The 576,716-nt window shown below is 40.5% G+C and overlaps 27 protein-coding genes across 50 annotated transcripts; 11 read left to right on the top strand and 16 right to left on the bottom strand.

Moving 5' to 3' along the window:
* Positions 1-217: 217 nt before the first annotated feature.
* On the bottom strand, positions 218-42,087 carry naa25 (N-alpha-acetyltransferase 25, NatB auxiliary subunit). 2 transcript variants are annotated; one of them, XM_057819539.1, is made up of 24 exons: positions 41,968-42,087; positions 41,802-41,877; positions 37,461-37,546; positions 33,409-33,547; positions 33,221-33,339; positions 30,892-30,966; positions 30,708-30,815; positions 28,831-28,909; positions 28,634-28,745; positions 25,426-25,515; positions 22,674-22,846; positions 22,492-22,604; positions 22,225-22,423; positions 20,125-20,214; positions 19,761-20,041; positions 13,076-13,227; positions 12,877-13,002; positions 10,883-11,126; positions 10,691-10,814; positions 7,296-7,361; positions 7,120-7,217; positions 6,433-6,543; positions 3,060-3,221; positions 218-1,808 (listed from the first exon to the last, which is right to left on the bottom strand). In XM_057819539.1, the coding sequence occupies exons 1-24, from the start codon at positions 42,043-42,045 to the stop codon at positions 1,686-1,688; spliced, it is 3,024 nt and encodes a 1,007-aa protein (XP_057675522.1). In that variant the 5' UTR covers positions 42,046-42,087; the 3' UTR covers positions 218-1,685. The 2 variants fall into 2 exon arrangements, with proteins under 2 accessions (XP_057675522.1, XP_057675523.1); XM_057819540.1 differs by having other exon boundaries at positions 219-1,808; positions 3,060-3,200; positions 41,968-42,084.
* Positions 42,088-44,663: 2,576 nt separating this feature from the next.
* On the bottom strand, positions 44,664-48,939 carry LOC130905856 (uncharacterized protein K02A2.6-like). The gene is made up of 2 exons (XM_057819594.1): positions 45,295-48,939; positions 44,664-45,198 (listed from the first exon to the last, which is right to left on the bottom strand). Exons 1-2 carry the CDS (start codon positions 48,937-48,939, stop codon positions 44,917-44,919), a joined length of 3,927 nt encoding a protein of 1,308 aa, XP_057675577.1. The 3' UTR covers positions 44,664-44,916.
* Positions 48,940-51,838: 2,899 nt separating this feature from the next.
* pitpnb (phosphatidylinositol transfer protein, beta) lies at positions 51,839-89,568 on the bottom strand. The gene is made up of 11 exons (XM_057819362.1): positions 89,456-89,568; positions 85,452-85,482; positions 82,799-82,944; positions 82,590-82,681; positions 78,204-78,211; positions 75,403-75,477; positions 75,236-75,319; positions 67,952-68,029; positions 67,773-67,877; positions 63,352-63,474; positions 51,839-57,492 (listed from the first exon to the last, which is right to left on the bottom strand). The coding sequence occupies exons 1-11, from the start codon at positions 89,473-89,475 to the stop codon at positions 57,442-57,444; spliced, it is 813 nt and encodes a 270-aa protein (XP_057675345.1). The 5' UTR covers positions 89,476-89,568; the 3' UTR covers positions 51,839-57,441.
* A 534-nt stretch (positions 89,569-90,102) lies between these two features.
* Positions 90,103-146,952, bottom strand: ttc28 (tetratricopeptide repeat domain 28). Of its 3 annotated transcripts, XM_057819680.1 has the most exons (33): positions 146,776-146,952; positions 143,092-143,400; positions 135,853-136,000; positions 135,507-135,779; positions 135,195-135,325; positions 132,844-133,065; positions 131,406-131,594; positions 131,189-131,285; positions 129,424-129,620; positions 129,210-129,363; positions 128,964-129,135; positions 128,691-128,859; positions 128,453-128,613; positions 127,821-128,309; positions 127,537-127,723; positions 125,706-126,039; positions 121,607-121,716; positions 121,418-121,547; positions 119,595-119,822; positions 119,364-119,514; positions 116,943-117,080; positions 116,696-116,816; positions 115,418-116,034; positions 112,157-112,404; positions 110,099-110,223; positions 109,959-110,036; positions 106,531-106,684; positions 101,917-101,993; positions 99,248-99,371; positions 99,067-99,174; positions 95,755-96,241; positions 94,012-94,642; positions 90,103-93,936 (listed from the first exon to the last, which is right to left on the bottom strand). In XM_057819680.1, exons 1-33 carry the CDS (start codon positions 146,776-146,778, stop codon positions 93,478-93,480), a joined length of 7,221 nt encoding a protein of 2,406 aa, XP_057675663.1. In that variant the 5' UTR covers positions 146,779-146,952; the 3' UTR covers positions 90,103-93,477. The 3 variants fall into 3 exon arrangements, with proteins under 3 accessions (XP_057675663.1, XP_057675662.1, XP_057675661.1); XM_057819679.1 differs by having other exon boundaries at positions 90,103-94,642; positions 116,696-116,813; XM_057819678.1 differs by having other exon boundaries at positions 90,103-94,642.
* Positions 146,953-151,568: 4,616 nt separating this feature from the next.
* ptpn11a (protein tyrosine phosphatase non-receptor type 11a) lies at positions 151,569-175,581 on the bottom strand. The gene is made up of 15 exons (XM_057819500.1): positions 175,266-175,581; positions 173,459-173,581; positions 169,118-169,312; positions 168,861-169,053; positions 168,023-168,142; positions 165,737-165,850; positions 165,553-165,649; positions 164,146-164,243; positions 163,938-164,081; positions 161,069-161,200; positions 160,779-161,001; positions 160,557-160,708; positions 159,918-160,036; positions 159,754-159,841; positions 151,569-157,996 (listed from the first exon to the last, which is right to left on the bottom strand). Exons 1-14 carry the CDS (start codon positions 175,277-175,279, stop codon positions 159,772-159,774), a joined length of 1,794 nt encoding a protein of 597 aa, XP_057675483.1. The 5' UTR covers positions 175,280-175,581; the 3' UTR covers positions 151,569-157,996; positions 159,754-159,771.
* Positions 175,582-179,802: 4,221 nt separating this feature from the next.
* On the top strand, positions 179,803-193,402 carry tmed2 (transmembrane p24 trafficking protein 2). The gene is made up of 4 exons (XM_057819799.1): positions 179,803-180,142; positions 183,984-184,176; positions 187,945-188,052; positions 192,342-193,402. Exons 1-4 carry the CDS (start codon positions 179,963-179,965, stop codon positions 192,464-192,466), a joined length of 606 nt encoding a protein of 201 aa, XP_057675782.1. The 5' UTR covers positions 179,803-179,962; the 3' UTR covers positions 192,467-193,402.
* A 4,901-nt stretch (positions 193,403-198,303) lies between these two features.
* On the bottom strand, positions 198,304-207,546 carry LOC130905092 (receptor activity-modifying protein 1-like). Its single transcript, XM_057818120.1, has 4 exons — positions 207,401-207,546; positions 207,133-207,294; positions 202,760-202,922; positions 198,304-200,983 (listed from the first exon to the last, which is right to left on the bottom strand). The coding sequence occupies exons 1-4, from the start codon at positions 207,435-207,437 to the stop codon at positions 200,707-200,709; spliced, it is 639 nt and encodes a 212-aa protein (XP_057674103.1). The 5' UTR covers positions 207,438-207,546; the 3' UTR covers positions 198,304-200,706.
* A 966-nt stretch (positions 207,547-208,512) lies between these two features.
* Positions 208,513-214,739, top strand: LOC130905736 (C-C chemokine receptor type 10-like). Its single transcript, XM_057819371.1, has 2 exons — positions 208,513-209,933; positions 212,977-214,739. Exons 1-2 carry the CDS (start codon positions 209,917-209,919, stop codon positions 213,983-213,985), a joined length of 1,026 nt encoding a protein of 341 aa, XP_057675354.1. The 5' UTR covers positions 208,513-209,916; the 3' UTR covers positions 213,986-214,739.
* Positions 214,740-216,266: 1,527 nt separating this feature from the next.
* On the top strand, positions 216,267-222,242 carry LOC130905719 (oocyte zinc finger protein XlCOF6.1-like). Its single transcript, XM_057819349.1, has 2 exons — positions 216,267-216,554; positions 219,227-222,242. The coding sequence occupies exons 1-2, from the start codon at positions 216,533-216,535 to the stop codon at positions 220,486-220,488; spliced, it is 1,284 nt and encodes a 427-aa protein (XP_057675332.1). The 5' UTR covers positions 216,267-216,532; the 3' UTR covers positions 220,489-222,242.
* Positions 222,243-228,071: 5,829 nt separating this feature from the next.
* Positions 228,072-232,354, bottom strand: LOC130905383 (gastrula zinc finger protein XlCGF57.1-like). Its single transcript, XM_057818726.1, has 2 exons — positions 232,053-232,354; positions 228,072-229,526 (listed from the first exon to the last, which is right to left on the bottom strand). Exons 1-2 carry the CDS (start codon positions 232,111-232,113, stop codon positions 228,163-228,165), a joined length of 1,425 nt encoding a protein of 474 aa, XP_057674709.1. The 5' UTR covers positions 232,114-232,354; the 3' UTR covers positions 228,072-228,162.
* Positions 232,355-240,088: 7,734 nt separating this feature from the next.
* On the top strand, positions 240,089-250,858 carry LOC130905391 (alpha-2,8-sialyltransferase 8E-like). 2 transcript variants are annotated; one of them, XM_057818741.1, is made up of 7 exons: positions 240,089-240,230; positions 240,424-240,562; positions 244,291-244,332; positions 244,402-244,467; positions 245,798-245,939; positions 246,766-246,971; positions 250,170-250,858. In XM_057818741.1, exons 2-7 carry the CDS (start codon positions 240,498-240,500, stop codon positions 250,645-250,647), a joined length of 999 nt encoding a protein of 332 aa, XP_057674724.1. In that variant the 5' UTR covers positions 240,089-240,230; positions 240,424-240,497; the 3' UTR covers positions 250,648-250,858. The 2 variants fall into 2 exon arrangements, with proteins under 2 accessions (XP_057674724.1, XP_057674725.1); XM_057818742.1 differs by having other exon boundaries at positions 240,096-240,230; positions 240,434-240,562.
* A 2,973-nt stretch (positions 250,859-253,831) lies between these two features.
* On the top strand, positions 253,832-261,577 carry LOC130905390 (gastrula zinc finger protein XlCGF8.2DB-like). The gene is made up of 2 exons (XM_057818740.1): positions 253,832-254,270; positions 260,589-261,577. The coding sequence occupies exons 1-2, from the start codon at positions 254,138-254,140 to the stop codon at positions 261,512-261,514; spliced, it is 1,059 nt and encodes a 352-aa protein (XP_057674723.1). The 5' UTR covers positions 253,832-254,137; the 3' UTR covers positions 261,515-261,577.
* Positions 261,578-266,869: 5,292 nt separating this feature from the next.
* On the top strand, positions 266,870-277,411 carry acads (acyl-CoA dehydrogenase short chain). 2 transcript variants are annotated; one of them, XM_057818729.1, is made up of 10 exons: positions 266,875-266,983; positions 269,666-269,820; positions 269,878-270,027; positions 273,852-273,963; positions 274,031-274,182; positions 274,254-274,424; positions 274,487-274,624; positions 274,703-274,798; positions 276,711-276,767; positions 276,861-277,409. In XM_057818729.1, exons 1-10 carry the CDS (start codon positions 266,953-266,955, stop codon positions 277,011-277,013), a joined length of 1,215 nt encoding a protein of 404 aa, XP_057674712.1. In that variant the 5' UTR covers positions 266,875-266,952; the 3' UTR covers positions 277,014-277,409. The 2 variants fall into 2 exon arrangements, with proteins under 2 accessions (XP_057674713.1, XP_057674712.1); XM_057818730.1 differs by lacking the exon at positions 269,666-269,820 and having other exon boundaries at positions 266,870-266,983; positions 276,861-277,411.
* A 7,900-nt stretch (positions 277,412-285,311) lies between these two features.
* Positions 285,312-302,200, top strand: LOC130905384 (arrestin domain-containing protein 3-like). 2 transcript variants are annotated; one of them, XM_057818728.1, is made up of 8 exons: positions 285,315-285,875; positions 291,673-291,763; positions 291,844-291,991; positions 292,174-292,276; positions 292,352-292,608; positions 294,872-295,031; positions 296,973-297,118; positions 301,024-301,222. In XM_057818728.1, exons 1-8 carry the CDS (start codon positions 285,590-285,592, stop codon positions 301,063-301,065), a joined length of 1,233 nt encoding a protein of 410 aa, XP_057674711.1. In that variant the 5' UTR covers positions 285,315-285,589; the 3' UTR covers positions 301,066-301,222. The 2 variants fall into 2 exon arrangements, with proteins under 2 accessions (XP_057674710.1, XP_057674711.1); XM_057818727.1 differs by lacking the exon at positions 296,973-297,118 and having other exon boundaries at positions 285,312-285,875; positions 301,024-302,200.
* Positions 302,201-310,513: 8,313 nt separating this feature from the next.
* Positions 310,514-341,567, bottom strand: LOC130905386 (myocyte-specific enhancer factor 2C-like). 4 transcript variants are annotated; one of them, XM_057818734.1, is made up of 10 exons: positions 340,446-341,567; positions 338,001-338,065; positions 334,477-334,587; positions 333,058-333,261; positions 325,849-325,983; positions 325,260-325,380; positions 320,542-320,699; positions 320,246-320,297; positions 320,073-320,184; positions 310,514-312,658 (listed from the first exon to the last, which is right to left on the bottom strand). In XM_057818734.1, exons 3-10 carry the CDS (start codon positions 334,528-334,530, stop codon positions 312,457-312,459), a joined length of 1,038 nt encoding a protein of 345 aa, XP_057674717.1. In that variant the 5' UTR covers positions 334,531-334,587; positions 338,001-338,065; positions 340,446-341,567; the 3' UTR covers positions 310,514-312,456. The 4 variants fall into 4 exon arrangements, with proteins under 4 accessions (XP_057674717.1, XP_057674716.1, XP_057674715.1 ...); XM_057818733.1 differs by having other exon boundaries at positions 320,246-320,306; XM_057818732.1 differs by having other exon boundaries at positions 320,246-320,330.
* A 4,087-nt stretch (positions 341,568-345,654) lies between these two features.
* cetn3 (centrin 3) lies at positions 345,655-356,378 on the bottom strand. Of its 5 annotated transcripts, none has more exons than XM_057818749.1 (5): positions 355,898-356,182; positions 352,026-352,176; positions 348,121-348,238; positions 346,088-346,279; positions 345,655-346,023 (listed from the first exon to the last, which is right to left on the bottom strand). In XM_057818749.1, the coding sequence occupies exons 1-5, from the start codon at positions 355,945-355,947 to the stop codon at positions 345,980-345,982; spliced, it is 555 nt and encodes a 184-aa protein (XP_057674732.1). In that variant the 5' UTR covers positions 355,948-356,182; the 3' UTR covers positions 345,655-345,979. The 5 variants fall into 5 exon arrangements, with proteins under 5 accessions (XP_057674732.1, XP_057674729.1, XP_057674734.1 ...); XM_057818746.1 differs by having other exon boundaries at positions 352,026-352,179; XM_057818751.1 differs by lacking the exon at positions 355,898-356,182 and adding an exon at positions 356,217-356,378 and having other exon boundaries at positions 345,659-346,023.
* Positions 356,379-366,913: 10,535 nt separating this feature from the next.
* LOC130905389 (hyaluronan and proteoglycan link protein 1-like) lies at positions 366,914-385,417 on the top strand. Of its 2 annotated transcripts, none has more exons than XM_057818736.1 (6): positions 366,914-367,013; positions 378,576-378,715; positions 380,157-380,341; positions 380,421-380,619; positions 382,521-382,823; positions 384,321-385,417. In XM_057818736.1, the coding sequence occupies exons 2-6, from the start codon at positions 378,601-378,603 to the stop codon at positions 384,608-384,610; spliced, it is 1,092 nt and encodes a 363-aa protein (XP_057674719.1). In that variant the 5' UTR covers positions 366,914-367,013; positions 378,576-378,600; the 3' UTR covers positions 384,611-385,417. The 2 variants fall into 2 exon arrangements, with proteins under 2 accessions (XP_057674719.1, XP_057674722.1); XM_057818739.1 differs by having other exon boundaries at positions 380,178-380,341.
* Positions 385,418-389,570: 4,153 nt separating this feature from the next.
* Positions 389,571-422,709, bottom strand: LOC130905378 (versican core protein-like). Of its 5 annotated transcripts, XM_057818713.1 has the most exons (17): positions 422,625-422,664; positions 422,456-422,533; positions 416,635-416,783; positions 416,120-416,473; positions 410,653-410,827; positions 410,463-410,590; positions 407,466-407,765; positions 402,413-402,709; positions 402,185-402,345; positions 400,463-400,928; positions 398,343-398,456; positions 398,169-398,282; positions 395,275-395,433; positions 395,122-395,204; positions 392,373-392,517; positions 392,116-392,298; positions 389,571-389,865 (listed from the first exon to the last, which is right to left on the bottom strand). In XM_057818713.1, exons 2-17 carry the CDS (start codon positions 422,458-422,460, stop codon positions 389,768-389,770), a joined length of 2,931 nt encoding a protein of 976 aa, XP_057674696.1. In that variant the 5' UTR covers positions 422,461-422,533; positions 422,625-422,664; the 3' UTR covers positions 389,571-389,767. The 5 variants fall into 5 exon arrangements, with proteins under 5 accessions (XP_057674696.1, XP_057674697.1, XP_057674695.1 ...); XM_057818714.1 differs by lacking the exon at positions 422,456-422,533 and having other exon boundaries at positions 422,625-422,709; XM_057818712.1 differs by lacking the exon at positions 422,625-422,664 and having other exon boundaries at positions 422,456-422,614.
* Positions 422,710-422,951: 242 nt separating this feature from the next.
* Positions 422,952-436,886, bottom strand: LOC130905392 (DNA repair protein XRCC4-like). Its single transcript, XM_057818743.1, has 8 exons — positions 436,730-436,886; positions 436,056-436,199; positions 435,795-435,985; positions 431,618-431,784; positions 431,418-431,549; positions 431,261-431,358; positions 426,519-426,639; positions 422,952-424,346 (listed from the first exon to the last, which is right to left on the bottom strand). The coding sequence occupies exons 2-8, from the start codon at positions 436,195-436,197 to the stop codon at positions 424,268-424,270; spliced, it is 930 nt and encodes a 309-aa protein (XP_057674726.1). The 5' UTR covers positions 436,198-436,199; positions 436,730-436,886; the 3' UTR covers positions 422,952-424,267.
* A 6,959-nt stretch (positions 436,887-443,845) lies between these two features.
* On the bottom strand, positions 443,846-452,135 carry zcchc9 (zinc finger, CCHC domain containing 9). 2 transcript variants are annotated; one of them, XM_057818745.1, is made up of 6 exons: positions 451,883-452,135; positions 449,501-449,845; positions 448,555-448,701; positions 448,384-448,476; positions 448,247-448,315; positions 443,846-444,043 (listed from the first exon to the last, which is right to left on the bottom strand). In XM_057818745.1, exons 2-6 carry the CDS (start codon positions 449,828-449,830, stop codon positions 444,032-444,034), a joined length of 651 nt encoding a protein of 216 aa, XP_057674728.1. In that variant the 5' UTR covers positions 449,831-449,845; positions 451,883-452,135; the 3' UTR covers positions 443,846-444,031. The 2 variants fall into 2 exon arrangements, with proteins under 2 accessions (XP_057674728.1, XP_057674727.1); XM_057818744.1 differs by having other exon boundaries at positions 448,551-448,701.
* On the top strand, positions 452,135-462,778 carry ddx56 (DEAD (Asp-Glu-Ala-Asp) box helicase 56). Its single transcript, XM_057818722.1, has 14 exons — positions 452,135-452,268; positions 453,874-454,035; positions 454,110-454,264; positions 454,337-454,507; positions 454,600-454,690; positions 454,765-455,006; positions 458,199-458,333; positions 458,417-458,530; positions 459,832-459,926; positions 459,988-460,061; positions 462,070-462,159; positions 462,229-462,334; positions 462,399-462,505; positions 462,605-462,778. Exons 1-14 carry the CDS (start codon positions 452,212-452,214, stop codon positions 462,671-462,673), a joined length of 1,668 nt encoding a protein of 555 aa, XP_057674705.1. The 5' UTR covers positions 452,135-452,211; the 3' UTR covers positions 462,674-462,778.
* An 862-nt stretch (positions 462,779-463,640) lies between these two features.
* aebp1a (AE binding protein 1a) lies at positions 463,641-479,464 on the bottom strand. 2 transcript variants are annotated; one of them, XM_057818711.1, is made up of 21 exons: positions 479,276-479,464; positions 478,773-479,193; positions 474,738-474,974; positions 474,582-474,656; positions 472,855-472,905; positions 472,718-472,777; positions 472,575-472,643; positions 472,345-472,422; positions 472,162-472,271; positions 471,553-471,692; positions 471,355-471,439; positions 468,864-469,008; positions 468,674-468,753; positions 468,417-468,540; positions 468,145-468,341; positions 467,894-468,067; positions 467,671-467,796; positions 467,236-467,482; positions 466,999-467,138; positions 466,821-466,920; positions 463,641-464,824 (listed from the first exon to the last, which is right to left on the bottom strand). In XM_057818711.1, the coding sequence occupies exons 2-21, from the start codon at positions 478,978-478,980 to the stop codon at positions 464,265-464,267; spliced, it is 3,006 nt and encodes a 1,001-aa protein (XP_057674694.1). In that variant the 5' UTR covers positions 478,981-479,193; positions 479,276-479,464; the 3' UTR covers positions 463,641-464,264. The 2 variants fall into 2 exon arrangements, with proteins under 2 accessions (XP_057674694.1, XP_057674693.1); XM_057818710.1 differs by having other exon boundaries at positions 478,773-479,464.
* A 5,945-nt stretch (positions 479,465-485,409) lies between these two features.
* Positions 485,410-501,377, top strand: ash2l (ash2 like, histone lysine methyltransferase complex subunit). 2 transcript variants are annotated; one of them, XM_057818718.1, is made up of 17 exons: positions 485,410-485,489; positions 488,808-488,874; positions 488,938-489,083; positions 489,194-489,282; positions 489,350-489,444; positions 490,885-490,977; positions 491,058-491,153; positions 491,418-491,493; positions 491,595-491,612; positions 493,359-493,464; positions 498,272-498,489; positions 498,866-499,033; positions 499,895-500,088; positions 500,152-500,244; positions 500,317-500,415; positions 500,935-500,994; positions 501,066-501,377. In XM_057818718.1, the coding sequence occupies exons 1-17, from the start codon at positions 485,431-485,433 to the stop codon at positions 501,171-501,173; spliced, it is 1,785 nt and encodes a 594-aa protein (XP_057674701.1). In that variant the 5' UTR covers positions 485,410-485,430; the 3' UTR covers positions 501,174-501,377. The 2 variants fall into 2 exon arrangements, with proteins under 2 accessions (XP_057674701.1, XP_057674702.1); XM_057818719.1 differs by lacking the exon at positions 491,595-491,612.
* Positions 501,378-504,942: 3,565 nt separating this feature from the next.
* On the bottom strand, positions 504,943-548,149 carry grk5 (G protein-coupled receptor kinase 5). 2 transcript variants are annotated; one of them, XM_057818721.1, is made up of 17 exons: positions 548,036-548,149; positions 539,527-539,616; positions 539,346-539,458; positions 533,799-533,876; positions 529,170-529,267; positions 529,012-529,104; positions 528,889-528,952; positions 527,306-527,446; positions 525,139-525,329; positions 520,832-520,869; positions 520,570-520,659; positions 515,751-515,959; positions 511,101-511,238; positions 510,902-511,039; positions 510,709-510,839; positions 510,251-510,254; positions 505,119-505,205 (listed from the first exon to the last, which is right to left on the bottom strand). In XM_057818721.1, exons 1-17 carry the CDS (start codon positions 548,085-548,087, stop codon positions 505,119-505,121), a joined length of 1,755 nt encoding a protein of 584 aa, XP_057674704.1. In that variant the 5' UTR covers positions 548,088-548,149. The 2 variants fall into 2 exon arrangements, with proteins under 2 accessions (XP_057674703.1, XP_057674704.1); XM_057818720.1 differs by lacking the exon at positions 510,251-510,254 and having other exon boundaries at positions 504,943-505,205; positions 510,713-510,839.
* A 7,630-nt stretch (positions 548,150-555,779) lies between these two features.
* On the bottom strand, positions 555,780-561,039 carry LOC130905382 (gastrula zinc finger protein XlCGF57.1-like). 2 transcript variants are annotated; one of them, XM_057818725.1, is made up of 2 exons: positions 560,703-561,039; positions 555,780-557,617 (listed from the first exon to the last, which is right to left on the bottom strand). In XM_057818725.1, the coding sequence occupies exons 1-2, from the start codon at positions 560,797-560,799 to the stop codon at positions 556,242-556,244; spliced, it is 1,473 nt and encodes a 490-aa protein (XP_057674708.1). In that variant the 5' UTR covers positions 560,800-561,039; the 3' UTR covers positions 555,780-556,241. The 2 variants fall into 2 exon arrangements, with proteins under 2 accessions (XP_057674708.1, XP_057674706.1); XM_057818723.1 differs by having other exon boundaries at positions 555,780-557,620.
* On the top strand, positions 561,003-568,213 carry LOC130905388 (gastrula zinc finger protein XlCGF17.1-like). Its single transcript, XM_057818735.1, has 2 exons — positions 561,003-561,269; positions 564,262-568,213. Exons 1-2 carry the CDS (start codon positions 561,179-561,181, stop codon positions 565,281-565,283), a joined length of 1,113 nt encoding a protein of 370 aa, XP_057674718.1. The 5' UTR covers positions 561,003-561,178; the 3' UTR covers positions 565,284-568,213.
* On the bottom strand, positions 566,378-574,066 carry dnlz (DNL-type zinc finger). Its single transcript, XM_057818752.1, has 3 exons — positions 573,810-574,066; positions 570,257-570,396; positions 566,378-568,571 (listed from the first exon to the last, which is right to left on the bottom strand). The coding sequence occupies exons 1-3, from the start codon at positions 574,041-574,043 to the stop codon at positions 568,412-568,414; spliced, it is 534 nt and encodes a 177-aa protein (XP_057674735.1). The 5' UTR covers positions 574,044-574,066; the 3' UTR covers positions 566,378-568,411.
* Between the last annotated feature and the right edge of the window lie 2,650 nt (positions 574,067-576,716).

Below are 576,716 nucleotides of genomic sequence, written 5' to 3' on the forward strand. Positions count from 1 at the left end.
ATGTTTCCAAAAACTGGCTAACTTGCATAGCAAAAGTCCACAAGCTTAAATGTTAGTCAATTGTTGTAAACATTAGCATTATATTGCATTTAAACTAGCGGACTTTTGCTATGTAAGTTAGCCAATTATATAGCATAAGCTATATATGACATTTAAGATGGAGGACTGTTGCTATTCAAGTTAGTCAATTGTTGTAAACATTAGCATTATATAGCATTTAACTAAGTGGACTTTTACAATGAAAGTTAGCCAATTGTTTCATTGCTGCAATTGGCCAACTTGCATAGCAAAAGTTGCAAACATTAGTATTACATTTGCATTTAACCAAGCGGACTTCTGCTATGCAAGTTAGCCAATTGCAACAGTCCGCTTGCTTAAATGCTATATAATGCTAATTACAACAATTGGCTAACTTGCATAGCCAAAGTCCGCAAGCTTAATTCTTATATAGCATTTTATTCTAGCGGACTTTGGCTGTGCAAGTTAGCCAATTGTTGTAAACATTAGCATTATATAGCATTTAAGCTAGCCGTCTTTGGCTCTGCAAGTTAGCCATTTAGATAGCATTAGCTATATAATATATAGCATTTAAACTGGGAGACTCGCATAGCCAAAGTTTGCTAGCTTAAATGCTATATAGTGTGAATGTTTACAACAATTGCTAACTTGCATAGCAAAAGTCCGCAAGCTTAAATGTTGGCCAATTGTTGTAAACATTAGCATTATATTGCATTTAAGTTAGCGGACTTTGGCAAGTTAGCCAATTGTTGCTATGTTGCCATTGGCTAACTTGCATAGCAAAAGTCCTCTAAAATAAAAGCTATATAATATTTAAACTAGCGGACTTTGGCTATCAAAGTTAGCCAATTATTGTAATTAGCGTTATATAGCATTTAAGCAAGCGGATTGTTGCAATTGGCTAACTAGCATGGCCAAATGCTAATGTTTACAACAACTGGCTAACTTGCAAATCCAAAGTCCGCTAACTTAAATGCTAATGTTTACCAGATTGTTTGTAATGCACACCAAATTGCTTAATTTCTGTCGATGTCCCTTTAGGGGCTCCGTATTTTTCCACATTTTTTTCCCAGAATTTTTGTGTCTTTTGTTATGTCTTTTTTTCCTGCTATTCCTTAATTTTTCCACTTTTTGGGGGGGTTGTTCTGTTGTTTCTTTTTGGGTTATTTTTTTCCCCTCTATTCGTTCTCTTTTTGAATTCAGAAAATATATATTCTACTTTTTTGGTATTAATTATCTTGGTTTTGCATTTCTTGTAAGTCAAAATGGCAGCAAACAAGTTAGACAGCTGCTGGTGGTGTAAACATCCAGAAGAAGAATCCAGCGCACGCTCAGTGCCTTTGGGTGCAAGTAAAATAAAAAAAAATAAAAAAGGTTGCGTTTTGCTGGTTTTAATACTGCGACGATGGAGGTGCTCGACGTCCTTAAGACACGCACGACAAACAAAGGTGTCATCTGGAGCGCCCGCCAACGAGTGAGCGAGCAAAGACGGAAATAGTGGTTTGTTGAACTCTGTGATATTATGTACAATAATTTACTAGTTGGGCTAAAAAAAAAATAATAATAACGGCACGTGAATGACAGTGCGCCGTGCCAGGTCGCGGTAGGCCGCGGCGGGCGTGCCCGCTCGTACGTGAGAAGTGTTGAACGCGTTCCGGGATCCGTCTTTAGATCTTGAGGTTCTTGAGAGTATCTGCTCGTTTCCTCAGCAGTTCCGACACCTCCTGCAGTGAACGCAGGTGACTGCTCTGCAGCTTGTCTGTGGCCGCACGAGTGAACGACGACTCCTCCTGAAATCAACGCAAATAGCTCATTTTTCATTCTGAACTTTTTTTTTCCCTCTATGCATTTAACCCTTTCATACACAAATATATATGGCGGAAAACACAAACAAGGCTGAAAAAGCAGTTTCTTTAAAATAAACTGCTGCATTTTAAGCCAAAAGAATTGTTGCATTTGATAGAACAATATGTCTATATGCTGCCATAGCAGATTCATGGCGCATTAAGTTCCCGAACTATTTTTAATTTGACCATTTTACCCTGGAAACCCCCACTTAAAGACGTCGCGCAACCACTTTTCTTTCAACCCAGCCATAAAAAGGTAAGTAATTATATTTATTATTCAAAATGTCATTTTTAGCTTAGAATCATTGATATCTAATATTTTGTTTAAAAAAAAAAAAAAAAAAAAAAACGACTTAAATTATTCACCCGCATACATATTTTAAATAAACAAATTACGTCACAATGAAAAAAATTGGTGTCTGTAAAAGTCAAGGATATCTACCTCATAACTATCACTTATTGTATTTTTTTTGTTACTGTCGCATTTTCTGACATGTTAGAAGATAAATAATTGATCCAAACAATAAAAAAAGGAAGAAAAAAAACATTTAACAGGGCAAATATATGAAAAAGAAAATCTTGACCACTCCTTGATGTCTGCGATTTCTGCATCGTGACCTATGTTATATTACCATGTTTCACCCATAAAATCCCCCCAAAAATCCAGCTGTGGCCATTCACAGCTGTGTCTTGACACGCGGTGATACATGGTACATGGAATTTTTGGATCGAAACAAGGTAAGTATTCTGCTCTCGGGTGCTCTCACCTCCAGGTAGGGTTTTGCTGTTTTTAAAAAAAAAAAAAAAAAAAATTTAAATGCCCTCCAGTTCAAAATTTGTCTTCCCCCAGGAAATTGAGATTTTAAGCTTTCCAATGATGTATCACACATGCATATACTAGGACCATTTTGAAATTTGGCCAATTTGGGGGTCTCAGAGCGGAACTTCAAGTCACCTGAGTATTTTCCGCCATATATATATATATATGTAGTTTAACTCTTATAGGGCACTAATTGGCTGCCATTGATGACGCCAGATGTCCAATCCCTTATTTGGAGGCCCAAATAATCGAAACTGGATTTTTCCTTCCAGGTCCAAACGGATTGGACGCCTAGCGCTGTCAACGTTGCTTAAAGATGAGCATCGGCTGCCGGCCGAGAGGGCAGGTCTTTACGATTTGAGGGAGCGACCAACCTCTGTGGATCCGTCCAGGGACAAGTCGGCCATCTTGAGCGCCGCGATTCCAACTTCCTGCGCCTTAATGTGTTCCAGGGCTCGGGCCAGCACGTCCTGCAAGCTCGCCGTCAGTTCCTGGAAGCCGCACACCACCGCCGGCTGCGGGGAAGTTGGGTAAATCTACATGTGACAAACTCATTTCAATTCACAGCAGGCTCAATGGCGTTTATTCAGCACACCACCCGGCCGTTCGACATCGTTCCAACACCAAAACGACGAATTCTCATGCAACGCCGGCTCTCTTGTTTGATACGCAAAAAATACCGTTAAGCCAAAAATGTTTATTTGTTGTAGATTTACAGTGGGGCAAATAATTATTTAGTCAACCACCAATTGTGCAAGTTCTCCTACTTGAAAAGATTAGAGGCCTGTAATTGTCAACATGGGTAAACCTCAACCATGAGAGACAGAATGTGGGAAAAAAAACAGAAAATCACATTGTTTGATTTTTAAAGAATTTATTTCCAAATTAGAGTGGAAAATAAGTATTTGGTCACCTATAAACAAGCAAAATTTCTGGCTGCCAAAAAAGGTCTAACTTCTTCTAACAAGGTCTAACGATGCTCCACTCGTTACCTGTATTAATGGCACCTGTTTTAACTCTATCGGTATAAAACACACCTCTCCACAATCTCAGTCAGACACACTCCGAACTCCACTATGGGCAAGACCAAAGAGCTGTCGAAGGACACCAGAGACAAAATTGTAGACCTGCACCAGGCTGGGAAGACTGAATCTGCAATAGGTAAAACGCTTGGTGCAAAGAAATCAACTGTGGGATCAATTATTAGAAAATGGAAGACATACAAGACCACTGAAAATCTCCCTCGATCTGGGGCCCCATGAAAGATCTCACCCCGTGGCATCAAAATGATAACAAGAACGGTGAGCAAAAATCCCAGAACCACACAGGCGGACCTAGTGAATGACCTACAGAGAGCTGGGAACACAGTACCAAAGGCTACTATCAGTAACACAATGCGCCGCCAGGGACTCAAATCCTGCACTGCCAGACGTGTCCACCTGCTGAAGCCAGTACACGTCCAGGCCCGTCTGCGGTTCGCTAGAGAGCATTTGGATGATACAGAAAAGGACTGGGAGAATGTGTTATGGTCAGATGAAACCAAAATAGAACTTTTTGGTAGAAACACAGGTTCTCATGTTTGGAAGAGAGAGAATACTGAATTGCATCCGAAGAACACCATACCCACTGTGAAGCATGGGGGTGGAAATATATTTTGGGGGTGATTTTCTGCAAAGGGGTCAGGACGACTGATCTGTGTAAATGAAAGAATAAATGGGGCCATGTATCAAGAGATTTTGAGTGAAAATCTCCTTCCATTAGAAAAGGGCATTGAAGATGAGACGTGGCTGGGTCTTTCAGCATGACAATGATCCCAAACACACAGCCAGGGCAACAAAGGAGTGGCTTCGTAAGAAGCATTTCAAGGTCCCGGAGTGGCCTAGCCAGTCTCCAGATCTCAACCCCATAGAAAATCTGTGGAGGGAGTTGAAAGTCTGTGTTGCCCAATAACAGCCCCAAACTCACTGCTCTAGAGGAGATCTGCATGAAGGAAAGGGCTAAAATACCAGCAACAGTGTGTGAAAAGCTTGTGAAGAGTTACAGAAAATGTTTGGCCTCCGTTATTGCCAACAAAGGGTAGATAACAAAGTATTGAGATGAACTTTTGGTATTGACCAAATACTTATTTTCCACCATGATTTGCAAATAAGTTCTTTAAAAATAAAACTGATTTTCTGTTTTTTTTTTTTCTACATTCTGTCTGTCAAGGTTGAGGTTTACCCATGTTGACAATTACAGGCCTCTCTAATATTTTCAAGTGGGAGAACTTGCACAATTAGTGGTGACCAAATACTTATTTGCACCACTGTATCTTAGGTGATAATTGCTTTCTTTTTGTTCCCGAATTGTTTGTCGACATCTCCTGTTTGTTAAGAGAATAAAAGAACCTGTAAAAAGAAAAAGAAAAAAAGACCCCCCCCCCCCCTTTCATTGTTTAAAACTTTTAATAAAAATCATATCTGAAATCTGAATTTATACATCAAAAAATTCAGGACGTTAAGGGGAACAAAAGTACACAAGTATTGTTGCATTTTTGCATAGCAAAAGTACGCTAGCTTGAATGCTATATAATGCTTGTGTTTACCAGATTGTTTCGAGTGCGCACCAGGCTGTTTCTAATGTTTACCAGATAGTTTCTGGTGCGCACCAGATTCTGTCGATGTCCACTAGCTTAAATGCTATATCATGCTAATGTTTACCAGACTCTTTCTGGTGCGCACCAGGCTGTTTGTAATGTTTACCAGATTGTTTCTAGTGCGCACCAGAAACTATCTGGTGTGCACCAGATTATTTGAATTAATTTCTGTCCATGTACGCTAGCTTAAATGCTATATGATGCTAGTGTTAACCAGACTGGTGCGCACCAGGCTGTTTCTAATGTTTACCAGATAGTTTCTGGTGCCCACGAGAAACAATCTGGTGCACACCAGATAAAAACTGGTGTGCACCAGATTGCTCAAATTTATTTCCGTCGATGTCCACTAGCTTAAATGCTATATAATGCTAATGTTTACCAGATTGTTTCTCATGCGCACCTGAAACTATCTGGTGCGCACCAGATAAAAGCTAGTGCGCACCACCAGATTATTTGAATTAATTTCTGTCCATGTCAGCTAGCTTAAATGCTATATAGAATAGAACACCTTTATTGTCATTACACAAAGTGTCATGAGATTCAAAGCTGCCCCATAGAGTGCACACACACACAATGGATTCAAAAGTATGTACACAGTAAAACACAATATTAAAAAAGACTTGTAATAGTGATACTCTTGCAGTATAGGTAAAGTGACTTGTGATAGCAGCATTCAGTCATAAATATTGGTTATTAACAGTGCAAAAAGAAAAACAGATTTCAGTTAATAGTATGCGTCCATTTGACCGCCGCAGTGTTATAGGTAAAGTGACGTGATAGCATTCAGTTATAAACATTGGTTATTAACAGTGCAAAATACAGGTTACAGTTGCATGCTAATGTTGACCAGACTCTTCCTGGTGCGCACCAGATTGCTTAAATGTATTTTATTTCTGTCGATGTCCATTTAGGTGATCCGTAGGATCTCCTAGTCTATGGAATAATTTCCCGCCTGATCAATGATTTTGATAGCAACTGTCAGCTTATACATTTAAGTAATTGTTTAATAGATCTGCATTCTAACACTGCACAGGAATGACTTAATTAACACCCATTAAACGCGATGGAAGTCTGATCCATTTGAAATCTTATGAAGCGGAAGAGGTATTTACCTGAGCCACGCCAGTGTCCTTTTTCTTCTTCTTTTTCTTCTGTAGGCTGGACTTAAGCGGCCGAAGGACTTTGGTGCAGTAGCCGGCGACCCACAAGACCACACACACCGTCTGTGTGGGAGCGCACAAGCTGACCAGTGACTGGAATATCTCATTTGGATTTATCACCATAGTACGTCCAATCCATATGGATGTATTGGACGTGTATTAGTGACAAACTAGTACACGGTGAAATTCATAGCAGATGATTGGACGTCTATCATCCTCAATGACACTGAAAGAGTTCACATAATATTTCCCCCCTTTTTTTTTTTTTTTTTTTTTTAAATTAGAACATTTTTTTAAAAAGATTTTTAAAGAAAATATGTATTTTTTACCATGTTGTTTTTTAAAACAATAAAAGTTCAATGTTAATGTTTTTTTGATGTAACAAGAAAATGAAAAATTATGCAAACCCTTTGCAAAAAAAAAATTAGTATCATGGAATGTTTATTTTATTCATTATCATTTTCATAATATAAAAGGTTTTCATCATATTCCATTTTTTAATCGGGAAGGAGGGTGTCCATAAATTATAAAATATTTACCATTCAGCAGCTGTATATGCACTATTAGTCTGAGAAAAGAACATTTGGAGCATTTTTCATCGAAAATGGACTATCAACATTGATGAGGGATTCTACTCACTTCCATGAAGAAGATGAGGTTTTCTAATAAAGAGGGGTTGATTTTAAACTGTCCATCTTTGATGTCCAGTACGTCTCCTTTGCATTTATTCAGCATTTCTGCAGCAGATAAAACAAGAGGGAGGTGAAGACCGAGACGTGGCGACAGAGGAATTGCGGCTAAGTGACGGCGAGCACCTTGAAGCTGAACAGTGAGCGACTTGAAGGCATTACACATCTGAGTTTGGAGTTCCGATGAGTCGTCTGCGCAGGTAGAGAAAAACATTTAGGTTTTTTTTGTTGTTGTTGTCTTTTTGGGTCCAAAATGTTGATTATAATTGGTCAGTGAATAAAACAACAGTTAGGACATGAAGGTTATGGCATCCTGAAAAAAGGGGCCCAACCATGCCATTGTGAACAATGTTTTCTTTAAATATAAAGGCAACATCAAAGGCATGCAAATTCAGATGTTAAAGGGATAATCTCATTTTACGATCAATACGTGCATTCTAACACTGTATAGAAATGAAGAGGACACTACTCAGTTTGTTGACGATGCTCATTAGTCTACTAGTGATAAACTAGTTGGTGCATCTTGGCCAGCCGAGGTACAAGTTTTAATATTTAACTCATTAGCTGCCATTGACAGCGATCAACGTCCAATCCATTTGAAGTGGCTCGTTCATTCGCAGCCACCCTCCCACTTCAAATGGATTGGACGTCTTCTAGTGATAAACTCATTTGAAGTTTTTAAAAAGCAAATTAAAAATAGAGGTGGGAATCTTTGGGCACCTAACGATTCGATTATGATTACGATTCAGAGGCTCCGATTCCATTAGAAATCGATTACGCCCCCCCCAAGCCCGCTTCTAATGTTTTGTACATTTGTTCCAAAATTGTTCTAAAATTGTCTCAGGCTAAACCAAACTAATATTTTATTAGCAAGTTAACAGTTAAAAACAGTATATAAAATACTCAAGTCCCCATTCTGTATCAGCAGCTTTATACTACATTCAATTAATTTAATGATGTGAATCAAGTTACTAAGGTGGTTCCGATCATGTTTTTTTTGCTCCCGATCCGATCCCGATCGTTTTAGTTTGAGTATCTGCCGATCCCGATATTTCCTAATCCATTTGCTTTTTTTTTTTGCCCCCGATTCAATTCCAATCATTCCCGATAATTTTTGCCGATCATATACATTTTGCAATGCATTAAGAAAAAAATGAATAAAACTCGGACAAATATATACATTCAACATACAGTACATAAGTACTGTATTTGTTTATTATGACAATAAATCCTCAAGATGGCATTTACATTAACATTCTTTCTGTGAGAGGGATCCACGGATAGAGACACTTGTAATTCTTAAAGGATAAATGTGACTTTGTATATTGTGACTAAATACCGTTGCCGTTAACGCAATAAATTTGATAGCACTACTTTAAGCCAAAACTAGTCTGAATGAGTGTAAGACATTTTGTCTGTAACGTTAAATACAATTAGAAAACGGTTTAAATAAAAAATATACATATATTAAAAAAAGGGCATGTCCAATATGGTTTTGCCGATTCCGATACTTTGAAAATGACGTGATCGGACCTGATCGATCGACATCCCGATGCATCCCGATCGATCGGGACATCTTTAGAATCAACCGTTAAAGTTGTTAAAATTGCTCCCGTTATTCCATAATTTCCCTCGTGTCTACTTTCGACATGTCACAGTTTGAAAAATGTTTCTTCATTTAAACATAGATTCAAGTCAAGAATATGCCGATTTAGGAGTGTTTTAGATAAAAAGTTAATTAGGTTCGCTACAACAAAGCCTTCTAGAGAAGTCTACTGCTTTAAGATGGCGGCTGTTTACAACGCGGCAACTACTAAACAGCAAGTCTGTCATTTCGCATCTAGTTCTCTTTAAATGTTTTAACACCGCCGCCGCCGTCTGTCATTTCGTACAGTGGGGCAAATAAGTATTTAGTCAACAACCAATTGTGCAAGTTCTCCTACTTGAAAAGATTAGAGAGGCCTGTAATTGTCAACATGGGTGAACCTCAACTGTGAGAGACAGAAGTTGAAAAACCCCCCAGAAAATCACATTGTTTGATTTTTAAAGAATTTCTTTGCAAATCATAGTGGAAAATAAGTATTTGGTCAATAACAAAAGTTCATCTCAATACTTCGTTTTGTACCCTTTGATGGCAATAACAGGCCAAACATTTTCTGTAACTCTTCACTCGGTGTAAAGAAATCAACTGTGGGAGCAATTATTAGAAAATGGAAGGCATGCAAGACCTCTGATAATCTCCCTCGATCTGGGGCTCCATGCAAGATCTCACCCCGTGGTGTCAAAATGATAACAAGAACGGTAAGCAAAAATCCCAGAACCACACGGGGGGACCTAGTGAATGACCTACAGAGAGCTGGGACTACATTAACAAAAGCTACAATCAGTAATACAATGCGCCGTCAGGGACTCAAATCCTGAACTGCCAGACGTGTCCCCCTGCTGAAGCCAGTACACGTCCAGGTCCGTCTGCGGTTCGCTAGAGAGCATTTGAATGATCCAGAAGAGGACTGGGAGAATGTGTTATGGTCAGATGAAACCAAAATAGAACTTTTTGGTAGAAATACAGGTTCTCGTGTTTGGAGGAGAAAGAAAACTGAATTGTATCCGAAGAACAACAGACCCACTGTGAAGCATGGGGGTGGAAACATCATGCTTTGGGGCTGTTTTTCTGCAAAGGGACCAGGACGACTGATCTGTATAAAGGAAAGAATGAATGTGGCCATGTATCGAGAGATTTTGAGTGAAAATCTCCTTCCATCAGCAAGGGCATTGAAGATGAGACGTGGCTGGGTCTTTCAGCATGACAATGATCCCAAACACACACCCAGGGCAACAAAGGAGTGGCTTCGTAAGAAGCATTTCGAGGTCCCGGAGTGGCCTAGCCAGTCTGCAGATCTCAACCCCATAGAAAATCTGTGGAAGGAGTTGAAAGTCCGTGTTGCCCAACGACAGCCCCAAAACATCACTGCTCTAGAGGAGATCTGCAAGGACGAATGGGCCAAAATACCAGCAACAGTGTGTAAACAGCTTGTGAAGAGTTACAGAAAAAGTTGGCCCTCCGTCATTGCCAACAAAGGGTACATAACAAAGTATTGAGATGAACTTTTGGTATTGACCAAATACTTATTTTCCACCATGATTTGCAAATAAATTCTTTAAAAATCTAAATTAGTGGTTGACTAAATACTTATTTACCCTACTGTATCTAGTTGTACATACACGTGATATCTATTAGAGCCATATGTTTGAAACTAGCAAACTAGCAATTGGGCGTTGTTTGAAGCCGCTATCGACCGCAGTCAGGTATTATTTATTTTTTTAATCTAACGGCATGAGTTGAACATGATTTTACTCTCGGTCCGTTCCTCATCGTGTCCCAGAAACCACGACGATTGTGTTTTAGTTCTGCTCGTTCTCGAATCTTCCACGGCCGAATCGCGAATGATATAAGAATCGGAAGTTTCGCACGCCTCTAATTAACAACAGTTGAACGAACAACATTTGGGGCGGGCGCTCACCGAGTCCGACGGCGTCCAGCTCGTGCACGTGGAGCGAAAGCTGCAGAGCCGCCGCTTGACACTGGCAGCTGCCGCTGGACAGGGCACCGGCCAGACGGGAGGCCGGCGGTCCCAGGAACGGGTACTGCAATCACAAAGAAGCGTGGGCAACACGCACGGGACAGAGCGCAAGCGGAAAACTATTTTTTTTACCTGTACGCGTTTCTCGGCCAGCCGAGCTAACGTCTGCAAGGTCTGGCTCAGCTGCGCCAGGAGGCCGCGTAGCGTCGACGTCTTGTCGGCCACGCCGTTCTCGGCGGCCGGCGGAGAGTTCTGCGGAGAGGCTCTCCGCCCCAGCCCCGCCACCAGGGCCAGGAGGCGCAGCGTGAGAGAGCGCCACCGCAGCCACGCACGCTCCTCCTCCAAGGAGCGCCGCCGATGCTCCTCGCTCAACCTCCTGGATTGAATGAAGAATGTATTCAGTAATTACGAATTTACTCTGACTTTTGCGACGGACCTCATTTTATCATCAATCTGTGCATTCTAACATCACAAAGGAAAAATGAGGACATGACTCGGCTTGTTGATGTTCATTTTAGGGCTGTCAAACGATTAGAATTTTGAATCGAGTTAATTACAGCTTAAAAATTAATCGTAATTAATCGCAATTCAAACCATGTAGAAAATAGGCCATATTTTTCTGTAAATTATTGTTGGAATGGAAAGATAAGACACAAGGCGGATACATACATTCAACATACGGTACATAAGTACTAAGCCTGAACGATATATCGTTTAAACATTGCCATCGCGATGTGCAAGTGCGCGATAGCCCCATCGCATGCACGTGCGATAGTTTTTTTTTTTTTTCTTTTATCCATATATGCCTTGCTTTATACTCTGCGCACAGCCTCACACCCTCCTTTTCCCAGCCCTTTGTTCCTCTCACTGCGGCACTTGCTTATTAAAGTTAACGATGGCTTTCATCTGGCCAAAGAAGCAGACGTCACACAGGCATCTGTCAATCATCGTTTAACTTGTTAAACAGTTTCTGCAAGGAAGCCGCGCTGGAATGAATGTGTGTGTGTGTGGAGACGTTGGAGACATAAATGCCAGAAGTGATCATGAGGAGTTAGAAATTTCTACATGTCACTCCAACACTCACAGCTAAGGTAGATAAACAGAAGCATTTAATAAAGCCAAACATTTATCTACTACAGTACTTTATTCTTGTTCAAAAATGATTTGGTTGGACACTTATGTTTAAAAGTGATAATAATTTTGACATATGAAATGCTTAAAAAAAAAATTATATACATTTTTTAAATCACTTTGGGGGAAAAAGTGAGAAAAAAAACATGTCTTAAATGTATCTCTTTCCAATGCAAAATCTGAATAAATACACTGAGAACAAAAAACACACACAAAAAAAAATAATAATAATATTGGGGGGGAGATGCGCTACTTCGCGGTTTTTCACTTATCGCGGCGGGTTCTGGTCGCCATTAACCGCGAAAAACGAGGGATCACTGTACACTGTGGTGATGGTGAGTCATCCAAAGTCTTTCCAAACAGCTATTCAAGTCATCAAGTGAGAATTTCTTTAGAAAAAAATTTTTTTTTTTTTTTTTCCCGCAATATCGCAATATATCGCAAACCCCCCAAAAATCGCAACAATAGTTTTTTTTCCAATATCGTTCAGGCCTAATAAGTACTGTATTTGTTTATTATAACAAATCAACAAGATGGCATTAACATTATTAACATTCTCAACGCGATCCATGGATAGAAAAACTTGTAGTTCCTAAAGATAAATGTTAGTACAAGTTATAGAAATTTCATATTAAAACCCCTCTTAATGTTTTCGTTTTATTAAAATTTGCAAAATTTGCAATCAAAATATAAACTAGTAGCTTGCCATTGTTGATGTCAATAATTACAACTTGCTCACTCCACAAACCCATAAAATCACTTGGACCCAAGCGCCAGCAGAGGGCGCCAAACAACAAAAAACAAGTAACAAGTGGACATTACACTGCTGTCATTTTAATCTGTTTGAGCGGGGCATTTGCGTTAATTGCGTCAAATATTTTAACGTGATTAATTTTAAAAAATTAATTACCGCCCGTTAGCGCGATAATTTTGACAGCCCTTGTTCATTTGCATAATTCGTTTCTGGCACGAAGGGTCCCGCGAGTGTTGCGTACCGCTCTTTTGGGTCCCAGCAGGTGAAGACTGTGAGGTCTCTGTTGTCTCTCATGCTGTCCCAGGGAATGTCGTCCTCCTCCGCGGACAAACACATGGCCTTCACGCTCTCTTCCAGACTGGACACACTGAAAAACGGCATTAGCGGTCAACGCGTTGAAGAGAGACGACAAGATTCTTCCATGGGTCGCGGCTGCTCACATGTCGGCCTCCAACAACAAGTCCAGCAGCATCCTCTCGGTGCGGACTTGGGCAAAGTGCAGCGACTGGTTGAGTCGGTTCCTGAGGGCGATGAACTCTGGGATCTTCTCGAAGGCGCCGTACTTGTACGCCTGGATGATGTACTCGGAGGTCTGGGGGACCAACATAATTTTTACCAGTCTATATTTTCTACATATGGATTTCATTATGGTTTTTGGACCCCCTTTTAGCCATTACTTATGTCTCTCGCATCAATACCAAGAGGCAAAAGGAAGGATATACACACATTAAAGGGTATAACAGATTGAAAGACATGTAGTTCTTAAAAGATAAATGTTGGTACGAGTCATAATAATTTGATATTAAAACCCCTCTTAATGTTTTCGTTTAATAAAAATTTGTAAAATTTTAAATAAAAAAACAACTAGTTGCTCGCCATTGTTGTTGAGTTGACGTCGCAGGGCGGTGACATCACATGGGTCTCCTGCCGTACTTCCACAGTGTCACTCTTTAACTATGTAATGCAGTGATTTAAATACACCACAGGGTGTCAACGGTGAGTTTTAAATCAACTCATTTGCTCCCAAAAACGTATAAATTAGGTCTGTCAAACGATTAAAATTTTTAATCGAGTTAATCACAGCTTAAAAATTAATTCATCGTGATTAATCGCAATTCAAACCATCTATAAAATATGCCATATTTTTCTGTAAATTAATGTTGGATTGGAAAGACAAGACATAATATATACATTCATCCATCTATAAAATATGCCATATTTTTCTGTAAATTAATGTTGGATTGGAAAGTTAAGACACAATACAGTGATACCTCAGCTCACGAACATAATTGGTTCCCAGAAAGTGTGTGTAAGGCAAAAAGTTCGTCTCCGGAAACATTTATTTCCCATAAGAAACCATTAAAATGAGAATAATCCGTTCCCAGGTCCCCATAAAACATAATTTTCTACTAAATAAGCCTTATAACTACACAAAAATATACCTTATTTTATGTATAATAAATGTGCTATTGTATTATAATTAAAGAAATAAACTGTACTGTAGAATAAAGTCGTTTTATTTACCTTTGTGATGGTAGTTGATGGCTTGATGGAATGGAGTGGGAGGAGGAGGGAGGGAGGGAGTTACTGTTTGGAAGGAGAGTGTTACCGGCAAAGTGCGCAGTTAGCATAGACTCCAGCGCTGTGTCCCACACATGCTTTTGGTTGTTAATAAAAGTGCCCACAAAAAGCCATCCGACGCCTCTGGGTGTTTGTATGCACGCCGCCACCTTTCTGGAGAGGAAATCGGGCAAACCGAAGACAAGCGACGACAACGAGCCAACGTGACTCGCCGGTCCACTTCTCACTACGGTGGGAAGCTGAAAGCACCGCCAATTACCAGTCGAGGGCGAATTTGTAACACGAGTCACCTATATAATGACTGTAGGTAACTCTTTTTCGGTCCCATAATAGCAAAAGTACACTCAATATGGTCCATAATGTCTATCAAACACAAACCACGTCCGCACTCTACGAAAGGGAGGGGACGAACTGCGTCAGCTTCTCGTGGCGCTGTTCGACCGCGTGGTTTGGTTCGTCCGTCGAAAACTAGTTCGTCAGCAGAGACTATATGCTCGCGAATTTAATGCTCTTGAGACGAAAAGTTCGTGATCTTAAGCGTTCGTGAGCTGAGGTATCACTGTATATACATTCATCATACGGTACATAAGTACTGTATTTATTATAACAATAAATCAACAAGATGGCATTAACATTAACATTCTGTTAAAGCGATCCATGGATAGAAAGACTTGCAGTTCTTAAAAGATAAATGTTAGTACAAGTTATAGAAATGTTATATTAAAACCCCTCTTAATGTTTTCGTTTTAATAAAATTTGTAAAATTTTCAATCAAAAAATAAACTAGTAGCTCACCATTGTTGATGTCAATAATTACACAATTCTCATGGTGCTGAACCCATAAAATCAGTCGCACCCAATTGCCAGCAGAGGGCGACAAAACTCCCAAAAACACAAGTAGCAAGTGCATATGACCCTGTGCTGTCATTTTAATCTGTTTGAGCGGGGCATGTGCGTTAATTGCGACAAATATTTTAACGTGATTAATTTAAAAAATTAATTACCGCCCGTTAACGCGATAATTTTGACAGCCCTAGTATCGATACGTTCCAGTTTTAATTGTTTTCAAAATAGCTCCAAAGCAAAAAGCTGAAAATCCATTTTAAAGCAATAAAACTGGCCACTGGAGGGCAGTAGCGCATTTGGTAAGACCCGCAACCTGATTCAACGGCAACGAACGGCCAAGCCGTACAGCCGGGCGCCGGCGGAAGACAACCAAATGGATGCCAGGCAGGAGCGGATGACCGAGCAGAGCAACCGGTAGGACACCCAGGATACCAGGCGCTGAACAACCGAGCAGAACGACCCGACTCGATGCCGTTGAGTCTGTGCTGCTCACGAGCAGAGCCCACAGAGACTCTAAAAAATTCATCTTTTTGAGACGGGCAACAATTAGGGAAAAGTTTAACCGGCTGTCGCGGCCGCAATAGTGTCAGCTTTCAGTTAGTTATATGTAAATGAATTTTTACTTTGCTATCAAAAGCTCTATTTGTCTTGTTGTTTCTGTTATTTTGTAAAAGGAAATCATTCAGATGTTTGGGATGTAACTAAAGCAAAAAATAGCTGTGTATAAGTTATGTTTGAAATGTATGCTTTCACAAAAAGCTCAATTTCTCAGTTTTTTTCATCAGAAATTAGAAAATTAATCAATCTAAGCTATTTTCTAATGCTGATTTCTAAAGAATGGAAAAAAATATGAACGTACTTTTTTCTGCTGAAAGAAGAGAGTCTAATATTTCTTTTGGTGGGTTTCATGTTTATATAGCAGTAGAACATAATTTTCTGTAGCCTTGCAAAATCAGTCAAAATCCAGTTAAACGGCCGGGAGCGAAGGGCCTTTCTCCGGTGAAAATGGCGGGGAGTGAATGAGTTAGAGATCAAGCCAATGAGTGCCTTTTGCCCCTCAACTGACGCCGTAGTTTCCTGTTTACTAGGGGTCCATTGAACCTTTCATTCATTTGAGTGTTGTCTTCACAACGTGCATCATAGTTTGTATATTGTGACTAAATATTGCATCCGGTGTGTTTATTGAGCTAAACGAGTTGCTAAAATGTTTAAATAGAGTTTGACCAAAGTCTGAGTAAGTTTTGTGTAGTTTGCATATCTATTTTGATTGGGAATTTGTGAATGCCAGTTCTCTTTGCATTGTTGTTTAACTGTGTGAAAATAGGGCCTCTTTAATACAGATTGAAGCGCTTTTCTTTTTGTCAACATTTTTTTGAAAAATATGAAAATTATTTTTGTATTTTCACTATATGATAGTTGCGAAGGAATTGCCAAAGCTTATGCCAATCAATGGCGCGGTCCGAGCTACGAATCTGAACGCCTTTGTCCACTCGTCTTTCTCTGACTCTTAGATCTCAATGTGCAAAATAAGGCGTCGTTATAATCTGTAGAGCATTAATACATTTATTCGTATTCCGCGTCGCTTATTCACCGGGAAGCAACCGGCAGGATGATCAATAATCTGGACATCTTCTCTTGCGTGACCAAAATAAGGTAAGATGTCATTAGACGTCATTAGACGTCTCGGTAGAGGCAAATGTTTTTGTGTATTGTGATGCACGGCCCTGGGTTAGCCGCAAAAATAATCAAACTGCTGTGTTTCACTGTATGCCCTAATCATATGTAAAGCACAAGGCAGCTCTGGATGCTAACTATCTATATAATAATATTGGAATAGGCTGGATCACACAACAGTTTACTGTGAAGATCTGCAAACAGTTTTTGACAACAAACACTCTCCTGCCCTCGTCACTAGAGCAGGGGAGTGCTGTCACTAGCGAAGTTGACACATGAACGCTACTCGACTCCCGTCTTTCCTGGTCGTTTTGCTTTTGTTGTCCTTCACATTAATGTTCCACTTGGGTTCAAATTGGAAAGACAGAACCGATGGCATGTTAATGTAGTTAAAGAGTGACACGGTGGAAGTCCGGCAATGTGGCCAATGGCCATGTGACGTCACTGCCCTGCGACGTCAACAACAATGGCGACCTACTCGTTAAACTAATTTCACAAATTGTATAAAAACGAAAACATCAAGAGGGGATTTTATATTAAATTATTTTAACCCATAATAACATTTATCTTTTGAGAACTACAAGTGTATCCGTGGATCCCTTAAAATATACCGTATATAAATTGATACTGTATTTTACACACATATATACGCCTTCATTACCGTATATTATCATATGGTATAGCATATAAAGAAAAGTCGTAATTTACGAGATGAAATTCTAAATAAGGAAAAAGTCATATGTAAATTTTTCATACTTCATGTAATATAAATGGATGCAGCGCAGCTAAATTGTAATATTACAACTACATAACTATGTATTGCGAGATAAAATTCATAATATGGAGAAAAAAAAATATTATGAGGCAACTTTTAAAAACTTTACGTAATACGTATGATGCATGATGATAAGTATGCAACACTGCTAAATTGTAAATTATGACTTTTTAGTATTTTTTTTATATTTGAATTAATATATTTAGTAAAGGAATTGTAAATTATGACTACTTAGTATTTCTTTATATTTAAATTATATATTTAGTAAAGGAATTATTTAAATTCTATAGCTATTCAATAGTGATTGCCATAATTTCCCGAATATAACGCGCACTTTTCCCCCCCAAAATCAACTTGTAAAATCATGGTGCGCATTATAAACTGGTACATGGATGGAGATGGATACATACTGTATATATATATATTAAGGGTGTAATGGTACATGTATTTGTATTGAACCGTTTCGGTACGTGGTCCTTGGTTCGGTACGGTGGCGTACCGAACGAGTTTCTGACGTAATGTAAAGTGCTGTCGAATTTAGCGCGTTAATGGGCGGGAATTAATTTTTTAAATAAATCACGTTAAAATATTTGACGCATTTAACGCAAGCGCGGAATGCCCCCTCATGCTTCCCATAATCCCACTGTTACGTCCCACGGACGGCTGCTAAGGGCATAACATAAAACAAGCCATGCATACAAGTTGCAAGTGGACACAAATTTATTCACGCAAGTGGAACTCGCACTGAACAAAATATACAAAATGCGGAAGAAGCTGGCTTCAGCTTAAGCCCAGGCCAAAACAACACACAAAATGAAACTACACTTGAACCCCACCCGCTAAGTAAACCCTGATCGTAAAAAAGAAAAAACAATACAGCCACTACCCTGGCTTCTACACTAAACAAAACGGGTTGAACGAAAACGGCAGTTTACCTCTACTGCTACGGTGCTCTTATTTACAGTGGAGAACAAAAACGATCCAATAACCAATGAACACAAAATACCTCACCGAAAAAGCGGGAGTATAACAAAATAGCGATCAAATGCACAAGTGAATGAATGGCGAGCAAACAGCTGGTGAGGAGGTACACGGCACGTATGCTGTCAAATGCCAAGTTGTGAACTCAGTGTTGACTGTAAAATGACGAGAGGTCAGATGACCTTTGTTAACGCTGCCTTTATTTGGTTAACAAGACTCAGGCACAATACAACACAAACGCGGGTATGCAAGCTCAAACAACGGCCTAATTGTATTACCCAGAGCCGTATTACCGTGTATCGGATTAGCTGCCGTAAAGCAAGTGTCGTTATTGCCGAAAATGTAAACAAAGCGCTGCATAATGGATACATGTCAGACAGCGGCTAGTTCGGGTGGCCCGTCCGCGGCGGTGACATTGTCTGCCCGTCCGGCGTCAATCAGAGTACGCCGCATTGGGAGGGGAGGCAGCCAGCTGGCGGACGTGGCGAACAGATGACTGACAGTCTCAAAAAAGATAACAATTAAACGGCCAGGGCCGTCGCACCACTCAGAAGTGCAGTGAGCAGCGTGGGTAACGGTTAAATGTTAACATGGAAGATGGCTGGCCCTCTGGGTGGAGAATTCAAATTAAAAAAGAATATTGATGGAACAATTCTTCACTTCAGTGTTACAACTGTTCAATTTTGCACATCAGATATTTGTTTTAAAGAAAAAGTCTTAGCCAAAGTTATTTTTATTTTCAAAATATCTACATTTCAGAATATTGTATTTTCTATTTTTGAGCAGAATTCTAGCTTTGTGTAGGCTAATGTTCGTATTTTTGAAAGCACAAAAGTGTGTCATAAACAACTAGCACATTTATATTTTGCGTTTTCTTACTGTACCGAAAATGAACCGAACCGTGACCTCAAAACCGAGGTACGTACCGTACCGAGATTTTTGTGTACCGTCACACCCCTTTTATATGTATATTATATATAAAAAACGATTTTTTTGTAATTGACACGGCCATGTTGTGTTGAAGAAACGTATGCGGCGATCCGTTGCCGACCATTACGGTACGTGACGTCACTATTTTGTTTCGGTAATACTTCACTCTGATTGGTCGAATGATTTCGTCTGTGTTTTTACAATGATAGAGAAATAGCCACTTCAAACGTGGGCATCCATGGCTCATAGTTGTGTCTGGTTAATAAGTGTGGTACCCTCTTTAGTGTGCAATATTTTTCAGGAGAGTGACGTGGAGGCAGGCAGGCAGGCAGACTCACATCTTTCTGGTTGGAGTGGAAAAACCTGAGCGAGGAGTTGCAGGCTTGGGACGCTGCGGCAAAGTGTCCCAAGGACTGAGCGTAGCGCGTCAGGAGGAAGCCGATGGTGTCGTGCTGCACGTGCTTGGCATCCAGGCTGGCGTAAAGCTCTGCCACCGGCTCGAAGGCGCCCAGCCGGCAGTACAGGAGCAGCAGCAGCAGCTTGAACTGAGCGTTGCTCGGGCTGTTGGCCAAGCCTTCCTGAAGGAGCCCCAGACTCTGACACGCCATTTTTTCGTCTCCTGATCGACCCAACGAGCGAGAATGCGTCATGCCAAGAGAGCGAGCGAGACATGGCGAAGACGGAAGCAAAAGGGACTCTCACCGCTTTCCGTCCACAAGTCGATGTAGACGTGAGCCGCCATCAGGCAGTACATGTCGGAAAACTGAAGCTCCGTTTTCAGCGCGTTCTTCCCTGGGGAAAATGGCAAAAAGACACTTTGAGAAATACAGTGATCCGTCGCTACTTTGCGATTCAAACTTCGCACCCTCAGTCCGTCAGTTTTTTTTTTTCGATTAAAAAATACATATTAGATGTCCCGATCCGATCACGTAGTATCACTTTCCCTCCTGCTGCTTTTCTTGTTCCTAAATTGCACTGGAGTTGCTTGTTAAAGTTAACGATGACTGGCAGGCTTTAAGGTTTTATCTAGCCAGATACGCTTGGAAGCCAAAATTTCAGTTTCAAGGTTGAAGTCAGTACATGTGAAGTTTGCCAGGGACTATCTGAATGGTGCAGAGGGGTCATGGGAGAAATTCATGTGGTCAGATGAGACCAAAGCAGAACTTTTTGGTGCAAACTTTCCTCGTTGTGTGTGGAGGAAAAAGAAGGGTGAGTACAATCCCAAGAACACCATCCCCACTGTGAAGTAGAGAGGTGGAAACCTCGTGCTTTGGAGCTGCTTTTCGGGAAAGGGGACAGGACGACTGTACTGTACAGCAGAGGATGAATGGGGAAACGTATTGTCAGATTTTGAGCCACAACTTCCTTCCCTCAGTCAGATACTTGAAGATGAGTCGTGCCTAGATCTTCCAACATGACAATGATCTGAAGCACACAGCCAAGCTAACTTAGGAGTGGCTCCTCAAAAAGCACATCATTTTCTGGAGTCGCCTAGCCAGTCTCCAGACCTCAATTGGGTAGAAAATCTTTGGATGGAGCTAACTGAAACTTCGTATTTCTCAACGATAGCCCCGAAACCTTGACAGGTCTAGAGAAAATTATTGTGGAGGAATGGACCAAAATACCTGTTTCCAAATGTGAAAACCTGGTGAAGAACTACAGAAAGAATCTGACGTCTGTAATTGCAAACAAAGGCTTCTGCACTAAATATTAGCACCGATTTTCTCAGAGGTACAAATACTTATGAACCCCAGTAAATTACAAATAAATTGTTGAAAAATCATACAATGTGAGTTCCGGAGATCATGTCTCTATAAGTGAAAATGCATCTATAAGTGAAATTTCAGACCTGTACCGATTTTCTAAGTGGGTGAACTTGCAAAATCACAAGGGGTGCAAATATTTCTGCTCATCACTGTATATACATAAAAGTTTTTTTTTTTTTAGTATACTTTGGTGAAAAAAAGTGAAAAAACATGTCTTATATGTATCTCTCTCCAATGCTAAATCCAAATAAATACAATGAGTTAGAGGTTAGATTTTGTGCCCGAACCCGACCCGACATTCAGGTCTGGTCGGGCCCACATTTTAAGCATTCACGTTCGGGTCAGGTCGGGTCGGGCCGCCATGCCGGACTAATAAATTATTTTTTTTTAATTAATAAATAAATTTTAAAAATGGAGAGCAGGCTCTCTGTATTGCGCTTTTGCTTGTGCGTGTGCACGAACGCCGTGGCGCCGGCCGCTTTTTCTTCTTGTCCTCCCGCTGTACCGTTTGCGCACTGCCGAGGCACCGCCCTCATTTTCATTTCCTTGTCAGAGAGGCGCGTCCATGTGAGAACAATATCCCACACACTCAGAAATATGTTTAACAAACTTTCCCAGCGTTATTTCGTTGTGTGAATGCTTCGATAATTCTCAAAAAAATATGTAGATTATTTAAACATTAAGAAACCTTGCGTTTTTTTCTGCCAACTCGAAGAAATGAAAATAAATTGCTGCTGCTGCGTTTTTTCCGCGTCACTCAAAAAAAAAAATAAATAAATAAATAAATAAATCCGGTTTTTCGGGCTCGGGCCTGCAAATCTAGTTAAGTGATCGAGCTCGGGCCGGGTCGGGCCTTAATACCAGCGGGCCGTGTCGGGTCGGGCTGGATTTTTTAGGCCCGAACTAGGCTCTACAATGAGCACACACACACAACAAAAATAATAAATTGAACATCTATCGTCATCAGTGGCAGCCGACGAGTTAACGGACAATTGCTTAGCAATGTTTCGCTCGTTGGAAATCCACGCATCCTCACCAAACTTGAGGCCGTGTCGATAGTGCGCCTTGAGCTCATCGGCGAGCCTCAGCTTGGCGGCGGAGTCCATGGCGTGATGCAGGCCCAGCGCCCGACTCAGCTGACACGCGCACAAGTGCCTCTGTAACGATTTGGCGTCATCTGGAAAGGCCGAGCCGTCGGGTCCCCTGGGTGCAGCCTCGCTCAGCCGCTCCGCCAACTAAAAGCGCCCACAGTCACGTTCTGCGGAGGGGCATCTGAACACGGCACGAGGCGGCGCTCGCTCACCTGCTCGTGTTGCTCGGCGTCTAGCAGGTGCAGGTAAACGTTGAGGTCGGTGACGCAGCAAGGCTTGTCGCCAAACTTGACGAAAAATTGCACCATCAGCTCCAAAGGCTCTCCTGGGCGCAACAAAAAATGTGCGCTTGAAAAACAAAAGGAAACGAGCAAACCGCAGCTTTCGTTCTTACCCAGCTGGCGTTCCCCGGCATGGTGGCGCTCTCGTAGTCGCTGCATGAGCTCCAGACGCGCCAGGTAAGGACCTCGCAGCGCGCGGCCATCTTTGCAGTCTTCGCCCGCGATCCTCTCCTCCACGAACAGAGTCGCCTCCGCCACCGTGTGGTGCACCTCTCCCTCTGAACAGCTGCGTGCAAGGACAGCTTTACCTTCCGCTCGGCTGAACGGCGACATACGTCCAGGCAGTTTAAACTAAGCTTGAGAATGATAAACCGATACGACCAGATATCTGGTTTTACAGGCTAGCGATTCGGCTGTATCGATAGCAAACTAACATTTCGACAGTAAACAGCCAGTAATTCATAGATGTATCGATAGTACGACAAGGACTCGGCTATCGCGAGCACATATACCAGTTATCAGTGTTGGTATCATTGCTTTGCTAGTTTTATGTACCAAGCGATGTATAAATGAATGACACATACCCTAATTTTCGGACTATAAGCCCAGGGGTCGCGTCAACCGAATATTTTCCGTCGTTGACCGGTTTTTTAAAACGGTGACGGAAAAAACTGAAGTCCGTCCGTCATTTTGACAGGTTGCAATTCACACCCCAGACCACAGGGTGGCGAGTGAGCATCTTAATTAGCCATTGTCTCTCTTAATGCATGACGTCGTTGGCTATTTTGTCAGAATATTGTAGCGTCACCAGGGTCTGGCGGCGGCACCGTGATTGACACATCAACGCGAGGTTCTTATTGGTGCACCCGGTGTGCCAGCGCGTCATCAAATTGGTGGACTAGATTGCCGCCTGTGTAAAGACCCCAATCACATGACGTCACAACTCCGCCCCCCTTGACTGGAGCCGCCATATTGTGTGTCAGCTCGTCGTGTTTACACATTACCGCTACGTACATGGCTCCTATTACGGCGTGTTTTTCTGCTCGTTAACATGAATAATCAAAATGGTGAAAGCGTGTGTGGCGGTTGGTTGCAGTAACAGAGAAGATAGACTGAGAGACTTGAAGTTCTACCGTATTCTGAGAGACCCGAAGAGGAGAGCGAGATGGACTGCTGTAATTCGACAAGAAATCTGGGCACCAAACGATCACCACAGACTATGTAGGTATGTATGTGACCCCAAGAATCGTCGCACTTCAAGTTAGACAGCACACATCATATAACATGAACAGCCACTACTCACAGTCATGGTTGCCTCAACTTCCCATCATGCATTTCGATCGTGACGGGCGTGTCATAACTACGCCAGAGCAAACGAAACCACAGTCGCGCATGCTAAAACAATGGACAAACAACACGAGCGCTGATGCCAGCTTGCCAGGCGGAAGTTACGAATGACAGCGATTGATTTTCAACGCACTTCATGTGCTCTCAAATTTTCCAACCGATCAGAAATTGCAACATTGTGTTAAAAATAGCCGCGAATACAGCGATTACAAAGTAAACACTACAAACTTTCTTTAAATAAAGGATTACTTATGTTTGATCATGGATGGGCATGTAAAAAGCTCTCCTCGTACACATATGGTCATGTTAGCTGCATAAGAACTGCAGCCGCCCTCCTCCACCAAGTCTCTCGCTGTTTACGACTCCGCCGTGTAGTATAGCATTATTTTGCCATATTCGTGTTAATCATTTGGCAGCTACGCGCTCCTCCGACGTCGGCCGGTCTGTCCGGCGGTCATTGTCCAGCCGCTTCCCACCAAACGAGCCCTCTGTCCTCAGCAGGGGAACGACGAGCTATACCTTGTTTGCAGCCGGGCGGGTTGTCGATCGGCGAAGACAATCGACAACCCGGTCGTCATGTGAAATGATCCCGGCCAGTTATGTGTGAATTTCCGCTTCGAAGACTTTGAAACATCACTCGGGTTAGCATGTCGGCTAGCTGTCACGCCCCTTGGTTTGTTTACATTCTCCGAAACCGGGGAAGGGAAATGACATAAGCCGGACTTAGGTGGCATAAAATATCATTCGAGAGGTGCAACAGTGAAGGTGAAGTTGACAGTTTTGACCATTATGGAGTAATTTTGCCATGTCGTCCTGAATTAATGCATTTTTATTATTTTATATTCCATTTAGCACAAGACTTATTTGTCATATCATGCCATTTATTTAGCTATTGGTGAAAATACTTGGATAAAAAGAATACCCTGTAAAAATATTGAAGTAGAGAGACTGAAACAATGACATTTTGCGGCTCTCTTCGTCACGTTTTCCTCGTTCTGAATAATTCCCCCTCAAAATTGAGCCCATTCCCCCGCTGACGTCATCCACCTGTTGGGGATGCTCCAGCCCTATAATGGTAGGCGTGGCTAACCGGAAGATTAAAAGACTAATTTCTCGTCATATGCGCTTTGCTAAATTGTTGTATGTAGTCGAATCGTCTCAAAATATGATTCAAATTCATATAATAATGCTATTTAAGACTTTTTTTCTCATGTCATGCGCACTTTAATTGCAGGTAAAAAATAACATTGTTTTACTCATTAAACCAAATATATCAACAAAAATGCATATTCTCACTGGGGAAAAAGTTAGGACACCCAACCACCTAATAGCTAGTGAACTGAATATTTCATGGGTTCTCATAATTTTTTTCACATGACTCAATAAAAGAGGTCATTCAACTCGTTGTGAGTCGACATATGATCACAAACGTTACGAAACTATTTTTTTCAATGTTGAAAAGTTACCTAGTGTTTCTCTAATTGCCATCTGGAAAATTCATGAATGACTGGTACTTACTGTTCTCCTTCCTCCGGCGGAGCCCACGATTGATCCATAAGGTGGAAGAGCGAGTCAAAGTAGGCCAGAAAGAATTGCCAATCGTCAGGACTGTGAGCGGAGTGACAACACGGCGGAACAGTTAGGTCAAAGCCAGTCGAAGACATTTCAAAATGAATAAACTCTTCAAATAGTTAACTCATTTAACTCACTTTAAATCTTATTGTACTCTGTACAATAACAATAAAGGCTTTCTATTCTATTCATTGACTGCATTGACGCTGCTGGTAGTCCTTGGATGTCTACCAGGCACAATCTCATTTCAATTCATAGCCGACTCACAAATGGACTGCACATGATTGGATGTCTGTCATTGTCAAAGACACTGAAAGAGCTAATCTATGAAATAATAATTGAGGGATTTCAGAGATTATCAATTTATTTCCTGATGAATCTTATTTTGAGATTTATTTATGCAACCTAACATCGTCAACGGCAACAAATTAAAAGATTCATCTATCAAATCAATCATAAAAATGAAATATTAATGTTAAAGCAACACTTGGTAACTTCAAAATTGAATTTTTGGTAACTTTAAAATTACCAAAAATCGAAAATCACCCAAAATCAAAACATTTTGGTCGTTTTTAGCGACGCCGGTGGACAAAAGCGGTAGTGTTTTGCCTTAAAGTGCCTGTGACACGAAAAAGCATTTTTATTTCATAATACGTCAGTGCTCCGGATTGACTGCTGACCATCTACGGCGTGCCGGTGTTGTGCCGAGCACGCCGAATGGTTTGGCCAATTTTCTATTTTTGCTGGGGACGCTTCCGTCAAAATGGGCGGATCCAGGCCTGGAGTCAACAGCCCAGTGTCTTATCAACAGATTAAACATCAGCGAACATGGACAAAGAACATTTCATTATGGAGGTGGAAGGTTGTACATGCACTTCTGGATTTTTACAACGAAATTTGCCAAAACATTGCTACCGACTTGGCTGCTACGAACAACCTCGCTTTGACAACGAACAGCTGCTTCAAACTCGTCCTGTTTACGAAAGTCGATTGTCATATGCTGGTGTTGTGCAGTAATGAGCAGACGTGACTTCTATGGCGTTTGCTAACTTTTTTAATGCGCGCACACACTAAATATCATGAAATAGCAAACTAGATATTCCATGTCCCATGCCATTGGCTACGTGAGCCCAGGATGATTATGGGACACGTAGTCCATATACTACATCGATGAATTATAAACCGCCATAACTGAATAGAAGTTAAGCAGGCCAAATCAATCCATACCAGTGACTATAGATAATGCTGCAAATATTGTTAATTCAGTACGTGACCCATATGGATTCAGACCACAAATAGGATGTTTTGCTCATGTTGTAAACCTAGCTGCTAAGCGCTGTAGCAATCAACAATGTGCCCCGCCTCACTTTACAAACAGTAAAAAATGTTCTCAGCACTTTTATACAAAATTTCTTCAGATCAGTAAGAAGTAAGCACATAAAAATTATGCACTAAAATGCATGTTTATATGATGGCAATTTAATTTTTGCTCGTTAGCAAAAAAAAAAAAAAAAAAAAAAAAAAAAAAAAAAAAAAAAAGGAACAAAAAATACATTTGTTTTTGTTTTGTTTTTCAGAGCATTAAACGCATTTAATCGAATCAAAAATTGTGTCCCCCGTATCGAAAATCGTACCGAACCGTGACTTAACTGTATCGTGGCATCCCTATGGGACACCATAGCTGAAGCTGAGGGGAAGTTTTCATTTGCCTAAATCAGACATGTCCAAAGTCCGGCCCGGGGGCCAAATGCGGCCCGTGGACAAATTTCATCCGGCCCCCAGGCTCTGTCATAAAATCAATAACGTCTGGCCCGCACACAGACTTAATAAATTGGTCAGCAGTACTGCTACCAGCATATGAAGTAGCTTACACACTAAATGCTGCTCCTCATTTACCCACTAAAAAGCGGCATTACTCCAAGCAACATTACCCCGTGTGACCTTTTACTCCCAATTTTCTAAAATGGTGACAATCACCAAAAAAAGAAGTTGTCCGACGCTTCAAGGCTAGGTGGAAATTCGACTATTTCTTCACTAAAATACGCAACAACTGCATCTGCGTCATTTGCAAAGAGACAGCTGCTGTTTTTAAAGAGTTCAATGTATTACCAGACAAGACACGCTGACATGTACGACAAGATTACAGGGAAGATACGTCGCGAGAAATTGAAGCAACTTGAAGCTAGTTTAATGTTACAGCAGCAGTGTTTCACAAGAGGCCGAGAGTCGAAAGAGAACGCCACAAAGGCTATTTGCGAGTTGAAATTATTAATTAAAAAAACAATAATAATGCAAATGTGACACACATAATGGCTTGCTAAAATTTGCTTAAATATACTGTTCTACGTAAAGGATGTCAGCCAAGGTCGGCCCCCCACATTTTTACCACACCAAATCTGGCCCCCTTTGCAAAAAGTTTGGACACCCCTGGCCTAAATGCTTAAGTTTTTAAGTGCAATTTTATTTTTTTTCTTGAAAAACACATTTAATTTATTCTGTGTTCCTGAGCGGTTTTAATATTGTTGTCTTTTACTTAAGAGGCATGGTCTATTGTTTTAGTTGTGATTTCTTAAACAATATTTTTTAATTTAAGAGTAAACATCGCGTTTAAATGGGTGTACTTGATCTATTAATATATATTCTCACTGTGTTATTGTAAATCGTTTTTTTAAAAAATTGGAGCGGCACAATAATATCGCATATTGCAATAATTTATGGGATAAATTATCGCACACAAAAATTTTTTTAATCGCAACAGGCCTACAGTCAGCAAATTTGTAGTTTTTTTTTTGTGTGTGTGTGGCGGGGTTCCTGCCACCCTCCTAAAACTTAATTAGTGCTGGTAAAAGCCATACAGACCCCTTCAAGATGCTGTATGAAGAGGTGTCATTCAACTAGTTGTCAGTCGACATCTCAAATGTTTTGAAAATATTTTATAACGGTTGCAAAGTTACCTAGTGAAAAGTTACCTAGTGTTGCTTTCAATGAAATACATTTTTAAAAATTATATATAGAATTAGTGAAAAAAAGCAATAAATGTATTTTTCTTCAATTATATAATACCATATGAAAACAGGTACACCTGCAGTTTAGTCAGGGTGCTTATGTGTATGAGAGTTGGCGGGTTCTGCGGTCAACAAGAGGAAATTCTTACTTGTTGAGAAGGAGCTTGCGAGCCAGAGCGTTGCACTCGGGCCAACGGCGAAGTCGCCGGTACAACATCATGCACTTGCTCTCTCGACTCTGAAGCTCGCTGGTCAGCTTCTCTGCGGCCGGCGATATGACACAGTGAGGAGGCGTAGAAGCCGGAAAGAAGAATGTCTGTGTCTCTCTCTCTCTCTCCATGCTTACCTCCTAGTGGACCTTTGATGACTTCCAAAGCCTCTTGACATTTTCCCAAGCGCTCGAGGATCATAAAGTAGAGCTGCACCTGCCGTCACACACCACACACAACTTTCAATAATGCAAAGAAAACGAAGGTCCAGGGACAGAAAGTCAGTCATACAATTTTCCAGTATCATTAAAGGGAACCACGGAGAAAAGACTTGCAGTTCTTAAAAGAAAAATGTTAGTATTGTCAGGGAAGTTCAATTTTCCACCCCAAAGACAAGCAACAATCAATAACTCAAATAAGAGAAAGAATCAAACTCAGCCAAGGATTGCCTGCTTCGAAGACTTTATAAACATATATAAATATATCAAGGGTAAGAATGGTGCGATCCAGTCAAGTGCTGTGATCACGCAGTTGTACAGTGAGACAAAGTGAGCCAAGTTCCTTTATACTATTGAAAGGGCTTTACCTAAGGATGCTTACTGTGAAACAGAAGTGAAAATTATTACAGCCCAACCAGGGGATTTTCCACAGAAAAACATCCTGAGTTATGACCTTGGAAACTAGCTCTGGCTGGTACAAGAGGGAGTCCTATCTTGATAAGGCAGTCAACAGGTGCCATTGTTGAAGTTCAAAGGAATATATGAAGCACACGTATTTGGAACGCACGAAGCTGAATACAGTCTCACATGCAGGCATATACGTGTATATACAGTGGGGAGAACAAGTATTTGATACACAGTCAATGGGAAAACCCATTGGCAGTGTATCAAATACTTGTTCTCCCCACTGTATATATACACGTGTATATATATATATATATATATATTTTTTTTTTTATTATTAAATTTATTAGGATCATGGGAGCTTCCACTTGGGGAAAATATATACATACAGTATATCCTGTACTTACATAATAAAAAATATACACATATATATACATATATATATATTATATATACACCAGGGGTCGCGTTAACCGAATATTTTCCGTCGTTGACCGGTTTTTTAAAACGGTGACGGAAAAAACTGAAGTCCATCCGTCATTTTGACAGGTTGCAATTCACACCCCAGACCACAGGGTGGCGAGTGAGCATATTAATTAGCTATTGTCTCTCTTGATGCATGACGTCGTTTGCCTTACTCGGAAAAATGTCAAGGCAACTGAGTGTTTGCCTGGCACGGCCAGACTGTTCTCCCTGTATATTTCAAACACTGAGAGAAAAGTCTGGGACACAGCCTCTCGAGTAGGCACAAAATCAATCGACAAATCAGATTTGTTTATTTGCGCGACGCGTTCTTCACGAGCAACGTCACTCTTGCGCGCCGAAAGCCGTCTCAACAACAACACGGTTGGCGAACGGGAAAGCCGAGAATGTTCCAATCCGCAGTAAATTCAGTTTTAAATTAGCTAAAACACATCGACACCAGTCATTGACAACAGTCTGTCTCGCGCTAGCCATGTTGAATAAACTCCGTTCTCCTCGTAAGTTTACTTTCGCGCGCAAGTCCCTCGTCCTGCCCTCGTCGCTTTGCTAACGGCACGTCTGCCCGTCGCTGATTGATGCACTCCGCTGTCTGTTTGCCTCTTGTTAAGCTTGTTCGGACATAATAATAATTAAAAATGAATGAAAACTAAATACTATTGAATATGTCATTATTATCATTTTTAAAATGTGACGGGTAAAAATAGATTATGACCGGATTTTTATGACACTTGTCTGTCAAAATGACAGACAACGAAAAAGTCTAGCGCAACCTCTGATACACACACACACACACACATATATAAATGGAGTTGTATCGGTTTCGGCCGATACTGCACAGCCAAGTATCGGTATCCGGGCAAAAAAAAGGTATCGGTGCAACAGTGATTTCAACCTTTGACAAATCTCACCTCTGCTTCTGCTTCAATTTTGTCTTCTTTGACCATCTTCTCCACCATGCGTTCGGCCAGGGGGAGGAACATGGTTTGAGAAAGTTTTTCATCCTGTGCCGAGATGGCCTGAAGTACAACCCCGAGGTGGCGTTCAAAGAAAAATTGTCGCGATGGATAGTGAGAATGACAGATCTATATGTACCTGCATGACCAGACTCATGACGGACCAGAAGTAGTAGGGATTCTTGGGGACAATTTTGTACAAGGCCATACCTGCCTGTAGGGATGAAAGAAAAAATCATGGTATTCAAATCTAATGTTTTGTTTTCTAGCTACAGTGCCTTGCAAAAGTATTCGGCCCCCTTGAACCTTGCAACTTTTCGCCACATTTCAGGCTTCAAACATAATGATATAAAATTTTATTTTTTGTCAAGAATCAACAACAAGTGGGACACAATCGTGAAGTGGAACCACATTTATTGGATAATTTAAACTTTTTTAACAAATAAAAAACTGAAAAGTGGGGCGTGCAATATTATTCGGCCCCCTTGCGTTAATACTTTGTAGCGCCACCTTTTGCTCCAATTACAGCTGCAAGTCGCTTGGGGTATGTTTCTATCAGTTTTGCACATCGAGAGATGGACATTCTTGCCCATTCTTCCTTGCAAAACAGCTCGAGCTCAGTGAGGTTGGATGGAGAGTGTTTTTGAACAGCAGTCTTCAGCTCTTTCTACAGATTCTCAATTGGATTCAGGTCTGGACTTTGACTTGGCCATTCTAACACCTGGATACGTTTATTTTTCAACCATTCCATTGTAGATTTGGCTTTATGTTTTGGATCATTGTCCTGTTGGAAGATCTCCGTCCCAGTCTCAGGTCTTGTGCAGATACCAACAGGTTTTCTTCCAGAATGTTCCTGTATTTGGCTGCATCCATCTTCCCGTCGATTTTAACCATCTTCCCTGTCCCTGCTGAAGAAAAGCAGGCCCAAACCACGATGCTGCCACCACCATGTTTGACAGTGGGGATGGTGTGTTCAGGGTGATGAGCTGTGTTGCTTTTACGCCAAACATATCGTTTTGCATTGTGGCCAAAAAGTTCCATTTTGGTTTCATCTGACCAGAGCACCTTCTTCCACATGTTTGGTGCGTCTCCCAGGTGGCTTGTGGCAAACTTTAAACCAGACTTTTTATGGATATCTTTGAGAAATGGCTTTCTTCTTGCCACTCTTCCATAAAGGCCAGATTTGTGCAGTGTACGACTGATTGTTGTCCTATGAACAGACTCTCCCACCTCAGCTGTAGATCTCTGCAGTTCATCCAGAGTGATCATGGGCCTCTTGGCTGCATCTCTGATCAGTTTTCTCCTTGTTTGAGAAGAAAGTTTGGAAGGACGGCCGGGTCTTGGTAGATTTCCAGCGGTCTGATGCTCCTTCCATTTCAATATGATGGCTTGCACAGTGCTCCTTGAGATGTTTAAAGCTTGGGAAATCTTTTTGTATCCAAATCCGGCTTTAAACTTCTCCACAACATTATCTCGGAACCTGCCTGGTGTGTTCCTTGGTTTTCATAATGCTCTCTGCACTTTAAACAGAACCCTGAGACTATCACAGAGCAGGTGCATTTATACGGAGACTTGATTACACACAGGTGGATTCTATTTATCATCATTGGTCATTTAGGACAACATTGGATCATTCAGAGATCCTTACTGAACTTCTGGAGTGAGTTTGCTGCACTGAAAGTAAAGGGGCCGAATAATATTGCATGCCCCACTTTTCAGTTTTTTATTTGTTAAAAAAGTTTAAATTATCCAATTAATGTTGTTCCACTTCACGATTGTGTCCCACTTGTTGTTGATTCTTGACAAAAAAATTAAATTTCATATCTTTATGTTTGAAGCCTGAAATGTGGCGAAAGGTTGCAAGATTCAAGGGGGCCGAATACTTTTGCAAGGCACTGTATAAAGACGATATAATGAGACATTTTTTTAACCCTATATTGCCAAATGTATCACATTTGATACACCTAAAATTTCTTGATTTTGAGACTAAATCAGAATTTTGACATTTCTTTTTGAAAACAAAATGGATGCAAGTCAACACATGCATCTGCAGGTTCCATGAAAAAAACAGGATTTAGCAAGGGTTCTAGATATCTGAGCGCTTATTACACATATTCATTTTGACTTTCCTTTTTACAAATTTGAAAAAAATGTTTCATTAGGACCTCATTTTTCAAATTTTGGGATTCTCTGATAACTGCTTCATATTGCTGGCATTGAAGGGTTTAATTTAAAAGGTTTTTTTGAGGCATTTAAAGTGTGATTTGCACGAAAATCCGGGTAACATCGGCTGGAGATTTTTTTTAAAAAACATTTTTTAAAATTGAAGAGCAACGTCCCATTTAATAAAAATGATCAATGAGACATTTGGGGCAACAACGGTTCCTAAGACGTACAGTTGGTCAATGGCCATTTTGGGAGCGTAGTTTGCGAAAAGTCAATTTGATGACGGTAGGTGGGGGTCATACCTGCTGCATCTTTTTGTACTCGCCGACACGGGCGTACGCCATGAAGAGGTGCGAGTGGTACTCCTCGCTGAGCGGCACCTTCTTCACCGCCACCTCATACAGTTTGGTCACCAACTCGGCTGGAAGCCACACACACGCACATGAGTTGAAGCACGCTGCCGCGGAGCGATGCGTTCTTTTGCACTCACGCCGATGCATCTCCCTGTAGAGTATCGTGAGCGCTTGAAGGGAGTTGTCATCCGTAGGCTCCAGCGAGGTCACCTCCTGCGCTAGGGAGAAGGCTTCGTCCTGTTTGCCTGTCCGCTGGAGTCCGATGGCCTTCAGCACCTGTCAAAAAAGGAGACGCCATGAAAAAAAACAAACTATTTGGCCGATCGAAACGAGGGTTTTTAAAAAGGTGACCGGAGTGAAGATTTGCGAAATCAGCCTTTGATGCATCGTCATGTACGGCAGACCAGGAGTGCAAAAAATAAATTTAAATAAATTATTAAATGTGTCATTAACACTAGAAGTTTTTTTGGGAAAGAAATACCAGACCAGAGAATATTAGAGAGACGGGTGGAGTTGTTGGTGCGTCTTGCAAAGGAATTGGCTTGCTCTCATGTAGACGCAAAGAAGGCGCTGAAGGAAAAATTGCTTCGGCAACCACCTCCAACACCCAGCCCCGGGAAAAGGGCAAGGTGTCATATGTAACCACATAAAATCAGTTTTTTTTTTTGTTTCTTTAATACACCTTCCCTTGTACTGTAGGCAAACTGCAGCTTTTGGAAAATGTAAAAAGGTTGTCCACCCGATTGCCTGCCTGAGCGGTCCACTGTCCAACAAAGCCAAGACAGCCCTCCCTCACAAACACTCAAGATGCCAATTAGAGCAATCCAACACTGGTTTTGCAAGTGTGAATGGGAATGACTTATGAGGACCATAGTGCTCACAAAAGATATGCTGAATTGGGTCAGATGAGCCTTCTCAGGTTACAAAAATGATTTGTATCAACTGATCCACCCTTGGTAGTTATAGTGTTAAAGTGCCTATGATACCAAAAAGGCAGGTAGATGGGCGCACGGGTGGCCCGGGGGACCACCCTGGATTCCCGGGGGGCCCTTTGCTGGGCAGTGGGAGGAGGGATGGGCTGCGCTGTCCATGAAAAGAAATAAAGCCTGGTGTCAGGACAATATAATAAGATTTGGTACGTTAAATGTAAGAAATGATTTATCGCGCATCACTACATGAAGCAGGATGATTGTATGTTTAGTCCCATTGACTGGATGAATACGTATGTCCTTTTTTTTTTTTTTTTTTTTTTTATTGTTTGGGCCTAAAAAATCCAGCCTGACCCGGCCGGCCCGAGGCCGATCAATTAACTTGATTTGCAGGCCCGAGCACAAGGATAAAACACCAAGTAGCACTGGTCCCTAATGTGCTCCAATACAGCCTGTATCATACATTTATTTTGAACACTGCAAAAACTCAAAATCCTGTCAGGACTTACAGTTTAGACTAACTTAAAACTTAACTAGGACGTAAAAATGGCTTGACACAAATAGAAATTCAATTGAAACACGTGGAAAAAAATCAGAACTTTTAAGTGATGTGTGTTATCAAGCGTAACGGCAGTTTTAGGTAATATATATATTCGGGCTGTCAAAATTATCGCGTTAACGGGCGTTAATTAATTTTTTAAATTAATCACGTTAAAATATTTGACGCAATTAACGCAGATGTCCCGCTTTGACAGATTTAAATGACAGTACAGTGAAATGCTGACTTGTGTTTTATGGAGTTTTGCTGCCCTCTGCTGGCGCTTCGGTGCGACTGATTTTATAGGCTTCAGCACCCATTACATTGTGTAAGTAATTATTGACATCAACAATGGCGGGCTACTAGTTTATTTTTTGATTGAAAATTTTACAAATTTTATTAAAACGAAAACATTAAGAGGGGTTTTAATATAAAATTTCTATAACTTGTACTAACATTTTTCTTTTAAGAACTACAAGTCCCTCTATCCATGGTTCGCTTTAACAGAATGTTAATAATGTTAATGCCATCTTGTTGATTTATTGTTATAATAAACAAATACAGTCCTTATGTACCGTATGTTGAATGTATATATCCATCTTGTGTCTTATCTTTCCATTCCAACAATAATTCACAGAAAAATAAGGCATATTTTATAGATGGTTTGAATTGCGATTAATTGCGATTAATTAATTTTTAAGCTGTAATTAACTCGATTAAAAATTTTAACCGTTTGAATGCCCTAATTTATATATATATATATACACACATATAGCCGCAGCCCTAGAATTTTCAAAGTTAAACAAGACTTTAAGATGCATATTCAATAAACATTTATATCTTTTATATTTGTGCGTCCGTCCTATCAGTGGATTTTACATTTATTTTGATCTCTTCGAACTGGCAGAAAAAAACGCAAGTTTTCTCAATGTTTAAATAGTCTACATAGTTCTATGATTATTATAAATGCATTTCAACGAAATAACGCTGGAAAAGTTTGTTAAATATATTTCTTGTATGAGAGCAAAGCTCCGCATTCATTTACATTCAGCGATTTTAACAATCAATTTGAAACGTTTCCATACCCCACTCCGAATCGCACGGCATACAGTGTTCTTACACAGATATTCAGCATCACGGATGGAATGCAAATATTGTTCCTGGCCAGAGAGCGCACAGACAGGCACACAATCTCCGCGGTTGTGAGGGCCTGACATCCGCCTCGATCAGCTGGCACAGATAACGATTCCCTCAGCTGAAAATCTATATCTTTCATGGAGAACATCTTCAGGGTACGCCAGCGGATTCTGGCTGTCTCCAAAAACCCGTGCCCTCCGAAGAGAGCCCCTCACAATCCGCTCGCCAATGTCGTACGGGTTGCCCAGGTACGCTGTCATCGTCAGGAGAACACGTCCGCGGAGGAGTGCTGTTTAGAGCGTGGTTAATTGGAATCCTGGGGTTAAGCAAGATCTAACTCTGAGACATTTGGCATTGCAACACTTCTCAGTTCCAACATATCCACCTTTCGTAGCCTCACTTAGCTGCGAACTTAGGTCACACGTGATGAAGTTACTCTCGAAGTTACCCTGCTAAGCCAGAAAACCGGCTTCGTAGTATAGGCCACAGCTGATTCCCCGCAAAGGAGCCTTCTGCTCACAGCAGGGGAAGGACGAGCTCTAACTTGCTCGCCGCCGGGCGGGTTGCCAATCGACGAAGACAATAGACTACCCCGGCGCCGTGTGACATGATCCAGGCTAGTTTTGTGTGAGTTTTCGCTTTGAAAAGCAAAAATAAGACTTTGAGACGTCACTCGGTTCAAGTTACCATGTCGGCTAGCTGTCACGCCTCTTGGTTTGTTTATATTCTCCGAAGCCGGGCAGGAAAATGACAAAAGCCGGACTAATTACGGTGGCATAAAATATCCTTCGGGAGGTGCGACAAAAAAGGTGAAGTCGACAGTTTTGACCATTATGGAGTAATTTTGCCATGTCGTCCTGAATAAATACATTTTTATTATTTCATATTCCATTTAGCACAAGACTGTTATTTGCCATACCATGCCATTTATTTAGCTATAGGGGAAAAATACTTGTATAAAAAGAATATCCTGTAAAAATATTGGCGTAGAGAGACTGAAACAAGGACATTTTGCGGCTCTCTTCGTTGCGTTTTCCTCGTTCTGAATAATTTCCCCTCAATGGGCTAAATAGTAAGATCGATGAGCCCATTCTCCCGCTGACGTCATCCACCTGTTGGGGACGCTAGAGCCCTATAATGGTAGGCGTGGCTAACCGGCAGATTAAAAGACTAATTTCTCGTCATCCACGCTTTGCCAAATTGTTTTATATAGTCGAATCATCTCAAAATATGATTCTAATTCACATAATAATTCTATTTAAGACTTTTTTTATCCTGTCGTGGGCACTTTAAAATGCTTCTATTTAAATATTTGTTTCAATTTAGATTTGTTTCACTTTTAATTCATTTTTTTCATTTTTTATTTATATTAATTTATTTCAACATTTATTTCATCATTTATTTATTTCAATTTGTATTTATTTATTTCAACATTTATTTCACTTTTTATTTCATTCTTGCACTCGTAACCCTTCAACCGCATGAAATAATTTTATCCGTAATTGGCTCATCAAACACGTGGCTTACAAAACACAGCGGTTTATCGCAAATTAATTTTTTTTTTTTTTAAAAACAGTTTTCTTACCTTGGCGCAGTGCAAGTCTTTGTGCTTTTTCAGCAGCTTGTCGGCCTGCTGGATGGCCATCTTGTTGTTGCCATTGTCAAGGTAGTCTGAGGGGAAACAAACAGTCTTAACTCAATGGCTGCCATTGACGGCATTAGACGTCCGATTGATTTGAAGTGGGCGGCTGGGTTGACAGCGAATGTATGCAGAGACAAATCCAGTTTCCCCTCTCGAGGACAGCTGCCGGCCAGAATTAACTGCAGCAGACAACCACTGTGTCACGTTTCTTCTCTCCCAACCAAGGAAGCAAAACTTGTCTGATAAAGTTAACTCATTGGCTGCCAATGACGCTGCTGGACGTCCAAACCATTTTGACTGGGAGCGGCGAATAAACGAATGTTAGTCAATGACACGGAAACACGGAAAATTGCAGCCCCTTGCGTACTAATTCATCCCCCTTTGCTTTGTATCTATTTTATCAGATTCCTCATTATGTATCAGTATTACAGTGATATTCATGAAATGCATGCAAACATGCATTATGGTGATAAAGGTCACCCTGGGCAATAAAACAATAGCAATAATTATCGTCATGTAATTTTTGTCAACAGAAATAATCATAAAACCCCTAGCTAAAAGTCCCATCTCGGACGAGCACTCACTCAGCAATTTTATTATGTACAACAAATTCAGATAGAAAGCTTGAAAAATAATGAATTAAATCAGAAGTGCAACTCCTTGGCATTCAGAAACACTAAAAGAAATGAATAAAAAACATTGTGGTGGTCACACCCAGTCAATTTCCTTTCCTTAATTGGGCCCCTGCCTCAGATTAGATCTGCTCGCTAGTCAGCAGTTAAAAACAGCGCAGTTATCCCACCTTGGAGGGCTGCTGAACCAAGTGGATTCACAAGGATCATTGCTCCAACAAGAGAGATGTCTCTTGAGACCAAGGAGAGGATTATCAAACTTCATGAAGAAGGTAATGCTACACATATGGTTGCCAAAGATGTGGGCTGTTTACAGTCAGCTGTATTAAAAATCTGGACCAAGTACGAACAGCATGGCAAGGTTGTTAAAGTTAAGCGTACTGGTAGACCGAGGAAGACATCCAAACGTCATGACAAACAACTAAAGGTCTTATGTCTTGGAAACAAAAGATGTACAACAAGACAAATGAAGAAATGGGAGGAAGCTTGAATCAAGATATGTGACAGAACTGTGCAAAATCGCCAAAAGGAAATGGGATTTTCATACAGAAAAGCTAAAAGGAAACTATCATTGACACTTAAACAGAAAGAACAAGACTGCAATGGGCTAAGGTAGGGGTGGACAAACCAGTCCTCAAGGGCCGCAGTGGGTCCTGGTCTTTGTTCCAACTGTTTCAGCACAAACAGTTTAACCGAAAAGGTTTCAGTGGAAACAAGATGCACCTGACTGCAATCAATTTATCGCACTTGTAAGACACCAGATTGGTGAAAGGCTGTTCTCATGATGGGTTGGAACTAAATCCCGCACCCACTGCGGCCCTTTGTAGAATAGTTTGCCCACCCCTGGGCTAAGGAGAGGCAATCATGGACTGTGAAAGACTGGATGAAAGTTATTTTCAGTGACGAGTCAAGAATCTGCCTTGGACATGGTGATGATGCTGGAACTCTTGTTTGGTGCCGTTCCGGTGAGATTTACAAAGATGACTAAATGAAGAAAACATCAAAATTCCCTCAGTCCTTGATGATATGGGGCTGCATGTCAGGCAAAGGCACTGGGGAGATGGCTGTGGTTAAATCTTCAATAAATGCACATGTTTACGTTGAAATTTTAGACAGCTTTCTTGAAAATATGTTTGCGGATAATGAAATCATTTTCCGAGATGACAATGCATCATGCCACAGAGCTAAAACTGTCACAGCATTCCTTGGAGAAAGACTCATCCAGTCAATGTCATGGACTGAAAATAGCCCAGATCTCAACCCTATAGACCCTACCCACGTGACGTCACAACTCCTTCCTCCTGACTGGTGCCGCCCAATTGTCCGTCAACACATCATGTTTACCTGTTACGGCTACGTACATTCCTCCTATTTACGACGTGTTTTTCTGCTCGTTAACATTAATAATCAAAATGGTGAAGGCGTGTGTGGCGGTCGGTTGCAATAACAGAGAAGATAGACGGAGAAGACGGAGAGACTTGAAGTTCAACCGGATTCCGAGAGACCCGGAGAGAAGAGAGCGAGATGGGCTGCTGCAATTCGACGAGAAAACTGGGCTCCAAACGATTACCACAGATTATGTAGTAGTCATTTTATATCTGGTAAGATGCATTTAATATATATTTAGAGGGTTTTGGGCTGACAACCACAATCAAGATCATTGCTAGGCTAATCGCCGACAAACTACACGTATGTATGTAGTGAGAGTGCTATCGCTAAACCATATAAACATTAAAAGCCCTAACTCCATTGACAAACGACATGAAATAAATTAGACTTGACAGTGGATGTTAGCGAGAATAAAAGATTTTGAATTGAAAATTTCGTAACTCACCTTTCCAAGCACAAGATAGATTCATGCCGAATTTTCGTGGACGAGGACCTGTTTCACCCAACCAGCAACGAAGTATTTATAAGCCTCCAAGCTCTTAAAGTTTTTCAAACTTTCGTGAGAATAGGCTGATTTTGTGTGGACAAGATAGTTGTTCAGTTCAGGGTAGCTAGCAGATGTCAGGCAAATACGGCGGAGACAGCGGGTCGAAAAACATCGATTTAGACATCAAATATGGATCTAGCGAATGGATAAACTGAAGCTTTTCCACATAACGCCTTTTATGCAACGCATCAAGTGAGTTTACGGCATCCGAAAGCACCGGGTCTTCCATGAAATGCATTATAAATTGCTCGATCAACTGAGACCATTGATAATACAGACACAAAATGACAGACAAGTGGGCGGAACCATACAGCGAGCACGTGATTTTGTGACGTCGGTGGGTAGGGTCTATTGAAAACCTGCGGTGGAGATTGGAAAAAATAGTCCACAGCAAGGCTCCGACCTGCAAGGATGATCTGGCAACTGCAATCAAAGAGAGTTGGCACCAAATTGATGAAGAATACTCATCAAGTCCTGCTTCAAAGACTGCAAGCTGTCATAATAGCCAGAGGTGGTGCTACTAAATACTAGAGATGTTTTGATTGGTATTTCTTTGTTTGTTTCTCATGATTCCATATTTTTTTTCCTCAGAATGGAGCGATTCCATATATATTTCCCTGCACTTGCTCTATAAAAGTAACATATACTGACCACCACAATGTTTTCTATTCATTTCCTTTTGCGTTTCTGAATGCTAAAGAGTTGCAGTTTTGAACCAATTCATTATTTTTTCAAGCTTTTTATCCGAGTTTGTTTTACATTGATAAAATGTCTGAGTGAGTGCTCGTCCGAGACTGGTGATTCCATACTTTATGCTAGGGGTTTTATTTTATCAGATTCCCCATTATGTATATGTATAAAGGTGATGCTCATGAAAGGCATGCATACATGCATTATGGTAATGAAGGTCAGGCTGGGCAATAAAACAATAATAATTATCGTCATATAATTGTCAACTGAAAAAAATAATACCAACTCGTTTAGATTGTCATTGTCCTTTCCTTTTCTAAAACGCAAGGATCCAGTGTCATCTTTTTGTGGTGTGAAATTATACATTTTGACCACGTCTACCACTAGTCCAACATGATACTGGTATTTAATAGGTGTAAATATAATCGATATGTCCGAAGTTGAAGTTAAAAGATGAGTGACAGCTCCACCACGCTAGTTAGGCGGCTGAGCATGAAGCATTGTTCCGTGGAATGCTAAGTGGAAGCTAACCATATAGCCATCAACGAGCGACAAAACGCGCCGCAAAAGCTAAATTGCGAACGCAACCATCAGGTCTTGACTTTAGTTAGTCAAAACCGGATAACCGGCGCTAAATTCGATGCTTTTTTAGTCAAAAGGACGTCAAGTCCATGTAAAAGGTGCTAGCCGACACGTTAGCCTGCGCGGCTAGCTGTCAAATAGCGCCCGTTAGCTACGGAGAAGGAAACGAGACATCCTCCAAACTGGACACTTGGTTGTTTGTATGAGTTTATGTTAGCATCGGGAAGCTAACGGTAGAGAAACCGGGGTGGTGGGGGCGAGCCCGACCGGGGAAGGTGCACTGTCATAGGGCGAAGCGGGCAGAAGAGCCCGTGGTCGCCCGTGGAGGGGCCGCGAAATGACTGCCCCTCCGGCTCGGGGACAGTCCACTTCAAAGAGGGCGTAGGCCAAAGTTCAAGCAGAGCATACGTGCGCGCTCGTCCGAACGAGCCGGCCGGTGCTCACCGTATATGGGTCTGAGTCTCCGGTCGTTGGGGTCTTGCACATGGCCTCTCGCCGCCATGGTGGTTAAGTTTACCTGCTGCTGGGGAAGTGTACACGCATGCGCACTAATCAACGCATCTCATTTTTACACTAACTCGCCGACATTTACAAACAAAATTGGAATTACCGTATCATAACTACGTATTCGTTTACTCCTCGCAGCATTTTTTCTGTATTTACTAACATTTCTCTCAACAGGCTGCATCGCTTACTAGGACGTCCATGTTTGTAGTTTTCGTTCCAATCAGATTTCAGTTCGCATGTGTTACTATTTTTGCCCAGAGAGCAACAGTTGTTTCCTTTCATTTCTGTGATACTACAGAGCCCCCTGGTGGCCAAGCCGGCCTGTTCAATCATGTGGAGTCTTTAAAGCGACGTAAAAATTAAACTGTTTGACATACAGTGCTGGCCAAAAGTATTGGCACCCCTGCAATTTTGTCAGATAATGCTCAATTTCTCCCAGAAAATGATTGCAATAATAATACAAATAATAATAATAAATAAATAATAAGTAATAATACAAATGTATTGGTACTAATACATTTATTTATTTTGCTTGCAATGAAAAAACACAAAAGAGAATGAGGAAAAAATTGAATCATTATCATTTTACTAGGGCTGTCAAAATTATCGCGTTAACGGATGGTAATTCATTTTTTAAAATTAATCACGTTAAAATATTTGACGCAATTAACGAACATGCCCCGCTCAAACAGATTAAAATGACAGCACAGTGACATGTCCACTTGTTACGTGTTTTTTGTCTCCCTCTGCTGGCGCTTGGGTGCGACTGAATTTATGGGTTTAAGCACAATGAGCATTGTGTAATTATTGACATCAACAATGGCGAGCTACTAGTTTATTTTTTGATTGAAAATTTTACATATTTGATCAAAACAAAAACATTAAGAGGGGTTTTGATATAAAATTTCTATAACTTGTACTAACAGTTATCCTTTAAGAACTACAAGTCTTTCTATCCATGGATCACTTTAACAGAATATTAATGTTAATGCCATCTTGTTGATTTATTGTTATAATCAACAAATACAGTACTTATGTACCGTATGTTGAATGAATATATCCGTCTTATCTTTCTATTCCAACAATAATTTACAGAAAAATATGGCCTATTTTATAGATGGTTTGAATTGCAATTAATTACGATTAATTCATTTTGAAGCTGTAATTAACTCAATTAAAAATTTTAATCATTTGACAGCCCTACATTTTACACAAAACTCAAAAAATGGCCTGGACAAAAGTATTGGCACCGTCAGCCTAATACTTGGTAGCACAACTTTTAGACGAAATAACTGCAAAAAACTGCTTCCGGTATCCATCAATGAGTTTCTTATAATGCTCTGCTAGATTTTTAGACCATTCTTCTTTGACCAACTGCTCCAGGTCTCTGAGATCTTAACGGTGCCTTCTCCAAACTGCCATTTTCAGATCTCTTTACAGGTGTTCTATGGGATTCAGGTCTGGACTCATTGATGGCCACTTTAGAAGTCTCCAGTGCTTTCTCTCAAACCATTTTCTCATGCTTTTTGAAGTGTGTTTCGGCTGATTGTCCTGCTGGAAGACCCATGACCTCTGAGGGAGACCCAGCTTTCTCACACTGAGCCCTACATTATGCTGCAGAATTTGTTGTTAGTCTTCAGACTTCAAAATGCCATGTCAAGCAGTCCAGTGCCAGAGGTAGCAAAACAACCCCAAAACATCAGGGTACCTTCGCCATGTTTGACGGTGGAGACCTTGTTGTTTTCTGTGAACGCCTCGTTTTTTCCCTGTAAACTCTTATGTTGATGCCTTTTCCCAAAAAGCTCTACTTTTGTCTCATCTGACCAGAGAACATTCTTCCAAAACGTTTTTGGCTTTCTCAGGTACGTTTTGGCAAACTCCAGTCTGGCTTTTTTGTCTCTGGGTCTGAAGTGGGGTCTTCTTGGGTATCCTACCATAGAGTCCCTTTTCATTCAGACACCGACGGATAGTACGGTTTGACCGGGGGTGAAAGTGGCAAGAATTTCTTGCCGGAACTCCCCGATGTGAAGGTCACCACGGAGCCAGAAATTTTGTTTATTTATTGTTTGGGGGGGTCCAACCTCCTAAAACTAACGAAATGCAAAGAAAACTTTTTTGGCACAGTTATTTCTACACATACAAAAACTGATTTTCATTCAAAATTTTATTTGTCAACGATTTGCAAAGTAAAAGTTAACAAAAACAGCAATAACCCAACCTCCATCTCCAAATTTTTATTTTCACTCATTTCCTCACATACTAAATGCCAAATCTCAATTTTCACTACTTAAGAACGTAGCATGTATATTAAAATTGAAGTTAATGTAAACATTTACCTTTGCTTTCTTTTTTTTTTTAATCATAAAAGATATAAGTAACATACAGTCAGAAATATAAGTAAAAAAGACTTATATTTTGCAGAGTGAAATGGAATATATTTTGAAGATCGCGCAAACATTGACTTTTTTAAATCATAAGGGAATGAATAAGTAGCCCAACATAAATGAACAAATATAAGTCCAAAGTGCACATTGACAGCTAAGATGTTCTGAATCTCTCCATCAGAGCAAATAAAACTAAATATGATGAATAAGCTTCCTCAACTCTTTCGTTGCTCTTGAAAATTTGATCCATTTTCTGTTGCATTGCCCTTTTTATGTCGCATCAACAAACAAAATTCAACAACCTGAACCAATCAGAGCTAACTATTTCTGCTGATCACATGTCAGTATTGTTATGTTCAATAAAACGCTCGGAAACTGACTGTGTGCTCACTGCTGTTTATTGTAAGTCGCCGTCTTCCTAACGCAGCACTCTTCCCCCAAAAACACACTTTACGGCCGTGACGTCACGCCGTCGTAACATTACCCTGTGGCTGTGGTTACATGCCACATTCACCCCCCCCTTTTTTCAAAGTGCAAAAACATTCAAACATATTAACAGAACACGACATTAAGGCCGGAACGTGGCCAACCTATCTGGGTAAACAGGGTAGACTACCTGTTTACCCGCATAGCCAAGTGGTTTATTCTGCCACATAACAGGCTATGCGCTAACCTAAACGTGAGTGAAGGACATAGTCTCTGAGATACGGGGGCTTACGCCGAGCCCGAATAGGGCGGGGCCTCGGTCCGAGGGCGTCACCCGGCGCCTCGGGTTCGGGTGGAATTCCCGGCGCTACTGGAGGGAAATCCCAGTCCCCCGCAGTGTGGCGAGGATCAGCCGCGGCGGCCAGTTCTTGTGCTGATGGCGGGTTGACGCGCCTAAGGCGGCTGGCATGCCAACGGGAGCCGTCAGCCAGGCGGAACGTAGCTGGGCCCAACTGTGCTAATATCTGTTGGGGTGAGGACCAGAAAGACAGTAGCTTGTGGGACCGATGGGGCCGGCGGATACGGACCCAGTCCGACACCTTCAGTGTGTGTCCTCTCACCCGACGTGCCATGTCGTAGCGGTGCTTCATACGGCGTTGATTCTCTGCCACCTTGTCGCCGACAGAGGTTCCTGCTGCTGGAGGGCCTGGAGAATCTCTCTTGGGAGGACGCAGTCGATCCATGGGAAGTTGGAGTTCCCGTCCTAGCATCAGGAAGGCTGGGGAGCTACCTGTGGTGGCATGTGGCGTAGCTCTGTAGTGCAGTACTGTGTTCTGCAGTGCCGTGCTGAATGGGAGACCTTCGGCCAGATGCGCTCGCAGGCCGTTCTTGAGGGTCTGGTTAAACCTCTCTACCCCACCATTGGCCTGCGGGTGGTACAGGGCCGTCCTGATGTGTTTAATTCCTTTCTCCCCCGTGAAGGCAGCGAAGTCAGCTGAGATGAACTGGGGCCCGTTGTCGGTGGTAACGGCGTCAGGAACACCCCAGCGTGCAAACAGGGAGGAAAGAAAGTCAGTGATTTGCTGTGTGGTTACAGAACTCACCGGGAGGACCTCCGGCCACTTGGAGTGGAGGTCGTAGGCCACCAACAGGAACCGCTGGTGATGAGGAGTGCCATGGAACTCCCCACAGATGTCCACCTGGATGTGGGACCACGGCGTCGCAGGCCATTGGAGGGGCTGCAAAGGCGGCGTAGGGGGCGGGCCCGTCTTACCGCTGATAAGGCAGGCGGTGCAGTCCTTCACCATCGTTTCAATATCTCTATCTATGCCTGGCCACCAAACCAGGCTCCTGCAGCGCTGCTTCACCCTCACGATGCCCAGGTGACCGTCGTGTGCCATGTTCAGGATGCGTTGTCGTAGGGAGCTGGGGATCACCGTGCACAGCCCCCGGGCGACGCAGTCATCGTTCCAGCAGGAAAGGTCGTCTCTGACCCGGTGGAAGGGCGCCAGCTCCTCTGGCACCTTTGCAGGCCAGCCCTCTCGGATAAATGTGCGGAGCTGTACGAGCACAGGGTCCTGTGCGGAGGCCGCCTGGAGCTCCTGCAGGGAGACAGTTGTTTGGAGGGGCTCGTGCAGCATGAGGATTAGCTCTGACTCCGAGCCGTCCGGGGCGATGTCAGGCAGTGAGCTGGGCGTGGCCCTGGAGAGCAGATCAGCCACAACATTATCTCTACCGGGCGTGAACACCGTCGTGAAGTTGTAGGCTTGTAGTCTCTCCGACCACCGGTACAGGCGCAGCGGTTTGTGTCCCGACCCTGTCGTGGCCAGGAGGGCTGTGAGTGCTTGATGGTCGGTCCGGAGTGTGAAGTGCCGCCCGTAAAGGTACATGTGCCACCGCTCGCACGCCCAGACGCAGGCTAGCGCTTCCCTCTCCCCTACAGAATACCTCTGCTCCGTGGGAGTCAGGGATCGTGAGGCAAACGCCACGGGACGTTCGGTCCCCCCGTGCAGCTGGGACAGGACTGCCCCTATCGCCGTGTTGGACGCGTCACAGGTCACCAGCGTAGGGCTTCGGAGGTCGAAGTGCGCGAGTACTGGAGGGGAGGTGAGCTGCGTCTTCAGCAGGCGGACTGCTGCGGAGCACGTGGGTGTCCAGGACCAGGGAGCATCCTGCTTGAGGAGGGCGCGTAGCGGTGCCGTGGTCTCAGAGTAGTGTGGAAGGAAACGCAGGTAGAACGCAGTCATGCCCAGGAATGAGGACAACTGTGCAGGGCAGGAGGGCTCAGGCAGACTCAGGATGGCTTCCACGTTTGAGTGGAGTGGGCTGAGGCCGTCGGCGTTCAGGCGAAACCCCACAAACTCGATGACAGGCGCGGAGAAGATGCATTTCTCTCCGTTCAACGTGAGGTTGTGGCGGGTGAGCACCTCAAGCACCCTGGAGAGGCGGTCGTCGTGTGAAGCTGCTGTCGCACCGTGCACCACTATGTCATCCAGGTACACGACAACGCCAGGTATGCCGGCAAAGATGGTGGTCATGATTTTTTGGAAGCAGCTGGGGGCGGAGCTAAGACCAAAAGGCATGCGGGTGTACCTGAAAACGCCCATGTGCGACACAAAAGCGGTGAGGTTGCGGCTTTCTGGATGCAGCGGAACCTGCAGGTAACCCTGGCGGAGGTCAAGCTTGGAGAAGACTGAGGAGCCGTGAAACTTGGCGGAGAGCTCTTCTGAAGTGGGCAGAGGATATTTATCAGGGATTACGGCTTTGTTCACCTGCCTGAGGTCGATGCAGGGGCGCAAGCCACCCGTCTTCTTCCGTGCCACCACCAGGTTGGAGATCCATGGTGAAGCGTCCACCCGTTCAATGACGCCAGCGTCCAGAAGTTTCTGCAGCTCGGCTGAAACATCATCACGTAGAGCGAGGGGCAGACGGCGGAGAGGCTGGATGACTGGGGTCACCTCTGGGTTCAGGAGTGGCTGGTGGTTGAAGGCAGTGAGGCAGCCCAGCCCAGTGAACAGCGATGGCCAGCGGTGCAACCAGGGTGTGGCGACAGTTAGAATGGTGGCACCCAGGTTGTCTGTAATGGAGAAGCCTAGAGCACAGAACAGGTCGAAACCGAGGAGGTTGGCGCCCTTGCGGGACACCTGGAAGGTGAAAGCCGGGAGGGTCCTAGCGCCATAGCGCACCGAAAAAGTTGCAGTGCCAACCATGTCGATCTTGGTGTGTCCATAACCAAATAGGTCCTCTGTACCTGGTTTAACAGTCATTCGAGGGAAGAGTCGCCGGACTGTGGACTCATTTAGGAGCGACTTGGAGGCTGCGGTGTCCAGCAGCAGCGACAGGCACACGCCGTCCAGCTCGACTGTGCACCACTTGAACGGCCTGGTGATGGCGCCCACCGAGTGGATTGTGGTGGAGCCAGATGCGTTGGGTGGACGGGGCCCGGGGTTCGCAGGTGCAGGAGCAGAGCGGCAGACTCTAGAAAAGTGGTTCATCTTACCACAACGTTGGCATCTTTGACCAAGTGCCGGGCACGTGGGCGCACGTGTGCGGTGTGACGAGGAGCCGCAGTTTCCACAATGTTGTCCTGTCGTGGCGCCCCGACGTCCCGCGACATTAACCTCCAGCTCGTCGAGAGGGGCGGCGGTGTCGGGGAGTGGGGCCGCGAGAGCAACCGTATGAGAAGGAGAAAGATGTGGGGCGAGGTGGGGAAGGGCTGGAGCCGGGCCCGAGGCGGCTAGCTGGGACGCTAGCAGGGCCGCTGACTCAAGTTGGAAGGCCATTTCCACGGCTCTAGACAGCGACGTGTCGTCAGGCGATAAAAACAGCTTCTCCCGCAGTTTAAGGTCCGTCGTGTGTTCGGCTAGCTGGTCTCTAATCATCTCGTCCTCCAAATCTCCGAACCTGCAGACGCTGGCCAGGCCCCGGAGGTCGGCGACGTAATGGTGGACCGACTCACCGGGCCGCTGGCGACGCTGTCGGAAAATAATCCGCCGCACCATGACGCTCTGTGGAGCAGCGAAGTGGCCGGAGAGCAGCGCAATACAGTCCGTAAATGTCGTGGCCGGTCCGAGGGTCCGAAAGATGCGTTGGCCCTCGCCGCCCAGGCTATGGATAAGCATTGCCCGCCTCCGCGCATCGCTAGCGCCGGCTAGCCCGATGGCTTCAATAAAAATCTCGAAGGACTCCAACCAGCGGGGCCACGGGATTGGCGGCTCGCCAGGCAGGGCGAGGAACGGAGGAAGAGGAGAGAGTGGAAGCTCCATCTTCGTCGCCAATGTTATGTTCAATAAAACGCTCGGAAACTGACTGTGTGCTCACTGCTGTTTATTGTAAGTCGCCGTCTTCCTAACGCAGCACTCTTCCCCCAAAAACACACTTTACGGCCGTGACGTCACGCCGTCGTAACATTACCCTGTGGCTGTGGTTACATGCCACAAGTATGTCAGCCAATTGAACAGATAAAAGAGTCCAGGCGTTTTGCTTTGCTGCGTGCATTCGCACATTGACGTGACTCATCATTGTCAGACTCGCATAACTGCAGCAGCTGGGGAAACCTCCATGCCGTCCGTGGAATAAAATAAATAATAAATACTGGTGGAAACGGATTACGCTACACAAGCACTTTATTATGATTATTGTTAACACTTGTGTATGTAAATCTGATGCTCTTCTTGGAGATGAAATGCATGTGTGGCAGTTTAGCATTTTTTTATTTTATTTTTTTACATAGCGTTTTGACAGTTGCCGTCATATTTTTGGAATCAAAGCACCGTGTACCGGAACAGCATTCCGGCCCTGAATCTTATACTGGAACTGCGTTCCTGACCGTGCCCGCCCACTTTCACCCCTGGGTTTGACGCTGTTGTACCCTCGGACTGCGGGACAGCTTGACCTTGTTTGGATGTTAGTCGAGGTTCTTTATCCACCATCCGCACAATATTTTGTTGAAATCTCTCGTCAATTTTTCTTTTCCGTCCACATCTAGGGAGGTTAGCCACAGTGCCGTGGGCTTTACACTTATTGGTTACACTGCGCACGGTAGATAATTCAGGTCTTTGGAGATGGACTTGTAGCCTTGAGATTGCCAATGCTTCCTCAACAAAAAGTCCTCAGACAGTTCTTTGGTCTTCTTTCTTTTCTCCATGCTCAATGTGGTACATACAAGGACACAGGACAGAGGTTGAGTCAACTTTAATCCATTTTACCTGGCTGCAAGTGTGATTTAGTTATTGCCACCACCTTTTATGCGCCACAGGTAAGTAACAAGTGCTGTTAATTACACAAATTAGAGAAGCAGCACATGATTTTCAAAGAGTACCAATACTTTTGTCTAGAGTTTTGTGTAAAATTATGTTTTTTTTCCCCCATTCTCTTATGTGTTTTTTCATTGCACGCAAAATAAATGAAGATATTACTACCAAAGCATTTGTAATTGCAATAATTTTCTGGGAAAAATTGAGCATTATCTGAAAGAATTGCAGGGGTGCCAATATTTTTAGCCAGCACTGTTGAGCGCTGATCCCGGATATTATTTGGCACTGGTTAACCATAGAAAACCGGAGATATGATTGTTTTCATATCATGGTAGGAAATGTTTTTTCTCCGCTAAATGGCACTAATGCTCTTTAGACATGCAATTTTTCATTTCTGTATTGTTCTAGTCGGAATTTTAAAACATTGTAAGCGGTTGTTCATGACTTTGAGTACCCTTTCACTGAATACATTTTAACTTGTAATTGAATATAGTGCTGCAACGATTAATCGATTAACTCCATTCTATGAGAAAAAAAGCTTCAAATTTTGATGCTTCGAGAACTTGTATAACTAGTGCCATTGTAATGGTTTTGAAATTGTTTGCATTTACTTTTATTGATTTGGGTGGACACACTGCCCTCTAGTGCTGATAATTAATATGACATAACTGATTAAAATGGCTGAATCCAGCTGCTCCCTGCTAAGACCAGCATATGGAAAGTTTTTGCTTGAGCTAATATAAAAGAGTTTAGATTATAGGTATGTTTAGCCATTTTGGGGGGGAATATGTGAACAATTTGTTAAGAGCATTGTTTTAAATTTTTTTTCGTATTTTATAGCATTTAAGCTAGCTTACTATTGCTATGCAAGTTAGCCAGTTTTTCTTTTGTTGTACTTAATCTTTTTTTGTATACTGTTTGAGGCTAAGCTCAAGTATTTTAATCTATTATTTAGGGCTGTCAAAATTATCGCGTTAACGGGCAGTAATTAATTTTTTAAATTAATCACGTTAAAATATTTGACGCAATTAACGCACATGCCCCCCTCAAACAGATTAAAATGACAGCACAGTGCAATGCCTACATTTTACTTGTGTTTTTTGGAGTTTTGCTGCCCTCTGCTGGCGCTTGGGTGCGACTGATTTTATGGTCTTAAGCACCCATGAGCATTGTGTAATTATTGACATCAACAATGGCGGGCTACTAGTTTATTTTTTGATTGAAAATTTTACAAATTTTATTAAAACGAAAACATTAAGAGGGGTTTTAATGTAAAATTTCTATAACTTGTACTAACATTTATCTTTTAAGAACTGCAAGTCTTTCTATCCATGGATCGCTTTAACAGAATGTTAATGCCATCTTGTTGATTTATTGTCATAATAAACAAATACAGTACTTATGTACCGTATGTTGAATGTATATATCCATTATGTCATCTTTCCATTCCAACAATTTACAGAAAAATATGGCATATTTTATAGATGGTTTGAATTGCAATTACAATTAATTTTTAAGCTGTAATTAACTCGATTAAAAATTTTAATCGTTTGACAGCCCTATTATTTTTAAATAAAAGTGCAAATCTGCATAGTTTGAAGAAACACTTGAGAATTTTGTATTCGCATTTAATGCTCTTTTAAAAGTGGAATCATGGCAAGCCTTTGTTTTACAGCTCCAAAAATAAATAAATGTTCCTTATCCGAATACTCAATTATTCCACTACTAAAATAATCGATAGCCGCAGCCTTACAGAGTAAATTTTTTGGATGACTTTTACTTTTGAAGTAATATCAATTTGAAGTAATGCTACTCTACCTACCTCTGCACCTGGGCTGGCAGTTAACTGCAAGTCCAAAACTGAGCACGAGATTAATTGGAGGGGGGGAAAAAATGAAGCAGCAGACAGTCATTTATTGAAATTTATTAGATATTCTGTTGTGTTCCGTTGTCTAGACCTTCGGTCACAGTTTACAAACTGTGAAAAATAAACGAGAAAAAAAAAAAAGAACTAATAATTATACATTCACTACTGATACCCCTGAATGTTGCCTTTCCGACCAGTCATTCCATCAATGGGGAAAACAAAAAAACTGCCAGTCACAGCGCTAGACGTCCAATCCATTTGAAGTGGAAGAGCTAGCAGCACCTGCCACCCTGCCAGTTCAAATGAATTGGACATCTATTAGTGATAAGCTCATTTAGAGTTTAAATTTTGGTTGTTATTTCTTTAATTACTGATTGGATGTCTATCATCATCAATGGCAGTGAAGGAGTTCAATGGCAATGCTTGGGAGAAAAAAAAAAAAAAAAAAAAAAAATGGTTGACCACCCTTGTCAAATCTCAGCTAGCGTGAGACTATTACCTTTAAAAGGGTTTCACTTTAGTGAACACCAAAACCAAAAAAAACAAGGAGGTAAACATTAGCATTAATATAGCATTGAAGCTAATGGACTTTTGCTATTGAAGCTAGTATATAGCGGACCGTTAAGCTAGTGGACTTTTGCTGTTGAAGTTAGCCAATTGCAACAATTGTCTTACTTGCATAGCAAAAGTCCGCTAGCTTAAATGCTATATAATGCTAATGTTCACCAGATAGTTTCTAGTGAGCATCTGCTAAAGCACGCAAACAGATAATAAAAATTATAGCAAATACAAGAATAAAATGCTAATGTTTACCAAATTGTTTCTAGTGCGCACCAGAAACAATCTGGTAAACCTTAGCATTATATAGCATTGAAGCTAGCGGACTTTAGCTATGCAAGTTAGCCAATTGTTGCAATTGTCTAACATGCTTAGCAAAAGTCTGCTAGTGTAATGGTCTGCTACACTAGCTTCAATGCTATATAATGCCAATTTAGGGGGGGGGGCAGTTGGGAAAAAATGCTAGCATCGTGTGAGGTTTGAACAAGTGGAACTGTATATATATTAAAAAAAAAAAAAAAAAAAGTCAATTCGTCACGCCACACGTACGTAGTCAAACTATGTTAGCGATATAGTTTGCAGTAGTAGCTTGGTGAACTGACCTGCCTATTTGGCGGCCATGTTGGGGAGGTCAATGTTGACGCTGAATAAATGGTAACTTGTCCATTTCTTTAGGGATTAGTGATTCAAATGTAGTATGTAACATACGAATGGAATAGATTTGTCCTTGCATGGAAAAGTCATTTTATTTTGAGAATGTTAGTTTTCCCTTGTGAAAATATTTGGCTAATACAAAAACATGTAATATGTCGTCAAAACCCTTTCTCCATCTTTTTGTGAAAACAGTTTTTGCAAAAAATATTCGTGTCAAAGTCATCGTTCTTCTGGATGTTTTGGGGTTTTTTTTTTTTGCAAAAAGCTTGTACTAATTTTGAAGAAACCCATGAAAAATGGGGAGAAAACATTTTGAGAGCCTACACCTCTTGGTAAATTGGGTGCCCATACTGTCATACAACACAGTATTTAGCGGTCTTTCAAAAGGTGCTCTAATATGGCTGCAAGTCAATCAATTATGATATGTCCATCGCATGCGCGTACCAGTATCTTGTGTATTCATTTGTTACGCAAGGTGTGAGCTATCGTGGTTTACAGAAATTCATGAAGCTAGCTCATGAACTGCCACTGACAGCAATAGATGTTAGAATTCATAAACTAATTTATTTGACAGAATTATAACTCATTCACTGTCAGCGAACATATTGATGACATTACAATTCATAGATTAATCGAAACCGTTTTTTGTCAGATTTATAAAAATGCTATTGATGAAAATTGTTAGCTTTCATAATCGCAAAATTAGTCACCATAAATCTTATTCAACAGAATACCCAACGCATTCACTGTCAGTGAACATATTGATGACATTACAATTCATAGATTAATCGAAACCGTTTTTTGTCAGATTTATAAAAATGCTATTGATGAAAATTGTTAACTTTCATAATCGCAAAATTAGTCACCATAAATCTTATTCAACAGAATACCCAACGCATTCACTGTCAGTGAACTTATTTCAGTGCCACTGACGGCATTACGATTAATCGCAAAACTTAGGTTACTCGATAAAGTTTTGACAGATTATTTTGTAAAGAAGCTATTGACAGTAATAGATGTTAGAAATCACAGATTTATCGCATAATTAGCCAAGAAATTATTCACTAGATAAAGCAACAGATTAATCAATCAACTGCATCGGTTAATTTGATATTATTTGACAGAATAATCTATATATTCACTGCCAATACAGTAATCATGCTTCAGTGCCACTGGTGTCCATAGACTGGGATGGGCTGGCAGCCTTAGAGTACCATAATATTCGGATTATAAACCGCTTTTTTCATTCATTTTGAATCCTGCGGTTTATAGTCGAGTGCGGCCTATTTGTTGATTTATTTGGGTTAACAGGCAACACATGCCTCCTAGCATGCATTACAACACTATAGATGTAAATGACAATCAAAAGATGTTCTGTGCTGATAATTTATTCAGTTACTGTTGCATTTGTTTCATTAATTGCTTGTTATGGTATGGTAACACTTTGACAGCGAAGTCATAAGACAAGTCATGTTTGAGACATGACACTATCATGGGCATTACCTTATGCTTATGACATGTCATCAAGTGTCATCTGGCAAATTATGTTACTAATGCCATTTATATCCAGTTTGGATCTTTTACATCCATTCAAAAGTGAGCTAATTTACCGGATATCACTAAATTATATCGTTAAAAGCATTCATTAATAGGGGTGTGACAAAATATCGAAATGTGATATATCTTGATACTTTGTATCCCGAAAGGTTATCTATATGCTTCTGCCAAGAATCGAGATATAGTTTTAAAAAGGTGTGAATGTTTTAAAAAAAAATTAAAAAAAAAAAAAAGGAACCAACAAGTTGTTAAAATCAAAAAAACATAATACAACCCCTAGCAAAAAGTATGTAATCACCAGTATCGGATGAGCACTCAAATATTTTATCATGTAAAACAAATTCCGATAAAAAGCTTGAAAAAATGAATTAGTTCAAAGTGCTACTCGTTTTTTGACGTCTTCTTCAGGGAATCATCTTTGTAAATCTCACTGGAACGGCATCAAACAAAAGTTCCAGCATCATCATCTTGTCAAGAATCTGCATTGGACAAGGTGATGATGCTGGAACTTTTGTTTGGTGCTGTTTCAGTGAGATCTTAAATGGCCCAAAATGACTTAATTTCCTGGCATTGACTGCCACTGACAGCCATAGACGTTCAATCCGTTTGAAGTTGGAGGGATGGCAGCGAATGAACGAGTGTTCACCCTCCCACTTCAAATGGATTGGACGTCTACTAGTGATAAGCTAATGTACATCTGTCACGCTGCAATGCATGCTAGGTGGCATGTTGTACATCAACAGTGTTGACAGCAGGTGGCAGAAGAGGTTGACCGTCTCCCCCAAGGAAGCAGTGATGGCTTGTTTAAGCAATGAATTGTGGTGGTTCATTTGGTCTTATGATGCTGCTGTCAAATAAAACATTATCTTTTGGTGTAAATATTCTATAATACAGTGAGGACAGCTGTGGCTTATAGTCCAACACGGCTTATCTATGAACAAATACGTTGAACAAATGAACAAATACGCTTATAGTCAGGTGCGCGTTATAGTGCGAAAATTATGGTACATTGATAAATCGCTAAGTAGATTAATCGCAAAAATTAGTCCTCAGATTGATCTATCAACCTTTATATTTAGAAAATTATGTAACAGATGAAACTATCATTACCTGCCAATAACCATTTCAGTGCCGTTGGCAGCAACAGACGTCCATCCCATTTGAACTGGGAGTGGCTAGCAAGCGTAAGTAAAAATTCGTCAGAATGAAAGTATCATAATTGCATATGATCAAATTTTAATGCCATTGCCAGCGATGGACATCCAATCCATCCGAATTGGCCAAGGTAGTCTGCAGATTTGTCAACTTCGACAACTAATTGCAAAATTATCAAACAGATTACCGTAATTTTCGGACAATAAGACGCAACTTTTTTCCTTCATTTTGAATCCAGCATCTTATGGTCAAGTACAGCTTATTTGTTGATTTATTTCGGTTAATAGTTCACACTTTGACAGCGGCGTCCTAAGACGGTCATAAGATCGTATAATTATGACAAGGCACAATCATGGACATTACTGAATGCTTATGACAGATGTCATCAAGTGTCATCCGGCAAATTATGTCACTAACTCCATTCATGTCCAGCTTGGATCTTTTACATCCATTCAAAAGTGAGAACATTGCCGAATGACACAAAATGACATGTGCCATAAGCATTCATGAGTGCTCATGGCAGTGTCATGTCATAATTATGATGGTCTAACAGCATCACTGTCAAATAAACTGTTACCAAATACCATAACTAGCAACTAATGAAACAACTGGAACAGTAACTGAAGACATAATTAGTACAGAACACGAATTTTGATTGTTATTTACATCTGTAGTGCTGCAATGCATGCTAGGAGGCATGCTAGACAACAACAGTGTTGACAGCAGGTGGCATCAGACGTTGACTGTCTCCCTCAAGGGAGCAGTGATGGCCAAATTAAGCTTCTTGAAGCAATGTCATGGTGGTTCATTTGGTTTTATGACAGCCGTATGATGACAACCGTATGATGCCGCTGTCAAATAAAGTGTTACTGGTTAATATCTTTTGGTGTAAATATCCCATAATACAGTGAGGAAAGCTGCGGCTAGTAGTCCAGTCCGGCTTGTGTACGTACAAATGTTTTTGTGCCAAATTTGGTGGGGGCGGCTTATAGTCAGGTGCGCCTTATAGTGCGAAAATTACTGTAAGCTACCATTAACTCATTCACTGCCAATGATGGTATTTCAGTCCCACTGACGGCGACAGGACATCCAAACTACTTTGACTGTCGATCGTGTGCTGATCGGTGTGAGTACGCGCTTCAAAGTGACATAAACAGAAAAACTTCAAAACTGCAAAACGCTCCCTGGTAGAAATAAAAACCAAACGCGACGTCATTCACACAGGAGGGGGCGGGGTAAAGCTAAAACGGGAGAGTGCGGACCCCGCCTCGACGACGACTCATTCCCGGCGCGCTTCAGACACGAAAAGCGACACGTAAAACAACAATAGGGGATATCATCGTAAAAATGGTCCAACGGCGGTGCGATTTTGGTGTGGACCTCGAGGTCTAAAAAGCACATTCGTTTCCTAATGGTCAATTGAAAGAATTAAAAACAAAACCCCTTTGTCGGAATCCCCAACTAACATTTCAGGCAAATTACGTCTGTGCAAAGAGTTTTTTTTTTGTCTTTGTGTACGTATATAATAAATATATATATGTGTTTATATATATATTTATATATGCAAAACCAGGTTGTTGCTATTTGAGCAGAGTGTGGGGAGGGGTCTGTACAGTAGCAAGGAACCAGGGCCACTTCCTCCTGGAGACGGCAGCGGCGGTAGTGGAGGTGGTGGGCGTGTCTCCGATGACATCATCAAGACAGGGTCAGGGTGGTTTGGCTCATTGCTCGTGAGCAGCACTGGTGCCTCGAATCGGACCGGTCTTACGCAGCTGAAGGAAAAACGAAAAAAGATTGAAGTATACATGCAAAGAGTGTTTTCTGTATGCGAGAATATTATAGGGCTGCCACAAAATTGCATCTTATAAATATGTTATTGAGAAATTATTTCAATATTTATACATTTTACATGGATCGATTTAGATGAGTATTTATTATTACACCCAGGGTAAAACAACAGTAAATTTTTGAGCCGATGACTCAACTCAAGGAATACATAGTGGGGCAAACAAGTATTTAGTCAACCACCAAATGTGCAAGTTCTCCTACTTGAAAAGATTAGAGAGGCCTGTAATTGTCAACATGGGTAAACCTCAAGCATGAGAGACAGAATGTGGAAAAAAACCCAGAAAATCACATTGTTTGATTTTTAAAGAATTTATTTCCAAATTACAGTAGAAAAATAAGTATTTGGTCACCTACAAACAAGCAAGATTTCTGTCTGTCAAAGAGGGCTAACTTTTTCTAACGAGGCTCCACTCGTGACCTGTATTAATGTCACCTGTTTTAACTCATTATCGGTATAAAAGACACCTGTCCACAATCTCAGTCAGTCACACTCCAAACTCCACTATGGCCAAGACCAAAGAGCTGTCGAAGGACAAAATTGTAGACCTGCACCAGGCTGGGAAGACTGAATCTGCAATAGGTAAAACGCTTGGTGTAAAGAAATCAACTGTGGGAGCAATTATTAGAAAATGGAAGACGTACAAGACCACCATGAATCGAGAGATTTTGAGTGAAAATCCAATACAAGACCAATTATAATCTTCCTCGATCTGGGGCTCCACGCAAGATCTCACCCCGTGGCGTAGAAAAGGATAACAAGAACGGTGAGCAAAAATCCCAGAACCAAACGGAGGGACCTAGTGAATGGCCTACAGAGAGCTACACAGTAACAAAGGCTACTATCAGTAACACAATGCGCCGCCGGGGACTCAAATCCTGCACTGCCGGACGTGTCCCCCTGCTGAAGCCAGTACATGTCCATTTTGGCCAATACCAAAAGTTCATCTCAATACTTTGTTATGTACCCTTTGTTGGCAATAACGGAGGCCAAATGTTTTCTGTAACTCTTCACAAGCTTTTCACACACCGTTGCTGGTATTTTGGCCCATTCCTCCATGCAGATCTCATCTAGAGCAGTGATGTTTTGGGGCTGTCGTTGAGCAACACGGACTTTGAACTCCCTCCACAGATTTTCTATGGGGTTGAGATCTGGAGACTGGCTAGGCCACTCCAGGACCTTGAAATGCTTCTTATGAAACCACTCTTTTGGTGCCCAGGCTGTGTGTTTGGGATCATTGTCATGCTGAAGACCCGGCCACGTCTCATCTTTAATGCCCTTGCTGACGGAAGAAGATTTTCACTCAAAATCTCTCGATACATGGTGGTCTTGTACGTCTTCCATTTTCTAATAATTGCTCCCACAGTTGATTTCTTTACAACAAGCGTTTTACCTATTGCAGATTCAGTCTTCTCAGCCTGGCGCAGGTTTACAATTTTGTCTCTGGTGTCCTTCAACAGCTCTTTGGTCTTGGCCATAGTGGAGTTTGGAGTGTGACTGACTGAAGTTGTGGACAGGTGTCTTTTATACCGATAATGAGTTAAAACAAGTGCCATTAATACAGGTAACGAGTGGAGCCTCGTTAGACCTCGTTAGAAGAAGTTAGACCTCTTTGACAGCCAGAAATCTTGCTTGTTTGTCGGTGACCAAATACTTATTTTCCACTCTAATTTGGAAATAAATTCTTCAAAAATTAATGTGATTTCTGGGTTTTTTTCCACATTCTGTCTCTCATGGTTGAGGTTTACCCATGTTGACCATTACAGGCCTCTGTAATATTTTCAAGTAGGAGAACTTGCACAATTGGTGGTTGACTAAATACTTATTTGCCCCACTGTATGTTGAACGTTTCCATTTTTGTGCTTTTTGAACAAAAGAAAAATGCCATCGCTTCCGGGCTGAGGAACTTTGTGAGGTCAAAGTGCATCATTCGCTGTCGCCTTGTAAATCTGCACTGCCCCCTAGGGCCTGGCATGAACACTACATCATTTTCATGCGGAATTGCAACATTGTTCGAATGGAGACTGGCCCATATAAATGCAAACATAAAATTTTTTGTGTTCTCGGAGAGTCACCATGTAAACGGCCCCTAAAATATATAGAGTCTAATGTTTATCAGTACATTACAGAAAATAATGAACTTTATCACAATATGCTGATTTTTTGAGAAAGACTAGTAGTGGCTAGTTGCCTAATCTAATAATGGTTTGTAGCAGCCCTAGACAAAAAAGGTGATAGAATGTGAAAAGTGTCAGGAAAAAGCTGGAAGAAAAATCATTGAATGGAAGGGAATGGTGAGAAATGACAAGAATGGATCATTGAACATTTTTTCCTGACATTTTCATTAGGTTTTTCTCCATGCAGTCATGTGTCGTTGTCTCACATTCATGAAAGGTTAATGAAATCAAAAGTTCAGAGTAGGCTGCGAGTGGCGGGATGTGAACAATAGGGCTGCCGCAGCAAAAAATTAACTTGATCGTCGATGAAACACAGGTCAACTTTGCAAGTGTCATGACAAAGCTTAAAGTTCGCTTTCATCGTAGACTACAGAAATCAGAATATTTCATGGATTTTTTTTCCTTTTCTTGTCAGTAAGGGATACCGCAGACTTAAAAGATTTGTAGGCTCTAATAAGCCACAATTGTTCTCTTTTACTAAAATATGTTATTAGAAATACATAAAATATTGCCATTGATTTAAAAACCTATAATATCTAGTACATATCTTGACCTAGGGAGGGCGCCATGCTTGATGTGTGCAATGCACGCTGAGGGTGATGACACGGTTGGGCTGAACTGGGAGAATAGCAGTGCTAGCTAGCAAGCGAAGCTAGTATGACGACTGGCATGATTTTGTCACATTCTGCTCCTTGTCAGATTGTTTTGTTACAGAGATGTGGAATGAGTTACCTGCATCCCATTCCAGATCATCAGCAGTGTCTTTAAAACGATCCTCGGCGGCTTGCCGAGATATTGACTTGCTGCCATTTGACAGAGGTAGAGGTACTACTGTATGGAATTGTGGACATTTAGGCTCATATCAATTTATATTAATTATATTGGACATGTATTATCTATAACTTTAGTCGAAGTTGTTCTATTTTTCACAGAATGCCATAGACTTCATAATGTATTGACGAGACAGGGGGCGTGGGGTTGATTCATAGGGGGCCTATCTCCGTCAAAGCTGACAGAGAGGAATCACAGACAAAGAGCTTTTTACGTTGAAAATTCTTGTGAATAAATACTTAAATCCCTGAATTCTTTATAGATATGGACGTAAAACAATCTCAATTCTTGAAGAAAAAAAAAAAAAAAAAACGACAAGTTAGCATTTATTTTATGTACATATTTCAAATGTGCTGCTAGATTTTAAGTCACTGTGGCGCCACCTTGTCACCACAAAGAGATTTTTACGTTGAAATTCTTGTGAAAAAAAATGCTTAAATCCGTGAATCCTTTATAGATATGGAAGTCAAATAGTCTCGATTCTTGGATAAAACCAAAAAACACGTGCAGTTAGCATTTATTTTATGTAAATATTCCCAACAACGATGCTAGGTAGTAAGCAAATGTAGCGGCCGCCATATGAAAACAGCTTTTTCCGTTGAAAGTTATTTTTAATAAATGCTTCAATCCCTAAATTCTTTGTAGATATGGGCGTAAACCACTCTCGATTCTTGGTTAAAACAAACAAAAAAAACGTGCAGTTAGCATTTATTTTACGTAAATATTGCGAACTATGACACCAGTGCCATAGCGGCTAATTTCTCCCATTGATTTTTTTTTTTTTTTACGTTTCAAAATGCACACATTGTATGAAAAAATATTACCTTGAATCCAGGGGTCGCGTTAACCGGAAATTTTCCGTCGTTGACCGGTTTTTTAAAACAGTGACGGAAAAAACTGAAGTCCGTCAGTCATTTTGACAGGTTGCAATTCACACCCCAGACCACAGGGTGGCGAGTTAGCATATAAATTAGCTATTGTCTCTCTTAATGCATGACGTCGTTGGCTATTCTGTCAAAATATTGTAGCGTAACCGGGGTCTGGCGGCGGCACCGTGATTGACACATCAACGCGAGGTTCTTATTGGTGCACCCGGTGTGCCAGCGCGTCATCCAATTGATGGACAAGATTGCCGCCTGTGTATAGACCCCAATCACATGACGTCACAACTCCGCCTCCCTGACCGGAGCCGCCATATTGTGTGTCAGCCCGTCATGTTTATACATTACCGCTACGTACATGCCTCCTATTACGGCGTGTTTTTCTGCTCGTTAATATTAATAATCAAAATGGTGAAGGCGTGTGTGGCGGTTGGTTGCTGTAACAGAGAAGATAGACGGAGAGACTTGAAGTTCTACCGTATTCTGAGAGACGCGAAGATGAGAGCGAGATGGACTGCTGTAATTCGACAAGAAATCTGGGCACCAAACAATCACCACAGACTATGTAGTAGTCTTTTTATATCTGGTAAGATGCATTTAATATATATTTAGAAGATTTTGGGCTGACAACCACAATTAAGATCATTGTGTGACGTTGGTGATTGGGGTCTATATCGTTGCCTCCTTTTCTTTGGGGGCGGAGTTGTTGGCGGTAAGCAGAGTAAAAAGGGAGAAAAATACCACGACTTCCGTGTCTAATTTTTCGCCGCCAAGCAAGCGTTACAATATTAATTAAAAATGAATGAAAACTAAATACTATTGAATATGTCATCATTATCATTTTAAAAATTTACGTGACGGGTAAAAATAGACTATGACCGGATTTTTATGACCCTGTCAGTCAAAATGACAGACAACGAAAATGTCTAGCGCAACCTCTGCTTGAATCCTCGAACAAATCCCTTCACAGACAATCATTCCTGTTTGTATGCGGTACAGCTTTTAAACTTTTTCAACCTAAATCCGGCGTTGGATTGCTGTGCGCGTGCGTGTTTGAGAATAACTTCTCTTGAAGTGAGCACTCCCCCTACTTGAAGGCGTGGCGTAATGTGTCGCAGATGTGACCCGTCAATATAATTATGAAGTCTATGAGAATGCTTATTTGCAAAACTTTAAAGTTGTTTCATTGATCATTATTAAAGCATTCAGTATGGCATAACACAACACAACAATATCGGGGTAATGGTTAAAAAGTCATTATCCGTAGATTGATCGGAAAATCATTTGATAGATTAATCTATTGCCTCATTCATAGCCAATGATCATGTTTGGCTTCCATCCATGCATAGATAAATGGCAAAATTGGATTATTTTGACAATGGACTCACAGAGTACATCGATTAAGCGCAAAATAATGATAGATTACCTCTTTCGGTGGCATTGACGATGATAAATGTCCAATCACGTGGCACTTAAAAACTCTTTAAATTAAAACCGTTTCAGTGTCACTAGTAGCCAGCGAGTTCAAGAAGAGGTTTGGGACAATTTGGAGGTCAACAATGTCTCTAAACGTCTTTCAAAATAGTTGTGGATTAACATTGGCAGCCCTAGTAAAGAATGACCAAGAGGATAGCGTGGATGGGGTGAAAAGGACAGACAAAAAGCCAGGCGCTCTCCATGCAGGCGGCGGCCAGACGGTCGGCCTCCATGCGTGACTTACTCAGCCTGCCTCTAGAGTTTGACTACAGCGAGGGAGCCTACTCGTCTGTCGCCGAGGTGCCTCGCACATCACCTTTCTGACGCATCTAACGTGACATTGCAGGGTTAAACAAAACAAAACAAAACAAAACAAAAACTCCGTTTGGCCTTTGCTCGGAGGAGAGAGATGTTCTTTACCTCCTCCAGTTCCCTTTGGGTCTCCTCCTCCATGCGCCTAATGTCTTCCATGGTAAGACCCACCCACTTGTCCACCCAGCAAAAGAGCTGACGGTGGAAGTTGGTGAAGATGCGCTTTTCTTGCTGTGGACACAAAAGCAGGGAAAAACTGCCACAAAACCATTTTGATAGTCTACTAATCACCAGTGTTGTTTTTGGTAGTCCTTTTTATTTTCGTCTTGGTCTTTAGTAAACTGCTACCAAATGTATGTCCGAACCACAAAAGGCAGCAGTTCTTCCTATGATAATTCACACTCAGCAGAAAAAACTGTACATCAGGTTCAAATAATTATACCGACCTGGACGCCACAGACTATAAACTGAAGCTAATGCTAACACAAACCCTACGCTAAGGCTACTAGTTACGTTTAGTATGTAATGATCACTCAGCAGACTTTTAAAAGCTAAAGAAACATTGTACAGTGGTATGAAAAAATATCTAAACCTTTTGGAATTTCTCATATTTCTGCATAAAATCACCATCAAATGTGAGCTGATCTTTATCAAAATCACACAGATGAAAATACAGTGTCTGCTTGAACTAAAACCACTAAAACATTTATAGGTTTTCATATTTCAATGAGGATAGCATGCAAACAATGACAGAAGGGGGAAAAATAAGGAAGTGAACCCTCTGCCTAAGGAGACTTAAAGAGCAATTTAAACCAATTTTTAACAAACAATTTAAGTCAGGCGTGTGCCTAATCACTGATGAGTGGTTTAAAGCGGCCCTGCCCACTATAAAACACACACCTAGTAAGAATTGTCTTGATAAGAAGCATTGTGTGATGTGCATCATGGGTTGGTCAAACGACAAAAGAACGGTCTGAAGACCTGCGATCAAGGATTGTTGATTTCTTTGAAGTTGGGAAAGGATTTTTAAAAAATCATCTCTAAAAGTCTGGATGTTCAACAATCGACAGTCAGAGAAGTTTTCTACAAATGGAGAGAGTTTGGCACTATCGCTTCTCTACCAAGTAGTGGCCATCCACCAAAGATGACGGCAAAAGTTCAGCGCAGAATACTCAGAGAGGTAAAAAAGAACCCTAGAGTGTCTACTAAAGTCTTACAGAAATCACTGGCACAGTTCAATATCTTTGCACACATCAACCATATGTAAAACTATGACCAAGAATGGTGTTCATGGAGGATTCCACAGAGAAAGCCACTGCTGTCTAAAAAAACATTGTTGCGCAAAAAGGCACTTGGACGTTTTGGCAAAATATTTAGTGGACTGATAAAACCAAAGTTGAATTATTTGGGAGTAACACACAACGTCATGTGTGGAGGAAAAATGGGACAGGTCACCAACATCAACACCTCATCCCAAACATGAAGCATAATGCATCATGATTTGGGGCTGTTTTCTGCCTCAGGACCTGGACAACTTGCAATTATCAATGGAAGAATTAATTCAACAGATTATCAGGATGTTTTGCAGGAAATCCTGAGGCCGTCTGTCAGACAGTTGAAGCTAAAACGAGGATGGATGCTGCAACGAGACAATGATCCAAAACACAGAGGTAAATCAACTTCAGAATGGTTGCAAAAGAACAAAATACACGTTCTGGAGTAGCCAAGTCAAAGTCCAGACTTGAACCCCACTGAGATTCTGTGGCATGACCTATAGACAAGGAGTCATGCCAGACATCCCAGGAATCTGACTGAACTACAGCAGTTTTGTAGAGAGGAATGGCCAAGATTAGTCCTGATCAATGTGCCAGACTGATCTGCAGCGACAGGAAGTATCTGGTTGAAGACATTGCTGGGGGTTAAATATTAAATGTGATGGTTGACTTCCTTATTTCTCCTAAGCTTGAGAACGATAAACCGATACGACCGGATATCCGGTTTTACAGGTGAGAGATACAGCTGTATCGATAGTAAAGTTACCACTTGACAGTAATTAGCCATTAAATATTCAATGAACCGATAGTAGAAATAGAATTCGGCTATCGCGAGCACAAGAATCGGCTTCTAATGCCTAGTTCAATGCATTGCTTAATGGGATAATAATTTAGCTTTTACTTCACATGCTGCACTTGTGTCATTCACCACACAACGCACTTAGATTGAGACCACACGCATGATATAATATGGACAAGCACAACTCACGGTCGTGATTGCCTCAGAAGAACCGCTACTAGTCGCTGTCATTACACGATCGTACGAATGCGAGAGGTAACAAAACCACTGTAATGCACGATCCGTAGCGTTTTCTTCAAAGCCCAAAACGAAACTCGTAGTGGCAACGAAGCAACATGCTAAAACAATGGACAGTTTGACCACCGACGCCAGCGATTGATTTTCAACGCACCCAGGAAAAACAAAGTTGGACTTTGAAGTGAGGATGCAGCCAGATCTGTTCGCATGGGACAGAGCTAGTGTCAAGTGTGGATCAGTACAGAGATCGTGAGTTTTTAACCCTGAAAAATAACCCACTACAATGGTGGAAAGGGCAGCGCGACCCTCTGGAGACTTTGTTTCCACGAAACGCAGTCTACTTAAACATGAACATGTGGATTATTTGATCTTCCTCAAGAAAAAATCTGCCCTTCCAAAAAGATAAGGACAGTGATGAGTAAAAAATGTGGAAACACAGGCATAAGTGAAAGACTTTGCTGTGTGTAAGGTTAAAGTAATGATTATTGACCTGTCTAAAATGCCATCTTTTTATTCCAATTATACCAGTGGTAAAGCATAATTTACTATTTATTTATGATAACATTGAGGGTTTAATTATTTTTTCTAGAGCTGCTGCATATGATTAATATTTTTTGTTTGTAAGATGTCTACGTTCAAAGTTTGCACTTAAATTACTTACCTCTTGTGTTCAAAACACCAGGAAATACAGTAATTGAATTACTGCACTTTATTGTTGTCTGTCACTGGAGTTTTATCATAAATCCCATCCAACAAAACGACGGTCATATAGTGAGCTTTAATTTTTTTTTCATAAAAAAATAAAACATAACATTGGTATGAAATTTTGTTGTTTAAATTTACTATTAGAAATGTGGTCTTTTTTATATGTTTAAAATACTGTACGAACACACATAACAAATGTTTACTATCGTATCGTTTTCACTCTGTATCGAACCGTATCGAATCGCTCTGACATAAAAATATCGTTTTTTTTAATCGAATCGTAACCTGTGTATCTAGGTACATATCGAATCGGCTTAATGCCAGAGATTCCCAACACTAATTTCTCCCCCATTCTGTCATTGTTTGCATACTATCCTCATTAAAATATGAAAACCTACAAACGTTTGGGTGGTTTTAGTGAAAGCAGACACTGTTTTTTCATCTGTGTGATTTTGCCAAAGATCATATCACATTTGATGGTGATTTTATGCAGAAATGTGAGAAATTCCAAAAGGTTCAGATACTTTTTCATACCACTGTATATTCTCTCTTGCCAAGATAAGGAAGCAAATCTTCCTATGTGTTTCAAAACAAGCAAGCCTGGATGGAGCGAAGCCTCGCTTGAAGGACACAGTTGAGTGTGCGGGGAGACTGCAGCACGTTACATGAGTGACAACCAAACACGGCGAGGATGTACGCCGACTAACAGCACGTACAAAAAGGAGATGTCACGCATTGTGCACATGACAGAAATAGTCACATTTTCGTCTCGTTCTCGTCAGACAAGCCACAATCTCGTCATCACGTCTGTAAGATATGCTTGATTGTATGACCATTATACTCTGCGGGTTATACAAGTTTGCTCTCCCACAGCTATTATACGCGCTCTCCCAAGCTATTATGAAGAATACAGTTTTAGCCCATAATCATGTGCTTACATTATTATTACCGGCAATTGCTCACATTCTGCTGATAAATAGATACACACACATATGTTGATTCATCACACAACAGCTCAGTACTTTTCCACCAAGCTACTTCGAGTGCAAATGTGTGTTCAAAACAAAGTTATCTTGCTCGCTCAAGAGTGTGACTGTTAATTTAATCAATGAGTGTGACTGTTAATTTAATCAATGACTAGAATAAAGAACTTGCCCGATTGAAACTGCCACGTTGGACAACAGTGTTGTAACTATATCCTGCCCAGCAACAAGCCCTCAATAAAAGTCAGCAGCGCGGGGAGCTCTGAGAGAGACTTCGATGAGACGCTCTTAGTCACGTTGCCCGATCTCAGACCTCTCCCCAAACTGCAGCTTGGTAAAAGTCTACTCTCTGCGTCCTGCCTCCTTGTGTCCTGCCTTTATCACCTCGCTCTGGGTCAACAGCTAAATTGAAGAAAGTTTTTTAGACCCAACAACGTCATTGTCATGAAAAATATGTTCGTCAACTAAATGTTTTTGCTATCGTCAACGAAAAAAACAATGCTAATTCCCAAAAATTGCAGCGGGACCTACCCGGTGGATGAAGTTCTCCACTCTGGTTTGAAAACCCCACCACCGAAACTTGACCGAGACCAGCTTGTATGCGCACATGTACGGACAATCTGTCTTCAGCTCGTTCTGCGTCGGAGGAAGAGAAAGAATTGGGGAAAACAGATCGACGCGGAGGCTCGAGTGCTGCCCGACTGACTCACCTTCCACTCAGGACCGAGAGGGCCTCTTCCTGTTTTGGCCGAGTGGAAGAGGGAGGGATCCTCTTCTGCTTTGTAGTCCTGTAATAAAAGAGCTTGTGACATTCAATTTTCTTTTACAGAAAAATAGGAATCTACACCATCGAAGTAATTCCAGTAGTGTTGAAAACTCAATTTACACTAGCGATCTACCGATCTGAGTTTTTCGGGACCGGTACAGATTACTAGTAGTTAGAGGAGCCGATAACCAATTTTTGGAGCTGATATCAGTTTGCAGTAAAAGTAATTAAAAAAAAAAAAAAAAAACAGGAATAATGCCATCACTGAACTAAAGCATGTTTATTGAATCACACAAAAAATATTAACTCCAGGAGTGCCTGATTTTCCTGAATTCAGAAAGGTCTTATTAAGTTTAATAAAAGGTTAAATAGCGCTACAGATTTTGTTTTTTTTTAAACAAACGAGAAATGTTTTAAACATGTTTTTAACCCTTAAATACCTGCAACATGAAGCAATTATCAGAGAATCCCAAATTTCTTTTACATAATGTCCTAATGCAGTACTTCTCAAATAGTGGGGCGCAGAGCGATGCCGGGGGGGCACATGTGTCCTCGGGGAACATGCTTTTTTTTTTTTTTTTTTTTTGCACCGTACTGGAATAAAGTGTACTTGCACATCCACTCAGTGGGTGGCAGTGGCGCTCTCATTTTCAGAGTGCGTGCAGTATTTTTGAACTAAGGAAGAGCACTCAGCACACAGAAAACAGATATGAAGAGCAGTGCGCCGCCGCCGTTTTCGAAAGCCGTTTTCCGACCGGACTCACTCACGCAGCGACCCACTGTCCTGTCCGGTTCTCACGTAGCCGCCCGAGAAGTGCCATTTTCGGCTTTGGATCGTCACGACGACCGCCCTCACCTACGGATTCTACCTCGGCCTCCGAGAATGCGCTTTTTTCGTGCCGTTTGCCTTTTAGCTTGGACTTTTAATACAGTGGGTGATGAGGAAAGACCACTATTTACTGTCTCTAAAAATAATTATAGCGGACAGCCAGAAGCCAAATCAATTAAGATGCCACTTAAAGACATTAGACCCCAATCTCATTGATAAGCTGCTTCATTGTTTTTCAGCGAAAACGTGCCGAATATTGCCAACAATCGTCCTGCTTTGTCAGTGTTATATCAGTAAACCAGTGAGCATTGTTAGCATGCTCATTGTAAAATAACTCCACACCATTGCAAAGGAGGTAATACTGAGTGTGAGCAGCAAAAATAAAAACTGTCCTTCTGTCCAAGGACACTCTTTTTTTCTTTTCAGTTTTGTTTTTTCGGTCAAATTTTTTTGGCATATTGTCCTCATGAGTGAATGTTTCTAATCAATTTGAATTTGTTATAATTTACTGATTTTATTACATTTTATTTTTCTGTATCAAATGGTCAAAAATGTATCTTGAGTGTATTTTTAGAGTTTGGATGTGTCTTTTTTTTTTTAATTCAGGCAAATTGATGCGCGTCAATTCTTCTGTTACAAACAAAACAATATTAATAAAGTTATACTTTATTATAAGTTGATCTATGTTACTTTTTTTCTTTATTAGAAAAAAAGGACAATGTTATATTAGAAAAAAAGGACACAATGTTAGGCAGATCCAAATTTATAATAGTAATTTTATAGACAAATGATACTATTTACAGTGGCGGTAGAGAGTTGTGGGGGGCGCGAAACAGTTACGTCTTCCTTGGGGGGGCGTAACAGAAAATAATTGAGAAGCACTGTCCTAATGAAACCTTTTTTTCAAATTTGCAAAAAGAAAAGTCAAAATGAATATGTGTAATAAGCGCTGTAATATCTATAACCCTTGCTAAATCCTGTTTTTTTTTTCTGATGGAACCTGCAGATACATGTGTTGACTTGCATCCATCAATTTTTTCCCCCCAAAAAGAAATGTAAAAATTCTGAATTTGGCTCAAAATCATGAAATTTTAGGTGTATCAAATGTGATACATTTGGCAATAATGGGTTAAACATCAGTGTTTAAAGTGATCTTCTGATTTAAATACATGTAGGCTCTAATAAACCACAATTGTTCTCTTGTACTAAAATATGCTGTTAGAAACACATTAAATGTTAAATCAATGGCAATATTTTATAATATTTAGTCCATATTTTGACCGTCAGTTGGCGCCATGGTTTGCGGGCTCGCAGTGATGACGTCATTGGGATCTTTCCAAATGTGTAGCGTGTTCAACAATTGCTTATTGCTGCCTAAACTCGCGAAGTCAAATGCCACGATGTGCTACTTTTGGACGCAATTTCCAGTCAAATGGAAAAAAGGGGAGTGAAGTGAGAGGTCAAGGTGGAATTATTATTTTTAGTGAATAAATGTGCATAAGTGGAAGCTAACCCTATCCTACCCACCACGCGTTACAACTTGGCGCCCGAACATTTTTCCTGGATCCTCAGTCAAGTAAGGGTCCCATCGCGTCTGCAATAATGGTTTAGGATCTGTCCATTTATTTTTATTCGTCGGTCCCACAGCGGCTTTTTGGATCAGTCTATTTTATGGAATCGACGGCCTAATCGCGGCTACGATATTGCCATGGGATCGGTCTAATTCCTGGATCTTCGAGTGAGTAAAAATCGCGGATTTGGATTAGTATTGCTATCTTTTTTGTTGACTATTCTTCGTGGGAGTTTTCCCCAAATCATACTAAATAATTAAAGCACTATGGCATGCTACAGTGACGACAGTGACTCTGACGTGGACCTTACAACAATGTTAGATTTCGTCAGGGAATGCGTGTTTGCGTACTGCTGAGCTCCCGAGTGAAGAGTGGTCAAGGTGGAAATATTATTTTTTGTGAATAAATGTGCATAAGTGGAAGCTTCTCCCCTTTCTGGTACTTTTATACACGTATCCTAGCTACCACGCGTTACAATGTACAAGACCTGGATTACACAAGGTGTGCTCTTTGGCCTGTGCTGTATGTAAAGCACACGATAGCTCTGGATGCTAACAATCTACATAATTATTTTGGGAAAACGTTTGAAAATGCAATATGGTTACCTTGAATATCTGCTAATAAAACCGGGGTTCCCGAATCCCAACAGCATGCACTCTCGCTCCCAACTGGAGTTCCCAACAGGACTCTCTCGCATCACCAGTTTTGCCCAACTTTTGTCTTATCAGGTATTTGCTGCACGCATTTTTCCCTGAAACTCGTCTTGTGAACGACCGACAGTGCTGTCCTGCTCTTCACTTTTCAGATCTGGTTCAAATAGGAAGGGTTGAAATGACGACATGTTGGGAAAGCTAACGAGTGACAAGCTGGAATTTCGGCATTCGGGGCCAGTGACGTCACGCACTGCGACGTAACAAGAATGGCGACCTATCACTTAAAATAATTTTACAAACTTTATTAAAACAAAAACATTAAGAGGGGTTTTAATATCAAATTATTATAACTCATACTAACATTTATGTTTTAAGAATTACTTGTCTTAAAAATAGAGGATCCCTTTAACAAGCTAAACTATGATTGACACATTCGGCATCTTTAAAGGTAGCGCTGCCAAGCTTCTCTGGCAAGATCAAAGCTTCAACGCCAGTCAAACATCGTTAACTTCAACAAGCAAAACTTCCAGTGCACTTCTGACCAAGAAAAGCTTCCTAATAAGGTGCAATAGAAGAAGAAGCAGCTGTTGAGGGATGGCAGCTGCCACTCTCCCACTTCAAATGGATTGGACGTCTACTAGTGATATACTCATTCCAATTCACAGCAGAAGCTTGTTTTTCTGTTTAGTAGTTGTTTGTAGAATATCCTAGAATGATTTCCTGACCAATGTATCGATAATCGTTGTATCGTCATATCATCGTTATCGTGAGCTTTATATCGCAAATCGTATCATATCATGAGGTACCACGAGGTTCCCAAGTAATCTAATATGTTCAATCTGTGCATTCTAACACTGTCAGTGGCACCAAAACATGATTATTCACTCCCAGCCCTTCCAGGTTTAAATGGCTTGGACGTCTGTCACCGTCAATGGCAGCCATTGAGTGGCACGGTGCCATTTTAATCCTGAGGGTCAGCATTGGGCAAAGCGTGAGTAGCGATGTGCGGCAGATGGACGCCACGCTTAAGCCGCTGATCCACTTAAGCCATTATTACTCTCAAGCTCGGTTTTTAAAATGTAGCTCCAACACAGAGCGGCATGCCCATCATGCCAATCTTTGGAACGAATTATCCATTCTTACTTATCTCATGCTTACGGCCATACTACCCTGAGAACGCCCGATCTCATCGTCTTAACATGAAACCGGCTGAAAATGATTCTTGTAATATTATTTGTCTTTTCCCACAAAAAAACAAACTTTGTCCACAAATATTGCTATTATTTCCTCGAAAATGACAAGTTCATACATGGTACCTGTACACTTGGTTGTTCTCAATGAACATTCTCAAATGAGTTTTTCTAGAAAGACATTTTTCTCCAAATACAACTTAATTCTTGCAATGTTACACCATTTCCTGTTAAATTTGAATCTTTTCATAAAATCCAACTTAATTCCAATCACACAACTACCAAACATTTATTTATTCATAAACTATTTCAGTTCACCACCATCAAGTTTGACCGGTAAATGACATTTTATGTGATGTTAAACAGCAAGAGTACCGAAATAAATAAATAAACAGCGGATAATGTTGTACAGAAGTGGATTAGGGCCACTGAAGGAAAAAAGTGGCCAAGATTCTGATTGTATTTCTTAGAATAAAGTCAGAATCCTGGCCGCACTGTTTCTTCTTCAGTGGCCTTAATCAGGGTTGTAAATATAAAAATATTGAAATGGTGATATATCGGGAAACTTATCCCAAAAGGTTATCGATATGTTCCTGCCAAGAATCGAGATATCGTTTTAAATACAGTGAGGCAAATTGTTGGAATGGAAAGATAAGACACAATATATTCAACATACGGTACATAATTACTGTATTTGCTTATTATCACAAAAAATCAACCAGATGGCATTACCATTATTATCATTCTGTTGAAGCGATCCATGGATAGAAAGACTTGTAGTTCTTAAAAGATAAATGTTAGTACAAGTTATAGAAATGTTATATTAAAACCCCTCAAAATGTTTTCGTTTTAATAAAATTTGTCAAATTTTTAATCAAAAAATAAACCAGTATCCCGCCATTGTTGATGTCAATAATTACTTACACAATGCTCATGGGTGCTGAAGCCTATAAAATCAGTCGCACCCAAGCGCCAGCAGAGGGCGACAAAACTCCGAAAAACACAACAAGTACACATTTCACTGTGCTGTCATTTTAATCTGTTTGATCGGGGCATTTGTGCGTTAATTGCGTCAAATATTTTAACGTGATTAATTTTTAAAATTATTGCCCGTTAACGCGATCATTTTGACAGCCCTAGTTTAAAACTGATCATAATTATTACATCTGAAGTGCTTAAAAAGTATTTATCTATATATATATATATATATATACACACACACACACACACACACACACACACACACACACACAGTATATAAGCATTTTTAAAAATCATACTTTGGGGGGAGAAAAGTGAGAAAAAACATGTTTTATATGTATCTCTTTCCAGTGCTAGATCTGAATAAATACCTTGAGCACACACACACACACACACACACACATAAAATGGGGAGGCGGGAGGGTTGGGGGGGCTTGGGGTATGCATTACTTCGCCGTTTTTCACTTATCGCGGCGGGTTCTGGTCCCTATTAACCGTGAAAAACAATGGAATACTGTACACTGTGGTCATGATCATGGTCATCCAAAGTCTTTCCAAACACCTATTCAAGTCATCTAGTAAAAATTTCTTTAAAAAAAGTACATATATACAGTATATATTAGGGGTGTCAAAATTATCGTGTTAACGGGCTTTAATTAATTTTTTAAATTAATCACGTTAAAATATTTGACGCGATTAACGCACATGCCCCCTCAGACAGATTTAAATGACAGTACGGTGAAATGCCCACATGTTAATTGTGTTTTATGGAGTTTTGCCGCCCTCTGCTGGCGCTCGGGTGCGACTGATTTTAAAGGCTTCAGCACCCATGAGCATTGTGTAAGTAATTATTGACATCAACAATGGCGGGCTACTAGTTTATTTTTTAATTGAAAATTTTACAAATTTTATTAAAACAAAAACATTAAGAGGGGTTTTAATATAAAATTTCTATATCTTGTACTAATATTTTTCTTTTAAGAACTACAGGTCTTTCTATCCATGGATCGCTTTAACAGAATGTTAATAATGTTAATGCCATCTTGTTGATTTATTGTTATAATAAAAAAAAAAAAAAAAAGTTCTTATGTACCGTATGTTGAATGTATATATCCATCTTGTCTTATCTTTCCATTCCAACAATAATTTACAGAAAAATATGGCATATTTTGTAGATGATTTGAATTGCAATTAATTACGATTAATTACTTTTTAAGCTGTAATTAACTCGATTAAAAATTTCAATCGTTTGACAGCCCTAATATATATATATATATAGATAGTCAAATATCGCAATATTGCAATATATCGCAAACCCCCCAAAAAAATCGCAGCAATCGCAGTTTTTTCCAATATCGTTCAGGCCTATACGACACTGTCATGAGAATTAGTGAATGTTTATAAGAGATGTCATTGAGTGTTATCCTGCAAATTATCTCACTTTTGAATGGATGTAAAAGATCTGAGCTGGACATAAATGGGAGTTTGTGATATAATTTGCCAGATGACACAAAATGATATCTGTCAAATGCATTCATTAATGCCCAAGATAGTGTCATGTCATAATCACGAAGGTCTTATGACACCACTGTCAAAAATAAATCAACATATAAGCCACACTGGACTTTCAACCGCAGGATTCAAAATGAAGGGAAAAAGTAGTGGCTTATAGTCCCGAAATTATGCACTACCTCAGTCGAATTTTTCTTTTATCCCAGACAAAATATTGTCAAATACACACAATAAAAATGTTCTGGGATGAAAGAAAAATTTGACTAATCAAACAAATACATGTTGAAATAAATACTGAAATTCCAAAATCTTTAATTAAAAAAATTCTGTTGAAATAAAAACAAAAGCAAAGATCGAAACCAGAATGTGGGAAGGTAGCAGCGATTTGAAAATTTGTTTGCATCAAATGGATTTGACGTCTACTGCTGTCAGTGGCTTCAAATGTGTAATTTTGCCACTAACGGTCCTCCGTAAATGACGAGAAAAACTCACCCCTGGCGCCACTTCATCTTTGTTGGCAATGTCTATGGGAACAACCTCCACGCTTCTCCACGTCTGCTCATCCAAGTCGTGCACCTGATACATACGTAACAAATTCTCACAAAGAGCGGGATTTTGGGTTTGTTTTTTGTTTTTTTGTATCGGAGAACATTACTCACGTTTTCTACCGTCCCCATGTCAGGCTTGTGCCACGTCTCGATCTTGATCTCAAAGTCGTCTTTCATGTATTCGTTCTGCGAGGCAGCAATCATTCCATCATCAGTTGGAGAGATTCATCTATTGACTTGTTTTGAGATTCATGTGATCTTTTACGACTAATCTAGGGCTGCAGCTATCGATTATTTTCGTGGTCGATTAATCGATGAACTAGTGTAGTTCGAATAATCGAGTAATCGGATAAAAATGAAAAAGACCTGAGCCGAGACAAACTGTATTAAAAAATTTTTTTTTTTTTTTAAATCCATGTACAACAAAAAGAATTGGCTAACTTACATAGCAAAAGACCGCTAGCTTAAATGCTATAAAATGCCAACTTTTTTTCTTTTTTACAATGCTCTTAACAAATGGTTTGGAAACAATGCCACCAAAAAAACTGCTAAATATACCCATCAACTAAATGAAGGACATATAAAAAAACATTACCTCAAACAAAAACTTGGCTTATGTTGGTCTTAACATGGAGCAGCTGGATTCAGCCATGTGAAATGAGGCAGACTAGAGGGCAGTGTATCCACCCAAATCAATAAAACTAAATGCGAACACTTTCATAAATAAACCATTAAAACGCCACTTTGATTAGACAAATACTTGAAGCAGCAACATTTAATTCAAATCTTTTCTTCTAATCAAATACTCTAGTTAATCGATTAATCATTGCAGCACTAGACTAATTATCAATTTACTGTCTAATCAATGGCTTTGATAGAGCCATCAACTTATTTCTCCCCTGATCAATTTTAATTCGTAATTAATCTATGCAATCTAATATCTCTGACTGTCGACTGATGAACATCCAGACTTTTAGAGATGGTTTTGTATCCTTTCCCAGCTTTATACAAATCAACAATCCTTGATCAGACAGCTCTTTTGTCCGAGCCATGATGCGCATCAGACATTGCTTCTCATTAGGGGTGTAACGGTACACAAAAATCTCGGTTCGGTACGTACCTCGGTTTTGAGGTCACGGTTCGGTTCATTTTCGGTACAGTAAGAAAACAAAATGCAAAATATAAATGTGCAAGTTGTTTATTACACATTTTTATGCTTTCAACAACAGTAACATTAGCCAATAAAAAGCTAGAATTCTGCTCAAAAAGTAGCGGGTATTTAAAGATAATAATCCAACAACTTTGTTTGCAGCTTTGTTTCTTAAAGAAAGAAGAAAAAAAGTCCTGTGCTAAAGAGAAAAGCAATCCCAATGACAAAGATTTTAACATGTATTTTACTAATTAAACGCCTCAATGAATCATTTTTTTTCTTATGAACGGTTTTCAAAAGCTTTATTGGTGGATTTTCTCAAAGCGCCACACATAAATTAATAAATTTAATCATGTAAGCAGGATCTTATTTAATTACAGGTGTTTTAGCTCATTTCAATTTATTTTATTTAAATAGGCTATTACTTATTTTATTATGTGTTTATATTTTACAAATGTGATGTAGTATTCATTATTATATTTTATGTTGTATAACTTTAGTTCCTATGTGAATATTAGCTCTTACTTGTTTTGTTGTCGTCGGAGGGTTTTGTATTGAACACATGGCCTTGTTGGTTATTATTATAGTAGAGAAGACAGCAGTAAATCAACAAAGACAAGTCAACTGTGCCCCGATCTACCACTCAAGAGATCTGATGGACTCAAAAAGTGAGTTACGATTGCATATTAGTTTGAAAATCGACCGGATCCACCGTGTTTTTACACAAATGACTTCCGGTCTGCCCGATGATAGCTAGTAGTATGTATTGATGCAGGAGGGCCGCGTCTCGTGTCAAATAATAAACTCTGCCGTTATTATCTTGTGCGTCGCATTGAGCCGCTTCTGACACGCGGCCGCACTGAGACTGGTGTGGATTGGCTAACTGACTTAAACGGGCGCGTTTCATTGCGTTCTCGCGGCGGCCACGTTGTCGCGCCGGTGACGTTTCTTATACTGTCCTACCGTGTTGATCCTCATTATAGTAGAGAAGTCGGAGTAAATATAATCTACACAAAGAAACTGTAACCCAATCGACTCACAGCCTCGAAAAGTAAGGGTTACATTACGTTAGAAACTCGTTCGGTATGCCACCGTTCCAAACCGAGGACCCCTAACCGAAACGGTTCAATTCAAAGACATGTACCGTTACACCCTTACTTCTCATCAAGTCAATTCTTACCAGGTGTTTGTTTTATAGTGGGCAGGGCAGCTTTAAACCACTCATCCGTGATTGGGCACACACCTGACTTAAAATGGTTGGTAAAAATTGGTGGCAGTGGGTTCACTTACTCATTTTCCCTCCCTTCTGTCATTGTTTGCATGCTATCATCATTAAAATATGAAAACCTATAAATGTTTAGGTGGTTTTAGCTAAAACATCTTTGTGATTTTGACAAAGATCAGATCACATTTGATGCTGATTTTATGCAGAAATGTTAGAAATTCCAAAACGTTCAGATATTTTTTCATACCACTGTATGAGGCACGGTCTAATTAGAATTACGTGTCGTTTTTCCATCAATTAAGATGTGATTTCTTTTGGATAAGGTTAATGTCATCCGCAGAAATCAACGTTGACGGGTGTATCTGATCTCAGTCAAGTGACTTAACCAGCGCGCCACAAACGGAGGCCGGGATTTATCGCTAAATCCAATAAACCAATAAGGCCTTGAGATAGCAATCGTGTGGCGGTGCCTGGATGCTCACTACAAGACAGACGGCGCAATCGCCAACTCAAAAAGAGAAGGAGAACGACACTTACCGTCACGACTGCAGCAGGCGGTGGGAGGAAAGAAAAACAAAAAGTTAGTGTCAACAAGCAACACCTTCAAATGCACAAACATCCTTTTGCTAGCATGCTTTAGGCTACTTTAAATACAATTGATAGATAATTCCTAGAGAACAATTTTTCTCTCCTTTTGAACCAGGTGGGTAACTCATGAGATTTGATGGGCTAATGAGCATCCTTGTTTCATTCATTTCAGTTAGTGTCAAGGCTGTTTCACGCTAGCGGCAGCCCAATGTAAAACTGTGCCGCCGCAAATCCTTAGTTGCGTACAGTCCCTGACAAAAGTCTTATCGCTTATCCATTTTGCAGAAACAATTGCTAATAACCCGACTTTTAATTTTTCAATTGGTTTCAGAAATGGCTCATATGAAAGCTAAGACCCTCCCGAATGGTATTGAGGTGTTGAGTCCGAGGTTAGATCGGGCCTAAAAAATCCAGCCCGACCCGTCACGGCCCGCTGGTAATGAAGCCCGACCCGGCCCAAGCCCGATCAATTAACTAGATTTGCAGGCCCGAGACCAAAAAACCCAATTTTTATTTATTGTATTTTTTTTTTTGAGTTACACGGAAAAAAAAAACGCAACAGCAGCAATTTATTTTCATTTTGTTCGAGTTGCCAGAAAAAAACGCAAGTTTTCTTAATGTTTAAATAGTCTACATATTTTTATGATTATTATGAAAGCATTTACACAACGAAATAACGCAAGGAAGGTTTAATATATAAAAAAAACATGCAGTTTTGTAGACACACAGAGGAGAAGATTCAAAAGGATCACATTTGTGTTGCCTTTGTGTGCATAAATGTGTCTTTCGTAACGAATTGCAAGCGCCACAGCAGGAGGAGAAGAAAAAAAAAGCGGGCGGTGCCACAGCGTTCATGTGCGTGCACAAGCAAATGCACAATACAGAGAGCCTGCTCGCGGTTTTATCCCATTTATTTAAATTAGTCCGGCGCGGCGGCCCGACCAGACCTAACCCAAACATGAATGCTTAACATTTTGGGCCTAACCCGACCCTCCTTCCATTCAAAACAGATGATTTGCCAGATAACACTAAACGACATCTGTTATAAGCATTCATTAATGCTCATGACAGTGTCATGTCATAATTATGATTGTCTAATGACAGTCTTATGGCGCCACTATCAAATAAAGTGTTCCCAAATACCATTACTAAAAATTAATGAAACAACTGGAACACTAACTGAAGAACTAATCAGCAGAGAACATGAATTTTCATGTTATTTACATCTGTAGCATTGCAGTGCATGCTCGGAGGCATGTTTGACACCTACAATGTTGACAGAAGGTAGCAGCAGAGGTTGACTGTCTCCCCCAAGGGAGCACTGATGACTAAATGAAGCAATGAAACTTGACTGTCATAAAACCACATGAACCACCATGAAGCTTTGAACCAATTGGCTGCAAAGCTTCATGGTGGTTCATGTGGTCTTATAACAGTCATACGATGCCACTGTCAAATGAATTGTTACCGGTTAATATCTTTTGATGTAAATATCCCATAATACAGTGAGGACAGCTGTGGCTTATAGTCCAGTACATCTTATCTATGAACAAATGCCGTTTGTGTACCAAATTTGGTGGGTAGCGGCCGATCGTCAGGTGCACCTTACAGTGCGAAAACTATGGTATATGGAAAGGTGGATCCCTTACGTGCATTCTGATTAACTCATTTGCTCCCAAAAACGTATAAATGCGGTCTATTTTCAATTGTTTCAGTGCCCCAAAAAGGTATTTATACTTTTTTTTTACATTTTTTTTTTCCACAAGAGACATCTATAGGTTCTGATGCAACTTTGCTCCAAAGCACAACGCTCAAAATCCATTTTAAAGCAATAAAACTGGCCACTGGAGGGCAGTAGCGCGTTTGGTAAGAACTCATATCGGACCATGAAAGGAAATGAATAAAGAGAAATCGTCAGGAAACGGAAATTGGAAGAAGTAAGAAGTGTGAGAAAAATGGAAAACGATGTAACACACAAGGCACATGCCCCACAAAAATTCCCTAGGTGATTTCTGTTTTGAGGCAGTGGTCACGACTAGAGGTGCGCAAAATTTCCGATTCTTAGATTATTCGCGATTCGGCCGTGGAAGATACAAGAACGATTCACAAACATCCAAATTCCGATTATTGAAATGTGTCAAGTAAAGCGGAAGTAAAACACATTGAGCGCGCTGCGCGGTCTTCAGGACGCAATGAGGAACGGAGCGAGAGTAGCTAAACATCATGCTTGTCATGACCAGGCCCCTCGAGTAATGCCAATGCTCAACTCACGGCTCTAGCTCAACTCATGCCACGAGATAAAAAAACAACAACATACCTGACTGCTGCAAACAGCTGCTACAAAGTACGTCCACTTAATGGTATGGTAGATATCATATTTATATAGGACTAGATGCGAAATAGACTCGGTGGCGTTAGCAGTATATGTACAAAAAGCTAGATGGGGGCATTAGTAAACGGCCGCCATCTTAAAGCAGTAGACTTCCCTGCAAGGCTGTTGTAGCGAACCTAATTAATTTTTTATCAAAAATACTCCTAAATCAGTAAAATATTGACTTGAATCTATCTTTAAAATAGTTTTAAAACTTTCACATGTCGAAAGTAGACAAAAGGGAAATTATGGTATAACGGGAGCAATTTTAACAACTTTAACGGTTAATTCACATTAAATTAATTGAATGTTTATTTATTTATTTAAGCCTGCGAGGTATATATATATATATATTTTTTTTTTTTTTTACAGTTTTTGTAACTAATGTACAAAACATTAAAAGCAGCTAATAGCAGGGGGGGGGGGGGTCATCAATAATCAATTTATAATCGAATCGTAGCCTCTGAATCGTAATCGAATCGTTAGGTGCCCAAAGATTCCCACCTCTAGTCACTATAAATGAAAGATTCAAAAAAATCTATCTTGATGAAACAGGCGGTGATGAGGGAAAAATTTACCCCGTCTTCCGATGCAGCTGCGGCCACAACAGCGTCATCTCTCAGCTCAATAGTTTAGTTATATGTAAATTAGGGCTGTCAAACGATTAAAATTTTTAATCGAGTTAATTACAGCTTAAAAATTAATTAATCGTAATTAATCGCAATTCAAACCGTCTATAAAATATGCCATATTTTTCTGTAAATTATATATATATTCTGTAAAATAAATTGTTGGAATGGAAAGCTAAGACACAAGATGGATATATACATTCAACATACGGTACATAAGGACTGTAGTGGGCATTTCACTCTACTGTCATTTAAATCTGTCTATGCTGTCCTCACTCCGAAGCGTCTACTTTTTCCAAAGCTAGACAGCTAGTGAACGACGCCTTAATAATCAGGCTTCTTCCTTTTTAATCTGATTTATTAATAAAATGGCCTCAAACCACTGTCCTCTTTCGACCGTAGGGAAACTAAAAAAAAAAAAGTACACAAGCATTGCATTAGCAACAACGTTAGCTTAGCACGCTATACAGGTTCACTAAACATAAACAAAAAGCGTCTCATACAAAAAATATAACATTTCGCTTACTAACATAATATGTACATTCTTTACAACAACCATACTTACGGACAAATCTTGTCCAAGGATCATATAAGCACAACATTACAACGTAGGCGTCAGCCCGAGACGTCGTGCAGCCATATTGAACTGGCAAGAAAGCAATAAACCATGTCGCAAAGCGACCACAAGAGTTCGCTGTTAGACAGCACAAAAAACCTTGCTGTAAAACTTACCAAAAGGCAGAATACTGTCAAATATATTAACGTGATTAATTAAAAAAAATAATTACCGAGCGTTAACGCGATAATTTCGACAGCCCTAGTGTAAATAAATTGTTACTTTGCTATCAAAAGCTCTATTTGTCTTGTTGTTTATGTTATTTTGTAGAAGGAAAACATTCAGGTGTTTGGGATGTCACAAAAGCAAAAAATAGCTGTGTTAAAGTCAAAGTTATGTTTGAAATGTATGCTTTTACAAAAAGCTCAATTTCTCTGTTTTTTTTTTCATCAGAAATGGGAAAATTGCTCAAACTAAGCTATTTTCTAATAATGATTTCTAAAGAATGGAAAAAGATATGAACTTTTTTTTCCCTGCTGAAAGAAGAGAGTATAATCTTTCTTTTGGTGGGTTCCTTGTTTATATAGCAATAGAACAATTTTCTGTGGGCCTTGCAAAATCAGTCAAATCCAGTAAAACTGCCGGGAGCGAAGGGGGTTGCTCTGGTGAAAATGGCTGGGGGTGAATGAGTTAAATTTGGTAGCACGGTCAATAGTCAGTTACGCTCTGTATGGCGGGGAAATGATGGTATTCTACGTCCGGTGTGTGCGTAGACTTACCGGTGCGACAGTAGGGGTAAGCATTCCAGGCCTTTTCGTGAAAAACAAATGCCGATTCTGGCGCGAGCATCCTCACGTATCCGGGCACTTTACTACAAGGGGACAAAGAGGTCATAAGATAGCAACGTTGTCGGCGGTATATGTCCCAAATTAAGTTCAAATGGATGAGATGTCCGCCAATGAGTCCAAAGTGAGCGTGTCTGACGGACCTCTTGAGGTGGTAGATTTTGTGCGTGAACTGTCCCTTTTCGCCGTCGTCCTCGTAAGGCTCGTTCTTGAGCACCTCGATGCCTTCGCCGCCGCCCGTCTCATTCTTGCTGGCCTCGGCTACCGAGTACAGTTGGCCCACTTGATACTGGCGGACCAAAAGCACAACCTCAGGTCAGTGGTCTTTACAATCCCATCAAAAGGCTAGCTTTTAGCTGATCCTAAGTGCAAAACCTATGAAATATATTCAAGCCTTTTGCTGGCCTTAGTTACATTTATTTCACAGTTTTATGTCAATCTGTCCCAGTATTTTTTATATGCAGTGGTATGAAAAAGTATCTGAACCTTTTGAAATTTCTCACATTTCTGCATAAAATCATCATCAAATGTGATCTGATCTTCGTCAAAATCACACAGATGAAAAACTGCTTTAACTAAAACCACCCAAACATTTACAGGTTTTCATATTTTAATGAGGACAGTATGAAAACAATGATGGAAGGGGGAAAAAATAAGTGGACAATCACATTTAATATTTTGTGCACCCCCCCCCCCTTTGGCAGCAATAACTTCAATTAGATGCTTCCTGTAGCTGCAGATCAGTCTGGCACATCGATCAGGACTAATCTTGGCCCATTCTTCTCTACAAAACTGCTGTAGTTTAGTCAGATCCCTGGCATGTCTGGCATGAATCGACTGTCTTTAGGTCATGCCACAGCATGTCAATAGGGTTCAAGTCTGGACTTTGACTTAGCCACTCCAGAATGTGTATTTTGTTCTTCTGAAACCATTCTGAAGTTGATTTACTTCTGTGTTTTGGATCAGTGTCTTGTTGCAGCATCCATCCTCTTTTTAGCTTCAACTGTCTGACAGACGGCTTCAGGTTTTCCTGCAAAACTTTTAAATTCATTCTTCCATTAATGATTGCAAGTTGTCCAGGCCCTGAGGAAGCAAAACGGCCCCAAATCATGATGCTTCCTCCACCATGCTTCACAGTGGGGATGCGGTGTTGATGTCAGCGAGCTGTTCCATTTTTCCTCCACACATGCCGTTGTGTGTTACTCCCAAACAATTCAACTTTGGTTTCATCAGTCGACAAAATATTTTGCCAAAACTTCTGTGGAGTGTCCCAGTGCCTTTTTGCGAAAATTAAACAAGCAACAATGTTTTTTTTTGTTTTTTTTTTTTGACAGCAGTGGCTTCCTCCGTGGAGTCCTCTCATGAACACCATTCTTGGCCATAGTTTTACATATACTGTAGTTAATGTGTGCACAGAGATATTGGACTGTGCCAGTGATTTCTGTAAGTCTTTAGCTGACAATCTAGGGTTCTTTTTTTACATCTCTGAGTATTCTACGCTGAACTCTTGGCGTCATCTTTGGTGGACGGCCACTCCTTGGGAGAGAAGCAAGAGTGCCAAACTCTCCATTTGTAGCCAACTTCTCCGACTGTCGATTGATGAACATCCAGACTTTTAGAGATGGTTTAGTATCCTTTCCCAGCTTTATACAAATCAACAATCCTTGATCACAGGTCTTCAGACAGCTCTTTTGACCGAGTCATGATGCACATCAGACAATGCTTCTCATCAAGACATTTCTTACCAGGTGTGTGTTTTATAGTGGGCACGGCAGCTTTAAACTACTCATCAGTGATTTGGCACACACCTGACTTAAAATGTTTGGTAAAAATTGGTTTCAGTTGCTCTTTAAGTCTCCTTAGGCAGAGGGTTCACTTCCTTATTTTTCCCCCTTCTGTCATTGTTTGCATGCTACCCTCATTAAGATATGAAAACCTATAAATGTTTGGGTGGTTTTAGTTAAAGCAGACACTGTATTTTCATCTGTGTGATTTTGACAAAGATCAGATCACACTTGATGATTTTATGCAGGAATGTGAGAAATTCCAAAAGGTTCAGATACTTTTTCATGCCCCTGTATTAACATATTTACATACTGCAGTTACTTCTACATTTTCCTAATTATTACATGTTTAACTACATAAGTTCGTATGGATTCCAGTTGTTCAACTATTTAAATTTGTATTTAGACAATTCAACATGTATTTGTTTTAGTTTTAATTATTCATCTCAACATAAAATGATTATTTTTTTGTTTTTAACTTTTTTTTCAAGCCTATCGACGTTGATTTAATTTTTTTTTTTTACTATGACATTTATACGTTAGTTTACATGATTACCTATTTATGAGAAGTTGATTAGGTCATCTGTGTTCCAGTGTTTTAGGATTTAAATTAGAAGCCAATTTCAGTTTCTATTTTGCACATTATCAAAAAAAATAAAAAATTATAACTAGGCTTGAACGATATATCATTTGAACATCCCCATTGCGATGTACGGCTGCGCAATACTTGTATCGCAAGTACGTGGAAAATTATTCTAGTTTTAATATCGCAATAAAATATCGAACTATATCACAGTGATAGTTTTTTCCAATATTCAGGCCCAATTATATCTCAAATAATGGATTTGTGCTGTCTGATTTTTTTTTCAATTTCACTGTCAAGCTGCTCGCTGATGCTGAAAACTACGATAAAGCCATGTAAAGGCTGTGGGGGAAAATGATCAAAACATATTTTATCTATATATTCCTATATATCCCGAATGCTTCATAACAGCCAAAAATTGACACTCACCTCTTCAACAGAAATGGGCAACACCACACGGCTGTAGGCACACACACAAAAAAAAAAAGATCACAAAATGCATTTCAACTTATTTTCTGGCATTGACGGCAATAGACGTCCAATCCATTTGAAGCTGGAGGGCAAAAAAAAACAAAACCTTCCCACTTCAAATGGAATCTACTAGTGGTAAACTCAGCTAAATTCACAGTTAGGCATGTGCAAGTATGAGATTCTGATGATATGATAACCTTAAGCCAAAATATCACGGTATGACGGTATTGCAATTACAGCTCTAAAATGTGTTACTTTGAGATATCAGGGTTAAAATTTTTTTTTTTTTTTTTAAACTTGTTTCCATTGAACAGTATTTTTATTTTTCAAAACATATTGGCAAATTGGAACATATGTATAATGTTAAACTAAATTTTAAAAAATAGCTGGAATATTCTAAATAAATTGAAAATAAATGCAGTCCTTTAGGCAAGCGTGAACCTACAGCCAAAGCTCAACAGTATTACCGTATTAAGACTATAAACGTATATAATATATATATATATACACGTATATAAGACTGCCCTGATTGTAAGACGACCCCCTCTTTTTCAAGACACAAGTTTGAACACCAAATTAATTTTTATACAGAAAATAATTACAGTACATCTGAAACATGATTATAACAATATATTTGAGAGAAAAAGCTTGTTATTTTGCCTCATTCAAATCTTAATATCTGAACATTTAAATACGTAAACTAAAGTGCAATCACATTTGTAAATGAATGGCTTCTGGTTTTTGAAATGTAAAAAAATTGATTGTGATAAAACAACAAAATTGCAATAACTGCATTAAAGGGTATGTAACGGCAAAGGGGGTGTGAGACATCAATAGAACTGTTATGTGCCAAGATAACAAATATTGATAAAGTTAACAAAAAAATCAATCACATTAATGAGCAATTATCGAAAATAGATCGAAAATGACGAACATTTCCGAAAGTTTTCCGGAAACAGCCGAATGGGGCGGGGACGTCACAACAAGATATTGACAGTCAAGGCGGAGCCAGGTGCCATTGTTTTTTATCGACGAGAGAGTAGCGTTCGGGTTTGTTTGACCAAAACATCACTAAAATGGTTCAAAACCGCTGTGCTATGTGGTGTACAAATAGCTATTTATCGGAATATAGTATCCATGAGTTCCCGAACGCGAAAAAAAAAAAGCTGGACTACGCAGACAATGGGTAAAGTTCGTCCGTGCAAAGAGGGCTAATTTTCTAGACCCAGCCTCCGGCACGGTTTTCTGTTATTTTCCACCTGAAAGCTTCTCAAACTATGGACAAGTGAAATCGGGTTTTGCTGCAAGATTGCTGCTCAAAGCAGATGCGGTGCCCACCATACACCAGCCACCTAAATGTCCCGAGATATCAAGAAAGAGGACGATGACTGGCAAAGGAGGCTAAGGCTAAGCAAAGGAGGGGAGCAGCCAAGCTCGAAATGGCCAGAGTGAGTACTCTTTTATAATAAAAAAAATATCACGTATTGGATACAGGACTGGACACATGTATAAATTATCGCTCGTAAAATATATAGAACAAATCCTCTGATCCCATTCATATTTGTGTCTGTTGGCAGAGCGAAAAGCTATGATAGCGCAATAAATGATAAGTATTCTATTCATTACTTTATTTTGCGGTCACGGTGTATCAGCTTCACAAAAAGAAATGCAAAAAATATCATTCGTTGTTTCCCATAGGATCTGCTGCCGATGTTTCATCAGTGTCATTGCTCCCCTCAATGACCGTTTCATTACGCTGCATTGGCGTTCGTTTGGGCTCAAATTGGTAACCTGAAACACCGATTAAAGCTTCGTAACTCTCCTCGTCACCATTAGATGAACATTTGTTACGTCCTTCTACGTCGGATTCGTCGCTGAAACTAGAAACGAAATTGACTGCCATCATCGCCGCCATTCAGTATTAAAGCACTGAGCCTTTTTTCTTGTTGAAGAAAAAATGAGGGAACCTGGAATATGTACAGGACGAACACAATGAAACAGCATAAACAGCTCAAAACACCGCAAATTCTCCCCTCACGAGAAGGAATTATATTGATGCAGACAGGCGCTGCCCCCTTAGTGGCCGGTGGCACTCTCTTCACTTGAAATGACATCACACATACAATCTGTCAGATCTCGGGCGCCGGTCGTTTTAGCTTGACAATCGAGCCAAATTTCTCTCATTTTCTTGTGTGTAATTACACGAAGTGGCATGATATGAATTAGGAGTGGGAACCTCTTGTTACCTCACGATACGATACGATTTGCGATGCAAAGCTCACAATAACAATGATCTGACGATATGGCGATACAACGATTATCGATGCATTGGTCAGGAAATCATTCTAGGATATTCTACAAACAACTAATAAACAGAAAAACAAGCTTCTGCTGTGAATCGGAATGAGTTTATCACTAGTAGACGTCCAATCCATTTGAACTGGGAGGGTGGCAGCGAATGAACATTCGTTCATTCGCTGCCACCCCTCCCACTTCAAACAGACTGAACATCTATGGCCGTCAGTGGCAGCCGATGCCAGGCAATGAGGTCATTTTGGGCCATTTAAGGTCATTTGCCAGTTGATTTTCAGTTACTTCCTCTTGATTTGGGTATATTTTATGGGTCAATTCCTGTTTATTTTGAGTGACAGAACGGAAAGTGACCTGGGAATCACCAAAATGAATTATGAATACAAAAGGCATGCGTTTATGGATAAATGATGGAATATTAACATTTTCCCAGGGCATGACATACTCTTTAACCATCAAAGTGTGACCTTAATTATATTAGTAATAATTAAATATTTTTTAAATCAAGCACAATGATGTTTATTTTATTCTCGTATTTTTTCTATTTAAAATACATTGCTGATAATTATTGTTTTTCCATGTGCTTCTATCACTCAAATGTGTACCCAAATAATTCAGGTTGGAGTAACATATTATAACATTAATTAATGAAAACTTACTTTTAACATGCACAAAAAAATAAAGGGTTTAATTAAACGTCATCAGGCCAGCTGGTTGGTTCCTTGTTTTTTTTTTCCAGGGAGTTGGCAACCCTAGAAACATTTGTGCATTCTTACAACATAGGAATGATTAGGAGAAAACTTGGTTTATTGATGATCATTTACTTAATAAAGGAGTTGACCTTACCAGAGGGGACAATTTTGATTGGTTTCCTGCGCCATTGAAAATGCTGCTTTTTATTGTTTGAAACGTAGTTTGTATCTGCGGTTGTTCTTTGGTGAACTCAGTTGACCATCTTCAAACAGCTTTAACTTTAAATTAGCAAGTTAATCATCTAGTTAGCCGCATGTCGTGTTAGTTTCATGTATTCTAAAGCTCTCCGGTGCATTACAGATTAGCCGTGTAACAGTTACCACAATTGGCCCCACATGAAAGGGGCCAAGTGCCAGGCGAGTGCCGCCGGAGCAGCCGCCTTCTTCTCGGACAAAGCGTCAACGGACCCTCGTTTACTAGTTGGTGCTATTGTCAAATGTCTCCGTTCGTTGAGGGGGGCTAGGGAAGCTGCTACTGACCTAGCCTTCCAGCCTATACGGCTAAATCCGAGGGAGCCTTAATCTGTTCCTCAAAAGCTTAACATTACGGCACTTTGGGCTATAACAGGATGCTAACCGGTTAGCCCATGTTAGCGGGGTTAGCGCGCCCGAGCGCCCACGCTAAAGGGGTTGAAGGCGGCGGCGTCTTGTTGGCCGCCCAGCCAGCTAGCGGTAGCTTTTCACTAGCAACGCCTTAAAAAGACCGGTGTCCCGTTAAGCACGTCCGTTGCCCAGCACGCTAGCAAACTGCCTATTTAAGGCTCACGGACCGCGGAAGCCGGCGATGCACACCGGTCGCTATATGCCGCGTCTTCAGCGCACGCAATTAAGCCCTTAAACTGATGAAAATGGGCCAAAGCGATGATTAGAAGAGGAAAAAAATCAACACGTCAGACTCACTATTCCTTGATGAGCACCATCTTCGTTCGCCGGTCTGCGCCTGCGCAGTGGCAGGCGAAAACAGAAAGCGCAGTCAACAAGTTGGACCCGCCCTCTGGGGGACGTCCAATTGGCTGAGCGCATCATTCAATCATTACCTTTAAACGGAATAATTCATCACTCAAGTGAGCATTTTGTGTGCCCGAAAATTCAAAATGATCAAAAAAAGTGAACAAAAACGAAATAATTTCAAGCAGTTGTCTCATCAGCTGCCATTGACGGCACTTGACGTCCAATAATTTGTGACTAACAGGAATGACAGCCATCATTCACTGCCTACCTCTCCCAGTCAAAATACAGTCTTGAAAAGTCTTGTCGCTTATCCATTTTGTAGAAACAATTGCTAATAACCTGACTTTTAATTATTCAATTGGTTTCAGAAATGGCTCATGTGAAAGCTAAGACCTTCACAAATGATGTTGAATGTACAAAAATACATTTGTTTCACTGAAAAAAGATTTGCCATTTAATGAAGACATAAAGGTCAAATTTTGGCAAGACAAAAATTGTCGCCTACAGAAAGTAGTGTGAAATTTGAACCAAAAATGTACTTCAAATACAAAAATATGTTACATAACATAAGCAAATGAAGTAGTGGTGCTGTGAGATCCAAATTTAATATTTTGTATGACTTCCATGGGCTTGAAGGACTGCATCCATGCGGTTCGGCCAGGATTCATATTATTTATTAATGAAGTCATCAGGAAGATCAAAGAAAGTAGTCTTGCATGCCTCCCAGAGTTCATGAACATTCTTGGGTTTCGTCTTCCATGCTTCCTCTTTCATCCTGTTCATGTCTGGTGACTGGGCTGGCCAGTCCTGGAGGATCTTGATCTTCTTTGCCTTGAGGAACTTTGAGGTAGAGATTGAATTATGTGATGGAGCACCATCCTGCTGCAGAATTTGTCCCTTTTTATGGTTAGGAATGTAAGAGGCAGCTTAGATTTGTTGATATTTCAGACTATTTATGTTGCCTTCCACCCTGCAGATCTCTCGCACACCCTCATACTGGATGTAACCCCAGACCATGATTTTGCCACCAACAAACTTCACTGTTTTGTAGCAAAAGGTGGATTTTTCAGATGAATCTTCCATTGAATTACACCACAGTCGTCGCAAATATTGCAGGAGACCTACTGGAGCCCGCATGGATCCGAGATTCACTCAGAAAACAGTGATAATAATTGCAGATTGAACGTCTAACGCCATCAATAACCCTGAAACATGAGCTTTAGTTTCAATGCGAGTTCTTTCTGTTTAAATGAATTGAAAGTCTATCATTGTCAGTGGCAGACAATGAGTTAAGTACACCAATTTTTAAAACGTCAACGTTAATTACTCGAAAGCGCAGATTTCAACTTCTCTCCCAGTTTTTATTTGGCACCGATAGATGTAAAAACTGAGATATGATCGTTTTAATTTCATGGTAGGAAATCTTTTCTCCACTAGAGGGCACTCATGCTCTTTGGACAGTTGATGTTTCGTTTCTATACATTTTTGTTGTCAGAATTTGAGGATTTTTGTGTATTTTTTTGGCTTAATATGGTCATGTCTAGGTTACAGTTCAGAATAGTACAGTATCAGTGTAATTATAACAGTTCATACAGATGACATTGTGCTGAAAAAAAAATACAATTGTTTAAATTTAAAATATCGGACATTTTAAGCACAATTAACAATCTAGATTAAGGAACAGTTTCGCAGTCCCTTCAAATCTGCATAAAATATTGTTCGCTATGGTTCCGTTAGCATCTACAGGTGTTTTATAATACCTGAATGAAACCTCTGTTCTAAAGAAACAACTTAAGGCAGGGTTGGGCAAACTATTCCACAGGGGGCCGCTGTGAGTTCGGGTTTTTGCTGCAACCCATCAAGAGGACACCTTTTCACTAGGGCTGTCTAAAATATCGCGTTAACAGGCGGTAATTAATTTTTTAAATTAATCACGTTAAAATATCTGACGCAATTAACGCACATGCACCACTCAAACAGATTAAAATGACAGTACAGTGTAATGTCCGCTTCTTACTTGCTTTTTGGTATTTATCGCCCTCTGCTGGCGCTTGGGTCCAACTGATTTTATGGGTTAGTACCATGAGTGAGCATGGTGTAATTACTGACATCAACAATGGCGAGCTACTAGTTTATTTTTTGATTGAAAATTTTACAAATTTTAATAAAACAAAAACATTAAGAGGGGTTTTAATATAAAATTTCAATAACTTTTACTAGCATTATCTTTTAAGAACTCTTTCTATCCATGAATCACTTTAAGAGAATGTTAATAATGTTAATGCCATATATTTATTGTTATAATAAACAAATACAGTACTTATGTACCGTAAGTTGAATGTATATATCCGTCTTGTGTCTTATCTTTCCATTCTAACAATAATTTACAGAAAAATATGGCATATTTTATAGATGGTTTGAATTGCGATTGATTACGATTAATTAATTTTAAAGCTGTAATTAACTCGATTAAAAATTTTAATCGTTTGACAGCCCTACTTTTCACCAATCTGGTGTGTTATAAGTGCAATCAGTTGATTGCAGTCAAGTGCTTCTTGTTTCCATTTAAACCTCGTTGGTTAAAAGCTCTGTGCTGGATCAGTTGAAACAAAGACCAGGACCCACTGCGAGTACAAGTACATTTAAAGCAACACTAGGTAACTTTTCAAGTTTTACATAATATTATCATAACATTTGTGATGATATGTCAACTGACAACTAGTTGAATGACACCTCTTTTACAGTGGGGCAAATAGTATTTAGTCAACCACCAATTGTGCAAGTTCTCCCACTTGAAAATATTAGAGAGGCCTGTAATTGTCAACATGGGTAAACCTCAACTTTGTATACTGTGACTAAATATTGCCATCTAGTGTATTTGTTGAGCTTTCAGTAAATGATACTGTAGTCATGCCCAAATGCATGATGGGAAGTGGAACCATGACTGTGCGTAGTGCTACCAATTGATATATCTTCTCTGCGTTGGCAATTAACTTAAGGTTTTAAGATAAAGATCAATTGCTACCTTGCTTCCCCACATTCCTCCCCATGATATTTCTGATCATAGCGAGAGGGATTAAAAGGTTTTAGCCAATTAAAAAAAGGCTCCAAAGGCTGCCAAAATTCCTTTTATCTCTCTATATAGGTAAAACGGCAGCATTACAGATTGAGCGTGACAATGCGTGAGTGGGTCGTGCAGCGCATGCATTAAATGTGTTAAATATATTAACGTGATACATTTTTTTAAAAAATTAATTACCGCCGTTATTAGGATAAATTTGATAACACTACATTAAGCCTAAACTGAAGACTCTGGAAAGTGAAACATATTATGTCTGTAACGTTAAATACAAATAGAAAACGATTTAATTAAAAAATATATATATATACAGTATATATATTAAAAAAAGGCATGGCCGATATTTTTTTGCCGATTCCGATACTTTGAAAATGACGTGATCGGACCCGATCGATCGGGACATCTCTAGTTATAATCATTTGCTTCAGATGTACTGTAATTATTTTCTGTATACGAATGAATTTGGTGTTCAAAAGTCTTTTCTTCAAACTTGAGTCTTGAAAAAGAGGGGGTCGTCTTATAATCAGGGCCGTCTTATATTCGGGCCAATACGGTAATTTTATCAGCATGAAAAAAGGTTGTTTACAAAACCATTGCTATAATCTAAATTGCATTTGTCAATTTTGCAAATCTTAATTTAATCTGACAATAATAGCATCAATAATAAATGTCAAATTTGCTACTCCAGTGGGGGTTGAATTATTTTGAATACTACTGGTGCCTCTAAAATGTACTCATCAGACATAAGATATCTTCATCAACTTTCTTTTCTCTTTTTCACTTCAGTCATGCCAACATTTATTACCGAACAACCAAAGCTTTCACATCACTGACTTTAACCATAGCCTTCTCAGAACATCACGTTCTAACAGTCACCACGGCCACCAAAGTGTCAACATTTTGACGAAGGGATAAAATGACCTGCAAGAAATTTGTAGCCAAATTTGCTAGGTTTGGGAAGTTTGGATGCAAAGGGCGCTTTGGTACCGGCACGGTTGTTGAGATGCTCCGGACCCTCGCCGGGCTCATGTCGCGGCGAGAGGTCCAGCAAACCCAGAAGGTCTTTTTGCACTCTGCTCATTTTCTTTCCCGGAAGAAAGCTAGCGGGAGATGCGCCTTCGTATTTGCGGGCCGCCTCGAAGCATTTGGAATCAGAAGCGGGTTCTCGATGCGACTCACTTCCATGTAGTTGGAGGTGGGACTTGCTCCCGTGTGGAGAATTGTGCTGGGACTCTCTGCCGGGGATTGGCTTGAGGTAAAAGTCTCTGCTGGGTGGGTTTAGGTGGTCTTTGCTCCCAGATGAAAGTCTGAAGTGAGACTCTGTGCCAGGTACTTTTAGGTGGGACTCACTCTGAGGTGAAGGTTTGAGATGGGACTTAATAACCATTGGCGATTTAAGGAGAGACTCTCTACCAGGTGGTCTTACCTGGGTTTTGCCCCCTGATACAGGTTTGAGGTTGGACTCTCTGCCAGGTGCTTTCAGCTGGGATTCACCATGAGGTGAAGGTTTGACGTGGCACTCCTCACCGGATGGTTTTAGCTGGGACTCACTTTGAGGTGAAGGTTTGAGCTGGGACTTCTGACCAGGTGATGACTTGAGGCGTGGCTCTCTGCTTGATGTTTTTTGGTGGGACTCGCTGCCAGATGAATGTTTAAGGTAGACCTCCTCGCCAGGTGGAGAGACACAATGAGGAAATGATGATGGCACGAGCTTCTGCAGGGAGGAGGATCGGCGCGGAGGTCTTGGCAAGAGAGGACTAAGGGCCAGACCGGTTCTGCTCGGCAGCCTGCTGAAGGCACTGGTTTCAGAAGGCTGAAAGGCCTGCGCCCTCCTGTTCAGAATCGGGGTGGCGGGCGTTGAGAGAGAACGCCGCTCGGGGCTCCCTTGCGGGCTCTCTGCAACTCGCGTGCAGTCTCGGGTTTCCTCCATGATCTTGCGGGCCAGGTCTCGAGGGTCAAGTTGTCCCTCTGCGACACGCCACTTGTCCTGGTACTCGACAACGCTGTCGGCGCTGGTCTCGCCTTTGCCCGCCATCGCGCGGCGCTGAGAGGATGGACTGGAAAGAGAAATATTTGATCAAGGCAGTGTTGTTTTCGTCGACAATGACAGCTAGCATTAAATTCTCCAGTAGGTGGTTTTGTCTCTGCTATTCTTGCCGTTTTGCGATGTTGCAAAGTACAAAACAGACATTTTTGGTTCTTTTGACAATATCAATCCATCCATCCATCCATCATCTTCTGCTAGCTCTGGGTTTCGGGTCGCGGGGGCAGCAGCTTGAACAGGGAAGCCCAGACTTCCCTCTCCCCAGCCACTTCAACCAGCTCCTCCGGCGGGATCCCAAGGTGTTCCCAGGCCAGCCGAGAGACATAGTCTCACCAGCGTGTCCTGGGTCATCCCCGGGCCCTCCAGCCGGAAGGACATGCCCAGAACACCTCTCCAGGAGGGCGTCCAGGACGCATCCGAACCAGATGCCCGAACCACCTCAGCTGGCTCCTCTCAACGCGGAGGAGTAGCAGCTCGACGCCGAGTCCCTCCCGGATAACCGAGCTTCTCACCCTGTTTCTAAGGGAGAGCCCGGACACCCTGCGGAGGAAACTCATTTCGGCCACTTGTATCCGGGAGCTTGTTCTTTTGGTCAAGACCCACAGCCCGTGACCATAGGTGAGGGTAGGAACGTAGATGGACTGGTAAATCGAGAGCTACGCCTTTCGGCTCAGCTCCTTCTTCACCACTACGGACCAGTGCAGAGTCCGCATTACTGCAGACGCTGCACCGATCCGCCTGTCGATCTCCCGCTCCCTCCTACCCTCACTCGTGAACAAGACCCCAAGATACTTGAACTCCTCCGCTTGGGGCAGGATACCATCCCCAACCTGGAGCGGGTACGCCACCCTTTTTCAACTGAGGACTGTGGTCTCGGATTTGGAGGTGCTGAACTTCATCCCAACAGCTTCACACTCAGCTACGATCCGCTCTTTTGACAATATTTTAAATTAAAAAAATAACGAAATACTGTTCATCTTAAAAACCTGATCTTTTATACCCGAGTCCAATCACCTGAAAAGGACGACATCGGGGCTCATGTTCTGATCCAATGATCGGATTGGGGATATTCCCAGTCTTTTCCCAGGTTCGAGGCAGATTTTGGCTAAAGGTTCTTATACTTACATTCCCGGCTTGTGTCGTGGCTTGGCAGGAACTTTTGGCGGGGGCTCTTTTTTCTGAGACGCCGGTACCGAAGTATTAGAAGACCTCCGTCCATCATCCTCTCCCCCGTCACATTCCACAGTTGGTACGTCGCAGTCCCCCGGCCTCAGAGGTTCGCTGCTGATAATAGCGTAGCCCTGGTAGTCTTCATCACCCGTCTCTCGGGTCATTCGCCCGGCACGGCAAGGAGTCTCCGCCACTTCCTGAGAGCTGACGACGTCGCTTCCTGCGGGTTCGGGCCGGGGCGGGAAGCTGAGGGCGGAGGTGAGGGAGCTGAGGCTGTAGACGGAGACGGCGTCGCCGCACGGTGCTTCCGGGCAGACTGCGGAATTGAAGGACGGTCGAGGCGGCAAAGGAGTACGAGTTGGACACGGCTTTGGGGATGGTGAGAGAGATTCCAGAGATGAGGAGTCGCACGTGTTCGGGCGCATACAAAGGTCAGTGTGGTCTGAAAGAGAACACAGCCATTTTGTCAGCCGAACTATATAAATATCTATCACAAAAAATCAGTCAGGATAGTGCAGCTAATCCAGAATGCTGCTGCCAGAGAAATACATTTTCCTAGCCTAATGCTCATTGTCTCTGTAGCTTAACCCTTCCAATGGCACTCACTTTTGCCATAAAAGTACCATGAAATTTGTTCATTCACCCCTCCCAGACCTCCAATAAATTGGACATCTAGCCTGTCAATAGCAGGCAATGAATTAAGGCAGTACCCTAGAAATGGCTAAGCAACACAGCATTGTTTTTTCGTCAACAATGACGAAAAAAATTTTCATGACGATGACATGACGATGAGGAACTAAAAACATGTCTTAGATGACTAACATGACAAGACAATTGCCAGTTTCCGTATGTATGCAGAATGTGTGACATTTTCTTTTATATATATATATATATATATATATATATATATATATACAGTGTATATTTTTTTAAACCTGTCCTGTTCAGCTGTTTGACACAGAGAATGGAAGTGTAAGCGTCCGGTTGGTCTGAACAGTTTTAATGTTTCACATTGAGAGTATGACATACTCCCATTGTGATCATTCAACATACCTCGTTTATTATGACAAAGCAGTGAGCAGGAAGGGGTTATGAGGGAACAGAAGAAAAGAAACACAAACAACAACAAGAAATACATTGAACGCCTACACTAACTATTAATATGTTGGTGCTATTGTCAGCTAGAAGTATTTCCGGTTGACACCATGTGGGGTGGACCTGTTGACCAGGGAAAGAAAGGGACGGGGGAGTCTATAAGCTAAGTGATTGAAAGGGGTAGAGTGTACACAAATCAGCTCTGTGATCTAAAACCCAGTAATTGTGTGAATTCCTTGTGAGTGTAAGCCCGTTGGCGACCGACCCTAAGCCGCCCCATCTCCAGTCCCGGCAACGTGTGACATTTTCTTATTGAATGTCTAGTTAGTCAGCCTGCATCTTCGCCAGCCAGCGCAGCCCATCCCTCCTCTTGCAGCATCAGCAAGGGGGCAAACGTCATCCCCTGGGATTCTGGGTGATCCAACTGACCACCCGCGACCCCATCAATTGGCTTTCAGGGACGGGATGAGGGGACGGGCCACCGCTCCCCACGCCCACCACCATCCGCCTACCCAGCCCACCGCAACCAACTGACACGGCACACCGAGGGACCGCCAGGGCCCACTAAGCCCGGGGCAGGACAAGATCCCCACCCGGAGCAGGCGATACCCGGCCGAGCCATTGGCACCCAGCCAGCGACCCGCGCCGGGAAGATACCCAGACAGGGATAGGAGCCCAAACCCCCTGCCCCCGTGTCCGGTAGGCCAGGCAGAGAGGAGGCCACACCCCAGGAGCCACGCCATAGAGAAAAAGTGTGGGACCCACCTAGTAATGTGGCTGCCAGGTCCCTGACTGGCAGCCATTACCCAGCACCATGACGGGATTGTGTGGGCAGGGTAGTGCAGTGTATGCATTAAAATAGGAGAGCCTGGCTTAGGGCAGTAGGACCACAGCATGGAAGTTCTTCCCAGCCGCATGTCCCACCGGCCCTCACCGAAGCCCCCCCGTGGATTATGATGTATATCAGGGGTCCCCAAACTTTTTCCTGTGAGGGCCACATAACTTTTCACTTCTCTGATGAGGGGCTGGGGTCAATTTGTCACAGAAAAGGTGTGACGATTGCAGGAGTGCCTAAATGTAAAAAATTATTGTTTTTCAGAAAGCCACAATCAAATAACCCTTTCTGGATTCTTCACGGAACAAAAGTAAATAATAACTAGGGCTGTCAAAATTATCGCGTTAAGGGGTGGTAATTAATTTTATAAATTAATTACATTAAAATATTTGACGCAATTAACGCACATGCCCCTCTCAAACAGATTAAAATGAGAGTACAGTGTAATCCCCTCTTGTTACTTGTGGTTTTTGGAGTTTTGTCGCCCTCTGCTGGTGCTTGGGAGCGACCCATGAGCATTGTGTAATTATTGACATCAACAATGGCGGGCTACTACTTTATTTTTTGATTGAAAATTTTACAAATGTTATTAAAACGAATACATTAAGAGGGATTTTAATATAAAATGTCTATAACTTGAACTAACATTTATCTTTTAAGAGCTACAAGTCTTTCTATCCATGGATCGCTTTAACAGAATGTTAATACTGTTAATGCCACCTTGCTGATTTGTTATAATAAACAAATACAGTACTTATGGACCATATATTGAACGTCTTGTGTCTTATCTTTCCATTCCAACAATAATTTACAGAAAAATATGGCATATTTTATAGATTTCAATTGCGATTAGTTATGATTAATTAATTTTTAAGCTGTAATTAACTCGATTAAAAATTTGAATCGTTTGACAGCCCTAATAATAACAATAACATAATATAACATAATAATAATAGATAATAACCAAATAACCCTCTCTGGGTTCTTCACAGAAAAAAGCCAGGAATTAAATAACACTATTTGGGGGGGGGGGGGTGCTCAGGGGGCCGGACCAAATGTGGAGGCGGGCCGTAGTTTGGGGACCCCTGATGTTTGTGGTTTGTCGCATGTGCCACCGCCCCTCACCGAAGCCCCCCCGTGGATTATGATGTATGTGGTGCGTTAAATGGGAAAGATATTGTAAGAACATTTGGCCGTATTTTGATCACGCAGCACATGCTTCAACCCGTATCCGATTAAATAACCGGATTGGTCGACAACACAAATTAGTTGTCAGTCAACCTGTTTATGCATATTCCACTTTGGTACCTTATCTCAGAGAATAAATGTGTTCTCACCAAAGAGACCCAGGAGCGACCTGAGGGCCAAATTGATGACGTGCTCGTTGGCCTGCTTGCCAGTCTTCAACAGAACTTCCTCCCGGCCCACCTCGCACAGGTCAAACCCTGCCACATGTTTAACCATCTGTCGTGATAACGTCGGTGGCGGCGGAGAACGCTTCCGTCAGGTTTGCATTACCGAGCGCGGCGAGAAACTCATGGCAGCCCGCTAGCCTCCACAAGCGAACGCCGAGAGACATCGGGACGGGGGCCGAAGATCGCTCGCCGTCGGCTGACCGCAGTTGCCCCAGCACCTGCCGGAACTACGGAGGAAAACATGTTGAGATGCAGACACTTTATTCAGAAAACACTGCTACTGCCACAAGTAATATGTTCTCAGAAATTTGTCTCAATCTAGGTAGAGCATTTGCAATATTTGCAGTTGAATTATAGCATTTTTACACACTTACATCAATATCTATGCGCAAACTGTCATATTAAGTAAGCCATCCAACACACACTGTAGGTGAAATAGAATGCTGTCTTTGAAGTAGCCTAGTAGTAGTGCGTAAACTATCCAGACGGCGTGTGTAATGTCACTGTGCACGGCTTGTATGGAGAAAACACGCGAGCATAACAAATATGGACCGAAACGGCTGTTTTTGGATGGGAAACACTACAAAAAAACCTCAGCACCCCCTCCTGTAAGTGACTTCCAGTGCCCCAGGGTAGGAACGTAGATCGACCGGTAAATCGAGAGGTTCCACTTTTAGCTCAGCTCCTTCTTCACCACTACAGACTGGTGCAGAGTCCGCATCACTGCAGACACCGCACCAATCCGCCTGTCGACCTCGCGCCCTCACACTCCACTCGGGGCAGGATCTCATCCCCGACCGGGAGCTGGTATGCCACCCTTTTCTGACTTCACACTTTGCTGCAAACCGCGAACGGGACACCCTCAACGCTTTGGCTGCGTCTAGAAATTCTGTCCATAAAAGAACAGAATTGGTGAAAAAGGGCAACCTTGGCGGAGTCCAACCCTTGCTGGGAACGGATTCGACTTAATGCCGGCAATGCGCACCAAATTCTGACACCGGTCGTACAGGAACAGCCCTCATGAAGGGGCCTGGTACCCAGTGGCGGACTTGGCAATTCTGGGGCCTAAGGCGAACATACCCAGGGGCCCTCTTCTTGGGTCAGGGGTTAAAACGGTGAGAAGGGTGTGGAGGAAATATGTTCCGGTACACTAGGGCTGTCCTAAACGACAAATTTTCTCCTGATTACTCAGCCGACTAGTTTTACGATTAGTCGACTAATATTTATTATTTTATTAATTTAGCAATGAAATTGTTGACGCTTATTAATTCACAAAACCATTTTGGAACACTTAAATTCTTTAATAAAGTACAAATAATCATGTGAATAACAATAATCACAAATAAACAATGAGGTTAAATGCTGATAGCATTTACTAGTGCAAAGAATGGAAAGTAAACAGATTCAGAACACTGACTTTGCCTTTCCAACATGATTCAAAACAATTCTTAAAAAAAAAAATTCTAGCATTATTATTATAGTACACTACTATATATACTAGTAGTATAATAATTATAATAATTAATTGCCAATCATATTTCTCATAAAGAGTGTCATTTGAAATCTATTTTTAGTGTAGAATCTGTATTCTCTAGTATTTACTCTACATATTATAATATTAATTCTGAAGTATGTGGGATTTACTCAAGAAATCGTTATTTATATAACGAACATGACGTGCTTTTATTTTGAAATGTTCACCGGAGGTACGTTCACTAAACCGCCAACCGAAAGCTTTATACTCCGTAAAAAAACATTCTTCGTCATTGCTTGTGGTGTCACTAACAGATTTTTTTTTTTCGTTAGCAAATACTGTTAACCAGCTGTTGAGCGTTATTGTATGACTGATTGGAACTGTCCTGCATTGTTTTGCCACAGGGTGTGCTGTCGTGTATGTTCGGTGTGAAGAAGAAGAAAGTTAAAAGAGGCATTTGCGGCCTGTTCTCAACTCCTCCCTCACTGCACTTTGGCTCTCATGGAGAGCACGTTCACTCATGCGTTTTGATATAAACGATAGCCGACGTGCAAAGTACTAAGTGAGCTGTAAAAATAGCGAGCTTAGTGGCGTGAAAAACGCGGGAGAGCGAACTGAAGCTAACGAACAGCTAAGCGATGCTAAACGGAGCCGAGCTAAGCTATACGGCGCTAAATGAAGCAAAGCGACTGATACTCAGTCCGTCGTCGTGGAACAGTCCATTATAGTCCGTGTGTGGGTGGGGGGGGGGGGGGTAATATAAATGCAGCATTCAAATGGCTTTTTTTTTTTTGTTTTGTTTTGTTATTTGTTTGTTTCCCTGAGGGAACTCTCCCAAAGGGATAAATAAAATTTATTGGTCGGTATGCTGACATAATTATATGACGAATAGTTGGGGGTGCTGCTGGCTCCGGTGGCCCAAGCCCTTGCTCCTTGGGGCAAGGGCAGCTGATTGGGGGCCCCCTACTGGTTGGTGGCCTAAGGCGATCGCCTACTTCGCCTGAATAGTAGATCCGCCTATGCTGGCCCCCCCGTACTCCCGAAGCACCACCCACAGGACTACCCGAGGCACACGGTCGAACGCCAAATCCACAACACAGATGTAGACCAGTTTCTTAATTTTTCAATTTATTGAAATTAGTTTAATTCTTGATTGAGACCCCTGTCCTAAATGAATGTAATAAAATTGTTTTAGAAAAAAAATGCATTTGTGCATGAAAGGCTTCATGAATACAACTGAAGTAAGAAGGACACATCATGAAAGTCACGGCAAAGCAAGTCATTATGATGTCGGTTACCTTGTGTATGAGCTGCTCTCCTACTTCTGGTGCGGACACAAGTTTGCAAAGAGCTTCAAGTGCTGCTGCACTCAACCCTTAACACACAATCAACATAGAATGACCTGAAAACCTTCACACTTTATAGGGCAAGTGACGATTTACATAAAACTTAACCCCACAAAGACCAAGCATCCACATACATGGACATTGCATTTTGGGTCATGTAGGCCAAAACCATAGTTAACACGTGTATGGAGAATGACAGTGCCCTCCATAATTATTGGCACCCCTGAAAAAAATGTGTTTTTTATAGGGCTGTCAAAATTATCGCGTGAACTCGCGGCAATTAATTTTTTTAATTAATCACGTTAAAATATTTGACGCAATTAATGCACATGTCCCGCTCAGACAGTATTCTGCCTTTTGGTAAGTTTTACAGCAAGGCTTTTTGTGCTGTCTAACAGCGAACTCTTGTGGTCGCTTTGCGACATGGTTTATTGTTTTCTTGCCAGTTCAATATGGCTGCACGACGTCTCGGGCTGACGCCTACGTTGTAATGTTGTGCTTATATGATCCTTGGACAAGATTTGTCCGTAAGTACGGTTGTTGTAAGAATGTACATATTATGTTAGTAAGCGAAATGTTCTATTTTTTGTATGAGATGCTTTTTGTTTATGTTTAGTGAACCTGTATAGCGTGCTAAGCTAACGTTGTTGCTAATGCAATGCTTGTGTACTTTTTTTTGTAGTTTTACGACGGTCTAAAGAGGACAATGGTTTGAGGGCATTTTATTAATAAATCAGATGAAAAAGGAAGAAGTCTGATAATTAAGGCGGCGTTCACTAGCTGTCTAGCTTTGGAAAATGTAGACGCTTCGGAGTGAGGACAGCATAGACAGATTTAAATGACAGTAGAGTGAAATGCCCACTACAGTCCTTTTGTACCGTATGTTGAATGTATATATCTTATCTTTCCATTCCAACAATTTATTTTACAGAATATAGATATAATTTACAGAAAAATATGGCATATTTTATAGATGGTTTGAATTGCGATTAATTACGATTAATTAATTTTTAAGCTGTAATTAACTCGATTAAAAATTTTAATCGTTTGACAGCCCTAGTTTTTTAGCTTCTTAATATTTTTTTTTTTAATTCAAATAATATGGGACCTTAATGGAAAGAGAGAAAAATCCAACCTTCAATACAAGTGCATTCATTCAGTGGGGAAAAAATCCCACATAAAGAAAAAAATATTTGGGTAACACTTTATAATAACTATCCGTTTCACTAGTTAATAGATCATTAGTAAACTGTTGATAAATGATTTATTGTTGATTTGTGTAGTATTTGTTAATAGTTTGTTAAGCATTTACAGGGTGTTCCAATATGGTCGACCCCATTCTAAATGCCCAATCTAGTTGATGGTTCTTAATAAAACGATATATACTTTATGTTGAAGGTCATAAGTTTTATTGGTTAAATATACAAAGAAAAGTACAAATATTTGTTGGTTCTATGACAGATTTTCATAAATGTAAAACATGAGCGCTGCCTGCAAAATGCCTTATCAAAATGCCTTTTCTTTTGAAGTGAACGGCATTTCTTAACCCGAAAAGATAGAAATGCCAAACATTACACACAAAAACCTGGAACGTTTCTACACAAACTGTGTTTCAGGTTAAGAACACCCTGTAAATGCTTAACAAACTGTTAACAAATACTTCACAAATCAACAATAAATCATTTATCAACAGTTTACTTGTGATCTATTAACTAGTAAAACGAATAGTTATTATAAAGTGTTACCAATATTTGACATCAAATAATGTGTGTCACAATTATTATCACCCCTGGGGTTAATACTTTTTACAACCCCCTTTTGCCATCAAAACAAGGTCTGGGGACTGAGATGGCCATGGGAGGAGCTTGATTTTGTGTCTGGTCAGGGCCGGCCCAGCCTATACGCAGACTATGCTGCTGCTTAGGGCCCCTGACCACCAGGGGGCCCCCAATCTGGCAATTTTTAAAATTTATATTCTATTTTGTTTACTACAGTTTGCTTTATTTGACTTTTGTGAGTTTTGATACTTGATTACAAGCTTAAAAAAATAAAATGTCTTCCTTGACTTCTTTCCTCTTTTAGAAAAAGGTTTGGCGCTAGCTACTGTAAGTACTGACAATCATTCTGGGTGAGAAGTTTGAAGTATGCAGTGCAACAAAATCTGATTAATATACAAAATATGGACGTATGGGTTGGATTGCATGTATGGGTTTCACAGTACACTGTGACAAAATGGTGGGCCAAAAATATGGGCCCCTTTGCATTATTTTGCTTAGGGCCCCCAAATGGCCTGGGCCGGCCCTGGTCTGGTGAACCATTTCTGTGTAGATTTGGCCATATGTTTAGGGTCATTGTCTTGCTGAAAGACCCAGTGACGACCCATCTTCAGCTTTCGGGCAGAGGGCAACAGATTTTGATTTCAAATGTTCTGGTATTTCAAAGCATTCATGCTGCCATGCACCCTAACAAGGTTCCCGGGGTCTTTGGAAGCGAAACAGCCCCACAGCATCACTGACCCACCCCCATCCTTCACAGTGGGTATGAGGTGCTTTTCAGCATGCGCATCTTTCGTAGCACGCCAGACCCACTTAGAGTGTTTGTTGCCAAAAAGCTCATCCTGGTCTCAACTGACCAAGGCACACGGTACCAGTTGAAGCCTGGGACCGTGTGTATTTTTGTGTGAGACCAAGATTGAGCTTTTTGGCAACAAACACTCTAAGTGGGTCTGGCGTGCCACGAAAGATGCGCACACCTCCCATGAAGGTTAAACTTGTGAAGTCTCTTCCTGATTGTGGAGGCATGCACTTTCATCGTAGCAAGAGCCCGCTGAAGGTCCCGTGATGACATTTAAGGGTTTTTAGAGACTTCTTTTAGCGTCTTGCAGTCTCCTCTCCAGGTGAACTTACTTGGACGGACAGACTTTGGCATGTTGGCAGTTGTTTTGAATGTCCTCCACTTGTAGACTATTTTCCGGACAGTGGAATGGCTGATTTTATATGCTGTTGAGAGCTTTTGAAATCCCTTACCAGACTCATAAACGCCTACAATCTTCTTTCTGAAGCTCCTTTGATCTCACCATGGTGTTTTCTCTCACTTCAACAGTCAGGAGCACACCAAACTAAATGTGAAGTTTAAATAAGGCAAGCCTCCTTCAAAACACTGGGTAATGATGTTCTAATCATGTTTAAAGCACACATTAAACAAAACTGTAGAACGGCTTTCTTTCACCTGCGCAACATCGCCAAAATTAGAAATATTTTATCTAAAAGCGATGCAGAAAAATTAATTCACGCGTTCGTTACATCGAGATTGGATTACTGTAACTCCCTACTTGCAGCTTGTCCTAAAAGTTCTCTAAAAGGTCTTCAGCTAGTCCAAAACGCAGCAGCAAGACTTTTAACAGGAACCAATAGAAGATCACATCACCCCTGTGCTTCAGGCACTTCACTGGCTTCCAGTCGAGTTTAGAATTAAATTTAAAATACTCCTCCTTACATTTAAGACCATTAATGGGTTGGGGCCATGTTATCCCACCGATGCTCTGGTTCCATACCGCCCCAACAGAACAGTCCGATCTCAGAATGCAGGTCTACTGGTAGTTCCCAGGGTTTCTAAAAGTACTGTCGGAGCTAGAGCCTTTAGCCACCAAGCCACTGTTTTATGGAATCAGCTTCCAGCTAGTATTAAAGAAGCTGAGACAGTCTGCACATTTAAGATTAGATTAAAAACGTTCCTATTCGACAAAGCTTATGGTTAGGCTAGTTGAAGTCGGAGTAGACTCACAGTTTAGTCTAAGCTGCACTAGAAGCCATAATGCTGGGGGAAGTACAGCCGCTGAGTTCTATCTCCTTTTCTTACTCTACCTACCACTTGTCTTACTTTATTTCTATTTTCCAATGTTAATATCTAGTTGTCTAGTGTCTTCATCACTAGTTGCCCGGTGTCCCCTTTCCCCCCTCCCCTCTGGGGAGGGGCTATTTTTCAGCTGCAGCCTCCTGACTGTCCGGACCCCTGGCTGGATAGACGTCCTCGCTGCTACCCCCCGTCTCATCTGACTAGATGGACCTCTTCTTGCTCCTTTACTCCACTGTATTTTTACGGACTGTAACTTCGCTTGCTAATTCCCATTAGCAGTTCTGGGGTTCCTGTCTATCCGTCCTGGGAGTGGATCTCTCCTGACTGTGGTACTCCCCGAGGTTTCTCATTTTTCTCCCAATTGACTCTGGAGTTTTTGGAGTTTTTCCTTGACGGCATGGAGGGTCTTAAGGATAGGGGATACCCAGGACTTGAACTGTATCTATTCATCTTTGTTGCTTCATTTCTAATTATGTATCATATTGCCTCTGTAAAGCCCTTTGAGACATCTGTTGTGATTGAGGGCTATACAAATAAAATTGAATTCATGTGCACCTGATGTGATACACCTGTGTGTGATTTTAGCCACTTTACGAGGGATTGATTGTGGGGGTGTCCTAATAAAGTCCACAACAGAAATTGCATTTATTTAATATTGCAATAGTGAATTCAATGATTAATCCTTTCTTGAGAGGCCACTTTTCGTCTTACCGAGCAAGGCCTGCATGGTCAAGCTGCACTTTTGCAGGCGCTCTCCAGGGTCCGACCTTGGAAAAAAGACGGCGGCGGGGAGGCTGGAATTGCCCGGCTCCAGGCGGAAACCCAACGCAGACAACAGGGATCGCCACCCAGGAACACCGCCCACCTTTTAACACGAACACAGCGGCATAGGTGGAGTTTGACATTTGTGGGGGCGGGGCAAAACATGTTGATGACCCGGAAACACAGTGTCAGCAATACAATTAACTTACAAGATATATGTATCCAGTGGTATGAAAAAGTATCTGAACCTTTTGGAATTTCTCACACTTCTGTATCATCAGCTTCAAATGTGATCTGATGTTTGTCAACATCACACAGATGTAAAAACAGTGTCTGCTTGAACTAAAACCATCAAAACATTTATAGGTTTTCATATTTTAATGAGGATAGCATGCAAACAATGACAAAAGGGAGAAAAATAAGTAAGTGAATCCTCTGCCTAAGGCGACTTAACGAGCAAATGGAACACATTTATGGATACAAAACCATCTCTAAAAGTCTGGATTTCATCAATCGACAGTCAGAGAAGTTGTCTACAAATGAAGAGTTTGGCACTGTTCTTCTCTTCCAACGAGTGGCCGTCCACCAAAAATGACGCCAATCGTTCAGCGCAAAATACTCAGATAGGTATAAAAGAACCATAGGTTGTCTGCTAAAGACTTACAGAACTCACTAGCACAATCAAATATTTCTCTGCACACTGTCAACTATATGTAAAACTATGGCTAAGAATGGTGTTCATGGGAGGACTCCACGGAGGAAGCCACTGCTGTCTAAAAAAAACATTGTTGCTCGTTTAATGTTCGCAAAAAGGCACTTGGAGACTCCACAGAAGTTTTGGCAAAATATTTTGTGGTCTGATGAAACCATACTTGAATTGTTTGGGAGTAACACACAACGTCATGTGTGGAGGAAAAATGGAACAGCTCACCAAGATCAACACCTCATCCCCACCGTGAAGCATGGTGGAGGAAGCATCATAATTTGGGGCTGTTTACTGCCTTGTGGCCTGGACAACTCGCTATCATTTATGGAAGAATGAATTCAAAAGTTTATCAGGATGTTTTGCAGGAAAACCTGAGGCAGTTGAAGCTAAAAAGAGGATGGATGCTACAACATGACAATGATCCAAAACACAGAAGTAAATCAACTTCAGAATAGTTTCAGAAGAACAAAATACATGTTCTGGAGTGGCCAAGTCAAAGTCCAGACTTGACCCCCACTGAGATGCTGTGGCATGATCTAAAGACACCGATTCATGCCAGACACCCCAGGAATCTGACTGAACTACAGCGGTCTTGTAGAGAAGAATGGGCCAAGATTAGTGCTGATCGATGTGCCAGACTGATCTGCAGCTACAGGAAGCGTCTGGTTGAACTTATTGCTGCAAAAGAGAGAGGCCACAAAATATTAAATGTGATGGTTCACTTACTTATTTTCCCCCCTTCTGTCATTGTTTGCGTACTATCCTCATTAAAATATGAAAACATATAAATGTTTGGGCGGTTTTAGTTGAATCAGACACTGCTTTTTCATCTGTGTGATTTTGACAAATATCAGATCACATTTGATGGTGATTTTATGCAGAAATGTGAGAAATTCCAAAAGGTTCACATACTTTTTCATACCACTGTATCTATCTTGACACTGTTTGTGTTCAATCCTCGGTTTGAACTCAGTTGTAGCGTTTGTGAAATCTTAAGTTTAAAGAAATTCTAAATATCCATCTTACCTCTTCAGGGGTAGTTTTGGCTAACTAAAGGACCACCTCTAAGGTGCTAGTAACATGATCTGTTCGGAAAAATATTTTTTGACACATTATGAAATACTTTGTCGGATTCTTGTTGATTCCATTGTTTTATTGCTTTACAACAGGGGTCCCCAAACTTTTTCCTGTGAGGGCCACATAACTTTTCCCTTCTCTGATGAGGGGCCGGGGTCAGTTTGTAACAGAAAAGGTGTGACGATTGCAGCAGGGTCTAAATGTAAAAACGTATTGTTTTTCAGCAAGCCACAATCAAATAACCCTTTTTGGATTCTTCACAGAACAAAAGTAAATAATAATAATAATAATATAATACAATATAATACAGTGATACCTCAGCTCACGAACGCTTAAGCTCACGAACTTTTTGCCTCAAGAACATTAAATCCGCGAGCATATAGTCTCTGCTGACGAACTAGTTTTCGGCGGACGAACCAAACCACGCGGTCGAACAGCGCCACGAGAAGCTGACGCACGCTCACGGCGTCCCAGTTTGTCCCCTCCCTTTCGTTGAGTGCGGACATGGTTTGTGTTTGATAGACATTTTGGACCATATTGAGTGTACTTTTGCTATTATGGGACCGAAAAAGACCCCACCACAGGCTAGTGTTAAGCCTAAGAAGACATTAAAGAAAATAAGGTATATTTTTGTGTAGTTTTAAGGCTTATTTAGTAGAAAATTATGTTTTATGGGGACCTGGGAACGGATTATTCTCATTTTAATGGTTTCTTATGGGATATAAATGTTCGGAAGACGAACTTTTCGCCTTACACACACTTTCTGGGAACCAATTATGTTCGTGAGCTGAGGTATCACTGTATAATATAATATAATATAATATAATATAATATAATATAATATAATATAATATAATATAATATAATATAATATAATAATGACACTATCAATTAAATAGATAATAACCAAATAACCCTATCTGGGTTCTTCACATAAAAAAGCCAGGAAATAAATAACCCTATTGAAAAAAAAATAAATAATAATAATAATGATAATTTTTGCTCAGGGGGCTGGAACAAATGTGGAGGCGGGCTGTATCCGGCCCGTGGGCCGTAGTTTGGGGACCCCTGGCCTAAATATAAAAACTTATTGTTTTTCGGAAGGCCACAATCAAATAACCCTTTCTGGATTCTTCGCAAAAGTAAATAATATCATATCATATCATATCATATCATATAGACACTATTAATTAAATAGATAATAACCAAATAACCCTCTCTGGGTTCTTCACATAAAAAAGCCAGGAGATAAATAACCCTATTGAAAATAAATAAATTTGTTCAGGAACAAATGTGGAGGCGGGCCGTATCCAGCCCGCGGGCCCTAGTTTGGGGACCCCTGCTTTACAACTTTAATAGACACGATTTTACCGGCTAAGTCTTTATTTTAAATTCATATATAGCAAAATCAATTACATGCAATGACATTTATTGGCCATGGGACGGGGGGGCAGTGCCCTGCCTGCCTGCCTGCCTTCCCTCAAACTCTGCGTATGCACAGTGGCCAAGCTAATGTCCATGTCAGAACAAAATAACCCATGTCAACATAAAATTCTGTTTAATGATGATTTGATTTAGGAAGGAAAAACCAAACCTTGTTGTCCACGCTCTGCTGCGATGTATACATGGGGTTACTGTGCCCACTGTGGATACGCTGCAAAGACTTCTCCACCTGAACAAGTGATATGATATTTATGTGAGGAAATTACTCCGAAGAATGTTGTGTATTCTGACCAGGTGCAAAAGAACTCTCAGGGCACCCCTGGCGCGGTCAACGTGGCCAAGGACCTCCACCAAGGCCTGCCGCACCGCAAATTTAAGTCCAGTCACCTTCACGTCGCTGCCGATCAGGAGGTAACCTGAGCGACAACACATTCCATTGTTTACCTCCGTAAGTAGGTGAAACCTGTGTAAGTGGATTATTATCAAACTCATTGGATACCTTTGCGTATGAATGAGGAGATTCAATTTTGCCGTCATAAGATCAAAGGGCCAATGTGACTGTTTGTGTTTCAAGAATGAAAAACAGATCATCTCACTTGCAAAATATGTTTGTCACACAGCAAATTTATAATGTCGTAATGAGATTATTTTTCTTAAATCTAGTCAACACACTCGGACGGTGCGTGGAATTCATCGTCGTCTCACAAGTGTCGGGAGACGACAAACCAAAGATAGGGGAGGTTAAAGTCGATCAGACGACGACGACGACTTTGGTGGCGAACGAGACGGCGGAACAGCCTCTTGGCCTAGACTGCGAGGAGCCCACTCACTCACGCATTGTCGCGTTCAATCTGTAATGGCGCCATTTTACCTACTATATATATAGAGCTAAAAGGCAGCGTAAAATGAGTAGAGTGAATTTTGGCAGCCTTTGGAGCCTTTTTTTAATTGGCTAAAGCCTTACAATCCCTCTCCCTATGATTAGAAATGTCGTGGGAAGCAATGTGGGTAAGAAAGGTAGTAATTGATCTTTTTCTTAACACCCTATATTATTTCCCAAAGCAGAGAAGATATCAATTGGTACCAGTACACACAGTCATGGTTGCACTTCCCATCATGCATTTGGCCAGAACAGTTAAATGGCTACAGTATCATTTACTGAAAGCTCAACAAATACACTAGATGGCAATATTTAGTCACAATATACAAAGTCACATTTATCCTTTAAGAATTACAAGTCTTTCAATCCGTGGATCCCTCTCACAGAAAGAAAGTTAATAATGTAAATGCCATCTTGAGGATTTATTGTCATAATAAACAAATACAGTACTTATACTGTTAGGTTTTGTGTTTGTTTTCTCCTAGTGTGACTTGTCCCTGTGATTGCCCATTGATTTCACCTGATGTGCCTTCTCCTAGACTATCCTCCTGTGCTCACCTGTTCCTTGTTGTCTCGTTACCCCTTGTCTGCTTGTGTGTATATAAGCTCCCATTTTCTGTTCACTCCTTGTTGCGTCATTGTCTATGTCTCTGTCCGTCTTCACCAAAGTCAAGTCCGTTCCACGCCCTCGTGTACCAGTCCCTCTGCTTAAGTAAGTTTTGTTTGAACATTGCCTTTTGAGCCATAGCCCTTTTGTTTGTACTTTGTGATTTTGTTAGTTATCATTAAAAGTTTTTTTTTTTAGTTCACTGCCACCTGCCTCGCTGCATTTTTTGTTTCCCTGCATTTGGGTCCATACAACCTGCCTGCCTGCTCATTCCTGACATATACTACTTGTATGTTGAATGTATATATTCGTCCGAGTTTTATTCATTTTTTTCTTAATGCATTGCCAAAATGTATATGTTCGGGAAAAATTATCGGGAATGATTGGAATTGAATCGGGAGCAAAAAAAAAAAAAGCAATCCGATCGGGAAATATAGGGATCGGCAGATACTCAAACTAAAACGATCGGGATCGGATCGGGAGCAAAAAAATATGATCAGAACAACCCTAAAAAAAAACACTTGGATAACACACGTCAACCAAAGCACACTTGGATAAAACGGTTCAAAATATTGACTAGTGCCTCTTTAAAAAAAATTATAAACCTGATCTTTTATACCAATCATCTGTTTAACAAATGAAAGTGGAATGATTTCAAGTTGGCTCTTGCATTCTTTGATTTTTCTGGGAGCGGGCCTAAAAGAAAAAAGTTTGGACACCCCTTGTTCAAATCAATATTTGGGTTTCAAATGACATCATGGATCCAGAGTTTAAGGTTTTGGCTAGATTTTCATATTTGAGTAGCCTCTCAAATTTCAATCAGGGTTAGGCTTACAAGTGCGGTATTGATGATCCAATTCACCTGCCCAATTGGAAGGGTGAGCAAAGTCTTGGTTTTGCTGTAGCGTCCTCATGGCGTCGTTCAGCGCCGTGCTGGCATGGGCGCCGTTGAGCAGCACCGAGTAGAACGTCTGCATGAAGAGTTTGGAGGCGGGCGGCGACGTGGGCCACAGTGACACGCACACGCAGCGGACCCCCGCCGACAGGAAGGCGCCCGTCAGGCCCAACAAGCCGTCGCTGGTCAAACGCACACCACTCTCGGGATACAACCTGGGAAACGAGGACCAATCCTGATTTGAAACCCCAAAATTTAGCTGTTTCTAATTTTAAAAGCCAACTTCAAATCGCAACCGTAGTTTGAAAGTCTAATCCAGTCTTGAAACCCGAAACTTTTGGTGCAAAGTAGGAATGACATGAAGCGCTGGCTTAAGTCATCAATGTTGTTTGATGCTTAATGAGTCAGCCCATAAACGTTTTTATTAGGGCTGTCAAAATTATCGCGTTAACGCGCGGTAATTAATTTTTTTAATTAATCACGTTGAAATATTTGATGCAATTAACGCACATGTCCCGCTCGGACAGTATTCAGCCTTTTGGTAAGTTTTACAGCAAGGCTTTTTGTGCTGTCCAACAGCGAACTCTTGTGGTCGCTTTGCGACATGATTTATTGTTTTCTTGCCAGTTCAATATGGCTGCACGACGTCTCGGGCTGATCCTTGGACAAGATTTGTCCGTAAGTATGGTTGTTGTAAAGAATGTACATATTATGTTAGTAAGCGGAATGTTATATTTTTTGTATGAGACGCTTTTTGTTTATGTTTAGTGAACCTGTATAGCGTGCTAAGCTAACGTTGTTGCTAATGCAATGCTTGTGTACTTTTTTTTTGTAGTTTTACGACGGTCTAAAGAGGACAATGGTTTGAGGCCATTTTATTAATAAATCAGACGAAAAAGTCTAATTATTAAGGCGTCGTTCACTAGCTGTCTAGCTTTGGAAAAAGTAGACGCTTCGGAGTGAGGACAGCATAGACAGATTTAAATGACAGTACAATGAAATGCCCACTACAGTCCTTATGTACTGTATGTTGAATGTATATATCCATCTTGTGTCTTATCTTTCCATTCCAACAATTTATTTTACAGAACATATATATAATTTACAGAAAAATATGTCATCTTTTATAGATGGTTTGAATTGCGATTAATTACCATTAATTAATTTTTAAGCTGTAATTAACTATTAAAAATGTTAATCGTTTGACAGCCATAGTTTTTATTGTTTTGATTCCATGTTTACGACGGATGCCCCACCCTCCACCAATCGGCAATTACAGGATCAGTTCTGTGTCTGCATCCAAGTTGCCACAGTTCTGTAATCTGCAGGCTACATAAACTAAGGTTTTTACAAAGAGTCAGAAGTCCAGGATATGCATTTAAGATTTGCCAACAAAACAAGGTCTGGGGACTGAGATGGCCATGGGAGGAGCTTGATTTTGTGTCTGGTGAACCATTTCTGTGTAGATTTGGCCATATGTTTAGGGTCATTGTCTTGCTGAAAGACCCAGTGACGAGCCATCTTCAGCTTTCGGGCAGAGGGCAACAGATTTGGATTTAAAATGTCCTGGTATTTCAAAGCATTCATGATGCCATGCACCCTAACAAGGTTCCCAGGGCCTTTGGAAGCGAAACAGCCCCACAGCATCACTGACCCACCCTCATACTTCACAGTGGGTACGAGGTGCTTTTCAGCATGTGCATCTTTCGTGGCACGCCAGACCCACTTAGAGTGTTTGTTGCCAAAAAGCTCAATCTTGGTCTGATCTGACCAAAGCACACGGTCCCAGTTGAAGCCTGGGTCAGATAAAAAAGCCAGGAAATAAATAACCCTATTGAAAAAAAAAAATTGTTAAGGGGGGCCGGAACAAATGTGGAGATGTGCTGTATTCGGCCCGCGGGCCGTAGTTTGGGGACCCCTGGCCTAAATGTAAAAACGTATTGTTTTTCAGAAAGCCACAATCAAATAACCCTTTCTGGATTTTGCACGGAGCAAAAGTAAATAATATAATAATAACACTATTAATTAAATAGATAATAACTAGGGCTGTCAAACGATTACAATTTTTAATCGAGTTAATTACAGCTTAAAAATTAATTAATCGCAATTCAAACCATCTCTAAAATATGCCATATTTTTCTATAAATTATTGTTGGAATGGAAAGATAAGACACAAGATGGATATATATACATTCAACATACGGTACATAAGTACTGTATTTGTTTATTATAACAACAAATCAAAAAGATGGCATTAACATTAACATTCTGTTAAAGCGATTCATGGGTAGAAAGACTTGTAGTTCTTAAAAGATAAATGTTAGTACAAGTTATCGAAATTTTTATTAAAACCCCTCTTAATGTTTTCGTTTTAATAAAATTTTTAAAATTTTCAATCAAAAAATAAACTAGTAGCTCGCCATTGTTGATGTCAATAATTACACAATGCTCATGGGTGCTTAAACCCATAAAATCATTCGCACCCAAGCGCCAGCGGAGGGCAACAAAACTCCAAAAAACACAACAAGTTGGCATTGCACTGTGCTGTCAATTTTAATCTGTTTGAGCGGCTCATGTGAGTTAATTGCGTCAAATATTTTAACGTAATTAATTTAAAAAATTAATTAACGCCCGTTAACGTGATAATTTTGACAGCCCTAATAATAACCAAATAACCCTCTCTGGGTTGTTCACATAAAAAAAGCCAGGAAATAAATAACCCTATTGAAAAAAAAAAAAAATAAATTTTTGTTCAGGGGGCCGGAACAAATGTGGAAGCGGGCCGTAGTTTGGGGACCCCAGGTTCAATGGCTTGATTTGTGAGTTTGTAGCTTGTAATTATGTAATGGTTGGCATGTAATAGACATGGGTTGTATACTACACATGCTGTATGTTTACATGATCATTGCTAACGTTAATGTGTTAATTGTTAGCCTGTTTTTTCAGATTAAAATGCAACACTGGTATACCGCAGCTCCACTTTTCTGGCAGTCCAAAGGAGAAGGGTCTGGGTGCGGCCAGCAGTACTCGCCAATCGCGCCCCCTGCTTTCACCGAGTAACCAGATCAAGTAAGAACATCCGCCAACTACACCCTGCGTCCCATGACGCGGAAGGCACCGGAAAGGGGCTTGGAAGGCGAGTACTGTGGGCCGCAATTGGCCCTTTTTTTTTTATCCTAGTTGCAGTACCATTTTTGGCCACCAATCGTACATATAGCTCCCACCCACCTGAGAACCACCAGCTTGGAGCTGAGGTTGAGTTCCAAGATGTCCGCCGCAGTGAGGAGGACGTCTTGAAGCGGCGGAGTGCCACACGCGCTCTCACACAAGCTCTCCTCGTCTTGACGACTCCTCTCGTCTCCGTCTCGAGGCGGCTCCCGGCTCGGGGCGAGCACCAGAGAGGCGAGCTTCCATGAGACGTGAGTTGCGAAGTGAACACACTGCGCCTGGGTCAGGGCGGCGAGGGCACGCTCCTTTGTGGCGTCCGCGCCGGTGAGCGGGCGACAGCCTAGCCGCTCCCCCAGCCACAGAGCCTCATCCTGGGCCGAAGGCAGGGGCCCCCACAACCAACGGCGCATAAAGCCGGGCGACAAGTTGGGTACCCCCACCACGGCGGCCCACGATCCGCCTTCGGGGCGGGGTAAGGGATCGCCGAGGTGGGAAATTTTCCTTGAAGCTCGCATGCTCGCTAATGAGGGCACGCAAAGTATACTGAACATCTCGTAAAGGAACCGGTCGGACGAGCTGCCTTTGAGCAAGGCGAAGGGCACTAGGTACAAGTCTCCTTCCAGGACCAGAACCAGTTGACGGCGTCGGCCTACTGGACCCCCTCCATGCAGCAGGGCCTGATACAAAAACAGAAATTACACACAAACTAAATGTAAAACGTGAAAACCATAAAGTACACCTAAAAACGGGATAGTGATTCTCCAACTGTAATTTAAAAAAAAAGATGATGGCAATGTTTAGTCACAATATACAAAGTCACATTTATCCTTTAAGAATTACAAGTCTTTCTATCCGTGGAGCCCTCTCACAGAAAGAATATTAATAATGTAAATGCCATCTTGAGGATTTATTGTCATAATAAACAAATACAGTACTTATGTACTGTATGTTGAATGTATATATTCGTCCGAGTTTTATTCATTTTTTTTCTTGATGCATTGCCAAAATATATATGATCGGGAAAATTATCGGGAATGATTGGAATTGAATCGGGAGCAAAAAAAAAAAAAAAAAAAAGCAATCGGATCGGGAAATATCAGGATCGGCAGATACTCAAACTAAAACGATCGGGATCGGATCGGGAGCAAAAAAACATGATCGGAACAACCCTAACTTGAACCCATTATGGGGCAAGAGACTATTTTTTTTGTCATTTAAATAACTTTTATAGACGATGACGTACCTCCAGACGTCGTCATCATCACAACGATCAGGCTGATTACACAAAGATGATTTACAGTCATTCTTTTTATGCTAGTTTGCTGCAGTTTGACATACCGTCTCCATTGGCGCAATGAGCAAATCGTAGAGGGCTTGGAGAGGAGACGTTTTGGTACCAGACCAGAGGGAAAGAGTGGTCGACGAGCCCTCCTTTGAAGAAGAAATGCTGCGACAGCTTCTGTTTCCCAACGCAAACCAGGCAAGTTAAATATTAACGTGCGAGCTAGGCATCCATAAGGAATCAAGGTGGACCCCTAAATATCAGCAGGCATGCGAAATAAGCATGCTAAGAGGAAGGAGGCACCTGTTGAAGATATTGTTCCTTGATACCGTGCGAAGGTAGCCACTGGGGTCATCGTCGGAACTCATTTTGTGAAGCTCTTCAAAGTGTTGGTCAGCAACATCTCCAGCTTCGCTTTCTGTCTCACTGCCCACATGAAAACTGGAAGGAAAGATTCCTTCTAAAATTAGACTTTGACTACAGTGGTACCTCAAGATATGAAATGAATTTGTTCCGGAGTGGCTTTTGTCTCATAATTTTTTTATTATAATGAATCGTTTTTTACAATGAAGGAGTACCTTTTCTCGTAGGCACCGTCTAACTATTTGCATTATTCTAACACACTTAATATAATCAATCAGGGAATAGTATATTTTCTCGTATTTACCGATCGACTGTTTGTTTTACTCTAACACACCCAATATAAAATAAATAGCACTTATACCATAGTTTAAGGGAAAAAAAGAAGAATATAGGGCATAAGGTGTTATAGAAATAACTGTGCTAAAACAGTTTTCTTTGCATTTCAGTAGTTTAAGGAGGTTTGACCCAGGAGATCCAGGCATGACCCATCTTCAATGCGCTGACTGAAGGAAGGAGGTTATTCCCCAAAATCTCACAATAATGGGCGCTAGTCATCCGCTCTTTAATACAGTGCACTCGTCCTGTCCCATTTGCAGAAAAACACCCCCAAAGCTTGATGATACAAACACGTGCTTCATAGTAGGCATGGTGTTCTTGAGATAGTACTCATCATTCTTCTTCCTCCAAACACAGTTAGTGGAATTATGACCAAAAAGTTCTATTTTACTCTCACCTCACCACAAAATTTACTCCCATAACTCCTCTGCATCATCCAAAAGGTCATAGGCCAACTTAAGACGGGCCTTGACATGTGCTGGTTTAACCAGGAGAACCTTCCGTGCCAAGCATGATTTCAAACCATGACGTCTTAGCGTAATACCAACAGTAACCTTGGAAAAGTTGGTCCCAGCTGGTCATTGACCAACTCCTTTCGTGTAGTTCCGGGCTGATTCTAGTGCTGCAACGATTAATCGATTAACTCGACTATTCGATTGGAAAAAAATATTCGAATTAAATTTTGCTGCTTCGAGTATTGGTTTAATTAAAGTGACTTTATAGTGGTTTATTTTGAAAGTGTTTGCATTTAGTTTTATTGATTTCGGTGGAAACGCTGCCTTCTAGTCTGCTTCAATTCACATGGCTGAATCAAGGTGCTCCCTGTTAAGACCAACATAAGCTAAATTTTGTTTGAGCTAATGTTTTTTTTAATGCATTCGTAATTAGTTTATAGGTATATTTAGCCTATTTTTGGGAGTATGTGTCTTTGTAGTGGTTTATTTTGAAAGTGTTTGCATTTAGTTTTATAGATTTTGGTGGAAACACTGCCTTCTAGTCTGCTTCAAGTCACATGGCTGAATCAAGATGCTCCCTGTTAAGACCAACATAAGCTAAATCTTGTTTGAGCTAATGTTTTTTTTAATTGCATTTGTAATTTAGTTTATAGGTATATTTAGCCTATTTTTTGGGGAGTATGTGTCTTAACAATTTGTTAAGAGCATTGTAAAAAAGTTAGCATTTTAAAGCATTTAAACTAGTGGACATTTGCAATGTAAGTTAGCTAATTGTTCTTTTGTTGTACATAGATCCTCATTTATCTATTTTTTATACCGTTTGAGGCTCAGCTCAGGTAATTTAATTTTTCATGTTCCTTATCAGATTACTCGTTTATTCGAACTAATCGTTTATCAATTAATCGACTACTAAAATAATCAATAGCTGCAGCCCTAGATGATTCCTCAACTTTCTTAGGATCAGTGGGACCCCATGAGGTGATATCTTGCATGGGGCTCCACACCGATTGAGATTGATCGTCATGTTTAGCTTCTTCAATTTTCCAATGATCGCTCCAACAGACCTTATTTTCACCAAGCTGCTCCGTAGCCCTTTCCAGCCTTGTGGAGGTGAACAATTTTGTCTCTGGTGTCTTTGGACAACTTTAAGTCTTACTGATTGCATGGGGTGGACAGGTGTCAAACAAGTGCATCTGATTCTGGATAATACATGGAGTGGAGGTGGACTTTTAATAGGCGGACTTATAGGTCTTTCAGGTTCATAATTCTAGCTTATATATAGGTTTTGAAATACTTATTTACAGCTGTATCACACAAATAAATGGTTAAAAATCATGCATTGTGATTTCTGGAAAAAGAACATCTCACAGTGGACAACTTCATCCCCTAAGATCCTGCTTTGAGGATGGAACAAAAACCCAATTGAACCCCCTGAATATAAGGTCCAATTTCTCGACAGGCCCTCATCTCCAGAATCGCTGAATGGACCTTTTCGGTTTTGATATTGAACGCTGGAACTACATTTAAGCAATTGGCCCCAAAGACAAAGTTTGAAAATCCCGATGTTCACCTGTTGAGCAATCCGTCAATTCCCAGAAACTCTCTGGCATTACAAACATAATGCTCAAGAGATAGCAGACCGCCACCCAGTGAGCTACAGCTGCCATCTTTCAACTCCGGCACTTCGGTTCCAAGAAAAGCCTGGTTGAACTTGACGATGCCTGTAGCGACAGCGTGATAGTGAAGCCGAGATACTCGAAAAAAGGGGTCAGGAACACATTGGTCTGAGATGTTCTGCGACCTGAGCCTGGACATAACAGCCAGCTATACAAGAAGCCTCCAGCTATGGAGAAGTATAGCACCAGACCCTTCTGGGAGTTGACGGTCTCCAAGATGTGCTCCGCCGTAACGGGAGCGTGCCGGTCTGAACACGCCGGCACCCGGCATCCGTTCTGACGTTCCACCAGTAGGTCGGCGAAGGCCCGCGTTCGCCCTCGCTCCGCTACAGTTAGCGCCTCCTCGTGGCAGCCTGCAGACAAGCGGTAAACTAAGGGTGAACGAAGGCTCCAGACTAATTTATTTATGAGAAAATGTCATTTCTGGACAACCACTGTTGGGATATTTAGCGCTCTATGGCCAATAAACGCTCGTTCATTAATACATAGATGATGAATAGCAATAGATGTTAGAATTTATTCATCGCCAAATTAGGTGACAGAAGAATTCAATTGATTCGTCAGATAATCATCATTAACTCTCATTCACGCTCAGTGAACATGTTTCAGTGCCACTGATGGCATCACGAATCACAGATGAATTAAATTTTGTTTTGAGAGATTTATCTGTAAAGATGCCGTTTGGGATAATAGAAAGGGCATAGGTTCGGTCTCAACATTGGTAGGGACGATATAACAGCTTAACCTGCATGTACACGTTTTGCTGGGGACGAGACATTAATAAGACCAAACAGATTGGGTAAATGGGGGTCAAGCTACATTTCTCACGAATATGTTGCCTGGCACGGCCAGACTGTTCTTCTTGTGTTTTTCAAACACTGAGAGTATAGTCTGGGACCCATCCCATTAACGACCTCTCGAGCAAGAACAAAATCAATCGACAAATCAGATTCGTTTATTTGCGTGACGTGTTCTTAACCAGCAACGTCACTCTTCCGCATTGGAAGTCGTCTCCACAACAACACAGATGGCGAACAGGAGAGCCGAGAATATGTTCCAATCCACGGTAAAATCAGTTTTAAATGACCAAAAACACATCGACACAAGTCATTGACAGCAGTGTGTTTCGCGCTAGCCGTGTTGAATAAACTCCGCTCTCCTCGTATGTTTACTTCCGCGCGCAAGTCAGCTAGCGCGAGACAGACTGTTGTCAATGACTCATGTCGATGTGTTTTTGGTAATTTGAAACTGATTTTACCGTGGATTGGAACATATTCTCGGCTCTCCCGTTCACCATCTGTGTTGTTGTGGAGACGACTTTCGACGCGCAAGAGTGACGTTGCTCGTTAAGAACACGTCACGCAAATAAACTAATCTGATTTGTCGATTGATTTTGTACCTGCTCGAGAGGCCGTTAATGGGCTGGTTCCCAGACTATACTCTCAGTGTTTGAAAAATACAGGGAGAACAGTCTGGCAGAGCCAGGCAAGCTTGCTCCGCCCTGGAAATTTTATCCGCTTAATGGTGGCCAGACTCAATAGCTGGAACAGCGGTGAGTCTGGAGAACCAGGTTAACGAATATGAACCTTATTCATTGATAGGCTAAATGATCAATGCGAAATAAAGCTGTATTGATTTATACTAACGTTCACGTGTATCGGTTCAGGTGATACACCCAGGGGTGAAAGTGGGCGGGAACGGTCAGGATTCAGGTATAAGATTCAGGGTCGGAACGCAGTTCCGGTATAAGATTCAGGGTCGGAACGCAGTTCCGGTATAAGATTCTGGGCCGGAACGCTGTTCCGGTATATGGTGCTTTGATTCCGAAAAAAAACAAATATTACATGTAGGCAGCTTTGCTTTGCCAAAGCATCCCCATAATTGGGAGCACAGTAACTCCAAAGATAAAATTTGATGATTGGCCTGACACTGTGAGATGGTTGCCTACCCAGGCTGACAAGGACTCGCTGGAGAGCGTGGTATGAACTGGTCTGCAGGTCAAAGAGAGAAAGTTTGTAGTCCGGACTGTGCCGTATCTCGCAGCGGATGGTCTCAAAAAGAAGCGAGGCTCTGTACAGCTGAAACAAATAAAATAGTCAATCCTCACTATTCCAGAAGTTAGAATGCCACTTCAGACCTGGTGCCGGGCTTCCTCCAGGTTTCCTGCAGCCAACAGAGACAAGCCGAGGCGGTGGCGTATCTTTGCTTCGTCTTCTCTGCGAGCCGACTGCTCGGCTTGGCGAAGACCTGAAAGCCAAAGGCTACATCTAGCATTGGTCGCGAGATCATTCGAAGCCATAAAGGGAAATAGTATTTTTGCTAATCAATAATAATCCCACCTAGACATGCCTGCTTCTATTGCCTTAGTACATAATAAAATAAAGAGATTCAAAACACTGTGTAACAATAAGACATCTCAAATATGAGTGCATAACAAGAATGATTGTGTGGACATACAAAACGGCCCCCGTATACATGAAAATGAGTAAGTGATAAGAACAGGACAGCATGCTGACATCTGAACGAACCACGTCGCGGACATGCGATAACTGATGGACATAACATTCTATTTCTTACCTTACGTCACACCCAGTCAGCCAGTCGCGCCAAATCCCGCAGCTGGGCCACGAACGAAAAGTGGTACAGTGGTACCTCTACATACGAAGTTAATCCGTTCCAGGACCTTGTTTGTAAGTCGAAATGGTCGTATGTCGAGCAGGATTTTCCCATAGGAATACATTATAATTCCATTAATTCGTTCCACAGCCCAAAAACCTGCACTAAATCCTTAAAAAATACTGCTGGTGCTATTACAAATGGCAATTACACGTAGCAAAACAAATAAATTATAAATCAAAATTGGAATAATGTAATAAAAAGAATAATAATAATTCCTGTAATAGTGTAACGAATCGGGTTCTAATAAGGCGGACGTTTTTTTGTGTACCTGAACGCACCGCGGGGCTCACGTGCCAGAAACAGACCGGTGAGCTTGAGTTTCACTTTCACTTTGAATGTTCTCTTGAGAACACCATCATTTGAGGCAGACAGCAGGCGTTTTGTGTTGAATAAGTTGTAAAAGAAATGATGAAAACGTGGCGAAGCTGGCGATTTCTTTGGAGACAATAAGAATTGTCAGCTTAATTTATAAAGACTGGCGAACGATGGTCGGAGGAGGACCGTGGAGATGTATTATTGAGCCATTTCACGGATGCCCACCCCACGCTCATATTTTTCTGTCATTTGCATCTTCATTTCGAAGGTAAGCATCAACTTTTTCCTTGTTTCACCACCTGTACCAATCTTTTCTGAAACCTGTGTTGATTTGTCACACAAGAAAATCCGCCGTGCATTCGTCTGCGGTGCTGCCATTGTCGTCGTATTTCGAGCATGTCGTCGGATGTAGAAACAAATGGCGAGTCAAATTTTACGTCGGATGTCGAAAAGTTCGTGTGTCGAAGCGATCGTATGTAGAGGTACCACTGTATTTGGCATATGGCAAAATGGCATTTGGCATGTGGCTTTTTTTATTGGTATGTAGCAAAATGACTTTTGGTATATGCCTTTTTATTTTTGTATATTGCATTTTTTTGCCATTCCATTGACGGCTATGCACATCCAAATTTTCCATTCATTTTAAAGGGCAGAAAAACGTGTGCTTGTGATTTTTGACCATACACTTACCATAACATCGCACTAACATTCAACTGGCACCCAAGTACAGCCATAGCATTAACTGCTAAGCACGTCCAAATTTTGTAAATGGCCAGCAAAAATGCCATATAGCATAAAAATAATGCTATATACAAAAAAAGCCATATACCCAAAGTCATTTTGCCACATGCCAAATAAAAATGCCACATACCAAAATCCATTTTGTCTCATAAAAAAAAAATGCCACATACCACAATCCATTTTGCCACACCAGAACAATGCCACATAATAAGTAAAAATGCCACATGCCAAAATCCATTTTGTCACATACCACATAAAAATGTCATATACCAAAATCCATTTTGCCACATACCAAAAAAATGTCACATGCCAAAAGCCATTTTGCCACATAACAAATAAAAATGCCATATACCAAGATCCATTTTGCCACATACCAAAAAAATGCCACATACTAAGACCCATTTTGCCACATACCAAAAAAATGCCACATACTAAAACCCATTTTGCCACATACCAAAATCCATTTTGCAACATACCAGAACAATGCTACATACCATATAAAAATGCCACATAACAAAATCCATTTTGCCACATACCAAAAAATAGCAAATACTAAAATCCATTTTGCCACATACTCCAAAAAAAAATGCCACATACCATACGCCATTTTGCCTGATACCAAATAAAAATGCCATATACCAATATTCATTTTGCCACATACCAAAAAAATGCCACATACTAAAATCAATTTTGCTACATGCAAAAAAATGCCACATCCCAAAAGCAATTTTACAAAAAAATGCTATATACAAAAAACCATATACCAAAAGCCAGTTAGCCACATACTAAATAGAAATGCCATATACCAAAATCCATTTTGCCACATACCAAAAAAAATACCAAATACTAAAATCCATTTTGCCACATACCAAAAAAAATGCCGCATGCCATATGCCATTTTGCCTGATACCAAATAAAAATGCCATATACCAAAATTCATTTTACCACATACCAAAAAAAATGCCACATACTAAAATCAATTTTGCTTCATGCAAAAAAAATGCCACATCCCAAAAGCCATTTTCCCCAAAAAAATACTATATACAAAAAAGCCATATACCAAAAGTCATTTTGACACATACCAAATAGAAAAGCCATGTATGTATTGAGTTCATTTTTATCTGCACTTATACATTAGTCAAAATGCCATATACCAAAATCCATTTTGTCACATACCAAAAAAAATGCCACATACTAAAATCCATTTTGCCACATATCAAAAAAATGCCACATACCAAAATCCATTTTGTCACATACCAAAAAATGCCACATACTAAAACCCATTTTGCCACATACCAAAAAAATGCCACATACCAAAATATCCATTTTGCCACATTCCAGAAAAATGCTAAATACCAAATAAAAATACCACCTACCGAAATCCATTTTGCCACATACCAAAAAAAAAAAAAAAAAAAAAGCCCTATACTAAAATCCATTTTGCCGTATATGCCAAAAAAATGCCACATGCCAAGATTCATTTTGCCACATACCAAATAAAAATGCCATTTATACCAAAAAACACCACATACTGAAACCCATTTTGCCACATACAAAAAAAATGCCAAAAGCCATTTTACAGAAAAAAAAAATGCTATAAAAAAAAAAAAAAAGCCATATACCAAAAGTCATTTTGCAACATACCAAATAAAAATGACAAATTTGTATTGAGTTCATTTTGTCTATACTTTTATATGGGTCGAATTTATCTTTTATCCCAGTCAAATTCGACTGAAAAAAAATGCCACACACTAAAATCAATTTTGCTTCATGCAAAAAAAATGCCACATCCCAAAAGCCATTTTACAAAAAAAATGCTATATACAAAAAAGCCATATACCAAAAGTCATTTTGACACATACCAAATAGAAAAGCCATATATGTATTGAGTTCATTTTTTTCTGCACTTGTACATTAGTCAAAATGCCATATACCAAAATCCATTTTGTCACATACCAAAAAAAATGCCACATACCAAAATCCATTTTGCCACATACAAAAAAAAAAAAAGCCACATGCCAAAATCCATTTTGCCACATACCAAATACAAATTTTTGTTCTCGCTGTCTCTTCAATCCTGGCTGATTTTGACAGAAGTTAATCAGTGTTGCCCTGACACACCACAAGACTGATGCCACCCCAGACGACACACTGCCAGCCAATCAGATCCGCCCCCTACAAAAAGACTGAACAATTTCGTCGAACGTCGTCGCTTCGCTAGATGCTTAGTGTGTGCTGTTAAAATCGGACCCCCGGGCCTAGTTTTTCCCTCGGTCTGCCTGCTGATTTGAGTGTTCGCGACTTGGATTAAATTGTTCGGAAAGTTATCGTTAGAGCTTTGCTTCATGTCATCAAGGTTATTGTTCGTGGAGTCATATCGTGGTTAGAACAAAACAAACGTGCCGTATTTGGCTAAGAGATCAACCGCCGACAGCGACTGCAAGAGGGACGGACAACTCGATATTGCTGCTAAGTTCCTCACTTGCCACTAAGTCCCTCACCTTCCTGCAGGTACATGACAGCCTGCGCGTAATTTCCCAGTGCGTGGTGTATCCTCCCCAGGCTCTCGTAGGCCTGCGTTTTGGCTACTAAGTCGTTAGTCTGCGCCGCCATGCTAAGATGCTGCTCTTGGAAAACCAGGGCCCTCTCGTAGTTTCCCAGAGCCTCATACGTCACTCCCAGGTTTCCGTAGGCTCTGGTTTGGTTCCTCACGCAGCCTGCCTGCTCCGCCATGTCCAAAGCTCTTTGGTGCCACTGCCTGGCAGTCTCGTAGTCGGCCATCAGCTGATAAACGCTACCGAGCGCGTCGCTGGCCTCCGCTTCCATAGATTTATCCTGATGGAAAAAATGGGCATTCTGGAGTCAATGCAATATACACCTGTCTGAAAAACATGTAGAAAGATACAGGAGCTCTCGCTAAGGCGCAACTATAAGGACACATCTGTTTTTATTACTATTGCACCTGTACCAATACGGCCCTAAAATGACGTCATCGGTATCGGTGAGTACTAAGAAATAAGGTGTCAATGCTGTGTAGTTGGTCCTTTTCGAGCTCTAGTATCCAACCGCAGGTCTCACCACCTAAGATGGCCACCAGCTACACATATCACCATTGAAATGCTCCAGGCACTTCACTGGCTTCCAGTCGAGTTTAGAATTAAATTTAAAATACTACTTCTTACATTTAAGACCATTAATGGGTTGGGGCCATCTTATCTCACCGATGCTCTCGTCCCATACCGCCCCAACAGAACACTCCGATCTCAGAATGCAGGTCTACTGGTAGTTCCCACGGTTTATAAAAGTACTGTCGGAGCTAGAGCCTTTAGCCACCAAGCCCCTGTTTTATGGAATCAGCTTCCAGCTAGTATTAAAGAAGCCGAGACAGTCTGCACATTTAAGATTAGATTAAAAACGTTCCTATTCGACAAAGCTTATGGTTAGGCTAGTTGAAGTCGGAGTAGACTCACAGTTTAGTTTAAGCTGCACTAGAAGCTATAATGCTGGGGGCAGTACAGCCGCTGAGTTCTATCTCCTTTTCTTACTCTACCTACCACTTGTCTTACTTTATTTCTATTTTCCATTGTTAATATCTAGTTGTCTAGTCTCTTCATCACTAGTCACCCGGTGTCCCCTTTCCCCCCTCCCCTCTGGGGAGGGGCTATTTTTCAGCTGCAGCCTCCTGACTATCCGGACCCCTGGCTGGATTGACGTCCTCGCTGCTACCCCCGTCTCATCTGACCAGAGGGACCTCTTCTTGCTCCTTTACTCCACTGTATTTTTACGGACTACAATTTCGCTTGCTAATTCCCATTAGCCGTTCTGGGGTTCCTGTCTATCCGTCCTGGGAGTGGATCTCTCCTGACTGTGGTACTCCCCAAGGTTTCTCATTTTTCTCCCAATTGACTCTGGAGTTTTGGGAGTTTTTCCTTGCCGGCATGGAGGGTCTTAGGATAGGGGATACCCAGGACTTGAACTGTATCTATTCATCTTTGTTGCTTCATTTCTAATTGTGTATCATATTGCCTCTGTAAAGCCCTTTGAGACCTCTGTTGTGATTGTGGGCTATACAAATAAAATTGAATTGAATTGAATTGAATTGAAATAAAGGAACACTTGTCGCCAAGATGTCCCACAATGATAGATGTTCAATCATGTGGCGTCCAATCATCCTTCTGCAGTGAATTTCAATAGGTCAAGCCATGATAGCAATTACTTTACAGTCAAGTAAGTATGCACTAGGATTAGGTGGACTAGGTGGTATCAGTACCGTATCGGAATCAGTTGATACCACACCGGAGAAAACGATATCGGTGCAGCATTAGTTCTCACCTCGGCAGAGCGAGCGATGCTGAGTTGTTGCTCCAAGCAGGACAAGGCCTGCTCGTAGTTTCCCAGTTGGCTGTGCAGGGCACCCAGTTCACCGTACGCCTGCGCCTTCCCTGCACCGCCCAGCTCGTGGGCTACTACAAGCCTCTTTTCAAAGCACACCAAAGCTTGCTGGAGGTTGCCCAGTGACCTGCGCAGAAGGCCAGAAAACAAATTCAGTCATTCACAAAGGTTCCTCGCATTCAGGCCCTTCCCAAACACGTCACTTAGACCAAATTGCAAGGTACCTGTGAGCATTTCCGAGTCCTCTGTAGGCTTTCTCCTGGTCCTGGATTTGCTTGAGACTTTGAGCCACTGCCAGGGCCTTGTCATAGAAGCGAACGGCCTCCTCAAAGTCTCCCAGGGCGTCGTAGCAGTCTGCTAGGTTTCCGTAAGCCTTTCCCCGATCCGGCATGCTCTCCCTGGTGCTCAACGGCTCCAGCGTGGCCAGCTGCTCCTCCAAGAACCCTATGGCCTCCTCAAAGTGGCCCATGTTCATTTTGGTGATGCCCATGTTCCCGTGAACCTGGGACTCCAAGTGGGAATCGTGAAGTCGTTGCGCCAGGTTCAGTTGAGCCTCGTAGCACTGCAGGGTTGTCACGTAGTCCCCCAGGGCCATGTGTACACCCGCCAGGTGACCCAGGGCATGGCACTCACCCCGATGGTCACCCAGATCTTTGCGCAGAGTCAGCTCCTGGCTGTGGAAGGACAAGGATGTGTCCAGCTGGCCAAGCGACCTGATGGAGGTCCAGAGCGTGAGACGAGGCCTGTTTTTGCAATCATTCACTGACAAACTATTCACACATGACCTCTATGGCTAACAACTTAACCCGCACTGAACTAGGGAGTGATAGCTGGAGGAGCTCATTCAATTTCTCACCTGTGAACTGATCCTAAAGCTGAGTAGGCATCTGCTTCCATCTTGTGATCCACAGAATTCTGGGCTAAAGATAATTGCTGCCGGTAGAAGCTGTCAGCTCCTTGAAGATCTCCACGACAAACACTAACATCTCCCAGGTGGCCCAAAGCCCTGAAGGTAGCCTGCAAGCAATAAGAGTTCTTTTTTTGTCTTTTCTTTTTCCTCTTTTTTTGGTCAAGACTCCAATATGAATATCTACTTGTTTGTTGTCCAAAGCTTGAGCAATCTGAAGCAGATTTCTCTGACATTCTTCTGCTCTGCTAAACTCCCCCAAGGCTTTGTGGGCCAAGCCCAGGTTACAGTAGGCTTTAGCCTGGGCCAATTTGTTCTGCAGGTCTTTTGCCAAGGCCAGGTCCTGTTCGTAGTATCTAGGCAGTTGCAGAAAGACGACAGGTGTGGTCAGATCGACTGTAGTCACTTGCATTCTGCCACTCTGAAATTCCGAATTGGACTATTGAGGTGAACTTCTGACCTGACTGCATCTTGGTACTGTCTCAGGCAGTAGTAGGCGTAGCCGAGGTTATGGCAAACTCTTCCCTCGCCCTCCGGATCTTGAAGGCTTGGAGTCAGAAGCAAGTACTGCTGGTAATACGGCAACGCCTGCGAATAGTCACCTCTGCGGCAGTGGAAGTTGCCTAAATTTGCTGGAAGAATATGGGCAAATTAAAAAGACAAATAGATTTGAATTTCATTGACGCTTATACTGTATTCGGCTTGCCTAAAGCCCTCGCTTCACTTTGAATATCACGGAGCTCCCGTGAGATGGTCAGGTGCTGCATGTAGTGCTGGAGGGCCCGGTCCAGAGCACCCAGAGCCTGGTAGGCCACCGCCAGGTTGCCGTGCGTAGAGGCCTGAGACGGCCGGTCGTTCACCTGGAGCACACTTTGTCAGTCACGTAGGCAGTAGTTTCCGTAGTTTCCTATGTGCTTTACCTCCAGGGAGATGTTCAGTTCCTGGCGGTGAAAACCCACGGCTTGCTCGTAGAGGCCAAGGGCATGGTAGGCGTTGCCCATGTTGCCGTAGGCCCTTCCCTGAGCGCCATAGTCACCCAGTTCCTGGGCGCAAGTCAGGTGGGCCTTGTGAAGCTTTAGGGCTAGCTTGTAGTCACCCCGCATTTGGTGGATAATTCCTGCGGGGGTGGAGGGAACACTGAGCCCTTACAGAAACCCACACAATCATTTGCTTTTCCTCGGTTTCACTGGAATTTCTTCCGTTGGCTTTAGTGTCTCTTGGAGATGAGCAAACATGGGAGTAAGTCACAAGTATTGTTGCACCTTTCCCATTTTTGGGCTCCTGATACTAATTCCGACACCTGGTTGTGTGTCAATGCCGAAACTGTTTTTAGTGTTTTAAATATTAAACTACTCACTTGAATGTAAAGTCATTACTATCATGGCTTGGCCGGACACTGCTTGGACTCATTGACTGCCATACAAATTCATAGTTATGGTACATTAATAATAATTAGGGCTGTCAAAATTATGCGTTAACGGGCGGCAATTAATTTTTTTAATTAATCACCTTAAAATATTTGACGCAATTAACGCACATGCCCCTCTCAAACAGATTAAATTAAAATAACAGTACAGTGTCATGTGCACTTGTTACTTGTCTTCTTGGAGTTTTGTCGCCCTCTGCTGGCGCTTGGGTGCGACTGATTTTATGGTTTTCAGCACCATGAGAATTGGTGGTGCTGAACAATGGCGAGCGATTAGTTTTTTTTTTTTTTTTGAAAATTTTACAAATTTTATTAAAACGAAAACATTGAGGGGTTTTAATATAAAATTTCTATAACTTGTACTAACATTTATCTTTTAAGAACTACAAGTCTTTCTATTCATGGATCGCTTTAACAGAATGTTAATAATGTTAATGCCACCTTGTTGATTTATTGTTATAATAAACAAATGCAGTACTTATGTACAGTATGTTGAATGTATATATCCGTCTAATGTCTTATCTTTCCATTCCAACAATAATTTACAGAAAAATATGGCATATTTTATAGATGGTTTGAACTGCGATTAATTACGATTAATTAATTTTTAAGCTGTGATTAACTCGATTAAAAATTTCAATTGTTTGACAGCCCTAATAATAATACATCTAGGATGCTAGTGACTGGAGAAACTGAAACCTTCATCAATAAAAAATGAGTGCTGACAGGCTGGAGAAGCAATCATGTGACACACAACTAACATAGTGTACAGTGATCTCTGCTAACCATTTCAAGCAGGGCCGGCCCAGGCCATTTGGGGACCCTAAGCAAAATAATGCAAAGGGGCCCATATTTTTGGCCCACCATTTCGTCACAGTGTACTGTGAAACCTATACATGCAATCCAACCCATACGTCTATATTTTCTATATTAATCAGATTTTGTTGCACTGCATACTTCAAACTTCTCACCCCAAATGATTGTCAGTACTTACAGTAGATAGCGCCAAACCTTTTTCTAAAAGAGGAAAGTAACAGATTAAGGAAGAATTTTTATTTTTTTAAGCTTGTAATCAAGTATCAAAACTCACAAAATTCAAATAAAGAAAACTGTAGTAAACAAAATAGAATATAAATTAAACAATTGCCAGATTGGGGGGCCCCCTAGTGGTCAGGGGCCCTAAACAGGGGCCCTAAGCAGCTGCATAGTATGCGTATAGGCTGATTTCAAGTCTTCTGATCAGTAAAAAAAGCACCTACCCAGGTTGGAAGAGGCTCGACCTCGAGCCGCTGTGTCCTGGAGCTCCTCCGAAATTTCCAGTTGGCGTTGGTGATAGCGCAGCGCCCCCTCCAGGTCCTGGGCACCACGTAGATGTACGAGAACAACTGAGAACAGTGTCGTTGTCTCAATTCAAATGAGCATAGCCTGACCTGGACGTCCTGACGAAAATCTAAACAATAAAATTGTTCAAAGAACCTGGTTGCATCGCGCAGCGTGTCCCAGGCCAGCGAAGGCCCTCATCTCCACAGTGCGGTCTCCCAGTTCCTGAGCGAGCTTCAGAACTCGGCTGTGGCAGGACTCAGCTTTGCTGTAGTCTCGCTGAGAGTGATGAGCACTTCCCAGGTTGCTGTAGGCACGAGCCTCTTCACGGCGGTCCCCCAGAGTCTGGTAAAAGAGCCACGTGGACGTCTCATAAAGTTCTGTCAGCCATACTGAATGATGGAGTTCTGACAAGACATTCTAGCCACTCTCACAGCTGTAAGCTACAGACTAGAAACTTTCTCAGGCCTGTTAAATCAAGATTACAGAATCAAAGTCAAGGCAAGTTATTGTCATGTAGGTCCTTCACTGTATTCATCCATCTGTACTATATGGAGTAAACATTTTGAATACCGTAATTTTCGAACTATAAGCCGCTACTTTTGTCCCTCATTTTCAATCCTGCGGCTTAAAGTTCAGTGTGGCTTATTTGTTGATTTTTTGTTTTAATAGGTAACAATATATTTGACAGCGGAATCAGAAGACTGCAATAAGACTACTACTTATTTACTTATTCATTTATTTATTTCTACCACGGGCATATCATGGGCATTAATGAATGTTTTTGGCAGATGTCATCAAGTGTCATTCGGCAAATTAGGTCACTAAGTCCATCTATGTCCAGCTTGGACCTTTTGCATCCATTGAAAAGTGAGATAATTTGCCAGATGACAAAAAATGACACCTGTCATAAGCATTCATTAATGCTCATGGCAGTGTCATGTCATAATTATGATGGTCTTATGACAATTTTATAGGGCCACAGTCTAATGTGTTCCCAAAATACCATAACTAGAAGTAAATGAAACAACTGGAACAGTGACTGAAAAAATAATGAGCACAAAACATGAATTTAGATTGGTATTTACATCTGTAGTGCTGTATTGCATGCGAGGAGGCATGTTGGATGATAACAGTTTTGACAGCAGGTGGCAGCAGAGATTGACGGTCTTTGGATGACAATAGTGTTGACAGCCGGTGGCAGCAGAGATTGACTGTCTCTCACAAGGGAGCAGTGATGGCCAAATGAAGCTTGTTGAAGCAATAAAGCTTAGCAGCCAATTAGTTTAAAGCTTTTAGTTGGTTCAATTGGTCTTATGACATTCTTATGATGCCGCTGTCAAATAAAGTGTTCCTGGCTAACATCTTTTGGTGTAAATATCCAATAAAACAGTGAGAACAGCTGCGGCTAATAGTCCAGTGCGGCTTATCTGTGTACAAATGCCGTTTTCCTGTCAAATTTGATTGGATGCGGCTTATAATCAGGTGCGCCCAATAGCCCAGAAATTACGGTAATCCCATCTATGTGTATGCATGCATTGGCATGTGTATGTTTACAGGGCAGATGAAACACGATAGTTGTGACGGGCGGCACCTTGGCGATGTCCAAGTGTTGTTGGTGACACCGTAGCGCTCTGGCAGCATCTCCCATGGCGGCGTACACGGCGCCCAGGTCGCCAAGCTGGCGGGCCTCCGAGAGCCTGTGGCCATTTTGTCTGGCCAACGCCACGCACTGCTTGTGGCTGGCTAGCGCGTTAGGATAGTCACCGATGGCTGCGTAGATGTGGCCCAAGCCGCCGAGGGCCGCCGACGCCGCCTGAGGTCACCATTGACAATTAGTATGCTAGTTTTGCAAACTTAAAGCGGAAGTTCCAAATTTTTGACATTAGGCTTAAAGTGCCTACGACAGGATAAAAACGTGTTATATAGCATTATTATGTGAATTAGAATCATATTTTAAGACGATTAGACTGTATACAACAATTTGGCAAAGCGCAGTATTTTTCATGTATTTTTCCCCAATTGCTAAATAAATGGTACGGTCATGACAAATAACAGTCTTGTGCTAAATGGAATATGAAATATTAAAAATCCATTTATTCAGTACGACATGGCAAAATTACTTCATAATGGTCAAAACTGTCCACTTCTTGCACCTCCCAAACGATATTTTATGGCACTGTAGTTAGTCCGGCTTTTGTCATGTCCCTGCCCTGGCTTTGGAGAGCGTAAACAAACCAGGAGGCATGACAGCTAGCCGACTTGCTAACCCGAGCCGAGTGATGTTTCAAAGTTTTATTCTCGACTTTCAAAGCGAAAAATCACACAAAACTACCCACGATCATATCACACAGCAGCGGGGTTGTCAATTGTTTTCGCTGATTGGCAACCCGCCCGGCGTCGAGTAAGTTACAGCTTGTCGGACTCATTCCCCTGCAGCGAGCAGGAGAGGTCGTTTGCCGGGGAATCAGCTGCAGAATGACGGCCGGACAAACCGACCGATGTCGGAGGAGCGCATAACTGCCACATGGTCAACACGAATGTGGCGTAAATTAATGCTTTACTACATGGCGAAGACATAAACAGTGAGAGAGTGGCGTGCAGTTGTGTCTGAGAAGAACTTTTCTACATGTCCGTCCATCACCAAATGTAAATAAATAGTCCTTTATTTAAAGAAAGTTTATGTGTTTACTTTGTAATCGCTGTATTCGCGGCCATTTTTAACACAAGTTGTGATTTCTGATGGGGTTGAAAATTTGACAGAACACCGGGCACACGAAGAGGGCAATAAGCCGAGTATAGCGCTCTCCTGGCGGGCAAAGGACCGAGGGGGGTGTGCGCCAAGCAGCCGGTCGTTGGCCGAATGGCATTCTCGGTGGACAATCGGCCACAAAATGTAAGCCACCTTTGTATTAAAACGTGTGCCATGATCCCAGTATTCGACATAATACAGTGTTCACTCACTAAGTCCAATGGTCCCACAGGAGTAGGGCTTGTTTTGGCCAATATCCGCGGTGAATGGAAACCTTTTGAAACCCAAAAAGGCTCACACGCCTCTCCCTGGTGAAGCAACAATTTTCTGCAGCACATTTGGCTGGCGTGATGCTAAAAGTAAACGAACTCATCTGCAAAACCAATTGACTCCCCAGTCCATCTGCATGCTATAAAGGAATGCTGTATTGTGAGATGCTGACCATGGGGGACGTCACATTCGCATTCCTCCACAAAACAGGAAGTTATTCATTTTTATGGCTCAGGATTTTAAAAAATTGAAGAAACAAAACTATCGCTTCCACACATATCTAAGCGGTCCATTTCTTTCAGGAGCATATAATACTGCGTGAAATCTGAAATAAACATGCTTTTTGGTGTCATAGGCACGTTAATCTTCAATTTAGCAGGGGTTTAATTAGTCGGTGGGGTTGATTTCAACAAATTCCGTGCAGTTAGATATTTATTAGTTTCAGGGCTCTGGAGTGGCAAAGCTAGCGCGAGTCAATGGTTCCTTCCTAGCATGCCAATAAAAATATGATATAAACAGATCTGGAACCTCTCTTCGTGAATGACAGTGTGTGGATCGAAGGACCGGATTGTTGGGACAGAAAAGCTACTCAGTAAAATCAGTCCAAGATCTTTCATTGTTGAGACAGAGGATGGACACAAATTGCGAATCTTTATTGCCAAACCATTTTTGGATTTTGCAAAGAAGCAAATTGAGTTCTGCCTTAAACAAAATTTGGAGCGCTTTCAATTGGATCAAATCTTCTCATTTCAGAGTACAAGATTATTATGTTGTGCTTCGTGTAGCATGTAGAGATATTGGCATTGGAATTGTCCGTTTACGAATGTTCCCTGAAGCAGAAACATTGTAATCAAATGCATTAGCGGCTAACATTTAAAAGAGGAAAAGGTTCCGGTACCGTTGCCTTCGGTGTGAGCGCTCACCTCTTTGTGCTTGAGCTTCATGGCCAGAATCAATTGTTGCCTATAATTTGCTAGCGCCTCCCGGTATCTCCCTTTGGAGAAGTGGGCGGAGCCGAGGTTGCCGTGGCCGCGGCATTCGCCTGTTTGATCGCCTGAGGACAAGATGAGGAAGGGTCAGTCAAAGCAGATGAGCAGAATGTGACCCGACCCTGACTACGATCTGACTCTTTAGTGTTTTCGGCAGAATATGACCGGACGGTGTCATCACAATGACCTTAACCTAACGCTGACTGCTACGGACTAGGTTTGACTGTGTTGTGCTTCGACCCCCACCTAAAGTACGCGCCACATCCAGGTCCCGTTGCATGTAGGCCAGACTCTTTTCCGCGTCTCCCAGCGACCAGTAGGCTGCGCTCAGCGCCGAGAAGACGGAACCCCGCATTTTCAGCGAGCACGTCCCGATCTGTAGCGCCGACTCCAACACCTCCGCCGCCGCGCCGTGGAAGCCGTGCGTCAGTAGCTCCTGGCCGATCAACGACACTACTGTAAAGGGGCTACGCTCTAGTTTCATGGCGCGCAGCTGACGGTAGGTAGGTTCTAGAGAACCTGGAGATGAGGGAGCACCGACAATACAGAGTTGAGTTCAGGGAACAGGTTGTGGGGTTTGAGATGCGTTTACCTTTAAGTGGTGACTTCATGGCGGCCTCCACCATACCCGTCAGAAGCTGCAGACTTTTTGGGTCCTGAGCCACGCCCGACGCGAACGCTGCAAGGGCTTCTCCGTGGCGCCCGAGGTGCTGCAGTGCCACCGCTTGACGGAAGTAGGCCTGCAGGGAATGGAGATGTTCACACGCAGCACGTCAGATAGCAATGAAGACAATATGAAATGTGTCACAACGATTCCGATTTGTCATGTCATGTCATTTCCTGTTTTAATTTGAAGGTTTCACCCTCCTCGTGTCTGCGTACTGGCCCTTCCTCTGGTTACCTAATCACCTATTGTTTCCACCTGTTCCCCATTACCTCCAGTGTATATATTGCCTTAGTTTCTCTTGTCCAGTGCAGAAGTGTCTTTCTACTCAAGTAAGTCACAGCGGCCTTTTGTCATAGCTTTCATAGTAATCCTGTATATTTATCCTCCATTTGGAGCGCTTTGTGTTTGTAAATTTTGATCATACCTGACTTTGTCCTCTTTTTGGAGCATTTCATGTTGTTACCTTTCCTTCCTTTTGGAGTGCTTTGTGTTTGAACTTTTTTTGTTTCTAGTCATCCATCCTTCGTTGGAGCGCTTTCTATTTGTACTTTTCTCATCCCTGCAAGTCAGCGGAAGAACATCTGTTTTCAAAATAAAAGTTTTTTTGCCCAAAACTCCGCAACTGAGTCCACCTCGTCGTCTCGGTCCGACACCATTCCATTATCGATATTGCTTAACGATTCGATTCTTTATCGATTCTAATTTGGGGAAAAAGAAGAACAAACATTTTGATTGGCATCTAGTTTGTTTAATCAGAAGTCGTCCATGGCCATGACGTTGACTTGATGAGTCTTTCTCCAAGGAATGCTTTAACAGTTTTAGCTCTGTGGCATGATGCATTGTCATCTTGGAAAATGACAAACATATTTTCAATTGAAGGGATAAGAAAGCTGTCTAAAATTTCAACGTAAACTTATGAATTTATTGAAGATTTAACCACAGCCTTCTCCCCAGTGCCTTTGCCTGACATGCAGCCCCATATCATCAAGGACCGAGGGAATTTTGAGGTTTTCTTCAGGCAGTCATCTTTGTAAACCTCACTGGAACAGCACCAAAACAAAGTTCCAGCATCATCACCTTGTCCAATGCAGATTTTTGACTCTTGACACCTTGTCCAATGCAGATTCTTGACTCTTGACAAGGTGATGATGCTGGAACTTTGGTTTGGTGCTGTTCCAATGAGATTTACAAAGATTACAGTTAGTCGTAGCAACACAAAAATACCACCATCAGATGCGGAGGTATATACTTTTGTGTGAAAGCAGTAGTCAAATTGGCCCCATGACCAACCAAATTTAAATTATTCCGAAAAAAAACACTGATTGGTCTACCCACCGAAATAAGTATTTAAATTGTTAATAAAATTGTTCAGGATGATTTTTTCTTATAGAGTATTCGAAGAGGAATACGATAGACTCATTAATAGACTTTTTTGGAAAAATTACCATTTCTTTAAGTAGTCTCATGAATAATGACATGGCCTGTGAAACTCATTGCTAAAGCACTCGGCGACGACTCTCCAGATTACACTCAGTGAATGGTCCCTCTATGAATACTCACGTAGACTTACTTGCTGAATCGAACGTGCATAACATGCATAAATTAAGTGACGCAATTCGTGCTGGTTGGAATCTATAAGAGAATCATGAGATAAACTGCCAAACGATTCCATTGAATTGAAACGCACGGAACAGATTCTCTATAGGAACCGGTTCTCGATTCTCATCCCTAGTCGCAACAGAGCAGCTTGTGACTGTGGGAATTCCGCAAAACCACATGAAGCCATTCAAAATGAACAGAATAACCCAATATAGGCAGGAAGTGACCTAGAATGCCCCAAAATTAACTTGAAGTGACCCATGAATGCTTTCAAATGAACTCATTGATAATAAACTCATTGAAATTGACAGCAGAAGGATAATCGGACGCCACGCAATTGGACGTCTATAATGGTCGATGGTACTGAAAGAGTTAATGACCAGCACACGTGGACTCACCTTCCTGCGGGGCTGCCATTTCATCATGTTCGCCTAAGGTACGGGCGGTGATAACCCCGTATCTGAGCTTCCCGCGTCGGTCTCGAACGTTCGCTCGAGGAAAACGCTGAAACCTGATAGGCTGCAATGAATACCCAGACCCCTCCCCTCAGTGTCTCTCAAACACACTCGCAAGGGGTGAGTGGTCAAGTTACACAATTGTCAAACTGGAGCGGCTTCCATCCAGGACTACACCAACCAGAATATTTACAGTGGTATGAAAAAGTCAAATGTGATCTGATCTTTGTCAAAATCACACAGATGAAAAAACAGTGTCTGCTTTAACTAAAACCACCCAAACATTTATAGGTTTTCATATTTTAATGAGGATAGCATGCAAACAATGAACGGAGGGGGAAAAATAAGTGAGTGAACACTCTGCCTAAGGAGACTTAAAGAGCTATTGAAACCAATTTTTAATACACAACTTAATTTAGGTGTGTTTAAAGCTGCCCAGCCCACTATAAAAGACACACCTGGTAAGAATTGTCTTGGCGAGAAGAATTGTCTGATGTGCATCATGGCTCAGTCAAAAGAGCTGTCTGAGGAGCTGCGATCAAGGATTGTTGATTTGTATAAAGCTGGGAAAGGATACAAAACCATCTCTAAAAGTCTGAATGTTCATCCATCGACAGTTAGAGAAGTTGTCTACAAACGGAGAGAGTTTGGCACTGTTGCTTCTCTCCCAAGGAGCGGCCGTCCACCAAAGATGACACCAAGAGTTCAGCGCAGAATCCTCAGAGAGGTAAAAAAGAACCCTAGAGCGTCTACAAAAGACTTACACAAATCACTGGCACAGTCCAATATCTCTGTGCACACATCAACTATATGTAAAACTATGGTCAAGAATGGCAAGAGGACAAGAGGACTCTACTGAAGAAGCCACTGCTGTCTAAAAAAACATGTATGCTCGTTTAATGTTCGCAAAAAGGCACTTGGACACTCCACAGAAGTTTTGGCAAAATATTTTGTGGACTGATGAAACCAAAGTTGAATTGTTTGGGAGTAACACACAATGTCATATGTGGAGGAAAAATGGAACAGCTCACCAACATCAACACCTCATCCCACCGTGATTTGGGGCTGTTTTGCTGCCTCAGAGCCTGGACAACTTGCAATCATGAATGGAAGAAGGCATTCAGAAGCTTATCAGGAAGTTTTGCAGGAAAATTTCAGGCCATCTGCCAAACAGTTGAAGCTACAAAGAGGATGGATGCTGCAACAAGACAATGATCCAACTTCAGAATGGTTTCAGAAGAACAAAATACAGGAGTGGCGAAGTCAAAATCCAGACTTGCACCCCATTGAGATGCTGTGGCATGGCCTAAAGACAGCGATTCATGCCATACATCCCAGGAATCTGACTAAACTACAGCAGTTTTGTAGTGATGAATCGGCCAAGATTAGTCCTGATCGATGTGCCAGACTGATCTGCAGCTACAGGAAGTGTCTGGTCGAAGTTATTACTGCCAAAGGGGGGGGGGCACAAAACATTAAATGTGATGGTTCACTTACTTACTTATTTTCCCCCTTTCTGTCATTGTTTGCATGCTACTCTCATTCAAATATGAAAACGTATAAATGTTTGGGTGGTTTTAGTTAAAGCAGACACTGTTTTTTCATCTGTGTGATTTTGATAAAGATCGGATAAAATTTGATGGTGATTTTATGCAGAAATGTGAGAAATTCCAAAAGGTTCAGATACTTTTTCATACCACTGTACTTTGAGAAAAAGAGTGGGAAAAAAAGTAATATGTATCTATTTCCAATGCTAAATCTGAATAAATACATTGAACACACACACATTTTTTTTTCTTTTTTGGCGCCGGACGACCCACAACGCCATTCCACTAGCGTCCCTGCTCGGATGACACAATGTGGCGCTTTCAAAACAAACGCACGCGTTTCAAGACGAGCTGTATGTGAGCATACGTGAAGGGAAATAGAAATATAAACTGGGAAAATAAGCCAATTCTCACAAACTTGTTTGTATTTATACATCTTTCCCATCCCCACTGCCCCAACTCAAAAGGCCGACACAATGAGGAACGCGTCGGCTTCTGTTATTGTCTTTAAGAGTCAAGGCCAAAGCGGCCGGCAGTGGAGGAAAAATACACACTTCCGTCCATTCTCTTTCACAAAGGAAGGAAATCAAATCACACACACACAAGCTCTGACGCCATTTCGCCCGCTGAGTAATGCGACTTATGAATTTTACCAGGGGTGGAGATAGCACCCAAAAAATCTACTCAAGTATTGTTACGTTGATGACATTTTATGCAGGTAAAAGTACTGTACCCACTCAAAGTAAAATGACAAAAAAGGGACGTCTAGCATCATTAATGGCAGTGAATGAGTTGATAGTTTTTAACCAAATTTTATTAAAAAATTGAAAAGAGAAAATCAAATTGGGAAAATAAAAAAAAGAAATTCCAGTCAAAATGGATTGGATGGATGGATTTTTAAGTTGTATATGACGGAAAACACAGACAAGGCTGAAAAAGCAGTTTCTGCTCTTGCACTCCTCTTTAAAAGAAACTGCTGTATTTTAAGCCAAAACAACTGTTGTGTTTGATAGAACAATATGTCTATAGGTTGCCATAGCAGATTTATGGTGCATGAAGCCCCCGAACTATTTTTAATTTGTCCGTTTTACCCTGGAAGCCCCTGTTTACAGACGTCGCACAACCGCTTTTGTTTCAACCCGGCCAAAAAAACGAAGGTAATTAATTCTATTGATTATTAAAAATGTCTGTCAGTTTTAGCAAAGAATCATTAATTGGTGTCTAATACTTCGTTTTAAAAAAAAAAACAACTTTCAAAAATTCTTCACTTCCAAATTTAAACTTTTAAACAAATTACGTCACAATGAAAAAAAATGGTGTCTGTAAAAAAGTCACGGATATATGCCTCATAACTATCGCTTAATTGTATTTTTTTGTTACTGTCGCATTTTGTCCGATATGTTAGACGATAAATAATTGAGCCAAACAAAGAAAAATTGAAAAAAAAAACATTTGAAAGGGTAAATATATGAAAAAGAAAATCTCGACCACTTCTGCATTGCGACCCTTGTTATATTACCATGTTTCACCCATAAAATCCCCCAAAAATCCAGCTGTGGCCATAAATATATATATATATATATATATATATATATATATATATATATATATATATATATATGTGTGTGTGTATACACACATGTATGGCGGAAAACACTAAGGTGACTTGAAGTTCTGCTCTGAGACCCCCAAATCTGCCAACTTTCAAAATTGTCTGATATGCATGTGTGATACATCATTGGAAAGCTTAAAATCTCAATTTTCTGAGGGAAAAACATTTTTTAACAGTAAGGCATTTAAAAAAAGAAAAATCAAACAGCAAAACCCTATCTGGAGGTGAGAGCCTAAAAGAGCAGAATTAAGGACGCCATGACTTTAAGGAGACATTATCGCGTACTTACCTTGTTTCGATCCAAAGCATGTATCACTGAGTGTCAAGACACAGCTGTGAATGGCCACAGCTGGATTTTTGGGTGATTTTATGGGTGAAACATGGTAATATAACAAGGGTCACGGTGCAGAAATCACAGACATCAAGGAGTGGTCGAGATGTTCTTTTTCATATATTTACCCTTTTAACCTTTTTTTTTTTTTTTTTTAATTTTTCTTTGTTTGGATCGATTATTTATCATCTAACATTACGGAGAAAATGCAACAGTAACAAAAAAAGTACAATTAAGCGATAGTTATGAGGTAGATATCCGTAAATGTTTTACAGACATTTTTTTTATTGTGACGTAATTTGTTTAAAAATTTAAAATATGGGAGTGAATAATTTTTTTAAGTAGTTTTTTTTTTTTTTTTTTTTTACGAAATATTAGACATCAATTTATGATTCTAAGCTAAAAATGACAGACATTTTGAATAAGAAATATAATTAATTACCTTCGTTTTATGGCTGGGTTGTAACAAAAGCGGTTGCGCGACGTCTGTAAACGGGGTTTCCAGGGTAAAACGGACAAATTAAAAGTAGCGTCATAAAAATGCACCATTAAACTGCTATAGCAGCATATCAACATATTGTTCTATCAAACACAACAGTTCTTTTGGCTTAAATACAGCAGTTTATTTCAAAGAGGGGTGCAAGAGCAGAAACTGCTATTTCAGCCTTGTCTGTCAATTTGCATCTAGTTCTACTGTATATACATGTGATATCGAGCGTAGAATCATGTGGGCGCAGCTTGTAGGCTGTCAGCTACAGTCAGGTATTATCGGAGCCACCTCACGTCGCGTTTGCAACGGTGTCACAACTTCCTTCCCTCCTCCCCACTCTGCTCTTCTCTCTCTCCATGTTACTATAACGCCGTTATCAACAACACTGGCCATAGCACACTACAGCCAAGGCTTAACAAGTTAAACGAGTCGGCGCCTTTGAAAGGCAGTTGTCTGGCATGTTCAAAGTAGCTCCCTTGTCACTCATCGTTAACTTAGCTGAAGGTGCCTGGTGAGAAAGAAAAGCTTTAGGAGGGAGAGTGAGAGGTGATCTTGAGCCCATGAGGTCACACCACATTCCAGTACTTGTAACACACACCCATGCCTACAATGCACAAAAGTCTGTGGTTCCAGAATTGAAGTTTTCATCCACCAGAGGACCCACAAATCCCCCCCCCTCCCCAGGAGGACTATTATACTCTGTTTCGAGTGATCGCCGATAACGACTTCTATCGCTTTTAGTCCTCTGCTGTTAATGGCAGCCAAAGAGCTAAACACCTCAACTCATTTTAACATAGTTCTTTAGGACCAAGACACGACAACAAAGCGGTGAAGCACGACCTCAGACCAAATGAAACCCCTCAATTTACTTCAACACTGGGGGCGTGGCTTGCTAAACAGGGGTCTCTTCATAGTTAACCATCATTGCTAGCAATGATGGTTGAGGTTCAGGCGGGGCGTGACTTGTAAAATGAGGCCGTGGTTGAAGTCAGGGTTAGCTATTGTATGGGCAACGCCCCAATTGTGACATCACTCACGTGGGTTCTCACCGTGCCCCTGCAGACAGACCCTTCTCTGTAGAAGGGCACAATCCTTGACGACAAGGATTGCGGGTAAATGTGCCGTCGTACCTGGTTCCACTTGGGGTTGAGGTCTCGAGCCTTGTTGGCGTCACGCAGAGCCCGGCGGTAGCGACGCAGGCCGAGGTGGGCCGCCGAGCGAGTGCTGTACGCCACGCAGTTGAGCGGGTCCGCCCCCAGGGCCTCCGTGCACAGGCGCAACGCCAGGACATAGTCTCCCTGCCGGCACGCCCGCTCGCTCAGGCGGACGCCGTCCGACACGCCCCGATCCCACGGCCCCGCCCCTTCGGCCACGACTGAGGAGGAGGACAACGATGAGGAAGAGGGCGCTCTGGGCAGGTCCGAGGAAGAATAAGACAACTGGGAAATAGAGAAAAAAATGATTTCACAATAAAAGATTTTGTTGTTTACAGTCCCTGACAAAAGTCTTGTCGCTTATCCATTTTTTAGAAACAATTGCTAATAAGTATGGCTGTCAAACGATTAAAATTTTTAATCGAGTTAATTACAGCTTAAAAATTAATTAATCGTAATTAGTCCCAATTCAAACCATCTATAAAATATGCCATATTTTTCTGTAAATTATTGTTGGAATGGAAAGATAAGACACAAGATGGATATACTGTATACATTCAACATACGGCACAGAAGTACTGTATTTGTTTTTTTATAACAATAAATCAACAAGATGGCATTAACATTATTAACATTCTGTTAAAGCGATCCATTGATAGAAAGACTTGTAGTTCTTAAAAGATAAATGTTAGTACAAGTTATAGAAATTTTATATTAAAACCCCTCAATGTTTTCGCTTTAATAAAAGTTGTAAAATTTTCAATCAAAAAAAATAAACTAGTAGCCCGCCATTGTTGATGTCAATAATTACACAATGCTCATGGGAGCTTAAGCCCATAAAATCAGTCGCACCCAAGCGCCAGCAGAGGGCGACAAAACTCCAAAGAACACAAGTAACAAGTTGGCATTGCACTGTGCTATCATTTTAATCTGTTTGAGCGGGGCATGTGCGTTAATTGCGTCAAATATTTTAACGTGGATAATTTAAAAAAAATAATTACCGCCCGTTAACGCAATAATTTTGACAGCCCTACTAATAACCTGACTTTTAATGATTCAATTGGTTTCAGAAATGTCTCATATGAAAGCTAAGACCCTCCCAAATTATGTTGAATATACAAAAATATACTTGTTTCACCGAAAAAAGTTTTATCATTTAATGAAGACATAAAGGTCAAATTTTGCAAGACAGTTTTGTCGCCTACAGAAAGTAATGTGAAAATTGAACAAAAAATGTTCTTCAAATACAAACACATTTTACATAACATAGGCAAATTAAGTAGTGGTGTTGTCAGATCCAAATGTAATATTTTGTATGACTTCCATGGGGTTGAAGGGCTGCATCCATGCGGTTCGGTAAGGATTCATACAAGTCATCAGGAACATCAAATAAAGCAGTCTTGCATGCCTCCCAGAGTTCATCAACATTCTTGGGTTTCGTCTTCCATGCTTCCTCTTTCATCCTGTTCATGTCTGGTGACTGGGCTGGCCAGTCCTGGAGGATCTTGATCTTCTTTGCCTTGAGGAACTTTGAGGTAGTGATTGAAGTATGTGATGGAGCACCATCCTGCTGCAGAATGTGTCCCTTTTTATGGTTAGGAATGTAAGAGGCAGCTAAGATTTGTTGATATTTCAGACTATTTATCTTTCAGTGTGCAGACAACTAAAAAAAACGTGTGGCATTTGCCAAGGCCCACAGCCATTCAAAAGGATGGATGCTGGAAAAGTGGCAAAAGTTGGATTTTTCAGATGAATCTTCCATTGAATTACACCACAGTTGCCGCAAATATTGCAGGACACCTACGAGATCTGCAGGGTTGAAGGCAACATAAATTGTCTGAAATATCAACAAATCTTAGCTGCCTCTTACATTCCTAACCATAAAAAGGGACAAATTCCGCAGCAGGATGGTGCTCCATCGCGTACTTCAATCTCTACCTCAAAGTTCCTCAAGGCAAAGAAGATCAAGATCCTCCAGGACTGGCCAGCTCAGTCACCAGACATGAACAGGATGAAAGAGGAAACATGGAAGACGAAACCCAAGAATGTTGATGAACTCTGGGAGGCATGCAAGACTGCTTTCTTTGATGTTCCTGATGACTTGTATGAATCCTTACTGAACCGCATGGAAGTCATACAAAATATTACATTTGGATCTCACAGCAGCACTTCATTCGCTTATCTATGTAACATATTTTTGGATTTGAAGTCCATTTTTTGTTCAATTTTCACACTACTTTCTGTAGGCGACAAAACTTTTGTCTTGCCAAAATTTGACCTTTAGGTCTTCATTAAATGATAATCTTTTTTCAGTCTAACAAATATATTTTTGTACATCCCACATCATTTGTGAGGGTCTTAGCTTTCATAAGAGCCATTTCTGAAACCAATTGAATAATTAGCAGGTTATTAGTAGGGCTGTCAAAATTATCGCGTTAACGGGCGGTAATTAATTTTTTAAAATTAATCACGTTAAAATATTTGACGCAATTAACGCACATGCCCCGCTCAAACAGATTAAAATGACAATGTCATGTCCATTTGTTACTTGTGTTCTTTGGTGTTTTTTCGCCCTCTGCTGGCACTTGGGTGCGGCTGATTTTATGGGGTTGAGCACCATCCATGAGCATTGTGTAATTATTGACATCAACAATGGCGAGCTACTAGTTTACTTTTTGTTTGAAAATTTTACAAATTTTATTAAAACGAAAACATTAAGAGGGGTTTTAATATAAAATTTCTATAACTTGTACTAACATTTATCTTTTAAGAAGTCTTTCTATCCATGGATCGCTTTAACAGAATGTTAATAATGTTGATTTATTGTTATAATAAACAAATACAGTACTTATGTACAGTATGTTGAATGTATATATATCCATCTTGTGTCTTATCTTTCCATTCCAACAATAATTTACAGAAAAATATGGCATATTTTATAGGTGGTTTGAATTGCGATTAATTACGATTAATTAATTTTTAAGCTGTGATTAACTCGATTAAAAATTTTAATCGTTTGACAGCCCTAGTTGTTAGCAATTGTTTCTACAAAATGGTTAAGCGAAAATACTTTTGTACATGACTTCATAAAAATCCCCCCATGCCAGTTTTTTTTTTTTTTTTTTTTAATTGGAGAGCGTCATTAACTCATTGGCTGCCATTGACGGTGCTAGATGTCCAATCCATTTGAAGTGAGATACCTAACCTTGAGTGATGATGTCTCATTGCCATTGACGGCAATAGACATCCAATCCAATTTGAATCCCCGCCAAAATGGATTGGACGTCTAGTGTCGTCAATGGCAGCCAATGAGTTAAAAGAGTTAGCTATGGGCCACCCCACGCTCCTGTTCATTAATTCGCTGCCAACCCTTCCACTTCAAAAGGATTGGACGTCTAACGCCGTCGATGGCAGCCAATGAGACGTCCAAAACTGCATTTGAATGCAGTTATGGGGAGACACGTGCATTTACGGAACTTTCAAAAGCTGCAGCAAGAATTTTACTGGATTGTGACGTCACAAATCCGTCTTGAGTACACATAGTAGGAGACACAAACACTAATGAACGTGAAACAAAAGAGCAAAAATAAATAAAGGATAGTAATAAAACAGTTTTGACACACATTTAAATCATTTTAAAAATAGAGAGTAAAGTGTCACCATGACTTTTTTGGATCATCAGAACTTGGAACTTGAAAACGACGTCCTCTCCTCACATTGTTTTTCAGGAAAGTTTCCATGACCATGCCAACGAACCCCAAAAACAGTGGCCGCCATACGGGACCGACGTTTTGAGCCAATCCAAACGGAATCAGCGCGCCCACTTTACCGGAGCTCACTTACTGCGTGCGCGCGTGCGTGTTCCGCTCCCGTCCGCAATCTGGTTTTGCGATGACGTTATATACTGTATGTCGAACAATGGTTGGGGGGGGGGAAGTGAGTGTCACCTCTGCATTCCACGTCATGTCCAGCAGGTTGTGTTGTAGTGTCTCTCTGAAGAGGTTTTTATATATACAGTGGGGAGAACAAGTATTTGATACACTGCCAATATCAAATACTTGTTCTCCCCACTGTATATATAACCTCATAAACTGATTTTAAGGGGGGGGGGCTGCCCCCCGGTGGCCGAAAAGTGCCATTGAATGAAATTGACTTTCCTATATTTTAGGGCTGTCAAAATTATCGCGTTAACGGGCGTTAATTTTTTAAATTAATCCCGTTAAAAAATTTGACGCAATTAACGCACTTGGCCCAGCTCAGACAGATTTAAATGACAGAGGAGTGAAAGGCCCACTTGTTAATTGTGTTTTGCGGAGTTTCGCTGCTCTCTGCTGGCGCTTGGGTGCGACTGATTTTATAGTGTAAGTAATTATTGCCATCAACAATGGCGGGCTACAAGTTTATTTTTTGATTGAAAATTTTACAAATTTTATTAAAACGAAAACATTAAGAGGGGTTTTAATATAAAATTTCTATAACTTGGACTAACATTTTTCATAAAGAACTACAAGTCTTTCTATCCATGGATCACTTTAACAGAATGTTAATAATGTTAATGCAATCTTGTTGATTTATTGTTATAATAAACAAATACAGTCCTTAAGCTGAATATATATATATATCCATCTTGCGTCTTATCTTTCCATTCCAACAATAATTTACAGAAAAATATGGCATATTATATAAATGGTTTGAATTGCGATTAATTTCGATTAATTTTTAAGCTGTAATTAACTTGATTAAAAATTTTAATCGTTTGACAGCCCTACTATATTTATAAAAGTTGTAAAGCAATAAAACTGCAACAAAAATGAATGAAATGAACAAAACAATATATTTTTATAATGGGTCAAAATTATTTTTTGAACAGATCATGTGACTAGCACCTTAGACGGTCATTTCTCTGCATATAATTTTCACACACAAAAAAAAAAAATAGGGGAGGGCAATTTTATTTTTCAAATGATTTTTTTCTTTGATTGAAAATATTTTTTTGATTGAAGCAACTTTTTTGGGAATTGAATGATTTAGACACAAATGTCCTACCCATAATATGGCCCAAACACAAAGAGGATTGCTTCAATCAAATGAAACTTTTTCAATGAAAAATTAAGTGTTCAAATGCAAATTTTTCAATCTCAAATATTTTTTCGCATTCAAAAACGTTTTCAGTGATTGAAATCTTTCTTTTTTGATTGAAGTAATTTTTTTGGGGGGAAATATATATTTTTTGAAGCAACTTATTTTTTGATTGAATAATAAAGACCAAAACGTCCTAGCCAAAATGTGGCCCAAACAAAAATCAACATTACTTCGATCAAAAGGTTGGTTGAATCCCCCCCAAAATTAAAAGAAAAATAGCTTTCACATGCATTTTTTTTTACTTTCAAATTTATTTTTGCATTCTTTTTTTTTTTTTTTTTGATTGAATAGACTTTTTTATATTGAAAATATATATTTTGATTGAAGCAACTTTTTATGATTGAATAATAATAAAGACACAAATCTACCTCCATATGGCTCCGCCCAGGGGATACAATTGTTGACTGGGGTAACTACATTGGCACGACACCGGCGGGCGTACCATATTCAATGGTTGATGATCTTGGCGAAAAATATTGCCTAGGCAGCCTGATTTAGAATTCCCCTGAAGAATGATGGGAAACAAAAAACACTCATTGTCAACTTATTATAAATGTTCTTGTAAATTCATTTTATTGCTGACACTGCGTTTCGGGGTCATCAACATGTTGTGCCCCCCCCCCGCCCCAAAAGTCAAACTCCGCCTATGTATAACCTTAGCAAAAAGTATGGAATCACCAGTCTCGGACGACCACTCACTCAGACATTTTATTATGTAGAACAAACTCTGATAAAAAGCTTGAAAAAATAATGAATTAGTTCAAAAGTGCAACTCCTTAGCATTCAGAAACACTAAAAGAAATGAATAAAATACATTGTGGTGGCCAGTTAATGTTAATTTTATAGCGCAAGTGCAGTGAAATATATATGAAATCACTCCATTCTGAGGAAAAAAATGGAATCATGAGAAACAAACAAAGGAATAACAATCAAAACACATCTCGTGTTTAGTTGCACCACCTTTATGACAGCTTGCAGTCTCTGAGACAGTGTTTGCCACTCGTCAAGTCCATATTTTTCATCAATTTGGTGCCAACTTTCTTTGGTTGCAGTTGCCAGATCATCCTTGCAGGTCAGAACCTTGCTATGGACCATTTTTTTCCATTTCCACCACAGGTTTTCAAAAGGCTATTTGCAGCCCATGACATTGACTGGATGAGTCTTTCTCCAAGGAATGCTTTGACAGTTTTAGCTCTGTGGCATGATGCATTGTCATCTTGGAAAATGACAAACATTTTCAATTTAAGGAATAAGAAAGCCGTCTAAAATTTCAATGTAAACTTGTGCATTTATTGAAGATTTAACCCCAGTGCCTATGCCTGACATGCAGCCCCAGGTCATCAAGGACTGAAGGAATGTTGATGTTTTCTTCAGGCAGTCATCTTTGTAAATCTCACTGGAACGGCAGCAAACAAAAGTTCCACCATCGTCACCTTGTCCAATGCAGATTCTTGCCTCATCATTGAAAATAACCTTCATCCAGTCTTTCACAATCCATGATTGCCTCTCCTTAGCCCATTGCAGTCTTGTTCTTTTCTGTTTAAGTGCCAATGATGGTTTCCTTTTAGCTTTCCTGTATGAAAATCCCATTTCCTTTCGGCAATTTTGCACACTTCTGTCACGTACCTTGACTCCAGCTTCCTCCCATTTCTTCATTTGTCTTGTTGTACATCTTCTGTTTTCAAGACACATAGCCTTTAGTTGTTTGTCATGACGTTTGGATGTCTTCCTCGGTCTACCAGTACGCTTAACTTTAGCAACCTCGCCATGCTGTTTGTACTTGGTCCAGATTTTTGATACCGCTGACTGTGAACAGCCCACATCTTTGGCAACCATACGTCTAGCGTTACCTTCTTCAAGAAGTTTGATCATCCTCTCCTTGGCCTCAAGAGACAGCTCTCTTGTTGGAGCCATAATTCTTGTGAATCCATTTGGTCCAGCAGCCCTCCAAGGTGTGATAATTGCACTGTTTTTAACTGCTGACTAACGAGCAGATCTAATCTGAGGCAGGGGCCCAATTAAGGAAAGAAAATTGACTGGGTGTGTCTGTATTTTCTACTCAAAATGGCGGGATTCCATTTTTTTCCCCTTCAGAATGGAGTGATTCTATATTTCCCTGCACTTGCTCCCTGAAAATAATATTTACTGACCACCACAACGTTTTTGATTCATTTCTTTTAGTGTTTATGAATTCCAAGGAGTTGCACTTTTGAACTAATTCATTATTTTTTTCAAACATTTTATCTGAGTTTGCTCTACATAATAAAATGTCTGAGTGAGTGCTCGTCCGAGACTGGTGATTCCATACATTTTGCTTCGGGTTGTATATAACAATGGCAGGGTATATGGTGGTAAAGGATAGCTTGTTGAGGACAGGACAATGCCATTGTTAGTGGCGTAAGGCAATGCACACAAGAATAGGTGTCGATAAAAAGCTACCTCTGGATCAGGTCGGCTATAATAAATAATAATGGGAGATTTGCGTTATTTATTGTAATCTATGATTTGTTTTTTTAATGTTTTACAAGTTAGTATTGTTGAGAAACTAATTGCTGACTGTGTACTGTAAGTCCCACCTCTGGTTATGTGGGCAATTGCCCGTGCTGTGCAGAGTATAGCCTAAATAATTGTAAATTGTTGTCATAACATTGATACCATGGATATTAGCTGAAATTGAGGCTTGTAAGTCCCACAGCATGGCAAGTGGGCATTTGCGTGGTGTTTTCAGCACCATTTTCTGCGTATGTTCCGAAACCTGTGCCCGTCTCATCATCCCTGCGCTGTCATATGTACTTTGCGTTCCGACACCTTATGATATACAAATTAAGCACTGCCCTTCCCCCATTCATTATAAAGATGGAAGTCGATGCTAAAGCTTTCGCGCAAATTCTGCAAAGATGACAGAGCAACAGAGACAAAACGGGTTAAAAAAAACTTCAGACGAACGTTAGCAATGACTATGTGAACATACATAAATTACAGGCTACATATGCTGTAGTCTGTAACTTAAAAAATATTTTATAAATGTGTATACTACGTTATTATGCTGGTGAAAAAAAAAGGTGTAAAGTGACGATAAATCTTTCTTTAAAAAAATAAAAACAGCTTAGGTTTCTGACAAAATTTACGACACCACATGAAGGTAGCACCAATTTACGCATGTCAAAGTAAGTCCAACAGAAGGTCTGATCCATGAAAAGTCCTAACTGGATCAATATTTCTAGTGTCCATGAAAACAGTGCATCCGCTCATAATTTCAATCCGAAAATTGATCGAGAAGTTTAGTTCATTGTGAAAAATAATCAATGCAAAACACAGTGGTGAAATTAGGCAAGAGCTCGCCATTTATTCATAGTAAGGACGTTAACGTGGTTAACTGCATTTTTTTTTTCAACTTTTAATATTTATAATAAACTCTTGTATTGGTCGTGTCTCGTGTGTGTCAAGAGAGAACAATATGCATATACATACACTTGACCTTCATGGCAAGTAGATATGTTATCTTTCACTAAGTACAGTCTGCTCATGTACAATATACACCTTGAAAAATAGACTTGAGTTCTTTTTTTCGCCGACAAGAGTCCCGTATGAGTGTTAAAGAGCTGTGCAGTTGCGCAAAAGGCACGTCCGTGAGTTGACGCGTGGTTTCGCGGTGAAGGCGGAGCGAGGAAATTTTCAGGCCACGTTTGAAATGATCGGACGACGAGAAGCCCGATAATGTGCGTTAGCTTAGCCTCCATTTGGCTCGGTGGTCTGCTTATTATGTGGTAAAATTATTGCTTTTGGCGCATACTGTAGCGCGTTAGGGCCAAGGAATTATGTTGAGCTAAGTCGGGAAGCTTTGTCGAGACAAAAAGTAGAGCTTTGAAGTGATTTTTGTACTAAAGAACTATGTTGGAATGAGTTGAGGAACCTCATTGGCATACGAGTTGCGCTTCACCACCATCTCAATGAATCTGGAAGCTAAGGAACTTAGCTGAGGGAGCTCCAATTAGACAATAGTCGTAGTTTAGTTCAATTTTAGCCCCAAGGATCTATGTTGAAATAAATTGAGGAACTTGTGATTCAAGTCACGTTTTGCTATTATTTTTAATTCTGAAGCTGAAGTGAAAGTTCCAATTAGACAACAGTAGTGCATTACTAGCATTTAATTACCATAAATTTTGCACTATAGAGGCGCATCTGACTAAAAGCTACCACCTGCCAAACTTGACACGAAAACAACATTTGTTCATAGATAATCCGCACTGGACAATAAGCAGCAGCTGTCCTCACTGTATTAGATATGTCCTCACCAAAAGATATTAACCGGTCACACTTATTTTAACAGCGGCATCATATGACTGTCATAAGGCCCAATGAACGACCTTGAAGCTTTGAACCAATTGGCTGCAAAGCTTCATTGCTTCAAGAAGCTTGATTTGGCCATCAGTGCTCCCTTGGGGGCGGGGGGCAGTCAACCTCTGCTGCCTCCTGGTGTCAACACTGTTGTTGTCCAACATGCCTCCTAGCATGCATTGCAGCGCTACAGACGTAAATAACAATCAAAATTCATGTTCTGTACTAATTATTTCTTCAGTTACTCTTCCAGTTGTTTCATTAATTGCTAGTTATGGTATTTGGTAACACTATTTGACAGTGGCGCCATTAGACTGTCGTTAGACTATCATAATTATGACATGAGACTAGTGCTGCAACTATTAATCGATTAACTCGAGTATTTAATTAGGATAAAATTTTCACATTAAATTTTGTTGCTTCGAGTATTCGGTTAATTAAAGTGGCGATATAATGGTTTATTTTGAAAGTGTTTGCATTTAGTTTTATTCATTAGGGTGGATCCACTGCCCTCTGGTCTGCCTCATTTCACATGGCTGAATCCGACTGCACCCTGTTGAGACAAACATAAGCTAAGTTTTTGTTTGAGCTAATGTTTTTGAATTCATTCGTAATTCAGTTTATAAATATATTTAGCAGTTTTTTGTAGGAATATGTGTCTGAACTACTTGTTAAGAGCATTGTAAAAAAAAATAACATTTTATAGCATTGAAGCTAGAGGACTTTTTCTAAATAAGTTAGCCAATTGTTTTTTGTTGTACAGAGATCCTTATTTATTTTTACCGTTTGAGGCTCAGCTCAGGTATTTCAATTTTTCATCTTCCTTATCCGATTCTTCGATTATTCAAACTAACTAGTTCATCGATTAATCAACTACTAAAATAATTGATAGCTGCAGCCTTACATGAGACTGTCATGAGCATTAATGAATGCTTATAACAGATGTCATTTGGTGTTATCCGGCAAATTATCTCACTTTTAAATGGATTTCAAAGATCCGAGCTGGACATAAATGGAGTTAATGACATAATTTGCCGGATGACACTTATTGACATCTGTCATAAGCATTCAGTAATGCACATGATAGTGTCATGTCATAATTATGACGGTCTCATGAAGTCACTGTCAGATGAAGTGTTACCTATTACGCCAAATAAATCAACAAATAAGCCGCACTGGACGATCAGCCACAGGATTCAAAATTAAAAGTAGCGTCTTATAGTCCGAAAATTACGGTACAAGCAACTAAGCTGAAATAAACAGAGGAATTTTGAGATTAAAGCACCTTAATGGATTCTGAGTGCTGAGAAGCTAGGCTGAAGTGAGATGAAGTGCACCGATTACAAACAAGTGCCACTTCATCACCATTTTAGTGCGTTAAACGATAATTACACATCCTGTTGTCGAGGATGTCAAAACTGCACTCACTACATGTATTAGTTTTCTTCCGATAAGAATGTGATCTACTAGTGTAGACAAAAAGCATATTAGTTGACAGTCCCGGAACAGAATCTCATAAATGAGCTGGCAAATTAGCTTTGCATAACTTCTACGGCATTTTTGTTGGCAAGTGCTTTTCGCTGTTTTAGTGCGGTAGTCTTAAACTTGCGGGCCAAAGGATGATATTCTGCGCCTTTTCAGACCTTTTTTTTTTTTTTTTTTTTAAATGACTACAGAACAACCCTGCATAACTCAGATTAATTTCAGTTTTCAACGATCTTTGTCAATCTTACTGGTGCACGATAATTATTGGTCCGATAATAGGAATTATGACGTCATCCCGATAAATTCATTAACATAATAATAGGACCAATAATATGTACAATAATATGCATTGTGCTGGCACACTAGCATGGGAAAGCAGTTGACCATTTGTGGGGAATTGCTCCCACCTGCTGGTCAGAATAATTGGCTGCATCTATTTTTTGCTACAGTAGTTTGGTTCACATTACAAGCTCATTCACATACACATTGCGGTGTCTAGCAGTAGCATTGACAATTGTGAATGCTTTCTGTTACGTTTCCACCTCGGAAATATATGTAAGTATTTTATGTTTACTATAACATATTGATGTGCAACATATGTTTACTTCTGTGGTGAAGGGTCATATGTACAGAACTTCATAAGTTGTGTTATAGAAGCCAGCCAATGCTTTAGTAACTCAAGCTAGTGTGCTATGCTATACATATAATAGTTGTGTATATAAGTGTATTGTGCAGTTTGTTGTATATTGAGTATGTGTATTTTTCTGTTGTACTTTCACAATATTAAGACAAGGGTCTTCCCATAAAAGCAAGAAAGCCTTGTGGTTTATGGAAGTGCATTCATTTTTAGATGGCTGTCGGGCAGTGCAGAAGTGAAACGCACTGTTTTGTTCATGTCATTATGAAAAATCTGGTGAGATCAAAGGCAAATCTATGTTGAATCCACCACTAGTTTTTTGTTTTTTTTTTAAACCTCCAGGTGCTCAAAAACACAGGTTATACATTTAAAAAATTATATATTTATTAATCTGTTATTGATATCGGTATCGGCTTTGAGGAGCAGGAAGTTATCGATATCGGTATCGGTTCCAAAAAATGGATATTGTGCACCCCTAGTCAATCTGTTACAAATTAGGCCACAAATTTTTTTGTGATCCTCTGATTATCAAATATTTCATTTTACAATTTTTATTTTCTATTCAAGGAAAGGAAAACTGTCATATTTTTAATTTAAAGGGAATTTTTACATTCTAATTATTTTCACTTTACAGATTTTATTGAAATGTTACTGTAGTGAGAAACATGGTCAATGCACCTGATGTACTTTTGTACGACAGTGGGCCAGATCTGAACCCCGGGCTGCCAGTTTTACAGCCATGATTTGGAAGATTACTAGTCCATTTTTTATTTAAATATTTAATATAAGTTTTTTTTTATGTGGCCCATACTATTAAGCAGCCCCGCATTCTAGTGTTTTGACTCGTTTTAGCGCATTTTCCTTGCTGGGGTCTTAGTGTTGGCTTGCGGATAGAGGCTCGCTAAGCACTAAGCTAAGCAAAGAGCATATCGTGCTTCTCGTCACCTTTGGCGAACACATGGAGGCGGCGGCGGCAACGGTACGCGCAAGGCATTTAGTTGTCAAGTATGAGTATTGAAACCAGATGTTTACAGTCACTAAGGCTTGGACGTTCATACCGTCAATGGCAGCCAATGCTTCCAATCGGACTAAAGTTTTTTTTTTTTTTGGTCAATTAAGATGATCAAAATATATATTTTCTTGCTACCAGTGATGACTCCATGGTGTTAAATGCGGCACTCGGAAATTGCACCCAAGGATGAACCATAATGACATCCTGAACTAAGTAAATTCTAGTCACTCATTGTTCCAGCTTTGAACAGCTAGAATTATTTTAGTAATCCTAATTGTGCTAGAGGTCAAACATTTCGAGACCATTCCCCATTTAGTGGTATGAGAATGTGTCTTTGTACATTGCATGTAAACTTCTGGTTTCCATCGTATATTGGGAAAAAAAAAAAAAAAAAAAACATGAGTCATACACATAAAGTTTGTGATACTGCGTTTTGGGGTGAAATTTCAGGATGAGTCATGTGCAGGCAAATTAACTCATTCACGACCAGTTCGGACGACCTGGATGTTTACTGACCTCAACGCCGTCGCTTTAACAACTTCACTGAGTCAGTAGCATTGAAGGCATTAGAATTCATGGATTAATCGCAAAAAATTGACAGGTAATTCTATCCTTAACTGGTAACACTTTATATTAACTATCCGTTTACTAGTTATAGATCATTAGTAAACTGTTGATAAATGATTTATTTATGATTTGTGAAGTATTTGTTAACAGTTTGTTAAGCATTTACAGGGTGTTCTTAACCTGAAACACAGTTTGTGTAGAAACGTTTCAGGTTTTTTGGCATCTTTTCAGGTTAAGAAATGCCGTTCCGCCAAAAGAAAAGGCATTTTGATAAGGCATTTTGCAGGCAGCGCTCATGTTGCACATTTATGAATATCTGCAATAGAACCTTCTTTGTATATTTAACCAATAAAACTTATGACCTTCAACATAAACTGTATATAGTTTTATTAAGATCCATCAACTAGCATGGGCATTTAGAATGGGGTCAACCATATTGGAACACCCTGTAAACTGTTAACAAATACTTCACAAATCAACAATAAATCATTTATCAACAGTTTACTAATGATCTATTAACTAGTAAAACGGATAGTTATTATAAAGTGTTACCCATTAACTCTTTCAGCGTCATGGACGATGGACTCCAAGTCATTATGGTCTTTAAATGAGTGTCACCAGTAGACGTCCAATCCATTTGAAGTAGGAGGGTTGGCAGCGAATGAACATTTGTCCATTGGCTGCAGCCCCCCCTCCCCATTTCAAATGGATTGGAGGTTTACCGCCATTAATGGCAGCCAGTGAGTTAATTAAATTAAGAGTTTAACCAATTTAAACTGTGCACGTCTGGCTAATTATTGACTGATTGATCCTTCGAATAATTCTGAGATTAATCAGTGAATTTTACAGTTTACCCACCGCACAAAAAAATCTAAATATTGTGATTAATCTGAATCGTATAGCCATCAATAACACTTCAACATGCTAATTGACAGTGAAATCTGTTGAATAATTTTGCGGTTGATCGGCAAAGATGAAAGGTTATCATGAACTCTTTCAGTGCCATTGACGATAGATATCCAATCATGTGCTGTGAATTGAAATGAGCTTTTCACCATTACACGTCCACTCCATTTGAACTGGGGGGCTGGCACTGCAGCCCACCCAGTTCAAATGGCTGGACCTCTATGGCCACCCTTGTACTTTCATTTACTGCCAATGATCACGTTTCAGTTAAACAGACATCAGCTCCATTTGGATTGCCGTCTCTCAAACAATCAATGGCAGCTGATGAGTTAGTCGATACGTGACCTGCGATTGCCTGGCAAACACCGCCTGCCGGCGCTGTGAACACTCGCTGAAATTTCATTCCAAAAGTCAAGGTCCCAAAACCTTTGCGCGTAATGTACAATTTGCACTTGAGAACGAACGTTTGCGCTCGAACGGACGTTCGGCGGAGGCGATGTGAATGTAAAAGGACGCGGGTTTGTCTTCAAGGCAGTTGCGGCGAGGTCAGGAGTCCAATTGTCAAAGTTCAAGCAGAACTTTTTCTGGCACAATCAACAAGTTTTGCTTAAGGTCAAAAAGATGGTCAAAAAAAATATAGAAAATGGCTGTTGGCGTTGATGAAACACAAACTGGTTGGGTTTGCTCGGCGGGAATCGGGCGCCGCCGTGTGGTTCGGCGTTGAACTAGTTCTCGCCTTCTTCCTTTCTTGTTGTCTGCGGCACTGCGAGGCTGGCGAAGAAACGGTCAGGGGCCTGCAGGGGAAGCGTAAAAGCGTTAGGCATTTATCTCACTACTCATACTTCTGCACCTCTGATTGGGGTGAAAGTCTTGCTTTGACACCATTTTGTGGCATGTCAGTGCCTAAAAACAATGTTGAGCAAACGACTAATTTTTTCCCGATTAGTCAGCAAATTATTTTTTGCGAGTAGTCGACTAATCGAATAATCTATTTTTTATTTTTTTTATTTTTTACTAATTTAGCAATGAAATTTTTGTTGATGCTTATTAATTCACAAAAACATTTTGGAACACTTAAATTCTTTATTAAAGTACAAATAAACATAAATAACAATAATAAATCACAAATAAACAATAAAGTCAAATGCTGATAGCATTAACTAGTGCAAAAGAATGGAATGTAAACAGATTAAGAACATGATTCAAAGCAATTCTCAAAAAAAAAAAAAAAACTAGCATTAATATTATAGTATACAACTATATATAATAGTATTATAATAATTATTCATTGCCAATCAGATTTTTCATAAAGGGTGTCATTTTAAAGCTATTTTTAGTGTGGAATCTGAATTCTGAAGTATGTGGGATTAACTCCAGAAATCATTTCATTCAATCATTTATATGACAAACATGACGTGCATTTATTTTGAAATGTTCACTGCAAGTACTTTCGCTAAACCGCTAACCGTAAGCTTTACACTCCGCAAAAAACTAAACTAAACAAAACAATACATTTTGTCATTTAATGTGGTGTCAGTAAGAGATTGTTTTTTTTCTTAATTTTTTCGTTTACACATGCTGTTAACCAGCGATTTCTCATTTTTGAAGCATCACCTTTTAACCGCAAGTACACGTTTAGGAGAAGACTCAATGTTTTATAGCAGGCTAAAGTAGGTTGTCTTTTTTCCACATTAGCCTCAATGTAGCAATGCTAATGTTTACAGTGTTTAATATAGATGTGTTTTCTTATTTTCTATGGCTGAACTTTAATTCTACGGCGTGTTGATGATCAATAAACATTTGTGAAAGGAACTGGAGTCTCATATGCCATCACCATGCACGCAAGCATTAGGCGATAAAACGCAGCCGTGAAAATTACCACCCTCAGTTTTATTTACCGTGCAATAAATGGACTCACTGAGTATCGCGGCAGGCATAGCAACAATAGTTAGTTAGATGGACTTATAGTTAGTTAGATGGACTTATGATCTGCCAGCTTGTTGTCTCCTGTCGTCTTCCAAAATAACAACTGGGTGACGGCGCTTTAGGGTGTTCATTCACAGCCCACCTGCAGCCTGGTATGCAAGCATTGAAGAGACAGGACACAACAGTGTACCCTCGTTTCATTGAAATAAGTCAATGTTTTGGCCATTCTGGTGCGCTTTTTCTGGCTTTGTGCCACTTACCCTGCTTGCATACCGAGCATCTGACATGATCAACTTTCCACGCATATGTTTTTTTCAACCCTTCATTAACCGTCGACGGGATGTGGTCATCGACGCATATCTTCGACTAGTCGGGACAGCTCTACTTGCTAGCTAGCATAGCTATTCTCCTAGTCCAGTCCGACTGCGTCATCACCTCCAGCGTGCATTGCGTGCGTAAAACATGGTGCCCTCCGTAGGTTAAAACATGTACTACTTATTACAGATATTTAAATCAATGGCAATAATATATTTCTAATAACAATCTTCGTAAAATAGAACATTTGTGGCTTAGTAGAGCCCAATAGTCTTTTAAGTCAGAGGTTCCCTTTACCAAAAAGACTCACATGGTGTGGAGGCGGATCTCATCTGAAGCTCTTCTGCTGCTGCATCAGGCCGACGTTCTCGTAGACTCGGGAGTTGTCCTCACGCATGCTGGGCAGCAAGACGCACGCGCCAGGTGAGCCGACGGCTTAGGGGAGTGGGTTGAATGGAGCCAGGTCTTACTTACTCTGCGCAGGTGGGCGTGGGCAGCGGCGTGCATGGGGGAAGTGGACTCTGCTCGCCGCCCGTCAGGTCCGACAGAGAATACTTGATGTTGGTGTACTCGCGACCTTTGATCTTACTTTTCTGGGACACATAAAAAAACAAAAGAAACCGTAAACAATTGATTTAACCATTTCTCCCCGAAAAAAATAAAACAAAATCAAATTGCTATGATACTTACTGCAATTTTTTGAAAAGCTGTGGGACGTATTGTCCCAACAGGAGTGAAAGGGTTAAAAAGCAACTCCCAAAAATATTTCTCATCAATTTTTTAGAACAACTGTTTGCCAGAAAAATTCCCTAAATCATTTGTTGAGCCTCTTAAATGTTCCTTACCGTGTTAGAAGTATTTCAAAACCTGTTAGTCTTTGTTTAGTTTTCATCGACGTCCCAATCTGAATTGAAATTAGTTTATCACTATTGGACGTTCAATCCATTTAAAGAGGAATAGACTTCTATGGTCGTCAATGGCGGTAAATGAGTAAAAACTAAAATTGGCACGCCATTTCCAAAATGTTTTTCTAGCGTGTCAATATTTTCTCAGCAGCTTTAAAGATATTTGAATTTTTTTTCAAACAAGTACATATTTTAAAAATTTGAAGACCTGCTCCTCCACGATGCGCCTCTGAAGCGTCTCGATGTAGTGTTGCACGGCCATGTAAATAAAGCGGTATTGAGCCTCTGTCTGCACCATTCCGGAGCGCTGGGAACGGACCATCTGGATGCTCTTGGGAACGTCGATGTCGCAATCCACGCCTGAAACGAGCACGCAGACGTCACGCGCGCCCAACACGTGCGTGCTCCACACGCCAGCCGTCCTTCAGACCTTTTTCTCGGATGACGTCGATGAGAATGTCGATGACTATGAATGTTCCCGTGCGCCCGATCCCAGCGCTGCAGTGCACGGCGATGGGCCCGGCGTCCTGGATACTCTCCTGCTTGAGGTTGACCTCCTCTAAGAAGTCCAGGACGCCGCCGGGGTCAGCTGGGACGCCGTGGTCGGGCCACGCCCGAAAGTGGTACTGCCACACCGTGCGCTCCGTATTGCCCTGCGGTGAAGGCAGAGACTAGAAGACTCTGCGCCAACCGGCCAACATCCGTTCGTCTCCCGCGTACCTGACCCACTTTGGAGAGTTTGAGTTCTCTAAGGATGTAGTCGTGCGCCGAAGTTTCTCGGACGTTGCGGACGCGCATGGCGCCGTATTCCTTCAGAGCAGACATCTCAGGCCAGTACTTGACGCATTTACTCTGGTGATGAAAAAAAATATATATATGATCACATCATTTAAAATAGACATTCCTATCAAACGTAACAAATAAATTGAACACATTTCGCTGCCATTGAGGCTACTAGGGGTCCAATCAATTTTGACAAGGAGGGGCGAATGAATGTATGCTCTCAAAAATTTTTTAAAATATTTACTGTCCCCCCCTTTTTTTAAAAAACGAATTTAAAATATTTACTATTTATTCCCATGAAAAAATATGGAGCCCCTAAAGAGACATTGGCAGAAATAAATTTAAAGAATCTGGTGCGCACAGATTGTTTCTGGTGCGCACCAGAAACTAACTGGTAAACATTAGCATTATATAGCATTTAAGCTAGCGGACTTTTGCTATGCGAGTTAGCCAATCGTTGTAAACATTAGCATTATATAGCATTTAAGCTAGCTGACATTTGCTTTGCGAGTTAGCCAATCGTTGTAAACGTTAGCATTATATAGCATTTAAGCTAGTTGACATTTGATTTGCAAGTTAGCCAATTGTTGTAAACGGTAGCGATATATACTGTAGCATTTGAGCTAACAGACTTTTGCTATGCAAGTTAGCCAATTGCTGTAAACAATAGCATTCTATAGCAATTAAGCTAGGGGACTTTTGCTATGCAAGTTAGCCAATTGCTGTAAACAATAGCATTCTATAGCAATTAAGCTAGGGGACTTTTGCTATGCAAGTTAGCCAATTGCTGTAAACAATAGCATTCTATAGCATTTAAGCTAGGGGACTTTTGCTATGCAAGTTAGCCAATTGTAAACATTAGCAATATTTGGCATTTAAGCTAGCAGAGTTTTGCAATGCAAGTTAGCCAATTGCTGTAAACATTAGCATTATATAGCATTTAAGCTAGCGGACTTTTCCTATGCGAGTTAGCCAATCGTTGTAAACATTAGCATTATATAGCATTTAAGCTAGCTGACATTTGCTTTGCGAGTTAGCCAATCGTTGTAAACATTAGCATTATATAGCATTTAAGCTAGCTGACATTTGCTTTGCGAGTTAGCCAATCGTTGTAAACATTAGCATTATATAGCATTTGAGCTAACAGACTCTTGCTATGCAAGTTAGCCAATGGCTGTAAACAATAGCATTCTATAGCAATTAAGCTAGGGGACTTTTGCTATGCAAGTTAGCCAATTGCTGTAAACAATAGCATTCTATAGCATTTAAGCTAGGGGACTTTTGCTATGCAAGTTAGCCAATTGTTGTAAACATTAGCATTATTTGGCATTTAAGCTAGCAGAGTTTTGCCATGCAAGTTAGCCAATTGCTGTAAACATTAGCATTATATAGCATTTCAGCTAGGGGACTTTTGCTAGCAAGTTTGCCAATTGCTGAAAACATTAGCATTATATAGCATTTAAGCTAGGGGACTTTTGCTAGCAAGTAAGCCAATTGCTGAAAACATTAGCATTATATAGCATTTAAGCTAGGAGACTTTTGCTATGCAAGTTAGCCAATTGCTGTAATCATTACCATTATATAGCATTTAAGCTAGCCGACTTTTGCTAGCAAGTTAGTCAACTGCTGAAAACATTAGCATTATGTAGCATTTTAGCTTGGGGACCTTTGGTATGCAATTTAGCCAATTGTTGTAAACATTAGCATTATATAGTATTTAGGCTAGCGAACTTTTATTATGCAAGTTACCCAATTGCAACAATTCAACAATTGGCTAACTTGCATAGCAAAAGTCTGCTAGCTTAAATACTATATAATGCTAATATTTAACAGATAGTTTCTGGTGCATACATGAAACAATCTGGTGCGCACATGAAACAATCTGGTACGCACCTGATTGCTTAAAATTATATTTCTATTATTGTCCCTTTAGGGGCTCCGTAAAAAAAAGAGTAAAACAATATATTTTTTAAATGTTAATAACTTTTTAAAATTCAAAATAGGAAAAAAGAAACAGTAAGTACCTGTTCTGTTCATGTAATTAAACAAAAAAATACAATTAAAATGATCAGAAAGGGCATTTGGACAATTTTCATCGACAGATGAATTTATCAACATTGCTTGGTCGGAAAATTATTCTGCATACTAAAGCCACAGCAGAGTGTAGAGTGAAGGGAGCGTGTCGGGGAAGGGGAGGAGGTTCTGAAATACCCCTTTTTCCCTAAAAAAGGAGCTGGTGGCTGTTCCAGGCTAGTGCTTGGGTTAGCACCGCTTCTTTATATTTTAATCAAACAAGCACTGGCCAAAGGAGCTCAACAAGCACCAACTCATTGCTGGGCCAGACTAGGGCCAGCGAAGCAACATCTGAACTCGACAAACTATGACTGCGGCTGGTTAAGTCATAACTCAACGTCAAATGGTGGTTGCAAGTACGGTGGGGAACCAGTAGCTATTTCCGTGCTACTGCTAGACTTGACCTCTACCAGCTGACTACCGTTCGTTCACAGCTCCTTGTTGTCACGATAACCCCGCTCCCCGTCTGACGTAGTTGGTGCTTCGCTGTTCCTTGTCTGGCCCTGCAACAAGTTGGTGCCTGCCCTACGCACCAGTTTTCAATCGATTCAATCAATGAGTTTTTCAACAGTCGACGTCCAATTTGTTTGAATTGGAAGAGTGGCATCGAATGAATGTTCGCCGTGCCACTTCAAATGGATAGGACAACTAGCGCTGTCAAGGGCAAAGTAGCAATGAAAACATCCGAATTGTAGTAAAACAATCAAGAATGGAAGAAAGTTGAGTGTCTGACCTTGCCTCTCTCCACCTCCTTAGTGGTCATGACGATGACCCGCGAGTTCTCCTGGAACACCATCCTCCAGAAGTCGCTGATGGTGTTCTGCAGGCAGCCCTGTGTGGCGATGTACGACTTCCTGGGCTTGTTGTCCTGCTCGGGCTAAGCACGATAACACAAGTTAGCAAGCGGGAGCGACCGCGTGCGGATTTACCCTGACATTTACCGCGCTGGGCGACACCACCGCGATGATGTTGGCGTTGATGTAGTCAGAGCCAGGCTCATTGGGGTCGCCGTCCGTCAGGACCACCCGCGTGTGGTCGACTGGAAGCCAAAAACAGGGTAAACAATTGGTCAGCGCTCGCCACCACGCGCTGATCATGTCAGTGTAAATATCTTATAAAAAGGGAAACCTGGGCCATCAATTTTATCAACTTACAAGCATCTGGACCTTTTGGAATTTCTCACATTTCCGCATAAAATCACCATCAAATGTATCTGATCTTTGTCAAAATCACACAGATGAAAAAAACAGTCTGCTTTAACTAAGCCCACCCAAACATTTATAGGTTTTCATATTTTGATGAGGAGAGTATGCAAACAATGACAGAAGGTGGAAAAATAAGGTAACCATCTCATTTAATATTTTGTGCCACCACCTCCATCCTGATAAACTTTTAAATTTAGTCTTCCATTAATGATTGCAAGTTGTCCAGGCACTGAGGCAGCAAAACAGCCCCAAATCATGATGCTCCCGCCACCATGCTTCACGGTTGGGATGAGGTGGTGATGACGGTGAGCTGTTCCATTTTTCCTCCACATGTTGTGTGTTACACCCAAACCAACTTTGGTTTCATCAGTCCACGAAATATTTTGCCTAAACTTCTGTGGTGTGTCCAAGTGCCTTTTTGCGAACATAAAACTAGCAACAATGTTTTTTTTTTTTTTTTAGACAGCAGTGGCTTCCTCCGTGGAGTCCTCCCATGAACACCATTCTTGGCCATAATTTTTCATATAGTTGATGTGTGCACAGAGATATTGGACTGTGCCAGTGATTTCTGTAAGTCTTTAGCAGACACTCTAGGGGTTTTTTTTACCTCTCTGAGTATTTTGCGCTGAACGCTTGGCATCATCATTGGTGGACGGCCACTCGTTGGGAGAGAAGCAACAGTGCCAAACACTCTCCATTTGTAGACAACTTCTCTGACTGTCGATTGATGAACATCCAGACTTTTTGAGATGTTTTGTATCCTTTCCCAGGTTTGTACAAATCAACAATCCTTGACCGCAGGTCTTCAGGCAGCTCTTTTGACCGAGCCATGATGCACATCAGACAATGCTTCTCACCAAGACAATACTTACCAGGTGTGTTCTTTATAGTGGGCAGGGCAGCTTTAAACCACTCATCAGTGATTGGGCATACACCTGACTTAAATTGCTTGGTTAAAACAAGTTTCAATTGCTCTTTAAGTCTAAGGGTTCACTTATCCCCCCCGCCTTCTGTCATTGATTGCATGCTATCCTCATTATAATATGAAAACCTATAAATGTTTGGGTGGTTTTAGTTCAAGCACTGTTTTTTCATCTGGTGCTCTGAGAGAATATCTACACTATGCTTATGTCGACCACTCACAAGGCAGAATATTCTTGTATCGGTTCTTGTTCTTGTTCTCGGCCCTCTGACCCTCTTTGCGGCTGTAGAGCAGCTTGCACTCCTGCTGCTGTAAAGTCTGTGGAGAGGTGGTGAGGGGTCATTCAAAAAGCACACAAAATACAAAATAATTAATAAATAAATGAGCAGTGCATGAAGGCCACACCTCGAACTCCTCCCAAAAACCTTGCTTGACTTTATCTGTGGCCTCCGCCAGCTTGCTGAGTTCCCGCACTCGACTTTCGATCTCGGCCGCATTGATCCGAGTGGTGTTGAGGGGCTGTTTGGCAAGAGAAAGCGAACAAAGAGACCAAAAAAAAAAAAAAAAAAAAAAAAAGTTAAAAATTCCGAGTTTTTAGTTTGGATTTTTTTTGCCAGAAAAGTACCGACATTTCCGGACTATAAGCCGCTATTTTTTTTCCTTCATTTTGAATCTTGCGGCTTATAGTCCAGTGCGGCTTATTTGTTGATTTATTTGGGGTCATAGATAACACTTTATTTAATAATGGCAACATACGGCCACCATAAGACAGTCATAATTATAACGTGACACTATCGTGGGCATTAATAAGTGCTTATGACAGAAATCATGTCATGAACTCCAGCTCTGATATCTTAAATTCATTCAAAAGTGAGATAATTTGCCGGAACAACAACGAAACAACTAGAACAGTAACTGAAGAAATTAGCACAGAACATGAATTTTGATTGTTGGACGACAACAGTGTTGACAGCAGAGGTTGACTGTCTCCTCCGAGGGAGCAGCAATGACCAAATGAAGCTTCTTGAAGCAATGAAGCTTTGCAGCCAAAGCTTCATGGTGGTTCATTTGGTCTTATGATGCCACTGTCAAAGTGTTACCGGTTAAAATCTTTTGTTGTAAATCTCTCATAATACAGTGAGGACAGCTGTGGCTTATAGTCTAGTGCGGCTTATTTATGAACAAATACCGTTTTCGTGTCAAATTTGGTGGGTGGCAGCTTATAGTCAGGTGCGCCTTCTAGTGCGAAAATTACGGTAAATCTAGCGACCACTTATTCAATAAGTTATTACACGTTTGCTTCTTTGACAAGTTATGACTTTGTATTTGGTGGCTGACAGCACAAATGTGGGTGAGAAAATGATATTTAAAACACTGATTATCATATTATTTACTTTATTTTCACGTAACGTCACTTTTTTTTTTTTTTTTAGCTTTTATAGGGCAAGTGACTATTTTTAGTAATTTGGGAAAAAAATTAACCCTAAAAAGATCTGGCACCCACATCACATTTCATGTAAGCCAGAATATTAACATTTGTGATGCAAGTGAAGTGTTAGACAAGTTATACGATCAATTACTATTATTATTAATGAATAATAGCAATTATAAATAAATAAAATGTTGTTACAAACATTTAAAAGGAATAAAAACTGAAATACACTAGTTAAGGCCCCCTAATAACACTCTGAAGTTTTTTCATAGTATTTAACTTATTGCCTACCATTGAACAAGGATAGACAATATATCCAATTCATTTAAACTGGGAGGATTGACTCACTTTTGCGCCATTGACAGCATTAGATGTCCAATAAACTTTGAATGTCAGAATGGACTGGATGTCATTTGAAAAGATACCTCTTTTTCTGAAAATCTTGCTGTATCATTTTCTTCGATACAATAAAATCAGCGCAGCCATCAAAAGTAAATTCCCAACATTTAGACCCACCAGCTTTTCTAAACAAAATAGCAACAATCCTCCTACAACAAAAATACTTTCAAAAGTATAAAAATCTCATGAAATAAACTATGTGTTTATGAATCGAAAAATGGAGAAATTGCTTTTCATTACTTTATACAGTTTAGTGCTGCAACGATTAATCGATTAACCCGAGTAATTCGATAAGAAAAAAAGGGGAATTAAATTTTGATGCTTCGAGTATTCGTTTAATTAAAGTGACGTTGTAATGGTTTGTTTTCAAAGTGTTTGAATTTAGTTTTATTGATTTTGGGTGGATACACTGCCCTCTAGTGGCACCAGTGCATATGACATAACTCATTTCACATGGCTGAATCCAGCCGATCCCAGTTTTTGTTTGAGCTAATGTTTTTTGAATGCATTTGTAATTTAGTTTATAGGTATATTTAGCCATTTTTAGTAGGAATATGTATTTGAACCATTTGTTAAGAACATTGCAAAAAAATAATAAAAATAAATAATTTTGCATTTTAGCTAGCAAACTTTTGCTAATGTAAGTTAGTCACTTGTTCTTTTGTTGACTCCTCATTTATTAATTTTTAAAAAAGAAATTGTTTGAGGCTACGCTCAGGTATTTTAATTCATTTTTTAAATGCATTTATTGCCTTTTTTTAAATGAAAGTGCATTTTATAGCATTTTAGCAAGTGGACTTAAGCTATGTAAGTCGCAAAAGGTTTGGATGTATGATATTTGATGTGACAAAGACAGCTACCTGCTTGAGCTGCAGCACGGTGCCGAGGGTCTCCACCATGGGGTTCTTTTTGTAGTGCTCCACCAGGTCTGTGAGGGAGTCAAACTTCTCGCCGCCGCCAACGTCATACTTCAGGTCGTGCTGGATGGAGGAAGAGAAGCCGTTACGCTCGCATAAAATACAAGCACAATCATCACAAAACTGGGAAAAATATACAAGGCAAAAATTCCAAATATTAGTTATAAATTTACACAATTTAATGGCATAAACTTTTTGGCAGATTGACCTGTTAACTTTGACGGTAAATGCAAAATTATCCAAAATATCTATCATTAACTGCCAATTATAATTTGTCAATGGAGGATACAATGACCTTCCAATAAAGTGTTAATACTCTCAAAAATGTATTATTTTTTAGATTTTTTTTAAATGAAAGGGACAAAATATTAAATATTTTCTTAAATTTCAGTTGTGTTTTTTAAAGTAAAACAAAAAGGAAATATTGTCTTAATACATTTTATTTACATTTTGCTGTTATTCAGACAACAAAAAACAGATTCTTTTTATTTTCAAAAAAAAGGAAAAAAAAAAGAACATTCTATTGATTTTTAATGTACTTGTTTACGAGTTAAATTTTTTTAAAGGGGAAAAAGACAGGAAATGTTGTATTTATTGATCTTAAAACTGTTTTAGAATTTTAATTGATTATATGAAAAATAGTACATATTTTCTTTTTAAATAAAATTGTTTATTTATTTTTATCTTTTTCTAAAAAAAAATGGTAAAAAAAAAAAATCATCAGCAATTGGCAATGGCAGCCAATGAGCCATTTGAAAAGACGGCACTGAAAAAGGCGGACCTGGCATCGGATCATGACGTGCGTGACTTTGGGCTTGCTGTCGCTGCTGTCAGTCTTGTCGTCGCCCGTGCGCACTGACAGCACAAAGTCTCCAGGATGACTCTGACTCTCTCGCACCAGGAAGCTGCCGTTTTTGCCTTTCTCTGTGAGGAGCTTCTCAGCCTCGCGGCCCGACAGGTGCCCGTGGAACCACCTGGAACGCAAACGTGACCGTTACAATCAGAACGCGGGGGACGACTGACCCGCGTCAAACTCACCTCTCAGACGTCGGGTCGGCGCAGTTGAGGGGATACTTGAGCTCGATGACATCGCCGTTCTTCTCCTTCAGCTGCCCGTGGTGCTCCATGTAGTACTGCACCAGCTCGGCCAGAGTGGCGAACTTCTCGCCGCCGTACAGGTCATAGTAGTCGCCGGTGTTCTGGATCTTGATGTGGGTGACGGCGCCATTCCGCCTGCATTTTGTCAACAACGCAGACATCAAACTTGAGGGCTACTACAAACCCTTATTTTTATCATTGATTAATTGAGAAAAAAAATAATAATAATTTTTATTATTGTCTCGGCACATCACTTGTTTCATAATGCGAACCAAAAACGATGCGCTGAGAAAAGTAGAACTAGTTCATTAAGATTAGGGATGTCCCGATCCAGGTTTTTGCACTTCCGATCCGATACCGATATTGGTTTGCACTTCCGATCCGATACCGATACTGGCCGATACCGACCTATCTGAGCATGTGTTAAAGTTTAAAGTTATTTAGCCTCCTTACCTAGTTGTCAGACTCATGTTGAAAAAGGTTTTCGTACCCTTGATAACAACTAGCTAATAAGATAACAGGTGACATTTGTATCGATAAAGTCTCTCGGTAAATTGGGAGACGGTAATGTAAATGTAGTGTGTTGAAGGTGTGCCGTAAAATGCGGACTGGATTTTAGGGAAACCGAAGCAAAAACTGGAATGGATTATGTAAATCAGTGCGCTGGAAAACCCGGACCGGAGTTTTAAAAAACTGGATCGGAAGTCTGGATCGGAACTTTTCCCGTGTTCCGATCCGATACCGATGCGCATTTTTTTGCCCATATCGGCATCCGATCCGATCCAAATATCGGATCGGGACATCTCTAATTAAGGCGAATCATCAACTTTCATCCACGACTACAAAAATCACAATGCAATTCATACTCAAAAAATTAGCTCCTTTAAACAGGATTAAAAACGCTATTGTTTACTAGGGGTGTGCCATCTTAGGCACCCCACGATTTGATTCGATTACGATTCGATTATTGATCAATGATCACGGTATTGACGACGATCACGATTATCGGTGCATCATACATTACTAATAAAGCAGCCAAACAAATTTATGTCCTTTATTTAAAATATCCTAATGATTCAACAGGAACGATGGAAACATGCCCATACAACAAAAAGCTGCCGTTGCTGCTTTTTTTTTCTCCCTCTTTCAAACAAGAAAGTGCAAAAACATTAACCATCCTAAAGGCAGTACTTATTTCTAGAGCTGTTAAAATTATCACGTTAACGGGCGGTAATTAATTTTTTAAAATTAATCACGTTAAAATATTTGACGCAATTAACGCACAAGCCCCGCTCAAACAGATTAAAATGACAGCAGTGTAATGTCCGTTTGTCACTTGTTTTTTGGTGTTTGGCGCCCTCTGCTGGCGCTTGGGTTCAAATGATTTTATGGGTTTGGGGAGTGAGCATGGTGTAATTATTGACATCAACAATGGCGAGTTGCTAGTTTATTTTTTGATTGAAAATTTTACAAATTTTAATAAAACGAAAACATTAAGAGGGGTTTTAAAATAAAATTTCTATAACTTGTACTAATATTTATCTTTTAAGAACTACAAGTCTTTCTATCCATGGATCGCTTTCAGAGAATGTAATAATGTTCATGCCATCTTGTTGATTTATTGTTATAATAAACAAATACAGTACTTATATACCGTATGTTGAATGTATAGATCCGTCTTGTGTCTTATCTTTCCATTCCAACAATAATTTACAGAAAAATACGGCATATTTTATAGATGGTTTGAATTGCGATTAATTACGATCAATTAATTTTTAAGCAGTAATTAACTCGATTAAAAATTTTAATCGTTTGACAGCCATACTTATTTCTCAACATGCCTATATAAAACACAGCTGAACTTGAGATGCTCTTGTCACAATAAGGTGCGAAAACATTAGCTGTTTCAAAGGCAGTACTTATTTCTCTCAACAATACAAAAAATTGTACACTGGTGGAATGAATTCCACATTTTCTGGAAACAAAAACTCTTTAGAAATAAGAGTTCTTTTAACTAATATACTTTGATTTCACAGATTCCTGTACTATTTTGCATGTTTGTACTGTACCGCTGTACTTCATCCTGGTTTTAAACAATCTGCATCTGGAGTAACTTTTGTACACCACCAAACAACGCCCAAATTGACATGGAAATACATGTTAGCAAAGTTACTAATTAGCATAGCGCTCAGCGCTTACTAGTAACATCTCAAAAACAACAACAATAAAAGCGAAACAGTACAAGAGGGTTCGTGTACTCACCTCTGATAGACGGACACGGGACTTAGCAAAACACTAGGGACTTTTTCAATTAACACGACTTGAACTTACTGCTGGACAACTGAAAGACAAGGAGCAATGAAATATCTCTCTTCCCCTCTCGTTCTAAAAAATACCTTGCGCACAGAGGAGGACCCAAAGCGCGACCGCCGGGTCCTGCCTGTCTCATACACAAATTTCTTTCGATTCTTTTGAACAAGAATGCCGTATTTTTCGGACTATAAGTCGCATTTTTTTTTTTCATATTTTGGCTGGGGGTGCGACTTATACTCAGGAGCGACTTATGTATGAAATTATTAACACATTATGATATCATTTCACATGTTATTTAGGTGTTTTGGAGTGACACTGACGGTTTGGTAAACTTGTTAGCATGTTCTTTATCCAATACTTATCTAAATAACTCTTAATAGCTATGGCCACGTTCGCGTTCTGCCTTTGGCAATTTGTGTTCAATTGTACTATTTACTTTTTTATATTAAAATCCATGCTTTTAGTTTGTGGCGCTTTCACGCCCACGTGGGGGCCCACTCGCACTTGTTTACCCGAAGAAGAGCGCTCACACGGCAGAAGAAGACGGACAGCTACGTAGCTGTGAGTGAGTGGTCGAGTTAGCGAGAGAGAAACACTGCTGCGAACCGACGTTGATTGTTTATGCTTTTAAAATATCTCTACAGAGGCAACGCCTGTGTGTATCATCCTTTCTGTTGTTGTGCGTTTTCCACCCGCGATCGGACACTTAGAGCCAGTTGTGTGGTTGTTTTAACGATGTGCTAATGCTCGAGAACGCATGCTAACCGTTTATGTCCTTGCTGTAAAAGCACCTAATTATCATTTATTTACGTTGATGCGAACCTGTTTGGTATCGAGGACCAAATTGATTTAAAAATTATACGGACGACCAGCATCGTCATTTGGGAGTTCGCTGTTTAGCCAGGACCGAGCCGTAGCGTCCTGGTGAGGACAGTATATTCGCATTTCGTTGTTCATGCACTGTACATTTATTCAGCATGTTGTTCTCTATTGTATTTTTATATTAAATTGCCTTTCAAGATGACATATCTGTTCCATGTGTTGAAATTTAACAAGTAAATTTCCCCCCAAAATGCGACTTATACTCCGGTGCGACTTATATATGTTTTTTTTCTCTTTGTTGGGCATTTTATGGCTGGTGCGACTTATACACAGGTGCGACTTGTAGTCCGAAAAATACGGTAAATCTCTCGCTCAGTAACTTCAGCTGCATCCATCATAACGTTGTGCGTCCGTTAAAGGTGTTCGGGCGGCAGAAGTGTCCGTCTTGAAATTTGTGCCGCTACTAATGGCTGTCATAAAGTTATTAGGGAAAATCATCGTTTTTGAATATTTATGAATCGTAATCGAATCGTCTCGTGTCGAATCTCGATGCATTTAATAAACGATTTTTTGCACACCACTATTGTTTACTACAGCATATTCAGAACTGTCTCTATTGTTCAAACACCATATTGTATGACTTTTCGCTTTCTATCCGTTGATTGTTTTTATTTGTATTTATTGTTTTAATTGTTTTTATCACTTTTGTGTATCACTTCAGTTGATATTTCTTCATTTTGTCTTGCTTATTTCCATGTGATGTAAAGCACTTTCAATGACCTTGTGTTCAATATAGACTAGAGCTTTAAGAGAATTGACATTGAGGATTTGGACCACTTCGAGGTCAACTTTGTCTCTAAACAATTCATTGACTACCAAAATTGTTATTGAATCATTTAATTATTAATTAGTCGATTCATTATAGTGGCCCCACACCATAGAACATTTTTCAGAATAAAAAAAAATTGCGGTTTTATTTTCCTGACTGTGATAAACGGACTACCAATGCTGTCGACATTTCAGTTCTGTTCAGTAAACAAGTTAAATTGTGAGTTAAATGGAGGTTTTGGCAGCGAATTATGTTTTAACACCACTTTTGAAGCAACATTTGCAAACACTTTGTAGGTGTTCTAGCACCTCCCTCACCTCACTGACAAGGTGAAGTCTCCGGGGTTACTCTTGCTTGGTCTTGCTAAAAAGCTGCCGTCCACGCCGCGAGTCAGCAGGAGGTTCTCCGCCTCCACCCCAGTGATGTTGGGGTGAAACCACCTGGAGAAAAAAATAGACGGAAACAGAAGTGGAAAAGAAAATTACATTGGTCTATTTTACTGCTGCTAAAAGGACAATCTTTGTTGGCAGATTTTCTAACGTTGCACCAATAACAGTAGTATTGATACCGAAATGACAGTAAAATAATGTCATCGGTATCAGCGACTACTAAGAAATAACGTGCTTGTGTGCAATGCGTACTTTTCAAAATCTAGTTTCCAAATAGACGCCACCATGAAAAAAGGAATGCTTGTCGCCCTTCTCGTATGATGACATGGAACAGCACCAAACAAAAGTTCCAGCATCATCACCTTGTCCAATGCAGATTCTTGGCTCTTGACAAGGTGATGACGCTGGAACTTTGGTTTGGTGCTGTTCCAGTGAGAATTACAAGGACGACTGCCTGAAGAAGACATCAAAATCCCCTCAGTCCTTGATGATATGGGGCTGCATGTCAGGCAAAGGCACTGGGGAGATGGCTGTGGTTAAATCTTCAATAAATGCACAAGTTTATGCACAAGTTTACATTGAAATTTTAAACAGCTTTCTTATCCATTCAATTGAAAATATGTTTGTCATTTTCCAAGATGACAATGCATCATGCCACAGAGCTAAAACTGTAAAAGCATTCCTTGGAGAAAGACTTATCCAGTCAATGCCATGGCCTGCAAATAGCCCAGATCTCAACCCTAATGATAACCTGCTGTGGAAACTGAAAAAAATGGTCCACAGCAAGGCTCCGACCTGCAAGGATGATCTGGCAACTGCAATCAAAGAGAGTTGGCACCAAATTGACGAAGAATACTCATCAAGTCTATGCCTCAGAGACTGCAAGCTGTCATAAAAGCCAGAGGTGGTGCTACTAAATACTAGAGATCTGTTTTGATCGTTATTTCTTTGTTTGTTTCTCATGATTCCACATTTTTTTCCTCAGAATGGAGTGATTCCATACATACTGCACTTGCTCTACAAAATTAACATTTATGGACCACCACAATGTTTTTTATTCATTTCTTTTAGTGTTTCTGAATGCTAAACAGTTGCACTTTTGAACTCATTCATTACTTTTTCAAGCTTTTTATCTCAGTTTGTTCTACATGATAAAATGTCTGAGTGCTCGTCCGAGACTGGTGATTCCATACTTTTTGCTAGGGGTTATATTTGACGTCTATCAATGGCAGCCAATGAGTTAAGACTCAAAAACAACACCACAAAATAAAAGTATTTTGACATTTTTTCGTTAAACACCGTCTTTAAATAATTCCGCAGCAATCAAAATATCTGTAAAATAGATCAGCTGACTAACTATGACAGCCTCAGTTGGATAATATGTAATTAGTACTAATTGGGAGGCAAGAATTCCAATATTTGACGCTGTCATCCACACAGCTGTGCTCTTGTGACAAGCTAGCACTGTTGCAGTTTGCCTCGTTAAATGGCGCTTTTCTTCTCTAACATAAAGGCGCTCATGCTTGCCCCTTTTGCCACACAACACTGGCATCTTCATGAACCGACCATGAACGTTCCATAAGACAAAAGCTAGCAAGCTTTTTTAGAGCATTCCTACACACAAACAGAAAAACGTAGGAGACACTTGGAGGTTATTTAGCGAAACGTTGGCTTGTTAACTCCCTCCTAAGGCAGTCGGCCTTCGGCGGGCGTTGCTTGATAGACAAGCACTTACCTCCGAGATGTCATTTTTGTTCACTCCTCACTTCCTTTCTTACTTGGCAGCTAGCGGTAGCTTCCCAGCTAGGTAGCTAGCAGTAGCTTCCAAGCTTGGCGGCGAACCTCGGCGGCCGTTTTTCCCTCCTCCAGTAGCCGAGCAACGGCGTTCATCGGCTCATATCCGACCAATACGCGTGCCCGAATCACGGCATCGACAAAAAAAAAACCGGGGGCAAGACCTACGTGTAAAGTTTTTAGTAGGCCCGTCCCGGAGACTTGAGACCCGAGTTGATTGTTGGACGTCACCAAACCTGCGACAAACCAGAGGGGTGCTTCGTATTTGTCGCCCGGTGCGGCCGTCTAACAGTGTTGCTGGGAAACAAAATGGCTACGGAGGTTCCGGGCGACGGGGTGAGATAAATGAAAGACTACTCGAGTTTTCCCTCTCCGCATGTACCAAAGAAGTTATGTTTTCTATTTTGCAGGGCGGAAAAAACGTAATTTTATAAGTAGGGTGTTATTTTCAGGAATCTGACTTTTTTCTGAGAATCCTGATTTTCTAGAATTTTCAGAATAAAGTTTGAATTCTGACTTGAAACTGAGTAAATTCTGACTTTCTGTGACAAAAGTCAGAAAGTGAGAGTAAAATCAGAAATCTCACTTTTGAAAGTGACAATCCTGACAACTGTTTTTTTTTCCCCCGGAACCAAATCCCAGGGCCCCAGACTAACATTTTTTACTAGGCGCAAAGTGGCCCCTACCGTAATTTCCGGACTATAAGATGCTTCTTTTTTTCCTTCATTTTGAATCCAGCGGTTTATAGCCCAGTGCGGCTTATATATTAATTTATTTGGGTTTGTAGGAAAGGCTATATTTGACAGCCGCGTCATAAGAACGTCATAATTTTGACGTGGGACTATCATGGGCATTACTGAATGCTTATGACAGCCGTTATTAGCATAAGCGAATTTTAAGGGGGGGGGGCAGGCCCCCTCCTGGTGGACAAAAAGTGTCATTGCATGTAATTGACTTTCCTATATATATATATATACAGTGATACCTCAGCTGATGAACGTTTAAGCTCACGAACTTTTCGCCTCAAGAACATTAAATTCGCGAGCATATAGTCTTTGCTGACGAACTAGTTTTCAGCGGACGAACCAAACCACGCGGTTGAACAGCACCACGAGAAGCTGACGCACGCTCACGGCGTCCCAGTTCGTCCCCTCCCTTTCGTTGAGTGCGGACGTGGTTTGTGTTTGATAGACATTTTGGACCATATTGAGTGTACTTTTGCTATTATGGGACCGAAAAAGACCCCACCACAGGCTAGTGTTAAGCCTAAGAAGACATTAAAGAAAATAAGGTATATTTTTGTGTAGTTTTAAGGCTTATTTAGTAGAAAATTATGTTTTATAGGGACCTGGGAGTGGATTATTCTCATTTTAATGGTTTCTTATGGGAAATAAATGTTCGGAAGACAAACTTTTCGCCTTACACACACTTTCTGGGAACCAATTATGTTCGTGAGCTGAGGTATCCCTGTATATATATATATATAAGTTGTAAAGCAATAAACCCGCAATAAAAATGAATAAAATGACCAAAAAAATATACTGTATTTTTATAATGGGTGAAAGTTATTTTTCAAACAGATCATGTGACTAGCAACTTAGACGATCATTTGCTTTGCATATAATTAAAAAAAAAAAAAATAAATAAAAAATAGGGGAGGGCAATTTTATTTTTCCAATGATTTTTTTCTTTTATTGAAAATATTTTTTGATTGAAGCAACTTTTTTTTGGGATTGAATGATTTAGACACAAATGTCCTTATTGTATGTATTATATGTACCACATTCAATGGATGACGATCTTGGCGAAAAGTATTGCCTAAGCAGCCTGATTTAGAATTCCCCCCAAGAATGATGGGAAACAAAACACACTCATTGTCAATTTATTATTATAAATATTCTTGCAAATTAATTTTATTGCTGTCAATGCGTTTTGGGGTCATCAACATGTTTTGCCCCCCCTGCCCTGAAAGTCAAACTCCGCCTACGGTTATTAGGTGTCATCCAGCAAATTATGTAACAAACTCTGTTTATGTTCAGCTTGGATCTTTTACATCCATTCAAAAGTGAATTAGTTGCCAGATTAGACAAGATGACATCTGTTACAGTATAAGCATTCATTATTGCTCATGACAGTGTCATGTCATAATTATGATTGTGTAATGACAGTCTTATGGCGCCACTGTCAAATAAAGTGTTACCAAATGCCATAACTAGCAATTAATGAAACAACTGGAACAGTAACTGAAGAAATAATTAGCACTGAACATGAATCTTGATTGTTGTTTACATCTGTAACGATGCAATGTGTGCTAGGAGGCATGTTTGACAACAACAGTGTTGACAGCAGTGAGCAGCAGAGGTTGACTGTCTCCCCCAAGGGAGAAGTGTTGGCTAATTGAAGCTTCTTGAAGCAATGAAGTTTTGCAGCCAATTGGTTCAAAGCTTCATGGTGGTTCATTTGGTCTTATGACAGTCGCATGATATCGCTATTAAATAAAGTGTTACCGGTTAATATAATTTAGTGTAAATACCCCAAAATACAGTGAGGACAGTTGCGGCTTATTGTCCAGTGCGGCTTATCTCTGAACAAATGTTGTTTTCGTGTCAAATTTGGTGGTTGGCGGCTGATAGTCAAGTGTGCCTTATAGTGCAAAAATTACGGTAATTTAAAATTTCAGGGGCGCAAGCAGATGATTCATTGGCGCACACTGTAAAGTTTTGCTATAATTTTCATTGTTTATCCGATCAATACTTTCATGATAAATGCATAAAATTACAGACTTATGAATATATATTTTATTCTCTATCAGTTTTGACACCAACCTGTACAGGTAGTCCCCGGGTTAATAACGAGTTCTGTTTCTACGGTGGCGACTTAACCCGAATTTCCACGGAAATTGGAATTAACCCTTTAAAATTTCACACTAACTATCCAAAAAGTCCAAAAGTAATGTATTTTGTTTAATGATGGAGGATACACTGCCCTCTGGTGGCAGCGTTGGGTCATGCAGGACCACTCAGACGTCTCACATGGATAAAGGATAGCTGCGCTCTGGTTTGGCCCCCATAAGGCTGTAAATTGCTTCAGCTAATATATGCTCGTGTATGCATTTGTAGTTAAGTTTAGAGCTACAATTTGTGGAGTTAGGTGCGAGCGATTTGCAATGATAATTGTAAATACGTTAGCATTCGTAGCATTTAAACTAGCGGACTTTTGTGCGGCAAAGCAAGTCTATGGGCAAATTAGGCTAATTTAATCTACTAAATTTACAAATTGATCAGACTAGATAGATGTTTGTACACCAGTCATTTTGTGTCGACTGTTTTACATATTTTTTGTAAGATTTGTCTTTAATACAGTGGGGTTTTTTTTTTACATGTTTTTTTGTAATATTTGTCTTTAATAGATTTTTTTCTTTGATTTTATGGCTTGATGTGTAATATGAAAATTCGCTACTTCAAATATTGATGCCATTCTTGAAACTTTTTGTCTTATTGTCTTGTTTTTCTTATGTAGCTATGTAAGTACATCATTTTTTTCCAAAGCAGAAGCAGATTTTTTTTGCCAATATTCTATTTTAAATAATTAGATAACCACATACTGTCATAGCGGATAACAGAAATCAGAACATTTACTTACCTGTCGGTTTTCCCGTTTTTGATGTCCTTTTTATGTTCATTTGGCACTTTGAATGGAATTAAATTTATTTTATTTCTTATTAAAATATTTCCCCTTTTTTTAAATTTAAAACATCTTTTCAATAGTGTTTGAAATAAAAATAATAATAAAAAAGACAGTTTGTTTGACTTCTTTTTATAAGAAAAAGGGGGGGGCGTTTTTAGGTCCACAATATCTGTAAAGGATTGATCGACTGATGTTTTATGATAAAAAGGTCTTAGAGTACTTCATTTTCTCTCGTTTCATAAGAATTTCCTAACCTGTTATTTGAACGGGAGACATGTACGTATCGCGTTTTGTCCTATTTGAGCCTCGCCATTTGCCGTTTAAGCCACACAGGCATCTAGAACTCGATGCGATAAATCGGAATCTGTGGTGTTCGTAACTGGCGGTCATCTTAAAGCAGTACACTTCTCAGGCGTGCTCTGTTGCAGCCACTTTAAGGTGAGTGATTTTCTCCACCAAAATTCTCTTAACTCAATGAAATCTTAAAGGATTTTAAAGATTTTTACTTTATAACAAACCAGTTTAACGCGGCTATAATTCAGACTTGATCTTGAAAAATACATATGTAATTATTTTATTGTATCCCGTTAATTTACGGAATCTCTGACATTCCTGAAAAACTAAGCTGTTTGAAATTAGGTTGAAATTTTTGAAATGTATAGTATTTTCAAAGTACACCTTCCGTTTACTATAATGTCATATTTAGCGAATGGCACTGCTACAAAATGGCAACGAGTGATAACGCCTGTCCCTGTTGCCTTACAGCGCGCATTTGCATCTAGTTCGACATACAAGTGATATCTATGGTTTAAGCCGTACGTGGCAATCCCACGGCCGACGCCACAGTTTGCTTTTACGCTCTCTGCAGTGCAGCAGAGAATTTAACGCAAAGAGGATACTTTTAAATTTGCTCCAAGTCGTCTTTCCGACCCGCTTTGGAGTCCACCAACAATGTTGACCACGTCGGAGCTTCTTGTTCTGCTATCCGTCCTGTCTGCCACTGCGTCCGGCTATTTCGTTAGCATCGACGCCCAGGCCGATGAGTGCTTCTACGAGCGCGTCAACTCCGGTACCAAAATGGGCCTTATGTTCGAGGTGGCCGAGGGAGGCTTTTTGGATATCGACGTGGAGGTAAGGCGTCCAAACCATGGGCCAAACCGACCGCAAAAGAGGCTAAAGGCCAGGCGGCGCTCTCGCTGTCAGCCGCCATCTCAAAGACTTTAGCATTAGCGTCTCATTTTTACTCGTAGCATTTAGCATTACCGGCGCCGCTAACGTCGAACTCACGTTTCGTCTTGCCGTCCGTAGTTTCCTACTCCTAAAGATTTTTTCCAATTAATTACGAATTGTCCAAACAATCTGAAAAATTGTCTATAAAGTGAACATCATGGTTATATGTACAAGGCATAACGAATCAACAGCACATTCGAAGAAAAATGGCAGCCAATGACCACTGACAGGTGCCATCATTTCTAGGTGTACACTGTATTTTTCAGCACTTGACACGGATTAAAACCAAAACCACACAGACACTAAATCGAGCCCCCGGCCCAAAATTGTTTCTCGGTTGCTTTAAAAAAAATTCAAAACTTTTCGAAACTGCAATCAAAAGTAGGGAACAGTCTAACTTGGTACACAAATATAGTTAAGATATGCTTCTTGCAGACAGCAATTGTCAAGGTTAATATTTGAAACATCAGACCCAAAATACAATCATTCGAAGTAAATAGTAGAATGAATACAGAAAATGAAATCCCCTCAATCTAAAAATAACTGGCTAACAAATAAGTATTATTATTATTTTTTTTTTAGGTATACAAGACTTTAAAAAAAAAACACACACACAAAAAACGGATCTTCTTAGTTGCAGATTTTCTTGATTTTTAATTAAAAAAGAATATTTCATTGCCATATTCTGATTTTTTTTTTTTATTAAGACTTTTAAATAAGCTATTGCAATAATACAATCAATGAATTTGAAGTTTGAATATTTTACCCAGTGTTATGGAAAAATAATCGATAATGACTTCCATATGAAGGAGACTGTACTATTTCTCTTAGGCACCGTCTAACTGTTTGCATTACTCTAGCACACTTAATATAATTAAGGAATTGTATCGTTTCTCGCATTTACTGTTTGACTGTTTGTATTACTCCTAACCAGTGTTGGGAACGGCGTTATTTTTTCAGTAACGGGGTAATCTAACTAATTATTTATTCCGCCATTACAACGCCGTTACCGACGGTCAAAAGTGGTGCGTTACTTACTTTGAATAAATCCAAGACTTGTGGTGTGTTCAGGTTCATGGCAATGTAAATAGTAAACACACATAGTCTACCTTTGCAAGAACGATGGAGATGCCGTTTCATACGGTCGTAATGTGCAGGTCCTGCACCCATCCGCAGCAAAACTGTTGGTAGCTTTGTAGCGATTTGTAATTTCGGAATCGCTGATGAGTTTAGTAACATACACCAAACAATAAATACAGCATAATGTCCATTTCGCGTAATTGTGGAAGCCCGACGACATCTTTACTCCATTTGTCTTCGGCTTGCTCGCAAGGGTCAACATTGTTCACATCCTTAAGTTTGATCACATATCTGTTCTTCGCCTTAGTAACGAGTTTGTCTCTTTATCGAGCTGGCAAGTTAAAGTTTAATGTCCCGCGAGCCAGACCTGCTTCCAATATGGCTGCGTTGTTGTCAAATCTCACCTGATCCCCCATTCTGTGATGTAAACGCTCGAGCCTAATAGCGCACGTACTTCAGAGCTGGTGTTTTCATACATAAACTGGAACAGTGCGTACGGCAAACACACACATGCAAAACAGATGCAGAGGGATATGATGGCAGAGCAATCAGAGCAAAATTTGTCCTTCACGAGGTGGAGATATAAACACTATTTCAAGATGGTTGAAATTAAAGGAAAGAACGCGCATGTAAAGTATAATTTATGTCCTGGGGCAAAGCTTTTGTCGACATCTGTGGTAAGCAATTTAAATCTGTTTATTTTTGTTGCACTTCAAGTGTAGGATAAATCTGTTGCTGGTGAGGTGCAATAAATATTACAAGGTTCTATAACACAACTACCTGTCTGTTCTTCTCTATTCAACTGACTCGAATACTGCTCAGAACATTTCAAATTCTTTGACATAAAACAACTTCTTTTTAAAATAACGGAAATGGTTACTTTCCCTGGTAACTAATTGCTTTTACTATAGAGTAATTCAGTTACTAACTCAGTTACTTTTTGGAAGAAGTAGTGATTAACTATAACTAATTTTTAAAGTAACGTGCCCATCACTGCTCCTAACACCCCCAATATAAAATAAATGGCACTTATACCATAGTTTAAGGAAAACAAGCAGAATATAGGGCATAAAAGATACACAACGCCTTCTTATCACAGAAGCCTAACGTTTGCGTCATGAGCAAAATTGACGCACCAACTCTCGCACTCACTTCTCCCGGACAGTCCAGAACAAATGGCGGGACGCTCTGTCCCAACACAAGAAGCACCAGAGAACACCCGATATCCAACTGATAACATGACTGACAAGACTTCAAGAGCCCCTTTAACACTGAGGTGGCAAAATCCACAACCCTTGTTACCCGGACAACAATAACTCCCGAATCCTCCTGTCCAATCCCCAAACAGACAATAATCTCAAACACACCTTTCTTCCTGCTCACAGCCCGCCCCACGAGAGCCTTCAAAAGACTGAATGTTTAAGCGTTGTCATTTTTTCTTGGGAAACCTTTTGTTGACTTCTGATATGTTGACCTTGGAACGAGCTTGCCTCCCCAAATTAGTGTTTCTATTTCGCCTTGCCGTTTTGGTTACTGTCGACCTGAATAAATTGTCAACTTGTTTTCGGTGAGCCTTTAAACCTTTCAAAATGGAGTCAGTACAAAGTAGGAGTGGGAACCTCTTGGTACCTCACGACACGATATGACTTGCGATACAAAGCTCACGATAGCGATGATCCGACGACACAACGATTATCGATACATTGGTCAGGAAATCATTCTAGGATATTCTACAAACAACTAATACACAGAAAAACAAGCTTCTGCTGTGAATTGGAATGAGTTTATCATTAGTAGACGTCCAGTCCATTTGAACTGGGAGGGTGGCAGCGAATGAACGTTCATTCATTCGCTGCCATCCCTCCCAGTTCAAACGGATTAAACTTCTATGGCCGTCAATGGCAGCCAACGAGTTAATTTTTGGCCGTTTAAGGTAATTTACCTGTTCATTTCCAGTTGATTCCTGTTGATTTTGGGGTATTTTATGGGTCTCTTCCTGTTTATTTTGAGTTACAGAACAGGAAATGACCTGGGAATCACCCAAATGAATAGGCAGTGACTCAAACTCAACAGAAAATGACCTGTAAATGCCCTAAAATGAACAGCAAGTGACCTGTAAATGCCCTGAAAATTGGACAGAATGAACGAACGTTCCCAGTCTAAATGGATTAGGCGTCGAGCATCGTCAATGCAGCCTTAGAGTTAACTGAGACACTATTATGGTGGAAGATTTTGGTAGCAACTTGTTGGTTCATTTTTATTTATTTTTAAACATTGACACCGCTTCAAAACGATATCTCGATTTTTGGCAGGAGCATATCGAAAACCTTTTGGGATACAATGTATCACAATATATCACCATTTCGATATTTTGTCACACCCCTAGTACAAAGGGTTAACACTAAGGTGAGCGTGCGGGGTTTGGCCTTCTGGTCGGATTTCTGGGGTCCCGCCGGCCCAGACCATTGGAGCTGCGCGAGTGCGGGTTCGGCGGTTCGGCTGGCGCCATTCTGCCGGTCTGGGTAGAAGGTCAGATTCCTTCACATATGAGCCTACGAGGCGACTAACTGCAAAATGTTGATGATCAAAATAATCTTTTGTGGCCGTCCTCCCTGAAACAACGCAGATGTTGCCGTGTTTTTAACGCCACACCTCATTTCAGATAACGGGCCCCGACGGCAAGCTGATATACAAGGGCGACCGCGAGTCGAGCGGCAAGTACTCTGTGGCGGCGCACATGGACGGCACGTACAAATTCTGCTTCAGCAACAAAATGTCCACCATGACGCCCAAGATCGTCATGTTCACCATCGACATTGGCGAGGCGCCCAAAGGCCAGGACATGGAGACGGAAGGTGACATGCCAAATTTTATCCTGCCGGCCCTCGTGCTTTCTCAAACTTTTCCTTATTGACTGTTTTTATCTATTTGTTGTTGTTGTTGTTTTTATGACGGTGTTCTGGACGCTCCCGTCCTGCCTGCAGGCGGTGGCACTTGGGATGGTAGGAGTTGAGAATGTGAACTTTTTTTGCACTCGCTAATCTGGGGATTCCCAACCGGTGTGCCGCAACGCCATGTCCAAATGCGCCAAAATCGTTGACTACTAATTAGTGCTGGGCGATATGACGATATACGGGCCATTCTACAGAATTTGTGCAAATGTCACAACAGCAACATAGATTAAGAACTATTAACAGACATTCAATATTAATAAAGATACTAATTAAGCCAAATATATACAGTAGAGCTGAAACGAATACTCGAGTAACTCGAGTTTAAAAACTGATCCGAGTAATTTTATTCACTTCGAGTAGTCGTTGATTTTGACAGCGCTAAGCATCACGTTTTGCTCAGACTACTTTTAATGCGGGACAACGCGCTGATGTCACCTGCGTAGAGAAAGAAGCAAAAAAAATATACTTACTTCAGCCGACGGCCGCCACAAACGACGCCGATGTTGCTAAATACTAGCCCGCACGATGCTACGTTGGTAGCAGGTAGCGTCTGATGCGTCTCATAGAGATCACATGCATGTTGAACTACATGCGAAATGACAGAGTCAGCGGCGTTAGTAAACAACCGCCAGCTTAAAGCAGTAGAGCGCTAAGCGCTAATAAAGAGCGCTAATAAATAAGATTAACGTTACTGTCGCTACTAGCTCACGTAACGTTAGCCCTGCGGAGGGCTAAGTTTCTATTAATTATGACCACTGTCGATGCGTGGCTAACGTGTCTTACATACAGGCTTTAACATAATATAGCATTGTGGAGTGATGAGGGTGTAAAATAAAAACTTAATAATGCTGATTATCAATTTTAGCTTAGTAGTCATTGCTGGATAAAACACCAAGTAGTACTGGTCCCTAATGTACTCCAATACAGCCTGTGTCATACATTTATTTTGAACACTGCAAAAACTCAAAAGTCCCATCAGGACTTACAGTTTAGACTAACTTAAAACTTAACTAGAACTTAAAAATGGCTTGACACAAAGAGAAATTCAATTGAAACACGTGGGGAAAAAATCCTAACTTTTAAGTGATGTGTGTTATCAAGCGTAACGGCATTTTTAGGTAAGAATATATATTTTTAATAAGATCTAAAAGTTTTTTGAGTGAAACTTTGAATTAGTCTTTTTTTTTTTTTTAATTCTAGTTACATCTGAGATGCAATTGTTGGCTGTTTTTAACAATATACATCGAAAATAAAGACATTGATTGACTGAAAATGGTTCAAGATTAGATGAAATGTCTTTTCTCATGTATATTTATAATTGCTCTTCACCTAAAAATATGTTTTATCCGATTAATCGATAGAATTTTCAGTCGATTACTCGATTACTAAAATATTCGATAGCTGCAGCCCTAATATACAGAATTTATGATTATATACAATTTTTTAAAAAAAGTAATGCTTCATTTTTTTCAAATTATTTACTTTTAATTGTTTGTTTATATAGACCCCTTGACTGTTGGTAAAGGTAAGATCAGGCTCAGACAGCATGACAGTCCACTTGTAAGTGTACAGATTCGCTGCGGCCAAGTATAAAAGATTGAGAATTACAACCCAAAAAAACAAATCAGAAGGAAATGGTCTTAGCAATCCATATAACTCGCAGTTCCATGGTCCATCGTTGTTCCTGAATAGGGGTGTGACAAAATATCGAAATAGTGATATATCGTGAGAGGTTATCGATATGCACCTGCCAGGAATCGAGATATAGTTTTAAAAATGTGTCAATGTCTAAAAGAAAAAAAGAAAAAGGAACGAACAAGTTGCCACCAAAATCTTCCACCATAATAGTGTCTCAGTTAACTCTAAGGCTGCATTGACGGTGCACGACGCCGAATCCATTTAGACTGGGAAAGTTTGTTCATCACTTCCTTTGAGTTTGAGTCACTGCCTATTCATTTGGGTGTTTCCCAGGTCTCTTCCTGTTCTGTAACTCAAAATAAACAGGAAGTGACCCATAAAATACCCCAAAATCAACAGGAAGTAACTGAAAATAAACAGGAAAATGACCTTAAATAGCACAAAATTACCTCATTGCCTGGCATGGGCTGCCACTGACAGCCATAGACGTTGCCATCCCTCCCACTTCAATTGGATTGGACGTCTACTATTGATAAACTCATTCCAATTCATAGCAGAAGATTGTTTTTTGTAGAATATCCTAGAATGATTTCCTGACCAATGTATCGATAATCATTGTATCGCCATATCGTCAGATCATCGTTATCGTGGGCTTTGTATCGCAAATCATATCGTATCGTGAGGTACCAAGAGGTTACCACTCCTATTCCTGAAAAGGCCTGTTTCCTCTTGGGATTGAGAAATTTTTTGAAAACCTTTCAGTAGGGCTGCAGCTATTGATTGTTTTAATGGTCGATTAATCTGTCAAATAGTTCGTTCGAGTAATCGGATTAGGAACATTTAGTACGTTGCAAAATGAATTTTAGGAAATGTAAAACAAAGGCTTGCTAAGATTGCACGTTCAAAAGAGCATTAATGCCATTACAAAATAAAATTCCCGAATGTTTCTTCAAGCTATGCAGAATTGGTTTTATTTCAAAATAAATTAAAATACTGGCGTTTAGCCACAAACAGTATAAAAAATAAATGAGAATCTAAATACGACAATTGGCTAACTTGCACAGCAAAAGTCCGCTAGCTTAAATGCTATAATATGCCAATTTTTTTACAATGCTTTTAACAAATGGTTCAAACACATATTCCCACAAAAAAAAACGGCTAAATATACCTATAGCTGAATTACGAATGCATAAAAAATCATATTAGCTTAAATTTTAAAAATGCCTTATGTTGGACCTAACAGGGAGCAGCTGGATTCAGCCATATCAAATGAGTTATGTCATATTGTTGCCATTTGAGGGCAGTGTATCCAACCAACCATTGCAACGCTACTCTCAACGAATACCCGAAGCAGCGAAATTTTATTTGGAGCTTTTTTTCTAATCGAATTACTTTTGTTAATCAATTAATCGTTGCTGCACTAGCATGGACAATAAAATTAAGTTTATTCCAGTTTATAAATGTATATTTTTTTATCTTTTAGTTTTTGAAGTATAATTCGTATTTTGAATATAAATTATTATTATCAACTAAAACGAAAGCTGGCTGATAATGTGCCTCAGTGGCGGCCATGTTGGTAGTGGCAGTGTTCCCATCAATGCAATGTGTGGACAATAAAGTCTTATTTCTCAGATTTTTTCCAAATTTTGTTTTTTGTCAAGGTATGCCAAATATCTGCAATTAGGTTTTTGGCTGCCATTGACGGCGATAGACGTCCAGTCCATTTTGACTGGTAGCCAAAGAGGTAAATTGATGCTAGTTCCTCATTTTTGTGACTCATTTCTTTAGTGCCTCATCATCCCCGCTATTCTCTGTTAAATCAGTGCTTTAGTGCCGCAAAGGTTGGGAAACGCAGTTTAACCAAAGTTGTTGTGCGTAGTTGGACGCCACTAATAGCGCACGCTGGCCTGTGTGAGGAACTGGAGTGGTCACATTGTGAAGAAGAAAAAAAACACCGCTAGAATTTCTCCCGACCCATTCGGGAAGCTTTAAGTCATTCTTTGATATATTTCTTTTGTTTGTTTATGACAGCTCATCAAAACAAGCTGGAGGAGATGATCAACGAGCTGGCCGTGGCCATGACGGCCGTCAAGCACGAGCAGGAGTACATGGAGGTCCGGGAGAGGATACACAGAGCCAGTGAGTGCAGATAAATCCAGCGCCATTGACTATGTTAGGTGTCCAATTGTGTGGCTTTTTAAAAAGTAAATTAAAACTATTTAAATGAGTTTGTCACGATTAGACGTTGAAGTGGGAGTTTGGTCCGACTTACACGATTCCGACTTTACAACGGCGAGTTTCGTCCGCCATTTTGTTTCTTTTTTTTTTTTTTTTTTTTTTTTTAAGTCGCGTAAACGGTACCTTGTTCCCGCTGGTGTTCTTCATGTCATGAACCCCTCGTCCCCCACCACAGTCCTCCAGTTCCCCCCGGGCAGGAGATCTGCCGTCAGGCCCCGTTTACTTGTTCACATGCTGATGCTGACATTTCTACCCCGGCACCTCCTACCCTTGTCCAATGCAGATTCTTGACCCTTGACAAGGTGATAACTGGAACTTTGGTTTGGTGCTGTTCCAGTGTGATTTACAAAGATGACCGCTTGAAGAAACCAAACATTTCCCCAGTCCTTGATGTTATAGGGCTGCATGTCAGGCAAAGGCACTGGGGAGATGGCTGTGGTTAAATCTTCAATAAATGAAATTTTAGACAGCTTTCTTATCCCTTCAGTTGAAAATATGTTTGTCATTTTCCAAGATGACAATGCATCATGCCACAGAGCTAAAACTGTTAAAGCATTCCTTGGAGAAAGACTAATCCAGCCAATGTCATGGCCTGCAAATAGCCCAGATCTCAACCCTATTGAGAACCTGTGGTGGAAATGGGGAAAAAAAAAATTGTCCCCAGCAAGGCTCCGACCTGCAAGGATGATCTGGCAACTGCAGTCAAAGAGCTGTGTGAAGGATGAATAGTAATAAGGTAATGAATCCAGTTGTGGCTAAACATTAGCATATGACAGTTAGCAACAGTGTGGCTAAGTGTAGCTAAACCCCCACCCAACCTGAACTTGAGTTTGGTTGGGGGTCAGAGTCACGCCAGTGAGTGAAAGCCAGGACAATGTTTATTCTTGAATATCATTTTATTCCTGGTTGCCCCCCTTCCCCCCTTTCAAATTTTTTGGTTTGTCGCTCTGCCACCTTAGCAGAATTTGCGCGAAAGCGTTCGCATCGACTTCCGTCATTATAATGAAAATGGGAAGTGACGTATGCCATAAAGCAGTTAGCACATTTGTAGTTTTTTTGTGGGGCACGGTTCCTGCCACCCTTCTCAAAATTAGTGCCGGTGAAAGCGAAAGACCCCCCTCAAGATATAAAAGAGGTGTCATTCAACTAGTTGTCAGATTTTCCTCAGAATGGAATGATTCCATATATAAATCCCTGCACTTGCTCTATAAAAGTAACATTTACTGACCACCACAATGTTTTTTATTCATTTTTTTGTGTGTTTCTCGATGCTAAAGAGTTGCACTTTTGAACTACGGTAATTCATTATTTTTTCAAGCTTTTTATCTGAGTTTGTTCTACATGATACAATGCCTGAGTGAATGCTCATCCGAGACTGGAGATTCCAAACTTTTTGCTAGGGGGTTGTAGATTTCAATTGGCGCTCCCAAAGTTATGTGGAATATATTTGTAGCGGATACGTAGAACAATCAATCCGGCGTGCCTGGTTGCGCAAGGTCTAGGTCAACACAAAACTAAAAGTTTAAAATGATGAGATTATAGTCATTATTATTTTTGTTATGTGAAATGGAAAAATGTTCAGGCTATGTGGGCAAAACTGCATTTGGTGACGGACGTAGCGCAGCAAAACGCGGCCGGTCTGAACGCAGCATAACAATTGATTATCAGAATGGTCGATTCATGGTGGCAGGCCAATGTTAGAAAAGAGTAAGTCTTTTAGTTAGGATTAGGGGTGCACGATATCCATTTTTTAAAAACCGATATCGATAATTTCCTGCTCCTCAAAGCCGATACCAATAACCGATAATAAATATATAATTTTTGAATGCATATTCACTAGAGCTGGGAATCTTTGGGCACCTAACGATTCGATTACGATTACGATTCAGAGGCTCCGATTCGATTATAAAACGATTATTGATGCACCCCCCCTCCTTTTTTATTTTTTATTTTTTTTTAAAATCTTTTGTACATTAGTTCCAAAATTGTTCAAAAATACTCTCAGGCTAAACCAAACTACTATTTCAGTATCAAGTTAACATATAGCAGTGAACAAATATACAAAAACAACAGTAAATAAAAAAACTCCAGTCCCCATTCTGTATCAGCAGCTTTAAACTACATGCGCTTAATTTAATGTTGTGAATCAACCGTTAAAGTTGTTAAAATTGCTCCCGTTATTCCATAATTTCCCTTTTGTCTACTTTCGACATGTGAAAGTTTTAAAACTATTTTAAAGATAGATTCAAGTCAATATTTTACCGATTTAGGAGTATTTTAGATAAAAAGTTAATTAGGTTTGCTTGGAAGGTTCGCTACAACAGCCTTGCAGGGAAGTGTACTGCTTTAAGATGGCGGCCGTTTACTAACGCCCGCATCTAGCTTTTTGTAGATGTGCTGCCAACGCTACCAAATCTCTAATGCATCTAGTCCTATATAAATGATATCTACCGTAACATTATGTGGATGACGTACTTTGTAGCAGCTTTTCGGCAGCAGTCAGGTATGTTGTTGTGTGTTTTTTATCTCGTGGCATGAGTTGAGCTAGAGCTGTGAGTTGAGCATTGGCATTACCCGAGGGGCTGGGTAATGAGAAGCATGATGTTTAGCTACTCTCGCTCCGTTCCCTATTGACCGCGCGGCGCGCTGAGTGTGTTGTACTTCCGCTTTACTTGGCATATTTCAATCATCGGAATTTGGATGTTTGTGAATTTTTCTCGAATCTTCCACGGCCGAATCGCGAATAATCTACGAATCGGAAATTTTGCACACCTCTAATATTCACCCAAGTTTTAGAACACCTGGAGGTTAAAAAAATAAAAAACTAGTGGTGGATTCAACATAGATTTTTAAATGCCTTTGACCTCACCAGATTTTTCATAATGACATGAACATTATTATGAACAAAACAAAGACAAGAATAGTCTTGCCTTCAAATAAAGTGCCAATATTTATTTTTTTCAAATAAATATAAGGTGATTCAATCACAATCAATTAGTCAATATAATTGAAGATGTGTTTCCTGAATAATGAGCACTAAACTAAAACATAAACCCAACAGGTATTGTGATTTGTCATCAAATAAAAATATTTGGTGGTACAGGAGTGGAGACTGTTGTGGTTTTGGTCCATGGAACAACTTTGTTAACCTGGGAGACAGGTTAGGACAGCAAGCCTATCAAGTACTTACTAATTTATAACACTGTAAAATGCAAACATCATATAGTAAGGTTCATCACTCATAACAAAAATATGGTAGAGCAAAAAGGATTAATGGCTTTCCTTATAATAATCAATATCAATCTTTAAAACACCATTGACACGATTGTCATCTTTTCAGTGGCTTATTAAGATGTGTTTCTCGCTAGCCGTGCGGCACACTTGAGCGTGACGTCACAGAAAGGGAGCGCTTGATTTACAAACGCACACATCCCAATCCACCGACACCGTGCCAAAAATATTACAGTACATGTACTGCCCAAAACGGTGCGTTTCACTTCTGCACTGCCCGACAGCCTTCTAAAAATGAATGCACTTCCATACACCAAAAGGCTTGGTCTTTTCTTGCTTTTTTGGGAAGACACTTTGTCTTAATATTGTGAAAGTACAACAGAAAAATGGACATATTCAATACGCAATATACAACAAACTGCACAATACATTTATATACACAACTATTATATGTAAAGCATAGCACACTAGCTTGAGCTACTAGCCTTAAGAATTGGCTGGCTTCTATAACACAACGTATGAAGTTCTGTACATATGACCCTTCACCACAGAAGTAAACATATATTGCACATCCATATGTTATAGTAAACATAAAATACTCACAGACATATATTTCTGAGGTGGAAAGCATTCACAATTGTCAATACTACCGCTAGACACCGCACTGTGTAAGTGAATGAGCTTGTGAGCAAAACAAAAAATAGATGCAGCGAATTATTCTGACCGGCAGGTGGCAGCATTGCCCCGCAAATGGTCAACTGATTTCCCATACTGGTGTGTAGCGCAGCACAGTACATACAGTGTTATCGGTCCTATTAATAATGTTATTGGATTTATTGGGATGACGTCATAATTCCTATTATCGGACCGATAATTATCGTGCACCAGTAGTTAGGATTGGACTGCTCTTGCCGTCAAAGACTTAATGACTTTTTTTTTTTTTTTTTTTTTGTGTCCAGTTAACGACAACACAAACAGCCGGGTGGTGCTGTGGTCCTTTTTTGAGGCTCTCGTCTTGGTGGCCATGACGCTGGGACAGATTTACTACCTGAAGCGGTTTTTCGAAGTGCGGCGGGTGGTGTAACGACGACGGCGACCGTTCTTTACACTCGGCAAAATGGACTGGCAGTTTTCACCACTTTCTCATTTCTTGAAGTTGTTCGCCACGGCTGCAAAATGATGGAAGACAAATATTTGTTTTGTTTGGGTTTTTTGACTTTAACCCCTTGATACCTGGATTTACATTTGAACAAATATATACCAATATATATCAAAAAGCATTGGGGGAATACATGAAAATAATTAGTGAAAAAAATTATATTTAAAAAAAGTCAATTGAAAAATTGATAATCCCAAAATAATCCAAGATTTAAAAAATTACTTTCCAATTTATTTTTAGCTGTATTTTTTGTTGTTGTTGTTGTTCTATACATTTTTAAAATATTTTTTTGCACTTGATTTATATTGGTTAAATGTAAATTCAGGTAGCAGGTTGTTAAAAAAATCAGGTTGTATTAATTTGCCAGTTCTGTTTTGATACAAGTGAGCATTTTAAATCCGAATGAAGGTGTTGGTCATTTTTTTGGGTCACTTTTAAGGGGATTGTAAAAGGTCAAAGGGTTCCATATGAGTTTTTTTTTCTTGCAATTTAAATTGTTGAATCTGAGGGGGGTGTACTGATCTACTGCTGTGTGCTTTTTGTGGCTGCTTATTTTTTTTTGTGGGGGGTGGTCAAAGGATGCCATTGTAGTTATTTTGGAAGACTTTCAATGAGACGCCACGTTTGGATTGCTCCTTTTTGTTTCTCTTGATTCTGCAAGTTTTCAGTCTCAGTTTAAACTGCTGCGTCTGTCGTACCGCGTCTCAACTGAAAGCTCCCCAGGTTTTTGTACCCCTCCTTCAATAAAAACCTTTTGGTGTTTGTTTTTCAGACTCCCACACTGATGCGTCCAACTGTAAAAAAAGAATGGTTGTTTAAAATAAGCTCCAGGTTTCATAATAAAGAAGTTCTATACAATGACTATGTTTAACTCAGTCTACCCCTGATAGTTTTAGTTTGTAAGAGACTCTATCATTGGCAATGACACTGACACGCATAAGCGGAGTTTAAGGGGGGGCCACGGGAGCCAGGCCCCCTCGGTGGCAGAAAAGTGTCATTGCATGTAATTGACTTTCCTATATATATATAAGTTGTAAAACAAGAAAAAAAAATGAATTAAATGAACAAAATATATACGATATATATGTATGTATATATATATATATATATATACATTATATATATATATATATATAATGTATATATTAGGGCTGTCAAACAATTAAATTTTTTTAATCGAATTAATTACAGCTTAAAAATTAATCGTAATTAATCGCAATTCAAACCATCTATAAAATATGCCATCTTTTTCTGTAAATTATTGTTGGAATGGAAAGATAAGACACAAGATGGATATATATATTCAACATGCTGTACATAAGGACTGTATTTGTTTATTATAACAATAAATCAAGATTAACATTCTGTTAAAGCGATCCACTTGTAGTTTTTAAAAGATAAATGTTAGTACAAGTTATAGAAATTTTATATTAAAACCCCTCTTAATGTTTTCGTTTTAATAAAATTTGTAAAATTTTCAATCAAAAAATAAACTAGTAGCCCGCCATTGTTGATGTCAATAATTACTTACACAATGCTCATGGGTGCTGAAGCCTATAAAATCAGTCGCACCCAAGCGCCACTAGAGGGCAGCAAAACTCCATAAAACACAACAAGTGGGCAGTTCACTGTACTGTCATTTAAATCTGAGCGGGGCATGTGCGTTAATTGCGTCAAATATTTTAACGTGATTAATCAAAAAAATTAATTACCGCCCGTTAACGCGATGATTTTGACAGCCCTAACATATATATATATACATACATATATATATATATATATATATATATATATATATATACATACATATATAAAATATATTTTTATAATGGGTCAAAATTATTTTTCGAACAGATCACGTGACTAGCACCTCAGAAGGTCATTTGCTTTGCAAATTATTTATAAAAAAACATTTTTTTAAAAATAGTATATGTTTTTCAAAGGATTTTTTCTTTGATTGAAAATTTTTTTTTTTTGATTGAAGCAACCTTTTGGGGGATTGAATAGACACAAATGTCCTACCCACAGGGGCGGACTGGTAATCTGTGGCTTCTGGAGGATCACAGAACGGCCGGTGCCCTGGACGGCCGGCGGCCGCCATTCATTATACATCACTGTTTTTATCCCCCCTATCCTCTGATCTACAGTTCGCATCCAATCCGACAGGTGGCAGGCTGGCAGCAATGCGCCTGGCTGTTAGAAGAACGAAGAAAGCACAGAGTTGCCTTCATTGTTTCCTTCAACTTCCTTGTGGAAGCAAAATAGCGACGAGCTTGAATGCACAATATGGATGGTGGTGGCAAAAAAAAGAAGAGAGATGGGTGGCGCGGAGAAGGTTAGGGAGATAAAAAGAATTAAAGAAACTGGAGAGCGAAGCATTTAAATGTCAAAAGTTGACAAATATTTTCACAAGCAGCAGTCTGGCTGCATCGGCCACGTCGGGTAACAACTGCCCAGCCCCTGGCGATGGTGAGAGTGGGAGCGGCAGCCGCTCTGACGTGCAGCCGGTGCAGGGAGAGAGAAAAGAAGAGGGAGGGGGTAATGATAAACTGGTGGAAGTTCCCCAGACAAGCGCAGAGCAAGTAAGTAGGGATGAAGAGGGTTACTTGCTCGGTATACTGGCAATTGTTATCCACCAGGTAGCTACATTTTAAGAAATATGACAATTAAAGGGTTAGTGCCAGCAAGTCCATGTGCCTGTTTGAAATCGTGTCAAGTTACAGTATATTAGTCCTACTATCCGTCTTCTAAGAAAAAATATTTTAGCTGGAAAACAACGTATGCACACACACTAGCAATATTAATTCAGAAGAAATATAAAATATTAATGAAATGAATGGTTTTACTTTAAAGTTTAGGTAGCTAAATTGATATTATATTTTTAATCATTTATATATCGTTTTGTTTTCAGCTTTGCAGTACTTTGAGCGCTCCAAGTCAGACAGTCACAGTCTAGACATTTTTTTACTTACCACCCTCAGAAAACACCTGACTGTACAAAGAGTATTCATACGCAAAGATGGCACAGATAGAAAATGGCTAACATACTACGAAGAAAATCATAAACTATATTGTATATGTATAATAATGCAATGTGTAGTTCTTCATAGCCACTTCATTTTTTTTCTCTCAAAGTGTTTACAATTTTACAATAAAATGTAAAAAAAAAAAAAAAAATTCTCCCAGGGGGGCATGCCCCCGGACCCCGCAAAATGCGCAAATGCAGCGATTCGAAAGTAAACACTACAAACTTTCTTGAAAGAAAGGAATATTAACTTACGTTTGATTATGGAATGACTTGTAGAAAAGTTCTCCTCAGATTCATCCTGCCATGTAAGCTGCACACAACAGCTGCACACCGCGCTCACCATTAACGACTTCGCCTTGTCGTTAAACATTAATTAAGAAGCCCGCTTCACAAAGATACGATGTTGGAAATTGTAGCAAGGTTTTCAATGCTCTTGTCGCGATGTCAGGATATTCCAGAACGACTTTAATCCAGAACCTCGGTAGCGTTTTTGTCTCAAATGTACGTTTAATAAGGTCGCCGTCATTTGCGATCTCTCATTTTATTCACAAACGGGTCCCGAATCCACTCCTTCGCAGTTCGTGGGTCTTCGAGGTTGTAGGCTTGTCAGGTACCCTTTTCGCCGTAAAAATATCTCCAAAGACGTCTGTTTTCCAGTTATCTTCGCTCATGTGGGGGCTAATTATTTCCGGGAACAAATGTGCTGCGCCCGCGGCCTAGTAATACGTTATTATCGAGGACAAGCTCACATAGCTATATTATATACACAAACAAGATGTACTGCTAGCAGTCCAATCAATGGACTTCTATGACAAAATTGTAATCTATCCCGTAGCATTATATCTAGAGTAGACAGAGATATTGGTGTGTTAAGCAGGGGCACAGGATTAATTCGGCCAGAATTCGGTCGTTATTAAATTATTATTTCTGTGTGGCCCGGTAGCAACTGCGCCACGGACCGGGGTCCGCGGCCCGGCAGATGGGGACCCCTACCCTAGAGGGTCTGTGTTTCCCATCGTACAGCGATTCTTGTGGGCTGGGCTGAGTCAAAGTCCAGGGCTGCTTTTTGGTCCCAGTCCGCCCCTGCCTACCCATGAAATGGCCCAAACACAAAAAAGATTGCTAAAATGAAAACTTTTTTAATGAAAAATTAAGTGTTCAAATGCAAATTTTTGAGTCTCATATTTTTTTCGCATTCACATTTTTTTTTCTATGATTGAAATTTTTTTTTGATTGAAGCGATTTTTCTTTTGTATGTATATATATATATATGTGTGTGTATATATATATTTTTTTTTTGATTGAAGCGATTTTTCTTTTGTATATATATATATGTGTATATATATATTTTTTTCTTGTATGAAGCAACTTAATTTTTAATTGAATAATAAAGACACAAATGTCCGAGCCAAAATGTAGCCCAAACACAAAACATTACTTCAATCAAAAAAATTGCTTCAATTAAAATAAATAAATAAAATAAAAAATAGCTTTCAAATGCATTTTTTTTTATTGAGGGGACTTTTTTTTAATTGAAAATATATATTTTGATTGAGGCAACTTTTTGTTTTGATTGAAGCATTTTTTTTTTTTGATCGAATAATGAAGACACAAATCTACCTCCGTATGGCTCCACCCAGGAGATACAATTTTTGACTGAGGTAACTACATTGGCACGACACCGGCAGGCGTACCATATTCAGTGGATGATGATCTTGGTGAAGAGTATAGCTGTCCTGCCAGCAGCATGATTTTGAATTCCCCTCAAGAATAATGGGAAACAAAAAAATGCTCATTTTCAACTTATTATAAATATTCTTGTAAGTTAATTTTATTGCTGACACTGCGTTTCGGGGTCATCAACATGTTGTGACCCCTTGCCCCAAAAGTCAAAGTACACCTATGCTGACACCCCTTCAAAACATTTTCTTTGAAGACGTTTCGACGCAACCTGTCACAGTGGGGTCTGCTTTGGCGTTGTACATTAACTTTCAAGACAAATTTTTGCTTAGTTTTCCAAACACCTTAAAAATATTTGATAGGATTACAAAAAAAAGTGCGCATCAAATATCAGTGCAAACCAGAAGCCGCTACTTCTAGCGAGGGGCTTAGCGCTAGCCTTGTTGTATGTGAACATAAAAAATGGCAAGACTGATATTACTGCCCACAAAGATGAACAAAATGGTCATCAAAACGTGCAAGGGATTTTAAAAAAGGGAGTAGTGGATAAAAACCTGGTGCTCAAAACTAAGAAAAGTTGGTGCCTACTTAGAGTAGTTTAGCCTAACCTAGCTTAGCTGCCAACAAAGTAAACTAGCAAAGTGTTTGCTATCCAAAGCCCAAAAAGCGCACGAGGTCACCAGCAGCCAAGTTCAAGGATGACCTTTGCTAAGTAAAGATGAGCCAGCACGTCCACTTGGATTCAACTTAGTTGTAGGCATGTGACAGAAAAAAAAATCTAAATGTTGAAAAATGTTTTGTATTACTGGATAGAGCTCAGAAAGAGTAAAATTTAATTTAAGGGTGGGCAGAAGGTGAGTATAGTAGCTAAAAATGTTCTCAAGTAAGAGTAGCGTTACTTCAAAACATCATTACTCATAAAGTAGTGTTGGAGGCAGTCTTTCAGGTTCTCCGCGTGTTTGTTTTCAATTCAGGTAAGACGGCTAGACTGGATTGTCAAATGAAGACTGGAGGCAAGAGATCAGTGCTGTGCAGTTTTAATTTCAGAAATTTCTGAGTGCATTTAGTTCCAGAACAAGCCGTGTAGAGAAATGCACACTAATCAGAGGGCTCAGCCTTCCATATATACAGATAAGGAAGTGTGTCTGGAACATTTGGTGATTACCTCTCCTTGCAGAGCTTGCAAAATAGGTCATGAGCCTTTAACCTTGCTGCTTTGGCAGTTAAAAGTCCATGATTTTCTGAGGCAAAACTAACTATCAGCAGTTTCTGTGAAAGAAAACTCTATTTACGTCAGTACTTCTCAAATAGTGGGGCGCACTGTTTTTTTTTTTTTTTTTGACCTGTACTAGAACAGTGTAGCAAGTGTACTTGCACATCCACTCAGTGGGTGGCAGTGGCGCTCTCTTTTTCAGAGTGCGCGCAGTATTTTTGAACTAAGCAAGAGCACACAGAAAAGAGATAAAAAGAGCTGTGCGCAGTTTTCAAAAGCCATTTTCTGGTCGGACTCACGCAGCGGCCCACTGTCTTCTCCGGTTCTCACGCGTCCGCCCGAGAAGGGCCATTTTCGGCTTGTGATCGTCACGACGACCGCTCTCACCTACGGTTCTCCCTCGGCCGCTGAGAATGCGCTTTTTTCGGGCCGTTTGCCTTTGACTTTTAATACAGTGGGAGATGAGGAAAGACCACTGTTTCCTGCGTCTAAAAATGATTATAGTAAAAGGCCGGAAGCCAAATCAATAAAGACGCCACTTAAAGACATTAGACCCCAATCTCATTGATAAGCTGCTTGATTGTTTTTCAGCGAGAAAGTGCCGAAAATTGCCAACAATCGTCCCGCTTTGTCAGTGTTATATTGGTAAACCAGTGAGCACTGTTAGCATACTCTGTGAAAAATAACCCCACACCATTGCAAAAGAGTTGATACTGTGAGCAGCGAAAATAAAAACTCCTTCTGTCCAAAGACGCTCTTTTTTTCCTTCTATTCAGTTTTGTTTTTTCGGTCAAATTTTTTGGCATATTGTCCTCATGAGTAAATGTTTCTAATCAATTTGAATTTGTAATTATTTACTGATTTTATTAAATTTTATTTTTCAGTATCAAATAGTCAAAAATGTACCTTGAGTGTATTTTTACAGTTTGGAAATTGGATGTGACTTTTTTTAAAAATTCAGGCAAATTGATGCGCATTAAGTCTTTTCTGTTACAAACTAAACAATAATAATAATTAATAATATTTAAATAATAGTAATAACAATCATAATTAAAGTTATACTCTATTATAGGTTGATCTGTTACTTTTTTTCTTTAATAGAAAAAAAGTACACAATGTTAGGCAAAGGCGTACTTCTTATAGTAATATCATAGACAAATGCAAAGCATATCAGAAGATTGCCTTAGGCAAGATGCATACTGACTTCAGTAGTCATCCCAAAAAAAAATTGGTAAAAAATATCTTATGAAATGGAATACTCAAGTAGCTACCGAGTAACTGTTCATAGTAGAAGTACAAAAGTAAAAATAAAAAACGACAAAAAATCTTAATTTTTATGACCTATGAACTTTATTAAATATTTTTAATTATGAACTGTTTTAACTGTTTTACATTTTAAAATTTTGTGAACTGCAATTTCAACATGTTCATGTAGAAAATGAACTTTCACAACACTGATAGAGATCAACTCGTTGAAATTCACAGCAGAAGGATAGATTGGGCACCACACGAGTCTATCATCACTGTTTAGGAAGTAAATTGCCGAATAAAAAAAACATGGCTCAAAACCTGCGGCGAAATCAGAATGTTTTGTCCAAATAAAAAGGCAAGCCAACCCCGTGTGATCTTTTTATCTGTTGACATCTGTAAGATAAGCTCATTTTTGTATGCCAAATATATTATGCCAGTTTGCTCTCCCACAGCTATTATACGCGCACTCCCAAGCTATTATGAAGAATACAGTTTTAGCCCATAATCATGTGCTTACATTTTTATTACTGGCAATTGCTCACATTCTGCTGATAAATAGATACACACACATATGTTGATTCATCACACAACATCTCAGTACTTTTCCACAAAGCTACAGTACTTTGAGTGCAAATGTGTGTTCCAAACAAAGATATCTTGCCCGCTCAAGAGTGTGACTGTTAATTTAATCAAGAGTGCGACTGTTATTTCAATGAAGACTGTGACTGTTAAATCAATGACTAGAATAAGGGACTTGCCCGATCGAAACTGCCACGTTGGACAACAGTGTTGTAACTATATTCTGCCCAGCAACAAGCCCTCAATAAAAGTTAGCAGCGCGGGGGAGCTCGAAGAGAGACGTCTCCTGGCTCTCCCAACCTGCAAATTGAAAAACGTCAACTCTCTGACTCTGCCTCACTTCGTGCCCTGCCTTTTGTCAGCTTGCCTTGGGTAAATAACTAAGTTAAAGAATGAGTTTTAGACCCAACAACATCACTGTCTCGAGCCGGGCTCCCCGGCGCCGCTCCTCCAGCCGACCAGGTAGACGAGGAACGGCACAAGGGCGACCGGCGCCAAGGTCAGGCCCACCGCCACCTCCCGCGGCGCGTCCCGCAGGTGGCGCTCCTCCTCCCCACCGTCGGCGCGGGGGCAGCGGGCGAAAAACGCAGAGTGGACGCGCAGGAAGGCGGCTTGCGTGGAGGGGTTGGGGTAGAAGCAGCCGCACCAGTGGGACAAGCTCTCCAGGCACACGGTCAGCTTGTCATACGCCCTGCAAACACGACGACATCATTAAGGACACGTCCTATGAGCGAAAAATCAACACGAGCAATTGTTTCTGGACATTTTTTAGGACTATTGAGCGTCGATTTGAAATGTGAGCACAGACAACAAGCGACGCTTCGGTCAGATTTGGGAGAGAGCGATTGTGGCTGATCCCAGCTGAGGTTGACCACCGCTCAAAAATCATGACATAATCCTGACTCAAAAACCATCACTTCAAAAACAGGAGTCAAAAATCACAGATGGAAAAATTGGGACTCAATAACAATCATGACAAAATCAGGAATAAAAAAAAAACACTTAAAGATCAGGAATAAAAATGCATGTATGAAAAATGTATCAAAATTGATGCCACTGATCCATTAAACGAATAATTATGATTAAAAAAAAAAAATCATAGACTTCATAATGATATTGACGGGTCAGATTCCACCTTCACGGCGCCACACCTTCAAGTAGGGGGCCATCTCACAATCCGCTTTAGTTATTGCAGCGATCCACCAGCCGGATTTAGGTTGAAAAAGTACGAAAGCTGTAGCGCATATAAACAGGAAGGATTGTCTAAGGAGTGATTTGTTCGAGGATTCAAGCTAATTATTATATTTTTCGTTTTTCCACAAGAATTTTGAACATAAAAAGCTCTTTGTTGTAAGGCTGCCGCAACATTGTCTAACAGACTAGCATCAAACTTTGACATATTTACGTAAAATAAATGCTAACTGCACTTTTTTTGTTGTTGCTTTTAACCAAGAATCGAGATGTCCGTATCTATAAAGAATTCAGGGATTTATTCACAAGAATTTTCACCAGAAAAGCTCTGTTTACATAAGGCGGCCGCCACATTGACTAACAGACTAGTATCGTACTTCGACATATTTACGTAAAATAAATGGTAACTGCACAGTTTTTTTGCTTATAACCAAGAATTGAGACTGTTTTGCGTCCATATCTGTAAAGAATTTTCACTTGAAAAAAACTCTTTGTCTGTGATTCCACTCGGTCAGCTTTGACGGCCACGCCAACAATGCCGGCCCCCTGTCCCGTCAATATAATAATGAAGTTTATGAAAAAATGTAAAAACTCAGAGACTCGCAATACAAAATAATGACTAATTAACTATCACTGCTTAAAAAACATTCAAAAATCAAAAATGGAAAAAAAAAACCTTGACTCAATAATTATATAAGCAGGAATTAAAAACCGGAATCAAAAATCACAAATGAAAAATGGGGGGACTAATCATTACAAAATCAGGAATCAATTACCATCACTTAAAAATCAGGAATCAAATACGAAAAATTGAGAAACAAAAACGGCAACCACTGAATCACTAATTTAAAAATTACAATTAAAAAACAAGCAAAAAAAAAAGGTTAGACTCTCAACTCAAAGATTACTGATCAATAATCCTGAATATAAAAACTATCACTACTTTAAAAAAAACATTATTACAAAAAAATCACACACACAAAAAAAAATCAATACACAATTGGGAATCAAAAAGCACCACTTAAAAACACAAATAAAAAAATCAAAAAGTGAAAAATTGGGATTCTATAATCTCGTCAAAATCAGGCATCAAAAATCAAATATGAAAAAAAAAAATCAAGAATGGAAAATACAAACCACAGATTAAAAATATTTTGAGATCAAAAATCACTCGTGAGTCTCAATCAAAAACTACGACTCAAAAATCATGACTCAATAACCTGCATAAAAAAATGGGAAAAAAAGAAATCTCATTATGGGGTCCGGCAACTGTTACCCAATAACGTTGCGGAGCAGGCAGCGCTCCTCCGCCGGCACCAGATCAACTTGCCGCTCGAATTCGGCGGCGCAAAGCACCACGCTGAACTCTGCCAACTCGGCCTCCCGACAACCCCCGCCTCCGGCCCCCACCACCGAGTCTTCCGCTTCCTGAAAACTCTCTACCGGAAACATAAAATAAACAAAAAAGACACTACAAATCACACAAATAAAGCAAACCAGATAGACAAAAACACACACGCTATGTATACACACACTACTATGAATGTTTTAAAGCAACACTTGGTAACTTTTCAACCTTTATGAAATATTTTCACAACATTTGTGATGATATGTCGACTGACAACTAGATGAATGACCTCTTTTATATCTTGAGGTGGTCAATATTGCTTTCACCGGCACAAATTTTGAGGAGGGTAGCAGGTCACACAAAAAAACTACAAATGTGCTCACTGCTTTATGGCATATGTCACTTCGCATTCTGCAAATGTGGCAGAGCGGCAAAAGAGACAAAAAAAATTTGTCCAAGGAGGAAAAAAAAGGGAGGCTACCACATAGGCGGAGTTTGACTTTTGGGGCAGGGGGGGCACAACATGTTGATGACCCCGAAATGCAGCGTAAGCAATAAAATTAACTTACAAGAATATTTATAATAATAAGTTGACAATGAGTGTTTTTTTGTTTCCCATAATTTGCGAGGGGAATTCTAAATCAGGCTGCTTAGGCAATACTTTTCACCAAGATCGTCATCCATTGAATATGGTACGCCCGCCGGTGTCGTGCCAATGTAGTTACCCCAGTTAAAAATTGTATCCCCTGGGCGGAGCCATATGGAGGTAGATTTGTGTCTTTATTATTCAATCCAAAAAAAAGTTGCTTCAAAAAAAAAAACAAAAAAAAAATTGGTTCAATCAATATATATTTTCAACCCAAAAAAATGTAGCTTCAATAAAAAAAAAAGTGCTTGAATGCAAAAATAAATTTGAAACTCAAAAAACTGTGAGAAACTCAAAATGCATGTGAAAGCTATTTTTCTTGAATTATTTTTTTTTTTTTTGGGGGGATCAATTGAAGTAATGATTTATTTTTGGCCCCCATTTTGGCTGGGACATTTTTGTCTTTATTATTCAATCAAAAAATATGTTTATTCAAAAAATTAGATTAGAAAAAAAATTTTTTAAAAAGAAAATCACTTCAATCAAAAAAAGAAAAATTTCAATCATAGAAAAAGTTTTTGAATGCGAAAAAAAATCTGAGATTGAAAAATTTGCATTTGAACACTTCATTTTTCATTAAAAATGTTTTATTTGATTGAAGCAATCCTTTTTTTGTATGGGCCATATTATGATTAGGACATTTGTGTCTAAATCATTCAATCCCCCAAAAAGTTGCTTCAATCACAAAAAATATTTTCGATCAAAGAAAACATTTTCTTAAATATTGTTTTTCTCATTTTTTTTAATTAAATGCAAAGCGAATGACCGTCTAAGGTTCTCGAAAAAAAAACTTTTTTTTGTTCATTTCATTCATTTTTGTTGCAGTTTTATTGCTTTACAACTTTTATATACGAATATAAGATATGTCAATTACATGCAATGACACTTTTCGGCCACTGGGGGGGTGCCTGGCCCCCTTGGCCCCCCTTTAAAATCCGCTTATGGGCTACCAGGGATAAAAAATTGGCCCGGCTGTCACTCGCGGGCGCTGACGAGTCCGGGTGGGGTGGGGGGTTTAGCCACACGGTTGTTAACCGTGATATGCTATTGTTGAGCCACAACTGGAGTCATTACCTGATTACTATTCATCCTTCACGCAACCGCTGGTCACAAAAATGTCGTTTAATCCATCTGCAGGCGACCGGGAGATCATTTTACAACACTGTGCGGTTGTGCACTGGTCCTCATGGGAAACACAGTCTTCCTTAAAGTGCGTACGACAGGATAAAAAAAGTCTTAAATAGCATTATTATGTGAATTACAATTATTTTTTGAGACGATTCGACTATATACAACAACTTGGCAAAGCGCAGATGACGAGAAATTAGTTTTTTAATCTGCTGTTTAGCCACACCTACCATTACACTGCTCTAGCGTCCCCAACAGGTGGATGACGTCAGCAGAGTCACGATATCATCTGATTTATTATGCAGCCCATTGAGGGGGAATTAACAGGACGAGGAAAATGCGACGAAGAGAGCCACAAAATGTCATTGTTTCAGTCTCTCTACTCAAATATTTTTACAGGATATTCTTTTTATTCAAGTACTTTTCCTTAATAGCTAAATAAATAGTATTGGCCATGACAAATAACAGTCTTGTGCTAAATGGAATATGAAATAATAAAAATCCATTTATTCAAGACGACATGTCAAAATTATTTCATAATAGTCAAAACTGTTGACTTCACCTTTACTATCGCACCTCCCGAACGATATTTTATGACACCTAAATCGGGCTTTTGTCATTTCCCTGCCGGCCTCGGACAATGTAAACAAACCAAAAGGCGTGATCGCTAGCTGACATGCTAACCCGAACTGAGTGATGTTTCAAAGTCTTTGAAGCGGAAAATCACACATAAATAGCCCGGATCATTTCACACTGCGGCGGGGTTGTCGATTGTCTTTGTCCATCGGCAACCCGCCCGGCGGCGAGCAAGTTAGAGCTCGTCGATCCCCTTCTGAGGGCAGAGGGCTCGTTTGCGGGGAAGCAGCTGGACAATGACCGCTGGACAAATCGGCCGACGTCGGAGGAGAGCGTAGCTGCCAAATGGTCAACACGAATATGGCAAAATAATGCTTTACTACACGGCGAAGGCCTAAACAGCGAGAGAGTCATAGGAGAGCGGCTGCAGTTGTTGTTGTGCAGCTAACATGACAAAATGTGGAGGTCAGGAGAGCTTTCTACATGCCCATCTATGATCAAACGTAAGTAAATAGTCCTTTATTTAAAGAAAGTTTGCATTGTTTACTTTGTAATCGCTGTATCCGCGGCCATTTTTAACACAAAGTTGCAATTTCTGAAGCGTGGAAAACTTGACAGAACACTGGGCACATGAAGGAGGCAATAAGCCGAGTATAGTGCTCTCCTGGCGGGGGGATGTGCGACAAGCTGTCGGCCGTCGGCCGAGTGGACAAGGAGCATGTCAGCCACAACATTCAAGCCACCTATGTATTAAAATGATCCCAGTAATTGACGAAATGCAAAACTAGGGCTGTCAAACGATTAAAATTTTTAATCGAGTTAATTACAGCTTAAAAATTAATTAATCGTAATTAATCGCAATTCAAACCATCTATTAAATATGCCATATTTTTCTGTAAATTATTGTTAGAATGGAAAGATAAGACACAAGACGGATATATACAGTACATTCAACATACGGTACATAAGTACTGTATTTTTTCATTATAACAATAAATCAACAAGATGGCATGAAGATTAATAACATTCTCTGAAAGCGATCCATGGATAGAAAGACTTGTAGTTCTTGAAAGATAAATGTTAGTACAAGTTATAGAAATTTGATATTAAAACCCCTCTTAATGTTTTCGTTTTATTAAAATTTGTAAAATCTTCAATCAAAAAATAAACTAGTAGCTTGCCATTGTTGATGTCAATAATTACACCATGCTCACTCATGGTACTAACCCATAAAATCAGTTGGACCCAAGCGCCGGCAGAGGGCGCCAAACACCACAAAACAAGTAACAAGCTGACATTACACTGTACTGTCATTTTATTCTGTTTGAGCGGGGCATGTGCGTTAATTGCGTCAAATATTTTAACGTGATTAATTTAAAAAATTACCGCCCGTCAACGCGATATTTTTGACAGCCCTATACAAAACACGATCTTTACTCACTTCCTCGTAAATCCAATGGTCCCACAGTAGTCGGGCTTGTTTTGGCCAATATCCACCGGTGAATGAGAACCTTTTGAAACCCCAAAAAGGCTCACACGCCTCTCCCAGGTACAGCGACATTTTTCTGCAGCCGTTTGGCTGGCGTGATGCGAAAAATAAACAAATTAATCTGCAAAACCAGTTGAATCCGCAGTCTGCATACTGTAGTATTGGCTGTATACTGAAGATGAATATCCCGCTGACGTCACATGAGCAATCCTTGTCAAAACAGGAAGTCGCTCATTTTCATGCCGCGGGATTAAAAAAACTAGATAAATAAATCGATGGCTTCCACACACATCCAAGCGGTCCATTTCATTCAGGAGCATAAAATACCGCGTGAAATATGAAATAACCAAGGCAAACACTACTGCTTTTGTCCACCGGCGTCGCCAAAATTGACCAAAACTGAAAAGTTACCTAGTGTTACGGCATCTGTTCTTTATTGAAATGAGCAAACGCGTGACAAACCGTCGTCTTCTGTGACAAAGTTTTCCTCGTCCAGTTGGTGGCGGAGTCCAAGCAGCTCATCTGCAGTGGTGTTCTGTCGCTCTGGAAGAAGCCTATCACTAGTGGTGTTCCCAAGCCACTCTCCGGACAATCTCTCACTTTCATTTATCGCGCCATGGGTACCTGCGGGCCAAAAAGTAGACAAGGGTCATTTCAAATGGATTGGTCGTCAGTTGCAGCCGACGAGTTCATTTCATTTTGTCTGCGCCGGTGTCCGCTCTCTACTCACCCAGGACGAGAAGCACGATGAGAAACATCGACACCATCGTGATGTGGCCGGACGGATGAAGTCGTCCTTAAAACTGAGTGGGTCTTCAAGCGTCCAAAAAACAGAGCGACAAGCTCTGCCCTCTTCGCTGCTGGGCAATGTGGATTGGTCCGTGTGGGAGGTATTATGTCTATGAATGTGTCTTTGACTGCTAAATTGATTTGTACAGCACATTTCGACACAATGTGCTTTACGTCACATTAAAATCAGCAAGGAGTAATTCAGACAAAAACAATCCAAATAGAAAACAGCACAAATCATGCAAATTGAACAGTAAAAGCAGTTAATTCTATGCTTGACTAAACAATAGTATTTTTTTTAGTGCTGCAACAATCAATCGATTAACCCAAATAATTCGATTAGAAAAAAGCTTCGAATAAAATTTGAATGCTTCGAGTATTCGTTTAACACTAGAAATAGCCAGTTGTTATTTTGTTGTATTTAGCCCCTTTAATTATTTTTTTTAATGCATATGTAATTTAATTTATGGGTAAATTTAGAAATATGTGTTTGAACGATTTATTAAGAGCACTGTAAAAAATAGTTAGCATTTTATAGCATTTAAGCTAGTGGACTTTTACTATGCAAGTAAGCTAATTGTTCTTTTGTTGTCTTTAGCTCCACATTAATTATTATTTTGAATGCATTCGTATTTAATTTATGGGTATATTTAGCTGTTTCTTTGTGGAAATATGTGTTTGAACGATTTATTAAGAGCATTGTAAAAAAAAAAGTTAGCATTTTATAGCATTTAAGCTAGTGGACTTTTACTATGCAAGTTAGCCAGCTTTTCTTTTGTTGTCTTTAGCGCCACATTAATTATAATTTTTAATGCATTCGTATTTAATTTATAGGTATATTTAGCTGTTTCTTTGTGAAAATTTGTGTTTGAAAAATTTGTTAAGAGCATTGTAAAAAAAAAAAAAGAATTTTATAGCATTTAAGCTAGTGGACTTGTACTATGCAAGTTAGCCAGTTGTTCTTTTGTTGTCTTTAGCTCCACATTTATTAGCATTTTTAATGCATACGTAATTTAATTTATAGGTATATTTAGCCGTTTTTGTGGACATTGTGTTTGAACAATTTGTTAAGAGCATCGTAAAAAAAAAAAGTTAGCATTTTATAGCATTTAAGCTAGTGGACTTTTACTATGCAAGTTAGCCAATTGTTCTTTTGTTGTCTTTAGCTCCACATTAATTATTATTTTTAATGCATTCGTATTTAATTTATAGGTATATTTAGCTGTTTCTTTGTGGAAATATGTGTTTGAACGATTTGTTAAGAGCATTGTAAAAAAAAAAGTTAGCATTTTATAACATTTAAGCTAGTGGACTTTTACTATGCAAGTTAGCCAATTGTTCTTTTGTTGTCTTTAGCTCCACATTAATATTTTTTTATACCACTTGAGGCTAAACTCAGGTATTTTAATTTATGTTCCTAATCCGATTACTTGATTATTCAAACTAAATGGTTCATATATTAATCAACTACTAAAATAATCGAGACCTGCAGCCGTAGTATTTTTAGCCCTGAATTAAAAGCACTAACTGATTGAGCACACCTTAAATGTTAAGGTCATTTGTTACAGAGGTGAGGAGCATAACAGAAAAAAGCCAGGAAATAAATAACACTATTGGGAAAAAAAAAAAATGCTGTCTGGTATAGTTCAGGGGGCCGTATCCGGCCCGCAGGCCGTAACTTGGGGACCCCTGGCCTAAAGTATCCGGATGCTTCATAGGTATCAAGCAAATCCAGTATTTGTGAGGACTCTGGCAGTGAATTCTGTATTAGCTTTAGCATCCCGATTGATTTTTTGTTAAAACACACCATTAAATACACCATTGCAATAGTCTAATCTGCTAAAAATGAATGCATGGATAATCTGAAGTTGAGATCCGAGTCCGGCAGTCCGCTCTTAAACTCAACACTTGTGTATGCGTTCATGTATGTTCTCACACATTGTGTCTCCACTTAATGAGGGAGGAAATCCTCCTCCCAGGTTGCCTCCAAGGGCCCACAGGAAGCGGAGGTGCCGCCCTGCACCCACCGAGGCCACCCTGCCTGACACGCACGCAGAAATCTACAGAAACACTCAGAAACACACACAAAAAAAAAACATACGAAAAATAAACAAACATTAGCGCTAACGGCAACAGGAAATGTCAAGATGGCATCGCACTGAAAGACAAATGACAGTTCGAAAGAAAGAAAAGAGGGCAAACTTCCTGCGTCAACTTTCAGAGTGGCAAAGTACACAAGAATTTGTTTTTGTGGTCAAACGTCGGTCGGGCGTGACGACCGCAACGCTTAGTCTTCGGGTCGAACGCGGGCTCAACTTTCACAAGCACCGCGGGTCAGAGGTCGGTCAAACTCGTCACCTGTCAGCTCACGAGATCATCGCGTGCTGATTGGCTGACGGATTCCAACAAGAGCAAAGATGATAGCGGTGTCCGCGGCACAACGCCACTGCCGCAAAGATGACAACAACCGAAAGGTTTGTAACAAAACTCACTTGATATTTGCTCAACAACTTTTTTGTTTTTACCATTTTGCCATCATTTTACTGATGAAATTGGGAAAAGAAAATTGGGGAATGATTTTTTTTTTTTTTTTTACAACAACTAGCTGAAAGTACATTTTGTGTTCAAAACCAAATAAAAATTTCGATCAGTTTGTCTGTGAAATTCAGATTCGTGCACAAACGTAATGACAAACAAACGCCAGCAGAGGGAGCTACGTCAACCAGGTTTGCAACAAATCTCTTGACTTTTGCTCAGCTACTTTGTGTTACCTCTAAAAAAAATAATAATAAAATAAAACCATTTTTAAACTGACTTAACCTACGTTTTACGTTTGCAAAACCAACTAAAAATTTTAATCACTTTGTGAACTTCAGATCCGTATATAAGTGTAATAACTAGCAAACGCTAGAAGATGGTGACACATAAAACAGGTGCGCAACAAAACTCTCGTAACTTTTGCTTAACTCTTCTTTTGGTTTTACGTCATTTTTTTACAAAAACTAGCTGAAAGTACATTTTGTGTTCAAAACCAAATAAAAATTTCGATCAGTTTATCTGTGAAATTCAGATTCGTACACAAACGTAATGACAAACAAACGCCAGCAGATGGAGCTACGTCAACCAGGTTTGCAACAAATCTCTTGACTTTTGCTCAGCTACTTTGTGTTACCTCTAAAAAATAATAATAATAAAATAAAAAATTTTTTTAAATGACTTAACCTACGTTTTATGTTTGCAAAACCAACTAAAAATTTTAATCACTTTGTGAACTTCAGATCCGTATATAAGTGTAATAACTAGCAAACGCCAGAAGATGGTGACACATAAAACAGGTGTGCAACAAAATTCTCGTAACATTTGCTTAACTCTTCTTTTGTTTTTACGTCATTTTTTAACAACAACTAGCTGAAAGTACATTTTGTGTTCAAAACAAAATAAAAATTTCGATCAGTTTATCTGTAAAATTCAGATTCGTACACAAACGTAATGACAAACAAACGCCAGCAGATGGCGCTACGTCAACCAGGTTTGCAACAAATCTCTTGACTTTTGCTCAGCTACTTTGTGTTACCTCTAAAAAAAAATAATAATAAAATAAAAAAAATTTTAAACTGACTTAACCTACGTTTGATGTTTGCAAAACCAACTAAAAATTTTATTCACTTTGTGAACTTCAGATCCGTATATAAGTGTAATAACTAACAAACGCCAGAAGATGGTGACACATAAAACAGGTGTGCAACAAAATTCTCGTAACATTTGCTTAACTCTTCTTTTGTTTTTACGTCATTTTTTTACAACAACTAGCTGAAAGTACATTTTGTGTTCAAAACCAAATAAAAATTTCGATCAGTTTATCTGTGAAATTCAGATTCGTACGCAAACGTAATGACAAACAAACGCCAGCAGATAGAGCTACGTCAACCAGGTTTGCAACAAATCTCTTGACTTTTGCTCAGCTACTTTGTTTTTAGATCGTTTTACCTCAAAAAATAAATAAAATAAAATATATATTTTTAAAAACTGACTAAACCTACGTTTTATGTTTGCAAAACCAACTAAAAATTTTAATCACTTTGTGAACTTCAGATCCGTATAAAAGTGTAATAAACGCCAGAAGATGGTGACACATAAAACAGGTGTGCAACAAAATTCTCGTAACATTTGCTTAACTCTTCTTTTGTTTTTACGTCATTTTTTTAAAGAAAATGTAAAACCATGGCAACTGTAAAATATAGTGGCCATGTAGGAGCAGGGTTGAGCAGGCATGAGTGAGGTTTGACTCAGTGGCGCCACCAGGGGGTGGCCACGGCCACCCCTATAAATTGGTTGGCCACCCCACTGGCCACCCCGCTTGCCGGTATATTGTTAGATTGTTGTAGCATCAGTTATGCATTTCATCCTAAATGAATGCATTTATTTTGTTTTGTTAAATGTAGCGCTGTCAAATTTATCGCGTTTACAGGTGGTAATTAATTTTTTTAAATTAATCACGTGAAAATATTTATCGCAATTAACGCATTTGCAGTACGACTCATTCACGCATTGCTGCAAACAGCCTACAATGGCGCCGTTTTACTTTTATACAGAGATAAGCGGCAGTGTCAAGTGAGTGGAGTAGATACAAGCATTCATTTGGGCCGTGCTTTTAATTGGCCAAAGCTTTGTCATCCCTCCCACAGCAACTATAAATATTGTGGGAAGCGACATGGGGAAGAATGGCAGGAGTTGCGCCGGGAAGATATAGCATTTGCAGCCACCACACACAGTCATGGTTGCACCACTTCTCATCATGCATTTGGCCAGTACAGTTAAGTTGCTACAGTATCATTTACTGAAAGCTCAACAAATACACTAGATGGCAATATTTAGTCACAATATACAAACTCACATTTATCTTTTAAGAATTACAAGTCTTTCTATCTGTGGATCCCTTTCACAGAAAGAATGTTAATAATGTTAATGCCATCTTGTGGATTTATTGTTATAATAAACAAATACAGTACTTATGTACAGTATGTTGAATGTGTATATCCGACTTGTCTTACCTTTCCATTCCAACAATAGAGAAAAATGAGGTATATTTCAGAGATGGTTTGAATTGCGATTAATTACGATTAATTCATTTGTAAGCTGTGATTAACTCCATTAAAAATTGTAGTCGTTTGACAGCCCTAGTTAAATGTACACCTTACGCCTAATATATACATAACACAATAAAACAAAATTGTTATGGAACTCAAAATGTTGACTGGACAGTTATGGACTATGCACATTAAATCATTAGTAACTTAAAATATTACACAAAGTATATCAGTAGCCGTGTCGTTAAGTATTTCTGATAGTTTTCCCCTGACCTTTTTACTGCAATAATATAATGAAAACCTGAACTTATGGCTTTTAGTTTTGGCCACCCCAAGAATTTAAGTGGCCCCATCTGGCCACCCCTATGAGCAATTTCTGGAGGCGCCACTGGTTTGACTTCGTCATTGACGTTTGCTTTTACGTCGTCAGGATGCCATCCGACCTCCAAGACGATCTGTCCGCCGAGTACGACTTCGCCGACTATGCCAACTGGTCACTGGAGAATTGGCGGGAGTCGTCAGGCTACGATGACCAAGGCAGTTCCGAGTGGTGCGAAGCGGGCGAGCAGGAAGCTGCCATCAAGGTTTTCCAGTCGTGTCTCTTCGCCGCTATCTTCCTGTTCGGCGTGGCGGGAAACGGTTTGGTGATGGCGACCTTTGCGGCGAACCGTTGCCGCGGCCCGCGCTCGGTGACGGACGTGTTCCTGTTCCAGTTGGCGCTGGCGGACTTCCTGCTGCTTCTCACCTTGCCCCTGCAGGCGGCTGACACTAACACCGGTTGGATTTTTTCCGCGCCTGTTTGTAAAGTCACGCGCGCCGTCTATGCTGTCAACACGTATGGCGGCCTTCTGCTGCTAGCATGCATCAGCGTGGACCGCTACCTGGCCGTGGTGTCGAGCAGGGCACGCCGCAAGTTTGCGCGGCTGGCGACGGCGGCGGTATGGTTGACGGCGCTTCTCCTCAGCCTGCCCGAGCTCCTCTTCTCTGGCGTTTCGGGTTCCGGGCGCGATGCCTACTGTGGCACGCTAGCCGGGGCCGCAGTCAAAACGGCCACGAACGCCGCCGCCGTCGCAGTCTTCGCTTTGTCCTTCCTGCTGATGGCTGCGTGCTACTTGGCGATCGCTCGCATCTTGCGGGCGGGGAGCGAGACGTGGCTCCGCCGCCGGCACACCTTAAAACTGATGATGGCGCTGGTTCTGCTCTTCTTGCTCTTTCAGCTGCCTCACAGCGTGGTCGTGTCCCTGAAGATGGCCAGGCCGCTTTGCGCCCCGGTGCCAGAGTACGTCACTTGCACCTTGGCGTTCGCCCGCTGCTGCCTCAATCCCGTCATGTACGCCCTGGTGGGCGGACGCTTCCGCAGTGAGGCACTGAAGCTCCTACGGGGGCACCGAACAGGCCTTCGGGCCTCGGTCTCTACACCCACAAAAGAAGCTGTCTGATTGAGAGTGGCCTGGGGGCGCGTCTGGTAATGGGGGCATCACTGATAATGCGTTACTAAAAGGTAGTCTACAGCCAATCTTTTGGTAAACCTAACATCAACCACACCCCAGTCATGGACGCATATAGTGGAAGCTAGCTAGTTGGCCAACGATTTCTAAGCACAAGAACTTTGCCGAAATTGGGAAACTCCAAATCTGGGTGAGGTTAAGGTATACGATTAGGTAACAACTAACAACCTATGTGCTTTATCGTTAGCACTTTATTGTGACGTATGGTCAGACACGCTGCCATTTCCAGACGCCTTTGAAATGTATTCCATATATGTCTTTCACAATCTTGGGGAGAAATTTTGAACAAACGTTCATTCGCGTCCCTGGGTGAACGATTCATCGTCGACTCAGCCATGGGCGGAGTTTGACTTTTGGGGCAGGGGGGCACAATATGTTGACGATCCCAAAACGCAGTGTCAGCAATAAAATTAACTTACAAGAATATTCAAAATAATAAGTTGACAATGAGTGTTTTTTTCCCCCCGTCATTCTTGAGAGGAATTCTAAATCAGGCTGCTTCTGCAATACTTTTGGCCAAGATCGTCATCCGTTGAATTTGGTACGCCCGTCGGTATCATGCCAATGTAGTTACTCCAGTCAAAAATTGTATCTGCTGGGCGGAGCCATATGACGGTAGATTTGGGTCTTTATTATTCAGTCAAAAAAAAGTTGTGTTTGCAAAAATAAATTTGAAACTCAAAAAACTAAAAAAAATGCCTGTGAAAGCTATTTTTCTTTGATTCATTTTTATTATTATTTTTTTTATTTTATTTTTTTTTTGGATCGAAGTCAAGGTTTTTTTTTTATTGAAGCAACATTTTGATTGAAGTAATGTTGATTTGTGTTTGGGCCACATTTTGGCTAGGACATTTGTGTCTTTTTTTATTCAATCAAAAATCAAGTTGCTTCATACAAAAAATATATATTTTCAAAAGAAAAATCCCTTCAATCAAAAAAAGAACAATTTCAATCATAGAAAAAAAATTTGTTGAATGCGAAAAAATATTTGAAATTGAAAAATTTGAACACTTAATTTTTCATTGAAAAAATTTTCTTTGATTTTAGCAATCCTTTTCGTGTTTGGGCCAACAGGTTATTTGTGTCTAAATCATTCAATCTCCAAAAATTTTGCTTCAATCCCCCAAAAATATTTTCAATCAAAGAAAAAGATCATTTGAAAAATAAAATTGCCCTTCCCTATCTTTTTAAAAATAATATGCAAAGCAAATGACCGTGTAAGGTGCAAGTCACATGATCTGTTTGATAAATAATATTGATCCAATATAAAAATCTCTTTTTGTTCATTTCATTCATTTTTTGTTGTTTGTTTTCTTGCTTTACAACTTTTATATATAGGAAAGTCAATTACATGCAATGACACTTTTCGGCCACCAAGGGGGGCTGCCCCCCCACCCTTAAACTCCGCTTATGCCTTAAACTGTGGGGACATACTAACCTGCAAATATACTGCGGTCAGGCCAGCCTCCACAAAAAAAAAAAAAAAGTCAAGCTAGCCGTCCCTCATTTGGATCTTTATTTGCATTATGTGCATTACAATAATGCAACGCAGTGGCTTCAGAGTGCAAGTCCCTTTATTAAAAGAATCAAACAAAAAACCGAGAGCTATCTAAGATTGGGTCCACTTCAAGGGGACACTGACATGAACATGAACTGACATGGGGAAAAAATCTGTGAAAGAAATCACATGTCAGAATTTCATGAGAGTACTTTGGTTCGGGGTAGTCTCGTATGCCTCAGATGTAGATCGGTCCTTGGATATTGTATCTCAGATTATCACCTGAATCAATACACATGAAAGTTACTATAAATCAATACAGATTTATTTTGCATTAATCATTTAGCGTATCCATTAATTAGGTTCATATTGGTGAGAAATGTAGCCCGGACCACTGTTCAGTAATCTATTTGGTCATACTAATGTCCCGTTTCAAGCAAAAAGTGTATGTGCAGGTTATGCTGTTATATACCCACCCTACCAATGTTGAGACCAAACCTACGCCCTTGGGTGCGGTGGTTAGGTGAAAAAATCACATCCTAAATTTATCGAATGAGTCTGACACAAGATGGCCGACAAGTGACGACGCTCATCCTTTTAAGTTTATAGCGCCCCTTTGCATCTACTTAACTTGACTGTACATGGAATAGCTGTCATTAATGACAATAGCTATGGGAAATTCAAAGTCTGGACGCAACGATACAGTGACGTCATCTACACTCGCCGTCGCCTCTGTTTACTTTGGAACTGCGGCGTCTTTATTTTTCTTTTCGTCACGCCCGTGACGTCAAACAACATAAAGTGGCAGAAATATTAGGACGTCTTAAAAATGTGCTTCAATCTCGACTCCGCTCCCCGCTGAGTCGTTTTGGTGGTCGTTGGAGCCACGCCGCCTACTTAGCTTAGCCTAGCCTAGCCTAGCCTAGGTTAGCCATTAATAAGGTGGACGAGCGAGGCGTTTGGGCTTGACGCATCCCCGAATGAGCAGCGTCGAAATGGCAGGTAAGTTGACTTTTGAGTTTTGACTCATTTGTCGAGGAAATGCACTGCTTGCATTTTTATGTACACGGGTGGGACTTAAAATATTTTTCTCATTCATTTCAGAATGTAAAAGCCCTGTTGTAGAAGACGATACTGAATCTCGCATTGTCGTAGATTTGTGAAACTGACATGAAACCGATCCGATCGATGTACATTGGTTGCGATTTGTTACAAAAACGATATCTTTTGATTCACTTTGGAAACTATACGAGTCATGACAATCAGCAAACAAAGCCTTGTATGTATATATTCGGGGTGTGAACCCCTTGATACCTCACAATACAAAGCTCACGATGATTTCACGATATGGCGATGCAACGTTTATCGATACACTGGTCAGGCTATCTTTGTAGGATATTATGCAAAACAATTTGTAAATTTAAAAAAAAGCAAGCTATCTTCATCCTTCTGTAAGTTTATATCTAGTAGACGTCCAATCCATTTGAACTAGGAGGGTGGCAGCGAATGAACCCCTCCCACTTCAAACGGGCCCCTCCAAATTCTATAGCCGTCGGTGGCATCCAATGCCGGGCGACGAGGTCATGTAATAGCAAAATAGCCACTCCACGCGAAAATGTCCCCCCTGACGGGAGCGCCCACACGTCCCTCGTACAAACAGCCTTTTCTTACCAATCGATGGACACGGAAACAACGTTCTTGTACCGTGAATATGTATCATTTTACTTAGCTTGAACTAATAAATATTTTACTGTGACCAACGCTCTGAAAATAGAGCAAGGCTTTATTTTCGGCCCCGCCTCTCCGCGCAAGTTCAATTAAAGTTTGCTTTCCGTCCAAGACGGCCGTCCACCGCTCACTTTCGCCGAAAAGTCCGATTCAAACTATTGTAATGCCCCGCATATGGGGAAGAAGGAGAGACGTCTGTATTTGCTTACCCACTTGATTGTGGTAACAATAATAAAGAAAAACAATAACAAAATAACAGCGGGCTGCTAAGACATGCGACCGCTATCTCTCGCTATCTCGCTCGTTCTCCCACTCTTCCTACTCGTTCCCCTTGCGTCTCTTAAATAAATAAATAAATAAAATACTACTCTAAAATGCTACTCTACTACCTGGTAGTAGAGTGGAGTGGGCTACAGCTGTGTAATAGGCTGACTGACGCATCTGATTATTATCTTTTTTTTCCTCTTTTTTTTTCTCGGCGGGAGGGGGGGGCAAACAAGACTGTGGCGGGCCGCCACAGTCTCGTTCATTTGTGGGAAACACTGCAGTCCCTTTGCAGAAAAACAGTCCCAAAGCATGATATTTTTCACCCCCATTCTTCACAGTGGGTATGGTGTTCTTTGGATGCAATTCAATCTTCTTTCCCCTCCAAATACGAGAACCTGTGTTTCTACCAAAAAGTTCTATTTTGGTTTCATCTGACCATACCACATTCTCCCGGTCCTCCTCTGGATCATCCAAATGCTCTCTAGCGAACCGCAGACGGGCCTGGACGTGTACTGGCTTCAGCAGGGGGACATGTCTGGCAGTGCAGGATTTGAGTCCCTGGCGGCGCATTGCGTTACTGATAGTATCCTTTGTTACTGTGGTCCCAGGTCTCGGTAGGTCATTCGCTAGGTCCCCCCGTTGGGTTCTGGGATTTTTGCTCACCGTTCTTGTTATCATTTTGACGCCATGGGGTGGGATCTTGCATTAAGCCCCAGATCGAGGGAGATTATCAGTGGTCTTGTATGTCTTCCATTTTCTAATAATTGCTCCCACAGTTGATTTCTTTACACCAAGCGTTGTACCTATTGCAGATTTAGTCTCCCCAGCCTGGTGCAGTTCTACAATTTTGTCTCTGGTGTCCTTCGACAGCTCTTTGGTCTTGGCCATATTGGAGTTTGGAGTGTGACTGACTGAGGTTGTGGACAAGTGTCTTTTATACCGATAATGAGTTAAAACAGGTGCCATTAATACAGGTAATGAGTGGAGCCTCATTAGACCTCGTTAGAAGAAGTTAGACCTGTTTGACAGCCAGAAATCTTGCTTGTTTGTAGGTGACCAAATACTTATTTTCCACTCTAATTTGGAAATAAATTCTTTAAAAATCAAACAATGTGAGTTTTTTTTTTTCCACATTCTGTCTCTCATGGTTGATGTTTACCCATGTTGACAATTACAGGCCTCTCTAATCTTTTCAAGTAGGAGAACTTGCACAATTGGTGGTTGACTAAACACTTATTTGCCCCACTGCATATTAATATATAAAATATCTAGTTTACTATTCTTATAAGCAGACAAAGGAGGAAAACATCCACAAATGTTAAATCGTTTTCAATTTACTAGTCGCGCAGCGTAGAGTACGCATCCTTCTATATAACGTACTGTGGCCCCATGGCATGTTGGGTAATGGAGTTCTGACTCTTAACACCACAACTATGTTTGACTATAAATGTAACCAAACAAAGTACAGTAATCCCTTGTTTTTCGCGGTTAATGGGGACCACATTACCTACAAAAGGTGAAAAACCGCAAATTAAGATTTGCTCTCCCCAACCCCCCCCAAAAATATTAAAAGATTGAATAAACAGTATTATTTTACATGTACAGTGGTACCTCTACATACGAAGTTAATTCATTCCAACTCCCCTGCCCACGTGTCTTTGTGATCTTCTGTCTTGCAGACATCAGCCAAGCAAATCGTCCCGAGTGGCACGAGTCCCCTCGCGTGAAAGAGGAGGAGGATGACGTGAGCGACTTGACGGGCGTCCCCTCGAAGCGTGAAGCTAAACATCCCAGCTCGACAGAAGACTCCCAATCAGGCGGCCTGATCTCACCGCTCTCAGATGCGGACGCCGCCATGCCACAGTTGCCTCACACCAATGATGAAGAGACTGAAGGTCGTAAGACAGACCACAGCGACAACAAACGCTGGAAATGTTTGGAAGATTGTGGGAAAACCTATGGAAGCAAGTCCGCTTTGAAAAGGCATCTGTGGAGCCACACCGGCGAGAGACCTTTCGCCTGCACGACCTGCGATAAAAGATTTTCTACCAAGTCGCATTTAACGTACCACGCAAAAACGCACAGCAACGACAAGCCTTACGCGTGCGCGTATTGTGGCAAAAAGTTCTCGGTGCGTGGAAGATTAGAACGACATGCGAGAGTGCACACCGGAGAGAAACCTTTCTCCTGTTCGGTTTGCGGTCAAACGTTCATTCACAAGACCTCCTTAAAAGTGCACGCAAGAAGCCACACCGGAGAGAAACCTTTCTGCTGTACGTATTGCGGTCAACGCTTCTCCGAGAAAGGGAACTTAAAGAGTCACACCCGGACGCACACCGGAGAGAAACCTTTCGTCTGCTCGGATTGCGGCCAAGCGTTTTCGATGAAGGCGCACTTGAAAAGTCACGCGAGCACCCACACCGGCGTGAAACCTTTTGCCTGCTCCGTTTGCGGCCAAACGTTCAGCCTGCGGGGAACTTTAAAAATGCACGCAAGGACCCACACGGGGGAGAAACCCTTCCCCTGCGCAGTATGTGGACAAAGGTTCTCTCATAAGGAAGCTGTGAAACGACACCTAAGGACGCATACTGGCGAGAAGCCCTTTCCCTGCGTCGTTTGTGGACAACGATTCGCTCGGAACAGTCATTTGATAAGACACACGAGAACGCACACCGGCGAGAAGCCTTTCTCCTGCTCGGATTGCGGCCAAAGGTTCTCTGAAAAGGGAAGTTTAACGAAACATGCGAGAACTCACACCGGGGAGAAACCTTTTACTTGCTCAGTTTGCGAGCAAAGATTCTCTCATAAGGAGCACTTGACGAGACACACGAGAACCCACACGGGAGAGAAACCTTTCCCCTGCTTCGTTTGCGGTCAAAGGTTCACTCGGAAGGATAAACTTAAGGAGCACAAGTGCATTTGTGCGAAAAGTGACAAATGACAGTTTTGACTCTCTGAAAGATGTTCAGAATTTTTGACTTTAGACTTAAACTTTGACTTAGCATGGGGTTTAATTAGTAGGTGGAGTTGATTTCAACAAATTCCGTGCAGTTACCGTAATTTTTGTACTATAAAGTCCACCTGACTATGAGTCGCCACCCACCAAAGTGACACGAAAACAGCATTTGTTTGTAGATAAGCCGCACTGGACTATAAGCTGCAGCTGTCCACACTGTATTATGGGATATTTACACCCAAAAAATTTAACTGGTAACGCTTTATTTGACAGCGGCCTCATAAGACTGTCATAAGACCAAATCAATCACTATGAACCAATTACACAGATCAGTCGTCCTGGTCCCTTTGGAGAGAAAAACAGCCCCAAAGCATGATGTTTCCACCCCCATGCTTCACAGTGGGTATGGTGTTCTTCGGATACAATTCAGTATTCTTTCTCCTCCAAACACGAGAACCTGTGTTTCTACCAAAAAGTTCTATTTTGGTTTCATCTGACCATAACACATTCTCCCAGTCCTCTTCTGGATCATCCAAATGCTCTCTAGAGAACCGTGGACGGGCGTAGACGTGTACTTTCTTCAGCAGGGGGACACGTCTGGCAGTGCAGGATTTGAGTCACTGGCGCCGCATTGTGTTACTGATAGTAGCCTTTGTTACTGTGGTCCCAGCTCTCTGTAGGTCATTCACTAGGTCCCCCCCGTGTGGTTCTGGGATTTTTGCTCACCGTTGTTATCATTTTGACGCCACGGAGTGAGATCTTGCATGGAGCTCCAGATCAAGGGAGATTATCAGTGGTCTTGTATGTCTTCCATTTTCTGATAATTGCTCCCACAGTGGATTTCTTTACACCAAGCGTTTTACCTATTGCAGATTCAGTCTTCCCGGCCTGGTGCAGGTCTAAAATTTTGTCTTTGGTGTCCTTCGACAGCTCTTTGGTCTTGGCCATATTGGAGTTTGGAGTGTGACTGACTGAGGTTGTGGACAAGTGTCTTTTATACCGATAATGAGTTAAAACAGGTGCCATTAATACAGGTAACGAGTGGAGCTTCATTAGACTTCGTTAGAAGAAGTTAAACCACTTTGACAGCCAGAAATCTTGCTTGTTTGTAGAGGACCAAATACTTATTTTCCACTCTAATTTGGAAATAAATTATTTAAAAATCAAACAATGTGATTTTCAGTTTTTTTTCCCACATTCTGGCCTTTATAATTGAGGTTTACCCATGTTGACAATTACAGTCCTCTCTAATCTTTTCAAGTAGGAGAACTTGCACAATTGGTGGTTGACTAAATACTTATTTGCCCCACTGTAAATGAATTACGGCAGTTTTTTGTGACATTGTTTTGCCTGCATGGGTATTTTGAACAATGATCTGCATTTTGAATTTATTTGATTATGTTAGATGTGTTAATATGTTTTTTATTGGCATGCTAGGACGGGACCATTGACTCGCGCTAGCTTAGCCACTCCGTAGCTCTGAGATGAATAACTAACTAACTAACAGCACAGAATTTGTTGAAATCAACTCCACAGACTAATCAAACCTCAGCTAACTCAAATATTAAGCCTAATGTCAAAAATTCGGAACATCCACTTTAAATTTGCGGCACCGGCGTGTTCTCCCAGGACCGTTTTTTTTTTTCTGTGGACTACAACTCGTCATTCAAGTCATGTACTATTGTCATGTTTTTGTGATGTGCTCATTCAATAAACCAGAGATAATTTGTGTTTTTGCAGTTTGTTGGCCAACGCGTTCATTCATTCCACACACCACCTCCTTTCCCCCCAGTCAAATTGGATGATATTGAGGCTTATCAAGGCCTTGACTTTAAGAAACTGCTCACTGGTGTGTCTGGTTACTGTTGGGATTCAATAAAATTAGCTCTATGCGCTTACTTTATATGGACTGTACATACAGTCCCTGGCAAAAGGCTTGTCGCTTATCCATTTTGTAGAAACAATTGCTAATAACCTGACTTTTAATGATTCAATTGGTTTCAGAAATAGCTCATATGAAAGCTAAACCCTTCCAAATGATGAGTGTACTAAATATATTTGTTTCACTGAAAAAGGATTCCTCATTTAATGAAGACATAAAGGTCAAATTTTGGCAAGACAAAAGTTTTGTCGCCAACAGAAAGCAGTGTGAAAACTGAACAAAAAATGTACTTCAAATACAAAAATATGTTACATAACATAAGCAAATTAAGTCGTGGTGCAGTGAGATCCAAATTTAATATTTTGTATGACTTCCATGCGGTTCGGCAAGGATTCATACAATTTATTGATGAAGTCATCAGGAACATCAAAGAAAGCAGTCTTGCATGCCTCCCCGAGTTCATCAACATTCTTGGGTTTCGTCTTCCATGCTTCCTCTTTCATCCTGTTCATGTCCGGTGACTGGGCTGGCCAGTCCTGGAGGATCTTGATCTTCTTTTCCTTGAGGAATTTTGCGGTAGAGATTGAAGTGTGCGATGGAGCACCGTCCTGTTGCAGAATCCGCCCCTTTTTATGGTTAGGAATGTAAGAGGCATATAAGATTTGTTGATATTTCAGATTAATTATGTTGCCTTCCACCCTGCAGATCTCTCGCACACCCCCATACTGGATGTAACCCCAGACCATGATTTTGCCACCACCAACCTTTACTGTTTTCTGAGTGAATCTCGGATCTATGCGGGCTCCAGTAGGTCTCCTGCAATGTTTGAGGCGACTGTGGTGTAATTCAATGGAAGATTCATCTGAAAAAGCCACCTTTTGCCACAAAACAGTGAAGTTCGGCGGTGGCACAACCATTCGCAGAAAACACAGGGTCACCGTCATTGGACAAACATTTGTAGCTGAGATGAGCGACAGCACCCTCGTGAGGAAGATGAATGAATCACATCACGTAACCCCTTGATGCCTGAATTTTACATTTCACAAATATTCATCAAAAAGCATCGGAGGAATACATAAGTACTACAAGTGTAAAGATGAACCATTTAGAATGGGTTATGGTTCTGTGTTGTGTCAGCTCCACATGCATCGGTCTGTGAAGACCCAGACAGCTCAATAACCACTGAATGGCGTACGGCACGCAACACGTCACTTTTGCTCATTAATATTCATGACGTCAGCAATTGTTGTTAGGCGGGTCAAGCTCGCGTTTGTCCCACATAGGAAATGAATGGAAATCGTGTATGAATGAGATGTTTACTGAGCTAAACCTACCAATTCTGTCCGAAAATGATGTTCCTGGTGCCAAATTCATTGGTAAAGATGTGGAAGAACATACAAATGTTCAGTTAAAGAAATGGCTTGAGTGTGGAGGGCTAATAAAGACGGAAAAAAGAACCAAGCCGACCAGAGATTAGCCTTAGCTTTTTCACCGAGACCTTTTTTTAACGCCACTGACAATGACATTCTCCTGTTTCAACAATCTATCCTTTACCACCATATGCCCTGTCTATGTTATGTATTGTATCCTCTGGTTGTCTTACGTCTCTGACCGTTCTTGGGGGTACATTACATTGCTATTTTTGTGTAGCGATCGCAAATGCTACTCAGTGACAGCCAACGAACACTTTTAATTTTTTCATTAAAAACAAATCTTTATTCTGTAATTTATTTTCACTTCGCCCTTACTAAAGTAAGTAACAACAGTGGCAGTCAGATACCATTTTAAATTTTTTCCAGGTCATTCATTGTAAGACAGAAGCAGCATGGCCAAATGCCACACTAAAAAATAAAAATATCAAAATGGCTTGCCTCTTCGTCCTCTGTAGGACCGTGGCCCCCAACAAAATGTTTACTGCATATGAAATTTGAATGTCTTCACCTTGCTGGTTTTAAACTGGAATTTTGGACATCCGTGCAAGTTGATCCATTCTTCAGATTTTTTCCTCCGAGTTTTGGGTCGGGAAACGTATGAAGAAAACATGCTTCATATACCGTGATGTCTGGAGTCGTTTCTACAAGTTCCATAGCAGCAGTGTTTACTCGGTGTGTTCTTTTTTGAAAGATTACCGTCAGAAAACAAGCCGTAATAACATGGATTATATGCAAGGGCGTGTCCATGTTGACCCACTTCCGGGTTACGATGGCGACGTCACGGTTTAAAAATAGCATTCGTGCGGTCCGCGACTGTCCGATGAGCCGATAATAGGTCGTTAACTCAAATGTCTTTCAGACTCATATGGAAACTAAAATTATCACCTAACAACAAACTAAATAGCATAACAAACAAGCAATTAAACAAATAGAACTGTAACCAAATAAATAATTAGCACAGAACATGAACTTTTATTGCAAGCACATGAGGCACTACTGGCAACGCTACAACATGGATGCATGGAAAGCTAGATAAAAACTTTTGTTTTGCCAAATCAAGATTCTTGAAGCAAAGAAGCTTTGGAGCCAATTGGTTCAAAGCTCTATGGTGGTTCGTTTGCTCTATAGCGCCATCAAGTGGTCTAGAAGCCCCAAAAAAGGTAGCTGCTTACATGGAGAGTTTTATTCGGATTAAAAATCTGAACAAAATAAAAATGCTTTGTATACACACCTCACCTCATCCTAACCCGGTCCAACCCATTGTGATCAAGATTTTATTCCGAATGAGAGGGGTGGTTTATGTTAAGTGATAATCCGATCAGTGCATGTGAAAACATTTTATACCAAAATTTGAGAACAAACCATCTTTCCGGAAGCCAGTAGAAGCAGAGCGAGCGAAACATAGCATAGGTGCAACTTGTGCAAGACTAAATTGGTCTGTTTTCGAAAATCTGTATTTTTTTTTTAAATATAAACTTGAAGAAAAATATAACTTACTAATAAATTGTTATTCTTGAAATTTATTATTAAATTTAAAATATGTTTAATGGTTATGGCATTAATTTTCTATTAGCTTTTAATCTTTATGATTTTTTGTGTAGGATTTTCACATTTTTAGCAATATTTTTCTCATTTGGTATTTTTTTGTATAAAGACTTTTTTATATACAGTAGGGCTGCAGCTATCGATTATTTTAGTAGTCGATGAATCAATGAACTGGTTAGTTCGAATAATCGAGTAATCGGATAAGAAACATGAACATTTTTTAAAATACCTGAGCTGAGCCTCAAACGCTATAAAAATTTTTAAAAACTTTTTAAAAAAACTTACATAGCAAAAATCCGCTAGCTTAGATGCTATAAAACGCTAACGCTTTTTTTTTTTTTTTTTTTTTTTACAAAGCTCTTAACAAATGGTTCAGACACATATCCCCCCCCCCCCCCCCCCCCAAAAAAAACCCTGCTAAATATACCAATAAACTAAATTACGAATGCATTAAAAAAACTAGCTCAAACAAAAACTTGGCTTATGTTGGTCTTAACATGGAGCAGCTGGATTTAGCCATGTGAAATGAGGCAGACTAGAGGGCAGTGTATCCACCCAAATCAATAAAACTAAATGCAAACACTTTAAAAATAAACCATTACAACGCCACTTTAATTAAACGAATACTCAAAGCAGCAAAATTTAATTCAAATCTTTTTTTCTAATCGAATACTCGAGTTAATCAATTAATCGTTGCAGCACTAATATACAGTGTATCACAAAAGTGAGTACACCCCTCGCATTTCTGCAGATATTCAAGTACATTTTTTCATGGGACAAAACTGACAAAATGACACTTTGACACAATGAAAGGTAGTCGGTGTGCAGCTTATATAGAGTCAATTTATTTTCCCCTTAAAATGAATCAAAATATAACCATTAATATCTAAACCCTGGGCAACAAAAGTGAGTACACCCTTTAGAAACTACGTACATTCCTAAATGTCCAAATGGCGTACCGCACGCAGGCTATTTTTAGACCGTGACGTCGCATCGTAAAGCGGAAGTATAGCCGAAGTGGGACATTATAGACCTGCCCTCGCATAGACCCAACGTAAAAAGTGCTACTTTTCTCCGGTAATCTTTCAAAAACAAACATGCCGATCATGCATTGCTTTTTTGGAACTTGTAGAAACGACTCTAGACATTACGACACATGAAGGATGTTTCTTCATACGTTTCCGGAAACCAAAACTCGGGAGGAAAAAATGTGAAGACCGAATCAACTTGCGCGGACTTTAACACCAGCTCGGCGAATCCATTCACGTTTCATATGCAGTAAACATTATGTTGGGTTGGCATGGTCTTTCAGAGGACAAGGAGGTAAGCCATTTTTATATTTTGAACTTATTTTTTTAGCGTAACGTTGTGCCGTACTGCTTCTGTCTGACAATGAATGACCTGAAAAGAATTACAATGGTATCTGACTGCCACTGTTACCGTTTCTGTTATATATATAAAGAAAACAACTTTAGTAAGGGGGAAGTGTAAATAAATGATAGAACTAAGATTTGTTATCAATGAAAAAGTTAAAAGTGTTCGTTGGCTGTCACTGAGTGGCATTTGCGATCGCTACACAAAGCAAACTAAATTACCCCCAAGAACGGTAAGAGACGTAGGACAACCAGAGGATATATAAGAAAGACAGGGCTGATGGTAAAGGATAGCTTGTTGAAACAGGAGAATGTCATTGTCAGTCGCGTCGATAAAAAAGCTAAAGCTATGCTAAGGTCAGTTCATTTTTTTCGTCTTTTTCAGCCTTCGACACTAAAGCCATCTCTTTAACTGAACATTTTTATGTTCTTCCACATCTTTGCCAGTCAATTTGGCACCAGGCACATCATTTTCGGAGAGAATTGGTAGGTTTAGCGCTGTAAACATCTCCTTCGTACATGATTTCCATTCATTTCCTATTACGGACAAACGCTGGCTTGTCCTTACTTCGCAACAGTAGCTAATGTCATGAATATTAATGAGCGGAAGTGACGTGTTGCTTGCGGTACGCCATTGAGTACTGCTTGTCATTTTCCCTTCAAAGTGTCATGTGACTCATTACAGGAGTGCTGTCAGCATTGCTGCAGAGATTGAAGAGGGAGGGGGCAAACAGTATGCTGAAGACATGTCAACAAAGCACATGGATTACTGGAACCATGTCTTATTGTCTGATGGGACAGGCGGGCTTTCTTGTGTACCGTCTTCAGAAGAGGCTTACTCCTGGGGTGACAGCCACGCACATCAATTTGATGTATGGTCTGAGCACTAACAGGCTGACCCCCCCCCCCCCCCCCCCCACCTCTTCAATCTCTGCAGCAATGCTGACAGCACTCCTATAACGAGTCACATGACATTTTGGAGGGAAAATGACAATCAGTACTTAATTTGGACATTTACAGATGCACGTAGTTTCTAAGGGGTGTACTCAGGTGTTTACTGTAGATATTAATGGCTATATTTTGAGTTATTTTGAGGGGAAAATAAATGAACTCTTATATAAGCTGCCCACAGACTACTTTTCATTGTGTCAAAGTGCCATTTTTTCAGTGTTGTCCCATGAAAAAAATATACTTAAATATCTGCAGAAATTCGAGGGGTGTACTCTTTTGTGATACACTGTATGCTTGTGTACTCCTCCTATACTTTATGTATACAGTATTTGTTGAATTTAAATTCAGGCATCGAGGGGTTAAACGCTAGACAATCCTGATTCATAGATGAGAGAATTCTGCCACAAGCCTTTATTTTCAACAACTGGAACCATGTAAGAAAACGCACGTTTTCAAAATTCAGCATCTTTATTTATTACACGTCAATTTTCTCAGCCTGAGCGTGTGTTCGGGCGTGACTTCGTAAGTGTCCCTTCTGAGAGAATCTTTTGTCACACACTGAGCAAACAAAAGGTTTCTCTCCAGTGTGGGTTCTTTCGTGTATTTTCAAGCTTCCCTTCTGAGTGAAGCTTTGACCGCAATCCGAGCAGGAAAAAGGTTTCTCGCCTGTGTGGGTCCTCGTGTGCTTTTTCAGGTTTCCCTTTTCAGAGAACTTTTGAGCGCAAATCAGGCAGGCGAAAGGTTTCTCGCCAGAGTGTGTTCTCATGTGTTTCCTTAAGCTTCCCTTATCCAAAAATTTTTGCCCGCAAACCGAGCAGACAAACGGTTTCTCGCCAGTGTGGACTCTTGTGTGTTTTCTCAGGTTTCCCTTCTCGGAGAATCTTTGTCCGCACACCGGGCAGGCAAAAGGTTTCTCACCCGTGTGCGTTCTCGTGTGGTTCCTCAAGCTTCCCTTTTCGGAGAAGCTTTGACCGCAATCTGAACAGGTGAAAGGTTTCTCTCCGGTGTGTGTTCTCGTGTGTGTGGTCAAATGACTTCTCTGAGAGAATCTTTGATCGCATTCTGAACAGGCAAACGGTTTCTCGCCGGTGTGTGTTCTTGTGTGCGTTGACAAATTGCTTCTGTTGGAGAATCTTTGACCGCAAGCCGGGCAAGCAAAAGGTTTCTCGCCGGTGTGGGTTCTCGTGTGTATTTGTAAGCTTAATTTGTGAGAGAATTTTTGATCGCAAACCGAGCAGGAAAATGGTTTCTCACCAGTGTGCGTTCGCGTGTGTTGTCTCAAGTTCCCCTTTTCGGTGAACCTTTGACCGCAAATTGAGCAGGCGAATGGTTTCTCGCCAGTGTGCGTTCTCGTGTGACTCTTTAAGCTGACTTTTTCAGAGAATTTCTGATCGCAAAATGAGCAGGCGAAAAGTTTAGCGCCTGCGTGGCTCCTCGCGTGCCTTTTGAAATGAGACTTGAGTCCAAAACTTTTCCCACACTGAGAGCATTTCCAGCGTCTCTTGCGACCTTCAAAGTCTTCATCGTCATCGGCGCGAGGCGAGAGCCACGTTGCGTCGTCGCTATCTGACATCGGAGCGATGAGGCCGCCCCCTCGGGACTCGTCCGCGGAGCTTCCGCTGCCGTCGGGAGACTCCGTTCCTCCGCCGGTCTCGCTCGGACCTTCGTCCTCGCCGCCGGATACGAACAACTTGTCGATGTCCTCATCCTCCTGTTCCTCTTTGATGCACCCGGGGCGCTTGTCGTCCTCTTTTTTAACGGAAGTCGAGAGCGGCTTCTTGAATCGTTGGTCCTCTGCTTCCTCTTTGATGACGGAGGGCTCCTGCCGCTCGCTCATTTCTGCAAGACACAAGAAGACGATAAACCTTTTAGACCGGAAATTAATATTGCTGTTAGATACATACAGCATGTGTTGCGTTCATTAAAAGGCTTTTAATTTTTTGCGGCTCCAGACATTTTAGGGGTTTTTTTTGTTTTTTTTTCGTCTATTATAGCCAGGGGTGAAAGTGGCTAGAAATTCTTGCCGGAACTCTCCGACATGAAGGTCGCCACGGAGCCAGAAATTTCATTTATTATTTTTTTTCTTTCATTTTTTTTTTTTTTTTTTTTGGGTTTGTTTTGTTTTTTTTGGGGGGGGGGGGGGGTCAAACTTCTTACACTGAAATGCAAAGAAAACTGTTTTAGCACAGTTATTTTTATAACACATACAAAAATCTGATTTTCATTCAAAATGTTTTCAATGATTTGCAAAATAAAATGTAACAAAAACAGCAATAACCCCAACCTCCATCTCCTACATTGCCTCATTTCCTCACATACTAAATGTCAAATCTCAATTTTAACTACTTAAGAACATGTATATTAAAATTGAAGTTAATATAAACATTTACTTTTTAAAATTAGATATAAGTAAGATACATTCAGAAAAATAAGTACAAATTACTTATATTATGCAGAGTGAAATGAAATATACTAGTACCGTATTGGCCCGAATATAAGACGGTGTTTTTTGCATTAAAGTAAGAATGAAAACCTGGGGGACGTCTTATAACTGCGGCCTAAAAAAAAAAACAAAAACAAAAAAAAACTGCGGCCTAGACATATACCCATTCACGACGCTGGATGGCGCCAGTCATCAATGAATCGAATGCTGAACTTCAGTTAGTTAGACTTCACTTTGATAATTAATGCAGTTATTGCAATTTTGTTTTATCACAATATTTTTTTCTTATTTATATTTCAAAAACCAGAAGCCATTCATTTATGAATTTGATTGCACTTTAGTTTACATATTTAAATGTTCAGATATTAAGTTTTGAATGCGAAATTAAATGCCTTTTCTCTCAAATATATTGTTATAATCATTTGTTTCAGATGTATTGTAATTATTTTCTGTATAAAAATTAATTTGGTGTTCAAAAAGTCTTTTTTTCAAACTTGAGTCTTGAAAAAGAGGGGGTCGTCTTATAATCGGGGTCGTCTTATATTCGGGCCAATACGGTATTTTGAATATCGGGCAAACATTGACTTTTTCTTTTTTTTTTAATCATAAGGAAATGGATAAGTAGCCTAACATAAATGAACAAATATAGGTCCAAAGTTCACATTGACAGCGAAGATGTTCTGAACCTCCCCATTAGAGCAAATAAAACTAAATACGATAAATAAGCCCACACAACTCTTTCATTGCTCTTAAAGATTTGATCCATTTTCTGTTACATTGCCCTTTTTTGTCGCATCAATTCAACAAACTTTTTTTTTTTCTGTTCCAGAAAACATGCACATTTGAACCAATCAGAACTACCTCTGCTGAGCACATGTCAGTATGTCAGCCAATTCAACGGATAAATGAGTTTTGCTTTGTTGCGTGCAGTCGCACATTGACGTGACTCATCACTGTCAAACTCAGATAACTGCAGCAGCCATGCCGTCCGTGGAATAAAATAAATAATAAATATTGGTGGAAACGGATTACGCTACACAAGCACTTTTCGTATGCTTGTTGTTAACACTTGTGTATGTAAATCTGATGTTGGTAGATTGTTTTCTTCTTGGAGATGAAATGCATGTGTGGCAGCTTGGCATTTTTTTTTTTTTTTTTACATAGCGTTTTGACAGTTGCCGTCAGATTTTCGGAATGAAAGCACCGTGTACCACAACAGCATTCCGGTGTTCGGCCATTCCTTACTACGCGGCGAAACGTCCTACACAATGCTCAGGGCGCTTGCGCATGCATTCACACGCATGCGCACATCGGTTAGAGGCGGCGATTACTCACTATTTTTGTTTTTATTTAGTTATTTAGAACCTTTTCACAGCCTCAAAGATACTGTTTGCATGTATTACCCTCTCATACTTGTAACCATTGTGTTTTTTTTGTGTTAGCTTTGAAGCAGTTGACCACATTAGTCACGTAGCGTGTTTAAACCGTCCTTATTTGATATAACTACATTAAAGTATTTTCTGCAGGCATTTTTTTAGTACCTTATTCCTGTATGCATCTAAACAAAACAAGTTTAGAGCGCACGGTAGTACTTTAGGTGTCAAATTCGACTAATGTAGACGTTTCGCCGATGTAGGATATTTTGGCAGAACACAGGCCCTCAATATAATACTACAACAGCATTCCGGCCCTCAATCTTATAACGGAACTGCGTTCTGGCCCTGAATCTTACACCGGAACTGCGTTCCTGACCGTTCTGGCCCACTTTCACCCCTGATTATAGCTCTTTCAACACTTTGGGGGTGGGGCTGGCGGAGAGTTTGATGTCAACTGTCATATGTAGGCCCGCTTAAACACTATTTGAGCACCCCCCGGCCAAAGCTCCGCCCCTGGGTAAGGGTGAGAGGGAGACGCGAGCAAACCTGCAAGTGGAGGCTGCAGATGTTGGAAGTTTGCCGCCGCATGTGTCCTTCGGGTGCACATTTTCCGTACTTGTTGGTTCTCTTTGTTAGCGAACGGAGCTAAAGTAGGCTATGCTAGGTAGGCCGGGAGCTTCAACGTGCAAGCAGACCCTCTTGGGATCGGCCTTTTGTCCCGGGAACGTCCTTTGCTCAAACCAGATGAGTCCCGAGGACGTTGGAATGGTCAAAACGCTTGACAAAGGAGCTGGACCGCAACCACGGAGCCGCACCCGACAAGCTGGACAAAAGAAAACGACCCACAATCCTTCACTGCACACGCTATTTCGTCATCACTACTCGCCGTCTCGTACGATTCCATCTCAGCGGCGCTGTCCTTTTACCAACTGTGTAGATAAATCCACTTTTCACCTTTGCCTGGCTCCGTGACGTCAGGTGTTCTGTCAAAATTTGCTCCCTTATAAAATTTTGCTCCCAAAGCTTTTATAAAATTTTGCTCCCAAAGCTTTTGTGGCGCTGAAAACCCCCTCTTTTACATTCAATTGGACTCTCAATGTTATCCAAAGTGCTAACTAAACTAGATACATCATAAACATACATGTGCAACACGAAAATGGCGTAAATTAAGACTTAACGACGCGGCAAAGTTATTAACAGTGAGAGCGCGGAGTGCAGTTACTGTGTGCAGCTAACATGGTAGGATGTGTCTGAGAACTTTTGTACATGTCTTTACATGATGAAAATTAATAAATATTCCTTTCTTTATGAAAGTTTGTAGTGTTTACTTTGGAATCGCCGCATTCGCGGCCATTTTTAATGTTACGCGCATGCGCAAAACCCGCAAGGTAGCAATTTTTGATGGGTTGCAAATTTTGTCAGAACACCAGTAGGTTATCAATATTCTCCCGCCAAGATGACCACTGTTTAATCAAGAATCCTACTACTAATAACATTTTCCACTGGACCAAAATTAAATAATAGCACTGAGTGAGCATTCACAGTCAGTACTCACCAGGGGCGGACTGGGACTAAAAAGCAGCCCTGGACTTTGACTCAGCCCAGCCCACAAGAATCGCTGTATGAAGGGGGATCCGGGGACATGCCCCCCTTAGAGAATTTATTTCTTTATTTTTTTTATTATTTTTTTTTTACATTTTATTGTAAAATGCATTAATTTCGTGCACTTTGAAGCGGCTATGAAGAACTACACATTGCATTATTTTTTTTATTTTTATTTATTCATTTGCATTATTTTAACTTGAATACTCTCTGAGAAATTAACAGCACAGTCCAGGTCTTAATGTAGAACCAGAAAAGGCAGGAGACTGCCTGAAGCACAAAGAAATGGTATGATTTATGATAAATCACAATGAAAAGAGGCTGTAATTATACATTTTAAGTTGAATACTCACTGAGAAATGAACAGAACACTCTCAGGATCTCCACGTAGAATCAGAAAAAGCAGGAGACTATATTTCTTATGAATTAATATTGCTGCTGCTTGTGCATTCGTTGTTTTACAGCCAAAATATTTTTTCTTAGGAGAGGGATAGTAAGACTAGCATACTGTAACTTGACACGGTTGCAAACGGGGACATGGATTAGCTGGCACTAACCCTTTAATTGCCATTTATTTCATTGAATATATAGATACCTGGTGGATAACAATTGCCAATATACCGAGCAAGTAACCCTCTTCATCCCTACTTACTTGCCCTGCGCTTGTCTGGAGAATTTCCAGTTAAAAGCCAGGCGCATTGCTGCCACCTGTCGGATTGAATGCGAACTCTAGATAATCATAGAGGATAGCGGGGATAAAAACAGTGAAGTATGTATGGCGGCCGCCGGCCGTCCAGAGCACCGGCCGTTCTGTGATCCTCCAGAAGCTACAGATTACCAGTCCGCCCCTGGTACTCACAGTTGAAATACAAAATTATAATAAAATTATAATTGAGATCTGGTGTTCACATATGTTGACATCACTTGTATAGACCCTACTCACCGACGTCACAGAATGACGTGACGCTGTATCCGGCCGCCATATTGTCAGTCTCTGTTTAGCCCTATTCTCAATGGTTTCAATTAGTCGTTCAGTTTATAGAGCAATTCATGGAAGCCCCAGTGCTTTCAGATGCGGTAAACTCATTGGATGCGTTGCATAAAAGGCGTTACGTGGAAAAGCTTCAGTCTATCCATTCGCCAGATCCATATTTGATGCCTAAATCGATATTTTTCAACCCGCTGTCTTCGCCCACTCTGCCTGACATCTGCTACCCTGATATCTACAACTATCTTTTCCACAGAAACTCGGCCTATTCTCACGAAACTTTGAAAAACATTAAGAACAGCACTCTAAGCAACATTACCCTGTGCGATTTCTAAAATGGCGACAATAAAAAAAAAAAAAAAAGTTGACTGCGATGGCCGACGCTTCAAGGATAGGTGGATTTTGGACTATTTCTTCAATAAAACATGCAACAACTGTGTCTGCCTCATTTGCAAAGAGACAGTCGCTGTTTTCAAAGAGTTCGATGTGACGCGATAATAACAAGACACGCTGACATGTACAAAATGAGGGGCGGCTAGCTTGACTTCGTTTTAACGAGTGGAGGGTGGCTTGACCGCAGTTTCGCAAGAGCCCGAGTGTCGAAAGAGAACGCCACAAAGACGAGACTTGAAATTATGAATTAAAAAAAATAATAAAGCAAATGTGACACACAGAAGGGCTTGCTAACATTTGTTTAAATATATTGTTCTATGTAAATCAGCCAAGGTAGCCCCCCGCATTTTTACCACACCAAATCTGGCCCCCTTTGCAAAAGGTTTGGACACACCTGTTTAACTGATGATCCGTAGACGAGGCCAGCTTCTTTCACTTGGTACCAGCTAAATATTATTCAAAATGTATTGATGGTGGAAGAAATAAGCATCTTGAATTTGAAACTATGTTGTCGGCAATTAGCCTCGCAATGATCTTAATTGTGGTTGTCAGCCCAAAACCCTCTAAATATATATTAAATGCATCTTACCAGATATAAAATGACTACTACATAATCCGTGGTAATCGTTTGGAGCCCAGTTTTCTCGTCGAATTGCAGCAGTCCATCTCGCTCTCCTCTCCGGGTCTCTCGGAATACGGTAGAAGTTCAAGTCTCTCCATCTATCTTCTCTGTTATTGCAACCAACCGCCACACACGCCTTCACCATTATGATTATTAATGTTAACGAGCAGAAAAACACGCCATAATAGGAGGAATTTACGTAGCGGTAATGCATATACACGACAAGTAGACGGACAACATGGCGCGGAGGCGTGGTTGTGACGTCATGTGAGTAGGGTCTATACCAAATGGTAATATTGTGGACTACATGAGCCAAAAAGAGATGTCCACATGTGTGGACGGCCGATTTTTTTATGTAGTTCTGGGCCGACCCAGGCCATTTTGGGGGGCCCTAAGCAAAATAATGCAAAGAGGCCCATATTTTTGGCCCAGCATTTCGTCACAGTGTATTGTGAAACCCATACATGCAATCCAACCCATACGTCCATATTTTGTACATTAATCAGATTTTGTTGCAGTGCATACTTCAAACTTCTCACCCCAAATGATTGTCAGTACTTACAGTAGATAGCGCCAAACCTTTTTCTAAAAGAGGTTAAGGAAGAATTTTTATTTTTTAAAGCTTGTAATCAAGTATCAAAACTCACAAAATTCAAATAAAGCAAACTGTAGTAAACAAAATAAATTATAAATTAAACAATTGCCAGATTGTGGCCCCCCCTAGTGGTCAGAGGCCCTAAGCAGTTGAATAGTCTGCATATAGGCTGGGCCGGCCCTGATGTAGTTACATCATTTCCTGTTAATTTTGGACATTTCTGGGTCACTTTCTGATGATTTGGGGGTATTTCATTTTAGCGTCACTTCTTGTTGATTTTGGAGTACAGGGATTCCTTGGGTTACAATGTCTCCGACCTACGAAGTTGAGGGTCTGGGGATTATGGCGGGAATGCTCAACTTCATTAGAATGTTCCACATATCATTCTTTAACACTTACTGTATGTTCAATGATTATGATGCCAAAATGTTAGGTGTTTCCCATTATTTTGTCCACCCTCTGTCCTCTGTAAGTTTCCTGGCCCATGTAAGGTCGTGGCCACGGCCCCCGCTATAAATTTGTTGGCCACCCCACGTGCAGTATATTAGATTGTTGTAGCATCAGTTATGCATTTCATCCCAAATGCACAGCCAGGCAAGCCGCTGCTCCTCACCTTCACAGTAGCCCCCCCGCCCCCGCTGCTGTTGCGCGCTCCGACAGCAACGGTTTAGTGCGCGCGACAAGGTAGCACAATTCGATGGGCAGCTTATTTCGGTGAACGCCACAAAAGTTAAGAGAGAAGACGGACAAGACTTCAAGTAAGTATATAGAATACCTTTGTAAAAGCAGAGGGGGAAGTATGCGCCATCGTAACTTCATCGTGCTTTTTAAGCGCTAAATTGTGTTGTTACACACCTGTCAATGACCCCGAAACGCAGTGTCAGCAATAAAATTGCTCGTTTTAACTAAAACCATCCAAACATTTATAGGTTTTCATATTTGAATGAGGATAGTATGGAAACAATGACAGAAGGGGGAAAATAAGTAAGTGAACCCACTGCCCAAAGAGACTTAAAGAGCAGTTGAAACCAATTTTTACCAAGCAATTTAATTCGGGTGTGTGCCCAATCACTGATTTAAAACTGCCCTGCCCACTATAAAACACACACCTGGTAAGAATTGTCATGATGAGAAGCAGTGTCTGATCTGCATCATGGCTCAGACAAAAGAGCTGTCTGAAGACCTGCGATCAAGGATTGTTGATTTGTATAAAGCTGGGAAAGGATACAAAACCATCTGTAAAAGTCTGGATGTTCATCCATCGACAGTCAGAGAAGTTGTCTACAAATTCAGGGAGTTTGGCTCTGTTGCTTCTCTCCCAAGGAGTGGCTGTCCACCAAAGATGATGCCAAGAATACTCAGAGAGGTAAAAAAATGAACCCTAAATTGTCTCCTAAAGACTTACAGAAATCACTGGCACAGTCCAATATCTCTGTGCAAACATCAACTCGATGGCCAAGAATGGTGGTCATGGGAGGACTCCACGGAGGAAGCCACTGCTGTCTAAAAAACATGGATGCTCATTTACTTTTCGCAAAAAGGCACTTGGACAAAATATTTTGTGGACTGATGAAACCAAAGTTGAATTGTTCGGGAGTAACACACAACGTAATGTGTGGAGGAAAAAATGGAACAGCTCACCAACATCAACACCTCATCCCCGCCGTGAAGCATGGAGAAGGGAGCATGATGATTTGGGGCTGTTTCGCTACCTCAGGGCCTGGACAACTTGCAATCTTTAATGAAGAATGAATTCAAAGTTTATCAGGAAAACCTGAGGCCGTCTGTCAGACAGTTGAAGCTAAAAAGAGGATGGATGCTGTAGCAAGACAATGATCCAAAACACAAAAGTAAATCAACTTCAGAATGGTTTCAGAACAACAAAATACACGTTCTGGATTGGCCAATCAAAGTCCAGACTTGAACCCCATTTAGATGCCGTAGCATGACCTAAAGAAAGTGATTCATGCCAGACATACCAGGAATCTGACTGAACTACAGCAGTTTTGTAGGCCAAGATTAGTCCTGATCGATGTGCCAGACTGATCTGCGGCTACAGAAAGCGTCTGGTTGAAGTTATTGCTGCCACAAAATGTTTATTGTGATGGTTCACTTACTTATTTCCCCCCCTTCTGTCATTGTTTGCCTACTATCCTCATTAAGATATGAAAATCTAACAATGTTTGGGTGATTTTAGTGAAAGCAGACACTGTTCTTTCACCTGTGTGATTTTGACAATGATCAGATCACATTTGATGGTGATTTTATGCGGAAATGTGAGAAATTCCAAAAGGATCAAAATACCTTTTCAAACCACTGTATTACTAAATCGCTATGTTTTCATATGCCTAGACGTCCCGTGCCAACTGAAGATGAAGGTCCGAGTGAAGCAAGCACAGGGGCGGAACCTCCCGAAAGCTCAACAGAAGAATCACACGCAGACTGCCCAATCGCTTCGCCGTCAGATGGCGACGACGCAAAGTCACACTCTCCATACACTGATGATGAAAAGACCAAAGTTGACAAGAAGCACTGGAAATGCGCTCAGTGTGGGAAGTTTAATTTGAAAAGGTACCTGAGGAGCCACACTGCTGAAAAACCTTTCTCGTCACGATTAACGGCTCACGCGAGAACCCATGCTGCTGAGAAACCTTTCCCCTGCTCAGATTACGGCCAAAGATTCACTCATAAGAGAAGAAATGTGCTATATACATAAATTTGCCTTGCCTTGCCTTTGAAGAACATTTTTTGTTCATTTTCACATTACTTTCTGTAGGCGACAAAACTTTTGTCTTGCCAATTTTTGACCTTTATGTTTTCATTAAATGATCAATCTTTTTTCAGTGAAACAAATATAGTTTTGTATATTCAACATCATTTGGGAGGGTCTTAGCTTTCATATGAGCCATTTCTGAAACCAATTGAAAAATTTAAAGTCAGGTTATTAGGGCCCGAGCACTAAGCGTGCGAAGGCCCTATTGTTTTGCAAAGGATTTTTTTTTTTCTTTTTCAGGGCAAATGAAAACGGCCAATTTGGAGGCCTGAACATGCACGAAAAGTCACCAAAATTTGCACATACGTGCGGAAAATTGTAAATTTTGATAATTTTACAACGTTGCAAAAAATGAAACAAAATGGCTCAGTGGCGCCCCCTTGAAATTTTAAAATTGGCCTATAACATTAGAGTCTGTCAGCGTAGAGCGATGAAATTTGGGGAGTCTATACCTTGTCCAAAACCACTCCAAAATAGCATTTACACCCATATTCCAAACCCAACAGGAAATCGGTTATTTTGGATCGAATATGAAATTTTTATCGATTTACAGGGTGCACATTTGAGACCTTTTCGCCGAGGGAGTTAGTTGGATCATCTTCAAAATTGGTGAGACTGTTCAGGAGACATATGAGATCTAAAATGTTCAAAATGGTGCGTTTTCATTCACGGGTCTGACCTGGGCGTGGTGCCAAAGTCGGCCATTTTTTCGGCAAAATGACAAATTCATTAACACAACGTTCAATCTTTTTCATATCTGGCATGTATGTGCGGGATCCCACCCTTAACACGAGTGCATTGAAACATTACCAATTAGGCCTAGCGCCCCCTAGTGGGAACAGGAAATGCCTTTTTTTACTATACAGGCTCCTCCTCCAAGGAAAAAAAATATATTCACCTGAAACCTGTATCAGGGGAGCCATAAGACATGTGTTCAGGTGTCTGATGAAAAATACTGAGGTTTGGTTGAAGCAGAAGAGTCCAACAGGAGAAGTGAAAATGACTGAAGCCATTTCGTCTCACCACAAGTTTTGAACAGGCATAACTTCTACAACATATCTGCGCCAAACATCTCGTGCTTGTTGAGTCATACTCTGAAGGGTCCTGTTGGGGTCATTTGCATCAACCCTACAGCGCCAACTAGTGGCAATAGAAAGTCACTCATTTTTCTCATATATGTCCAGTTCATTTCAGGTTGGTCATTGTTGTTTCAAGACCTTTTGAAATACTTATTTTACGGCCCATGTCCACATGTCTCTGTCTGTTGCAGTGACGACCCTTTATTCGCTCCTTTTTTGTAGTACTCTCTCTAATAGGGGTTTTATCTCTTAGGTGTGTGAATGTAAAGAGGCGACTTTCGAGCATGTTAGGTTCTAATGAGATGATTAGAGAGGACGATCTGCCACCACCCTGACCTGCACACTGTCCAAGTTGCATGACGTCCGAGTTGTGCTAGATTGCGAGGGCCCGTTCAGTCCTGCTTGCAGGCCTAGTTAGCAATTGTTTCTACAAAATGGATAAGCGACAAGACTTGTGTCAGGGACTGTATGTCGGTAGTGACTTGATATCGTGTAAACACTTTGTGATGGCACTGCCACATCATAAAAAAAAAAGCCCTTAAAGTGCCTTAATCAAAGCATGAAGAACTGCTTCTCCCACCCCATTCCTCAACCCATTTAAAGTGCCTGTTCACCCCAAGATTGGCCAAAACAAGTGTGCAACAACTGTGGGACCATTTGACTTACGAGGAAGTGAGTAAATATCGTGTTTTGTACAATGTCAAATTCTGGGATCATGGCACACGTTTCAAAGGGCAGCTGAAGAGCTTTTCGGATTTTGTTCTTGAGTGTTTTACTCGGTTGAATTGTATTAAATGCCTCATTTGCTGTCTGAAAAAGTTTTGAGTTTCAAATCTGAAACGCGTGGACATTGAAGATGCGTTAGTGTTTTTCAGCTGAATCAGAGTTTGTGAGCGACGCTGAAGCTAAAGCGAAGAAGCCTGCGGTCATCCGAGCATCATGAGGAAGAAGTACCTGTTCATCAAGCCAACATGCGTGAGCGTCTTGGTTATAATCATCTTGTGGTACGTCTAATCGTGGATTTTCCTTACCGTTCAAGGTAGTCCAATCAAAAGGCCTTGGATCTTAACATTTGCTAAGCTATTTACAGTGGGGCAAATAAGTATTTAGTCAACCACTAATTGTGCAAATTCTCCCACTTGAAAATATTTGAGAGAAACCTCAACCACGAGAGACAGAATGTGTAAAAACAAAAAACAAAATCGCATTTTTTGATTTTTAAAGAATTTATTTGCAAATGATGGTGGAAAATAAGTCTTTGGTCAATACCACAAGTTCATCTCAATACTTTTTTAGGTACCCTTTGTTGACAATAACGGATGCCAAACGTTTTCTGTAACTCTTCACAAGCTTCTCACACACTGTTGCTGGTATTTTGGCCCATTCCTCCATGCAGATCTCCTCTAGAATAGTAATCTTTTGGGGCTGTCGTTGGGCAACACGGACTGTCAACTCCCTCCACAGATTTTCTATGGGGTTGAGATCTGGAGACTGGCTACGCCACTCCAGGACCTTGAAATGCTTCTTACGAAGCCACTCCTTTGTTGCCCTGGCTGTTTGTTTGGGATCATTGTCAAGCTGAAAGACCCAGCCACGTCTCATCTTTAATGCCCTTGCTGATGAAAGGAGATTTTCACTCACAACCTCTCAATACATGGCCCCATTCATTCTTTCCTTTACACAAATCAGTCGTCCTGGTCCCTTTGCAGAAAAACAGTCCCAAAGCATGATGTTTCCACCCCCATGCTTAACAGTAGGTATGGTGCAATTCAGTATTCTTTTTCCTCCAAACACAAGAACCTGTCTTTCAACCAAAAAGTTGTTTTTTGGTTTCATCTGACCATAACACATTCTTCCCGTCCTCTTCTGGATCCAAATGCTCTATAGCGAACCGCAGATGGGCCTGGATGTGTACTTTCTTCAGCTGAGGGACACGTCTGGCAGTGCAGGATTTGAGTCCCTGGCGGCGCATTGTGTTACTGATAGTAGCCTTTGTTACTGTGGTCCCAGCTCTCTGTAGGTCATTCACTAGGTCCCCCCGTGTGGTTGTGGGATTTTTGCTCACCGTTCTTGTTATCGTTTTGACGCCACGGGGTGAGATCTTGCATGGAGCCCCAGATCGAGGGAGATTATCAGTAGTCTTGCATGTCTTCCATTTTCTAATAATTGCTCCCACAGTTGATTTCTTTACACCAAGCGTTTTACCTATTGCAGATTCAGTCTTCCCAGCCTGGTGCAGGTCTAAAATTTTGTCTCTGGTGTCCTTCGACAGCTCTTTGGTCTTGGCCATAGTGGAGTTTGGAGTGTGACTGACTGAGGTTGTGGACAGGTGTCTTTTACACAGATAATGAGTTAAAACAGGTGCCATTAATACAGGTATTGTAATTGTAATACAGGTTTGTATATCATGACTCACACCTTATTTGCATTAACCCTTTAACACCAAACGTGTCGGATGCGACACGTTTACGCATATCATCTTTGAAGCCTCGTAACGCTGTAATTACGTCACCCACGTGCCCCTGGTTGCTCTCGTTTGAAAGTACGGAAGTTGATGTCCACACCAGTTTTTATTTGAAGTCAATCGACCAAGAAAAACGGGAGATAATGTCATTTGAGTTTTATAGTTTTATTGCACTCACAAATATGCATTAAAACGCTGCATGGACCATGTATCTATCTCCATATTTCCATCATTTCGTGTCCTTTTTCAAAACCGAAAGACTGACTGTCTCAGGAAATTAGAATATTGTGTATTCTAATTTCCTGAGACAGTCCTGTATATATACACAGGACTGTCTCAAAAAATTAGAATATTGTGTATTCTAATTTCCTGAGACAGTCCAGTATATACCTTTGATAAGGTGATGGGTACAATACCTAACTTCACAAAGAGATATCCTCCAAACCATTTTTGTGTTGGATAATAGATATTTTTTTTAAATTCTCACTATTTTGCACTGTATATAACATGTTTTGACCATAGTATGTGTGAAGGCCAAAAACGCCCATGACCATAGCTGCTGTTTGTGTTGAATTGTCAAACATAAAAGTATTTTGAATTGTCAAACATAAAACTATTCAATCTAATTTTTTTCAACTCAATGTTTATCCTAGCAAGTTAAATAAATATGATCAAGCTTCAAAACGGTTGGTCGAGCATGTTTGGTTGTCAGTGGGACTTTAACATTACAAATTTTGAATAAAGATTTTGGGATTTTTTTGTCTTTTTGGGTCCAAAATGTGGATTAAAGTTGGTCAGTGAAAAAAACAACAGTTTGGACATGAAGTTCAAGGTATCCTGAAAAAAGGGACCCAACTTGGCCATTGTGAACAGTTTTTTCTTTGAAATATAAAGGCAACATCAAAGGCATGCAAATTCGGCCAAAATAGGCTTAGGTGTTAAAGGGGTAATCCACAACATTGCTTTCAATTGTTGGTGGTAAGTAAAACAAGTTACGATGGGGGAGTAGTTGAACCCTGGACGACCTAAAAAAGAATGTTTAATAACGGCAAAACGATGACGGCGTAAACAAAACTTTTACGGCACAAACAAGCACAAATGTAGCACAAACGATTGACAATATTTTGATATAAATTTGCGTCTGATGGGAGGCCAGTTTCACGGAGGTTTAATTTTAATGGATGAATATTGCAATTAGGGCTGTCAAACGATTCAAATTTTTAATCGAGTTAATCACAGCTTAAGAATTGATTAATCGTAATTAATCGCAATTCAAACCATCTCTAAAGTATGCCATATTTTCCTGTAAATTATTGTTGGAATGGAAAGATAAGACACAAGACGGATATATACATTCAACATACGTTACATAAGTACTGTATTTGTTTATTATAACAATAAATCAACAAGATTTTATATTAAAACCCCTCTTAATGTTTTCGTTTTAATAAAATTTGTAAATTTTTCAAACAAAAAAATAAACTAGTAGCTCGCCATTGTTCATGTCAATAATTACACAATGCTCATGGTGCTGAAACCCATAAAATCAGTCACACCCAAGCGCCAGCAGAGGGCAACAAAACACCAAAAAAACACAAGTAACAAATGGACATGACACTGTGCTGTCATTTTAATCTGTTTGAGCGGGGCACGTGCGTTAAATGTGTCAAATATTTTAACGTTATTAATTTTAAAAAATTAATTACCGCCCGTTAACGCGATAATTTTGACAGCCCTAATACATAACACTGTACATAAGCTGTATTGTATTATAACAATAAATTAACAAGATGGCATTAACATGATTAACATTCTCCTAAAGCGATCCATGGATAGCAAGACTTGTAGTTCTTAAAAGATAAATGTTACTACAAGTTATAGAAATTTTATATTAAAACCCCTCTCAATGTTTTCGTTTTAATAAAATTTGTAAAATTTTCAAACAAAAAATAAACTAGTAGCTCGCCGTTGTTCATGTCAATAATTACACAATGCTCATGGTGCTGAAACCCATAAAATCCGTCGCACCCAAGCGCCAGCAGAGGGCAACAAAACACAAGTAACAAATGGACATGACACTGTGCTGTCATTTTAATCTGTTTGAGCGGGGCATATGCGTTAAATGCGTCAAATATTTTGACGTGATTAATTTAAAAAATTAATTACCGCCCGTTAACGCGATAATTTTGACAGCCCTAATTACAATGAATGAATGATGTTCACGAAATGGCAGTACCTTAGAAGACGAGCTGTTTTGTGTTTTGACAGGTGGCGGCCCTTTGACAGACTCAAACTGTGTGAAGATAGCAGGTGAATGCAAACGAGCGGCCTCGTTTCCATTTTCCGGCTGCCGTTCATAAACCTTTGCGTTTATTACAGGGACAACCTGTTGAAGCGTTACAACAAAAACTGGACGAAGAATGACGACAACCACCAAAACTTTACGTAAGGCAAATTGTGCAGCGAACTAGGGGTGTAACGTTACACAAAAAAATCTCGGTTCGGTACGTACCTCGGTTTTAAGGTCATGGTTCGGTTCATTTTCGGTACAGTAAGAAAACAAAATGCAAAATATAAATTTGCTAGTTGTTTATTACACACTTTTGTGCTTTCAACAATAGGAACATTAGCCTATACAAAGCTGGAATTCTGCTCAAGAAGTAGCGGGTATTTAAAGATAATAATCCAACAACAATTTGCCTTTCAGACCCCGCGTATTGGTCAGCTCTCTTTCTGAAAAAAAGAAGAAAAAGAAGTCCTGTGCTAAAGGGAAAAGCAATCCCAATGACAAAGATTTTAACGTGTATTTTACAAATGAAATGCCTCAATGAATCTTTTTTTTTTTCTTATGAACGGTTTTCAAAAGCTTTATTGGTGGATTTTCTCAAGTTGAAGCGCCACAGAAATTAATACATTTAATTGTGTAAGCAGGATCTGTGTATTATTCTTATTATTTAATTACAGGTATTTTAGCTCATTTCAATTTATTTTATTTAAATGGGCTATTATTTATTTATTATTATTATTATTTATTTTATGCTGTATTACTTTAGTTTCTATGTGAATAGTAGTTCCTACTTGTTTTGTTGTGGTAGGAGGGTTTTGCATTGAACACGGGGCCGTGTTGGTGATTATTATAGCAGAGAAGACAGCAGTAAATCAAAAAAGACAAGTCAACTGTGCCCGGATCTACCACTCAAGAGATCTGATGGACTCAAAAAGTGGGTTACGATTTCATGTTAGTTTGAAAATCGACCGGATCCACCGTATTTTTACATGAGTGACTTCCGGTCTGCCCGATCCTAGCTAGTAGTATTGACACAGGAGGGCCGCGTCTCAGGTCAAATAATAAACTCTGCCGTTGTTTTTGCGTGCATCGCGTTGAGCCGCTTCTGGGACGCGTCTAACACGCGGCCGCACTGCGACTGGTGTGCATTGGCTGATTGACTTTAACGCCCGCGTTTCACTGCGTTCTCGCGGCGGCAACGTTGTCGCGCCGTTGACGTTTCTGGGTTATATACCGTCCTACCGTGTTGGTCCTCATTATACTAGAGAAGACGGAGTAAATATAATCTACACAAAGAAACTAACCCGATCGACTCACAGCCTCGGGTTACATTACGTCAGAAACTCGTTTGGTACGCCTCCGTTCCGAACCGAGCACCCCGTACCGAAACGGTTCAATACAAATACATGTACCGTTACACCCTTACAGCGAACGCAAACGAGCCCAGTGGCCCGACGTTTATAAAACTTTGTCCGTCCTGTCCGGCAGTTCCGAGCTGAGCGCCGCGTGTCATGGATTCGAGAAAGCCATCGTCACGCAGGCCAACACGCCCGTCGGAAGCAGATTTGAATACGATGGCGATAACAGCTCTCTGCGGGTGACTCCGAAGATGTTTAAAACCTTCATCAAAGTAAGTATTATAAAGTCATCCATGACGCTAGGTGGGGAAATGCTAAAATTCCATCATTTATCCATAAACGCATGCCTTTTGGATTCATTTCATGACACTTTGTGTAATTGCACACATCGCAACACCAAGAAAATGATAGAAATTTGGATCGATTGTCAAGCTAAAACGACCGGTGCCCGAGATCCCGGAAATCTAGCATATTGCGTGATATACTTTTGCAAGGCACTGTATTTCTGTCGGGCTGTGAATGGGTGTGTGTGTGGGGTGGTGGGGTCAAGTCATCAGCCAATCAAACGTGCATTTCAGGGGAAAAATGGACTGGCACATTCAACAAGTGAAAAGGGGTCAGTGTAAGTGAACATGATGAAAGTACTGTAATTCATTTAATAATGGTAGGATCCTTACAACATATAGGAAGACAATCTAAATGACCTATATAACTGAAGTCATTATATAATGCAAATAAGATTGCTTAAAAGGTCGTGGGGATAATTTGAGCATCCTGAAAAGTTGATAGTGTTATGTCCCAAAGGTCCCTATGCAAACCTACGCCCTTGATTGAAGGACACTTAAAATGTTGCGTTGCGGCTACTTCAAATTTAAAATTTGAAGAAGTTATCAGAATTTTGTTTTACAGTCTAGCTTTAAGTAGCGTTGCAAGCATATTCCCACGTGAGGAGGAGATACACCTTATAACCGACCGATAAGACAAGAAAAGGGATGAAAGGTCAGATTAGGGTACGGCGGCGCAGGGGCCGAGTGCGCTAGCAGCGCAATCCACGTGGTAGCGGAAAACACTGACCCCGATGCGTGTGTATTTTTTCAGGAGCATCCTTTCTCCAAAGAGAAGTTCGCTACATGCGCCGTGGTTGGCAGCGGCGGTATCCTGATACACAGCAAGTGCGGGAAAACCATCGACTCGGCGGACTTTGTGTTCAGGTGCAATCTGCCACCTCTGAACGACGAGTACGGCCCGGATGTGGGCGTCAGGACCGACCTTGTCACGGCCAATCCCAGTATCTTCGAGAAAAAGTAAGAACCTTTGAAACATTCCTACATTTATTTTAATCCGTATTAAATTCATTTAGTCAATGTAGTTGTGAACTCACCTAGAATTGCTGAGACTGCAATTTAAAAGTATTTCATCTCATCTGGTGACAATAATGTGACAGATGATAAAGAGAACAAAATCATGTACAAGCTAATTATACCATTTGCTTTGAGTCTAGTCAGTGATTGCCAATAAAATTCCACTTCAGGGTGTGAGTGAGTTGTTTTCCACCCTGGCAAAAATGTACATTTACACAATTAAAAAAAAAACACTAAATATGACTAAATAGTACATCCCAATTAAAGTGCTAAATTGACACCTCTAATCTATTCACTGTATCAATGTTTCACTTTGCATCAAGTTAGAGTGGCTTGTAATAAGATAATCCTTTATTGATACCCCCCCTTCCCCCCCCAAAATAAGGGATATTCAGGTATTGTTGCAGCAGTATGAAGACAGCATACAGTCAAAAAAATATTTTAAAAAAATTATGACTAAAATAATGTTATTAATGAACAGTGTTGTTAATCTTACTTTAAAAAAGTAATTAATTACAGTTACAAATTACTTCTCCCTAAAAGTAATTGCGTTAGTAACTCAGTTACCTGAATGTAAGAGTAATTAGTTACTTGGCAATGTAACTGGTGATAATTTTCATGTTTTTTTTGTTTGTTTTTTTTTTCAAAAAAAACAAAAACAAACAAACAAACAAAAAAAAACGGGTCACACAACGTGAAGTTTAAAGGGTTTTTTGGGACACCCTAAACTTAACTAGACACAGGGGTATTGCGATAACTAGATACTGTAACCTTTGCTATGTGTGTAGGTAATTTAATGTTGTGAATCAACCGTTAAAGTTGTTAAAATTGCTCCCGTTAATGCATTAGTTCCCGTCTACTTTTGATATGTGTAAGTTTTAAAGCTATTTAATCATTTAAAGATAGATTTAAGTCAAGATTTTGCCGATTTAGGGGCATTTTAGATAAAAAAGTGACTTAGGTTCGCTAGGAAGGTTCTCTACAACAGAGCCTTTCTGAGGAGTCTACTGCTTTAAGATGGTGGCTGTTTACTAACGCATCTAGTTCTTTATTATACATGTTGCTAATGCAGCCATGTCTGTCATTTGCATCTAGTTCTGGATATATGTGATGTCTCCCGAAGCATCATGTGGGCGTAGTTTGTAGGCTATCGGCTACAGTCAGGTATTGTTGGAGCCACCTAGCATACAGTTGTGGTCAAAAGTTTACATACACTTGTGAAGAACATAATGTCATGGCTCTCTTGAGTTTCCAGTTATTTCTACAACTCTGATTTTTCTCCGATAGAGTGATTGGAACAGATACTTCTTTGTCACAAAAAACATTCATGAAGTTTGGTTCTTTTATGACTTTATTATGGGTTAACAGAAAAAGTGATCAAATCTGCTGGGTCAAAAAAATACATACAGCAACACTAATTAGCAATTTCTTTTGAGTGATTGTTGACTTGAACAATCATTGACTTGAACAAGTCAGGAAAGTCACTTGGAGCCATTTCAAAGCAGCTGCAGGTCCCAAGAGCAACAGTGCAAACAATTGTTTGTAAGTATAAAGTGCATGGCACTGTTTTGTCACTGCCACGATCAGGAAGAAAACGCAAGCTATCGCCTGCTGCTGAGAGAAAATTGGTCAGGAGGGTGAAGATTCACCCAAGAATCACCAAAAAGCAGATCTGCCAAAAATTAGAAGCTGCTGGAACACAGGTGTCAGTGTCCACAGTCAAGCGTGTTTTGCATCTCCATGGACTGAGAGGCTGCCGTACAAGAAGGAAGCCCTTGCTCCAAAAGCGGCACCTTAAGGCTCGACTGAAGTTTGCTGCTGATCACATTGCCAAAGATAAGACCTTCTGGAGGAAAGTTCTGTGGTAAAAATCGAGCTGTTTTGCCGCAATGCCCAGCAATATGTTTGGAGGAGAAAAGGTGAGGCCTTCAACCCCAAGTACACCATGCCTACCGTCAAGCACGGTGGTGATAGTATTATGCTGTGGGGCTGTTTTGCTGCCAATGGAACTGGTGCTTTACAGAGAGTAAATGGGATAATGAAGAAGGAGGATTACCTTCAAATTCTTCAAGATAACCTAACGTCATCAGCCCGAAAATTGGGTCTTGGGCGCAGTTGGGTGTTCCAACAGGACAATGACACATCAAAAGTGGTAATGGGATGGCTAAATCAGGCTAGAATTAAAATTTTCGAATGGCCTTCCCAAAGTCCCATTGAGAACTTGTGGACAATGCTGAAGAAACAAGTCCATGTCAGAAAGCCATTAAATTTAACTGAACTGCACCAATTCTGTCAAGAGGAGTGGTCAAAGATTCAACCAGAAGCTTGCCAGAAGCTTGTGGATGGCTACCAAAAGCGCCTAACTGAAGTGAAAATGGCCAAGGGACATGTTACTAAATATTAGCGCTGCTGTATGTATATTTTTGACCCACCAGATTTGATCACTTTTTTGTTACTGAGGCGGGAAGGGCGTGCGTTACTATGTTGGTTGACTGACGCGACAAAAGTCTGAGAAAGACGGACTCACGGAGACGAGAGAGCAGAGCAGGCGTGGGGAGGAGGCAAGGGAGGGTGACGCCGTTGCAAACGCGATGCTACTACTGTATGTACAGTTGTGGTCAAAAGTTTACATACACTTGTGAAGAACATAATGTCATGGCTCTCTTGAGTTTCCAGTTATTTCTACAACTCTGATTTTTCTCTGATAGAGTGATTGGAACAGATACTTCTTTGTCACAAAAAAGTCATGAAGTTTGGTTCTTTTATGACTTTATTATGGGTGAACAGTAACGGCGTTGCCAAGATGAGAAAAGTAATTAATTAGATTACTCACTACTGAAAGTAAACGCCGTTCCTACGCTGGCAATGAACACAAATTTCTGCGTAAGTCAGAAAAGCGTACGGCACGCAACACGTCACCTTTGCTCATTAATATTCATGACGTTAGCAACCGTTGCTATTGGGTCAAACTCACGTTTGTGGAAGATTTTGGTAGCAACTTGTTGGTTCCTTTTTTATTTTTAATAACATTGACGCCTTTTTCAAACGATGTCTTGATTCTTGGCATGAGCGTATCGATAACTTTTTGGGGTCAGTTGAGCCAATTTTGCAAATTAGACGCTGATCTCGACCCCCCCACAGGTACGAGTTTTTGACGGCACAACGGGAGAACTTTGTGGAGGCACTCCAGAGTTATGGGAAGGCCTTGGTCTTCATGCCTGCCTTCTCCTACAGCCAGTACACGGCACTTTCCATGTGGGCCGTCAACACGATGGAGGAATTCGACAGCCCCACTCGCGCTGTCTTCTTCAATCCGGAGTACCTGCGCAACCTGATCCAGTTCTGGAGAGACAAGGGACTCAGGTCCATTCGTCCCTCCACGGGCTTCCTGGTGGTCAGCCTGGCTCTGGAGGTGTGCTCCGAAGTGCATCTTTACGGCTTTTGGCCGTACAGCACTCCCCCGTACGGACGCCACACGCTCACCAATCACTACTATGATGACGTGAAGGTCAACGCCACGGCTCACGCCATGCCTGTAGAGTTTGACCTACTGCTTGATAAGCACAGCCAGGGCGTGCTCAAGCTTCAACTCGAGGATTGTCCGGCTGACAGAAAATAACTCTTTAGCACTGCTATTGCTTCATGAAATGTATTAGCACACATGAATATAATTACACCTACATGCACACACATAGCCAGACAAGTTCAAGGGGTGTCGCCAGCTTGCTTCCCCTTTCCCTTTTAGGGCAAGACACCGTCTGTTGCTAGGGCCAACCCCCAAATAAAAAGAAAGGCCGCGGGAGGGGTAGGTTAGAGCAATTTTGGTGACTGCATTGTAAGCCTGAACGATATATCGTTTAAACATCGCCATTGCAATGCGCATGCGCAATAGTCCCATCGCGAGGACGTGCAATAGGGTTTTTTTTCTCTTCTTCATACCAGGCATGCAAACTGGTTAGGGGTGAAAAAGGTGACAAAGTAACATGGACACACCCCATGCGCAGAAAAGTGCATTTCATAGTGCAACCAGAGACATCTCGAGTTAAACACATACATACACATAAACATACACAGTACCAGAGGTTGCGCTAGACTTTTTCGTTGTTTGTCATTTTGACTGACAGTGTCATAAAAATCCGGTCATAATCTATTTTTACCCGTCACTTACATTTTTAAAATGATAATAATGACATATTCAATAGTATTTAGTTTTCATTCATTTTTAATTAATATTCTGTCCGAACAAGCTTAACAAGAGGCAAACAGACAGCGGAGTGCACCAATCAGCGACGGGCAGACGTGCCGTTAGCAAAGCGACGACGGCAGGACGAGGGACTGGCGCGCGGAAGTAAACATACGAGGAGAACGGAGTTTATTCAACATGGCTAGCGCGAGACAGACTGTTGTCGATGTCTCGTGTCGATGTGTTTTAGCTCATTTAAAACTGAATTTACCGCGGATTGGAACATATTCTGGGCTCTCCCGCCATCCGTGTTGTTGTAGAGACGACTTTTGGCGCGCAAGAGTGACGTTGCTCGTGAAGAACACGTCACGCAAATAAACAAGTCTGATTTGTCGATTGATTTTGTAGCTACTCGAGAGGCTGTGTCCTAGACTTTTCTCTCAGTGTTTGAAAAATACAGGGAGAACAGTCTGGCCGTGCCAGACAAACACTCAGTTGCCTTGACATTTTTCAGAGTAAGGCCAACGACGTCATGCATCAAGAGAGACAATAGCTAATTAATATGCTCACTCGCCACCCTGTGGTCTGGGATGTGAATTGCAACCTGTCAAAATGACGGATGGACTTCAGTTTTTTCCGTCACCGTTGTAAAAAACCGGTCAACGACAGAAAATATTCGGTTAACGCGACCCCTGCACAGTACATAATAATTTAACATATACAAGTCTAAATCTCTCATCCTGAAATCAGAACATATAAAACGCAGTAAGTAGCAAATTATACAAAATCTACAGGGTGACCCAAAAAAAAGTTTACACTCAGTTGACTGCTTGTTTAAAAGCCATTGAAACATATCTAAATAGGTTGTCATGCTTAAGTGATTCATTAAGGTCACTCAATGAAGCTGGTAATCTCTCGTCTCTACAATTCCTGTGCTTCTGCTGAAAATGAAGAAAACTTTAGCTGTACCTGAATTGCTGCGTGCCGGTCTGACACCTACTGAGATTGCAGCAAATCTGAGAATATCCAGATGTGCAGTCTACAAAGTTAAAAAGAAGCTGAAAGATACTGGAACAGCCTCACGAAAACCTGGGTCTGGATCTGTGCGGACCAAAAAGTTGATTGACAAGGTGATATGTGGCCACCCCAGAGTCCAGATCTCAATCCCCTGGATTATACCATATGGGCAACTGTGGAAGACAGTGCCTGTAAGAAGCCACAAACCTCTGTGGCAGCCTTGGAGAGGTCCATTGTTAGATCTTGGGAAAAGATGACAGCATCCTACATAAAGAAGACCTGTCAAGCGTTCCGCAGGCGCCTGGAGGCTGTTGTGACACTTAAGGGAGGACACATTGAAAAATAGAGTGTACTGTACATGTTCTTTACAATAATGTATAATTTGTGATTAAATTCTAATTCTAAGATGAATAAACATGGCATTTAAATTGTATTATGGCAGTGTAAACTTTTTTTTGGGTCACCCTGTAAATTATAAAATATACAGTATGTTAGGGTGACCAAACGTCCTCTTTTGCCCGGACATGTCCACCTTTCACGTCGTGTCCTCGTCATCCGGCCGGGTTTTATAAATTCATGAAAATGTCCGGTTTTTATGATTTTTCACGGGACCAATTTGAAGAGAATCCCTCCGGCCGCTGGGGGGCAGCGCTTGCCTGCGTCATCGTGGCTCCTACTAGTAGGGGCGGGAGAAGGAGTACAGTTTACACTTTACACACGGGACACTTTTGAAAAAAAATAATAATTGTCTGCCGCAAGACTGTGCAGCGCATCATGAGAGCAGCTGAGAAGGTCATCGGTGCCCCACTCACGCCCCTCCTGGATATCTACAACTCCCGCCTCATCCACAAAGCCACCAGGATTGACCCCACCCACCCATCCCACAGCCTCTTCAGCTTGCTGCTGCCAGGGAGAAGACTGTGGAGTCTCCGGGCCAGAACCAGCAGGCTCAAGGACAGCTTCTTCCACCAGGCTGTCAGGGCTCTGAACTTTCTCCCGTCACTACCCCTTCGTACCACTCTACCTTCTGCCAAATAAGGTAACCCCCCTTCCATCAACCCCTGCCGTCCAATGCACTAGCATACTTTAATATTCACTCAGGACTGTTATATTCAGCTGCTATTTCTTTCTCTCTTGAAAATGCACTACCTAACTTCAAGTCACTTTTGTACACATCTTTTGCACCATATTACATTTTTTAATTATTTTCATTTTGTTGTACATAGTCCAGTTGCTATCTTATTCATAATTATTTTTATCTGTTATTATTATTTCTTTATTTTTGTTATGCTCTGTTTTTATACGCATGTTTGCACGTGGGGAGAGAGGAAAGCAATTTCATCTGTGCTGTATGTTCTACGTGTATGCATATTTGACAATAAAGCTGAACTTGAACTTGTTCAGGGGGCCGGAAAAAATGTGGAGAAGAGCCGTATCCGGCCCGGGGGCCGTAGTTTGGGGACCACTGCAATAAAGACTTTCACACAGTTACAATATTACGATTTTAATGTCGTAAAATTACGACGTCAATCTCATAAATTTACGGCTTCGTTCTCCTAGTCCCCTTTTTTTGTGTATGTACAAATTTTGCTATATTTAGGCTTGAGGCAAGCATATTTGTGACAGGAACTTTGTACATTTGGACTTGCCGTACATCATCCGCCGCAGAAAGTGGCAAAACTGCTAGACAGTGGGCTTCACTGACTTTTTTTTTTTTTTTTTTTTTTAAATGCTCAGTTACCACCGAACAGGACGCATGACGACAGCGTCACCAAAACGCCTTTTTTCCCTCAACTTTACTGCCTGCTTCAAGTCCTTTCGGTGCACGTTGAAGCCTCGCGGCCTATCTTAGCTTAGCTAGCTAACAAAGACAAGCGTTGGGAATAATCGTCTCCATTTTGTGTGCAAAATGTGCGAAAGTGGGACAGCGGCGGCGGCAGTCAAACTGGACGAAGAACTTTGTGGATCAAAAGAGGAGCTGGCACGTCATCAACATACCACTTTTGACGAGAAGCGGCCTACAGTTGCAGTCTTCACAGCAGGTTTTGCTTACTTTTCCCACAATGTTTGAACTGAGTTTAATTGCTATTGTTTTTAAACAGTTGTCCAGTCAGTCAAGATAACTCGTTGGTTGGCGTTAAAGGTGATAGACGTCCAAATTAGTGCTGCAACGATTAATCGATTTATTCGAGTATTCGATTAGGGAAAAAATATTAAAATTAAATGTTGCTGCTTCGAGTATTTATAATATAATATTTATAATAGTTTGATTAAAGTGGCGTTGTAATCGTTTGTTTTTGAAAGTGTTTGCTTTTAGTTTCATTGATTTGGGTGGATACACTGCTCTCTAGTCTGCCTCATTTTACATGAAAGACCAACATAAACTGGGCTTTTGTTTAAGCTAATGTTTTTTAATGCAGTCGTAATTTAGTTTAAAGGTACATTTAGCCAATTTTTGTGGGAATATATGTCTGAACCATTTGTTAAGAACATTGTAAAAAAAAAAAACTAAAAAAACTGAGTATTTTATAGCATTTAAGCTAGTAGACTTTTGCTATGTAAGTTAGCCAATTGTTCTTTTGTTGTACATATGTAGATCCATATATATATTAGGGCTGTCAAAATTAACGCGTGAACGCGCGGTAATTAATTTTTTAAATTAATCACGTTAAAATATTTGACACAATTAACGCAGATGTCCCGCTCAGACATTATTCTGCCTTTTGGTAAGTTTCACAGCAAGGCTTTTTGTGCTGTCTAACAGCGAACTCTTGTGGTCGCTTTGCAACATGGTTTATTCTTTTCTTGCCAGTTCAATATGGCTGCACAACGTCTCTGTTGTGCTTATATGATCCTTGGACAAGATTTGTCCGTAAGTATGGTTGTTGTAAAGAATGTACATATTATGTTAATAAGCGAAATGTTATATTTTTTGTATGAGACACTTTTTGTTTATGTTTAGTGAACCTGTATAGCGTGCTAAGCTAACGTTGCTAATGCAATGCTTGTGTACTTTTTTTTGTTGTAGTTTTAGGACGGTCTAAAGAGGACAATGGTTTGAGGCCATTTTATTAATAAATCAGATGAAAAAGGAAGAAGTCTGATTATTAAGGCGTCGTTCACTAGCTGTCTAGCTTTGGAAAAAGTAGACGCGTCGGAGTGAGGACAGCATAGACAGATTTAAATGACAGTAGAGTGAAATGCCCACTACAGTCCTTATGTACCGTATGGTGAATGTATATATCCATCTTGTGTCTTATCTTTCCATTCCAACAATTTATTTTACAGAATATATATATATAATTCACAGAAAAATATGGCATATTTTATAGATGGTTTGAATTGCGATTAATTGCAATTAATTACGATTAATTACTTTTTAAGCTGTAATTAACTCGATTAAAAATTTTAATCGTTTGACAGCCCTAATATATATATATATATTTTTTTTTTTAAATACCGTTTGAGGCCCATCTCGGGTATTTTAATTTTTTCATGTTTATCTGATTACTCGATTATTCGAACTAGTTCATCGAATAACTATGTTAGTTAAGAATAAATTATTCTAGTTATTCGAATACTAGTTATTCGAACTAGTTCATCGAATAATCGACTACTAAAATAATCGATAGCTGCAGCCCTAGTATGTTATCAAGCGTATTGAAATTTTTAGGTAAGAATTTTTTTTTTTTTTTTTAAAGATCTAGAAGTTTTTGAGTGAAAGCAGTAAATTAGTTTTTTTTTCTAGTCACTTCTGAGATGCAATTGTTGGCTGTTTTCAGCAATGTACATTGAAAATAAAGACATTGATTGACTGAAAATGGTTCAATATTAGATGAAATGTCTTGTTTTCTCGTGTACATTTATAATTGCTCCTTACCCAAAAAAATGTTTTATCCGATTACTCGAGCAATCGATAGAATTTTAAGTCGAATACTCGATTGCTAAAATATTCGATAGCTGCAGCGCGAGTCCAAATACCTGTCAACCTGAGGCCGTTGGCAATCTTACAAATAGTGACGTATGCCCTTACAAATTGGTGACTAATCTTACAACGTCGTGTTTAGCGTGCAATATGAAACAAAAATAAAACTCAATTTTTTAAATAATATGAATATACTGGTAATATTTTAACATATAACATAGTGCAATCAAAGAACAATCAATATCTTCAGCTACACTATGATTACTAAAATTTAACTGACTTTTGTTATAATTGTATGGAGCACTTTTGGCAATTTCTAACATGTCATTTGATGGCTGCACTTCAGCTAGCAGTTCAGTTGACTTGAAGGTAGTTTGTTAGTGTGTCCAATTAAAAGGGTCAATTGATAAAATGAACTTACCGATGCAATCTCTGAGTCAGGGAACATTTCTTTGCTAATTCTGAGAAGTGATCAGCAATAGTTGCGGGCAAATTGTGTTCAGCAACAAATTGGCAGAATAAATTATCCGCTTTCGTCACTTTTCATTCCGCAGACTTCATCTTAATGACCAGTGTGGTTAATCTTACTTTTAAAAAGTAATTCATTACAGTTACAAATTACTTCTCCCAAAAAGTTATTGAGTTAGTAACTCAGTTACCTGAATGTAAGAGTAATTCGTTACTTGGCAAAATAACTGGTGTTAGCTTTCATGTTGTTTTTTTTTTTCTTCATTTAAAAAAGAAAACAAAAAACATAGTAACCTTTGCTACGTTTGGAAATCGTTTAATGTTGTGAATCAACTGTTAAATTTGTTAAAATTGCTACCGTTTTTGCATTAGTTCCCTTCTGTCTACTTTCGACATGTGAAAGTTTTAAAACTGTTTCATCATTTAAAGATGGATTCAAGTCAAGATTTTGCCGATTTAGGAGTATTTTAGATAAAAAGTTACTTAGGTTAGCTAGGAAGGTTCACGACAACAGAGCCTTTCTGAGAAGTCTACTGCTTTAACATGGCGGCTGTTTACTAACGCCGCTGATTCTGTCATTTCGCATGTAGTTCTATAGACCCTACTCACATGACGTCACAACCACGCCCCCGCGCCATATTGTCCGTCAACTCGTCACTGTTGATGCATTACCGCTACGTAAATTCCTCCTAATATGGCGTGTTTTTCTGCTCGTTAACATTAATAATCAAAATGGTGAAGGCGTGTGTGGCGGTCGGTTGCAATAACAGAGAAGATAGACGGAGAGACTTGAAGTTCTACCGGATTCCGAGAGACCCGGAGAGGAGAGAGCGAGATGGGCTGCTGCAATTCGACGAGAAAACTGGGCTCCAAACGATTACCACAGATTATGTAGTAGTCATTTTATATCTGGTAAGATGCATTTAATATATATTTAGATGGTTTTGGGCTGACAACCACAATTAAGATCATTGCTAGGCTAATCGCCGACAACATACACTCAGACGTTGTGAATGAAGTACCTGAAAATATATAATTATAAGGGGATAATAAGTCATACAATTAATTTACAATTTCAGTATTGAAGTCAAAAGCCAAAAAATAAATTCAACTAGGGACAATCTGGAGTAGTGCTATGCTATCGCACTTCATATTTATTACATATTATATATGTATATAGTGAGAGTGCTATCGCTAAACCATATAAACATTAAAAGCCCTAACTCCATTGACAAATGACATGAAATACATTAGACTTGACAGTGGATGTTAGCAAGAACAAAAGATTTTGAATTGAAAATTTCGTAACTCACCTTGCCGAGCACAAGATAGATTCCTGCCGAATTTTCGTGGACGAGGACCTGTTTCCCCCAACCAGCAACGAAGTATTTATAAGCCTCCAAGCTCTTAGTTTTTCAAACTTTCATGAGAATAGGCTGATTTTGTGTGGACAAGATAGTTGTAAATATCAGGGTAGCAGATGTCAGGCAAAGACGGCGAAGACAGCGGGTCGAAAAACATCGATTTAGGCATCAAATATGGATCTGGCGAATGGATAAACTGAAGCTTTTCCACATAACGCCTTTTATGCAACGCATCCAATGAGTTTACAGCGTCAGATAACACCGGGGCTTCCATGAATTGCTCTATAAATTGCATGACAAATTGAAACCATTGAGAATAGGGCTAAAAAATGATGGACAATATGGCGGCCCGATGCAGTGACACGTCATTTTGTGACGTAGGTGAGTAGGGTCTATATGCATGCGATATCTAGGAGTAGATTGTAGGCTGTCGGCTACAGTCAGGAAATATTGGAGCCACCTAGCCTAGCATCGGGTTTGCTACAGCGTCACAACAAACACTGTTCTCTCTCCGTGTCTCTGACTTTTCTTGCGTCATTCAACCAACGTAGTAAGGCATAGTAACGCACATTGTCTCGTTGCCAAAACGGTGACAAAATCCGAACGTAGTAAGGCATAGTAACGCACATTGTCTCGTTGCCAAAACGGTGACAAAATCCGAACGGAGAAAAAAAACCGCAATGCACGAAAAACATACAGATTTTGAATGTACGGCGTACACATTTATAAATCACTGCTCACTTGTACAAACCGTACAACTTGACAGGTATGTGATTGTAAACTTTTATAGCAAAGTTTGATTTTGCCTCAGCTCCCGGTACTCGCTAATATGGTTGCGAATAGCTATCAGTGAGCCAAGCCGCGCTAGGCATTATGGGAAATGTAGTTTTTAACTGCTGCGTTTGGAAACATGCTAGTTGAATAGTTTGTCCGTTTATTTCAGTTATTGTTTGCATGCAGTCTAGAATATTGAATGACAATAAAAATTGAGTGGGAATAACAATTTGTCAACGACAATTGTCATTAGAGTAATTTATAAAAATGTTTAGCTGGCACATAGCCCATTGTGCGTGTGTATTGACTGGACTACATTTCCATGGGTCTGCATTATATTAATTTTTTTTTTTTCAGAAGTTTACCTCCTCCAGCCATTGTGTACCACTGACTCAATGATACTGAGCAACAACCGGTGGGGGAGGGTTGAGCCTTGCAGCTGCGAGCGAGGGATTTCTCCCTGCATTTTTGGGACATAAAAACTAGCTACTGCCATACAGACAGTATGACGGAAAACTTGAGCGGTTTTGAAACCGTGACGTTTTCATACCACGGTATACCTTGAAACCGGTAATCGGCACATATGTAATTAAGACCTGCGGTCTGAACTAGGGGTGTGCCATCTTAGGCACCCCACGATTCGATTCGATTTAGATTCAGGGTGCTACGATCCGATTATTAAACGATGATTGCGGTATTGATGATGATCGCGGTTATCGCGATTAACGATGCATCCTACATTACTACTTAATACAGTAGCCAAACAAATTTATGTCCATTATTTATTTAAAATATCCTAATGATTCAACAAGAACGATGGAAAAATGCCCATACAACAAAAGCTGCCCTTACGCTGCTTTTTTATTTATTTATTTTTTACAAGAAAGTGCAAGTGTAGTCCATTTTAAAGGGAGTACTTATTTCTCTCGACAATACAATAAAATTTAAACAGGTGGAATGAATTCCACATTTTCTGGAAACAAAGTGTCTTTAAAAATAAGACTTCTTTTAACCAATATACTTTGTTTTCACAGAATTCTGAACTATTTCGCATGTTTGTAGTGTTACCGCTGTACTTAATCGTGGTTTTACACGTTCTGCATATGAAATACACGTTACCGAATTAGCTAATTAGCTTAGCCCTCGGCGCTAACTATTAACATCTCAAAAACGACAACAATAAAGGATAAACGGTACAAGAGGGTTCGTGTACTCACATCTTTTAGATGCAAACGGGTCTTAGCAACACACTCAGGACATGCATCAATTGAAATGCCTTAAAAGTACTGCTGGACATCTAAATGACAAGGAGCAACAAACTCTCTCTCTTCCCCTCTTGCTCTAAAAAAATAACTTGCGCACAAAAGCGCGACCACCAGGTTGCACGTCTGTACCTGCCTCACTCATACACACATTTATTTTCCAGTCTTTTAAAAAGGAGTAAATCTCTCTCTCGGTAACCAGCAGCATCCATCATAACGTGCGCGTGCCTGTTTATCGGTGCCCGGCGGCAGACGTGTCTTGAATTTTGTTCTGCTACGAGCGGCTGCCATAAAGTTATGAGGGAAAAACATCGTTTTTGAACCTTTATGAATCGTAATCGAATCGTCAGGTGTCGAATCGCGATGCATGTGATAATCGATTTTTTGGAATTATGCCAGTCTGAACCTAGCCTAATTGCCATGAATGTGGCCCGTGAAACAAAATGTTTGACACCCCTGAGATAAGGTATTTAAGGGCCCGCCCAAAATAGAGCCCATCGAATGCGCCTTACAAGTCATGAAAGGAATAGACTTCATGAAAACACGTGTTTTTCTTGTGTCTTGAAGGCATCGGTGAAGAAGAGGAGGAAGGGGCCTCACCAGACATCAAAGAGGAAGAAGAGCCGCAGCATGTCAAAGAGGAAGAGGAGGAGGAACAGATCACCAACACGCCTTCAATTGAAGTCTTTTTGAAGAGTGAAGATGAAGGTGAAGGTCCCAGCGGAGGGACGGCGCCCCCGAGCGGCAGCTCAAGAGAAGGTGATGGAGTATCGCAAGAGGAAGAGTCGTCGTCGAAAGACCCTAAAACACGTCCGGCTAGTAAACGGGCCAAATGTTCCGAGTGTGGGAAATCGTTTGCCGATAAGTGGGCTTTGAGGGTGCACATGAGAATTCACACCGGGGAGCAACCGTTTGCTTGCTCCCTTTGCGATCAGAAATTCTCGTACAAAAAACACTTGACGGCGCACACGAGGACGCACACCGGCGAGAAACCTTTCGCTTGCTCCGCCTGTAGTCAAACCTTTTCGGACAAAGGGCAGCTACGAGCGCACAAAAAGACGCACGAAGCGGAGAAACCTTTCGCCTGCTCGTTTTGCGGCCAAAGCTTCGCGCTGAAGGTCAATTTCATCACGCACACGAGAGTACACACGGGAGAGAAACCCTTCGCCTGCTCGGATTGCGGTCACCGGTTCTCTCATCGCAGCAAGTTGACGGTGCACATCCGGACGCACACTGGTGAGAAACCTTTCGCCTGCAAAGTTTGCGGCGAGAATTTCACCGACAGCAACGTGTTGAGAGAACACCTGAAGACGCACGTCGGGGAAAAACCTTACGTGTGCGCCATTTGCGGGAACAGTTTCTGCAATAAGGGAAATTTGACAACACACATGAGAATACACACCGGGGAGAAACCTTTTGCCTGCTCAATCTGCGGGCAAAACTTCACCAGAAGGGACGATTTGACAGCACATACCAAATTACACACTTGGTAGAGGTAGGCTAGGTGGTATGGCCTAAAAATAAAATTTTAAATAAAAATGTATGATGTTTTTTCCTTCTCGTTTTTCTTAAAAGCATTCGAAATACAATGCAAACAAGTTAAACCCTTTTTAGGGCACTCAATAACTTCATTGCATGCCATTGAGTCATTGACGGCGTTAGATGTCCAATCCATTTTGACCGGCAAGTGCAAATAAGTGTTCATTCATTTGGCACACCCAGTGAAGATGGATTGGACGTTTACGACGTCAATGGCATTGAAGCATGGGCCTGTCCTCCCAAACCGAATTGGACATCTAGCCTTGTCATAGGCGTAAATTGAGTTAGATATAATGAAAAATGAATTACGAGTGTTATTGGGGGCAAAATTATTTTTTTTTAATTAATTGTAATTAATTAATTAATTATTTTAATTATACTCGTGAAAATATTTAACGCATGCGCGGAACGACCCAAGTGAAACAACACTCAGCGACAAGCGAGTGTGGTGGACGTAGGCATACATTGGGGCCGAGCTACTTATTGTCATAAGCATTGGCATCTTTTCCACAACAATAACTATTGTGGCGAGCGACGTGGGGAAGACTGACAGGAGATGATCTTTTTCTTAACACCCTGTATTGAACGCAACGCAGAGAAGATATACCATTTGCAGCCACCACTAACAGTCATGGTTGCCCAACTTCCCATCATGCATTTGGGCGGAACAGTTAAAGTGCCCTCCATAATTATTGGATTTATAACAATTATATGATTTTTAGCTTCTAATATATTTTTTTTCTAAATAATATGGGACCTTAATGGAAAAAAAGACAAATCCAACCTTCAATACAAGTGCATTTATTCAGTGGGGGAAAAATCCCACTTAAATAATTATTTGACATCAAATAATGTGTGTCACAATTATTAGCACCCCTGGTGTTAATACTTTGTACAACCCCATTTTGCCAACAAAACAGCACCTAATCTTCTCCTATAATGTTTCACAAGATGGGAAAAGACAGAAAGAGGGATCTTCAGCCATTCCTCTTTGCAGAATCTCTTTAAATCATCCAGAGACCTGGGTCCTCTCCTCTGTACTCTCCTCTTCAGCTCACCCCACAGGTTTTCAATGGGGTTGAGGTATGGGGACTGAGATGGCCATGGGAGGAGCTTGATTTTGTGTCTGGTGAACCATTTCTGTGTAGATTTGGCCATATGTTCAATGTCATTGTCTTGCTGAAAGACCCAGTGACGACCCATCATCAGCTTTCGGGCAGAGGGCAACAGATTTTGATTTAAAATGTCCTGGTAATTCAAAGCATTCATGATGCCATGCACCCTAACAAGGTTCCCAGGGCCTTTGGAAGCAAAACAGCCCCACAGCATCACTGACCCACCCCCATACTTCACAGTGCGTATGAGATGCTTTTCAGCATGCGCATCTTTCGTGGCATGCCAGACCCACTTAGAGAGTGTTTGTTGCCAAAAAGCTCAATCTTGGTCTCATCTGACCAAAGCACACGGTCCCAGTTGAAGCCCCAATACCGCTTGGCGAACTCCAGACGTTTGTGTTTATGATTGTGAGTGAGGAAAGGTTTTCTCCGTGCATGCCTCCCAAACAGCTTGTTGGCGTGTAGACAGCACCTCATACCCACTGTGAAGTGTGGGGGTGGGTCAGTGATGCTGTGGGGCTGTTTCGCTTAGGCTATAGGCCCTACCCACTGACGTCACAAAACCACATGCTCGCTGTATGGTTCCGCCCACTTGTCCGTCATTTTGTCTCTGTATTAGCATTGTTTTCAATTGATCGAGGAATTTAAAATGCATTTCATGGAAGACCCGGTGCTTTCTGATGCCGTAAACTCACTGGATGTGTTGCATAAAAGGCGTTATGTGGAAAAGCTTCGTTCTATACAGTCGCCAGATCCATATTTGATGCCCAAATCGATGTTTTTCGACCCACTGTCTTCGCCCTGTCTGCCTGACATCTGCTACGCTGATATTTACAATTATCTTGTCCACACAAAATCAGCCTATTCTCACGAAAATTTGAAAAACTTCAAGAGCTTGGAGGCTTATAAATACTTCGTTGCTGGTTGGGTGAAACAGGTCCTCGTTCGGCAGGAATCTATCTTGTGCTTGGAAAGGTGAGTTACGAAATTTTCAATTCAAAATCTTTTGTTATTGCTAACATCCACTGTCAAGTCTAATGTATTTCATGTCGTTTGTCAATGGAGTTAAGGCTTTTAATGTTTATATGGTTTAGCGATAGCACTCTCACTACATACATACGTGTATGTTGTCGGTGATTAGCCTAGCAATGATCTTAATTGTGGTTATTTGTCAGCCCAAAACCCTCTAAGTATATCTTAAATGCATCTTACCGGATATAAAATGACTACTACATAGTCTGTGGTGATTTTTTTGGTGCCCAGTTTTCACGTCGAATTGCAGCCGTCCATTTCGCTCTCCTCTTTGGATCCCTCGGAATACGGTAAAACTTCAAGTCTCTCCTTCCATCTTCTCTGTTAGTGCAACCAACAGCCACACACGCCTTCACCATTTTGATTATTAATGTTAAGGAGCAGAAAAACACGCCGTAAATAGGAGGAATGTACGTAGCCGTAACAGGTTAACACTATGTTTTGACGGACAATTGGGCGGTACCATTCAGGAGAGCGGAGTTGTGACGTCACTTGGGTAGGGTCTATATACATATGGCGGAAAACACAGACAAGACTGAAAAAGCAGTTTCTGCTCTTGCACTCATCTTTAAAAGAAACTGCTGTATTTTAAACCAAAAGAACTGTTGTGTTTGACAGAACAATATCTCTATATGCTGACATAGCAGATTCATGGCACATTAACCCCCCGAACTATTTTTAATTTGTCCGTTTTACCCTGAAAACACCCGTTTACAGACATCGCGTAACCGATTTTGTTTCAACCCAGCTATAAAACGAAGGTAATTATTATTCAAAATGTCTGTCGTTTTTAGCTTAGAATCATTAATTGGTGTCTCATTTCATTAAAAAGAAAAAAAAACGACTTAAAAAAAAAATTCACATTTTTTAAACTTTTAAACAAATTATGAAACAATGAAAAAAATGGTGTCTGTAAAAAAGTCACGGATATCTACCTCATAACTATCGCTTAATTGTATTTTTTTGTTACTGTCGCATTTTCTCCGATATGTTAGATGACAAATAATCGATCCAAACAAAGAAAAATTGAGAGAAAAAAACGTTTAAAAGGGAATATATATTAAAAAGAAAATCGCGACCACTCCTTAATGTCTGCGATTTCTGCATCGTGACTTTGCATTGTTATATTACCATGTTTCACCCATAAAATCCCCAAAAACTCCGGCTGTGGTCATTCACATCTGTGTCTTGACACTCCATGATACATGGAGTTTTTGGATCGAAACAAGGTAAGTACGCGATAATAAGTCGTTAAAGCCACGGCGTCTGTATTTTGCTCTCGCGTGATCTCTCACCTCCAGATAGTTTTTTAAACAGCAAACCCCCTTTTTTTTTTTAAATGCCCTCCTGTTCAAATTTTTTCCTCCCCCAGAAAATTGAGATTTTAAGCTTTCCAATGATGTATCAAACATGCATATCGGACAATTTTGAAAGTTGGCTAAATTGGGGGTCTCAGAGCAGAACTTCAAGTCACCTGAGTGTTTTCCGCCATATATATATATGTGTGTGTGTATGTATGTACAGTGCTGGCCAAAAGTATTGGCACCCCTGCAGTTCTGTGAGACAATGCTCAATTTCTCCCAGAAAATGATTGCAATTACAAATGCTTTGGTAGTAATATCTTCATTTATTGTACTTGCAATGAACAAAAGACAATGAGTTTTTTAAAAAAAATCATTATAATTTCACACAAAACTCCAAAAATGGGCCCGACAAAAGTATTGGCACCCTCAGCCTAATACTTGGTAGCACAACCTTTAGACACTGCGCACGGTAGACAGAGGAACATTCAGGTCTTTGGAGATGGACTTGGAGCCTTGAGATTGCCCATGCTTCCTCACAATTTTGCTTCTCAAGTTCTCAGAAAGTTCATCTTTCTTTTCTCCATGCTCAATGTGGTACACACAAGGACACAGGACAGAGGTTGAGTCAACTTGAATCCATTTTAACTGGCTGCAAAGGTGATGTAATTTTTCCACCACCTGTTATCATAGGCGGAGTTTGGCTTGTGGGGCAGGGGGGCACAACATGTTGATGACCCTGAAACGCAGTGTCAGCAATAAAATTGACTTACAAGAATATTTACAATAATAAATTGACAATAAGCGTTTTTTGTTTCCCATCATTCTTGAGGGGAATTCTAAATCAGGCTGCTTAGGCATTACTTTTCGCCAAGATCGTCATCCATTGAATATGGTACGCCCGCAGGTGTCGTGCCAATGGAGTTACCCCAGTTAAAAATTGTATCCCCTGGGCGGAGCCATATGGAGGTAGATTTGTGTCTTTATTATTCAATCAAAAAAAGTTGCTTTAATTAAAAAAAAAAGTTGCTTCAATCAAAATATTTATTTTCGATCCAAAAAAAGTCGCTTCAATTAAAAAAAATATGTTGGAATGAAAAAAATAAATTTGAAACTCAAAAAATGCATGTGAAAGCTATTTTTCTGTGGGTTGTCTTTGATTTTTTTTTTTTTTTTTTGATTGAAGCAACTTTTTTGATTGAAGTAATGTTGATATGTGTGTGGGCCACATTTTGGCAAGGACGTTTTTTTCTTTATTTTTCAATCAAAAAAATTTAAAAAGTTGCTGCAAAAAATATATTTTCAAAAAGAAAAATCCCTTCAATCAAAAATGGAAAAAATTCAATCATAGAAAATGTTTTCGAATGCGAAAAAATATTTGAGATTGAAAAATTTGCACTTGAACACTTTGAAGCAATCCTTTTTGTGTTTGGGCCATAATATGGGTAGGAAATTTGTTTTTAAATCATTCAATCCCAAAAGATTTGCTTCGATCAAAAAAATATTTTCAATCAAAAAAAAAAAACTTTGAAAAATAAAATTTCCCTCCCCTTTTTTTTTTAATTTTATTATATGCAAAGCAAATGGCCATCTAAGGTGCTAGTCACATGATCTGTTCGAAAAAAATAATTTTGACCCATTATAAAACTATTATGTTTTTGTTCATTTCATTCATTTTTGCTGCTGCACGGGTACCAATACTATTGGCCTGCACTGAATAATTTATTTTAAAAAATTAAAAAAAAAAAACACACACACACACACACACACCTGACGATCTCTTACGGCACATTAGTGTACCGCAAAACTCCGGTTGAAAAATACTAGGCAACATGATTTATTTAGTACCACTGCAGCTGCCGTTGTTTTGACTTTTAGTTAAAGAGATGCGCATGCGCAGGATAGTTAGTGCGAGCGAGACATATAACTGACTTCCACTCCAACATGGCAGCCCTGCTCTGCAAAGTGGCCAAAGGTGAGCCTTTTACCGTGAAAATATTCTCGCCGTGAGCCACCAGGGTCCGTTGGGCTGCTTTTACCTCCGTCAGCCGAAATGCTACCTGCGCAGAGTGTTTTTGCTAATTACGCATCCTAGTTTGTTTGTCATGATGCATAGTAGTGCCATGATTTCGGCCATCAAAAAGTTTTCGAGTGAGATTTGCACGTCCCGGTAACGTCATCTACATAAAATATGACAAAACCAAATATCGGTGAGCCAGCGTCATCTTCAGGTGACCACGAATGGCCTTTCACCTAGTTAGCATCGTGCTGCTAGCTGGCTAGTTGGGGGAAATTTGCTGTAGCAGACTGCACATGCGATGGCTCAAGTCACCGTTTCAACTCTACTGGACAATCTATTGGAAGTTATTTTTAATTATATACTTACATATACAACATGGCATTGTACGTTGTTTTACAGAAAATATAACAGAAAAGCCTCAACAACAGGTGCATTCCTCATACCTGTCAAACCGAGGCCGTTGGCATTCTTACTAGGGCTGCAGCTATCGAATATTTTAGTAGTCGATTAATCGATGGACTAGTTAGTTCGAATAATCGAGTAATCGGATAAGGAACATGAAAAATTAAAATACCTGAGCTGAGCCTCAAACGGTATAATTATTTTTTTTTTTATGAGGGTCTATGTACAACAAAAGAACAATTGGCTAACTTACATAGAAAAAGTCTGCTAGCTTAAATGCTATAAAATGCTAAAGTTTTTTCACAATGCTCTTAACAAATGTTTCAGACACATATTCCTACAAAAAACGGCTAAATATACCAATAAACTGAATTATGAATGCATTAAAAAACATTAGCTCAAACAAAAACTTAGCTTACGTTGGTCTTAACAGGGAGCAGTTGGATTCAGCCATGTGAAAAGAGGCAGACCAGAGGGCAGTGTATCCACCCTAATCAATTAATCTAAATGCAAACACTTTCAAAATAAACCATTACAACGCCCCTTTAATTAAACGAATACTCGAAGCAACAAAATTTAATTCGAATATTTTTTTCTAATCGAATACTCGAGTTAATCGATTAATCGTTGCAGCACTAATTCTTACAAATAGGGACGTATGCCCTCTCAAATTGGTGAGTGATCTTACAACGTTGTATATAGCGTGCAATATGAAACAAAAATAAAACTCCGTTTTTAAAATAATAATGAATTTATTGGTAATATTCTAACATATAACCTGGCGCAATCAAAAAGCAATATCTACAGCTACATCATGATTACTAAAATTAAAAGCGACTTTTGTTATAATTGTATGTAGCACTTTTGGCAGTTTCTATCATGTCTTGCTGGCTGCACTTCAGATAGCAATTCAGTTCGACTTGAAGGTAGTTCGTTAGTGTGTCCAATTATAAATTAAAAAGGTCAATTGATCAAATTAACTGACAGATGCAATCTCTGAGTCAGGGAACATTTCTTTTGCTAATTCTGAGAAGTGATCAGCAATAGTTGTGGGCAAATTGTGTTCGGCAACAAATTGGCAGAATGAAATCTCCGCTTTCGTCACTTTTCATTCTGCAGACTTCATCTTAATGACCAGTGTTGTTAATCTTACTTTTAAAAAGTAATTAATTAAGGTTTAAAATTAGTTCTCCCAAAAGTAATTGAGTGAGTAACTCGGTTACCTGAATGTAAGAGTAATTAGTTACTTGGCAAAGTAACCGGTGTTACCTTTCATGTTTTTTTTGGTTTGTTTTTCGTAGGAACCTTTGCTATGTTTGGATGTCATTTAATAATGTGAATCAACCGTTGTTGAAATTGCTCCCGTTTTGCATTAGTTCCCTTCTGTCTACTTTCGACATGTGAACGTTTTAAAACAGTTTCATCATTTAAAGATAGATTCAAGTTAAGATTTTGCCGATTTTAGGAGTATTTTAGATATAAAGTAAATTGGGTTTGCTCGGAAGGTTCGTTACAACAACGTAGCATTCATTATGTGGGCGTAGTTTGTAGGGGCTGTCGGCCGCAGTCAGGTATTTTTTTTTTTTTATCTAGTGGCATGAGTTGAGCATGATGTTTACTCCCGATCCATCCTCATTGCGTTCCGAACACCGACTGTTTTCAGTTCCGCTTTACTTGGCATATTTCAATAATCGGAATTTGGATGTTTGTGAATTGTTCTGGAATTTTTCACGGCCGAATCCCTAATAATCTAAGAATCAGAAATTTCGCACACCCACTTACCTACAAAAAAAACTGCTAAATATACGTCTAAACTAAGTAACATATTAGCTCAAACAAAAACATACCTTATGTTGGTCTTAACAGGGAGCAGTTGGATTCGACCATGTTAGCCAAATTATGGCATATTCACTGTTGCCGCTAGAGGACGGTGTATCCACCCAAATTACAATGTCACTCTCAATAAATGCTCGAAACAGCACCATTTGAATCAAAGCTTTTTTCCTAATCGAATTACTTGAGTTATAATCGTTGCAGCACTAATATTTTCGTTATCGTCATTGTTGATGCTTACATCAACTGTGCTGTTTCGTATTGTTGTTTTCAACAATATTGTCGATTAGTCGCGGCAGCCTGCGTTTCGACGTCCAATCTGTTGACTGCTGCCAAAACGCCACCGCCTTAGTCCAAATGGTTTGGACCTCTAGCGTTCGATTTATATGGAGTTTCCTGCAGCCGTCGGCGTGCGGGGCTGTCGGCGCTTGTCCCAGTTGGCCGAGCTTCCGGAAACTCACCACATGCTGCGGCAGACGTGTCGGGACTTTGCCGAGCGCGAACTGATGCCCTTGGCTGCCCGGCTGGACAAAGAGCATACATACCCGGCGCAGCAGGTATGAGATGAAGCGGGCGCTAACGCCAGCCAGCTGATGCGTTCTTGTGCTCTTTAGATTTCGGAGCTGGGCGCACTGGGCGTGATGGCCATGGAGATTCCTGAAGAGCTGGGCGGCGCCGGCATGGACTACTTGGCGTACAGCGTGGCCGTGGAGGAAATCAGTCGCGGCTGCGCCAGCACCGGCGTGGTGGTATCCGTCAACAACGTGAGGGCGATTCATGACCTAAACACTTTGTCAAATTGCTACTTATACAGTGGGGCAAATAAGTATTTAGTCAACCACCAATTGTGCAAGTTGTCCTACTTGAAAAGGCCTGTAATGGTCAACATGGGTAAACCTCAACCATGAGAGACAGAATGTGGGGGGGAAAAAAATCACATTGTTTGATTTTTAAAGAATTTATTTCCAAATTAGAGTGGAAAATAAGTATTTGTTCACCTACAAACAGGCAAGATTTCTGGCTGCCAAAGGTCTAACTTCTTCTAACGAGGCTCCACTCGTTACCTTTATTAATGGCACCTGTTTGAACTCATTATCGGTATAAAAGACACCTGTCCACAATCTCAGTCAGTCACACTCCAAACTCCACTATGGCCAAGACCAAAGAGCTATCGAAGGACACCAGAGACAAAATTGTAGACCTGCACCAGGCTGGGAAGACTGAATCTTTCATTCATTCATTCATTTTCCATGCCGCTTATTCCTGCAATAGGTAAAACACTTGGTTGAAAGAAATCCACTGTGGGAGCAATTATTAGAAAATGGAAGACATACAAGACCACAGATAATTTCCCTCGATCTGGGGCTCCATGCAAGATCTCACCCCGTGGTATCAAAATGATAACAAGAACGGTGAGCAAAAATCCCAGAACCACACAGGGGGACCTAGTGAATGACCTACAGAGAGTTGGGACCACAGTAACAAAGGCTACAATCAGTAACACAATGCGTCGCCAGGGACTCAAATCCTGCACTGCCAGACGTGTCCCCCTGCTGAAGAAAGTACAAGTCCAGGCCCGTCTGCGGTTGGCTAGAGAGCATTTGGATGATCCAGAAGAGGACTGGGAGAATGTGTTATGGTCGGATGAAACCAAAATAGAACTTTTTGGTAGAAATGCAGGTTCTCATGTCTGTAGGAGAAAGAATACTGAATTGCACCATACCCACTGTGAAGCACGGGGGTGGAAACATCATGCTTTGGGGCTGTTTTTCTGCTAAGGGACCAGGATGACTGATCTGTGTAAAGGAAAGGATGAATGGGGCCATGTATCGAGAGATTTTGAGTGAAAATCTCCTTCCATCAACGAGGGCATTGAAGATGAGACGTGGCTGGGTCTTTCAGCATGAGAATGATCCCAAACACACAGCCAAGGCAACAATGGAGTGGCTTCATGAGAAGCATTTCAAGGTCCTGGAGTGGCCTAGCCAGTCTCCAGATCTCAACCCCATAGAAAATCTGTGGAGGGAGTTGAAAGTCTGTGTTGCTTCACGACAGCCCCAAAACATCACTGCTCTAGAGAAGATCTGCATGGAGGAATGGGCCAAAATATCAGCAACAGTGTGTGAAAAGCTTGTGAAGAGTTACAGAAAACGTTCGACCTCCGTTATTGCCAACAAAGGGTACATAACAAGATATTGAGCTGAACTTTTGGTATTGACCAAATACTTATTTTCCACCATGATTTGCAAATCTTTAAAAATCAAACAATGTGATTTTCTGTTGTTTTTTCTTTCTTTCCCACATTCTGTCTCTCATGGTTGAGGTTTACCCATGTTGACAATTACAAGCCTCTCTAATATTTTTAAGTGGGAGAACTTGCACAATTAGTGGTTGACTAAATACTTATTTGCTCCACTGTAACTAGGGATCACATGATCAGAAATCTGGCCTGGTCACATCATTTTTAGAAGGTTAGACTCCATTACTCTCAGTGTCACTAAATGAGTTACAGTGGCATGAAAAAGTATCTGAACCTTTTGGAATTTCTCACATTTCTGCATAAAACCCCCATCAAATGTGATGTCATTTTTGTCAAAATCACACAGATGAAAAAACAGTGCTTTAACTAAAACCACTCAAGCATTTATAGGTTTTCATATTTTAATAATTAGGATAGTATGCAAACAATGACAGAAGGGACAAAAATGAGTCATTTCATTTTATTTTAGTTTCATTCTGCAAGTGTTAATGACATGCGCAGCTGAATAAAGTCAGCAAACCACACGGCTGTCTGATATTGTCATTTCGGAGCTTAGCTCGCTGTCCAAGCTAGGATTTAGCTCTAACGTCTTAGCAAGGACAGTACAATGATGTATAATAATTTTTTTTTGATTTTTTTTTTTTTTTTTTTTTTTTTTAATTTAGAGAGTGTTTAGAGGTGTTCAAAGGGTTAATTCCAACTCCCGCGGAAATCTGGGTTACATCGCCAGCGCTTAAACGGAACTCGTTCGTAAACCAGAGACTACCAGTATCTTCAAAATCCCTCACCTTAGTTTTTACTAGGGCGGTCAAACGATTAAAGTTTTTAATCGAGTTAATAACAGCTTAAAAATTAATCGTAATTAATCGCAATTCGAACCGTCTATGAAATATACCATATTTTTTTGTAAATTATTGTTGGAATGGAAAGATAAGACTCAAGACGGATATATACATTCAACATACGGTACATAAGTACTGTATTTGTTTCTTATAACAATAAATCAACAAGATGGCATTAACATTATTAACATTCTTAAAGCGATCCATGGATAGAAAGACTTGAAGTTCTTAAAAGAGAAATGTTAGTACAAGTTATAGAAATTTTATATTAACACCCCTCGTAATGTTTTCGTTTCATTAAAATTTGTAACATTTTCAATCAAAAAATAAACTAGTAGCTCGCCATTGTTGATGTCAATAATTACACCATGCTCACTCATGGTACTAACCCATAAAATCAGCTGGACCTAAGCGCCAGCAGAGGGAGCCAAACACCAAAAAACAAGTAACAAGCAGACATTGCACTGTACTGTCATTTTAGTCTGTGTGAGCGGGGCATGTGCGTTAATTGCGTCAAATATTTTAACGTGATTAATTTTAAAAAATTAATCATCGCCTGTTAACGCGATAATTTTGACAGCCCTAGTTTTTACTACTGCTTTAAGAATGCCGTCACTTAGGCTACGTTCATACTACAGGTCTTAATGCACGAATCGATTTTTTGTCATATCTGTTTTTTTGGCGTGCCCGTTCAGACTGCCTTTGTCCATTGAGACCATTCAAGTATTACGCATGCGCACTAATTCGCAGTCCGACAAGCGCTGAGCAAGACGACCCGCATGTGCAGAAGCATCAAAATAAATGACCACACATGCTATCTCTCATCCGTCATTCCAGGGATATCATATTTTGCTTTTTAAAAAGAGGACACAAATAACAGACATAAATAATTCCAGTTTAGGCTTATATTCAAAGTATATGGATCAATAGCATGCACGCTCTGTCCGTGCATGTCACGCACACATACGCGCAGTTTGTTCTCACTCTCGGCCGTGAAAGCAATGTTGAAATGTTGCTTATATGGAGCAGACAGAAAACCGATCATTCTCAGGCTTATCCTCAACCCATTTTTAATTTTTTTCATGACTGTTGTCAAGTCCGACCCTTCCTAAAAATCCGTGTTCAAGGCAAGCTAGGTGCTAATAACGCACAGCTGCACTGCTAACGTAGCGTGTCTCTCGCTTTTTGATGACAGTCTGGAAAAATTTGGCCCAGATCGGATTTGAACCACATACGAAAGTGACCCTGATCGGATTTGAAATGGTCCAGTTCTATGCGACTTGTCACGTTCAGACCGTCAAGTTAATGCCTCACTCGAGTCGGAAAAACACGAAAAAATCGGATTCGTGCATTAAGATCTGTTGTATGAACGTAGCCTTAGTAACGCTGCCAACTATGGCTTTTGACACCTACCTCTCTTCATACGTGTGATCTCTGTTGGCTCATTAGCCGCTTGTCGCCTGACTCTTTACCACCTGTGTGTCAGTCTCTGTACTTGGGTCCGATCCTGAAGTTTGGTTCCGAGGATCAGAAGCAGAAGTGGATCCCGCCTTTCACCGACGGCCAACGTGTGGGCTGCTTCGCCCTCAGCGAACCAGGTAAGGCCGAATGCCGTCCCGTCGCTCGAGGCGGCTCCTGACATTTTGCCATTCCTGCGCCGGCCAGGCAACGGGAGCGATGCCGGCGCCGCGTCCACGACGGCGCATCAAGACGGCGACGACTGGGTCCTGAACGGCACCAAAGCCTGGATCACCAACAGTTGGGACGCCTCCGCCGTCGTGGTTTTCGCTACTACCGACAAAAAGCTCAAGCACAAGGCACGGCGCCGACGGCCCTCTGATTGTCGTCGGCCGCGGCGCTGACGCCCTCCCGTTTTCTCTCCCCACAGGGAATCAGCGCCTTCCTGGTGCCCATGCCCCACCCAGGGCTGTCGCTTGGCAAGAAGGAGGACAAGCTGGGCATCCGGGCGTCGTCCACCGCCAACATCATCCTGGAGGACTGCAGGATCCCGTCGGACAACATGCTGGGCCCCCGCGGGGCCGGATTCAAGATCGCCATGGTAAGCTGCGGCGAACGACCTAGCCGCCCCGCCGCGGCTCAGACGGCGTTTTGTGCCCTCAGCAAACTCTCGACAGCGGGCGCATCGGCATCGCGGCGCAGGCGCTAGGTATCGCCCAGGCGTCGCTGGACTGCGCCGCCGATTACGCTCATAAACGCTGCGCCTTCGGATCGCCCATCGGGAAACTCCAAGCCATCCAGGTTCGAGCCCTCCTCACCGCTTCCGATTAGCCAAAAAGCGCCGTCGCCTCCTTTCATCTCCGTTTGTTTGCGGCGCAGTTCAAGCTGGCCGACATGGCGCTGGCCATCGAGAGCGCTCGCCTGCTGACGTGGAAGGCGGCCATCCTGCGTGACGCTGCCAAACCTTTCACTAAGGTAAAAAGCCTGTCCTAGCCATGCCTGTCATTGATGCCGCATTTATACCGCTACATTGTTGTGAAAAAGTATCTGAATCTTTGGGAATTTCTCACATTTCTGCATAAAATCACCATCAAATGTGATCTGATCCTTGTCAAAATCACACAAATGAAAGAACAGTGTCCTGTTTTAAAGTGCCTGTGAAACGAAAAAACATGTTTATTTCATAATACACGTGGTATTTTAAGCTCCTGAATGATATGGACCACTTGGATGTGTGTGTAGGCGATCGCTATATTTATTTAGTTTTTTGAATCCCGCGCCAGGAAAATGAGTGACTTCCGGCTTCGGTCTTGCATTGAGGAGGAGGGCGCTGTGACGTGTACGGTAGAAGACGTCCTCTTCACTATACAGCGTACTGTTGTGTATGAGGACGAAGGATTCAGCTGATTTTGCGGATTAATACGTTTATTTTTCGCATCACGACAGCCAAACGGCTGCAGAAAAATCATTTTGTATGAGGGAGAGGCGTATGCGCCTTTTTGGAGTTTCAAAAGGTTCCCATTCACCGTGGATATTTACTGTGGGACCATTGGACCTAAGAGGAAGTGAGTAAACATCTTATTTTGTATTATGTCAAATACGAATACAGCGACTACAAAGTAAACACTACAAACTTTCTTTAAATAAAGGACTACTTACGTTTGATCATTGATAGGCATGTAAAAAGCTCTACTCACGCACATTAGCAGCACGTTAGCTGCACAACAACTGCAGCCACCCTCCTCCGGGGAACGAACTGTAAATTGCTCTCCGCCGGGCAGTTTGCCGATCCGCGAAGACAATCGACAACCCAGTCGTCATGTCAATAAATCCAGGCTCGTTATGTGTGGTTTTCCGCTTCGAAGACTTTGAAACATCACTCTGTTAGGGTTAGCATGTCTGCTAGCTGTCACGCCTTTTGGTTTGTTTACATTCTCCCAAGCCGGGGAAGGGAAATGACATATGTCTGATTTAAGTGTCATAAAATATCGCTCGGGAGGTGCGACAGTAAAGGTGAAGTCGACAGTTTTGACCATTATGGAGTAATTTTGCCATGTCGTCCTGAATAAATGCATTTTTATTAGTTCATATTCCATTTAGCACAAGACTGTTATTTGTCATGACCATGCCATTTATTTAGCAATTGGGGAAAATACTTGGATAAAAAGAATATCCTGTAAAAATATTGAAGTAAAGAGACGGAAACAATGACATTTTGCCGCTTTCTTCGTCGCCTTTTCCTCGTTGTGAATAGTTCCCCCTCGACGGGCTGACTGGTCCTTCTCAAGCCATTTATTTAGCTATTGGGGAAAAATACTTGGATAAAAAGAATATCCTGTAAAAATATTGGAGTAGAGAGACTGAAACAATGACATTTTGCGGCTCTCTTCGTCGCGTTTTCCTCGTTCTGAATAATTCCCCCTCAATGGGCTGAATAGTAAAACCGATGAGCACAGTCTACCGCTGACGTCATCCACCTGCTGGGTATAATGGTAGGCGTGGCTACCCGGCAGATTAAAAGACTAATTTCTCGTCATCTGCGCTTTGCTAAATTGTTGTATATAGTCGAATCGTCTCAAAATATGATTCTAATTCACATAATAATGCCATTTAAGACTTTTTTTTCTCCTGTCGTATGCTCTTTAACTAAAACCACCCAAACATTCATAGGTTTTCATATTTTAATGTAAGTTAGCCAATTGTTCTTTTGTTGTACATATATCCTCATTTATTTATTTTTATACCGATTGAGGGTCGGGTATATCAATTTTATATGTTCCTTATCCGATTACTCGATGATTCGAACTAGCGAGATCAACTTCTAAAATAATCGATAGCTGCAGCCCTAGTATCTACTAAAGTATATTAAAAAGTGTCCCCCCGCCAGGAAGCAGCCATGGCCAAACTCTCTGCCTCAGAGGCTGCCACCTTCTGCGCACACCAGGTGAGGGCGCTCAAACATGTCATTTGATATTTGGAGTGGCGAGGCATCCCCAGAAATGCTTTGATTTTGGTGTGCCCCGTCCCATCCCGTCAGGCCATCCAGGTGCTGGGAGGGATGGGCTACGTGAGCGACATGCCCGCCGAGCGCCACTACCGCGACGCTCGTATCACCGAGATCTACGAGGGCACCAGCGAGATTCAGAGACTGGTCATCGCCGGGCAGCTGCTCAAGGACTATGGAGCCTAGCCGTACGAGCTCACACGAAAACCGCCAAAACACCACCACGAGGTGGTAGCGCTGCTCTGTACAGTGAATTAACTTCAAATGGATTTGACGTCTAGCACCGTCAATGGCACCCAAATGAGTTAACTTGGGGTGGTGCCTGAAGAGGACTTTTTTTTTTGATTAATAAAGTTGAAAAACATTTGGTAACCCAGAATGTCAAAGTGCACAGATGTGGGATGTCATCCGCAGGGTGGAGTTCATAATAAGAATGAATGAACCCCCAGAGCTTAACAAAAAAATCCATCAGGATCCCTCAGCTAATCACTAAAAACGAGGGATCACTGTATTAGGTGTTGGGGCAAATGTTACATACAGTAGAGCAAATAGTATTTAGTCAACCACCAATTGTGCAAGTTCTCCTACTTGAAAATATTAGAGAGGCCTGTAATTGTCAACATGGGTAAACCTCAACCATGAGAGACAGAATGTGGGGGGGGGGGGAATCACGTTTGATTTTTAAAGAATTTATTTGCAAATCATGGCGGAAAATACGTATTTGGTCAATACAAAAAGTTCATCTCAATACATTGTTATGTACCCTTTGTTGGCAATAACCAAGGCCAAACGTTTTCTGTAACTCTTCACAAGCTTTTCACACACTGTTGCTGGTATTTTGGCCCATTCCTCCATGCAGATCTTCTCTAGAGCAGTGATGTTTTGGGGCTGTCGTCGAGCAACACGGACTTTCAACTCCCTCCACAGATTTTCTATGGGGTTGAGATCTGGAGACTGGCTAGGCCACTCCAGGACCTTGAAATGCTTCTTACGAAGCCACTCCTTTGTTGCCCTGGCTGTGTGTTTGGGATCATTGTCATGGTGAAAGACCCAGCCACGTCTCATCTTCAATGCCCTTGCTGATGGAAGGAGATTTTCACTCAAAATCTCTCGAAAAATGGCCCCATTCATTCTTTCCTTTACACAGATCAGTCGTCCTAGACCCTTTGAAGAAAAACAGCCCCAAAGCATGATGTTTCCACCCCCATGCTTCACAGTGGGTATGGTGTTCTTCGGATGCAATTCAGTAGTCTTGCTCCTCCAAACACGAGAACCTGCGTTTCTACCAAAAAGTTCTATTTTGGTTTCATCTGACCATAACACATTCTCGCAGTCCTCTTCTGGATCATCCAAATACTCTCTGGCGAACCGCAGAGGGGCCTGGATGTGTACTGGCTTCAGCAAGGGGAAACGTCTGGCATTGCAGGATTTGAGTCCCTGGCGGCGCATTGTGTTACTGATAGTAGCCTTTGTTACTGTGGTCTCAGGTCTCTGTAGGTCATGCACAAGGTCCCCCCATGTGGTTCTGGGATTTCTGCTCACCGTTGTTATCATTTTGACGCCACAGGGTGAGATCTTGCATGGAGCCCCAGATCGAGGGAGATTATCAGTGGTCTTGTATGTCTTCCATTTTCAAATAATTGCTCCCACAGTTGATTTCTTTACACCAAGCGTTTTACCTATTGCAGATTCAGTCTTCCCAGCCTGGCGCAGGTCTACAATTTTGTCTCTGGTGTCCTTTGACAGCTCTTTGGTCTTGGCCATAGTGGAGTTTGGAGTGTGACTGACGGAGGTTGTGGACAGGTGTCTTTTATACCGATATCGAGTTAAAACAGGTGCCATTAATACAGGTAACGAGCAGTGTTGTTAATAACGGCGTTAGAATATAACGGCGTTACTAACGGCGTTATTTGTTTCAGTAATGAGTAATCTAATTAATTACTTTTCTCATCTTGGCAACGCCGTTACCGTTACTGAGGCGGGAAAGGTGTGCGTTACTATGCGTTACTAAGTTGGTTGAATAAAAAAAGTCTGAGAGAAACGGACTCACGGAGACGAGAGAGCAGAGCAGGAGTGGGGAAGACGCCGTTGCAACCGCGATGCTAGGTGGCTCCAATAATACCTGACTGTAGCCATAGCCGACAAACTACGCCCACATGACACGGTAGATATCATATTATAGAACTAGATGCAAATGACAGACACAGCCGCATTGGCAACATGTTTTTAGGACGACATGCGTTAGTAAACAGCCGCCATCTTAAAGCAGTAGACCTCTCAGGAAGGCTCTGATGAAGAGATCCTTCCTAGCGAACCTAAGTAACTTTTTTTCTTTTTAATCTAAAATGCTCCTAAATCGGCAAAATCTTAACTTAAATCTATCCTTAAATGATGAAACAGTTTTAAAACTTAAACATGTTTAAAGTAGACAGAAGGGAACTAATGCAATAACGGGAGCAATTTTAACAACTTTAACGGTTGATTCCCAACTTTAAATGACTTCCACACATAGCAAGGGTTACTATCTAGTTATCGCAGTACCCTTGTTTCTAGTTAAGTGGAGGGTAAAGAATTGGGCTAGGGCCAATTGTCCCCCAAACCCTTTAAACTTCACATTGCGTATCCTGTTTTTTTTTTTTTTTTTTTTTTTTTTTTTTTGAGACAAAAAAGAAAATGATCACTAGTTACTTTTCCAAGTAACTAATTACTCTTACATTCAGGTAACTGAGTTACTAACGCAATTACTTTTTGGGAGAAGTAATTTGTAACTAATTAATTATTTTTAAAGTAAAATTAACAACACTGGTTACGAGTGCAGTTTCGTTTGAAGAAGTTAGACCTCTTTGACAGCCAGAAATCTTGCTTGTTTGTAGGTGACCAAATACTGATTTTCCACTCTAATTTGGAAATAAATTCTTTAAAAATCAAACAATGTGATTTTCTTTTTTTTCACACATTCTGTCTCTCATGGTTGAGGTTTACCCATGTTGACAGTTACAGGCCTCTAATATTTTCAAGTGGAGGAACTTGCACAATTAGTGGTTGACTAAATGCATATTTGCCCTACTGCATTTGAATAAGCAGAACTTCAAATATTAAGTTGTAAATGTTAAGTTGGCAGAATTCACCCCGGCCTCACTCATGATGCCTTTAAAAGAGCACTCTAGCAATGATTACTTAAATTCATCAGCTCTAGTTCTAATTACACACGGGTTGCCTTTATGTAAATATAGATGTGCTTTGAATTCTGTTAGTCTAACATTTTAAGTTCTGCATTTTGTGTGGCCTGCGAAAGTGAATCATGGGCATGTTTCTGGTAAAGTGAAATCAAATTTCTGTTGTCCACAAAGGCTACAGACAAACATCAGAGAATACACTTTTTTTTTTAATTTAAAATAAATACATGAATAAATTTTTTAAAGAAAATACTGTTTTTGGTTTTTTTTTTGTTTTAATGAAAAAAAAAATCACTAGCATATTTTAAACTTTTAAATGAATGATCAATGAAATCAATGAAAAAAATAGTGTCTGTAAATAGTTCAGGGATATCTACCTCATAACTATAAGCGGATTTTATGGGGGGCAGGAATTCCAGGGCCCCCCTGGTGGCCGAAGAGTGTCATTGCATGAAATTGACACATATACATATATATGAAAGTCAAAGTTGTAAAGCAATAAAACTGCAACAAAAATACAAAAAATTATATTTTTATAATGGGTCAAAATTATTTTCGAACAGATCATGTGCCAAGCACCTTAGACAGTCATTTGCTTTGCATAAAATTTTCAACAAAAAAAAAGAGGGGAGGGCAATTTCATTTTTCAAATGATTTTTTCTTTGATTGAAAATATTTTTTTTGATTGAAGCAACTTATTTTTGGGACATAATGATTTAGATACTAATGTCCCACCCGTAATATGGCCCAAACACAAAAAGGATTGCTTCAATCAAAACTTTTTCAATGAAAAATTAAGTGTTCAAATGCAAATTTTTCAATCTCAAATATTTTTTTCTGTGATTGAAAGTTTGTTTTTTTTATTAAAGTGACTTTTCTTTTTGAAAATACATTTTTTTGAAGCAACTTATTTTTTGATGGAATAATAAAGGCAAAAACGTCCTAGCCAAAATGTGGCCCAAATACAAATTGACATTGCTTCAGTCAAAAAAGTTGCTTAAATTAAAAAAAAAAAACAAAAAAAAACTTGACTTCAATCAAACAAAAAAAAAATCAAAAGAAAAATAGCTTTCACATGCATTTTTTTGAGTTTGACATTTATTTTTGCATTCAAACACATTTTTTTGATTGAAGCGTTTTTGGTTTTTTTTTTTGATAGAAAATATATTTTGATTGAAGCAACTTGTTTTTATTGAAGCAACTTTTTTTGATTAAATAATAAAGAGACAAATCTACCTACATATGGGATACAGTTTTTGACTGGGGTAACTACATTGGCACGACGCCGGCGGGCGTACCATATTCAATGGATGACGATCTTAGCGAAAAGTATTGCCTAAGCAGCCTGATTTAAAATTCCCCTCAAAAATGATGGGAAACAAAAAACACTCATTGTCAACTTATTATTATAAATATTCTTGTGAGCTAATTTTATTGCTGACACTGCGTTTCGGGGTCATCAACATGTTGTGCCCCCCCAAAAGTCAAACTCCACCTATGTAATGGCTTTATTTTGAGGGGAAAATGAATTAACTATTTTATAAGCTGCAAACAGACTACTTTTCTTTGTGTCAAAATGTCATTTTGTCAGTGTTGTCCCATGAAAAGATATACTTAAATATCTGCAGAAATGCGAAGGGTGTACTCACTTTTGTGATACATTGTAGTTATTGCCACAGGTAAATAACAGGTGCTGTCAATTACACAAATTAGAGAAGCATCACATGATTTTTCAAAAGGTGCCAATTAGAGATGCCGATCGATTGGGTCCGATCACGTCATTTTCAAAGTATCGGAATCGGCAAAAAAATATTGGACATGCCTTTTTTTAATATAAATATATTTTTTAATTAAATCGTTTTCTAATGTATTTAACGTTACAGACATAATGTGTTACAGTCTTCCAGGGTCTTTAGTTTCAGCTTAAGGTAGGGTTATCAAATTTATCGCGTTAATGGCGAGAATTAAAATTTTTTACATTTATCACGTTACAATATTTAACGCAATTAACGCATGCGCTGCACAACCCACTCACGCATTGTCGCGTTCAATATATAATGGCGCCATTTTACCCATACAGTATATAGAAAAGGCAGCGCAAGACGAGTAGAGTGAGTTTTGGCAGCCTTTGGAGCCTTTTTTTAAATGGCTAAAGCCTTTCAATCCCTCTCCCAACGATTAGAATAATCATGGTAAGCAATGTGGGGAAGAAAGGTAGTAATTGATCTTTTTCTTAACACCATATGTTATTTCCCAACGCAGAGAAGATATATCAATTGGTACCACGACGAGTCATGGTTGCACTTCCCATCATGCATTTGGGCAGAAGTTAAATGGCTACAGTAAAATTTACTGAAAGCTCAACAAATACACTAGATGGCAATATTTAGTCAGAATATACAAAGTCACATTTATCCTTTCAGAATTACAAGTCTTTCTATCCGTGGATCCCTCTCACAGAAAGAATATTAATAATGTAAATGCCATCTTGAGGATTTATAATAAACAAATACTGGATGTTGAATGTATATATTCGTCCGAGTTTTATTCATTTTTTTCTTAATGTATTGCCAAAATGTATAAGATCGGGAAAAATTATCGGGAATGATTGGAATTGAATCGGGAGCAAAAAAAAAAAGCAATCGGATCGGGAAATATCGGGATCGGCAGATACTCAAACTACAACGATCGGGATCGGATCGGGAGCAAAAAAACATGATCGGAACAACCCTAGTGCCAGTACTTTTGTAAAAAATGATAATGATTTTTTCCCCTTTTTTCCCCATGTTTTTTCATTGCGAGCATAAAAAAATGAAGATATTACTACCAAAGGATTTGTAATTGCTATCATTTTCTGGGAGAAATTGGGCATTATCTTACAGAATTGCAGGGGTGCCGATCATAGGTGGAGTTTGACTTTTGGGGCAGGGGGGGCACAACATGTTGATGATCCCGAAACGCAGTGTCAACAATAAGATTAACTTACAAGAATATTTATAATAATAAGTTGATGATGAGGGTTTTTTTCCCCATTGTTCTTGAGGGGAATTTTAAATCAGGCTGCTTAGGACAGCTATACTTTTCGCCAAGCTCGTCATGCATTGAATATGGTATGCCCGCCGGTGTCTTGCCAATGTATACCCCAGTCAAAAATTGGATCCCCTGGACGTAGCCATATGGAGGTAGATTTGTGTCTTTATTATTCAACCAAAAAATGTCGCTTCAATTAAAAAAAAAGTTTGAATGCAAAAATAAATTTTAAAAAATGCACGTGAAAGCTTTTTTTCTTTGATTTTTTTTTTTTTTTTATGTCAAGTTTTTTTTTTTGATTGAAGTAATGTTGATTTGTGTTTGGGCCACATTTGGGTAGGACATTTTTATCTTTATAATTCAATCAAAACATAAGTTACTTAAAAAATATGAATTTTCAAAAGAAAATCACTTCAATCAAAAAAAGATTTATAGAATTATAGAAAAAGTTTTTGAATGCGAAAAAATATTTGAGATTGAAAAATTTGCATTTGAACACTTGATTTTTCATTGAAACAGTTTTCTTTGTTTGAAGAAATCCTTTTTTTTTGTATGGGCCATATTATGATTAGGACATTTGTGTCTAAATCATTCAATCCCCAAAAAAGTTGCTTAAATCAAAAAAAAAATATTATTGGTCAAAGGGAAAAAATCCTTTTTTCAAATATTTTTTTGTTTTTAATTATATGCAAAGCAAATTACCGTCTAAGTGCTTGAAAAATAATTTTGACCCATTAGAAGAATATATATTTTTTTGTTAATTTCATTCATTTTTGTTGCTGTCTTATTGCTTTACAACTTTTTATATGTATAGGGCGGAAAACTCCGGTGACTTGAAGTTCTGCTCTGAGACCCCCAATTTAGCCAACTTTCAAAATTGTCCGATATGCATGTGTGATACATCGTTGAAAAGCTTAAAATCTCAATTTTCTGGGGGAAGACAATTTTTTAGCAGGAGGGCTTTTTTTAAAAAAATATTTTTTAAACAGCAAAACGCTATCTGGAGGTGAGCGCACGCGAGAACAGAATTACAGACGCCATGACTTTAACGGGATATTATCGCGTACCTTCTTTGTTTCGATCTAAAAACTCCATGTAGCATGTATCACTGAGTGTCAAGACACAGCTGTGAATGGCCACAGCTGGATTTCTTGGGGATTTGATGAGTGAAACATGGTAATATAACAAGGGTCGCGATGCAGAAATCGCAGACAACAAGGAGTGCTCGAGATTTTCTTTTTCATATATTTACCCTTTTAAATGTTTTTTTCAACTTTTTTTTGGTTTGGATCCATTATTTATCATCTAACATATCGGAGAAAATGCGACAGTAACAAAAAAAATACAATTAAGCGATAGTTATGAGGTAGATATCCGTGATTTTTTTACAGACGCCATTTTTTTCATTGTGACATAATTTGTTTAAAAGTTTAAAATATGTGAGTAAATAATATTTTAAAGTCCTTTTTAAATAAAAAAAAAAAAAACGAAATATGAGACATCAATGAATGATTCTAAGCTAAAAACGACTGACATTTTGAATAATAAATATAATTAATTTGTTTTATGGGTGGGTTGAAAAAAAAGCGGTTGCGCGACGTCTGTAAACGGGGGTTTTCAGGGTGAAAGGGACAAATTAAAAATAGTTCGGGGGCTTAATGAGCCATGAATCTGCTCTGGCAGCATATAGACATAATGTTCTATCAAACACAACAGTTGTTTTGGCTTAAAATACAGCAATTTCTTTTAAAGAGGAGTGCAAGAGCAGAAACTGCTTTTTCAGTCTTGTCCCTGTTTTCTGCCATAGCTAAGTCAAATGACACTTTTCCCTTAAAACCCGCTTATGGTGCCAATACTTTTGGCAAGCGGTGTACGTTGTAAAACAATGACGAAAACGGGCTGAGTATCGAGTTTTAAATTTGGGAAAATCTCGGATTAAGCATTGAGAGCCGTTTTAGAAGTAAAACGCAAAAAAAATGTTTCCTTTATGTTTTTGGGAATATTAGGGCCATTTAATGAATAAAGTGCAAATAATGCTTTCATTTTAATTTAAGTTTCACTTTGTAGGTTTTACGTTCAAACAAAAGTTGAACTGGCCTGAAGCGGAACATTTTGTATTCGTCGTGTTCAAAGTCAAACCTAAGAAGGCTTTTTTAACGTTTTCACGTCATATGACGTTTCTAACGGTGAAACGTTTTCCTTCCAGAAACTTTGTTGATCTGCCACCAGGGGGTGCGCTTGACTTGCACCCGTTTGTGTTTTGGATGCCCGTGACGAAAAGGGCGTCGTCTTTGTGACGTCATAGGGCGATGACGGCCGCTCGTCATCAGAGGCGCCCGTGCCTTCTCCTTTCCTTGCGTGCGCCGCCTTTCAGAGGAGCCTGGCAGTACTCGGTCACAGTCGCCGAACCGAACAGAACCGAAGCCGAGCGGGGCGGGAGCCGAAACCCCCGATGAGCCTGCAGCAGCGAGGCCGGGCGGGCTCTGCGCGGGCCACCGGGAGCTAGGGCCGGGCGGGGGTGCATTGGCCGCGGCTCCGGCCGTCCGTCATCGCATCATGGTCGTGGGCAAAGTTCGGGCGCTGGCTGTCTGCTTCGACACGTTGAACGACAGCAACGCGCCGGTCTTCTCCGGCGGAGAGCTGGTGTCCGGCCGCGTTCTGGTGGACGTGGCCGGCGACGTGCGGGTCCGCAGCTTGGCCGTGACTGCGCGCGGGGTAGCCAAGGTCCGCTGGACCGAGTCCCGCAACGCCGCCGCCAGCACTGCCTACACGCAGAACTACACCGAGGAGGTGGAGTACCTGCACCACCGGGATGTCCTCATCGGGAGTGCCGAGGAGCGAGGTCAGTCCATATTGAAAAGTCTTTTTTTGACACTTTTGGGACCTTGCAGGCAACTCCCTTTTGTGTGCTAGAAGCGGTTCAAACCTGATCACACTGGAGTGAAAGGGATGGGGGGGGGGGGGGGGGGGGCAATCGCACGCGCACGCCACCCACCGATTGACACTCGAACTATTGGCTCCCATATGGCCTGGGATAGACGTCCAAGACATTCGGGTCCGTCAAACGGACTAGACGTGTATCCCAGTCCAAATGGTAGCCAACGATCTTCATCCTCGTCTTCCTCTCATCAGCACCGCACAAGCACACACTCCGATGCTGTCGTCATCGAGTCGCGCGCTGTCACTCGAGCTTCCAGTCCTGTCCGCTCGGGGTTCCTCCTCCATCTCTGAGTGGGCGGGGCTTGCAAGGGCCTCGCGCCAATCACGAGGGAGTTTCTGGGGCGGGCTGCGGGCTGCTTAGGCTGGTTCAAACTGGTCTGCTTCAGACTGGGCCGCTTCTTGTGTTGCTGCCGTTGCCCCTGCGCGTGACACGGCCACTTCCTTTTGCGCGTACCCGTCGATGGAATACATAAGTTTTGAGACCCTTAACCCATAAAATATTTACTGGTTTTATTTTTTTCTAAAAAGAGAAATGACAAAATAGACTTTTATTATCCTGGACAAATTTTAAGGTCATTCATGAAAGTTCATTTGTTCATCGATTAGTCGATAAATGGTGCATTGATGACGCCAGACCAGTATTTCTCAACCCTTTTTGAGCAGAAGCACGCTTTTTGCATTAAAAAAATCTCATCTTAAAATTTAAAGCTCTGTATAGCCTATAAGTCGTTCTCATCAAACACACACACACAATATTTCAATATCTAATTCTTGAAATTTACTCACTCAGTGCGAAACTTGAATGAACACAGCTCTGTGATCCTGGCAGGAAGAGAAGACAAACAAACACCAAGCTCAACAGAGCTCAGTCTCTTCAGTCAGTTCTATAAAGTTGTCCGCAGAGCCCCTGAACAACTTTCACTTCACCTAAAAATAAGTAATATAATGATTTTAAAGTTCCTATGACAGCAAAAAGCATGTTTATTTCCTATTTCACGCGGTATTTTGTGCTCATGAATGAAATGGACTGCTTGGATGTGTGTGGAAGCGATCGATTTATATATTCAATTTTTTGAATCCCGCGCCATGAAAATGAGTGACTTCCTGTATTGACGAAGAATGCGAATGTGACGTCAGCCCGGCCAGCATCTCACAATACAGTATTGCTTTATAGCCAGGGGTGAAAGTGGGCCAGAACGGTCAGGAACGCAGTTCCGGTATAAGATTCAGGGCCGGAATGCTGTTCCGTTACACGGTGCTTTGATTCCATAAATATCAACTGTCAAAACGTTATGTAAAAACATTTTTTTTAAATGCTGGGCTGCCACACATGCATTTCATCTCCAAGACAAAAACAACCTACCAACATCATATTTACATGCACAAGCATAATAAAGTGCTTAGGTAGCGTAATCCGTTTCCACCAATATTTATTATCTATTTTATTCCACGGACGGCATGGAGGCTTCCCCAGCTGCTGCAGTTATCCGAGTCTGACGATGATGAGTCACGTCAATATGCGAATGCACACAGCAAAGCAAAATGCCTGGACTCATTTATCTGTTCAATTGGCTGACATACTGACATGTGATCAGCAGAGTTAGTCAGCTAGCTAGCGCATGTTCTCTGGAACAGTAAAAACAACAACAAAAGTTTTTTTGAATTGATGCGACAAAAAAAGGGCGATGCAGCAGAAAATGGATCAAATCTTTAAGAGCAAGGAAAGAGTTGAGGAGGCTTATTTATCATATTTAGTTTTATTTGCTCTGATGGAGAGGTTCAGAAAATCTGTTAATGTGCACTTTGGACTTATATTTGTTCATTTATGTGAGGCTACTTATACATTTCCTTATGATTTAAAAAAGTCAATGTTTGTGCGATCTTCAAAATATATTCCATTTCACTCTGCACAATATAAGTCAATTGTATTTTTCTGAATGTATCTTACTTATATCTTTATTATTAAAAAAAAAAAAGAAAGCAAAAGTAAATGTTGACATTAACTTCCATTTTAATGTACATCATGTGTTCTTAAGTAGTTAAAATTTAGATTTGGCATTTAGTGTGTGAGGAAATGAGGGAAAATAAAAATTAGGAGATGGAGGTTGGAGTTATTGCTGTTTTTGTTAACTTTTATTTTGCAAATTATTGAAAAAATACAATTTTGAATGAAAATCAGTTTTTGTATGTGTTATAGAAACAACTGTGCCAAAACAGTTTTCTTTGCATTTCAGTAGTTTTAGGAGGTTTAGCCCCCCCCCCCCCCCCCAAAATAAAAAAAATAAATAAATAAACAAAATTTCTGGCTCCGTGGCAACCTTCACGTCGGGGAGTTCCTGCAAGAAATTCTAGCCACTTTCACCCGTTTTTAGCATGCAGTAGAGCAGGGCGGTAAACCGAAAATTTACTGTTACCGAAATTCTTCACGATGACCAACGTAATTTTGACCATGTCGGTTAATTCGGTAATTTAATAAAGCAAGAAAATAGTCTTTTCATCCCGCTTTGACTCTGTGTTGTTCGGCTATGTTCATTCCACTTTAAGAAAGCAGTCATTGTGCTTACGTATAACGCTAACGGCTAACGCTACAAGCAAACGTGATGGAGTGTGGCTTAAGGGAGGTCCGACAAACTTTCACCCGACATTAAGTAGAGTCATGGCGGCATTCAGCGGGCTATCACCCGTTGTCCTCCCTTGTTCTCACGATTTCCGGAGAGGGTGCTTTCAGTGCTTTCTACTGGTAGCCAGGCCACGGGCTAACGCTAGCGGCTAATGCTAGCGGTTAACGCTATAAATGAACGTGATAGAGTCAGATAGCGGCTCTAACCTTGTCAAAACGGCTGAACTTAATGAGTGGATTGGGCACGGACTGCATCTAGCAATTAGTATATCGTGTTATTTTGTATCTCTGTTTGTGTGTGATTTCTCTGATAGCTTTTGTGATGGTAAAGAATTCAGCACAAAGTACAATCCAACAGTGAAAATTATAATATGACCGTTTAATGGCCCCAGCTATTTTTCTGTATGTGCTTTAGAGCTGAAACGAATACTCGAGCAACTCGAGTAACTCGAATTTAGAAACTGATCCGAGTAATTTCATTCACCTCGAGTAATCGTTTATTTTGACAGTTCTAAGCATCACGTTTTGCTCGGACTACTTTCAATGCGGGACAATGCGCTGATGTCACGTGCATAGAGGGAAAAAAAACACAAAAAAAACGCTACAAACGACGCCGACGTTGTAAAATACTAGCCCGCACGATGCTACGTTGGTAGCAGGTAGCGTCTGATGAGTCTTATGGAGATCACATGTATGTTGAACTAGATGCGAAATGACAGACTCGGCTGCGTCTGGGCAGCGTTAGTAAACAGCCGCCATCTTAAAGCAGTAAAGCGCTAAGCGCTAATAAATAAGATTAACGTTACTGTCACTAGCTCACGTAACGTTAGCCCTGCGAAGGGCTAGGTTTCCATTAATTATGACCACTGTCGATACGTGGCTAACGTGTGTTTAACATAGCGTTGTGGAGTGATGAGGGTGTAAAATAAGAACTCGATAATGCTAACTATCAATTTTAGCTCAGTAGTCATTGCTGAATTAAACACCAAGTAGCACCGGTCCCTACTGTGCTCCAATACAGCCTGTATCATACATTTATTTTGAACACTGCAAAAACTCAAAATCCTATCAGGACTTACAGTTTAGACTAACTTAAAACTTAACTAGAACTTAAAAATGGCTTGACACAAATAGAAATTCAATTGAAACACGTGGGAAAAAAATCCTAACTTTTAAGTGATGTGTGTTATCAAGCGTAACGGCATTTTTAGGTATATATATATATATATATATATATATATATATATATATATATGGGTGGCTTGCATTTTTTGGGTGACAATACTCCTTGTCCATTGAAAAGGCCACTCGGCCGACGACCGGCGGCATGTCGCACACCCCCCTTGGTCCTCTTTGCGTGCCCGCTAGGAGAGAGCTATACTCTGCTTATGCTCGTGCAGTTCTCCATATCATCCAGACTTCCAGCCCCTTCTGCCCTCTTTGTGTGCCCAGCAATAGACCACTATCCTCGGGTTGGGCTTGGGCAGCTATGCGCTCCTCTGACATCTGCCGGTTTGTCCAGCGGTCATTCTCCAGCTACTTCACCGGCAAACGAGCTCTCCTGCCCGCAGCGGGGGAACGATGAGCTGTAACTTGCTCACCGCCGGGGGGGTTGCTGATCGGCGAAGACAATCGACAACCTCGCCGCTGTGTGACATGATCCGGGGTGGTTTTGTGTGATTTTTCGCTTCGAAAAGTGAGAATAAGACTTGGAAACACCGCTCGGTTCGGGTTAGCATGTCAGCTAGCTGTAACGCCTCCTGCTTTGTTTGTGCTCTCCGAATCCGGGGCAGAGAAATGACAAAAGCCGGACTAACTCCGGTGGCATAAAATATCGTCGAAGTCGACAATTTTGACCATAATGGAATAATTATGCCATGTCGGACTGAATAAATGCATTTTTACTATTTCAAGTGTGACTTATAGTCCGAAAAATTTGGTAATCAGGATTTTATTAGGGAACGACTTTGACTTTTTTTTTTTTTAAAGCCGCCACTCACGGAGACTCATATATGCCTAAGGGAGGTGCCCGATTTGGTTTTAGGTTGCTATCAGCTTTGATTTTGAAAATATTTGAATTACCCTAATTTTCAGACTATAAGCCGCTACTTTTTTCCCCTCATTTTGAATCCTGCAGCTTATATTCCAGTGCGGCTTATTTGTTGATTTATTTGGGTTAATCGGTAACACTTTATTTGACAGCGGCATCATAAGACTGTCATAAGAACATCATAATTATGACATGACACTATCATGGGCATTACTGAATGCTTATGACAGATGTCAATATGTGTCATGTGGCATATTATTTCACTAACTCCATTTATTGTCCAGCTCAGATCTTTTACGGCCATTCAAAAGTGAGATAATTTGCTGGATGACACGAACCGACATCTATTATAAGCATTCAATAATGCTTATGACAGTGTCATGTAATAATTATAACAGTATTATGGCACCACTATCCCAAAAATGTTACCAAATACAAAAGCTAGCAATTAATGAAACAACTGGAACAGTAACTGAGGAAATAATTAGCACAGAACATGATTGTTATTTACTTCTGTAGCACCGCAATGCATGCTAGGAGGAATGTTGGATGACAACGGTGTTGAAAGCAGGTGGCAGCAGAGGTTGACTGTCTCCCCCAAGGGAGCAGTGATGGCCAAATGAAGCTTTTAGAAACAATAAGGCTTTGCACCCAATTGGTTCAAAACTGGTGGTTAATTTGGTCTCATGACAATCTTATGATGCCATTGTCAAATGAAGTGTTACCAGTTAATAACGGTGTAAATACCCCATAATACAATGAGGACAACTGCGGCTTATAGTCCAGTGCGGCTTATCTATGAACAAATGCCGTTTTCATGTCAAATTTGGTGGGTGGCGGCTTATAGTCAGTTGCGCCTTATAGTCCAGAAATTACGGTATAAGTTTTTGAAAATAGGTCCCCTACGGAGCGGCCCCGTGCCCCGTTCCCCGTCAACTGACAGTCAAGTCAAAGGCCAGACAATATGACAAAACTCACAGCTATATATGTGCACGGAAAGATGGCGTTTGTTGTTTTTTTTGGCGGCAGATGAGGAGGACGCGGCGGCGGACGAAGGCGGCGTGACCATCCTGCACGCCGGCCTGCACGAGTTGGCCTTCAGCTTCCAGCTGCCGCAGATGTGAGCGCCGGCCGGCCGGGCGGGCACGTTTTGTCGGCTGAACGCGCTGCCGGTCCGAGCCTGACCGCCTTTCCCGTCAGGGCGCTGGCCACGTCGTTCGAGGGCAAACACGGCAGCGTGAGGTACTGGGTGAAGGCGGAGCTTCGCCGCCCGTGGATGCTCCCCGTCAAGGTCAAGAAGGAGTTTGTCGTCTTCGAGCACATCGACATCAACACGCCCCTGCTGCTGGTGAGTTCTTGGCCAGTAGACGTCTAATCCGTGGGAGAGCTGATAGCTAATGAACGTCAACTCAAATACGTCAAAGACGAGTATTCACAGTCAGCTCTCCCACTTTAAGTTGCATGTGCATGAGTAGAAGCGTCCTGACAAAATGGCTGCGCTTTGAATTTGTGCCCTTGTTGTGTTGGGAGGCTCCTCAAGCCGGCAGCAAAGAGAAGACCTTATGCTGCTGGTTGTGTGCGTCGGGTCCCATCTCGCTCAGCGCCAAGGTGGCCCGCAAAGGCTACACGCCAGGTAGCGCTCGCCGCCGCTCACCTCCCCAGCGACCACATTTCTCTGCCCTCTCACCCTGCACCTCTCGTCCCACAGGCGACTCCATCCAGATCTTCGCCGAGGTGGAGAACTGCTCCACCCGCGTGGTGGTACCCAAGGCGGCTCTGTACCAGACCCAGACCTTCTTCGCCAAAGGCAAGGGCAAAGAGATCCGGCAGCTGGTGTCCAACCTGAGGGGCGAGGCCCTGGCTCAGGGCAAGAGTCAGAGCTGGGAGGGCCGCGTGCTCAAAATCCCACCCGTGTCGCCGTCCATCCTCGACTGCCCCATCATACGCGTCGAGTACGCCCTCGTGGTGAGGACCCGCCCATCTTTCTCGCACCTTCGGATCGGGATTTGACGTCCACTGCTGTCAGTTAGCCATTTCTCGGCCACTTGACGTCCGATCTGTTTGGATTTGTTTTTGTTTTCATGCAATCAATAATTTCTATTTCTTGTTGCACCTACAGTGGGGCAAATAGGGATTTAGTCAACCACTAATTGTGCAAGTTCTCCCACTTGAAAATATTAGAGAGGCCTGTAATTGTCAACATGGTTAAACCTCAACCATGAGAGACAGAATGTGGAAAAAGAACCCAGAAAATCACATTGTTTGATTTTTAAAGAATTTATTTGCAAATCATGGTGGAAAATAAGTATTTGGTCAATACCAAAAGCTCATCTCAATACTTTTTTATGCACCCTTTGTTGGCAATAATGGATGCCAAACGTTTTCTGTAACTCTTCACAAGCTTTTCATACACTGTTGCTGGTATTTTGGCCCATTCCTTCATGCAGATCTCCTCTAGAGCAGTGATGTTTTGGGGCTGTCGTCGAGCAACACGGACTTTCAACTCCCTCCACAGATTTTCTATGGGGTTGAGATCTAGAGACTAGCTAGGCCACTCCAAGACCTTGAAATGCTTCTTACGAAGCCACTCCTTTGTTACCCCGGCTGAGTGTTTGGGATCATTGTCATGCTGAAAGATCCAGCCACGTCTAATCTTCAATGCCCTTGCTGACGGAAGGAGATTTTTACTCAAAATTTCTCGATACATAGCCCAACTCATTCTTTCCTTTACACAGATCAGTCGTCCTGGTCCCTTTACAGAAAAACAGCCCCAAAGCATGATGTTTCCACCCCTATGCTTCACAGTGGTAAGGTGTTCTTCGGATGCGATTCAGTATTCTTTCTCCTCCAAACACGAGAACCTGTGTTTCTACCAAAAAGTTCTATTTTGGTTTCATCTGACCATAACACATTCTCCCAGTCCTCTTCTGGATCATCCAAATGGTCTCTAGCGAACCGCAAACGGGCCTGGACGTGTACTGTCTTCAGCAGGGGGACACGTCTGGCAGTGTAGGATTTGAGTCCGTGGCGGCGCATTGTGTTACTGATAGTAGCCTTTGTTACTGTGGTCCCAGCTCTGTAGGTCATTCACTAGGTCCCCCCGTGTGGTTCTGGGATTTTTGCTCACCGTTCTTGTTATTTTGACGCCACGGGGTGAGCTCTTGCATGAAGCCCCAGATCGAGGGAGATTATCAGTGGTCTTGTATGTCTTCCATTTTCTAATAATTGATCCCACATTTGATTTCTTTACACCAAGCGTTTTACCGATTGCAGATTCAGTCTTCCCAGCCTGGTGCAGGTCTACTATTTTGTCTCTGGTGTCCTTCGACAGCTCTTTGGTCTTGGCCATAGTGGACTTTGTAGTGTGACTGACTGACTGACTGAGGTTGTGGACAGATGTCTTTTACACTGATTATGAGTTAAAACAGGTGCCATTAATACAGGTAACGAGTGGAGCCTCGTTAGACCTCGTTAGAAGTTAGACCTCTTTGACAGCCAGAAATCTTGCTTGTTTGTAGGTGACCAAATACTTATTTTCCACTCTAATTTGGAAATAAATTCTTTAAAAATTAAACAATGTGATTTTCTGTTCCCCATCCCCCCACACATTCTGGCTCTCATGGTTGAGGTTTACCCATGTTGACAATTACAGGCCTCTCTAATCTTTTCGAACAATGTTGGGGTGGTTTTAGTTAAATCAGACACAGTTTTTTTTCATCTGTGTGATTTTGATAAATATCATCACCTTTGATGGTGATTTTATGCAGAAATGTAAGAAATTCCAAAAGGTTCAGATACTTTTTCATACCATTGTATGCCATATAATACATGTTCTTGGACAGTTATTTTGAGGTTTAGGGGGTATTTCAGGATACTTAAAGTGTTAATTCCAAATTACGCGGAAATTCGGTTTACATCGCCAGCTTATTATTTTTTACAAAGTATTTCGACGTAAATTTCAATTATAATGGTGAAATCTGAATTTAGCGGACATTGGGGTTACGTCACCAGCGTAGGGATTTTTTAAATATCGGTTCAGTATCGGCATGGTCTTGATACCACACAGGAGACTGAATCTTTATTGGGAGCTTACAAATGGTTTCATTGCAACACTAGTGATTTTCAATGAGTCAGCTCGTGACAAAAATCATGGTCAACTATGAAAAGAATATTTTGTTGCAGTATATGTGATTTTTTTGCCCCCCGTTTTTGTTATTGCTCGTCGCAGGTGTACGTGGACGTTCCGGGCGGACTGAACTTGTCGCTGTCACTGCCGTTGGTAATTGGGACCATCCCCCTGCACAACGCCACTTCTCGTACTTCCAGCATCAGCATCAGCAGCAGCGGCAGCGCCTCCACCTGGGCGGGAGTGGCAGAGCGGCCCGAGGGTAAGCTCAGTTGGTTGTCTTGCTCGCATCTGCATTTTTTTTGGCACATGATTTTGGTATACAATCCTGATACTCTACTTATCGCACAGTTTAAAAATGATAGAATCGCTTTTTTCCTAGTTAGTATTAAATGACTTTGCTGAAGACTAAAGGCTTCTGTTACTATCCTCATCTGTAAGCCACTTTTGGCTCCTTACTGGGTTAGGTACTGTTCATTTCAGGAAACTTCCTTTTCATATCAGGTCACTTCCTGACTTGTTTGTTTAGAGGCATTTAAGGGTCGCTTACTGTAGATTCTGGTCATTCTGTGTAAAGATGCGATCGGGATGCCGATCGATCGGGTCCGATCACGTCATTTTCAAAGTATCGGAATCGGCAAAAAAATAACAGACATGCCTTTTTTTAATATATATTTTTTAATTAAATCGTTTTCTAATTGTATTTAACGTTACAGACAAAATGTCTTACTCTCATCCAGAGTCTTTAGTTTTGGCTTAAAGTAGGGCTATCAAATTTATCGCGTTAACAGCGGTAAATTATTTTTTTTTTTTTATAATTAACCACGTTAAAATATTTAACGCAATTAACGCATGCGCTGCATGACTCACTCACGCATTGTCGCGTTCAATCTATATTGGCGCCGATTTACCTATATATAGAGCTAAAAGGCAGTGTAATATGAGTAGAGTGAATTTTGGCAGTCTTTGGAGCCTTTTTTTAAATGGCTAAAGCCTTACAATCCCTCTCTCAACAATGAGAAATATCGTGGGAGGCAATGTGGGGAAGAAAGGTAATAGTTGATCTTTTTTTTTTAAAACCCTATGTTATTCCCCAACGCAGAGAAGATATATCAATTGGTGCCACTACGCACAGTCATGGTTGCACTTCCCATCATGCATTTGGGCATGGCTACAGTATCATTTACTGAAAGCTCAACAAATACACTAGATGGCAATATTTAGTCACAATATACAAAGTCACATTTATCCTATAAGAATTACAAGTCTTTCTATCCGTGGATCCCTCTCACAGAAAGAATGTTGTTAATATAAATGCCATTTTGAGGATTTATTGTCATACGTAATAAACAAATACAGTACTTATGTACTGTACGTTGAATGTATATATTCATCCGAGTTTTATTCATTTTTTTCTTAATGCATTGCCAAAGTGTATATGATCGGGAAAAATTAACGGGAATGATTGGAATTGAATCGGGAGCAAAAAAAAAGCAATCGGATCAGGAAATATCGGGATCGGCAGATACTCAAACTAAAACGATCGGGATCGGATCGGGAGCAAAAAAACATGATCGGAACAACCCTAATTCTGTGTGACTTTCTTTTGATTTAAGGTCATTTTTTTGGTGTCTTCTTGGTGATTTTAGGTCAAATACCCATAGGCGGAGTTTGACTTTTGTGCATGTTAATGATTCCGAAAGGCGGTGTCAGCGATGACTTACAAGATATATGCTCAGTTAGTAGCTTAGCCCATGCTTGTAAATACAGGCATCCCCAGCTATGTATGTGTGGGTGTGCATGCGTGGGCACGCGCGTTTTTCTGTGGAGAAGTAGACGCCGATTTTTGTGTTCTGCAGAGATATCCAATTTAATGCCAAGTTGTTCCAGTTACTCACACCCTTGCGAAATGAGTCCCCAAGGTTGTGAGTTTGAAAATGGCGGCAGGTAAAACAGGAGACGTATCCTTTTTGACTGAATATTCCAGTAAAACGGACAAATTAAAAATAGTCCGGTGGCTTAATGCGCCATGAATTTGCTCTGGCAGCATATAGACATATTGTTCCATCAAAAACAACAGTTGTTTTGGCTTAAAATACAGCAGTTTCTTTTAAAGAGGGGTGCAAGAGCAGAAACTGCTTTTTCAGCCTTGTCTGTGTTTTCCGCCTTATATATATATATATGTTATGTTTTGCGTCGGCAGCTCCGCCCAGCTACGACGAGCTGGCCATCCCGGAGTCGAGGCGTCGCCACTTCCTGCACGGCGTCCCCGAACAGGAACACGCCAGCGCGGCGCTGCTGGCATATGTCACAGAGTTCCGATACCTGCCGCCACCGCTCTACGCCGAGGTAAACGTGGACTTATTCATTCAACCCTCGTCTATCTATTGCAGGGGTGTCAAAGTGGCGGTCCGCGAAACTAAATCATGTGCGTCGACATTTTTCGCTAAAATAAAACTTATGTCAAATTTCAATAGTCCTGCAATCAGAATATTTACCGTATTTAACCAGAGGTGGGTAGAGTGGCCAAAATTTTACTCAAGTAAAAGTAGTCGTCCAAAAAATGTACTCAGGTACATTTGATGAAAAGAATACTCAAGTAATGAGTAACATTGTGAGTAACTGCTTATATTTTGTTTGTTTTTGCGCGTGTTAAACATGGCGCCATCCGTAGGTCAAAAGATGTACTAAATATAGATTTTTTTAAATCAAAGGCAATAATGTTTTTTTATAACATATTTTATTAAAAGAGAACAATTGTGGCTTATTCGAAACTTTAAGTCCGTTAATGACAGCCAAATGAGTTAAAAGTAGGGCTGTCAAACGATTAAAATTTTTAATCGAGTGAATTACAGCTTAAAAATTAATTAATTGTAATTAATCGCAATTAATCGCAATTCAAACCATCTATAAAATATGCCATATTTTTCTGTAAATTATTGTTGGAATGGAAAGATAAGACACAAGATACATACATTCAACATACGGTACGTAAGTACTGTATTTGTTTCGTATAACAATAAATCAACAAGATGGCATTAACATTATTAACATTCTGTTCAAGCGATCCATGGATAGAAAGACTTGTAGTTCTTAAAAGATAAATGTTAGTACAAGTTATAGAAATTTTATATTAAAACCCCTCTTAATGTTTTCGTTTTAATAAAATTTGTAAAATTTTCAATCAAAAAACAAACTAGTAGCATGCCATTGTTGATGTCAATAATTACACAATGCTCACGGGTGCTTAAGCCCATAAAATCAGTCGCACCCAAGCGCCAGCAGAGGGCAGCAAAACTCCCAAAAATACAAGTAACAAGTTGGCATTGCACTGTGTTGTCATTTTAATATGTTTGAGGGGGGCATGTGTGTTAATTGCGTCAAATATTTTAACTTGATTAATTAAAAAAATTAATTACTGCCCGTTAACGCAATAATTTTGACAGCCCTAGTTAAAAGTTAAACATTTCTATGCGTCGACCAACATAGTGACCCTCCAAAGGAAACCAAAACGTGAAAAAAAGTGACTTTGGCATCCTTGAATCATAGACTACATAATTTATTGACGGGACACAGGGCGCGGGGCTGATTCATAGGGGGCCTATCTCTGCCAAACCTGACCGAGTGGAAACACAGCAAAGAGCTTTCTACGTTGAAAATTCTTGTGAATAAATGCTTAAATCCCTGAATTCCTAATAGATATGGACATAAAACAGTCTCGATTCATGGTTAAAAGCAAAAAAAAAAAAACGGGCAGTTAGCATTTATTTTACGTAAATATGTCGAAGTACAATGCTAGTCTGTTAGTCAGTGTGGCGGCCGCCATATGAAAACAGCTTTTCCGGTGAAAATTATTGTGAATAAATGCTTAAATCCCTGAATTATTTTTAAATATGGATGTAAAATAGTCTCGATTCTTGGTTAACAGCAAAAAAAAACAAAACAAAAAAAACGGGCAGTTAGCATTTACTTTATGTAGTTGATGCTAGTCTGTCAGTCAATGTGGCGGCCCCCTGATGTAAACAGAGCTTTTTCCAGTGAAAATTCTTGTGAATAAATGCTTTACTCCCCGAATTCTTTATATATATGGACGTAAAACAGTCTCGATTCTTGGTCAAAAGCAAAAAACCGGGCAGTTAGCATTTATTATACGTAAATATGTCAAAAGTACGGTGGTAGTCTGTTAGTGAATGTTGCTAGTGGCCGCCTGACGTAAAGAGCTTTTCCGGTGAAAATTCTTCTCTATAAATGCTTAAATCCCTGAATTCTAAAACAGTCTTGATTCTTGGTTAAAAGCAAAAAAAAATTGCCGGTTAGCATTTATATTATGTAAATATGTCAAATTTGCTGCTAGTCTTTAAGCCACCGTGGCGCCGCCTTATCACTACAAAGAGCTTTTTACGTTAAAAATTCTTGTAAATAAATGCTTAAATCCCTTGAATTCTATAGAGATATGGACGTGAAACAGTCTCGATTCTTGGTTATAAGCAAAAAAACGGGCAGTTAGCATTTATTTGACGTAAATATGTCCAAGTACAATGCTAGTCTGTTAATGAATGTAGCTAGTGGCCGCCTTATGTAAACATAGCTTTTCCGGTGAACATTATTGTGAGTAAATGCGTCAATCCCTAAATTCTTCATACATATAGACGTAAAACAGTCTCGATTCTTGGTTGAAAGCAAAATAAACATGCAATTAGCATTTATTTTACGAAAATATGTCGAAGTACAATGCTAGTCTGTTAATGAATGTAGCTAGCGGCTGCCTCATGTAAACAGAGCTTTTCAGGTGAAAATTCGTGTGAATAAATGCTTAAATCCCTGAATTCTTTATAGATATCGACGTAAGACTGTCTCGAGACTTGGTTAAAAGCAAAAAAATGTGCAGTTAGCATTTACTTAAAATAAATATGTCGAAGTAAAATTTTAGTCTGGTCGTAAATGTAGCTAGCGGCTGCCTTTTGTAAACAGAGCTTTTCCGGTAAAAAAATCTTGTGAATAAATGCTTAAATCCCCAAATTCTTTATACATATGGACATAAAACAGTCTCGATTCTTGGTTAAAAGCCCAAAAAATGTGCAGTTAGCATTTATTTGTCGTAAATATGTCGAAGTACAATGCTAGTCTGTTAGTAAATGTAGCTAGCGGCTGACTTTTGTAAACAGAGCTTTTCCGGTGAAAATTGTCGTGAATAAATGCTGAAATCCCCAAATTCTTTATTAATATGGACGTAAAACAGTCTTGATTCTTGGTTAAAAGCAAAAAAAACCGTGCAGTTAGCATTTATTTGACGTAAATATGTCGAAGTAAAATGCTAGTCTTGTAGTAAATGTAGCTAGCGGCTGCCTTTTGTAAACAGAGCTTTTCCGGTAAAAAATCTTGTGAATAAATGCTTAAATCCCCAAATTCTTCATACATATGAACGTAAAACAGTCTCGATTCTTGGTTAAAAGCAAAAAAAATGTGCAGTTAGCATTTATTTGTCGTAAATATGTCGAAGTACAATGCTAGTCTGTTAGTAAATGTAGCTAGCGGCTGGCTTTTGTAAACAGAGCTTTTCCGGTGAAAATTGTCGTGAATAAATGCTGAAATCCCCAAATTCTTTATAGATATGGACGTAAAACAGTCTTGATTCTTGGTCAAAAGCAAAAAAAACCCGTGCAGTTAGCATTTATTTTACGTAAATATGTCAAAGTACAATACTAGTGTATTAATGAATGTAGCTAGTGGCCGCCTTATATAAACAGAGATTTTCCAGTTAAAATGTTTGTGAATAAATGCTTAAATCCCCGAATTCTTTACAGATATGGACGTAAAACTGTCTCTATTCTTGGTTATAAGCAAAAAACCGGGCAGTTAGCATTTATTATACGGAAATATTGTGAATTATAACGCCAATGCTGTAGCGGCTAATTTCTCCCATTGATTTTTTTCACAACATGCAGGCATGGTACGAAAAATATATAATTACCTTGAATCCTCGAACAAACCACTCCTGAGACAATCCTTCCTGTTTGTATGCGGTACAGCTTTCATACTTTTTCAGTCTAAATCCGGCGTTAGATCGCTCCGTGTGTGCGTTTGAGAATAAATCCTCTTGATGCTGGGTGTGGTTAGGCCCCCTACGAGAAGGCGTGGCGCAGTGTCTGTGGGAGTGACCCGTCAATATAATGATGAAGTCTATGCCCTAAGTATTCATAGTTGTGGTTGCTAGTGATATTTCAAAACAGCCATTAACAAAAGGTTTACTGCAGGCGGACCCTTATCCGGAGCCGGCAGCGTGTCCGTCACGCTGAAGAGAGGAAAAAGTCCGACGATTCATCGATGGATGAGGATTCCCGAGATGCTCTTTGCACATGAGAGCGAGCGAGCGAACATTTTTGGGGGGAAAAGACTGACACGGACGTCACTCGACGCACTTAAACATGAATGTGTGCACATGGGCGGAGCTAAAAGCACAAACGACCAATTTCAAAGAACCACAAGTCGCCTGTTTTGACGTTTGCTCCCAGCAAAATATTCTTCCTTACGATAAGAAGTAAACGACTTTTGGATGAGAGCGTATGACAAAAAGTTTTTAAAAAATTAAAAAAAAAGAATGAAAATGTTTACTGGGTAATTCCATCAAACGTCCTTTCAATGTTTGGGAGATGACAAAAGTGCAATATTTTTTTCATATTTTGAGCTGTCCTTTTTTATGCTGAACTTTTTCATATCTGTTGCTCTTTTTGATCTCTGTGCTTTAGTTACTGTTGTGATCTTGCTGTCATGATCAACTCTTGATTCCAAAAATAAAGTTTTATTTTATTTAAAAAAAAAAAAAAAAAAGGTTGATGAACTCATTGGTTGCCATTAATGACTAGACATGTGCCGACTACCAGTTTCAAGGTATACCGTGGTATGAAAACGCTAAGGTACAGTGGGGCAAATAAGTTTTTAGTCAACCACCAATTGTGCAAGTTCTCCGACTTGAAAAGATTAGAGAGGCCTGTAATTGTTGTCAACATGGGTAAACCTCAACCATGAGATGTGAAGAAAAGAAAATCACATTGTTTGATTTTTAAAGAATTTATTTCCAAATTAGAGTGGAAAATAAGTATTTGGTCACCTAGAAACAAGCAAGATTTCTGGCTGTCAGAGGTCTAACTTCTTCTAACGAGGCTCCACTCCGCTAAATTCAGATTTCACCATTATAATTGAAATTTATGTCAAAATACTTTGCATCTGATGTGGTTTGTTCTCAGATGAACAACAAGTTGAGGAAGTTTTGATATAGACTGAGTCACAGCCAGAAAGTGTTGATGACAGTGTTGATTACTATTCACTTTTCCTCCCTCCCAATTAAAGTCTGTCACAATCATAGCCAATTATACTGTAAAGCTGGTTAAAATGGAATTGATGTTGTTGTAAGGTGTATTAAATACTTGCTCATGTGCCCCTTTTGATCTATGAGCACCTGCCCCTCCATCGGTCTCTGCACGGCCCTGGTGTTAACCTTTAATTTTGTGTAAATGCAAAATCATATTGGAGGTATTGCCTCCTCGGCAGCCCCTCCGCAAACATGTTTTACATGTTGGTTGGGCCTTCAGCTCGAATACGCAGCCGTCTTGAACTTTTCTGCAGCATAAGTATTCCCATACCAGCGATCTCGTTTTCTTTGATGGGGGAAAATGTTCAGGAGCTTCCCCTCCTCCAGCCATTGTGTAGCACAGCTGAATCACTAACACTAAGCAACGACCAGTGGGGTAGGGTCGAGCCTTGCAGCTACAAGCGAGGGATTTCTGCATGCATTTTTGGGACATAAAAAAATCGCTAATACAGTGGGGCAAATAAGTATTTCGTCAACCACTAATTGTGCAAGTTCTCCCACTTGAAAATATTAGTGAGGCCTGTAATTGTCAACATGGGTAAACCTCAACCATGAGAGACAGGATGTGGGGAAAAAAAACAGAAATCACATTGTGGTCACTGAGCCACCATCAGCAGTTTTCTCAAAACTATTATTTCAATATTATCCATATTTGACAACTCTAGCACCTAATATTAAAGTTATGACAAAACATTATAGGACAATAACATTGTAATTAGAGTTGCCGATCGGGTCCGATCACGTCATTTTCAAAGTATCGGAATCGGCAAAAAAATATCGGCCATGCCTTTTTTTGATATATATATATATATATATATATATATATATTTTTTTTTTTTTAAATTAAATCTTTTTTTAATTGAATTTAACATTACAAACATAATATGTTACACTCATCCAGATTCTTTAGTTTAGGCTTAAGGTAGGGTTATCAAATTTATCCCGATGACGGCAGTAATTATATTTTTTGAAAATGTATCACGTTAAAATATTTAACACTATTAATGCATGCGCTGCACGACCCACCCACGCATTGTCGTACTCAATCTGTAATAGCGCCGTTTTACCTATATAGAGAGATAAAAGGCAGTGTAAAATGAGTAAAGTGAATTTTGGCAGCCATTGGAACCATTTTTTAATTGGCTAAAGCCTTACAATCCTTCTCACTATGATTAGCAATATCATGGGAAGCAATGTGGGGAAGCATGGTAGCAAATGATCTTTTCATAACACCTTATGTTATTTCCCAACGCAGAGAAGATATATCATTTGGTAGCAGTACGCACAGTCATGGTTCCACTTCCCATCATGCATTTGGGCAAGACTACAGTATCATTTACTGAAAGCTCAACAAATACACTAGATGGCAATATTTAGTCACAATACACAAAGTCACAAGTCTTTCTATCCGTGGATCCCTCTCACAGAAAGAATCTTAATAATGTAAATGCCATCTTGAGGATTTATTGTCATAATAAACAAATGCAGTACTTATGTACTGTATGTTGAATGTATGTATTCGTCCGGGTTTTATTCATTTTTTTCTTAATGCATTGCCAAAATGTATATGATCGGGGGAAATTATCGGGAATGATTGGAATTGAATCGGGAGCAAAAAAAAGCAATCGGATCGGGAAATATCGGGATCGGCAGATACTCAAACTAAAACGATAGGGATCGGATCGGGAGCAAAAAAAACATGATCGGAACAACCCTAATTGTAATTGTGTTTATAATTGTTGTATTTTATACCTGAATATCATTGCAAACTGTTGGTCTTACCAACACTAGAACACTAAAGTTGATTTGTATTTTTCTTTTAACTCAGTATTCAAATGAGCGGCCTATAACATGTCAAAATAACTTTTATAAGTCACTTCTAACCACATGATTAGACGTTTATCATCGCCAATTAGTTTAAAATGAGTTAAAGGGCTAAAGCGGCGCCTCCTGTCGTCTGATAGCGGCAACGCGTTCACCTCTGCGTGCATGCGAGGTCACATGCTTGTTTTGGCTTCTGCGTCTCAAGATAAAACAATCCGGTTTGAACTGGAAACGTTTGGCTAACCTTGATCGCTCCCCAACTGTTAGTCACAAATGACTTCTTCGCTCTTCATTGGCTTTTCAAGAGCGAGGAAGTCATTTGTTCTTAAAATTGTTACAGATTTGAAAAGTCCACCAAAGTGTTGATTAAATCATGGTTATGTAAAAGACGTCAGAAAAGGAAATGATCCCTTTCATGCACGATTTATCCCCTTGCCTTAGGACTGTGGTTTAGAACTTGTGGCCCAGGGGCCAATTTCAGCCCACGTGACAATATTTTTGCAGGCCCCATTTGACATCCAAATGTAATATTAGTATTGCCCCCGTGTATTTTGCGATGAGCAGTAAGAAATATATTAGGGTGACCAAACGTCCTCTTTTGCCCGGACAAGTCCTACTTTCACATAGTATCCTCGTGGTCCGGGCGGGTTTTATTAATTCATAAAAATGTCCGGTTCTTATGATTTTCCACGGGACCAATTTGAACAGAATCCCTCCGGCCACTGGGTGGCAGCGCCTGCCTGCAATGACATGGCTCCTAGTAGTAGGGAGGGAAGGAGTAGTTCTTGATTTTGTTGGCAGTTTACCCCTATCATGAGGCATTACCGCCATCTTCTGGGTTGACAATATGGCCACAACACCTGAAGTTTTTTACGATAAATACGTATATAATGGCAACTGCTGACTTCTGTCGGAGCTTTGACTGTAAAATCCCGTTTGGTGTCGCGTCGTTGCGCTGCCGATGATTGTAAACTTTTATAGCAAAGTTTGATTTTTGCCTCAGCTAGCTATCAGTAAGCTAAACCGCGCTAGGCATTATGGGAAACGTAGTTTTTAACTGCTACATTTGGAAACATGCTGGTTGAATAGTTTGTCAGTTTATTTCGGTTTTTGTTTATGTGCAATCTAGACCATTGAATGAGAATATCAATTGAATGGGAATAACAATTTGTCAAGGACAATTGTCGTGATAGTAATTCATAAAAATGTTTAGTCGGCACATAGCGTACTGTGTGTATGTGTATTAACTGGACTACATTTCTATGAGTCTGCATTATATATTATACGTATATATATATATATATATATATATATATATATATATATATATATATATATATATATATATATATATATATATATATATATATATATATATACTGTATATATTTTTCATTTTATTTTATTTTTTTAAGTCATTATTTATTTATTTTTTTTCAAACTGCATTTTTCCATCCAGAGTGAGGGGGCACACTTTAAATATATTAAAGTGATATAGGCATCTTTGAGTGAACTTCGAGTAAAATTCAAGTATCTTGAGGCCGGGCTGAGTGTCCTCTTTTTTGGAAATCAAAATATGGTCACCCTATAATATATGAATCATTTGAAATCAAATGAAGGATCCATTATGGAAAAAAATCATTCATTTTTTATAAATGAAAATATACAGTGTATGACAAAAGTGAGTACACCCCGCGCATTTCTGCAGAAAGTGAAGTATATCTTTTCATGGGACAACACTGACAAAATGACACTTTGACACAATGAAATGTAGTCTGTGTGCAGCTTATATAATACATTTAATTTATTTTCCCCTCAAAATAACTCAAACTATATCCATTAATATCTAAACCAGTCATGTCCAAAGTCTGGCCCGGGGGCCAAATGCGGCCCGTGGTCAAATTTCATCCGGCCCCCAGCTTCTGCCATAATAATCATTAACGTCTGGCCCGCACACAGACTTAACAAATTGGTCAGCAGTACTGCTACCAGCATATGAAGTAGCTTACACACTAAATGCTGCTCCTCATATACCAACGAAAATGCTGCTACACTCTAAGCAACATTACTCCGTGTGACCCTTTACTACCTTTAAGTTTCTAAAATGGCGACAATCAACAAAAAAAAAAAAAGGAAGTTGACTGCAATGGCTGACGCTTCAAGGACAGGCGGAAATTGGACTATTTCGTCACTAAAATATGCAACAACTGTGTCTGTCTCATTTGCAAAGAGACAGTCACTGTTTTTAAAAAGTTCAATGTGAGGCGATATTCCCAAACAAGACACGCTGACTTGTGCGAAAAGATTACAGGGAAGATACATAGCGAGAAATTGAAGCAATTTGAAGCTAGTTTAATTTTACAGCTGCAGTATTTCGCAAGAGCCCGAGAGTCGAAACAGAGCGCAACAAAGGTTAGTTGCGAGATTGTTGAAATTATTCATTTAAAAAAAATTAGGGCTGCAGCTATCTATTATTTTAGTAGTCGATTAATCGATGAATTAGTTGGTCGAGTAATCGGATAGGGAACATGAAAAATTAAAATACCTGAGCTGAGCCTTAAACGGTATTAAAAAAAAAAAATAAGGATCAACAAAAGAACAATGGCTAACTTACATAGCAAAAGTCTGCTAACTTATATGCTATAAAATGCTGACGCTTTATAGCATTTTTTTTTTTTTTACAATGCTCTTGACAAATTGTTCAGACACATATTCCCACAAAAAAAAGCAAAAACTGCTAAATATACCAATAAATTATGAATGCATTTTAAAAAAAAAACAAAAACAAAAAAAACCATTAACTCAAACAAAAACTTGGCTTATGTTGGTCTTAACATGGAGCAGCTGGATTCAGCCAGGTGAAATGAGGCAGACTAGAGGGCAGTGTATCACTTTAATTAAACGAATACTCGAAGCAGCAAAATTTTATTCGAATCTTTTTTCTTTAATCGAATACTTGAGTTAACCGATTAATCGTTTCAGCACAAAAAAAAAAATAAAGCAAATGTGACACACAGAATGGCTTGCTAAAATTTGCTTCTACGTAAAGGACGTCAGCCAAGGTCTGCCCCCCACATTTTTTACCACACCAAATCTGGCCCCTTTTGCAAAAAGTTTGGACACCCCTGATCTAAACCCTTGGCAACATAAGTGAGTACACCACTTAGAAGCTACATCCCTAAATGTCCAAATTGAGTACTGCTTGTCATTTTCCCTCCAAAATGTCATGTGACTCGTTAGTGTTACTAGGTCCAAGTGTGCATAGGGAGCAGGTGTGTTCATAGTTGGAGTGCAGCTCTCACACCCTCTCATACTGGTCTCTAAAAGTTCCAACATGGCCCCACATGGCAAAGAACTCTCTTCATGTAGCGCAACAATACATCTTTTAAGATCCTCAGGGAGTTCTTTGCCATGTGGTGCCATGTTGGAACTTTCAGTGAACAGTATGAGAGAGTGAGAGCTGCACTACAAATTTGAACACACCTGATCCCTGTGCACACCTGGACCTAGTAACACTAACGAGTCACATGATGTTTTGGAGGGAAAATGACAAGCAGTACTCAATTTGGACATTTAGGAATGTCGTTTCTAAGGGGTGTACTCACTTTTGTTGCCAGTTTAGTTATTAATGGCTATATTTTGAGTTATTTTGAGGGGAAAATAAATTAACTCTATTACATAAGCTGCACACAGACTGCTTTTCATTGTGTCATTGTTAGAGATGTCCCGATTGATCGGCATCCGATCACGTCATTTTCAAAGTATCGGAATCGGCAAAAAAATATCGGACATGCCTTTTTTAAATATATATATATTTTTTAATTAAATCGTTTTCTAATTGTATTTAACGTTACAGACATAATGTGTTACACTCTTCCAGAGTCTTTAGTTTAAGCTAAGGTTATCAAATTTATCGCGTTAACGGTGAGAATTAATATTTGTTACAATATTTAATGCAATTACCGCATGCGCTGCACGACCCACTCATGCATTGTTGTGTTCAATCTATAATAGAGCTGTTTTGCCCATACAGTATATAGAACTAAAAGGCAGCATATAATGAGTAGAGTGAATTTTGGCAGCCTTTGGAGCCTTTTATTAAATGGCTAAAGCCTTACAATCCCTCTCCCAACTATTACAATAATCGTGGGAAGCAATGTGGGGAAGTAAGGTAATAGTTGATCTTTTTCTTAACACCTTACGTTATTTCCCGACGCAGAGAAGATATATCAATTGGTACCACGACGCACAGTCACGGTTGCACTTCCCATCATGCATTTGGGCAGAAGTTAAATGGCTACAGTATCACTTACTGAAAGCTCAACAAATACACTAGATGGCAATATTTAGTCACAATATACAAAGTCATATTTATCCTTTAAGAATTACAAGTCTTTCTATCTGTGGACCCCTCTCACAGAAAGAATGTTAGTAATGTAAATGCCATATTGAGGATTTATTGTCATAATAAACAAATACAGTACTTATGTACTGTATGTTGAATGCATATATTCGTCCGAGTTTTATTCATTTTTTTCTTAATGCATTGCCAAAATGTATACGATCGGGAAAAATTATCGGGAATGATTGGAATTGAATCGGGAGCAAAAAAAAAAAAAAAAGCAATCGGATCGGGAAATATCGGGATCGGCAGATACTCAAACTAAAACGATCGGGATCGGATCGGGAGCAAAAAAACATGATCAGAACAACCCTAGTCATTGTTGTCCCATGAAAAGATATACTTACAGTATATTCTCCACACCCTTCTCAATAGCCCGCCCGTCTCATTAGACCATAGGAAATGGTTCCAGTAATCCATGTGCTCTGATGAAACGTCTTCAGCAAACTGTTTGCGGGCTTTCTTGTGTACCGTCTTCAGAAGAGGCTTCCTCCAGGGGTGACAGCCATGCACATAAATTTGATGTAGAGTGCGGCGTATGGTCTGAGCACTAACAGGCTGACCCTCTACTTCTTCAATCTCTGCAGCAATGCCGACAGCACTCCTGTAACGAGTCACATGACATTTTGGAGGGAAAATGACAAGCAGCACTCAATTTGGACATTTAGGGATGTAGTTTCTAAGGGGTCTATTCACTTTTGTTTCCAGGGGTTTAGATATTAATGGCTATATTTTGAGTTACGCAGTCACGCAGACTACTTTTGTGTCAAAATATCATTTTGTCAGTGTTGTCCCATGAAAGATATACTTAAATACCTGCAGAAATGCGAGGGGTGTACTCACTTTTGTGATACACTGTATATGGCGGAAAATACTCAGGTGACTCAGGGCCAGGCCATTTGTGGACCCTAAGCAAAATAATGCCAAGGGGCCCATATTTTTGGGCCACTATTTCGTCACAGTGTACTGTGAAACCCATACATGCAATCCAACCTATATGTCCATATTTTGTATATTAATCATATTTTGTTGCACTGCATTTTTCAAACTTTTCACCCCAAATGATTGATAGTACTTAGAGTAGATAACGCCAAATATTTTCCTAAAAGAGGAAAGAAGTTAAGGAAGAACTTTTATTTTTTTAAGCTTGTAATCAAGTATCAAAACTCACAAAATTCAAATAAAGCAATGTGTAGTAAAAAAAAAAAAAATATATAAATTAAACAATTGCCAGATTGCCCCCTATCTGGGCCCCCTAGTGGTCAGTAGCCCTAAGCAGCTGCATAGTCTGCGTATAGGCTTGGCCGGCCCTGAGGTGACTTGAAGTTAGCTCAGAGACCCCCAATTTGGCCAGATTTCAAAATTGTCCTATATGCATGTGCGATATATCATTGGAAAGCTTAAAATCTCAATTTTCTGGGTGAAGACAAATTTTGAACAGGAGGGCATTTGAAAAAAAAAATTAAACAGCAAAACCCTAACTGGAGGTGAGACCACGAAAGAGCATAAATAAATATGCCATGATTTTAACCGATTATTATTGTGTACTTACCTCTTTTTGATCCAAAAACTCCATGTCGCATGGTATCACCAAGTGTCAAGACACAGCTGTGAATGGACACAGCTGGATTTTTTGGGGAGTTTATGGGTGAAACATGGTAATAGAACAAGGGTCGCGATGGAGAAATAGCAGACATAGAGGAGTAATCGAGACTTTCATTTTCATATATTTCCCCTTAAAAAAAAAAATGTTCCCCATTTTTTCTTTGTTTGGATCAATTATCATCAAACAGACGCCATTTTTTTCATTGAGATGTAATTTGTTTAAAAGTTGAAAATATGCGAATGAATATTTTTTTCATTTTTTTTTTAAACAAAATATTAGACATCAATTAATGATTCTAAGCTAAAAATGACAGACATTTTGAATAATAAATATAAATCTGTGACCGGGGGTTGCCGGGGTAAACCGGACAAATTAAAAATTTGGGGGGGGGGGGCTTAGATATTAGCGCCACTTTCACCTTTCACCCCTGCTTGTAAATCGCCAAAATGTGTCTGACTTGTGTTGGACTTTACTGGCATCTAGTGGCCGATATTTGCAACTGCGTCGGCCAGGACAAAAACAACCAAGCAAACATTTGGAACACAGCTTATTTTATTCGTTTGTTTATTTATCTGGCGTGTATGAAATTCCAAAAAGACTTTTTATGCGGGCTCTGCCCTTAATCTCTCGGACGGTGAACCGGTTGGGTATCAATTACACAAGCTGAGGGTGGGGTCTCCAAATATACATTTTTTGAGCAGCAAAATATTCAAATGTGAATTACCCTCAGCTAAACTACTAAACACAAGAAAAAGCAAAGATTCTTATTTTCTGCCTTTACTGTCCTGCAGTCCTCTAATGCTAAGCTAAACGCTAACGCACAACAAGCTAACAGCTAGAAGCAAACACTGAATCATTGGCTTCGGCCTACTTTTTTCCTCTTTTTCTCAAACTTCTTCCGATCGCACGTCAATTTCCTCTTCCTGTCACCTCGCCTTCCTTCGCTGACTTCCTGTCTCCATCTGATTCCGTCTGGGCTAAGCATGTTCTCTTAACTTTTGTTTTTTGTCAAAGGTTTACCATGACAAACATTCGTTGACTCGTCAAAAGTTGGACCTCGTTTTCATACAGCTTTTTTCTTTAAAAACTAATTGGCTGCCATTTAAAGGTACTATGTCAATAAATGAAAATTATTTTATTTCCATTTTTAATGACATTTCAATTGCTAATCAACTAGTCAACTAATCGTGGCAGCCCGAGTTTACCTGCCATTGACGGCGCTTGACGTCCAATTCATTTTGACTGGGAGAGACGAATGACACAACGCTCATTTGGAGCAGATTGGGTTATTGCGAACAAAAAATGAATTATGATTAGGGTTGGGCATCGAGCATCGATGGGAACCGGTTTTAACGTTCCGATGCTCACGGAATCGTTCGAATTTTTAAATTTTGATTCTTTGTTTCGATGCCCTGACCACCGAGCGGGAAAAAAATGCTTGAGTTCAAAGCATGGTATTTATATACAAGTTAAAATGACCCCTGTGAGAAGTTCATTTACTTTAAAAATCGTCGAGAAGTCAAGACTTTAATATAGGGCTGTCAAAATTATCGCGTTAAAGGGCGGTAATTAATTTTTAAAATTAATCACGTTAAAATATTTGACACAAATGCACCGCTCAAACAGATTAAAATGACAGCACAGTGAAATGTGTACTTGTGTTTTTCGGCGTTTTGCCGCCCTCTGCTGGCGCTTGGGTGCGACTGATTTTATAGGCTTCAGCACCCATGAGCATTGTGTAAGTAATTATTGACATCAACAATGGCAGGCTACTAGTTTATTTTTTGATTGAAAATTTGACAAATTTTATTAAAACAAAAACATGAAGAGGGGTTTTAATATAAAATTTCTATAACTTGTACTAACATTTATCTTTTAAGAACTACAAGTCTTTCCATCCATGGATCGCTTTAACAATGTTAATAATGGGAATGCCATCTTGTTGATTTATTGTTATAATAAAGAAATACAGTACTTAAGTACCGTATGTTGAATGGATATATCCACCTTGTGTCTTATCTTTCCATTCCAACAATAATTTACAGAAAAATATGGCATATTTCATAGATGGTTTGAATTGCGAAATTTTTAAGCTGTAATTAACTCGATTAAAAATTTTAATCGTTTGACACCTCTACTTTAATATAAACTATGCAAATTTTTTTTTTACCCTGTCTCTTAAAAGAATTGGAATCGTTCGGAACCAGAATCGAAACGTGGAATCAGAATCGCTAAATTTTAAACGATGCCCAACCCTAATTATGATTGAGTGATTTGCCTTGCTGCTCATTGTCTCTGTTGCTTAACCCTTTTCGGGTCACGCACTTTATTCATGAACTGCCATTGACGGCACTAGACATCCAATCCAATTCAGTTTGACTGGGTGGGGCGAATGAACTGATGAAAATTTATATGGGTCAGCCGTGACCGTGGCGACAATGTGGCCCACGACCAAATGGGTTTGACACTCCTGCAATACTAGGTCATCACGCGGCCCAGCCCTCTGTCAGCCGCACGCGCTTGATGGATGGGCCGTCGCCTTCGGACGGCGGGCGCGGGACATAGTCCCCGGCGCGGCCCGGACAGACAGCGGAGGCCGCGCCGCGCTCCCGGATCGGCGAGGCCGGCTCAGACTTGATGCGGAGGTTCTGCTGGCCCGGTGGGAAGTTGAGGGTGGCGTTCACGTTCCTGCAAAAAGTAGCAGTAGCATTTACCATTGATTCACATTCACTTTTTCAAAGTTGCCCGACTTCTCTTTGAAAGGTGATGTAATTCCTATAATACTTTCCTGTACAATAAATTAGGAATTAGGAGGTGGGAACCTCTTGGTACCCCATGATACGATACGATTTGCGATACAAAGCTCACGATAACGATGATCTGGCGATACAACAATTATCGATACATTGGTCAGGAAATCATCCTAGGATATTCTGCCATCCCTCCCACTTCAAACGGATCGAACGTCTATGGCTGTCAGTGCCAGTCAATGGCAGGCAATTAGGTCATTTTGGGCCATTCTAGGTCTCACTGGAACAGCACCAAACAAAAGTTCCAGCATCATCACCCTGTCCAATACAGATTCTTGACTCTTGACACCTTGTCCAATGCAGATTCTTGACTCTTGACAAGGCGAGGATGCTGGAACTTTTGTTTAGAGCTGAAACGAATACTCGAGCAACTCTAGTAACTCGAGTTTAAATACTGATCAGAGTAGTTTTATTCACCTCGACTATTCGTTTATTTTGACAGCTCTAAGCATCACGTTTTGCTCGGACTACTTTTAATGCGGGACGCGCTGATGTCACGTATGTAGAGGAAGAAGAAGAGAAAAAAAACGTACTGCAGCCGACAGGCGCTTCAAACGACGCCGACGTTGCTAAATACTAGCCCGCACGATGCTAGCTGGTAGCAGGTAGTGTTTGATGAGTCTTACAGAGATCACATGTATGTTGAACTAGACGTGAAATAACAGACTCGGCCGCGTATGGGCAGCGTTGGTAAACAGCCGCCATCTTAAAGCAGTAGAGCGCTAAGCGCTAATAAAGAGCGCTAAGCGCTAATAAATAAGATTAACGTAACGTTAGCCCTGCGGAGGGCTAGGTTTCTATTAATTATGACCACTGTCGATGCTTGGCTAACGTGTCTTACATACAGGCTTTAACATAACATAGCGATGTGGAGTGATGAGGGTGTAAAATAAAAACTCAATAATGCTAACTATCAATTTTAGCTCAGTAGTCATTGCTGGATAAAACACCAAGTAGCACTGGTACCTAATGTGCTCCAATACAGCCTGTATCATACATTTATTTTGAACACTGCAAAAACTCAAAATCCTATCAGGACTTACAGTTTAGACTAACTTAAAACTTAACTAGAACTTAAAAATGGCTTGACACAAATAGAAATTCAATTGAAACACGTGGGGAAAAAAATCCTAACTTTTAAGTGATGTGTGTTATCAAGCATAACGGCATGTTTAGGTGTATATATCAGGCATGAAAATGGGTCAGGGGTTAAAAAGGTGAGAAATATGTTCCGGCGTTCTGCCAAAATGTCCTCTGTCGGCGAAACGTCCTACATGTGGCGAATTTGGCCATTTTAATTTTTCACATAAGGCTCAATATTCGAGCGGGGGTTTAATTAGTTGAAGGAGTTGATTTCAACCACCATTGACTCGCACTAGCTTAGCCACTCCGGACCCCTGAAACTAACAAATAACTGGCAAACTGCACAGAATTTGTTCAAATCAACTCCAACGACTAATTAAACCCCGGCTAACTCAAAGATTAAGCCTAATGTAAAAATTCTGAACTTCCCCTTTAAAATAAAGACCATTGAATATGGCCATTAAAATGTTGTCTATAAAAGTTTTAGAGCAATAAAATAAACAACAAAAATGAATGAAATGAACAAGAATCCTTCAAACTATTTCATAATGGGTCCAAATTATTTTTCGAACAGATCATGTGACTACAGCACCTTAGAGACAGCCGTTTGCATTGCTTAGCCAAAACTACAGCTGAGGAGGCAAGATGGATATTTAGAATTTCTTTAAACCTAAGCTTTCAAAACTTTCAACAACAACTGAGCTTGAACCGAGGATTGAGCACGAGCAGTATCAAAAAGTCCTGGCTTTCGTGTTACCTGTTGTGCTGTAATTCCAAGTGGTGCTTGAATTGAATGCTTATAGCGGTCGACAGTCTTTTTGAGCCAGCGCAAAGTTCGCAGCGCACGGAGATATTTTTGTCATCTTTACTGGACAAAAATGTGACGTAATGGCTGTGTTTCCAGTGTGCAAATGCAGCCGTTTGTAGTATATTTCCTGCCTATTTCATTGCATCCTGGAGGGGAAGCAAGGCTGTGTTGTTTTGGCCGCAAACTCCCAGCGCTCACGGCTCACGCATCATGGTAATACACGTGACCCTTTTTTTTCCATCCTTGATTAGAAAATGTGACATGTGATGTCACTCCCATGACTACAGTATTCTTCATTCTACATACATTATGGGGCAATAACAAAATAGTAACGCACAGGCATCAAGGAAAGTAATTTTACTCAGATTACTGATTTAGAAAAATGAACGCGTTAGATTGTTCTTTACTGAAAGAAAGTAATCAGATTACAGTTACGCATTATTCACATAACGCGTTACTGACAACACTGCTTTTATATTACCGTTAAATACACAAGCTTGACGCTACCTTAACGGGAGCTATTTTTTCACTGGACGCTCTGGCAGTGTTCAACGCAAGCTGCGACAAACGGCAGTAACTTTGTCATACCGCAAAATATGAAAACGATTAAAACCATTACTCACCAAATTCAATGTGCTGGCGAATGCATTCATCTTAAAAAAAAAAAAATTGGGAGTGAGACCTCACCTCTTCTAGCGAACGTGAATTTGTTCTTAGGACAAGATCATCTGTCGCAATTAGCGATCTTTGACGCTCTTTTTCTCCTCCCCACATACAAACTTGATTCTCTCTCAGCGGCTGTGATTAACCTCAATGAAGTTGCTCTCCTAACTAAGCCTTGCCTATCATTCGTCTTTGTAAGATTTTAGTAACTTTGTGTATTGAATTTGAAAGGAAAATGTGTGTTTTGTTTTTGGCGAACTTTTTCATGAAGCTAAACTGTTGAAGCGACTCACACGTGGAAAAATACGATTGTACAACGTTTTAAATGTATTCATTTGGTATATTTCAGTTACCACGATTTGAGAGATCAATAAATTGAAGAATTTACGCCTTGCGTTTGGAGTGTTTCTTTTTGGGTTTGCTGGAATAGCGTCACTGACACTCGCACCATCAAACAGAGGAAGGGGTAAGTGCTGCCGCGCCAAGCCACTTCTGGCTGCATTTTCGACACATGAAAAATAACGAATACGTACTACTGTATGACGGAAAATTTTAGTGGTTTTGTAACTGCCACGTTTTCATAGCATGGTAAACCGTGAAGGTAACCGGCACATGCCTACACCCGAACCCCCACCCCCCTTAAAAGTTTTCTCCTCGGATCTACACGATTCACGTAGATCATCCTTTTTGACTTCAAAACGGCGAATTTCGCCGAAAGGTGAGAGATTTTCATGCCTGATATATATATTTTTTAAATAAAATCTAAAGGTTTTTTGAGTGAAAGCAGTGAATTACTCTTTTTTTTAAATTTTAGTTACATCTGAGATGCAATTGTTGGCTGTTTTCAACAATATACATAGAAAATAAAGACATTGATTGACTGAAAATGGTTCAAGATTAGATGAAATGTCTTGTTTTCTCATGTATATTTATAATTGCTCTTCACCCAAAAATATATTTGTTTTATCCGATTACTCGATTAATCGATCGAATTTTCAGTCGATTTCTCGATTACTAAAATATTCGATAGCTGCAGCCCTACTTTTGTTTGGTGCCGTTCCAGTGAGATTTACAAAAATGACCGCCTGAAGAAGACATCAAAATTCCCTCAGTCCTTGATGATATGGGGCTGCATGTCAGGCAAAGGCACTGTAGTTAAATCTTCAATAAATGCACAAGTTTACATTGAAATTTTAGACAGCTTTCTTATCTCTTGAAAAGATGTTTGTCATTTTCCAAGATGACAATGATTCATGCCACAGAGCTAAAACTGTTAAAGCATTCCTTGGAGAAAGACTCATCCAGTCAATGTCATGGCCTGCAAATAGCCCTTGACACCTTTTTAAAACGATATCTTGATTCTTGGCGATAACCTTTTGGGATACAAAGTATCACGATATATCACCATTTCGATATTTTGTCACACCCCTATTAGGAATGTGAACAAAGTTGGCAAGTTTGTGTTAACGTTGTGTAGTATCCGTCTCTATTGACCAGGGTAAAGATAACACGTGCACATATGTTTGTGCGTAGTTGAAATGAATGGAAAAAACAAACAGAGCTCATAACTCGCCTCCTGTGGCTTTGCTATAGGAAGTCCATGCCATTGACGGCCATGGACGTCCAAATTTCCCTTTCATTTCCAATGGCATTTAATTTGTTTAGTGTCATTGACAGCCATGCGTGTCAATTCTATTGATGCCAAAGTACTTGGATTCCATTGACGGCTAATTTCCTATTTATTTATCAACTGTACTTGTCCCCATAATGTCCCCAAATCAACCTAGATGGGGCTAAGATCTGTATCTCCCCACAGCAAAGCTCCAAAGTAATTTCTCCAGAAATTGCAGTTTCTAGTTTTAAATGGGGTTTTGCATATAGTAACATTCATTAACATTTTCTTTTTTTGAATGGCGTCTCTTCAGCCCACCGCTTAAAATGTCGTTCAAATGTCAAACTGACCAGAATTATTCCGCGACGCAGGGAATTTTTCGAATGACCCCCCAAAATTTTATCTTTGCCCGTCAACGTGGATTTTTTTGAAAATACACAAATTTTTCAAAATGCTGCGTGTCCTACAATTTTTGACCAAATTGCATAATTTCCACATCAATAATTCCAGGACGGTAAGGGGCATTAAAGTTGTATACAGGATTTGGCAAAAATGTACGGTTCCCCCAAAATTCGCCAAAAAGTTTCCATTCATTTCCAATTGGATGTTTAAATTTCCCATTCATTTTCAATGGCAGGAAAACATAGGGTCTTGTGATTTTTCACCATTTACCATTACAGGCCATTGACATTTTGTCACCTGATAGCAACAGGACATGCCCCTGAAATGTCCCCAAATCAACAGGAAGTGACCTGATATCAACAGAACGTGTCCCCAAATTACCAGGAAGTGACCGAATGTCAACAGGACGTGTGCCCCAAATGAAAATCAACAGGACATGTCCCCCAAATGTCCCCAAATCAACAGGAAGTGCCTGATAGATCTATACCAATGCAAAGTCACATCGTAATTTCTCCAGAAATTTCAGTTTCTAGTTATACGGGGCTTTGCATTGCAAAGTAACCATTGACGGCCATGGATGTCCAATTTTCCCATTCACTTCCAATGGAATTTCCAGTGGAATTTACATTGCATTGATGCCATTGACAGCCATTTATGTCAAATCTATTGATGTCAATGTACTTGGATTCCAGTGACGCATAGTTAAGTCGATGCCATTGACGGCCATGGACGTCCAAATTTCCCATTCATATTCATTGGCAAAAAAAACAATGTCCCCCAAATTAACAGGAAATGACCAGCTATCAATAGGAAGTGTTCCCCGAATGTCCACAAATCAACAGAAAGTGACCTGATATGACCAGGACATGTCCCCGAAATGTCACCAAATCAACCTGGGCGGGGCTAAGCTCTGTATCTCCCCACAACAAAGCCCCATAGTAACTTTTCCAGAAATTGCAGTTTTTAGTTTTTTTAAGTTCTTCTCCTTTGTGGTAACCAACCTCGCGAAAAATGATTATTTATTCGTGCACCAAATTAAGCCCGGCGCAATTTGAAACCCTTACGTTTGAAGATTGTAGCATATAGCCATTTCATTTTTGCTGTGTAATATACAAAGGTTGTAGACAACACATGCTGTATGTTCGTTCACATGATCATTGCGAACGTTAATGTGTGTGTTTTGATTGAAATGCTACATTAGTATGATAACGCAGCATGATTCTACATGCTTAGCTGGCAACCTAAAGCGGAAAAAATGGGATGTTGCGTATTTTGATCTTGGTTGCAGTACCATTTTTGGCCACCAGGCTTACATATTGCTCCTTTAAAGTGCATGTGACACGAAAAAGCATGTTTATTTATTTTTAAACAGCCGTACTGTTGTGTAAGAGGACTAAGGATTCAGCTGATTTGGGGGATTAATACGTTTATTTTTCGCATCACACCAGCCAAACGGCTGCAGAAAAATCTTGCTTTATGAGGGGGAGGCGTGTGCGCCTTTTTGGAGTTTCAAAAGGTTCTCATTCACCGTGGATATTGGCCAAGCCCTACTTCTGTGGGACCATTGGACTTACGAGGAAGAGAGTAAACATCTTGTTTTGTATTATGTCAAATATTAATACAGCGATTACAAAGTAAACACTACAAACTTTCTTTAAATAAAGGACTACTTAGGTTTGATCATTGATAGGCATGTAAAAAGCTCTCCTCGTGCACATTAGCTGCACAACAACTGCAGCCGCCCTCCTCCGGGGAACGAACTGTAAATTGCTCTCCGCCGGGCGGTTTGCCGATCCGCAACGACAATCGACAACCCAGTCGTCATGTCAAATAATCCGGGCTAGTTAAGTGTGATTTTCCGCTTAGAAGAATTTGAAACATCACTCGGTTCGGGTTAGCATGTCGGCTAGCTGTCATGCCTCTTGGTTCGTTTACAGTCTCGGAAGCCGGGGAAGGGAAATGACATATGTCTGATTTAGGTGTCATAAAATATTGTTCGGGAGGTGCGACAGTAAAGGTGAAGTCGACAGTTTTGACCATTATGGAGTAATTTTGCCATGTCGTCCTGAATAAGTGTATTTTTATTATTTCATATTCCATTTAGCACAAGACTGTTTTTTGTCATGACCATGCCATTTATTTAGCAATTGGGGAAAATACTTGGATAAAAAGAATATCCTATAAAAATATTGAAGTAAAGAGACAGAAACAATGACATTTTGCAGCTCTCTTCGTCACGTTTTCCTCGTTGTGAATAGTTCCCCCTCGACGGGCTGACTGGTCCTTCTCAAAACATTATCCAGCTATTGGGGAAAAATACTTGGATAAAAAGAATATCCTGTAAAAATATTGGAGTAGAGAGACTGAAACAAGGACATTTTGCGGCTCTCTTCGTCTCGTTTTCCTCGTTCTGAATAATTCCCCCTCAATGGGCTGAATAGTAAAACCGATGAGCCCATTCTTACGCTGACGTCATCCACCTGTTGGGGACGCTAGAGCCCTATAATGGTAGGCGTGGCTAACCGGCAGATTAAAAGACTAATTTCTCGTCATCTGCGCTTTGCTAAATTGTTGTATATAGTCGAATCGTCTCAAAATATGATTCTAATTCAAATAATAATGCTATTTCAGACTTTTTTTCTCCTGTCGTATGCTCTTTAAGCATGAATTTCCAGAATCAAATGTAAGGCCAATTTTGGCGGGCAAATGTGTCCTTCATCTCACCCCATGTGACTGAGCGGAAGGTTCTGCAGGTCGTGGACATGCTCGTGCCGCTGCCAGCCGCCGACGGAGCCGAACGCCGTCAAGGAAGAGAGCTCGCCGCCCAGTGAGAAATCTGCGGCGCACACGTTATTCGCGCGTGGGTTTGCCTGCACGCAGTATCGGGTCGGACTCACCTGCGTCGTAAGAGGACAACGAGGACGGGAATCCGGACGGACTGGACAGGGTCTGCGCAGACTGAGAGCGGTTGAGCCGAGCGTTCTGCGGAAAGCACATCTCGGTCAGTCCCAGCGAGTTTCGGCAGACCGACAAGTTATACTAAAACTACTGCATTCGGTAGGGACGTGTGTCCGTGACTTACCGATAACAGATCAAAGTCCTCACACCAGAGGGCGTTAGTGAGTAAAACGCAGCCGGGGGTTAGCGGTTTGAAAAGCACTCGCATTCGGGCTGTTTTTTTATTCACACTCACAATGGTGGGCGGCATAAGTGGCCGGAGGTCAGGCTCGCGCCCGCTGCCGCCACTCACGGGTGGAATTTTGTCCCGGATGCTCCTCGATGGTGAGGCTGTGGCGGGGGAGGTGCAGCGATCGCCGTACGCGCCGTTCAGCGGCTCGGGCCCCAACTGGCCTGCCCCCCAAAAAAAGGCGGTATTGAAAAACCTTTGGCAAAGGCGCCCTCTGGGGGTGGCCAAGGGCTCACCTACTGCCTAGTATTCTACGGATTAGGGCTTTCGAACTGGTGGCCTAGACGGACACATCGAATTTTTGGTCCCCAAAAGTAAATCATGTGCATTAACTTCATGTTTTTTGCGAAAATTAAATTGGCATCAAATTTCTTTAGTCCAGAAATATTTACCCTTTTTTTAAACACATAAATCATAGACTAGGGTTGTTCCGATCATGTTTTTTGCTCCCGACCCGATCCCAATTGTTTTAGTTTGAGTATCTTCCGATCCCGATATTTTCCAATCCGATGGCTTTTTTTTGCTCCCGATTCAATTCCAATCATTTCCAATAATTTTTCCCGATCATATACATTTTGGCAATGCATTAAGAAAAAAATTAATAAAACTTGGACGAATATAAACATTCAACATACAGTACATAAGTACTGTATTTGTTTATTATGACAATAAATCCTCAAGATGGCATTTACATTATTAACATTCTTTCTGTGAGAGGGAACCACCGATAAAAAGACTTGTAATTCTTAAAGGATGAATGTGACTTTGTATATTGTGACTAAATATTGCCATCTAGTGTATTTGTTGAGCTTTCAGTAAATGATACTGTAGCCATTTAACTTTTGCCCAAATGCATGGTGGGAAGTGCAACCACGACTGTGCGTAGTGGTACCAATTGATATATCTTCTCTGCGTTGGGAAATAAGATAGGGTGTTAAAAAAAAGATCAATTGCTACCTTTCTTCCCCACATTGCTTCCTCAATATTTCTAATTGTTGAGAGAGGGATTGTAAGGCTTTAGCCAATTTTAACAAGGCTTTGAAGGCTGCCAAAATTCTCTCTACTCATTATATGTGCCTTTTAGCTCTATGTATACATAGGACGATGCCATTATAAATTGAACGCGACAATGCGTAAGTGGGTAGTATAAATATTATAATGTTATTACCGCCGTTAACGCGATAATTTTGATAGCCCTACTTTAAGCCAAATCTACAGACTCTGGATGAGTGTAAGACATTTTGTCTGTAACATTAAATACAATTAGAAAACAATTAAAAAATGTACATATATATATATTTAAAAAAAGGCATGTCCGATTCCGATACTTTGAAAATGACGCGATCGGACCCGATCGATCGGCGACTTAATAATGATACTGATGGGTCAGATTCGACCTTCAGTGCGTCATGCCTTCAAGTAGGTGGCCATCCCACAATCCGCTTCAGTTATTCGCAGTCTGTTGCAGCGACATATGTAGCGATCCAACGCCGGATTTAGGTTGTAAAAGTATGAAAGCTGTACCGCATACAAACAGAAAGTAAACAGTTTTTTTGCTGTTAACCAAGAATCGAGACTGTTTTATGTCCATATCTATACAGAATTCAGGGATTTAAGCATTTACTCTAGGGCTGTCAAACGAATAACATTTTTAATCGAGTTAATCACAGCTTAAAAATTAAAAATCGTAATTAATCGCAGTTCAAACCATCTCTAAAATATGCCATATTTTTCTGTAAATGATTGTTGGAATGGAAAGATAAGACAAGACAGATATATACATTCAACATACTGTACATAAGTACTGTATTTGTTTATTATAACAATAAATCCACAAGATGGCATTAACGTTATTAACATTCTTTCTGTGAAAGGGATCAACAGATAGAAAGACTCTAATTCTTAAAAGATATATGTGAGTTTGTATATTGTGACTAAATATTTCCATCTAGTGTATTTGTTGAGCTAAAAAAAATGTTTGACCAAAGTCTGAGTATTATTTTGCATGTCTATTTTGATTGGAAAATTGAGCGTTTTTCTTTTTGTGAACATTATTTTTTTGGGGATAGGAGAATATTTTTGTTGTTGTGCTTTCAGTAAATGACACTGTAGCGACTTAACTGTTCTGGCCAAATACATGATGGGAAGTTGTGCAACCATGACTGTCAGTGGTGCCTGCAAATGATATATCTTCTCTGTGTTTTGTTCAATACAGGGTGTTAAAAAAAGATCATCACCTGTCAATCTTCCCCACAATAGTTATAATTGTTGTGGAAGAGATGCCAAAGCTTTTGCCAATAAATAGCGTGGCCCCTATGAATGCCTATGTCCACTCCACTCGCTTGTCTCTGCCTCTTAGCTCACAATATACATAAATCGGCGCCATTGTAGTCTGTTTGCGGCAATGGGTAGGTCGTTCCGCGCATTAAATGCGTTAAACATTTTAAGGTGATAAATTTTAAAAATTAATTACCGTCCGTTAACACAATAAATTTGATTCACAAGAGTTTTCAACAAAAAAAGCTCCTTGTCTGTGACTCCACTCGGTCAGATTTGACCGCCACGCCAACAATGCAGGTCCGCTGTTAATCGGCCCCGCGCACCGTCAATATCATTATGAAGTCTATGCATAAATAAAGAAAATATTTACTGTTATGCCTTTTTTCTAAATCCAAAAATTAAAAGATTTTTTTTCCCCAATTACAAATTGTAAATAAATAAAAGAGAAACATTACAAAGGGATTAATGAATAAATACATAAAAATAGAATATTTACACACAAAAAAATAATTATTAATGCATTTTGTAATGTTATTTTTCATGAATATAAATAAACCAAAATGGATTGGATGTATACCGCCGTCAATTGTAGCCAATGAGTTTAAGGGTAAAAAATATTTTTTCAATATAATATAATAATTCGTGCATGAAAGGATTTTAAAGGAAATCTCGGGCTTAAAGACTTGTAGGCTCTGATAAGCCACAATTGTTCTCTTTTACTAAAATATGTTATTAAAAACACATAAAACATTGCCATTGATTTAAAAATCTATAATACTTATTACATGTTTTGACCAGCAGAGGGAACCATGTTTTACTGGCGCCATGGACGCTTGGGGTTGTGACGCGGTTGGACTGGACTGGGAGAATAGCAGTGCAAGCTAACATGCGAAGCTAGTATGACGACTGGCATTATTTTGTCACATTCTGCTGCTGGTCAGATTGTTTTGTTACAGAGATGTGGGATGATTTCCCAACGTCGTACATGCATCCAATTCCAGCTCATTAGCTTTAAACCAATCCTAGGCGGCTTGCCGAGATATTGACTTGCTGCCATTTGACAGATTGTATTTTTGATCCCTTGTTTTTCCGTTCGTCTGCCTCTCACCATGGTTTTCATTCGTTTTTTTTTTTTTTTTGATTGATTCCGACCGACTGTAAGGGACCCTTTTTGTGTCTCCCTTTTCGTGATCACGTGTTTTTTTTTTGTGTTATATAATTTATTAGCATTCTATTTATTTATAAATGTATAATTACTTTTATAAAATGGAAAAAAATACAATAATGATTTGTTATATATACAATAATTGTTAATACTGTAATTTTCGCACTATAAGGCGCACGTGCCTATAAGCCTCCACCCACCAAATCTGACACGAAAACGATATTTGTTCATAGATAAGCCGCACTGGGCTATAAGCCACAGCTGTCCTCACTGTATTATGGGATGTTTACACCAAAAGATATTAACCGGTAACACTTTATTTGACAGCGGCATCATACGACTGTCATAAGACCAAATGAACAACCATGAAACTTTGAACCAATTGGCTGCAAAGCTTCATTGCTTCAAGAAGCTTCATTTGGCCATCACTGCTCCCTTGGGGGAGACAGTCAATCTCTGCTGCCACCTGCTGTCAACTCTTGTTGTTGTCCAGCATGCCTCCTAGCATGCACTGGAGCGCTCCAAATGTAAATAACAATCAAAATTCATGTTCTGCGCTAATTATTTCTTCAGTTATTGTTACAGTTGTTTCATTCATTGCTACTTATGGTATTTGGAAACATTTTATTTAACAGTGCCGCCATAAGACTGTCATTAGACAATCATAATCATGACGTGACACTGTAATGAGCATTAATGAATGCTTATCATGTCATTTAGTGTTATCCGGCAACTAATCTCACTTTTGAATGGATGTAAAAGATCCGAGCTGGACATAAATGGAGTTAGTGACATAATTTGCAGGATGACACTTAATCACATCTGTCAAGTGATGCCCATGATAATGCCATGTCATAATTATGACAGTCTTATGCCGCCACTGTCAAATAAAGTGTTACCTATTAACCCAAATAAATCAACAAATAAGTCACACTGGACTATTAGCCACAGGATTCAAAATGAAGGAAAAAAGTAGCGGCCAATAGTCCGAAAATTACGGTAGTTATTTTTTTTTTAATGACCAAAAATAGTCACTTTCCCTATAAAGGGCTAAAGGTCTCAAGGGTAAACCTTTTAATAGCTCTCCAATTTATTGGCCAGGGTCCCTGAAAGAGTTAAAACATGAAATATAGTAAGATTAAAAAAAAAAAAAATCAGGAAAATGAGAATATGTACCGTTTTTCCATTTCAACACATGTAACAATTTATTATTGACTGTCACCCTCCCACCTCAAATGGATTAGGCATCGACTGGTGACAAAGTGATGGTGTGGCTCACCCGCGTCGGCGGGCCGCCGGGGCGACATCCTCTGCTGCACTGCCAGAAGGCCGCGGTCGCCGGCGTCGTGCGAGTACAGCAGCGGGGAGGCATCGACGCCCAGGTCGTAGGTGGGCAGAGCCTATGAGGTAGGGCAGGCGAAGCAGAGGGCGGAGTCAGAGCACGGGTCACGCGCCAGCCACCACAAAGAAGGCAAGACAAGATAAAATTGTTTGGCCTTTTTTGATATTGTTATTAGTTGTTATGTTTACATAAGCCCACTTCCCCACCATAAATGACCATTACCATAATGTGTATCTTTCAATACCGTAATGCATAAAGTAGCTCTCATGAAAATCGCCCTCATGTAAGCTCTCAAACTGGTTAGTCTTTGGTTTTTTTTGTTGCAGAATAAAACCAGTAAAAAATTTCAGACGAAAACCAAATAACCGATGACTAAAACGAGACAAAAAGGAAAGCATTTTCAAACAACTAAAATATGACTAAAACGAAGAATTATATTTGTCCACAAGACGAAGCTGAAAATTCAAAGAGCTGCTAAAAACAATGGTTTTAGTCATCCTTTTAAGTTAATGCTACAGCAACTCACGCAGAGGCGCTGCCTGTTGAGCATCAGGTCCACGTCATCGGCCATTTTGGGATACTTGTCATCCGTGTCGGGGCTCTGACCCGCAGAGTCGTCCGCCTCCATGTCGCTACCGCTTAGGCCCTTCTTGCGCAACGTCTGCACACACGCATCACAGATCCATCACAATCCATTACAAAATTTCAGATTTCACACAATTTGCTTTTTATTCATTTTTTTTCTTTTATTTATATTTCCAATTTCATTTAATTGTTCTTTTTTAATTGTATGATGATTTTTATGTATAATTTTATCCCGTTTCATTTTATTTATTTATTTATTTATTCTAAATTTCTTTAGATTTCATGTGATTTTTACAAATCCTTTTATCTCTGCTCGTGGATCTTCGTGTGATGTAAAGCACTTTGAATTGCTTTGTGTTGAATTGTGCTATACAAATAATTTTGCCTTGCCTTGCCTTGCCAATACACATGACCATAAAATACACACATTTTTCTCTCACCAATAAAGCACGGAGCATTTTTCGTCAAAAAAAAACAACAAAACTTTAAAAACACTAATATATAAACTGAACTCGTCAGTTAGGGTGGGAAGGTTAGCCACACTAAGCAACAATCATATGCTATTGCTTAGCCACAACTGGATTCATTACTTATTACTAAAGCTGTCCCGATCGATCGGCTCCGATCATGTCATTTTCAAAGTATCGAAATCGGCAAAAAAAATATCGGACATGCCTTTTTTAATAACTATATATTTTATTTAAATCGTTTTCTAACTGTATTTAACGTTACAAAATGTCTTACACTCATCCAAAGTAGTTTTGGCTTTAAGTAGGGTTATCAAATTTATTGCGTTAACAGCGGTAATTAATTGTTTTTAATTAATCATGTTAAATAATTAACGCATGCGCTGCACGACCCAAGACCCACATTGTCGCGTTCAATCTATAAAGACGCCGTTTTACCTATAGATAGCGCTAAAAGGCAGCGTATAATGAGTAGAGAGACTTTTGACAGCCTTTGGAGATATTTTTTATGTGGATAAAGCCTTACAATCGCTTTCTCAGCAATTAAAAATAACATGGGAGGCAATGTGGGGATGAAAGATCGTAGTTGATCATTTTCTTAACACCCTATGTTCTTTCCCAATGCAGAGAAGTTATATTAATTGGAGCCCCTACGCACAGTCATGGTTGCACTTCCCATCATGCATTTGGGCAGAAGTTAAATGGCTGCAGTATCATTTACTGAAAGCTCAACAAATACACTAGATGGCAATATTTAGTCACAATATACAAAGTCACAAGTCTTTCTATCCGTGGATCCTTCTCACAGAAAGAATTAATAATGTAAATGCCATCTTGAGGATTTATTGTCATAATAAACAAATACATTACTTATGTACTGTATGTTGAATGTATATATTCGTCCGAGTTTTATTCATTTTTTAATGCGTTGCCAAAATGTATATGATCGGGAAAAATTATCGGGAATGATTGGAATTGAATCGGGAGCAAAAAAAAAAGCAGTCGGATCGGGAAATATCGGGATCGGCAGATACTCAAACTAAAACCATCGGGATCGGATGGGGAGCAAAAAAAAACATGATCGGAACAACCCTACTTATTACTATTCATCCCTCACACAGCCACTGGAAACAGACATTTTGTTTAATCCATCTGCAGGTGACCGGGAGATCATGATTTTAGGACACTGTGCGGGTGTGCGCTGGTCCTCATGGGAAACGCAGTCTTCCTTAAGGCAAAACACGACCGCTTTTGTCCACCAGTGTCGCTAAAATCAACCAAAACTGAAAATTGTTGCTTTAGCAATCCGTCCGTCATTTTGCTAGTCCCATATTTACAAAAAGATAAAGATAGTAATAATGGGCCTGAATACTCTATCGTAACTTTGAGAATTTCGTGGTGTGGAAGCTAAAGTCCGATTTAACTCGGTGGCTGTAATTAAGACTTAATTTGGTGCTCCCCTTCTCTCCACTTTCAAATGGACTGGTCATCTACTCGCGCAAAACCCACTGAGGGATGACTGGACGCCACATGATTTATCTTTGTCAATGGCACTGAAAGGGTTAATGAAGTTCTAAGGTCTTCCTTTTCAAATATTTTGGAGCTGCACAGGCGCTGAGAACTAGTTTTTTTTGGGGGGGGGGGGGTGGATTTGACAATTTCGGGAACTCAGCAAGGAAGAGGAAGCAACTTTTTGGTTCATCTGCCAAAAAAAGCGGGACTTCATTCGTTCCTTCTCTCATTCTTTCCATTGGCGTCCACACTCACAGCCACCCTGGCTATTTTTAGCCACTTTTGTTCTATTTTTAGCGGCAGGGAGGGTGTGGGTTGTGTGCGCGGACACCAACCAGTTACAATCGCCCTGTTTTGTGTGTTTGATGGGAAACGGGAAACACAACACACCTTTTTCCCCGAGTGTTGCTTTACGGCGGTGATCGTTAATAACTCAAAACGAAACGTCGCAACGCAACATAAATAAAACACTAACAGACCCACACACGCACAATGCAACAAAAGACTGCAAAAGGAAAACAATGACGTGACAAGACACAATAACATTACAAAAAAGACTACAATAACAGCACACGAAAAGACAACTCGACAGAAAAACCTACAGTGGTACAAAAAAGTATCTGAACCTTTTGGAATTTCTCACATTTCTGCATAAAACCACCATCAAATGTGATCCAATCTTTGTCAAAATCACACAGATGAAAAAACAGTGTCTGCTTGAACTAAAACCACACAAACATTTATAGGTTTTAATATTTTAATAAAGATAGCATGCAATCAATGACAGAATAGGGAAAAATAAGTAAGTGAACCCTCTGCCTAAAGAGACTCAAAGAGCAATTGAAACCAATTTTTACCAAACAATTTAAGTCAGGTGTGAGCCCAATCACTGATGAGTGGTATAAAGCTACCCTGCCCAGTATACAGTGAAGCAATAAGTATTTAGTCAACCACCAATTGTGCAAGTTCTCCTACTTGAAAAGATTGAGGAGGCCTGTAATTGTCAACATGGGTAAACCTCAACCATGAGATACAGAACGTGAAAAAAAAAAACAACAGAAAATCACATTGTTTGATTTTTAAAGAATTTATTTCCAAATTAGAGTGGTAAAGTGGTAGAGTATTTGGTCACCTGGCTGTCAAAGAGGTCTAACTTCTTCTAACGAGGTCTAACGAGGCTCCACCCGTTACCTGTATTAATGGCACCTGTTTTAACTCATTATCGGTATAAAAGACCTGTCCACAACTTAGTCAGTCCCACTCCAAACTCCACTACGGCCAAGACCAAATAGCTGTTGAAGGACACCAGAGACAAAATTGTAGACCTGCACCAGGCTGGGAACACTGAATCTGCAATAGGTAAAACGCTTGGTGTAAAGAAATCAATCATTATTAGAAAATGGAACACATACAAGACCACCGATATTCTCCCTCGATCTGGGGCTTCATGCAAGATCTCACCCCGTGGCGTCAAAATGATAACAAGAACGGTAAGCAAAAATCCCAGAACCACACGGAGGGACCTAGTGAATGACCTACAGAGGGACCCCAGTAACAAAGGCTACTATCAGTAACACAATGCGTCGCCAGGGACTAAAATCCTGCACTGCCAGACGTGTCCCCCTGCTGAAGCCAGTACACGTCCAGGCCCATCTGCGGTTCGCTAGAGAGCATTTGGATGATCCAGAAGAGGACTGGGAGAATGCGTTATGGTCAGATGAAACCAAAATAGTTTCAGAAGAACAAAATACATGTTCTGGAGTGGCCACGTCAAAGTCCAAACTTGAACCCCATTGAGATGCTATGGCATTACTTAAAGACAGCGATTCATACCAGACATCCGAGGAATCTAAGTGAACTACAGCAGTTTTGTAAAGAAGAATGGGCCAAGAATGGTCCTGATCGATGTGCCAGACTGATCTGCAGTTACAGGACGCATCTGGTTAGTGTTATTGCTGCCAAAGAGGGGGGCAGAAAATATTATATGCGATACTTACCTATTAAAATGTGAGAACCTATAAATGTTGGGTGGTTTTAGTTAAAGCAGACACTGTATTTTCATCTGTGTGATTTTGACAAAGATCAGATCACATTTGATGGTGATTTTATGCAGAAATGTGAGAAATTCCAGAAGGTTCAGATGTTTTCATACCACTGTAGACTGCAACATAAAACAAAAAATGCCACAAAAGACTACAAGACAACACAAAGACTGTCATAACCAGTGTTGTCATTAACGCGTTACTAAGTAACGCATTATTGCAATCTGATTCTTTCTTTCAGTAACGAGGAATCTAACGCATTCATTTTTCCAAACCAGTAATCTAATTAATGTTCCATAACATTCATCTTTTGTTGATATGCCGACCTTAAATGTTTTAATAATAATAGAATAAAGGATAAAATAATAGGATATCTACTAGAGCTGGGAATCTTTGGGCATCTAACGATTCGATTACGATTCAGAGGCTCCGATTCGATTATAAAACGATTATTGACGTACCCCCCTCCTTTTTTCAAAAAAAATTTTTGTACATTAGTTCCAAAATTGTTCAAAAATCCTCTCAGACTAAACCAAACTACTATTTCAGTATCAAGTTAACATATAACAGTAAACAAATATATAAAAAAAACAGTAAATAAAATACTCCCCATTCTGTAGCAGCAGCTTTAAACTACATTCAATTAATTTAATGTTGTGAATCAACTGTTACAGTTGTTAAAATTGCTCCCGTTATTCCATAATTTCCCTTCTGTCTACTTTTGTCAAAGTTTTAAAACTATTTCATCAGTTAAAGATAGATTCAAGACAAGATTCTGCCGATTTAGGAGTATTTTAGATGAAAAGTTAATTAGGTTCGCTACAACAGAGCCTTTTCGAGAGATGTACTGCTTTAAGATGGCGGCTGTTTACTCACGCCGGAAAGTCTGTCATTTCGCATCTCTGTTCAATAATACATGTTGTAACACCGACGTCATCTGTCATTTTGCGTCTAGTTCTAGATATACAGGACACCTGCCTAAAACTTTTGCACAGTACTGTAGATATACATATACATACTGTATATACAGTGCCTTGCAAAAGTATTCGGCCCCCTTGAATCTTGCAACCTTTCGCCACATTTCAGGCTTCAAACATAAATATATGAAATTTAATTTTTTTGTCAAGAATCAACAACAAGTGGGACACAATCGTGAAGTGGAACAACATTTATTGGATAATTTAAACTTTTTTAACAAATAAAAAACTGAAAAGTGGGGCGTGCAATATTATACGGCCCCATTACTTTCAGTGCAGCAAACTCACTCCAGAAGTTCAGTGAGGATCTCTGAATGATCCAATGTTGTCCTAAATGACCGATGATGATAAATAGAATCCACCTGTGTGTAATCAAGTCTCCGTATAAATGCACCTGCTCTGTGATAGTCTCAGGGTTCTGTTTAAAGTGCAGAGAGCATTATGAAAACCAAGGAACACACCATGCAGGTCCGAGATACTGTTGTGGAGAAGTTTAAAGCCGGATTTGGATACAAAAAGATTTCCCAAGCTTTAAACATCTCAAGGAGCACTGTGCAAGCCATCATATTGAAATGGAAGGAGCATCAGACCACTGCAAATCTACCAAGACCCGACCGTCCTTCCAAACTTTCTTCTCAAACAAGGAGAAAACTGATCAGAGATGCAGCCAAGAGGCCCATGATCACTCTGGATGAACTGCAGAGATCTACAGCTGAGGTGGGAGAGTCTGTCCATAGGACAACAATCAGTCGTACACTGCACAAATCTGGCCTTTATGGAAGAGTGGCAAGAAGAAAGCCATTTCTCAAAGATATCCATAAAAAGTCTCATTTAAAGTTTGCCACAAGCCACCTGGGAGACACACCAAACATGTGGAAGAAGGTGCTCTGGTCAGATGACACCAAAATTGAACTTTTTGGCCACAATGCAAAACGATTTGTTTGGCGTAAAAGCAACACAGCTCATCACCCTGAACACACCATGCCCACTGTCAAACATGGTGGTGGCAGCATCATGGTTTGGGCCTGCTTTTCTTCAGCAGGGACAGGGAAGATGGTTAAAATTGACGGGAAGATGGATGCAGCCAAATACAGGAACATTCTGGAAGAAAAGCTGTTGGTATCTGCACAAGACCTGAGACTGGGACGGAGATTTATCTTCCAACAGGACAATGATCCAAAACATAAAGCCAAATCTACAATGGAATGGTTCAAAAATAAACGTATCCAGGTGTTAGAATGGCCAAGTCAAAGTCCAGACCTGAATCCAATGGGGAATCTGTGGAAAGAGCTGAAGACTGCTGTTCACAAACACTCTCCATCCAACCTCACTGAGCTCGAGCTGTTTTGCAAGGAAGAATGGGCAAGAATGTCAGTCTCTCGATGTGCAAAACAGATAGAAACATACCCCAAGCGATTTGCAGCTGTAATTGGAGCAAAAGGTGGCGCTACAAAGTATTAACGCAAGGGGGCCGAATAATATTGCACGCCCCACTTTTCAGTTTTTTATTTGTTAAAAAAGTTTAAATTATCCAATAAATGTTTTTCCACTTCACGATTGTGTCCCACTTGTTGTTGATTCTTGACAAAAAATTAAAATTTTATATCTTTATGTTTGAAGCCTGAAATGTGGCGAAAGGTTGCAAGGTTCAAGGGGGCCGAATACTTTTGCAAGGCACTGTATACTGTATCTATTCTTTTAAGGGCTAAAAAGTAACAAAATAATGTAGAAATAGAATGGTATTGCCAAAAGAAAAGAAAATATACAGTACTGTGCAAAAGTTTTAGGCCGGTGTCCTGCCTAAAACTTTTGCACAGTACTGTATATGATATCTACTGTAGCCGTATGTTTGTAGCAACTAGCAACTGGGCGTTGTTTGTAGCGGCTGTCAGCCGCAGTCAGGTATGATTGTATTTTTTTTATCTAGCGGCATGAGTTGAACATGATATTTACGCTCGGTCCATTCCTCATTGTGCCCCAAAGACAGCGCTGTGTTTTACTTCCGCTTTACCTGGTATAATTCAACACCATCGATAAAAATAAAAAAAAATCGCCGTATGTGAAACTGCTATCGACGTCACCGGATTCCGTTCAATCGCCGCGGATGGACCATTTCCGTTGAATGAATGAGCGCAATTGCGCGGGAACTCACGTCGACGATGTCGGCGTTGGTCCTGCTCTCGTGCGGTTCGTTGTACTCTGTGTACTTGAGCAGCACCTTGTCCATGTCAGTGCTGGCATACTGGAAGAGTTTGTTTCCGCCGTTGAAGATGATGAGCGCGATCTCACAGTCGCAGAGAACACTCAACTCGTACGCCTTCTTCATCAGGCCGAACTTGCGCTTGGTGAAGGTCACCTGGGGAGGGGGGCGGAGCTCTGAGTCAATTCAAATTTGGTTTTCTCATGTCAGTGAAAAATTCATTGACTTTTGGGACGGCGACACACGTGCCTGAATTTCTTTTCGTAACAGGAAGCATTTACACTGACTCAACTCATCTTTCTGTGAGGGCCCATGTGCACACACACATCAGCCTGTCACAATAAACATTGTATTTTTTCCCCCCAGGAAACTACAGCAACCTTTATTTATTGACTGCTATTGACGCGCAATACATTTGAACTATGGCGGCCGGTCATGGCCTTAACATATTATGGCTCATTGTATTGTGATGCCCTCTGGAAACTTAATCATGATAAATGTAACAACTTCCAGGTTTTCCAATAAACATTCCGTGAAAATAAGAGAACAACTTCAACTGAAGTTATGGAAAATGTGCCTGTATTGCACGACTAAATTTATTGTTGAAATCAAAATAGCGTAAACATGAGTTTGTTTGGTTTTTTTTTATCAAGTGCAAGTACAGTTCCAATGCATTGCCATATCACAACATTTAACAGGGTAAATATATGAAAAAGAAAATCTCGACAACTCCTTGACATCTGTGATTTCTGCACTGCAACTCTTGTTATATTACCATGTTTCATCAATAAAATCCCAAAAAAGTCTTCACATTCGGTGAGACATGCTACACGGAGTTTTTGGATTGAAAAAAGATAAGTACGCAGTAATATCTTGTTCAAGTCATGGTGTCTTTAATTATGCTCTCTCAGAGTTTAGAGTTTTCAATTAAAAAAAAAATTTTTTTTTTAATGCCCTCCTGTTCAAAATTTTTCTTTTCCCAGAAAATTGAGATTTTAGGCTTTCCAATGATGTATTACACATGCATATAGGACAATTTTGAAATTTGCCCAAATTGGGGGCCTCAGAGCGGAACTTCAAGTCACCTGAGTGTTTTCCGCCATATATATTTGTAAAAACAAACAAAATCAAAATAAAGAATACTTAAAAAGGCTTCCTTTTTGTTGTTGTTTTTTAATTAAAAACTGAAAACCAATAAAAACAAAAAATAATTCTATTTAAAACATTCTTTTTAAATAATAATGAATAAATGGGATACCTACTTTTGTTGCCTTTCATTACAGTAACCATACTGGTTTTAAAGCTGTTTTCATTGATTTTAAAGTGAATTTTCATTTGACAGTGATTGGTGAACGTTGCGTTTGGGCTTACGTGTCTGTTGCGCTCATCCACAATGCGAGCGATCTGAATCTTCTTCCTGCCCATTTTGGATGTTCCAATTCTCAGTTTCCTTTCCTTGAGGTCTCCGCTCACTGTTCACGTCTGAAAAGCAACAACACCGGCGCAACATTATGGGGAGAGATTTGTCTCAAAGAAAATATTCACACAAATTCATCCGCGATTCACACATTTTGTAGATCCACAATTATATCCAAAATTTTCAGTGGTGCCTCCAGAAATTTTTCATAGGGGTGGCCAGATGGGGCCACTTAAATTCTTGGGTTGGCCAAAACTAAAAGCCATAATTTCAGGTTTTCATTATATTATTGCAGTAAAAAGGTCAGGGGAAAACTATGATATACTTCGTTGTATTGTGTAATATTTGATGTTACAAATGATTTAATGTGCATAGTCTGTAACTGTCCAGTCAACATTTTGAGTTCCACAACAATTTTGTTTTATTGTGTTATGAATATATTAGGCATAAGGTGTACATTTAACTAGGGCTGTCAAACGACTAAGATTTTTATTGGAGTTAATCACAGCTTAAAAATTAATTAATCGTAATTAATCGCAATTCAAACCATCTGTAAAATATACCTTATTTTTCTGTAAATTATTGTTGGAATGGAAAGATGAGACAAGACGGATATATACATTCAACATACTGTACATAAGTACTGTATTTGTTTATTATAACAATAAATCCACAAGATGGCATTAACATTATTAACATTCTTTCTGTGAAAGGGATCCACGGATAGAAAGACTTGTAATTCTTAAAGGATAAATGTGACATCTAGTGTATTTGTTGAGCTTTCAGTAAATGATATGTAGCGACTTAACTCTTCTGCCCAAATGCATGATGAGAAGTGGTGCAACCATGACTGTGTGTGGTGGCTGCAAATGCTATATCTTCCCTGTGCAACTCCTGTCATTCTTCCCCACATCGCTTCCCACAATATTTATAGTTGCTGTGGGAGGGATGACAAAGCTTTGGCCAATTAAAAGCACGGCCCAAATGAATGCTTGTATCTACTCCCCTCACTTCAACTGCCGCTTATCTCTGTATAAAAGTAAAACGGCGCCATTGTAGGCTGTTTGCGGCAATGCGTGAATGAGTTGTACTGCGAATGCGTTAATTGCGATAAATATTTTCACGTGATTCATTTAAAAAAATTAATTATCACCCGTAAACGCGATAAATTTGACAGCCCTACATTTAACAAAACAAAATAAATGCATTCATTTAGGATGAAATGCATAACTGATGCTACAACAATCCAACAATATACTGGCAAGCGGGGTGGCCAGTGGGGTGGCCAACCAATTTATAGGGGTGGCGCCACTGAATATTTTCACATGTCGTTTCGAGAGCCACAAACATATCCATGATTTTCACGTGTTTTTGTAATCTACAAATATATCGTCGATGTCCACGTGTATTTTTTTTTATGTTGTGCGTGCAATTATCATGAATTATTGTATGCAAAAATTTGACTTGTATTGGTGAATCAGCGGCCACATGCATTTATTTTGGAGACAAACATAACAAGAAACGGTCAGATATTCACACACAAGCAAGAAACACCAAGAACCAGACAGAGCTAACAATCCATGCTGATCACATGTCATTATACCAGCCAATTGAACTGGTGACTGGGGTCCCGGCCAGAGAGGGTGGTTCGCTGAGTGCATGCACACATGGACACCACACACTGGGAGAACTCTTTGCTGTCCATGAAATAAATAAATAATAATTATCGGTGGAAATGTACTTTATTATGCTTGTTGGTACACATCTGTGTATGTAAATCTGACGTAAGTAGATGGTTTTCCTGTTGGAGATGGCTGTGTGGCAGCCAGGCAAGTCGTTTTTAGTATGGGGTCTCGACAGTTTCCCCACATATTTTCAGCCGTTCCGCGCCGAATTTCTTGCTGGAACGGAGTTCCGGCCCACTTTCACCCCTGCGTCTATCACCATTTATGGCAGCCAATGGGTTCATTTGGGGTGGTGATCAAGGACAATAACTTTTTAATTGAAAAAGTTGGGTGCAAAATAACCAGAAATTTAAAGTGCAGATGTGTGATGCATAAGCGGAGTTTAAGGGGGAGCCAGGTGACCGAAAGTGTTATTGCATGTAATTGACTTTCATATATATATATATATATATATATATATATATATATATGTTGTAAATCAATAAAATTAATGAACAAAAAACGATATTTTTATAATCGGTCAAAATGATTTTTTTGAACAGATCATGTGACGAGCACTTTAGACAGTCATTTGCTTTGCATATTATTTAAAAAAAAAATTAAAAAATACAGGGCAATTTTATTTTTGAAAATAATTTTTCTTTGTGTGAAATTTTTTTTTTTGACTGAAGCAACTTTTGGGGCGACTGAATAATTTAGACACAAATGTCACACAAAAATGATTACCAAAATCAAAGAAAACTTTTAAAAGAAAAATTAAGAGTTCAAATGCAAATATTTGAGTCTCAAATATTTTTTCGCATTCAAAATGTTTTTTTCTACAATTGAAATTTTTTTGATTGAAGTGATTTTTCTTTTGAAAATATAACTTATTTTTTGATTGAATAATAAAGACACAAATGTCCAAGCCAAAATAAAAAGTTGCTTCAACCAAAAAAAATTTACTTAAAAAATAAATTTAAAAAATAGCTATCAAATGCATTTTTTTGAGTTTCAAATTAAATTTTTTTTTTGATTGAAGTGACTTTTTAATTGAAAATATATATTTTGATTGAAGCAACTTTTTTTGTTTGATTGAAGCAACTTTTTTTGGGATCGAATAATGAAGACACAAATCTACCTCCATATGGCTCCGCCCAGGGGACACAATTTTGACTGGGGTAACTACATTGGCACGACACCGGCTGGTGTATCATATTCAATGGATGACGATCTAGGCGAAAAGTATAGCTGTCCTAAACAGCCTGATTTAGAATTCCCCTCAAGAATGATGGGAAACAAACAAACACTCATTTTCAACTTATTATAAATAGTCTTGTAAGTTAATTTTATTGCTGACACTGTTTTGGGGTCATCAACATGTTGTGGGCCCCCCTCCCCGCTCCAAAAGTCAAACTCCGCCTATGGTGTGATGCCATCTACATGCAGGTTGCTAAAGTGAATATCATATTTTTCTAAATGTGGAATTTCTTTGAATAGCGTTCACCCATTTCCCATGTAAAAGTCCAATCGCGCCCTTCAATGTAAGTACGCTGACAAATATTGAAAATAAAAAAAGTCCAAATCCCTTCCTCTCAACTCCTGAACATCATCGTGACTTTTGAGTCTTACCGAGTCCAATTTGATCCGGTCCGCATGTGTCAGAACACCGGCTGCAGGCCCGCCCGCACAAAGTTCGGCAAAAAATCCGAGGACGACACGATAGACGCGTCAACAGAAAGCGCAATGCATTCGCGCTCCCCCCGAATGCGAGCGAAGAGGGCGAATTAGGACACACGCGCACGTGCACTCACCTTAGAACAGCATCACTTTCCCGCCACAAGTCCGTGCTCGTTTCCGAGTGTCCGTCCAGCGGCACCTATACGCGCACACCCAAACATCCAGGGAAGGAGTAGAAAATACAGTATGTGGCATCAATCAAAAGGCGCGGGACAAAAAAATACTAGAACAAGTTCAATTTGGATTGGTGCATCAGCGCCGCCTTATGGACAATTCATTAGACACAGGCTATTTGAGATATTGATAATTATTCAGGGTGTCAAACTGGCGGCCTTCAGGGGCCAAATTTGGCCCCGCAGCATCATTGTATATGGCCCGCAAAAACACGCGTCGATGTCATGTTTTTTAATATACTCATGCAATTTATGTACATTTCTGTAGTGCAAAAACCTACAAATATTTACTGCATTTCCCCCCTTTTATTACGAAAATTAATTTAAAAAAAATAAAAAAATAAAATACTCTTTTATTTATTTAACTAAATGTTAAAAAAAAACGGATTTCCCCTTTTATTAAAAGACAAAAATGGAAAAATAATATATATGGCAGAAAACACTCAGGTGACTTGAAGATCCGCTCTGAGACCCCCAATTTAGGCAACTTTCAAAATTGTCCAATATGCATGTGTGATACATCATTGGAAAGCTTAAAATCTCAATTTTCTGGGGGAAGAAACATTTTGAGCAGGAGAGCTTTTTTTTTTTAATAAATATTTTTTAAACAGCAAAAACCTATCTGGAGGTGAGAGCACGCGATAACAGATTACAGACGCTATGACTTTAACGAGATATTATCGTGTACCTAGTTTGTTTCGATCTAAAAACTCCATGTAGCATGTATCACTCAGTGTCAAGACACAGCTGTGAATGGCCACAGCTGGATTTTGTGGATTTTATGGGTGAAACATGGTAACATAACAAGGGTCGCGATGCAGAAATCGATGACATCAAAGAGTCCTCGAGATTTTCTTTTTCATATATTTACCCTTTTAAACGTTTTTTTCACCTTTTTTTTTGTTTGGATCAATTATTTATCATCTAACATATCGGAGAAAATGCGACAGTAACAAAAAAAATACATTTAAGTGATAGTTATGAGGTAGATATCTGACTTTTTTACGGACGCCATTTTTTTCCATTGTGACATAATTTGTTTAAAAGTTTAAAATATGTGAGTGAATAATTTTTTAAAGTCTTTTTTTTTTTTAAACGAAATATGATACATCAAGGAATGATTCTAAGCTAAAAACGACAGACATTTTGAATAATAAATATAATTACCTTTGTTTTGTGGCTGGGTTGAAACAAAAGCGGCTGCGCGACGTCTGTAAACGGGGGTTTACAGGGTAAAATGGACAAATTAAAAATAGTTCGGGGGCTTAATGTGCCATGAATCTGCTATTGCAGCATATAGACATATTGTTCTATCAAACACAACAGTTGTTTTAGCTTAAAATACAGCAGTTTCTTTTAAAGAGGAGTGCAAGAGCAGAAACTGCTTTTTCAGTCTTGTCTGTTTTCTTCCATATTAATTTTTGAAAAATTAAAATATTTTTTGACTAAATCTAAAAAGGAAAAAGATTTTCCTTCCTTTATATTAAAAGATGAAAATGAAAAAATATACATTAAGAGAATATTTCACTTATTTACAAAAACCCACCACCCCCAAAAAAAAGATATATACCGTTTCCCAATTTAAAGCAACACTATGTAACTTTTAAATTTTAGTTGATTTTAGCAACGCTAGTTGACAAAAGTGTTTTGCCTAATGAAAGACTGCGGTTCCGTGAGGACGAGCGCTGCATTTCCCATGAGGACCAGCACACAAAAAAAATCGTAAAATCATCAATTTTGTAAAATCATCAATCAAAAATAAATCTCCCCGTCACCTGCAGATGGATTAAACATTTCTGTTTCCATCAGCTGTGTGAAGGATGAATAGTACAAGGTAATGAATCTAGTAGTATATGACCGTTAGCAACCTGTGGCTTAGTGTGGTTAACCCCTCGCACCCGGTTGAGAAGGAGTGGGGTGTCATGCCAGCGAGGGAAAGCCGGGCAAATATTTTTGAGATCGTTCTTGAAATTGGACATTTAGCACCATCAATGGCAACCATATTTATTTATTTAAACACAACAGCCCGGCTAAGAAATCAGTGTGATTTTAGTGATCAAGTTAAAACAATTTTGACGTCTCTCACTATTTATAGCACGTGAACCTTTACGATCTTGCTATATACCATAAATCTTATCAAGTTAAAAAGTACAAAGCAGTATTTACAGTAGCTTGCTTATTAAGCTGAGGGACATGATACAACAGGCAACAACGGAGGTTGTTTGTGTGACCCAAAATGGTGGATTAGCTGGGCATCCGGCTAAATGCTAAGCACTAGCGCCTGACTTGACAATTTTTTGGGGGGTCATACGCTGTCTAAAGGGCAAGTTTGTCAAGCGGACTTACCGTGGCGCGGTCTTGGCCCAAAAGCGGCTCCTGCGGGTTCCCTGTTCGATTCCTTAGCTCCAAAAAGCCGGCAAGCCAGACCAGCTGGCTTTAGGAGGCGCGACGCCCAAGTGGTCCTGATCCCGACAAGTCTGGACTGACAGGACACTCCCGTGGCCTCCAGTCACGTGGGCCCCGGTCACCTGTCACTTCCACTAAATATAGCTGAAGTGATACTCATGTGTGTATGACTGCGTGTTGGTGTGTGTGAGTGTAAATACATAATTCAACACGTGTTCTGCAAATGGTCTCCCAGTCCAAATGGATTGGACGGCTCTCACCGTCAATCTAACACGTCTCGATTAGGGATGTCTCAATCACATATTTTTGTATACAAGTCCAAGTCACCTGATTTAAGGATTGGTTCATAAAGAGTACCGATCCAATACCTCTGAAATCTATTGAGTGGTGGCATATTTCGTAGCATTAGCATAGCATTCGCATTAGCGCTTACATGGCGAGCATCCTCTTATATGTACTTTACAAAATTCTGTGTGTCAATTTAAAATACTTTTCGACTCCTGATGAGTGCACAAAGCCCTGACATTTCGGCTAAGACTGCCTAAAAAAGCTTTTTCTTCTCTTCAATACCGAGTGTTCTGGTCGAACGGCCAGGGCGAGCACACGCTTCACTCTGGCAAACTTCAGAGTGGCCTTCATGTTCTTCTTAGAGAGTAAAGATTTCCTCCTTGCACACCTCTCATGAAGGTTAAACTTGTCAAGTCCCTGATTGTAGAGGCATTTTCACATCAACAGCAGCAAGAGCCTGCTGTTGGCCCTGTGATGACATTTTAGGGTTTTTGGAGACTTCCTTTTAGCATCTTGCAATCTGCTCTCAGGGTGAACTTGCTTGGACGGCCAGACCTGGGCAAGTTGGCAGTTATTTTGAATGTCCTCCACTTGAAGACCATTTTCTGGACAGTGGAATGGCTGATTTTATATTCTTTTGAGAGCTTTTGAAATCCCTTACCAGACTCATACAGTAGGGCAAATGAGTATTTAGTCAACCACCAATTGTGCAATTGTTCTCCTACTTGAAAAGATTGAGGAGGCCTGTAATTGTCAACATGGGTAAACCTCAACCATGAGAGACAAACTGAAAAAAAAAAAAAAAAACAGAAAATCACATTGTTTGATTTTTAAAAATATATTTCCAAAGTAGAGTGGAAAATAAGTATTTGGTCACCTACAAACAAGCAAGATTTCTGGCTGTCAAAGAGGTCTAACCTCTTCTAACGAGGCTCCACTCGTTACCTGTATTAATGGCACCTGTTTTAACTCATTATCGGTATAAAAGACACCTGTCCACAACCTCAGTCAGTCACACTCCAAACTCCACTATGGCCAAGATCAAAGAGCTGTCGAAGGACATCAGACAAAATTGTAGACCTGCACCAGGCTGGGAAGACTGAATCTGCATCAGGTAAAACGCTTGGTGTAAAGATATCAACTGTGGGAGCAATTATTAGAAACTGGAAGACATACAAGACCACTGATAATCTCCCTCGATCTGGGGCTCCATGCAAGATCTCACCCCTTGGCGTCAAACTGATAACAAGAACAGTGAGCAAAAATCCCAGAACCACACGGGGGGAACTAGTGAATGACCTACAGAGAGCTGGGACCACAGTAACAAAGGCTACTATCAGGAACACAATGCACCCCCGGGGACTCAGTCATATCCTGCACTGCCAGACGTGTCCCCTTGCTGAAGAAAGTACACTTCCAGACCCGTTTGCGATTCGCTAGAGAGCATTTGGATGATCCAGAGGAGGACTAGGAGAATGTGTTTTGGTCAGGTAAAACCAAAATAGAACTTTTTGGTTGGAACACAGGTTCTCGTGTTTGGAGGAGAAAGAATACTGGATTGCATCCAAAGAACACCATACCCACTGTGAAGCACGGGGGTAGAAACCTCATGCTTCGGGGCCGGTTCTCTGCAAAGGGACCAGGACGACTGATCTGTGTAAAGGAAAGAATAAATGGGGGTATGTCTAGAGAGGTTTTGAGTGAAAATATCCTGGGCATTGCAAGGGCATTGAAGATGAGACGTGGCTGGGTCTTTCAGCATGACAATGATCCCAAAGACACAGCCAAAGCAACAAAGGAGTGGCTTTCGTGAGAAGCATTTCAAGGTCCTGGAGTGACCTAGCCAGTCTCCAGATCTCAACCCCATAGAAAATCTGTGGAGGGAGTTGAAAATCTGTGTTGCCCAACAACAGCCCCAAAACATCACTGCTCTAGAGGAGATCTGCATGGAGGAATGGGCCAAAATACCAGCAACATTGTGTGAAAAGCTTGTGAAGAGTTACAGGAAAAGTTTGGCCTCCGTTATTGCCAAAAAAGGTTACATAACAAAAGTATTGAGATGAACTTTGGGTATTGACCAAATACTTATTTTCCCACCATGATTTACAAATTCTTTAAAAATCAAACAATGTGATTTTCTACCCCCCCCCCCCCATTCTGTCTCTCATGGTTGAGGTTTACCCATGTTGACAATTCCAGGCCTCACTAATATTTCCAAGTGGGAGAACTTGCACAATTAGTGGTTGACTAAATCCCTTTTTGCCTCACTGTATCGATACATATTCTGGGATTTACGCATTTATTTTACAAGAATTTTCAACTTAAAAAGCTTTTTTTTTTTGTCAATAGCATAACTTTACATTCAAATAATCAAGTGATTTTCAGCCAACTGACTGTTTTTTTGGCAAAAAAAAACAAAAACAAAAAAAAAACAATTTTGACATTTCAGCAATCCATTTGAAGTTGGGAGGCCAAATGGATTGGAAGTTTATGTTGTCAATGGCAACCAGTGAGTTGACCGCAGTGGTGAAAATGTACGATGCAGAGACCATGTCGAATCTGTCATTTGTCCCCACTCCAACCCCAAACCTTAGTGACTGGGCCCGGCAGCCATGTTGCGGCGGTCGACACCTGCCCTCGCACATGCTCAGCTGTCGGGGGCGATCCAGAAATAAACCCGGCCTGCAGTTCTTCCCCGGCTACGACCTCCAAACCCCCCACTCCCCAAATACACACACTACACCCCATTACTCCACATTTCAATGCTCGAAAAGCACCTTTAATTGTACATTTTTATTCAAATGGCTTGGTATCAGTGTTTCGGGCAGTATTTGAATTATCATTTTAGCTATTTGGACGAAAATAATTATTAGGCTAGGTTCATACCGCAGGTCTCATTGCGGAAATCAGATTTTTTCGTGTTCTTCCAACTCAAGTGAGGATTAACTTGACTGTCTCAACGGGACAAATCACATAGAAGTGGACCATTTCAAATTCGATCTGGGTCAGTTTCGTTTGTGGTTTAAATCCGATCTGGGCCAAATTTTTCCAGAATGTGGCAGCGGTCTGAACTGTCAGGTCTCCCAAATCGGAATTCATGCAGCAATTACGTCAGCAAAGAGCCAGAGGCACGGAGGATGGCAGATATGGAGCTTTATATTAGCATTTGCGACTTGCTTGGCTTTTAGAGAAGAGGCGGTCTTGACAACAGTCATAAAAAAATAGAAGTGAAAAATGATAAGCCTGAGAACGCTCGGTTTTCTTTCTGTGCTCCAAATGAGCAATATTTCAAGATTGCTTACATGGCCGTGAGTCGGGGGAAACTGCCCGTATGTGTGTGCGTCATGCATGTGTTCTATCGAGCCATATAAACTTTGAATATGGGACTATAAAGGGATTATGTATGTTATTTGTGTCCTCTTCGGAAATCAAACGCCCAAAAAACTGATATGAAGAAAAATCGGATTTGTGCGTTAAGACCTGCAGTATGAACCTAGCCTTAGTCACATTTTAGTCATTTCAAAATGTGCCAGTTTTCGTCTAGTTTTAGTTGACAAAACTCAAAGGTATTAGTCAAAAATAAGTTTTCATCAATTTTCAATGAACATTGACAAATGAGCACATATTGTTCAACAGCAACTTTGTAAGTTTTTCCCAATGGTTTTATTTGCAACTCGAAGGAGTATGACTACTGTTAAATATACAGTGAGGCAAATAAGTATTTAGTCAACCACTAATTGTGCAAGTTCTCCCACTTGAAAATATTAGCGAGGCCTGTAATTGTCAACATGGGTAAACCTCAACAATGAGAGACAGAATGTGGGGGGGGGAGACAGAAAATCACATTGTTTGATTTTTAAAGAATTTATTTTCAAATCATGGTGGAAAATCAGTATTTGGTCAATACCAAAGGTTCATCTCAATACTTTGTTATGTACCCTTTGATGGCAATAATGGAGGCCAAACATTTTCTGTAACTCTTCACAAGCTTTTCACACACTGTTGGTGATATTTTGGCCCATTCCTCCATGCAGATCTCCTCTAAAGCAGTGATGTTTTGGGGCTGTCGTTGGGCAACACAGATTTTCAACTCCCTCCACAGATTTTCTATGGGGTTGAGATCTGGAGACTGGCTAGGACCTTGAAATGCTTCTTACGAAGCCACTCCTTTGTTGCCCTGGCTGTGTGTTTGGAATCATTGTCATGCTGAAAGACCCAGCGACGTCTCATCTTCAATGCCCTTGCTGATGGAAGGAGATTTTCACTTAAAATCTCTCGATACATGGCCCCATTCATTCTTTCCTTTACACAGATCAGTCGCCCTGGTCTCTTTGCAGAGAAACGGCCCCGAAGCATGATGTTTCCACCCCCGTGCTTCACAGAGCGCATGGTGTTCTTCGGATGCAATCCAGTATTCTTTCTCCTCCAAACACGAGAACCTGTGTTTCTACCAAAAAGTTCTATTTTGGTTTTATCTGACCATAACGTAAGTAGCGCATCCCAAATGCGCTACTGCCCTCCTGTGGCAAGTTTTATCTCTTTTGTTTTTTTGTGGCATGTCAGCCACAAAATGCAAGCCACCTCTGTATTAAAATGATTCCAGTATTTGACATAATACAAAACACGATGATTACTCACTTCCTCGTAAGTCCAATGTTCCAACAGTAGTAGGGCTTGTTTTGGCCATTATCCACGGTGAACGGAAACCTTTTGAAACCCCAATCCCTGGTGCAGCAACAATATTCTGCAGCACGTCTGGCTGGCGTGATGCGAAAAATAAATTAATCCGCAAAATCAGCTGAATCTGCAGTCCATCTGCATGCTATAAAGCAATGCTGTATTGAGAGATGATGACCCGGGTGACGTGACATTTGCATTCGTCCTAAAACCGAGACTGGAGCCAGAAATCACTCATTTTCATAGCGTGGGATTCATTCAGGAGCATAAAATACCACGTGAAATATGAAATAAACATGCTTTTTGGCGTCGCACTTACGCACTTTAACATGCCCTAATTTTGGCACTCCTGGTAATTAAAATAAAAACAAAAAAACTGATGATTACAGGGAGTGAGACATCTTAAGTTTTATTTTTTATTTGAATTGTTTTTAATAAATAAAACATTCCCCCATAGAAACAGGATCCCGCACTCACGTTTCCTGCTTCACGGGTGGGTGACGAGAGCTTCAGTCAGCCCCGTGCATGATGGACAGGAACTCCTCCTGGTTGACTGCGAAGGAGAAGCATACCGTCACTTTCTGGGAACTCCAGCGACAGGGTGCGGCGTCACTTACTTTCGCCGTCACCGTCTGTGTCGAAGGCGTGGATCATGCTGCGCAGTTCTTCATCGCTGCTGTTTACTCCAAGTTCCCTGGCCACGCGCTTGAGCTTCCTCAGGCCGATGGCGCCCGACTCATCGTCGTCGAAAAGGCGAAAGGCCTTCATGATCTCCTCCTTGGGGTCGCGATCCAGGATCAGCTCGCTCACTGTGCGGAAAGTAATCATTTACATTTACTCTTGTTGCTGTTATTAAGTCAGTTTTTTTGGATGCCTTAATTAATAAAAATATGCACAATAAAAAAAGTGTGGAATACATACAGTGCATCACAAAAGTGAGTACACCTCTCTCATTTTTGCAGATATTCAAGTACACCTTTTCATGGGACAACACCGACAAAATGACACAATGAAAAGTAGTCTGTGTGCAGCTTATATAATAAAGCTAATTTATTTTCCCCTCAAAATAATTCAAAATATAGCCATTAACATCTAAACCCCTGGCAACAAAAGTGGGTAAACCGCATGGGAACGACGTACATGTCTATTATTTTAATTTTTTTCTCATGTCCAAATAAAGCATTCATTCATACATCCCTAAATGTCCAAATTGAGTACTGCTTGTATTGTTATGACCGTAACTACGCGCCCCCCTTCGACGATCGGACTGGGGAGCTGTAACGTATAAGGAAGCGAGTAGGAAAAATGGGAGAACGGGCGAGATAGCGAGAGAGAGCGGTCGCATGTCGCGGCAGCCCGCTGTTATTTCTTTATTAATGTTGCCACAACGAAGGGGGTAAACCAATATCGACTCCTTACCCTAAAGTGAGCGGTGGACGGCCGTCTTGGACGGAACGGAAAGTTTTAATGAATTTGCGCCGAGATGCTGGGCCCAAAACGTCAACAGTGCATCCAATAGCAGAGGGCAGGCGTACTTATATCTGTGCTATCAGGCTGTTTCGGCAGACGGATATACGCAATCACGGCTAACGAAACCTTGATAAATGCGCTTTTTTTTCAAGCTTCGCAAGCTCTGGAACACTCGAAAAATGACTCTCGTACCTCTCTTTGCTAAGCTACAGTGTATTACAAAAGTGAGTACACCCCTGGCAGTTCTGCAGATATTTAAGTACATCTTTTCATGGGACAACACTGACAAAATGACACAATGAAAAGTAGTCTGTGAGCAGCTTATATAATAGAGTTAATTTATTTTCCCTTCAAAATACCTAAAAATATAGCCATTAATATCTAAAGCCCTGGCAACAAAAGTGAGTACACCCCTTAGAAACTACATCCCTAAATGTCCAAGTTGAGTACTGCTTGTCATTTTCCCTCCAAAATGTCATGTGACTCTTTACAGGAGTGTTGTCTGCATTGCTGCAGAGATTGAAGAGGTGGAGGGTCATTCCCAACACCATGCTTGATTGTAGGAGACCATTGGAACCAAACAAATTAATCTTCGTCTCATCAGACCATAGGACATGGTTCCAGTAATCCATGTGCTTCGTTGACATGTCTTCAGCAAACTGTTTGCAGGCTTTCTTGAGTACAGTCTTCAGAAAAGGCTTCCTCCTGGGGTGACAGCCATGCACACCAATTTGATGTAGAGTCCAGCGTATGGTCTGAGCACTAACAGGCTGACCCCCCACCTCTTCAATCTCTGCAGCAATGCTGACAGCACTCCTGTAACGAGCCACATGACATTTTGGAAGGAAAATGACAAGCAGTACTCAATTTGGACATTTAGGGATTTACGTAGTTCCCATGCGGTGTACTCACTTTTGTTCCCAGGGGTTTTAGATATTAATGGCTATATTTTGAGTTATTTTGAGGGGAAAATAAATGAATTGTATTGTATAAGCTGGACACAGACTACTTTTCATTGTGTCAAAGTGTCATTTTGTCAGTGTTGTCCCATGAAAAGACACTTAAATATCTGCAGAAATGAGAGGGGTGTACCCACTTTTGTGATACACTGTAAAATGTCATCAATGTAGCAGTACTTTTACTATATGAGACGTTTTTGCTAAGGGGTGTGTCAACTCACTAACATGGTTGAAGTCCTCAAAAGCGATTTTGCCAGTATCGTACGTGTCGTAGTCCTCCAGGATGTGCATGACTTCGGCCTTCTTCACCTCGAAGCCTAGCGCTCGCATCGCCATCTGCTGGCCAAATAAAACAACAACTTAGGAAGGGAAGGATGAGCAAGATTGCCATTTGTACTGAAGACCAAATCGTCAGATACATTGATGGAGACGGTGTACAGACCTCCGTGAATATGAATATATAATAAATATTAGATTTGTGTGATAAAATCAGGTGACCAATAATATCAGTTGATAAGAGCATTTTTAAAAGGATATTGGGTAATATCGATTATCATTATTCGTTTAGGGCCAATAAGTATGTTGCCTTCAAAGTGAATGTATAAACTAGGGCTGTCAAAATTATCGCGTTAACGCGCGATAATTAATTTTTTAAATTAATCACGTTAAAATATTTGACGCAATTAGCGCACATGTCCCGCTCAGAAAGTATTCTGCCTTTTGGTAAGTTTTACAGCAAGGCTTTTTATGCTGTCCAACAGCGAACTCTTGTGGCTGCTTTGCGACATGGTTTATTGTTTTCTTACCAGTTCATTATGGCTGCACGACGTCTCGGGCTGATAATGTTGTGCTTATATGATCCTTGGACAAGATTTGTCCGTAAGTATGGTTGTTGTAAAGAATGTACATATTATGTTAGTTCGCGAAATGTTATATTTTTTGTATGAGATGCTTTTTGTTTATGTTTAGTGAACCTGTATAGCGTGCGAAGCTAACGTTGTTGCTAATGCAATGCTTGTGTACTTTTATTTTGTAGTTTTACGACGGTCTAAAGAGGACAATGGTTTGAGGCCATTTTATTAATAAATCAGATGAAAAAGGAAGAAGAACTATTAAGGCGTCGTTCACTAGCTGTCTAGCCTTGGAAAAAGCAGACGCTTTGGAGTGAGGACAGCATAGAGATTTAAATGACAGTAGAGTGAAATGCCCACTACAGTCCTTGTATATATCCATCTTGTGTCTTATCTTTCCATTTCAACATTTTACAGAATATATATATAATTTACAGAAAAACTATGGCATATTTAATAGACAGTTTGAATTGCAATTAATTGCGATTAATTACGATTAATAAATTTTTAAGCTGTAATTAACGCGATTAAAAATTTTAATCGTTTGACAGCCCTAGTATAAACACTTTTGTGCAAGGACTGGTCACAGCAGACAGAAGTCTCCAAAGAAAAATGCTTGGGATTTGTTAAGTCAGCAGACCATTTCCATTCATGGTGCAAAAATTTAATGAGCAATAAATGTTTGACAAAATAATTAATTTTAAACTCATTACATGTAATTACTGTGTTACAAGAACGAAATAGCCACTAAGAAAAAATATATATAAAATACAAAATTCAGTACAAAGCCCAACAAAAGTCATCTTGGGACTTGTCATTGCATTGGCATGTCCTATGATTGCCTGCCTGTATTTGTAATGCTTTGGTCGCCCTCTAGTGGCTTTTTGGGGTAACTACTGCAAACGCAATTTAATTGTGAATGATTCCTTTTATTTATACATTTTGGCTCAATTCAATCTATTGTATTTATATGGGACAATAATTTTCTATCACTTAATTGTTGTTCTTTTTTTTTTTTTTTTCCAGAATATATTTGGAAAACTTGAAGTTGCTGTTATCATCAGGGGTTAATTTGTGCCGGAACATGCCGGAACATCCGGCACCTCTTGATTTTGGCCTCCCTGTGTTCCAGGACTTAATTGGCGAGATCCGTTACCTCTCGTGTTTAGGGCTCGGGCCTACGAATAAAACAAAATTTTGTTTTGTTTTTCAGGCTCGGGCCTGCAAATCAAGTTAATTGATCAGCCTTGGGCCGGTCGATCTTTAATACCCGCGTGCCGGGTCAGGCTGGATTTTTAGGCCCGATCTTACCTCTCCACACAACACAGAGTGTAGTGAGGGTCAAGATAAAAAAGGCTGCGTTCAGTGTTACCGGACCGGTAAATGTGGTTGTGGGCAATTGCCCGTGCTGTGCACAGAAAAACCAAAATAATTGTAAATTGTTGTCATAACATTTATACCATGGATATTATCTGAAATTGAGGCTTGTAAGTCCCGCAGTATGGCAAGTGGGCATTTGCGTGTGTGCGTGTCTGGTCATCCCTGCGCTGTCATATGTACTTTGTGTTCCAGCACCTTGTGATTTACAAATGAATAAGGGTGTAATGGTACATGTAATAGTATTGAACCGTTTCGGTACGTGGTGCTCAGTTCGGAACGGACGCTTAACGAACGAGTTTCTGATGTAATATATATAACCCTTACTTTTCGAGGCTGTGAGTCAATCGGGTTACAGTTTCTTTGTGTAGATTATATTTACTCCGCCTTCTCTACTATAATGAGGATCAACACGGTAGGACAGTATAAACCAGAAACGTCAACGGGCAACAACGTGGCCGCCGCGAGAACGCAGTGAAACGCGGGCATTAGAGTCAATCAGCCAATGCACACCAGTCGCAGTGCGGCCACGTGTTAGATGCGTCCCAGAAGCGGCTGAAGGCGACGCACGCGAAAAGAACGGCAGAGTTTATTAACTGACGCGAGACGCGACCCTCCTGTGTCAATACTACTACCGGTAGCTAGGATCGGGCAGACCGGAAGTCACTCGTGTAAAAATACAGTGGATCCGGTCGATTTTCAAACTAATGTGCAATCGTACGTTCGTAACCTACTTTTTGAGTTCATCAGACCTCTTGAGTGGTAGATCGGGGCACAGTTGACTTGTCTTTGTTGATTTACTGCAGTCTTCTCTGCTATAATAATAACCAACACGGCCCCGTGTTCAATACAAAACCCTCCTACCACAACAAAACAAGTAGGAACTAATATTCATATAGGAACTAAAGTTATACAACATAAAATATACAATATAAATGAATACTACATCACATTTGTAAAATATAAACACATAAGAAATAATAACTCATTTAAATAAATTGAACTGAGCTAAAACACCTATAATTAAATAACAAGAATAATACACAGATCCTGCTTACACAATTAAATTTATTCATTTCTGTGTGGCGCTTTAACTTGAGAAAATCCACCAATAAAGCTTTTGAAAACCGTTCATAAGAAAAAAAATGATTCATTGAGGCATTTCATTTGTAAAATACATGTTAAAATCTTTGTCATTGGGATTGCTTTTCTCTTTAGCACAGGACTTTTTTCTTCTTTCTTTCAGAAAGAAAGCTGACCAATAAACGGGGGCAAATTGTTGTTGGATTATCCTGAAATACCCGCTACTTTTTGAGCAGAATTCTAGCTTTGTATAGGCTAATGTTCCTATTGTTCAAAGCACAAAAGTGTAATAAACTAGCACATTTATATTTTGAATTTTGTTTTCTTACTTTACCGAAAATGAACCGAACCGTGACCTCAAAACAGAGGTACGTACCGAACCGAGATTTTTGTGTACCGTTACACCCCTACAAATTAAGCACTGGGCTTCTCCTTTCTACGCATGCGTAGTTTGCGTAAATGCGGACGTCCCGTACAGAAGTGGGGTGGCCTTAAACGCACCTTAAACGAAGTGTGGACAGGTATAAAAATAGTCTGGAAAATACCCTGGAGGAAAATTATCCGTCCTAATCTGGCGTTAGTAATTGTTTTCTTCTTCGTGTGTACGTGCGTGTGTGTGTGGCAGCCTGGCAAGTTACTTAACATGGAATTTTGTCAGTTGCCGTCATATTTTCGGGGCCGAAGCACCCGCTCTGCTCTCAAATATTTTCCCGGTATGGCATACCAGACTGTTCTGGCCCACTTTCACTCCTGGTCGTAGGCAATTTTTTATTACTATTGCAAAAAATTTTTTAAAAGTTTTAAAAATGCCTCACCTTCAACTCGTGGTAGTCTATTTGGTCGTCTTTGTCGCTGTCGAACAGCTCAAAGGCTTCTCGTATATCAACTTTCTCCTCGTCGTTCAGGTGCGTTCTCTTGATAGGTTGGCTCTTTTCGGCAAATGCTTCACTGGTGCTGCTGCAGCTGCTTCTGAACCGCAACGTAAAACACCACATACACTTTGTTACATGTGAAAGATGTAGAAGATATTTTTTTGTACAGTAATAAAAATGCAGCAATCATGATTTTTTTCCGGAGTGTTTATACAACTCAAATAATCACCTAATTAATTCAGGTTTGAACTACAGTACAGTCCCTGACAAGTCTTGTCGCTTATCCATTTTGTAGAAACAATTGCTAATAACTTGACTTTTAATAATTCAATTGCTTTCAGAAATGGCTCATTTGAAAGCTAAGACCCTCCCAAATGATTTTGAATGTAAAAAAATAATATTTGTTTCACTGAAAAAAGATTTATCATTTAATGAAGACATAAAGGTCCAATTTTGACAAGACAAAAGTCTTGTCACCTACAGAAAGTAGTGTGAAAACCTAACAAAAAATGTCCTTCAAATACAAAAATATGTTACATAACATAAGCGAATTAAGTATTGGTGCTGTGAGATCCATATTTAATATTTTGTATGACTTCCATGGGCTTGCAGGACCACATACATGCGGTTCGGCAATGATTCATACTATTTAATGATGAAGTCATCAGAAACATCAAAGAAAGCAGTCCTGCATGCCTCCCAGAGTTTATCAACATTCTTGGGTTTCGTCTTCCATGCTTCCTCTTTCATCCTGTTCATGTCTGGTGACTGGGCCGACAAGTCCTGGAGGATCTTTATCTTCTTGCCTTGAGGAACTTTGAGGTAGAGATTGAAGTATGCGATGGAGCACCATCCTGCTGCAGAATTTGTCCCTTTTTATGGTTGGAATGTAAGAGGCAGCAAAGATTTGTTGATATTTCAGACTATTTATGTTGCCTTCCACCCTGCAGATCTCTCGCACACCCCCATACTAGATGTAACCCCAGACCATGATTTGCCACCACCAAACGTCACTGTTCGTGAAACTTCACGAGGATTCTGCCCTAATACGTGGGGGGGGGGGGGGGGGGGGGGGGGGGGGGGGGTAGAATTGCGTCCACACCTGCACGTTTGTTTAAAAAAAAAAAAAAAAAAAAAACTTCCCAAGCCAATCGCTTTCATTCATTTTTAAGTACATTCATAACAATAAAATAATTATCCATAATACCAATCCTTCAATAAGAAACACATCAATAGTTTGTAAAAAAAAAAAAAAAAAAAAAAAAAAAATGGAAGCAAAAAAGCGCGTGTTTAATGTACTCCAAATTAGAGCTGGGCGGTAAACCGAAAATTTACCGTCACCGAAATTCTTCACGATGACCGACGTAATTTGGACCATGTCGGTAAATTCGGTAAATTAATAAAACAAGAAAATAGTCTTTTCATCCCGCTTTGACTCTGTGTTGTTCGTCTATGCTCATTCCCCTTTAAGAAAGCAGTGAATGTACTTACGTAGGGAGTCACGTGATCATCAGGAAGCCAATCAAACAGAAGCCCGGTAAGCTAACGCTAGCAGCTAATGCTACAAGCAAAACGTGATGGGAGTGTGGCTTAAGGGAGGTTTGCCAAACTTTCACCCGACATTTAATAGACTCTTGGTGGCATCCAGACGGGCTTTCACCAGCTGTCCTCCCTTGTTCTCACAATTTCCGGAGATGGTGCTTTCAGTGCTTTCTACCGGTAGCCAGGCCACAGGCTAACGCTAGCCGCTAACGCTAGCGGCTAACGCTACAAATGAACGTGATGGAGTCGGATAGCGGCTCTAACCTTGTCGAAACGGCTGAATTTAATGAGTGGATTGGGCATGGACTGCATCTAGCAATTACTATGTCGCGTTATTTTGTATCTGACTGTGTGTGATTTCTCTGATAGCTTATGTGATGGTAAAGCATTCAGCATAAAGCACAAATGGCCCCAGCTATTTTTCTGTATGTGTTTAATTCTGTGTCATTATTGCTATCATAAAATCTTAAGTGTTTAATTTGCAGAAGATCAATATAGCTTTAATGTGTGTCTGTCTGTTTGGGGGTTCATGTATGTGTGCATTTATTAAAAAATGCACTGGGGGGGGGGGGGGACCCTGAAACCATAAAGTAAACACTTGTATTGAATAATTATGTCACAGCAGCCATTAACAATAAATTGTCTTTTTGAAGTGTACTGTTCGAGCTGCAAGTCATTTGTGTTACAATGACATGTTTGCACAGGCATATCGATTTTGACAATGTACATTGTTCAAGCCATACACTCTGTTATAAATGCTCATACTTGAATTCTTATTGTTTACAATTCATTTGTATAAACCTAATGTCTAGACTGCATGTACATTTGTTAAATATATCAAATTGAATGCTGGTAACTAAATCAACAAGAAACTGTTAATCTGTATTTCATGCATTGATTCAGATTTTCAAATTATATAACAGTCCGCTTGGACGACTTTATCGTCATTTATCGTTATCGAGATAAATCTGCTCCATTTATCGTGATACATGTTTAAGGCCATATCGCCCACCCCTACTCCAAATGTAAAAATTGGTCTCATGTGTGACGTGAGGACAAGATTTGTCGCATTCAGTTACGTTTCCACAGTTAAATCTTCAGTCAACGGTGTCCACATGATGGCGCAACAAATGCAGAATTCACACTTTTTCACTTTCCCCGTCGTTCTTAACTCATTTGCTCCCAAAAACGTATAAATATGTTCTATTTTTAATTGTTTGAATGTCTCAAAGACGTATTTACGTTTTTTTTTTTCTTGTTTTTTTTTCTTTCAAAAAGACATCTCTGGGTCGTGATTCAATTTAGCTCCAAAGCACAAAGCTGAAAATCAATTTTAAAGCAATAAAACTAGTCACTGGAGGGCAGTAGCGCATTTGGTAATTACCGCAATCCGATTCAACGGCAACGAGAGGCCAAGCCACAAGGCAGAAGACGACCGAATGGATGCCAGGAGGCTGACGACCGAGCAGAACAACTGGTAGGACGCCCGGGATGCCAGGCGCTGGACGACCGAGCAGAACGACCGGGACCGCTAGATGCCGTTGAGACCGTGCTGCTCGCTCGCAGAGACTCAAAAAAATTTATCTTTATGAGAAAGACGGCGATGAGGGAAAAGTTTAACCGGCTGTCGCAGCCAGAACGTCATCTTTCAGTTAGTTATGTGTAAATAAATTATTGCTTTGCTATAAAGAGCTCTATTTTTGTTGTTGTTCATCTTATTTTGTAAAAGGAAAAGATTATGCAGATTTTTGATATGTAAAGCAAATAGCTGTGCATAAGTCAAAGTTATGTTTGAAATGTATGCTTTCACAAAAAGCTCAATTTCTGTTTTTTCATCAGAAATTGGAAAATTGCTCAAACTAAGCTATTTTCTAATGCTGATTTCTAAAGAATGGAAAAAGATATGAACTTTTTTTTCTGCTGAAAGAAGAGAGTATAATCTGTCTTTTGGTGGGTTCCATGTTTATATAGCAATAGAACAGAATTTTCTTGCAAAATCAGTTAAAAACCAGTAAAACGGCCGGGAGCGAAGGACCTTGCTCCGGTGAAAATGGCTGGGAGTGAATGAGTTAAGAACCCTGGTTCAAATGTGCGTGTGGATGATAGGCAAAACCGTAGGAAAACATTCTTTTTTGCCAAATACCCTGCTACGTGTGGACATGGCCTGACTCAAGCTTCCATCAAATGGAAATAGGCTAGACAATAACGCGTATTCCGAAGCTCTAAACTGGCCTGAATGGAACATGAAGCACGATCAAGCCGCCCTGTCTCACGTTTGCGCCTGCGTGTCGTCGTCAGTCTCCTCCACGCCAACGTCCAGCATTGTCACCCTCTAAAGTCAACTTGTTTGTTGCTTGCAGCAAACGGAACGCATAGCGGCCGCTACGGCGTGCTTCTCCCAAGGTGACGACATCTCATTGTGACAATCCCAGAACGTTGTAGTGTGACGTCACGGTCTGTCTGACGTCAGCCAGCCGTTGCGGCGAACTAGCTAGCGAGCTGGGCTAAGCTAGGCTAAAGTTAGCGGCCGACGTCAGAGGCGCACGCTTGGCTTCTCGTCAGCGCACAAAACATGGCGTCACGTCGACCTACCTGGACTCGTTCATGCCGACGGGTAGCTTGGGTGAGGCCCGCGAAGCCGGGGCCGCGTTCGCGTGGCGATTAATATTCAAACATTCTCATAAACAACAAGAGCGTCGCCACACAGCGGTCAGCCCCCAAACCATTTATCCGCGCTCCATTGAGGGCGTCCAATTGGCGTACGCCTCTAGTACCACGTGATTCAGCACAGACCTGGATATTGAGACGCGCTGTGAACCAGTGGGAACGAGCGTCGTCACTTGTCGGCCATTTTGCGTCGGGGACGCCTGCTAAATACATCGTTATACTCTTGGACCGTGTTCTTTGAAATAACAAAAGATTGCTCATTTTCAACCGATTTTCAAGCGGGTTTTTTTTTCATTAACGTTAGAGATAGGGATGCCTGGTGCCCCGAGAGTATCTGGTTCAATTTCATGACTCCTAAAATCAGGCCATCATATAATGAGAAAATGTGGGGGTTTATACAGTGATCTCTCGTTTTTCGCGGGGACCACAACCAGCCGCGATAAGTGAAAAACCGCGAAGTAGCCCCCACCCCAAAAATGTGTGTGTGTCCAATGTATTTAATTAGATTTAGCATCGGAAAAAGATACATATAAGACATGTTTTTCACTTTTTTCCCAAACTATATTTTTTTGAAAAGTACATTTGGGACTCTGGCAAGATCAAACGCATTCATCTGTCAGTCATCGTTAACTTTAATAAACAACTCCAGTGCACGTGCACTGCCTGCATGACGAACAAAGAGCAGGGAGAGGGCGGGAGCGAGAGTGAGACACGATCTGCTCGGGACAGCTCACCCGTTTTTTTTTTTTTTTTTTTTTTTTAATAATTTCATTGAAAAAAAAAAATAAAAACGCGATGGACTGAGGGCACGAAGTTTAAAGCGCGAAGTAGCGAGGGATCACTGTATTTTATGTGGGCCAGACCGGTTTATTTTTCGCCAGTTAACTCCAATCAAAATGGTCTGGACGTCTAGTGGCGTCAATTTCACTGGAATCTGAGCATTCACAGCCAGTCCTCCCAGTTTAAGTGATTCGGACATCTATAGCTGTCAATGGGAGAGGGTTAGCCAAACTAAGCCACACGGTTGCTTACTGTCTTATGCTATTGTTAAGCCACAACTGGATTTATTAACTGATTACTATTCATTCTTCATACAGCCACTGAAACAAGACATGTTGTTTAATCAATCTTCAGGCAACCGGGAGATTGATTTTTTTGATTGATTGATGATTTTACGACACTGCGGGTGTGCGCTAGTCCTCATGGGAAACGCAGTCTTCCTTAAGCCAAAACACTACCACTTTTGTCCACCGGCGTTGCTAAAATCGACCAAAACTGAAACGCTACCAAGTGTTTCTTTAAATCAGACATGTCCAAAGTCCGGCCCCGGGGCCAAATGCGGCCCGTGGTCAAATTTCATCCGGCCCCCAGCCTCTGTCATAAAAATCAATAACGTCTGGCCCACAAACAGACTTAATAAATTGGTCAGCAGTACTGCTACCAGCATATGAAGTATCTTATAGGAGTGGGAACCTCTTGTTACCTCACGGTACGATACGATTTGCAATACAAAGCTCACGATAACGATCTGACGATATGGCGATACAACGATTGTCGATACATTGGTCAGGAAATCATTCTAGGATATTCTACAAAAAACTAATAAACAGAAAAACAAGCTTCTGCTTCGAATTGCAATGAGTTTATCACTAGTAGACGTCCAATCCATTTGAACTGGGAGGGTGGCAGCGAATGAACATTCGTTCATTCGCTGCCATCCCTCCCACTTCAAACGGATTGAACGTCTATGGCCGTCATTGGCAGGTAATGCCAGACAATGAGGTCATTTTGGGCCATTTAAGGTCATTTACCTGTTGATTTTGAGTTGCTTACTGTTGATTTTGGGGTATTTTATGGGTCACTTCCTGTTTATTTTGAGTTAAAGAACAGGAATTGACCTGGAAATCACCCAAATGATTAGGCAGTGACTCAAACTCAACAAGAAATGACCTGTAAATGCCCCGAAAATCAGACAGAATTACTGCGAATGCTCTGGTTTCGAACGAACGAACGTTCCCAGTCTAAATGGATTGGGCGTCAAGGACCGTCAATGGCAGCCTTACAGTTACCTGAGACATCATCATGGTGGAAGATTTTGGTAGCAACTTGTTGGTTGCTTTTTTTTTTTCTTTTTTTAAACATTGACACCTTTTTAAAACGATATCTCGATTCTTGGCAGGAGCATATCGATAACCTTTTGGGATACAAAGTATCATGATATATCACCATTTCGATATTTTGTCACACCCCTAGTATCTTACACACTAAATGCTGCTCCTCATTTACCCACGAAAAGGTAGCAGCACGCTAAGCAACATTACCCCGTGTGACCTTTTACTCCCAATTTTCTAAAATGGCGACAATAAACAAAAAAAGAAAGTTGACTGTGACGGCTGGCGCTTCAAGGATAGGTGGAAATTGGACTTATTTCTGCACTAAAATACGCAACTCTTTGCCTTATTTGCAAAGAGACAGTCGCTGTTTTTAAAGAGTTCAATGTGAGGCGATATTACTAAACAAGACACGCTGACATGTACGACAAGATTACAGGCAAGATATGTAGCGAGAAATTGAAGCAACTTGAAGCTAGTTTATTTTAACAACAGCAGTATTTCGCAAAAGCCTGAGTCAAAAGAGAACGCCACAAAGGCTAGTTGCGAGATTGTTGAAATTATTAATATAAAAAAAAATAATAATGTAAATGTGACGCACAGAATGGCTTGCAAAAATTTGCTTAAATATATTGTTCTACATAAAAGACGTCAGCCAAGGTCGGCCCCCCACATTTTTACCACATCAAATCTGACCCCTTTGCAAAAAGTTTGGACACCCCTGCTTTAAATGCAAATAAATCTGCTTAAAGAAGCACTACGTAAGATTGGTGGCCAAAAATGGTACTGCACCCAGGATCAAAATATTGAAGCGCACACCATCTCTGTCCTTCCTCTTTGGGCTGCCAGATAAGAGCTACACAATGGGAAAATCAAGTTGCGTTATCATCCCAATGTTGCATTTTCAGTCAGAAAAGATAAGCTAAGAAACTGCGTCCGAAAGAAACTAAGTACAATGTGGCCTGTGGCAATAAAAAATAAGTTTGATTGCCCTGTTGTAAAAAACTAACAAAAAAAAAACACTTTGGAATGTTATAACTAAATATATTGGGGAGTGGTGATTAAATGTTGAGCAACGTTTGCATTAGGAAAACACGTGTGTGCAAAAAAGCGTCCCGCCTGGCCACTTTATCAGAGCAGCTCAGCCTTCGTGGAAATGTGTTTTGCATTAAGAAGGAAAAACAAAAGCCCTGAAATCATCTCTCCACTTTATCATCCGTAAGTTTGACTTTTATCAGCGCAGGAACAGGAAGCCAGTGACGAGCGGCCAGACTTGCAGGAGTCTTCCTGCGGGTCTATCTGCTCGCCCGCGAGAAGGCGATAGATAAGTCCCCGTGGGAAACGTGATTGGCAGGGGCCTAAAACTTTTGCAAGCCAATGTGGACCAGGAAATGATCGCTCAGTAAGCTTCGAAATAATATAATGTATAAAATATAATACAGGTAGTCCCTGACCTACGACCAAGTTCAGTTCCTGCACTGGCGGTATAACCCGGATTTTACCTAAATTGGAATTAACACTTTAAATACCTCATAATAACCTCTAAATTAAACACAAAAAGCAATCCAAAAACATCTAGTATACGTCATTGTACTGTCCTCGGCAAGACCTTTGAGCTACAGTCGTATGAAAAAGTATCTGAACCTTTTGGAATTTCACATTTCTGCATAAAATCCCCATCAAATGTAATCTGATCTTTGGCAAAATCACACAGATGAAAAAACAGTGTCTGCTTTAACTAAAACCACACGAACATTTATAGGTTTTCATATTTTAATGAGGATAGAATGCAAACAATAACAGAAGGAGGAAAATAAGTAAGTAAACAATCACATTTAATATTTTGTGGCCTCCCCTTTGGCACCAGTAACTTCAACCACACGCTTCCTGTAGCTGCCGATCAGTCTGGCGCATCGATCAGGACTAATCTTGGCCCATTCTTCTCGACAAAACTGCTGTAGTTCAGTCAGATTCCTAGGATGTCCGGCATAAATTGCTGTCTTTAGGTCATGCCACAATTTCTCAATGGGTTTCAAGTCTGGACTTTGACTTGGCCACTCCAGAACGCGTATTTTGTTCTTCTGAAACCATTCTGAAGTTGATTTACTTCTGTGTTTTGGATCATTGTCTTGTTGCAGCATCCATACTCTTTTTAGCTTCAACTCTCTGACAGACAGCCTCAGGTTTTCCTGCGGAACGTTTGAATTCATTCTTCCATTATGATTGCAAGTTGTCCAGACCCTGAGGCAGCAAAACAGCCCCAAATCATGATGCTCCCTCCATCATGCTTCACGGTGGGGATGAGGTGTTGATGTTAGTGAGTTGTTCCATTTTTCCTCTACACATGACATTGTGTGGTTCTCCCAAACAATTCAACTTTGGTTTCATCAGTCCACAAAATATTTTGCCAAAACTTCAGTGGCGTGTCCAAGTGCTTTATTGCGAACATTGAACGAGCGACAATGTTTTTTTTAGACAGCAGTGGCTTCCTCCGTGGAGTCCTTCGATGAACACCATTCTTAGCCATAGTTTGACATATAGTTGATGTGTGCACATAGATATTGGACTGTGCCAGTGATTTCTGTAAGTCTTTAGCAGACACTCTAGGGTTCTTTTTGACCTCTCTGAGTATTCTGTGCTGAACTATTGGCGTCATCTTTGGTGGATGGCCACTCCTTCGGAGGGAAGCAACAGTACCAAACTCTCCATTTGTAGACAACTTCTCTGACTGTCGATTGATGAACATCCAGACTTTTAGAGATGGTTTTGTATCCTTTCCCAACTCAAATCAACAATCCTTGATCGCAGCTGTTGATCAGACAGCTCTTTTGACCGAGCCATGATGCACATCAGACAATGCTTCTCATCAAGACAATTCTTACCAGGTGTGTGTTTTATAGTGGGCAGGGCAGCTATAAACCACTCACCAGTGATCAGGTACACACCTGACTTAAATTGTTTGGTAAAAAATGGTTTCAGTTGCTCTTTAAGTCTTAGGTAGAAGGTTCACTTACTCATTTTACCCCCTTCTGTCATTGTTTTCATACTATCCTCATTAAAATATGAAAACCTAAAAATGTTTGGGTGGTTTTGGTTAAAACAGACACTGTTTTATCACAGTGTGATTTTGACAAGAACTGGATCACATTTGATGGTGATTTTATGCAAACATGTGAGAAATTATAAAAGGCTCAGATACGTTTTCATACCACTGTATGTATGTAATGTAATGTAATGTATGATACCAAAGCTACCTTCCCTATTGAAAAACATTATTTTGGCAGCCCAATAAGGAAGGGTCTGTTGTGCACTTTGATATTTTGATCCTGATTGCAGTATCATTTTTGGTCTCCAATTTTCCATTTTGCTCTGTCAAGGAGCAGGCCAAAAAAGGTGGCGCATCAATGTAGCTAGATATTCTATGTACCGTAATTTTCGGACAGTAAGCCGCTACTTTTTTCCTTCATTTTGAATCTTGCGGCTTATAGTCCAATGCGGCTTTTTAAAAATTTTATTTATTTGGGTTAATAGGTAACACTTTATTTGACAGCAGCATCATAAGACTGTCATGAGACCGTCATAATTATGACATGACACCATCACGGGCATTACTGAATGCTTATGTCATTAAGTGTCATCCGGCAAATGATGTCACAAACTCCATTTATGTACAGCTTGGCGCTTTTTCATCCATTTAAAAGTGAGATAATTTGCTGGATAACACTAAATGACATCTGTTATAAGCATTCATTAATGCTCATGACAGTGTCATGTCATAATTATGATTGTGTAATGACAGTCTTATGGCGCCACTGTCAAATAAATTGTTACCAAATACCATGACTACCAATTAATGAAACAACTAGAACAGTAACCGAAGAAAAAATTAGCACAGAACACGAATTTTGATTGTTATTTATATCTGTAGCGCTGCTATGCATGCTAGGATGCATGTTGGACGACAACGGTGTTGACAGCAGGTGGCAGGCAGCAGAGGTTGACTATCCCCCCCAAAGGAGCAGTGATGACCAAATGAAGCTTCTCAAAGCAATGAAGCTTTGCAGGCAATGGCTTACCGTAAGCGACATGTCACTTTTGCTCATTAATATTCATGACATTAGCATTTGTCGCTTGGCGGGTCAACCCAATAGTAAACTAATGGAAATAGTGTACGAACGGGATGTTTACTGAGCTAAACCTACCAATTCTGTCCGAAAATGTCCCTGGTGCCAAATTCACTGGTAAAGATGTGGAAGAACATACAAATGCTCAGTTAAAGAAGTTTATTTGACAGCAGCGTCATAAGAGTGTCATAAGACTGTCAATACTATGATATGACACTATCACGGGCATTACTGAATGCTTATGTCATTAAGTGTCATCAAATTATGTCACTAACTCCATTTATGTCCAGCTTGGAGTTTTACATCCATTTAAAAGTGAGATAATTTGCTGGATAACACTAAATGACATCTGTTATAAGTAAAGATGCCGATCGATCGGGTCCGATCACGTCATTTTCAAAGTATCGGAATAGGCAAAAAAATATCAGACATGCCTTTTTATTTTATTTATTTTTCTTTTTTAATTAAATCGTTTTCTAATTGTATTTAACATTACAGACAAAATGTCTTACATTCATCCAGAGTCTTTAGTTTTGGCTTAAAGTAGGGCTATCAAATTTATCGCGTAAACGGCGGTAATTAATTTTTTAAAAATTAATCACGTTAAAATATTTAATGCAATTAATGCATGCGCTGCACGACCCACTCACGCATTGTCGCGTTCAATCTATAATGGCGCCGTTTTACCTATATATAGAGCTTAAAGGCAGCATAAAATGAGCAGAGAGAATTTTGTCAGTCTTTGGAGCCTCTTTTTAATTGGCTAAAGCCTTAAAATCCCTCTCTCAACAATTAGAAATATCGTGGGAGGCAATGTGGGGAAGAACAATAGTGGTTGATCTTTTCCTTAATATCCTATGTTATTTCCCAACGCAGAGAAGATATATCAATTGGTGCCACTACGCACAGTCATGGTTGCACTTCCCATCATGCATTTGGGCAGAACAGTTAAATGGCTACAGTATCATTTACTGAAAGCTCAACAAATACACTAGATGGCAATATTTAGTCACAATATACAATGTCACATTTATCCTTTAAGAATTACAAGTCTTTCTATCCGTGGATCCCTCTCACAGAAAGAATGTTAATAATGTAAATGCCATCTTGAGGATTTATTGTCATAATAAACAAATACAGTACTTATGTACTGTATGTTGAATGTATATATTCGTCCGAGTTTTATTCATTTTTTTCTTAATGCGTTGCCAAAATGTATATGATCGGGAAAAATTATCGGGAATGATTGGAATTTAATCGGGAGCACAAAAAAAAGCAATCGGATCGGGAAATATCGGAATCGGCAGACACTCAAACTAAAACGATGGATCGGGAGCAAAAAAACATGATCGGAATAACCCTAGTTATAAGCATTCATTAATGCTAATGACAGTGTCATGTCATAATTATGATTGTCTAATGAGTCGAATGGCGCCACTGTCAAAGGGTTACCAAATACCATAACTAGCAATAAATGAAACAACTGGAACAGTAACTGAAGAAATAATTAGCAGAGAACATGAATTTTGATTGTTATTTACATCTGTAGCGCTGCATTGCATGCTAGGAGATATTTTGGACAGCAACAGTGTTGAGAGAAGGTGGCAGCAGAGGTTAACTGTCTCCCCCAAGGGAGCAGTGATGGCCAAATGAAGCTTCTTGAAGCAATGAAGCTTTGAAGCCAATTGGTTCCAAGCTTCATGGTGGTTCATTTGGTCTTATTACAGTTGTATGATGCTGCTGTCAAATAAAATAAATATCCCATAACCCAGTGTGGCTTATATCTGAACAAATGCCGTTTCCGAGTTAAATTTGGTGGGTGGCGGCTTATAGACAGGTACACCTTATAATGCGAAAATTACGCTAGTTAAAAAAATGTTAGCAACATGTAACCTTTTTAAAAATGACAAAAAACTGGAAAGTTTGCTATTTTAGTATGAAATGTGAGATCGACGCAAATGATTTGCTTATAAAGGCCTCAAAATGATGCAGCAGCCAAGATCTGGGCCGGGAGTTTGACACCACTTTTTTCCAATGAAAGACTACAAAGAAGCAAATAGGTTAATACGGCAAAAGTATTGAAATCTTCACATGAAAAGTAAATGTTTGACTTGTTAGGAGCGGAGTCCTCATTTTTCACTTTGGGCGTGTGTCCGTATTTTGTGAACTCCACCCTCACGGTGCACAAAGACCCCGTGTCCCCACGCACACGCGCACGCAACAAAAACAAGTGAAGCGTGTTGAAAGGTGACAACGTGCTCTTTGTGCTTCAACAAAATTGCACTGTGCACCGTCGACAGCCATTTTGGCTCAGTGGTAACACGACTTCTCCCGTTCTCTCCTATATAATTGGACTTTACTTTCTTTTACTCTATAGTAAGCACGCGCGTGTATTAATGTGGCTCAATTTGTCCCTCACGTGACTCCAAGATCTTCAGCGTTTAGTCCAAGATGGCCTTGCGACAGCTGACCTTTTCCAAAGCTTTACTGCCGCGACCTTCTGCTCTAAAGGTCACCGAGCGAGCGACGCCTCGTTTGTCTGATAGCGGGGTTGTTTATTGTGTTCAAGCGAGACGGTTTCAGATCTTTGTCGCTTTTATTTGAGTGCTTGTCTCAATAATACGTGCCTGAGCAGACAGAGAAATTCTGCCATTTTAGTGTTTAGTAGCCATTTTCGACAATTTTTCACTGGTTTTGAAAATACTGCCGCGAAGAAAGTGTGACTTTTTTGAAAACAAATGGAAAATTGGAAACATTTTGTCTAAGAGAGACAAAGAAAAAAATCTCACACATCTTTACAAATGATTCCAGGAGGGCCGTACAGTTTGTGTGTAATATACTAGTATTGTGGTGCTTATAAGAATTCACCCAACTATGTAAAGTCACAGTGCGAGTGGCACCATGATTTTACATACAGTGGTATGAAAAAGTATCTAAACCGTTTAGAATTTCTCACATTTCTGCATAAAATCACCATCAAATGTGATATGATCTTTGTCAAAATCACACAGATGAAAAAACGGTGTCTGATTTAACTAAAACTACCCAAACATTTATAGGTTTTCATATTTTAATGAGGATAGTATGCAAACAATGACAGAAGGGGGAAAAATAAGTATTTTGAAAAGTCAGTCCATAAGAAAGTTTGACTGAGCAGCATGAAATACGGTCGATATGGCTATCGTGACGTTAATAGTAATAAGTATATTTGTCCAACAAACAACAATGAAGCAGCCACTTAGGGCAAATTTTGTCACTTTCAGCAGTCTTTCACCATTTTTGAAAATTCAGTCCCCGTAATAGTTTGACTTAGCAACAAGCAATTTGGTTGACATGTCCATCTTGAATAGATCCGTAGACTTCATAATGATATTGACGGGACACATTCCACAAACATTGTGCCAGTTATTCAACAGATGCAGCGATTCAACGCCGGATTTAGGTTGAAAAAGTACGAAAGCTGTACCGCACACAAACAGGAAGGATTGTCTCAGGAGTGATTTGTTCTAGGATTCAATGTCATTATTACATTTTTGGTACCCTGCATGCATTTTGAAACGTGAAAAAAAATCAATGGGAGAAATTTACCGCTACGGCATTGGCGCAATATTTACGTAAAATAAATGCAAACTGCCCGATTAACAAAGAGTCAAGACTGTTTCAGTTCCATATCTATAAAGAATTCAGGGATCTAAGCCTTTTTTCACAATAATTTTCAATGTAAAAAGCTCTTTGTGGTGAAAAGGCGGCACCAGAGTGGCTTAAAGACTAGAAGCACATTCGACATATTTACGTAAAATAAATGTTAACTGCCCAGTTTTGTTGCTTTCAACCAAGAATCGAGACTGTTTTATGTCCATATCAATGAAGAATTCGGGGATTTAAGCATTTTTTCCCAAAAATTTCAACGTAAAAAGCTCTTTCTTGTGATGAAGCTGCTCCACAGTGGCTTAAAGATTAGCAGCACATTCGACATATTTGCGTAAAATAAATGCTAACTGCCCAATTTTTTTGCTTTAAGAATCCAGACTGTTTTACGTCCATATCTATAAAGGATTCAGGGATTTAAACATTTATTCACAAGAATTTTCAACGTACAAAACTCTTTGTCTGTGTTTCCACTCGATCAGCTTTGACGCAGATAGGCCCCCTATTAATCAGCCTCGCGCCCTGTCGATATCATTATGAAGTCTATGATAGAGCTACTAAAAAGTCTGATCGAGTTATGCCCTGAAAGACACAGCAAGTCCGTAATTTAAAGTGGCGCTTTCGAGGTAATTCGGTTAATTCCAGGAGATTCTTCAAACACATACAGTACTTATCATTGTCACAATTGTGTTTTGCAGCTCCTCCTCCTCATCCTTCCTCTCCTACTTCCACCTCCCCCCTCCCATCTGTGCTCCATCGCCCCGTTACCTTGGTGTTTGCCTTCAGTCGTGTCTTTGCTACCAGAGGTGGAAGCTGAAGGTTCTCCAGGAACACAGCAGGTAAAAGATCTCTTTCTTTATTGTTGACTGAACACATCTGATCTGACCGCATGTCTGCAACTGAAGATTTGGGGGCCTCGGTTGACAATAATGTGACAAGTGAACCCGTTGGCTACCATGAGTGATCATTTGCTGCCAGCCTATCCCAGTCAAAATACAGCTAAAGTATTGTTATTCACAATTTAAACGTTTGCCGACAAGTTAAAGATGTCGTTTGAAATTTTCGGCGCTGACTTAGTTTTGAGGCATAATTAGTATTCAGAGAGATGGTCAGAACTTGAAGAGCTCATGGGTACTTTAGACTGTACTTTAAAGCAACACTAGGTAACTTTTTTTTTTTTTAAACCTTTATACAATATGAAGGCAGAGTTTGACTTTCGGAGCAGGGGGGGCACAACATGTTGATGACCCCAAAATGCAGTGTTAGCAATAAAACTGATTTACAAGAACATTTATAATAATAAGTTGACAATGAGCGTTTTTTGTTTCCCATCATTCTAAATCAGGCTGCTTAGACAATACTTTTCGCCAAGATCGTCATCCGTTGAATTTGGTACGCCCGCCGGTGTCGTGCCAATGTAGATACCTTGGTCAAAAATGGTATCCCCTGGGTGGAGCCATATGGAGGTAGATTTGTGTCTTTATTAGGGCTGTCAGAATTATCGTGTTAACTGGCGGTAATTAATTATTTAAATTAATCACGTTAAAATATTTGACGCAATTAACGCACATGCACCGCACAGATTAAAATGACAGCACAGTGCCATGGCTACTTGTTACTTGCGTTTTTTGGAGTTTCGTCGCCCTCTGCTGGCGCTTGGGTGCGACTGATTTTATGGGTTTAAGCACCATGAGCAAAACATCAACAATGGTGAGCTACTAGTTTATTTTTTGATTGAAAATTTTACAAATTTTATTAAAACGAAAACATTAAGAGGGGTTTTAATTTAAAATTTCTATAACTTGTACTAACATTTATCTTTTAAGGACTACAAGTGTCTCTATCCTTGGATCGCTTTAACAGAATGTTAATAATAATCCCATCTTGTTGATTTATTGTTATAATAAACAAATACAGTACTTATGTACAGTATGTTGAATGTATATATCCGTCTTGTGTATTATCTTTCCGTTCCAACAATAATTTAGCGAAAAATATGGCATATTTTATAGATGGTTTGAACTGCGTTTAACTACGATTAATTAATTTTTAAGCTGTAATTAACTCGATTAAAAATGTTAATCGTTTGACAGCCCTAGTCTTTATTATTCAATTTTTTTTAAAAATGCTTCAATGAAAATATATATTTTCAACCAAAAAAAGTCGCTTCAATCAAAAAAATGTGCTTGAATGCAAAAATAAAAATGAAACTCAAAAAACTCAAAAAATGCACGTGAAAGCTATTTTTCTTTGATTAATTTTTAATAGTTTTTTTTTTTTTTTTTGATCGAAGTTAAGTTTTGTTTTGTTTTTTAGCAACAAAACGTTCTCTGTATGCTGCCAAGAGTTGGTGGCTCCACCCGGAACGCCCCAAAACACACCACTTCAATTCATGTTGTGTAAATGCAACTGGCAGGAAACAACAGGTGAAAAGAATTTTCTTTTTTTCTTTGGAGAAACGTTTCAGTCACGTCATGAAAGAAGGCTTGTGTGACGTGTCGCAGAGCCGCCCATTTGACATGCTAGTCCTTCCAGTTGTTTCCACATGTGAGGGAGCAGAGGTTCATTTCGGCGCTTGTTTGGGTCCGCTTGTGCATCACCGCTAAGATTTGCAATTGTTTTCGTCTCGTCAAGTCTCATCTGCTCCACTCTGGACAGGATGAGTCCAGCCTGGTCCAGTCCCGAGTCAAGATCAGCTCAGTCCACTCTAGTCTTGTCTCATTCAGTTCACGCCAGACTAGTCTAGTTCAGTCCGGTCCAGAGTCAAGATCGGCTCAGTCTAGTCTAGTCAAATTAAAGAAACAATAGGTAACTTTTCAGTTCTAGTCAATTTTAGCGACGCCGGTGGACAAAAGTGGTAGTGTTTTGCCTTATGGAAGGCTACGTTTTCCATGAGGACCAGCCAGCTCGCATCTGCATAGTGTCGTAAAATCATGATGGTCGCCTGCAGATGGACTATACAACATTTCTTTTTCCAGTGGCTGTGTGAATGATGAAAAGTAATAAAGTCATGAATCCAGTTGTGGCCATTGCTTAATTTGTAAATCATAAGGTGCCGGAACGTAAAGTACATATGACAGCGCTGGGATGACGAGACGGGCACAGGTTCCGGAACATACGCAAAAAATGGTGCTGAAAACAACATGCAAGTGCCCACTTGCCATGCTGTGGGACTTACAATTCTCAATTTCAGATAATATCCATGGTATAAATGACAACAATTTAAAGTTATTTAACCTATACTCTGCACAGCACGGGCAATTGCCCACATAACCACAGGTGGGACTTACAGTACACAGTCAGCAATTAGTTTCTCAACAGGTCTAACTTGTAAAACACACACACACAAAAAAAATCTGAGATTACAATAAATACCACAAACCTTCTTTTGCGAGTTTCATCCACCCGTATTCTCTGGCCTCAAAGTTCCCAAGGCCATACAAATGGTACAGCCCAAACCTGAATTTCTTTCAAGGGTACTGGCCTGTAGCTCCGGCTGTTGGTGGTCCACCTGGCTGACTGCTGGCACTGTAGCTGGCCCCCACTCCGGGTGGCGCTAAACCTGACCAGCTGCTGCCACGGTAGCAGCCTCCTGCCCCGGCTTGGCTGGCTGTCCGTGAACCTGCCTATCTGCTGCGGCGCTAGCGTCCTGCTGCACCTGTTGCTGCCCGTCAGCATGATCGCTGCAGCTGCCCTCATCGCCGGTTGTTGCTTTTCTGACTCGTTTTCAACTATCATCCTTCTTTTTGAAAAAAGACTGTAAATGCAACCGTTTTGGCATGTTGAAATACCGTTTGATCCTGGCTGCTTGCTCCCCAGATGCCGCAAAATTTCAAAGTTTTTTTTTCTTTCTTTTTTTTAAATGTAGGGTTGGGCATCGACCATCGATGGGAACCGGTTCTATCACTCCGATGCTCCCGGAATCGTTCGAATTCTTGAATTTCTATTCCATGTTTCGTTGCCCTGAACGCCGAGCGGGAAAAAACTGCTCAAGTATAAAGACTAATATTTACATACAAGTTAAAATTAGCCCTGTGAGAAGTTCATATAATTTTTAAAAAATCATCGAGAAGACTTAATTTTAAACCAAGCAATTTTTTAAAACTCTGCCTTGTTTTTTTTTCCTGCCTCTTAAAAGAATCGGAATCGCGAATCGTTCGGAACCGGAATCGTTCCATTTCAAACGATGCTCAACTCTTTTTAAATGTCAGGGGCGTGATTTGTTGGTCCAGCTCTTCAGTGCATCAACAAATCTCTGACTCTTTCAAATTACGTTAAATTTTCATAAACAAAATGCAATTCTTGGGATTTGTTCTGTAAATGAGTTTATGCATTTTGTCATTTTATTTCATAATTTAAAAAAAAACGTTTTTATATTATTATTACTTTCTATACACGAGAGGTGCCGGATCTGCCCAAATAAGTCCCGGAACCCAGGGAGGCCAAAATCAAGAGGTGCCGGATCTTGACCCGGCACAAATTAACCCCTGGTTGTGGCGAAACAATAGAGTGAAAGCCGGGCAAATGTTTATTATGTATATCCTTGGAGGCTAAATAAGTCTAGTCCGAGTTACTCCAGTGTTAAGATCGACCCATTCTAGTCTAGTCAAGTTCATTCCAGACAGGATGAGTTTAGCCCAGTTCGGTCCAGTCTAGCCTTGGAGTTAAGTCCATTCGAGACGCTGACATGAAACCATTATCTAAGGGTTGTTCCGATCATGTTTTTTTGCTCCCGATCTGATCCCGATCGTTTTAGTTTGAGTATCTGCCGATCCCGATATTTCCCGATCCGATTGCTTTTTTTTTTTTTTGCTCCCGATTCAATTACAATCATTTCCAATAATTTTTCCCAATCACATTTTGGCAATGCATTAAGAAAAAAAAAGAATAAAACTCGGACGAATATATACTGTACATTCAACATACAGTACATAAGTACTGTATTTGTTTATTATGACAATAAATCCTCAAGATGGCATTTACATTATTAACATTCTTTCTGTGAGGGTTCCACGGATAGAAAGACTTGTAATTCTTAAAGGATAAATGTGACTTTGTATATTGTGACTAAATATTACCATCTAGTGTATTTGTTGAGCTTTCAGTAAATGATACTGTAGCCATGCCCAAATGCATGATGGGAAGTGCAACCATGACTGTGCGTAGTGCTACCAATTGATATATGGCGGAAAACACTCAGGTGACTTGAAGTTCCGCTCTAAAACCCCCAATTTGGCCAAATTTAAAAATTGTCGGATATGCGCGTGTGATACATCATTGGAAAGCTTAAAATCAAAATTTTCTGGGGGAAGAAAAATTTTGAGCAGGAGGGCATTTAAAAAAAAAAAAAAAAAAATTTAAACAGCAAAACCCTATCTGGAGGTGAGAGCACGCGAGAACAGAATTACAGACGCCATGACTTTAACGCGATATTATCGCGTACTTACTTTGTTACGATCCAAAAACTCCATTTAGCATGAGTGGCAAGACACAGCTGTGAATGGCCACAGCTGGATTTTTTGGGGATTTTATGGGTGAAACATGGTCATATAACAAGGGTCGCGATGTAGAAATCGCAGACATCAAGGAGTGGTCGAGATTTTCTTTTTCATATATTTACCCTTTTAAACGTTTTTTTTCCAATATTTTTTGTTTGAATCAATTATTTATCATCTAACATATCGAAGAAAATGCGACAGTAACAAAAAAAAATACAATTAAGCGATAGTTATGAGGTCGATATACATGACTTTTTTTACAGACGCCATTTTTTTCATTGTGACATAATTTGTTTAAAAGTTTAAAATATGTTAGTGAATATTTTTTTAAAGTTTTTTTTTTATTTTTTTTATAAACCGAAATATGAGACATCAATAAATTATTCTAAGCTAAAAACGAGAGACATTTTCAATAATAAATATAATTAATTACCTTCGTTTTATGGCTGGGTTGAAACAAAAGCGGTTGCGCGACGTCTGTAAATGGGTGTTTTCAGGATAAAACTGTCAAATTAAAAATAGTTTGGGGGCTTCATGTGCCATGAATCTGCTCTGGCAGCATATAGACACATTGTTCTATCAAACACAACAGTTGTTTTGTCTTAAAATACAGCAGTTTCTTTTAAAGAGGGGTGCAAGAGCAGAAACTGCTTTTTCAGTCTTGTCTGTGTTTTCCGTCATATCTTCTCTGTGTTGGGAAAGGGTGTAAAGAAAAATATCAATTACTACGTTGCTTCCCCACATTGTTTCCCACGTTATTTCTAATCGTAGGGAGAGGGATTGTAAGGCTTTAGCCAATTAAAAAAAGGCTCCAAAGTAGGGGTGTGACAAAATATCGAAATGGTGATATATCGTGATGCTTTGTATCCCAAAAGGTTATCGATATGCACCTGCCAAGAATCGAGATATCGTTTTAAAAAGGTGTCAGTGTTTTAAAAGAAAAAAAAAAGGAACCAACAAGTTGCTACCAAATTGTTCCACCATAATACAACCCCTTGCAAAAAGTATGGTCGGACCCTTGCTGTAAACCATTTTTTTTTTTCAATTTCCACCACAGGTTTTCAATAGGGTTGGGATCTCGGCTATTTGCAGGCCATGACATTGACTGGTTGAGTCTTTCTCCAAGGAATGCTTTAACAGTTTAACATCTCCTCAGTGCCTTTGCCTGACATGCAGCCCAATATCATCAAGGACTGAGGGAATTTTGATGTCTTCTTCAGGCAATCATCTTTGTAAATCTCACTGGAACGGCACCAAACAAAAGTTCCAGCATCATCACCTTGTCAAGAGTCAAGAATCTGCATTGAACAAGGTGTCAAGAGTCAAGAATCTGCATTGGACAAGGTCATGATGCTGGAACTTTTGTTTGGTGCTGTTCCAGTAAGACCCTAAATGGCCCAAAATTACCTAATCGCCTGGGATTGACTGCCACTGACCACCATAGACGTTCAATCCATTTGAAGTGGGAGGGATGGCAGCGAATTCATTCGCTGCCACCCTCCCAGTTCAAATGGATTGGATGTCTACTAGTGATAAACTCATTCCAATTCACAGCAGAAGCTTGTTTTTTTTGTTTATTAGTCGTTTGTAGAATTTCCTAGAATGATTTCCTGACCAATGTATCGATAATCGTTGTATCGCCATATCGTCAGATCGCCATCGTGAGCTTTGTATCGCAAATCGTATCGTATCGTGAGGTACCAAGAGGTTCCCACTCCTACTCCAAAGGCTGCCAAAATTCACTCTACTCATTTTACGCTGCCTTTTAGCTTGCTATATAGGTAAAACGGCGCCATTACAGAATGAGTGCGACAATACATGAGTGGGTCGTGCAGCGCATGCATTAAATGCGTTAAATATTTTAACGTGATACATTTTTTACTAAATTAATTACCGCCGTTATCGGGATAGATTTGATAACCCTACCTTAAGCCTAAACTAAAGACTTTGGATGAGTGTAACATATTATGTCTGTAACGTTAAATTCAATTAGAAAACAATTTAATTAAAAAAAATAAAAAAATAAAAAAAGGCATGTCCGATATTTTTTTGCCGATTCCGATACTTTGAAAATGACGTGATCGGACCTGATCGATTGGGATGTCGATCGATCTCTAATTATCATTGACCTCTTTGGCTAGATATGAAGATGTTCGATCCATTTGGATCTTGGGATTTGGATTGGATGTTAGCGGCACTGAAAGGTGTACAGTATGTGTACTGTTAATGCTCCTGTTCAAACGGATCGGACGTCTAATAAGGACACACAAGAGACCAGAGTGAGTCTGGAATGTTTATCAAGAGAGTTGACTTGTCTTCATTCTGAAAGTAAACGCGGAGAAGAAAAGCAACCAAATAAGGAGACGAAATATGTGCTTGTAAAGAAAAAAAAAAAAGACACTAGTGTGTTGCGTTACTACCTGAGTGTTGCGTTGGTGCACTTTGGATAACCAGATTATGGTAGTTGTGTTAGAACTAGAGCTGAAACGAATACTCACTCGAGTTGAAAAAGTGATCCGAGTAATTTTATTCACCTCGAGTAATCGTTTATTTTGACAGCTCTAAGCATTACGTTTTGCTCGGACTACTTTTAATGCGGGACAACGTGCTAATGTCACATGCGTAGAGGAAGAAGCAAAAAAAAAAGAAAAAAAAACAGCCGCTACAAACGCCGCCGACGTTGCTAAATGCTAGCCCGCACGATGCTACGTTGGTAGCAGGTGGCGTCTGATGCGTCTCATAGAGATCACATTTATGTTGAACTAGATGCGAAATGACAGACTCGGCCGCATCTGGGCAGCGTTAGTAAACAGTCGCCATCTTAAAGCAGTAGAGCTTACTGTCTGTTACTGTTACTGTCACTAGCTCACGTAACGTTAGCCCTGCCGAGGGCTAGGTTTCTATTAATTATGACCAGTGACGATGCGTGGCTAACGTGTCTTACATACAGGCTTTAACATAACATAGCGTTGTGGAGTAATCAGGGTGCAAAATAAAAACTTAACAATGCTAACTATCAATTTTAGCTCAGTAGTCATTGCTGGATAAAAGACCAAGTAGCACTGGTCCCTAATGTGCTCCAATACAGCCTGTATCATACATTTATTTTGAACACTGCAAAAACTCAAAATCCTATCAGGACTTACAGTTTAGACTAACTTAAAACTTAACTGGAACTTAAAAATGGCTTGACACAAATAGAAATTCAATTGAAACACGTGGGAAAAAAATCCTAACTTTTAAGTGATGTGTGTTATCAAGCGTAACGGCATTTTTAAGGTAAGGTATATATATATTTTTTAATAAGATCTAAAAGTTTTTTGAGTGAAAGCAGTGAATTAGTCTTTTTTTATTCTAGTTACATCTGAGATGCAATTGTTGGCTGTTTTCAACAATATACATCGAAAATAAAGACATTGATTGACTGAAAATGGTTCAAGATTAGATGAAATGTCTTGTTTTCTCATGTATATTTATAATTGCTCTTCACCTAAAATTATAGTTGTTTTATCCGATTACTCGATTAATCGATAGAATTTTCAGTCGATTACTTGATTACTAAAATATTCGATAGCTGCAGCCCTAGTTAGAACCTTCAACCTTTGCGTGCGCACACCTGGTTTGTAAAGTTGACCCCCTGCACGGGAGTAGAAAGGCAGCCTTTTTTCATACATTGCCACCTCTTCACTTGACGCTGCAAGTGTGTGTGCGCAGTGCAGCGTTAGTGCTGATGTGGCCGCATCCAGCTGGCAGCCGCAGTAGCAGCGCATCAGCAAAAAAGCAAGGAAAGACAAACCCTACCAGGGCAGTCCGCTGCTCTATGTCTTTCTTGCTGTGCCATTTCTCTTTTGATGTTTTGCTGTGCTTTTCTGTGTTTGTACCACAACCTCCAGTCTGTCAAAATAAAGTGTTTGAAAAGCCGTTGACTCCAAAAGACAGCAATTTACATTGAAAGTCTAAAGTAAAGTCTAATGTGCCTGATTTCACCATCAAAATAAACCTGTTTGAAGCAAATAGCTTAGCCTCGCTAGACTATGTTTATACTTGGGCTTTTATGGCTCACTTCCTGTTAGGGTTCCTTTGGTTCACTTTCTATGAGTTTTATTGCACTTACGACCATAGGCGGAGTTTGACTTTTGGGGCAGGAGGGCACAACATGTTGATGACCCCGAAAACACAGTGTCAGCAATAAAATTAACTTTAACAAGAATTAATTAGACGAATTAAGAATCAACAAGAATATTTTTAATGATAAGTTGACTATGAGTGTTTTTTTGTTTCCCATCATTCCTGAAGGGAATTCTAAATCAGGCTGCTTAGGCAATGTTTTTCGCCAAGATCGTCATCCAAATAATTATGGTACGCCCGCTGGTGTCGTGCCAATGTAGTTACCCCAGTCAAAATGTGTCTCCCCTGGGCGGAGCCATATGGAGGTAGATTTGTGTCTTTATTAGTCAATCCAAAAAAAAGTTTCAAGCTTCAATCAAAATATATACCCCCCCCCCCCAAAAAAAGTCGCTTCAATCAAAAAAAAAAAAAAAAAAAAGTGTTTGAATGCAAAAGTAAATTTGAAACTCAAAATGCATGTGAAAGCCATTTTTCTTTTATTTATTTATTTGATCGAAGTAACGCTGATTTGTGTTTTGGCCACATTTTAGCTGGGACATTTTTGTCTTTATTATTTATATATATTTTCAAAAAGAAAAATCACTTCAATCAAAAAAAGAAATATTTCAATCCTGGAAAAAGGTTTTTAATGCGAAAAAATAATTGAGATTGAAAAATTTGCATTTGAACACTTAATTTTTCATCAAAAAAGTTTTCTTTGATTGAAGCAATCCTTTTTGTGTTTGGGCCATATTATTCGTGTCTAAATCATTTAATCCCCCCAAAAAGTTGCTTGAATCAAAAAAAAATTTCAATCAAAGGAAAAAAATCATTTGAAAAATAAAATTACCCTCCCTTATTTATTTATTTTTTATTTTTTGAAAATTATATGCAAAGCAAATGACCATCTAAGTTGCTCATCACATGATCTGTTCGAAAAATAATTTTGACCCATTATAAAAAGATATTTTTTTGTTCATTTCATTCATTTTTGTTGCAGTTTTTAGTGCTTTATAACTTTTATATATACAGGTAAGTCAATTAAATGCAATGACACTTTCCGGCCACTGGGGGGCTGCCCCCCCCCCCCCCCCCCCGCTCCCCCCCAGAAAATCCACTTATGCTTACGACTCACTTCTTGTTCATTTTGGGACATTCCTTGGTCACTTCCTTTTGATTTAGGTTGAAAACTGAAGCAAATAGCTCAACCTAGCCAGATTACATTTATGCTTTGGCATTTGAGGGTTAGGGTTTAGCCCCTACAAGGGTTTAACACTAACCCATCCATCCATCTATCCATCCATCATCTACTGCATAATCCAGGGTCGGGTTGCAGGGGCAGCAGTTTTAGCAGGGTAGCCCAGACTTCCCTCTCTCCCCAGCCACTTCAACCAGCTCCTCTGGCGGGATCCCAAGGCGTTCGCAGACCACCCAAGAGACATAGTCTCTCTAGCGTGTCCTGGGTCGTTCCCGGGGCCTCCCACCAGTGGGATATACCCAGAATACCTCTCCAGGGAGACCTCTGGGAGGCATCTGAACCAGACAGACCATGACAGAGCTTCCTATCTCTAAGGGAGAGCCCAGAAAACCTGCAGAGGAAACTCATTTCAGCTGGGATCTTGTTCTTTTGGTCACGACTCACAGCTCGTGACCATAGGTGAGGGTAGGAACGTAGATCGACTGGTAAATCGAGAGCTTCGCCTTTTGGGACAGCTCCTTCTTCACCACTACGGACCTGTGCAGAGTGCGCATCACTGCAGACGCTGCACCGATCCGCCTGTCGATCTCCCGCTCCCTCCTACCCCTCACTCGTGAACAAGACCCCAAGACACTTTAAACTCATCCACTTGGGACAGGATCTCATCCCCAACCTGGAGAGGGCACAGCACCCTTATCTGACTGAGGACCACGATCTCTGATTTGGAGGTGCTGATCTTCATCCAGACTGCTTCACACTCAGCTGCGCACTGCTCCAATAATAGTTGGAGGTCACGGTTTGATGAAGTCAACAGCACCACATCATCTGCAAAAAACAGAGATACAATGCTGAGGCCACCAAACCGGACCCCCTCAACGATTCAGCTGCGCCTAGAATTTCTGCCCATAAAAGTTATGAACAGAATCGGTGCAACCTTGGCGGAGTCATACCCTCACTGGGAACTGATTCGAATGCGAACCAAACTTCGATCGTGCAGGGACTGAACAGCCTTACCAAGGGGCTCGGTACCCCGTACTCCCGAAGCACTCCCCCACAGAACTCCCCAAGGGACACGGTCGAATGCCTTCTCCAAATCCTCCTCCCCTGAATCGCGGATTCAGGAGGAGCAGTTTGGTTTTCGTCCTGGCCGTAGAACTGTGGACTAGCTCTAAACCCTTGGAGGGCCCTCGAGGATGCATGGGAGTTCGCCCAACCGGTCTACATGTGCTTTGTGGATTTGTGAGCCTTAACCTTTCCTGTTGATTTTGGTCACTTTCTGTTAATATTAGGACATTCCAACTGATTTTGGTGCACTTCCTTTTAATTTTGTCACACTTAAGACTCACTTGATGTTGATTTTGGGACTTTTCTGGATCACTTCCTGCTGATTTAAGTTGAAAGCTGTTTGAAGCCAATTCTGTAGCTTTGCCTTGCTAGACTACGTTTATGCTTGTGCATTTACGGGTCATTTCATTTTTAGGACTTTTAGGGATCCCTTCCTGTTGATTTTGGGGCATTTGCGGGTCACTTCCTATTGATTTTCCTGTCCACAAGAAATTTTCATGCTAAACTAAGGTTTGGTCTTCCGGACTTCTCAGCCATCACAATCGGTGAGCGAGGAAGATGATCGGGGCCATTCCCTCACTGATGCTGGCGCTGATGTCATTGAGTGTGGCCGGCGCCTTCCGATCCATTCGCACCGAGCCGGAGGTGTCCAGGAACATCCATTTAATGACAGGTGAGTCGTGTCAATGTTTGGGTCATTTCCTGTTGGATATTGGGGCATTTCCAGTATGTTTGCATAGGGACATAACACTAGCAACTTTTCAGGATGCTGAAATTGTCTTGCCTGGCACGGCCAGACTGTTCTCCCTGTATTTTTCAAACACTGAGAGAAAAAGTCTGGGACCTAGCCCATTAATGGCCTCTCGAGCAGGTACAAAATCAATCGACAAATCAGATTTGTTTATTTGCGTGACGTGTTCTTAACGAGCAACGTCACTCTTGAGCGGCGGAAGTCGTCTCCACAACAACACAGATGGCGTACAGGAGAGCCGAGAATATGTTCCAATCCACGGTAAAATCAGTTTTAAATGACCAAAAACACATCGACACGAGTCATTGACAACAGTCTGTCTCGCGCTAGCCATGTTGAATAAACTCCGCTCTCCTCGTATGTTTCCTTTCGCGCGCAAGTGCCTCGTCCTGCCCTCGTCGTTTTACTAACGTCACGTCTGCCCGTCGCTGATTGGTCCACTCCACTGTCTGTTTGCTGTGGCTTGCTCCGCCCTGGAAATTGTATCCGCTGAATGGTGGCCAGACTCAATAGCTGGAACAGCGGTGAGTCTGGTGTACCAGGCAAGAAATTATCCCCACCAACTTTTAAGCAACAGTTATCCCTTTTTACTTGGTGAATGTGCCAGTGCATTTTTTTCCCCTCGAACGCACGGATGATTACTTGAACCTCCCCCCCAACCACCACCACCACCACCCAGACACACACGCACACTCACACAGACCCGACAGATTCATGTCGACAACGTATTAGAAGTTTTTTTTCGGCCAGCAGCAGCCACGGTAAGTAATGTAAAAAGACGTCAATGTTGTGGAGATGGGGGAAACACCACTAATTTTGCAACAGAAAGTCTGACCTGCATTACATTTAGCATAATATTAAACTGTGTGAACTTGCTAACCTGCAAAACTACTGCGGTTAGGCCAGCCTCTACAAGGAACAACTAAAAGAAGCTAGCCATCCCTCAATGTGATCATTGTTTGCATTATGTGCATCACGGTAATGAAACGAGGTGGCTTCAGAGTACAAATCCCTTTAGTTTGAAAAAATGGGGGGGGGGGGGGGTCCAAGACTGGGTCCACTTAAGGGGGACAGTGACATGAACATGAACTGACACGAAGAAAAAAATCTGTGAAATGAAATCACACATCAAAATTTCAGTACTTTGGTCACTTTTGATTTTGAGACATTTTATGGATCACTTCCTATCAATATTGGGTCACTTCCTGTCAATTTTGGGACATCTATGAACCACATCCTGTTTATTTGGGGGCATTTCCAGGTCACTTCCTGTTTATTTGTTGAAATCAACACGAATAAAAAGATGTCGATTCTTGTTGTGGCTCCCAAAATACACTAAAGTTGACTTTTTCAAATATTATAGTACTTCGTTTTGGCGCACTAGATCAGAGTCCGTCACTGTCAGTGACGTCGGCGCCTTCCCGGGTGTTGACGCGGCGCGGCGGCAATGCCATCTTACCCTGCGCCATCCAAAGGGACCGATTGCTGGCACCCAATCCAAAGATGAGGATCAAGTGGACCAAGCTGACCTCCGACTTCCTAACTGAAGTGAGCCTTCCCGCGAGCCACCTGCTTTCTCTGTCCGTCCGTCCGTCCATCGAGAGATTTTGTCCGTCTGTGAGCGCAGGTGGATATTTTGGCCGCCGTGGCTGACCACAAGAGAAGTTACGGGAGTTTTCACGGCCGTGCGCGCTTGAGAGGCTCCTCCCCCTCAGACGCCTCACTGGTCATCGATAACATCACGCTGGAGGATTACGGGAGGTACAAATGCGAGGTCATCGACGGCCTGGAAGATGCCACGGCCATCGTGTCGCTCGACCTGGAAGGTGAGGCCATAAGAAGGCTAATGTCCTTAACCGATACATAATACTGTTTAGTCACCATTCGTGAATTTGAACGATGCCTGGAAATGACCAAAATGAGTTGGTTTCCTCATGACAGTCATGGCTACCAAATTCAGTGTTTCCAAATCCAACTGGTGCCCGGGAATCGGCCTACTGACATAATTCTGTGTTGCGACAGTGGTATGAAAAAGTATCTGAACCTCTAGGAATTTCTCACATTTCTGCATAAAATCCCCATCAAATGTTATCTAATCTTTGTCAAAATCACAAGGAATTTCTCACATTTCTGCAAAAAAATCACCATCAAATGTTATCTAATCTCTTTGTCAAAATCACACTGATGAAAAAACAGTGTCCGCTTTAACTAAAACCACCCAAACATTAATAGGTTTTCATATTTTAATGAGGATAGTATGCAAACAGTGACAGAAAGGGGAACATAAGTAAGTGAACAATCGCATTTAATATTTTGTGCCCCCCCCCCCCCCTTTTGACAGCAATAACTTCAACCAGAGCCTTCCTATAGCTGCAGATCACTCTGCCACATCGATCAGGACTAATCTTGGCCCATTCTTCTCTACAAAACTGCTGTAGTTCATTCAGATTCCTGGGATGTCTGGCATGAATCGCTGTCTTTAGGTCATCTCAATGGGGTTCTAGTCTGGACTTTGACTTGGCCACTCCAGAACGTGTATTTTGTTCTTTGGAAACCAATCTGAAGTTGATTTACTTCTGTGTTTTGGATCATTGTCTTATTGCAGCATCCATCCTCTTTTTAGTTTCCACTGTCTGACAGACTGCCTCAGGTTTTCCTGCAAAACAGCCTTTTGAATTCATTCTTTCATGAATGATTGCAAGTTGTCCAGGCCCTGAGGCAGCAAAACAGCCACAAATCACAATTGTCCTTCCACCATGCTTGGTGGTGGGGATGAGGTGTTGATGTTGGTGAACTGTTCCATTTTTCCTCCACACATGGTGTTGTGTGTTACTCCCAAACAATTCAACTTTGGTTTCATCATCCACAAAATATTTTGCCGAAACTTGTGTGTAGTTTCCAAGTGCGTTTTTGCGAACATTAAACGAGCAACAATGTTTTTTTAAGCAGCAGTAGCTTCCTCCGTGGAGTCCTCCCATGAACACTATTCTTGGCCATAGATTTACATATAGTTGATGTGTGCACAGAGATATTGGAGTGTGCCAGTGATTTCCGTAAGTCTTTAGCAGACACTCTCGGGTTCTTTTTTACCTTTCTGAGTATTCTGCACTGAACTATTGGCGTCATCTTGGGTGGACGGCCACTCCTTGGGAGAGAAGCAACAGTGCTAAACTCTTTCCATTGCTAGACAACTTCTCTGACCGTCGGTTGATGAACATCCAGACTTTTAGAGATGGTTTTGTATCCTTTCCCAGATTTATACAAATCAGCAATCCTTGATCGCAAGTCTTCAGACAGCTCTTTTGATCGAGCCATGATGCAAATCAGACAATAACTCTCAACAAGACAATTCTTACCTGGTGTGTGTTTTATAGTGGGCAGAGCAGCTTTAAGCCACTCATCAGTGATTGGGCACACACCTGACTTAAATTGTTTGGTAAAAATTGGTTTCAATTGCTTTTTAAGTCTTCTTAGGGAGATGGTTTACTTACTTATTTTTCCACCTTCTGTCATTGTTTGTATGCTATCCTCATTAAATTATGAGAACCTATAAATGTTTGGGTGGTTTTAGTTAAAGCAGACACTATTTTTTCATCTGTGCGATTTTGATAAAGATCAGATTACATTTGATTGTCATTTTATGCAGAAAAGTTTCAGATACTTTTTCATACCACTGTAAATAAATGTCCCTAAGATGATCGGAGCCTGCGCCTGTTGTGATTTCCAGGCGTGGTGTTCCCGTACTCCCCCCGCCTGGGCCGGTACCGTCTCAACTTCCGGGACGCCGAAAGGGCTTGCCGAGAGCAGGACGCCGTGTTGGCATCCCCGGAGCAGCTGCGCCAGGCCTGGCGAGGAGGCATGGACTGGTGTAACGCCGGCTGGCTGAGCGACGGCTCGGTGCGCTACCCCGTTAACTCCCCCAGGGAGCCCTGCGGCGGCCGTCGCACAGCACCGGGTGTTCGTAGCTACGGATTCCGGGACAAAGACAAGGACCGCTACGATGTCTTCTGCTTCACGTCCCACTTTAAAGGTGAGCGGCGGCTAGCTACAGTTGTGGTCCAAAGTTTACATACACTTGTGAAGAACATAATGTCATGGCTCTCTTGAGTTTCCAGTTATTTCTACAACTCTGATTTTTCTCTGATAGAGTGATTGGAACAGATACTTCTTTGTCACAAAAAACATTCATGAAGTTTGGTTCTTTTATGACTTTATTATGGGTGAACAGAAAAAGTGATCAAATCTGGTGGGTCAAAAATATACATACATGGATCTGAAAAAGCCAATCACTGACTTGAACAAGTCAGGAAAGTCACTTGGAGCCATTTCAAAGCAGTTGCAGGTCCCAAGAGCAACAGTGCAAACAATTGTTTGTAAGTGGCACTGTTTTGTCACTGCCACAATCAAGAAGAAAACGCAAGCTATCACCTGCTGCTGAGAGAAAATTGGTCAGGAGGGTGAAGATTCAACCGAGAATCACCAAAAAGCAGATCTGCCAAGAATTAGAAGCTGCTGGAACACAGGTGTCAGTGTCCACAGTCAAGCGTGTTTTGCATCTCCATGGACTGATAGGCTGCCGTGCAAGAAGGAAGCCCTTGCTCCAAAAGCGGCAACTTAAGGCTCGACTGAAGTTTGCTGCTGATCACATGGACAAAGATAAGACCTTCTGGAGGAAAGTTCTGTGGTAAAAATCGAGCTGCTTTGCCGCAATGCCCAGCAATATGTTTGGAGGAGAAAAGGTGAGGCCTTTAACCCCAAGTACACCATGCCTACCGTCAAGCACGGTGGTGGTAGTATTATGCTGTGGGGCTGTTTTGCTGCCAATGGAACTGGTGCTTTACAGAGAGTAAATGGGATAATGAAGAAGGAGGATTACCTTCAAATTCTTCAAGATAACCTAACGTCATCAGCCCGAAGATTGGGTCTTGGGCGCAGTTGGGTGTTCCAACAGGACAATGACCCCAAACACACATCAAAAGTGGTCATGGAATGGCTAAATCAGGCTAGAATTAAGGTTTTCGAATGGCCTGACTTAAACCCCATTGAGAACTTGTGGACAATGCTGAAGAAACAAGTCCATGTCAGAAAGCCATCAAATTTAACTCAACTGCACCAATTCTGTCAAGAGGAGTGGTCAAAGATTCAACCAGAAGCTTGCCAGAAGCTTGTGGATGGCTACCAAAAGCGCCTAATTGAAGTGAAAATGGCCAAGGGACATGTTACCAAATATTAGCGCTGCTGTATGTATATTTTTGACCCAGCAGATTTGATCACTTTTTTCTGTTCACCCATGATAAAGTCATAAAAGAACCAAACTTCATGAATGTTTTTTGTGACAAAGAAGTATCTGTTCCAATCACTCTATTGGAGAAAAATCAGAGTTGTAGAAATAACTGGAAACTCAAGAGAGCCATGACATTATGTTCTTCACAAGTGTATGTAAACCTTTGACCACAACTTGAGACCTCGCTACCCCAGAAAAAAAGTTTGTCCAAACACATTACCGCCTGGGTTGCCGCTCTTTTAGGTGAATTGTACTTCCTGCCGCCCGGCGCCAAGCTGACGTACGGGGAAGCGGTAGAGGCGTGCCGGCGGGATGGCGCCCGGCTGGCCAAGGTGGGCCACTTGTACGGTGCCTGGAAGCTGGCTAACTACGACCGCTGCGACGCCGGCTGGCTGGAGGACGGCAGCGTCCGCTACCCGGTGGCCAAGCCCCGCCCCCGATGTAGCCCTACCGCCCGCGCCGTCCGCTTTAACGGCTTCCCTGACAAGAAGCACAAACTCTACGGCGCCTACTGCTACAGGGAGCGAGCCTGAAAAACAATGACTACACAAAAAACAAACAGACACAAAATGTATACATGCAGAGTTACAAAATACCAACACTACAGAGGAAACACAAAAAGGCATCCACGTGACCAACACCCAAAGAAAGCCCACAAAGCTGGAAAAACTAGGGTGAAATGAAAAAATCATTGGTAATCTATACCCTCAGTTGACTAATCGGTGGGTACATGTTAATAAAGTGGAAACATATAACTAGACTGTACCTACAGAAAAGTAAACTGGGTGCAGATGACTAATTTGTGGGTACAGTTTGGTAATCTGTACCATAGGCGGAGTTTGACTTTTGGGGCAGGGGGGGCACAACATGTTGATGACCCCGAAACGCAGTGTCAGCAAAATAAAGTTAACTTACAATAATCTTTATAATAAGTTGACAATGAGCGTTTTTTTTTGTTTCCGATCATTCTTGAGGGGAATTCTAAATCAGGCTGCCTAGGCAATAATTTTTGCCAAGATTGTCATCCATTGAATATGGTACACCCACCGGTGTTTTGCCAATGTAGTTACACCAGTCAAAAATCGTATCCACTGGGCGGAACCATATGGAGGTAGATTTGTGTCTTTATTATTCAATGTTTTAAAAAAAGTTGCTTCAATTAAAAATATAAACAGTTTTTTCAATTAAAATCTATATTTTCAATAAAAAAAAGTCGCTTCAATCAAAAATAAAAGTGTTTGAAATAAAAAATAAATTTAAAACTTAAAAAAAAATGCATGTGAAAGCTATTTTTCCTCTTATTGAATTTTTTTTTGATTGATTGAAGCAATTTTTTTGACTTTTAGGACATTTTTGTCTTTATTATTCGATCAAAAAATAAGTTGCTTCAAAAAAAAATTTTTTTTTTTTTAAAGTTGATTCAATCAAAATATATATTTTCAATTAAAAAAAAGTCGCTTCAATCAAAACAAAAAAAGTTTGAAATCAAAAATTTTAAACTTAAAAAAATGCATGAGAAAGCTATTTGTCCTCTTATTTAATTTTTTTTTTTTTTTTGATTGATTGAAGCAACTTTTTGACGTTTAGGACATTTTTGTCTTTATTATCCAATCAAAAATAGGTTGCTTCAAAAAAATATATTAAAAAAAAAAAAAGTTGCTTCAATCAAAATATAAATTTTCAATAAAAAAAAAGTCGCTTCAATTAAAAAAAAAAGTTTGAAATCAAAAATAAATTTAAAACTTAAAAAAATGCATGTGAAAGCTGTTTTTCCTCTTATTGAATTTATTTTTTTTTAATTGATTGAAACAACTTTTTTGACGTTTAGGACATTTTTGTCTTTATTACTCAAAAAATAAGTTGCTTCAAAAAATATATATTTTCAAAAAGAAAAATCACTTCAATCAAAAAAAAAATGTCAATCATAGAAAATGTTTTTGAATGCGAAAAAAATATTTGAGATTGAAAAATTTGCATTTGAACACTTAATTTTTCATTGAAAAAGTTTTGTTTGAGTAAAGCAATCCTTTTTTTGTTTGGGCCATATTATGGTTGGGACATTTGTGTCTAAATCATTCAATCCCTCCAAAAAGTTGCTTAAAAAGATATATATATATATATATTCAATCAAAACACAATTGCCCCCCCCTAATTTTTTTTTTTTTTTTTTTTTGCTGAAAATTATATGCAAAGCAAATGACAGTCTCAGGTGCTAGTCGCATGATCTGTTCGAAAAATAATAATAAAAATATTTTTTTTGTTCATTTCATTCATTTTTGTTGCAGTTTTATTGCTTTACAACTTATATATATATATAGGAAAGTCAATTTCATGCAATGACACTCTTCGGCCAGCAGAGGGGGCCTGGGCCCCCCTAAAATCCTCTTATGATCTGTACCCAAAAATAACTAACTGCAGGTAGAGATTAAATATTTTTGTTTTTTTCCACCTTGGCACTAGGGGGGGGGGGGGGCTCCGTAACATAAAACGAGGGCTACGTTCACACCGGAGGTCAATTCTGATTTTTTTCCCCATGTGCTACATTTTCCATACAGTTAACAGTCCAATGGCGTACCGCAAGCAATACGTCACTTTTGTTCATTAATATTCATGACGTTAGCAATTGTTGCTCAGTGGGTCAACCTCCCGTTTGTCCCTAACATTAAATGAATGGAAACAGTGTGCGAAGGAGATGTTTACTGAGCTAAACCTACCAATTCTGTCCGAAATTAATATCCCTGGTGCCAAATTCACTGGTAAAGATGTGGAAGAACATAGAAATGTTCAGTTAAAGAGATGGCTAGAGCGTCGAGGACTGAAAAAGAGCTGACCTGATCCAGAGTTAGCTTTTTTAATCGACACTTTTTTCTTGTGTGCATTGCCTTACGTCACTGACAATGATGTTTCAACAATCTATCCTTTACTACCATATACCCGGTCTTTCATATATATTGTATCCTCTGGTTGTCTTACGTCTTTGACCGTTGACCGGGCAATTTACATTGCTATTTTTGTGTAGCGATTGCAAATGCTACTTAGTGACAGCCAACGAACACTTTTAATTTTTCCATTTATAACAAATCTTAATTCTATAATTTATTTACACTTACCCCTTACGAAAGTTTTTTTTTTACAACAGAAAAGGTACCAGTGGCAGTCAGATACCATTTGAATTTTTTTCATGTCATTCACTGTCAGACAGGAGCAGCACGGCAAAACACCACACTAAAAAATTTGTAAAAATATCAAAATGGCTTACCTCTGTAGCACCATGGTGCCCGACAAAATGTTTACTGCATATGAAATGTGAATGGCTTCACCTTGCTGGCGTTAAACTTGTCTTTTGGACGTCCGCGCAAGTTGATCACATTTTTTCCTCTGAGTCTTTGGTTTCGGGAAACGTATGAAAAAAAAATCATCCTTCATATGTCGTAATGTCTAGAGTAATTTCTATAAGTTCCATGGCAGCAGCAGTGTTTGATCGGCATGTTTTTTTTTTTTTTAAAGATTACCGTGGAAAACAAGCACAATTAACATGGGTTATATGCAAGGGCGTGTCTATAATATTCCACTTCCGCGTTACGATGGCGACGTCATGGTCTAAAAATAGCATTCGTGCTGTACGCTATTCCAATGTTTTCAAATTTGACCTGGGCCTCCTTCTCCAACATGTAAATACAGTGGGGCAAATAAGTATTTAGTCAACCACTAATTGTGCAAGTTCTCCCACTTGAAAATACTGTAATTGTCAACATGGAAAAACCTCAACCATGAGAGAAAGAATGTGGAAAAACAAACCTCAAAATCACATTGTTTGATTTTTAAAGAATTTATTTGCAAATCATGGTGGAAAATAAGTATTTGGTCAATCCCAAAAGTTTATCTCAATACTTTGTTATGTACCCTTTGTTGGCAATAACGGAGGCCAAACGTTTTCTGTAACTCTTCACAAGCTTTTCACACACTGTTGCTGGTATTTTGGCCCATTCCTCCAAACAGATCTCCTCTAGAGCAGTGATGTTTTGGGGCTGTCGTTGGGCAACACAGACTTTCAACTCCCTCCACAGATTTTCTATGGGGTTGAGATCTGGAGACTGGCTAGGCCACTTCACTCTCTTACGAAGCCACTCCTTTGTTGCCCAGGCTGTGTGTTTGGGATCATTGTCATGCTGAAAGACCCAGTCACGTCTTATCTTCAAAGCCCTTGCTGACCGAAGGAGATTTTCACTCAAAATCTCTCGATACATGGCCCCATTCATTCTTTCCTTTACACAGATCAGTCGTCCTGGTCCCTTTGCAGAGAAACAGCCCCGAGGCATGATGTTTCCACCCCCCGTGCTTCAAAGTGGGTATGGTGTTCTTCCGATGCAATTCAGTATTCTTTCTCCTTTCAAACGTGAGAACCTGTGTTTCTCCCAAAAAGTTCTATTTTGGTTTCATCTGACCATAACACCTTCACCCAGTCCTCTTCTGGATCATCCAAATGCTCTCTAGCGAAACGCAGACGGGCCTGGACGTGTACTTTCTTCTGTTGACTAAATACTTATTTGCCGCACTGTATCTGGTAATGTTTTCTTGTTGTAAATGCTACCACATCCCCAGATTTATGTTTTATACTTTGAATTTTTGTAATAAGTGAGAAAATCTCTCATCTTTTAGCCTGTGATAAACTTGTTTATGAATAAAGATGCCAAAAAAGTTCAATGGGAGAGGAGCCTAATTTGTGCATGAAAGGAGGGCTCCAGTGATAGATTATTTTCGTAGTCAATTAATCTATCAGCTAGTTAGTTCCAATAATTGAGTAATCGCACCAGGAACATTTAATGCGTTGCCAAAGGCTTGCTAAGATTGCAAGAGCATCACATTTGAATACAAAGTGTTTCTTCAAAATATGCAGAATTGCACTTCCATGAAAAAAATCAATTAAAATACCTGAACTTCGCTTCAAACTGTATCCAAAAAAAAAAGAGGATCTAAGTACTACAAAAGAACAATTAGCTGACTTGCATAGCAAAATTCCGCTAGCTTAAATGCTATAAAATGCAAACTTTTTTATTTTTTTTTTATTTTTACAATACTCTAAACAAATCATTCAAACACATATTCCGAGAGAAAAAAAACAGCTAAATATTCTTATAAATTACAAATGCAAAAAAAACAACCAACATATTAGCTAAAACAAAAACTTACCTTCTGTTGGTCTTAACAGGGAACAGCTGGAATCATCCATTTTAAATGAGTTATGTCACATTCACTTTTGCCACTGGAGGGCAGTGTATCCACCCAAGTAAAAACTAAATGCAAACGCTGTCAAAACAAACCATTACAACGCCACTCAAACGAATACACGAAGCAGCAAAATTTGATTGGAAGTTTTTTTTTCCCAATCGAATTACTCGAGTTAATCGATTAATCGTTGCAGCGCTAGTTAACAACAGTACGCTTCCGTGAGGAACACACAAACTTGAAAGCGAAAAGCAACACAGTCCAAGTACAACTTTATTGACTCACTGACTGCCATTGACGGCGACAGACGTCCAATCCGTTTGCCACCATCTCCCAGTCCAAACGAATTGGACGTCTATCTCCATCAACGAGACGTGATCATTCCCATAAATCACATTAGAATAAATTAAATTCTTATATTTTCATAGACAAAGTCAACATCAGTGAGAGTTCGCCAAAAGGTGTCAGCGTTGGCCGCGGTGGTTCTTGATGATGCGGTGGCGATGGCCTCCGAGTGCGTCGCCGGCCCTTTGTAGGGGAGGCCACAGGTGATAGGTCGCCGCTGTGAGGAAGTACAACACAGTGGGACTTGTGTTGTTGACTTGCTTTGTCTAATTTTTTTCATTTTCGTCTCCAAATTAGATTATGACAATGTATGACAAGGGTTCCCTGTAGGTTGGTTATGTAGATGCTAATGCTAAGTAGATGCTAACAATGAGCGCCCAAGTGGACGCTAATTGCTTATGGTATTTGCTAACATTAATTGCAAATGCTAACCGCTAACAATAATTGCCTTCTGCAAGTTTATTGTCGTTTTGTTAGTTTTTTAAACGTTGTTTTACTTGGTCTTGTACAGGCAGGCATCGCTGCACTAGTACGTGACCAATGAACGAATAATTCAACACACTTTGGACCGCCCCCTCTTTGAATAACATTTCCTTATGAATATTCACGCTGACATTGAAATAAATAAACACAAGACCGAAGCTCTTTTATTTAATGATTGATATTTAATTCAATTTACATATTTATTTTTATATTCATTTCCACAGATATTTATGCTTTAATTTTTAATTTTTGTACTTACATTCAAATTTTTACGTTGATTTATGTATTGCTTCCATGATCATTTTTAATCTTTGAATGTTATTGTATTTATAGTCATTTTAATTTTCACTTTTATTTATTTACAGTATTACAGTGGGGCAAATAAGTATTTAGTCAACCAACAAATGTGCAAGTTCTCCTACTTGAAAAGATTAGAGAGGCCTGTAATTGTCAACATGGGTAAACCTCAACCATGAGAGACAAAAACAGAAAATCACATTGTTTGATTTTTAAAGAATTTATTTCCAAATTAGAGTGGAAAATAAGTATTTGGTCACCTACAAACAAGCAAGATTTCTGGCTGTCAAAGAGGTCTAACTTTTAATAACGAGGTATAAAGAGGCTCCACTCGTTACCTGTATTAATGGCACCTGTTTTAACTCATTATCGGTACAAAAGACACCTGTCCCCAACCTCAGTCAGTCACACTCCAAACTCCACTCTGGCCAAGACCAAAGAGCTGTCAAAGGACACCAGAGACAAAATTGTAGACCTGCACCAGGCTGGGAAGACTGAATCTGCAATAAGGTAAGGTAAGAAATCAACTGTGGGAGCAATTATTAGAAAATGGAAGACATACAAGACCACTGATAATCTCCCTCGATCTGGGGCTCCATGCAAGATATCACCCCGTGGCGTCAAAATGATAACAAGAACGGTGAGCAAAATTCCCAGAACCACACGGGGAGATCCAGTGTGAATGACCTACAGAGAGCTGGGACCACAGTAACAAAGGCTACTATCAGTAACACAATGCACCGCCAGGGACTCAAATCCTGCACTGCCAGACGTGTCCCCCTGCTGAAGAAAGTACACGTCCAGGCCCGTCTGCGGTTGGCTAGAGAGCATTTGGATGATCCAGAAGAGGACTGGGAGAATGTGTTCTGGTCAGATGAAACCAAAATAAAACTTTTTGATAGAAACACAGGTTATTGTGTTTGGAGGAGAAAGAATACTGAATTGCATCGGAAGAACACCATACCCACTGTGAACTATGGCGGTGGAAACATCATGCTTTGGGGCTGTTTTTCTGCAAAGGGACCAGGACGACTGATCCGTGTAAAGGAAAGAATGAATGGGGCCATGAATGGAGAGATTTTGAGTGAAAATCTCCTTCCATCAGCAAGGGCATTGAAGATGAGACGTGGCAAAACAATGATCCCAAACACACAGCCAGGGCAACAAAGAAGTGGCTTCGTAAGAAGCATTTCAAGGTCCTGGAGTGGCCTAGCCAATCTCCAGATCTCAACCCCATAGAAAATCTGTGGAGGGAGTTGAAAGTCCGTGTTGCCCAACGACAGCCCCAAAACATCACTGCTCTAGAGGAGATCTGCACGGAGGAATGGGCCAAAATACCAGCAACAGCGTGTGAAAAGCTTGTGAAGAGTTGCAGAAAACGTTTGGCCTCCGTTATTGCCAACAAAGGGTACATAACAAAGTATTGAGATTAACTTTTGGTATTGACCAAATATTTATTTTCCACCATGATTTGCAAATAAATTCTTTAAAAATCAAACAATTTGATTTTCTGTTTTTTTTCCCACATTCTCTCTCTCATGGTTGAGGTTTACCCATGTTAACAATTACAGGCCTCTTAATATTTTCAAGTGGGAGAACTTGCACAATTAGTGGTTGACTAAATACTTATTTGCCCCACTGTATGTATTCATTATATCAATAGTACAGTACACAGTTCAGTACTCACGGCTGACACAGGTGATTTTGGGGACGTCCCATCGGCCGTCGGGGCGGCATCGTGCGGTAGGGTCACGCCTTTGGATATAGCCCGGCTCACAGCGGTAGCGCATCAGAGCGCCTGTCTCGTAACGGGCGCGCGGAACACCGAACATGTGGGCGTCCTTCACGGCGGGCGGCGGCCCACACCACACTGGCAGGGGAAGCGGTAAGACTTTGCATGATTAAAAAGGTGACTTTGGAAAGGCTTTTGCATGCTGTGTTTACCGGTCCCTTTCTTGCAGGTGAAGGAGAGGCGGTAGTTGCACGGGACATCGTTCCACTGACCGCCGTCGTGCCAGATGAGAACCACGCAGTCCTCGCCTGACTCGAAGAAGCTGTCGGGCTGGTTGGCGCGCCAGTTCTCGAATAGCTGCGCACACATTTTTGAAACGCCGTTACGTCACACGCTACCTAGCAACTAATGGCTCGTCCTAATACAGTGGTACCTCGACATACGAGCGCTTCGAAATACGATCCTTTCGACATCCGAAGTCAAATTTGACTGGTCAATTGTCTTGACATATGATGACATACGTTGGGTGCAATACGGCCGGAATATGCCTATGATCTCGAGGACAACTCTCATTATTATTATTATTGTAACATCGGCAAAGACGTAGCCAGCTTCGTCGGGTTTTTAATCATTTATTTCAGAACTTGTGCAACACAACACGGCTACTGTCCGCCGTAGCTGACACAAGCAACAATAGAACATGAAAGCTTCCCACTCTTCCGCATCTCACTCTCTCGTGTCAGTCACACGGTGCATTAAGAAACAGCATGCAAAACACAACTGCCACATTAGAACCCGATTCGTTCCTATTAAGTATTTATTAAGGATTTAGCAAAGGTTTTTGGGCTGTGGAACAAATTAATCGAATTATAATGATGGAAAATCCTGACATTTTTACTTTACAAACCAGGTCCATTTTGTGACAGTGCCATTCGATAACAAAACATTATGGTGGAGGCAGCATATACTTTGAAATAGCTAGTCCACATCTTTTGAGACAGTGGTCAGCTAGGGCCTTTATAGGGCAAGTGACTATCTTACGCAATTAGAAAAAAAAATTAAATATTATCATTTTTTTAAAAATTCATTGAGATAATTATTCATCATTGTTGTATTTTTTTAATTTACATTTTAAAAATAATTATAAGGAACAGTTAAACATTATTACAATGTTACTAGAAACTGAATGAATGAAATTATATAACACAAATCCCCCAAATGTCCCCAAATGACCTGATAAGACTAGGATATGTACCCCAAATGTCCCCAAATAACCTGATATGACCAGGACATGTCCCCCAAATGACCTGATATGGCCAGGACATGTCCCCTAAATTTCATGATATGACCAGCACAAATCCCCCAAATGTCCCCAATTGACCTGATAAGACTAGGACATGTTCCCCAAATGACCCCAAATGATCTGATATGACCAGGACATGTCCCCCAAATGACCTGATATGACCAGCACAAGTCCCCCAAATGTCCCTAAATGACTTGATATGGCCAGGACATGTCCCCTAAATTTAATGACCAGGACATGTCCCCCAAATGACCTGATATGACCAGGACATGTCCCCCAAATATCCCCAAATGACCTGATATGACCAGCACAAATCCCCCAAATGTCCCAAAGTGACCTGATAAGACTAGGACATGTCCCCCAAATGTCCCCAAATGACCTGATATGACCAGGACATGCGCCCAAATGACCTGATATGACCAGGACATGCCCCTCAAATGCCTCCAAATGACCTGATATGGCCAGGACATGTTCCCTAAATTTAATGACCAGGACATGTCCCCCATTGACCTGATATGACCAGGGCATGTCCCCCAAAAGTCCCCAAATGACCTGATATGACCAGGACATGTCCCCAAATAACCTGATATGACTAGGACATGTCACCCAAATGTCCCTAAATGACTTGATATGACCAGGACATGACCTGATATGACTAGGACATGACCTAATATGACCAGTACATGTCCCCCAAATATCCCTAAATGACCTGATATGACCAGGACAAGTCCCCCAAAATGTCCCCAAATGACCTGATATGACCAGGACATGTCCCCCAAATGACATGATACGACCAGGACATGTGCCCCAAATGACCTGATATGACCAGGACGTCCCCCAAATGTCCCCAAATAACCCGATATGACCAGGACATGTCCGCCAAATGTCCCCAAATGACCGGATATGACCAGGACATGTCCCCAAAATGTCCCCAAATGACCTGATCTGACCAGGACGTATCCCCCAAATCAACCTGGGCTGGGCCAAGATCTTCTTTCAGTACAGTCTTCGTTCATTCACACCTCCCAGTCATCAATGGCAGCCAATGAGTGCCCTGTAAGTTGTTTTTTAGAAAAAAAAAATCCAATTTCTTGCCAACTAAGACTTTTTTGGCATCTAGTTCACTATGCTGTATGTTAGGGCTGCAACTAACAATTATTTTCATAGTCGATTAATCGGGCGATTATTTAAACCATTAATTGATTAATCAGATTGAGTCACTTGTTTCAATTACCGCCACAATTTGGCTTGAAGTTGTTTTCGGCATGTTGTAAGTAGTTGTATGCAAAATGGATGACTGTTTCCTTCAACTATATCAATTATCAAATTTGTTGGCAACTCATTTATTAATCGATTCAATTGATTAGTTGTTGCAGCCTTATTAAAAAGCTAGTTTAGACAGGAAGATGTCCAAAAATTGGCAAAAATGTGAATTGTTGTTTTCCAAAGTAAAAGATGATTTTTCTTCATGTCCTACTTTGATTGGTCTGGTAATATTTACAACCGAGAAATTACAAATGTATGGTATCATTTATCAGCCCATGAAATTAGACAAGTTGAAGGAGGTCCTAAACGATGAATCGGTTATCAGTTGATTAATTTGCTAATTGATTAACTACTGCACCTCTACTGTATGTGATATCTATTAATAAACTCACCAAAGGATTGCCGTCGCTCCAGCGGAAGTCTCCCTCGAACATCTTGTCGTTGAGACCGATCCATTGGTAGTCGGCGCCCAGACCTGCAAACAGCCGGTTCAAGTTGCACAAGCCCCCCGCTAGAGATACTTCCGACGCGCAGACGTCACTCACGGTTGACGAAGACTTGCTCTTCTGGCGACAAGACGCTGGCCAGGCGAGCGCCGCGAAGGCGGCATTCCCGCTCGGCTGCGTCCCAAGTGCGCCGTTGGTGGAAACGTTTATAGCAGTGGGACTGGAACTTGTGCCAGCCAGGGCCGCACTGCGCCGTGTCTGTGGGGGAAGAACGGACGGACGCTCAGCCACTGTATGGAAACTCACATCTACTCTGCCGTTACCGGAGTAACTGCGGCGGAACACTTTTACGTTGGTCAGTTAACTCCCATGGATTTTGGGTAACTTACTGTTGATTCGGAGGGAAATTCCAGGTCACTTCCTTGTTGATTTTTTGGCAACCACCAATAGAGATTTTTTTTAGAGATTTTATTTTTGTGGGCTTGAGTTGAAAGTCAATTGGCGTAAATGGAGAATTTCTTGTGGGTGTTATCAGTGACTATGATGGACCCCCCCCTCCTCCCCAAAAAAGATCAAAAATAGGACATGGTGAATAGTTATAATTAGGGCTGTCAAAATTATCGCGTTAACGTGCGGTAATTATTTTTTTTAAATTAACTACGTTAAAATATTTGACGCAATTAACGCACATGCCCCGCTCAAGCAGATTAAAATGACAGTATAGTGCAATGTCCACCTGTTACTTGTGTTTTTTGGAGTTATGTCGTCCTCTGCTGGCGCTTGGGTGCGACTGATTTTATGTGCTTCAGCACCCGTGGGCATTGTGTAATTATTGACATCAACAATGACGGGCTACAAGTTTATTTTTTGATTGAAAATTTTAGAAATTTTATTAAAAAGAAAACATTAAGAGGGGTTTTATTATAAAATTTCTATAACTTGTACTAACATTTATCTTTTAAGAACTACAGGTCTTTCTATCCGTGGATCCCTTTCACAGAAAGAATGTTCATAAAGTTAACGCCATCTTGTGGATTTATTGTTATAATAAACAAATGCAGTACTTGTGTACAGTATGTTGAATGTATATATCCGTCTTGTGTCTTATCTTTCCATTCCAACAATAATTTAGGTAAAAATATGGCATATTTTATAGATGGTTTGAATTGCGATTAATTACGATTAATTCATTTTTAAGCTGTGATTAACTCGATTAAAAATTTTAATCGTTTGACAGCCCTAATAATTTTGCCTAATATTATGAGGAAAAAAGTTGGATTGTTATGTAGTTTTGTGTCAAATTACAAAAAAAACCAGGCATAATGTTCCATAATTTACACAATGTAACATTACTTTTTTTCTCGTTATATTAAATTAAAGGTACCCAACGTACCCGAAACATGTGACTTTACGACAGGGAAGTCTCGTCCGCCATTCTGTCTCCAGTCGTGTTTTTTTTTTTCCCTTTAAGTCGCGTTAACAGTACTTAGTTCTAGTCCCATGGAGGATGAGAAGTGCAAAAATGAAATAAATGAATACACAATTAAATAAATTATTAAATGTGCTTTTATTTCAATATTCATTTCAACATTAATTTATTAATGTCACTATTTATTTTGATTTGTATTTATTTTAATTCATATTTATTTTTTTCAATTTTTATTTATTTCAACATTTATTTTTTTCACTTTTTATTTATTTCAATTTTTATTTATTTCAACATTTATTTCACTTTTTATTTATTTATTTCAACATTTCTTTATGTATTTGAACATGTGTTTATTTCATAATTGAAACTCCAGCCTGGCTTTTTTTGTCTCTGGTTCAGAAGTGGGGTCTTCCTGGGTATCCTACCATAGAGTCGGTTTTCATTCAGACGCCGACGGAAAGTATGGGTTGACACTGTTGTACCCTTGGACTGCGGGACAGCTAGAACTTGTTTGGATGTTAGTCGAGGTTGTTTGTCACAATCTTTTGTTGAAATCTCATCAATTTTTCTTTTCCGTCCACATGTAGGGAGGTTAGCCACAGTGCCGTGGTCTTTACACTTCTTGATGACACTGCGCACGGTAGACACGGGAACATTCAGGTCTTTGGAGATGGACTTGTAGCCTTGAGATTGCCCATGCTTCCTCACAATTTTGCTTCTCAAGTCTTCAGACAGTTCGAAGGTCTTTCTTTTCTCCATGCTCAATGTGATACACACAAGGACAGACAGAGGTTGAGTCAACTTTAATCCATTTTAACTGGCTGCAAGTGTGATTTAGTTATTGCCACCACCTGTTATGTGCCACAGGTAAGTAACAGGTGCTGTTAATTACACAAATAAGAAGCATCACATGATTTTTCAAAGGTTGCCAATACTTTTGTCCGGCCCATTTATGGAGTTTTGTGTAAAAGATCCCCCCACCACCACCACCATTCTCTTTTGTGTTTTTTCATTGCAAGCAAAATCAGTTAATTATATTACTACCAAAGCTTTTGTAATTGCAATCATTTTTTGGGAGAAATTGAGCATTATCTGACAGAATTGCAGGAGTGCCAATACTTTTTGGCCAGGAGTGTATGAATTCCTTCCAGTTTTATTTCTTTCTTTGGGCCTAATAGTCTACCGAAAGTGACGATGGGAAATGAAAAAGCAATGTTTGGTCGAACGTGCCATTTGAAATGAATGAAGAAGTTTTTTTTTTTTTGCTCAAATGACATTGCTAAAGATCATGTGTATTGCAAGGAAGAGACGTAGTACATTCTTTTGTTGGGTGTGGTCACTTAGCGACAGATTTGGGAAAAAAGACTAAAGCAGATGTCCAAACTTAAGAGTTGACGGGCCTTGAAAAAGAAGGACTCCCAAGAGGCCGCCGTAGCCGAGCCAGGTTCTGAAAACGGAGGCCGTCTCCGCTGGCTGAGAAGAAAAGCACCCAGATACAAACCCCCAAATGCGGCGACCCACCTCACAAAAAAGAGATGCTTTAGCGAGTCGAAGTAACGCTGACCTCGTTCGCACAGGTCCCCGTCGTAGCTGGGCAGACACAGGCAGGAGAAGCCGGCCACGGCGTCCAGGCAGGTGGCGCCATTGAGACACGGGTTGGACTGGCACTCGTCCACATCTGCAAAAGTGTGTCCTTATTATTATTTTGGTAATTAATATCTGGGGTGATACGGCTCACCAGTTTGGCAGCGCTCCCCGGCGTATCCAGGCGCACACACGCACACCTTGTCCGAGCCACGTTTGTAGCAAGAGCCGCCATTTTCACACACGCTGATGGCGCACGGGCTATCATCTGTGCAGAGGTGGGAAGAGTACTCAACAATGTTACTCAAGTAAGCGTAATACTATTACAAAAGTACAGCGATCCCTCGCTACTTGGTGTTTCAAACTTCACACCCTCAGTCCATTGCGGATTTTTTTTTCCAATTAAAAAAATAAATACAGATGAGCTGTCCCGATCCAGACTTAGTCTCCTTCCTGCTGCTTTTCTTGGTCAGGCAGTGCACTGGAGTTGCTTATTAAAGTTAGCAATGATTGACAGACGTTAAGGTTCGATCTTGTCAGAGATGCTTGGAAGCCGAAACTTCAAAGCGTCGCATGTGTCACTCATCGTTTAGCTTGTTAAACATTTGCTGTGGGAATTCATTGTGTATAAGTAAGCAGGGTGAGAGGATTTGAATGGATTAATTCAGTGAAGCATTCAATAATGACAAGCATTTTTCTTCGTCATTGTTGTTTGTTGTTTAAAAACCATTCACTAAAATCTATATATACAAAAAAGTTTTTTTTTTGTTTTGCTGTTGTTTTATATATATATATATATATATATATATATATATATATATATGTATATACACGCACATATTTATTAGGGCTGTCAAAATTATCGCGTTAACGGGCGGTAATTATTTTTTAAAATTAATCACAATAAAATATTTGACGCAATTACCGCACATGCCCTGCTCCAACAGATTAAAATGACAGCAATGTAATGTTCGCTTGTTACTTGTTTTTTGGTGTTTGGCGCCCTCTGCTGGCGCTTGGCTCCAACTGATTTTATGGGTTAGTACCATGAGTGTGCATGGTGTAATTATTGACATCAACAATGGTGAGCTACTAGTTTATTTTTTGATTGAAAATTTTACAAATTTTAATAAAACGAAAACATTAAGAGGGGTTTTAATATAAAATTTCTATAACTTGTTCTAACATTTATCTTTTAAGAACTACAAGTCTCTCTATCCATGGATCGCTTTAAGAGAATGTTAATAATATTAATGCCATCTTGATTTATTGTTATAATAAACAAATACGGTACTTATGTACCGTATGTTGAATGTATATATCCATAGTGTGTCTTATCTTTCCATTCCAACAATAGTGTACAGAAAAATATGGCATATTTTAGAGATGGTTTGAATTGCGATTAATTACGATTAATTAATTTTTAAGCTATAATTAACTCGATTAAAAATTTTAATCGTTTGACAGCCCTAATGTGTATATATATATATATATTAGGGGGTGTCAAAATTATCGCGTTAACAAGCGGTAATTAATTTTTTAAATTAATCCCGTTAAAATATTTGACGCAATTAACGCACAAATGCCCCGTTCAAACAGAAAGGACAGCAAAAAGGACTGCAAAGTGAAAGGTGCACTTGTTGTGTTTTTCGGAGTTTTGCCGCCCTCTGCTGGCGCTTGGGTGCGACTGATTTTATAGGCTTCAGCACCCATAGCATTGTGTAAGTAATTATTGACATCAACAATGGCGGGCTATTAGTTTATTTTTTGATTGAAAATTTTACAAATTTTATTAAAACGAAAACATGAAGAGGGGTTTTAATATAAAAATTCTACAACTTGTACTAGTTATTATCTTTTATTTTCTATAATTTTTATAAATATTTATGTATTTTATTTATTTATATTTTTTATTTATTATTTTTATTTATCTTTTAAGAACTACAAGTCTTTCTATCCATGGATGGCTTTAACAGAATTATAATAATGGTAATGCCATCTTGTTGATTTATTTTTATAATAAACAAATAGTCCTTATGTACCGTATGTTGAATGTATATATCCATCTCGGTCTCATCTTTCCATTCCAACAATAATTTACAGAAAAATATGGCATATTTTATAGATGGTTTGAATTGCGATTAATTGCGATTAATTAATTTTTGCGCTGTAATTAACTCGATAAAAAAAATTTTAATCGTTTGACACCCCTAATATATATATATTTATATATATATACTTCAACTGGATTGAACGTCTATTGCTGCACTGTACCTGTGCCATTGATGAAAATGGCCTCCGCCGTCTCGCTGCCATAGTACGTGAAGTCTTCCCGCACGCTTGGGGCGGAGCCCTGGTCCGGTGCTTTTATTGTCACCGGATCCAGTGCTGTGGGTAAAATGACAGCGGCCCACTCTCCAGAAGCCCGCCTCTCTCCCGACGGCCACTCCTCTTCAGACTCCGCTCGCCTTCCGCCGGCCATCATGGGAGACAGCACAGGTGCCTCCTCTGTCTCAGCGTCACCTTCATCGGAAGCGGAACCCTCTGTGCCCCTGAATTTTGTCTCAATGGTCCTGTCGAGCGACGCGTCGGGGGCTGTTCTTAGTGGGGGAACATCTGTCGTGCGGGACTTTTCTCCTGATGACGTCACGCGCGCCTCTTCCACTGTCACCCGAATGGGGGCGGCGGTCTCAAACTGATCCCCTCGCGCCTCCTCGGGCAGCGTCAGGTCAAAAGTCACCTGATTGGACAAGAAGCGGGAAATCATGACTTTGATATAACCAGGGTTCCTAAAGCTGAAGGCAAGTTCAATTTAAGACTTTTGAACTCATTTGCTCCCAAAAACGTATGAATACGTTCTTTAGGGCCCGACCACCAACCGGTGCGAAGGCCCTATTGTTCTGCAAAGGATTATTATTAAAGATGTCCCGATCGATCGAGTCCGATCACGTCATTTTCAAAGTATCGGATTCGGCAAAAAAAATTCGGACATGCCTTTTTTAAATATATATATATTCTTTATTTAAATCGTTTTCAAATTGTATTTAACGTTACAGACAAAATGTCTTACACTCATCCAGAGTCTTTAGTTTTGGCTCAAAGTAGAGCTATCAAATTTATCGCGTTAACGGCGGTAATTAATTTTTTAAAATTAATCACGTTAAGATATTTAACGCAATTAACGCATGCGCTGCACGACCCACTCACGCATTGTCGCGTTCAATCTATAATGGCACCGATTTTACCTATATATAGAGCTAAAAGACAGCGTATAATGAGTAGAGTGAATTTTGGCAGTCTTTGGAGCCTTTTTTTAAATTGGCTAAAGCTTTAAAATCCCTCTCCCAACAATTAGATATATCGTGGGAAAAGCAATGTGGGAAAGAACAGTAGTAGTTGATCTTTTTCTTAACACCCTATGTTATTTCCCAATGCAGAGAAGCTATATCAATTGGTGCATAATTGCACTTCCCATCATGCATTTGGGCAGAACAGTTAAATGGCTACAGTATCATTTACTGAAAGCTAAACAAATACACTAGATGGCAATGTTTAGTCACAATATACAAAGTCACATTTATCCTTTAAGAATTACAAGTCTATCCGTGGATCCCTCTCACAGAAAGAATGTTAATAATGTAAATGCCATCTTGAGGATTTATTGTCATAATAAACAAATACAGTACTTATGTACTGTATGTTGAATGTATATATTCGGCCGAATTTTATTCATTTTTTTAATGCATTTCCAAAATGTATATGATCGGGAAAAATTATTGGGAATGATAGGAATTGAATCGGGAGCAAAAAAATCCTCAACTCAAACTCAAATGATCGGGATCGGATCGGGATTAAAAAAACATGATCGGAACAACCCCAGTTTACAACTTATATATATGTATAGGTAAGTCAATTACATGCAATGACACTTTTCAGACACCGGGGGGGGCTGGTCCCCCCCTTAAAATCCGCTTCTGGCTAAACACGGAGACTTACTTTGTGTTTGCTGTCCACAAAACCGACGGTCGGCAAGGGAGATTCTTCGGCGTCGCCGCTGCCGTGGACCAGTTCGCCGACCGACCGCGAGAGGTCGGTGAAGCGCGGGAAGTTGACGGAGCCGCCCGCAGGCTGTTTGAGTAGCTGCAGGATGCGATCGACTGAAAGGAAAGCGGGAAATGGGGCAAATGAGCCCGATTGGGATTCCTGGGGAAAATCAAGAGGTACCTGATTGATTTTTGTCCTGCACGTCGACGACAATGACGTGGACTGGCGACTCGCCACCGGGTGGTGCCAACGATCGATCGGTGCTTGAGAACGGAGCTTCCTCTTTGAAAACCGAGACCGTTTTACGCATGACACTCCGGTCCTCGACAGGTGGCGTTGGAGTGACGTCGGCCAACGCCGCTCGCGCCGTGACACGCTCTGCGACGATGTCATCTCGAGCGACGGCGGGTGTGGTTTGAGGCTTTGATGTTTCCTGGACGCTGGATGGACTTGTCGCCGTCACCTCTGGAAGCTTGGCTGTAAGAGATGAAAGAAGAAAGAAAGTGGAAAAAAATGGGCCAGAAGCCAAATGACAAGGCTCCAATTCAAGAGTGTTTATCAGCAGCCTTCACGCTGATAATGAAAAATAACAAAGATTGCGTCCAGCAGGCTGAGCGCAATCATGCCATGACGAGAGTCAACGCTAAATATTGTTGCCATTCAGCGCCTTGTTGCTACGTGACTAATGTGGTCAACAATCTGCTTTAACCCTAACCACAACACAATGCATTAAAGTATGAGAGGGAAACACATGCAAAAAGGTAATAAAAGACAAAAACATTAATAGTAAGTACTTGCCGCTTTTAACCGATGTGCGCAACACCAAGATAAGCAACGATGGGACCGAGAATACAAACTCTCAAATAGCAGCAAGTCAATATATCGGCAACCTGCCTAGGATCGGTTTCAAGACACTGCTGATGAGCTGGAATTGGATGCAGGTACGATTTTGGGAAGTCAACCTACAGCTCTGTAACAAAACAATCTAACTGTGACAAAATCATGCCAGTCATCATACTAGCTTCACTTGCTAGCTAGCACAGCTATTCTCCCAATCCAGGCCAACTACATCATCACACCAAGCGTCCATTACGCACATAAAACATGGCGCCCTCCGTAGGTTAAAATATGTACTGAATATTATAGTTTTTTTTTTTAGTAAAAGAGAACAATTGTGGCTTATTAGAGCGTACAACTCTTTAAGTCCGAGGTTTCCTTTAAACGGAAAGATTAGCATTGCTATCTGAGCAACGTTCACGCAGCCCGTAAAAGGACAAATAATGACCGGCCCGGCCCGGCCCGGAATGATGTCATGCCTTTAGCGTTTTGGCGCTCGGCCACCGGAACCAGAAGCGGCCGGCGACTGTTTGCAATTACGACGCCAGCGATTCATAGCCGGTCGGTGACGGCGGGCGGCCGTGTTCTGCTCCGCACGCGTCTTTGGGCCGGCTCCAGCTGGGAGCCATTACAGGCACACTGTGTTTGTCTTAGCAAAATTCATCGGGGTTTTCCCCTCCCAAACACAGCAGGCTATTTTTCCTCCACATTTTCATTTAGGATGCACACTTCCACTTTTGACTAGTGTTGCACCAATACAATTTTTGGCTCCTAACACCGATTCCGGCACCCGGTTATGTTGTATCATCTGATACAGACATTGCACTGATACGATTGGACATTTACTAGTAAGGTAGTGTGACCTGGCACAGTAGGCTCATTTCAATTCATGGCAGGAACATAAAAAGACTTTACATGGACCCTACCAAAATGGCCTCAGGGCGGCCATGTTGGTAGGGGCAAATTTCCAAACAAAGTCAATGCATTGACATTATCTACAGTGGGGCAAATAAATATTTAGTCAACCACCAATTGTGCAAGTTCTCCTACATGAAAATATTTGAGAGGCCTGTATTTGTCAACATGGGTAAACCTCAACCATGAGAGACAGAATGTTAAAAAAAAAAAAAAAAAAAAACAGAAAATCACATTGTTTGATTTTTAAAGAATTTATTTGCAAATCATGGTGGAAAACAAGTATTGGTCAATACCAAAAGTTCATCTCAATACTTTGTTATGTACCCTTTGTTGGCAATAACGGAGGCCAAACGTTTTCTGTAACTCTTCACTCTTCGCTTGGTGTAAAGAAATCAACTGTGGGAGCAATTATTAGAAAATGGAAGACATACAAGACCACTGATAATCTCCCTCGACCTGTGGCTCCATGCAAGTCCTCACCCCGTGGCGTCAAAATGATAACAAGAACGGTGAGCAAAAATCCCAGAACCACACGGGGAGATCCAATGTGAATGACCTACAGAGAGATGGGACCACAGTTACAAAGGCTACTATCAGTAACACAATGCGCTGCCAGGGACTCAAATCCTGCACTGCCAGATGTGTCCCCATGCTGAAGCCAGTACACGTCCAGGCCCGTCTGCGGTTTGCTAGAGAGCATTTGGATGATCCAGAAGAGGACTGGGAGAATGTGTTATGGTCAGATGAAACCAAAATAGAACTTTTTGGTAGAAACACAGGTTCTCATGTTTGGGGAGAAAGAATACTGAATTGCATCCGAAGAACACCATGCCCACTGTGAAGCATGGGGGTGGAAACATCATGCTTTGGGGCTGTTTTTCTGCAAAGGGACCAGGACGACTGATCTGTGTAAAGGAAAGAATGAATGGGGCCATGTATCGAGAGATTTTGAGTGAAAATCTCCTTCCATCAGCAAGGGCATTGAAGATGAGACGTCCCTGGGTCTTTCAGCATGACAATGATCCCAAACACACAGCCAGGGCAACAAAGGAGTGGCGTCGTAAGAAGCATTTCAAGGTCCTGGAGTGATCTAGCCAGTCTCCAGATCTCAACCCCATAGAAAATCTGTGGAGGGAGTTGAAAATCCGTGTTGCCCAACGACAGCCCCAAAACATCACTGCTCTAGAGGAGATCTGCATGGAGGAATGGGCCGAAATACCAGCAACAATGTGTGAAAAGCTTGTAAAGAGTTACAGAAAACGTTTGGCCTCTGTTATTGTCAACAAAGGGTACATAACAAAGTATTGAGATGAACTTTTGGTACTGACCAAATACTTATTTTCCACCATGATTTGCAAATAAATTCTTTAAAAATCAAACAATGTGATTTTCTGTTTTTTTCCCACATTCTGTCTCTCACGGTTGAGGTTTATCCATGTTGACAATTACAGGCCTCTCTAATATTTTCAAGTGGGAGAACTTGCACAATTAGTAGTTGACTAAATACTTATTTGCCCCACTGTAATTAATGGCTGCCATTGAAGCCGCTAGACGTTCAATCCATTTGAAGCAGGAGGATTGGCAGGGAATGAATGAACGTTCGCTGCCATCTTCCCACTTCAAATAAATTGGACATCATCAAGTGATAAACTTAATTTCAATTCACAGCAAGGATGATTGGACCTCACACAATTGGATGTCGATCATTATCTTGGGGGGCGGTCACAAGCACTCTTTTTTTTACAGCACCGTGTGTAGCGGCAGCCATCTTGCGTAGGGCGACCAGTGGTTGGAAACTAAACCTCGAAGAGTGCATATGTCGCAGCATCGGCACTTTACTTCTTAGTACCCCTCAATATCGATGACGTCATTTCGATATGGGTGCAACATTGGTTTAAAACAGGCAAATTTTTTTGCACAACGGTCACCTAGCAGTTGTGTGAGTTAACGCACAAAGCAAAACATTTGATCTGTACCTACCAACTTTGTTGCAGTGTTAAAAACAGAGGTAGCTAATAACATGTTACATTTACTCCATTACATTCACTTGAGTAAAATCCATCCATCCATCATTACCACTTAAACAGGGGTCGGGTAGGGGAGCAGGTTCAGAAGGGAAGCCCTGACTTTCCTCTCCCCAGCCACTTCAACCAGCTCCTCTGGCGGGCTCCCAAGGTGTTCCCAGGCCAGCCGAGAGACAGTCTCTCCAGGGTGTCCTGGGTCGTCCCGCCAGCGGCACATGCCCGGAACACCTCTCCATGGAGGCGTCCAGGAGGCATCCGAACCAGATGGAGGAGTAGCGGCCCTCCCGGATGAGCAAGCTTCTCAACCTATCTCTAAGGGAGAGCCCGGACACCCTGCGGAGGAAACTCATTTCGGCCGCTCGTATCAGAGATTTTGTTCTTTCGGTAACGACCCACAGTTCATGACCATAGGTGAGGGTAGGAACGTAGATCGACTGGTAAATCGAGAGCTTCGCCTTTGGGCTCAGCTCCTTCTTCACCACTACGGATCTACCGGTCAATCTCCCGCTCTCCTACCCTCACTCGTGAACAAGACCACTAGATACTTGAACTCCTCCACTTGAGGAAGGATCTCATCCCTGACTCTGCGAAAAATTCCACCTTTCCCCAACTGAGGACCAAGGTCTTGGATTTGGAGGTGCCAATTCTCATCCTGAATGCTTCACACTCAGCTGTGAACCTTTCCAGTGAGACTTGAAGGTCATGGCTTGATGAAGCCAACAACACTACATCAAAAGCAGAGATGCAATACTGAGGCCACCAAACTGGACCCCCTCAAGGCCTCGGCTGCACCTAGACATTCTGTCCATAAAAGTTATGAACAGAAACAGTGACATAGGGCAGCCTTGGCGGAGTCCAACCCTCACTGGAAATGGATCCGACTTAGAACCGGCTACACGGACCAAACTCTGACACTGGTCAAACAGTGACCGGATCTCCCGTATCAGGAATTCCGACACCCTATAGTCCCGGAACACCCCACAGGACTCCCTAGGGGACACGGTTGAACACCTTCTCCAAGTCCACAAAACACATGTAGACTGGTTGGGCGAACTTCAAGACCCCCCGACAACCCGGCTGAGGGTATAGAGCTGATCCACTGTTCCGCGGCCTGGATGAAAACCACATTGCTCCTCCCAAATCGGAGATTCGACTTCCCAACAGACCCTCCTCTCCAGTACCCCTGAGTAAATCTTCCCAGGGAGGCTGAGGAGTGTGATCCCCCTATAATTGGAACACACCCTCTGGTCCACCCCAGTCCGCCAATCCAGAGGCACTGTCCCATATGTCCACACAATGTTGCAGAGGCGTGTCAACCGACAACCGTACTTTTGTAATATTATTTTGAAGTAACGCTACTCTTACTTGAGTTAAATATTGGGCTACTTTACCCACTTTTGGTTGCAAAAGCAGTTAATCAAAACTCTGGCTGACCAGATGAGAAAAGGTGGCACCTTCGTAGCAGTATGCTCCGTGCTTGTCCCACGGGTCCGGGAAGCCCGTCTGGTCAGAGTACTTGTAGAGTGTGCGGACCCCCAGTTGGCCGCCCCCGCACTGGGGCAGAGGGACGTTGACGGGGTGGCGGACGCTGCCGTCCGACAGCCATCCGTAGTCGCAGCGGTCCAGCCCCGCCGCCCAGGCGGCGTACAGCTGCCCGGTCGAGGCCAGCGCCGCGCCACGCCGACCGCACTCGGCCGCCGCCTCCTGCAGGGTGAGCTTGTCGCTGCCCGCGGAGGATGAGTAGAAGACCTCGCCTGAATGCAAACGGCCACAATTTGCTAAGCTTACAGTCCGGGAAAATGTCCTCGCTGGGGCTGTCGGCCTGCCACAAACCATCCGATATTACGATAGTTGAATAATCATAGATTAGTATGGCTCAATCGTGATTTTCAAAGCATTTTTTTTTTTTTTTTTATAGCAAATATCTCATTTGGAATTATTCTATAAATCACCATCTGCTTCTTTACAGTACAGTTATATCATATCCACGTCTTCTTAACTCGTGGGTTGCCAAAGACTATGAGAGACATCCAATACATTTGAAGTGGGAGGGCTGAATGTTGATTCGCTGCCAGCCCTTGCACTTCCAAAGGATTTAGACATGTACTAGTGACAGACCCATTCAAAATGACAGCAGAAGGATGACTGGACGCAGCATGACTAGACGTCTAACGTCGTCAAACAGCACTAAAAAAGTTCAGATAATCGCTGGAGTTTTTTCAGATTTTTTGGTGAAACACAAAAAATTAGGGTTGTTCCGATCATGTTTTTTTGCTCCCGATCCGATCGTTTTAGTTTGAGTATCTGCCGATCCCGATATTTCCCGATCCGATTGTTTTTTTTGCTCCCGATTCAATTCCAATCATTCCCGATAATTTTTCCCGATCATATACATTTTGGCAATGCATTAAGAAAAAAATGAATAAAACTCGGACGAATATATACATTCAACATACAGTACATAAGTGCTGTATTTGTTTATTATGACAATAAATCCTCAAGATGGCATTTACATTATTAACATTCTTTCTATGAGAGGGATCCACGGATAGAAAGACTTGTGACTTTGTATATTGTGACCAAATATTGCCATCTTGTGTATTTGTTGAGCTTTCAGTAAATGATACTGCAGCCATGCCCCAATGCATGATGGGAAGTGGAACCATGATGGGAAGTGGAACCATGACTGTGCGTAGTGCTAGCAAATCATATATATTCTCTGCGTTGGGAAATAAAATAAGGTGTTAAGAAAAAGATCAAAGGCGACCTTGCTTCCCCACATTGCTTCCCATGATATTGCTAATCGTTGGGAGAGGGATTGTCAGGCTTTAACCAATTAAAATAAGCCTCCTAAGGCTGCCAAAATTCACTCTACTTATTTTATGCTGCCTTTTATCTCTCGATACAGGTAAAATGGCGCCATTACAGATTGCGCGCCACAATGCGTGAGTGGGTCGTGCAATGCATGCATTAATTGCGTTAAATTTTTTAACATGATACATTAAAAAAAAAAACTTATTACCGCCGTTATTGGGATAAATTTGATAACCCTACCTTAAGCCTAAACTAAAGACTCTGGATGAGTGTAACATATTATGGCTGTAATGTTAAATACAATTAGAAAACGATTTAATTTTTAAAAATATATATATATTAAAAAAAAGGCATGGCCGATATTTTTTTGCCGATTCCAATACTTTGAAAATGACGTGATCGGTCTCTACAAAAAATGAAACATTTTTCAAAAAATGAAACCTTTTTTATATTTGTGAACACATTTTGAAATTCTTTGTAAAAAATTTTTTTTTTTTTTTTAATTTTAAAAAAATCTTTTCAGTTTTTCTTATGAAATTTTCAAAATGTATGTAATAAAAAAAACAATAATTAGACAATTCTTTAATTATTTTGGTGTTTTTTTTTAATTGAGAAGATGACTTAAAGAAAAAAAAGTTGGTTTGTTAGAGTATTTATTTTAAAAAATCTTTTTAATCAATAAATCAAAGCAACACTTGGTAACTTTTCAGTTTTGGTCAATTTTAGTGACGCCGGTAGGCAAAAGCGGTAGTGTTTTGCCTTAAGGAAGACTGTGTTTCCCATGAAGACCAATTTTGCGTTTCACATGAGGGCAAGCGCACACCCACGTAGTGTCGTTAAATCATCAATTAATCAAAAATCCATCTCCCGGTCGCCTGAAGATGGATTAAACCACATTTCTGTTTCCAGCAGCTGTGTGAAAGATGAATAGTAATAAGGTAATGAATCCAGTTGTGGCTAAACAATGGCATATGGCGGTTAGCAACCGTGTGGCTTAGGGTGGCAGGAACCTCAAAGTTATAAGTGCTGGTGAAAGTGATACATACCCCCACAAGATTTTAAAGAAGTGTCATTCAATTAGTTGTCAGTCGACACATTATCACAAATCTTAAGAAAATTTTTTGTAAAGGTTGAAAAGTTACCTAGTGTTGTTTTAAAGTTAACCCATTTTTGACATTTTTCGCTTTTTTTTTAAAATAAAAAAATGGAATATCAAATTTTTTTCCTTTTGTTGTTTTAAATTTAACAAGCAAACCTTTTTTTGTTTTAACTTTATAACATTTTTTTTTTAAAATAGATACGGCAATATTTAGTTTTCATTTTGAAAAATCAATGAACTCTTTAGTGCCGTTGACGATGACAGCTGCCCAGTAATGTGGCTCTTAAAAATGTAATTAAAACTCTTTAAATGAGTTTACCACTAGTAGACGACCAATCCATTGGAAGTGGGAGGGCTGGCAGCGAATGAACTTTCGCGCTCACTGTCCTGCTTTAAATAGGTTGGACGTCGTCAATGGAAGCTAATGATGTAAGAGTCTGAGAAAAGAGGATTTGTAATATACGAATGGCTGCCGATTCATTTGCTGGACAATTAGCTGAGGATGAGTCGTGGCAGCCCTAATAGGTATATACATTACCATCAAGTTTGTCCACGTAACAAAAGACGTCGTATTTCTCAGTGGCTAAGCGCGCACCGTACGTGCGCACGCCCGCTCTATAGTTGAGGTTTCCTTGGCAACCCGAGCGAGGATGCACGATGGGATATCTGAAAGAACAAAAAAAAACATTTGATCACACTGTTCGTTGCAAAGGCGGAGCCTCGGTCACCTGACGGTCCCGTCAGCGAGCCAGCCCGCGTCGCAGTGGTCCAGGCCGTCGTGGAAGGCGGCCGTCAGCTGTTCGGGGGTGGCCACCACCGCGTCCACCGACAGACACGCCTCTGCTGCCGCTGCAAAGTCCAGCGAGTAGCGGATGCCCTTGGCACGGTAGGGGAATACCACACCTGAGGGCAAGGGCGTACCGTTTTCATTGACTCATTTAAAAAATTAACTTTTTTGTCAAAAGGAGAGAAAATCCTCTACGTTTGACAGTCAAAGCTAAATATTTTGAAGGTACAAATTACTTTAGATCAGGGCCGGCCCAGCCTATACGCAGACTATGCAGCTGCTTAGGGCCCCTGAGCACTAGGGGGCCCCCAATCTGGCAATTATTTAATTTATATTCTATTTTGTTTACTACAGTTTGCTTTATTTGACTTTTGTGTGTTTTGATACTTGATTACAAGCTTAAAAAAATGAAAGTTCTTAACTTCTTTCCTTCCTCTTTTAGAAAAAGGTTTGACGCTATCTACTGTAAGTACTGACAATCATTTGGGGTGAGAAGTTTGAAGTATGCAGTGCAACATAATCTGATTAATATACAAAATATGGACGTATGGGTCGGATTGCATGTATGGGTTTCACAGTACACTGTGACAAAATGGTGGGCCAAAACTATGAGCCCCCAAATGGCCTGGGCCGGCTCTGCTTTAGATGACAAAATACAAGTGTCATTAAAATACAAATTTAACAAACCAATCTGTAAATTTTGATGAGAAGTTTTGAAGGGCAAAGTTACTGGAGTTGACAAAACGCCGAATTAGGACAGTTTTAGTGTCATCAGGACAGGAATTTACCCAACTAATGTGTAACTTTTGACCAGGGGTGAAAGTGGGCCAGAACGGTCAGGAACGTAGTTCCGGTATAAGATTCAGGGCCAGGACACAGTTCCTGTATAAGATTCAGGGCCGGAATGCTGTTCCGGTACACGGTGCTTTGATACCAAAAATATGACAGCAACTGTCAAAACGCTATGTAAAAAAAAAAGCTAAGCTGCCACACATGCATTTGAGTTCCATGAAGAAAACAATCTACCAACATCAGATTTACATACACAAGTGTTAACAACAAGCATAATAAAGTGCTTGTCTAGCGTAATCTGTTTCCAACAATATTTATTATTGATTTTATTCCACGGACAGCAAGGAGATTTCCCCAGCTGCTGCTGTTACAGTGCCTTGCAAAAGTATTCGGCCCCCTTGAACCTTGCAACCTTTCGCCACATTTCAGCCTTCAAACATAAAGATATAACATTTTAATTTTTTGTCAAGAATCAACAACAAGTGGGACACAATCGTGAAGTGGAACAACATTTATTGGATAATTTAAACTTTTTTAACAAATAAAAAACTGAAAAGTGGGGCGTGCAATATTATTTGGCCCCCTTGCGTTAATACTTTGTAGCGCCACCTTTTGCTCCAACTACAGCTGCAAGTCGCTTGGGGTATGTTTCTATCAGTTTTGCACATCGAGAGACTGACATTCTTGCCCATTCTTCCTTGCAAAACAGCTCAAGCTCAGTCAGGTTGGATGGAGAGTGTTTGTGAACAGCAGTCTTCAGCTCTTTCCACAGATTCTCCATTGGATTCAGGTCTGGACTTTGACTTGGCCATTCTAACACCTGGATACGTTTATTTTTCAACCATTCCATTGTAGATTTGGCTTTATGTTTTGGATCATTGTCCTGTTGGAAGATAACTCTCCGTCCCAGTCTCAGGTCTTGTGCAGATACCAACAGGTTTTCTTCCAGAATGTTCCTGTATTTGGCTGCATCCATCTTCCCGTCAATTTTAACCATCTTCCCTGTCCCTGCTGAAGAAAAGCAGGCCCAAACCATGATGCTGCCACCACCATGTTTGACAGTGGGGATGGTGTGTTCAGAGTGATGAGCTGTGTTGCTTTTACGTCAAACATATTGTTTTGCATTGTGGCCAAAAAGTTCAATTTTGGTTTCATCTGACCAGAGCACCTTCTTCCACATGTTTGGTGTGTCTCCCAGGTGGCTTGCGGCAAACTTTAAACGAGACTTTTTATGGATATCTTTGAGAAATGGCTTTCTTCTTGCCACTCTTCCACAAAGGCCAGATTTGTGCAGTGTACGACTGATTGTTGTCCTATGGACAGACTCTCCCACCTCAGCTGTAGATCTCTGCAGTTCATCCAGAGTGATCATGGGCCTCTTGGCTGCATCTTTGATCAGTTTTCTCCTTGTTTGAGAAGAAAGTTTGGAAGGACGGCCGGGTCTTGGTAGATTTGCAGTGGTCTGATGCTCCTTCCATTTCAATATGATAGCTTGCACAGTGCTCCTTGAGATGTTTAAAGCTTGGGAAATCTTTTTGTATCCAAATCCGGCTTTAAACTTCTCCACAACAGTATCTCGGACCTGCCTGGTGTGTTCCTTGGTTTTCATAATGCTCTCTGCACTTTAAACAGAACCCTGAGACTATCACAGAGCAGGTGCATTTATACGGAGACTTGATTACACACAGGTGGATTCTATTTATCATCATCGGTCATTTAGGACAACATTGGATCATTCAGAGATCCTCACTGAACTTCTGGAGTGAGTTTGCTGCACTGAAAGTAAAGGGGCCGAATAATATTGCACGCCCCACTTTTCAGTTTTTGTATTTGTTAAAAAAGTTTAAATTGTCCAATACGGTACGGCACGGTGGCTTAGTGCAGGGGTTTTCAACCCAGTCCTCAAGGCACACTGTGGGTCCTGGTTTTTGTTCCAGCCGATCCAGCAGAGACAGTTGAACCAATGAGGCTTCTGCTAAAACAAGCCACACCTGACTGCAATCAACTGATTGCACTTGTAAAACACCAGATTGGGGAAAAAGTGTTGTCATCTTGTTTGGTAAGAATGAAATCCTGCACCCACAGTGTGCCTTAGTGGAATAGGTTGGGAACCCCTGGCTTAGTGGTTAGCACATCTGCCTGGTTAGCACATCTGCCTCACAGTTCTGAGATCAAGGGTTCAATTCCGGGCTTCGGCCTTCCTGTGTGGAGTTTGCATGTTCTCCCCGCAGGTTCTCCCCGTGCCTGCGTGGGTTTCCTCCGGGAACTCCCGTTTCCTCCCACATCCCAAAAACATGCATGGTAGGCTGATTGAACACTCTAAATTGTCCGTAGGTATGAGTTTGTGCGTGAATGGTTGTATGTCTCCTTGTGCCCTGCGATTGGCTGGCAACCAGTTCAGGGTGTCCCCTGCCTACTGCCCGTAGTTGGCTGGGATAGGCTCCAGCACCTCCGCGACCCTCGTGAGGAAAAGCGGCATGGAAAATGAATGAATGAATGAATGTCCAATAAATGTTGTTCCACTTCACGATTGTGTCCCACTTGTTGTTGATTCTTGACAAAAAAATTCAATTTCATATCTTTATGTTGAAGCCTGAAATGTGGCGAAAGGTTGCAAGATTCAAGGGGGCCGAATACTTTTGCAAGGCACTGTATATCCTATGTTCTTAAGTAGTTAAAATCTAGATTTGTATGTGAGGAAATGAGGGAAAATAAAAATTAGGCGATGGAGGTTGGGGTTATTGCTGTTTTTGTTAACTTTTATTCGGCAAATCATTGAAAAAATACCATTTTAAATGAAAAATAAATAAAATTTCTGGCTCCGTGGCGACCTTCACGTCGGGGAGTTCCGGCAAGAAATTCTTGCCACTTTCACCCCTGCTTTTGACAAGAAAACAACCTTTGACGGGGGAAACCACGACTTCAGTCACACAAAAATATGATCGTTGATGACCTAAAAATATTGACATGCAAAGCTACAACTTTTTTTTTTGGTAACCTGTCCTGTTCAGCTGCTTGACAAGGAGAATGGAAATATGAGTGTCCGATTGGTCAGGACAGTTTTAATGTACAGTGTATCACAAAAGTGAGTACACCCCTCGCATTTCTGCAGATATTAAGTATATCTTTTCATGGGACAACACTGACAAAATGACCGCTGACACAATGAAAAGTAGTCTGTGTGCAGCTTATATAGTAGAGTTAGTTTATTTTCCCCTCAAAATATAGCCATTAATATCTAAACCCCTGGCAACAAAAGTGAGTACACCCCTTAGAAACTACGTGCATCCCCAAATGTCCAAATTGAGTACTGCTTGTCATTTTCGCTCCAAAATGTCATGTGACTCGTTACAGGAGTGCTGTCAGCATTGCTGCAGAGATTGAAGAGGTGGGGGGTCGGCCTGTTAGACTTAGACTTAGTCACTGCAACGACTTGATCAGGGCTCGTTTTACTAGAAGAATTGAATCAACTCAAAGCGACTCTTTACTAATAGATGACCCACCGACTGATTGAGTCTAGTAAATTGCATTATGTATCTGTGTCATAATAATTATAGTCAAGTATTGACCATAACTTGAAACTTGTATGACTTGAAATTACAGTATCACAAAAGTGAGTACACCCTCGCATTTCTGCAGATATTGAAGTATATCTTTTATGTATATATTTATTTATTATATATATATATATATATTAGGGCTGTCAAAATTATCGCGTTAACGAACGATAATTTTTAAAATTAATCCCGTTAAAATATTTGACGCAATTAACGCACAAATGCCCTGCTCAAACAGATTAAAATGACAGCACAGTGAAAGCTGTACTTGTTGTGTTTTTCGGAGTTTTGCCACCCTCTGCTGGTGCTTGGGTGCGACTGATTTTATAGGATTCAGCACCCATGAGCACAGTGTAAGTAATTATTGACATCAACAATGGCGGGCTACTAGTTTATTTTTTGATTGAAAATTTTACAAATTTTATTAAAACGAAAACATGAAGAGGGGTTTTAATATAAAATTTCTATAACTTGTACTAAAATTTATCTTTTAAGAACTACAAATCTTTCTATCCATGGATCGCTTTAACAGAATGTTAATAATGGTAATGCCATCTTGTTCATTTATTGTTATAATGAAGAAATACATTACTTATGTACCGTATGTTGAATGTATATATCCATCTTGTGTCTTATCTTTCCATTCCAACAATAATTGGAAAATATATGAAAAATATGGCATATTTTATAGATGGTTTGAATTGCGATTAATTAAATTTTAAGCTGTAATTAACTCGATTAAAATTTTTCAATCGTTTGACACCCCTAATGTATATATAATCTTAGACCATACACCATACTCTACATCCAATTGGTGTGCATGGCTGTCACCCCAGGAGAAAGCCTTCGTCTGAAGACGGTACACAAGAAGGCCTGCCCGTCTCATCAGACCATAGGACATGGTTCCAGTAATCCATGTGCTTTGTTGACATGTCTTCAGCAAACTGTTTGCGGGCTTTTTTTCCACCAGGAAAATCAACTTTCTAATGTTGCCGTGTATGGTTGAAATGTTTACACGCAAAGGTTGCGATTGGCCGTTGAAAAAATGTCCTCCCTCACCTGTGACGCTGAGGGTGACGCCTTGGCGCCTGTCCTCCATCCCTCGCGTGACCTCGCAGCTGTAGCGTCCGGCATCTGCGGCCCTGAGCCCGACGAGGATGAGGCCTGCATCGCCCGCTGCGGACCCTTGACCCGACAAGGAGGCTCGGCCCACGAAGTCGGGGCCCACCTTGACCGCGGCCCCCCGGGCCACCAGGACCACCCTCTCCCCGTCGGCCTCCTCGCGGGTCCACTTGACCCTCAACTCGCCGTCGTCCTCGGGCGTAGCCGGGGCCGTGGAGAATTCGCACGGGAGAATAACGGAGCCCGCCAGCCGGCCTTCCGCAAGCCGCCGGGCCGCCATTTTCTCGTCCGCTGCACGCGGAATCAGGAGATCCGTGCAAAATGGCTCGTTTTGTCAAGATTTTACTCAAAACGACATGAACATTCACTCTATGTCTTTTTACAAAAAGAAATTTTGGATTTTGTTAAACTTTGACTTCAGTACATGAACTTTTCATCAAGATGAGAGTCACCTGGTTGCAAGCAAGCAGAACCTGCGCACAGCAGCAGCAGGACGCAAGCGCGTAGAAGCGCCTCCATCCGGCCTGAGATGTACAAGTTTTGTTCAAACGAAGCTCTCCCAGTCACCCCGACACAGTTAGTTCCTCGACAGCTAGAAGTGCTGCGGTAAAAATCAATGCAATGAATTAAAAAAGTATTTTTGAGCCTTCTGAATGACAATACGTACACTTCAAAATCTATTGACCTGACACTTCCTCATTCTCTGCATCACGTTTTCCCATAGGGGGCTGGACTAAAGTCCGCCTCATATAGTAGGAATCAGTCGCAGACAGCACATTTAGCGAGCACAAGCCGAATTTCAGCCAGGTTTGTGAAAAAGTACGAAAGCTGTAGCGCATACAAACAGGAAGGATTGTCTCAGGAGTGATTTGTTCGATATTTTTCGTACTATGCATGCATTTTGAAACTTTGTGAAAAAAACAATGGGAGAAATTAGCCGCTACTGCATTGGCATCTGAGTTTGCCATATTTACGTAAAATAAACGCTAACTGCAAGATTTTTTTGCTTTTAACCAAGAATTGGTATGGTGCTGCCCAGGTGTCCTGGGGCTGAAGTAAGTGGCCAGCATTATTCACTTTATAAAAAAGATGAATCAAAACACCTATCTTTCTGAAACAAACATGTTTTTTAGGAGGCTGAGAGGATGAGGACGGCTCGATTCAATGCGTGCCTTGAATATACTTAGCCACCAAATTTGATTGTCATCCGTCCACCAACAGCGTAATCGCTTAAAATGATAACTGAGAACATGAGTGACAACTTGATTGACTTCCAGCATGAAATAAAAAGTTTAAACATTGAACTATTATTGAAAATTGGCACGTGCCGGTATGAGAGTCTGACGGTATGATAACTTTAAGCCAAAATATCATGGTATTGCGATTGCACCTCTAAAATGTGTTATTTTGAGATGTCTTGTTTAAATAAATAAAAAACATTTTTTCCATTGAACAGGATTTTTTCTCAAAACAACATATTAGCAAATTGGAACATACTGTTAAGTATAATGTTCAGTTAAAAAAAAAAAAAAGTAAATAAAATGTAAAATGCAGTCCTTTAGGTGAGCTTAACCCTTTATTGCCAAATGTATCACATTTGATACACCTAAAATTTAATGATTTTGAGACCAGTTCAGAATTTTGACATTTCTCTGTGGAAAAAAAGAAATGATGGATGCAAGTCAACACATGCATCTGCAGGTTCCGTGAGAAAATTAAACAGTATTTAGCAAGGGTTATAGATATTAGAGCGCTTATTACACATTTTCATTTTGACTTTTCTTTTTACAAATTTGAAAAAAAAAAAGGTTTCATTAGGACCTTATTTTTCAAATTTTGGGATTCTCTGATAATTGCGTCATGTTGCAGATATTAAAGGGCTAAACCCACAGCCACAGCTCAACAATATTATCATCAGAACAAAGATAATAACATTATTTTCCATATAAAGCACGTGCGTATGACTTGTATCGTGTTTACATTCCCCCCCCCCCCACACACACACACACACTCTCTCTCTCTCTCTCTCTCTCTCAACAGTCAGCAAAACACCAAAGGCTGTATTATTAAAATTTTATTTTCAACTGATTTTTAAAATGGCGGAAGACTTAAACAAAAGTAGACTAATGTTAGAGAGGAAACGAGTTAGCCGTCTTGGTATGCTAATTAGCCGTGTTATCTGCCTCGTTGACAGGCTTACGTTATAGTATGTTTTACCACCGCTAGACACACTAAACACGCTGGAGTTAACTCTCGTAGCTGGTAGAAAACGTTCATGACAACTTTTACTCATCTTTAATTTTGTATAATGTGACAGGCGGTCACATACAGTGCCTTGCAAAAGTATTCGGCCCCCTTGAACCTTGCAACCTTTCGCCACATTTCAGGCTTCAAACATAAAGATATAAAATTTTAATTTTTTGTCAAGAATCAACAACAAGTGGGACACAATCGTGAAGTGGAACAAAATTTATTGGATAATTTAAACTTTTTTAACAAATAAAAAACTGAAAAGGGGCGTGCAATATTATTCGGCCCCCTTGCGTTAATACTTTGTAGCGCCACCTTTTGCTCCAATTACAGCTGCAAGTCGCTTGGGGTATGTTTCTATCAGTTTTGCACAGCGAGAGACTGACATTCTTGCCCATTCTTCCTTGCAAAACAGCTCGAGCTCAGTGAGGTTGGATGGAGAGTGTTTGTGAACAGCAGTCTTCAGCTCTTTCCACAGATTCTCGATTGGATTCAGGTCTGGACTTTCACTTGGCCATTCTAACACCTGGATACGCTTATTTTTGAACCATTCCATTGTAGATTTGGCTTTATGTTTTGGATCATTGTCCTGTTGGAAGATAAATCTCCGTCCCAGTCTCAGGTCTTGTGCAGATACCAACAGCTTTTCTTCCAGAATGTTCCTGTATTTGGCTGCATCCATCTTCCCGTCAATTTTAACCATCTTCCCTGTCCCTGCTGAAGAAAAGCAGGCCCAAATCCTGATGCTGCCACCACCATGTTTGACAGTGGGGATGGTGTGTTCAGGGTGATGAGCTGTGTTGCTTTTACGCCAAACATATCGTTTTGCATTGTGGCCAAAAAGTTCAATTTTGGTTTCATCTGACCAGAGCACCTTCTTCCACATGTTTGGTGTGTCTCTCAGGTGGCTTGTGGCAAACTTTAAACGAGACTTTTTATGGATATCTTTGAGAAAAGGCTTTCTTCTTGCCCCTCTTCCATAAAGGCCAGATTTGTGCAGTGTACGACTGATTGTTGTCCTATGGACAGACTCTCCCACCTCAGCTGTAGATCTCTGCAGTTTATCCAGAGTGATCATGGGCCTCTTGGCTGCATCTCTGATCAGTTTTCTCCTTGTTTGAGAAGAAAGCTTGGAAGGACGGCCGGGTCTTGGTAGATTTGCAGTGGTCTGATGCTCCTTCCATTTCAATATGATGGCTTGCACAGTGCTCCTTGACATGTTTAAAGCTTGGGAAATCTTTTTGTATCCAAATCCGGCTTTAAACTTCTCCACAACAGTATCTCGGACCTGCCTGGTGTGTTCCCTGGTTTTCAAAATGCTCTCTGCACTTTAAACAGAACCCTGAGACTATCACAGAGCAGGTGCATTTATAAGGAGACTTGATTACACACATTTGGACTCTGTTTATCATCATCGGTCATTTAGGACAACATTGGATCATTCAGAGATCCTCACTGAACTTCTGGAGTGAGTTTGCTGCACTGAAAGTAAAGGGGCCGAATAATATTGCACGCCCCACTTTTCAGTTTTTTATTTGTTAAAAAAGTTTAAATTGTCCAATAAATGTTGTTCCACTTCACGATTGTGTCCCACTTGTTGTTGATTCTTGGCAAAAAAATTACATTTCATATCTTTATGTTTGAAGCCTGAAATGTGGTGAAAGGTTGCAAGATTCAAGGGGGCCGAATACTTTTGCAAGGCACTGTAAATACGAAATCATATTGGAGGCATTGCTCCCTCTGACACCCACCCTCCGCAAACATGTTTTACATGTCGGTTGGTCTTCCTCCTCTAAGCCTCGGCCAGTGGCCACCCCGCTTGCCAGTATATCGTTAGATTGTTGTAGCATCAGCTATGCATTTCATCCCAAATGAATGCATTTATTTTGTTTTGTTAAATGTAGGGCTGTCAAATTTATCGCGTTAATGGGCGGTAATTAATTTTTAAAAATCATGTGAAAATATTTATCGCAATTAACGCATTCGCAGTACAACTCATTCACGCATTGCCGCAAACAGCCTACAATGGCGCCGTTTTACTTCTATACAGAGATAAGAGGCAGTGTCAAGTGAGTGGATCAGATAAAAGCATTCATTGGGGCAGTGCTTTTAATTGGCAAAAGCTTTGTCATCTCCCACAGCAACTATAAATATTGTGGGAAGCGACGTGGGGAAGAATGACAGGAGTTGATCTTTTTCTTAACACCATGTAGTGTACCCAACGCAGAGAAGATATAGCATTTGCAGCCACCACACACACAGTCATGGTTGCACAGCTTCCCATCATGCATTTGGAAAGAACAGTTAAGTCGCTACAGTATCATTTACTGAAAGCTCAACAAATACACTAGATGGCAGTATTTAGTCTAGGGCTGTCAAACTATTAACATTTTTAATCGAGTTAATTACAGCTTAAAAATTAATTAATCGTAATTTATCGCAATTATTCGCAATTCAAACCATCTATAAAATATGCCATATTTTTCTGTAAATTATTGTTGGAATGGAAAGATAAGACACAAGATGGATATATACATTAAACATATGGTACATAAGGACTGTATTTGTTTATTTTGACAATAAATCAAGAAGATGGCATTACCATTATTAATATTCTGTTAAAGCGATCCATGGATAGAAAGACTTGTAGTTCTTAAAAGATAAATGTTAGTACAAGTTATAGAAATTTTATATTAAAACCCCCTTAATGTTTTCGTTTTAATAAAATTTGTAAAAAATTCAATCAAAAAATAAACTAGTAGCCCGCCATTGTTGATGTCAATAATTACTTACACAATGCTCATGGGTGCTGAAGCCTATAAAATCAGTAGCACCCTAGCGCCAGCAGAGGGCGGCAAAACTCCATAAAACACAATTAACATGTAGGTATTTCACTGTACCGTCATTTAAATCTGTCTGAGCGGGGCGTGTGCGTTAATTGCGTCTAATATTTTAACGTGATTAATTTTAAAAATTAATGACCGCTCGTTAACGCGATAATTTTGACAGCCCTAATTTAGTCACAATATAGAAACTCACATTTATCCTTTAAGAATTACAAGTCTTTCTATCCGTGGATCCCTTTCACAGAAAGAATGTTAATAATGTTAATGCCATCTTGTGGATTGATTGCTATAATAAAAAGATACAGTACTTATGTACAGTATGTTGAATGTATATATCCGTCTTATCTTTCCATTCCAACAATAATTGTACAGAAAAATATGGCATATTTTAGAGATGGTTTGAATTGCGAATATTCCCGATTAATTCATTTTTAATCTGTGATTAACTCGATTAAAAATTGTAATCGTTTTACACCCCCAGTCAAATGTACACCTTATGCCTAATATATACATAACGCAATAAAACAGAATTGTTGTGGAACTCAAAATGTTGACTGGACAGTTATGGACTATGCACATTAAATCATTAGTAACATCAAATATTACACAATGCACCAAAGTATATCAGTAGCCGTGTCCTTAAGTCTTTCTGATAGTTTTCCCCTGACCTTTTTACTGCAATAATATAATGAAAACCTGAAATTATGGCTTTAGTTTTGGCCACCCCAAGATTTTAAGTGGCCCAATTTGGCCACCCCTATGAAAAATTTCTGGAGGTGCCACTGGCCTCGGCCGTCTGTAACTTTTCTGTAGACGAAGTACTACCATACCAGCGATTTTGTTTTCTTCCATGTGGGAAAAAGTTCAGGTGCTTGACCTCCTCCAGCCATTGTACAGCACAGCTGACTTACTAACTAAAGAGCAACAACCGGAGTTGGAGGGGTGAGCCTTGCAGCTGCAAGCGAGGGATTCCTCCCTGCATTTTTGGGACATAAAAAATACCTAATACCGTAGGAACGGCATGACGAGAAATTTTAGAGGTTTTGAAATCGTGACGTTTTCATACCACGGTACACTTTGAAATGGTAACTGGCACATATCAAATTGAAAAGAGCAAGTTTTAACCCCCCTCCATCATTTATCAAGCCCAAAAACAATCAGACAGTTGCATACTTACATCATGCTCCGTGCATGGTTTTTGGTCTCCAGCCCAGTGGAATAGAATAGTGATTTGTATACCACCCGATGATCAAAACTAGTTGCCAACAAGTCAATGATGAAAAAAAAAAAAAAAAAAAAAAAAGGTTGTGGCTCCCTAAAGTGAAAAAGCAAAAATGTGATCTCACCTTCAGGGGCTACACAAGCAATCCAGTCCAACTGTCCAAGTCTGCCTGAGGAAGTGCAGCAACTCCTAATGAACTTGAAGAAGACCAGTGAGGAGGGGGAACAACACACGCACACACAGCCCATAAAACAAGGGAGGAACCATTAAAGAGGGGAGGGGGCCAGAAGGTTAAAGGGCCAGTCGACTTTCTATATCATGATCAGGAAGATATCGATCACAAAGAACAAAATCAGGACTTTGGAGGGAGGTGCATCATGGCATACAATATGCTAAAAAGAAAATGATTGCAATTACAAATGCTTTGGTAGTAATATCTTCTTTTATTTTGCTGGCAATGATAAAAAAAACACTAAAGAGAATGACATTTTTTTTAAAATCATTTTACACAAAACTCCATAAATGGACCGGACAAAAGTATTGGCACCCTCAGCCTTATACTTGGTAGCACAACCTTTAGACAAAATAACTGCAAACAACCGCTTCCGGTATCCATCAGTGAGTTTCTTACAATGCTCTGCTGGAATTTTAGCCCATTCTTCTTCGGCCAACTGCTCCACGTCTCTGAGATTTGAAGGGTGCCATTTTCAGATCACTCCACAGGTGTTCTATGGGATTCAGGTCTGGTCTCGTTGCCTGCCACTTTAAAAGTCTTCAGTGCTTTCTCTCAAACCATTTTCTAGTGCTTTTTGAAGTGTGTTTTGGGTCATTGTCCTGCTGGAAGACCCATACTGAACCCTACATTATGCTGCAAAATTTGTTGGTAGTCTTCAGACTTCATAATGCCATGCACACTGTCAAGCAGTCCAGTGCCAGAGGCAGGAAAGCAACCCCAAAACACCAGGGAACCTCTGCCATGTTTGACTGTAGGGACCATGTTCTTTTCTTTAAAGGCCTCGTCTTTTTCTGTAAACTCTATGTTGATGCCTTTTTCCCAAAAAGCTCTAACATTCTTCCCAAAACATTTTTGGCTTTCTCTGGTAAGTTTCTGGCTTTTTTGTCTCTGGGTCAGAAGTGGGGTCTTCCTGGGTATCCTACCATAGACTCCCTTTTCATTTAGACGCCGACATGTAGTACAGGTTGACACTGGACTTTCAAGACCAGTTTTCCCAAAACAAAACACTATTTCAAAAAATGTTTTTTAAATTACTTAAATAAAAACAGGATATATAGTGGTACCTCTACTTACGAACGTCTCTACATACGAAATTTTCAAGTTAATATGTATTTACATTTACAACTTAAGAAAATTAATATTAAATATTCTTTTTTTTAATTTTAAAAAGACAAAACAGCGTATATTCTATTTATTTTTCGTTAATACTTTTTACATTTAAAAAAAAAAGCAAGTACAGTACTGGTATTTCTTTTTAATAAATATTCATTTATTCATGATAAATTTAAAAAAAAACTGCAAATATTCTGATTTCTGTACTTCTCAACATTTCATTTAGGATAACAGAAATTTGATGGCTTATTCATTTTAGCAAGAAACATGAAGTCCCTGCACGTGGGTGACTTTTGCGGGCCACAAAAATGAGGCAGTGGGGCGGATATGACCCCTGAACCACAAGTTTGACACCTCATGAGTCAAAGGCAGCCAAATGGCTAACTTTTGAGTGACAAAATGCCTTCTCTCGCTGTACGTTAGAAGTCCTCAAAGAGGTCCTCCTCTTCATCCGGGCGGCGCAGCGGCAGCGGATCGGTTGCCGCCAGTGGGGTGTTCCTGCAGTGCGCACACACAAACAGCTAATGAGGCTTGTTTAACAACAGCCACTTCCTGTTGAGACAGGAAGCGCATCATGTGGTCCACAAGTAGCAAAAGTGGAAACATATGGGTCGGCCCCGCCTCAAGCAATTACAAAATTGAGCGCATTTCTCCTTGACGGCGCTAGACATCCAATCCATTTAAAGCAGGAGAGTGACAAACTCATTTAAAGAAATTTTAATTAAACTACGGGTTGAAATGTTTAAGAGCCTTATGATTGGACGTCTATCATCGTCAATGGCACTGAAAGAGTTAGGCATCTCGGTGCCAAGGCACTATGGTCAAGTGCTTTTAGAAGTTTCCTTCAGAAAATAGTAGTGTTTAGGTACCATCATGCAAAATTTGGACTGTGAAGGGCCGGCTAATTTATTCCCAAGTAACCTAAAGTGCCTGTGACACCATAAAAAACTCTTAAAGAGCATTGTTATGTGAATTAAAATCATATTTTGAGACGATTCGACTTTATACAACAATTTGGCAAAGTGCAGATGATTAGAAATGAGTCTTTCGTCTGCCGTTTAGCTACTCCGGTCATTATAGCGTCCAGGGTGATGACATCGGCAGAGTAGCGATTTCAGCAGATTTAGAATTCGGCCCAATGGAGGAGGAAGATTCAGAACCAGAAAAAGGCAACAGAGAGCAGACTGCAAATTGCATTTGCTAAATAAATTGTATGGTCATGACAAATTAGTCCAGTGGCGCTACCAGGGGGTGGCCAGGGGTGGCCACTTTCACCCCTGTAAATTGGTTGGCCACCCCACTGGCCACCCCACTTGCCAGTATATCGTTAGATTGTTGTAGCATCAGTTATGCATTTCATCCCAAATGAATGCATTTATTTTGTTTTGTTAAATGTAGGGCTGTCAATTTTATCGCGTTAACGGGCAGTATATATATTTTTAAATTAATCACGTGAAAATATTTATCGCAATTAACGCATTCGCGTTACAACTCATTCACGCATTGCAGTAAAGAGCCTACAATGGCGCCGTTTTACTTATACTTATAAGAGGCAGTGTCAAGTGAGTGGAGTAGACAAGCATTCATTGGGGCCGTGCTTTTAATTGGCAAAAGCTTTGTCATCTCCCACAGCAACTATAAATATTGTGGGAAGCGACGTGGGGAAGAATGACAGGAGTTGATCTTTTTCTTAACACCATGTAGTGTACCCAACGCAGAGAAGATATAGCATTTGCAGCCACCACACACAGTCATGGTTGCACAGCTTCCCATCATGCATTTGGGAAGAACAGTTAAGTCACTACAGTATCATTTACTGAAAGCTCAACAAATACACTAGATGGCAATATTTAGTCACAATATACAAACTCACATTTATCCTTTAAGAATTACAAGTCTTTATCTGTTGATCCCTTTCACAGAAAGAATATTAATAATGTTAATGCCATCTTGTGGATTGATTGTTATAATAAACAAATACAGTACTTATGTACAGTATGTTGAATGCATATATCTGTCGTCTTATCTTTCCATTCCAACAATCATTTACAAAAAAATATGGCATACTTTAGAGATGGTTGGAATTGCGATTAATTACGATTAATTAATTTTTAAGCTGCGATTAACTCGATTGAAAAATTTTAATCGTTTGACAGCCCTAGTTAAATGTACAACTTATGCCTAATATATATACATAACACAATAAAACAGAATTGTTGTGGAACTCAAAATGTTGACTGGACAGTTATGGACTATGCACATTGAATCATGAGTAACATCAAATATTACACAATACACCAAAGTGTATCAGTAGCTGTGTTCTTATGTCTTTCTGATAGTTTTCCCTTGACCTTTTTACTGCAATAATATAATGAAAACCTGAAATTATGGCTTTTAGTTTTAGCCACCCCAAGATTTTAAGTGGCCCCATCTGGCCACCCCTATGAAAAATTTCTGGAGGCGCCACTGAATAAGTCTTGTGCTAAATGGAATATGAAATATTAAAAGGCATTTATTCAGTAAGACTGGCCTAAATTACTGCATAATCATACTGCAGCCAATGTTTTTTTGTGAAATAACATTAAAGCGGACCCTGTCAATAGCAGCCAATGATTCAACTTTGATTGTTGAACAAAAACACATTTTTTATGTTGATCCTTTGGCCACTACCTTGCATGCGGTCGCTTGACGGCCGTGTCCGCAGGGGCTCCCCGGTGGCGGAAACGCCGCTTCCGATTGGGCGCCACGTCCGTGATGTCGTCCAACGGGGTGGGGGAGCAGGGCCTCGCCTCTAAAATACATACAGCACACACAGTTGGCTACTTTAAAGATACTACAATACTGACTGTATTTTTTTTTTTTTTTTTTTTTTTTTTTGCTAAGTACACAATTCCACACATTTTCATTTATAATTTTATTATCTTCAGTGAGAATTTACAATGTAAATAGTAGGGCTGTCAAATTTATCGCGTTAACGGGCGGTAATTAATTTTTTTTGGATTAATCACGTTAAAATATTTGACGCAATTAACGCATGCATGGAATGACCTGTTCACGCGTTACCTCAAACAGTTTACAATGACGCCGTTTTAGCACATTGAGAGCGAAAAGGCAGAGAAATGCGAGTGGACACAGGCGCTCATTGGACCGCGCCTTTTATTGGCTTAAGCTTTGGCAGCCACTACTGACAGTCGTAGTTGCCCAACTTCCCATCATACATTACGGCGGAGCAAGAGACAATCTTTTTCTTAACAAGCTTAATTGAACACAACGCAGGACATACTGTATACCATTTGCAGCCACCACTGACGGTCATGGTTGCCCAACTTCCCATCATGCATTTGGGCGGAGAAGGAGACCTTTTTCTTAACACGCCTAATTGAACACAACGCAGAACATACTGTATACCATTTGCAGCCACCACTGACAGTCGTGGTTGCCCAACTTTCCATCATGCATTTGGGCGGAACAGTTAAGTCGCTACAGTATCATTTAGTGAAAGCACAACAAAAATATTATATAAATAATATTATATAAGATATATATCAAATAATAAGATAATACTATCTCTCGAAAAAATAATGTTAACAAAAAGAAAAGCGCTCAATGTAAAGCGAACTGGCATTCGCCATCAAAATAGCTGTGTAAAATACACATAAAACTTACTCAGACTTTGACACCTCGCCATTGACACCTTGTGGTGTATTTCACCTTACGTAGTTAATGACACTGGAAGAACGGCAGGGGGCCGTTTTAATATAAATTTACTATAACTTGCACGTAAATTTATCTTTTAAGAACTGCAAGTCTTTCTATCCGTGGATCTCTTTAACAAAAAGAACGTTAATAATCTTAACGCCATCTTGTGGATTTATTATTATAATAAACAAATACAGTAGTTATGTACAGTATGTTCAATGTTCATGTCCGTCTTGTGTCTCATCTTTCCATTCCAACAATAATTTACAGAAAAATATGGCATATTTTAGAGATGGTTTGAATTGCTATTAAATAATTTTTAAGCTGTGATTAACTCGGTTACAAATTCTAATCGTTTGACAGCCCTCGTAAATAGTCATAAAAGAAAACGCACAAATGAGAAAGTGTGACCAAACTTTTGGCCTGTACTGTATACTGTTTAAGGGCTAAAAAAGTAACAAAATAATAGAAATACAATGGGATTGCCAAAAGATACAAGAACATATACGTTCTATACTCCGCAACATTCCTGGAAAAAGTGGAAGAGGAAGTACTGTAAAACGTACAGTACTGTAACATGTTAAGAACTTTTATTCAAATAAAACTATGTAACTAAATGAAACTTTTTTTTTCGGTAACAGATCGGGACCTGGCAGAATCTCAAAATCAGGTGATTCGGACTCAGGTGTAAAAATATGTGATCGAGACATCCCTAGTTCAGACGCTGCCACCCTCCTCCTTCAAATGTCTACTCATGAGAAACTTATTTCAAGACTTGTAATGAATTGTTTATAAACCACACCATTGCATGTCTATCACCATCAACAGCAACGAAAGTGTCCATGTTGCGAGTGGAAAAAATGCGGAGTAGCCATGGCCCCCAATGGTGGCGCCGCCGTCCTATCTGTTGGTGCCGATGGCTTACAGAAACAAGACAAGCGACGTGGACCAAGTGTGACGGTAGAGTGGAAAAAGCATGCTGCGAGGAAGTTGTCAGCGTATACGTTAGCGCTGACATCATGGCTAAGATATGTCGAGCGCGTTACAACAACACACAAGCGAGCACATGTGCGCAGCTGATGCTAGCCTGGCGCTTATTATTTACCACCTCCGAGGGCCACAGACGTCAATCCAAAACTTTCCACCAGAGGCGCAGAAGAGAGCCAAAAGAAAATGATAAATGCATCATCAATAATTAAAAAGGTCATGTCATCATTTCAGCATTTATTTCAATATCTATTTATTGATTAAAAACAAATTATTTATTTTCAATTTTAATCTCTTTATTTGTTGAAATATTTTATTATGTCCATTTTAATTTATTTCAAAACATTTATTAATCTCAATTTTTAAATCAATTTAATGACATTTTTTTTAATTTCAAATTTTATTCATTTTATTCATTCACTTACTGGTTTAATGCCCTTTATTTTGCATTGATTTATTTCAAATTTTGACTTTACTTCTATTTTTAAATCTACTTACTGAAATATTTACTGACTTGTTAGTTGATACATCAAATTTATTCATTGATTTAAAAAATGGATAATGTCCATTTTACACCATGATTTCAATCAAATTTACCGTAATTTTCGGACTATCAACAGCCACCCACCAAATTTGCCACGAAAACATTTGTTCATAGATAAGCCGCACTGGACTGTAAGCCGCAGTTTATGGAGGTAGATTTGTGTCTTTATTATTCAATTAAAAAAAAAAAAAAAAAAGTTGCTTCAATCAAAATATTTATTTTCAATCGAAGAAAAAGTCACATCAAACAAAAAAAATGTGTTTGAATGCAAAAATAAATTTGACTCAAAACTCAAAAAAATGTATTTGGAACCTTTTTTTTTTTTTTTTTTTTTTTTTTAAATAATTGAAACAACTTTTTTGATTGGCGTAATGTAGTTCTGCGTTTGGACCACATTTTGGCTAGGACATTTGTGTCTTTATTATTCAATCAAAACATAAGTTGCTTCAAACAAAAAAATCGATCAAAAATAAAAGAAAAATTCAATCGTAGAAAAAAAGTTTTTGAATGTTAAAAATTATTTCAAACTTAGAAATTCACATTTGAACACTTAATTTTTCATTGAAACTGTTTTCTTTGATTGAAGGAATTCTTTTTCTGTTTGAGCCATATTATGGGTAGGACATTTGTGTCTAAATCATTCAATCCCAATAAAAGTTGCTTCAATCAAAAAAGCTATTTTAATCAAAGAAAAAAATCACTTGCAAAAATATATATTTTTTTGAATTTTTAAAAAAAATTCAAATATATATATATTTTTTTGAAGTGTCACTTTTTTGGAAAAGCAAAAAGTTTTAAACTATTTTTTTCTAAGTGGAAAAAGTTTTGAAGGCACTTTTTTTCGATTGAATCATTTTGACACAAAGATCCAACTTCAACGCTACTCCCGACATGTTTGAGTGGCAGGTGACTACGCCAATGGCATAAAAGCACGAAGCAAGAATAATGGCCACCAGGGCTCCATCCAGCCAACGGACTCTGCTCGAGTCCAAGCCGAAAATAGGGCACCGGTACGGCGGTGTGACATCGAGATCTCACGGAGAAAAATGACAATCCCTTTTATTTATTTATTTATTTTTGAAAGTTATGTTTTTTCTTTCCTAATACATTTTTTTTGAGTTTCAAATTTATTTTTGCATTCAAACACATTTTTTTTGATTGAAGAGACTTTTTCTTTGATTGAAAATATTATGATTGAAGCAACTTTTTTTTTTTTATTGAATAATAAAGACACAAATCTACCTCCATAGCAGCTGCGCTCACTGTGTTATGCGATATTTACACGAAAAAAGATATTAACCGGTAACAGTATATTTGACAGCAGAATCATACGACCAAACGAACCACCATGAAGCTTTGAACCAATTGGCTGAAAAGCTTCATTGCTTCAAGAAGCTTCAATTGGCCATCACTGCTCCCTTGGGGGAGACAGTCAATATCTGCTGCCAACACGGTTTTCATTCAACATGCCTCCTAGCATGCATTGCAGCGCTACAGATGTGAATACCAATCAAAATTCATGTTCTTTGCCAATTATGTCTTCAGTTACTGTTCCAGTTGTTTCATTAATTGCTAGTTATGGTGTTTGGTAACACTTGAATTGACAGTGGTGCTATAAGCCTGTCATAACACCATCATAATGATGACATGACACTGCAATGAGCATTAATGAATGCTTATGACAGATGTCATATTTTGTCATCCTGCAAATTATCTCACTTTTGAATGGATGTAAAGATCCGAGTTTGACATAGAGTTAGTGACATAAGTCATAACGTTAATAATGCCCATGATAGTGTAATGTCATAATAATGACAGTCTTATGGCAGGCTTACAATTAACTCCACTGGACTATAAGCCGCAGGATTCAAAATGAGGGGGAAAAAGTAGCAGCTTATTGTCCAAAAATTACGGTAGTCATTTATTTCAATTTTTGGTTATTCATTCATCCATACATTTTCTCCCGCTTATCCGAGATCGGGTCACTGCTTATTCATTTATTTTCAGTTTCGTATTTTAATTTCGACATTGATTTGTATATCTTATTGCTATTTATATTTCATAATAAATATTGAAATAACAAATTTAACTCTATATTGAATGATGTGTTGAATTTTTGGCACTCCTGTAAATGTATTTGAAAATGAATGAAAAAAATCCCCAATTGATTTTCGACACTTACCGTCAGAAGCCGCTGCCGCAGCGGCATCTGGCGCAGCTTCGGCGTCTTCATCGGTGCTGCCAGCGTACTCGTCGTTTTCCAGATCAGTCTTGTCGCTCCTGCCCGAAAAACCGACTTCGGTTCAGGTTGTCTGGCATGGGGTGGCGCGACGGCATACCTGACTTCCTGTAGCGCCTTGAGCTTTTCCTGCAGGCTGCGGATTTTCGCTTTCTTTTCATTGAGGACCACGACAAAGCGAGAGTAAAGTTCCGTCTCCAGCTCCTCTCTCCCGATTGCGTAGCGCTTTAGCCTGAAAAACAAAGCAACATTCTTCGCTATCGGATGTTTTGAGCAGAGATCGACGTTCGCCGTATTTACTCTGCGGCGATGCGGCCGTGTTCTCGTCCCAGCCGTCGGTTCTGCTCCCGGAGCTCCTGGTTATGGCGCTCCAGAGAGGTTCCTCTCTCCAGACTGTAAGTCAGCAAAGCTCTCACGGCCTCCCGCGGCTCCGGAACGGGGTTCAGCATCACCGAGCCCAACCTGAACTGAACCGCCGAAGCGGGAAGACGTTTTTAGGATTTCTACAGGTATCAGCAAATCTCATTTAATGCTTTTTAATGCCACTTTAAATTTATTTAATGCCCATGCCTGACTGCAGATAGTTTCACTCACACAAATTGTCAGTACAGTTGTCCGGTAATGACTTTTTAACCGATATCCCGATATTGTCCAACACCAAAAAGCTGATGCCGATATCAAACCGATACAGGGTTTCCCCTACATGTAAAAGATTGTGGCGCACCGCCACGCCTTGCAAAGGAGATGTTTTCTTGTTGTTGTTGTTTTGTTTTTGTTTTTTTAAGGCTGTTTCAGACTAGCGGCAGCCTAGTGTGAAGGGTTCGGTGGCTACCTACTGTAATTTTTGGACTATATGTCGCAGTTGTTTTTCATAGTTTGGCTGGGGGTGTGACTTATACTCTGGCGTGACTTATGTGTGAAATTATTAACAGATTATTATATCATTTCACATGTTATTTTGGTGTTTTGGAGTGACACTGATGGTTTGCTAAACTTGTTAGTACGGTCTTTATACTATAGTTATCTGAATAGCTTTTAATAGTGTAATAATGTTCAGTTAACATACCGGCCATTTTCTTCATGCATCATGTAACATTATCATACTGTACACTTATTCAGCATGTTGCTCTCTAATGTATTTTTATTTTAAATTGATTTTCAAGATGACATATCGGTTCTATGTGTTGGATTTTAGCAAGCAAATTTCCTGACTTTTACTTATACTACGGTTCGAATTATATGTTCTTTTCCTCTTCGTTGGGCATTTTATGGCTGGTGCGACCTACAGTGCCCTCCATAATTATTGGCACCCCTGGTTAAGATGTGTTTTTTAGCTTCTAATATATTTTTTTAATTCAAATAATATGGGACCTTAATGGTAAAAAAGAGAAAAATCCAACCTTCAATACAAGTGCATTCATTCAATGGGGAAAAAAATCCCACATAAAGAAATAATTATTTGACATGAAATGATGTGTGTCACAATTATGGAATATACAAAATGAACACATTATTTGATGTCAAATAATTTTTTCTTTATGTGGGATTTTTTTCCCCATTGAATGAATGCACTTGTATTGAAGGTTGGATTTTTCTCTTTTTTTCCATTAAGGTCCCATATTATTTGAATTAACAAAAAATTATTAGAAGCTTAGAAAACACATCTTAACCAGGGGTGCCAATATTTATGGAGGGCACTGTATAAACAGGTTATGACTTATTGTCCAAAAAATACGGCATTCACTGTGTATTTTAATGTCAGTAACTATGCGCAGCCCCCTTTGACGATCAGACCGGGGAGCTGTAACGTAGAAGGAAGCGAGTAGGAAAAATGGGAGAACGGGCGAGATAGCGGTCGCATGTCGCGGCAGCCCGCTGTTATTTTGTTTTTTGTTTTTCTTTATTAATGTTGCCTCAATAAAGTGGTAAGCCAATTTCGACTCCTCACCTTCTTCCCCCCTATCCGGGGCATTACAGTATTTTGGATCTGACTTTTTGACGAAAGTGAGCGGTGGACGGCTGTCTTGAACGGAACGGCAAATTTGAATGAATTTGCAAAATAGAGCCTTGTTCTATTTTCAGAGCCCCGCCGTGCTAACGTCAACAACGCATTCAATAGCAAAGGGCAGGCGTACTTATATCTGTGCTATCAGGCTGTTTCGGCAGACGGATATACGCAATCACGGCTGACGAAACATTGAAAAATGCGCTTTTTTTCCAAGCTTCGCAAGCTCTGGGACACTCGAAAAATGACTCTCGTACCTCTCTTTACTAAGCTACAGTGTATCACAAAAGTGAGTACACCCCTCGCATTTCTGCAGATATTTAAGTATATCTTTTCATGGGACAACACTGACAAAATGACACAATGAAAAGTAGTCTGTGTGCAGCTTATATAGTAGAGTTAATTTATTTTCCCCTCAAAATAACTCAAAATATAGCCATTAATATCCAAACCCCTGGCAACAAAAGTGAGTACACCCCTTGGAAACTACGTACATCCCTAAATGTCCAAATTGAGTACTGCTTGTCACTTTCCCTCCAAAATGTCATGTGACTCGTTACAGGAGTGCTGTCAGCATTGCTGCAGAGATTGAAGAAGTGGGGGGTCGGCCTGTTAGAGCTTAGACCATACGCCACACTCTACATCAAATTGGTGTGCATGGCTGTCACCCCAGGAGGAAGCCTCTTCTGAAGACGGTACACAAGAAAGCCCGCCTGTCTCATCAGACCATAAAACATGGTTCCAGTAATCCATGTGCTTTAGTTGACATGTCTTCAGCAAACTGTTTGCGAGCCGTTTGTCTGTGTTGTCCCATGAAATTATATTAGTGCCGCAACGATTAATCGATTAACTCGAGTATTCGATTAGAAAAAAAAAAGATTCAAATTAAAATTTGCTGCTTCGAGTATTCGTTTAATTAAAGTGTCGTTGTAGTGGTTCGTTTTTGAAAGTGTTTGCATTTAGGTTTTTTGATTTGGGTGGATACACTGCCCTCTAGTCTTCCTCATTTTACATGGCCAAATCCAGCTGCTCCCTGTTAAGACCAACATAAGCTAGGTTTTTGTTTAAGCTAATGTTTTTTAATGCGTTCGAAATTTAGTTTAAAGGTATACTTAGCCAATTTTTGTGGGAATATGTGTCAGAACTATTTGTTGAGAGCATTGTAATAAAAAAAATAAAAAAATAAAAAAATTGTATTTTATAGCATTTATAGCATTGGTAGTGGACTTTTTCTATGTAAGTTAGCCAATTGTTCTTTTGTTGAACATATGTTGATCCTTTATTTATTTATTTTTTTAATACCGTTTGAGGCCCAGCTCAGGTATTTTAATTTTTTTCATGTTTATCCAATTACTCGATTATTCGAACTAACTAGTTCATTGATTAATCAACTACTAAAATAATCGATAGCTGCAGCCCTAGTGTTTTATCAAGCGTAATGATTTTTTTTTCTCCATAAGATTTAGAAGTTTTTGAGCGAAAAGAGTAAAAAAAAATTTTTTTTCCCCCGAGTCACTTCTTAGATGCAATTGTTGGCTGTTTTCAACAATGTACATAAAAAATAAATACATTGATTGACTGAAAATGGTTCAGTATTAGAAATATTTATAATTGCTCCTTACATAAAGAAAATGTTTTATCCGATTACTCGATTAATTTATATAATTTTCAGTCGAATACTCGATTACTAAAATATTCGATAGCAGCAGCCCTAAATGATATACTTAAATATCTGCACAAATACGAGGGGTGTACTAACTTTTGTGATACACTGTATATTTATAATTGCTCGTTACCTAAAAAAAAAAAAAAAAAATGTTTTATCCGATTACTCGATCAATTGATAGAATTTTCAGTCAATTACTAAAATATTCGACAGCTGCAGCCCCAAATAAAAATAATGCAAACATCAGTTTTTTTAGATCAAGTGCAAATGCAAGGTGCCAATAAGGCTAGGTTCACACCGCAGGTCTTAATGCATAAATCCGATTTTTTCATGTTTTTCCGACACCAATGAAAAATTAACTTTCCGATTTGAATTGGGACAGGTTGCATAAAAGTGGAACATTTTAAAATCTGCTCTAGGACACTTTTGTATGTGGTTAAAATCAGATCTGGGACACATTTTTCCAGAATGTGGCTTCTGTCTGAACTGTCAAGTGCCCCAAATCGAAATTCATGCAGCAACTATGTCAGCAAAGAGCAAGAGGCACAGAGGACGGCAGCGATGGAGCTGTACATTAGCGTTAGCGCCGAACTTAAACTCTGCTTTTAGGGACGAGGCGGGCTTGACAACAGTCATAACGGAGTCGAACCGGGTGGGGGCCAAACTGACCGTACATGTGTGGAAGTGGAAACATTTTTTGGCTGATAAAAATAGTCATACAACGCTGAATTCGGTGCGGTTAAGCAATTTCGCATGTGACTTCTTGTAATGTCAATTTGTCAGCACATGCACCAGCGATGACTCACCGAGATGTCCTTCTGGACTTTGTGGTAGGTCAGCGTGAGCTCGGCGCCGCCGTCGGGTGGTGACGGCAACAATGTCAAGCGGTAAGAGGCCGGGCTACCCTCCCCTGTGAGCGCCTCCCGTAGGTCCTGAATGTACTTGTCTTCGGGCATCTCTAGTTCCGCCGCCTCCTGGCACACAGAGGCCTCGCTCGCTAGGAGAAATGTTGTTGTCATCGTCAGGGCTACACTAAGTACCGGACGACGGTCAAAGGTGATTCTTACCTTCACCTCTCCACGCGTGGCGTCCGTCGCTTAGCAGCAGCCGGAAGCCGGACGCAGTGTCCCAACCGCTCCCGTCCACGCGGAGGAAGTAGGGGGAGTCCGGCTCGGATGAGATGAGGATTTCTCGGACTGACGAGTGCATCGCTGTGGATGAAAAGGGATTTTTATTCACTCGTTGGCTGCCATTGACTGCGCTACACGTCCAATCCATTTGAAGATTCAAATGGATTGGTCGTCTACTAGTGATTAACTAGTGACAAACTCATTTCAATTCATAGCAGAAGGATGACTGGACGCCACATAACTGGACATGGATCATCGTCAATGGCACTAAAATAGTTAAAATGCCTATAATCCCCATTGGTTAGGCCAAATTGGGCAAAGAGTGACACGTTGAGGTTGATTGGCCAGTGCGTCAGTTTTAGCTTTCTCCTTTAATAAAACATACATTTCAAAAGTAGTCCACCTGAACAGTGCTAGTTTAGAAGGTTATACAGCATTATGTAATCAACTTTATATAAATTTCACCCACGTAGCAACTGTTGAACTCGCGGTGGAGCTTTGTTGGCTGAATGCTAAACTGCAGTTAGCTCGCAGACGTCAATGCTGACATTTCGACGCGACTTAACTTTAGCAAAAACATCATTGAACACCGTAAGCTTACACCAACTTACCCAAAAACTTTTCCTTTTACGGAAAGGCCAGAACCTGTCTTTTTATTTATTTTTCTTGCTCTATAAAGCCCAAACTGCACCTGGGCCATTCGTCTACGTCATCATCATGCGACGTTGCGTCATTAAAATGCTGCTTATGTGCAACTGCCAGATAGAGCAGCGTTCATGGAAAAAGACTATCCCTAACATGTTTCTGTTGACAATTAAGGTCAAAGGGTCTTTCAAAATTATCTATATCCTGCAAACAACTACATGAAAAAAAAATTCAAGCGGGACATTGTTACAAACTTTTCGTTGTGTGGAAATCATCCAGAGACAGTTCAGCACCCTTTTTGGACCTGCTGTTACTCAAATTTTGGAAAGAATTTTGCAAGTTCATCTTCAGGAACCTACACGTGGACTTCAAACTCTACTGGGAAAATGTCATTTTTTGTTTCTATAAAAACCTCAAGAATGTACGGAGCCCACCGGGTGCCAGGGTAGAAAAGGGTAGGGGGAAAAAATCATAGCTAATTTGTACCCACAGTTTATTAATCTGTGGGTACAATTTAGTAATATGTGGGTACAGATTAGTAATCTGTGGGTACAGATTAATAAATTTTGGGTACAGATTAGCTACGATTTTTTTTTCTACCCTGGCAAATAGCGTGACTGCAGCGAGAGAATATTAAAAACAATCTTTAAAAGCACGGATGGTGAAGAGCAACACTTAAGGCTACTTTTATCCGGTCGCTGCTAATGCAGCTACTAAAAATAGCTAACTGACAAATGAACACTTGTTAAATTAAGCAAGAACAAACACGACAGCAGCACAGAAAATGTGCAAACACAACATGCCATATTGATTGAGGACACCTGAAAGTGAAATTTTAGATGGCTACCAAAGAAAATGTGCAATAGTTACCTTTTAAAACCCCTTTGTTCGGGGGGCTCCGCAATACGGAGACCGGGTCATTGCTAAACTGGGGGTACAGATTAGTAAACTGTGGGTACAGTTTAGTAATCTTTGGGTACAGATTAGTAAACTGTGGGTACAGATTACAAAAATGTACCCACAGATTGCTAAACTGTTGATACAGTTTAGTAATCTGTGTACAGATTAGTAATCTGTGGGTACAGATTGCTAAACTGTGGGTACAGTTTAGTAATCTGTGGGTACAGATTGCTAAACTGTGGGTACAGATTAGGTATGATTTTTTTCCTACCCTGGCAACCGGGGGGCTCCGTAAGAATGAGAATGTTCCATGTCATTTTTTGTTTCTATAAAAACTCAAGAATGAGAACGTTCTTTTTATTAAAATACTCATTTTGTTATCGAAATTCTACCTCCAAATGTAAATTTAGCAAGCTGTTACCTTCATTTTCTCACTCTTATAACGAGACTGTCCTATAAAAATCGCTGGAAAAAAAAATCAAAAAATCTGAAAGCGGAAAAAACTCAGTATTTGTTAAAAAAAAACACACAAAAAAAACACACATTATTCATTGTTTTTCTTTTGATATTTAATGTTTTGAATATTTGTAATCCCTGGCATATTTGTGTTTTATTTTATTTATGGTATATATTGCTGATTTAAAAAAAAAATGTTCATGGAAAAGTACTTAAGTACATATTATGTGGATGGTGGAGTCACAATGGTAAATGGTGTTATACTTGTATATGCAAGCAAGAAGGGCTTCGTCTACATACACTGCTGGCCAAAAGTATTGGCATCCCTGCAATCCTGTCAGATAATGCTCAATTTCTCTCAGAAAATGATTGCAATTACAAATGCTTTGGTAGTAATATCTTAAGTTATTTTGCTTGCAATGAAAAAACACAAAAGAGAATGGGAAAAAAAACAATTAAATCATTATAATTTACACAGAACTCCAAAAATGGGCCGGACAAAAGTATTGACACTCTCAGCCTACTACTTGGTAGCATAACTACCTAAACAATGACCCAGTTCATACTGATGTACATGATGAGTCCAAGTAAAGTCTCTCGTAGAGCTTCCTGTCCTCCCCGAGAGGCAAAGGCAACAAGCTGCATGCTGCATGTGCTTGTCGAGGCAAAGGAAATGAAGGGGATTTGAGCCAGCTCAGGACTGGACTTGAGCAAACACGTGTTTTTGCGTTATTGCCGATATGTGGGCCACTCACAGGAGGTCTGGTGTTAACGATGGGAGCTCATTTTTCAGGGATTTTCCGAGGAGCTGACAGCAAATTCTCATGTTTACACCAACACACTGGGAGTGGAAGTGAAAGTCTGACAATGAGACTCTGGGGACACGTATTAAAAAAAATGTGTTAACTCTTTAAAGCAGAGGCAATCAAATGTGGTCCATGGGTAACTTGAATCTAGAGGCGACAGCTGTATATAACCCATTTTGTACAGTTTATTGTGCGTTTTCAATTGTGGTCGAATACTTGGGGCGAGTTGATGTGATTGTTTTTGATATGCAGGCGCAAACTGATACATCAAAGACTTCATAATATATTGACGTGGCGCTGGGCCGATTAATAGGAGGCCTATCTCCGTCAAAGCTGACCGAATGGAAACACGAAGAGCTTTTTACGTTAAAGATTCTTGTGAATAAATGTTTAAATCTGAATTCTTTATAGATATGGACGTAAAACAGTCTTGATTCTTGGTTAAAAGCAAAAAACCCGGCCAGTTAGCGTTTATTTTACGTAAATATGTCGAATGTGCTGCTAGTCTTTCAGCCACCGTGGCGCCGCCTTATCACCACAAAGAGCTTTTTACGTTGAAAATCCTTGTGAATAAATGCTTATATCCCTGAATTCTTTCGAGATATGAAGGTAAAACAGTCTAGATTTTTGGTTAAAAGCAAAAAAAAAAACGGGCAGTTAGCATTTTACGTAAATATTGCGAATTATGAAGCCGGTTATTTTCTCCCATTGATTTTTTTCACAATGTTTCAAAATGCATGCATGGCACGAAAAATATAATAATTACCTTGAATCCTCGAACAAATCACTCCTGCCTGAGACAGTTGTTCCTGTTTGTATGCAGTACAGCTTTTGTACTTTTTCAACCTAAATCCGGGGTTAGAAATGCTGCATGTGAATGACTGCTAATAAATTAAGCAGAGTGTGTGACGGCCCTCTTCGGGAAAGCATGACGCATTGAATGGCAAATGTGTCATGTCAATAAATTATGAAGTCTATGAGTAGACCCATTCTTGGATAACTTCCCGTTTTTTGTTTGTTTTTTTTAAAATTAAAATAAAGGGCCTTGCACTCTGAAGCCACTGCGTTGCATTACCATAATGCAAACAGTGATCCAAATGAGGGACGGCTTGCTTGACTTCGTTGTTCCTTGTGGAGGCTGGTCTGACTGCAGTAATTTTGCAGGTTAGCAAGTTCACACAGTTTAATGTTATGCTAACTCTGATACAGGTCAGAATTTCAATTGCAAAATTAGTGGTGTTTCCCCCACCTCCAAAAACATTGACATCTTTTTACATTACTTACAGTGGGTGCTGTTGGCCGAAAAAAAAAAAAATTCTAATATCTCTCTTTTTCAAAGGGGGTGCAGGAGGCGGCATGTTGTCGACATGGTGAGGGTGCGCACATGTGACTGTGCAGTGGGGGGGGGGGGTCAAAATCAGCCACTCATACATGCGCTTGGGTTGGTAACATTATGTCCTTACCACCCCTAAGCAAATCTACCCTAACCTTATCTACCCCCTTGATATATACAGTGGTACCTCAAGATACAAACTTATTTCGTTTTGGATGAGTGTCTTTGTTATCTTTTTTTTTTTTTTTTTTTTTGTAGAATGAATCGAGGTTTGCATGTAAATCGCATAATTCGTTCCAAGTTCTACTGAAACACATCAAATTTGCTGTCATGTGCTATAATTCCCGGTCAATATTTGTCATGCTTTGTTGCCCCATAGTTGCGGTTAATGTTATCACATGACTACTCAGCCTCATCACCAACATGGAGTGCTAAAAGATTAGCTATCTTTGGCAGCTATTGCTTGCAATTTCATGTTTGTGCTTTGATAAAGCATCACTAATAAGTTATATTCTTTTATTTCATTTAAGTGAGCATTGTGTACCACACTGTGGTGTGTAATTTCATTTGTTTACATTTATAGTTATATTATTGCATTGCTGCAAGCCTAATTATAAAGTAGGTGTTATGTTTCGTTTGATGAATAATTTTTTGTATTATGAATTGAAAAAAGCTTTGAAAAACTTTATAAAAATGAGTTTTTTCATGTACAGAAGCTTTCATATCTCAAGGTACTACTGTAAATGTATGTTTAGATATGTACATTACAGACATTCCTGCCCTTTTTTTTTATTCTTAGAATTTAAATGGATCCCTCAAGGTTAGTTTAGGGTTAAGGGTATTTGCCCCACAGAGAGTTTTGTTTTCCAGATGCTTCCAGATGTGTTAACGTTGAGAAACTTTTGTTGTTACATCACCGACGGTGATGATGCTCAGGCCTACTTTCACAAACATAATTTAGTACAGACGTCTGGCGGAGAACAATAAGAACTTTGTGGAGTGGAGGCAGGGCTGAAAAAAAAGCTCAAGACCCCCTGACAAGACCCCCCCTTTGCCTCCCGCTTGGAAATCAACAACGGCGTGCACAGAGGTTTCATTGACGGATTCCACCTGGTTGCACTTCAACATAAAAAAAAAGTCACCCCCAAAGATGAGCATATTTTTTCAATGATGCTATTGTCCCGTTCGGGAAAAATCCTAATCATAACACAACGTGTGAGGCGATGTGTCAGACATTCTTCCAAGCAGCAGCGCTGGTAAACAAAGGTCAGTGGAGCGAGGCGGAAGAAAGGCGGAAGGCTTGCTTGACCCTTTAAAACAACACCACACCTCCTTTACATTTCAACAGATGATCTACGTTGACTGAAAAATGGTGGAAATTCAGATGCAACTCATTGACATGATGAAAGAAAGACTCGGGGGGGAGGAACAGACTCCGTGACAACCAAGGATTCAGCTTTTTTTCTTTTTAACGTACGTTTTACTCAAGTTAACTCATTGGTTGCCATCGACAGTGCCAGAATAATAGAGTTTTTTTGGTTTTGGGGAACCTACGGGTCACTTTCTGATTGTTTTGGAGTATTCCCGAGCCATCCATCCATTATGTTCTGCTTGCTCTGGGATCGGGTCGCAGGGGCAGCAGCTTTAACAGGGAAGCCCAGATTTCACTCTCCCCGGCCACTTCAACCAGCTCCTCCGGCGGGATCCCAAGGCGTACCCAGGTCAGCTTAAAGAGACAAAGTCTCTCCAGCTTGTCCTGGGTCGTTCCTGGGATATCCTGCCGATGGGACATGACCGGAACACCTCTCCGGGGAGGCGTCCAGAAGGCATCTGAACTAGATGCCCGAGCCACCTCAGCTGGCACCTCTCAACAAGGAGTAGCAGTGGCTCGACACAGAGTGACTCCCGGAAGACCGAGCTTCTCACGCTATCTCTAGGGGAGAGCCCGGACACCCTGCAGAGGAAACTCATTTCGGCCGCTTGTATCCAGGATCTTGTTCTTTCGGTTACGACCCACAACTCGTGACCATAGGTGAGAGTAGGAACGTAGATCAACTGGTAAATCGAGAGCATCGCCTTTCAGCTCAGCTCCTTCTTCACCACAACGGACCGGTGCAGAGTCCACATTACTGCAGACGCTGCACCGATCCGCCTGTCAATCTCCCGCTCCCTCCTACCCTCACTCGTGAACAAGACCCCGAGATACTTAAACTCCTACACTTGGGACAGGATCTCAACCCCGACCCATAAAGGGTACTCCACCCTTTTCCGACTGAGGACCATGGTCTCAAATTTGGAGGTTTACTGATCTTCATACCAACCGCTTCACACTCGACTGCGAACCGCTCCAGTGAGAGTTGGAGGTCACGGCTTGATCATTATCTACAAAAAGCAGAGATCCGATGCTGAGGTCACCAAACCGGACGCCCTCATCACTTCGGCTGTGCCTAGAAATTCTGTGCATAAAAATTATGAACAGAATCAGTGACAAAGGGCAGCCTTGGCAAAGTCCAACCCTCACTGGGAACGAATTAGACTTACTGCCGGCAATACGGACCAAACTCTTGACACCGGTTATACAGGGACTGAACAGCCCTTACCGAGGGGCTCAGTATCCCGTACTCCCGGAGCACCCCCCACAAGACTCCCCGACGCACACGGTCGAACGCCTTCTCCAGATCCACAAAACACATATAGACTGGTTGGGCGAACTCCCATGCACCCTCGAGGACCCTTCCGAGGGTGTAGAGCTGGTCCACTGTTCCACGTCGAAAACCACACTGCTCCTCCTGAATCTGAGATTCGACTTCCCGACGGAGCCTACTCTACAGCACTCCTGAATAGACTTTACCGGGGAGGCTGAGGAGTGTGATCCCTCTATAATTGGAACACACCCTCCGGTCTGCCAATCCAGAGGCACTGTCCTCAATGTCCACGCGATGTTGTTGAGGCGTGTCAGCCACGACAGCACCACAACATCCAGAGCCTTTAAGAACTCCGGGCGGATCTCCATCGACCCCCGGGGCCTTGCCCCCGAGGAGCTTTCCAACCACCTCAGTGACTTCAACCCGAGATCGGAGAGCCCAGACTCCTTCCTCAAAGGAAGGCGTGTCGGTGGAATTGAGGTCTTCGAAGTATTCTCCCCACCGACTCACGACGTCCCGAGTCGAGGTCAGCAGTACCCCATCTTCACTATACACAGTGTTAATGGTATACTGCTTTCCTCTCCTCAGAGGCCGGATGGTGGACCAGAATTTCCTCAAAGCCGTTCGGAAGTCTAGTCTATGGCCTCGCCAAACTCCTCTCATGACCAAGTTTTTGCCTCTGCTGCAGTCTGCTTGGCCAGCTGGTACCTGTCAGCTGCCTCCGGAGAATCACAGGCCAAAAAGGCCCGGTAGGCCTCTTTCTTCAGCTTGACGGCATCCCTTACCGCTGGTGTCCAACAGCGGCTTAAAACACAACCATAATATATTATATGTGAGTCGAAATGAATTGGGTGTCTAGCACAGTCAATGGCAGAGTCAGTCCTCCCATTTCAGACAAAACGGACGCCTTATCCTTGTCAATCACAGGCAATGAGTTCATGATGGTGTGGGAATGCAGTTTTATTTTAGCGGACAAAAGAAAGAAAAGAGTTGTTGAGCTTAGGATGGGATGCGTCCATCAGAAGAAGACCACTTTGCTGTGCTTGGCTTTGCTCTGTGTCACGGCAGGAACATGCACGTCCTGATGGTCCGCACTCATGTTGTTGGACAACCAGCCCAGCGTCAGCGTCATGCTCTCGGCTGAACGCAAACAGAAAAAGTTGTCATTCATCTCTCCCTGTCATCCAAATTTTTTCTCTCAGGCTTTGTCAAGTCGCCGTTCAGGTTCGTCTTGTGGAAACTAATTTTGAAGTTTGACTTTGAAGAACCTCTCTGTATTTCGTAAAGCTATATAACTGATACGTGCTAATCGTTTATGTGGATTGTTATTGCTGTATCAGCAGCTAGTTAAAAACGCAAATTTGAATTGCTGTTATTGATGATGAAACTGATTTCTAGGGGTGTGACAAAATATCAAAATGGTGATACTAGTATATCGTGATACGTACTTTGTATTCCAAAAGGTTATCGATGGAGCTTACAGGTCATTTTTTGTTCATTTTAGGGCCTTTACAGGTCACTTTATGTTGAGTTTGAGTCACTGGCTATTCATTTGGCGGAGATTCTTGGGTCACTTCTGGTTCTGTAACCAGAAATAAACCTGAAGTGACCCATAACTGCCTCAAACTCAACAGGAAATGACTAAAACTCAACAGCAAATGGCCTGAAATGCGCCCAAATTAAACTCATTGGTTACCATTGACCGTCATAAACGTCCAATCCGTTTGGAGCAGGAGGGATGGCAGCGAATTAACATTAATTCATTCGCTGCCACCATCCCAGCTCAAACGAATTAGACGTTTACTAGTGATAAACTCATTCCAATTCACAGCAGAATGATGAAAATAGCTTATTTTTCAGTTTTATTTGTTGTTTTGTATATCCTAAAATGAATTTCTGACCAATGTATTGATGGTCACCTTATCGCCGTATCGTGAGATCATCGTTATCGTAAGCTTTGCATTGCAAATCGTATCATATCGTGAGCTACCTAGAGGTTCCCACCCTCACTGATTTCATTTTTATTTTAGTTTCATTATGCAAGTGTTGATGTCATGAGCAGTTGAATAAAATCCGCAAACCATACGGACGTCCGACATAGTCATTTGGAGCTTAGCTCGCTGTCTAGCTAGGACGTCTTGGCGAGGACGGTAAAATGACGTATAATACATGTTTTTGGATAGTTATTTTGAACTTTTTGGGGGTGTTTAAGGGTACTTAAAGGGTTAACTCTGACTTATGCGGAAATTTGGGTTACATCACCAGCGTAGGATCAGAACTCGTTCGTAACCAGGAACTACCTGTACTACAGTGATCTCTCGTTTTTTGCAGCTAATGGGGATCATCACCCCCCCTCCCCTGCGATAATCAAAATCCGCTAAGTAGAGGCGGAGCTTATTTAAATAATATAAGACATGTTTTATTTCCCTTTTTTTCTCCAAAGTATAATTTAAAAAAAAAAAAGAAAAACAGTTTTAAACATGTTACTGTTCCTCCGAATTTTTTTTCAACAAGAATAACGTAACAAAATGCTTGTCTTTATTAAATGCTTCATTGAGTGTATCCACTCAAAAAATTCTGCTCACTTACACACACACAATGAGTTGCCACAGCACACTACTGCTAATATTTAACAAGCTCAACTAAGCTCATACATTTGGCGCCTTTAAAGCTTAAGAGCTGTCACTCACTCATCGTTAACTTTAACAAGCAGCTGCTTGATGAGCACGAAAAGCAGCAGGAGGGAGAGGTGAGAGGCTGTACGCGATTGGATCGGGACATCGCTATAAAATACTGTATTTTTAAATTGAAAAAAATCCACGATGGCCTGTGGGCGCAAAGTTTGAAGCGTGAAGTAGCGAGGGATCACTGTGTAACATATTGACTAATCCGAGTAGATTTGTGTATGTCACACTCTAGTGGATGGCCGCCACTACTGGGGTGTTCGCACACCTATAGACGGCCAGTGTCAGTCAACATAAACAGTAACGTTAGATGCTGTTGTCTGTGTGCTGCGAGCAGCACACATCAGCAATGGCGGATAGCGTACTTCCGGTCGTTTTGCTCGGAATAGTCTTTACATGACCATATTAGGGCAGAGAATACACAAAAAACATCCCATTCTGAGTCAGAAAATATACAAAAATGAAACATCAACCATCCAAAGAGCATGAGTGTCATTTAGTGGAGAAAACATATTTCCTCTAATTAAATTAAAAGTGAACACATATACAGTTTCCCTGGTCTATCAGTAACAAATAAAAACTAGGAGAGAGGTTGAAATCCGGCACTAAAATAAATTCAATATTTCGCTTTTGCACTGTTCATAACCAATATTTATTATTGAATGCTGCTATCACAGGTCACCTTACCTATATTGCAAGAGTATCACTAATACAAGTCTTTAATTTGTGTTTTATTGTGTACATACTTTTTAATCCATTCTTCGTGTAAGTGTGTGTGTGCACTCTATGGGGCAGCTTTGAATCTCATGACACTTTGTTTAATGACAATAAAGGTGTTCTGTTCTATTCTATTCCATTCTATTAAAACGCCATGAGATTATACAGGCCGGAGGGATCGTAGGATGTCTGACTGCAAACTTATGTATGCGGTGGTCATGTATTGTTATGTCTGATTGGTATAATGGACTCTTCTTTCACAATTCTATTTGAATAAAAGCAAAACGTATGGCATGGTAAAACTATGCTTAGAAGTAAATTTTTCTCCAAAAGTTATTCAAGTAAATGTAACTAAATACAGTGGTAGCTCTACATACGATCGCTTCGACACACGAACTTTTCGACATCAGACGTAAAATTTGACTCGCCATTTGTTTCTACATCCGACGACATGCTCGAAATACGACGACAATGGCAGCACCGCAGACGAATGCACGGCGGATTTTCTTGTGTGACAAATCAACACTGGTTTCAGAAAAGGTTGGTACAGGTGGTGAAACAAGGAAAAAGTTGACGCTTACCTTCTAAATGAAGATGCAAATGACAGAAAAATATGAGCGTGGGGTGAAATGGCTCAACAATACATCTCCACGGTCCTCCTCCGACCATCGTTCGCCAGTCTTTATAAGTTAAGCTGACAATTCTTATTGTGGTAACATCTCCAGAGAAATCGCCAACTTCGCCACGTTTTTATCATTTATTTCACAACTTATTCAAAACAAAAACACCTTCTGTCTGCCGCAATTGACGGTGTTCTCAAGAAAACATTCAAAGTGAAAGTGAAACTCAAGCTCACCGGTCTGTCTCTGGCACGTCAGCCCCGCGGTGCGTTCAGGGTCAGCAAAAAACGTCCGCCACATTAGAACCCGATTCGTTACATTAATACAGGAATTATTATTATTATTATTCCGATTTTGATTTATAATTTATTTGTTTTGCTATGTGTAATTGCCATTTGTAATAGTACCAGCAGTATTTTTTAAGGATTTAGTGAAGGTTTTTGGGCTGTGGAACGAATTAATGGAATTATAATGTATTCCCATGGGAAAATCCTGCTCGACATACGACCATTTCGACTTACAAACAAGGTCCTGGAACGGATTAACTTCGTATGTAGAGGTACCACTGTACATTGAACGTGTGTTCCCAGAGGCGTCGCGTCCCATTAGGCAAACCAGGCAATTGCCTAGGGCCCCAAGCCAGCAGGGGCCCCCAGAGGGTCAACAAATTTAGCACACGCAGCTTTACTGCACTGTCGCAGCGACAAGTGTAGGGAGTGTTTCAATACCATTGAATCATTTGGCAGATTATCTAACGATTCTGATATCAAAGTCCAATCAGCTATTAATACCACATGATTGTTTGAAGAGTGACTCACCAAGTACTCTCTGGAAAGTCCTTGCCGAGTTGTTTTACGTTGATTTTCACAGGCCACCTCATTATTCATGTGACTACTTAAATAAATGATTTTTCCAAAAAAGTCTATTAATGGGTCTATCGTATTCCTTGTCGAATACTCTATAAGAAAAATATAGCATATATGCATCTAAAATAATCCTAAACAATTTTATTAGCAAATTTAATACTCATTTCGGTCGGTAGTCCACCGATCAGTGGTTTTTACGGAATAATTTGAATTTGGTGGATCGTAGGGCAAATCTGACTACTGATTTCACACAAAGGTATATACCTCCGCATTCGATGGTGGTATTTTTGTGTTGCTACTCTTTCTTCTATTGCTCCAAGTCATACTGCCCCCCTTACTTGCACACGTTCGAAGGGTCCCATGTTGCTTGTTGCCTGGGGCCCCCAGGGACCCTTGCTACGCCTTTGCGTGTTCCTACATTTGAATCCAGTGTCTTTTACACAGCTTTTGACTCACCTGAGGCTTGACGTTGTGGACAGTCCTTCTGAAAATGTTCCACCGATCCGCACGTCCGACAGCTTCCACCTGGGTAACAAACATGCAGTCAAAATGTGCGGCGCCAGAGAAGAAGAAAACCAAATCGGCGAGGGAACCTTGGGCGTAGAGGCCTTTGGGGTTGTCCGGGCACGAGCGTGACAAATGTCCCGTCTGACCGCAGATGAAGCACTTGGCGTAAGGGTAGTCGCCTGCAATAGTCAGAGGGGGAGTTGACGACTCCAAGGTCATTTGCAAAAGGAGAAGCGGGAAAGGGTGTCCCGACCTACTGCGGGGTCCACTTTGGCCCGGCAACGCTGGATGTCGTGCTCCGCCGAGCCGCAGCGGTAGCAGATGCCAGCGCCCGTCTCCCGCTCCCGCTCGGCCTCGGGGCAGTCAGCAAGGCCGTGGCCGGGCTTTCTACAGTTGAAGCACAGCTGTCCGACGACAGTGACAGACAGCACTTACAGTATATGAAATAGAACATCTCGACCACTCCTTGATGTCTGCGATTTCTGCATCGCGACCCTTGTTATATTACCATGTTTCCACCATAAAATCCCCCAAATTTATCTTTTAAGAATTACAAGTCTTTCTATCCGTGGATCCCTCTCACAGAAAGAATGTTAATAATGTCAATGCCATCTTGAGGATTTATTGTCATAACAAAACAAATACAGTACTTATGTACTGTATGTTGAATGTATATATTCGTCCGAGTTTTTTTCATTTTTTTCTTAATGCATTGCCAAAATGTATATGATCGGGAAAAATTATCAGGAATGATTGGAATTGAATCGGGAGCAAAAAAAAAGCAATCGGATCGGGAAATATCGGGATCGGCAGATACTCAAACTAAAACGATCGGATCGGGAGCAGAAAAACATGATCGGAACAACCCTAGTTAAAATCATGGCGTCTTTAATTCTGCTCTCACGTGCTCTTGCCTCCAGTTAGGGTTTTGCTGTTTAAATTTTTTTTTTTTTAAATGCCCTCCTGTTCAAAATTTTTCTTCCCCCAAAGAATAGAGATTCTGAAATTTGGTCAAATTGGGGGTGTCAGAGCGTAACTTCAAGTCACCTGAGTGCTTTCCGCCATATGCCTCTATAAAAAATGTAAACAAAACATTTAAAAATATTTACAAATAAAAGATTTACTGTTATGTAGCTTTTTATCTAAATTTGAAAAGAATCTGTCTAAAATTGAAGGATTAAAAGGATTTTAAAGTCCACTCACCATTTGGCTCTTCTTGTCCGTCTGCCTCTTGATCCTTCTGTTTTCTCTCCTGTGGTCCTTCCTCAAGGCCACCTCCACCTCCCGCTTCAGTTCCTTCGGCTCTACCGTCGCAGAGGAATGGCCGTTCTGCTGCAGAAACTCCAGAAAGCCGTTGACGTCCTGATCCGCGTAGTCCTTCTTCTTCTTCTTTTTCCTCCCATCGGCGGCGAGTTGTACCGCCGGAGCCCGGCTCCCCTGGGCTCGACCTCCCGTCGCCTTCAGCCGACTCCACGGCGTGGCGTCGGCCGCCTTGTGCTTGTGGACGTTGTTGGCTCGCGCCCACCTGGTCATGGCGGCGTCCTCAAACTGGGACACAAGACATTATTTTGATATTTGATTCATCAGCGATTATTTAGATCATTCGTTCACTCCTACGACAAATCAACTAATTTACAGTTATATTACACTGGCCTTTCTAATTTCGCTGGAAGTCTTTGTTAGCACTCCGAATATTGCAATGATGAGGTTGGCAGTATTATTCACAAGTATAACATTAGCTTTCATTGTTATAATGATGATAGCCAACTATAATACACATGCCCTTAAAACTAAACAGCGCGTCATTTTACAGGTGTGTCTCCTTGAGATTAAACAATGAATCTCCGGTAAATTTTTGCTTCTGAATCCTAAAAATTGATTATTGAGCAGCCTAGACACAAGCTTGTGTTTAAAGGTAATATTCTGATAATAGTAGAACTATTACTCTAAAGTGTAATGTGACTTGACCTGACACCAAAACTATGATTAATACCATTATTTAATAGTACCATTGTGATTTTTTAAAAATTCTTTTTTCAATATCTCATTTTTATTCATTATATCATTTGCTTTCATCAAGGAACACACATATCAGAATATTTGCTGTTGTTCCCCCCCCCCCCGTTTTTTTTTTTTTTTTTTAAGGAAAATAATAAAACACACATACTTAAAATGTAAAGAACATTTTTTTCTTTTCAATTACTTTTTAATTTGTAATATTATTATAAATATAAATAAACAAAATACTGTAATATTAAAAAAGGACAGCAGGTACTATTTTCCCTTTTTTAAAACAAACAAAAAAAATTATTGTAAGTTATATATAGATTAGGGCTGTGAAACGATTAAAATTTTTAATCGAGTTAATTACAGCTTAAAAATTAATTAATCGTAATTAATCGCAATTAATCGCAATTCAAACCATCTATAAAATATGCCATATTTTTCTGTAAATTATATATATATTCTGTAAAATAATTTGTTGGAATGGAAAGATAAGACACAAGATGGATATATACATTCAACATACGGTACATAAGGACTGTAGTGGGCATTTCACTCTACTGTCATTTAAATCTGTCTATGCTGTCCTCACTCCGAAGCGTCTACTTTTTCCAAAGCTAGACAGCTAGTGAACGACACCTTAATAATCAGACTTCTTCCTTTTTCATCTGATTTATTAATAAAATGGCCTCAAACCACTGTCCTCTTTAGACCATAGTGAAACTACAAAAAAAAGTACACAAGCATTGCATTAGCAACAACGTTAGCTTAGCACGCTATACAGGTTCACTAAACAAAAAGCGTCTCATACAAAAAATATAACATTTCGCTTACTGACATAATATGTACATTCTTTACAACAACCATACTTACGGACAAATCTTCTCCAAGCAACATATAAGCACAACATTACAACGTAGGCGTCAGCCCGAGACGTCGTGCAGCCATATTGAACTGGCAAGAAAGCAATAAACTATGTCGCAAAGCGACCACAAGAGTTCGCTGTTAGACAGCACCAAAAAACTTGCTGTAAAACTTACCAAAAGGCAGAATACTGTCTGAGCGGGACATGTGCGTTAATTGCGTCAAATATTTTAACGTGATTAATTAAAAAAATTAATTACTGCGCGTTAACGCGATAATTTTGACAGCCCTAATATATATATATATATATATTCCCCACCAAAAAGCTCAATACGCTCAGTTGTTTTGTTAGTAATATTACAACATTCTATTTTTTTTTTATTTAGAGGTTTGAATTACAGCGAATTTGTTCTAGAACAAATTGAAATCCTTGATTAATTGCGCCACATTAAGCTCTCACTAACTTCAACTGGTATTGCACTCGAGGCCGAACGCAAATTAGTCATTCAAACAAATAAAATGACTAAATTAACATCAAATATGACAGAATAAGGAGAACTTGTTACCCCTATTAGCATGCTAACTAGCTATTATGCTGTTGAGTACTTATAAATAAAACTTAATATCTGCAGTCGACTACGACTAAATATTGAAGTCCAAACTCAACTTTTAAAGATTCAACCGCTTGATTAAATCTTAAAATAGGCGCAAAATTACCTCGAAAAGTTAAAGGTCCATGTGTTGATATTTTCCCGGAAGCTGTTTTGGCATGTGTCGATTGTAAAAGCAGTGGTACTCTATCGCCACCGTCTGCTTCGGAGGAATGCAAAATTTGACGAGTAAGATACTGTTCGGCGATAATTATAATAATTTAATTACTTCATGTATTAAATCTATATGAACACTATCCGTAAACAGCTTCGTATTTCAAAAATGTGAGACGAGGCGTTGAGAAAAGGAACGTGATTGACGTAAACACTGTGCGACGCGCAGTTCCATGACGTAAACCCTGCGACGCACATGTGCGGGCAAGGGAATCTGTAGCAATGGAGACCGACAGACTTCAATTCCACGAAATGGGTCTTGACGACCGTCTTTTGAAGGTAAGGAAGCTCCTTTTGTCGTCTTAGGGGCGAAATAAACGCAAATGTTAACGTTTTGCCGCCAAACGAAGCGATAAAATGCCCCCAAAGTCGCATGAATATAGAACTGTTTGGCTGTCGTCATTCGTAAACACGTTGCGAAAAGGAGCGCAAACTGTGACTGTTTGTACTTCTGGCATCTCTATCAGTGATGTTATGACGGTAACTCAAGGAGTATATTGACACATTACACAAATTGGATTGGCATTGTATTGACACTATGTTAAGTGTGGCCTCGGCAGTATTTCTAAAATAATTGCAGGTGAACAAAATGAGATGGAAACCTGTTACAACCCAAACATCTACATGTGAAATAATATTAAATCTTGCTTAATTTGCTAGTCTTTTAATGAAAATAGTATCTCATCTGTGTTTGATTTAATTTGCTCAATTTGTTTCAAGAGTTCATACCAACAAGGTGGTGTGCACTTATTTTCTTTTTCTGGGCAGTTGGATCCAGGATGATTGTTTTTTAAAGCGATGCTGCGTATGTACACGCCCTTACTGATGTAAGCTAAGCAGAGCCAACACTCAACCTTCTCCTACAATTAAATAAAAGTGAATACTGTGGTACCTCTACATACGAAGTTAATTCGTTCCAGGACCTTGTTTGTAAGTCGAAATGGTCCTATGTCAAGCAGGATTTTCCCATAGGAATACATTATAATTCCATTAATTTGTTCCACAACCCAAAAACCTACACTAAATCCTTAATAAATACTGCTGGTAGTATTGCAAATGACAATTACACAAAACAAAACAAATGAATTATAAATAAAAATCGGAATAATATAATTCTAATAATAATAATTCCTGTAATAATGTAACGAATCGGGTTCTAATGTGGCGTACGTTTTTTGGTGTACCTGAACGCACCGCGTGGCTGACATGACAGAGAGAGGTAGGGGTGAGCTTGAGTTTACTTTCGTTTTCAATGTTTTCTTGAGAACACCGTCAACTGAGGTAGGCGTTTTGTGTTGGATAAGTTAAATAAATGATAAAAACGTGACTAAGCCTGTGATATCTTGGGTGATGTTATCACAATAATAATTGTCACCTTGACTTATAAAGACTGGCGAACCGTGGTCGGAGGACGACCTTGGAGATGTACAGTATTGTTGAGCCAGTTCACGGATACGCACCCCACGCTCATATTTCTCTATAATTTGCATCTTCATTTAGAAGGTAAGCGTCACCTTTTTCCTTATTTCACCGCATGTACCAACCTTTTTGAAACCTGTGTTGATTTCTCACACAAGAAAATCCGGCGTGCGTTCGTCTGTGGTGCTGTCATGTCATCGTATTTTGAGCATGTCCCCAGATGTAGAAACAAATGGCGAGTCAAATTTTATGTCGGATGTCGAAAAGTTTTTGTGTGTCCAAGCGATCGTATGTCAAGGTACCTCTGTATATCTAAAAACAATTCAAACCGCGTACATGAAAATAGAAAGACGTTTCAAAATATAGGAAATGAACACTTAAATATTGTCGAAAGGAGAAAATGATTTACCATACAATACCTGTCTGTCATAAAGTGCCATTTGAAAGGGTGCTATTATTGTTTAGGCGGTGGCAGATCTAGGTTGGTCCCAGCCCACCTTGATCCAAGAGAAGGCCATTCCCCTGGCTTTGGAAGGCAAGGATCTCCTGGCTCGAGCCCGGACCGGTTCCGGAAAAACGGCGGCTTACGCCGTGCCGCTCATCCAACGCATCCTGGCCTCCAAGCAGGTAGTAAGCGCACACGTTCGCCGGTGCCAGACCGGCAGCTGTGACCGTTTGCCTCTGGTTTTCCTTGCCTTCAGAGTGTTCGGGAGCAGGATGTGCGTGCCCTGATCTTGGTGCCTACAAAAGAACTGGGCCAGCAGGTCCAGGCCATGATGAGACAGCTGACGGCGTACTGCTCCAGGGATGTGCGCGTGGCCGACATCTCCGGGAAAGCTGACGTGTCTGCGCAGAGGTGACTTTAGTCTTGTCAAATACATTTGCCCGTCCTGGACAGATGCGTGAGTTTCGCGTGGTGCTGTTGCAGGCCTGTCCTGATGGAGAAGCCTGACGTGGTGGTGGGTACTCCATCCCGTGTGCTGGCCCACCTCAACGCGCGCAACCTTCTCCTGAGCACGTCGCTTGAGACACTGGTTGTGGACGAGGCCGACCTGCTCTTCTCCTTTGGCTTCCAGGATGACCTCAAGAGCCTGCTGTGGTGTGTATGAATGAACAGTAATTCATAGTATTTAACTTATTGCCTGAGATTGACAACAATAAATGTCCTATTCATTTTACTATTCCCTGCAGCCACCTGCCAAAGATCTACCAATCTTTCCTCATGTCAGCCACCCTCAGTGAAGACGTCCTCGCCTTAAAGGAGCTTCTGCTGCACAATCCCGTAAAAGCCTCCTCATTCCGGTGAGCTGAGCGAGCGTAGTAGATGGCGAAGGCTCACGACCGGTCCCCCCTCAGGTGACTCTGAAGCTGCAAGGCTCCCAGCTGCCGGACACGGGCCAGCTGCAGCAGTTCAGCATTTGCTGCGAGGAGGAAGACAAGTTCCTACTGGTCTACACGTTGCTCAAGCTGCGGCTGGTGCGGGGCAAGACGCTCATCTTCGTAGGTGCTGTGGAGCGCAGCTACCGCCTCAAACTCTTCCTGGAGCAGTTCAGCATTCCCGCCTGCGTCCTCAACTCGGAGCTGCCCATACAGTCCAGGTAGGTCCCACAGACCCTGACAGAAACGCACAAGTGGAGACATTGTTTCTCCTGATAGCAAATACAGTGGGGCAAATAAGTATTTAGTCAACCACCAATTGTGCAAGTTCTCCTAGTACTTGAAGAGATTAGAGAGGCCTGTAATTGTCAACATGGGTAAACCTCAACCATGAAAGGCAGAATGTGGGGGGAAAAAAACAAAATCATATTGTTTGATTTTTAAAGAATTGATTACCAAATTAGAGTGGAAAATAACTATTTGGTCACCCACAAACAAGCAAGATTTCTGGCTGTCAAAGAGCCAACTCTTTCTATCTTCTTCTAATGAGGTCTAACTAGGCTCCACTTGTTACCTGTATTAAAGTGATCCTCTAACTTAAATACATGTAGGCTCTAATAAACCACAATTGTTCCCTTGTACTAAAATATGTTGTTAGAAACACATAAAATGTGAAATCAATGGCCATATTTTATAATATTTAGTCCATATTTTGACTGTTAGTTGGCGCCATGGTTTGCGGGCTCGCAGTGATGACGTCATTGGTATCTTGCGTGTTCAACAATTGCTTATTGCTGCCTAAACTCGCCAAGTAAAATGCCACGATGTGCTGCTTTTGGATGCAATCTCCAGTCAAATGGAAACAAGGGGAATGAAGTGAGTGGTCAAGGTGGAATTATTATTTTTAGTGAATAAATGCACATAAGTGGAAGCTTCTCCCCCTTTTTGGTCCCTGTATGCACGTATCCTACCCACCACGCGTTACAACTGGCACCTGAACATTTTTCCTGGATCTTCAGTCAAGTAAGGGATCCGTCTATTTTCTGGATCCGACGGTCCCACCACGTCTGCAATGTTGGTTTCAGATCTGAACATTTTTTTGATTCGTAGGTCGCACAGCGGCTTTTCGTATGGGTCTATTTTGTGGAATCGGCCGGCTGGTTGCGGCTGCGACTTTGCCATGGGATCGGTCTAATTCCTGGATCTTCGAGTGAATTAAAAAAACACGGATTTGGATTACTATTGCTATCTTTTTTGTTGACTATTCGTCGTGGGAGTTTTCCCTAAATCATACTAAATAATTAAAGCACTATGGCACGCGACAGTGACTCTGACGTGGACCTTACAACAATGTTGGAGTTCATCAGGGAACCCGTGTTTGCGTACTGTTGAGCTCCCGAGTGAAGAGAGTTCAAAGTGGAAATATTATTTTTTGTGAATAAATGTGATAAGTGGAAGCTTCTCCCCTTTTTGGTACTTTTATACACGTATCCTACCTACCACGCGTTACAATGTACAAGAAATGGATTACACAAGGTGTGCTCTTTGGCCTGTACTGTATGTAAAGCACACGACAGCTCTGCATCCTAACAATCTACATAATTATATTGGGATAAGTTTGAAAACGCAATATGCTTACCTTGAATATCTGCTAATAAAACCGTTCCCAACAATATACACTCTCGCTCGCAACCGGAGTTCCCAACAGCACTCTCTCGCTCTGTTCCCATTGAGACTCACTTGCAGCAGGGCATCACCAACTTTTGTCTTATCAGGTATTTGCTGCACACATTTTTCACTGAAGCTCGTCTTGTGAACGACCGACAGTACTGTCCTGCTCTTCACTTTTCAGATCTGGTTCAAATAGGATTGGTAGAACTGACGACATGTTGGGAAAGCTAATGAGTGACACGCTGGAATTTCGGCAACGGGCCCGGTGACGTCACGCACTGCGACGTAACAAGAATGGCGACCTATCACTTAAAATAATTTTACAAACTTTATTAAAACATAAACATTAAGAGGGGTTTTAATATCAAATTATTATAACTCATACTAACATTTATCTTTTAAGAATTACTTGTCTTAGAAATAGAGGATCCCTTTAATGGCACCTATTTTCGGTATAAAAGATACCTGTCCACAACTTCAGTCAGTCACACTCCAAACTCCACTATGACCAACAAAATTGGTAGACCTGCACCAGGCTGGGAAGACTGAATCTGCAATCGGTAAAACGCTTGGTGTAAAGAAATCAACTGTGGGAGCAATTATTCGACATTGGAAGACATACAAGACCACTGATAATCTCCCTCGATCTGGGGCTCCATGCAAGATCTCACACCGTGTCGTCAAAATGATAACAAGAACGGTGAGCAAAAATCCCAGAACCACACCGAGGGACCTAGTGAAGGACCTACAGAGAGCTGGGACCACAGTAACAAAGGCTACTATCAGTAACACAATGCGCCGCCAGGGACTCAAATCCTGGACTGCCCGACGTGTCCCCCTGCTGAAGAAAGTACACGTCCAGGACTGTCTGCGGTTCTCCAGAGAGCATTTGGATGATCCAGAAGAGGACTGGGAGAATGTGTTATGGTCAGATGAAACCAAAATAGAACTTTTTGGTAGAAACACAGGTTCTCGTGTTTGGAGGAGAAAGAATACTTAATTGCATCCGATGAACACCATACCCACTGTGAAGCATGGCGGTGGAAACATGCTTTGGGACCGTTTTTCTGCAAAGGGACCAGGACGACTGATCTGTGTAAAGGAAAGAATGAATGGGGCCATGTATCGAGAGATTTTGAGTGAAAATCTCCTTCCATCGGCAAGGGCATTGAAGATGAGACGTGGCTGGGTCTTTCACCATGACAAAAAACACACAGCCGGGGAAACAAAGAAGTGGTTTCGTAAGAAGCATTTCAAGGTTCTGGAGTGGCCTAGCCAGTCTCCAGATCTCAACCCCATAGAAAATCTGTGGATGGAGTTGAAAGTCCGTGTTGCCCAACGACAGCCCCAAAACATCCCTGCTCTAGAGGAGATCTGCATGGAGGAATGGGCCAAAATACCAGCAACAGTGTGTGAAACGCTTGTGAAGAGTTACAGAAAACGTTTGGCCTCCGTTATTGCCAACAAAGTGTACATAACAAAGTATTGAGATGAACTTTTGGTATTGACCAAATACTTATTTTCCACCATGATTTGCAAATAAATTCTTTAAAAATCAAACAATGTGATTTTCTGTTTTTTTCCCCACATTCTGTCTCTCATGGTTGAGGTTTGCCCATGTTGACAATTACAGGCCTCTCTAATATTTTCGAGTGGAAGAACTTGCACAATTAGTGGTTGAACTTTGAAATACTTATTTGCCCCACTGTATACAGTAGATGACATTGTCCTTTCCACTTCAGGTGTCACATCATAACGCAGTTCAATCAAGGTTTCTACGACTTCATCATTGCCTCGGATGAACGGGGTCTGGACGACCCCACCGCCGCCACAGCGCCACAGCCGGCAGGAAAAGGCAAGAAGAAGAAAGCGGGAAAGTGAGTCTTCTTTTCAAACGGGCGCTTTTTCTCTCCAAACCATGGCGCAGTGTCTTCAAGTGAAATTTGCACTTTATCGCTAGGACTAAAGAGAAGGAATACGGCGTCTCCAGAGGCGTGGACTTCCAAAATGTCGCCAACGTCATCAACTTTGATTTCCCTGCCACCGTCGAGTCCTACATCCATCGAGTTGGAAGGTAAACTGTTGCCGATCCCATCTTTTAAATGCTCAATCATCCTTCTGCTCTGAACTGAGATGAGTTTATCGCTCGTACCAGTGTTGTGTTTGGCAGCCTTTTGGACAAAAATACTTCTTCGTCATACAGGTAGTCCCCGGATTACGACGTACTCGACTCATGTGATTTCGACTTTACGACGGCGGAGTCTCGTCTACCATTTTGTCTCCAGTCGTTTTTTTTTTTTTTTTTTGTCGCATAAACAGTACCTTTCGTGTTGATGACCAATAAACATCTGTGAAAGGAACTGGAGTCTCATATGCCATTAGCACACACGCACAAATGTATGCAAGCATGTGGCGATAAAACGCAGCCGTGAAAATTACCGCCCCCATTTTTATTTACTGTGCCATAAATGGACTCATTGCATACAGGCTTAGCAAGTTCAATAAAACAAGTCGTTAGTTAGTTAGATGGACTTACGATCTGCCAGCTTCTTGTCTCCTGTTGTCTTCCAAAATTACAACTAGGTGACGGTGCAGCTAAGCTTGGCATTGAAGAGAGGACACAACAGTGTACCCTCCTTTGTTTCGTTGAAATAAGTCAATGTTTTGGCCACTCTGGTTCACTTTTTTGGCTTCGTGCCACTTTCCCCTATGGCATACCGAGCGTCTGGGATTCTCAACTTTCCACGCATATATTTTTTTAACCCTTCATTAACCGTCGACGCGTTTACGTCATCGATGACGTCAACTCGTCGGGACAGCTCTAGTAAATTGGTGCCGATTCCATCTTTTAAATGCTCAATCCTCCTTCTGCTGTGAACTGAGATGTGTTTATAGCTAGTAAAAGTGTTGTTTGGGGCAGCCCTTTTCATTTTTGTCTTCTAGTGTCAGTCGACGAAAATGTTTTCGTCTGTAAAATTCAAACGTTTAAGTCCAATAATTAATTGATAGATACAGGTTTCCAATAATTTCGGATGGAACATTGACAGACGAGCACATATTTTAGCATCTTGAAGGACACCGCCAACTTGGTGATGATGATGCACATTCAGCAAGAAAACAGTACATCATTTTCAATTAATTATACCAACCTAGACGCCACGAACTATGTAAAAAAAAAAAAAAAAAAAAAAAAAATTCTCCACTGTAGGGTACTCATGCTTTCTGGACAGGGGATGTTTCATTTCCGTACCTTACCTGCCATTGACATCGCTATACATTCAAGCAATTTGGACTGGGACGGTTAAAATAACACAACTCGGTACATTAAAATATTATGATCTTTAACTGACGTTTGAATGGCTGCTTTTGGTTTAGGACAGCGAGAGCTGACAGTCCGGGCACAGCCTTGTCCTTCGTCTCTCACACGGAAAGCGCTTTGCTCTCGGAGGTGGAGGAGACTCTGATGGGAGGTAAGCCGACGCGAGCGCAGGAACACGCCGGCTGGTCTTACCATTTCGCTGTCTGTTGCAGATAACGCGGAATCCTCCCTGAAGCCATACCAGTTCAAGATGGAGGCCATTGAGGGTTTCAGGTACCGATGCAGGGTGAGTCTTGTTAAAAATATACCGGGGAATGAGAACAGAACCGTTTGGTAAGGGCAAAAGCATCAGGGGAACTTTAGCAATGTCTTTACTAGGGATGTCCCGATCCAGGTTTTTGCACTTCCGATCCGATACCGATACTGGCCGATACCGGCCAATCTGAGCATGTGTTGAAGTTTAAAGTTATTTAGCCTCCTTACTTATTTGTCAGACTTATGTTGAAAAAGGTTTTAGTACTCTTGATAACAACTAGCCAGCTGAATTAGGTGAGTTTGAACAACACACAACGGTTGGTAACAAGAAACTGACCTGTTTATTCAGTGTCAAACACAAAACATTATAAATAACAAACAGAAATGGCATAGTCAGTCAGTAAAATGTGCAAATAATATTGTAAACTGTCTTAAAAAAGCAAAACATACCAACAACCTCAGTGGAAAATCCCCCTAGCTATTAGATGCTTTTAATGTTTATGCATTAGTTACAAAAATTGTATAAAAAGTCTTAAATAAACGACAATTTGAGTATCAAGTTAACATTTTAAAACAGTAACTAAAATACTAAGTCCCCATTCTGTATCAGCAGCTTTAAACTACATTCAATTCATTTAATTTTGCGAATCAACTGTTAAAGTTGTTAAAATTGCTTCCATTATTCCATAATTTCCCTTCTGTCTACTTTCGACATGTGAAAGTTTTAAAACTGTTTTGAAGACAGATTCAAGTCAAGATTTTGCCGATTTTGGAGTATTTTAGATAAAAAGTTAATTAGGTTCGCTTGGAAGGTTCACAACAGCCTACTAGGGAAGTCGTCTGCTTTAAGATGGCGGCTGTTTACTAACGCATCTGGTTTTCAATACTTCAATGTTGCTAACGCAGTCGAGTCTGTCGTGTAGCATCTTGTTCTATATACATATGATATCTATTATCTCCAGTAAAACAACGTTGACGTAGTTTGTAGCGGCTATCAGCAGCAGTCAGGTATTCTTGTGTTTTTTATCCAGCGGCATGAGTTGAGCTAAAGCCGTGAGTTGAGCATTGGCATTACCCGGGTCTAAGACAAGTTATGTTTACTTTCGGGACACAATGCGGTCAGTTTCTCATTGCGTCCCGCTTTACTTGACATATTTCAATAATCGGAATTTGGATGTTTGTGATTCGTTCTCGAATCTTCCACGGTCGAATCGCGTGTTGGATGGTGCGTCTTTAACGGCTTGTCATCCAGAATGAATTCTTCGGCAATGACTCCTGTTATTCCCTGGGCTTTGGGACTGTCGAGTGCCAGTTTGTCACGCATGGCAAAAGTTTCTGCCAGTGTTAGTTGCGTAGGACCTTTCTTTTTGTCTTCGGTTTTCTTAAAATACTCCTCATATTGTTTGTGGTGGTATTTCGCTAAGTGCTTGATTAGGTTGGTTGTATTAAAACTTCTTACAGCTTTACCACTACGCTTGCCTTTATTGTGGCATATGTTGGTCCCTGCCTCTTTGTCTTTGTCGTCCTTTAAGGTGAAATGATCCCACACAGCTGACATTTTTACCGATAAAGTCTCTCGGTAAATTGGGAGACGGTAATGTAAATGTAGTGTGTTGAAGGTGTGCCTTAAAATGCGGACCGGATTTTAGGGAAACCGAAGCAAAAACTGGAATGGATTATGTAAACCGGTGCGCTGGAAAACCCGGACCGGACTTTAAAAAAAAAAAACTGGATCGGAAGTCTGGATCAGAATTTTTCCCGTGTTCCGATACCGATGCGCATTTTTTTGCCCATATCGGCGTCCGATCCGATCCAAACATCAGATCGGGACATCTCTAGTCTTTACCCGCATCAGGGCTGAGCATCTCGCTGACAATGGCTTTGCTCATCAGGATGGCTCCAGTGTGTTGCAAGAGTTAATCTGCTGTAGTTACTGTGCGCTCAATATATCAATACAGTTGATTTTTAAAGCAACCTTGGTTTGTCTTACACCGTAAATGGCAGCTGATGAGGTAATTGCGGGTTTTTCCACCACGAAGGATGCAATGCGATCGGTCACCAAGCAGGCAGTGAGAGAAGCCCGACTGAAGGAGATCAAGCAGGAACTTCTCAACTCGGAGAAGCTAAAGGTGAGGCATCTATGAAAATGACGTTGCGAGAGGGCCGCTTCTGATTAATCGCCTGTTTTTGTCAACCAGACATACTTCGAGGACAACCCCAGAGACCTGCAGCTCCTCAGACACGACCAAGACCTTCACCCTGCCGTCATCAAGCCTCACCTGAAGAATGTCCCCGACTACCTCGGTGAGTCACATTTGCTTTTTAGCATGTAAACGCTGACATCTGTTGACACGGTGACCTCATGCAGTCCCCGAAGCGTTGAAGAACGTGATCGACCCTCTGTCGAATAAGAGAAAGAGGAGGAGGAGACTGGAAAAGCCCAAACCACACGGAGTCGTCAAAAGCAGCTTCAAGGTTAGACACCACTCACTGTCGTCCCCTCAGGAAGTATCAAGTATGACATCCCTAGATGATGTGGGTTTTGTCTTCTCTTTTCTGATGTTTTCTCTTCAGGGCAAGAACCCTCTGAGGAGTTTTCGCTACACAAAAAGAGAGAAGAACAGGAAGCCGAGACGTTCGTAATGAGTTTGAATGATGGGTGATTTCAAAGATTAGGTACCTCTTCCCCGAAAAAGGCAACAAAAAAATCTGTACATTTTCATTTGTAATAAAAAAAAATCCACGCTTGTATTTGGTCATTCAGTGCCACTGACAGTGACAAACATCTACGTGGGAGGGCAGGAAAGACTAGGGTATGACAGGGCAGGTTAGGTGAAACATTTTATCTCCGGGGCTGCCATTGACGGCGATAGATGTTGTTGGAATTTGACCTTTTAGCCAGATTGCCGGAATGAGGCCAGCCAAATCGTCAGAACCGCGCGAGCGCAATTCCAGTGACCAGGGCCAGCCAAATTGCCAGAACTGCACTGGCGCGATTCCAACAACCCGGGCCTGCACAACCCCGACAACCCGACCAAATGGAATAGAATAGCCCTTTATTGTCATCATCCAGTTGTAAAATAAAATTGTGGAGCATCTCCCTTTACAGTGCAGGACAAGTAAAAAAAATAGTATAAAATCTGAATAGATTTGAATGTGTATGAGGTAGTCTTTCAGGCAGTGCAAATAATCTCAGTTGAAGTAGCAACTAGAGATGTCCCGATCGATCGGCATCCCAATCGATCGGGTCCGATCACGTCATTTTCAAAGTATCGGAATTGGCAAAAAAATATCAGAAATGCCGTTTTTTAATATATATATATTTTTTAATTAAATCGTTTTCTAATTGTATTTAACGTTACAGACATAATGTGTTACACTCTTCCAGAGTCTTTAGTTTAAGCTTAAGGTAGGGTTATCAAATTTATCGCATTAACGGCGAGAATTAATATTTTTTACATTTATCACGTTACAATATTTAACGCGATTAACGCATGCGCTGCAGTGTGTTTTTATTTTTAATCATGCTTTTATTAACATTGCAATTATGTATAAATACATTCATAACTATATAAAGAATATGAAAAAAAAATACATTGATTCACACGAAAATGTTTTCTTTGGTGTTTTTATTAAAGAAAAATAGCAGTGTATTAAAAACATAATAAAAGAGGATGTAAGGAATGTTATCGCCACCTACTGGTGCATCTGCATTTTGAATGCGTGTCTTCAAAGCAGGTGTCTCCAAACCGGTCCTCGAGGACCGCTATGGGTTCTGGTTTTTGTTCATACCGATCAAGCACAGACCTTTTAACCAATGTGGTTTCTACTAAAACAAGCAGCACCTGACTGCAAGCAACTGATTACACATATAAAACACCTGATTGGTGAAAAGGTGTGGTCTTGTTTTATTGGAATGAAATCCTGCACCCACTGCGGCCCTATGTGGAATAGTTTGGAGACCACTGCTTTAAAGGGTGGAGTCACATAATCTGAGCGAGTGTCTGCACGTCAGTTGTTAGTCGTCTCCCATTTTTGTAACGTTGGTGGTGCATTTGGCAACTGCGGCTCTCCTTGCCCACATGCGAGGGCATCACAACACCTTGACCCATTCAGTGCCATTGATGAGTATGTCGTCGAGATGAAAGAAATGGATCAAGCAAAGAATGAGTGGTAAATTGGGAAAACGTATGTTTTGTGAGTCCTTCTGCTTGCGCTACAGAGTCCTAAATGGTCAGTCGATGGTGAATTGAAAGGGATAGTCCTCAGTGGGCACAGAGTCAAAGTTGATGCTGTCGAAGGGGTTCTCTGTGGACAGGTTGTCCACGGGGAACCAGGAGTCGTACCAGGAAGTTGTTGTTGTGGGTTTCCTTGTGGTGGTGGTGGTGGTGGCGACAGTCGTCGTCGGGGGGGCGGCAGTCACGGGCGTCGTCCTTTGTCCGGCACGTTGCTTCAGCAGCCGCAGCCGACGAAGTCGCAGGATCCGCAGCCGGCGCAGTCGCTCTGCCCGCTGGGCGGCAGCGTGCTCCTCTTCCGGGGAGACGGTGACAGCGCCGGCCGACGTGGGCTTGGCCCGCTCTGCCTTGGCCACCACTCGGATGGGCCGGTTGCCGTTGAGCGCTAGGATCTGCTTGATGCGGTCCCAGTTGGACTTCGCTAAGGTGAAGCTGCAGGACGTGGCACCCGAGTCGTAGCCCACCATGCACAGGCGTGTCTGCGGCGTGTAACCGTCGGCCTTGGCAGTCACACGGTACTCACCGGGATTCAGCAAGCGCCAGTAGTCTCCGCCCGAAGCTGCAGCCAGAGAACGTGACGGCATAAATACAGTGGGGAGAACAAGTATTTGATACACTGCCGATTTCGCTGGTTTTCCCACTTGCAAAGCATGTAGAGGTCTGTAATTTGTAGCATAAGTTCTCTTCAACTGTGAGGGACAGAATCTAATACAAAAAAACAGAAAATCACGGTGTATGATTTTTAAATAATAAATTTGCATTTAATTGCATGAAAAACGTATTTGATACATCACAAAAATCGAACTTAATATTTGGTACAGAAACCTTTGTTTGCTATTACAGATACCAAACGTTTCCTGTAGTCCTTGACAAGGTTTGCACACACTGCAGGAGGGATTTCGGCCCACTCCTCCATGCAGATCTTCTCCAGAGCCTTCAGGTTTCGGGGCTGCTGCCGGGCAACACGGACTTTCAGCTCCCTCCATAGATTTTCTATCGGGTTCAGATCTGGTGACTGGCTAGGCCACTCCAGGAACTTAAGATGCTTCTTACGGAGCCACTCTTTAGTTGCCTTGGCTGTGTGCTTTGGGTTGTTGTCATGCTGGAAGACCCAGCCACGACCCATCTTCAGGGCTCTCACTGAAGGAAGGAGGTTGTCAGCCAAGATCTGGCGATACATAGCCCCATCCATCCTCCCCTCAATACGGTGCAGTCGTCCTGTACCCTTGGCAGAGAAGCAGCCCCAAAAAATGTTTCCTCCTCCATGTTTCACAGTTGGGATGGTGTTCTTTGGGTTGTACTCATCCTTCTTTTTCCTCCAAACACGACGAGCCGAGTTAGACCATAAAGTTCAATTTTGGTCTCATCCGACCTTCTCCCATTGCTCCTCTGGATCATCCAGATGGTCAGTGGCAAACTTCAGACGTGTCTGGACATGCACTGGCTTCAGCAGCGGGACCTTGCATGCGCTGTAGGATTTTAATCCATGACGGCGTAATGTGTTTCCCATGGTTTTCTTCGAGACTGTGGTCCCAGGGATCTGGGCTGATCCCTCACCTTCCTCGTGATCAGTAATGCCCCACGAGGTGAGATCTTGCATGGAGCCCCAGAACGAGGCAGATTGACCGTCAACTTGAACTTCTTCCATTTTCTAATAATCGCTCTAACAGTTGTTACCTTCTCACCAAGGTGCTTGCTTATTTTCCTGTAGCCCATCCCAGCCTTGTGCAGGTCTATTATTTTATCCCTGATGTCCTTACACAGCTCTTTGGTCTTGGCCATTGTGGAGAGGTTGGAGTTTGTTTGTTTGAGCATGTGAACAGGTTTCTTTTATACAGGTAACACGTTTAAACAGGTGCAGTTACTTCCGGTAATGAGTGGAGAACAGGAGGGGTTCTTAAAAAAGAACTGAGAGCCGAAATATTTACTAGTTGGTAATGTATCAAATACTTATTTCATGCAGTTAAATACAAATTTATTATTTAAAAATTATACAATGTGATTTTCTGGATTTTTGTATTAGATTCCGTCCCTCACAGTTGAAGAGAACTTATGATACAATTTACAGCCTCTACATGGCTTGCAAGTGGGAAAACCAACAAAATCGGCAGTGTATCAAATACTTGTTCTCCCCACTGTACGTGTGGATTCAGTGAAACTCTGTACTTCACTACTTAAGAATTCCCCATGTAGCTAATTGACCTTTCGCAAAAGCACGTGTCCGATTTAGATAGTCCATAGGCACATCGCTTTAGCAGTTTGGATGTCCGCAACTTGTTGAGCCTTTTCTTCTTCTTCAGTTAAGATTTATGGTAGTTGGAGATTTCAAAACCACCATGTCAATCAGTTAGGCAATGCACCATTCAAGAGTTTGTCAGATCATGCTCCTTAACGACGTTCTCTAGTACATATGATTGGTTGACAGCCTTTATTTTGCAAAAGGTCAATTGTGCTGCTTATGTGTTCTTTGAAACACTCTAACATCATTCTTGGTATGATGGTGGGGTGTCAATTCCCTGCAGATTTTGGTTATTTTTTTATGGTGACAAAAGTACCGGTGATGACATCGTGGCGTATCCCCTCCACGGATATGGTGGCATTGGCCAGTGCGTTTCCCTCCGTGTCTTTGACCATACCTTTTATCCCACGGTGGACCTGCATGTACAAAAGACATGGACAACGGTTGTTGGCCAACCTATGTAAGGAACATGCAGACACAGCCAAGGTTCTCACCTGCTCGATGAAGGACAGCAGAGCCTCCCGGTTGTTCTCCCACTCCATAGGAAGTTCGCTCTCGTGCGGGAATTTGTCGCAGCCTAAGAACACTGAGATCTCCATGCAGTTGGTGTGCAGGTAGCTGAAGTCGTTCATGCCTGTGGAGACGAGGGCGCAATTTTACAGGTGTCTACCTACCGGGGCTAAAGCTGACTGGACGCCATTTATTTTTTTGAAGGCTTCGCAAACACTTACTGCCCACTACGGGCTTCCAGCCGGCACGGTTAGTGACGCCTTGGCCCAAGGTGACATCGTCACCATGGCAAGATCCGCGCTGGACCTCTGTCATGGATAAATGACTGTGGGCATACGACATGGCCAGCCAGCGGAACATGACCTCGTCGGGCGTCTCCCGCGAGGCACCCTGGTTCTGAAGCTGAATCCGAGCCCACGTGTCCTCGTTCATGTCACCGTTGGACCTCCAGCGTTGGTCGTCCATCAGCTTGGACACCACAAAGTCATCAGGACAAGTCGCAATCCCGAGAACAAGTCACACAACAAATGGCATGGTACTCTACTAAATTAAGATGTTCTAATTCAAGTAAAGTTTGAATCTCATGAATGCCAAGTCTTGAATTAGTTTAAGCCAAGCGGGTCTTGAAATGTTGCTTTCCTGCTTGTCGACCTTACTGAAATTTGCGGCCGCTGCATGTCGAAAGGGTATGTGACCAGTTTCTCGCCGCCTTGCAAGTTGGCGCCCAGCACGAAGGGAGTGCGCTCCATCCAAGAAATGACGGCTTTGGTTTCGACGGCCATCTAATGTTTGCACCAGAAGTTGGGTAAGTAAGTATTAGGTCTGATGAGGAAATCCCCTTTGAGGGGTAGAATGTCACAGTTATCGCTTTCAACTCACAGATCCGTTAAGGAAGTTCTCTGGCATGGCAATGTGATGGTTTGGTACGAAGCGAGGAACCCAGCCGCGGTCTTCCGCCCCCCACAAAATGCTGTTAAGATCCGGGAAATTTTGAAAAATGTCGTAACCCTCCTGAGTCCAATGACCCAGTACCCAGTTGCCCATCTCAGATCCCTGAAGGAATCGAAAAGACGAGCGCGTCAAGCCTCAAAATGCGACAGTCAAAGCTAAGCTTCTCTTGCTATTCCTACCGCCTCGAAGGCCAGCTCGTACGCATCGGGATTCAGGGATGGCACCAGGTGAATCCTCACTCCGTCCACCAGGCGGCGCACACGAGGGTTTTGGTCCTTGTACTCCTTGCATAGGAATTGCATCAGAAGGAGGAGAAGTTCTCGTCCCAGCACCTCATTACCATGGAGCCCTGCGGTGTATCGGAATTCTGGTTCGCCTGGACAATAAGAAACAACTCGATCAAGGCATTATGTTAACATTTTTTCCCTCTGACCAACAGCGGTTTATTTACCCAGCTCGTGTTCCCCTGGGTTGTCTGATATCTCCATGGCGTACATTTTGAGGCCCTGAGAGCTCTTACCGATGTTGTAGATTCTAGTGATGTTGGGACATTCCTCGTTTATGACCTTCATCATCTGGAGCAGACAGAAAAAAATGAGACCTAAACTAAAGCTATGTGACATTGTCCTTTGGGTTGACATGACACCATGAAGGGGTGAAATTGGAGATATTATTTTTCTTAGCCCAGGACATACAAGCGCAAGTGACCTGTCTCATGTCCTTGTAGTTATGATGTCGGAAGTCCAGCTCATCAGAAGACCTGACTTCATTCTCGCTGTGGTGGCTACCTGAAAGATCATCAAACATCTGACATAAATTGTGAGACGAGAATTCTGGAGCAGTGTCTATTTCAAGGAAATAAGGGGTAAGCGCCGGGACTGTTTCTCGTCACACCGACCTGGAAGTTGACAGGCCAGAATCTCAGCCCGCAGACACAAGCTGCCGTTCCAGCTCTGCGGCATGATCCGGATATAGCGCGCCACCACCGGCCATGAAAACTGGTTGAGAACCGGCGTGTCGCTATCGGCGTTGCCGTAAAACAACTGGAAGGGAATGACATGTCACTTTTCTGGATACAGTGAGGAAAATAAGTATCTGAACACCCTGCGATTATGCAAATTCTCCCACTTAGAAATTATAAGCAGGTTTGAAATTTTCATGGTAGATGCTTGTCTGCTGTGAGAGACAATCTAAAAAAAAAATCCAGAAATCACAATGTTTGATTTTTTTTTTTTTTTTTTAAACAATTTATTTGTATTATACTGCTGCAAACAAGTATTTGAACACCTGACAATATCAATATTTGGTACAGTACAGAGGTCGAACTTTTCACCAAGGTTTGCACAGACTGCAGCAGGGATTTTGCACCACTGCTCCACACAGATCTTCTCAAGGTCAATCAGGTTTCTGGACTGTCACTGAGAAACACGGAGTTTGAGCTTCCTTCAAAGATTTTCTATTGGGTTTAGGTCTGGAGACTGGCTTGGCCCCTCCAGAACCTTGATATGCTTTTTATGAAGCCACTCTTTGGTTATTTTAACTGTCTGCTTCGGGCCGTTGTCATGTTGTAGGACCCAGTCACAGCCCATTTTCAATGCTCTCACTGAGGAAGGAGGTTATTCCCCAAAATCTCGCAATACATGTCTCCTTAAGTCAGTGCAGTCATCCAGTTCCATGTGCAGAAAAACACCCCCAAAGCATGATGCCAATGCTTCACAGTAGGGATGGTGTTCTTGGGATGATACTCATCATTTTTCTTCCTCCAAATACTATGAGTGGAATTAAGACCTAAAAGTTCCATTTTGATCTCATATGACCTCATGAATTTCTCCCATGACTCCTATGGATTGTCATTGGCAAACTTCAAACGGGCCTGGACATGTGCTGGTTTAAGGAGGGGAACCTTCTGTGCCATGCATGATTTTAAACCATGACGTCTTAGTGTATAACTAACAGTAACCTTGGAAATGGTGGCCGCGGCCCCTGTTAGGTCATTGACCAGCTCCTCCTGTATAGTTCTTGGCTGATTCCTGACCATTCTCAGAATCATTGAGACCTTACGAGGTAAATCTTGCATGGAGCCTGAAGGGAAAAGGTACCGTTCTCTCACACACAATATAATTGTTTGCATTAGTCTAACACATTAATTTAACTATAGTTTAGGCAGACTTCTCTCAGTGGCCCTGACACAGTAAAGTTAATCACCGTATCGGGGCTCCTGAGGGGGAAATGGAAAAATGGTACCATTTCTCGTAGGCACCGTCTAACTGTTTGCATTACTCGAACACACGGAATACAATTAATCAGGGAATAGTATCATTTCTCATATTTATTGTGGGCCAGCCCGGATAACAAAGTTGATAGCAGGCGCTTGGGATGTCAAGACCAGCGTCGGTCGCTGTGGCAACCACATCCCATCCACGCACGAACCTAAACAGCCCGAAACCGGCCAGAGAGGGATGATCCCAAAGCAACGCCCGGACACACCTTCAGCCGGCCCACTACATCACGGACTTAAAAACATTGGACACTGAGATAACACAGATTTTGCTGCTTGGAAACATGTAGCCTTGGTTTGGATCCAGAATTGTCCCTCCGTCGTCTGTTTTTGCCTTGTTTTTGACCATTGTCGACGAATAAATTGTCAACCTGCTTTCGGCGAGTCTTTTTCAAACTTATGGAACATAGAGTCAGTACAAAGGGTTAACATCCGAGATGAACGCGCGAAATTCCGCCTTCCTGGTTGGCGCGCGCGGAGGCAGCGTCGGCAGAGCGGCACTTTGTTTGGCTGTCGCTGTTTCCATGCGGTTTGTCTGGGGAGGCGAATTTCAACAAGCCCCAGTCTGAGGAAGATTGACAGTCATGTTTAGCTTCTTCCATTTTTTTAATAATTACTCCAACGGTGGATCTTATATCATCAAGCTGCTTGGCAATTGCCCCGTAACTCTTTCCAGCCATGTAGTGGTCTACAATTCTGTCTCTTGTGTCTTTGGATAGCTCTTTAGGGTGTATGGAGTGGACAGGTGTTTATATGCCGCTAAAAGCCTCAAACAGGTTGAAAAGTCAGACTCAAAAAGTCCACCTTAACTCCACTTATTCCTTGGACTTTTTAAAGGCGACTAACAGGTCTTTGAGGTTCACAATTCTAGCTAATAGACAGGTGTTCAAATACTTATTTGAAGCAGTATAATACAAATACATTTTTAAAAAGTCATATCCTGTTATTTCTGGATATTTTTTGTTTAGATTGTCCCTCACAGTGCACAAGCACCTACTGTGAAAATTTCAAACCTGCCCATCATTTCTAAGTGGGAGAACTTGCAAAATCGCAGGGTGTTCAAATACTTTTTTTCCCTCACTGTAGTTCTGATAGGCGTCCCACTACTCACCCATTCGGCGTAGCCGTCGTGAAGAATCTCCCATTCGCGGCTGTCGTTGCTGAAGGCCACGAAATAGGATGACACAAAGTCCTCACTGTAAATGAAAATGGCTTATTAGAGCATGTCTGGAGCGTAGCTTCTTTGCTAAAGAACATGTTTCATTTGAAAAATCTTTTTCATGACTTCCATGGTGTTTGAGACACTCACATCTGCTCAGAGTTCCTTCCCTGCGTGATGACCCCAGAAAACTCCACCTCCCTTCTAGCGTCTACCTCAAACCAGCTATTCGTCTCCTCGGGCTCTGCGCACCACGCACCTCCGAAAAGATCTTGGTTGTTGGTGGAGCCCTAGACACAGAACAAGCTCATTTCTGTTCTGGTATGGTCATGTGTGAAGTCCAAAAGTCCAGTGTGGTCTGGCTGTCCAGTCTAGTGTTGTCGAGATGTACAGTCCCGTTCCGTGGGATCCGGTGACCCAGTCCTTCCACTGGGTTCCAGTAGTCTGCTGTAATCTAGTGCTTCAGATGTGACTGGTCTTGTGGTCCATTTTTGGTTTCGTGTAATCTAGTAGTACTTTCTTGTTCAGTCTATTTTACTCTGATGGTGACGTGTGGACTGGAGTTATGGTACTTTCATTTAGTTTCCTATGTGGTCTAATGGTACAGTGAAGTCTGGTGTATACTGCTGATCCGGTCCACTTGATTGTTGTGTGATTTGGTGGTTCAGTCCATTGTATGACTCGTGTTCCAGTCCATCCTTTGGGGTCTGATGGTCCAGTCCAGAGTCTAGGTTGTTTGATAGTGGATCACGCTTTTACCTGCATGTTCAGTCTTCCCCTCTGGGCGGCAAATCCGTGCGTGGACTGCGAGGAGGCCAGTAGCTGATCGTCTTCCACGCGGTGAGACTCCAAACCCAGAGGAGGACATTCTGGACACAAGACGCACTTGAAGACACTCACATGCAAGAAGACAGTGTTTGCATTTGGTTGACGTTGTTTTACTTTTGGGTTCCGGAGGATCTACCAGGTTTTTAAGTCTCTCCTCTTCCTCCTCCTCCCATTTCTTCCTCAGACGCTCGGCTTTAGCAGAACCACAAATCAAAGTCTTGTCAGTGTGACCGTTTGCACAAAGTCACTATGTGTTTGGGCGCACGCTCCCAAAAAAGTGTGATGTTTGAATTTAAAGTCATTTGAGGATGTTAACGCTTCTGTCGGAGCTGCTCATCACTGACCTTTTTCCGCCTTTTCAGCCTTTTCCCGACGTGCTTGCTCCTCCTCTTGCTCTTGCTTCTTCTTGGCGACTGCAGACAAAAAAGATGCGAACTGAAGATGACAACCGGTTCCCTGACGCTCCCATCCAGACGTTCAGACGTACGGTCGTCGTAGTCGTAGTCCTCGTACCAGGGGATTACCAAGGGCACGTCGGTGGTCTCCTCTGTAAGACCGGCAAACATTTTGCCATAAGGGTCACGACTCGAGGAAATCACATGAGCGCTGGATGTCGGGATATACCTGGGATGTACATGATCACCTCCGGAGTGGTCAGCGGATTTTTGTCTCTGCCTGAAATTCGCAAACAAGCCATATCAAAGTAGATGCCTTGAAAAACATGCACGAACTTTGTTTGTAGACATCTGTTAAGCAAAACAACATGCACTAGAAACCAAAAACCGACACCTACCTAAAAGCTCAATCTTGGTCAGTTGAAACCTGGAACCGTGCGCTATGGTCAGATGAGACCAATATTGAGCTTTTTGGCAACAAACACTCTAAGTGGGTCTGGCGTACCACTAAAGATGCGCATGCTGAAAAGCACCTCATACCCACTGTGAAGTATGGGGGTGGGTCAGTGATGCTGTTTCGCCTCCAAAGGCCCTGGGAACCTTGTTAAGGTGCATGGCATCATGAATGCTTTGAAATACCAGGACATTTGAAATCAAAATCTGTTGCACTCTGCCCGACAGCTGAAGATGAGTCGTCACTAGGTCTTTCAGCAAGACAATGACCCTAAACATATGGCCAAATCTACACAGAAATGGTTCACCAGACACAAAATCAAGCTCCTCCCATGGCCATCTCAGTCCCCAGACCTTGTTTTGTTGGCAAAAAGGGGGTTGTATAAAGTATGAACACTAGAGGTGCTAATAATTGTGACACACATTATTTGATGGCAAATATTTTTTTCTTTATGTGGGATTTTTTCCCCACTGAATGAATGCACTTGTATTGAAGGTTGGATTTTTCTCTTTTTTTCCCATTAAGGTCCTATATTATTTGAATTTTAAAAATATATTAAAAGCTAAAAAACACATCTTTTTCAGGGGTGCCAATAATTATGGCGGGCACTGTATATTTATAATTGCTGTTTACCTAAAAAAATGTTTTATCCGATTACTCAAGCGATAGAATTTTCAGTCGATTACTCGATTACTAAAATATTCGATAGCTGCAGCCCTAAAAAGAACAAAATGCACGTCCTGGAGTGGCCAAGGGAAAGTCCAGACTTCAACCCCAATGAGATGCTGTGGCATGATCTAAAGACAATGATTCATGCCAGACATCCCAGGAATCTGACTGAACCACAGCAGTTTTGTAGAGAAGAATGGGCCAATATTAATCCTGACCGATGTGCCAGACTGATCTGCAGCTACAGTAAACGTCTGGTTGAAGTTATTGCTGCCAAAGGGGGATGGGGGTGTCCACGAAATATTAAATGTGATGGTTCACTTACTTATTTTCACCCCTTCTTTCACTGTTTGCATACTATCCTCATTAAAATAGGAAAAACATATAAATGTTTGGGTGGTTTTAGTTAAAGCAGTTTTTTTCATGTGTGTGATTTTTACAAAGATCAGCTCACATTTGATGTTGATTTTATGCAGAAATGTGAGAATTCCAAAAGGTTCCGATACTTTTTCATACCACTGTAGTGAGCGAGCGGGAATGATATATTACAGTATTTAGTACGATGAATAATTTTTCTATGAAGCGAAAAAAGCTTTGAAAAGCTCTGCGTAAAACCACATTTTTTGTGTACTGAAGATTTCGTATCTCGAGGTACTGCTGTACATGTTATGAAAAATGTTAATGTTAAGAAATCAATTGGATTTGGCATTTCAACTACAAGTGAATAATATTACGAGTACCACCAAATTGCAGTTCCTGTCCTGGCCACACTGGGTCAGCGTGAAAAAGCTTGGGATGTTGAATATTAGTCTCAGGTCTCTCGACCTACTCACCTGGGATCCTCTTGACCAGGTCGGGTTCTTCTGGCTCCACCCACTGGGGTTGCACAGGGGGCACATATCTGCTAGCTACAGAGATGACAAGATTTCAATTTCTAGGTTTGGATTCTAGAACATTCAATGCCCGTTTTGACGTTTAGAAGAATGTACTTGGAACCGTGCTGGGTTTAGATAGCTGTTTGGTGTCTGGCGTCGCCTTGGTACTTGCGCTCGTTGTCGCTGCCGTCGTTGTGGTTGCTACCGTCGTTGTGGTTGCTTTGGGTTTTTTGGGGGCTTTGGGCTTCTTGGTGGCTTTTGGCTTCTTCGGCGCTTTGGGTTTCTTAGTGGGCTTGGGCGCCTTCTGCTTCTTGGCCTTGGCTTCCTTCTCCGCCGCCTTCCTGGCTTTAGCTTGACGGAAACAAGACGCGTCGTCAGTGGCACACTTTCGCAGTGGGAAAGTCTAGTCGAACACCACAAAGTTTGATTTGATGCCACGAGGAATCATACAAGTCACATAACTCAGAATCTTGCTGCCAACTTGAACAACTTCTTTTCAAACTTGTAGGTCGGGTATTGCATTAGGTTTTTCATACCTGTGTCAGGTTCTGTCTCGCTTTAGGCTCAACATTTAATGTCAAAAGTCTTAATTTAAAGTTTGAATTCAAGGTTGGAGTTTGAATTTGGATTTAATAAGACCTTAAAGATTGTTCTCTTTTACTAAAATATGTTATTAGAAACACATATATTATTGCCTTTGATTTAAAAATCTGTAAAATTTAGTCCATGTTTTGTCCTACGAAGGTCGCCATGTTTAATGCACGCTGGGGGTGATGACGTGGTTGGCCTGGAATTGGAGAAAAGCTGTGCTAGCTAGCAAGCGATGCTAATCACATTCTGCTGCTGGTCAGATTGTTTTGTCACTAAGATGTGGGATGGGTACCCGATGTCGGACCTGCATCCAATTCCAGCTCATCAGCAGTGTCTTTAAACCGATCCTAGGCGGCGTGCCAAGATATTGACTTGCTGCCATTTGACAGTTGATATAGCCTTTTGTTGTTAGTGGCATCATTGCATTTTTTTTTTTTTCGTTTGTCTACCTGACCTACTGTCACGGACCCTTTTTGTGTCTCCCTTATCGTGTGTTTTTTTGTATTCAATAAAGCCTTGGACGCAACCCCTCTGTTATTGTTGTCTGCTATTTGGGGTCCTAACTTGCTATCGCATTTCCAGACTGTAACAGATTTGTTGGTTTTTATCTGAGGATTTGACTTACCTATTGCAGCTAATAGATCGATAAACAGTTCACATAGTATCGATGTAGAAAAAAAAAAAAAGGTCCTTGTGGTGTTACTTATTGAGTTCCCAATGCCGTACCTGCATCCAATTCCAGCTCATCAGCAGTGTCTTTAAACTGATCCTAGGCGGCTTGCCAAGATATTGACGTGGTCCCATTTGACAGTTTGTATATTCCTTCGTTGATAGTTGTTCATTGCCCTGTTTTTTCCTTTTCGTTTGGCTGCCTCTCACCGTGGTTTTCCCTCTTTTTTAAAAAAATTTATTTATTTATTTATTTTCGATAATTGATCCCGACCAACTGTCACGGACCCTTTTTTTGTCTCCCTTTTCGCAATCTCGTGTTTTTTCTGTGTTCAATTAACCCTCGTATGCAACCCCACTGTTATTGCTGTCTGCTATTTGGGGTCCTACCTTGCTTCCGCATACCTGGACCATAACGGATTTGTTGGTCTCCATCTAGGATTTGAGTTACTGATTGCAGCTAATCGATCGATAAACAGTACACATACAATAGATGTAGAAAAAAAAAAATACACATACAATAGATGTAGAAAAAAAAAAAACATGGTCCTTTGTGGTTTTATTTACTGAGTTCCCAACGTCGGACCTGCATCCAATTCCAGCTCATCTGCAGTGTCTTTAAACCGATCCTAGGCGGCTTGCCGAGATATTGACGTGCTCCCATTTGACAGTTTGTATATCCCTTCATTGCCTTGTTTTTTTTTTTCATTTGTCTGCCTCTCAGCGCGGTATTCCCTCGTTTGTTTGTTTTTTCATGCCCATTTTTCATCAAATTAATCCCGACCTACTGTCACTGACCCTTTTCGTGTCTTACTCTTTTCGCAATCGCGTGCTTTTTTTGTGTGTTCAATAAACCCTTTTATCGCTTTCCCTATGTCAGTAGTTCTTAACTAGGGTTGTTCCAATCATGTTTTTTTGCTCCCGATCCGATCCTGATCGTTTTAGTTTGAGTATCTGCCGATCCCGATATTTCCCGAGCCGATTGCTTTTTTTTTTTTTTGCTCCCGATTCGATTCCAGTCATTCCCGATAATTTTTCCCGATCATATACATTTTGGCAATGCATTAGGGAAAAAAGGAATAAAACTCGGACGAATATATACATTCAACATACAGTACATAAGTACTGTATTTGTTTATTATGACAATAAATCCTCAAGATGGCATTTACATTATTAACATTCTTTCTGTGAGAGGGATCCACAGATAGAAAGACTTGTAATTCTTAAAGGATAAATGTGACTTTGTATATTGTGACTAAATGTTGCCATCTAGTGTATTTGTTGAGCTTTCAGTAAATGATACTGTAGCCATTTAACTTCTGCCCAAATGCATGATGGGAAGTGCAACCATTACTGTGCGTCGTGGTACCAATTGATATATCTTCTCTGTGTTGGGAAATAACATAGGGTGTTAAGAAAAAGATCAATTACTACCTTTCTTCCCCACATTGCTTCCCACGATGTTTCTAATCGTAGGGAGAGGGATTGTAAGGCTTTAGCCAATTTAAAAAAGGTTCCAAAGGCTGCCAAAATTCACTCTACTCATTTTACACTGCCTTTTAGCTCTATATATAGGTAAAACGGCGCCATTACAGATTGAACGCGACAATGCGTGAGTGGGTTGTGCAGCGTTAAATATTGTAACGTGATAAATGTAAAAAAATATTAATTCTCGCCGTTAACGCGATAAATTTAATAACCCTACCTTAAGCTTAAACTAAAGACTCTGGAAGAGTGTGCCTTTTAGCTCTATATATAGGTAAAACGGCGCCATTACAGATTGAATGCGACAATGCGTGAGTGGGTCGTGCAGCGTTAAATATTGTAACGAGATAAATGTAAAAAAATATTAATTCTCGCCGTTAACGCGATAAATTTAATAACCCTACCTTAAGCTTAAACTAAAGACTCTGGAAGAGTGTAACACATTATGTCTGTAACATTAAATACAATTAGAAAACGATTTAATTAAAAATATATATATATATTTATAAAAGGCATATCCGATATTTTTTTGCCAATTCCGATATTTTGAAAATGACGTGATCGGACCTGATCGATCGGCATCGCCATATCTATTCTTAACCTTGCTAAAGCTACCGAACCCCAAAAGTTTCACATGGGGATTCAGCGAACCCTTCGGAATTAGAAAATAAAGCAATTTTCATTTCAAATTCAAAAGCAAGCTAATAATTTAGCCAATTCCTGTTCAAAATTCTTCTCATTTTGACAGCATGTTTTATAAACAGGTCAAAATTAGAGACCACGCTGCCCATTGGTCTGTTGTATTCCCTCATACCAAGTGCGAGTCAACCTTCCACTGAGCAAACCAGTTCCTCCTCCCGTCAGATCAAGGACTAGCACTTAAAAGACGTGTTAATTGGGAGCAAACCAGTCCAAAACCTGGTCTAAAAAGCCACTTTGCCTAGATTTAATCAGCCTACAAAAATAGGACTTTGCCTTTCTTTACCTTTGCTGAACCCCTGGGGTCGGTATAGACATAGGTAAGTGTTGACTTTGTAGGGCCTACAAAGTAGGCAGCATTAACTTTTGCTATGGAACGGAAAGTTTTTTATCCCATCGAGCGCCATGAGACGTTAATCCCATTTGCTGGCTTGTGGAAAAAGTTTTTTTTTTTCCCCCCAGACGCCAATTTTATCTGCGTTTTGCTACCTGGCCAGCGCTCAACATCGCCACGCTTTTATTTAGCAACAACTTTGAGCGCTTTTTGACCGGAATAGGAAGTGATTCATGCAAAAAGTCAAAATATCTTTATCTGGAAAAGCCGGAAGTTGAAGTTTAAACATTTGTCTGGATCAAAGGTGTCAAACTCGAGGCCTGAGGGCCAGGCCAGGTGGTCTCGCAGCCCCCATTTGGAAGTGTCTCACCTGCCTCCACTTCCTGAGGCGTTTTCTTCCTCTTGGCCTTGGGCTGGTCTTTGTCCACCTCAGGCGCTGGCTGGTCCGACACGGACGCGGACACGACCTCCCGTCTTTCCCGCCTCTCTGCCAGTCCCCCGGCCTGAGCGCCCCCTCCCCCGTCCGCCGCCTCCAGCAGCATCAAGAGCAAGCAGGCCGCCAACATAAACCACCTCATGGCTACAAAGACAGAAAAAAAGGAGACGTGACGGCGTGTCCGTCAACCCCGAGAACACCGGCGTGACGTAAGCGAGGCCCTCGGAGGGGAAGCGACTGGTTCTTCTCCGTCTGAAGCGGCAACTGATTGTTTTCAAGTCTGTCCGCTCCCGCCTCCTCTGCGTCTTCACCCCTTTTTTTCTTCAGGGAGGAGCTTCTGAAGACACTTGAGACCCTTCAGAAGTGTAGAAATGAAGCCAAAAAATCTACTGAGTCATCTATAAAAGAGTGCTAGAAAAGTTAAGACTCCATTAAACCTGTTTCCTTGTCAATTTTGTTCTCCGTGACTCAACAGGACGAATGGATCGTTCACATTGTCTCGTCTTTTGGATCTTTTTTTGGCAGATTGCTCATCTCACTGGACATCACTGACCAATGTCTTTGCAACATGTCAAAACTACGACGCTTCTGCTCCCCCTCATTTGAGCTCGTCTTCTCTTTCTTCCTTGACCCTGGCTTCATCTGTTTCTGATTCCTGCCTTTGCTTTTATCACACCCAGTGAGGAAAGGGGAAAAAATGTGCTTCAAAATACACACATGCCCAAAAAATGCATGATTCGTCATTCGTGGCTGGGCAGGGGTGAAAGGGGCTAGAATTTCTTGCCCGAACTCCCTGATATGAAGGTTGCAAGTAAACAACAAAAATCAACATGGTTTTACTCATTAAACCAAATATATACAGTGGGGCAAATAAGTATTTAGTCAACCACTAATTGTGCAAGTTCTCCCTCTTGAAAATATGAGAGAGGCCTGTAATTGTCAACATGGGTAAACCTCAACCATGAGAGACAGAATGTGGGGGGAAAAAAACAGAAAATCACATAGTTTGATTTTTAAATAATTTATTTGCAAATCATGGTGGAAAGTATTTGGTCAATAACAAAAGTTCATCTCAATACTTTGTTATGTACCCTTTCTTCGCAATAACGGCAGCCAAACGTTTTCTGTAACTCTTCACAAGCTTTTCACACACTGTTGCTGGTATTTTGGCCCATTCCTCCATGCAGATCTCCTTTAGAGCAGTGATGTTTTGGGGCTTTCGTTGGGTCGTTGGGCAGATTTTCTATGGGGTTGAGATGTGGAGACTGGCTAGGCCACTCCAGGACCTTGAAATGCTTCTTACGAAGCCACTCTTTTGTTGCCCTGGCTGTGTGTTTAGGATCCTTGTCACGCTGAAAGACCCAGCCACATCTCATCTTCAATGCCCTTGCTGAAAGAAGGAGATTTTCACTCAAAATCTCTCGATACATGGCCCCATTCATGCTTTCCTTTACACAGATCAGTCGTCCTGGTCCCATTGCAGAAAAAAAGTTCCAAAGCATGATGTTTCCACCCCCATGCTTCACAGTGGGTATGGTGTTCTTCCGATGCAATTCAGTATTCTTTCTCCTCCAAACACGAGAACCTGTGTTTGTACCAAACAAGTTCTATTTTGGTTTCATCTGACCATAACACATTCTCCCAGTCCTCTTCTGGATCATCCAAATGCTCTCTAGCGAACCGCAGACGGGCCTGGATGTGTACTTTCTTCAGCATGGGGACACGTCTGGCAGTGCAGGATTTCAGTCCCTAGCAGCACATTGTGTTACTGATAGTAGCCTTTGTTACTGTGGTCCCAGCTCTCTGTAGGTCATTCACGAGGTCCCCCCGTGTGGTTCTGGGATTTTTGCTCACCGTTCTTGTTATCATTTTGACGCCACGGGGTGAAATCTTGCATGGAGCCTAGTGATGTGTCGGTCGCGAACAATGAAGTGAACGATGAGAGCCGGCACCCTCCCTCGAGAGCCGACTCGGTCATTTTCTCTCTCTCCCTCTCTCTCTAGGAAAGGACGACACACGAACACGGTTTGTAGGCCTTCAAGATGAGCAGAAAACGCAGTAACATTTGGAGACATTTTAATTGGTTAAAGTCACATTACAATAGGGCAGAATGCTGTGTCTGCAAATGTAACCCCTTATAGCCTAATTTATCCTATTTGATACACTTAGAATTTCATTAATTTGAGACTCTTGAATTTTGATTTATTTTTATTTTTTTTTAAATGAAGGATGCAAGTCAACACATGCATCTGTAGGTTCCATGAGAAAAAAAATCTGAATTTAGTTAAAATACTGGACAAATAATTACTGAGAGAAGGAGCTGGATCAGCCCGTCCAAGTTGAAGTATTTAGTTTTCTTGAATGCAAATTTTAAATAAAGCAAGGAGTAGCTTATGTTTGTTTTGTTCGCTGCTGCTGTTGCACTTACTGCTCACTATTTTTGTTCAAATGCAGCATGTTTGAATTTATGTTGGTTGAAGTTTAATTTTTTTGCTTTTTATTGTTTGGAGCCTTTTTAAAGTTCAATAAAATAAGTAAAAAAAACCCTTTCTTTGCTTGATAATTGTTGCTATTTGCAGTCAGTAGAGTGCAATATTTAGTTCACCAAGTCATTCATCAAAATATATGCTAAACTTGTCATAAATATTTAAAAGAAAAGCTAAAGTTAAAAGAGCCGTTTGAGAGCCAAAAATAGACGGCTCTTTTCACTGAGCCGATCCAAATGAACCGGATCACTGAAAAGAGCCGAAAATCCCATCACTAATGGAGCCCCAGATCGAGGGAGATTATCAGTGGTCTTTGTATGTCTTCCATTTTCTAATAATTGCTCCCAGAGTTGATTTCTTTACACTAAGCATTTTACCGATTGCAGATTCAGTCTTCCCAGCTTGGTGCAGGTCTACAATTTTGTCTCTGGTGTCCTTCGACAGCTCTTTGGTCTTGGCCATAGTGGAGTTTGGATTGTGACTGACTGAGATTGTGGACAGGTGTCTTTTATACCGATAATAAGTTAAAACTGGTGCCATTAATGCAGGTAATGAATGGAGCCTCGTTAGACCTCGTTAGAAGAAGTTAGACCTCTTTGACAGCCAGAAATCTTGCTTGTTTGTAGGTGACCAAATACTTATTTTCCACTCTAATTTGGAAATAAATTATTCAAAAATCAAACAACGTTGTTTTCTGTTCTTTTTTCCCACATTCTGTCTCTCACGGTTGAGGTTTACCCATGTTGACAGTTACAGGCCTCTTTAATCTTTTCAAGTAGGAGAACTTGCACAATTGGCGGTTGACTAAATACTTATTTGCCCCACTGTATTAAAAAAAAATGCATATTCTAACTGAGGAAAACGTTACGACACCCTACAACCCAGTAGCTAGTGTTACCCGCTTTAACACTCTTAACTTCAGTGAGACAGTTATTGTAGCCATCTGCCAGTCTTTGACATCGGTCTGAAGAAAGTTTGCCTCACTCCTCAACGCAGAATACTTTTAACAGTGACTAACTGTTGGAGTGAGAGAAACACCATGGTGAGATCAAAGGAGCTGTCTGAGGCCTTCAGAAAAAAGATAGTAGATGCTAATGAGTTTGGTAAGGGATTTCAAAAGCTCCTAATATAAAATCAGCCATTCCACCGTCCGGAAAATAGTCTACAACCCCTAGCAAAAAGTATGGAATCACCAGTCTCGGACGAGCACTCACTCAGACATTTTATCATGTAGAACAAACTCGGATAAAAAGCTTGAAAAAATAATGAGTTCAAAAGTGCAACTCTTTTGCATTCAGAAACACTAAAAGAAATGGATGAAAAAACATTGTGGTGGTCAGTGAATGTTAATTTTATAGAGCAAGTGCAGGGAAATATATATGGAATCACTCCATTCTGAGGAAGAAAATATGAAATCCTGAGAAACAAAGAAATAACAATCAAAACACATCTCTCGTATTTAGTAGCACCACCTCTGGCTTTTATGATAGCTTGCAGTCTCTGAGGCATGGACTTGATGAGTATTCTTCATCAATTTGGTGCCAACTCTCTTTGATTGCAGTTGCCAGATCATCCTTGCTGTGGACCATTTTTTTCAATTTCCACCACAGGTTTTCAATAGGGTTGAGATCTGGGCTATTTGCAATTGACTGGATGAGTCTTTCTCCACGGAATGCTTGAACAGTTTTAGCTCTGTGGCATGATGCATTTTCATCTTGGAAAATGACATATTTTAAATTGAAGGGATAAGAAAGCTGTCTAAAATTTCAATGTAAACTTGTGCCTTTATTGATGATTGAACCACAGCCATCTCCCCACTGCCTTTGCCTGACACGCAGCCCCATATCATCAAGGACTGAGGGAATTTAGATGTTTTCTTCAGGTAGTCATTTTTGTAAATCTCACAGGAACAGCACCAAACGAAAGTTCCAGCATCATCACCTTGTCAAGAGTCAAGAATCTGCATTGGACTGGAGACTGATGATTTCATACTTTTTGCTAGGTGTTGTAGATATGGACGTAAAACAGTCTTGGTTAAAGTTTCAGCATCATTACCTTGACCAATCCTAGAGGAAAGATCAGATCCCAGGATCTGCTCAATCCCAGATCAGATCCCAGGATCTGCAATAGGGACTTCGGGGGGGGGGGGGGGGGGGGGGGGTCATGAGCCACGCCCAGGCGGTCTCCCATCCAAGTACTAACCAGGCCCGACCAGGCTTAGTTTCCGAGATCGGACGAGATCGGGTGTTCTCAGGGTAGTATGGCCATAATCCATTTCAATGTGAGAAAAGCACATATTCAAATAAAAATTCACACTTATGAATGACTACTTTCGGTTAGTGAACGCATTTCGTTCAATGCGGATTCCGTCCCCTCCTGCGTACGCATAGGCGGATTGACTATTCAGGCAAAGTAGGCGATCGCCTTAGGCCCCGGACCAGTAGGGGGCACACAATCAATTGCCCTTGCCCCAACGGGTAAGGGCTTGGGCCACCGGAGCCAGCAGCACCCCCAACTATTCGTCATGTATAATTATGTCAGCATACCAAACAAACAAATAACAATACAAAAAAGAAAGCCATTTGAATGCTACATTTATATTATCTCTCCCCCACACACACGCACTACAATGGACTGTTCCACGACGACGAACTGAGTAATAGTCGCTTAGTTTCATTGAGCGCTGTTTAGCTTCGCTTTGCTCCGTTTACCATCGCTTAGCTCTGCTTAGCTGTTTGTTAGCTTCACTTAGCTTTCCCGCGTTTTTCACGCCACTAAGCTCACGATTTTTACAGCTCACTTGCTACTTTGCACGTCTGCTATCGTTTATTTCGAACACATGAGCGAACGTGCTCTCCATGAGAGCCAAAGTGCAGTGAGGGAGACATTGAGGACGGGTCGCTAATGCCTCTTTTAACTTTCTTCTTCTTCACACCGAACATAAAATACACGACAGCACACCCTGTGGCGAAACAATGCAGTACAGTTCCAATCAGTCATACAATAACACTCAACAGCTGGTAAACAGCATTTGCTCACGAAAAAAAACTTTAAATCTATTAGTGACCCCACAAGCAAGGACGAAGAATGTTTATTTTCACGGAGTGTAAAGCTTTCGATTAGCGGTTTAGCGAACGTACCTCCGGTGAACATTTCAAAATAAAAGCACATGTTCGTCATATAAATAACAATTTCTGGAGTTAATCTCACATACTTCAGAATTAATTTTATAATATGTAGAGTAAATACTACAGAATACAGATTCTACACTAAGAACAGCTTTCAAATGACACTCTTTATGACAAATATGATTGCTAATGAATAATTATTATAATTATTATACTACTGTTATACAGTATATAGTAGTATACTATAATGATAATGTCAGAATTTTTTAAAATCATGTTGGAAAGGCAAAGTCAGTGTTCTGAATCTGTTTACTTTCCATTCTTTTGCACTAGTAAACGCTATCAGAATTTAACCTAATTGTTTATTTGTGATTAGTTATTGTTATTTACATGATTATTTGTACTTTAATAAAGAATTTAAGTGTTCCAAAATTGTTTTGTGAATTAAGCGTCAACAAAAATTTCATTGCTAAATTAGTAAAAAAAAAAAAAAAAAAAGAAAATTATTTGATTAGTCGACTAATCGTAAAACTAGTCAGCTGACTAATCAGGAGAAAATTTGTCGTTTAGGACATCCCTAGTGTACCGGAACATATTTCCTCCACACCCTTCTGACCTTTTTAACCCCTGACCCATGAAGAGGGCCCCTAGATATGTTCGCCTTAGGTCCCAAAATTGCCAAGTCCGCCACTGTGCGTACGTTAATGCAGGGATGACATGACACGTACGCACACAATGGTGCTCGCTCGCCTTGATTTTTCCGCTAGGACTCCCCCCATCCCTTCCACTAGGCTCTAAGGGCCCCAAATCTGATTTATTCGACCTCGGGATTTAGTTGTTTGAATGGCTTGAAGTAAAATACTTGGCTCCGAGCAAAGTCGATGCAGCCCCCCTCCTTGTCAGAGGTGTCGCTGTGGCACCGAAGCAGTTCTTGTCTCGCCTTCGCGATATTTCCTCCAAAGTAAAGCAAATTCAAACATGGCGTCGGAGGGAGAGGCGGGTAACGTTGTTGTGACTGAAAGCGACGCAGCCAAGAGGTATGTTGTCTTCATTTACGAATAGAAAAGCTTGTAAAAGTGAAAAAGAGCGATATTTTCAACGGCGTTCTTAAGAAACGCAAGAAGACGCCGTTTGGCCTCTTAATTCGTCGGCGAGCAGACGTCGCTAGCGATGCACAATGAGACGACTGAAAGCCGGTGTCTACATATGTCAGTTTGTGGCGATTCATCTTGTTTTTCGTCGATAAGTTATCGTCCCTTTTTGAAGGAAAATGATATTTTCAGCACAACTCCCCATGTAGACATTGTCGCATCATACCACAATAAGGTTGCCAACTCCCTGATAAAAAACATAAATAAGGGACACTTCATTGGTAGAACCAACCAGTCGGCCCGATAGCCGTCACCCTGTAATTATTTTTTTTTTGTATGTGAAAAAGTTTTTTTTTTTTTTTTTTTAAATTAATAATTGTAATATAATAATTTTAAGCAAACCGGAATTAGGTACATAATTGAGTGATATAAGCACATGAAAAACAATAATTGGCAGCAATGTATTTTAGCACAAAAATACTAGACTAAAATGAACATCTGTAATGCAAAATTTTAAACCTACAATTTAACCCTGAAGGTCCTGAGCCTTTTGTGTGTGTGTGTATGGTTTTTATTTATTTTTTTTTACTTTTTAAAACGTGTAGACATTAACTCTGAGGTAAATTAATCTTATATAATCCCATTACAGTGTAATACAGGGGTCCCCAAACTACGGCCCGTGGGCCGAATACGGCCTGCCTCCACATTTGGTCCGGCCCCCTGAACAATACCAGAGAGTATTTTGATTATTTTTCTCCTTTCTTCAATAGTGTTATTTATTTCCTGGCTTTTTTTCTGTGAAGAACCCAGGGAGGGTTATTATCTATTTCATTAATAGTGTTATTATTATTTATGATCATTATATATATATATATATATATATATATATTATTTTTTTTTACTTCTTTTCTGTAAAGAATCCAAAAAGGGTTATTTGATTGTGGCTTTCTGAAACACAATACATTTTTACATTTAGGCACTCCTGCAATCGTCACACTTTTTCTGTTACAAATTAACCCCGGCCCTTCATCACAGAAGGGAAAAGTTATGTGGCCCTCACAGTAGGGCTGGGCGATATGGCCTTAAGTACGTATCACAATAAATTGAGCAGATTTACCTCGATAACGATAAATGACGATAAATTCGCCCAAGCAAACTGTTATATAATTTGAAAATTTGAATCAATGCATGGAATACAAATGAACAGTTTCTCGTTAAATTCATTTACCAGCTTTCATTTTAACAATTGCACATGCAGTCTAAACATTAAGTATTAAAAAAAAATCTTGTAAACAATAAGAATTCTTGTGTGAACATTTATAACCGCTTGTATGACTTGAAAAATATCATCACTTGAATTTCATTAAATTCATTCCGCATTGTTATACACTAGATAGTGGCATACGTTTAGATATTCAGAATAAATACAAATACGACACATCCACCCGCCCCCCAGAAATTATACTTAATAAAGGTTTGTGAAACATTTTATTTTTTTCTTTTATTCGGCTCAATTATTTACATCTTATGATTTTGGAAATCCTTACAGTATGCAATAAATAATATTCCTGTTCCCAAGCACTGTGCTTACTGTACTGTATTTTTTACAAAAAATAAACAATACAGTTACTCCCCATCAGCTAGGACGAGCCACTTACAAGACTAGCACTGTCGTGTATTACAAATACTGCTTTGAACACATCTTCACAGACAAAAGGAATGACACAGGCTTAAAGAGGTCAACTTTAATTGTGTAAATCACACTTAATGATGAGACGATCTCCTGGTTGAAATAGGCGACATCCACTTAATTCTATTGAAGATATGTAATGCTGAGGCAATTTGTCAACTTTACTTTAAAAAAGAAACGTGCACTGTTTATCCAGTAGATGGGGCTCTTGTAGTGTGTCAAACAGTGATTCAATTTAGGGCAATTGTCTTAAAAGTGGTTCATTGTTTCAGAAAGCCTCGGTTTTTCCATCCCTATCTGGAACCCGTCAAGAGTTTACTTAATGTCGGGTGAAAGTTTGGCTAAGCTAACTTAAGCCCGACTTCATCCCGTTTACTTGTAGCGTTAGCCGCTAGCGTTAGCAGCTAGCGTTAGCCTACCGGGCTTCTGTTTGATTGGCTTCCTGAAAACCATGTGACTCCAAACGTAAGCACACTGTCTGCTTTCTTAAAGGGGAATGAACATAGCCGAACAACACAGAGTCAAAGCAGGATGAAAAGACTATATTTTCTTCTTTTATTAAATTACCGAATTTACCGACATGGTCAAAATTACGTCGGTCATCGTGAAGAATTTCGGTAACGGTAAATTTTCGGTTTAACGCCCTGCTCTACCTCACAGGAAAAAGTTTAGGGACCCCTGATGTAATATATACAGTTGACTGTACACATTCATTGCACTGTAATCTAGTGTACTACACAAGTGAATACTGCAGTCATTGTATCCTCCAATAAACACCTGCTACCCTACAAAGGTCATTATAAACAACGAAAAAATGAAAAATCAAGTAAAAAACGTTTTCGTTAACCAAATAAATTGAATACCTGGCTGTTTAAAAAAAATCACTCAAATGATGCATTTGGTGTTAAAAACAAAAAACTAATAAAAACTGAACTATAATTCCAGGAAAAATGCTTTTGGTTTGAGTTTTTTTCAATAAATTTCAAACGTAATCTATTTCTTTCTGCGCGAGCATCTTATAACAGTTAAGGTCATGTCTGCGTGTGCGGTGCTGATCCGCCAAGATATAGCGGCGTAACCAACCCGTTTCCAATCTTTCATAATGTTCAAATTATACCGGCTGCATATGAGCTGCGGGTTGACTGCGGACAAGCTCTGAAATACCGGAGCCCACCGGATGGTTTGGGCTATTTTCTATTTTTGGGGCATCCGTCTAAGTGGGCGGAGCCAGGCCTGCAGTCTACAGGCCAGGTGCTTATTTACGGCTTAAACACCAGAGAACATGAACGATTCATTATGGAGGTGGAAAGTCGCAAAGTAATTTACGAGACAGATCCTTTTTTATAAGGACAGCTTTAAAAAGGAATGTGCATGGAACACCATTGCAGAAGCTAGGAGGATGGACGGTAAGTTATGCAAGTTATGTCGTGTAAGACAGTAATTAAATAGTAGGGAACGGGTTGTTGACGTGGTTGGGGTGTCACAAACCCATGGTAAAAGGAAAAAAATTGTTCAGTCAAATCAAGTCTACCTTTCTGTGTTTTTTTCTTTCAAACAAGTTTGTGCTCCTCTAGTGACACGGCGTTGAGTGAACTTCCTGTCAGCATGGACGCCGAGTCTTCCGGTGCCAAGGAGGGCCTGGCAAGTATCCGACGACGGAGGCGGTCACGTTCAAGGTTACGTGATGTGACTTTGTGACGGCAGGAGGCGGCGGGCGACGCCTCGGAGGCAGCCGACACGCTGACCGGATCGGGCGATGAGGACAACGGACGGCAACTTGGCGAGGTGGAGTTACAGTGCGCCTTGTGCACCAAGTGGTTTACCGCTGACACCTTCGCCATCAACACCGCGTACGTACAAAATGCTCACGTTTTAGTGCTGTTGACGGCGTTACACGTCCAATTCGTTTTGACCTTCATTTTATGGCAGTGCTGCTCGATACTTACCATCTTCTCCTTAGGACCTGTCTGCCCTTCATGACCAACTATGTGTTCCACTGCAACGTGTGCCACCACAGCGGCAACACCTACTTCCTCAGGAAACCTGCCAGTACGTTTGCTAGCTCTCTTGCCGGCTGGGGATGGAGCTCACCCAACGCCATGTTGTGCACTCACAGACCTGAAGGAGATGTGTTTGACGGCGCTGGCCAACCTGACCTGGAGATCCAGAAGCCAAGACGAACATCCCAAGACTATGTTCTCCAAAGACAAGGCGAGGGACGCAAATCGTACATCTCACTTTTAGCCGATCGGCCACACTTGACGGCCATTGACATCTGATCTGTTTGAAGTGGGCAAGTGGCAGCGAATGACAAACAATGAACAAACGTTTATTCACTGTCTCCCTCCCTTCAATTGGATTGGACGTCTACAAGTGATAAACTAATTGATGGGAAGGTGTATTTTGGGCAAGGGAAGAACAAATGTTATTTTTCTGAAGGGTTGAAGTTCTCTGTTTTAATGTTGAAAATCTGTCAGCAGGGGGCGGAAGAGGTCAGATAGAAATTTACAGCGATCAGTCGAAGAGTAGCACCCCTTTCACTATAGACAATAGTAGCTCTTGGCTTTAGTTAAATTAACCAATGACAGTATTTTGGTTCCTACCATTAACGCATTGGCTACCATTGATGGTGATGGACGTCCAAATGGAATTGGACGTGTCTTGTCAAAGGCACGGAAACATGGCCATTCAATGCAGCTATCTCAAGTCAAATCGATTTGATTGGTCCAGTTAATGGCAGTTAATCTGTTAATTTCAAACCCACACTCACATTTGTGCTGTGGGTTGGCTTGTGACCTACACAAACATGATTATCCCTATTCTTTGGGTATCCTTAGCAGCGAATGAGTGAAACAATTGGTGTTGAAATTGCCCCCCCCTCACCCCCGGTCCAGACGCACCCGCGGACAGCACCAACCAAAACAAGTGCCGCTCGGCTGACGCTGCCTCGCGTGCGCCCGCCGGGAAGGCCGAATCTTGCGCGTCCTATTATTTTAACCCTTTGTACTGACTCCATGTTTCAAAAGCTTGAAGAACACTCACCGAAAACAGGTTGACAATTTATTCGTCGACAATGGTAAAAACAAGGCAAAAACAGACGACGGAGGGACAATTCTGGATCCAAAACAAGGCTACATGTTTCCGAGCAGAAAAAATCTCTCTTATCTCAGTGTCGAAGGCGTTTCTGGGCGTTGCTTTTGGGTCATCCCCTCTGTGGCCGGTTTTGGGCGGCTTAGGTTCGTGCGCGGATTGGGACGCCCGCTATCAACTTTGCTGTCCGGGCTGGTTGTACTTGTTGTAGGACAAAGCGCTTTGTCCTTGGAGTTTGCTGGGAGAGCTGATTGCCAGAGTTGGTGCGTCAATCTTGTGATAAGACGGCATTGTGTATCTCTTCTATTTCTTAAACTATGGTGTGCTATTTATTTTATATTAGTAGTGTAGTCCTACCGTAAATATGAAAATGATATTATTTCCTGATTAATTATATTACGTGTGTTAGAGTAATGCAAACAGTTAGACGGTGCCTACGAAAACCTGTACAATATGTATGTGTTAGACTATATATGTATTAGACTAATGCAAACAATTATATGGTGTGTGCGATGACGATATCTTTTCTCCTTCATTGGATTTTCTACTTTTGGGATGCAGGACATCATCCCGTTCATCGATAAGTACTGGGAGTACATGACTACCCGCCAGAGACGCGGCAAGTTGACGCACAACAACATCGTCAAGACCATGGTAGCGTTCCACGCGGCATACGCGTGCGTACTTCCGTCCATCGCACGCATCTTACGCCTTCTGCTTCTTTTGTGTTCCAGAGCAAAGAACGAGACGTTTTCCTGGTCAAAGAGCACCCTGACCCCGGCAGCAAAGACCCCGAGGAAGATTACCCCAAGTTTGGACTCCTGGATCAGGTACAAATCACGAAAAAAAATGAAAAAAGTCTTATATATGTATCTCTTTTCAATGCTAAATCTGAATAAATACATTGAACACACACATTATTATTTTTTTTTTTCTGGGGTGTTCGCTACTTTGCTTTTTTCACTTATCACAGTGGGTTCTGGTCCCCATTGACCCCAAAAAACGAGGGATCACTGTAGACGTCTAAACGTCTGGATGTCAGTGGCAGCAGATTGTGATCATTGACTGAAGCGTTTATTTTGGTTTTGCTGCAGGACCTGGGTACTATCGGCCCCTCGTATGATGCCCAGAAGCAGTCGGGTGCAGCGCCGGCCGCCGGGGGCCTCAACGGTCGGTAAAACCAAACCAACAAACATTAAAACAAAAAAGTGTCCGTAAGCTCACGTGAGTGAGACGATGCACTTGACCGTGCTTGCCGTCTTCTGTTCCAGGTGGATCCTCGTACTCAGGTATTGTGGCGGCACATGCGCGTTCCTTTTGTCGTGTCGTTAAAGCCAACTTGGGCCGGGTGGCCGATTTTTTTGCTCTCGTCTCGCTAACAGTGGAGGAGTCTCATTTTATACGCTGGCTTTTCGCTTCAATGTGGAGGAACAGTAGTGCCAAATTTTAATCAAGAAAGATGTCATTGGCTGCCATTGACGGTAATAGACGTTCAATCCGTTTGAAGTGGGAGGCTGGGAGCGACTGTCAGCCTTCCACTTCAAATGAATTGGACGTCTTCAAGTGACACTCATTCCAATTGACAGCAGAAGCATGAAAAGACCTTTCATCATCCCTACCAAGATGGCTTCAGGGCGGCCATTTCAATTCAGAGCAGAAGGATGACTGTACGCCAGACATGTCCAAAGTCCGGCCCCGGGGCCAAATGCGGCCCGTGGTCAAATTTCATCCGGCCCCCAGCCTCTGTCATTAAATCAATAACATCTGGCCTGCACACAGACTTAATAAAATGGGCAGCAGTACTGCATCCAGCAGTAGCTTACACACGAAATGCTGCTCCTCATTTACCCACTAAAAGGCAGCAGCACTTTAACCCTTTATTGCCAAATGTATCGCATTTGATACACCTAAAATTTCATGATTTTCAGACTCATTTAGAATTTTGACATTTCTTTTTGAGAAAAAAAAAAATGATGGATGCAAGTCGACACATGCATCTGCAGGTTCCATGAGAAAAAAACATGTTAGCATTGGTTTTTAAGTATTAGAGCGCTTATTACACATATTCCTTTTGACTTTTCACAAATTTGAAAAAAAGGTTTCATTAGGACCTTATTTTTCAAATTTTGGGATTCTCTGATAATTGCTTCATGTTGCAGGTATTTATGGGCTAAGCAACATTAGTCCATGTGACCCTCTACTTCCAATTTTCTAAAATGGCGACAGTCAACAAAAAAAAGTTGACTGTGACGGCCGACGCTTCAAGGATAGGTGGAAATTGGACTATTTCTTCACTAAAGTACGCAACAACTGTGTCTTGCCTCATTTGCAAAGAGACAGTCGCTGTTTTTAAAGATTTCAATGTGAAGCGATATTACCAAACAAGACACGCTGAGATGTATGACAAGATTACAGGGTAGATACGCAGCGAGAAATTGAAGCAACTTGTTTAATTTCACTACAGTAGTATTTCGCAAGAGCCCGAGAGTGCTCTTGAAAGAGAATGCTGCAAAGGCTAGTTGCGAGATTGTTGAAATTATTCATTAAAAAAATAATAAAGCAAATGTGACAGACTGAATGGCTTGCAAAATTTTGCTTAAATATATTGTTCTACGTAAAGGACGTCAGCCAAGGTCGGCCCCCCCACATTTTTACCACGCCAAATCTGGCCCCCTTTGCAAAAAGTTTGGACACCCCTGCTGTACGCCATATGATCGGATGCCTATTGCTGTCAATGGAAGCCAATGAGTTCATGATATATTTTGGTACTCCTTGTCCTTACAAATCCCAAGTGTAGACAACTGCTCTTGCATGAATGCCCATCCTTGGCGCAAATTAAATGGCCATTCCTTAATGCGGCGTGTGTTTGTGCGTGCTATCCCGTGGCTCGCCCTCCCGCTTTTTCCCTCCAAGTGCCACGCTGCCCTGGCCTCTGCACGCACCTGTTCCTATTTGTTGACTAATTGCCGGGCGGTCTTTTTTTAAATGGCGGCTTAACGTGTGCGTGCGCGTCGTGACTTGCGCTTCTCCCCAAGGTGTTCTGGCTCCAGTGGCGGGCAAAGGAAGAGGCGCCAAGCGCAAGCAGCAGCAGCAGCAACAGCAAGAGGGCGCCACTGCCGGAGCCGCCAAGAGGACCCGCAGGTACTCATTAGCCATTAGTGTTAAAAGTAGCGTTCGCCGTCTTAACAGAATCGAAAATCCTCCTTTGAACTTGTTCGTAGCCCTTGACAGTGACAAATGTCAAATCCGTTTGAACTGGGATGGCTAGCATTGAATGATCAGCTTTCAGAAAAGATAAACACATGCTTTTGTTCATGAAGCAAAGTTAAAAAATTTCAAGAGTTGCGTTGCTTGAATTAAGTTTCATTAACACATAATCATCTGCTTTTACTAGAGACAGAATATTTTCTGTTTTTTTTTAAAGAGTACAAATTTTCATTTTTTTTTTAATTGAGAAAACTATGTAAGTGCTGCAACAATTAATTGATTAATTCGAGTAATTCAATTAGAAAAAAAGATTTGAATCAAATTTTTCTACTTCAAGTATTTGTTTCATTAGTGGCATTGTAATGGTTTGTTTTGAAAGTGTTTGCATTTAGTTTTATTGATTTGGGTGGATACAGTGCCCTCTAGTGGCAACACTGAATATGACATGTTAAAATGGTTGAATCCAGCTGCTCTGTTTTTGTTTGAGCTAATGTTTTTTAACGCATTTGTAATTTAACTCATAGGTATACAGTGGTACCTCTACATACGATCACTTCGACACACGATCTTTTCGACATCCGACGTAAAATTTGAGCCGCCATTTGTTTCTACATCCGACGAGTTGCTCGAAATACGACGACATGACAGCACTGCAAACGAACGCACGGTGGATTTTCTTGTGTGAGAAATCAACACAGTTTTCAAAAAAAGTTGATACAGTTGGAGAAACAAGGAAAAAAGTGATGCTTACCTTTGAAATGAAGATGCAAGTTATAGAAAAATATGAGCTTGGTGTGCGCGTCCCTGAACTGGCTCAACAATACAGCTCCATGGTCCTCTTCCGACCACCGTTCGCCACTATTTATAAGTTAAGGTGACAATTATTATTGTGGTAACATTGCCAAGGAAATCGCCAGCTTCGTCACGTTTTTATCATTTATTTAAGAACTTATCCAACACAAAACGCCCATTGTCTTAAGCAGTTGACTGCTCTCAAGAAAACGAAAGTATTATCTCTACCGCACCGACCTATCTCACCGTGACGTCAGCTTCGCGGTGCGTTCAGGGACAGTAAAAAGTGTCCGCCATATTAGAATCCAATTCGTTACATTATTTACAGGAATAATTATTAATTATTCTTCTTCTTATTATATTATTCTGACTTATTTATTTATAACTTATTTGTTTTTCTATGTTTAATTGCCATTTGTAACAGTGCCAGCAGTATTTATTAAGAATTTAGTGTATGTTTTTAGGCTTTGGAACGAATTAATGGAATTATAATGTATTCCTATGGGAAAATCCTGCTCGACATACGACCATTTCGACTTACAAACAAGGTCCTGGAACGAATTAAATTCGTATGTAGAGGTACCACTGTATTAAGCTTTTTTTGTGGGAATATGTGTTTGAACAATTTGTTAAGAACATCGTTGCAAAAAGTTATCATTTTATAGCATGTAAGCTAGCTGACTTTTGCTTAGCCAATTGTTCTTTTGTTGTACTCTCACCACTGTATTCTGCGTCCATTTTTGGCGGACATGCTTAATGTTCACTTGTAAGCACAAATGATTCGGATGCACTGCGATACAAAATTCTAACATTGGAGACGACGACAAGAAAGAGGGGAGCAGATGTTTGAGGCAAGATGCTCATATGCCCCCTAGTGGGACAGCTAGACACTTAATGGAGACAAAACGAAAAAGCTCGTATGCTACCTGGCAAATTGCCGAGGTATTCGGACACCTCAAGTCACGTGAGAGTGGCTTTTTCGGCACTTGTATCGTGAAAAAATGCTCGCATAATGAGGCGCACCCGACTATAAGCCGCCACCCACCAAATTTGACACGAAAATGCATTTGTTTGTAGATGAGCCGTACCGGACTGTAAGCCGCAGCTGTCCTCACCGTATTATGGGATATTTACACCAAAATATAGTGTCATAAGACTGTCTTAATTATGACATACAGCTAAACTATTGTACTGAGAGATCACGCTGTTGTGGCCGAGGCTGTCTCGGCAGATGGAGTAAACTTTTCCCTCATCACTGTCTGTCTCAAGATAGATTTTTTGGAATCTTTCTTTGACAATTGTGTCGTTTTCTTTCCAAAACACTCCTCCAGTGTCGTTTGCCTTTTGTTTTCCATCGTTCTCCACATTTTTCTCACGCTTCCTTTTTCACAAGGTCCCTCCAACTTCCGTTTCCTGACTATTTTCTTCATTTCCTTTTAGGCATGTGCCGGTTACCGGTTTCACGGTTTACCGTGGTGTGAAAACGTCGCGGTTTCAAAACCACTAAAATTTTCCGTCAGACCGTAGGACGGTATTCGCTATTTTTCTTGTGTCAAAAATGCAGCCAGAAGCGGCTTGGCGCAGCAGCGCTCACCCCCTCCCGTTTGTTGCTGTGTGTGAGAGTGACGCTATCGGCTACACAGCCAGCTAACCCAAAAACAATTACTCCAAACATGAGGCGTACTGTTCTTCAATTTATTGAGCTCTCAAATCGTGGTAAGTTTAATATACAAAATGAATACATTTAAAATGTTGTACAATTAGATTTTTCCATGTGAGTAGCTTCCACAGATTAGCACCATGGAAAAAGTTTGCCAAAAACAAAACACACATTTTCCTTTCAAATTCAATATACAAACTAAGTAAAAGCTTACAAAGATGAATGTTAGCCTAGGCTCAGCTGGGAGAGCAACTTCGTTGAGTGTTACAGCCGCAGAGTGAGAAAACAAGCTTGATTCGCTTGAATGAAGGGGACAAAGTGATAGCATTAATGATCGCTAATTGCGAACGATGATCTTGCCCTAAGCACAAATCCACATTCGCTGGATCAAGGTGAGGTCTCACTCCCAAAGTGTTTAAAAAAAATTTTTTTTTTTTAGATGAAACCTTTCCACAATAATATTGACATTTTAACTAACTTATACATTTTTACCTAACTTATGAATTCCTTATGTTCTTCTTAACACAAAGGCATGTGTAACATGGGTTAAGATTCCCTGATTTTAGCCAGTACTTGTTTTTCCCACACTCCCTGAATGCACCACAGCACATGACAAGTCACATTACACCAATTATCCAATCACCAGTCACCTAGGCACTATATAAGCTTCCTTGACTCCTCTCCCTTGAGTCGTGTGGGAGAGAAGCCAAGGAGCAACAGCTGCAGAACCAGACCTTTTAGTTGTGTTGGGGACCTGTTAGTGTGAGTTCTCAACTACATCCACGTGAACTGGCCAGGTGGTCCTACCCTGCCTTGGGACCACTCCAACAAACAGATGGCGAGCTAGAACTTGAGCCAGGAGCCTGACGGTTCTCTCTTTTTCCTTGTCTTCAAACCAAGTCAGGGTCTGGTAGGAGGCTTAGCAGCCTGTTTTTCCTCTCCCCACTACTCGGGTCAAGCATTCCAAATACCCATTCAACTTTTGACCAATAAAGCAGCGCTAATGGACACTCACCCTGTATTGCCATAAACTGAAGCCATGCATTTGTACTCTTGACTGTTTGTTACTTACAAACGTTGGGGTGGGGAAAATGAACTGGATTTTTGTCTAACTGTTGATCAACTGTAAATTGTGTACACACTGGTGTTTTGTAAATATTTATTTTTTGTGTCACTTTTTGTAAAATACATATTTCACTCAAACCAACTCTGTCTGTCTTTATTCATTGCCGCTGCCCTCTAGTAGCCGAACTAGATCTTCCTGATTTGCCCACTAATTTGTCACCTCAGTGGTGCCCTTAACACGGCTCATACTTGTTACACATGACATCATGTAGACTAGAGTTGACACAGTGGCTGAAAATGGCGAAACTTCACTTAAGCTTTTCCACCCTCAAAAAAAGTCACGCAGTATAAATTTTTTAAAATTTTATTCAGAAGTGTTTTTACTGTATAGAAATTATTTTGTTCTTGCTGTAATCTTGTGCAACTTGAGCTGTGGCTGTGAGTATAGTCTATAAGTTATATTTATTTTAATTTTATTTCAAATATTTTTTTATTGATTATTTATTTTAACAATATATTAATGTTCCAATTTGCAACTATGGTCTGAAAAAAAAAATCCTGTTCAATGGAAAAAAGTTGTTTTTTTTAACACATACATCTCAAAATTTTTGGGAGCTATAATTGCAATACCGTGAAACCGCGGTATTTTTGCTCACGGTTATCGTACCGTCAAAATCTCATACCGGCACATGCCTACTTCCTTTCTTGGTCTCAGATGAGTTCTTACCAAATGAGCTACTGCCCTCCAGTGACCAGTTTTATTGCTTTAAAATGGGTTTTGTGCATTGTAGCAAAGTTGCATCACAACCTAGAGATGCCTGTTGTCAAAAAAACACGTACAATACGTATAAATGTGTTTTTGGGACACTGAAACAATTAAAAAGAGAACGTATTCATACGTTTTTGGGAGCAAATGAGTTAAGTGGTTTTTAAATTGTAATGAGTTTGTCACTGGTAGACGTTCAATCCTTTCGAATTGGGAGGCCAGTGAGTGAACGAACATTTATTCGCACTTCAAACGGATTGGACGACTATTGCTGCCAATGGCAACCAATGAGGTAAAAAGTAAAGTTTTTTCATTCTCTGGCCAAGATGCACCCTCCACTGGTGAATGTCCAATCTATTTGAAGTGGGAGGGTGGGCACCTTTCCTACTTCAAACAGATTGGACTTCCAGTGTCGTGGATGGCAGCCAGTGAGTTGAAAGCGTTTCCATTCATTCCAGTGACCCGCTGTTCTCGGCTCAGCGTCTACCCCCACATGGCTACCCTCTGGAGCACCCGTTCAACAAAGATGGTTACCGCTACATCCTGGCCGAGCCGGACCCGCACGCCCCCGACCCAGAGAAGCTGGAGCTGGACTGCTGGGCTGGAAAGCCAATCCCGGGCGACCTCTACCGGGCCTGCCTATATGAGCGCGTTCTGCTGGCGCTGCACGACCGAGGTACCCTCCTCGATACTATTTGGTGAAAAAAAAAAAAATATATATATATATACACACACACACGCACACACACACAGAAACTTTTTTGATTGACATTCTGGAAATTTATCGTCGTCAATGGCACTCAGAGTTCATATCTTCTGAACACGCTATGGGCTTGTGTAGCTCTCTTACGTAGCCTTCCTGCTAATATGTGCTCTCAAAATCAATGTTGCATCAAAAGCCTGTGATGCTCCAAATTTCCAACAAATGCTTGTGGATAATTTTTCCGGTGTTTTTAAAAAAAAAAAAAAAAAAAAAAAAAAGGAAAGAAAGAAAGAAATTGGTTGACTATTTACAAGTGCCCATGTGTTTTCTTTGCCCCGACTTCTTGTAGCGCCCCAGCTGAAGATTTCAGACGACCGTCTGACGGTGACAGGCGAGAAGGGCTACTCCATGGTGCGTGCCTCCCATGGCGTCCGCAAGGGCTCCTGGTACTTTGAGGTCACGGTGGACGATATGCCTCCCGACACAGCCGCCCGGCTGGGCTGGTCTCAGCCTCTCGGTGAGTTCTGCCGCTGGACTAGGCTAGGCTAGGCTAGGCAAGGCTGAGCTAAGTGAAGTGCACCTTCTGTCAGGTAACTCATGGTGTGGCAGCCATCCAACACCTTTCCCATTACCTTTCCCTGAATTGCCCACAACCTGCATTCTCTTTTCTCGCTCTCCTTTCTTCTACGCTCAGTAATTCTGTAACGCCGGTCCTACTTAAAGGGGACCACTGATAGAAAGACGGTCCACAAATGTGGAAGCAAGCAGACAACAGCATAGTGCATTGCGGAAAAGGGTTTTTTTGAACACACAAAAAAAACAAGATCGTGAAAAAAGAGACACAAAAAGGGTCCGTGACAGTAGGTCGCGATCAACCAAAATAAAAAAAAAAAGGGGGGGGGGGGTGAGAGGCAAACGAACGGAAAACCAAGGCAGAAATGCAACTCACAACGAAGGAGTAAATATGACAAACTGTCAAATGGCAGCAAGTCAATAACTCGGCAAGCCGCCTAGGATCGGTTTAAACACGCTGCTGATGAGCTCCACTTTGATGCAGGTACGACGTCGGGAACTCATCCCACAGCTCTGTAACAAAACAATCTGACCAGCAGCAGAATGTGACAAAATCATGCCAGAAGTCATACTAGCTTCACTTGCTAGCCTGTTGCCACACTAACATGTCATTTGTGTCAATAATGTAGCTTAGTCTGAACAGGCTCACATCTGATTTAGACACTTGCTAAAAATCTGATTTGTGGAGGAATCCGATAAGCCTGCAGTAAATGCAGCCTTAGGAGCAGAGGAATGTGGGACAGCGGGAAAGACGGGTCAATTATGGTAGTTTCCTGACTTCACAGCTATGACCCCACATCTCCAGGTAACCTGCAAGCGCCACTGGGCTACGACAAGTTCAGCTACTCGTGGCGCAGCAAGAAGGGAACCCGCTTCCATCAGTCGCTGGGCAAGCACTACTCGGCGGGCTACGGCCAAGGAGACACACTGGGCTTCCTCATCGAGCTGCCCGAGCGCACAGACACGGCCCGAGCTCTGCCAGACACCTACAAGGATAAGGTGCTGTCCGACCCGTCCCTGGCCCGAGTCGCCATCCCACCGCTTTCGGTTTCTGCTCCGTAGGCGCTCATCAAGTTCAAGAGCTACTTGTACTTTGAGGAGAAGGACTACGTGGACAAAGCTGAGAAGAGCCTAAAGACGATGAGCCCCAGCAGGGTGAGGTTGACCGACGCGGACATCCGTCGTATACGGCGGCTCGTGAGTTCAAAGTTGGCTTTTTGGTGGCAGATGGTGTTCTACAAGAACGGCGTCAGCCAAGGCGTGGCCTTTGAGAACCTGTTTGAAGGAATCTACTTCCCGGCCATCTCCCTCTACAAGAGCTGCACGGTGACTCAGCGAAATGCTTCATCAAACATTTCTTCCAACTGCTAACCAATACTACCTGGATACGCTTAGGAAATGAAATTAATGACAATTAACATTAAATTTATAATTCATAGGTTCCAAGTCGTATCATTATGTTGATTAATATTAAATCAGAAACCACAATAAAACATGAAGTGTTTTTTTTTTTTTTTTTTTTTAAATAACCAAAGTAATATAATTCAAATTCTCAAAATAGAAAAATGAGGCATTTGTTATGTTCATCTAACTAATGTAATGAAACTGTTTTTGTTTGTTTTTTGAATTGAGAAAAAAAAAACAATTACTTTGCCGAATAATACTCTTACATTCAGGTAACTGAGTTACTAACTCAATTACTTTTTGGGAGAAGTAATTTGTATCTAATTAATTACTTTTGTCAAGTAAGATTAACAACACTGGTTAGCAGTATATCAAAATGGATTTTGAATGGCAGGAGCCTCCAGTTTCTGCCGTGAGGTGACCCCCGCTAATCTTTTCCAGCTGTCCGTCAACTTCGGGCCCCACTTCAAACACTCCCCCAAGGACGTCAGCTTCCAACCGGTAAGCACCACTTTGCATCTGTCCGGGTGGGCGTCCATCCATTTGGCCCACTTCCTGTTCTCGTTCTTTAGATGAGCGACATGGGTTGGGGCGCCGTTGTCGAGCACACACTGGCTGACACCTTGTACCATGTGGAGACGGAGGTGGACGGACGCCGCAGCCCCCCCTGGGAGGGATGAAACAACGGGACGTGCCGCCACTTTAATTCTGCTATCCAGACTCACTAATAATAGTTTTTCAAAAAAAAAAAAAAAAAAGTCCTTTGAGTATATAAGCGTTGCTCTCACGTTGGAATCCAGTGTGGCTCCAGTGCCTCCACCTGTACATTTTTGTTTTGTTTTGTTTTTTAAACTGAACTAAATAAAGAGATGACATTTGCTTCATCAGACTATGCATTGAAGAAAGATTTTTAATATTTAACAAATGGGAAGAAAATGTTAGGAAACTGTAAATGTAATTTATAGCAACACTTGGTAACTTTTCAGTTTTGGTCGATTTTAGCGACGCCGGTGGACAAAAGCGGTAGTGTTTTGCCTTAAGAAAGGCTGCGTTTCCCATGAGGAGAAGCGCACACCCGCACAGTGTCGTAAAATTGTCAATCAAAAATCAATCTCCCGGTCACTTTCAGATGGATTAAACAGCATTTCTGTTTCCAGGAAGTGTGTGAAAGGTGAATAGTAATAAGGTAATGAATCCAGCTGTGGCTAAACAATAGCATTAGACGGTCAGCAACCGTGTGGCTAAAACCCCAGCCCATGCAAACTCGTCAGAGTTCGGTTGAAGGGGGCAACATGCCAGCGAAAGCCAGGCCAATGTTTATTCTGTATATCATGGTATCCTCTAGAGGTGTGCAAAATTTCCGATTCTTAGTTTATTCGCGATTCGGCCGTGGAATATTCGAGAACGATTCACAAACATCCAAATTCCGATTATTGAAATATGCCAAGTAAAGCGGAAGTAAAACACACTCAGCGAGCCGGGCGCTCTTCGGGACGCAATGAGGAACGCAGCGAGAGTAGCTAAACATCATGATTCTCATTACCCGGCCCCTCGGGTAATGCCAATGCTCAACTCACGGCTCTATCTCAACTCATGCCACGAGATAAAAAAACACAACAACATACCTGACTGCTGCCGAAAAGCTGCTACAAAGTACATCCACATAATGTTACGGTAGATATCATTTATATAGGACTAGATGCAATATAGATTCGGTAGCGTGAGCAGCACATCTACAAAAAGCTAGATGCAAGCGTTAGTAAACGGCCGCCATCTTAAAGCAGTACACTTTCCTGCAAGGCTGTTGTAGCGAACCTTCCAAGCGAACCTAATTAACTTTTTATCTAAAATACTCCTAAATTGGTAAAATATTGACTTGAATCTATCTTTAAAATAGTTTTAAAACTTTCACATGTCGAAAGTAGACAAAAGGGAAATTATGGAATAACAGGAGCAATTTTAACAACTTTAACAGTTGATTCACAACATTAAATTAATTGAATGTAGTTTAAAGCTGCTGATACTGAATGGGGACTGGAGTTTTTTATTTACTGTTATTTTTGTATATTTGTTTACTACTATATGTTAACTTGATACGGAAATAGTAGTTTAGTTTAGCCTGAGAGTATTTTTGAACAATTTTGGAACTAATGTACAAAACATTAAAAAAAAAAAAAAAAAGGAGGAGGGGGGTGCATCAATAATCGTTTTATAATCGAATCGGAGCCTCTGAATCGTAATCGAATCGTTAGGTGCCCAAAGATTCCCAGCTCTAGTATCCTCCCTTTTTCCCCCTCCTCAGACAAAACTTTTTCTCTCTCTTGTTGCTCTGCCATCTTTGCAGAATTCGCCCAAAAGCATTCACATAGACCTCAGTCTTTATAATGAAAGAGGGAAGTGACGTATGCCAGCACATTTGTAGTTTTTTTTTTTTTTTTTTTAATGTGTCAGGGTTCCTGCCACCCTCCTCAAAGTTAATTAGTGCCGGTGAAAGCGATACAGACCCCCTCGAGATGAAAAAAAGGTGTCATTCAACAAGTTGTCAGTCAACTCATTATCACAAATGTTATGAAAATATTTGATAAAGGTTGAAAAGTTACCTAGTGTTGCTTTAAAATGGTTACTAGTAAGGCAGTAAAACAAACTTGACTGGAAACGTAGTGAAAGACATGAAACAATGGTAAATAAAATGACTATTAGTAGTGTAATAGGTAGCTAAAACTTTTTTAAAAGATTATGAAAAAAGACTTGAAAACCGTAAAAAAAAAAAAAAATTAGTACAGTACAGTCCCTGACAAAAGTCTTGTCGCTTATCCATTTTGTAGAAGCAATTGCCAATAACCTCACTTTTAATAATTCAATTGGATTCAGAAATGGCTCATATGAAAGCTAAGACCCTCCCAAATGTTGTTGAATGTGCAAAAATATATTTGTTTCACTGAAAAAAGATCATTTAATGAAGACATAAAGGTCAAATTTTGGCAAGAGAAAGTAGTGTGAAAATTGAGCAAAAAAATGTACTTCAAATACAAAAATATGTAACATAAGCGAATGAAGTCGTGGTGCTGTGAGATCCAAATGTAATATTTTGTTTGACTTTCATGGGCTTCGACAACGATTCATACAATTTATTGATGAAGTCATCAGGAACATCAAAGAATGTCTTGCATGCCTCCCAGAGTTCATCAACATTCTTGGGTTTCGTCTTCCATGCTTCCTCTTTCATCCTACGCCGGACATGCTCAATGATGTTCATGTCTGGTGACTGGGCTGGCCAGTCCTGGAGGATCTTGATTGAAGTATGTGATGGAGCACCATCCTGCTGCAGAATTTGTCCCTTTTTATGGTTAGGAATGTAAGAGGCAGCTAAGATGTGGTGATATTTAAGACTATTTATGTTGCCTTCCACCCCGCAGATCTCTCGCACACCCCCATACTGGATGTAACCCCAGACCATGATTTTGCCACCACCAAACTTTACTGTTTTCTGAGTGAATCTCAGATCCACGCAGGCTATATTTGCGGCGACTGTGGTGTAATTCAATGGAAGATTCATCTGAAAAATCCACCTTTTGCCACAAAACAGTGAAGTTTGGTGGTGGGCAAAATCATGGTCCGCGGTTATATCCAGTATGGGGGTGTGCGAGAGATCTGCAGGTTGGAAGGCAACATAAATAGTCTGAAATATCAACAAATCTTAGCTGCCTCTTACATTCCTAAGCATAAAAAGGGTCAGATTCTGCAGCAGGATGGTGCTCCATCGCATACTTTAATCTCTACTTCAAAGTTCCTCAAGGCAAAGAAGATCAAGATCCTCTAGGACTGGCCAGCCCAGTCACCAGACATGAACAGGATGAAAGAGGAAGCATGGAAGACGAAACCCAAGAATGTTGATGAACTCTGGGAGGCATGCAAGACTGCTTTCTTTGATGTTCCTGATGACTTGTATGAATCCTTGCTAAACCGCATGGATGCAGTCCTTCAAGACCATGGAAGTCATACAAAATATTAAATTTGGATCTCACAGCACCACTACTTAATTCGCCTATGTTATGTGAAATATTTTTGTATTTGAAGTACATTTTTTGTTCAATTTTCACACTACTTTCTGTATGCGACAAAAGTTTGTCCTGCCAAAATTTGACCTTTATGTCTCCATTAAATGAGAAATCTTTTTTCAGTGAAACAAATATATTTTTGTACATTCAACATCGTTTGGGAGGGTCTTAGCTTTCATATGAGCCATTTCTGAAACCAATTGAATAATTAAAAGTCAAGTTATTAGCCATTTTTTTCTACAAAATGGATAAACGACAAGACTTTTGTTAGGGACTGTATATGTTATTTGCTCTTTTGACTCCATCTTTGAGACAAGTGAAGAAATGACGCTTTCAGTCAGTGTACTCTAGTTGAGTAAATTTACTACTCCTTCAAAATGACTTGACACCAAACAAACCCGAGCAACTGTGTCAAAGTGTCCAAATTCAAGAGCTTTATTAGCAAGGTTCAAGGTCACGCGTCTATGTACAGTATTGCTCATAAATCACACAAATACCCAGGCATAATTTACAAAAAAAGAAAGGCTTTTTTTTAGCTCGAGTTTTGCGCTTTTCCAAAATGCAATTTCAATTGGGCGCCGAAAGAATTCCCGATGTGATGAAATTGTTTTGCAGGGGGCTCCGTTGTCCTTCCTCTATCACCTCCGAGGGGTACTGAGGGACGACAGGAGACGTTCAGCGTTAAAAGTGCTTCCGTAAGAACCACTTCAAATGTTTTTAAACTAAATATAGTCAAGGTATAGCAAGAAAATGGTTTACAGTGATCCTGTGCTACTTCGCGCCCTCGGGCTGTCGCTGAAATTTTTTCAATTAAAAAAATAAATGCAGATGAGCTGTCCCGATCCGATCACATAATCTCCCTCTTCCTCCTGCTGCTTTTCTTGGTCAGGCCGCGCACTGGAGTTGCTTATTAAAGTTAACGATGATTGACAGACGTTAAGGTGTGATCTTGCCAGAGACGCTTGTAAGCAGATACTCCAAAGCGCCGCTTACGGCAATCATTGTTTAACATGTTAAGCAGTTGCTGTGGCAACTCATTGTGTGTAAGTGAGCAGATTGAGAGGATTTGATTAGACTTACTCATTGAACCATTTGATAAACACAAGCATTTTTCGACTTTATTGTTGTTTAAAAATAATCTGGTGCGAGAGTAACATGTTTAGAATTCATCATAATTCATCGGCAGAGTTTGACTTTTGGGCCAGGGGGGGCACAACATGTTGATGACCCCAAAACGCGTTGTCACCAATACAATTAACTGACAAGAATATTTATAATAATAAGTTGAAAATGAACATTTTTTGTTTCCCATCATTCTTCAGGGGAATTCTAATTCAGGCTCCTTAGGACAGCTATAGACCCTACTCACATGACGTCACAACCACGCCTCCGCGCCATGTTGTCCGTCTACTCGTCATGTTAACGCATTACCGCTTCGTAAATTCCTCCTGTTATGGCGTATTTTTCTGCTCGTTAACATTAATAATCATAATGGTGAAGGCGTGTGTGGCGGTGGGTTGCAGTAACAGAGAAGATAGACGGAGAGACTTGAAGTTCTACCGTATTCCGAGAGACCCGGAGAGGAGAGCGAGATGGACTGCTGCAATTCGATGAGAAAACTGGGCTCCAAACGATTACCACAGATTATCTAGTAGTTATTTTATATCTGGTAAGATGCATTTAATATATATTTAGAGGGTTTTGGGCTGACAACCACAATTAAGATCATTGCTAGGCTAATTGCCGACAACATACCGTTTCAAATTCAAGATGCTTATTTCTTCCACCATCTTTTTTTTTTTAAATAATATTTAGCTGGTAACAAGTGAAAGAAGCTGGCCTCGTCTACGGATCATCAGTTAAACAGGTGTGTCCAAACCTTTTGCAAAGGGGGCCAGATTTGGTGTGGTGAAAATGCGGCTGATTCACATAGAACAATATATTTAAACAAATTTTAGCAAGCCCTTCTGTGTGTCACATTTACTTTATTTTTTTTTTTTGTCATTAAGTCATAATTTCAACAATCTCGCCTTTGTGGCGTTCTCTTTCGACACTCGGGCTCTTGCGAAATACTGCTGCTGTGAAATTAAACTAGCTTCTAGTTGCTATAATTTCTCACTGCGTATCTTCCCTGTAATGTTGTACATGTCAGCGTGTCTTGTTCGGTAATATTATCGCGTCACATCGAACTCTTTGAAAACAGCGACTGTCTCTTTGCAAATGAGGCAGACACAGTTGTTGCGTGTTTTATTGAAGAAATAGTCCAAAATCCACCTATCCTTGAAGCGTCGGCCATCACAGTCAACTTTTTTTTTAATTGATTGTCGCCATTTTAGAAAATTGGAAGGGTCACACGAGGTAATGTTGCTTAGAGTGCTGCTCTTAAAAGTTTTTCAAACTTTTGTGAGAAAAGGCTGATTTTGTGTGGACAAGATAGTTGTAGATATCAGGGTAGCGGATGTCAGGCAGAGAGGGCGAAGACAGCGGGTCGAAAAATATCGATTTAGGCATCAAATATGGATCTGGCGAATGGATAGACTGAAGCTTTTCCACATAACGCCTTTTATGCAACGCATCCAATGAGTTTACAGCATCTGAAAGCACCGGGGCTTCCAGGAATTGCTCTATAAACTGAAGGACTAATTGAAACCATTGAGAATAGGGCTAAAAAGAGACGGACAATATGGCGGCCGGATACAGCGACACGTCATTCTGTGACGTTGGTGAGTAGGGTTTTTACTTTTCGCCAAGATCGTCATCCATTGAATATGGTATGCCCTCCGGTGTCGTGCCAACGTAATTACCCCAGTCAAAAATTGTATACCCCGGGCAGAGCCATATGGAAGTAGATTTGTGTGTTCATTATTCGATCAAAAGATGTGTTTGAATGCAAAAATAAATTTGAAACGCCAAAAAATGCATTTGAAAGCTTTTTTTTTTTTTTTTTTTTCCATTAAAGCAACTTTTTTGAAGTAATTTGCCACATTTTGGCTAGGGCATTTGTGCCTCTATTATTCAATCAAAAATAAGTTGCTTCAAACAAAATATATATATTTTCAAATGAAAAAATAAAAAAAAAAAAAAGAAAAATTTTGATAATAGAAAAAACGTTTTTGAATACGAAAACATATTTGAGATGCAAATATTTGCATTTCAGCACTTGATTTTTAATTTCAATCGTTGTCTTTGATTTTAGCAATCTTTTTTGTGTTTTGGCCATATTATTGGTAGGACATTTGTGTCTAAATCATTCAATCCCTCCAAAAGTTGCTTCAATCAAAAAAATATATTTTTGAAAAATAAATTGCCCTCCTCTATTATTTTTTTAAATAATATGCAAAGCAAATGACCGTCGGTGCTAGTCACATGATCCGTTCGAAAAATAATTTTGACCCATTATAAAAATATCATTTTTTGTTCATTTCATTCATTTTTGTTGATTGCTTTATTGCTTTACAGCAGGGGTCCCCAAACTTTTTCCTGTGAGGGCCACAAAACTTTTTCCTTGTCTGATAATGGCTGGGGTCAGTTTGTAACAGAAATAGTGTGACGATTGCAGGAGTAATGTAAAATGTGAAAATTGATTGCTTTTCAGAAAGCCACAGTCAAATAACCCTTTCTGGATTCTTCACGGAACAAAAGTAAATAAAAATGATAATTATAATATAATATAATATATAGGGGTGCACATATTTTTTTTGCCCAGGTTCTCAGAGGAGGACCTGGAGATGTGACTTGGTCCTCATTGAGCTTGAGAGCCGACCCGCCTGATGCGACAAAATTATGACAAGCTTTACTTAGAGCCAATTACCTTTAATTAATTATATTAAGAATTAATGCTTGATTATCAACTGGCACAACAAAATTGCCATTACTTTGATGTGAAATGTAAAGAAATAAACATAAAAGCACTAATTCAAAATAAAGGGCATGATGCGGCTCCCACATTAACTCCAAGCCTCTGTAAAATTGGGATGTCCTCCTCATAAGAGCTCATTGAACATGCATGTTTAGCTTTGTGAAATGCGAGCAAAAACACGTTTGTCAGTGCATGGCGCTGTTCTTCATTAACTTTATTCCGCCTCTTGTCCATAGGGCGAGTGGGGTCCTGTCTGGCGTTGATAGTTTGTTTAATTGCCACATGCTGTTTTTTTGTGCTTTTTAAAGTTTGGATGGCTGAAATCCTTTGACCCTACATAAAATGCGCTGCTCTTATCAGCGACATTGGGATTCTCACGGCAAATTTTGTACCACATTTCCGTGCAAGCATCATTTGCTTCTAGCCACGGTACCTCCTGCAGCCACTTTTCAGCAAAAGTCCTTTTTTTCGGTAGCTCCGGTGATGTCTCTGTTGTCTGTCTTTCTTTTGACGAGGGTGGGGGAACACGGAAATAATTACTCAGTGGGGCCTGCCTCTTTGACATTTTGAGAAGTGATTTTCTCGTGTCTGCTGCAAATACAGTGGTCAGCCATCGGTACGCAAAAGCGTATGGAAGCCGTTGAGGGCCAGCGCGTTTGTCTACGTCCAGTGCGTATGCGCGCATGCGGACCAATTATGTGCACCCCTGATAATATAATAATAACACTATTAATTAAATAGATAATCACTAAATAACCCTCTCTGGGTTCTTCACAGAAAAAGCCAGGAAATAAATAACACAAGTTAAAAAAAAAAAAAAAATTGTTCAGGGGGCCGGACCAAATGTGGAGGTGGGCCGTATCCGGCCCGCGGGCCATAGTTTGGGGACCCCTGCTTTACAGCTTTCATATACATATGTATATATATATATATATATGTACATATTAGGGCTGTCAAACAATTAAAATTCTTAATCGAGTTAATTACATCTTAAAAATTAATTAATCGTAATTAATCGCAATTAATCGCAGTTCAAACCATCAATAAAATATGCCATATTTTTCTGTAAATTATTGTTGGAATGGAAAGATAAGACACAAGATGGATATATACATTCAACATACTGTACATAAGGACTATTTGTTTATTATAACAATAAATCAACAAGGTGGCATTAACATTATTAACATTCTGTTAAAGCGATGCATGGATAGAGAGACTTGTAGTTCTTAAACGAAAAATGTTAGTACAAGTTAGAGACATTTTATATTAAAACAACCCCTTAATGTTTTGGTTTTAATAAAATTTGTAAAATTTTCGATCAAAAAATAAACTAGTAGCCCGCCATTGTTGATGTCAATAATTACTTACACAATGCTCATCATGGGTGCTGAAGCCTATAAAATCAGTCGCACCCAAGCGCCAGCAGAGGGCGGCAAAACTCCATAAAACACAACAAGTGAGCGTTTCACTGTGTACTGTCATTTAAATCTCTCTGAGCGGGGCATCTGCGTTAATTGTGTCAAATATTTTAACGGGATTAATTTAAAAAATTAATTAACGCCCGTTAACGCGATAATTTTGACAGCTCTAATATATATATGTATATAGGAAAGTCAATTACGTGCGATGACACTTTTTGGCCACCGGGGGGGCCTGGCCCCCGCTTAAACTCCGCCTATGTCATAATTACCATATTGGCCCGAATATAAGACGGTGTTTTGTGCATTGAAATAACACTGTAAAAGAGGGGGTCGTCTTATATTTGCGGTCTAGACATTATACCCATTCACGACACTAGACGGCGCCAGATATTATTGAAGTGATGTTCTGTCATGACAAATCTCAGCAACTCTTTTTAGTTTAACCAGTTTGCATTATTTTATTGCAATGTTTTTCCTTATTAAGATTTGTTTCAAGACTACAGTTACAGTTAGACTTCACTTTGATGGTTAATTGTTGTTTTATCACAATAGATTGGTTTATTTACATTTCATTCAAAAACCAGAAGCCATTCATTTACGAATGTGATTGCACTTTAGTTTACATATTTAAATGTTCAGATATTAAAATTTGAATGAGGCAAAATAACATGCTTTTTCTCTCAAATATATTGTTATAATCATTTGTTTCAGATATACTGTAAATATTTTCTGTAAAAAAATTAATTTGGTGTTCAAAAAGTCTTTTTTTCAAACTTGAGTCTTGAAAAATAGGGGGTCGTCTTATAATCCGGGATGTCTTATATTCGGGCCAATACTGTATTACATTTGAAGGAGAATTATAAAAAGCTCAAACTCACAAAAGATTTTGTTGAACAGGCCACTCTTAGGACTTTCTGGAGCTTGCGCCAGTGGCTGCAGATCTTGAGGGCGAGAACCGTTGGGTCCGAAAACGTTGAGCTCGGCAAAACATCCCGTCTCGATGAGCTGCGCGAGAGGAAACTTGAGCCCGACTCCAGACCTGACCCCGCCAAGGGATGCGCACCCACCTCATTCTGCCAGGTGATGGGAACGTTTCCAGTGTTGAACTTGGTGTAGAATTCGTTGTCCGTCTGGTTGAGGGTGACGCCCCGCACGGCAGAGAACTCCTCGATATCTTGCACGTCGCTGCAGTAAACCAGCCTGGGCTGCACAGATGAAACGGTTCACAACGGCACGAGCCGGCTAGCGTGGAAAACGGGCACTTACGTCAGGTTTAAAGGTGGGCTCCAAGAGCCCCGCTTCTAACATTCGGAAGTTGATTTCCTGAAAGAAAGGGTGATCCTGTACGTCTCGTCCTCCCGACGCCTGGCAGCCAAGCCTGCCGTTGGGATCTTTGACCAGAAGCTTCGAACAGGAGACATCGGCGTCAATTTCAGGCTCGAAATTTTAAATAATTCTTATTCTTTAATGGGACACTCATTTACTGCCATTGACGGTGCTAGAGGTCCAATCCATTTTGATTCTTAGAGTTAAATTGGATTTGATGCTAATGAGTTAAGACATATCGCCGGATGGAACCGGAGTTTGTTTCTCATTGAAATGCCCAGAGTCCACAGGAAATCACTCAGAAATGCCCCCAAATCAATAGGAAGTGATAAAAAAGTTGCCCCAAAATCAGGCACAACTAACAATGAATAGGTAACCCGGTATTGACTCAAGATTGATAAGAAGTGACCCAAAAAATGCCCCACAATCAATGAAAATTAACTGAAAATGAACAATGGGTCAGCCTGAAATGCCACAAAATAAACAAAGTGACCCAAAACGAATAGTAGAATGGTATGAAAAGTATCTGAACCTTTTGGAATTCCTCACATTTCTGCATAAAATCACCATCAAATGTGATCTGATTTTTGACAAAATCACACAGATGAAAAAAGAGTGTCTGCTTTAACTGAAACCACCCAAACATTTATAAGTGTTCATATTTTAATGAGGATAGCATGCAAAAAATGACAGAAGGGGGAAAAATAAGTCAATGAACACTATAACCAAACAAGTTCAGTCAGGTGTGTGCCCAATCACTGATGAGTAGTTTAAAGCTGCCCTGCCCACTATAAAACACACACCTGGTAAGAATCCGCTTGATGAGAAGCATTGTCTGATGTGCATCACAGCTTAGTCAAAAGAGCTGTCTGAAGACCTGCGATTAAGGATTATTGATTTGTATGAAGTTGGGAAAGGATACAAAACCATCTCTAAAAGTCTGCATGTTCATAAATCAACAGTCAAAGAAGTTGTCTACAAATGGGGAGAGTTTGGCACTGCTGCTTCTCTCCCAAGAAGTGGCCGTCCACCAAAGATGAGGCCAAGACTTCAGCGCAGAACACTGAGAGAGGTAAAAGAGAACCCTAGAGTGTCTGCTAAAGACTTACAGAAATCACTGGCACAGTCCAATATCTCAGTGCACACATAAACTATATGTAAAACTATGGCCAAGAATGGTGTTCATGGGAGAACTTCACAGAGGAAGCCACTGCTGTCTAAAAAAACATTGTTGCCCGTTTAATGTTCTCAAAAAGGCACTTGGACACTCCACGGAAGTTCTGTGGCAAAATATTTTGGGGACTGATGAAACCAAGGCTGAATTGTTTGGCAGTAACGCACAATGTCATGTGTGAAGGAAAAATGGAACCGCTCACCAACATCAACACCTCATCCCCACTGTAAAGCATGGTGGAGGGAGCATCATGATTTGGGGCTGTTTTGCTACTTCAGGGCCTGGACAACTTGCAATCATTAATGGAAGACTAAATTTAAAAGGATGTTTTGCAGGAAAACCTGAGGCCGTCTGTCAGACAGTCGAAGCTAAAAAGAGGATGGATGCTGCAACAAGACAATGATCCAAAACACAGAAGTAAAAAAATTTCAGAATGGTTTCAGAAGACCATCATACACGTTCTGGAGTGGCCAAGTCAAAGTTCAGACTTGAACCCCATTGAGATGCAGTGGCATGACCTAAAGACAGCGATTCATGCCAGACATCCCAGGAATCTGACTGAGCTACAGCAGTTTTGTACAGAAGAATGAGCGAAGATTAATCCTGATCGATGTGCCAGACTGATCTGCAGCTACAGGAAGCATCTGGTTGAAGTTATTGCTGCCAAAAGAGGGGCCACAAAATAATAAATGTGATGGTTCACTTACTTATTTTTCCTCCTTCTGTCATTGTTTGCATGCTATCCTCATTATAATATGAAAACCTATAAGTATTTGGGTGGTCTTAGTTAAAGAGCATACGACAGGAGAAAAAAAGTCTTAAATAGCATTATTATGTGAATTAGAATCATATTTTGAGACGATTCGACGATATACAACAATTTAGCAAAGCGCAGATGACGAGAAATTTGTCTTTTAATCTGCCGGTTAGCCACGCCTACCATTATAGGGCTCTAGCGTCCCCAACAGGTGGATGACGTCAGCGGGTGACTGGGCTCATCGGTTTTACTATTCAGCCCACTGAGGGGGAATTATTCAGAACGAGGAAAACGCAACGAAGAGAGCCGCAAAATGTCATTGTTTCAGTCTCTCTACTCCAATATTTTTACTGGATATTCTTTTTATCCAAGCATTTTTCCCCAATAGCTAAATAAATGGCTTGAAAAGGACCAGTCAGCCCGTCGAGGGGGAACTATTCACAACGAGGAAAACGCGACGAAGAGAGCTGCAAAATGTCATTGTTTCTGTCTCTTTACATCAATATTTTTACAGGATATTCTTATTATCCAAGTATTTTCCCCAACTGCTGAATAAATGGCATGGTCATGACAAATAACAGTCTTGTGCTAAATGGAATATGAAATCATAAAAATGCACTTATTCAGGCAAAATTACTCCATAATGGTCAAAACTGTCCACTTCACCTTTACTGTCGCACCTCCTGAACGATATTTTATGACACCTAAATCGGACATTTGTCATTTCCCTTCCCTGGCTTCAGAGAATGTAAACAAACCAAGAGGCGTGACAGCTAGCCAAAATGCTAACCTGAACCGAGTGATGTTTCAAAGTCTTCGAAGCGGAAAATCACACATAACTAGCCCGGATTATTTGACATGACGACTGGGTTGTCGATTGTCTTTGCAGATCGGCAAACCGCCCGGCGGAGAGCAATTTACAGTTCGTTCCCCGGGGGAGGGCGGCTGCAGTTGTTGTGCAGCTAACGTGCAGCTAATGTGCACGAGGAGAGCTTTTTACATGCCTATCAATGATCAAACGTAAGTCGTCCTTTATTTAAAGAAAGTTTGTAGTGTTTACTTTGTAATCGCTGTATTAATATTTGACATAATACAAAACAAGATGTTTACTCACTTCCTCGTAAGTCCAATGGTCCCGCAGTAGTAGGGCTTGTTTTGGCCAATATCCACGGTGAATGGGAACGTTTTTTAAACTCCAAAAAGGCGCACATGCCTCTCCCTCATAAAGCAAGATTTTTCTGCAGCCGTTTGGCTGGCGTGATGCGAAAAATAAACGTATTAATCCGCAAAATCTGCTGAATCCTTAGTCCTCATACACAACAGTACGGCTGTTTAGTGAAGAGGACGCCTTCACCCGTACACGTCACAGCGCCCTCCTCCTCAATGCAAGACCGAAGTCGGAAGTCACTCATTTTCATGGCACGGGATTCAAAAAACTAAATAAATATAGCGATCGCTTCCACACACATCCAAGCGGTCCATATCATTCAGGAGCATAAAATACCGTGTGTATTATGAAATAAACATGCTTTTTCGTGTCACATGCACTTTAAAGCAGACACTGATTTTTTCATCTGTGAGATTTTGACAAAGATCAGATCACATTTGATGATTTTATGCAGAATTGTGAGAAATTCCAAAAGGTTCAGATACTTTTTCATACCACTGTAAGTGACCCGTAAAAGCTCTAAAATCAATTGTAAGTGACCCGAAATGAGCATCAAGTGAACCAAATATGCCCTGAAATCAATCGGGAGTGACCCAAAATGAACAAGAAATCCCCCTGAAACACCCTCAAATTAACTCAATGACCCAAAATCAAAATAAAGTGACCTGTAAATTTCACAAAATCAACAGGAATTGAACCATAAAAGCACCAAAATCATGAGCATGGGACCCAAAAATGCCCCCCAAATCAACAGTGAGTAGGGTTGGGCATCGAGCATTGATGGGAACCGGTTCTATCACTCCGATGCTCCCGGAATCGTTTGAATTTCAAAATTTCGATTCCATGTTTCGATGCCCTGACCGCCGAGCGGAAAATAATTGCTCAAGTTCAAAGACTGATATTTATATACTCGTTAAAATTAGCCCTGTAAGAAGTTCATATAATTTTTTAAAAATCATCGAGAAGTTAAGAATTTAACACAAACCATGCAAATTTTTTTTAACCCTACCTTTTTTTAATTGACCCTGCCTCCTAAAAGAAAAGGAATCGAGAATCGTTCGGAATCGAAATGTGGAATCGTAATCGGAACCGGAATAGTTCAATTTCAAACGATGCCCAACCCGAATAGTGAGTGACCAAAAGTCAACAGCAAGTTACCCGAAATCAACAGGAAGTAAGCAAAAGTCAACCAGAAGCAATCTGCAACTGCTACAAAATGAACAGGAAGTGACCCGTTTTCCGACCAGTGCAGCAAAACATCCCCGTCCAGTTTCTCCATCAATTTGGGTGGGCGATCAATTAATTGATCAGTCGGTGAGTTAGTCAAGCCATCCATTTTTAGCACACCTCAACTGCTTGGCGAGGCGCTTAGTCAGTTGATTCCGCCGCTAGCTGAATCGTGTCATTGGTTGCTTGATTGAAAAGAAAAGCCAAGAAGCCTTTGGAGGGAAAGACCGAGAACCCCAATGTCTCCCATGCAATTCTGCCGACCTTGGAGCAGATGTCTTTAGCGCGCGGTTCGAAGCGCTCGCCGTACTCCTCCCGCCGCGTCTGGATCCTTTCCTCCATGTCGTCCTTTTTGGGATGCTCGCCCTTGTGCCTGAAGACAGGCCGGCCCGCCGTCATCTCGTAGATGAGGCAGCCCAGACCCCACCAGTCGACGCTCACGCCATAATACTCGCGGGCTATCAACTCTGGAGCTGCCAGCGCCATTGAAACAAAGTATAAGACGAGACCAAGGGTGTCAAACTCGTAGTTGTGGTACAGTCCCTGACAAAAGTCTTGTCGCTTATCCATTTTGTAGAAACAATTGCTAATAACTAGGGCTGTCAAACAATTAAAATTTTTAATCCAGTTAATCACAGCTTAAAAATTAATTCATCTCAATTCAAACCATCTATAAAATATTTCTGTAAAATATTGTTGGAACGGAAAGACAAGACACAAGACGGATATATACATTCAACATACTGTACATAAGTACTGTATTTATTAGAGATGTCCCGATCGATCAGGAAATAGTCTGAAATATCAACAAACCTTAGCTGCCTCTTACATTCCTAACCATAAAAAGGGACAAATTTTGCAGCAGGATGGTGCTCCATCGCATACTTCAATCTCTACCTCAAAGTTCCTCAAGGCAAAGTAGATCAAGATCCTCCAGGACTGGCCAGCCCTGTCACCAGACAGGGACAGGATGAAAGCGGAAGCATGGAAGATGAAACCCAAGAATGTTGCTGAACTCTAGGAGGCATGCAAGACTGCTTTCTTTGATGTTCCTGATGACTTCCTCAATAAATTGTATGAATCCTTGCCCAAGCCCATGGAAGTCATACAAAATATTAAATTTGGATCTCACAGCACCACTACTTCATTTGCTTATGTTATGTAACATATTTTTGTATTTGAAGTACATTTTTTTGTTGAATTTTCACACTACTTTCTGTAGGCGACAAAATTTTTGTCTTGCCAAAATTTGACCTTTATGTCTTTTTTCGGTGAAACAAATATATTTTTGTACATTCAACATCATTTGGGAGGGTCCTAGCTTTCATATGAGCCACATCTGAAACCAATTGAATAATTAAAAGTCAGGTTATTAGCAATTGTTTCTACAAAATGGATAAGCGACAAGACTTTTGTCAGGGACTGTAGCTTTAAAGGGAACCTCGAACTTGTAGGCTCTAATAAGCCACAACTATTCTCTTTTACTATTAGAAACATATATTATTGCCATTGATTAAAAATCTATAAAATTTACTACATGTTTTGACCTACGGATGGCGCCATTTTTTTACGCAAACAAAGCATGCTGGGGACAATGACGCAGTTGGGCTAGACTGTGAGAATAGCTGTGCGAGCTAGCAAGCGAAGCTAGTATGACGTGACATGATTTTGTCACATTCTGCTACTGGTCAGATTGATTTTTTTAAAGCGATGTGGAATGAGTTCCCAACATCGTACCTGCATCAGCAGCTCATCAACAGTGTCTTTAAACCGATCCTAAGCGGCTTGCCGAGATATTGACTTGATTTGACAGTTTGTCAGCTCATCTGTCGCATGGGAACGTGGGTTCGAATCCTGGTGGAGACCTTCATTTAATTGCTTTTGCTGCACGTTTTGTGAAATATCAACACTGCTGTCCTGCTCATCACTTTTCCGCTTGAGTTCAAATTTAAGGGGCAGAACTGATGACATGTTTAGGTAGGTATAGAGTGACACTGTAGTAGCCCGGCAGCGCCGCCCAGTGACATCACCGCCCAGAGTGCATTGTGTCATCAACAACAATCGCGACCTACTACTTAATTTTACAAATCTTATTAAAACGAAAACATTAAGAGTGGTTTTAATTAGGGCTGTCAAAATTATCGCGTTAATGGGCGATAATTAATTTTTTAATTAATCACGTTAAAATATTTGACGCAATTAACGCACATGCCCCACTCAAACAGATTAAAATGACAGTACAGTGTCATGTGCACTTGTTACTTGTGTTTTTGGAGTTTTGTCGCCCTCTGCTGGCGCTTGGGTGCGACGGATTTTATGACCATGAGGATTGTGTAATTATTGACGTCAACAATGGTGACCTACTAGTTTATTTTTTTGATGGAAATTTTACAAATTTTATTAAAACGAAAACATTAAGAGGGGTTTTAATATAAAATTTCTATAACTTGTACTAACATTTATCTTTTAAGAACTACAAGCCTTTCTATCCATGGATCGCTTTAACAGAATGTTAATAATGTTAATGACATCTTGTTGATTTATTGTTATAATAAACAAATGCAGTATTTATGTACAGTGTGTTGAATGTATATATCCGTCTTGTGTCGTATCTTTCCATTCCAACAATAATTTACAGAAAAATATGGCATATTTTACAAATGGTCTAAATTGCCATTAATTACGATTAATTAATTTTTAAGCTGTGATTAACTCGATTAAAAATTTTAATTGTTTGACAGCCCTAGTTTTAATATAAAATCATTATAACTCATAATAACATTATTTTTTACAAATGACATGTTTTTCTATCAGTGGTACAGTGGTATGAAAAAGTATCTGAACCTGTTGGAATTTCTCACATTTCTGCATAAAATTGCCATTAAATGTGATTTTATTTTTGTCAAAATCACACAGACGGAAAAACAGTGTCTGCTTTAAGTAAAACCACCAAAACATTTATAGGTTTTCATATTTTAATCAGGATAGCATGCAAACAATGACAGAAGGGGGAAAAATAATTGAGTGAACCATCACATTCAATATTCTGTGCCCCCCACTTTGGCAGCAATAACTTCAACCAGACCTTTCCTGTAGCAGCAGATCAGTCTGGCACATCAATCAGGACTAATCTTGGCTCATTCTTCTGTACAAAACTGCTGTAGTTCAGTCAGATTCCTGGGCTGTCTGGCATGAATTGCTGTCTTTAGGCCATGCCACAGCATCTCAATGGGGTTCAAGTCTGAACTTTGACTTGGCCACTCCAGAACGTGTATTACTAGAATGTTCTTCTGAAACAAATCTGAAGCTGATTTACTTCTGCGTTTTGGATCATTGTCTTGTTGCAGCATCCATCCTCTTTTTAGCTTCAACTGTCTGACAGACAGCCTCAGGTTTTCCTGCAAAACCTTTGAATTCATTCTTCCATGAATGATTGCAAGTTCTCCAGGCCCTGAGGTAGCAAAACAGCCCAAATCATGATGCTCCTTCCACCATGCTTCACAGTGGGGATGAGGTGATGTTGGAGAGCTGTTCCATTTTTCCTCCACACATGACATTGTGTGTTACTTTGGTTTCATCAGTCCACAAGATATTTTGCCAAAACTTCTGTGGAGTGTCCAAGTGCCTTTTTGCGAACATTAAAGGATCAACAATGTTTTTTTTAGACAGCAGTGGCTTCCTCCCATGAACACCATTCTTGGCCATAGTTTTATATACAGTTGATGTGTGCACAGAGATGTTAGACTGTGCCAGTGATTTCTGTAAGTCTTTAGCAGTCACTCTAGGGGCTCTTTTTTTTACCTCTGTGAGTATTCTGCGCTGAACTCTTGGCGTCCTCATTGGTGGATGTCCACTCCTTGGGAGAGAAGCAATAGTACCAAACTCTCTGCATTTGTGGACAACTTCTCTGACTGTCGATTGATGAACATCCAGACTTCTAGACATGGTTTCGTGTCCTTTCCCAGCTTTATACAAATCAACAATCCTTGATCGCAGGTCTTCAGACAGCTCCTTTGACCGAGCCATGATGCACATCAGAAAACGCTTCTCATCAAGACATTTCTTACCAGGTATGTGATTCTAGTGAGCAGGGCAGCTTTAAACAACTCATCAGTGATTAGCCACACACCTGACTTCGATTGTTTGGTAAAAATTGGTTTTGTTTGCTCTTTAAGAATTCTTAGGCAGAGGGTTCAGACTTATTTTTCCCCCTTCTGTCATTGTTTGCATGCTATCCTCATTGAAATATGAAAACCTATAAATGTTTGGGTGGTTTTAGTTAAAGCAGAGTTTTTTCATCCGTGTGATTTTGACAAAGATCTGATCACATTTGATGGTGATTTTATGAGGAAATGTGAGAAATTCCAAAAGGTTCTAATACTTTTTCATACCACTGTATCTATAAACCTTTTTTGGGTCGTTTCCTGTTGATATCATGTGACTTTCTGTTGATTTAGGGCATTTCGGGGGTCACTTCTTATTGATATCGGGTCACTTCCTGTTGAGTATGGGGCATTTTGGGTTACTTCCTATTGAAATATATACTATATATTATATTTATATTTGATGGTGATTTTATGCAGAATTGTGAGAAATACCACAAGGTTCAGATACTTTTTCATACCACTGCATTATTTACAAATATAGAAAATAAATTAGTGGAAAAGAGAATTTTACTACGGAGTTTAATACATCTAAAGAAAAGGACTACAGGGTTCACATCATACTAAATACGACTAAATAAGTTTTCTTCAATATGAGGCACTCATGTGCTTTGGATAGGTGATGTTTCATTTCTGTAGATTTTTCTAGTCTGATTTCAACCATTTGTGCGTGGAACGAGTAGGGAGGCGAGAGAAGGAGGATATCATGGCCGCTCATGTCGCCAGCATCCCCTCTCTTAACGCGAGCCTGCTGTCCAAACTCAAAAAAACGGATCGAGATTGGTATTTGGTATTGGCATTTTAGCAAGATTCAGTCGGGCAATATTTGACCCCCCGTGCTGTGAGTTTGACACCTGCAAACTAGACTGATGAGCAAAAAAACTTGATGTCTGTGTGACGGCGGCGGCTGGACTACTGACCCATGTATCCTAGCGTTCCCACGCGACCTCGCACTACGCCGCTGGAGGACACCCTGATGGCGAGGCCCAGGTCGGAGATCCTGATGTGACCTGCGGACGATTCTTATCTTAATCAGCGTGTCAGTCATCAGCGGCGAATGCGAGACGAGGGCGTTGTCGTTTCAAATAGAAGCAGGCCGCCACGCCCCGAAGCGGCAGCCCCACTGAAGCCGAAAAAGGCAACGTGACCCGTCGCGGCTGAAAATAGCTGCCGTGCTCGTACCGTGTTCGTCCAACAGGATGTTTTCTGGCTTCAGATCCCTGAAAGATAAGACAGCGTTTGGCGTCAGAGGATCGCGTGCCAAAACAAAGTTGATTGCCAACATTGTTGCCCTTCTCAATTAATTCCAGTTTTTATTTTATTGCGTATGAATCAGAAGAGTAATTACAGTAGTTCGAGTTTTGTTGTTGTTACTTTGCCAACAAGGAAATTTAGCAACCAATTAATTGATAGATTTTATTATTCCTTTTGCTGTTGCCAAAACAAACAAAAATATATCTTGTTTTTACTACTCCTTGTACATCGAGAATATTTTGTTGATTTGTAGGCCTTAAGAATTGTAAAATAAAAATAAAGTTTTGAAAAAATAGTTTTTTTCCCACCCGGTTCCAACCCTCTGAAAATTTTGTGAGCCGCCCCGATTTCCAATCACATGATCGGATTGGGTACATCCCAAGTGGACAACAAATCTTAATTTTAGAGTATATTTGTTCGTTATTAATCATTTAGACACGATATATATGTATATGTATATATATGTATATATATATATGTATATATGTACAGTGGGGAGAACAAGTATTTGATACACTGTCAATGGGTTTTCCCATTGGCAGTGTATCAAATACTTGTTCTCCCCACTGTATATATATATGTATATATATATGTATATGTATATATATGTGTGTATATATGTATATATATGTATATATGTATATATATGTGTGAATATATGTATACATATGTATATATATATATACACACACATATGTATATATGTATATATATGTGTGTGTGTGTGTGTGTGTGTGTATATATATACATATGTATATATATGTATATATATATATATGTGTATATATATACACATATGTATACATATCTATATATATATGTATATATATGTATGTATATATATATGACGGTATTGGCACCCTTGCAATTCTGCCAGATAATGCTCACTTTCTCCCAGAAAATGATTGCAGTTACAAATGCTTTGGTGGTAATAGCTTCATTTATTTTGCTCGCAATGAAAAACACAAAAGAGAATGAAAAAAAGAAAAAAATCAAATCATTATCATTTTACACAAAACTCCCTTTGAAAACTCATGTGATGCTTCTCTAATTTGTGAAAACACCACCTGTTACTTACCTGCGGCACATAACAGGTGGTGGCAATAACTAAATCACACTTGCAGCCAGTTAAAATGGATTAAAGTTGACTCAAGCTCTGTCCTGTTTCCTTGTGTGTACAACATTGAGCATGGAGAAAACAAAGAAGAGAAGCAAAATTGTGAGGAAGCATGGGCAATCTCAAGGCTACAAGTTCATCTCCAAAGACCTGAATGCTCCTGTGTCTACCGTGCGCAGTGTCATCAATAAGTGTAAAGAGCCCATGGCACTGTGGCTAACCTCTCTAGATGTAGACGGAAAAGAAAAATCCACGAGCGATTTCACCGAAAGATTGTGCGGATGGCAGATAAAGAACCTTGACTAACATCCATACAAGTTCAAGCTGTCCTGGAGTTCGACAACAGTGTCAATCGGTACTATCCATTGGCGTCTGAATGAAAAGGGATATTATGGTAGGATACCCAGGAACACCCCAATTCTGACTCAGACACATAAAAAAGCCAGGCTGAAGTTTGCCAAAACTTACCTGAGAAAGTCAAAAACGAAAAATGGAAGAATGTTCAAATGAGACAAATGTAAAGCTATTTGGGACAAGGCATCAACATAGAGTTTACAGGGGAAAAAAACGAGGCCTATAAAGAAAAGAACACGGTCCCCACAGTCAAACATGGCGGAGGTTCCATGATGTTTTGGGGTTGCTTTGCTGCCTCTGGCACTGGTCTGCTTGACCGTGTGCATGGCATTATGAAGTCTGAAGATTACCAACAAATTTTGCAGCATAAGGTGGGGCCCATTGTGAGAAAGCTGGGTCTTCCAGCAGGACAATGACCCAAAATACACTTCGAAAAGCACTAGAAAATAGTTAGAGAGAAAGCACTGGAGACTTCTAAAGTGGCCAGCAATGAGTCCAGACCTGAATCCCATAGAACACCTGCGAAGGGATCTGAAAATGGCAATTTGGAGAAGGCACCCTTCAAATCTGAGACCTGGAGCAAGCAAAATGAACGAAAATATTATAATATATAAGCATTTGTAATTGCAAACATTTTCTGGGAGAAATTGAGCATTATTTGACAGAATTGCAGGGGTGCCAATACTTTTGGCCAGCAGTGTATATGAATATACAGTAAATGTACACATTTATATATATAGTGATCCCTTCTGAAAATTTGATCTTGCCAGAGACACAAACTATAAAAGCGCTTCATGGATCAATCATAGTTTAACTTGTTAAACAGTTGCTGTGGCAACTCATTGTGTGTACGTAAGCAGCGTGAGCGGATTTGAGTGGACTCACTCAATGAAGCATTTAATAAAGACAAGCATTTTTCTATGTTATTTTTGTTTAATAATAATTCAGTGGGACAGTAACATGTTTAAAGCTTATCATAATTATTAGGGCCTGAGCACCAACTGGCGCAGCGCCCTATAGTAATGCAAAGGATTATTTTTTTTTTTTTGTCATAGCAAATGAAAACAGCCAATTTAAAGGCCTGAACTTGCACGAAAACTCAGCAAAATTTGACCACACATTTTTTTGCTTTGCGTAAATTTTGATAATTTTGCAACGTTGCAAAAAAATGTAACAAAATGGCTCAGTGGCGCCACTTAAAATTTTCAAAAAGGCCTCTCCATGTAGTTTTTTTCAACATAGAGCGATGAAATTTGGGGAGTCGATACCTTATGCAAAACTGCTCCAGAAAGTTTCTGCACACATATTCTAAATCCAACAGAAAATCGGGTATTTTGTATCAAATGTAAATTTTTTGTCGATTTATAGGGTGCATATTTGAGACTGTGTACTAGGGAGTTGGTTAGATCCTCCTCAAAATTGGTGAGACTGTCCATGAGACATATGAGATCTTAAGTTATCAAAATTGTGACTTTTTATTCACGGGCCTGACCTGGGCGGGGTACCAAAGCAGGCCCTTTTTTGGCCAACACGCCAAATTAAACAGTAACATGTTTAAAGCTTATCATAATTATTAGGGCCTGAGCACCAACTGGCGCGAGAGCCCTATAGTAATGCAAAGGATTTTTTTTTTTTTGTCATAGCAAATGAAAACAGCCAATTTAGAGGCCTGAACATGCACGAAAACTCAACAAAATTTGCACACACATGCGGCTTTGCATAAATTTTGATAATTTTGCAACGTTGCAAAAAAATGTAACAAAATGGCTCAGTGGCGCCCCTTGAAATTTTCAAAAAGGCCTCTCCATATAGGTTTTTTCAACATAGAGTGCTGAAATTTAGGGAGTCGATACCTTATGCAAAACTGCTCCAGAAAGTTTCTGCACCCATATTCTAAATCCAACAGAAAATCGGGTATTTTGTATCAAATGTGAATTTTTTGTCGATTTATAGGGTGCACATTTGAGACTGTGGACTAGGGAGTTGGTTGGATCCTCCTCAAAATTGGTGAGACTGTCCATGAGACATATGAGATCTTAAGTTATCAAAATTGTGACTTTTTATTCACAGGCCTGACCTGGGCGGGGTGCCAAAGCAGGCCCTTTTTTGGCCAACACGCCAAATTCAGTAAATGACTAATAACTCCCTGATACAAGGTGAAGTCTTTGTCATATCTGGCATGGCATTTATGAGACATATCTCAGCCTGAACACGACTGCATTGAAATATTACCAATTAGGCCTGGCGCCCCCCAGTGGAAACTAGAAATGCCCTTTTTTACAAGACAGGCTCCTCCTTCAAGGGAAAAAAAAATCAGTTACTTCCGGTCTCCAGTCATGTGAATTTGCATATTAAGCTAAATATTTAGTTTCAACCGTTTCCAGATTTAGCATTTAGGATATAAAATATAAATTTAAGATTTAAATTATATATTTAGTTATGGATTTAAACATTCAGGTACAAAACTTCTTATTTAAAAATGAATATTGAAGATAATGTTGGACATGTGGAAAAAAAAAAAGTGACTAAAAATTTCACACCATTTTAAACACTGTGTGGCGCTAAATGTGAGAAAATGTCGTAATTTTCAGCATGTGCTGCTTTACAAACGGCGCCTCTTAGAAAAGGGGGTGGGGAATCGTAAATCAAAATTTAAATCTGAGATTTTATTTTTAGGACATATCGCCCAGCCCTTCGACAAAGTATGAGATCAGAAACGATTACAGTTGCTTGTGACAGTTGACTCCTCCCACTTGCGGCTCACCTGTAAATGATAGACTTGCAGTGCAGGTGCATGAGGCCGCAGCAGACTTCGGCGGCGTAGAACTGCACTCGGGGCGCGTCCAGTCCGGGCGCACCCATGTTGTAGATGTGAAACCTCAAGTCTCCGCCGCTCATCATGGTGAGGACTAAGCACAGGCTTTGCTTGGTCTCGTAGGCGCACGCCAGATTGACCTGCGGGAGCGGCAAAGTCATCCGTTGACCGTGACCCATCAGAAGACTTGTCGGCATCGCATCTTTTGACTATATTTAGCAACCTGTCCGACTGCTCCGGCGACCTATTTTTTTTCCCTCGAAGAAGGAAACAACAAAGGCTGTAACCAAGTTGCATAATCAAAGATGGCCATGATAGGAAAGGAAATGATACTGTAAATTTATAAAATGCAAATACAGTGGTGCAAATAAGTATTTAGTAAACCACCAATTGTGCAAGTTCTCCTACTTGAAAAAATTAGAGAGGCCTGTAATTATCAACATGGGTAAACCTCAAACATGAGAGACAGAATGAGGAAAAAAAAAACAGAAAATCACATTGTTTGATTTTTAAAGAATTTATTTCCAAATTAGAGTGGAAAATAAGTATTTGGTCACCTACAAACAAGCAAGGTTTCTGGCTGTCAAAGAGGTCTAACTTCTTCTAACGAGGTCTATGGAGGCTCCAATTGTAACCTGTGTTAATGGCACCTGTTTTAAATCATTATCTGTATAAAAGACACCTGTCCACAATCTCAGTCAGTCTCACTCCAAACTCCACTATGGCCAAGACCAAAGAGCTGTCAAAGGACACCAGAGACAAAATTATAGACCTGCACCAGGCTGGGAAGACTGATTCTGCAATAGGTAAAACACTTGCTGTGAAGAAATCAACTGTGGGAGCAATTATTAGAAAATGGAAGACATACAAGACCACTGATAATCTCCCTCGATCTGGGGCTCCATGCAAGATATCACCCCGTGGCGTCAAAATGATAACAGGAACGGTGAGCAAAAATCCCAGAACCACATGGGGGGACCTAGTGAATGACCTACAGAGAGCTGGGGCCAGAGTAACAAAGGCTACAATCAGTAACACAATGCGCCGCCAGGGACTCAAATCCTGCACTGCCAGACGTGTCCCCCTGCTCAAGCCAGTACACGTCCAGGCCCGTCTGCGGTTCGCTAGAGAGCATTTGGATGATCCAGAAGAGGACTGGGAGGAATGTGTTATGGTCAGATGAAACCAAAACAGAACTTTTTGGTAGAAACAAAGGTTCTCGTGTTTGGGGGAGAAAGAAGACTGAATTGCATCCGAAGAACACCATACCCACTGTGAAGCACGGGGGTGGAAACATCATGCTTTGGGGCTGTTTTTCTGCAAACGGACCAGGACAACTGATCAGTGTAAAGGAAAGAATGAATAGGGCCATGTATCGAGAGATTTTGAGTGAAAATCTTCCATCAGCAAGGGCATTGAAGATGAGACATGGCTGGGTCTTTCAGCATGACAATGATCCCAAACACACAGCCAGGGCAACAAACAAGTGGTTTCGTAAGAAGCATTTCAAGGTCCTGGAGTGGCCTTGCCAGTCTCCAAATCTCAACCCCATAGAAAATCTGTGAAGGGAGTTGAAAGTCAGTGTTGCCCAACGACAGCCCCAAAACATCACTGCTCTAGAGGAGATCTGCATGGAGGAATGGGCCAAAATACCAACAAACGTTTGGCCTCCGTTATTGCCAACAAAGTGTACATAACAAAGTATTGAGATGAACTTTTGGTATTGACCAAATACTTATTTTCCACCATGAATGGCAAATAAATTCTTTAAAAATCAAACAATGTGACTTTGTTTTTTTTTTCTCCACATTCTGTCTCTCATGGTTGAGGTTTACCCATGTTGACAATTTAAGGCCTTTCTAATATTTTCAAGTGGGAGAACTTGCACAATTAGTGGTTGACTAAATACTTATTTGCCCCACTGTATAAAAAAAAAAGACATTTCTGGAGAAATTGCATGGGAATGCATTGCTCCCAAGTGGGTTACTTCCTGGTGATTTTCAGTCACTTCCTATAAATTTGGAGACATTTTCAGGTCACTTCCTTATTCCCTAAACATCCAAAAGTGCGCAACCGTAGCCAAAGTGAAGCTAAGTACGCAAGGCCGGTTTCTCACCACGAAGCGACTGTCCACGCTCTCCAAGATCTCCTTTTCATTGAGCGCCATGTCTTCGCCTCGCCGTCTTTTCACGTGCGTCTTCTCCAGCTTCTTGCAGGCGTACATCATCCCCGTGGCCCGCACCTGACACGCCCACACCTGCGGGGGAAGCGCACCGTTGTCGGGTCAAGCTCTCCAAAAACGCCGACGATAATGACACGACCTCAAGGTTCTGCTCTTGATCCTTTTGCGTTTCTGCCCTAGCCCTGGATTCAAAGCTCGATTTGAAAAACTAAACAGGTTGGAAACTCCGAGCTAAATCCCTTAAAGGGGAAGTTCAGAATTTTTGACATAGGCAATATTTTTGAGTTAGCGGAGGTTTTAAACAGTCGGTGGAGTTGATTTCAACAAATTCCGTTCAGTTATTTAGATATTTGTTAGTTTCAGGGCTCCGGAGTGGCTAAGCTAGCACAAGTCAATGGGCCCGTCCTAGCATGCCAATAAACCCCCCCCCCCCCCCGATATTAACCGATCTAACATAATCAAATACATTCAAAATGCAGATTGTTGTTCAAAATACAAACGCTGCCAAAACAATGTCACACCAACTGCCGTAATTCATTAGGGTTAGCCACTCTGGAGCCCTGAAATTAATAGATAACTGCACAGAATTTGTTGAAATCAACTCCACCTACTAACTAGAAACTGCAATTTCTGGAGAAATTATTTTAGTTACTTTTTTATTACTTTACTTTAATTAGTCTTTCCTATGTTGCTATACAGATCTTATCCCCGCCCAGGGCTATCAATAGAATGGACAAACATGCTAGTCAATGTCAAATTAAACATTAAAATGCCATTGGAAATGATGCAGAAATTTGGACGTCCATGGCCGTCAATGGCAGCATCCTCCGTCAATGGAATTGGGGACGTTTGGAGGACACGTCCCATTGATTTCTGGTCATTTCCTGTTGATTTGGGGACATTTTTTTTTCCCATTGAAAATGAATGGGAAAAATTTTGGACGTCCATGGCCTTCATTGGCGTTGAGTTACATAGGTGTCAATGGAATCCAAGTACAATAGCATCAATAGATTCGACATACATGGCCGTCAAGGGCACCAATGCAATTTAAACTTCATTAGAAATTCCATTGGAAGTGAATGGGAAATTTCCCATTAAAAATGAATGGGAAAGTTTTTGGCAAATTTCCGGGGAACCGTAAATTTTTTCCAAATTCTGTATACAAATTTTATGCCCCTCACCATCCTGGAATTTTTGAAGCCTAAATTAGGTGATTTGGTCAAAAATTGTAGGACTAGATACATTTTGGAATTTTTCAAAAAATTGCCGTTTACGGACAAACGGAAAATTTTTCGGGTCCGTTTGGGAAAAAAAGCCATCGTCGTGTGAAAATTCCAAACCTTTCGATACTCCAACAGTGCCGATCGGTCAAATGGTTCAGGCTGCGCGGCGCGCCGAAGAAACGCGCAAAAAAAATATGCAGATAATTAAACCCCTGCTAACTCGAAGATTAAGCCAAATATCAAAAATTCGGAACTTCCGCTTAAGGTAAGTAAAGAAAAGAACGAGGACGTCACCTCTCCAAAGCCTCCTTTGCCCAAGAGTCGGTACTGTCGGAAGTCGTTCTTAGTGACGGGCCTCCTGAGGACAAATACGGATGAAGTGACACGAGCCGGTCGATGGTGGAGCAGGTCAATCACCTTTCCAAAAATTTCCACTGCAGGAAGCGCTCGAAGTACATGCTGCTCTGGTACTCCTGGAAAGGTTCTCCGCTGAGGAAGGTTTCCAAATCTCTGAGGGATAGAGAAGGCCGGTGTCAGTGTTAGCGCTGAACCCGGACCCAACCTTCCCCACCTACTCTTTGCAATTCCTGAAGACGTCGCTGGAGGGTTCTTTATCCAGGGCCCACATGCAGCCTCGCTTGTATTTGGACACCTCGGGGACAAACTGGGACTTCTGAACACAAGTGCAAAGCATAACAGGTCAGCACGCACAACGACTAAAGCGGCGGTCTCCAAACTCTTGGTCCACGGGACGGTACGGGTATTTTCGGGCCCTTCACTTGATACGTTGCAAAGGAGTATAGGGCCAAAGGAAGAAAGAAATACAGTGCCCTCCATAATTATTGGCACCCCTGAAAAAGATGTGTTTTTTATCTTCTAATATACAGGACTGTCTCAGATAATTAGAATATTGTGATAAAGTTCTTTACTTTCTGTAATGCAATTAAAAAAACAAAAATGTCATACATTCTGGATTCATTACACATCAACTGAACTATTTCAAGCCTTTTATTATTTTAATATTGCTGAATTTGGCTTACAGCTTAAGAAAACTCAAAAATCCTATCTCAAAATATTAGAATATCATGAAAAAGTATACAAGTAGGCTATTCAACTAATCACCTGAATCATCTAATTAACTCGAAACACCTGCGAGGGTTTCCTGAGCCTTAAAAACACTCAGCTTGGTTCAGTAAACTAAATCACAAGTATGGGGAAGACTGCTGATCTGACTGCTGTCCAGAGGACCATCATTGATACCCTCCATCAGGAGGGTAAGAGAAATTTCTCAAAGAGCAGGCTGTTCACAGAGTGCAGTTTCAAAGCATATCCACAAAAAGTCTGTTGGAAGGGAAAAATGTGGCCGGAAACGCTGCACAACCAAGAGAGATGACCGCAGCCTTAACAAAATTGTGAAGAAGAGCCGCTTCCAGAATTTGGGGGAGCTTCAAAGACAGTGGGCTGAAGCTGGAGTCCAGGTATCAAAAGCCACAGTTCACAGACGTGTCCGGGAAATGGGCTACAATAGCCGTATTCCCATGGTCAAGCCACTTCTGAACTCAAGACAACGGAAGAAGCGTCTGACTTGGGCTATGGAGAAGAAGCACTGGACAGTTGCAGAGTGGTCCAAAGTCCTCTTTTCAGACGAAAGCAAGTTTTGCATTTCATTTGGAAGTCAAGGCGCCAGAGTCTGGAGAAAGGCTGGAGAGGAGCAAAATCCAAGTTGCTTGAAATCCAGTGTGAAGTTCCCACAGTCAGCAATGGTTTGGGGAGCCATGTCAGCTGCTGGTGTTGGTCCACTGTGTTTCATCAAGTCCAGAGTAAATGCAACTGTGTACCAAGAGATTTTAGAGCACTACATGCTTCCATCTGCTGAAAAGCTCTATGGAGATGAGGATTTCATTTTCCAGCATGATCTGGCACCTGCCCACAGTGCCAAAACCACCAGTAACTGGAGCACTGACCATGGCATCACTGTCCTTGATTGGCCTGCTAATTCCCCTGACCTGAATCCCATCGAGAATTTGTGGGGTATAGTTAAGAAGAAGATGAAAGACACCAGACCTACAAATGCAAATGAGCTGAAGGCCGCTATCGAAGCATCCTGGGCATCAATAACACCTCAGCAATGCCACAGGCTGATTGCCTCCATGCCACGCCGGATTGATGCAGTAATCCGTGCAAAAGGATTCCCAACCAAGTACTGAGTGCATCAATGGACATTTTCAAATGTTTGATTTAGTTTTGCTGTTATAAAATTATTTTTTTACTTGGTCTGAGGAAGTATTCTAATTTTTTGATATAGGATTTTTGAGGTTTCTTAAGCTGTAAGCCAAAATCAGCAATATTCAAATAATAAAAGGCTTGAAATAGTTCAGTTGATGTGTAATGAATCCAGAATGTATGACATTTTTGTTTTTTTAATTGCATTACAGAGAGCAAAGAACTTTATCACAATATTCTAATTTCCTGAGACAGTCCTGTATATATATTTTTAATTCAAATAATATGGGACCTAAATGGAAAAAAAAGAGAAAAATCCAAACTTCAATACAAGTGCATTCATTCAGTGGGGAAAAAATCCCACATAAAGAAAAAATTATTTGGCATCAAATAATGTGTGTCACAATTATTAGCACCCCTGGTTTTAATACTTTGTACAACCCCCTTTTGCCAACGAAACAAGGTCTGGGAACTGATCTGGCCATGGGAGGAGCTTGATTTTGTGTCTGGTGAACCAGTTCTGTGTAGATTTGGCCATATGTTTAGGGTCATTGTCTTGCTGAAAGACCCAGTGACGACCCATCTTCAGCTTTCGGGCAGAGGGCAACAGATTTTGATTTAAAATGTCCTGGTATTTCAAAGCATTCATGATGCCATGCACCCTAACAAGGTTCCCAGGGCCTTTGGAAGCTTGGTCTCATTTGACCAAAGCACACGGTCCCAGTTGAAGCCTGGGACCGTGTGTACTTTTGTGTGAGACCAAGATTGAGCTTTTTGGCAACAAACACTCTAAGTGGGTCTGGCGTGCCACGAAAGATGCGCATGCTGAAAAGCACCTCATACCCACTGTGAAGTCTGGGGCTGGGTCAGTGATGCTGTGGGGCTGTTTCGCTTCCAAATGCCCTGGGAACCTTGTTAGGGTGCATGGCATCATGAATGCTTTGAAATACCAGGGCATTTTAAATCAAAATCTGTTGCCCGAAAGCTGAAGATGAGTCATCACTGGGTCTTTCAGCAAGACAATGACCCTAAACATATGGCCAAACAATGACAGAAGGGGGAACAATAAGTAAGTGAACCATCGCCTTCAATATTTTGTGGCCCCCGCTTTGGCAGCCATAACATCGACGGGATGCTTCCTGTGGCTGCAGATCAGTCTGGCACATTGATCAAGACTAATCTTGGCCCACAAAACTGCTCTAGTTCAGTGGAATGTCTGGCATGAATGGCTGTCTTTAGGTCATGCCACAGCATCTCAATGGGGTTCAAGTTTGGACTTTGACTTGGCCACTCCAGAACATGTATTTTGTTATTCTGAAACCATTTAGAAGTTGATTTACGTATGTGCTTTGGATCATTGTCTTGTTGCAGCATCTGTTGGAGGCAGGAATTTGAGCACTACTTGTTTGGGTGTGGAAAGGGTTAATGAGTGCGCATGTGTGGTGTGGGTGTGTCACTGTCCCGCTGTCACTTAATTAATACCACCTATGACTACCTGGGAAAGTTTGATTGAGGTCGGAAGAGAGGAGGCAGGGTGCCGATTTTCTCTTGACCGCCAACATTTTATCTAGTATTCCCTCCGATCGTATTAGATTCGCTCTCGTACTCTCATATTTGATACGTTTATGTCTGGTTCGCTCGGTTTTGTGTGTGTGTTTATGTTCTACACGAGCACACTTTTGCTATACAGTGTATATAGTAGACAAACGTCTCATCAGTTGAGCTCGAGCGGATGGGAAAGTGACAAAATTAAAGTAGGTCACATTAAGCAAAATTAGACAAATAAAGGCCATCGGATGACCGTCCCATGCTCACCCGAGTCTTCGTGGATGCAGCGTGTCTGACAGAGCCCCACTCTCCCCTCTATGTGAGAAATGGACACTCACAGCATCCATCCTGTTTTTAGCTTCAACTGTCTGACAAACGGCCCAGCAAAACATCCTGATAAAATCTTGAATTCATTCTTCCATTAATGATTGCAAGTTGTCCGGGCTCTGAGGAAGCAAAACAGCCCCAAATCATGATGCTTGCACCACCATGCTTCACAGTGGGAATGAGGTGTTGATGTTGGTGAGCTGTTCCATTTTTCCTCCACACATGACGTGTGTTACACCCAAACAATTCAACTTTCATCAGGTCACAAAATATTTTGCCAAAACTTCTGTGGAGTGTCCAAGTTCCTTTTTGCAAACATTAAATGAAAAACTTTTTTTTTTTTATTAGACAACAGTGGCTTCTTAAATTGAATCCTCCCATGAAAACCCATTCTTGGCCATAGTTTTACATATAGTTGATGTGTGCACAGAGATATTGGACTGTGCCAGTGATTTGTGTAAGTCTTCTAAGACTCTAGGGTTCTTTTTTGCCTCTCTGAGTATTTTGCGCTGAATCCCGCGTCATTTTTGCTGGACGGCCACTCCTTGGTAGAGAAGCAACAGTGCCAAACTCTCTCCATTTGTAGACAACTTCTCTGACTGTCGATTGATGAAAATCCAGACTTTTAGAGATGGTTTTGCACCCTTTCCCAGCTTTATACAAATCAACAATCCTTGATCGCAGGTCTTCAAACAGCTCTTTTGACAGAGCCATGCTTCACCTCAAGACATTTCTTTTCGGGTGTGTGTTTTATAGTGGGCAGGGCAGCTTTAAACCAGTCATCAGTGATTAGGTGCACACCTGACTTAAAAAGTTAAGTCTCCTTAGGCGGAGGATTGACTTACTTATTTTTCCCCCCTTCTGTCATTGTTTGCATGCTATCCTCATTAAAATATAAAAACCTATAAATGTTAGTGTGGTTTTAGTTAAAGCAGACACTTTATTTTCATCTGTGTGATTTTGACAAAGATCAGATCACATTTCATGATGATTTTATGCAGAAATGTGAGAAATTCCAAAAGCTTCAGATACTTTTGTACACAGACTCTTAAATGTCCCCTACCTGATAAATTGAGTTTGAGACCCCTGAACGAAAGCCTACAAACCTGAATGCAGAAGAATTTCTCGATGATGTGTCGTCCAAACGTCGGTCTGTCATTATCTAGCTGCCACTCAAATTGCGCCTGAAGACAAAACAAACTGGATCGTCGTTGTCTTTTGATGAAGAGCGAGCGGAACTGACAATTGGGGTGCCGAGTGTCAATATATATTTCCTTTTATTCATACAAATATAAACTGTATGAACTTGAAGATCAGGGCAAATTGATTCGGGAGCACCTCGTGTTGCTTTCAGGGACATTTGTCCTGGCCGGCCAGCTTTTAATTACTTTTTCTTAATAAATGTACATATCTTAGGTCAGAGGTCCCCAAACTACGGCCCGCCTCCACATTTTGTCCGGCCCCCTGAACAATACCAGAGAGCATTTTGATTTTTTTTTTTTTTTTTTTCAATAGTGTTATTTATTTCCTGTTTTTTTTCTGTGAAGAACTCAGAGAGGGTTATTATTTGGGTTATTATTTAATTAATAGCGTTTATATTATATTTTATTATATTATTAGGGCTGTCAAAATTACCGCGTTAACGGGCGGTAATTAATCTTTTTAATTTATAAAGTTAAAATATTTGCCGCAATTAACGCACATGCCCCGCTCAACCAGATTAAAATAACAGCAGTGTAATGTCCGCTTGTCACTTGTTTTTTGGTGTTTGGCGCCCTCTGCTGGCACTTGGGCCCAAATGTTTTTATGGATTTCAGCACATTGAGTGAGCATGGTGTAATAATTGACATCAACAATGGCTGGCTACCAGTTTTTTTTTTGATAGAAAATTTTACAAATTTTATTAAAACGAAAACATGAAGAGGGGTTTTAATATAAAATTTCTATAACTTGTACTAACAGTTATCTTTTAAGAACTACAAGTCTTTCTATCCACGGATCGCTTTAACAGAATATTAATAATGGTAATGCCATCTTGTTGATTTATTGTAATAATTAAGAAATACAGCACTTATGTACCGTATGTTGAATGGATGTATCCATCTTGTGTCTTATCTTTCCATTCCAACAATAATTTACAGAAAAATATGGCATATTTTATAGATGGTTTGAATTGCAATTAATTACGATTAATTAATTTTTAAGCTGTAATTAACTCGATTAAAAATGTTAATCGTTTGACACCCCTAGTTAAAATATTTGCCGCAATTAACGCACTGGCCCCGCTCAAACAGATTTAAATGACAGCAGTGTAATGTCCGCTTGTTACTTGTTTTTTGGTGTTTGGCGCCCTCTGCTGGTGCTTGGGCCCGAATGTTTTTATGGATTTCAGCACAATGAGTGAGCATGGTGTAATAATTGACATCAACAATGGCGAGCTACTAGTTTATTTTTTTTTGATCGAAAATTTTACAAATTTTAATGAAACGAAAACATTAAGAGGGGTTTTAATACAGAATTTCTATAACTTGTACTAACATTTATCTTTTAAGAACTACAAGTCTTTCTATCCATTGATCGCTTTAAAAGAATGTTAATAATGTTAATGCCATCTTGTTGATTTATTGTTATAATAAACAAATACAGTACTTATGTACCGTATGTTGAACGTAAACATCCGTCTTGTGTCTTATCTTTCCATTCCAACAATAATTTACAGAAAAATAAGCCATATTTTATAAATGGTTTGAATTGCAATTAATTACGATTAATTAATTTTTAAGCTGTAATTAACTCGATTAAAAATTTTAATCGTTTGACAGTCCTATATATTATATTATATTATATTATATTATATTATATTATATTATATTATATTATATTATATTATATTATATTATTATTTTATTTACTTTTCTTCCGTGAAGAATCCAGAAAGGGTTATTTGATTGTGGCTTTCTGAAAAACAATACATGTTTACATTTAGGCACTCCTGCAATCATCACACTTTTTCTGTTACAAACCTACCCCGGCCCCTCATCAGAGAAAGGAAGAGTTATGTGGCCCACACAGGAAAAAGTTTGGGGACCCCTGTCTTTGGTGATTAGTGCTTTCTTTTTGTTCCTGAGTTGTGTGTCTTTATCTCCTGTTCGTTAAGCGAATAAAAGAACCGAAGAGAAAATTATGGAGCCTCTAACGAGACATCAACAGAAATAAAATAAATTCAAGCAACCTGGTGCGGACCAGATTGTTTGTAGTGCGCACTAGAAATCATCTGGCAAACATTAGGATTATATAGCAATTGCTAGCGGACTTTTGCTATGCAGGTTAGCCAATTGTGGTAAACGTTAACATTATATAGCATTTAAGCTCGTGGACTTTTGCTATGCAAGTTAGCCAATGGCGTACCGCACACATGCTTTTAGACCGTGACGTCGCATCGTAAAGGGGAAGTAAAGCCGAAGTGGGACATTATAGACCCGCCCTCGCATAGAAACAACGTAATTTATGCTCATTTTCTCCGGTAATCTTTCAAAATCGAACATGCTGATCACACAATGCTTTTTTGGAACTTGTAGAAATGACTCTAGACGTTACAACACATGAAGGATGTTTTCTTCATACGTTTCCGGAAACCAAAAACTCGGGAGGAAAAAATGTGAAGACTGAATCGACTTGCGCGGACTTTTGAACACCAGCTCAGTGAATCCATTCACATTTCATACGCAGTAAACATTTTGTTAGGTTGGCATGGTCTTTCAGAGGACAAAGAGGTAAGCCATTTTTATATTGTTAAACTACGTACTGCTTCTGCCTGACAATGAATGACCTGAAAAGAATTACAATGGTATCTGACTGCAACTGTTACCGTTTCTGTTATATATATATGGCGGAAACACTCGGGTGACTTGAAGTTCCGCTCTGAGACCCCCAATTTAGCCAACTTTCAAAATTGTCCGGTATGCTCCTGTGATACATCATTGGAAAGGTGAAAATCTCAATTTTCTGGGGGAAGAAACATTTTGAACAGGAGGGCATTTTTACAAAAAAAAAAAAAAAAAAATTTAACGGCAAAACCCTAACTGGAAGTGAGAGCACGCGAGAGCAGAATTACAGACGCCATGACTTTAACGCGATATTATTGCGCACTTACCTTGTTTCGATCCAAAAACTGCATGTAGCATGTATCACTGAGTGTCAAGACACAGCTGTGAATGGCCACAGCTGGATGTTTGGGGAATTTTATGGGTGAAACATGGTTATATAACAAGGGTCGCGATGCAAAAATTGCAGACATCAAGGATTGGTCGAAATTTTCTTTTTCATATATTTACCTTTTAAACGTTTTTTTTCCCAATTTTTCTTTATTTTGATTGATTATTTATCATCTAACACACAGGCATCAAACCGATTCCAGAAAGGGCCTAGTGGGTGCAGGTTTGCTTTCCAACCAATGAAGAGGACACCTTTTCACCAACTAGAAACTGCAATTTCGGGAGAAATTACACCTGGGTCTTTCCTCTGTGGAGATACAGATCTTAGCCCCACTCAGGTCTATCAATTGAATGGACCATAATGCCAGTCAATGGCACTAAACAAAGTAAAAGCCATTAGAAATGATTGGGAGAATTGGACGTCCATGGACGTCAATGGCGGCACCCTTCATAAGCGTCAATGGAATTGGGGAAGTTTGGGGGACACGTCCTATTGATATCTAGTCATTTTCTGTTGATTTGGGTAAAAAAAAAAAAAAATTCCCATTGAAAATGAATGGGAAAAAATTTGGACGTCCATGGACGTCAACGGTATCAACTTACATAGGTGTCAATGGAATCCAAGTACATTGGCATCAATAGAATGAAAAACATAATTAAATGCCAATAGAAATGAATGGGAAATTTGGACGTCCATGGCCGTCAATGGTGGCACCCTTCATAAGCGTCAATGGAATTGGGGATGTTTGGGGGACACGTCCTATTGATATTTAGTCATTTTCTGTTGATTTGGGGGGGGGGGGGGGGGGGGGGGGGGATTTCCCATAGAAAATGAATGAGAAAAAATTTGGACGTCCATGGACGTCAATGGCATCACCCTCCATAAGCGTCAAAGGAATTGGGTAAGTTTGGGGGACATGTCCTATTGATATCTAGTCATTTTTATATCTTTTTACATGTGTAATCAGTTAAACTTTGTCAGGTGCTGTTTGTTTCAGCAGGAAGTTCATTGGTTAAACTCTGCACGTTATCGGTTGGAACAAAATCCAGCACCCACTAGGTCCTTTCTGGAATCAGTTTGACACCTGTGATCTAACATATCGTAAAAATTGGACAGAAACAAAAAACAAAAAAAATACAATTAAGCGATAGTTATGAGGTAAATATCCGTGACTTTTTTACAGACACCATTTTTTTCATTGTGATGTAATTTGTTTAAAAGTTTGAAAAATGCGAGTGAATAATTTTTTGAAGTAGTTTTTTTTTTAAGCGAGATATTAGACATTAATTAATGATTCTAAGCTTAAAATGACAAACATTTGGAATAATAAATAGAATGAATTAACTTTGTTTTATGGCTAGGTTGAAACAAAAGCGGTTGCGCGACGTCTGTAAACGGGGGTTTCCAGGGCAACACGGACAAATTAAAAATAGTTAATGCGCCATGAATCTGCTATGGTAGCTTATAGACATATTGTTCTATTGAACACAACAGTTGTTTTGGCTTGAAATACAGCAGTTTATTTTAAAGAGGAGTGCAAGAGCAGAAACTGCTTTTTCAGTCTTGTCTGTGTTTTCCGTCATATATACATTAAAAAAAACAACTTTAGTAAGGGGGAAGTGTAAATAAATTATAGAATTTAGATTTTTTATCAATGAAAAAATTAAAAATGTTCATTGGCTGTCACTGAGTAGCATTTGCGATCGCTACACAAAGCTAACTAAATTACCCCCAAGAACGGTCAGAGACGTAGGACAACCAGAGGATATATAAGAAAGACAGGGCTGATGGTAAAGGATAGCTTGTTGAAACAGGAGAATGGCATTGTCAGTTGCGACGATAAAAAAGCTAAGGCTATGCTTCGGTCGGCTCATTTTTTTTCGTCTTTTTTAGCCTTCGACACTCAAGCCATCTCTTTAACTGAACATTTTTATGTTCTTCCACATCTTTGCCAGTGAATTTGACACCAGGCACATCATTTTCGGAGAGAATTGGTAGGTTTAGCTCTGTAAACATCTCCTTTGTACATGATTTCCATTCATTTCCTATTAGGGACAAACGGTGGCTTGTCCCTACTTCGCAACAGTAGCTAATGTCCTGAATATTAATGAGCGGAAGTGACCTGTTGCTTGCGGTACGCCATTGTGGTAAACATTAGCATTATATAGCATTTAAGCTAGCGGACCTTTGCTATGCAAATTAGCCTAGGGTGACCAAATGCCCTCTTATGCCTGGACATGTCCACTTTTTACATTCTGTCCGGGGCATGTGGCAGGGCTTTATAAATTCATGAAAATATCCGGTTGCTTATCTTTGTAAAAGATTTAAATGAAGTATTGGTTAACCGAAACAATGCCAAAGTTCCATATTATTCCCAAAGGTTGCAAATGTTTTGCCCAGAGTAATGGATGATGAAAGTACGTGTGTGCTTGCGGTACCAGAGCCTGTCGCAGCTCACAGTACTTTCGGAGTCGGCCTTGGCTCTGGCAGAACTGGTCGAAGAGTTGGCGGCCTATAGGCTGCATCACGCACAAGTCCCAGTAGTCGCGCTCTGAACGCATACACACAGACATTGGGTCACATGACACGCAGCCACTCGGTCGCATGACAAGCACGCACCTATACTGTCGGCCAATTTGGCACATTGGCTGATGTGCGGCAAGCGAAGCATCTCCTGCCATTTCCAGCTTCGGCCTTTGGATCCGCCTCCTACGCAGATACAGGCATGTTTCAGTGCACATAAAATTGATCAAAAAATTGATAAAAATCATACATTGTAAGCAGTTATTCACAATGTTACTGATTACTTGAGTTTTTTAATGTATATACTAGGGCTGTCAAACGATTAAAATTTTTTAATTGAGTTAATTACAGCTTAAAAATTAATCGTAATTAATCGTAATTAATCGCAATTCAAACCATCTATAAAATATGCCGTATTTTTCTGTAAATTATTGTTGGAATGGAAAGATAAGACACAAGATGAATATATACATTCAACATACGTTAGATACGTACTGTATTTGTTTAGTATAACAGTAAATCAACAAGATGGCATTAACATTATTAACATTCTGTTAAAGCGATCCATGGATAGCAAGACTTGTAGTTCTTAAAAGATAAATGTTAGTACAAGTTATAGAAATGTTATATTAAAACCCCTCTTAATGTTTTTGTTTTAATAAAATCTGTAAAATTTTCTATCAAAAAATAAACCAGTAGCCCGCCATTGTTGATGTCAATAATTACACAATGTTCATGGGTGCTTAAGCCCATAAAATCAGTCGCCTCCAAGCACCAGCAGAGGGTGACAAAGCTCCAAAAAACACAAGTAACAAGTTGGCATTGCACTGTGCTGTCATTTTAATCTGTTTGAGCAGGGCATGTGCGTTAATTGTGTCAAATGTTGCAACGTGATTAATTTAAAAAATAATTACCGCCCGTTAACGCGATAATTTTGACAGCCCTAACTATGTACCTAAGTTTTTTTGTAATTATGCTTGTAAAAAGTGGGGGGGGGGGGATCATGTTTTATACAGTGGTATGAAAAAGAATCTGTACCTTTAGGAATTTCTCACATTTCTGAATAAAATCACTATGAAATGTGATCTTATTTTTGTCAAGATCACACAGATGTAAAAACAGTGTCTGCTTTAATTAAAACAACCCAAAAATTTATAGGTTTTCATATTTTCACAAGGATAGCATGCAAACAATGACAGAATGGGGAGAAATAAGTGAACCCTCTGCTTTTGGAGACTCAAAGTGCAATTGAAACCAATTTTTACCAAACAATTTAAGTCAGGTGTGTGCCCAATCACTGATGAGTGGTTTAAAGCTGCCCTACCCACTATAAAACACACGCCTGATAACAATTGTCTTGATGAGAAGATTGTCTGATGTGCATCATGGCTCTGTCAAAAGAGCTGTCTGAAGAATGCGATCAAGGATTGTTGGTTTGTATAAAGCTGGGAAAGGATTAAAAACCATCTCTAAAGTCTGAATGTTCATCAATCGACAGTCAAAGAAACTGTCTACAAATGAAGAGTTTGGCACTGTTGCTTCTCTCCCAAGGAGTGGCCGTCCACCAAAGATAACGCCAAGAGTTATCTTATATTAAGTTCAGCGCAGAATACTCACAGAGGTAGAAAAGAACCCTAGACTGTCTGCTAAACAGTCACAGAAATAACTAGCAGAGTTCCATATCTCTGTGCACACATAAATTATATGTAAAACAATGGAATGAATGGTGTTCATGGGAGGACACCATTGAGGACGCCACTGCTGTCTAAAAAAAACATTGTTTCTTGTTTAATGTTTGCAAAAAGGCGCTTGGACACTCCAGAAGTTTTGGCAAAATATTTAGTAGACTGATGAAAACAAAGTTGAATTGTTTGGGAGTAACACACAATGTCATGTGTGGAAGAAAAATATAGACAAAATATTAAATATGATGTTTAACTTACTTATCCCCCCCCCCCCCCCCCCCCCCTTCTGTCATAGTTTGCCTACTATCCTGATTAAAACATGAAAACCTATAAATGTTTGGGTGGTTTTAGTTGAAGCAGACACTGCTTTTTCATCCGTCTGATTTTGACAAAGATCAGATCACATTTGAAGGTGATTTTATGCAGAAATGTGAGAAATTCCAAAAAGGTTCAGATACCTTTTCATACCACTGTATGTATCTCTTTCCAATACTAAATTTGAATCACTACATTGAGTGCACCCAAAAACGAGATGAGTTCTTACAAAATGCGCTACTGCCCTCCAGTAGCCAGTTTTATTAATTTAAAATGAGTTTTGAGTATTGTGCATTGCAGTTTAGGTGCAACAGAACCTAGAGATGCCTCTTGTCAAAAAATACAAAAAATAAACCATAAAAGACGTATGAATACATTTTTGGGACACTGAAACAATTAAAAATAGAACGTATTTATACGTTTTTTGGGAGCAAATGAGTCAACAAGGGACCTCACTTCGGAGCTGTAGCCTTTAGTGGAGATCGCGAGTTTCCAGATGTGGCTAAGCCTACTCCATAATGAAATACTGTAATTGTTTGCTAGCTAGTGTTTGCTCCACTTTTAGTTTACATTTTAATCAGTACAGCAGGCAAACTCTTAGCAAGCTCTTCATGATAAAACAGTTGTCTCTGCCCTCATCTGACCAAAGCACACGGTCCCAGTTGAAGCCTGGGACCGTGCGTGGGCTTTGGTCAGATGAGACCAAGATTGAGCTTTTTGGCAACAAACACTCTAAGTGGGTCTGGCGTGCCACGAAAGATGCGCATGCTGAAAAGCACCTCATACCCACTGTGAAGTATGGGGGTGGGTCAGTGATGCTGTGGGGCTGTTTCGCTTCCAAAGGCCCTGGCAACCTTGTTAGGGTACATGGCATCATGAATGCTTTGAAATACAAGGACATTTTAAATCAAAGTCTGTTGCCCTCTGCCCGAAAGCTGAAGATGGGTCATCACTGGGTCTTTCAGTAAGACAATGACCCTAAACATATGGCCAAATCTACACAGAAATGGTTCACCAGACACAAAATCAAGCTCCTCCCATAGCCATCTCAGTCCACAGACCTTGTTTTGTTGGCAAAAGGGGAGTGTACAAAGTATTAACACCAGGGGTGCTAATAATAGTGACACACATTATTTGATTTAAAATAATTATTTCTTTATGTGGGATTTTCCCCCCACTGAATGAATGCACTTGTATTGAAGGTTGGATTTTTCTCTTTTTTTCCATTAAGGTCCCATATTATTTGAAAAAAAAAAAATATTAGAAGCTAAAAAACACATCTTTTTCAGGGGTGCCAATAATTATTGAGAGCGCTGAATACTGTAGAATAGTTAAAACACAACATTTATTCTAAGTCACTCATTATGATATTTGCTTTGAGAATATTTTAGGGCTGCAGCTATCAATTATTTTAGTAGTCGATTAATCGGTGAACTTCTTAGTTCGAATAATCGAGTAATCGGATAAGGAACACGAAAAATTAAAATACCTGAGCTGAGCCTCAAACAATATAAAAAAAAATAAGGATCTATGTACAGCAAAAGAACAATCGGCTATATTACATAGAAAAAATCCACTAGCTTAAATGCTATAAAACTTTTTTTTTACGATGCTCTTAAGAAATGGTTCAGACACATATTCCCACAAAAAACGGCTAAATATACCTATACCTATACCTAAATTACGAATGCATTTAAAAAAAAACATTAGTGCAAACAAAAAACTTGTCTTATGTTGGCCTTAACATGGAGCAGCTGGATTCAGCCATGTGAAATGAGACAGACTAGAGGGCAGTGTATCCACCCAAATCAATAAAACTGAGTGCAAACACTTTCAAAATAAACCATTACAACGTAACTTTAATTAAAATACTCGAATCAGCAAAATTTAATTTGAATCTTTTTTTCTAATCAAATACTCGAGTTAATTGATTAATCGTTGCAGCACTAGAATATTTCTAATAAATATATATTTAGATTGTAAAAGATGGCCTTCAGTACATTTCTTGTAGATGATATCGGTCTATTCATTATTGCTCTATATGCTGTATGTTCACATAAATATATTTTCATCTTAAATTAACGCAGAAAATGCAAAAGTTAATGTGTAAAGATTCACCAGAACGCAGGAAATTATTTTTTAAAATTTATTTATTTTCCCTTCAGGCATGACAAATCCGAACAAACATACAGCATTTATATGCGTTTACAATTAATTCAACCCGAAAAGAAAAGGGCAGACGGGAGAAGCCGAAGCTTATTGAAACCCGCCCCCAGTATACCATATAGGACTCAGAAAATATCGAATATCAATTTTTGACATTCAGATTTCGTAATGATTACAAGTTGTTTTTTTTTTTTTTTTATAATAACCATCCCCTCTGATTGTTCATTTTCCCAATAGTCCATTGTCAATCGTGGCAATGTGCTCGTTATGTTGATTAGTTTATATGTTTATAATTCAGTAATTAGTTTATTCAGTTGATTCGATCCAGAAGATAGGGAATAGCTGACGACCGATGGTAGGCCTTGTCAGCCACCCTCCTTTCGTTGACTTAATCCTCGTCGCAGTTTTCATTCCTTGCTGCCTCCCGACGAACATTCATCTCAAGGTTGCGCAGCTGCGTAGTAAGTTGCATCGCTATTCTGGTTTTGGACTCAGGGCCTGGGGTACTGGCGTCGCTAGGTCCTTCTGACCACCTCATAAGGACTGTACCACCTGGCACAATCTCCAATCCCCTGCAGAAGCCAGCAGCGCACCAAAAAGAAAACATCCTCGATATCTTTCCACTTCGAGTGTGGTCAGACACAGCGGCCGCCATCAACCCCAGCTATCCTCCACATATCCCGACTTTAAGGTGTTTTCCGGGCAGGTGCGTTGTCCAGGTTCTGACCGCATTGTAAAGATCTTGGCCAGGGCACACAGTGGCCAATCGACCAGTTCCGTGTCGTTACAGAATTTGAAGTCAGTTGTCTGTGCATTTACAGCCAACAGCTGATCTGTCCTTGTGAATTCTGTTCGCATTGGCTTTGAGTCACCTTTTTTTTGTTGTTGTTTTTTTCCCCCTCTTTTATTTTTGCCCTTCTTTGTTTTGGGTACACTTGGTTTTGTTTACAGGTTTGAGTTGCCACCCAGACATTATTTACCTTTTGCACAGTTCTTTTTATTTCCAAGAGTTAGCTTGAGTCAGCAACATAATTATTTAATAACATTTGTTGATACCGCCTCCTAAAAACAGCCAACTACCCTGAGCTGGTCACTGCAGAATCTAGTTTGTTCCAAATCTTTACACCAGAGTGAGGGACCGAAAATGATTTTAGTGCTGTTCTAGCATAGTTAAGTTTAAACACATTTTCTCCCCTCAAATCGTATTTCGATTCCCTAGCCTGGAAACGACTTTGCAGGTTATACGGAAGGCTATTAGTTGAGGCTTTGTACATCATCTGTCCCGTTTTGAAATGTATTAAATCATACAGCTTCAATAAATTGGATTTGATAAATAACTCGCGTGTATGTGCTGTGTATTTCGCCTTATGAATAATCCGTATTGCTTTTTTCTAGATGACCAACAAAGGGTGTAATCGAGATTTGTAGGTGTCGCCCCAAATTTTGGCGCAGTAAGTCAAATAGGGCACAAACAGTGCACTATAGACCCTACCCACCGACGTCACAAAATCACGGGCTCGCTGTATGGTTCCGCCCCCTTGTCCGTCATTTTGTGTCTGTATTATCAATGGTCGCAATTGATCGAGCAATTTATAATGCATTTCATGGAAGACCCGGTGCTTTCGGATGCCGTAAACTCACTTGATGCGTTGCATAAAAGGCGTTATGTGGAAAAGCTTCAGTTTATCCATTCGCCAGATCCATATTTGATGCCTAAATCGATGTTTTTCGACCCGCTGTCTCCGCCGTATTTGCCTGACATCTGCTAGCTACCCTGATATGTAAGACTATCTTGTCCACACAAAATCAGCCTATTCTCACGAAAGTTTGAACAACTTTTAAGAGCTTGGAGGCTTATAAATACTTCGTTGCTGGTTGGGTGAAACAGGTCCTCGTCCACGAAAATTCGGCAGGAATCTAGCTTGTGCTTGGAAAGGTGAGTTACGAAATTTTCAATTCAAAATCTTTTGTTATTGCTAACATCCACTGTCAAGTCTAATGTATTTCATGTCGTTTGTCAATGGAGTTAGGGCTTTTAATGTTTATATGGTTTAGCGATAGCACTCTCACTACATACATACGTGTTTGTTGTCGGCGATTAGCTTAGCAATGATCTTAATTGTGGTTGTCAGCCCAAAACCCTCTAAATATATATTAAATGCATCTTACCAGATATAAAATGACTACTACATAATCTGTGGTAATCGTTTGGAGCCCAGTTTTCTCGTCGAATTGCAGCAGCCCATCTCGCTCTCTTCTCTCCGGGTCTCTCGGAATCCGGTAGAACTTCAAGTCTCTCCGTCTTCTCCGTCTATCTTCTCTGTTATTGCAACCGACCGCCACACACGCCTTCACCATTTTGATTATTAATGTTAACGAGCAGAAAAACACGTCTTAAATAGGAGGAATGTACGTAGCCGTGACAGGTAAACATGATGTGTTGACGGACAATTGGGCGGCACCAATCAGGAGGAAGGAGTTGTGACGTCACGGGGGTAGGGTCTATAAATTATTTGGAGGGCCCTGTGATCTAGTACATTTTGTGCTCTGTAAATAATGGAGACGCTCCTAGCTAATTTATTTTCCAGTTGTCTTATATGTGCACTCCATGTTAATGAATCATCAAGTATTATACCTAATACCTTGTCTTCTCTAACACGTTCAATAGCCACCTGGTTTACTTGAATGTCTAGATGTTCTTTCCGTCCTTTGTTGCCAAATAGCATATATTTAGTTTTACTAAGGTTTAGTGACAGTTTATTGGCAATTAACCATTCCTGTAGCTTGCCTAATTCCTCATTCACTTGTTGGGCCAATCTGTTTAGGTCGCTACCTGAGAAAAAGATATTGGTGTCGTCAGCAAAAAGCACCATTTTTAATATGCTGGATACCTTGTATATACAATGCCCTCCATAATTATTGGCACCCCTAAAAAAGATGTGTTTTTTAGCTTCTAATATTTTTTTTTTTTCAAATAGTATGGGACCTTAATGGAAAAAAAGAGAAAAATCCAACCTTCAATACATGTGCATTCATTCAGTGGGGAAAAAAATCCCACATAAAGAAAAAATTATTTGACATCAAATAATGTGTGTCACAATTATTAGCACCCCTGGTGTTAATACTTTGTACAACCCCCTTTTGCCAACAAAACAAGGTCTGGGGACTGAGATGGCCATGGGAGGAGCTTGATTTTGTGTCTGGTGAACCATTTCTGTGTAGATTTGGCCATATGTTTAGGGTCATTGTCTTGCTGAAAGACCCAGTGACAACCCATCATCAGCTTTCGGGCAGAGGGCAACAGATTTTGATTTAAAATGTCCTGGTATTTCAAAGCATTCATGTTGCCATGCACCCTAACAAGATTCCCAGGGCCTTTGGAAGCGAAACAGCCCCACAGCATCACTGACCCACCCCCATACTTCACAGTGGGTATGAGGTGCTTTTCAGTTTAATTCACACAGTTTAATGCTATGCTAACTCTGATGCAGGTCGGACTTTCAGTAGCAAAATTTGTGGCGTGTTCCAAACCTCAAAAACATTGACATCTTTTTACGTTACTTAGAGTGCTTGCTGCTACTGGCTGAAAAATGTTGGCCGGTATTTTGTTGACATGTTGTATTTTTGTTGGGGTTGTGAGTGCGTGTGCGTGTGTGTGGGAGGGGGGGTGTCAAATGTGTGTTTGAGGGGAAAAAATGGACTGGCACATTCAGCAAGTAAAAAGGGGTTAAATGTTGAGTCGGAACATAATGAAAATAATTCACTTAATCATGGTAAGGTAAATTTAATTCAATCCTTACAACATATGGGAAGAATCTAAATTACCTATACAACTGAACTCAATATATAATGCAAATAAGCTTGTTTAAAAGTTAGTGGGGATAATCTGGGCATCCTGAAAAGTTGATAGTGTCCCTATGCAAAACTACGCCTTGGTTGATTCCTTTATTAGACAATGGCATCTTTTGAAACAATATTTTGATTCTTGGCGGTAGGGCTTGCCTCATTATCTCATTATCTTATCTTTCACATGCAAACCAGTTGAAAAAGGAAACAAAGAGCATTTTGTCACGCTGATTCTTTACTCGCCTGCGCCCGTTCTATTTTTAACCCGGACTCAGGTCGAGCCTGCGTGACCACATTTTCGTACGCGCATTGACGCTCATCGCAGGCTTTGCTGAAACGGACAGTTGACGTCTGCATCGGAATCTAACCTTCTGACCCCCACCCACGTGCACGCCGACCAAAAACTGGCGCCGACTACCTCACCGAACGCAAAGGGCAAAACAACAAAAGATCTGGCAGCGTTCACATACTATACGTTGTGGTAGTTGATAAAATAACATTTCTAATGCAAACCGTGCAATCCGAACGGATTGGACGTCTAGAGCTGTCAATGGCAGGCAAAGAGCTGAGAGGATGAGTGTGTCACCACGTACCTTCTCTGGCCTTGACGAGAGCTCTGTTGGCCACCAGGCCGTCAATCTCCATCGAGTCATGTGTGAGTGAGAATACGAGCACGGACAGCGCTGTCAAATAGCTCCGAGAGGGGCGGCGTCGGTACCGCAGCTCGGCCACGCCCACGCCAAACCCTTGGAATGGTGCCCTCGCTCTTCCTTGCTCTCATCTCGCATCCAAAGCGCGAAGTCATTGAAGGTGTTGGTATGTCAAGATTTATTACCATTTGATTGAAGTATTTGAACTGTGTTTTTGTTCAAAAATGCTATTTCATTGAATTCACAACCTAACCTCTGAGGGGCCAGAAAATCATTCCTTCGATAATATAATCAGTGTTGTGACAGATTACTTAAAAAAGTAATTTGATTACTGATTATGCCTCAAAAAAGTAATCTAGTTACTAATAATTTCTAGTGTTGCACTGACACCATTTAACGATACCTGGCTGTGCAGTATCGGCCGATACCGATACCATACCAACATCACTCCGTATATATATATATATATATATATATATATATATATATATATATATATATATATATATATTAGGGCTGTCAAACGATTAAAATTTTTAATCGAGTTAATTACAGTTTAAAAATTCATTAATCGTAATTAATCGCAATTAATCGCAATTCAAACCATCTATAAAATATGCCATATTTTTCTGTAAATTATATATATATTCTGTAAAATAATTTGTTGGAATGGAAAGAAAAGACACGAGATGGATATATACATTCAACATACGGTACATAAGGACTGTAGTGGGCATTTCACTCTACTGTCATTTAAATCTGTCTATGCTGTCCTCACTCCGAAGCGTCTACTTTTTCCAAAGCTAGACAGCTAGTGAACGACGCCTTAATAATCAGACTTCTTCCTTTTTCATCTGATTTATTAATAAAATGGCCTCAAACCACTGTCCTCTTTAGACCGTAGTGAAACTACATAAAAAAGTACACAAGCATTGCATTAGCAACAATGTTAGCTTAGCACGCTATACAGGTTCACTAAACATAAACAAAAAGCGTCTCATACAAAAAATATAAAATTTCGCTTACTAACATAATATGTACATTCTTTACAACAACGATACTTACGGACAAATCTTGTCCAAGGATCATATAAGCACAACATTACAACGTAGGCGCCAGCCCGAGACGTCGTGCAGCCATATTGAACTGGCAAGAAAGCAATAAACCATGTCGCAAAGCGACCACAAGAGTTCGCTGTTAGACAGCACAAAAAACCTTGCTGTAAAACTTACCAAAAGGCAGAATACAGTCTGAGCAGGACATGTGCGTTAATTGCGTCAAATATTTTAACGTGATTAATTTAAAAATTAATTACCACGCGTTAACGCGATAATTTTGACAGCCCTAATATATATATATATTATATATATTATATATATATTATATATATTATATATATACTAGCGATAATTTTGACAGCCCATATATATATATATATTATATATATTATATATATATATATATATATATATTATATATATTATATATATATATATATATATATATATATATATATATATATATATATATATATATATATATATATATATTAGGGCTGTCAAAATTATCGCTAGTATATATATAATATACATAATATATATATAATATATATATATATTAGGGCTAATTAATTTTTAAATTAATCACGTTAAAATATTTGACGCAATTAACGCATGCACTGATTGACCCGCTCAAGCATTGCTTCAAACAGATTACATTGACGCCGTTTATGGACATTAAGAGTCTGCTTGGGGGCAGCGCCGTTCCATACAAATGTTATTCCCTCTACTATTGGGAGAATTAGTAGTTGTGAGATGTTTATGCTGTAACATTGTGCTATTTGTGCTCCACCCATATTTCTGTAAGTTTTCTTTCTTTTAGTGGCAATTATGTGTCTCTTGTTGTATTTTGGGTAAGGTATGTACAGAGATATATATGTTATAAAGGCGAGTGGACACAAGCGTTCTTTGGACCGCGCCGTTTATTGGCATAAGCTACGGCAACTTCTTCACAACAGACATAAGTATCATTTAGTGAAAGCACGACAAAAATAATATCCCTATCTCTCTCCAAAAAAAAAAAAAAAAATGTTCACTAAAAGAGAAGCACTTCAGTCTGTAGTAATGAGGACCTATTGTCACACAGTTAAACAACAATGCAAAGTGAACTGGCTTGAACCGGCAACTTACTCAGACTTTAGTCACTCTATTCTTATTATTTTCATTCTTATTATTATTATAGTAACTCTACTTTTGATTGAAAATTTTACACATTTTATTAAAACGAAAACATGAAGAGGGGTTTTAATATATAATGACTATAACTTGTAACTATAACATTTATCTTTTAAGAACTACAAGTATTTCTATCCGTGGATCACTGTAACAGAAAGAATGTTAATACTGTAATGCCATTTGTGGATTTATTGTTATAATAAACAAATACAGTACTTATGTACAGTATGTTGTATGTATAAATCCGTCTTGTGTCATATCTTTCCATTTCAACAATAATTTACAGAAAAATATGGCATATTTTAGAGATGGTTTGAATTGCGATTAATTAAGTTTTAAGCTGTGATTAACTCGATTAAAAATTTGAATCGTTTGACAGTCCTAATTATATACTTGGATGTGAAACCATTGCTATCATGGCTTTGTCAGGCTGCTACTCGGCCAATGACCGGCGGCTTGTCACACCCCCCCCTCGGTCCTCTTCGCATGCCGGGAGAGCGCTATACTCGGCTGATGCTCGTGGGCTTCTCCATATCGTCCAGACATCAAGCCCCCTCTGCCCTCTTTGTGTGCCCGGCAACAGACCACTATCCTCGGGTTGGGCTCGGGCAGCTACGTGCTCCTCCAACGTCGGCCGATTTGTCCGGCGGTCATTCTCCAGCTTCTTCCCCGGCAACGAGAACCCCTGCCCAAAGCAGGGGAACGATGAGCTGTAACTTGCCCGCCGCTGCGGGGTTGCCGATCAGTGAAGACAATCGACAACCCCGCCACCATGTGACATGACCGGGATAGTTTTTTAAAAAATTTTTATTTTCGAAAAACGAGAATAAGACTTGGAAACGCTGCTTGGTTCGGGTTATCATGTCAGCTAGCTGTTTTGTGTATGCTCTCTTTCCTCCGTCTTCGAAGCCGGGGCAGGGAAATGACAAAAGCCTGACTAATTCCGGTGGCATAAAATACCGTTGCTAGTTTTGACCATTATGCAGTCATTTTGCCCTGTCATACTGAATAAATGCATTTTTTTTCATATTCCGTTTCGCTCAAGACTTTTGTCACAACCATACAATTTATTTAGCAATTGGAGAAAAATACTTTGATAAAAAGAATATCCTGTAAAAATATTGAAGTAGAGGTATTGAAACAATGATATTTTGCTGCTCTCTTCATTGCATTTTCCTCTTTCTGAATCCTCCCCCTTAATGGGCTTAATTCTAAATCAGATGAAATCGTGACACTGTCGACGTCATCCTCCAACTGGGGACGCTGGAGCACTTTAATGACAGGCGGGGCTAAACGACAGATTAAAAGACTAATAACTTGTCATCTGCACTTTGCCAAATTGTTGTGTATAGCCAAATCGTCTCAAAATAAGATTGTAATACCCATAATAATGCTATTTAAGACTTTTATCCTGTCGTAGGCACTTTATGACTTTATTAAACCCTCGTAGGGGAAATTCAAGCATTGCAGCAGCTCAGTGTATAGTCAAACATATAGACAAACTATAAGAACTACATAAAAAAGGTATATACAAATTACATACAGATAAACACAAATGGACTCTAACATGGTTGCAGATCAGAAACATAAAAACAATTACCTGTCATTTTTATGCTTAATGTACATTTAATTGTGAGCACAGACCTCTGTTGTTATAAAGTCTGATGGCAGTTGGCACAAAGGAACGACTATAGCACTCGGTTGGTATAAAACGCTGACTGAAAGCGTCAGTTTGGGTTTTAAAGACACGTGCTTTCATGATGGATGCGCTGCACTTCAGGTGTTGATGATAGGTAGGAACCTAGGCATTAGTTGGAGGCACATCGTCATTTGGATATGCTTGGGACGCCATCTGCTGGTCAACCACGAAGACAGTCCAGACAGACATCTCCCCAACACAGGTTTTGAAAAACCGCTTTGGCCATTGATGGCTATTGGTGTCCAATCCATTTTCGAATAAAAACTTAGTCAAATAAAGAAAGAAATTCTCAGGTTTAACTATATTTTACAGCGTGACCGCCACTCCTCCCAAAAACAAACAGGCCCAAATTTGGATAGACGTCCATATTAGGGCTGCAGCTATGGAATATTTCAGTAATCGAGTATTCTACTAAAAATTCCATTGATTGAGTAATCGGATAAAACATTTTTTTTAGGGAAAGCGCAGTTACAATTATGAGAAAACATGACATTTCACCTAATATTGAACCATGTTGAGACGATGTCTTTATTTTAGCTGCACATTGTTAAAAACGGCCAACAATTGCATCTCAGATGTGACTAGAAAAAAAACAAAAACAATTTCATTGCTTTATTTCTTACCTAGTTATTAAACTTGATAAGTTTTAAGTTAGTCTAAATTGTAAGTCCTGATAGGCGTAGATTTCATAATGTATTGACAGGACATGGGGTCGATTCTTAGGGGGCTTAACTCCGTCAAAGCTGACCGAGTGGAAACACAGAGCTTTTTCCGTTGAAAATTCTTTTGAATAATTGCCTAAATCCCTGAATTCTTTATAGATTTGGATGGTTAACAGTCTCAATTCTTGGTTAAAAGCAACAACAACAAAAAAAACGTGCCGGTAGCATTCATTTTACATAAATATCAAGGGCGTAGTATTGATCTCATCATTGGTAAGGACAATATTACCATAATGTAAACAGTGATCCAAATAAGGGACGACTAGCTTGACTTCGTTATTCTTTGTGGAGGCTGGCCTGACTGCAGTAGGTTTGCCTGTTAGCAAGGTAAATTTTTTGCTAACTCTGTTGCAGGTCGGACTTTCAGTAGCAAAATTTGTGGAGTTTCCCCCACCTCCACAACATTGACGTCTTTTTACATAACTTCCAGTGGCTGCTGCTGGCCGAAAAAAATATCCCTCCTTTCCGAAGGGGGCGGCGTGTTGTCAACATGAATCTGTCAGGGTTGTGTGAGTATGTTTGTGTGTGTGTCTTTGTGGCTGGACAGGGGGCTTCAAGTCGTCAGCAAACCAAACGTTCATTTGGGGGGGCTGGGAATGGACCGGCACATTCAGCAAGTGAAAAGGAATAAATGTAAGTCTGAACATAATGAAAATAATTCGCTTAATAATGGTAAGGTCTATTCTATCCTTACAACAATCTAAATTATATATTTGAACTCTTGATGTAATGAAAAAAGGGTGGTAAAAAAGTTGGTGGGGACAAATTGGCCATCCTGAAAAGTTGCTAGTGTTATGTCCCTACCGTCCCTATCCAAACCTTGGTAAATATTGTGAAGTATAATGCCAATGCTGTAGTGGCTAATTTCTCCCATTGATTTTTTTCACGTTTTCAAAATGCATGCGTGGTACGAAATATATAATAATCATCATGAATCCTCGAACAAATCACTCCTGAGACAATCCTTCCTATTTGTATGCAGTACAGCTCTCGTACTTTTTCAACCTAAATCCGGCGTTAGATCGCTGCATGTGACCAACTGCTAATAAATGAAGCAGAGTGTTGGACAGCCCAATTTGGGAAGGCGTGACGCAGTGAATGGGGAATGTGTCATGTCAGTACATTATGAAGTCTGTGCTGATGGATTTTGAGTTTTAGTAGTGTTCAAAATAAATGTGTGGTACTTTACTACTTGTTGTATTGCAACACATTAGGCAACATTGCTACTTGGTGTTTTATCCATCAATGACTACCGAGCTAATATTGACAGCTTTATTATGTTTTTTTTACACCCTCATCACTCTACGGCGCTGTTTTTACAGATTAAATAAAGTCTTATGAAAGACACGTTAGCTACGCATCGACAGTAATCATAATTAATAGAAACCTAGCCTTCCGCAGGGCTAACGTTACATTAGCAAGGTATAGTAACGTAATTCTTATTTAATAGCACTACGTGAACTTAATTTTACCTCGTCCCGAGTATCGCTCCTCCGCTCTCGGAGTAAACTGGGTACCTTCGGTGGAGCTGCAGCACTGAAGACATGTTATTGAAGCACTGTCTTACAGTTAATACATCAAACAGTGTTCGCCTTGGTCTCCAGCTTGAAATGCTTCCACACTTGACATTTTCTGCTTTTTCTTGGTGCCATTATATTTGTTTTCATTGGCTTCTTTATTGTTACCTCTATATTCATGCGTGTTTGAAATCAAATATATCCGCCGCCTCTGACTTCTTCCTATACGCACGTGATTTTCAAATACGCATTGTGCCGCATTAAAAGTAGTCTGGGCAAAAAGTCATACTTCGAGCTGGCAAAATAAATGATTCCTCGAGCCGGAGAAAATTCCTCGATCAATTTTTTAAATTGGAAAAAAAGGCCTTGTCTGGTGGCGTATGGTAGTGCGTGGATCCCGTTGGGCGCGCGCTCGTCTCTCGGGCGGGTGGGCGCCGTGGCCCTTCCCCTGCCGGCCGGGGTGGGGGGGAGGGGGGTTTGGGTTGGGTGGTGTGTGCGGCAGCCATAGTTCCCTCCCGGGTCAGCCCGGCCAGAGCCGCGTCTCCTTGTACCGGATACCGAGGAGGTGTCTCCAGGTGTCATACTGCGCATCCCTCCTGGCCCGGGGGTGGGCTGAGGGTTGCGCCTCCGCCTCCTTAGTCTGTCTCCAGCCCTGTCCGCCTCCCTGGGCCGCGCCGGCTACCGCTACCCTCCTTCCGGCGGGGTCGCCGGCGGGGCCTCGTGGGGCCTGCGGGGCCCTGGGTGGGGCTTGCTGTTCCTTGCTGGTGAGGTGGACATCCCCTGGTCTCTGGCGTTTGGCGTAGCGCCTGCTCAGGGTGCGGGGTGGGTGCTCGGGCGGCGGGGGGAGGGGTGGGCAGTTGCGCCATGGGTGGTCTGGGGCGGGGGCTGATCGGGGCCCTGGCGCTTCTCCCGCCCTGCGGCCGGTTGCTCCGGTGGACGGGGCCACGCCCGCGGAAGCCTGCCTTTTAACTCACACACTCCTCACTTTAGCACTGTAAATATCTTTCACCCTGGCACTTACATACTCATTAATTTCTCTGGGGAGAGTTGGGTCGGGGCCATACAGTCCTGGCCTGGCTCCCCTTTACTGGGCTGCGGGAGGAGGGATGGGCTGCGCTGCATCCCCCGGGCCCTCCCTCCCTCCCCGGGGGCCGTGGCCCTGTGTCGGCGCCCGCGTGGCGTCTCCGCTCGTCTGCGTGGCTGTTGCGTGCCCGGCGGGGCTCGCGTGTGGCTGGATGTAATTGAACGCGCTCGGGCGGGGGGTCCCGGTGCCGGGATTGGCGATGGGGCGGCGTAGGGTCGGTCGCCAACGGGCTTACACTCACAAGGGATTCACACGATTACTGGGTTCTAGATCACAGAGATAATTTGTGTAAACTCTACCCCTTTCTATCACTTAGCTAATATACTCCCCCACCTTCTCCCCCTCTTTCCCTGGTCAAAAGTCCCCCCACATGGTGTCAAATGGAAATACATTTAGCTGACGATAGCACCAACATATTAGTAGTTAGTGTAGTTAGGCGTTCAATGTCTTTCTTGTTGTTGTGTTTCTTCTCTTTCTTCCCTTGTGTTTATTTTCTTCTGTTCCCCCATAACCCCTTCCTGTTCGCTGTTTTGTCATAATAAATGAGGTATGTTGAATGATCACAAAGGGAGTATGTCAGACTCTCAATGTGAAACATTAAAACTGTTCAGACTATCCGGGCACTTAGAATTCCATTCTCTGTGTCAAACAGCTGAACGGGACAGGTTAAAAAAAAAAAAAAAGAATAATTTTAAAAATCGAGTTAGACTGCAGTCATGACTAGTTTTTATTTTTTCAGAACGTTAAACATTATAAGTTTTAGCTGCAGGCACTTTTTACCATGAAAGAAAATCAAGAGATGACGCTTATCCAAAATTGGGGCCTGTTTTTTTTTTTTTAGGGGGGTTGGGGGGTCACCCTATATTCAGGGTCATATAAATATGGAAATGATTTTAATCACATTTCTCTATTGTGTGAGTTCTTACGTGTACTTTCAAATTTCCATTTCGAGAGAATCTTTGGCCACAAACAGAGCAGGAAAAAGGCTTCTCGCCCACGTGCGTTTTCTTGTGACTCGTCAAGTTTCCCTTTAGAGAAAATTTTTGCCCGCAAATCGAGCAGGCGAACGGTTTCTCTCCGGTGTGCGTTCTCACGTGCGCTTTCAAGTGTCCCTTTGTCGAGAATGTTTTCCAACAGTCCGAGCAAGCGAACGGTTTCTCTCCGGTGTGTATTCTCATATGGATTTTTAAATAGCCCTTCACGATGAATGTCTGGCCACAAACGCTGCAGCCGAAAGGTTTACCACCATCGTGGGTTTTTGCGTGTATTTTTAAATAGCCCTTGGTTGTAAACTTTTGCTCGCAAACCGTGCAGGTGAAAGCTTTCTCGCCGGTGTGGGTTCTCACGTGTGCTTTCAAATGGGCCTTGAGAGAGAATCTTTGACCGCATTCCGAGCAGGCGAAAGGTTTCTCGCCGGTGTGAATTCTCCTGTGAATCCCTAAATGTCCCTTCTGGGAAAATCTTTTACCGCAAACAGAACACAAAAAGGGTTCCTCGCCAGTATGAGTTCTCATGTGAACGCCTATCTGTCCCTTCTGAGAGAATCTTTTCCCGCAAACGGAGCAGGAAAAAGGTTTCTCTCCCGTGTGGCTTCTCGTGTGACTCGTCAAATTTCCCTTTTGGGAAAACCTTTGGCCGCAAACCGAGCAGGCGAACGGTTTCTCGCCAGTGTGTGTTTTTGCGTGTGCCGTCAAATGGCTCCTCCGGGCGAATCTCTGACCGCAAGCCGAGCAGACGAAAGGTTTCTCCCCGGTGTGCGTTGTTGCGTGCGTCGCTAAACTATACCTTTGAGCGAATCGCTGACCGCAAACCGAGCAGACAAACGGTTTCTCCCCGGTGTGCTTTCTCGCGTGTATTTTTAAATGTGCGTCTTGAGTGAATCGCTTGCCACAAACTGAGCAGGAAAAAGGTTTCTCGCCGGCGTGACTTCTCATGTGCCTTTTCAAAAAAGACTTGTAGAAAAAACTTTTCCCACATTGGGAACATTTCCAGCGTTCGTCCGTTTGAGGCGAGCGGGATGCGCTGTCGTCGCTGTCTGATAGAGGAGCCATGAGGCCATCTGCATGTGATCCTTCTGTTAAGCGGCTGCTGTAAGGTGCTGGCCCTCCACTCCCCTCACTCGGACCTCCATCTTCACTCTTCAAAGGGTCACCAGTCACTAACAACTTGGTAACATCCTCCTCCTTCTCTTCCTCTTTGATTCGGGGATGTTGTTCCTCCTCCGTTTTGATGTAAAGGCGCCCCGGACCAAGATTTGATTTCCTTATGGCTGCTGGACAAAAGGTAACAATCTCATTTTCATTTTTGCCAAAATATTGAATGAGCATGTTTTATTGAAACAATTCGACATCATTCAACAATTTTCTACTTCATACGACATTTTTCAATCTTCTGTTGGCATTCGCCATTCACACACAATTTCTACAGAAATTGTATTCTCCAGTTTTGTTTCAAGGTCGCACTATGTAAAGTACGTAGCAGCTAACTTAGCTAAATTAGCCACACTCCATCCATTTATATTGGGTAATGTAAAGACACTTAATATTACGACTTCAATCTCGTGATATTATGGCATTTTTCTCATAATATTGCGACTTTATTCACGTTATATTAGGTAAAGTTATGTAACACGACTACCTTTTCCTTATAGTACTACAGTTGCGTGAAAAAGTATCTGCACTTTTGGAATTCCTCACATTTCAGCATAAAATCACCAACAAATGTTATCTGATCTTTGCAAAATCACACAGATGTAAAAACAGTGTCTGCTTTAACTAAATCCACCCAAACATTTGTTTTCCGTATTTTAATGAGGATAGAGTGCAAACAGTGACAGAATGGGAAAAAATAAGTAAGTGACCCATCACATTTAATATTTTGTCACACACCCTTTCTCCGCTATAACTTCAACCAGTCGCTTCCTGTAGCTGCAGATCAGTCTGGCACATCGATCAAGACTAATCTAGGCCCATTCGTCTCGACAAAACTGCTGTCGTTCAGTCAGATTCCTGGAATGTCCGGCATGAATTGCTGTCTTTAGGTCATGCCACAGCATCTCAGTGGGGTTCAAGCCTGGACTTTGACTTGGCCACTCCAGAACGTGTATTTTGTTCTTCTGAAACCATTCTGAAGTTGATTTACTTCTATGTTTTGGATCATTGTCTTATTAAAGCATCAATCCTCTTTTTAGCTTCAACTGTTTGACAGACGGCCTCAGGTTTTCTTTCAAAACCTTTGAATTCATTCTTTCATTAATGATTGTAACTTGTCCAGGCTCTGAGTCAGCAAAACAGCCCCAAATCATGATAATCCGTCCACCATGCTTCACGGTTGGGATGAGGTGTTGATGTTGGTGAGCTGTTCAGTTTTTTTCTCCACACATGACGTTGTGTATTACTCCCAAACAATTCAACTTTGGTTTCATCAGTCCACAAAATATTTTGCCAAAACTTCTGTGGAGTGTGCCTTTTTGTGAAAATTAAACTAGCAACAATGTTTTTTTAGACAGCGGTGGCTTTCTCCGTGGAATCCTCCCATGAACACCATTCTTGGCCATATTTTTACATATAGTTGTGTGTGCACAGTGATATTGGACTGTGCCAGTGATTTCTGTAAGTCTTTAGCAGACACTTTTTTACCTCTCTGAGTATTCTGCGCTGAACTCTTGGCGTCATCTTTGGTGGACACCCACTCCTTGGGATAGTAGTAACAGTGCCAAACTCTCTCCATTTGTAGACAACTTCTCTGACTGTCGATTGATGAACATCTAGACTTTTAGGTTTTGTACCCTTCCCCAGCTTTATACAAATCAACAGTCCTCGATCGTAGGTCTTCAAACAGCTCTTTTGACCGAGCCATGATGCACATCAGACAATGCTCCTCATCAAGACAATTCTTACCAGGTGTGTGTTTTATAGCGGGCAGGGCAGCTTTAAACCACTCATCAGTGATTGGGCACACACCTGACCTAAATTGTTTGGTAAAAATTGGTTTCAATTGCTCTTTTAAGTCTCCTTAGGCAGAGGGTTCACTTCCTTATTCCCCCGCCCCCCTTCTGTCATTGTTTTCATGCTATCCTCATTAAAATATGAAAACCTATAAATGTTTGGGTGATTTTAGTTAAAGTAGATGCTGTTTTTACATCTGTGTGATTTTGACAAAGAACAGATCACATTTGATGGTGATTTTTTGGAGAAATGTGAGAAATTCCAAGAGGTTCACATACTTTTTTTTATACCACTGCATGTAAAATTATGTTGCATTACAATAATTATGACTTTAATCTCATATATAATATTACAGCGTATCACTTTATCGCTGAAAAATTACTTTTTCTAATGATATTGACATTTTTCCTCCTGTTATTGCAACGCAAATATTTTATTCTCATAATATTTTAATTATTCTTTGAGTCGAATTTTTTTTCCTTTTTTTTTTTTATTTCATTTTTTAAAATCTATTACTCCATTGTAGATTCCTTTATTAAACTGTGACATCTTTTAAAAACGATAGTTCGATTCTTGGCTGGAGCATATCAATAACTAATTGGGGGGGAAAGTATCGTGATATACTGCAATATATTTCATTTACGCTCCTGTATTTCAGTGATAATCAAGACAGAAATACCAGGACAAGAAATTATTCAATGAGGCGTTCAAAGACAACGCGAAAATTTGTTGGTGAATATAACTAAAGATGTAAATAAAGTAGGGCTGTCAAAATTATCGCGTTAACGGGCGGTAATTACTTTTTTTAATTAATCACTTCACGTTAAAATATTTGACGCAATTAATGCACATGCCCCGCTCAAACAGATTATGATGACAGCAGTGTAATGTCCGCTTGTTACTTGTTTTTTTTTGTGTTTGACGCCCTCTGCTGGCGCTTGGGTCCAAATGATTTTATGGGTTTGGGGAGTGAGCATGGTGTAATTATTGACATCAACAATGGCGAGCTACTAGTTTATTTTTTGATTGAAAATTTTACAAATTTTAATAAAACGAAAACATTGAGGGGTTTTAATATAAAATTTCTATAACTTTTACTAACATTTATCTTTTAAGAACTACAAGTCTATCCATGGATCGCTTTAACAGAATGTTAATAATGTTAATGCCATCTTGTTGATTTATTGTTATAATAAACAAATACAGTACTTATATACCGTATGTTGAATGTATATATCCGTCTTATGTCTTATCTTTTCATTCCAACAATAATTTACAGAAAAATATGGCATATTTTAGAGGTAGTTTGAATTGTGATTAATTACGATGAATGAATTTTTAAGCTGTAATTAACTCGATTAAAAATTGTAATCGTTTGACAGCCCTAAAATAAAGATGTGAACCAACCTGCTGTGTTGAAGATAACTTCCTTCTTGTCCTCCTCCTCTTCTGCTCCACAAAATAACTCCTCGGAATTAGTTGCTGCTGTCCATCTTGTGCACATTTTCCCACACTTTGTTACTTCAGGTTGTGTTTTAGTACACCGTTTTGTTAGTTAGGTTAAACTTCAACAGGACACGAAATGTATTTTTCCCCAAAAAGTCGTTCGAATTCGAAAAGGAGCGTCTTTGTCTTGCGCATCTCAGTCGCCGAGCTTTGACGTCACTTCCGGCGCGCTTGTCGCAACCTAAACCGTCATCTGTTGGTTTCCCTGCGTCCTGAAGCGTCGATGCAGGATGCACAGCACTACTTGACCGGACCAAAACCTCATATGATCAACCTCGGTGGTCGCTTCAAGTCGTCTCAGTGCACGTGGAAGCTTCTCGGTCTACTTTAGCCTTGCTTAGTCGCTAAGCTACCAGAGGGACGCGTTCGGGACTAAAATGTGCGCGAGAAGAACAGCGGTAATGTTAGAGAAAGACTTCTGGGGAGCAAAGGAAGAGCCACGACGTCCACTTGCCTTCAATTGGCCAGGTTTGTTAAATTTTTCATCGAATATTGTTCGCGCTAGTTATCAGAGCAACTGCATAGTCCCTGACGATGAGAGGGCGTAGTTGCGCATGCGCATACTGGCTTTTCTCAAGTCAAAAGCTGCTTTCACACTGACTCAAATTCTGGGGCTTGTTTGCCTAATTTCGTTTTATTTTGTTTTGCCTCTTGTATAGCTTTTTTTTACCCATTGGAGCCATTGAAGGCAATAGACGTCAAATCCCTTTGGATTGGGAAGGGCGAACGAGCGAATGTTTAATTTACTATCGCCCCTCCCAATCGAAATTTGTAGACCAGGGGTCCCCAAACTTTTTCCTGTGAGGGCCACATAACTTTTCCCTTCTCTGATGAGGGGCCGGTGTCAGTTTGTAACAGAAAAGGTGTGACGATTGCAGGAGTGCCTAAATGTAAAAATGTATTGTTTTTCAGAAAGCTACAATCAAATAACCCTTTCTGGATTCTTCACGAAACAAAAGTAAAAAAAATATATATATATATATATATATATATATATATATATAATATTATATAATATAATAATTTCACGATTAATTAAATAAATAATAACCAAATAACCCTCTCTGGTTTCTTCACAGAAAAAAGCCAGGAAATAAATAACACTAATATATATATATATATATAGTTCAGGGGGCCGGACCAAATGTGTAGACGGGCCGTATCCGGCCCGCGGGCTGTAGTTTGGGGACCACTGTTGTAGACCATTAATGGCAGCCAATGAATCAATAGTAAATCTCCTATTTTTATGTTATTTTCATACCTTTTTGAATTACAAAAAGAAAAATTATTTGATAAATTCAATACAAATCTTTTTCTATTCTTTCTTCAGTAGCTATTTATTTATTTAATATATTATTTGAAATACAAAAACAATTTTGATTATTTTTTAAATGTTATATATTTGTTATATAAAAACATTATGTTATGTATATAATTGTATATGGCGGAAAACACTCATGTGACTTGAAGTTCCGCTCTGAAACCCCCAATTCAGCCAACTTTCAAAATTGTCCGATATGCACGTGTGATACATCATTGGAAAGCTTAAAACCTCAATTTTCTGGAGGAAGAAAAAATTTGAACAGGAGGGCATTTGAGAATTTTTTTTTTTTTTTAAACAGCAAAACCCTATCTGGAGGTGAGAGCACACGAGAGCAGAATTACAGACGCCATGACTTTAACGAAATATTATCGCGTACTTACCTTGTTTCAATCCAAAAACTCCAGGTAGCATGTATCACTGAGTGTCAAGACACATCTGTGAATGGCCATAACTGAATTTTGGGGGGATTTTAGGGGTTAAACATGGTAATATAACAAGGGTTGCGATGCAGAATTCGCAGACATCAAAGAGTGGTCGAGATTTTCTATTTCATATATTTACCTTTTTAAACGTTTTTTTCCAATTTTTCTTTGTTTGGATCGATTATTTATCATCGAACATATCGGAAAAAATGCGACAGAACAAAAAAAAAATACAATTAAGCGATAGTTATGAGGTGAATATCCGTTACTTTTTTACAGACACCATTTTTTTTCATTGTGACATAATTTGTTTAAAAGTTTAAAATATGCGAGTGATTAATTTTTTAAAGTCTTTTTTATTTTTTAAACGAAATATTAGACATCAATTAATGATTCTAAGCTAAAAACAACTGACATTTTAAATAATAAATATAATTAATTACCTTCATTTTATGGCTGGGTTGAAACAAAAGGGGTTGCGCGATGTCTGTAAACTGGGGTTTTCAGGGTAAAACGGGCAAATTAAAAATCATTCGGGGGCTTCATGCGCCATGAATCTGCTATGGCAGCATATAGACACATTGTTCTATCCAACACAACAGTTGTTTTGGCTTAAAATACAGCAGTTTCTTTTAAAGAGGAGTGCAAGAGCAGAAACGGCTTTTTCAGTTTTTTTGTTTCAACCTAGCCATAAAAAAAGGGTAAGTAGTCGTATTTATTATTCGAAATGACTGTCATTTTTAGCTTAGAATCATTAATTGATGTCTAATATTTTGTTTAAAAAAAAAAAAAACTACTTGAAAAAATTATTCACTCGCATATTTTAAACTTTTAAACAAATTACACCAGAATGAAAAAATTAGCGTCAATAAAAAGTCACAGATATCTACCTCATAACTATCGCTTAATTGTATTTTTTTCGTTACTGTCGCATTTTCCCCAATATTTTAGATGATAAATAATCGATCCAAACAAAGACAAATTTTTAAAAAAAAAAAAGTTTTGAAAGGGTAAATATATGAAAATGAAAATCTCGACCACTTCTTGATGTCTGCAATTTCTGCATCGCGACCCTTGTTATATAACCATGTTTCAACCATAAAATCCCCCCAAAATCCGGCTGTGGCCATTCACAGCTGTGTCTTGACACTCAGTGATACATAGTCCATGGAGTTTTTGGATTGAAAAGAGGTAAGTACGCAATAATATCGCGTTAAAATCATGGCGTCTTTAATTATGCTCTCGCATGCTCTCACCTTTTAGTTTGGGTTTTGCTGTTTAAAAAACAAACAAAAAAAAAACAACAACAAATGCCCTCCTGTTGAAAATGTTTCTTTCCCCAGAAAACTGAGATTTGAAGCTTTCCAATTATGTATCACACATGCATATAGGACAGTTTTGAAATTTGGCCAAATTGGGGGTCTCAGAGCGGAACTTCAAGTCACCTGAGTGCATATGGCGGAAACACCCAGGTGACTTGAGTGTTTTCCGCCAAATACATATATAACTCTACCAACTGATGGCCAAACACTCTGCTTCATCATTAAGAGCAAGTGGTCCAGGTCCTAAAGGTGCAAAACGGCCCCAGACCATCACGCTAGCTTTTCTCATAGCCCCACTGTTGCTCTTTTCTTCTCCTAGGTGGAATTTTTGAGAGGATTCGCTAATATGTTAACGGAGGAGTAAATTAGGTTTGTCTTTTTGTGTTTTGCAGACATGAAAGAGGAAGCAGATGAGTTTGAATCCCCTGATTTTAAAGGGGAAGAGTGGCGCCACATTAAAAAGGAAGAGTCCGAGAGCCTTTTTATCAAAGAGGAAGAAGGGGACAAAAGTCCGAGTGAGGTGAACAGAGGGGCCGACCCTCCCGGCTCCCGCGCAGACGGCTTGATAGCGCCGCTACCAGAAAGCGACGCCGCCACATCGCACTCTCCTCACGCAGACGGCGAAGAGACCGAAGACGACGGTGACGAGAAACGCTGGAAATGCTCCGCGTGTGAAAAAAGCTACGGCTACGAGTCCGCTTTGAAAAGGCATTGGAGGAGCCACAGCGGAGAGAAACCTTTCCCCTGCCCAGTTTGCGGTCAAAGATTCTCCCAGCAGGGAAACTTAAAAAGACACACGAGAAGCCACTCCGGAGAGAAAAGTTTCGCCTGCCCGGATTGCGGTCGACGGTTCACCGGGAGGGGGAGCCTGCTAAGTCACGCCAGGACGCACACCGGAGAGAAACCTTTTGCCTGCTCGCTCTGCGCCCAGACATTCTCCAATAAGGAGAAACTGCTACGTCACGTCAGAACGCACACCGGAGAGAAACCTTTTGTCTGCTCAGATTGCGGGCAAAGATTCTTTGAAAGGGGAACTTTAAGAATACACGCACGGACTCACACCGGCGAGAAACCTTTCGCATGCTCGCTTTGCGGCCAAAGATTCTCTCAGAAGGGAAGCTTAGGGATTCACATGAGAACACACACAGGCGAGAAAACCTTCCAATGCCCCGTTTGTTTGAAAAGTTTCTCTGAAAAGGGAACTTTGATAAGACACGCGAGAACGCACACGGGCGAGAAACCTTTTTCCTGCTCCGTCTGCGGTCAAAGATTCGCTGAGAAAGGAACTTTAAAAAGGCACGCGAGGACGCACAGTGGAGAGAAACCATTCGTTTGCTCCGTTTGCGGCCAAAGCTTTTCTGATAAGGGAACTTTAAAAAGACACGTGAGAACGCACGACCGCGACAAACCTTAATTTTTTCAGTCCCGACGGAACATGTCCAATTATGTGGCGTCCAATCATCCTTCTGCTGTGAACTGAAATGACTTCATCAATAGTAGACGTCCAATCCATTTGAAGTGGTGCTTGAAATTCTTGAAAATGCTTGGATTTTAATGAGTGCTGCAATGATTAATTGATTAATTCGATTTGAGAAATTCGAGTATTTGTTTAGAGTGGCGTTGTAATGGTTTGTTTTGAAAGTCTTTGCAGTTTTATTGATATGCGCGGTTAAACTGTCCTCCAGAGCAGGGCCAGCCCAGCCTATACGCAGACTATGCAGCTGCTTAGGGCCCCTGAGCACTAGGGCCCCCCCAATCTGGCAATTGTTTAATTTATATTCTATTTTGTTTACTAGTTTGCTTTGTTTGACTTTTATGAGTTTTGATACTTGATTACAAGCTCAAAAAAAAAATAAAAGTTCTTCCTTAACTTCTTTCTTTCCCATTTTAGAAAAAGGTTTGCCGCTATCTACTGTAAGTACTGACAATCATTTGGGGTGAGAAGTTTGAAGTATGCAGTGCAACAAAATCTGATTAATATACAAAATATGGACGTGTGGGTTGGATTGCATGTATGGGTTTCACAGTACATTGTGAGGAAATGGTGGGCCAAAAATATGGGCCCCTTTGCATTATTTTGCTTAGGGCTCGCAAATGGCCTGGGCCAGCCCTGCTCCAGAGGCAAAGTGAATACAACAAAACTCATTTAACATGGCTGAGTCCAGCTGCTTCCAGTTAAGACAAACAGAAGTTTTTGTTTAAGCTAATATGTTTTTTTTTTTTTTTAATGCATTTGTAATTTAGTTTATAGGTGTATTTAGCCGTTTTTAGTACTGGTGCTTTTTGAGGTGTGTTTTGGGTCATTGTCCTGCTGGAAGACTATGACCTGTGAGAGAGACCCAGCTTCCTCACACCGGGCCCTACATTATGCTGCAAAATTTGTTGGTAGTCTTCAGACTTCATAATGCCATGCACACAGTCAAGCAGTCCAGTACCAGAGTTAGCAAAGTAACCCCAAAACATCAGGGAACCTCCTCCATGTTTGACTGTGGGGACCGTGTTCTTTTATTTGAAGGCCTCGTTTTTTCCCTGTAAACTCTATGTTGATGCCTTTTCCCTCTTTTGTCTCATCATCGTTTTTTGGCTTTCTCATGCAAGTTTGGCAAACTCCAGCCTAGCTTTTTTACATCTCTGGTTCAGAAATGGTGTCTCCCTGGGAATCCTACCATAGACACCCTTTTCATTCAGATGCAGATGGATAGTATGGGTTGACACTGTTGTACCTTCGGACTACAGGACAGCTTGATCTTGTTTGCTTCCTTCAGATGTTAGTCGGGGTGCTTCATCCACCATCCGCACAATCTTTCGTTGAAATCTGTCATCAATTTTTCTTTTCCGTTTACATCTAGGGAGGTTAGCCACAGTGCCATGGACTTAACACTTATTGATGACACTGCGCACATAAGACAGAGAAACATTCAGGTCTTTGAAGATGGACATGTAGCCTTGAGATTGCCCCTGATGCTTCCTGATAAATTTTGCTTCTCAAGTCCTCAGACAGTTCTTTGGTCTTCTTTATTTTCTCCATGCTCAATGTGGTACACACAAGGACACAGGACAGAGGTTGAGTCAACTTTAATCATTTTAACTGGCTGCAAGTGTGATTCAGTTATTGCCACCACTTGCTATGTGCCACAGGTAAGTAACAGATACTGTTAATTACACACATTATAGAAGCATCACATGATTTTTCAAAGGGTGCCAATACTTTTGTCCAATCCATTTTTTGGAGTTTTCTGTAAAAAAAATTTTTTTAAATTCCCATTCTCTTTTGTTTTTTCATTGCAAGCAAAATCAATGAAGATATTACTACCAAAGCATTTGTTATTACAATCATTTTCTGGAAGAAATTGAGCATTATCTGACAGAATTGCTGGAGTGCCAATACTTTTGGCCAGCACTGTATATTCATAAACATCTAAATCATTTATCATATCGATATGTAAATCTTCATTTGGGTGAAACTACATACTTACCTAACATGCAAATTCAAATATCTGGAAGTTAAAAAATGAAAGCTCAGAGTGCGTTTACGTTGTAAAATGATTACTAAAACTTACTCAATGACGGCACTTGGCTCTTGGACATGAATCAGTGTGATAATAATATCTATGTAAAAATACACATTTGAAGAAACTAGGTACATTTTAAGTTTGGACACTTGTTGCCTGTGTAGTAGTTACTATGACAAGCCAGGAGGGGGCTCAGTCGAACTGCTCTCCGTACGTACTGGTGATGCAAGCAGAATGTGCACAACATCCCTTCCCCTTTGGTTTGCCGGATCGCCAAGGAAAATCATACTGCGTTATCATACAAATGTTGGTTTTAGCATCTGTGTTTTCTGATTTAACAAACTACCCATCAGTGTTGTTAATCAATTAGTTACAAATTACTTCTCCGAAAAAGTAATTGCGTTACTAACTCAGTTACCTGAATGTAAGAGTAATTAGTTACACTCTACCTCTTTCAATCACTTCGCTTATAGACACCCCCACCCCCGTCCCCCTCTTTCACTGGCCAATAGGCCCCCACATGGTGTAAACCGGAAATACATCTCGCTGACGATGGCACCAGTATATTAATAATCAGTCTAGATGTTCTATGCATTTCTTGTTGTTGTTTGTGTATGTGTTTCTCTTCTTTCTTCTCTTGTGTTGCTTTTCTTCTGTCCCCCATAATCCCTTCCTGTTCACTGGTTTGTCATAATAAATAGGTATTTTGAATGATATCAGACTCTCAATGTGAAACATTAAAACTGTTCAGACAACCCGGGCACTTAGACTTCCATTCTCTGTGTCAAATAGCTGAACAGGAAAAGTTTAAAAAAAAAAAAAAAAAGTAAAATTAACAACACTTCTGGAGAGTATCAAAATGTTCAGAGCAGCAATGTAGGGCCTCGTGATAGAAAACAGAAAACTTTCACCCAAGAATATAAGTGGTAAAAAGCCAAAGTTACTTTGTGGCCAATATAAAAACAGCTTATTTTAAAAGCCGCCCTAGTTCGTGCATGACTGAAAACATCCCACGTGATGATGCATACATTCATGCGTCTTTATCAGAGTCCTCCTCATTCGTCTTTTCCCGATGAGGCTCAAGCTGTGGTTTCTCCTTGCCAGACTCAGTCGGGATTGCTTGAAGAGCTTCACTTCCTTGCAGCCTCTTTACCGTCTCTCCTTTGGCAGCCAGGATCTCCTCGATGTTCCTGAAAGACGGCATATCAAGTCCAATTTACTTCTATTTAGGATGTTAATAAACCAAAAAGTTTTTTTTATCATTGCCAGTGTCATTCCACTTGAAAAATAGGCCTTCACTTTTCTGATTTCCTGCAACACATCAAGTAGTAACTGTAATTTACTTTTTGAAAGAAACATCACGTGCTCAAAACTGCTGATCATTCAGCATATTCAGGTAGTCAACTGACTTGTACTGTAGCAAATAGGCATGATCACTTCACCCCCCCCCCCCCACAATAAAGGCATTTGAAAATAGGTGTGTGACAAAATATTGAATTGGTGATATATCGTGATACTTTGTATCCCAAAAGGTTATCAATATGCTCCTGCCAAGAATCGAGATATCGTTTTAAAAAGGTGTCAATGTTAAAAAAAAAAAAAAGGAACCAACAAGTTATCATCAAAATCCTCCACCATAATACAACACCTAGCAAAAAGTATGCGATCACCAGTCACGGACAAGCACTCACTCAGACATTTCATCGTGCAGAACGAAGTCAGATAAAAAGCTTGAAAAAATAATTAGTTCAAAAGTGCAACTCTTTTGCATTCAGAAACACTAAATGAATTTTTAAAAAAAACATTCTGGTGGTCAGTAAATGTTAATTTTATAGAGCAAGTGCAGGGAAATATATATGGAATCACTCCATTTTAAGCGGGAAAAAATGGAATCGTGAGAAACAAACAAAGAAATAACAATCAAAACACATCTCTAGTATTTAGGAGCACCACCTCTGGCTTTTATGACAGCTTGCAGTCTCCGAGGCATGGACTTGTGTATTCTTCAGCAAATTGGTGCCAACTCTCTTTGATTGTAGTTGCCAGATCATCCTTGCAGGTCGACCATTTTTTTTCTATTTCCACCACAGGTTTTCAATATGTTACGATCTGGGCTATTTGCAGGCCATGACATTGACTGGATGAGTCTTTCTCCAAGGAATGCTTTAACAGTTTTAGCTCTGTGGCATGATCCATTGTCATCTTGGAAAATGACAAACATATTTTCAATTGAAGGGATAAGAAATCTGTCTAAAATGTCAATGTAAACTTGTGCATTTATTGAAGATTTAACCAAAGCCATCTCCCCAGTGCCTTTGCCTGATATGCAGCCCCATATCATAGAGTATTGAGGGAATTTTGATGTCTTCTTCAGGCAATCATCTTTGTAAATCTCACTGGAACGGCACCAAACAAAAGTTCCAGCATCATCACCTTGTCAAGAGTCAAGAATCTGCATTGGAGAAGGTGATGATGCTGGAACTTGTGTTTGGTGCTGTTCCAGTGAGACCTTAAATGGCCCAAAATGACCTAATTGCCTGGCATTGACTGCCACTGACAGCCATAGAAGTTTGAAGTGGGAGGGATGGCACCCTCCCAGTTCAAATGGATTGGACGTCTACTAGTGATAAACTAATTCCAATTCACACTAGAAGCTTGTTTTTCTGTTAATTAGTGGTTTGTAGAATATCCTAGAATGATTTCCTGACCAATGTATCGATAATCGTTGTATCGGCATATCGTCAGATCGTCATTATCGTGAGCTTTGTATCGCAAATCGTATCGTATAGTGAGGTACCAAGAGGTACCCACTCCTATTTGAAAAGGTTTAAGAGTTGGGACACACTTTTTAAAAAAAAAAAGGATTGTAACTAACCTTTTCCCTTCCAGATCTGAAAACCAGCCCAAATTATCAGCAATCACATGGTGATTTTTGCATTCCGGACACGTCACGATCACCACACCATTGTGATAAGCTTGCTTGGAGATCTTCTGTGTGGATCTGGTGGAGCACACCTACAAGTAGATATTTCTAAATGTTTAAAAATGGTATTTTTAAGGTGACTGCACAGGACTTTGAAATAATAATACATTGAGAACAAGATTTTGAAAACTGGGTGATAAACAAAAGTACTGTGGGAATCGTATTCTTGTCTCTTTTGTTTATTGTTTCTCAATATTTTCAAGTAAAATTTTCGGGACAGCGAAAATATCTTGGCATATGAAAACAGAATTCTTAAAATGTCTTAGTTAATTACAGATTTAATTATTGCTAATTTGTTTTTCCAAATAAAAACCGATTTCAAAAGGGATGTAAAAATGAAATAACTTTGTTACTCAATATGTTTTTCAATTGCTTTCTTAATACAGTGAAATTATACTATCCCTATATTAAAAATAAATTTTAAAACACCTGAAAATATTGCAGTTTTAATTAATTGAGTTCATTCAAAAATGATGATTTATTTGAACTAGGGCTGCAGCTATCGATTATTTCCGACAAATTTTAATAAAACGAAAACATGAAGAGGGGTTTTAATATAAAATTTCTATAACTTGTACTAACATTTATATTTTAAGAACACCAAGTCTTTCTATCCGTGGATCACTTTAAGAGAATGTTAATAATGTTAATGCCATCTCGTTGATTTATTGTTATAATAAACAAATACAGTACTTATTAGAGGCGTGCAAAATTTCCGATTCTTAGATTATTCGCGATTCGACCGTGGAAGATTCGAGAACGATTCACAAACATCCAAATTCCGATTATTGAATTATACCAGGTAAAACGGAAGTAAAACACAGTCAGCGCGATCTTTGGGACGCAATGAGGAAGGGACCGAGAGTAAATATCATGTTCAACTCATGCCGCTAGATAAAAAAACAATCATACCTGACTGCGGCCGACAGCCACTACAAACAACGCCCAGTTGCTAGTTGCTACAAACATACAGCTACAGTAGATATCATATATATGTAGAACTAGATGCAAAATGACATACGACGGCGGTGTTACAACATGTATTATTGAACCGAGGTGCGAAATGACAGACTTTCCGGCGTTAGTAAACAGCCGCCATCTTAAAGCAGTACTAAAGCAGTGACTTCCCTAGAAGGCTCTGTTGTAGCGAACCTAATGAACTTTTTATCTAAAATACTCCTAAATCTGCAGAATCTTGTCTTGAATCTATCTTTAAATGATGAAATAGTTTTAAAACTTTGACAAAAGTAGACAGAAGGGAAATTATGGAATAACGGGAGCAATTTTAACAACTATAACAGTTGACAACATTAAATTAATTGAATGTAGTTTAAAGCTGCTGATACAGAATAGGGACTGGAGTATTTTATTTACTGTTATTTTGTGTATTTGTTTACTGTTATATGCCAACTTGATACTGAAATAGTAGTTTGGTTTAGCCTGAGAGGATTTTTGAACAATTTTGGAACTAATGTACAAAACATTAAAAAAAAAAAAAAAAAAGGAGGGGGGTGCCCAGATTCCCAGCTCTAGTACTTATGTACCGTATGTTGAATGTACAGTGGGGAGAACAAGTATTTGATACACTGCCAATGTGTCATTGGCAGTGTATCAAATACTTGTTCTCCCCGCTGTATAGTATATCCATCTTGTGTGATAGTGTCTTATCTTTCCATTCCAACAATAATTTACAGAAAAATATGGCATATTTTATAGATTGTTTGAATTGCGATTAATTACGATAAATTATTTTTTAAGCTGTAATTAACTCGATTAAAAATTGTAATCATTTGACAGCCCTAAATTTTTTTTGTTAATTTTATTACTGACACTGCATTTCGGGGTCTTCAACATGTCGTGCCCCCCCACCCCACCCCAAAAGTCAAACTACACCTATGAGCATAGACCCTACTCACCAACGCCACAAAATGACGTGTCGCTGTATCCGGCTGCCATATCGTCCGTCATTGTTTAGCCCTATTCTCAATGGTTTCAATTAGTCGTGCAATTTATAGTGCAATTCATGGAAGCCCCGGTGTTATCCGACGCTGTAAACTCATTGGATGCGTTGCATAAAAGGCGTTATGTGGAAAAGCTTCAGTTTATCCATTCGCCAGATACATATTTGATGCCTAAATCGATGTTTTTCGACCCGCTGTCTTTGCCGTCTCTGCCTGACATCTACTACCCCGATATCTACAACTATCTTGTCCACAGAAACTCAGCCAATTCTCAAGAAACTTTGAAAAACTTTAAGAGCAGCACTCTAAGCAACATTACCCCGTGTGACCCTTTACTTCCAATTTTCTAAAATGGCGACAATCAATAAAAAAAAAAAAGTTGACTCCGACGCGTCAAGGATAGGTGCATATTGGACTATTTCTTCAATAAAACACGCAACAACTGTGTCTGCCTCATTTGCAAAGAGACAGTCGCGGAAGATATGCAACGAGAAATTAAAGCAACTTGAAGCTAATTTAATTTCACAGCAGCAGTATTTCGCAAGAGCCTGATGGTCGAAAGAGAACGCCACAAAGGCGAGATTGTTGAAATTATGAATTAAAAATAATAATAATAAAGCAAATGTGACACACAGAAGGGCTTGCTAAAATTTCTTTAAATGTATTGTTCTACGTAAATCAGCCCAGGTAGCTCCCCACATTTTTACCACACCAAATCTGGCCCCCTTTGCAAAAAGTTTGGACACCCCTGTTTAACCGATGATCCGTCGACGAGGCCATCTTCTTTCACTTGTTACCAGCTAAATATTATTCAAAAAATAAAGATGGTGGAAGAAATAAGCATCCTGAATTTGAAACGGTATGTTGTCAGCGATTAGCCTCGCAATGATCTTAATTGTGGTTATCAGCCCAAAACCCTCTAAATATATATTAAATGCATCTTACCAGATATAAAATGACTACTACATAATCTGTGGTAATCGTTTGGAGCCCAGTTTTCTCGTCGAATTGCAGCAGTCCATCTCGCTCTCGGAATACGGTAGAACTTCAAGTCTCTCTGTCTATCTTCTCTGTTATTGCAACCGACCGCCACACACGCCTTCACCATTTTGATTATTGATGTTAACGAGCAGAAAAACACGCCATAACAGGAGGAATTTACGTAGCGGTAATGCATCAACACGACGAGTTGACGGACAATATGGCGCGGGGGCGTGGTTGTGACGTCACGTGAGTATGGTCTATTGGTCGAGTCGCATCAAGTGTGACAACTAACCCATTGGGACTAGCAACCTCCTTCTCCCTTACACTGGTCAGCATTTGACAAGGTTGTGTGGCCGCAACCTTTTTCTGTATTAAAATGAAAATGTATGGCGTCATATTACACATGGCATGCATCTATTACAATGACAGTAATCAAACGGTCATTAAAAAAACGATACAACGAACATACTATAAATGTGAATTATAAAAGACATTTGTACCTTGCATGTGTACACCAGGTGGTAATGAGTAGACTGTATCTTCCCTATAGCATCACTCGAGTAGAACCTCCAAGTGGGCTGGACTCTTTTAAAGTGTGGCTGAAGACGGCTCGTACAACGCTCCAAAGAAGGTCCGGAAAAACACGAAAGACGCCGCGAAAGCTGAGAGAAAAGCAGCATCGAGTGTGACATCTGTCGCGGATGTAATCGAGTGAAACAGCAGTGGAGCGCCATGACAGGGACGTCACGTGTTTACATTCTTGTTCTTCTTCTCGTGTTTTTTTTTATAGCGGTATGTGCTTTACCGCCACCTCTTGAACTGGAGTCTCAACTACGATCCGTTATCATTTTTCCACAAAAAAGACGACGGCGCTCGATTAGTGCTGCTACTCGTGCTTTGGTGGTTCTTTATCAGGTGCTTCTCAAACACCAATTGGTTTTCCATCTGCAACGAGCCAAATTGGAACCATGTCATACATTAGACTTTTTACCACACACATAATCTGGAACCAAGGGCATAGGTTTGATCTCAACATTGGTAGGGACGATATGGCATAATGTCAAGTTCAAAAATAGACCCTTAGGTAGACATTTGTAAAATTACCCAAAAATAAGGAGAGAAGACACTCAGTTTTCTTGGGCAAGGAGAGCAAGGAGTGACTACACAGTGAAATGCTAGATTACGCTGTATAGTCACCAAAATTGATCTAAGGATAAAAACCTCCTTGCTCTTTTTATTAGGGGTTTGTCCTAACACAGAAGGGTGCCGCCCTAAAGGGAGGGGGAAAGCAAGCTGGAGACACCCATGTGATTTTGGTTGGCTATGTGTGAGCATGTAGGTGGAACTAACTAAATACATGTGTGTAAGCAAGGGCACAGGTAAAGTGGTCAGAATGACCCAGACACTTCAGTTATGCAATGCTGCGGCCATCGAAGATGTCCTCGAATGGAAAATTGTCCTCGAAAGTCTAGACGAAAGTCTAGACGTAAGATGCTGAAGATGTCCTAGAAGGCCTAGTTACGCAATGTTGCGGCCATGAAGCAAGGCAGTTGTCACCTCGACCCTCTTTAACACTTTGTAACACTTAAACATTAACTTAAACAGCCTAGTATAGCAAGCAATAATCATTTACTGGTTATATCAAATAAGAAAAAATATGGCAATATGTATTATGTATGTATTAGGTATATATGAGCACAAGCAAATATTCAATCAATCAAGCAAATATTCAATCAACCCTCGATAATTAACTCAACACATAACCTGCATATACACTTTTTACTTTGGACGGGACATTCTTAATGATCAATGCGAAATAAATCTGTATTGACTTCTATTAACTGTTATATGTATTGGTTCAGCCTACACCGTTCAATTCAAACCTTTGTTTTCAAAAATTAGTAGAAGAAACATTTTGAAAACTAGGCAAAATTTCTGGATTTTATGAGCAAATTTAAATTGCATTATTTGAACATAAATTATTTTAACATACACAATAAATGCAAGCTTGTTAATCATCTCTTAACTATCCAGGTATGCAAAAAAATAAACATTAGTCTTAAGACAACTCCACATTGTCCGAATAAAGAAATTCAATATAACTGAAAAAACTTCCTTTGGCAGGGAATAACAAAAAAAAAAATTTTTTTTTAAAATGTAGCTGTCCTTCAGGTAAAGAAGTACTGCTTTTGTCCACAAGCACAGCCAAACTCAACAAAAAAATTAAATCTCCAGTGGGCTGACCACAGAAATAAAATAAAAAATAAAATGGGGGAGAAGGGCGTAAAACTCGGTTCACTGCGTTTCTCCCAGTTTAATTAACGTTAACAGTAGAAAACACATACAGGAGAACACTTCTCTCTAAGCAGCTACCTACTCAAGTTTTGCAGGTTAGCAAGTTCACACAGTTTAATGTTATGCTAACTCTGATGCAGGTTGGACTTTCAGTAGCAAAATTAGTGGTGTGTTCCCCACTTCCACAAAATTGACGTCTTTTTACATTTCTTACAGTGGCTGCTGCTGGCTGAAAAAAATAAAAAACTTCCAATATCCCTAATATCTAATGTCTGTGAGTGGGTGTTTGTGTGTGGGGGGTGAGGGTGCGGGGGGGTCAAGTCGTCAGCCAATCAAATGTGCATTTAAGAGAAAAAAAAATGGGCCGGCACATTTAGCAAGTGAAAAGAGGTACATTTAAGTCTGAACATAATAAAAATAATTCACCTAATAATGGTGGGGTCAGTTACAAAAATTAAAACATATAGAAAGACAATCTAATGACCTATATAAATGAAGTCATTATAAAACGCAAATAAAGTTGCTTAAAAGTTGGTGGGGACAGTTTGGGCATCCTGAAAAGTTGGTAGTGTTTTGTCCCTACCGTCCCTATGCATACCTACGCCCTTGTCTGGAACAATAAAACGTAAATATTCTTTACAAATAAATAAATAAACATATTTATTCTTGGACAATTGGATGCAGAAGAAAATAATTTTTGTGTCCCAACTTTTTAATGGCAACGGGCACCTTACGTCTTACTTGGAGTTGATGGATTATCTTCAGTTCCCAGTTTGACCTCAGCAATATACAATGATGCAATTCCTTCAGGTATCATTATGCTGTGCAGAAATGTAAACTTGCCATTACCTGGCCTTTATCTCCTCCAAATATACTAAATCCCAGTGATGCAATTCCTTTAGTTATCATTATGCTGTGCGGAAATGTAAACTTGCCATTACAAAGTTTATCTCCTCTGATTATAATAAATTCAAGTGTGGGGAAGTTATGTTTGCTACATAACAAAAATTTGAATAGATCTGTTCAATCTCTATTTCAGAATAAAATTAGATCCACACCGTATGTTAATTGCTGGAGATATCTTTTGGTCTAAGGTATGGACTATCCCCAAC

Source organism: Corythoichthys intestinalis, chromosome 17 (assembly GCF_030265065.1).
Source record: "Corythoichthys intestinalis isolate RoL2023-P3 chromosome 17, ASM3026506v1, whole genome shotgun sequence".
Taxonomy (NCBI): Eukaryota; Metazoa; Chordata; class Actinopteri; order Syngnathiformes; family Syngnathidae; genus Corythoichthys; species Corythoichthys intestinalis.

Excerpts from the sequence above, each read along its gene's own strand:
- acads (XM_057818729.1), top strand. The coding sequence starts at position 266,953 with ATGGCAGCCCTGCTCTGCAAAGTGGCCAAAG. Across the intron at positions 270,028-273,851 it reads TGGTGGTATCCGTCAACAAC|TCTCTGTACTTGGGTCCGAT; the intron begins GTGAGGGCGATT and ends CCTGTGTGTCAG. Across the intron at positions 276,768-276,860 it reads CCACCTTCTGCGCACACCAG|GCCATCCAGGTGCTGGGAGG; the intron begins GTGAGGGCGCTC and ends CCATCCCGTCAG.
- LOC130905392 (XM_057818743.1), bottom strand. The coding sequence starts at position 436,197 with ATGCACTCGTCAGTCCGAGAAATCCTCATCTCATCCGAGCCGGACTCC. Across the intron at positions 435,986-436,055 it reads CCACGCGTGGAGAGGTGAAG|CGAGCGAGGCCTCTGTGTGC; the intron begins GTAAGAATCACC and ends CATTTCTCCTAG. Across the intron at positions 431,785-435,794 it reads AAGTCCAGAAGGACATCTCG|TTCAGGTTGGGCTCGGTGAT; the intron begins GTGAGTCATCGC and ends TCGGCGGTTCAG.
- tmed2 (XM_057819799.1), top strand. The coding sequence starts at position 179,963 with ATGTTGACCACGTCGGAGCTTCTTGTTCTGCTATCCGTCCTGTCTGCC. Across the intron at positions 180,143-183,983 it reads TTTTGGATATCGACGTGGAG|ATAACGGGCCCCGACGGCAA; the intron begins GTAAGGCGTCCA and ends ACCTCATTTCAG. Across the intron at positions 184,177-187,944 it reads CCAGGACATGGAGACGGAAG|CTCATCAAAACAAGCTGGAG; the intron begins GTGACATGCCAA and ends TGTTTATGACAG.
- aebp1a (XM_057818711.1), bottom strand. The coding sequence starts at position 478,980 with ATGAGGTGGTTTATGTTGGCGGCCTGCTTGCTCTTGATGCTGCTGGAG. Across the intron at positions 474,657-474,737 it reads TAAACCCAGCACGGTTCCAA|CTAGCAGATATGTGCCCCCT; the intron begins GTACATTCTTCT and ends TCATCTCTGTAG. Across the intron at positions 467,483-467,670 it reads TGCAGCGGCCGCAAATTTCA|CTGATGGACGACCAACGCTG; the intron begins GTAAGGTCGACA and ends GTGGTGTCCAAG.
- LOC130905383 (XM_057818726.1), bottom strand. The coding sequence starts at position 232,113 with ATGTGCACCCGAAGGACACATGCGGCGGCAAACTTCCAACATCTGCAG. Across the intron at positions 229,527-232,052 it reads TCTGCAGCCTCCACTTGCAG|AAATGAGCGAGCGGCAGGAG; the intron begins GTTTGCTCGCGT and ends TGTGTCTTGCAG.
- grk5 (XM_057818720.1), bottom strand. The coding sequence starts at position 548,087 with ATGGAGATTGACGGCCTGGTGGCCAACAGAGCTCTCGTCAAGGCCAGA. Across the intron at positions 529,105-529,169 it reads GTCTTCAGGAATTGCAAAGA|AGATTTGGAAACCTTCCTCA; the intron begins GTAGGTGGGGAA and ends TCTATCCCTCAG. Across the intron at positions 511,239-515,750 it reads CTAAAGACATCTGCTCCAAG|CTTCTGGTCAAAGATCCCAA; the intron begins GTCGGCAGAATT and ends TCCTGTTCGAAG.
- ptpn11a (XM_057819500.1), bottom strand. Across the intron at positions 169,054-169,117 it reads GCCGACCCGACGTCTGAGAG|GTGGTTCCACGGGCACCTGT; the intron begins GTGAGTTTGACG and ends TTTGCGTTCCAG. Across the intron at positions 165,851-168,022 it reads CCGTGCTGCAGCTCAAGCAG|CCCCTCAACACCACTCGGAT; the intron begins GTAGCTGTCTTT and ends CTTGCCAAACAG.
- pitpnb (XM_057819362.1), bottom strand. The coding sequence starts at position 89,475 with ATGGTGCTCATCAAGGAATA. Across the intron at positions 68,030-75,235 it reads AAGATGAAGTGGCGCCAGGG|GACTACAAAGCAGAAGAGGA; the intron begins GTGAGTTTTTCT and ends CTTTTATTACAG. Across the intron at positions 57,493-63,351 it reads CCCAAAGGGAACTGGAGGAG|CTGCGTAAGACCGGTCCGAT; the intron begins GTAAAGAACATC and ends TTTTTCCTTCAG.
- LOC130905390 (XM_057818740.1), top strand. The coding sequence starts at position 254,138 with ATGTGCGAAAGTGGGACAGCGGCGGCGGCAGTCAAACTGGACGAAGAA. Across the intron at positions 254,271-260,588 it reads AGTTGCAGTCTTCACAGCAG|GCATCGGTGAAGAAGAGGAG; the intron begins GTTTTGCTTACT and ends TGTGTCTTGAAG.
- LOC130905391 (XM_057818741.1), top strand. The coding sequence starts at position 240,498 with ATGAGGAAGAAGTACCTGTTCATCAAGCCAACATGCGTGAGCGTCTTG. Across the intron at positions 240,563-244,290 it reads TTGGTTATAATCATCTTGTG|GTGGCGGCCCTTTGACAGAC; the intron begins GTACGTCTAATC and ends GTGTTTTGACAG. Across the intron at positions 244,333-244,401 it reads AAACTGTGTGAAGATAGCAG|GGACAACCTGTTGAAGCGTT; the intron begins GTGAATGCAAAC and ends CGTTTATTACAG.
- LOC130905386 (XM_057818731.1), bottom strand. The coding sequence starts at position 334,530 with ATGGGCAGGAAGAAGATTCAGATCGCTCGCATTGTGGATGAGCGCAAC. Across the intron at positions 333,262-334,476 it reads TGGATGAGCGCAACAGACAC|GTGACCTTCACCAAGCGCAA; the intron begins GTAAGCCCAAAC and ends CCCCCTCCCCAG. Across the intron at positions 320,331-320,430 it reads AGGACTTTGATCTGTTATCG|AACGCTCGGCTCAACCGCTC; the intron begins GTAAGTCACGGA and ends TGCTTTCCGCAG.
- ttc28 (XM_057819678.1), bottom strand. Across the intron at positions 133,066-135,194 it reads TGAAGCTCAAGCACAAAGAG|GCGGCGTCGGCGGCCCTCGG; the intron begins GTGAGCGCTCAC and ends TGGTGACCTCAG. Across the intron at positions 116,035-116,695 it reads TCATTGCGCCAATGGAGACG|GCCCTGCTGCATGGAGGGGG; the intron begins GTATGTCAAACT and ends TTTTTGTATCAG.
- zcchc9 (XM_057818744.1), bottom strand. The coding sequence starts at position 449,830 with ATGACCAGGTGGGCGCGAGCCAACAACGTCCACAAGCACAAGGCGGCC. Across the intron at positions 448,477-448,550 it reads CAAAGTGGACCCCGCAGTAG|GCGACTACCCTTACGCCAAG; the intron begins GTCGGGACACCC and ends TGACTATTGCAG. Across the intron at positions 448,316-448,383 it reads CAAAGGCCTCTACGCCCAAG|GTGGAAGCTGTCGGACGTGC; the intron begins GTTCCCTCGCCG and ends TTTGTTACCCAG.
- dnlz (XM_057818752.1), bottom strand. The coding sequence starts at position 574,043 with ATGGCGCTCCACTGCTGTTTCACTCGATTACATCCGCGACAGATGTCA. Across the intron at positions 570,397-573,809 it reads ACCTGGTGTACACATGCAAG|GTGTGCTCCACCAGATCCAC; the intron begins GTACAAATGTCT and ends ATCTACTTGTAG. Across the intron at positions 568,572-570,256 it reads TCAGATCTGGAAGGGAAAAG|GAACATCGAGGAGATCCTGG; the intron begins GTTAGTTACAAT and ends GCCGTCTTTCAG.
- LOC130905388 (XM_057818735.1), top strand. The coding sequence starts at position 561,179 with ATGTGCGCGAGAAGAACAGCGGTAATGTTAGAGAAAGACTTCTGGGGA. Across the intron at positions 561,270-564,261 it reads ACTTGCCTTCAATTGGCCAG|ACATGAAAGAGGAAGCAGAT; the intron begins GTTTGTTAAATT and ends TGTGTTTTGCAG.
- ash2l (XM_057818718.1), top strand. The coding sequence starts at position 485,431 with ATGGCGTCGGAGGGAGAGGCGGGTAACGTTGTTGTGACTGAAAGCGAC. Across the intron at positions 489,084-489,193 it reads ACCTTCGCCATCAACACCGC|GACCTGTCTGCCCTTCATGA; the intron begins GTACGTACAAAA and ends TCTTCTCCTTAG. Across the intron at positions 489,283-489,349 it reads CTTCCTCAGGAAACCTGCCA|ACCTGAAGGAGATGTGTTTG; the intron begins GTACGTTTGCTA and ends GTGCACTCACAG.
- LOC130905856 (XM_057819594.1), bottom strand. The coding sequence starts at position 48,939 with ATGGAGCTTCCACTCTCTCCTCTTCCTCCGTTCCTCGCCCTGCCTGGC. Across the intron at positions 45,199-45,294 it reads GCTACGACATGGCACGTCGG|ATATTAGCACAGTTGGGCCC; the intron begins GTGAGAGGACAC and ends TCACCCCAACAG.
- LOC130905092 (XM_057818120.1), bottom strand. The coding sequence starts at position 207,437 with ATGGTGTCGATGTTTCTCATCGTGCTTCTCGTCCTGG. Across the intron at positions 207,295-207,400 it reads CATCGTGCTTCTCGTCCTGG|GTACCCATGGCGCGATAAAT; the intron begins GTGAGTAGAGAG and ends TTTGGCCCGCAG. Across the intron at positions 202,923-207,132 it reads CTTTGTCACAGAAGACGACG|AGAGTTTTCAGGAAGCGGAA; the intron begins GTTTGTCACGCG and ends TGTTTCCGGTAG.
- LOC130905378 (XM_057818713.1), bottom strand. Across the intron at positions 402,710-407,465 it reads CGGAGCATACTGCTACGAAG|CCAAGCTTCCAGAGGTGACG; the intron begins GTGCCACCTTTT and ends CATCTCTTACAG. Across the intron at positions 392,518-395,121 it reads GGAGCGACGGCAATCCTTTG|CTATTCGAGAACTGGCGCGC; the intron begins GTGAGTTTATTA and ends ATGTGTGCGCAG.
- LOC130905389 (XM_057818736.1), top strand. The coding sequence starts at position 378,601 with ATGATCGGGGCCATTCCCTCACTGATGCTGGCGCTGATGTCATTGAGT. Across the intron at positions 378,716-380,156 it reads GAACATCCATTTAATGACAG|TACTTCGTTTTGGCGCACTA; the intron begins GTGAGTCGTGTC and ends CAAATATTATAG. Across the intron at positions 380,342-380,420 it reads CCTCCGACTTCCTAACTGAA|GTGGATATTTTGGCCGCCGT; the intron begins GTGAGCCTTCCC and ends CTGTGAGCGCAG.
- cetn3 (XM_057818746.1), bottom strand. The coding sequence starts at position 355,947 with ATGCTGGACGTTGGCGTGGAGGAGACTGACGACGACACGCAGGCGCAA. Across the intron at positions 352,180-355,897 it reads GACGACACGCAGGCGCAAAC|AAGCAGCTGCAGCAGCACCA; the intron begins GTGAGACAGGGC and ends GTTGCGGTTCAG. Across the intron at positions 346,280-348,120 it reads TGAGGACTTCAACCATGTTA|TGAGCGAGCTGATCCTGGAT; the intron begins GTGAGTTGACAC and ends CTTTCCGCACAG.
- LOC130905382 (XM_057818723.1), bottom strand. The coding sequence starts at position 560,799 with ATGTGCACAAGATGGACAGCAGCAACTAATTCCGAGGAGTTATTTTGT. Across the intron at positions 557,621-560,702 it reads AGTTATCTTCAACACAGCAG|CAGCCATAAGGAAATCAAAT; the intron begins GTTGGTTCACAT and ends CCTTTTGTCCAG.
- naa25 (XM_057819539.1), bottom strand. The coding sequence starts at position 42,045 with ATGCAGCCTGTTGAGAGAAATGTTAGTAAATACAGAAAAAATGCTGCG. Across the intron at positions 7,362-10,690 it reads GCTGGACGCCGTCGGACTCG|ACGACTCATCGGAACTCCAA; the intron begins GTGAGCGCCCGC and ends CTACCTGCGCAG. Across the intron at positions 3,222-6,432 it reads AGGACACTGGCGTGGCTCAG|ATTTACCCAACTTCCCCGCA; the intron begins GTAAATACCTCT and ends TGTCACATGTAG.
- LOC130905384 (XM_057818727.1), top strand. The coding sequence starts at position 285,590 with ATGGTCGTGGGCAAAGTTCGGGCGCTGGCTGTCTGCTTCGACACGTTG. Across the intron at positions 285,876-291,672 it reads CGGGAGTGCCGAGGAGCGAG|ATGAGGAGGACGCGGCGGCG; the intron begins GTCAGTCCATAT and ends TTTTGGCGGCAG. Across the intron at positions 292,277-292,351 it reads CCGCAAAGGCTACACGCCAG|GCGACTCCATCCAGATCTTC; the intron begins GTAGCGCTCGCC and ends CTCGTCCCACAG.
- LOC130905719 (XM_057819349.1), top strand. The coding sequence starts at position 216,533 with ATGAGCAGCGTCGAAATGGCAG. Across the intron at positions 216,555-219,226 it reads GAGCAGCGTCGAAATGGCAG|ACATCAGCCAAGCAAATCGT; the intron begins GTAAGTTGACTT and ends TCTGTCTTGCAG.
- ddx56 (XM_057818722.1), top strand. The coding sequence starts at position 452,212 with ATGGAGACCGACAGACTTCAATTCCACGAAATGGGTCTTGACGACCGT. Across the intron at positions 454,508-454,599 it reads GACCTCAAGAGCCTGCTGTG|CCACCTGCCAAAGATCTACC; the intron begins GTGTGTATGAAT and ends TATTCCCTGCAG. Across the intron at positions 462,335-462,398 it reads GAATGTCCCCGACTACCTCG|TCCCCGAAGCGTTGAAGAAC; the intron begins GTGAGTCACATT and ends GACCTCATGCAG.